This window comes from Phodopus roborovskii, unplaced genomic scaffold, assembly GCF_943737965.1.
Source record: "Phodopus roborovskii unplaced genomic scaffold, PHOROB, whole genome shotgun sequence".
NCBI classification, from domain to species: domain Eukaryota; kingdom Metazoa; phylum Chordata; class Mammalia; order Rodentia; family Cricetidae; genus Phodopus; species Phodopus roborovskii.
Window position 1 is genome coordinate 5564173 of NW_026126575.1, and position 576716 is coordinate 6140888.

The 576716-nt window shown below is 40.8% G+C and overlaps 1 protein-coding gene, 1 long non-coding RNA gene and 2 pseudogenes across 3 annotated transcripts; 3 read left to right on the plus strand and 1 right to left on the minus strand.

Annotated features, from left to right (window-relative positions):
* Positions 1-1330: 1330 nt before the first annotated feature.
* Positions 1331-1868, plus strand: LOC127236002 (60S ribosomal protein L29-like; annotated as a pseudogene).
* Positions 1869-24371: 22503 nt separating this feature from the next.
* On the minus strand, positions 24372-181425 carry Adamts9 (ADAM metallopeptidase with thrombospondin type 1 motif 9). Of its 2 annotated transcripts, XM_051203299.1 has the most exons (40): positions 181296-181425; positions 180304-180704; positions 175344-175506; positions 155658-155947; positions 152966-153049; positions 152749-152864; positions 151666-151706; positions 151442-151547; positions 148332-148478; positions 146634-146775; positions 144525-144629; positions 139940-140085; positions 136581-136762; positions 136354-136490; positions 134291-134408; positions 133961-134056; positions 127436-127602; positions 127220-127349; positions 126416-126542; positions 119747-119957; positions 119118-119282; positions 116653-116817; positions 111930-112049; positions 107358-107462; positions 107026-107193; positions 104978-105244; positions 102190-102351; positions 97261-97437; positions 73268-73435; positions 66477-66650; positions 56874-57044; positions 49426-49620; positions 48345-48477; positions 47630-47724; positions 47426-47520; positions 47200-47333; positions 45095-45186; positions 38835-38939; positions 27437-27531; positions 24372-24574 (listed from the first exon to the last, which is right to left on the minus strand). In XM_051203299.1, exons 1-39 carry the CDS (start codon positions 181408-181410, stop codon positions 27442-27444), a joined length of 5805 nt encoding a protein of 1934 aa, XP_051059256.1. In that variant the 5' UTR covers positions 181411-181425; the 3' UTR covers positions 24372-24574; positions 27437-27441. The 2 variants fall into 2 exon arrangements, with proteins under 2 accessions (XP_051059256.1, XP_051059257.1); XM_051203300.1 differs by lacking the exon at positions 111930-112049.
* Positions 178544-470535, plus strand: LOC127235961 (uncharacterized). Its single transcript, XR_007835748.1, has 5 exons — positions 178544-179062; positions 286285-286567; positions 325719-325806; positions 404173-404369; positions 470441-470535. It is a non-coding gene; the product is annotated as an uncharacterized LOC127235961 (long non-coding RNA).
* On the plus strand, positions 401892-402005 carry LOC127236038 (uncharacterized; annotated as a pseudogene).
* Positions 470536-576716: the final 106181 nt, after the last annotated feature.

The window sequence follows — 576716 nt, forward strand, 5'->3', positions numbered from 1 at the left end:
GTCTCAGTGCACGCTGCCTAGGAAAATAATGCTGTTTATACTCATTTGCATGCTCAACAAGCATTAATCAAGGCTCTAATAAGGGCTGATCTCTGTTGCAAGTTTTGGGGTGTGGATATAAGGGCCTCGCTACAACTCCATGTGGGAAGATAGACAATAAACTTGTAAATACAGACAGAGAAATGCGCACATGCACATAAAACAAGGTTATAGGTTAAAGAATGGCTTGGGAAGCAGGATTCTCAGGAAGAGATGAAAAGTAACCAGTCATACAAAGTTCTAGCTAGGTCCATTTTTAGTATGAGGTGCCCTCCAAGCACATCAGTCACATTTGAGCCCACCCTCTCACTCCCCCCACCCCAGCTGGTGGATGCTGCCTTCATATCTCAGAGCTCTGAGAGGTGGGGAGTTGCTAGCTGTCTATCACAAGACTGAACCCCATCAGAAAAGCCCCAGGACATTAATTAGAAAGAGTTGATATTGTGAACCAGTGGGGGAGTTGGGAATGGGGCTATGTTGGAAGACTGTAAATCAATGGAGTACCAGCCTAGAGGAAAAGAAGGTGGGAATTTATCATAATCAAGGACTTTAAAAACCACTGTCTTGCCCCAGATCCACATGCCAGCCATTTTTCTTTTCCTCTATGCTGGGGTCCCTTCCTACGGAACAGTATATAGAGGACTGCTTTGATTTCACAAGACTTGAATTTATTACAGACCAGGTGCCTTGTTCTCACAGTACAACAGGCTGTCAGTGCAAAGGTGCTAAGCTGAGAAAGAACTTGACAGGTTCAAAGGTCAAAAACTGAGCACAGTTGAGGCCAATTAATAAATGGCTAAAGAATTAGTCAGTGGCTGAAGTATGTCTTTTATGTGCATGTGAGTGCATGCACGCATGCATGTGTTGGGGTGAACATGTGTGTGGGGTACAGATGCTTCTGTGTGTGGAGGCCAAAGGACAGGTTCTGCTGCTGTTCCTCAGGTGCTGTCCATCTTGTTTTGTGATTCATGTCTCGTAAGCTAGGTAGGCTAGCTTAGCTGGCCAGAGAGCCCCAGGGACCCTCCTCCTAAGGCTGGAATTATAAGGACCACAGGGGTCTGGCGATTTATAAGAATTACATGGTTTCTATGGGATCAAACTTAGGTTCTCATGCTTCCTAACCGAGTTGTCTCACTATTCTGGGACTTAACATTTAAAATGACCATTCTGGTCAATTTTAAAGCCTCAAGTAGCAATGCAAACAGCCATTATGCAACTCCTGGAACAGGAGGGAAATGATAGCACTTAAGAAATAGCATCGCGCCATTGGTCCTTCTGGCAGCGTCGGTCCTATTTCCTGTGCTGCACTGCGGCCTTCCTCTTTCTCTTCCGGTCCCAGGCGCTTCGGGTGCCTCCGGATACCGTTCAGACATGGCCAAGTCCAAGAACCACACCACACACAACCAGTCCCGGAAATGGCACAGAAATGGCATCAAGAAACCCCGATCGCAAAGATACGAATCTCTTAAGGGGGTTGACCCCAAGTTCCTGAGGAACATGTTCTTTGCCAAGAAACACAACGAGAAAGGCCTGAAGAAGATGCAGGCAAACAACGCCAAGGCAATGAGTGCACGCGCAGAGGCCATCAAGGCTCTTCTGAAGCCAGGGTGGTAAAACCCAAGATGCCAAAGGGTCCCAGCTGCAAACTCAGCCGGCTGGCTTTCATCGCTCACCCCAAGCTTGGGAAGAAGATTAGAAAGTACATGGCCAAGGGTCATAGGCTCTGCCAACCAAAGCCCAAGGTTCAAACCAAGGCAGAGGCCTCGGCTCCATCTAAGGCCCAGGCTGCAGCTCCAGCTCAAGCTCCCAAAGGTGCCAAGGCCCCGTAGAAATGGTTTCTGCCACTGTGAAGACAGATGGACTGATGTGACACATCTACATACTATCTGCAGATGACCTGTGCCCTATGCTGTTTTTACAAATAAACTTGAGGCAAGATCTGTTAAAAAAAAAAAGAAAGAAAGAAAGAAAGAAAGAAATAGCATCGCTGAATGCTAAGATCCAGCATCTATTTAATAAATACAGAAGCCAAAGGGACAAGTTTAAGAGTGTCCATGGAAGTACTCAGACAAATCCCGAAGATGTCTGTACTACACTCTTATCTTTCCAGTAAGTCAGTGGTGTGTGTATATAAAGGCAGTGGGTGGTTTGGGTTAAACAAAAGCTAAAAGAAATGGCAATCAACTTCATTCACTATGTGGGTTTTAGTTGGATCATGGATGTAACAAAACATCACTTAAGAGATATTTGGGGGACAACTGGACATTCTTTAAAATGAAAACAGAGTCTAAGGTGACAATAAGAAATTATTTTAATTATGCTAGATGCCATGATTGCTTTGTGGTTGATGAGGCCAAGTTCTTATTCTTCAGAGATGAAAACTGAATAATTTGGTATTGAAAACTCACAATACTGGTAATTTCTAATGAGATGCTTCTAATGAACAGAATCCAACAAGGAGGCTAAGATGTCACCTCCGAGACTAGTTACACACACACACACACACACACACACACACACACACACACACACACACAGAGAGAGAGAGAGAGAGAGAGAGAGAGAGAGAGAGAGAGAGAGAGAGAGAGTCTCACCCTCCCCTTCTCTTTCTGGGACTTTCCAGAACTCACTACAAGCCTCATCATCATCTATCTTAGATTCAACTGAGTCATACGTGATTGCCAATTCATAGATACAGTGAGAAAATAAATATGTGTTGTTTGGGTTCCTTAGGATTTCTTTAAACTAGTACATAAATGTGCACTTGTTAGAAGCTGCTGAGTCTAGACCTGATTTGTTATACATCAACGAGCAACTGATACACCATTGTGTATCTTACAGCAATTAATATAACCAATCCACTGTTAAGGAATGGTCAAGTTACTGTTCCTCATTAGTAATGATGCAACAGACTTCTTAATCCTAATTTTTAAAAAGTATTTTTAAAGTGTACTTAAGACTTTGGGGTTGTAATAATTCCTAAACTAACCACCAGATGATCCACTAAATTGGTATAAATTGTACCTCCACCAATGCTGCTTTCTTAAAAGTATTGTAAAGAAATAAATTATGAAAAGTAAAAAGTAAGGCAAATGCATTACAGAGAACACTATAAAATATTAAGCAGTAACAACTTTTCCTTTTTTGGAAATGCTTTCATCGATACTTTATATATCATTCATTAGGAAATAACCTGGGTGTTTCTCATTTGCTTATCAATTATTTGAAATGTTCTGAGACCTGCCCACATGTCTTTTCCTTGTTTTTCTTCCATTTCTTTCCCTCCCTGTTCTTTTTCCATCTTTACCCTGTATTCTGACTACTCTGTTTCTTTTCCTTGAGCAGTTACCTGTGTGTGTGTGTTTGTGTGAATGAGAGCATATGTGTACTTGTGGGCGCATGTACATGTGAGAGGTGATGATTTTGAGTGTCATTCCTCATGTGCAGTTCTTTCTCATTGGTAGAATCCCTCTTTTCTTCCTATTTCTTTTCTTCTCTTTCTTTCTGAGGGATAGGAGTAGACAGATCCCAGGTAGGCAGAGAGACGGGGAAGGGGCCACAGAAAGATAATAAAGATGGCGAATGTCTGGTCTCTTCTTTATCCCCCTGGCCTGACACTACCCTGGTGGTCCCTTCTCCTGCCAGCAGGGTCCACCTGATAAGTTCAAGGCTGACCCTGGACAGCCATATTTACCCCAAACTGTGAGTCTATCAGATTCTCTCTCTTCCTTTAAACTGTCCAACCCTAAATTAGGGGAAGAAGATTTCTGCTGTTCACCTCCACCCATGATCCATCTGGGTGGTTTCTGAACAATCCATGATTCCAGGTTTTAAATAGTTTGCAAAATTTCAGTTTCTACATACTTCATCATCCACTCATTATTGTTTGATTAAAGGGTTTTAATTCCTTTCTCTGTGCAGCAATTATGTTGAGAGAATGATATTTAATTTTATAAGTCTATTGCCTTCCCCCCTTTTTTGGCTCATGAATTTTTGTTTGTTTTAGAAATGTAAGAGTAGAATATTCACACATTTCAGTTTAGTTTTTTTTTTTTTTTTTAAGTTAAAAGGTGGACTGGGGGAAAACAGGAAGCTCTCTTTGTCAGTAGCAGCAATGCCTTATATCTGACTAAGTGTGCAAACACTTTTCTCCTACCTTATAATTTATCTTTGGACTCAGTTCTGGATGTTTTCTTTTATGTGTGATTTTTAAATTTTCTGTGTGTTAGCATCCCAGCACTCCTTGGCCTGACCCCCTGGAGACCTGGCAGAGTGTGTCATCCCTGAGTGTGGCAGAGAGTAGCCTGGCTATGAATGCAGATGCAAAAGGTCCCTTTAAGAAACAAGTTCCACCCACTCTGACTCTCTCCCAGTTTTCCTCTGAGGAGGCAGGCAGGTCCTTACCTCTTCCTTCCTTCCTTCCTTCCTCCCTCCTTCCCTTCCTTCCTTCCTTTCTCTACTCTCTCTTTCCCCTCTCTCCCTTCCTTTTCCCCATTCCGCCCCCCAGTAAAACTGCCCATGTAAGTTTTGTCTGCACCCACCATGGGATCTGTCAAGGTTTCCCTTGAGCTGCCATATATATTATGACACCATATGCTTAAATTGATGTATTTCCCATCAAAACAATAAAGATGATGGCAAAAACGAGAGGAAAAATGAAATCAAAATTATTATTTCCTGTCCTGTATGCCAGTCTCTCTTCCAATGAAGTGCGTATTATTCAGTTAATCCTTGACTCACTCTTGTCTACATTGGACTGCTTTGACAGATGAGGAAACTGAGGCCTAAAAGGAAGAAACTTGTTCAGCTGTTCAAGGCTGCACTCTTTTATACTTCTCCTGTCTATATGTACCCATACCCCCATACCCCACACCCCCTCCCACCCACAGGCCTACCCCTACCTCTTCCCACATCCACCCCACCCCTCCTGCACACCCACACTCAACCACACCTACCCATACCCTCTCCCACATAGCCCCCACACATGCTAACAAAGACTGCTTGACCATGGTCCTGTATGATTTTATGGCAATGAGACTATCTTATGACAACAAAGCCCACTCCATTTCTCAGGCACTGAGAGGGATTGTAATGTGTTTTCATTACCTAGGAAACAGTTGAGTCCACAGAAAAACGGACCACAAAATGATTAAGGACACACAAAGAGGCAGAAATGGAAATGCTTACTAGGAACCAGCCCCTCCCTCTTGGAGCCAGGATTGAGGCAAGCCCAGAAGAGTGTCTTGTACAAAGGCTCACATCCTGTACCAATTAAGTGTATGGGGAAGCCCACAATGGCTTCCTGTTGTGGTAATCACTTTGAAACATGTTGGGTGGTAGTTAAAGCCATTAGTCCCACTTGGGCTTCAAGGACAACTACAAAGAAAATGTTTTGTAAATTGTACAAGAAGCATGGATTTGCTAACCCCTGGGTGAGCCTAAACCAGCCAAGCCAAAGTTGAATAATACTTATGGTGGAGACTGAAAACAACTCTCACCTCAGGAAGACAACACAAGCTACTTAACAGCCCCAGGGTTCTTACCTCAAGGACTGCTGAGTGAAGCCCTTGGCTCTTTCCTCGGATAAGACGTGTTTATTTCCCTCCCATCACTGAGGGATGCAAATGAGCCTGCACTTTTTGCTGGGTCTTTCTGAACCAAAAAGTAGCCTGGAAGGACACCAGGAAGGCATTTCTAAGGACTTCTACTGTACTAAAGGTGGGAAAAGAAGAGTAAGTGGCTAGGAGGCAGTTCTACTAACTAACTAGAAAATGACCTTATCCTTAGTCCTGTGGCTTTTAACTGTTAGTTTCTAGAGGTACAAGAACTGTTCTTTGAGGACCAATTCTCTTCTTCCTTGAAATCACAGGAAACACAAAGTTCTCTGTTTACTCTGCCTCCTGTGAGGAGGCTGCTGGTATGAAAGGCAGTATGTCAGGACTCCGGCTCTGGCTCCAGCTCTGTGCTTATGTTTTAGACACAGTGACTTTGGAGCTCTGTTACACTGACTGACAGATAGTAGGTATGAGTCAGCTCAACCACCTCATCTTTAAAATTGGCATAAAAAGAGCAGAACTGGCTGAAAGTGGTTCTGGAGATTTCATAAGAGATTATTTAGCGCAGCCTTTACACTTGGGTCTGGGGTGCATGGCATCCTCTGGAACCAAAATAAACCCTGGTCTGTCATATGCTGTATGGGTCATCATCAGGACCTTCATAGAGGGAGAACCAACTATATTCAGATACACAAACAATGCCAACCACAATGTTTGTCTCTCTCCTGGAAGGAAGCTATATCTGCCAGTGCTGAATGACTCTTTACAGTTTCGGTGATGTAGAGGTGGAAATGTTCAGGGTCCAGAGCTTGCAATTTACCTTTGGCTTATTTTTAGGCCCTGACTCACCATCCCTTGCCCACCTCTGTGTTGGACCTGACATCCTATGGCTATCAGATAAAAACCTCTTGGACTGCCTTAACAACATCATGGTTGTTGTTTTTGCTGCAGCGTCTGCAGTGGGCCAATCAGGAACAGAGATGGAAGGGGGAAGGGAATAGAAAAAGGGTAAAGAGACATAGAGACAGAGGGAGAGAGGGCAGAAGAGAAAAGGGAGGCAGGAAATGTCCGATCTGCCCTAGGGGGACAGTAGGAAAAATGGAGGTGGGGTGGGGGAGAGAGGACCCCATCAATCTAGAGTCACCTAGGAAGAAGGACTCTTAATTTTGGAAATTGCCTCCATCGCACTAGCATCTTGTAAACGTCTGTGGAGCAGTTTTTTTCGGATCATTGATTAATGTTGGAGGATCCGGAACTCCTGGGCAGACAGAAAGACTGCTAAGTGGGTGGGGTCTTTCTCTCTTAAAGGGGTCTTTTGCACTTTCATGGAACCCTGGGCTGATCAGGGTACTGCCTGTGTGCATTCTGCCAGGTGACAGAGGCAGGCCAGCATAATGCCTGAATCCTTATAATGGTCACTATGAACCAAAAGGCCTAAGGTAGCATTTGAGGCCTACAGCTGAGATCTCTCAAGTTTGTTGTAACCGCCCACACAATGTATTCACCAGCATATTGGAGAAGAACACTGATTTGTGACTTTCTTTGTTACTAAAAAAACCCTGTGAAACAACTTCTATCTTGTAACACAGAATTTGGGGTAACCTAAATCTATGTTCCTAGGCCATACAACTCTTGATTGACTCCAGAATAAACTCTCTCTTACCCCCTTTAAGGTGAGAGTTGTATTTTTGTGCTGAGTTTATATGTGCGTGTGTGTTACATATATGTATTTCAGTTGCTCTATGACAATTGTCTGTAGCAATGATAGAAGGGGAGGGGAATGACACACATGACAGTTGGGTCTGGCAGTGGGAAGTCTGCATGGCAGGAGGGATGGTCACCCGGAGCAACAGTGTGGAGGTGATGGTGGGTCTTAAGTCTGAAAGCAGAATTCCTAATTTTATGGTGAACTATGGCCTTTTTCTCCAAATGTCTTCAGCTCATTAGATAAAGTCTGATGGAGGGTCATTTGCTCCACTCCAAGAGTTTCAACTTAAATGTTAATGCACATATTAAAAAAATACCTTCATAGCAACATCAAGACTGCTGTCTGACCCCAAACTGGATCCTATAACCTATTCAGAACTAACACAAAATTAATTAAAAGTTAATTAATTAAATTAATTAATTAAATTAATTAAAAAATTAATTAATTAATCCCAGCATTTGGGAGACAGACTGGCAGAGTTTGAGGCCAGCTTGTTTTACAGAGTGAGTTCCAGGACATCCAGGGCTACACAGAGAAACCCTGTCTCAAAAGAAAAAAAAAAAAAGAAAAGAAAAGAAGAAGAAAAAACCCCCACCAATCTAATATATTGTGCAACTTAACACAAGCTAGAGTCACCTAGGAAGAAGGACTCTTAATTTTGGAAATTGCCTCCATCGCACTAGCATCTTGTAAACGTCTGTGGGGCAGTTTTTTTGGATTATTGATTGATATGGGAGGATCCAGAACTCCTGGGCAGTATAAGAATAAGAGCTGAACAAGCCAGTAAACAACATGTCTCCAGTTCAGTCCCTACATTCTCTTCCTGCCTTGGCTTCCAACTCCACAGTGGAGTTGCAATCTATTAGTCAAATCAGCCTGCTCCTCCCCAAGTTAGTCTTGCTCAGTGTCTTGTACAAGATGGCTACTGTTCTATTTTCTTTCTGCCCCTATGACATGACAATCAAAAGCAACATAAGGGAGGAAAGGTTTCATTGCATCCTACACTTTGAGTCACAGTCGATTACTGATAGAAGTCAGGGCAGGAACTCATGGCAGGGGCCTAGACCAGACACTGCTTGCTAGCTTCTTCTCTGGCTCACTCCCTGATTCATACTTTGCTAGATCTCTTTATGCAGCCCAAGACCACCTACCTGAGGAATGGTGCCACCCAAAGAGGGTGGGCCCTACTGTGCCAATTAATAATCAAGCTAATTCATCACAGACATGCCCACACACTGACACACCATCCTGGTATTGGCAACTGCTAAGGTGAGGTTTCTCCTCTCAGATGTGTCAAGTTGACAGTTAAAGTTAACCCGACAACTGCAGTTAAAATGTCTGTGCTGCTATTGCTGCCCCTGAAGAGGTGCTATTTATTAGGAGTTAGGAATCTTGGAAAGTAATTAGGCCTTGGGGACAGAGTCCTTATGAATAGTATTAATGACCCTATGGAAGGAAGAAAGACCCCCTCATCCTTCTGTTATATGGAGCTAGAATAAGGAGAATCTTCTGGTATCCCCAACTTCCCAGTCTCCAGAACTAAGGAATACATTTCTGTAATTTATAACCCAGTCTAAAATGTTTGCTTTGTTACAACATTTCACATGGGCTGAGACATGATCCATAAATATAGTTCCAATTATTCCTGTGGTACAGTTAGTATTTTCCTTGCTGTTTGTGCCCTTTTACAACTTCCATTCATATTCCTGGAAAACATCCAGAAAGAACTAAACTATACTATTGTATGAGCAAATGTGTCAGAACCCATAGAGGTGTCTCTGTTTCATCTTGACCTTAAGGTCAGAAAAGTTCAAACCTATCCTTGCTCTTTCAAGGTTAAAGGCCTAAGTGCTAAAGGTCTAAGGTGTGGCTACTGAAGGATGTTGCCTAAGGTGTGGATGTCTTACCTAAATAACAGAATACTTAGAATACTTGATCTAAGGTTACTAGACCTCTTAATCCTAAAGGCCAGATAACAAGAGGTTTGGTGTAAGGTGTGGTTACCAAATGTTTTGAGGATTAAGGAAGTAATCATGACTGTCTGTTCCTTGTATCATTAATAAGGAAATCTTTTTGCTTTCCCCTCCACCACCATCACCCCCATTTTGGTTGGGGTATATAAGAACTTTGAGCACTAAACTAGGGCAGATCCCAGTACTCACTGGATGCTTTCCCAACTCTATTTTATGTCTCTAGCCTGTTTCTTTCCTCAGTTCACACTCCCCATCTCAGGTATGGACCAGACAAGTTGGAAGGCCTCAGTAGATGTCCCTCAATGTGGAACACCAACAGATGGCACCAAACGTTGGGGCCTGACACAAATGGAAGGATACATTCAGGAAAATCCAGATGTTTTTTCCTACTCTGGTCTTCTGTGTTAAAGTTGGAGCCAAGAGCGTCCAAATGATAATCTTTGCACAATCAAATAAGGGTAATATGTAGACTCCTCCATTTCTTGATTCTTTTATTTTCTAATAGTCAAAGAGTAAAGTAATTTTCAGAAGTTACTGCATGCCAGGCTACAAATTCTTTAAATATATTTGTATATTGATCCTTGCAATAACCATATGTCCTGAGGTAAATATATGTCACATCTATGTCTATATACTATCTTTATCTATATCTATCATCTATAGATAGATAGAAAAGGCAGACATAAGCACATGTATGTCTCATTTCTCTGAAGAAGTGTCAAGGCTCCACAGCTAAGGAATAGAACTGTAACAAGTCACATCATCTCATTCTAGAGCCTACATGTTCACTATAAACAAAAGCAAAGCAATAGGATGAAGGAGCTCATCCTGCCCAGCTCACTAGTGTGGGAATGAAGATGCCCTGAAAGGTGGGCCTCTGGAGTGTGCATAAGGTTTCTGAGGAAGCCTGCTAGTAACGGTGATTCTCAGGTCCCCTAGTAAGCCTGTCCAGTAAGTATGTCCAGGAAACTCCAATGGTTTGCTTTACTTATACTAGGGCCCAGATGACTCCAATATAGATGTACACTTACTGTTATAAATCTAAGAAATAAGTGACAGGTGTGTCTTGGGTCACCCAGAATGATGAAGGGTCTGTTACCATATATGCCCATGGAAATTTCTGTTATTACTACTCATGTCTGAAAAGGCTGCCAAGTCTTTTAAGACTTTCCAAGCTTTGACAGACAGTCAGATAAAACCACAGAAAGATATTTAGCATACACTGGGCCATCCCTTAATATCCTTAGGAATTCTATGCCCTGGGAAATATATGGAAGAATGCAAAGTTCTATCAAATTCAAAAGTCTCTGAACCCAGTACTAGATTAATGTTTCCATATTCTATAACAAAAGAGTGTGGTATCTCCAGCAACGGGGCTTTTTTTTTATCAAGTTCTGGTGAGCAACCGAGATCAATGGCAATAGTCTGTATTATTTTGGACAGCTCCCAAATACCCATAACTCAAGAAGGAACATCCTACTGAGTTTCTGTTAGGAAGCCTATGGATGGAAAAATTATTCCCTGTATAAGGTAACTCTAATTAAGTGTGTGTGTGTGTGTGTGTGTGTGTGTGTGTGTCTATAAAACTGTAGGTGTCCATATGGTTTCCTTAAACATATTTACTGCTAGTTATCTCTCACGTCTAACTCCATCCCTTCTTTGCTCTAATCTTCCATTCTTCTCCTCACTTAATCCTCCATCCCCTTATTCGGCCCTTTATCATCTGTGTTCCTTAGTGGCTATATTTCACAGTACTACAAGATGCAATGCAAGTTTCTGGGAGAAAAGTCATCAACAATCTTATCTGCCTGAGATTACTTTGAGCTACAATAACAACTGGCCTGGTAAGATAAGATGGCTTATTTTACCAATAGTGTAATAGTGGCATAGATGTTATTGGAGTAGCCAACCACTTTCTACGTGGATTTAGAGCCTGCTTCACAGGAAGAAATTCATGCTCTATGGGTACTATAAATCTAATGATGAATACATGGCTGGAGAGCTCACAGGCCCCAGGCATGAACCTACTATTATTTTACTAAATGGACATAGTATCAAATTGACCTTGAAATGCACATGCTTATACCCATAGATTAGTGAAGCTTTCAGGCTTCACCAGAGAAGCTTCGTTGTATAGTGTAGGTCAACAGACAAACTCACGACTGGTCAAAGTGCAGAGTAAGTGTCTGTGGCATGCTTACCACAAATGGAATATTTATATTATACCCCAATCCCATGGCTCAAGGAACATAATGAAAGAAGGGGTAGAAAAATTGAGTCAGAACTTGGGACAGACTGGATTGAAACAGTGTCTTCTGTTTGTGACAGAACTACACCAGTGAACTCATAGCATCTGTGGTTGCCTTCACAAGACCTGTGTAAGATTAACCCAGTCAACATTCCAATATGGAAGGGTAGGGACTTGTGATCCCCTAACACTAGCTCAGCATCTATTGACAATTGGTGGCTTTTTGGTAAGGGTGAAGGAACCCACACACAGGTACCCCAGGTACCCCAGGTTAGGCACAAACCACACCTAAACTCCAGTTTCTAAGCATAAACCAAATGCAAAGAGATCCTTTATTAAGCAAGGCAAATAGACAAGGTGGCTAATCTGAATTAGGCACCAACAGCATCAAATAAGCTAGCTAGTATTCATTTTAAGAGGGAAAAGGGGAGGTCTGTGTTAGAATGATCTCCCTTTCTACAGTCTAGCTAGAATGTTGCTAAGTTCTGATTGGGTACTTTAATTATATTAATCAAAAATGAATTTTGATTGTTGGGCTTTGAGGTTTTGATAAATGGACCTTGGTGATCAGTCTCAGGCTTGAGTCAGTGGCCAATTAAGGGAATAGACATTGTTGGCTAGCTTTAAGAATGTAATCTAATAGTTTAGCAAGGGGGAGAAAGGTAAAAAGCAAAACCTGTCAGCACTATGTTTACTATCCATATTCTAGTCTGTGCTGTACACAGACTTACTAGAGCCCTGCAGAGGGTAAGTCAGTTTTCTTTAGGTTATGGTTCATGGTAGGTTGATTATAGTCTAATGGAAGGTTCCATGCATATATGGACAAAACAAATTGGTCTCAATGTTTAAAAAAAAATGGCATGAAGTTGGGAGGAGGTAGTGGGTGGATCCAGGAGAGTTAGAGAGAAGAATTGGGGGGGGGATAAATATAATCAAAATACATTGTAAACATGTATACAATTCTTAAATAATCAATAAAAATTGTATTAAGAAAGAAAAATACCAACCTGGTGGTGGTGGTGTACACCTTTAACCCCAGTACTCAGGAGGCAGAGGCAGGTAGATTTTTGTAGTTCAAAGCCAGCCTGATCTACAGAGCTAGTTCCAAGATAGCCAGGGATGTTACACAAAGAAATGTCTTCTTTAAAAACCAAAACAAAGAAAGAAAGAGAGAGAGAGGAAGGAAGGGAGGGAGGGAGGGAGGAAGGAAGAAAGAAAGAAACAAAATCTCTGTACCTAGGCAGGAAGATACTCATTTTTAAGATGTATGCACAAAATCCCGACAGTCACATATCAGAAGACTGGAATGCAAACAGAAGAATAAGGCAGTATATGTGCCATGGTTATTCTTAGCTGTCAATTTGACTACATCTGGAATTAACTAAAACCAAGGAGTCTGGGAACACCTGTGATTTTTTTCTTGGTTGAATTATTTCAAGTGGGAATACCTACTCTAAATCCAGGTCTTTTGAGGCGAGAAGACCCACCTTAAATCTGGCCACACCCTCTGATGGCAGTCTATATAAAAGCAGGAAAGAAGGAAGTGTGAGATCTGCCTGTTTGCCCTCACTGGTGCTTCACTGGCAATAGACTTTCTGCCTTTAACATTCTGACATACTGAAGACCAGTTGAAACATCCAGCCTTATGGACTGAACAACTATAGACAGCTATTGTTGGATTAGCTGGACCATTGCTTGTAAGCCACTCTAATAAATCGTGTGTGTGTGTGTGTGTGTGTGTGTGTGTGTGTTCTATCAATTCTGTTCCTCTAGAGAACACTGAATAATACAGTGTGGAATTTGACTCTATGAACGTGGGCTATGAAGCTATATCCTATACTTGATTATTGAATTAAAGTTCAATACAGTTCACTGGGATACCACAATCATGGCAGCATCAGATCAATATGTTCTTACTCCAAACAGTTCTTACGTGTTTGGAGAAGGGGTGTTGAACAAAATAATGACCCTTAAAGATACTTATGTCTTAGTCTTTGAAGCTTCTATGTTATCTTCTATTAAAAAAGGGACTTTGCAGACATGACTACATGAAGTATCTTGAGAGGGAAGGATTGTAGTGGGATATTCACTTTGTCTCCTTCTGTGGCACTGACCACGCCCATTGGAGGTGGAGCCATGGGCGGAAGTGACCTGTGGAAGGAGGTCGGAGGGGGCCAGGAAAGGCTCTCTCTTTCTGGCGTGACTCGGACAGGAGAGGATCGGGTTGAATTTCCTGGTGTTCATCTGTCTAGGTTGTAAGTTATTTCTCCCTGAATAAACATGTATTCGGCCTATTTGTTTATCCTGATCCTTATTTACCGCAATAAAGGATTTTCGTGGCTGATCTGGTATGTTCATATAAGAAGGAAACAAGAAGACCAACATCAGAAGTGGGAGAGAGGAGACAGATTTGATGGTGTGACGCTTCCAATTTCAAAGATGAAGAAAGAACCTTAAGCAAAAGACTAGTAGTGCAACACAAATAAATAAATGACCTAGCAACTGATATTGGGGTTCAAACTTCAAGCTGAATATCAGAAAAGCCACTAGCTTTCAGCCTTGAAAGGGTCGATCCACACATGAACTCTAAACCAAGTCTCAAACTGCTGCCTCTCCTCAGTGTGGCTAGAAAACGAATGCCTCTCTGAGACCTTGCTTCTGGTTTATATATTTCCCTAATGTTAGGATTAAAGGTGTGTGCTATAATTGTCTTTTAGACTGATTCACTCTTGTATAGATCTGGGTGGCCTTGGACTCACAGAGAACTGTCTGTCTCTTAATCTTGAGTCCTAGGATTAACAGTGTGTACCACCACCTCCTAGCTTCTAGCTGCTAGGATTAAAGATGTGTGCCTGGCTTCTATAACTTGTGGCTGACTTTGCTTTCTGAATCCTCAGGCAAGCTTTAATAAATCATAAATAATATATCCACTAAGTAATAGGAACTAGAAGAGACAAGAGAACCTTTGACATCCAGAACTCCAAGATAATGAAGCTGTGTTATGAGCCACTAGATTTGGGATAGCAATAGGAAAGACATCACAAGGTCTTCTGTCAGCTTTATGTGGGATCATCCAATAGTTTCTCCAGTAGAAGAAAACCGAAAAATTGGTAGCTTTACACTCCATATCCTATGTCCAGAAAGCATCTCTAGGTCTACAGCAGCTATTGAAAAGCATTCACTTTTATTTGTGAGGAGATAAATTTAAGGTAAGAAAATGCTTAAAGAAATAAGAACCACTGTATTAAGACTTTTGTATTAAAATATGTGAACATTTAATACTTTACATAAATGTCATGATTTAAAACATTTAAATGCAGTGACAGCTTTCTTAAAGTATACCATGGGATACTTGTCTTAGGTGTGTGTAATTTTACACAAAATTTATGCCAAGTGGATGGATGTGGTGGTGAATACTTGTAGTGCCAGTACCCAGGGAGCAGAGGCAGAAGGATCTCCACAAAGTCAAGATAAGCCAGGGTTACATGGAAAGACTGTTTCAAAACAAAGAGCAACAAAAGCAAACAAGGAAAACCTCATCCTAAGCTAGATTAATTTCCCATTTTGGAGTGTTTAAAAAGAGCTAATTAATTGTGTCACCTATATTTTATATTTAGACGAATCACCTAAGTATTCAGAAAGTTTGCTTGTCATGCCACATTATTACTAGACTAGGCAGAAATAAAATCCATGGAACATTACATATAATATTAAATATATTCAACTAAATTATGATGAGATAAATATCATCCAAGACATTTTTAGTAATTTTTTCATACAGTATATTCTGGTCACAGTTTCTTGTCCCTCCTCCCCTTGTAGATCCTCCCTACCTCCACACTCATCCATCCCCATTCCTTCTTTCTCTCTCTCAATGAGTTCATTTTAAATTAACTTCTAGCATCTAAGCTGATCACTCAGTAAAATAATAAGATCAGCAAGCTGAACTTTAAGGAGGAATTAGGTCCTTTGTAATAAATGTAATAAATGAATTATTAGATTTCTTATACATGAGTCCCTTGCTCAAGCATAATGATACCATGTCAATGGTCTGAAGAGCATTTGATACGAAATCTAAGCAAAGTCATCCCATGTAAGTTTCATATAAAGGTGCACATTGCTATTTGAGTTACATTTTCTTTCTTTTACCTTCTAATGGGGATAGCCCTCTTATTTGACCTTGATGGGTCCTTTTCCTTTTCATGAGATATCTTTATGATGAATGATGTATAACTAACTGGATCATCCACGAGGGAGATAAAATATGTGCCCCGAAACACAGCAAGGATGGCTTTCAGATTTGCAGGGGAAATTCATAATTGGTAAAACAAACAAACAAACAAAAACAATAATAACAAAACCACCAGGAAATCCAAACCAGAAATAAACACTCCATGAAAAAAAAAGAGGTTTTTGTTTTTGTTTCTTAATTTTGAAAGACATATCCCAAGGAAGCAGCCTGGGTGTTGGGGGCTTAGGGTCTCCAAGGATTGTCATCACTCTGGGCAGAAAACATAAAAGCAAATCAGAGCTCAATAGTGCCAGGTCTTGGACTTGACATAAAAGTGAACTGAATAGGCCCTCACTTGCCATCTGTTGGTGACAGGTGTTTTCCATACTTAATGAGCAGGTTCTTTTTCAGCTGTTAAGGTGTGTAAAGAAGGTGTATCTTTGCTCAGTCAGTAAAGTGCTTAGCATATAAACATGAAGACCTGGGCCTAAGCCTCAGAATCTAAACTTAACAGGTGGGTATAGTGGTTTATGCTTGTAATCTCAATGCTGTAGAGGCAGATCCTTGAGACTCATTTGCTCAACCAATGAGCTAACTCCAGATATATTCAGTCCTGGTGAAGAAATGGAAATAACATGAAAAAAAAATGGATATGTCACTAATCCTGTAATGCCACCTAACAAAAACACCTTTGAGCAACTACCAAAGAATTCAAAAGAGTGGTTAAAAGTATGTTCAAACAATGCAAAGAAGATATGACTACACCGCAGAAGAACATGGCTGAAATGGGGAAGTTGATCCAAGACATGTGAATAGAAATGGGATTGCTGAAGAAAGTTCAAACTGATATGATACTGGAAAAAACAAACAAAACTCAACAAGTCAAATAAAAACTCAGTGGAAAGTCTTGCTAATGGACTAGAAACAGAAACTCAGAGGTAGAGGACGTGGCATGCAACTGGAGTACTCAGTAAAGAATCTGGAACATCATCAAAAGATGTGGAGAAAGGGCAGCAGAACAAAGGCATGGCGGGTATTTCCAATAAAACCATAGAAAATTCCCTAAACTTGGAGAAAAATATGCCCATCAAGTACAAAAGGCACACAGCATATCTAAATAGACAGGACCAGAAAAGAAGCCCCCCCCCATGACAGATTGTGACTGTCACATTAGAAGACACAGATAAGGTCAAGGAAATGAAAAGCTTGGGGGTACATTTATAAAGGTGGGTACATTTGAATAAAACCTAGTTATTTCACAAAAACTTTTAAAGTCAGAAAAGCCTGGAAAGACACATTCCAAGTTCTGAAAGACAACTGACAACCCAGAATAGTATGCCCAGGAAAATCATCTATTAAAATGGAAAGAAAAATAGAAACATTCCATGATAAAAGCAGATGAAAGAATTTATGGCCCATTAGCCAATTCTATGTAGGATACTGGAAGGAATACTTCAGTCTGAAGACAAAGATAAACACACCAAAGAAGTCACAGGGGGAAAAAAATAATTCTAGGACAGTTATTAAAAAAAAAAAGACTAAGAAAACACCACAAAACAACAACAAAAACCAGGAAGTGATGTACATTGTTCTATAATAGCTCAGAATCAATGATCTCAAATCCTCAGGAGCCATAGAAGAGTAGAAAGCAAAAGCTATTTTTTTTTAAGTCTCTAAGAAATACACTTCATCATCAAAAACTGACACCGCCTGTGGCTAAAAGTATAGAAAAAGATGCTCAAAGCACATGAAACTGAGAAAGAGGCAGGTATGGCTACTCAGAGTCATACAAAATAAACTTCAAATCAAAACTAGAAAGAAGAGATAAAGAGGGTCACTTTGTACCTCTCAAAGGGAAAAAATCTATCAATGGAATATTAGAATTAGAATATTAGAATATATATGCACCAAACCGCTTTAATGAAAAATAAACTATTTAGTCAGTAACTACTGGTTAATCCCAACAAAGTGATAGTGACTTCAATATTCCACTTGCACCAATAGACAGGTCACAACAACAATAAAAGCAAACAGTCATGGAGTTAAATATCAGCCTAAATCAAATAGGTATCTACAGCACATCTCACCAAAACACTCAAGTATAACATTCTTATCAGAAACCTATGGAACTTCCTCCAAAAAACTGACTAGCTATTAAGACACAAAGCAAATCTCAACACATACAGGAAAATTGAAATAACATTCTGCAACTCTCTGGCCACAATCGAATACAGTGGTATATCAACAACCATGCCAACTACAGACACAGACTTATGGAAACTAAACAAGACACCACTGAAAGATAAATGGGTCATGGAGAAAAATTAAGAAAAAAAAATCCTAAAACCTAATGCAAATGAAAACACAGCATGCCAAACCCCATGGGACACAATGAAGGCAGTCCTAAGAGGAAAATTTATATTACTAAGTGCCTACATCAAAAAAAAATATAGAATATCTCAAATTAAAACTTATTGATACACCTGAAGATCTTGGAAAAACAAGGAAAAAACTTAACCTAAAACAGAAGATGGGAAGAGATAATCAAATCAGGGGTGAACGTAGGAACAAACAAATGAAAAACAGTACAAACACTCAATGAAAAAGATTCTTGGTTCTTGGAAAAGATTAATAACATTGACAAACCTTTGGCTAAATTAGCCAAAAGAAAGAGAGAAGACTCAAATTAGTAAAAGTTGAGTTGAAAAGGGAGATACGATGACAGGCACTAAGGAGTCTCAGAGAACCATAAAGACATACTTTATAAAATCTATATTCTACTAATTCGGAAAACCTAAAAGAAATGGATGAATTTCTAGATTGTCTTAGTTTGGTTTTTTATTGCTGTGATGAGACACCATGACCATGGCAACTCTATTTTTTTTTTGTTTTGTTTTGTTTTGTTTTGATTTTGATTTTTTTTTCAAGGCAGGGTTTCTCTGTATTGCTTTGGAGCCTGTCCTATAACTAGCTCTGTAGACCAGACTGGACTTGAACTCACAGAGATCCACCTACCTCTGCCTCCAGAATGCTGGGATTAAAGGCGTGTGCCACCAATGCCTGGCAATGGCAACTCTTATGATGAAAACATTTAACAGTTCAGTCCATTATCATCATGGCAGGGAGCACGGTGGCATACAGGTGATAGGGTGCTGGAACTGAGCGTGCTGTCTTGCAGGGAACAGAAAGTCACCTGACTGTCACACTAAGTGAAGCTTGAGGAAAAGACATCAAAGCCCATCCCCACAGTGACACACTTCCTCCAATAAGGCCACACCTTCTAAGAGTGCCACTCCCTTTGGGGGGCCATTTTCTCTTAAACCACCACATAGATGCATATGACCTACTAATGCTAAATCAAGATGAAGTAAATAATTCAAACAAGCACATGATAGCTAATAAGATAGAAGCAACTGAAATAAGCCCAAGCCAGGTGGAATCAGCACAGAATTCTACCAGACCCTGACAGAGAACTAGCACTAATATCACTCAGATTATTCCACAGGAAAGAATGGAAGAGGCTCCTCACAAATCTTCTTATGAAGCCCGTATTACTCTAATACTAAACACAGTCAAAGACCCAATAATAACAAAAGAAGTATTCATCCATTTCCTCACACACATTCTCAGTAATGTACTTGCAAACTGAATTCAGGATAATATTAAAAAGAGAATTTTCCAAGATCAAATTGCCTTCACTCCAGAGATACAAGGGTTTTTCGATATACATAAATCAATAAATGCAATCATACAGACTCAATGACAGAAAATGCATAGTCACCTCATTAGCTGCAGGAAAGACATTTGACAAAATACACTGTCTCTTCATGATAAGAGTCTGGGGACTTTATGGATTCAGGGAACAAATCTCAATAGAATAAAGACAAGATACAATAAGACCATAGCCAACATCATACTCCATGGAGAAAACTCAAAGGATGTCCACTACAGTTATGAACAAAAGAAAGAAATCTACACTCTCCACTCCTTTTCTTTATAGTGCTCGAAGCCTTAGTCAAAGCAATATAGACAGTAAAGAAGACCAAAGTGTAGCAGGCTTTTTCTTTTGGGCCACCAACCAACCCCCAAATCATGACACAAAGACTTGATATTAATTATGAATGCTTGGCCTTATCTTATGCTCATTTTTTTTGCTAGCTCTTATATAGATTAAACTGTTTCTCTTCATCAATGTTTTGCCTTGGGGCCTTTTACCTTTCTTTCTTTCTGTATATCTTACTTTCTCTGCTTCTTGTGTCTGTCTGACTGGTGGCTGACAGAAGATTAATATCCAGAATATATATATTTAAAAAAAAACCCTCAAAAAAATAAAGAACAAAAGCAAAAGTAAAAACAAACAAAAAGCGAAACAAAAATCCTAACCAACAATGACCCATTTAAAAAATGAGCCTAAGACCTGAACAGAGATTTCTCAAAAGAAGAAAAAGAAATTTTTCTTTGTCCCTAGAAACTAGGGAAATGAAAATTAAAAACACCTTGAGGGCTTATCTTATCCCCATTAGGATGGCAAAGATCAACAAAACAATTAACAATAAATGCTGGTATAGATGTGAGAAGGGAGAACCAATCCTCATTCATTTTTGTTGGGGATGCAAACTGGTACAACCACTATGGAAATCAGTATGGAGAATTCTCAAAAACCTAAATATAAATCTACAATAAGACCCAGCTATATCATTTTTGGGGGCATATGCCCTAAGGACTCAACACCGTATTCTATAGATATTTGCTTGGCCATGTTCATTGCTGCTGTAGTCACAGTAGCTAGGAAATGGAAGCTACCTAAATGTCCTCAGCCAACAAATGGAGAATGAAAATGTGGTACATATACTAATGAATGCTATTCAGCTGTAGAGAAAAATAAAATCATGGTCCTTGCAGGTAAACAGATGGAACTAAAAAATACCTTGTTGAATGAGGTAACCAGACCCAGAAAGACAAACATCACATGTTCTCTCTCATCAGAGGTGGTTCTAATTTAAGAAAAACGGCATGGGAGAGAAAGATGCCTTGGGACAGGGTTCAAGCAGCAGGGTTTTGGTTTTTATTTTTGGTTTTTAATAAGGGAAAGGAATCATAAAAAAAAAAAAAAAAAAACAGAAAGGGAAGGGGAGAGACTGGCCTCGGAAGGCAGGAACAGCAGGAGAGGAGAAAGAAAAGAGGGAGGGGAGAGAGAGAGAGAAAGAGAGAGAGGGAGAGAGAGGGAGAGGGGGGAACAGAGAGAGGAAAAGAAGAGAGAAAGAGGAATGGGATTGGGCACTTGAAAAGGGAACATACTGAATATGCACAGGTGGTGCTCTTAGTGACTACAGCTGAGAGCACATCCTGTCAGAACCCCAAGAACAGGCCAGTACAGATGTCTGAATACTACTAACAGAGGCTCCTAGCTTCAAAGCTTCAGATGTGTGTACATATTCCGGAGCAACTACAGAAACAAGGAAAGAAGAAAAAGGGACAATTTCCAGGGTGTGTGGGGGGTGGGGGGGAGCAATAGAAAGGGGAATAGTAGAGTACAAATGATCTGATCAGAGAAGTGAGAAAAAAGGGTATCTAATTAGGGAAGTGAGGGAGATAAATACAGAAGGAAGGAGGAGGCAAAATAATAAGGATGTCTGAAAGGTCATAAGGAATCATATTATTAACCATCTATAATACACAACCACTTAATACATAAAAATTATATATACGTTTACATATATCAGAGTTGTGGAGCATAGTCCCAATGAATATATTCCTACTAAGGGAACATTGTAGAAGAGAGATAGAAAGATAATCAGAGCCAGAGTATAAGGGAGTTGGCCGGGAGAATGTTATCTCCAAAGAATGTCAAAAGCTACATGCATGATCTCATTAATATGACTACCTACACATGAACTGAACAAGGATAACAACAAGAGACATGTCAAAGTGGATGGGGAAAAGACCACGAAACTGCAACTTTAGCTGGTTATGCAATACCAAAGGTTAGCCCTGAAAACATACATACAAGTAACATTATATAGACTGAGCAAGTTATGTTTATATATGTAATAACAATTAATGAGAAAAGGGGCCGTGAACTTGAAAGAGAACACAGAGAGGTGATGGTTTGAAAGAAAATACCCTGTTGTGGGATATTTGATGGTACTGTGAAACTTGGAGGCTGTGTTAATAAAATTAACCTCGCATCAGGGGGCGAAGCCAGTTACTGATTGACAGGAATTAGCCATTGAGAGAATGGAGGAGCCAGGAATACAAATAGAGAGACTCACAGGAAGGAGGAGGGAGGCACTTAGAGATTCATGATCTTCTTGTGGTGGGTGGATGAATGGAGAGGTTTCTCTTGCTGGGTCTCTGGTCAAAATAAGCTGGTTGTTTCTTGACTTTTGTCATCCAGCAGGTTTTACCCCGATATCTGACTGCTGACTCTTTATTGGTAGATAGGACAACTTAGATAAAAACAACAATGTCCCCCAGAAGGAATGGCATTAATGGGAGCTATAGCCTTGTTGGAGTAGGTATAGTCTTTTTGGAGGAAATGTGTCACTGTGGAGGCAGGCTTTGAGGGTTCACATATGCTCAAGTCACACCCAGTGAAAGGGACCACTCCTGTTGCCTATCTATCAAGATGTAGGATTCTCAGCTACAACACTATGTATGCCTGAACGCTGCCATGCCACACCGTGATGATAATGGACTAAACCTCTCAAAATGTAAGCCATCCCAATTAAATGTTTTCCTTTAGAAATGTTGCTGTGGTTATAGTGTCCTTTACAGCAATGGAGAGAGAAAGGGGTTGGGGAAAATGATGTAATTATATTGTAATCTCAAAAGTATAGGGGAAAAAAACCCTAGAGACATTTGTATTTGAATATTGATCAAAGTTAATCAAGAGTCCAGAAGCCAAGAGAACCAACCACATATGGTTTGGATGTGGCCACGATATTTATTTGTAATATGTTTCACATATATTAACAATAGAGGATGACACTTGTTCATACAGTGAGTATACCGTGCTCTGGTAGTTCTATGAAGTCGGAGAATACTGACAGGGTTTTCCTAATCTCTTTGGTCTTGGAAAGCTTGGGCAGGCTTTCTCAAGCAAAATGTCTTGTGACCACTGCTTCAGCACTTGCATTTTTGAAAGAAGTAACAAAGGGTGGATTCGAGGAAGATCAGAAAGACTTGGGCATCTTATGTGCCAGTTTATTTTTCACACAAATGCTGAAGACCACAGGAAACCCGGCAGGGTATTAGGCTCACAGCCTGAAGGGAAGTCATATCATTGGCCAAAGTTTTCATGTAAAGGTGGTCAATCTCCACGGCTCAGAATCTGCTCCTGTAGTTCTCTGAGTATGCTTAAAGGTGCTGAAGGCCACAAATATGCTGAGGGGTGTTAAGGCTATGATCCTGCTGTATATCCTTTGTCTTGATGCTCGTAAACTTGTATGTCTTTGAGGATATCTTGACAAAACAGCAGGCGAACCTCCCTTTCCCAGTGTCACTCCGTAATCAAGCTATTGGTGGACCCTTCCAATGACTGAAGGAGTCCAAGGCACCATGGACCAGAGTAAAGCATATTACCAACAACAGCAGGAAGAAATGAATCTAGCTACCATCCAAAAAGTCAGGTCTAAAAATAAGTGTAAATAGTGGGTCTTACTCTAGACGAGTGATTTTATCCCTTGGGAATTGTATGTTACTCCCTTTTAGTGGTGTTATTTTTTTACTCTGAAGATTACTTTAAGAACATATAATATTAGCACCAAGGCAGCATATTTCTCCCAGAGATCACGTGAAACGGAATAGATACTATAATTAGCAGTTGGTACAATCAGTGATGTTGCTAACTCACTTACTGGCTAATGAAACGTTCCCACAATTGCCAAAAATACCCTTATTCAACTCACGTAGCACCTTGATGACAGCTAGGTTGTTAAAAAAAATAATTACAATTCTCAAAATGTAACAGTAAAACACATTTTCAGGTAAAAAGTAAACAACAGTGTACCGTGATAATGAAGGGTCACTTTGTCATATACTACATATAATGTAGAGTACGTAAAATGCAGCGGTCTGACATGCATAGTCACAATAAAATCATTTTACGTACAAAAATATTACATCACAATAAATAATTTCAAACATAAATATTAAACTTTACATCATTAGGGTATTCCACAGGTTGAGTATCGCTCCTTGAAATGCTTGAGACCATCAGGGTGTAGTTCAGACATTTTGAAGACTTGGAGACATCTCTCATATGCAAATGAGATATCTTGGGGCTGGGACTCAAATCTAAACCTGGTATTCATTTATGCTTTTTTTCCTTTAAATGGAGTTGGGGTTTACTAGGAGATTTTGGTATAGATTTAAGCAGCAGAAGAGTTCAATACATGCCCAATAACATGGGATATGGACCTCATTAGTGTTTACTATACACCTTTACATACATGACAGAAATGTAATTTTGTATGGTACTTCAACAAATTTTGAATATGAAACCAATTTTCATGGCATGGAAATTTCCAGTTGAGATCTCATGCTGAGACTCAAAAGGTTTCCGAACTTGGAGTCTTTAAATTTCAGTCTTTAAATTTTTGGATAAGGGATGCTCAACCTGTATATATATATATATATATATATATATATATATTTATATATATTTATATATATGCATATGTACACACATATACACACACATTCACACACACGAGCAGACAGGTCCGCACACACGCACACATTTGCACCCAAATTTAAGGTGGAGGTATTGTATTACTGTCCTTCATCCATTCCATAATGGCTTCCTCTTCAGAGCTCCTGAAAGAAATGAACCAGGAGTTATAAACCTTCCACACCAAAGTGAACCAGGCACTTCCATATGCAGAATTACAAAGGGTCACTTAGGATCTTCTCCAGGTTAGAAAGTGAATGCTTGTTTATTTGGCCACCTATTTACTTATTTCTTTGCCATAAGCAACACAGAAGTGACTGCAACATTGGAGGGGTGTCTGTCTAATAGAGGTCCTGGGTTTGACCCCCAGCATCATAGAAGGAGAGAAAGCAAGTGGCATAGCAAGAAAAGACACGTGCTGGAAGGTGAAGACCAACTGCTGTGAGTTGTTCTCAGATCCACGGGCACATGCAGGCATGTGCACACACCATCACAGACACATATGAATAAATGAGTATAATTTAAAAAGAAAGGGGAAAAAAGAACAATTACAGAAGAATGAAAGATCAGTGCCTAGAAATCTTATCTGAGATAATATTCAAATGTTAGGACAGCTCCTTCTAGACTTCTCACATACATGTAAATTTATACATGTAAATTTCGTACAAATGTATTCATATTTTATTACAGATAACATACACAAGAAAAGTAGGTATAAAACACATATGAAAATGGGGTCTCTAGCGTATATCTGGTGAGTTTTGCCTGCTTCCACCCCACCTCTCTCTCTTTCTCTCCCTCTTCCCCACTGTGTGTGTGTGTTATGTGTGTGTGTGTACATACATGTGTTATTCTCTAGCCTAAGCTGATGGGAGATGTCATTCTGTATAAGTTTCTCATACTGGTTAATGAATAAAGCACTGTTGGCCAATAGGAAAGCTAGATAGGCGGGACTAGAAGACGAAGAGGAAGGAGGAAGGAGAGTCAAGATGGAGAATCTGGAGAGAATAGAACCGCCAGCCGCCTCTCGCTGGTAAGACCACGTGGAAATACATAGAAATGGGTTAATAATTAAGACAGAGCTAGCCGATAAGAAACTAGCACCTGGCCAATAGCATTGTATCGAATACAAAGTCTCTGTGCATTATTTGGGGCTGGTGCGGCGGCGGGACAAGACCAGTGTCAGCGGGCGGAAAAACCGTACTCCTTACACTAAGCTATCCAGGAGCTCACACACTGTTGTTTTGTTCATTGTGCTTGCTCTAAGGGTCAAACCCTTGCCTTGTTCATGTTGGGAGAGTGTTTTATCACTGAGCTATAGTCCCAGGTCAAATCTCTTCTTGCTCTTAGAAGTGATCATCTTCCAAATGAAGCTATCAGTCATGTGACTCCCGGTAGGCACAAAATCTCAGGCCACCAGACACTCTACTTCAGAACTGACCATGTGATCCCACCAGAGATAGGGAGAGGTGTTTGTTTGTTTGTTTGTTTGTTTATTTATTTATTATTTTGCATGTAGGCCTTGATTGCCTGTATGTCTATGTGTTATATGTGTGTCTGGTGGCCATGGTGGCCAGAAAGGGGTATCAGATTTCTGGAACTGAAAATACAGATGGGACTGCCATATGGGTGCTGGGAATCTAACCCGGGTTATCTAGAAGTTATTTTGCAGAATGGTTGTGAACAGCTTAATCATAAGCTATAATGATGATGTCATCTTAGCAAGGTGGGTGTGGGGACAATGACATGTTGAGGAAGAAACAACATGAGGGGCTCACTGCTGATGGATGGAGAAGGACACTACTGTGGAGCCCTATGAAGCTGTGCCTGAAGAGGGTACAACACATGGGCATCTCAGGTATTTAACGTATTTTCCTTGCCTTTTGCAACACAAATAATACTAATTGAAGACTGCAATTCTGCATGGTGTGCACCTGCAATCCCGCACTTGGGAGACAGAGGCATAAAGACCTACGTTTGAGGCTAGCTTGGGCTATAAGCAAGAGCCTGTTATATATAAAGAACACTTCCAATACTGATGTTTACTTAAACATTTGTCAAATAGTAACTCATGTGTTGAAGTGGGAATGAGCTGTTGAGGGAACTGAATGGGCCACTGGAAGTTCAGGGACAGTGTTGCAAGGTCACACAGGTTTGTTGATCTGTGCGATGTAGCTGAAGGCACCAGGGTAATGAAAAGTGAGCAGTTTAGTCTTTTGCTCAGCAGAGGGAGCATTTGTTGGCAAGGGAAAGATTCTTCTGTGAATTTTTGACAGAATAGATTCTGGTTCCTTGTACACCGGGGGTGGGGGTGGAGTGGAGATCAGGGTGGGGGTGGTGGGAGGTGGGGGTGGGGATGGGCTAAGATCCACATTGATAACGATCTCCGATGAGCTGTTGGCCCCACTGTGGTGGCAGGTCTGTGACACTGCAGTGATGGAGAGCAATGCTGTTGGTGTGAGTTATCTCTGGGGCCTGCCTGCATGGGAATGTCACTGTGACCTTAAGGAAACAGTGGGCCTCAGCTTCCTTTACTGCAAAATAAGACAAGAGCTCCACATCATAATTTCCTTGTGAAGATTTGATGAAAATGTGTCTGTAAGTTGCTCAGCACAGGGGAAGCCCGGCAAACACCGGTGCTACTGTGATTATTATATTCTTGTAGTGTTCATCTAAGCCTCCTACTTCACAGTTCCCAATAACTAGAACATAGATCTCTGGTTCTACCAGAGACCTTAAGAAGTAAGATTCTTGGAGGTGAAGCAAGCCCAGATGGCAGCATTTTCAACAGGCAATGCAGAGGAACTTAATGTGTGAGGCCAGAGGACTTGGGTTCAACGGTGAGCAACAGATAGCCGCAGGCACAGAAAGACAGATAAGCAAGAATGTTATTATAGGGTCAGCTTCATGATTCTTGACAGTAGCCCTGTCGGGAGGAAATAACACTCACCCATATTGTTCACCATCAGGCTACAGGCTAAAATGAAAGGGGCAGGGAGGGGACTTACCTCAGTTATGAAACTCGCACCTCCAGACCCGTGCCAGAGGATGGAGTGCACTTCCCACAGTAACCGCCGCATTTCCCTAGGACCCGGGTACCATCCTGCAAAAATACATATCATTGAGGTTAGTGATTTCAGGGCTTGCAATGGTTTTGAGGGAAATGAATTCTTGCACCTATAATAAGTGTTGAAATGAAAGTCAACATACCCATTTATGTCTAATTGCACAGGTCAACAGACAAGGTCAAATCCACCACCTGTTTCTGGATGACCTATAAAAGCTAGATTGGTTTTTACCCTTTTGTTGGTTTGTCTGAGACAAAGCAAAGGTTTTGCTATGTATCCCAGTCTGTCCTCTACCTCCCAGGGTTTGGGGATTTTAGGTAGACATCTCCAAGCCTGGTTAGTTTTGACTTTTCTATTCAGTTGAGAAAAATCAAACTAAGACTAGTGTGTCTTTACATCTGAAACTTGTACAAAATTCAAATTTTTGCATGGCCAGCATCATTTATGTACCTACATGCTGTATTAAGAGAAATTGGTGGCCCAATGTCCCACCGCTCTGTTTGAGCATTAGGACAGAGGGTGGAGCCAACAATCCTGCCACCTTCGGGTAACTTCCTGGAGCTGCTCTGAGCATACTAGACATGCCTATCCACACAGGACAACCCGGAATCCTCACCTGCCTGGTCTCTGATCCCCACTGCTGGTCCTCTACTGGAATTCTGGGCCCCTCTCAGAGATCCGCCTATCCCCACAGGACCACTCTGAGTTCCTGCAGGCTGGATCCTTGACCCCAGTCACCAGGCCTCTGATAAAGAGGCCTCACCTGGAGAGTGCCAGACCCAGGCTAGATCCTCCTATCGGTGCATGGAACATCCTGAGTCCCAGCATTCGGGAGAGGACAAGACCAGGTTGCAGAAACATATAGAGACAGCTGACCTGAACAAGGAGGAGCTAATGGGCCCCCAGACTGATAGCTGGGAATTCAGCATGGGCCTGACTCAGACCCCCTGAATATGGGTCTCAGCCAGAAGGACTAAGCAGTCTAAGGGACCTCAGACAGTAGAACCAGGATGTATTCCTGGTGCACAAAAAAACTTTGTGGGCACATTCCCCCATGGAGGGATACTGCCTTAACCTAGAGACAGGAGATAAGTCCTGGTCCCTACTCCAAAAAACTTGACAGATTTATATGACCCTTCCTGGATGACATCACCCTACATGTGGAGTGGGGGGGGATGGGAAGGGAGGGTGGTTGGTGTGCATGTGAGGGGAGGAAGGAGGGAAAGAGTGAGGGAGGGAGAGGGAACTGGGATCAATATGTAAAATAAAAATTTTAAAAAAGATGCACAATGTGAAAGACGCAAAGAACAAATAAGTAAATTACAAATTAACTAATTAATTGTAAAAAAAAAAAAAAAAAAAAAAGGAAAACACTGACTACAACTAATGTCCAGCCACTTTTTTCTTCCAGTCTAAAAGTTTCATGATGAATTAGGTGGCAAGAGTGATTATTATCTATACTTTGATTATTAATTAAGATTTTAGAGGAAAGTAGAAAATGTGATTCATGAAAAACAAGGATATTCAACTTTAAAAATGTTAACCACATCAAATATATGACCCTGGCATCACACACAGCCAAATTAGAGACAGGGCTAGATATTTTTCATAGATTATTCAAAATACGACTATGGAAGATTTTGATGTTATTACACTTACTAAGAATATGTTCTTATCTATAGTTCTAATTAGTGAAAAAAAAACCACTGCCTTCAACACAGGAAAAGATAGAAGTGATAACCCAGAGCCAAGAAGAAAGCCAGATATGTATAATCACTATGTTTTGTTGAGTGATTACTCCTTTCCAAGGTAGTAACTGAGGAAGATACTATGGACATTAAAATTCCAACAGTTTTATGTCCTAAGTGTTATAGCCTATGTTATTCTCCTCTTTAAATCTTTACTCATGAATAAAACATGAAGAAGAAGAAAAACAAGAAAGAAAGAAAGGAAGGAAGGAAGAAAGAAAGAAATGGGCGATTTCCAGCTTCATGCTGTTGCCCAACACACCATGAACCCCAGTCATGCAATTCAGCTCTTGGGAGTGTGAGGTGTACTGTGAGATTATAAACATTTTCACACTATCGTTGTGAGGGTTATTCTTCATTGTCAACTTGTCTGGATTTTAGAATCACCTAGGAAGAGACCCTGGGTGTTGTTTCAGAGAAGGGAACACCCACTCTGAATGCAGCTCAGAGCTCAGACTGAGTCAAAGACCAGAAGAATCAGAAAGCACCACCCACCCTTTCATCTTTTTGAAATCTGGCTGGGGATGCAATGTGATCGCTGTCTCACCTCATCTTCCTGTCACCACACCTTCTCACCATGATGGACTGTACCCTGAGACTGAACCAGAGTAAACCCTTCCTCCTTTCAGTTGCTTTTGTTGGGTATTTTGTCATAGCAATGGGACAAGTAACTAATACACCAGCCTGTTGCACTGTGATACACCAAGAAAAGATGAAGACAGTGAGTTTTAAATGTCCTGCTTTTAATATACAGCGGCATGTGGAGTGTTCTGTAATCAATTTTAGGAAACAAATTACTGTGTTTAAAACACAGCGGCAGTACAAATGTGTGTAAGGAATAAAGCATACACTGACATCAGTACACTAAGCACTTGTAACAATGTTTCCAACTTACAAGAAAGCAGTGGTCAAAATGAGGAAGATTTAATATGAAATATCAACGCAGAATACTCTGTTCACAAAAATGAAAAGTGAGAATAGGTACATTCCATGTAGCTCAACTGTTAGCAAATTAAGAAAAATAATTTACCCACTGAGTTAATTGTATTTTGTTTAACAGCAAGAACTGGAAAGCAGTTAGAGAGGCAATAAACTGGCCTAAGAGAATCATCTCTTTAGCAAGAATAAGAGGAGGAGAGAAGTGGGGAGGGGGGTGAGGGGGGAGAAGAAGAGATTCTTGCAAGTCCTTGAGATGAACGCTGGTGTTCAGCTCACTGTCTCCCTTTCAGTAGTCTGGGAGCCCAGCCCATGCGATGTCACCATCCACAGTTTTAAGATTAGTTTTGTTGAGACCTAGAGCCCAAACACTTGACTTGCCCCATTGTTCAGGAGTGTAAGAACACATCAGCCAATATTTTGAGGTCAGAGAAGAGAATAAAAACTGTTCCCTGACACCATAAGTGAACCTTTAGTGACTTTGAACATTAGCTTTGCTACCAAGTTCATAAGAAACTTACCCTATAACTGAGGAAAATAACCCTTACACATAAGACTTACACTATGCTAAAGTAATATTGCTTAAACAAGTGATGTTAAGCTTTTTAAACATTCTTCCTGGGCTATCACAAGTTACAATATGGAGCTGCATGCATCTCTATTCACACACACTCACAGCGATTGTGCTTCCTGAACACACACTGCAGCCCCAATAGAGTGACCTGGACTTCGAGGAGTCAAAAGGAGGAGAAAAGAATCCTCATATTTCAAAATCCATTTAACTAGGTTATTTAACAAGCAGCTTCCATATACTTTTCAGTTGCAAATGACCATTTGAAAAGCAGATATCACAGTGCTGGAGAGATGGCCCAGCAGTTAAGAATGCTTACTGCTCTTGAAGAGAACCCACACCAGGCAGCTCACACCCACTGCCTCTAACTTCAGCTCCAGGGGCCTGACACCTTCAAGCCTCCTTGGGTACCTGTACATATCTAGTGAGTAAAGCTCATGCAGACAGTTACACACACATAAACAAATCAATACACTTTTTAAACAAGCAAACACCAAAAGAAAACTCTAGTAAAATTGTATAAATGTCTGGCAAACATGAACATGCTTAATTAAAATTGTGTAGTTGTGAAAAAAAAAAAAGTCCCACATAGCCAGTGTTGGGCCACTTAGGCACATTTGCCTTGTGCCATTCTTTTCCTCACTTCCATTTCTGACATTCCATGATCTTGCTCCACAGGCCCTTTGCACACACCATCTTCTGTTGCCTGAAATACTCTTTTGTTCTTTCTTATGTGTCCCACCAATCCCGGTAAATTCATCATAACTCAGTCCAGAGGCAGCTTCCTCTGGGACATGTTCTTGGCTGTGTTGTCTGCTCTGAGTACTCTGTAGCTGGATAATTTTTCTTTAACTTGTTTTTCATGCTAGAATATAAGACCCATGATGTAAAAGTGACATCTTATTAAAGTTGGAAGCATCTAGGACCAAGGGCTATGTAAGGCTAATAGTGATGCCAATCACTCATGTATTAAATGGATAAGATGATCAAAAAAACAAAGCTGCATTCTCTTTTGGACTGTAAATGGCTTGCTATCAGTTTCTCCAATGCTTTTCCACACTTTGGAAATGTCCCCTGTTTCAATGCAGTGTCACACTTCCCTCTCTGTATTGACCATGCTGTGTAAACCCTGGCCCTCAGCCTCCTTAAACAAAACCGTACCTTCTCTATGACTGAGAATAATGATCTGAACATACTTCACCTCATACCTGTGGGTTCCATCCCCAGAATGGGGCAAGGGTCTTGAAGACCTGCTTCCTAGAGCCCAGTTGTGATGTCTCTTGCAAAGAATGAGTAATCTATTTTGTTTTGTTTTTGTTAGGTCAGGAAGGAAGAGTCCAGGAGGAGAGATCAAGAAAGAAAAACACTGCCAACTTAACAAAAAAATGAGAGAACAAAATGTTTTCTCTCTTTTTAAAATGTTCATGCATTTGGACTTGGGTGTGACTGATGTGGGAAGTGATTCCCATCACCCATTTGGTCCTGGCTCCTAAGCGCTGAGTTCAGTCTGGAAGTAGTTGCTGCAGCCCCTGGCTGAACAGTCAGGAGCTGTAAGCAGAAGGTTAGAGGCTGCCAGGATGCTGACATGCTAGGCTCATCTTCAGCATCATCAAAGCTAAGCTGAGTCCAGACTCTCCCAGCCCATCCAGGAGGGGCTCTGGAAAGCAGGTCTGCAGCCGACAAGGCCTCTTTACTGATACACTGGTTGCTTTTGATTGGTTGCAGGGCTTGGGATTACTGATGCATTGGCTACCTTGTTTTTGGTTGCAGAGGTTGGGATTGGCTTCTTTAAAGCTGAGGGTTTGGGAGCATCTGTAAATTGGGCAAATAGGTCTCTCATTACACTTTGCTGTGGTGAAATGACACACATCAGCCATTGGCACAGGACTCCTGCTAACTTGTGTGTTTAACAAATACTAGCTATTGTTATCATACTGGTATCTGTGTGTGTATCTGTGTGTGCAGGTAAATGCACACATGGTTTGTGTGGAACCTTGATGGGAGATGACATTCCGTAAATATGTTTCTCTTGTTGGTTAATGAGTAAAGTACTGTTGGCCAATAGGAAAGGAAGACAGGAGGGACTAGGAGACAAGGAGGAAAAAGGAAGGAGTAGGGAGGAGTCAGCATGAGGAGACCGGAGAGAACAGAGGTCCTGCCCCACTCTCCGGTAAGATGAGACCACGTGGAAATACTTAGATTAATAGAAATGGGTTAATACTTAAGACAGAGCTAGCTGATAAGAAACAAGTAACTGGCCAACAGCAGTTATATCTAATACAGAGTCTGTGTGTTAATTGGGGCTGCCACCAGGGTGGGTCCAGGCTGGTGGAAAAACTTATTCCTTATAGAACCTGGGTATCATTCCATACTTGCTGAAACACGGTCTCTTAACTGGCCTAGCACTCACCAAATTGGCTAGACTGGCTGGCCAGTGAGGCTCAGGGATCAGCACTGAGATTGTAAGTGTATGCAGTTAGGCCCAGCTGGCTACTTTACGTGGGTTCTGGGGGACTGAATGCAGTGCTTTGTTGACTATATCTCTCTGTCATTACAAAGCAATTTGGTGAGACCCTTCATCATAGCTGTTCTTCACTGAACAGAAAAGGCTGGAGAAGTCATAAATGGGGAAAAAAAAAGTGATATTGGCTTTGTAGCAGTTACACTACCTCCTCCACTGAGACTGCTAATTTAGGCAAAACAGAAGTGGAGCTAAGCTAAAAGTGATGATACCACTCTCAGATGATGCTGATGATGGTCCTAGCATGTCAGCATCATGGCAGTTGCCAGATTGAAAACAAAACAAAACTGCACAGTAAGAAGAACATGGCTGCCATAGACAGTTTCTTTCTTTCAGGAAAAAAAAAAAAAAAAAAAAGGAGCCAGAGCCCTCACTGACATGCAATGAAACTCTGATTTTTATTTTTTTGTTGCAGCCTAATTCTCTTTTAAATAAATATTTGTTAATAATAGCTCCAATTGTTGCATATAAATGGGGCAAATGACTCACTGTCTCATTGGGCATAGCTTGTATTCTTAATTTTTAAGTTTTCTCCGGGGAAGCTGGTGCCTGTGATTTAGGGAGGGGCCTGCCTTTGATGGAAGTATGTTCACTTGTCTGTCTTTAGTGGAAGGGGAAGGAGGCCCAAGTTTGTTAAAATCCATAGATATTAACAATTAGAATCATAGTTTTAGGACCTAAAAGGCAATGTTAGTTAGGGTTAAGATAACATGCAAGATTAACTCTTTCTAAAACTTCCTACTAAACATAGCACATACGATTTCCCCTAAATATAGACAATAATGAACATACAGATAGTTGCATAGACACTGTACTGTTTCCATAGAAATGTGCAGACTACAATGTACATGCATAGAAAATGTGAATCTATGGGATCCCATGTTGCAGGTCTGTCGAATGGTTTGGGTGAATAGTGGGTTTTCACAGGCAGTCCACACACATACTCCAGATTCCACCATACCATGTACATGCATGTGCAAACATGTATGTTCCTTTCTTAACTCAGTTGTTGTAAATCAATGCAGAGGTAAAAGGTCTTTTACTCCCCACAGTGTACCTTTCATTGCTTTATAAAGTGACTTTCTATAGCACGTGGATTCCTGGTAGATGTCAGACCCAGACTACAGGCTTCCTGTGTCTTAAAATTCGTCAGGCACATAGGAAGGCAGGAGACACCCTGAGCACCAACCCCAACTAGCCAGAAGTGGGCTCCCTTCCAGCTGCTGGCCCCGAAGACCCAGTGGAGATCTCTGCCCTGGGAGAAAACCAGGCAGGCAGCCCTGAAGATGGTGAGCAGAGCTTCTATGGCAGAATCCTGGTCAGGCCAAAAGAGCCCTTTCATGCTCTGAGCACATTTACAGTTGAGGGGGCCAGAATGTTCCTGGCACCCAAGCTCAGAACTTGGACATTTTCCTTTACTCCTCACCTCTGAGTCATGGTTGCTTTTGTCCACTTAGCCTCTGGGCAGGGATCTAAGCTGAGGCTGTGAGACTTCATCAGACCCTCCAAACAAGTACTGGCCAGGAAGTCCACAATGTGGGGTGTGGATAGCTCCCCCAGGTTCATCCTGCAGTAGCAGTCCCTTTACCTCCAGCAGGCTGTCAGCCTCAGCTAGCCTCTGCTTCAAAGATGCCACAGCATCAACTGCTGTTGCTTATGCTTCTGCTGTCTGCCCTGCTTTCACAGGAACCCAAGGTGACAAAGTTGATGAGCACCCATGTTGTATGTAAGGGGGCCTTCTGTGTGGATGGAGGACATCTCTTCTCTCAGGAGATATAGAGGGCCTTCACTACACAGCCAATAGCAGCACTTCTGCTAGGTAGAAAGAGCTAGATAGAGGATTATCAGGCATGGACCTCTTCACCTACATCCTCAATTTGACGCCTGAAAATGTTGACCCTCCTTCTCATTTGTCCCACCTAAGCTGGGGGTGGGGGGCAAGTCCGGAGTCAACATGCAAGTTTCCAAACAAACAGCAGCTCTGGAAGCCTTGGACCTATCACGGTTTCTCTTTGTACAGTTTCTTTTATCTGCAGTCAGCTGTGGCTTGAACGTATTACACAAAAAGTTTTTAAAAATCCTGTTTTAAACACATGCAATTCTGACTTTGATGAAACTTCTCACTGTCATGTTCTACCCCACTTGGTGGAGACTCAGTCATCTGTCCAGTGTATCCATGACACATACCCCTGCTCTGTGCCACCATATCACCAACTGCCCCACTCTCCCAGTTTGTGCTCAAGAAAGTCTGACACAGCCCATCACAGCCCTTGTACATTCACTTCACACATAGGCATCACGTGTGACATCATTGCAAGGTAATGTTTTATAGCACATATTCACACATATTTGTCCATTATATAGCTATAATTGCTTTTATTTTATCGGAAGCTGTTGCTAATCTCTCACTGTGCCCTACTTACAAATTAAGCCATGGTAAGATTGAACAGAAAGAGGAAAGCTAGTGTAGTTGGACTTGGGTATTTCCTGAGATCTCAGGCATCAACTGAGGGCCATCAAAGGACCATGATTTGTCCTAGGTGAAACAGGTGTCAGGGTTCTTTTCAAGGTGTACAAGGAGCTTTGTCCCTAGGGGTGAGGTGGCATCTCTGGCTTTCAATGGCACTAGAGATCCAGGTTTAGTCTGCGCCACTGGGGATTTTCTTTTAGTTTTGATCAGGGAGAATGTTCTATTCCCAAGCAGGCTCGGGGAAGCAAGGCTTTCGTTTCTGGGACATTGCCTGGGAGTGGAATGTCACACAGTTCCCAGCATGCCCCACACAGAACTGCTTACAAGTCTCTATTAAAGGTGTGCATGTGAAAAGCACGCTGCTTTAACTTAGGGTACGGGTTTTCAAACTGTACTTACTGATTGGGAATATGGCATCACCTTGGAAACCATTAGAGATATACATTTCCGGTTCCTTCTAGACAGATTAGGAACATTTGAGGGCTCACCATGTAGCACAGTGATATAGAGTGTGCTGGACCCTGCTTTTAATCCCAGTGCCAAGATCAGAAAAAAACAAAAAATAAAACAGGTCTGCTCTGGTTGATAGAGCCTTGCCTGTTCTGCAGGGCTTTGCTTCAAATGAGCCCAAAGGGGCTTCTTGCCTATAGATTTTACTGTTATCATCAACATGCTAATGTTCCTATGACTTTTAAAAATGTTTTAATTTTAAAAACATTTTATGTACTATCCATACATACTTACAATGTGTTCTGATCCAACCTAGCCCATCTCCAATCACTTGCTGACTCCTCCATCACATTCCCCTCCCAGCTTCATGTTCACTCTCTCTGTTTTCTGGAACACACTGAGTCTGTTGGCAGCTGCCTGTATGTGTGCATATGAGACTGTGTACTGGGACACAGGTGGCTTCTCAAGGCTGCATCCCGGAAGAAACGGACTCCCCCAGCAATCATCAGCTGACAATAGCGTCTCATGCAGGGGTGGGTTGTCAGGAACTGCTCCTCCCTGCATGCTGGGCTTTAGGGTTTGATCTTGTGCAGGTCCTGTTCATGTAGCCACAGCCATTGTGAGTTTGCAGAGAGCAACTCAGACACATTTGCTGCAAATGTCCACACCTTGTGGCTCTTACAATGTTTCCACTTCCTCCTCTGTGGCAATGCCTGGGTCTTAGAGGCAGAGGTGTTCTTCAGGAAGAGAATACCACTTGTAGTTTTCCCCAACCATAGCAGTTCCAGGAGTTCATTTTCATGGATCACCCCCAGGGGTGCTGCTCTGCATGCACGCGTGCACGCACACACGCACACACACACACACACACACACACACACACACACACACACACACACACACCAACCACAGCAGACGGACGCACAGAAAACCATGCTGACAGGCAATTGTCAGATTTAGCAGTTCATGAAAAATTCTCAGAGGGTGGGAAGCAGCCTTGCAGTACTCAACATGTCCATAAGATGGCACCACAGTCTTTTGTTATTTTTAGTTACTGGCTAAAATTTCACTAACAGAATTGATTTCATTCAACTATATCTAAAATAGTTAAAAATTTCAATTTTGGTTATTGAGACATATTTCACAGGTCAAAAACCAAACACAATAAACATACTAATTTTATTTCCTGAAAAATGAGGGGAGTGGTAGGGGAAGAACTTGTAATATCAGGGTGCAGTCAAAGGCCACTGCACCATTTCAACTGTCAATATTCCTCTTGGTGCAAGGGCAATACTTATGATTAAATTGTGGGCCGTTGATGTGGCCATTGACTCAGATCTGTGTTCCCTGACTAGCTTGGTGGCCAAATCAGAACTTGAAATGCAGATAGAATTCCAGAAGTTTAAAAAGGGGTTAGGAAACACACTTTCCTGAGAACATCAGAAAGGGTCCTTCCCCATCCTGGGCTTTGCAGCACCACAGGCTAAACTGCTGCTTCCCCTCTGGCATGCTTGAAAGGGCTGCCAAATTTAGCAAGAGAAAACACACACTAGTCAAATATGAATTTCAGATAAGCACATATTATCTTTACTTATCTGTAGTTGTAGCACTGGAGGTTTGGAGACAGGGTCTAGCTATGTAGTCCAAGTTGGCTTTAAACTTAAGATTCCTCTAGCATCACCTCTCCCCCCATTGCCGAAGTTACAAGTGCATAATCCCACTGTTTGAAAATATGTAAATACTCTATAAAAGCTTCAAGAAACAGAAAAAAAAAAAAAAAAAAAAAAAAAAAACACCCAAACCTTTTCACAGTTGCCTTGCAGTCCTGACTTGCAGCTCTAACCAGGTAATGATTTCCGGCATAGGTCTGCTTTCTTCACCCTCTTCCTTTCCTACTGGACTCACACATGCAGGCACAACGCAACCACAACGAGGAAACTGCCTATGTCCCCAGGGCATTCTTGCACTGGTCTGAGAACTCAATGGAAGGGCTCTGTCTTCCCCACTGTCTATCAAAAGCGTCATGGAGACAGCCTGGTCAGAGGGACCAGAACCACACACTTAAACCTCCCAGGTGGCTCCACTGTGCGTGAGGTGGGTGGTTCTTGGGATGTGCTGTGCTTGTCAACCGCTTGGGGCTTGCTCAGCTACAAAACTGGAGCCAGCAGACAGGTCCCAATGCCTATGTTCTAACACGCCCAGGTGTTGCTGTCATGCCCTGTGCACTGGGAGCAGGGTGGCCCAAAAGTGGGTTATTGTAGAAGCCGTGGGAGTATCCTTAACTTCCCAGAAAATATCACCCTGTAACCTTTCCCTAGGTTCACATAGCTGAGCTACATTTGACTAGGAAAGACATTTGAGCCCTGTGTATTTTGGAGGTCCCCTTCCCCATTTTTGATCAGGTGCCTGGCCAGCTTGGCATTTACTAGTGGGAAAAGCTCCAACCAGGTGAGATGAGACGCCCCCGAGTCACTCCTTCCTGTATTTATTTCTAATTTTTTCCCCCTCTGGTCATTTTTGGGGGCGGGGTTTGAAGAGTGCACACTGTCTCCTGCAGTACACACCCACCATATTCATAAAATGAAAGGAAAGTAAGGGTCAACTTCTACCCCCCCCCCACACCAAGCCATATACAGTCTTACCGGAGACTTCTTGATGTCCGAAACGGCATAATTTCCCTGTGAGGTCCATCTGGCAGACTCGGTTAAAGACAGGCCGGTCCCATAAAGGTTGATGCTAAAACGCCCCTGGAACACACGGCCAGTGCAAAAGACTTTTAGCCCACACCACAAACCAAACAAAGCAAAGCTGACACATTTAAAGGCACTTTGGTAAGGCGAGGGGTGTCAATTAATTTTGATGGCCACTAATCGTTGAAGGTATTTTTTTTTTTTTGTTCCCTTGTCAGAGCAACACACTTTACATTCATGGTTTCTAGGTAGAGATTGTGTTTACATACGGCGAAACCAGGGACTACAGGCTATTAACTCCCTCCAGAACACAGTAAGAGCTGGGGTCATCTCTTACTGACTTCTAAATCCCCTCTCACAGCTTCTCCCGTCGGCCTCCGTAGCACAGCAACCCTGATGTTGCTTACAATTGTCAGATTCCTTCACGACCAAAATGGCACAGTGTAATTTTTCTAACAAGATCTAGCTGCCAAAGTTTCCCGGGTTTCCTGGGGCGAAGAGCTAGCACAGTGTGTCCCAAGCACCGCTGGGTGTGAGTTCAAAGCAGAGGCGCTTTTCCCAGAGCAGCCAGAGGAGGGCGCGCTTGGCCAGCTGAAGAGGCTCCCACCCAACCTCTACCCTTTTCCCCCAGCCCTACTTAGTGGACAGATTCCCGAAGGCTCCCAGGGTGTGTGGTCTGGGCACTTTGATAGTTATCTCTAAGGAGACAGTGCAGTGTATTGGTCTCTCCTTTCTTTCAAAACCATCTCCGTCCCTGGCGGTTTCCAATCTCAGGGTTGCTTTCTCCCCAAACTGAGAACCCACAGCTTTGCCAAACGTTAAAGCAAAAGAGGCACCACTCACAACCAAATCCTGGCATGAACGAGTTAACTTCTTCAGCAGTGATTAGATCCCAGAGAGCTAGCCCAGCTTTTCAAGACCTCCCTTGATCCTCTTATAAAATAGAAGGTAATGCACAAATATCCCTCATTGACTCTACTGAGGAATAAATTAAATTAGTCACACATAAATTGGGTGTGGTGGTCCCTGCCTGTGATCCAGTACTAGGGAACTGAGACAGGAGGATGGCCATCAGATCCATCTACATTACCTAGGGAAACCCTGCCTTAAAACAAAACCAAAACTCTAGGAGAAATAAACAAGCAAACAAATAAATAAAATCCCAGGGTTACTAGTTGATACCTAGTAGAAATACTGGTATCTATAATAAAAATGAGTACATTGAGTATCACACCTGCCCCCCCCCCTCTGTTTTTCAAGACAAAGTTTCCTAGAACTCATGTTGTAGATCAGGTTGGCCTTGAACTCACAGAGATCCACATGCCTCTGTCTCCCAAGTGGTAGGATTAAAGGTGTGCACCTCCAGGCCTGGCTCATTCCTGCATTTTCTAATTGTTTTCTTTGCTTATCTAAACAATTATTTAGGGGAGGGGTTCAGTATTTGTTTATACTAGTTATTGGCAGTAACAGGTGACAGATACTTGTAGATTTTTCCAGTAAAAAGCACATCCTAGGTCGTCAGCTGAAACCTCCAGAATGAGGTGTGGCTCTAGGATTTTCCTCCTGCCAGTTCCTTAAATGGGAACAAATAAGACTTTGGAACCTCTCTGAAGCTGAGGTGCAAATGCATGAGACAGGAACATGGGTTTCTGTGGGGTGACCAGCCAGTGGTCACAGTGTGGGTGATAAGTCTTCAGAAGAAATGTGGTGATGTCTACAGGCAGTGAGAGATATTCCAGATGGTGGCAGAGGAGGGGTCCATGGACTGCCTGTAAGTAACAGGACAGACCCCTGTCCCCGACAGATCATTATCCAGTCCTGGTCCTCAAGATCCAAAGTGCTGAGAGTGAGAAATCGCAGGGGTAAAAGATGGATCTTTCCACAGCACCCCCCCCCCATCTGCTTCAGTGGATGGTCAGAAAATGGCTTACTTCCCCAGCCCATCAATAAAATGGGTTAATAAGATCGAACTTTTTAAAAGGAGGTTACAAGATGGAAGTCCCCCACATCTCTGTCCCATTGCCCTTGCCTGGCAAACAGTAGGAGGTATTATTAGATATTTTTAATGACTAAAGTGTGTAGACATTAGTAGTTCTTGCCCTGAGTGTAAGAACTCAGTACCAAGGTACTTGTAAATATGACCGATTGGGATTTCCATGCCAGCTGCCTCATACAGTTTTCCAATGCTGGCCTTTTTGCTTTGTTTGCCCTCCTAATTAAAACAAAACAAAACAAAAAACAATCTGGAGAGAAAGTCTCTTTATGTGGCCCAGGCTGCCTGGGACTCTGTGTCTTCCTGCTTTAGCCTCCAGAGTGTTGAGAGGGAAGATATGCACAAGGTCATGCCAAGATTCTAGTGGCCACTTCCTTATCTCATGGTTACTGCTACTCAAGAAGGGCTGAACCCACCATACATGGTGTCCCACATCACAGGGGCTCAACTGCCCCTTCCCACTTGACCCCACTCTCTCTGTCTTGCTGCAGAAATAATACCTGGTCTGCTTTGGTTTTGAACTTTTCGGAAGGTAGATGCTGCAGGCCTGGCTGTGGTCCTCACAATGCCCCTAACACTCTGGGCCTTCTGTGACTGAGCATGCTCCTTGAAATCTTTTAGGTGTATACTCTCAGCAGGGGAACACATTTGAAGGCAACAGCGGGCCATCTTCCTCATTCTCCTGAATTTTCTGGTTGAAGGACCTACACTTTCCATAAACATCCTAGCTGTCTGACACTCTAAAAACTAAGTACCCTGGAGAAGAAGAAGATAGAGATGGTCCCTCTGTCTCTGCTGTGGGATGTATTTGTGCCTGTGGTCTTGTCATTGGCATCTAAAAGGTATAAAACTTGTTACTGCTGACTCTTGATTTGGGAGGAACAGAAATGAAGAGCTATACATATGCTAGATGATCTATCTACAGAGATCTGCAGGAGTGGGTTTCAGACCAACAGGGATCTTATTCTTGTCCAACATGTGGCAGGGTGAGAAAGACACATCTACCATAGTGGAGATGAATCCAAATGGCTTGGAATAAAATCTAGCTTTGGAAATGCGTGCTTTGGAAAAGTTAGAATTTCATCCCAAGGGGATGGAACACTGAGACTCCGTGCTAAGGCCTTAAGAATGTTAAGCACAGTGCCTGAAATACAGAAAACTCTCAGGAAAAGTTAGTGACTGATTCAGTGTCAGCAGGAACAATACTGAGTTTACCATGATCAGGATAAAAGCCACATTCTAACCATCTGTTGAGGTGATGGTGCCTGGAATTTTCTTTGCTGAAAAGTAAGTTTTTAAAGCAAAGCAAAGGGTGGAGAGGAAGAAAAGGAGGCTCAGCTGGAGCATCCTTCCTTCAGCATCCTTCAGCATCCTTTTGCTTTGATTTCAAAGCAAACTTGAGGCTGCAGACCACACTTAGTGAGGCTGCCTAGAAACCTTCCCTGGAAAACTGAATTTAAAACAAACAACAACAAAAATCAAATTTTTCATAAGCATAGTCAGTGCTAATAAATTTTTAAGGAATCCTGAAGGAACCCAACAGAGTCTGAAGAATTGGCTGCAGGAAAAATAGAAAAACCCTCTCCTGGCATAGAGTTTTCCCACTTATCACTTCTTATCAGCGTTTAGTAAATGAGCTCACGTTGCTGAGTTATTAAAGTAAATGAAAACAAATTACCCTTCATTTACCTAAGAATTAACTTCCCAAAGATATGCACATAGAAATGGGAAAATTCTGAGACAGTTGAAAGAGGCAGGGCAGGGTCAGCCTTAGCCACTGAACTAGAAGTCACACTGACTGGATGCTTGGAGCCGTCCATGCCCTAAAGAAACTGCACTGCAGACCTTTAGAATTTCTTGGTGATGGAGGAAAATCCCCTTTAGCCATTATCCCCTTTGCTACTTTTCTTTCTCCCACAGGGTGCCCCTACCATTCCTCGAATGCTTTCTGAGGCTGTCTTAGCTTGAGGCTCACGAAACACTCAGAGGACACTGTTTCCTTAGAAGAAAGTTCAGGTGACACTGTGGTTGGAGACAAATGTGCCCATTCTTCCAGACTTCTAAATGCTCCCTCTAATGGCAGCTTTGCAAAAATGCACGGGAACCAAAGGAAACAGTGGGCTGTTTTCCTGTCTATACTCCAAGTGATGAATGAAGCTTCTTGCAAAACCTACTGGCCATTTTGCAAAATTAGAACAGGCTAAGTAACACTTGAAAGTTAAGCATTTTCCCAAAGGCTTGGAAGAGGAGAGCACGGCTATGACTGTAGAATGGGCAGGAAGAGGTGAAGACGCTTAGCTTGCATTTCATACATCTGTGGTGGAGTTAACAGATGGGAGCAAGAGCCCCAGAGCCCCAAACCCCAGGCGAAGGGGACTTTTAGAATATCGTACATGGCTGTGATGAATCCCTTGGGCTTGGACATTGTACAGATATGACCTGGCTCAGAGTAAGTGGAAAAGAAGTAGCAGCTCATTTGCTGAGATGGTCCTAAGGCCCAGCATTTACAGAGCCAGGGGATACCCATGTACGCCTTACAAATCTTGAGACTTCCAGATGTAATATTTATTTATTTAAAACCACAAAACACTCCACTGATATTTAAAAATCTCCTTCCAGAACTTTTTTTCTGTCAATACACATTTTTAAAAGTGCAGGGGAGAGCAAAGGGCTGGAAGGGATGTAAATGCAGTACTTAAAAATTTCTCACAAAATTAATTTAAGGAAAAACAGAGGTTGGTGGCATAGCTCAGCTGTATGGTGAGTGTTTACCTCGCAAGAGGCTTTGGGTTCGATTCCAAGCATATAATACACACACACACACACACACACACACACACATACACACACACACTACACAACACACAATATACACATATCATAACACACCATACACACATATATACACATATGCCACACACATACCACAAACACACACCACACATACATAGCACATCACACACACATACATTATACATACATACCACACTTGCATATATACCATACCCCCACACCCCACATACCACACATACATACTACACACCACACACACACCACATACACACCACGCACACACATACACCACACCCCCACACCCCACATACCACACATACATACTACACACCACACACACACCACATACACACCACATACACACCACACACACACATACACCACACCCCCACACCCCACATACCATATATGCAATACAAATCACACACATACACCCCACACATACATATCACACCCCCCACACCACACACATATAAACCACAATGCATACAAACATACCACATATACCCAAACATATACATTCACATATTATACACACACACAGCATACACATACATACACCACACACAGACAACCCAAAACATATATATGGGATCATGGGGCATGCTATACTTTTGACACTGGCTTCTCTTCCATAACTCCATGTGTGTTTTTCTATATTTTGTAATAGAAAAATTTATAATGACAAACTGACATGCTGAGGCTTACCTATATTTGTGTGTTTGGGTGGGTGTTGGGGATTGGATCTGGGGTCTTGGTATGCAGGCAAGGTAATGTTTTTTGAAGTAAGATATAACTCACTAGGTTGCCAAGCAGGTTTGTAACCCATTTTGTAGCCCAGGTAGGCTTTGGACTGGCAGTCTTCCTGCCTCATCCTCCCCAAATATCTGACATTTCAGGCCTGTGCCACCAGGCTTGGCTCTATATTGATCTCTCTCTCTCTTTTTTTTTAAAGAGTCAATTCTGTGCGTCTCTTCCCACTTAGTGACATATTGTTGGTGAGAGTTTAAATCAGTCACAGGGAGAATATTTACACCATAGAAACCAGAAAATGCTACAAAGCATGAATTTTGTTGATGGTAAGTCCATCATTAAGCATTAACCAACATTCTACTGACTGCAGTATTCATTCATTTATTCATTCATAATTTATCGAACCAAGTCTTTGCCATCCAACATCTGATTTGTTCAAAAGTTTTGACCATGATACCTGATGCATCTTGCTGAACACAGATGTTATGCCTGTAGCTGTGAGTATTTCTTAGGAGTCAAATTCCTGGGTTAGACTCCAAAACATTTGTGAGGCCTTTGATGCAACAAGGCCAAATTGTTCCATGACCAACTGCTTTAATTCTAACTGTAGGAACACATGGACGGAGGGGCCTCAAAAACAGGGTGAGCAGAGGGGCGAGGCTTGAGGACATACCTGTGGGCATTTGGCAGCACTGTAGCAGTCCCCAGCAGTGGCAAAAGGGACAGGATGTCCTTCACTTGTCCTTGCAAACTCTAAGTCAGTGGCTGTGGAATGGGGAAAGGGTAAAGGGAGAGAAAGAAAGGCAGGGGAAACGAAGTATGGAAGGGGCAGGGTTTTAACAAGGAGATGGGAGAAAAAGAAGAAAGAAGGGGAGGAGGAAGGAATGGGAGAGAAAGAAATAACTCTAATCATTAGTGAGCAAATGATTCCAGATGTGCCTGGTGTTTTTCCCATCACATTTGTGGTTCTGAGAGCTTCTCTCCCTGGGCTTTATCAGCACTGACTGTCTCCACAGAGTATGGGAGCCAAAAAGAGGTTTAACGTGATCTTAGAATTGATTCCTGCATAAATAGGAAATCACTTAAGTGCAGTAACTGAGTACAGGGAACCTCCTGTTACCCTGCATCCCCAGCTTAAGAACAGGGCAAGAAGCCAGGGAAGTCTTTCCAGCTGCTTAGGGGCCATCCCCAAGTTTCCTCTGTCCTCCTGTGGCCTAGGTCCTGCTCTTGCCAGAATGGAGAACAATTAGAACACACATCTTGAAATTATTAATGGTAATTTCTCAAGTTCAGGGCTAGCTTATAGTTAAAAGTGGGGGGAAAGCCACTAAAAACAGTATTGAACCACAGTTGTTTCTAACCCTGTTGCCACTCCTCAAATGCACAGGATAAACAGTGAGCTGCAGAGGGGCTGCAGAGGAGCTGCAGATGGCTGTGGTCACTGAGAAGGTTTTTTTTTGGGGGGGGAACTCCCATTTTTAAACAGAGGCATCCTTGGTCACTTCAGTAGCTCTTTGCTGGGGTCTTTTTAAAATTTTCATTAGCATATGCTAATCGTATATAATAGTAGGCTATGGCTCTTTCACACACATTGTATCTTTTGACCATGTTCATTACCCCATTGCCTTCTCTTGTCCCCCTCCCATTCCCACTCAACCCCTTCTTCTTCCCAAGTACTTCACCCATTTTCATATCTTTTGTGCTTTGTGTGTGTGTGTGTGTGTGTGTGTGTGTGTGTGACCTAATAAGTTTCATTTTAGTCACTTACAGGAATATAGGTGAAGGGTTATTTCCATGGCTATACTACTGAAGAAAATGTGTCTCCTTTCCTTAACAATTTAAATGCCTACAGGTCCTCAGTAGAGTAGGATTTAAAGGCAATGGTCATTCGAAGGACAGGGTCATGAGCCCCACCCCTGATGATCTAAAGGTGGGGCATTTTTCTCAACAAAGAAACCATAGAACCACTGCATCTAACCCTAATCTGTATAGCTGATAGCAAATAAAAACTATCTCAGTACAAATCCCACTTAATCTAACTCAAGAGAAAACTAGGATAATATTGGTGGTGTAATGTTAATAAGAAAAAATTAATTCTTCATTATTTCTGTTCTTCCTCTATTCAAGAGAATGTGTTTAGATATTTTAGCTGTCTTTACCCACTCTAATGATTAATGTGCCCAGAAGAACCAGAGTGCTAGCCAGAGTATGAAATCAGGCCACGGGCAGGCTTGTTAGGAAAGGTAATTCTGAAGCCATTTTTCTTCCATAAATCAACAATCAGATAAAATTAGTTTTCTGCCTCTGTGTGTGTGTGCTCTGTGCTGGGGAGAACCATCTGGAGGGGGATGTGTCTTACAAATGACTTTGCTACTGTTTCCTAGCTGCTGTTTCTCCTCTAGAAGCTTCTTTCTGTTCTATTGTTTTCCCTGTATAGACCTCAATGTCTAACCCCTTCACATGCTTAAGGTCCAGGTCCCAAGGCAATGCCTACTGTGATGCTGCTCTGAGACTCAACTTGCATTGGCAAAACTTCCATGAGCAAATATTTATCTCTTTCCTTCCTCACTCATCACAAACCAGAGACCTGACCTATTCCAGGCACTGGAATTCAGCACTGAACACAAAGGACAAAGCCTTGACATGTGAAGCATATGGCAGGGTTGTCACTGCTGGTCACCCTGTGTGACTTCCCTTCAGTATCTATGCTCTCACAGGCCCTGTGTCCCCAGGTGGAGAGGAGGTATGTGCTTCTGCAGGGTGCTTGGCTGAACTTACTTATGATCTGCATGCTGGTCAGGTCGATTCGGATCTTCTGGAAACTGGAAAAGCCAGCAGCGGTGTAATCCTTCCGGCAATGACAGTCATCCCGCCGACTCCCATTATAGGGACATTCTGTTGGGTTGTGCAACCTAAGCAGTGTCGACAGCATTTCGGTAAGAATGAGAAAGTTTTCTCTGGGGACCTCTGGGGATCGAATCTCTTCTGGGACTGAGCCTCCTACCTGTGCCCGTAAACTTCGGAGAAATTCTCTGAGTCACCATGGGCCAGTGTCACATACTCCTTGGGATAGTCAGAATGCATTCCTGCACAGAATACCTGCACGATGAATGAGGAAGAACCCAACAGAGGCACCCAGAGAGAGAGTGATGAGAGCCGAGATTACCGTGAAAACATTCTGTAAACAATGACTAATTTCAACACTCACCTTTAGGGGTTTCCCTCTAACACTCAGGAAATATTCACCATCTGCACTGGCACTGTTGAGTCTTTTTACATCCTTGCAGTTCTGGGGTAACTCACCTAGGAAGCACAAATCATAAAAATGGGTGCAAGCGTCTCAGATGTTCGCTATCTACCAATGGAATACGTCACGCTGCCTGCTCGAACTGGCCAATGGGTAGATTAAAAGGAGAAGGGGAGGTTGGTGGAGAGAAGAGACAAGGAGAGAGAGAGAGAGAGAGAGAGAGAGAGAGAGAGAGAGAGAGAGAGAGAGGGATAGTTCAGTAAGTAGAACACTTGTCAGGCAAACATGAAGATTTGAGGTTGATGCCCACACAAAACAGCTGGCTGTGAATGTGCCTTATGTAATCTCAGTGCTGGGGAAGGGGAGACAGAAGGACAATGAAGGTCCACGAGCCAGTCAGCCTGGTGAGTCAGTGAGTTCTAGGTTCAGTGAACAACTTTGTCTCAAGGGCAAGGTGGAAAGTGACTGACTGAGGAAGGTCACTTGAGATCAATCTCTGGCCTCCAAAAACTTGAGCACGAAAGTGTAGGCACCCCCCCCCCCACACACACACACATGAACACACCACACAAATACATAGAAAATTACTACATTTCTAAAGATGACAGACAAATACACCAACAGAGATGCTTTGCTCTCTATGGCAGACAGAGAAGGCTTTGGTTGAGTGACTTACAATTATAAACGTTGTGACAGGTTTTTCTTTCTTCTGGCTTTAGATCGGTGGGACATAAGTGGCTGGGCAGGTCCTCGTTGGTTAAACACTGCACAGATCTATGCATGATTCCCACACCACAGGACACTGAGCACTGGAAGGCAAAGAAGAGTTGGTGGGTGGCTCTTGAACCTGGGAGGCATAAGCATCATGACACAAAGCTTGGAGCCCTGGTGCTGTGTGACAAACCGCTGGCATTTATTGATTTCTTACCATGTTCTAGCTGTTGTTTTATGCTTCACATATATGTACTTAAGCATTATATATATATGTGTGTGTGTGTGTGTATACACACTTATATAACTGTAAAACACACAATTCTATATAAAGCATTTATACATGTATGTCACTGTATGTAGTTATACACACACTCCCTGCCCCCCATTTAAGCAACATGATAACCCTGTGAGATGGCACTGCCATTACTTGTTTTTACAGATGGAAGATTTGGGCTCAGATGTGAAGGAATTTGTTCAAGGTCCTCGTGGAGCTGGGATTCAAACCCTCTTGACGGTCATCACCTCTCACACTTTTGCCTGAGAGTTTCCTAGTCCAAAGCCAGAAGACTGTGGCAATGATTTTTCCAGACAGACTTAATTTAGAACATTCTACTTTGTGTCCCGAGTAAACAAAGTTCTCCCTGAACAGGCTAGCATGTAGGGGCCCTCCACAGTGGAAGCAGCCAAAATACTTCCTGTGTAACAGTTATGAGATGCCAGGTTCCAAAGGCTAGTTGGAAAAAAGTGTAGTAAAGATGTAGGGAAAATAGCAAAATGTAACATAGAAACGATTGTAATCATCTAAGTGATTTTATATATCAACTCAAATCATCTTCATAGATATCCATTTTACAAATGAGGAAACTGAGGCACAAAACTTGACAACTTGCGTATTCCTGGGATGAAGCAAGATGCACCATCAGCTGTTTGGATTTAGATTGCTTGTTCTCCTCCTATCAGCCAAGCTGCAGGCAGGCAGGCAGGCAGGAGGGGTTTAGAGAAGGTTTGAGATTTCGTAGTTGATAACCCAGGCCCCTACTTACACTGCCCCAGTTACCAACTCTCCAGGTGGCTGAAACAGGACAGTCCCTCAGATAGCAGGGATGGACGCTTGGCGGCTGTGTGCCTGGGCAGTTCACTGTGGTTTGATAGCTGTATTCATAATTCTCCTTGCCTGTATAAATCTCACTGCAGGAAACCAGCCTTTGCCTGTAGCCCTTTCCACAGGTCACTGAACACTGAGAAGAGAGAGGGGTCAAGAGGGGATGTTTCAGAGGCTTCCTGTGACAGCCACAATAAGCCCCCACCCTCCACACCAAGTTTGCCCTCCTGTGGCAGCTGCAGAATGCTGTCTCTTGTTGATCTGTTGAAGCCTTCATCTCAGGCCATAGCAGGCTCCATCAGACACTCACCAAACTGGGGCTTCCCCAGGCAGGCATTTCAAAACCATTCTTTCTCTGGGGCTCCCAGAGACCCATATGCCATCAAACTCCCCCTTTCTAGACCTCTAAGACCATGCCAGAAACCCGCTGAATGTGGAGAGGAGAAGGGGCCTGCGGCCAGCCTGTGAACTGCATCCTCAGAGTGAAAGGCAAACAGCTCTCCAGAAGGAGACATCACGGGCCTTCCATCCAGTCTCCTGCTCTCTGTGGCTCTGTGTATGTGCACATCCACCTTCTACCCAGTTCCTTCCTCTCCTCTCTCTTTCGCTATGTATTTTGGTCACTAAGTCACCTTCCTGCTTTCTTTTTCTTTCTAAATCATGTCATTATGTGATTCTTTTTGTAAGCAAAAGACACAGCAGCAACAAAAAGAAAATGATAGACCAATATCACAGATGAAAACAGACACAAAAATTAACAAAATACTTGGCAAACTAAGTTCTTAAACATGTCAAGAATATCACTTAATCATCATGGTCAAATTGGCTTCATTCCAGAGAAGCAGAGATGGTTTAACATATGCAAATCCACAAATGCAATATATCATATACATGGATTCTAAGAAACCATGTTGACACCCTCAGTAGGTGTGGGAAAAGCCATTGACATAAATCCAACATTCATGATAAAATTCATGATAAAAGCTACAAAGAATCTATGACTTGAGAGAACACATTCCAACACAGTGAAAGCCGTACACAACAAACCTACAGCCAAATACACTAAGCGAAGAAACTCAAAGCATTTCCTCCAAGATCAGGAACAAGAGGAGGTTGTCCAGTTCTCTACTCAGCAAAATGAAAGCTTTTGAGTTAGTGACAAAATAAGAGAGATAAATAGAAGAAGTAAAAAAAAAAATCTATTTGCAGACAATATGATTCTATGCATAAAAAAAAAAATCTCCAAAGACTGTGCCAGGAAACTCTTGTAGCTGAGAAACTCCTGCAAAATGGCAGGAGACAAGATTATCATATAAAAATGTGTAGCCTGCCTGTATACCAATGACAAACATGGAAAAGAAATCAGGAAAACAATCTCATTTACAACAGCCTCAAAAAGGAACTTTAAAATACTGAAGGATACATAGAGGGAGATGATGCTAGAAGATGGAGAAACTTCTTACGGATTGGATTAATATTGTGAAAATAGAAGTACCAATGAGCCAAAGTAATCCTTAACAAAAAGAAAAATGCTGAAGATATCATGTCTGACTTCAAGTTATGCTAGAGAACTACAGTAATAATAATTCTTAATAAAAAGAAAAGTGTTGAAGATGTCATGTCTGACTTTAAGTTATGCTAGAGGACTACAGTAATAAAATCAACATTATACTCACATGGAAAATAGATTTACCTAGAACAATGAAATAGAATAGAGCTGTGGTTCTCAGCCTTCCTAATGCCAACCTGTTATAAAGTTTCCATGTTGTGGTGACCCAACTATAAAATTATTTTTGTTGCTTCTTCATATCTGTAGTTTTGCTACTGTTATGATTTAGAATGTAAATATCTGATATGTGGTATATATGATAATATGACCCCAAGGGGTTGCCACCCACAGGTTGAGAACCACTGGAATATAGGACCTACATATAAGCCACACAGCTACAGCCACCAGATCTTTGATAAAGATGCTGAAAATGCACATTTGCAAGGCAGCATCAAAAGATGATACTGAGAAAACTGGATTTTGACAAATTAGATGAATGAAACTAGATTCCCATCACTCACTTTGCGCAAAATCAACTCCAAATATCTCAGACTTTAATGTAAGATCCCAAACCCTGCAACGAATAGAGAAAAAAACTGGAAAAAATACTTCAAGATATATATTTCGGTAAGGACTTTCTGATCATGAGTTCAGTCCCTCAGAAAATAAGTTCAACAATGAGACCTCATGAGATTAAAACACTGTACAGAAAGGAAACGATTAACTGAATTAAGAATCAGCATACAGAGTAGAAAGAAAACCTTTGCCAACTATACACATGAAGGAGGATCTCTATAAAGACTATACAAAGAATTCAAAATGTTAAACAAACAAAAATATTCAAACAACCCAATTAAAAAATAGGCTCTGCATGTCCATGCTGATCTGGGTGACTAGTGTTGCCACCTGGAACCATGGAGATGTTCTGGCACAGGCCACTGCTTAGGACCATGTTTGGGTCCATGGCCTTGCAGTAGCCAGGGCCTGGTGTCTATGGCTGGCTCCTGCTTACACAGAGGGCTCTGTGGATGCCTGGGGTCTAGTTAGCCATCTGGGACCATGTTGTGCCATGATGATCTGGGTGGCCTATGCTGCTTCTAGGGTTGTGGTGGCATCTGGGCCTGAGCTGCTGCTGAGGGATGTATCTGGGCTCATGGTCCTGCTGCAGCTGGGATCTGTAGTGATGTCCATGGCCTGCATTAGCACCAGGGTCATTGCAGCCATGCAGTACTGAGCCAGACCCATCCTTCATCAGCCCTGCGATGGCTGGTCATGCCTCTCACTGGACACTGTAGCAGAAAAGCTGGCTCTACCCCTCAGGGGAGAGACCCCCCCTCCTCCCACCACACTCAAGAAAAATATCTCCACCCCTCACCACAGATGTGCATCTCACCTGGACAACACACTAGAGCTGGCCCTCTAGGGACACAGGTGAGCAGACCCTAGGGCATGAGATCAGGAGACCTGAACCCCCACCCCCCAACTGCCATGTGGTGGTATGGGTTAGTGAAAGATACCCTCTCTCCCTCCCTCCTCCTCTCCTCCCCCTCCTTCCCCCCTCCCTTTCTCCCTCCCTAACCTATTACCACCTACAGCTGGTGAGAGAGCTGGCCCCAGGGTCACAAGATTGACAGGACTAACCCTGACCCTCACCAGTTGCAGCACACAGGAGAGCAGGCCCTGTGCCCCACCTGGGCAGTACACTAGAGCTGACCTTGTTGTGTTTGTGTGGTGGTGGTGGGGGGCAGGCACACACAAGTGAGCCAGTCCTGAGGGCATGAGAGCAGGAGAGTTGACCCGCCTCCTCGTATTTCCCCTACAGCAACCAGGAGAGAGGGCCATGGACTTTGCCTGGAAAACAGTAGAGCTGGCCCTAGTGATATGAATGCAGGGGACCAGGATCTGAGGGCGGGAGAGCAGGAGAACTGGCCCTGTTCCTTGCTGCAGTCTGCATTGGGCGAGCCAGTTGAGGCAGAGCTGGAGAGCTCTCCTGGGTAATGAAGATGAGGGAAAGCTGTGGGTGGGGGACTGACCAACTAGCTAACCACCCAGGCCCAGCTACGAGTTGGCCTACCCTAACATTCCCACCCCCCCAATCTGTGCACTGTTTGTTGGAACACGTGAAGGGGATAAACCTACAGTTACAAAATAGGCAGGAGCTCTAGACACAGGACAACAACAGGATATCCAAGAAGCCCATTATCAGTGGGGTAGCAGAAATAAGAGGCCTGGAGCCATACCGATGACTCATAGCAACAAACATTTGCAAGTAAAGACAATGGACTAAAGGGTAAACTGTGACTCACTGGGCCACACTACAGCTTCCTCAAGATTTGTTTGTTTTTGTTTTTGTTTTGTTTGTTTTTTGTTTTTTCTTTTAAATTTGGTTTGATTGGGGGCAGGTTGCAAGAGCAGATTAGAGAAGATGGGGAGATAAAAGGATTGGAATGCATGATGAATCAATAAAAGTAAAAAAGAAAATGGACTCTGGATCTGAACAGAGAATTCTCAAAATAGAAAAAAATATTAAAGGCTTGTAAACATTTGAGTGTTCAATATCACTTTCCACTAGAGATATGCATATTAAAAGTTTTTGAGATTCCATTTCTCCCCATCAAAATTTTTAGTATAATGTAAATAATTAAAAGGAATGCTGGCAAGAGTATAGAGAATGAAATAGCTTACTTACTATGGGAGGGGTAAACTGATGCAGCTACTACAGAAATCAGTGTAGAAGCTTCCCCACAAAACAACAACAACAGGTAGAACTACCACATGGCCCAGATATGCTGCTCTGGAAATACACCCAGAGGACTCTATCCTATCCCCCAGTTTCAGTTCAGTCACTTAGATGACACTTCTAAGGAGTGTTGTGAATAAGTGCCATTCTTGGTAAAGGCACTACACAAACGCAGAGTGGAGTCAGTCTTCTTTATACCTCTCCCTAGACTGTAGGGCATGAAAGAAGCTCCTGGAAATCGCATGCCATGTGTATGTCATGGTTTTTACAGGGTGAGGGCCCGATTTTTGTTAATTCCCCAAGGACAATTGAAAGTCTCCCTGTTTGCCTGATGTATCTTGTCTTGTTTCTTTAAGCTACTCCATTTTCTTCTCCTTTAACTTTTCTGGGCTGGCCTTGAAGAAATCTTAGCAACAAGATAGAAGAAAGCCAGCCAGAAGCATGCTGAGCATCCCGAGCCCGCCCTCCCAGCTGGCTGGAGACCTGGAAACATGCCATCCTTGTTTCTTCCTTCTTTGGCTGTTGCTGCTCACATGCTGGAGGACCCAGCTGACTCTTGGCCAGGAGACTTCAGGCTACCCCAGTGTCTCAGTGTAGAGAAATGTTGACAAGCTCTGCCTAGCTGAGCTGTGGGTGTTCTAGAGGGTATGACCTCATGCCTTTATGGCCTCAGCCTGTACCGACTTCCTCAAGGCTGTATACTGAAGAAGGCAGATGCTGAGAGCCAAGCCCCTATACATCAAAAGCAAAAGCAGCCTGCCAGCTATTTGTGCATCTTAGGAGAAACACATTTACTGATGAACTGGATCACAAACATGGTCAGAAGCCTCCAAATCCCTGAAAAGCATCCAGAGAGACCAGATACTATGGGTTAGTTGACAGCAGCACAATGAAAGACTCAATGGCTTCTCCAGCCCCCAGCTCCACTAGGCCAGGGTTTGGAACTGTGTGAATGGCAGCTGTGTGGTAAGTAGACTCCAAATGCTGTGGCCTTATGTATGCAGCTCTTCACACGTAAATTTCCCTTTTGTAACTTGAATGTAACAACAAAGCAACATCAACACCCCCATGTTCACCGGGACTATTGTAGACTTCATGCTGGAGACGCATGTTTTCCTTACAGCCTTTCTTCACATGTCTGTTCTAGGCCTTGCACACTCAGGAAATGCTGAGAAACAACACAGAGAACTCTCCAGAAATAAAGGTCCCAGAGTGATGGAGTAACTTGCAGTGGCTCTAGCATCTCCAAGCACAGGTTCTAGATGGAGTTCTGGGACCAGCTTCTTGCCTATGTCCTTGCAGACCCTGACCCTGTGGTCCTTATGTTTGTGCCCAAATCTGTTTCCAACCCTTTGCTATCAAAATATGTGGGTTCACCTTTCAATCCATAACACTGAGAATCTGTGGAAGTATAGGAAACTGTATTCCAAAAGATGTTCTTTTTGGGCTGAAGAGATAACTCAGTGAGTCAAATGGTTGCTGTGCAGTTAAAAGGACTCAGTTTGATCCCCAGAATTCATGCAGAAGTCGTCAGAAGTGATAGCATATATGTGTAATCCTAGCACTGTGAAGGGAGATAGATGGGTGGATCCATGGGGCTTGCTGGTCAGCCAGCCTAGTCTCCTTGATGACTTCTAGTGTAGTAAGAGACCTGTTGTCTAAAAGGGGAGGGAAGGTGGGGGGGTGGACAGTGCCAGAGGAAAAACCCTTGAGGCTGTCCTCTGGCCTCTGGCACACACACTTACACAATGTGTTTATGTTATGCACACAAAGACATTCTTTCATCTGTTGATGGTTGAGGTTGTGGTAAGGCTACAGGTGCAGAAAGAGTCAGAAAGTCTGTCCACGTAGTAAAGCCCCATAGAAGAGACTGATCATGAGGGGGATGCCTGTTTTGGCTGAGTGGGAGGCACAGCAACTACAGTGAGATAGGAAGCAAAAAAGAGGAGTCTACTGAGAGGCTGAAGGCTGGAAAGGCACAGAGATTAAGAGACTTGTGGAGAGACAGAAGGGGGCACTAGGGAGTGCTTGCCCCATGCTGAGAGGGATGAGAAGGAAGGGGGGGGGGTGTATCCAGAGGCCCTTCTTAGCCTTCTCTTGCTAGGATCTGAATGGTTGGAAGCTTTTGCCCCAAGCTAGTCAATGGATTTTCTGAACACTCATCAGGATTCGCCTGGTCCTGGCTGACAATTGTGCAAATGTACATCTTAATGTTCTATCTTCAAGTGTGTGTGTGTGTGTGTGTGTGTGTGTGTGATCATGGGTACATAACTGGGACCCATAGAGATCTTCCTGTTGCTGCTCACAAGCTCTGGAATTGCAAATATGTGTGGGCATGCCTGGCTTTTTACAAGAGTGCTGGGGATCTGAACTTAGGTTCTCATGCTAACCCTGTAGGCATTTCATCCAGTGATTATCTTCCCAGCCCTCCTGCCACTGTTTAAAGGCTCTTCATGCTATCTGGAGACATGTGGGACATGGCAGAGAAGAATTCCTTTCCTTGGGACCCAGGACCTCTGATGTATAAGTGTGTGTTGTGGGCATGTCCAGTGCACTGTGCATCACTTTGTAATGACCTGGCCTCCACATACAAGTTGCCAGAAGTACCCTTTGTCCTAGCTGTGATAACCAGGTATCGCCTAACGCTGACAAATGCCCCCTCAGAGGATGAAAATCAATGTTGCAGAAACAGGGGAAATGTTTAGAAAGACTTTTGGACCAATTCGAGTGAAGATATAGTTCAGCCTAGCAAATATATCATCTAGACACAAATACTAGAGTATTCTTTGCTCACTTCCCATCTCCTAGTAGGGCACTGAGGACTCAAGTCATGATGTCCAGCTTCTCTATGGGTTCTTGGGATTTGAAGTCAGATCCTCATGCTTGTACTGCGAATACTTTTAGTCAGCTTTCTTTCTCCCCAGCCTCAAGATACATTCTTATGCATAACTTTCTGCTGGCAACTGAAGGTATCCTATGAATTTTCAACCCTATAGTAATTCCCTTTTATCTATATTAAAAGGAACTAAGGTGACTCCCAGAATGCAGAAGTCACCCAGCTGCTCCTATACTGAAAGCATCAGATTTCCCAGGACAGTACCTCAGACCACTCTCCTGTGATCCACACATACTCGCAGGGCTGCAGGCTGCAGCTCTCCCGGTCTGGAGGACGCTGGTCTGAGTCACAATGCACACTGTGCACCTCGCTTTGGTCCTCGGCTACACACACCACCTGTCGGTACCGGGAGCCTTCACCACAGGTCCTGGTGCACTGCAAGAGACAAATGGGGTGGGGTGAGGTGGAGCTTCACATAGCTTCATGCTCTTATTATTTGATGACTTAGCTAGTCAGCTGTTAAAGTCATGTGATCCCTAGGTGTTGGCTATTTCTATCTAGGTATCTGACAACTTTATCTCTATCTGAATGAGGAAATAAAAGGATGTTTGATGAATGAACACCAGCTTGAATGAGGCTTTCAAGTTTTTGTTTGTTTGTTTTGTTTTTTAATTCAACCTTCCCTCAAACCCTGAATCCATGGTTGGGGATGTAGTACAGTGGTAGAGCACTTGCCTGGCATGTGTAAGACCCCAGGGTTTGATTCCTATTATTGAAAAAAAAAATAGGAAAGAAAGGAGAAGCAGAACGATGAGGAAAAAGAGAGGAAGGGAGGAAGAAAAAGATAGAAAGTATGGGAGGAAGAAGGTAGGGAGGTGAAGAGAAAGGGAATGAGAGAAAGAAGAAAGTTGAAGGGAAAGATAGAAGGGAACACACACAAAGCATGGTGGTACATGGCTTTAATCCCGGTACTCGAGGAGGCAGGGACAGGAACATCTTTGAGTTGGAGGCCAGCCTGGTCTACATAGTGAGTTCTAGGATATTCAGGGCTACACAGAGAGACAATTAAAGAAGAAGGAGGAGGAGGAGGAGGAGGAAGCAAAGGAGGAGGAGGAGAAGAAGAAAGGACAAAAGCAACTGTGTCCCATGGTTGCCAAGGCAGCACCAAAACACTTCTAGGTCCAGGAAGGTCATCACTTGTCTAGCTGTTCATCACGTCTCATAAATAATTAAATCAGTGTTTTCACAGATTATGCTATTTGGGTCTCTTTTCTATTCCAGAACATGCCAAGGGTGCATTTCTACTCTCAGTGGAGCCACTTCCAGGTGTGTGGTCTGAAGGCCAGGCGGGTGGACTGCAATAATGTCTAGATTCCCAACAACGATCCACTGCGTTCCAATGGAAGGTAGGTCCTGATGGACAAGGGTGCCCATGACCAGGGTTCCCTGGTTCTCAGAAAGGAGCTATTGGAGTATCAAGGATGGGCAGCACCAAAAAACAAAACAAAAAAAAAAAAAAACAAACAAAAACAAAAAAAAACAAAACAAAAAACAAAAAAAAAAAAAAAAAAAAAAAAAAAAAAACAAAGGCTATACCACCTCCGATTCTTAGGTGAAGAACCTGGGACTGTTAGAGCCTCAGTTGTTTGCTCTGCATACCTTCCATAATCCAGCAAAGGAAAACAGAGCAAGTGGCATGCTTCATTCCAACAACAAATTCTGCTTGAAAGGTAGACCTCTGCCATCTGCTTTGTCATCAAAGTCTGTCCAAAGCACTGCTGTCACTAGACATTCTAGGTCTGGACTACTTCAGGAAGTTTGAGGGAAGACACTGACTTCTGCCATGGGAGGTGTCTGCTGCCCCCTGCCTCTCTAACACCAGCTAGCTTTTGATGTGCTATTAGCATACTTCCTTTCAGAATTCCCCCATTTTAAGTTCCATAGATCTCTCTCTCTCTCTCTCTCTCTCTCTCTCTCTCTCTCTCTCTCTCTCTCTGTCTGTCTGTCTGTCTGTCTGTCTCTTGCATAATGGCAGAATCTAATTTATGGTTATATTGTTGTGATTAAACGCCTTTCCCAAAAGCAACTTGGGAAAGAAGGGGTTATTTAACTGAGACCTCCACAGCACTGTTTGCCATTGAAGGCAGTCAGGAGCTGATGCAGAGGCCTTGGAGGAATGCTGCTTACTGGCTTACTCTTCATGGTTTGCTCAGCATGCTTTGTTACAAAACCCAGAACTATCAGTCCAGGGTGCCACCACCCACAAAGGGCTGGATCCACCCCTTATCAATCATTAATGAAGAAACTACTCTACAGGCTTGCCTATTGCCTAATATTATAGAAGACTCTATCTAGCCTATGTCAAGTTGACAGAAAATTAGCCAGCACAGGCAAGAATTTTCTCTTATCTGCTTTGCCCTAAAGGCATTTGAGTTTGAGGTACAGCTTCACTCTGAGATGGCTTCCCCAATGCACACCTTGTCTTATGTATGCATGCATGAAAAAAAAAAAAAGCAAAAAACAAAAAACAAAAAAAAAAAAAAAGAAATAATACAGGGCTGGGAGATGGCCCAGTTGTAAAAGATTTGACATGTAAGCATAAAGACCTGAATTTGAATCCCCAGAACCTATGTAAAATTGGGAGAAATAGTGTATCAGTAATCCCAGGACCCCTGTGGGGGAAATGGGAAACATGAGACAGGAGGATCCTGGGAGGTAGAGGATCATCTGGCTGGGCAAATACAGCAGAGAACAATACAAGATTCTCTCAAACAAGGTAAAGTTTGTCCTCTGACCATTATGCATTTGTGGCTTACAGATACTCTCATTTGCACACATGTACACACACACACACACACACACCAATAATTAAAAAAGAAAGAACATAAAGTTCATTATGTAACTATCTTAAAATGTCAGTTCAAGGACCTGAATGCCATGCTTTGTAACCATTGCTACAACCTGGTGATAGAACATTTTCATCACTTCAATCCTGTCACTCATCTTTCCTCCTCCTAACTTAGACCCTAGCAACTATGACCATCCTTACTGTATCCACGGATTTGCTTATTCTAGGGAGTTCACATTCAGAAACCTATCCAGTATGTGCCCTTTTCTTCTAGGCTTCTCTCACGTAGCACAGTGTTTTCAAAATTCTTCCATATTGGAGAATGTATCAGTGCTTCCTTGTTCTTCAAGGCTCTACAATAGCTCAATGTATGGACATGCCACACTTAGTTTATGCACTCATCTGTTAATGGTTTCCCTTTGATCTACTGTGAATGATGCTATTACCGACATTCAGACAATTTGAACACTTGATCTGATTCTTTCGAGTCTTTTCTTATGAGTAGAGTTGTTAGAGCATATGATAGCATTCACTGTTTTTCATGAGTCACTCTGTTCTTTTAGGATGCAAAAGATACATACCAGGTCATCCTAGTAGCTTTATCTTTGGAAGCTTCAATGTCTCACTGCTTGGGAGCAAACCTCCATAGCTGGCATGTCACCAGTTTCCAGAGGCATATATATGACCTGAAGTCACAGTAAGATGAAAAGAAGCTAAACCACTTCAAGCAAGTGGGGACCATTGAGCCTGATTCCCTGGTTCAAGTCTGGTCTGGAGTTTTGGGTTCCCGTTGGAATAAACTGACAACCATTGGGGAGTTATAGTGTTTTGCTGAATGTTAAAAACCACACAGACCTCTAAAGAGGAATATTTACCCACAGAAAATAGTAATTCCTTAGAAAATTAAGACTTCAGGACATCAAAATCACAGCTAAACCTAAACTAAATCTTGCTATGTCCAAGTACATTCTCACTAATTTATAAGGCTTGTATCATTGTCAATAAGTAACAGATCCAAGCAGAAATGCCAGGGTTCCTCAATAGTTTGTTAAGTATTTTCTTTTCCAGTCTTGGATAATAGTTAACTATATAAAATCTGTTTTGACAGTGGCAAGGAATTGCTCTGAGAAAGTTTACCTAGAATAAAACATTCTGGAAATTAAAAATTAAACAAGGTAAATAATTGACTTCTTTAGTGCTCTGAAAACCATGTGGCAAAGATTTTCTTCTAGAATCTTAAATCTTAGCAGAGTCATGTGGGAAAATAAACCCAGTCCATGCTACTGGGTACTTCCATATTGATAAACACCATTTCTCCCAGTCCAGTCCTCAATAATCTCCAATGCTTCCTGTCCTGGAAAATCATCTAGACTGTTCTAATAAAATGGAAAATTCAAGCATCCCCATTTCAATTTGAAGGTTTTCTGGGGTTTCACCATGGCTTTCTGAGTCAAAAAAGTGGCAACCAAATAAATTACTAAGTAACAACATCCACCTCTATGAATTTCATCACACATTAGATGCAGAAAGGAAATTATCAGTGCCAAATTAAACAGGATAGTACTCAGGAGGCAGAGGCAGGCAGATCTCTGTGAGTTCAAGGCCAGCCTGGTCTACAGAGTGAGTTCCAGGACAGCCAGTACTGTTTTACAGAGAAACCATATTTCAAAAAAAACAAAACCAAAACCAAAACAGGGTAGTATATCCATTATCCTGCAGGGCGCATGCCTTCAAGGGTGCTGAAACTAACAGAAAAAAACTTCAAAATCCAACAGTAAGGAATACCTAAAATAAACTCCTAAGGTACTATTTTCTTCCAATATATCCATTTTCTATAGGCTGATGATCTAAATAGGATTATTCAATGCAATCCTTAAAATGTTAATACAAAGATGTTTTTCATTTCAAAACATGCCTCTTGTCATAATTCCCTAACCATGGAGAAAAGAAAAATCACTGGAGACTCACAGGTTCTACCTTTTAAAGGATGCTTTCCCCAAGGATGGAAGGATTTGCCATTTCTGGTAGCAGATTACTGTTGTTGGGAAGCGTATGGGCAGATGAATCACAGACCCAATGGGTTGATAACACAGGGTTGCTTTTGCTGGGTTTTTATGTCCCAAGGAAAGGTAAGGACAAATGGATTCATCTACCATTGTCTAAAAGAAAGAAAAAGCAGTCATTCAAAAAAGAGGCAGAGGCTCTACTCCAGAGGCATTCTTTAACTCTTACATCATTCTTCTCACTAACATTTGCATTGGGCACAGGTCTGTGTAGTGGCTTGATAACTTCCAGTTCTCCTAATTCAGTCCCTGACCCTTCTTGACAGCTAAGGAGCCAGCCACTCTCAACCTGGGGTGTCACATGTCCCTTTGGTTTAATCCCAAGGGTCCCCTGTATAATCATGTACCTCATGAGTTCCATAACAGGTGCTGTTACTGAATTAGAAGCCATTTAGAAAGGAAGAGGAAGGAATTGGCACATCCCAATGATGCTGAAGTGGGGGGATGTGGTGGCTGATGAAAAGGAGTAAAGGAATGAGTCACCCAGGGTCAGAAGGGGAGTGACCCTCTCAAGGCTTTGCAAGGATGGAAGTGAGCAGCCACAGTGTGAAGTAGTGAGGATTACAGTGGATAGGGTTTGTATCTTGTTTCCTCTCATCTTATCGTTTCCCATGACACTAGGACCTGAATCCAAGGTCTTATACATGGCAGTCAAGCAGCCTAAGCTCTGCTACTAAGTTATTACCTGTTCAGCTCTTTTTGGATGTGGTCTCTCTATGCAGCCCTGGTTGGCTTCATGCTTGCCACCCTTCTGTCACCATGACACTTAGCCTCAGGTTGAGGTTAGGTTTTAGGATTTGAGGTTTGGGAAAAAAACAAACAAACAAAAAAACCCCAAAAAACAAAAAACAAACAAACAAACAAACAAAAAAAAACAAGAAACATTTGGGGAAAAAACAAGAAACAAACAAAAACAAAAAGAACCAAGACACTCCTAATGCTCAGTGCTTCAGTATTCCTCAGTTGTTTAACACACACTGTTTAGTAAGTGAATGAGGCAATGGATAAGGAAGGGTTTAGGTATAACTGAGTATAAAAGTGCTCTCTACTCCCTGTTGTAAACACCATGATAACTGTATCAGTTAACTGACCAAAGAATTGCTGTTCAACCTAATGATTCTATTCTAATGATATAAAGTTGGGAGTCATTCTACAGCTGTGTCTAAGAAATGCTCTTAAACTTGAAATGTGCTCTAAAGAGGCCCCAATTCCTGTTCTGGGCCAAACAGCAACAGGCCAGACAGTTCTGCAAAGTCACAGCATGTTCATGGCCTTGTGACAAGAAAACACAGCCGCTGCCCTTCCAGAAGGAACATTTGCTTAACTGTTCCAGAAGACACTGGAATGTCTTTATTCTTCAGCTGAAGAAGCAGGCATTGCCCATCCCCCCATCCCTGCTCCCCATACCATCTTCTACCCTTCATTCATAAATTCAACCATTCAAAGATATCGTGTGTGCTACAGGTACTATACTGAATGCTGGAAATTTTCTGGAAAACAAAGTCCCTGCCTTAAATAGCTACTACTCTTTCTCACCAGCACAGCCAACGGCATCACTCTGAGCAGAGTGGTGCTAACACCAGAGCCTTCCTACCACTTGTAGGTCACAACTGGGTTGCACAGGGAATCTTGCGTTTAGAAGCAGGTGTGAATGCAAACCCTGGAAAGTGAGCAATACGTTGAAACCAACTCTCCAGGAAGAGGCTATGATATCACTGAGAAGGAAAGGAAACAATTCAGGTGAGGACATGCTGATGAGAGGAACCAAGGATATAAACTCTCACAGTTTGTGTTCTAGAGGCCAGGCTTCTGAGCCTCAAATTCTAACCTTTCATGCAAGAACGATGATGGATTAACCCACCTTAGCCTCTTGTTTCTTCACATTAAGTGGGGAAAAACATGACTGCATCAAAGAGTCAAGGACATAGTTCAATAGGTTACTTCATGTAAAAATACTCATCAAATGTCTCATTCATTGCTTAGTAAACACTACATTCTATTATATTCCGTATCACCAGTGTGAGATCTCTGAGCTAGATAATTCCAAGGGAAGCATCTCATACTGCCCCTATAGAAAATGCACTCCCTGGAGCTGTGCATTCACAGTCCTTGCAGCTGTATAAAACATGATAATCATTGCAGGGTGAACCCTCGAAAGTTACGCTTCTCAGTTCAGATGCCCCAGCTATTTCTTAGTAGGGGAGGGATGTTGCTTGCTCACAGGCCTAGGAAGAAATTCATCTTGACAAACAACCTACAGAGTTTTAATACTGCACAAGGAGGAGCAAAAGGGGAAATATATACACAAAAGGCAAACAGGACAAGAAGTGGTTGCCATGGCCTGCTATTAAAGAAAGGGATTTCAGGTAGGTGAAGCTCCGGTGTGGTTGGCTGGGAGGCTGTGCTGTGGTAGGCCACCAACCTCAGGTCATGTGTCGCTAGAATGAAGCTCACACAGGGATGAGATCAGGTCTAATGGCATCTGAATGACAGGTTGTGAGAAGAGACCAGAGCTAGACAGACAGCAGGAGAGGACTGTGATGCGGGAGAGGCTGGGGATTGCTGCACTGGGCAGTGAGCACACACTCGCTATTTAAAGAGAACATCGTTGGCCTTGAAAGTAGTTCTGCCACAGGTGAGCGGGACTGAGGCTGCAGCGTTCCTGATGTGGTCACTTAAGACAGCTGCCTAGTGGTTTTCAACCTTCCCTCTAAGTCTTGATGCTGTGTGGACATCTTGAGTAGGCTCCCACTGTGCCTTGCCAGTGGGAAATCACAAAGGGTTTGATGGGCCCCTCTGCTACGTTGAACTTTACCACTCATATGTTTCTAGCCACCCTCACCACCTTGTGCTGATTAGAACTCTCTTCCTTGGGAGTATGAGAAAGCACAGCAGAGGAAGGGTAAATACTAGAACCTGGCTTCTTATCACTTATAGAACCCATTCACTCCATAACTATGGTTAACCTCTGCTGAACTGACTAAATACAAGCCCCCATCAGTCCATCTCAAGTCATTGTCTTCCTCATCCTCCTTCTCTTCATTCTAGACAGAATATATATTCTCAGCTGGCCTGGAACTCACCGAGTTCCGCCTGCCTCTGCCTCCTGAGTGCTGGGATTAAAGGTGTGCACCACCACTCTTCAGTCTTTTTATAAGGAGCTTGATAGCCAGTATTTTAGGAAGGGTTTCAGAAGGCCCATCTGCACTGCACATGCAAAGATCGAAGCTTCTGGGCAAGTTTCTTGTGTGATTTTCTACCCTAAGGGATTCAGATGGCTCTCGAACTCTCAAGCGCTGGCTACAGTGTAAGCAGTTAGCTTTGATTCATCTGTGAACCCTTTCTCACTACCTGATCATTCGAACAGGGACACAGAGTTGAGTTTGGCATGAAGAGTGAGGTGAAGAAAATGGGCAGGGATAGGTCTGAGGTAATAATTCCAAAGACAGTGGCAAGTTTCCTGGGACTGTGACTGATAAGTGGCCTTTCTAACTTCCTCAAAACAACTCCACAAAATTACTGCCATTCTCATTCTACAGGTGGCAAGCCAAGGCTCAGAGATATAAGGATTCTTGCTTTGAGACATGTGGCTATTGATGGCAGAGCTGAGGTAAAGACCATACCGATATTATTCAAAACATCCAAGTTCCTGGTAGATAACATATCTGGCTCCAGTTCAAGCAATCTGCAATTTAACTGCCTTAGGTATTCTTCCCGACACTGTCTGGCAGAAGCAAAGAAAAGTCTACAAGAAAAATGAGCCACATAGACTAGGGCAATGGAGAAGGAGGAATTCCTAAAGAACAGAATCACTGTAGTAAGGAATGGATTCATCCTGGGAAACTGACTCCAAGGGTGCAGAATACAGTTGGAAAATCATAAAGACTTAAGAAAACAAACAGCACCACACATGGCTTTCTCCAGTTGCTAGATGTGGCCACTTGGACACATGACAAAATCTGTCTGAACTTTAGTTTTACCACCTGAAAAGGGGGATGATAGTAAGTCTCACCTCATCTAGCGGCTCAAAAGATGAAGTGAGATGATGGGCAGAAAGCTCCCAGCACAGTACAAAGTGCAGAACGAGGACCTGCAAACCACGCTGCCTTGAGCTGAGGACCACTCTTAGTGCAGGGGAGTCTTTCATCTTCTCGCTTCAGCAGCATGCATTTTTTATATCATTCCAATGGCAGCAGGTCTGAATTTACTTTCCAGTTCTGTCCCCCTCTTTCCATAATCTAGCATTCTGTTCTGGGAACTGGGGTTACCTCCTTCTAACGTATACCACCTCTACCTACCCACCACTTCCCAGCAACTAACTAGACTTTTCAGCATGGTTACTTCAGAGTCTGCTTTAGTCAAGCATTAACTTGTGGAGTGAAGGAAAAATAAGTCTGGCCTAAATCTGCATTAACTCAACAGTTCTTCGGATTCCATCCATTGTTGAAACCACTGGAAATTCTACACTAATTGATAAGTGTTTCAAGCGAGTACTCATCTTTGCTCCATGACAGTCAATGCCACAGAAGAGGAAAAATAAAGCCTAGGTTTTACCTCAAGTGTTGTGACTTGCAGTTTATGGCTATTTAAATTAACACAGAATAACCAAATCCAAACTGACATATTAAAATATTCCTCCCATCTCCCTTCTTGTGAAAGTTGTCTCTATATTCATGCTCTTCACTAAAGGCATGTTAAAGCGGCCCCCTCACCCCCTCCCCCGACACACACATACCCTTTCAGTGAGCACAGCTCTCGAACATTCAAGAATACAGGGACACACACACACATACACACAGAAATTGCCTAGAGACTGACAGCAAACTTTTGGGGACAGAGCCAGCAATGCCACTGTGCTCAGTAGCTTTGCTGGCTCCATAGGGTGCGGATATGATGCTGACAAGGGGGTGGAGCAACAGGCAGGCAGGTGTGCACTTACTTCATGGCTCTACTTACTTCTTGCCATTGCTCTGCCCTCCAAGTGTAGAGAGGACATGGTGAGGCTTGGCAGACACGCTCCGACTCTGGTCTGGTGTGTGGGCTGCACTCACTCTCTCTGGCTGCTTTGTGTGTCCCAATCTGACAGCTCACATGTCTCTGCTGTACGCCTTGGCCACAGGACACAGAGCACTGAGAAGACACAGGATGTAAGTAGGCATTTGGGCTCGTTCTTTCTCGAGGGCGGGAAGGGGAGGGTCACAGAGGAGGGCAATGCTTTCTTAATCCAATGATTCTCACAGTAGTCAAGATGCTTTCTTGTTTCCAAGGAGGGGGACACCAAGGCAATGTCTAAAAGCTGGAAACTCACTGCCAGTGCTGGAGAGGGAGCAGGAGCCACAAGTGTGGACAAACCAAAGCTCTCAGTGAATTATGGAGGGTGGAGAGATCATGGGCAAATGGCACAGCCCATAAGTAATGTGACCACATTATATGGCTTATAAAAACTGGGAGATACAGTCCTATAGTCTAAGCCAAAGAGAATCAACCAGTGATGATTAAGGCCATACAAGTAGAATGACTTTCTCCAGTCCATTTATTTTCTAGTTTCTATTTCTGGAGACAGAACATTGCTTTGCTTGTTGTTTGTTTGTTTAAATCATGGGATTCACTTAAGTATCTCTGCCTACTTATAATCTCAAATGAATAGATGAAGAATAAAAGCTAATAAGGAAAAATAATTTCCTCAGGCTTAATGTCTTTCAGTCCTTGAAAAATCCCATTAATCACGATGAAACATTTTGTTGACCAAGTTGCAAAACACTAATTAACTTGCCCCTAAATTAATTTTTTAATGGTTTCCTCATTGCTGGTTACATAATCTCACTTATGGGCAAGCCAAGAATTATTGTCTTTATTAATGTTTTGTCAGACAGAAACCAATGGTTGATTATAAAGAAGTGCATAATACTGAACTTAGTTATTAAAGGTTATTAGCAACTTTAGGGGGATAGCTCAGTCCCTAATAATTCACCTGGTGTTGAGAAAACGAAGTTATCTGACATGCATGCCATGTAGCCAAGAGGAAGTTTTTTCTTAGAGCAGAACCAGCCTTTTTAAGCTATGCTTGCATGCCTGCCCAATTTACTTGTAGGAAAATTCAAGGTGCTCTGCAAATGATGGAAATTCTTTCAAGATGTACACCCAAGTGGGTGCTTCTGAAGCTTAAGATCCTTTTTAGAAGGCAGCTTGGGAAATCTTATTGTTTCAGGAAAATCTATGCAGGGGAAGAGGCTCATAGCTCACATCAAAGTGAACCGAAGACAATGCTTCGTCCCAACATTGCTGCTATTGTTTGGGTTTAATTGGATTAATTGAATTGAATGAGTTTGTGACCCACAAGAAACCAGGCTTTAAAGTCATTATGTTCTGGGAGAAGGCAAGGGCTCTTAAATGCCACAAATGGCTTTGTGTTCAGACAAAGGTCACTTAATGCTTACAGGGCCTACATGAGTAATGTTTTACACAGAGGGTACTGAAAAAGAATGTGAGTAGAGTTACCCAGAAAATGACAGAAACATTCAAATGTCATCAACAGCAACCAAAAAGTTCTGGATAATTGAAGCTGGACTCTTAAATCTAAGAATATACCTCTAGAATAATGTGCAATAGAAATAGAGAATAATAATGGAAACACACTGGAATTTGATACAAAGCTGATGTAAGGTGAAAAACCACATAATGTTTTCACAACAAAGAAAAATGGGAAATACCTTTAGAGCGTCTAGTACTAATTAGGCTGTTAAGTAAATGAAACTCCTTTGTTGTTTGCAGATGTGGGGTATTGTCTCCAAAATTTCTCCACTCTATTTGAAGAAGAGCCTTTCACCTAACACAGAGCTCACAGCTAACATTGGCTGGTCAACAAGCATCTTTCAGGCTCTGCCTCCTTAGCACTGGGACCTTAAAGGTGTACACTCAGATCTTGACCAGGGTGCCAGTATTCTAAACTCGTGATGGCAGAGCCTGTGCTTCCCTACTGAGCTATTTCCCCTGGCTCCCAACTTCCTTTTGATGCTATAAAAGAAGTACCTGGAGTGCAGTGAAGGAAAGGTACTAAGAGGCATAAATATCTACATTTTGAAAACCACTTCTTACAGTGTTTCATAATTCTGCACAGGACAAATGGAGACAATTTTTTTTTTTTTTACCATATAATACGTTGTTCTGGCTAATGATTATCATAACACTGAAGACAACTTTGAAATGATGCCTTTATTAATTAAGAGCTATCACCATGCCTTTAATGAAGAGTGAAGTGGAAAGCCTGCCTTTCTGGTTAATGCATTTGTGCAGAACGAGGTATGCTGCAACTGCATTTCATTCTCCTGCACTGGTTCATGGAAGACAATTCATGTGCAGAGACAGCTAGCTTTCCTGAGAAGTTCTGAGAGGTTTGTGCAGAATCCTGGAGGAAAAAACCAGCCCTGGAAAGGCCCCTAGCACCACCCTGCATCTAGTTATGCTCAGTGAAGGTTTTAGCTTCAAGGCCCCTATTAACATGTCCCTCCCATCATCTTGGCAGGTCAGTCTGTTTGAAAGGGTGTGAAAGGAGGGAGATACTTCTCATGGTGGACTGCTGAGCTGGGAGCCAGGCTTCATCTCTTTTCGTTCCCTGCTGTGCAATGCCAGACAGCAGAACTCACTGGCTTAAGGGGAACTCAACACTAACAGAGATTTTAAAAAACAAAGCAAGCAAGCAAGCAAACAAACAAACAAAATCCGTGAAATTCCTCATGTTTGGAGGATTAACATACCTGAAAAACTAGAAAGCCCCCCCCCCCCACACACACAATTTCTTCTAGTATTACAGTGGTACCATTATTCTAAAGTGGGAACTAATTTGAAAAGTGGATGTATAAACAACTTAGATAAATAATAACATCAGCCACTAAACCTGGGTTCTATACAAGGGTTTCAGCAAAGTGCTTGACAGGCCAAGCACAATGCTTAGAATGCTGTGGACATTTGGAAGTTGCTTTCCGTTTTCTCCAGACATTGCTAACTGCCTCCTATAAAATCATTATTATTTCCTAATAAGCCTTTCCAATAGATATTCATCAATAAATAAAGTGAAGAATGGAGGCAATTACCTTAGCTCAAGGAAAAACAAAACACAAAATTCAAATCAAAATCAAATGTGGCAAGGCAATGTAGGGACATCACTATGGATTACAACTGAGATCCTACTTTCAAAACACAGTACTGCCATGAAGCAATGATTTATACTATGCAGCAAAACCTGGGGTTTTATATTCAAACAATGATGCACCATCAAGATTGGTGGCCCAAATAAAACCCACAATAACCAAGAGACCAGAAAGTACTAAAGCAATACTGTTTCTCATCAGCATTCATATGACAACTTCCTTAATTTCTCAAAGGGCACAAGCTACATATTTACCACTGTTTGCAGAAAACAGGTGGAAAGCCTCTTGCAGCAAACACCACAATTGGGTTGCTTTCCTTCTCACTACAGGAAAAGTCAACATCAAGAATGGCAGGTGACTTGAAGGATAATCTGCCAGTTTCATGGCTAGATTTGCAACAGAGATCATATAAAAATGAATTCATAGGAATCCAAGGCCCCACGGCTTTACAGCATTCGTTTCCATATCATGTCCGTAAAGAGGCAAATCAAGACATCCCATGGTTTGTAAGGCCTGTTCTGACCCCAAAGGTGTTAAATGGAGAGAAAGGCCAGGGACTCAGGAGTGATGATGAATGAACTGATAAAGAAATAAAGAAATACTACTTCCAACCCAATCTGTTTTTTCCCATCATTTTAGGGGTAGGGAGAGGGCTTGGTAGAGGTTCAGCATAATCTTAGCAAACTGTACCCTGGAAGACTTTGGCCCAAGAACAATTTTGAGCCTTTACAGCCTCAGGCTGAATCAAGAACCCAATGGTGATTTTTGTCTTAAAATTTCATCAGCATTCCTTAGCTCTTGATCAAAATCCTCCAAACAAATTGGACATGACTGTTTGAGGGAAAAAGAAATCCTTTAAGACATTAGTGAGGATTTTTAAAAAAGTGAACTTCCTTTACAGCTCCAAGATTTCAAAGGACACAGATATGAAACATCCACTTTACATCTCAAAACATTCCATTTGGGGAAGTATTATTAAGTATGGTAGAGTCCTGTGACAGCATTCAATGTGTCTTATCATTAGACATTTTGACATGATGAAAAACTGTCCTAATTATTCTCCATACCTTGAAGACAAGATGACTGGAGTATAGCTAGATAGAAAGGCCAGATATAAAATTTAAATATTGTAGCAAGTGAGAGCTCATTACTTTTGCTTAATATCTTTGCCTTAGGAATATTCTTGTTTACCACTGGGTAATTAGTAAGCTGATAATCCTTAATCATGCAGACCATCTTTTTCCATGAGCTAGTTCCCTCAGTGATGTTCAGGCCTTTCCTCCTTTTATGATTTACTCCTACAAATCAATTCTGAGTGGTTGTCTTGAACGGGTGTGTTTCTTTCTAGGGAGGCATTTGATAACACTATTATCTATGTTTGCTAAACAAACAAACCAAAAGGGCTGTAGACCTAACCATCCTAGCTTCATAAGCAATTTAAGGCTTCTCCTGGATATTGTAGTAGAACTCAGTCTGTGTTTACCAATAAAGAGCTAAAGATTCTTTTATGCATCTCTTTAGTGAATAAATTGGCCTGTAAGAAGCATGGCGTTTTCATGCTCAGAGCTTAATATACTGAGGGAAAATGCATTAGATAAGTAGATAAGAAAAGGCTAAGGAACAGAATGAAGAGTAACAGAGCATGAAAGTCTACAAGAGGACAACCTAATTAGTGTGGCATCTTAAATAATGTTAGCTGCAGGCTTTGCATGAACTGAATAGCTCCCAAAACAAAAGGGCTGGAAGTTAAAAGATGATAATGGCCACTTAGAAACCATTAAGGAAGATGACAAGTATGACATACTGCCTTGAACATGATCTCCAACAGAAGCCAGGGAAAGATAGAGCATGGATTCTTTGATTGCCAAATTAAAGCCAATAAGCAAACCCCAGATGTTTTTTTATGACACGAGCCTCTAGAGGGACAAGGCTACTGTGCTGGGGACTGATGCACTCACTATACTGTGTATTTTGTAAAGTGGAGCATGGCTATAGAGAACAATGATGTCAGCAAAGGACATGTCAGCAGCATTCAGCTCTCTAGAGGAATTTTCCACTAGAATACTGAAGTGGAAAATCCTCAGCTCTCCTGGTGTTAACATGGCTGCACCCAAAGCTGGGAGAATTCTTCCCCAGGCCACCCACCTGGAGCCTAGTTTTTCCTGATCCTTAAGAGTCAGTCATTGGTGTGAATCACCACAGCATCAGAGAATGAGAAGACTGGGAAGCTCCTGCTGAATCCGATCAGCAGAGAGAAGGCTCAGCATTAAGTATAGAATACTTTCAAAGAAATCGAACCTTGTTACTTAAACCACGATGAGAAAACATACAAGCAGTGGAGTTGTGAGTCCTACTCTGAGGATTAGGTACCAGTGCCTTTAATGTGCCAAGTTGCTTTTGCAGGTTCAACAAGAGACTGTAACTGGTAGCCTGGGTCCCTCTTCTCTTTCCCATCTAAAGCATATATATATATATATCATCCAAACAAAATATCATTCTGGAAAGTCTACTGTATTCAAGCCTCCCTGAGCAAAGCACTTGGCATTCATTGCTGCAGATCACTGGTGGGTCAGGAAGCAGAGAGACAGAGCTAAAATCCTCCTAAGAACCACAGGAAGTAGACTCAGGAGGTCAAACATCTATCCAATGCTACACAGCTACAAAATGACATAATGCTCCCCTTCATGCCCCCAACCTCAGTTGTAAAGAAGCAAACAGGTAGAGAAATATAGTATTTGATATTGACAATTGTCATGGTTTGAAGGTGTTCACAAGCAGTGTGCTATTTTGAGAGGTTGTGGGATCTTTGGGGTGGGAGGTGTAATTACTGGAGAGATAGGTCATTGGAGGGTGCTTTTGAGGTTTACATATTTGTCCCACCTTTAACCCTGTCTCTCTGCTTCCTGGTCTGCCAAGATGTAGACAGCTGTGCCCCAAAATGCTGGCTCATTGACTGCACTATGCCAGCTGCTGTGCCTTCTCTGCCATGATAGACAGATATTCCCTAAAACAGTAGTTCATACTATACCCTCCTTTCTATACAGTGCTTCTGTTGGATACTCCAGGACAGTGATATGAAAGTGCTCACTCTGAGAATTTCCAAGGTAAACTGAGCCTCAATTCCAGTCAGGTGACAACCACTCACTTCAGTGAAATCTAAGCTGGGCTTGTCTAAGTAGTGAATGATAATGCAAGACCACCAGTCAGATACTGAAGGGCTAGTCTGCATTAGACATCTGTCATCTATCATCGTATGAGATTCAGCCTCACAACTGCACCACTTAGGTACAGCCAAAGCTCTGTTGACTGAGGTCACTTGTCGAAGGCCACCCAGCCTGCCCAGGTAAAGACTCCTTCTGCTTTATAAAACAAAAACAACGCAGAGAAACATAAATGAATGTGCTGGGGGGGGGGGGGAGTCTTTCTTTTAAAGGGGCCCTTTGCACCCACACGCAGACTGTACAATCATGGAACCGTGGGCTGATCAGGGTATTGACTGAATGCATTCTGCCAGGTGACAGGGGCAGGCCAGCATGCCTAAATCTTTACAGTGGGGCTGAACAGAAGGGATCATTTGGGTAGAGGAGAAGCGTTGCTCACCTGACTCCATGCGCCAGCCTTCCATCTGGGGCACCGTCCTCCTCGGCACCTTCTGTGCCCATGCGGCTTAGTAAGGTGCTTACAGTAATCACTCTCTAAACGGCTTCCATCTTTTGCCAAGCAGTAAACATTTCGTTGTTTATGCCCTCGACCACAAGAGACAGAACACTGCAATATAAAGCAATGGCAAGGTTGTTTTTTAATCACAGTGACTATGATTTTAAAAAATGTGTAATGTGATCACATCTGATGAGAGTTATCATTACCCCTTCTTTCCAGCGCCATTCTGGAGAGTAATTCAAAGCCTTACAGGGAGGAAAGGTAGCAAGAGGGAAAAAAAGCCCATTCACTATAGCAGTGGCGAATACAGCAGCATGGGGAGATCATGACAACTTATGATCCTGAAATTACTGTGTCTTTTTTTCTTTTTCTTTTTTTTTAAAACCAAGGGTAGTCCCACTGCAGAACAGTGAAACACACATTGGTATAAAGTGCATTTCTAACATGGCTCTATGTTCAATGTTTTAAAGATTGTGTTTAAGGAAACTCTCCAGCTATTTCTTTAAGGGAAAAAAAACTCTCATTTTCCCAGACCATTGAGAAGAGGTGAAAAAGGCAGGAAAACAAAAATCAAAACCCAAAAAACTGAAAGGTTAGCTGGTGGGTGAGTCCATGCCAACTTCAGGAGGGAGGCATTACCTTTCAACTTTGATCTGCGGGTTCACTCGGCTGTTTCAAATGCGACCTTGTCTGACCACATCTAAGAAACTTGACTTTGATTTCAGATTAGGTTTCTCAGAAAGGTTTAGGAATCAAAGTACCCGTGGAGTCTGGACAAGAATTTGATGTGACAGGTTCTTGTAGAACAGGCAAGAGGCTGGCCCCAATGGATGCACTGAGACATTCAACATCCAAGGCCTCATTAGCAATTATGGAGTCCTTAGTATAGCCATCCTAAACTGATGGCTCAGATCTTTAAAGACGTTTTATTTCCCAGTATAATAGCCTTGCATTCTAGAGCAGAGTAAGTTTAAGAATGAAAACTAAAAAGTTAAGTCTCAATGGAAACAGATTTCACATTACATTTCTCTCGACCTCACATTTCTTATTCTCCCCAATAACTTTGTTATTTTTTTTTTTTTTTTGGCTTAAATTACCAAAGTGCCCTTTGATGCCTAATAGACAAACATCTCCATGTAAAACAAGGAGTCTAATACTAATTTTATCACTATTACCAGACATACTCAAAATTACCTCATTCATAAATGTGCCAAACATATTTTTTCTGTTAAAAACAAACCATTATAAAAATTTCAACTGCAGCTAGTAGAGAAATTTAAAATAATGTTTATTAACACATTTGGCTTTAACTTTTTACTTTGAGGTGCGGAATACTCATGAATATATGATTGGAGTAGCTATTACGGAAATCATAATATTTTACACTTTGGAAAGAAAGAGCCTAGTTGGAAAGTCTGTATCAAACAAAACCTATGACAGTTAACCTATAGAGTTTGGGTACATGAGGAATACTGGGGATCATGTTCAAGGGCTTCTTACAATGAGTTTCTTAGAACTTTTCCACCTCTGAGAATAACCAAAACTTGCACAAAGATAATGCCTATTGTAAATCTCCAGTGCATAATTTTTAAAATGTCACTTTAATAAGAAAAAGATGAGGTCATAATTACAATTCGGGATAACTTCATTTGCTTAGTGGACAAAACATCTATTTCATACTCACCATGTGGTAGAAATTATAGGACACATTGGGGATATGGTGATAACAGAATTAACATAGTACTTGACCTCAGAGAGCTTATAGACAAGTAACAGAAATTACTATAGCTCAAGTGAAGTACTATATGTGAAGATGCATGACTTGACTTCTAAGAAGCAGATAAACTGGAGTGATTGGAAAAGGGCTCTGTGCGTCTCCTACGGGGCTATACCAGCCAAGCTTGGAGATCATGAAAATTAGATTGAATTATATTTGGCCATGATGGGAAATCTCACAGTAGACTTAATTCAGGATAAATAATGATATATTTTTTGTTTTAAAATTTCTACTTTGACTACTGAGTCAAGTACTAGATGTGAATACAGGATGAATGGAAATGAGGGGAACCATGAAGGAAACCAGCACATTTGTGCCAGAAAGAGGTGGCTTGGATGAATGTACAGAAGGTTTGGGTGGGGAAAGTTGGTAGATTAAGGTTATATATATTTTTAAAGTAGAAAGATATTACCTTATGGTTTATTTGTGGGAAAAAGGGAAGAGGGCAAAGATGACATTCAGATTTCTGGTTTGGGCAACTGAATGGATGGTGATAGTATTTGCTACCATTTGAAAAGATGGTGCATATTGGGAGTAAAAGCACTGAGAGGCAAGTGCTGTATTTGTAGGAAGTGGGCCTGACAGAAAGCACAGGGAACAGTGGGTGGTAGCATTTGCTTGATTAGAGTAAAAAACTGGGTGGTTTGTTTTTTGATTTTGTTTTCTTTTTGGCTCATCAAATAGACACAAATGAACTTAGAGCAAATATATCCTTAGGACAGTCATTTCAGTATGCAAGCTGTCCAAAGAAGCTAGTCTTCGAGGTGAAGTAGGAAAAGAGCTCATGAGACAGTTAATAATCTGCCAGGGTCATTAGAAGATACAGTCTAAAAGGAGGTAATGATCTCTAGAGTCAGAATTAGAAAAGTCTCAATATTTTCACAGTCAATATTTTCACAGCCAGTGCCCTAGGATGTTATTAGCTCTAAGACTTGTATAGCCATCCCAACATCCCAACACAGCTCCATAATGGAGAATAGGCACTGTTACTAGAGACAAGTCATGTGGTATTTACAAAACAGTACAACCACAATGTTTTACATATGGTGTCACACATGCTGTTCCAGTACAAGTGAATATATTTCTGATGTGAACAATAACAGTGCTATGAGATACATGATCAAGAATCTTGCTGTCAGTAACTCATTCGAGGTATGCCATGAATCCATTAGCATCTATTGCCAATGAGCCAGTAAAGAACAATCTAAGTTCTAAACATGATGCCTTTGATATATAGATTAGCTGCCCTCTACCAATTTCTATGTGTATTTTTTTGGGGGGTGAGGGAGAACTTGAATGCAAGTGGCAATGGGAAAAAAAAAAAGAATGCAAGACTTAAACATGAGTCACTGCACATGTTATTTGCCTGAAATTATTAAGATCTCAAAGTGATTAGGGAATTCTCAAGGTGTCTCATCTGACAGCAAACACTCTTCATTTAATGTTTTCTAAATTACCAGTGAAGAAAAGCCACTGCTTGTAGAAATGCTCAAATCTAACAGGCTTATTAATGGGTCTATTATGACTTCATAAAAGAGCTGTCACTTTGATAATCAAAGAAACACAGGGTTCTAGCTATTACATTCTGAGAGAAAATTCCATCTGATCATTCCCAGTCTTTTCCCAGGCAAAGATGACATTTACATCAACCCGCGTCACTGAGACATGGTTGTTATATTTAGTACGTCATCTAGAATTTGTTATTTATTGGCTACATATCTGAAAGTTCTTGCTCCTGGGAACATTTAATTCCTTACATTTCACAAATGAAATAGCCTCTTCATTTGCCAGTAATACTGACTTGTTTTCTTTTGGGAAATGACTCAACTTATTTAAGAGATTGATCCCTGCCCCTCTCCACCATTTGAGCAAGATTCTGAACAACATAACCACTGCTTGTTACTTAGAACCAAGGTCAGCTAGCCGAATGCCTGGGATTTTAAGCTTTTGTTTCTGTGAGGCCATTCAAAGGGCATGCTCAGGGCTGGGTTGTGTTCAAATATGCTGACACTTTCCATTCACTGAGGTCTAAAATTTGAAATCCTTGTGTTTCAACTCCATTGGTGGGAATGAGACTCAAGATGAAGGTAGTGTGTTCTTAATTTCTTCCCAGGACTTAAACTCTCTAGAGAAGTAGCTCTGTGTATGAGGATGGATGTGGGTCTGGTGCACTGGTCCTGGTCTTAGACATCCTTGCATTTGTCTTTTCTCTTGTGCTAAGGGTCATGGTTCCATAATCATCAAGAAGTCTGAAAAGAACCCTGGTGTCTACACCTGATTGAGACGGACTGAATACCAAAAAATAATGAATTTTCTGGGCTATGTCACTGCTGAGGTTATGGACATCCCTATGGTGATGGAGATCTGTATGGACTTGGCAAGGAAGAAGAGGGAAAAGTGGAGGTAAGAAGAAGGGGGTGGGGGCCAGGTGTACTTATGGAGCATGGCTAGTAGAAAGCAGTTGGGTGGAGCTTGAGTGTTCCAGATCTGGGAGGCTTTGGACCAGGACTGGCTCTACTGTACCAGATGCCTGAAAGATGTGGGTTAGTGGGTGGTCTAGGATGACAGCCATTGTTTAGTGTCTGTACAGATGACTTGCAGTCTTGACAGATGAGGTTGTGTCTATGTGAAATGCATAGCGAGGGAATCCTGATCAACTAGTATATATGTCTAAGCCCAGGATTGACTAATTGCAAGTAGAAAATAACAAGGAATAAAAGAGCAAGAGAATGCCGTGTTCTGGGGCCCATTAGCAGGAAAATGAGACTCTTCTAAGGGTCAGACAGCTTACATCATTCTAAAGCAGGTGGATAGAAGTTTTATTACTTCTCAAGCCCTTTCTCTTCTGTTTCTACAGAATTTAAAACTAATACCTAAATCATTACATTAAAAATTGTTGGTCTCAACAAGAAGCTTTTCTTGTTTCTAGTTTCATTTTGCAAAGTTAAATATCACCTAGAAGGCATGCCATCAGAGAGGACACAATGCTATGTACAAGGCTCAGGCGTTCCATTACCAATGCAGCAACAAATGGGTCACAACACTGGGGAAGGTGAATGGACAACTGCTACAGCTTCTGTTCTACCACAGAAAATTGTAAATGCGAGACTACAGACTTTGGGTCACAGCTACAAACACTGATGAGTGCCAGACCTAGAGAACTATTGGAAGATGAAAAAAGACAGTAGAGAGTAGCTACAGTTCATACATTGTTAATATATTTCTCTATACACTATAGCCAGTCAGAACTTATTTATGAAATGAATGAACACACAAAAGCTATAGCCATCATAGAATAGCATCATAAGAGGTATAATATTCATAAAGAAGCACTTAGAATCTCTCAGTGCTGCTCCTGAACTAATTTGCTATGAAATAAAAGTTTAAAAAGGTCACCCAAAGATAAACTTTGGCCATAATTACTAACCACTAGATTAGGCATCTCCTACTTAATTGTTAATATGAACAGGACACTAGGCTAAAATACATTACATTTTCTCAGATATTATTGGGGATCTTTTATATAGACAAAGATGTGGAGGGCCTAAGAGTAAGGATGACTTACCCAAGGTCACAAAACTGGGAAGCAGCAGAATTAATCTTTAAATACAGTGTGTACATCTCATGATCACCGTGTTAATCCTTAGACTAGGTAAGGAGCTTGGTAAGCCATATAACTGTTCACTTCTGCCTCCCTATGGGAATGCCTGGAATCAAGGCCCTTTGAGAAAGGCCTTGGAAGACTCCTTCAGAGTCCCCTGATAACTCAGCCTCCTAAAACGAGCATGGCTAAGCAGTGCTAGTAGTTCTGACTTCAACAGCTTTTCATGGTATCGTCAACACTTGGGAATCTGAAGGTATCATAAAAAACAGATACAATCACAAAAATAAAAGCCCACATTGCTCCTTAGCTGAAAACACACCCGGCTTCTCTCTTGGCCATTTTGAGGTAAATCAGTCCTTTGGGGCCTGCCAAATGCCATGCAGGGAGTTATCACTTTGACTGACTGATGGAAGGGTCTTGGCATGGTTATGGACGGAAGACTGTAAGTTAGGGGCTCTCAATTCACAGAGGGGAGGGTCAATTTCTCAAATATTTTAAATGTGAGCCATTATGAAGATTATTCAGTCTATCTATTACTTTCAGACTCAAGGCTTGAGAAGATATAAGATGATACACTTAAGGTCAGGCAGACTGAAAGGCACACATATAGTTTTCATAATCAGAAAAGGAAACCATTAGATGTTAGTTACACTGGAGGTTTATGGCCTAGAACCATGGCTAACCAGAAACTCATTCTTTGCTTTACCAGTCAGCCATGTCATCTACAGTTAGCATGAAGGGCTGGAGTGAAAGCAAGTAGCTATTATACTCCTCGACTTTGAGGATGTCCAGTGCCAATGCTAACAAAAACAAGAGTGGGCCCATGAAGCCAGTAAAGAACAGAGTCCAAGAGGCAGCTATGCATGTGAACAAAATCAGGAAATGACAGCTGGTCACAATGGGTTCACATAACTTCTCTTGGCTTAGAACTGTTCTCTGTTACAATGAGACAATCATAGTATCTCTACAAATTCAATTATGTGACAACTAAAGGAGACTGCATACAAAACTCTTCATATTTTGGACAGATTAGCACAGATTTGCTATTATAACCCTTATTTTCTATCCAATGGAGTCTTCTAGGATGTCACCAAAAACACCATCAAAAAGGTAACATTTTGAAAGACTATTTGTCAACTTATGTATCCTAAGATGACTAAGAGATGTACCCTAAGAGATGCTGACTGGAAAAAATGGGACTTCGTCAAAATTCCAGTGGCATGAAAGTATGAAGGGCTTTCTTTTCTAAAGAGCACAGAGAAATCTTCAGAGCAGATATGTATGCTGAAGACCCCTTTGCTCCTCTCTAGGTTATCCCCTATTTAATATGGACTCTTAACCACAGAAAGAAAACACGGGCACTGTATGTAAATGTCATGCATCTTTTCTGCTCATCCCTCTTTCTTATCCTTTTCACATCCATCCATACTTCTGCCCCTCTCTGAACTTTGGGGTATTATTACATCAGGTATTCTGGATACAGAATTAGCATCAAAAGTAACTACCACTAAATATATATTCACTCCCTTCCTGTCTATGTTCATGCGGGAGTAGTTTCTTCCCTTTGTCAAGAACCAAATTATTGAACAGGAAAAGAAAGTTTTAGTAGGAAATAAGAGCTGTGATTTCAGGGTGCAAAGACAGTGTTGACAGGCTTGCTTGATGGCTATTTATACCTAGGACTACTCTGGCACATATTAGTATGAAAGGAACCCCAGAAAGTATGAGGTTGCCAGGGAACAGCACAGAAGAAAGCTAATATGTTAGTCATGATCATCCCAGACGAAAGGGGCCCTGGGCCACCCTCTCATTCCTGGCTTCACTCCACCCCATTGCTCTGTTAATGCTACATGTCAGAAGATCTAAGGAAAAAACTGTGATTCATATGTCAACTATTGGGGGGCACACTTCAAAACATCTGTCAATATTAAGGTCAAGTAGGTGACCTCTCTCAACAAGAGAGATGCCAGGGCCAGGTTACTAGAGAAAAAAAGCAGTAAGCAGTGCTCACACTCACAATCCAACAATCCTCCAAGAAGTAGGAGGCACAGGCCTCCCCAGCTTCCCCTCTCTCTCCATTCTCACAGTGCCACTAGTTTGTAATAGAGGGGGAGATGTATTTTAACATTAAATCCAGTAGTGCATGAAGCTCGACAATCTGAAAATTCAAACTGCAATTCATTCTGTTCTGTAAGAATGTGATTGTTACAATTTTCCTCTTCATCAAGAGAGAAACAAAAACCACCAAAACATGCAATATGGTGTCTGATGAATTCTATCATAGCCAAGTGGTTCTCTGACAGTATGAGGTGTGTTCCATTGCTAGGCCTGATATTCTTCATGTCCCCTGCGATTCCCCTTGCCCAAGGCCACTGCCCAGTTTTGTAGTTCTTTTACCCTTCTCCGGGTTACCCATTATGGCTATTTGTAATCTGGCTTAAAGACAATAAGGATGTTGGTGTTTTTCAGGGAAGGGGTGATGATGGTGTAAGGACCCACTCTGCCTACAATAAAAGTGTTTATGAAAACAGCTGGAAGAAAAAGAAAGTAGCAGGTGAGACACAAGCTCCAAAATCCTTAGTCGGGTATTCCAATGGTAAGTGAAGAAGTGTCCGAGCAGAGGACTAGGGAGATGGCCCAGTGGTTAAAACACCTGTGTTGTAAACATGAGACCTTACAATTAAATTCCCAGCACTCATGTAAATGTTGGTTGGGCCTAGTAGCCACCTGTAATTCTAGAGCTCAGAAGGAGGAGACAGGGGTTCCTAGGGCAAGATGGCTAGCTAAGACTGGCTATTTTGGAGTGTTCTAAGTTTGCCTGAGAGACCTGACTCAATGAATAAGATGGAGGGCAAGAGCGGAAGACCTGGGCTCTACACATGTGTACATCTGTGCAGGAGCACATGCATGCACATGGATCCACACATATTTGAATATTCACATCCATGCTCCTGTGTGCCACAGACACATACCCGAAAGGGAGAAAATTAAGAAATGTCTGAGTTAGTAACTGATGAGTAAACTATGGGTGATGGGAACAGTAACCAACATTTCTTGAAACGTGAAGGTGCACTGTGATCAAAGGTTTGGGTTGGAGGGGTGAAGGCAATCTGGAGATGTGTGTCAGTTAGCAGCTGTCAAGCCTTGGCAGTCCCACTTGATGTGACCTATGTCAGTATCCAAGGTCTGGGAAGCTTCAGTCACCACCAGGAATGTTTCTGCAGGAAAGCAATTAATCAGTTTGTGTCTTGACTATAGTGTGTGCCTGCTGAAGGGCATCCCTTTCTAGCCATGTAGTTGGTCATCTAAAAGACATGGAAGCAGTATGCCTTTCATTTTGCGTCTAACCTACACTGCTTTCTCAGCCAGTATGGCCCTTTCCTATTGTCCCTTGGGGTAGAGGGAGCATCTTTAATTATATGAAGCAGCTGTGAAATAGATCCCACAGGTAGCCCTCTATGCCTAGAGACTGAGTCTAAAGATTCAACCAATCTTGGGTCAAAAATATCTGGGAAAATACCTGCACTGAACATGTAGAGACTTTTTCTTGTTATTGTTCCCTAAACAGCACAGAAATATTTGTAGGGCATTTACATTGATTTAACGTATTGTGGAAGACAAGCATGGGTTGTACAGAAATGTTACACTATTTCCTATAAATGAACTGAACTTCTTTATCTATAGAGCCTAGGGATTCCAAGCAAGTGGCTCTGGAAACTTACCCCCCCCCAAAAAAAAATACCATTGAGAACTGAAAAAAAAATCCCCTACTTTTAAAAAAGCAGTTTAGGTAACCAAGTGGTGTTTGGGTGGATGCTAACTCCACCCCAGAAGTGATGTATGCATAAATATTTGAGACTGTCTGCAGAGACTGGTGTCTGAACAGATGGGCACAAGGTCATTTTAAACACTGACTTCACATCACTCTACTGAGAGATCAAACAGCATTTTGTCTCTTTCAACATGCTGTGTTCAAATCCTTTATCTCTTTCCATATTTCCTCCTTCTGCCCACTTTTTGGTAAAGAAATGGCTCAAAAACCCACTGAAAATGGATGAGAGGAGAAGAAATAAAGACTGGCATGTACACAAAATACATGATTTGACATTAGGAAGGACTAGAATTATGTTTATTTTATTGGTTTTGTTTTACAAATTTAAATTGTTACAGTACTACTCTAAGATTTATTGATGAAAGTGTCTAAAGACTAAGGAAGAAGGATATGATTTGTAAGTACTGGGTTTCCCTCTGTTATCTCACTAAAGACATCTAGCATTACAAACATCTACTTGCACTGGTGTTCAGCAGAGCTGTGAAATCATAGCAAATATGCACTTCAAATGAACATGTTCCCAACCGAAGTTTTCTTATCTCTTTGCACGTCTGTTCCTCCCATAGATATATCCATTTTAAACACTAGGAATATCATACTTCCATTTTCCTAGTCCATAAAACTTGGAGCCAATTGACAGTATTATTATTATTAATTATTATTATTATTTCATATTCTACATTCAGACTTTCAGCCAATCCTTTAACTCTACCTAAAAAAACAAAAACAAAACAAACAAACACCCTCAGGAGCCTCTGAAGCCTCATCATCTTTCCCATGTTCCCATGGCAACTGTTGCCCTCATTTTGCTACTGTTGTCATTTCAGGTACAGCATGGCTGCCTAGAAAGGGACTCCCCTGCTTCCTTCCTTGAATTCACAAGCCAGAGTCGACCTTTTAAAATAAACCCATCTTCCTGTTCAACCCATCCAATCCCACCCGAGGGTTTCTTATCTCTCTCTCGGTGACCTAACTCTTGCCTCCCAAGGCTCACACCACTGGGCATCTCCTTGTCCCATATTCCCTCTGTAATTCCTGCATCCTGTCTCCACTGCCTGTTTTAGTTCCCCTGGCCTCTCTGAACCCTAAATGCAGCACACTCCTGCCTCCAGAAGCATCCTGTTTTGGGATGCCACATGGTTTTCTTTTGTATTTCCTCTTATCTTTGTTCAAATGGAGATTAACGGAGACTTCCTCAAATCTTAAAACACTAGTTCCCTTTCCCTAGTCCATGCCAGTCCCCACTCTTTCCCCTTAATCTAGTTTTGTCTGTAAAATTTGTCACCTTCTTTCAAAATCTCTATTCCATTCTTTACATTGTTATTATTATAGGTTTCCATTATGCCTTAGAATATACACTTCATAGGTTTTGAGAATGTGAGTGTGTTTGTTTGTGAGAACACACACACACACACTGTTTAATTCCTAGTGACTAGAAACATGCCTGGTGTATGGAAAAACATCCAAACAATATACAGTACAAATGCATACATGCTTGAATGGTACGTAAGCTACAGCCATTTATCCCAAGAACACTGAAGCAATAAGTCCACATTTCCCTAGTGCTCAGTTTATTTTAAAGACAAATAAATAGCAATTGTTCTCCCCAATCTCTTCTGTCCATTCACCTCCAAACTGACTAATTACCCTTGTAGTTTAATATTTAATTCACAACTATAAAGCTGAACACAACAAGGGACAACTAAGAGGAAGCTTATCTGAGATTGTAATATAAAAAAACAAAACAAAAACAGCAAAAGGTAGAAACTAGAAACTCAGAATATTATGTTACCCCCAAATGCTAGAGAAGCACTGAACATTCAGCTCTAGCTGGAGGTGGTGGCACATGCTGCCTGCACCCCAGCACTCAGGAAGCCGGGACAGGAAGGCCATCCTAAATTCAGGCCAGCCTGGGCTGCATAATGAGAACCTGTCTCAAACAACAGCAATGACTATCAAGAAGAAAGACAGAAAAGAAGGGAAAAAGGAATTAAGAAACAGTTCATCTCTAACTGCTGATGTCACCAGGCACCCTCAGTGTTATGTAATGTTACTTCTACCCAGTAATGCCACTTTACATCAACTTCTGTTTTCCAGGTAGAAACACACACGTGCGCGCACGCACACACACGCACGCGCACGCGCACACACACACACGCACCCACGCACACACACGCACGCACACGCACACGCACGCACGCACACACACACGCACACGCGCACACACACACACACTGTAAATATATGCACTAGGCAAGAGGTAGGGATGCAGTTTCAGTGGCAGAAAGCTCTTCTAGTATCTATGAAAGAATGTCTCCATAAGAAGAGAAGGAGGAGGAGGAGCAGGAAGGGGGAGAGGGAGGAAGGGAGGAAAAGGGAGGAGGATGAGGAAGAAGGAGAAGGAGAAGAAATGAAAAAGAAGAGAAGAGGAGGAGGAGAAAGAGGAGGCGAGGCAGTCTGTTAGGGCCAGGTAATTTCTATTTCCATTCTGACTGAAAAGCTATGTGCAAAAATTTGAAAACTCCCACATTGACTCCATGACAGTATGACCTCATTTAGTATTTAGCTTTGAAAAAGAAACTCTTTCATTTAAAACCAATATAGGTTTATAAAGGACTAGGAAGCCAACTGGGAGCCCAAGATTTTATAACTGTGAATTGTGTGGAGTGAAGCTTAGGCAAGTGTCTACTGGCTCTTGATAAGCTGCTCTCACTGCACCTATCTATCTGGCCAGGTCCTAATAATCCAGGTCTTAGGATCAAGCCATGTCCAGAAAGACAGCATGTTCTTAGTTCACAGGACCTTTCCAGGACAGACACAGGAATTCTCAGCCTTCCAGAGTGTGTAAACAGTCAGGGGGATAAAAACAAAACCATTTCAAAGTCAGTGCTCAGAGAGATCAATTCCAATTTCCAAGGTCTCTAGATAGCTTTACTAAAACAAGTGAAGTGTAAAAAGGAGCCAGTTCAAACAATGCAAATGTTCAGCTTCCCCCAACTAGTGATAAGTAACTGGAGAAAAGCAGGTCCTGGCTAAAACACTCTTGGGAACAGTCACATCTCAATGACTCAGCCTGGAGGAATTTTCAAAAGCAGAGGTAGGGCTAAACCATTGCCTGGGCAAGGGGGTGGCTTTCTCCTTAATGAAACTTTCAGAAGATTGTAGTCATCTTGGAACTCAGAGCTTCGGACTTCATCAGATGTGCATCTAAAGCTTCCTGACACATGATAGTGAAAACATACTTAACTTTCTGGTGTCTCGGTTTTCCTACCACACAATGGACCTAACCAAAGATACTCCACAGGATTATTAATGTTGTGTGTAACACAAATGATCTGGGCCATGGCTCATATCACAGCTCCAAAACTTGGGTGTTTTGTTATTATTTCTCCATCCCAGTCCAAATCACCTGGTCAACTACAGATGGGTACCTAGAGTGCCAGGTCAAGAAGTGTAAGACAGTCAATGGAATGCCGACTGGTGACTGCCTAGGAATGGATTAAGTCAAGCAAGTGTGATTTTCAATAGTGGCTTCATTGTTCATCATATTTAGGGAAAATCTGTACATTCGATCCTTAACCTTGAATTACTGGCAAGGGTATAGCTACCCAAAAGTCATATTTTTGTTGTTTAAAATGAATGAATGAATGAATGAATTTGAGATGTGGTCACATGTATCCCTGGCTGGCCTTGAACTTTCTGGGTAGCTGAGGATAACCTTAAGCCTCTGATCCTCCTGTGTCTATCTCCTGAGTGTTGAGCTCATAGGAAGGTGCCATAATAGCCAGTACATGCAGTATCACGATTGGAGCCCAGGGCTCTGTGCATGCTAGGCAGATATTTCACCTACTAAGCTACTTCCCAGACCCTCTAACTTTAATTTAAAGAGCTTGTTTGACATAGTTATTCCATGAATAACTTAATGTTCAATTTTATTATAGAAAACAGCACTCAGTCATCTCATAGAGTCGAGGGTGAATGCTTGATTTTCTCCAGTCTTCCATCAAACAGTTTAAATTTTGGGGGTGGGGTAGGGGAATGCATTGCTTTGTTACATGTTAAATCCTACTATGTAATTCCTTAGGCTAATGGCGGTATCCTGGGTTTATTTTATTTGCTTTGCTCTACCAAAATACTACTTTAGCATCACAGCTCTGGTACTACTTTGGCGGGGTTGTCATACACAGACCTGGGACCCCATGTAACTGAGAACAGTGGTGAATGTGGCCCAACACAAAAGCACAAATCTACTGAAAACATAAGGGAATCTCTCTCTCTCTCTCTCTCTCTCTCTCTCTCTCTCTCTCTCTCTCTCTCTGTGTGTGTGTGTGTGTGTGTGTGTGTGATTATTTTCATGAAGATTTATTTTTAGATTTTTACTAATGTGCATGTGTATGTTTATATGAATGTGTGCCAACTGTTTGCCAGTGACCATGAAGACTACAAGAGGGTGTTGGATCACCCAGAGCTGGAGTTACAGGAAGTTGTGAGCTGCTTGACTGGGTTCTGGGAACCAAGCTCAGGTTCTCTGGAAAAGCAGCAAGAGCTCTTAACTACAGAGCTATCTCTCCAGCCCCTCTGATATTTCTGTAATGCATTTGTATAATTCTTAAGTGTGAACTGTGTAGTTAGCAATGTCAGGACACACCTTCAAACAGTAGGCATTTGAGAGTCTAGAGTTTTGGTCATATTTGTGACTTTTTTAAAAGAGAAGTAAGATTTTCCGTTTGAATCCAAGAAAGCTATGGTCTCCAATGTTCTCTGCTTCTAAGATCTCAGAATTGTACCTTTCATTCTGAGTCTATTTGTCAGTATTTGTGGCATGGGTGAGGGGCTGATAGATATATAGAATTTGCCAACTGCTAAAGCAGCAATGATCTGCAAAGAGAAAAATGTGTTCATCTGGAGAAGTGGCACTCAGAAACTCTCTTTCCCAGAACGTCAAGTACAGAAAAGCCAAGTCAATGTCATACAACTTGAATAGCTGACTTGGAAAAATTTCCTCCAATGAGTTAAAAAAAGAATAGCTGAGAAATAATCAATGTTCCAAGGTCATACAATAGTGAAAACTTGGTAATCTGTGCAAGACAACCTTTCTCTTCTCAGAGAAAGAAAACAATTACCCAACCTCAAAGACTTTATTGACTTAAAAAGCAGCCCATCATTTGGTGATGTGTGAAGACAGTTTTGGTTATCACAATGTAGAGGATATGTGATAGATATGGGGGAGGTAGAGGCCACAGAAGCTGCTAAGCATTCTCCAATGCCCCCAAGGAAGAATTTCTCTGGTCCCAAGTGTCCAGTTGGGGAAAGTCTAGTTCACACTTATTTAAAATATATAGATTGCTCTACACACTACTGTCTTAGCTCCTAATCAGTGTGCTCATTTTCCCAGACAAAATTCTCACTAGAATTAATCTTAATTTGGAAAAAAAAAATTCCCAAACAGTAACCTATTCAAACGTGACATCCAAACCTCACGAGATGCTAAATGCTGCTGGGTTCTTACACGGCAGGGGTAGGGGGTGGGGTACTGTCATTGCTGAAACATCTAATTAAAAAGAATCAGGTAAGAACTATCTGGAATGCCCTGGGATGCTGAGGAATAGTCCCATCTGCACTATCACTGTTTTGTTTAGAAAGGTAATTACTCAAGCTAGAATTGCCATGTGAAATTCCTCTCACAGTAATGGACCCCCATCACATCAGTACACATTTATAATAGCCCTACCCCTGTGAGCCCTCTAGGTTGAGTAGCACTGTTTGCTGGCTTGCAAATTCATAATCTGATTAGAGAATCTACTTTCTGGATCTTTCTTCTACATTCAGCTTTTTCTTGCAAACCTTGTTGGGAGTTGACAAATACAGATGGCTTCCTAGGACTTCAGAAAGCTGTTTAACAGGAATGTCACCTCTCTGTAGAGGAGTTTCCAACAGCCCGTCCATCAGTCCACAGACTTTCAGAGGGAAGAACTCCTTTTTGCCAGACATTTCAATTTTAGCCCTCTTTTAAGGTACTGGGTGAGATAAAGTTTTGTTGGGCCATCCTGTCTTTGCCTGATGACTAGTACCATCCCCACTTCAATTGCTTGAGGCCAGGAAAGCCTCCACTCCCAGCAGTAACTACAGAAACTATCTCCAGACTTTGCTTAAAGGTTCATTGAGGGATAAAATCAGCCACACGTGAGAATCACGCATTTATCCTAAGGCTCCAAGTTCCCTGAACTGGCTTGATTTGAATAGATGTTGAGGGGGTAGGGGCAAACAGCCTTCCTGATAAATGAAAGTTATAGAGTCATGTGGATATCACTCCTGCAAAGTTAGGGACTAGGGTTAACAAGTCAGGGAGACTTGCTCTATACATAACATGCCTTGTACAGCACAAAATTCCTTGCAACACATTAAACAAGATTTCAGTTAAAGAGTCACAAGGTCTAGGGGACAGTGCTCCTCCCTGACATCAGCTGCCCACTGGCCCCCTAAGGGGCTCTTAGATAGGTCACATCTGACTCAAGGCAACCATGAAGAACGAGGGAACATGGCTTTATCAGTGTCCTGCATACAGAACTGCAGAAATAGGTAAGCTGGTGGGGGAGGGCTTTTGACTAAGCTCAAAGAAAACAAACAGCACACGGTTTTGGAAAATGTCTTTTGTTTTACAAGGAACTTATACTCTGGGTAGGGTGGCTGGAAGGGGCGGGGCTGTGTTATTTATTACATTTTGAGAGCAGGGGCTGTATTGGAAGAAAGCTGGGATTGATCTCCCCGGGGAAGGGAGACATAAAAGGTACGATTTTCAGATGCCCTGAGGTCCTTTTATTTCAGTTGCTCAGGGCAGGGGAATGGTGCAGGGAGGAAGAGAAAGCAGGAAAGGAAAAGTCAAGGAAGGCAGGCAAGACTGTACCCTGGGTGCGAGGGGCAACACCCCCTCTTTTTGTCACTATAGGGCCAAAGTGTGACTACAAACAGCTCCCTAAATTTATCCAAAAGTTTAATGCCTTGAAATAAATCTAGATCTATTCTTTACCCCCTCGCCAAGGAAAAGTCAATCTAAATATTTTTATTCAAATAAGTGTTTAAGAATAACATATTTTGTAAAAGTTCAAACATACAGAAAAATTGCATAATCCCCCTTACCACCTCATCTAGAGTCCCCCAGCCACCAATATTAACACCTCCCTCATCCATTCAGCCCCCCCAACTACTAATGTCGACTTTGTCCTTGCCTAGATATAGGCATGACCATTTTGTCTTTTCCTGATCAATTAAGATAGCAGTTTATTTCTGGATGACTGAGGGTTTTTTTTTTTTTTTTTTTTTTTTTTTTTTTTTAAGAAGTGGCTTAGGTGCAAAATCACTTGATTCGTGTTTTAGTGTTTAGATGATCTAAGAATGATCAGAAGACCGATTAAGAATTTCTTGATCACTCTCTGGATGGCATCTTAATTTAGGGTGTTACCCTAAAATGTGTGTGTGGAGGATTCTGTCTGGCCGCTGAGAATGTGAATTAACTGAGGGCCTTGGGAGACATTTGCACATGGAGGGGGAGGGGCTCTTCAGTTTGAGTCATGAGTGTGCATGGACCTGTCGAGGTTTCCTTAACACCACAGAGGACGGGGCTTGCAGAAGCAATAATAACAAAGGAGAAGGAGGAGATCAGCACTGCTTGGGACTCTCCCTATGTGTCTTTGAAATGGAGTCCTGCAAGGCTGATCTGCCCAATGTCACCTACTGGGATCAGTGAATATGACAAAGCTGTCTTCCAAGGTTTTTCCCTTCAAAGAGACAATGCTCCTTTGAAATTCCAGATTCTACCTGGTGCTTTCACTTTTCTCCTTCTCCCGAAAGTCGTCAACCAGGGCTTGCCCTTTCACCCCTCAGCACACGTAAACATCTTTCTCCTTAAGTGAATGTACAACCACTATGAACTTGAATGCTCACACACAGAAGAGGAGAGTTTGTTTCAACAGCTGCTTTTGAAAAGCTGGAGTTAGTACTCCCAGGACAGCTGGTTCTGACCGGCTCTCTTTACATTTGCCCTGCTTTTCTCTAATGCCCAGCTGTGGCCCACTGACATTTTGTAAAACAAAAGCACAAACCACAAGAAGGGAGAGAGAATGCTAATTATCGGGATATACTATGTAGGGGCCTCTCAGTGCTGACACAGGAGTTTCCTCCAAGTTTATTTTTATAAATTTGATTTTTGGCTGGTTTATGTAATGTATTGTCAAATATACACAGTTGCCGGGTTGTCCATCCAGTTTGGTAGCCACCAGCTACATGAAGCCATTTAAAATTTAGGGAGATATGGTTAGTAGATTTATAAGCCAATACCTTTAAAAATGAGGTTTTCTGTCCGTTATTTACATTGTAGTGTTTAGGATTTATTTTGGGGTGGTAAGGGGGTAGAATGGTGGTCCTGGTCCCAGCTAGTACATGCTTTGACACTGAGTTGTATATACTCTAACTGCTTTTTAACCTTTTGAGAAAACGTGACACAAGGTGTGGCTAAGCTGTCTAGGCTGACCTTCAATTTAGCCAAGGTCTTGAACTGGGATTCTCCTGCCTCAAACTTTCTCATTGTTGAGATTACAGGCCTGTACTATCAGGTCTAATACATGTGACTAGTATTGACAACATGTTATTAATCACTTCCATACTGGAAACCAGCAACACAGAATATCTTCCTCACTGCTGTCAGATTGTGGATCAAGGCATAACTTCTTCCACAAAGGAGCAATGGGATGCTGATCTGGACAGGGATGATGGACTCTGGACTAAGTCCATGTGAGCTATCTTCCTTACTACCACCTGTACTTTATACACTTCTGGAAAGGGAAAAAGTGCTTTTCAAACTGTTCACAACAATTCCACTACAAGAGAGCAGTAAAAAGCAGGGAAGACAGTGCTCAATCCACAGGCTCCAGACCTTTTTATTGGCCTCTGTTTAATAACAAAGGGGATATGTGCCCTTAGATCACAACTTCTCCAGAAGGAGCCTCTGAGTTCCAGAAAGGAGAAGCAGAAAGCCAGGTCCTCTACTGATCCTGGGTCTCAGACTGATTGGACACATTTGGGTTCTAATGCGGGCAGATTCTAGGCCATGACTTAACAAAACAAAAACAAAACAACAACTGTTTCTGTTTCCACAGTGTTGGGTGTCTATTTAAAAATGATTGGAGAACTTCACATCTAATAGGATTGCTAATTTTATTTATTGAGCGAATATGGTCGGCAACAGTGAAGGTGTGGCTTATAGCAGCAGTTTGTCCTTTTATTTTAACTGGTGGAACTGCCGGCCAAAGACAGAAACGGGTCAGGGTCTTTGATTACAGGAGTTTCTCTATTTCCTGCTAAAATTTTCCTTTGTCCTTCGTACAGCCCAACTCTGATTCGTCCCTTGCTGTATCTGTTGTATGTGTAACAGGACCCAACCCACAGCAGGCACCCTGAAATGATTTGCTGGAAAATGGATGGCTTTTATTTGGAAGGGAACAAGGTGACACCTTTACTCCTTCACATTCTTCCCCAAGACAAACCTTCTGGAAAAGCCTTTGCTTTGTCCAGGATCCCCTCCCAGCCAATTACTCTTGGATGCAGCCCCTACACCCCCCTCCAACATTCCAGTGTTTTCATTCCTCCCCTCAATGGCCAGACAACTCCTGAGTCAGGAGGACACAGCTCCCCCCACACCCCCCATGAGATTACACTCTCCCATCTCCAAAACAAGTGGTCAGAAGGTGTAATGAAACAGCTGTCCAAAGACATGTTGAAAGACATAAAAACATTGTTTACAGTCTGTTGAGTTTTCTCTTCAATAAGTAGATAAAGACAAGCACTCTGATGGCACACCAGAAAGGGGTGCTTTATAGATAGTCTTAATTTATATTGAACTTAGTGAAAATGTGATTCCGTATGTCATGGTCTTTTGAATAAAAATAAAAAAAAAGAAAGAAACACAAAGAAAACAACAACAACAAAAGCAAAACAATAACTATCCAGCTCAGGTTGAGCAAGAGGACCTAGTGAGATATTTCATTTTTTAAAAGTGCTAGTAATATGCTTAAGACATGTGATCATTTAGTAAAATTATCACTTAAATATTTATATTTAATTACATTTTTTCAAAGATGAAATTTTACATGATTGCCCTATTCTGGCCAAAAATGTATCTTGATCATGAAAGAAAGGGCTATTCTGCCAATGCCAACCTTAAGACAGTTTATATGACATTTCTGGGACTTCTGGTTATGGGAATTTGCCAATAGCAGCAATAATTTAGGATTTTCTGTTGTTGGACTTAAATGTCAGAGTCAGCTTAGCATTGTTCAGGGTGGATGATATTTGAATTTTAGAAATTTCTTAACAAAAGTCTCATGATTCACTGAACATATGAACTGTTTATGTCTCTGAAAATATGACTAATGGAGTTGGCACATGCCATGAGAGGTCTTGTGACGAAAGCAGATTATAGCAACATGCAATGTGGTATAACGGGACAGGAAAAAGGCTGGCACCAACACAAACATGCTCAATAAGGTTAGCTATGGTTATCATCATCTACTTTGCAATGATATTTTTATCACCTCTTTATCAACCTCTAACTCATACAAGGGTGGCCCCCCAGTTTGGATCTTTTGTGTGTAAGTACTTCTATAAACAGTGGGATGAAATGAAGGATGGAATGAGGCATTATCACCTGGAAATATGTTTTTGCAAAGGGAAGGCTGTCTTGGAACTTCCACCTTCATTTTTATAATATTTATTTTTCTTTAATAATAAATCCTTTCTGAGGCATATTGAAGGTGAACAAATAAAAGGTGACAAGTGGAGGTGTTCTGCCGTTGTCTGGGCAGAGACCCAGGTGTATTCCTATGTGAACACAGTAGTGGTTTGTCTCAGCATCTTCTCTTCTAATCCCCTTTGTCTGTCTTCTGGGTATGTTTTATCATTATCTTCAAATTCAGTAAGCAGAGCTTTTTTTGATTTCATAGTTGAAACTCAGTAAATCAAGACAACATCATTAGAAAAGAAAAAGCTACCCAACACAATGTTAAGCCTCACAAATTTTTGTTTATAGAACTCAGTTCTGGTTCAGAATTCTTTTAAAGTAACCTTTCAAAATGCACACGTTAGCCTAGCCAATAACATGAAGTTTAATACATGGCTACTCAGCATTGGGGGAAGGTGATAGAGAGATTTTACAATATTAAAATATATATGTATATTTTAATCAAAAGAAACATACATTCACTTCTAATTCACATAGCCTATTTGCCTTCATAGCCGGCTCACACACACTAGTTTTTAAACATTGCTTATGAAATTAAATAACATGGAAAAATAAATATGCTTTATTATATAAAGACATGTAAATCTGTACCACTCGAAATACTCAGAAATATGTAAATGTGACTGCTTAAAACTGTTTTCAGAAAATATGGTTGTGATATTTATAATCTTTTTTTCTGTGATATAATGAGGTTGTAAAACACTGATATCAAACATTTTCTCTTTCTACCTATAGAAACTGCACAGTGTGATATGAAATGAGGTAGACACAAATACTTTAGTTTACCAGGCTGAAACAAAGCCTAGCTCCCTTGAGAGCTCATAAGCTCTCATTATTCAGGTCCATAAGCACAGGTCTCAACAGCTCAGAGAATACGTCCCCAAGTTGTCATGAAAACACTCAACCAAGCACTTTCTGTAGAGAACTGCTATCTACAAGATGGCCAGTGAACAGAAACACAGGGCAATGCAAAGAGGAAGGCCACCAAACCACCCTGGCTATGCAGCAGTGACAGTGACAGGACCTTCCTCCTCCAGATGGATTGGCTCAGTCTAGAATGTTCCTGATCTGAAAGGCATTTCTTGCTTCACCTTGACAATATAGAGTTCTCTTTCCAATTTGTCCCATTTGCCACGGGACATAGGGGTATTTATTACCCACTGTGCTTTTAGGATGGGCTCAATAGTCCAATAGAGCCTAAGAACACTGCTTCACAAAGCAAAGGTCCAGGGACATTATTTTTAAAAGACCAGAAAAGAAAATTTTGTAGGATGTTTTTCTCAATCATGATTTTTTTTTCTTTTCTTTTCTTGTTTTTTTTTTGAGACCTCTGGCTGGTGCCAAACTATAGTTGATTCTCCTGACTCAGTTTCCTGAATGCTGGGTCACAGGTGTGAGTCACTGCATACAGGGTTATAACTGTGAGTTACAGACCTACAGTGACATGAGCCAGAAATAACCCTCTCTAAAAGGGTTGTTTGAATATTAGATTAAAAGATGTTTCACCGTGGAGACTCTGGGAGCTGTGACAACAGCGATTTGGGGTTTCTTTCTCTAATAGTATTCCTTTGTAGGCAGTGTTGATGTAAGCTGTCTCTCCTTGACTTTGGCTATGTCACATAGCAGTAGTTGCTTTGGGATATGACAGTGTGTATGTGTGGGAGTTCCTGGGAGCAAAAGCAACCTGCTGGAGAAGTCATGGACACCCTGGTCTCTAGTCTGGTTAAGCCACTTTCTATTGGAAGCAAGACGTTAGCACCTCAAAATGCACTTTTCTCTTTCTACACTTGTTAACTTCACTGCAGTTACAATGGGAAAGCACCATAAAAAAGATTTTATGGCTAGAAACAGGAGTCATTGAGGTATGCTGAAATGTAACCATAAGGCATCATACCAAAGCATCCATGCAAATAAACATAAAATAATCAACATCCTGTATGATTGCTCCCCCACATTTACATAAAATTAATATATTTCAATTGTCTATCTACTTAAACAAAATGCTTTTGATTTAGTTCTTTAAAAAAAAAATCACAGTTTAAAAGTCTTGCAAAAGTGGCCTTTCTCTTAAGACAGTAGAAGAATTGAAATCTGAAAGTCAAACTAACAATCACTTTATGAGATCACACAGGCAGTATAAAGCTAGCTTTAAAATCTGTGTATCCTAGAGTTCAGAACTTGTACTCTTCTTTCTTCCTCTCTGATAGCTTAGAAAACTGTATGTAGCCCCAAGAAGAATAACAATATTAAATATGCCCCATATTTTCAATTAAAACAATCAGCAGCTTATAGTTAAGTTAAGCTATTAAATTATCAATAGGGATATACTGAGAGACTGTACCAGAAAGAGAAACTAGCACATATATGTATGTACACACACACACACATACACACACACAGACACATCCCCAGCTATATTTCATAATTCATTATGAATATATTTTTCCATCTTCCTAAAATACTTATTTTAGAAAAGTATGGGGTGATGTAAGGGTTAAAGTCTGGAGAAGGAAAACAGATTTCTTTCCTTCATCAAACAATAAGACCATGCCATGAGGAAGTTCTCACAGAGGCCTAACTGGTGACTTTAGAACTAGTGACACTCTACTTTTGAGAGTGTGAATGGACCTGAGAGAATTAGCTCTGGTGTTGTCTGTACACAGAGTGAGCTTGCCCTGGGCTTGAGAAGGAACGTTTCATGGATGGTAGTATATAGCAGTGACAGAGAAATTGGAGTTTTCAAAGGACATCCTGTCTGTCCTAACGTCACCTCAACCCTTCTTCAAAGTGTTCATTTGGAAAATGTGCCAGTGCTGAGACAAAAATGTCCTTAGAGAACCATAGATGTGACATTGTAACTTTTGCTCAATGCTGTAATAAAATTCATGGCCTAGCTAAAGACCACAATCAGAGCTCATGTTTCTACTGCTAGTTCTCTGCTGCATGCAAAAGCTTTACAACTGGATCACAGAACCAACCCTGCAGACACAGCCACTGATGCAGAAAACCTTGACTTTGAGAAGTATCACTGAGTGTCAATCATGCTACTTCAGTTAATTTGCTCTTCACCTGGCCCCAGGAATGAGTAAGACCTTCCAAGACAAGACTGAATAAAAAGGGGCTCCTGGAAATGACTTTATATAATACTAATTTCAGCTTCATTACAATTAATGTAGGAATATTTACTGTACTTAGATACATCAGACCTACTGGTTCCATAATTTTTGTCACAGCTTAGGCAAGGTATTGTATTGACACAGTTAATCCATCTGCTTGCTAAGAGTGGCTCCAGATGTTTGTATAGTATTTACAGTGGCAAACTTGTCTTACCATGTCAGCTGCCAGCTAAGGAAAACTAGGAGCAAAGTAAAAGCTGGTTTCAGATGGACTTCCTGTTTGGGGGCAGGGAAGAGATTCTAGATGCCTCAGAAGGTCATTGATTACACTGCCGGTCACCTATATTTCCAAAATGGCTAGTCCATTCTTGGGTATAGACTTTATGTTGATTGTGCTAAGGTATATCCAAGCCTCACAGAAGCAAGTGATATTAGTTGAAGAAAAAAAAAAAAAATGCATTGGTCTCAGCAAACAGGCACCTTGCTCCATTAGCCAGAGCTACCACAACTTAGAAAGCGAAGATTGGCTACTTTTGAGCGATTTCTCTAAATGGTTATCCATGCACAGCTCTTCTAGGCAAAGGGAGCTACTTTTTGGCACCATTCCTGCATGAGGTATTTGGATTCTATAAAGTCACCTTCGCAGTGTCATACAGTGTTAATTCTGAGCCATAACAGGGAGAAAGTAATAGGTCGAGATATCTAGGGTGCTTTCGTGCACGTGGCAGTTCTTGGCTATGAAGGCATGCCCCAGAGTACTCATAACACTGTCAGAGAGTTTGGGTAACAAACATGAAGTATTAGGGCCGTACCGAGCTCCAAGGGCCAGTACTCCATGCAGCATCTTGTGGGCACGCTTGTGTGTTGCACTGCTCACGGTCTGGAGGCTTGTCAAGAACTTCACAGCTCAAATCTGGGAACCGGTCACCGTTGGCTCGCTGACAGACCACCAGTCTTGTCCGCATGCCTCCACCACACAGCTTGGTACACTGGGAGAGGGACAAAGAAGGCTACAGTCATTTTGTGTGAATTCTATTTCCCCACAGGAGACCTTTCTTGGCTATACTTTATTACAGCTCTGGGCAGGCTAAGTTTGACAGACAGAGCCAAGGCAAATTGCCAACAATGATACAGCCAATGAACCATAGTTCCTGTGAACATTAAGTATCCCTCAGTGAGGGCTTTCTTTATATCTGTAATAAGGACTTTTATGTACCTCACCTCATCAGGCTGAGAACAGTTACTTGCCCCATGTATAAAACAAAGCATGGGAAGTTAATGTAATTAATCTTGATTCATTAACCAGTAGTTAACGTTCTTGAAGGCATACAAAAACCAGTAAATAAATAAATAACCAGAAACTACTCAATAGCAAATAAAAGATAAAGACTTGGCCCATTTTATTTTATTTTATGGTACTTGATAATTGCTTTCCTTGGTTTCTATTTGTTTTTGTTTGGAGACAAAGTTTCACTATGCAGTCTAGGCTAGTCTGGAACTCACTGTAATCCAGACTGACTTCCTGTCTCAGCCTCCTGGGTGCTGGGATTATGGAGATGTGCAGCAAAGCTCAACTTCAAGTTTTATTTTTAAATGTTGCTGAGGATTTAATCCAAGCACTGAGTTTTACTCAACCCCACATGTTCCGGCAACTTCTATGAAGCTGTCATGGACGGACCTTTACTGATTCTCTTATTCCAATTATGATGCGCAACTGTTTAGCTCTCTTCAAACCTCAGCGTAAGTACAACTGCCCCTTAGGATGAATAAACAATACGACGGGAATGGGTACTAGCTGAAGTTTTGACTCCTGGCAGGATTCACATTTGTGAGACAGGAACAAGTTGTGTTTCTTGGACAGTGCAGCTTCACTCATATCCAGGAACACAGACATTCAGTGTTCCTGCTGCGTCAAGGCTGGCTCTCCCACAGCACTTGGACAGTCAGTCTGTGATAACAGAGAGCATCCCAGCAAAGGCGTGGACTCACCCTGGCTGGGATCCAACTACAGAAGCCTAATTATGGATCCCACAGGACAAAATTGCACAGAGTGTTAGGAAGACTCAGGTCACAGGAGTCTCAAAGTCCCTCTCCCTTCTTTCCCTCATCATCATTGCCCAAAACATCAGTTAAAGTTAAAAAAAAAAAATCCTGAGTCAATGGCCTGTTGCTTCTAGGTTATGTGTATGAAATGATAAGACACAAAAATGTGGACTAATGAGCCCATCATCTCCTATGTCTTTTTCTTCCTCTTTGTGCTGTGGTCTTCCAGGTGTTAATTTTCAGGCTTCATTTGGTAAACAGTCAAGACAGAACAACCCAATGAGCCTTAAGTGTATGCTTAACCATAGAGAGAGATTTTGAGTATCATAAATATTTAAGTCCTGCTGTAAAGTATAACAAGAGTTCAAAAGTGCCCAATACTACTGCTACTGCATATCATTCTTACAATTAATAAAGTAAGTTATTATTGCATTATTACAGTGTCACTTGATTGATTGAAGGTTACATAGTAGGCATTTAATGGATGTTGCCTCATATAATAGTCATAGTATTATGCAGATGGTACTATTACTATTCCAGTTTATGGATAATGATATAAAAATTGGACTAAGTTATGTTACTTGTTAATATCACAAAAATGATAAAGCTCATAGCTAGGTCAAGCCAGATCCTGCATAACCTGAACCATGGTCTAGCTGGGTGAGGCTGCCTGATCCTTCCCTCCATGCACCCTCCTCAACTCCCCAGATGTAGTCAAAGTTCCACATCCAGTGTCCTGGAATAGTTGCACCCCAGCTTGCATGGCCATCAAACTCCAGGCATACATAGGAAGAGATCATGGACACATACTCCCACTCACAGTAGCCTCAAGGAAAATAAAAAATATCTAGGAATAAACTTAACCAGGAGGTAAAGGACCTTGACAATGAACACTAGAAAATGGAAGACAGACCCTTACCATGATCATGGATTAACAGAATTAGTATTGTGAAAATGACCATCCTGTCAAAAGTTATTCACAGATTCTATGCAATCCCAGTCAAGACCACCGTCTCATTCTTCACAGAAATTAAAAAAAAAAAAATCTTGTTACCATAAAAGACCCTGGATAGAAATCACAATGCTAAGCAAAAAGAACAATGCTAGAGAGACTACTGTTCTAGAACTCAACTTATATTTCAGAATCACGCTAGTCAAAACAGTAGGATACTTGCCTTTGGTTTTCCTATTGCAGCGATAAAGCACCATGATGCAAAGCAACAAGGGTTCATTTCATATTATACTTCTAGGTTAAAGCCCATCAGGACGTGAACTCATACAGGGCAGGAACCTGGAAGCAGGAACTGATGCAGAAGCCATGGCTTTCTCTCTATTGCTTATTCAACCTGCTTTCTTATGTAGCTCTGAACCACCTGACCAGGGATGGTACCACTTACAATGGGCTGGGCCCTACAACATCAATTACTAATTAAGAAAATGTCCCACATGCTTGCCTACAGAACAATCTTTTTAAGGCATATTCTCAATTTCCTTTTCTCAAATAACTCCAGCTTATGTCTGTGTATACATATACATACATAGTTACATATATTGTCTGGGCCAACAATACTCCTCCCAAGAGCTATAGGCTATCTAACAGCACCCCAACAACAGATGTGAGAAGCCTTCTTTTGGGTTGTTGGTTGGAGTTGTTCAAGAGACTCTTAAAACATAGGCTGTTGCTGTTGCCCTTGGTTGTATCTCAGAGATGAAAGATAAGTTCTATTGCTGAAGACACCATGTACTTCAGAAACAGGATCCAGAGTAACTGAGATGGTCTGACCTTAAAGCATCCTCTCTGAGGACTAGTTTCACAGTACCAGAAGGTGCCATGCAAGCTTCCAAATGAGGAAAGCAACCAATCGTCCTACTCAGCTATGTACTAAAAAATATCTAGCATGACAATATCCCTAAGGGTGCAGTAGTGGCATGCATACCTTGGTAGTAACCAACAGCTCTCTAATTGGACTTAAGGTCTGTTCAATACAAGAGAAATCATGCTTGGTACTAAAACCATAGCCAGCCACCTGAGGCTAATGAATTTGTGATCTTGTAAGAGAACCTACAACTACCACTTTACTAAATCAACATATTTTTTTGTAGGTTTTTTTTTTTTGAGACAGGATTTTTCTATTGTAACAGCTCTGGCTGTGCTGGAACTCATTCTGTAAACCAGTCTGGCCTTGAACTCCCTGAGATCCACCTGTCTCTGCCTCTCAAGTGCTGGGATTAAAGACATGTGCCATCACCTGAGCCCCAACCTAATTTCTAACTTCATTCTAAATATTTATTCCTATACTCTCCATCAGAGGCATATGTCTTTGCAATCATCACAGAAAACCACAACCAATCAAAATGCAGAGAACAAGTGGCCATGTGGTGCCCAGACCTAGCTAACACAACTACAACACAGCTCATGCACCTAAGACTCAGGAATCAGAGTAGAAGAGCTAAGAAAAGATTGTAGCAGCTGAAAGAACATGATGTCTGCTGTGAGATTTCATCTCTTAGAAATGACACAGAAGCTACACATATGAAGTCTCATCAACAGGGCTGCCCAAATAAGCCCTGAGCAAGGATGGCACCAATAGACATGCTAACACGGAAGAGAACTCTCCCAGGATCCCAATTCTAGACAAAGAACAATAAGCAACTAATGAATGTTGAGAGCAGGAGAAATGTCTTCCCCAGGGAAGAGCACCCAAGTTAGTCATCTAATAGCAAGTAATCATCCCTGAAATCATATACATATGAGTAACAATGTATTGAGTGAGAAGGTTGTATTTATATATTTAAGTTTTATATATAAGAAATAGAGACCATGAACTTGAGAGAGAAAACGGGTTGCATGGGAAGGCCTGGAATAAAGAGGAAAGAGAAAATGATGTAATTAGATCTTAAAACAAGCAAACAAACAAAATCACACACACACACACAAACACACACACACAAACACACACACACAAACACACACCCAGAAAATGGACCGATGGATCTTTTCTTAATTTTTTGAGGTAGGATTTCTCTGTGTAGCTTTGGGACCTATCCGGGCACTCACGCTGTAGAGCAGACTGGCCTTGAACTCACAGAGATCTGCCTGCCTCTGACTCTGGAGTACTGGGATGAAAGCCTTGCATCACTACAGTCTGGCTGGACCTGATTTTATGCATTCCAAACACTGTGTTAATCTTTGTCAGGCAAAGAGGGCAATTCTACAAAGCTAATAGTCAAAGAAATCACTAGTGGAAAACAGGAAGATATATCGCTCCTCATTCATTTAATGTCATCTGTAATAAGACTAACATCCATCCTGTTTTTGTGAGGCATTTGAAATCTTGGAAGGCATTTTGCCATGGAAACGAGTGTATCCAAAGCTATAACAGAAATGGCAAGACTCTCATGGGTACTTTTGCATGTGGTTTTCATCTTTATAAGTATTAATTTCTTAATCATCAGAGGTTACCTAATAAACAACTTAGACCTGGGTTTATGTAGTCTTTTGTCATTCTGCACTCCCTACACATTCAAGCTTTCTTTGTTAGTAATAAGTACATATAAGAAGCAGGGTAGAACTAGAAAAGATCTCCTAGGGAATCCCAGATCTGGAAGCTCCTTCTAGATCTAGTTCCAAAAAAATAAAATATTAAACAATAGCAGCCAGCCAACAAAGGACAGATAGACAAATGGTTTGCTCTTACCTCTCCCCAGCTGCCATAAGCCCATTGGGGACAAGGGCCAGATTCACAGGCTCTTTGCTCATCAGGTTTGATTCTCTCTACACAGTCACTGGCAGGGTATCCGTTTTCATCCTGACACACCACAACTCGCCTCTGGGAGCCTCCGGCACAGGTACTAGAACACTAAGCACACACAAGAGCAGATTTATCCTCAGCAACACCTGCCTCCTACCCAGACATAAAGCAGTTGGCTGAAAGGTCAGTGACATATGACAAACTACTTTCAAGTCTTCATACACAGTGGGGACTGTATGGGCACTTGGGTGGGGTTGTTCATTTTGTACACCCATGCAAAAGCCTGGACAGTAGAGAGGGGCTTCTCTTCCCATTCTCCTTGCCAGCAGTAGGTATCCTTTGGCCCTAATGAGTGATAATGTTTATAGAGTCCCCTGAGGCCCTGTCCATTGCCCACCTGTGTCTTGTCTGCATTTCTGAGAGGGACAGGAGTGTCAAGGAACACCACAGTTTGTGGACATTTTTCCAGATTGTCAAGAGCACCTTTAGAATCAATGTTTGAGTCTCCTTCAATACAGAGGTTAACTCATATTTAATGAATGGCTAGTTGTGGAAATCAAACTTCCACACCAACTCATTCAGTAACTCCACTAAGATCCCACAGAATATCATTTAGACATTACTTCCTAGTAGGTGAATAATATAATCTCTTTGTCCCCTGTCTACAAGAACCTATATTTCAGTGGCTGATGATAGTAAGATGTGTTTTATTTTCTTTTCACTTCCTCAATGAACTCAATTGAATTCCATTGCCACAAATCTCTCTCCAGCCCATTTCAGTGGAATGTTCTCAAACGGCTATTGTTTGCATTTCAGTTGATTTCTCATACACACTTCTCATAGCTCTCCAGTGAGTCTACAGGTAGAGTGTTTCTCTTTCCATACATTCTTTGCCTCTTTAACTTAGTGCATTTTCTAGCACCCTCCATTATGACCCTTGCTGTAGAATTGGCAAGCTTATACACATTGAGTCTCCAAAGCAAATGCAATTTTCTCCAACTAACCCTCCTTGATGGGGACTGTCTCAGGGTAGAATCATTCAACCTGAAACAAATACCTCTTCCCTATAAGTGGATTTAAATGAAAATAGCACTAAACCATGAAACAAAACCCCACACCAAACAGCAACAACAAAAACAACAAAACAAAACAAATAAACAATCTTTCATGGTATCACCAAAATACAAACATGTAAATTATGATTTTTTTTTTCAACCAGGAAAGACCTTGACACACTCTCCCTGTCATCTTTCAGTTTTTAGAACCGGAAGATTTCCTAACTAGGAAACTGGCAGAAAACAGGAGAGGAGGAGGTGACAGGAAGCCAGCCGCTGCCCGGAGGAGTCCAAACCCAGAATCCAATCAGCACTCACAGACCAGTATTTCTACTGCATTTACACTCACTGTGGGTAGTGACAGACTTCTCATTCCTTTTAGCCCAGAAATAATTTAACACAATTAGCAGTTGTAGAAGGACACTAAAAGTAAAAAGCTAACAAGACCCTTGAGTGGCCGGCATGCTCCCTCTAATTACAATTACGTGGCTTCCAGAATCTGTTGTCACCCTTCCCCTTTGGAATGCCACCAAGTGTTTCAATATTCCATAATGTAGTTTTGAAAAAATTATCTAGCACAACATTTTAAAATAGTCAAATGCAATTTTTCCTTTTGACATCCTTTTTCAAGGCCTGTTGTAGTTGGAAGGACAGTAATAAGGGCTGTGATAAAGACACTGTCAGGAGTTCTGGGCTCCACCCTGCGGCCCGTGAAACACAGAGCACTTTCCTGGAATCATCTCATCTAACTCATAGAAAGCAAGACTTAACCTTGTCATTCTTTGGCAGCTGAGGAAACTGAGACCTACAGAGGAAAGGACACCTGACTCCATTTAGAACTCTGTTTCAGCTGTGTGTGTGTGTGTGTGTGTGTGTGTGTGTGTGTGTGTGTGTGTATGCATGCATATGTATGTATATATTTGTTATTTTTTCTTATTTGGGAGCACATTCCCCTTGGAGGGATACTCCCTTAGCCTAGAGGCAGGGAGGGTCTAGTCCCTACTTCAAATGACTTGACAGAATTTGATGATCCCTCCTGGAAGGCATCACCCTTCCTGTGGAGTGGGGATGGGGATGAGATGGGAGGGGGTGGGGGGCTTGGGAGGGAGGGAGAGAGAACTTGGATCGATATGTAAAATAAGAAAAATAATAAATAAACATATTACATATATTTACATATATGTAAACACACACACACACATATATGATATATCTGTTTTAGTCTAGGAGATAGCTGGTAGGGCTAATGTGCTTGCTGCCAAGCCTGATAACTCAAGTTCAATCCCAGAGCCCACACAGGGGAAGTAGAGAACTAAGTCTAGCTAGGTATTTACGATTTTCACAACCATGCCATGGCACACACATGTACAAATAATAAACAAACATTAAAAAGGGCAAGGAAGAAAAACAGAAATTCCTCTTCAGAAAGTTTCTCTGCCCCCTCTCCTCGGGGGTATACTCTGCCTGTCCCTCCTAGTTCCACAAGTCTTGTCCCTAGAAGTGACACCCCTCCTCCAACTACAAAGGATCTCTTCCCTGGGACAGCCTTTGTGTTCACCCAGCTTGGCTGCAAATGTGTGGCAATAATCTTTCAAAGGGAAATTTCTTCAAAAGCAATTCTAGTCTGTTTTCCTCCAGGCGACTCAAGTAGGAAAAAAGCAGGCAAAGTGGGTACTCACTGCTCCCCAGGGGCCAGTTCTCCACTGGTTTCCTCCAAGCACATGGGTGCGGCTAGGGCTGTCAATCCTGGGATGGAAGTCCTCGTTTTGAAATGGGTGAACAAAGCTGCTGCTCGGGATCCATTGAGGGCATGGTGACATGGAACAGTCCTGGTCAGTCTCCGGGATATAATCTGGGTCACACTCATTCCGATCAATCACGTGGTCGCTGTAGTTGACACACATCACTTGTCGGGTTGCCTTACCTTGCCCACAAGTCACAGAACACTATGTTGAATATTCAGAAAGAGAAAGGGGACTATCATTTGGGAGTCCGACTTACATTAGTGAATATATGTTTCTTCAAGTGGCTGAACATTTTCCCAGGAGCCTAGCTTAAGTCTTAGAATCAACCTTGACTGCTTTTTTTTTGTTGCTATCCAATATCTCTTTTGCAAAGAAATGCTGCCAATGTAGCATTCAAAGTGCATCCAGATTCAGCCACTGTCTGTTTCTACCCTCATTTCTCTTGTCTAAGCAAGGTATAACTTTCCCTTGACAGGACTAAAGGAATAGTTATCAGCTGTACTTCTGCTTGGGACTTGACATTCCCCATACATGTGTTGTTTGCCAGTGACAAAAAATGCTACCCATTACCACTTAACTCATGCATCCATCTGGTGACTTCCAAGCTCACTTAACTAATACCCAAACTGTATGTAGTTCATTTGCTAGGCCCTTGATTATGGAGCCTCTGGCTACTTCCTTGGCTATTTTTTCATTGTCCATATGCTGTACCTAAAGCTACTCTAACAAGCCAAGAACCTCCCATCTCGGGAGTATCCTGTCTTCTGTAGTACCCGTGGCATCACACAGAGAGTGTTGTGCTTTTCTCTTCCAATCCATGCATAAAAGTGAGAATATTTATCATTTGTTGACTACTTATTTTTCTGCTAAGCATTCAATATATATAATCTCAATCATAACAGCAATGACATGATATTGGTATTCATCCTGTTTGTTTTTTATATTTAATTTTACTTGTGTGAATTTGTGTTTGTATGATGTGTGTGTGTGTGTGTAGGCCAGAGGAGAATGACCAGCGTTGTCCATCTATAGTTTATTGTCTTATACCCTGGGGAGGACAGTGTCTCTCATAAACCAGAAGTTCTCAATTTTCAGCTAGGCTGGCTAGCCAGCAAGCTCTGGAGATCTACTGCAATCTGTTTACCTCTGCTCCCCACCACTGAGATTATCAGCCTGCCTGCCGTGCCCAGCTTTTACATGGGTGCTGGGAATTTAAACTCAGATCTTCATGCACAGAGAACCCTATCCTGGGCCTGTTCTTTTAAGAGTAGAGGGAAAATAAGGTTCAAAGACTTTAATTCACTCAACATCACTAGGTCCGGGTTTTCCAAAGCTTTGGGATTCCATGTCTCCTGCATATGTTTTGAATTTTTCTGCAATACTAATCCCACCCCCCACCCCTCCACTTCACCTAACCTAAACTACTTCCTAGATTCTGGGCATGATGTGATGAAGGGCTGATATCAGAAGTTGCCCAAAGAGAAGTTTCATCTGCTTTTATAAAAGCCCACACAGATGGTGCTTGTGTGCTTAGAAGACTGGGTTCGTGGCACTGTCTTTGTATCACTAAGGGGCATCTGCCTTTGAGGGATTGCAGGATGCATGAGCAACCAGACTCAAAGTCAGAGAACCCCAGCTCTCTCTCCCCTTGCCACTGTTTGGACCATGTAAGTCCACTACAGACTGAGGGAGCTCTGCAGATTGAGATTTGCAATCAGCCCAGCAGGACAGGCACTTAAGGAGACAGTATACTGATTTGCACATTTTTAAATGTGCATTCTTTGCATGATTGACTAAGATTTCTTTTATACATATACATACACACACACACACACACACACACACACACACACATATATATATATATATATATGAATAGGATAATCTAAATCTCAAATCCAACTCTGAAATATAATCTATTCTTAATATGGATTCTTCCCCCATTTTCCAATCCTACCCAACCCCACAAAATCCAGGCTTACAGAGCTCCAGTCTAGAGCCTTCCAGTGTCCACAGGGTGTCACAGAGCATTCTTCTTTGGCTACTGGTTTAGGTAAGGTAGCACAGGCACTTTCATCAGCCACAGAACCATCCTCGTCCCGACAACTGACATATCTCATCCGGGTACCTTTTCCACAAGTGGCTGAGCACTGGGTGTTGGAGTGAAAAGACACAGGCATGTCATTTGAAACGGCTGCTTAGTGTTTTTCACTTAGCCCAGTTTCTTATCAGTTCAGCTCCCTTGCCATAATCATGCTGGAGAATAGCTGCCTCCTTGGCACCCTCCCCACTTTTCTCTTAGTATGTTTCTTACTGGAGTCCAAGAGCCAAATCGCCACTGGGTTCTGGGCACACTGTGTGTGCCTCTCCCTGGTTCCATACCAGGTAAGGGAGGGTGACAAGGTGATAATTCACAGTCCTAGATGTGAAAGGAGAAAACATTTATCTTTGAGGCAAGACAAGTTATTAGATACACAGTCATGGAAAAAAAAAAAAAGCACACCACATCAAGAAATCTAAGATTTCTGCTACATTTGACAAGTCCCATGACCTCTCTTAGCCCCAGACTCTTCAATGGCAAAGAGGGATACAGTCTGAACCATTTTCTGGATGCCTTACGCAGGGCAGGGTTTACTAAATGACGGCTAAAGCCATGTTTATTCACCTGCTCATAGAAAAAGGGAGGGAACATTGTGAAGGAGTGTGCATGTCTGAAAAGAGCAGAATAACATTTACGAATTATTAGCTGTTAATGTTTAAAACTTTTCAAGGCTAAATTGTGTTCTCACATTTCAGGTAGTTTCCTAATCAAAATTTGCTAATCATGAACTTGTTTTCCCAGAGCACCTAAAGATAACACCCAGGACCCTGAAGGTCAACCTTAGATATAAAAGGAATTTTCTGTAGGCCCATGGTTGGAATTCACATAATGCCCCTCAGAGAGACCTGCTGGAGTGCCAGTCATCTGTGGATGGACACTAGTCTCTTATTTACAGAGTGGGGGAGAAAGAGCACACCTGTTTATAATCACTCCAGTCGCAGGAGCTGCCTACCCCTGTTCCTTGATTTGATACATAGTTATCAAGGACCCATGAGTCAGCTGACCTGGAGCAAAAGTGATATGGCCTGAGACTGAAGGTCACTGATGCTTGCCTTAAAACTTTACATGTGGCCCAGGCGCCCTGGATGTGGGTGTCAGTTTGGAGGACTCGGGCAATCTATGGGGCCTCTGGTAGTGGATCAGTATTTATCCCTAGTGTACAAATGGACTCTGGGAGCCCATTCCACATAGAGGGATACTCTCTCAGCCTAGACATGGGGTGGGGGTGGGGCTAAGCCCTGCTCTAAATGATATGACATACTTTGAAGATTCTCCATGGAAGGCCTCACCCTCCCTGGGGAGCAGAAAGGGGATGGGGGGCAGGGGAGGGGGGGGGAGAGAACTGTGATTGACATGTAAAACAAGCTTGTTTCATATTTAAATTTAAAAAAAGGTGGGGGGGCCTTTCATATGGCATGAAAATTCCACTACCTGGTACTATGCCTAGCTTTTTCCTTTGTCTGTGTTCCACAGAGAGTCCTAGAGACTTTTGTGAAAAGCAAATAATGTTTCCATAGGCTTTAGCCATGGGAGCCTATGGACAAATGAACACTCCAGAATGAGAATGAGAACTCCTGTTTTGAATCTCTAAGGAAATTACTAAGTTTTCACTTGATATAAGGGCTGACATTTTCTTGGGACTAATGAACACACTGTGTGTGTGTGTGTGTGTTTGAGTGTGAGTGTGAGAATGTGGAGGCCAGAGGGTGTTTATTAGCTGTTTTCCTTAATCATTCTGTACCTTAATTTTAGAGACAGGATCTCTCGCACAGTGTGGAACTCACTGATTGGCTATATTTGCTGGCCCATGAGTTCCAGGGATACACCCCTCTCTCCTTCTACCTCAAGGTTACAGATACACAGGGCCAGCTTTTATTTGGGTATCGAATTGAACTCAAGTTTTCATGATTGTGTAGCAAGAATTTCCCCAACAGCCAATTCCCTGTACCAATGCCTGTGTCATTTTTAACATTTTAATAAAATTATAAAAACAAAGTTTATACAGGTACCTTGTCAGGTTAATTGATCAGCAAGAATAATATGATCACCATCACTATATTCACCCTGTGATTCTTTATCCACAAATGACATGTGGTGAAATGCACCCAACTGAGGGTGCCCAGCATGGAGGCAGTTGATTGGCTGGCTGTACAAGGCCTCTCTCAAAACATGAGTTCTGAGTACAATGTTGGCTCAAGTCTGTCTTTAGCAGTTACCAAGTTGATATGAAAATTCAAATCTTCTCTTGTAATAAATGACAGCAAAATCAAGGCACACACAGAACAATGGGCTTGTGAAGCAGTATATTCTCCTGAGGGGGAAAAACTCATGCACACATGCCTATATGCCTGCGTGCATGCATGTGTGTGTTTGCACATCCAGACACTACATATAGATATTTGTATTTGTGTGCACATATAGAAATGTCATCCTGCTAGTTTGCTCCTGCCAGAATGGCTAAAATTAGAAACACCAATGACAACTTATGCTGGAGAGGATGTGGAGAAAGGGGAACACTCCTCCACTGCTGGTGGGAGTGCAAACTTGTACAGCCATTTTGGAGATCAGTATGGCGGTTCCTCAGGAAAATGGGAATCAGTCTACCACAGGATCCGGCAATACCCCCTCTTAGGCATATACCCAAATGAACCACATCCATGCAAAATAAACATGCTCAACTGTGTTCATAGCAGCATTATTTGTAATAGCAAGAACCTGGAAGCAACCTAGATGCCCCTCAACTGAAGAATGGATAAAGAAGATGTGGCACATCTACACAATGGAACACTACTCTGCAGAAAAAAATAATGGAATCTTGAAATTCACAGGCAAATGGATGGCACTTGAAGAAACCATCCTGAATGAGGTAACCCAGTCACAAAAAGAGGAAAATGGGATGTACTCGCTCATATATGGATTTTAGACATAAAGGATCACCAGCCTATAATTCACACCGCCAGGGAAACTAGGACACAAGGATTCTAAGAGATTCATATAAGGTCCCTCACAGAAGGGGAAAGGGACAAGATCTCCAGTGCATATGGGGAGTGGGGGGGCAGTGAGTGGAGAGGGAACTAGAAGAAAGAGAAAGGGAGGAGAGGAAAACACCTGGGACTAGTAAGATTGAGATTGAGTCAGGGGAGGAATAAAAGAGAAGGGGGAGAGAGAGAGAGAGAGAGAGAGAGAGAGAGAGAGAGAGAGAGAGAGAGAGAATAAAAGAGGGAGTCATTATAGATTTGAAGAGAACACTGAACCTAAAGAAATGTACAGAGACCTACAAGACTGCCGCCAACTAACAATTTGAGCAACAGTGGAAAGGCTACCATAAATGCCCTTCTCTGATAATGAGATCAACGACTAATGTATCCACCATCATGGAGCCCTCATCTAGTACCTGTTAGAAACAGAAGCAAATACGCAAATACTCACAACTAAACTGAGCTGAACCAGAATCCAGATGCAGAGAGGGGGGACAAGACCAGGTTTCAGAAACACATAGAGACAGCTGACCTGAACAAGGAGGAGCTAACGGGGCCTCAGACTGATAGCTGGGAATCCAGCATGGGACTGACTCAGACCTCCTGAACATGGGTCTCAGCCAGAAGGCCTGAGCAGTCTAAGGGTCCTCAGACAGTGGAACCAGGATGTATTCCTGGTGCACAAAAGGACTTTGTGGGCACATCCCCCATGGAGGGATACTGCCTTAACCTAGAGACAGGAGAGAAGTCCTAGTCCCTACTCCAAATGACTTGACAGATTTAGATGACCACTCCTGGAGGGCATCACCTTACATGTGGAGTGGGGGGGAGGATGGAAGGGGAGGGTGGTCAGGGAGCATGAGAGGGTGGGAGAGAGGGAAAGAGGGAGGGAGGTAGGCAGGGAAGGAGCGAGGGAGGGAGGCAGGGAGGCAAGGAAGGAGGGAGGGAGGAAGGAGAGGGAACTGGGATAGATATTTAAAATAATAAAAAGAAATGTCACCAAATTAAATTATGTACAACAAAAAAATTTACAAATGGCATTAAAACCTATATTACTTCAAATTTCATATAGCCATTTGATGCTAATTAAAGACTTCCATTGATTGTTTTTTCAACTTTAGAACCTTTTGTCAAAGGGTGAATATAATTGCCAAAATATAGTACCTGCTAGTATCTGTGTTGCATGCTCTCTCCATGCCAGTTTCCAAGCTATGCACTTGACACTGATAACAGCGCCGAGGAGACACTCTCAGCAGAACACCACAGACACATACAGGTGTCAGTGACCTTGTGAACACAGGCAACTGGGACAGCTAGTAAAATTCTAAGTGGTGAGTTTTGAGGATTTATCAGCTCTCCTCCTCCCCAGGATTTCTTAGTTTTAAGAGTAGCAACACACAGCCTCCAGTTCACAAGGCCTCTCTAAAATTTGCTGTTGGGTCTTGAGAGCTGCTCCAAACTAGCTTGAGCAGAACACACTTTTTACACTTATGTCTCACTTATGTCTGAACTATCAGAGTCCTCAAATAAATCCAAGTTCAGGACAAGACTGACTAATATTTGCTAGCCAACGAGAATGAAACTTTAAACTACAGAAACTTAAACCAACCAACCAACCAACCAACCAACAAAGAAGACAAAGCCAGAAAAAACTTAGATCCCAAATGTAGAAAATAAGTAATTTAACACCCCAGGTGTGCTATGTATGGATTTCTCTATGAAAATGCTTTGGTTTGGTCTGAACCAGTGAGCTGTTTGGACCCCATACTACCCAAAGGCAATAACTGAGTTGAAATGGGAGACTCACCTGGGTATCCGTAGGCCTGGTGGCTGCATTACACTCATTGTCATCTACCACTGACATGTAAGTTCCAATGATGCACTTCACTGCCCTTAGTTGGTATCCCTGTCCACAAGTGACACTGCACTGGGGGAGAGAAATAAAACAAAAGCAAAAATTTCACCAAACCTTTTCTGTCATGTACTTACCTCAAAATATTTGGTATCAGACTGGACCCAAGAGCTGACCCCAGACATTAGGTAAAACTACACAATCCCGCTTCATACAATTTACACTGGTCCATTATTATAATGGCATTTAGAATTATTTCTGTCTGGGACTAGAATTGACTGTGAGCATTAGCAGGGAAAGGAGTATGTCCATAATGCTTTTCATACGCTTCACACTCTACCTACTCAAGTATTCTGGTTAACACAGGTGTTTAGTAGACCTCTGTGACCTTTGATTTCTAGAAAAGAATTCTCAGGAAATAATTAAAAGTTGAAGCAATGTTTCTGCATAGGACACTCTTTGCAGTATCATTTATTTGAAAGAGACAAGATATTGGAAAGGACCTACATATGCAACAGCCAAAAGTTAGTTAAATATATCACAGCATATGAGTAATACAGAGATCAATACAGCTGCTGCAAGGCCCACTGCCAGGATTCCAGGCCAAGAAAAGTCATGGGGGTGGGGACATTATGGGGAGACAGGAGAAGATGTAGAATCAGTCCCCAAGCTGAAGAGCTCACTAACCTATCAACAGCTGTTAAAGGTCCACTGTTGATGGAGCTGGGGATTTAATGAATTATAGTAACTTAAACCTTGCAGTAAGCAGAGGTGTAGCTAATGAAGAAAGAAGCTGCCAAATTGGTAACAAAGAAGCAGGACACTTTGTTCTCCCAACCACGCTGTCCATTCATTCATCTCCATGCACATAAGACATTGTTTCAAGATAAGCCAAAGGGAATCCACTCAACAAGTATGGGTACATTTAAAAGATAACATCATCTAAGAGATAACATCTTAACATACCTTCTCTGACAACAAGGGAATCGGGCAATAACAGAAGCAAACCTGGAAAGTGCACGAATGTGTAGGAACTGATAAATTCTTAAGCAGTATGGGGGGGGGGGCAACAATCACAGAGGTATTAGAAAACACTGGAGAGAAAGATGAAAGAAACAGTAGAGAACTGGAAGACATGGTGAAAGCTGTACTCATCAGGAAACTTATCACTGCAAATGGTTATATAATTTAAGAAGACTTCAACAGTGGAACGTTAACAGTAGGTGCTTATCATCAAGATGCATTGGCAATAACCTGTAGCATTGGTGGGATTCTTTTGACCAATGACTCAAAAAGATATAATTCATTCCTAGTACTGGGGTTTTTGTTTGGTAGCACTTGGTGTCTAGTTGGGGTATTGTCCCCTATCATATGCTGACTTTAATTTCAGTTTTCTTCAATGGAGTAACACTGGTATATCAATCAAACTCCAAGGCAGGCTCCATACTCAGGAGTAGATGACAAACAAGAATTAGACTCCTTGGTTTTAATGGTCTTTTCTTTCCTTTCCTTTCCTTTCCTCCCATCTTCTCTCCTGCCCTCCCTCCCCTCCATCCCCTTCTTTCTTCCTTTTTCTTTCTTTCTTCTTTTTCTTTTTCTTTTTCTTCTTCTTCTCCTTCTCCTTCTCCTTCTCCTTCTCCTTCTTCTTCTTCTTCTTTTGTAAATAGAAAGACTGTGAAGTTGGGTGGACAGGAAATTGGGAGGATTTATGATGAATTGAGAGAAGGAAAAATATGAGGAAAAATATACTGTATAAAATTTTCAAGGAAAATATGAAAAGAAATGAAAAGTAACCTAACATTGTATCTTAAGGAGAAAAAGGAAGAGCAAGGTAACCCCAAGAGAAGAAAGTAAGTAATATATACCAGAGTAGATTTGAACTGGTTACAGAATAAAAACAATGGTGGACAGAAGGTATTGTTCAGTGGGAAAGCACACGATTGGCATGCATGAGGTCCTATGTTCAATTCCCATTACCAATAGAGAGAGAGAGAGACAAAATAAAACTATGAATATAGCTACAAAAGGAGACTGACTCAATAATAATAAAGCTCAATGAAGTCCAAGCAAACTCTACTAAATATTTCAAAAAGTTTAACATCAATCCTTTTCAAATGCTTCCAAAATATTAACGAGGGATTTGTTTGTGCAAGAAAGCACTCTACCTATAGATCTACAGCCCCAGCTCAAATGGGATGAATTATAATTTTTTTTAAATGGGCAAGCAATTTGAATAGACATTTCTCTAAAGAAGATATTCAAATGGTAACAAACACACGGCAAATTGCTCAACATCTTTTTCTACTAGGGGAATATAACTAGAAACCATAGTGAGTCAGCACTTTGCATTCAGTAGGAGAGCTACAATTTTGAAAATGGTAAATAGTAGCTATTGACAATTTACATGGAGAAATTGTATATTGCTGGGAGGGATGGAAAATGCTACAGCCTCCATGGAAAGCCACTTACTTGGAAGTTAAAAATCTAAATACACAATTACTATAGGAGCCAATAATTAATCCCCTGGGTAATAGATTCCAAATAAGTGACATAGGTACTAAAATAAATACTTGTTCATTTATTCCAGCAAAATTCACAGTAGCCAAAATGTGTAAAAACCCAAATATCCACCTTAGATGCTTATTCACACAGTGGAATGGCATTCAGAAATGGAACGGAAAGAGTGCCGGTTACATGCTACCGTGCAGGTGGGTGCAGAAAGCCAGTCACAGAGGCCACGTTTCTCTCTGTCTCTCTGTCTCTGTCTCTGTCTCTGTCTCTCTCTCTTTCTCTCTCTCTCACACACACACACACACATACACACATCTGCCCACTCTTACTAAAAGTCCAGGATATGCAAATCCACAGACCCAGCAAATGGATGGTTGCCAGAGGCTAGGGAATTGGGGGATGGGAAATAACTGCTGAATATATATGGAGTTTTTTTGGGAGGGGGATGCTGGAAATAGTTTGAAAGTATACTGAGGTCATAATACTTGACTATAGTGAATACCACTAATTTGTTCCCTTAGAAGTCAATTGTATGTTCTGTGTGCTTCTATTCAATCAAAAAAAAAAAAAAAAAAAAAAAAAAAAAAAGTTACAGGCAGAGTATAATTCCAGGTTTTAAAATGTTAAAAAAACAAACAACAACAGCAACAAAAACCAAAAAAATGCTGTTTGATTTCTTCTCCTTGCTATCACAATTTTGGGAAATTTTTTTCCTATGAATATTTCTGACTCTTTTAACATCTTAAAAACTTAAGCATTTGCCTAAGTTGCATGATCAGTTAAAGAAAGGCCAAATCTCTTGTAAGAGATGGGAGATGGTCGGACTGGTCTACCAGTTGTAGATGTGACAGTCAGGATTTCACTAACATTCTTGTGCTAACGCCCTCTCGTTAGGCTTGAAACTCTAGATTTGGACAAATAGGAAGCACTATGGAAAGGATAAAAGGGCTCTTCTCCTTTGTTCAGACAGTGCTTGCCACTGGACTGGGGGACCCCTGAAGCAGAAGATTCTAGCAGAAAAGTGTCAGCATGGGGTCTGCAAATGGCTCCAAGGGCAAAGGTGCCTGCCTTTAAGAGTGAGACCTGAGTTGAATCCTTAGGCCCCTCATGGGGAGGAGCCCACTCTGTACTTTGTCCTCTGACTCCCACACGTATACCATGGAACACACACTCTCACACATACTTTGTCTCTCTCTTTAGCACCCACACATTCACTAGAGGTTAAAGACATGTAAGATACGTTTTAAAAGTACTAACAGTGAGAATGAGGAAGCCCAAGATGTGTTTGTAAAGCTGCCTGTGTGTTGCATGCAAATTTGGAAATGGAGACAGAGGCTAAAGAACAGGAGTGGCTATGGCTGGTCAGGGTGGAGGGAGTCATTCTTCAACAGATTGCATAAGTGACACCAGACAGCTGCTCCACTTCTACGGGGAACTTGGAGTGCTGCTTAAATAGTACACAGCACTCTCTCGCTTCTATATTAGGAAAGACTGGATTCCAAGAGCAAACTGGGCCCAGGGGACATGCACTCTCTCCTTTTGAAATGGTAGAAGTCTAAGGCAGTGAAACCTATTACATTCTAGAAGACTGGGGAAAGATTCTCACCCTGATGATTATGATTCCAGACCCCTTTGATCTAACCAACTACATTTAAAGAATCTCACTTATTTATGAGAGTTGAGTTTTGGGTTCCTTATCTTGGCAGCCAAAACATAGCTTCCAAAGCCCAGCCCAGACCCTCTGCTCCAAATCAGCTGGCAGACAGAATCACATACCCATATAGACTCACTTCAGGGAGGATTACATCTACCAGATGCCACGTCTGTTGTGAATTTGTTTAAATACTTGTGTGCAGTTTAGAATAGGGTGAAAACCTGCACAGTGGTGGGGAAATGAGGGGTTAGGGGGTGAGGGAGGGGGGAGGGGGGATAGGATGGGGGTGGTGTTGGTGTTGTAACAGGAGTGATCATCTCCAGCAGAGCAAGGTAACCCAGGCTGCACTGCATGCCTGCAGGCTGCTGAGTCCAGTGCTGTGGACCCAGAGCCACAGAGGTACAGTGCAAGCCAAGCTACCCAGCCAGCATTGTGGTGAAACCCCACCACTGGAATGCCCCTCTCAAGATAAGCGGCAAAGAATGCAGTTAAGAATCTTATCATTCAAAATACCTGTCCCCAGGGACCTGCCTGCCAGGCGGCACACTCTGGCTGCTGACAAGTCTGCATGGACTCTGGCTTGACCTCAGGGTCACACATTCTATCACTTAATCGATCTTCGCCAAACTGACACCAGACCTGGCGGTGCTTAAGTCCTTTTCCACAGGTGACCAAGCACTGGAATGAAAAGCAGAGGCAGTCAGGGTTGTTTCTGATCAACATGCTGGGGCCCTTGGGGGCTGTTCTCTAATGAGAACAGGTGGCCCCTTCCCATACTCAGCTCCCCCGCACTGCTGGGCAGCAGTGAGCAAACACGCCCAGCTCTCTTTGCTTCCTTTCATCACTTTCTCTTTCTTCTTTCCCCTTTCCCTCTTTACCCTGGCAGTGCCTCCCAGAGCCCAGGTTGGCCTCCAATTCACTGTGACTGAGGCAGGACTGGACACTCTGATCCTCTCACCTCTAGTGCCCACTGCTGTCATTGTAGGCGCTCTCACTAACTCTGCTGTATGTGCTGCAAGGCTCCAACCCACTGCCTTGTGTGTGTGAGGCGAGTGCTCTACTCACTGAGCTACATCCTCAGCCCCTTTCTTCCTGGATTCTCACTCCACTTCATTATGGCATTTTTCGTGCATATATACCATCATGCTTTACCCATATTTGTTCCTGTAGCTGCTCCCGTTCTTCCATCCCCCCCCCCCCGATTTCCTCTTTCCCTCCTGCATCATTCTCTAGTATTCCCTTTATATTTATGTCCAAATTCAAACACAGAAACTCAACAGAGCACCATGCTCTGAGGAATAATAGTTAGGATTTTCTAGCACAGAGGTTCAGTGTGAAGAAACAAAAGCCCGATCAACTTGTATACCTCTATAACCTAGTCACGTGGTCTCTGTGACTCAATATTTCCATCTGTAAAATGGGGATAACATTAATTCTGACTCAGAGAAGCTAAAGTGTCTAGCACATGCAGTGTACACGTATGGCATTCTCAGGAAAGAAGAGTTGTTAAATATAATCATCACTATTATTTGTGCTCATTTTGGAAAAATTAAAACATGTGTAAGAGCATAAAAGACAAAGCTAAAGTAATCAAAAGTATTTTCAACCCTTTACTCTTTCCTTTCTAGTCTTTTTATCCAAGGGTGTTGGGTGTGAACTGAGTGCTGGGGCAACCGAGCTGTATGCTCAGTATTGTTCGGACACCTGTTCAGCCAAGGCTGGCCACAAAACTTTCTTCTCCTTTCCTTTTAATTTTACTTAAGAAAAGGGTCTCATCAGCACCCCTTACCAGCAGGAAGTAGTTTGGAAAGAACGACGCCCAAATTCCCTAATATTGTGTATAAATGTTTGCTGTCATTTAATTGGACTTTGTTATATAAAATTAAATAAAATAATAATAATAATAAAAAAGAAAAGGGTCTCATGTGGTTCAGGCTAATGAAGCCTTAAAGTTACTACATTACACACTGCCATGGGTGGTATTGAACTCTTGATCACCCAAGGGTAGGATTACAGGCATGTACCACCTCATCTGGCTATTACTTCATTTATAATTACACTTTAGTATTAGCTATCTAAGTAAAATGTGACAGCACCATTTTCTGTCACTTTTTTTTTAAAATCAAGGATTTAGTGCTTAACCCACTGCCTACTGGGAAAGCACTAGATTTGTTGATCATTTGTTCATAAATCAGACACAGGGGAAGATGTTCACTGCTGTTTCACCATTCCAACAGCATGAAGGCGATTCCCTTCAAATTTGACATCAGGGGTAAACTCACATGAGGGAGGTAAAGCCTTGCATACAGGAGCTACAGTTGTGGCAACTTTGCTCCACCACATTCCTGACTTGGCCAGTTAATAAGAGTGTTTATTTCTCAACTACTTGCATCCCCTGAAGGAGGGGGAGTGAGCCTCTGTCTTGCTGAGAATCTCACTGAACTGTGACAGTGCTGGCCTACATTAATAATGAGGATGGATGCAGCTTCCAGAGGTCCAAACAGCATTGCCTTGGGCTTCATCAAGTGAGGGAAGAGGAGGCATCATTCTGGAACACTCAGCCTGGCCTCTTCCTCTTTTCCACAAGTGCTCCCACATGCCTGGATGTGTAATTCAGGTGGCACACTCACTGCTAATTCTCTTACTTCAAAGACAAGGAAGATGAAAACCCTCATTGCTGTACTCAATGTCTGAACTATTTGGAACTCACACTTAATTTGCAGATAACAACTTGCAGCTTAAATAGGGAGGAGGGGAGGAACCATTACTTCAAAGCCAGCAGCAGAAGCTACTGGGCTGTGAGAGTCAGCCAAGCCCCCGGTGACTTTGAAGTCCCTGGTGGACTGAAGGACTTCAGTTGTAATGTAAATGGAAAATTGTTCCTTGGTTTCCCAGTGATCTACACCCTCCCTGGACCTGGAGAGATCCAAAACTAAATCATTTGAGTTGACCTCGGGACCAGCACTTGCCCTTCTCACCTCTGACCAGTCCCCTGATTGCCAATGAGGACAAGAGAACTCATTGCATCTCTGTATGACAACTTTCTCCTGATGTGTGCATTTGTCATCATCCAGGACGTCATTTTGGGTGTTGACACAGATAGCTCTTCTTCTCTGGGTACCACCATCACAGCTTTTAGAACACTATGGACATTAGAAAAAAATAATAAAATAGGGCATTTCTGAGTTTCTTATAAAATGTGCTTAAATCATGTCCATACTCTTTCTTTCAACCCTTAAGAAACAACTGTCCCACCAGAGCTGATCCTAGTTTTTATTTAGGAGATTCTCTTCCAATGCTCATTATTAGGTTTATACTGAAGTCAGTATAATCCCACTGGCAAATTGAGACTAAAATTGGGATATAAAAATGGCTGGCTGATTAGCTTTACCATGAAAAATTTTCTGCATGTTATGCCCAAGTCAGACTTTGCAATTTAACCTTGGGATTCTTTCTTGCAGAGCTTGACTTGGCCAGGCTTATAAATCAATCACAGTTCTATTTTCCATACCAATTAAATGGGTTATTTGACACAACTCCAGAAGGAGCCACCATCAATTCACTGGATTTAGTATCCAAGACTCTCTCAGAGTGAGAACCAACTTACTTCTGTCCAAGCTGAATACCGCCATCCACCTGTGTTACATTCTCCTGAGCATTTTTCCTGGTTGCTTGGTTTGGGTTGATTGCTACAAAAACTGTCATCAACTCTCTCAGACTTCCCATCCAGCCTGCTGTATTTGGCACAGTAGATGTCTAAAGTGCGGTATCCCAAACCACACTGGGCACTGCATTCACTCTTACGGGCAATGTGCCACCTAAACAGAAATAATGGTGGAAAACCAACATTTGTATTAGACATGTCAAATTCAACTAGTGGGAAAATAAAGTTCTTTCTTTCTTAATTCAAATATGATGAAATCTCAAAGCCACAGCCAATTAAAAATCCAATTTCAAGCCAAGGTATCCATGTATTTTTCATGGCTGCCAATGTACATGGAAGTTATAGAACCATAGCCAGAAATGCTATCTGTGTGAAGAATCTGCTAGGTACAGTCCGTCTGAAATTCAAGCAGCAGAGAGAGAGAGAGAGAGAGAGAGGGACTCAGCAAAGCAAAAAAAGCAATTTTTATATTTACAAAAGCCAGGCAAGCATTTCACCTGGTTCCTTAGGCCCTCTCTTGGAAAACTCACCTGCAGGGCTCTCCTTTGAGTGTATCTGTGCCTGCAAGGCTCAGTGACTATTCTGGTAATGATGCAGGGATTAATAACATGGACTATAATTGGAAATGTCAAGTGTTCTATACATGGTATTCATTTATCATTGTATCTTGGAATAAAGGCCAAGATTCAGGATTTCAAGGGAATGAGGCAAAGAGTGATGGGCCCGGACAAGTGACCCCCTCCTTTGGCTTCTGTGAAAAAAGCACACACTCTTGCACATGTGCATATACACCATACACATACATACACATGACTGGGAATTTCTTGAAGGCAGCAGACATTGTGTGTGTGAGTGTGTGAGTGTGTGAGTGTGTGTGTGTGTGTGTGTGTGTATATATACCAGGTCTGATGGTCAGAGTACAGCTTGTGAGAATCAGTGCTTGCCTTCTAACATATGGGTCCCAGGGATCAAACATAGGTCATGAAGCTTGGGACACTATCTTACTAGCCTTACACGATTTTCTGAGAGGCTCTTTCACTGAGACCTGGGACTCTCAGGTTTTATAGGCTGTTGGACAAGAAACCTAGGGCTTTTCTATCTCCCCAGCTTTGAGGTTATAAGGCCACAGCATTGCACCTAACAGTTTAAATGTAGTCTCTGGAGGCTGAACTCAGGAGCCCGGGCTTTCAGAAGCACTTTACAACCCCCATTTTTGCACTGTTAAGTCCCTAAGGATTGGCTGCCTTCATGTCCCTGATATCCATAATGAAGTCTTCTGACACACACAGGTACACGATATAGACTAATGCCCACTCTTATCTTTATAATGCAACAGGAACAGAGTTTGCATTACTTGAATTTAAAACATAAATTTAAAAAATGTTTGATCTGAATTTTCTGAGTCAGCGATCTTCAAATGTATTTGGAAATCTAGAAAAAGATAATTTCCTTTTAATCTCTAGGTGACTGTATTCTCCACTGTTAATTCTCTACATCTCAGCACTTGGGTTGTATGCCACTTTTCAATGTCCTAGTAGTTCAGTTCACACCTGTCTATGGGAGGAGTTGGGGAAAAAGGGGATTACAAGCCAACATGCTTATCAAGGAATTTCTCAGTAATGTCCAAAAGTAGGTCAGGGTTGACCACTGGCAAATAAAGTGGGCTGTGATTTTCCATTACACTGAAATAGCGTCAGGGAGATTTTGTTCTAACACGGTAAACGAGAGCTTATAAACTCACCCTTTATCTCATCCTGTCACAGGCTAGTTGGGGCAAACTGTCACTTCCTACAGGAAGTGAGGCCAAAAAAAAGTGAACTCATTCAACAGAGGCAGAGACATCTGGGACTTTCATCTGCACTTTGATTTTTGGCTACCTTCTCACGGCCTCCATCACCACTTCCCTGTGGGAAGGCTATTTACCATCTAGCAAAAGGAGGGAGGTGTCCTGACAAGAAAGTACTCATGCAGTTCAGGCTGCTGAAGTCACTTCCCTGATTGCCCACAATCCCCAGAAGAATCTGTGAGAAGCTCATGGCACTACCTTAAAAAAGAAACAAAACTCTAAATGGCATCTGATTTTCTTTATATTCTTTCTGGACAGTGATCTGTTCTCCAGCACAATGAACATGCAATTCACTTTATGGGAAATAAAAACACTATTACGGTATTCAACTACTGTATTTCAGGAAAGTATTTTCTAGTCAGGCATAGTGGTGCATCAGTACTCCAGAGGTGGGAGGTGGAGAACTGTGGACACGAAGCCAACTTGAGCTACACAGAGAGCTCCTGCCTCAGAAATCTGAGGACTGGGGATATACTTCAATGGTAGAGCCCTTGCCGGGTAGGTGGAAAGTGCTGTGTTCAAACACCAAACACTGAAAAAGTAAAACAAAACCCGAGTTCCAGTATGTTAATAAGTGAAAATAAGGAAAAAATGTGTTATGTCTGTGTAGGAGTAGATGTGTGGGCTGGAGACAAATAGCTTTGAACAGCACCAGATTATATGGATTTTTACACTGTAGGTCTTTGCAGCTTCACAATGTTGGTGAGCACAAACCTCTGAATGGACCATGTTTTGGAGGGTTTCTCAAACACAGAGGCTGGCTAAAGGTTGCTTCACCAGACTAAAGACCACAAACATGCTTTGGGAAAAGCCATTTTGGAGCTCAGTTGTACATACAGTTAATTGGCCACACTTTGGCATAAGTTTTGATTAGATAGATTGTCAGATGGGCAAAAGGGACAGTGCATCTTCCTTAGGCTTGGTTTGCATTTCTGTACATTTTAGCAGGCACCTTTAATTTTTGCAGCAATCAGTAGATGCCAGTAAGATATGTCTGAGCACTGAGTGAGAGCCAGTTTTTTTCCTGACTTTTAGGTACCAGCATAGGCTTTCCTACTTGTGTGGCTCTAAAGCTAATCCTGAACTCTTTCTGCCATTCACTCTTGACTTCCTCCTCACTCTGATCTGCCACTCTGATCTGAAGGGATAAAATCCCCCTGCCTTCTTATCTGCAATCAGAACTGTTTTTATCATCCAATCCTGTGCTTCAGGCTGTTGTCCTCACTTGGCCTTTGCAGAGTTTTTTTCAAAACAATGTTTTTAAAAGTAGACTCTAAATGGGGGATTTAGAATAACACATTGACCTAGCTATTGATCAGAATAAAAAGTTCAGGCCATAGCTTTATCTGGTATTATGAAAAGAATGTAAACGAAAATTAGAGTGAGTGTATGTTATTTAATCAGCAGATGTTGGAATGAATGGAAACTCTCATACTTATTACCAGAAAGCCTGAATCACTCACTTCACCACATCAAGTCTCCTTCAAGATGGGGGGAACATGATTTACCCCATAGGGGGGGAGTGGGTGGGATAAGGTGGGCACTTAACACCTGTGGAAGATACTCAATAAATTAGCTATTATTATGGTGACTATTGCTTTCCTTGGGGTTTAGTCACCAAGCAACTTCTATTTTGGCCTCCTACCCTTAACTTTCTGCAATGCTGAAGATCAGACCCAAGGCCTTGCCCATGTTATATTCTGGGCCTTTGGTTTTGTGAGACAGGGTCTCACTGTGTAGCCGAGGCTAGCCTCAAGCTCTCAATTTTCCTGCCTCTGCTTCCCTAGAGCTGGGATCACAGACATGAGTGATGGTACTGACCTTCAATTAACATTTAAACATCAGCCAATAAGGAGGCAGCCCTCTTGTTTCAGTCTGTGCAGTCTGACATAACACTCTTCCTAGTTGAGCCTACCTCGTCCTGCACTGGCTTTTACGATCTGGGTGTTTCTAGCTTTTACTGCAGGAGAAACCAGCACCATGGCACCCTGAACTGGGGATCATATTGGGGTTGCTCAAAGAGAAAAGTACTCTGCTCTTGAAGTAACAGTGCACACATTAACTCTACTTTGAAAGGACATTTGCTGGGTAAACTTGGACTAGGATTATTATTTGTTTGTTTTACCACCACATTCTGTTTCTCAAAATGCTTTACACAGACTTGTTTTCTTTGCCATCATAAAAGTTGGAGGCATAGTGTTCTAGGCAGCAGCCCTGAAGGATCTGCATGTATCACTCAGGATGTGCCAAGCCCCAGTTGGAGTCAGACAGTAGAGGAAAAATACATACATGGAGTCCCAGTGAAGAAGAATGGATGGGACAGGACAGACACTAGTAGAGATGAATTTTTCATATGTGGGATCACAGAATGGGACATATGAGTATCACTCTACAGAATTAACAATGTAAGATAGAAAACAGTTTTCTTCTTGAATTAAAGCATACAGGACCTCCTATTGGGTGGGCCACATTTAAACCTCTGTTGCTGTGCTAACCAGTATGATCTGAAGCAACTTGCACAGCAGTGCTCAGATTTAATATTTTTATACATAAAATAAAGATAAAATCTATGCTGTGGTTGTGGTGGTTTGGATAACAATGGCCCTCATAGGTTTATATGTTTGAATGTCATCAGGGAGCAACACTATTTGATTAGGATTAGGAGATGTGGCCTTGTTGGAGGAAGTGTGTCTCTGGGGGTTCAAAAACTGATGCCAGCTCCCTCACCTAAGGATCAGGATGTAACTCAGATACTTATTCAGCATCATCCTGCTGGCCATAGTGCTCCCTGCTATGATGATAATGGACTGAGCCCCTGAAACTGTATACAAGCTCCCAGTTAAATGCTTTCTTTTATAAGAGTTGCCTGGAGGAGTAGGAGGGGAGGAGAGAGGGGAAACTATGGTGGGAATGTAAAAGGAATCAATAAATTTAATTTAAAAAGAAAAAAGAATAAAAAAAAAAGGAAAAAAAAGAGTGGCCTTGGTCATGGTGTCTCTTCAAAACTGTGGCACAATGAATGATGTAAGACAATAACAGTAACTGAAAAGTTAATAGACTATTAATTGTACTAAAGGATAATAAAAACCATCCTATTCATGTGGGGATATTACATATAGCTGCTAAACAATAGTTCTTAGCTTAGTGAGACTCTATTTTAAAATGTAAAGAGAAGGCTGGGGTTGACACAGTGGCAGAACACTTGTGTAGTATGCACAATTCCCTAGGTTTAGTCTCTAGTACTGTGAAAGCAACAACATCAGACAGAACAAACAAAAGAAAACTCAGACTTTAGATAATGCTTCCTCTATCATAATTGCTTGCAGAATGGCAGGAGATACGGTGATGGCTGGACTCAAGACAATCTCAGTTTGTTAACCTTGTATCTGAAGGAAGCTTTGCACAAATCCAGCGCCTGTGCTGCCTAACTGTAACCTGCATTTTCCCCATCAAAAGACTCCTTAATTCTAACTTAACTAATTTAACTCAAATGACTGATGCAAATAGGTTTATATGGACAATGCCTAAAACAAAATACTGCCTAATGTTTACATTAATATCTACTTTTTAATGTCTTGCTTTTATAGTGGCTTTTGTCCACACTTTCTGAGAAGCCACTTAGTAACCCAGTCAGTGACAATTGTTTCAGAAAAAAAGGCAGTATGGAAAGGCCCTAGTTTGAAGTCACAACCTCAGGTCAGGATTGGGAGATCTGTGACACACATGTCACCATTTCCCTCTGACTCCTAGGACAGAACACTATTAGTTATTTGATTAGGACATTTTTTCTCTCAGGCATACAAGCGGACTTTAAAATCTGTACTCCTGTTCCAGGTAGCTAATACTGTGAAGATTGGACATGGTGATGTGGAACCTCCAAAATGCTTATGTGTGTACTCTGCTACTTGTGAATGGAGAGACCTTATCACATTCCCACACTATTCTATGCTAATGAATGGAAAGATCTTATCACACTCTGTACAGTTCTATGCTAATGAATGGAGAGACCTTATCACATTCCCTTACAATTCTATGCTAATAATCTCTCTTTTGTAAATGGGCAAAGCAGTCACTGATCTGGCATGAAGATTATATAGTACACCTACTTACATATGACTCAGTCAACCTCAAGCAATAGGAACACTTTAGAATTCTCTACCCCTAATATTTCTTCCATCAGATGCCACACCTTTCTTAAAGACAGAATTGTGTGAATACCTAGATATTTGTATTTAGATTTTCTCCTCATTCCTTCATGTCTTTCTTTACCTTAATGCATAGCATCTTTCTCTGTGTGTGTGTGTGTGTGTGTGTGTGTGTGTGTGTGTGCGTGTGCACACACGTGTACGTGTGTGTTTATGAGTTTTGTGTGTGTATGGTGTATGTAGACAGAAACTTTTGTGTACATAAGAATTTTGCATGGTGTCCACTCTGGATGGAAAGGGAAGACTACAGGGACTCTTACATAGGATATGACTCAGTGGTAAGGCCAACACCTCATCAATGAGTTGTGACCATCAAGAGAGAATGTTTTCTGACAAGTGTTATGTTCTATTAACTATTTTTAATCTTTAGGAGAACAAAAAAAAATCCAGTTATAGATGTTGGCTAAGTAGTTTCAGAAGTGGCTGGAGCTTGTGTGAGGAAGACACAGGAAGGCTAGACAAAGGTCAGCAACTCTGGTCTCTAATTCATTCCCCACAGAAATTCCCCTTGAGCCCACTAGACTCTGGAAGAAAGACACAAGAAAAACAGAAATCACACACCTCAGGTCGCAGTCTGTGCCACACGCTTCAGTGACTGGTCCTGGCTGGGGCAGCCGGTCACATCTTTGATCAGAAACAGTGAGCTGATCAGACTCCCTGGTACAAACAAGCTTTCGTCTCCGCTCCCCTAAGCAAAGAGTAGAAACGTTATGCTGAGGAAGTAACCTACTTTAAATGAGATCAAGGACTTACCTAAGCTTTCTAGAAAAAGCTAGATAGTATTTTCAGTTTTGTTAGCCATTTGATCTCTGTCACACTTCTCAGTTCTGCCAGGACAAAACAAACCCAGATACCCACACACAGTATGTCAACAAATTGGTGTATCCATGTTCTAATAAAACTTTATTAATAAAAAGAGGATGGTGGCTATATTTGATACTGTTGCTGTAGTTTGTGAACCCTAATTTAACAAAAGGAAACAAAACTCATATAAATTATGCCCAGTAAAACCACGTGATGAAAAATTAAAGTGGCAGTATTGATTTTGTATGGCTTCTCTCTCTCTCTCTCTCTCTCTCTCTCTCTCTCTCTCACATACACACACACACACACACACACACACATTCAAACTTCACAGGAGAAAATGTAGTATGACCTGACATGACCTGAATCTTTTAAAGTTCAATTTGACAACAAAACAACCAGGACAGTCCAAGTAAATGAGGTAAGAAGATGTATGCAGGCAGAAAGGTTTGCAGAGTCTTTAAAAAGTAATAATAATAAATAAAATCAGTAAGAAAACACTCCCCATCCCCATGCCCAGTACCGTCAAATCCACAAAAGCAGAGATTCTTGAGAAGATACCTTGGCAGGGCTTGCTGCAGGCTTGCCATGGCCCATGACTGTTCCAGTAGAATTGTTGAGCTTTGCCCTCAATTGGAATATTGAATGAGTACCGCACATCAGGATTGTACAACTTTCCCACCGATAACACCTGCAACACGTGGAAAAATTGGAGAGAAGTCAGTGGACCCACAGTGCCAAGAGAAGAGAGCCACCAGCCAGCAGCTCAGTTTTTACCTGAAGTAGAAGTTCTTCCTCGATGCGGTCTGTGGAGTTAATTCTTTCCACAACATTGTCGGAACCGCTGTACTCAATCACAGCGCTCCCCACACGGACCTCCCTTTTGGACATTGAAACAACAAAGTCTCCATTTAGCAGGAATTCACCTTTACTGTTAGATAAAGCTGTAGACAAGAAAAGAGAATTAGGTGAGCTGCTGCCACTGACCAGTTATGCTGGAAACCAAAGCCAAACCCAAAAAACAAAGAATGTCGGATTGTCAGAGCCGGGCAGAGGGGGTGGGGGAGCTTCTCAGCCAGACCAGTTCATAGTCTTGGTTTGCTGTGTGCTAGCTATGTGACCATGGATGACAAATCCTTCTTGGTCTCAATTTCTTTGTCAACAAATTGAGATAAAGACACCCATTATGGTGCCTATGTAAACGAAGAGAAATGTAAATGTCCTCATTTGTCTGAAGTTAGTTATACAGTATAGATAGTTGCAGGATTACAGATGGAGTCTGAAGTCTTAAGATTTGTTACACACATAAGCTACAAGGAGTGGAGATAGCTGCCCCAGAAGGAATACCTTAATTTTTAGAGGGTAGGAAGGAGCTACTAGACAAGTTAGAAGTTCCAGAAAATTTTCTTTGAAATGAGGTTTCCCTTTGTAGCCTGAGTTGGGGTAAACTGATTACGTTTATCACTCTGGTCTCAAATGTGTGGTGTTCCTCCAGCTTCTACCTTCTGAGTGCTCAGACTCAGAGCCGAAGCCATCACACCTGGTATAACCAGAAACTCTCTCTAAAATGACTGCATTTCAGAGTTTGCCATTGAACTGAATCCTAAGAATACATTCCTTTTCTACCACTGGACAACTTCTGTGAAAATACCCATGGACTGATTATTTTTTTTCCACTGCAACAGCAGTGGCATGATTGAAATGAAAACAAAATTTGGTTAGATGTGATAGAAGAAATACATTTTCATATTAATTTTTTTAAAGACAATAATCTCCGTGAGAGGCAGCAAGATGACTCAGCAGGTAAAGACACTTGCTGCCAAGCCTGATGACCAACCTAGGTTACTCCCAGGACCCATATGTGTAGAGAGAACCTATTCCTTCAAGTTGTCCTCTGATATCCATACACACACAGAGGCACAAGGGTGTCACTTCAATTAAATAAATAAAACATTAAAAAAATCATATATTTAAAAAATCTCAATGATACCATTTCTCTATAACATGTATCACACAACTCTGTCCTCATTTTAAGCCTATCTTCTAGACCTGGATCCCATTCCCACATGCCCAGCTATTCTACCACTCAACTAGGAGCTTGCTCTGTACTATTTATCACACCTCCACAAAGCTGATAGCTTACATATCTTACATACGTGTGCATGTGGCTGTACGAATGAGGAAAGGATGATTTACAAATCACTAAATTAGTTTACAAAGGCCAGACCACTTCTACTCATGGGAAACTGTCCCCACAACTCATGAGACACTAAAATTGTTCAAGAAGAGTCAGCAAACATTTGCCATTCATTCTTTCACTTGTTTGCAAACAGAACTGAGACATGCATAGGCTATATCTGTTTAACAAAACAGATTGCTAAACTGTGAAATGTTAAAACCATTTCACAGCTCATCTTCATAAACACCAAGATCCCACCCCTTCGTAGGGAGTAAAAGGTGATGTTAAAAGAATGAGGATGAGGGATTGAAGCTGCCACCCCTGGAAGGAGACTAGAACACTCCCACCCGCATGATTATTCTCTAGCTGGTGTGAACCTCAGCCCCTCACCCCCTCATCCTGGTGTAAACTGTGGCTCACTCTTAGCCCCTGAAGTGAATGATCTGCCAGCCACTTGAGATGCAGGGTTTTCAACAGGTAACAGAATAAATGAGGCTGTTTCCTTGGCACCTCAGGCTGTTTCCAAAGCAAGTCACTTGCACAGGATAGCATGATGTGCTGTCAACACCCCCCTCCCAGTTCTTCCAAGTTAAGCCACATGCTAGCTACCCCAAAAGGGGGGAATAAAATGTCATGTGCTAGAGTTATAAATTGAGCAGCAATCTGATTTTGTTTGAAAAGAACATGGTCTCTTCTGTGTTAATCCTGTCTCTTCCCATGGCTTCAGGTTGCCTCTGTAGAACTGGGGTAAGGTCACTCTTCGTTGGGTGTTTCTTATCCTCATTGTGAGTACACAGTGGGACAAGATCCCAAATGATGTAAAGCCCTTTTCATGATTTGTTCTGATAAATGGTGTGCACACAAATTTTCATAAAGATATCACTGAGATGAAACTCTGGCTTTCTCTTGCACTGCATGGATGTGGGATTTCCCACTGCCAGAGTTAATTTAGGGATAAGCATCCCAGAGGCAAGAAAGTCTCACAGAAATGGTTACGCTTTCTCCTGAAGAGAAAGGAATGTGGCAGAGTAGCACAACTTGGTTTTAAGCCAACAAGAGGGATCCCTGTGGAAGGTGACCTTTGACTGGCAGGCTTTCTGCTTCAGTACCTCATGAAACAAATCGTTTTGCAAATCCCAGACCCAGCTCTACTTCCTGCTACTGAGATTAGGGAAGCTAATTTCCGGGGTTGCTGCTGTCCTTCCTGTCAGACCCATCAGAACGAGGTTGCCACAGAGGTTCCACTAGAAAAGTCTTCCTCTTCAAAACACACAGGAAGAGTGTGAGACTTGACTAATCTGTACACAGTTATCAGGTCTAAGGATGAGGGTTGTTTAGCAACCAACCGGCAATGACTGGACTTAGCAAGACTCAGGGTGCTGGGCTGTAAAGTATCTGAAGTGCTTTACTAATAGCAAATTGCTTCAAGCCAAGAGTAAATGTGCATACACCCCACACTGGGTGACATCAGAGCCTCCCTAACCCTGTAAGGAATCATGGTGAGGCTCTCAGGCTCTGAAGTCTGTTTTCGCACTTGATGGGCTGTGACTTGCAATCAATGCTTGCACACTCCTCATTCCCTTTCAGAATGGCTGTGGTGGCACAAACAGTAACTTCTCCATGCTACTTGTCCCTGGATGAATCTTCAGTTTTGTTTTCATTCTTTAGCAAGGGGATTGAGAAAAGTCCAGTAAAGATGAAAAGATGGCCAGGAGACTGTGCCTGAGTTCAAATGTCTGATACACAGTGATTGAACTGAACAGAAGGGAGGCTGCTACCTGGACAGCGGTTATTTATTTTCCCAAGGGAAATAGAAGAGAACCCTTCCTTTTCCTTTGGAACAGAAGAACAGAATGATTCAACACAGCCTTCGGCTCTTAAGAAACTAATTTATAAGGGACACTTCATGCCATGCTGCTTAACTTAGTTAGGATGAACTCAGAACATACAGACTACTACACGCTCAAATTTATAGCCAAGAATACGGGGAAAGATACCTGACATAGTTTGAGCAGTCATAGAATAAGGAACATGGGATTCCCTGCAAGAGTGACTTGTAGGTGGTTCCCAGAAGCTTGTTAATCATCTTATTTCAATTTGCACATATGTGTGTGTGATTATGCGTGTGTTTTGATGAACCCAGTAAATGCTCAATTGTAAACATATGGTTCATAACTGAGCTACAACCCAGTCCTGTTTGTTTTCTTGTAAAGCTACCACTCAGTTTAATATTTGGTGTTAAAAAGCAGATGCAGATGTTTAGTAATTAATTACAAGGTAGGCTTTCTAGCCTTTTGAAGAAGTTGAGCCTTTATCTCCAAGGAAATTCTGTTTTCCATGAGGAACTAGCAATGGCTGTTCAGCAACCCAGCAAATGTTTACTCAGGCTTCTCATGTGCACATGGTATCAGTAGTGAGACATACAGGCAACAGTCCTGACCTTAAACTACTGGGATTGTGTGGATGAATAACAAGTCTTATCTCCATGGTGGCAACTGCCTCCTTCCCATTGCTTAGGTCCAAACCTGAGCGTCTTTGAATCCTTTTGACTCTAAGATAGCTTTGACCTTGTCTTCTCCTTTTTTCTTCCCTTCCTACCTTTCTCTCCCTTCCTTCTTTCCTTCCACTTCCTTCCTTCTTCCCTTCTTTCCTTCCTTCCTGAATTGGTCTCATGTAGCCCAGACTAGCCTTAAACTATGTAGTTGAAATGACCTTGAACTTCTGACCCTGCTGACTGTATCTCCTGAGTCCTGGGATTGCAGGTGCCTGTCATCATGTCCTGTTCATAGGGTACAAAGGACTGAATCCATGGCTAACAGTCCCTGGTCCTTTTTATCTCCTATGCCACACTCAATCCATCAACAAATCAAGATAGTTGCAAAATGAAAAGAAACAGATCCTTGCCACTCACCATCATCTCCATGCTCCTCACTGAGGCCAAGTCATTAGCATTCCTCTTTATAGAACCATTTTCTTTATTCTGTATTTTTCATTTTTCAGACAAAGTCTACTTATGTAGCCCAGAGTGATGTCAAATTTACCATCATCCTTTCTCAGTCTTCCCTGTGCTGGGGTTAAGGGTTGGTACCACCACAATAAACTTCTCTTGGATTCTTGATAGAACTTCCTAACCAGCATTGCTGTTCTCCCAATGATGCTCAAAATAAAGCCCAAGTATTCTTTTGAAAATGTACATCATCATCCACTCAAAACCACCAACAGTTTCCTGTGCCTCTCAGAGCTTACAACAAAGTCCTTACAATAGTCACATGGTTCAACATGAACTGGTCCTAACACCATTTAGCCCCAAGATTCTCCACTTGCACTCAACAACAGGCACAGGAACTCCTGCTCTTTGCAGAGTCCTACTTCAAAGACTTTGCAAAGAGGGGTTAGGAAGTGGTTTAGTGAGCTCGAGCACTGGCTGAACAACCATTAAGGGCCTGATACAAACCCCCACATCCAAGTAAGAAGATGGGGATGGGTTAGCTCTACAGGCTTCTAAGCCCAGGGCAACATGGTGGGCGGACACAGGAGGATCATCACTAAGGTTGCTTGCTGGCCCTCACCCTAGCCAAGGGTTCGGTGAGAGCCCTGGTGAGAGCAACAAGAGCGATAGAGCAGGGTATGTGGTGTAATCTTCTGTGCGTGATACACCTGTGCTCCACCACAACCTCCACACGCATATACACAATACTGTACAAAGAATCCCTCTTCCTAGACTTTCTTTCGTGATCTGTCCCTATAAAGCTTTCAACTCCACCTTATCCTTGGAATCTACTCTCTGTGTGCTGCTTGGATTTCTACTACCACTTAGCATATTCTTCTAGCACAGACAATGCTGATTAAGTTATTGTCATTCTTGACCCATGAAAAGAAGGCTTCAAGAAGATAGAGTTTTGTAATTTTAGTCTGTTTAGCTTATTGTGTTGAAAGTAATGCTGGCACATAACAAATAAGTGAATGCAGGAAGAAATGGCAACACAGCAGAAAAAAAAATGCTTTAGCTAAGTCACATATGAGTTAGCATGACTACTATGCCTGGCTAGGAATGCATGAGTTCATGCAGACATTTCAAAATACAGATGTAGGTTCTCATTTGATTCAACAGATATTCATTAGCCAGAGGAGCATGTCTGAATGCTTGGATTAGAGCTCTATAGGCTGTATTCAGATGGATCAATAGAATTCCTGCCAGCACATTAGAATGAAACAGTAAATCAATTTCTTTCTTTCTTTTTTTTAAACAGTGCCTACTCAGCAAGATGGCCTTTATTTTTTCTTGAGCCAAGTACCAGTTATGGCCAAGCTTTGAGGCAGGAGGAGCCTCGTTGTACAAGAGGATCTGCCAAATCCCTTTTGGTCACCCCACTCTTGCCCACATCCTTCTTTCACAGAGCAGTGGGCGAATTTCATAATCACTTAAGGCATTTTGAAGAAAAATAAATCGAAGTTAGCCTGGTTTGGGAGGTTGGTAAAAATCAACAGAGGTCTTTGGTGAGATGTGGTTTAAAAATGAGGAATGTATGTAAACTACTTATGTGGGTAAGTATAAGAAAAGATATAAAATAACTGTGTGGGTAGATATAAAGAATATATAGGAATTTATTTTAAAGAAGAAAATTGAAGGGTTTGTACTATAACAGACTAGGCTGATTTTTTCTTAACAATGGCTTAAAAAAATGCTTGCCATTATAACCTCTTTTGGAAGAAGTGGAGATATATATATCAGGCATAATAAAATATCAAAAGAGACTGTTCCTGGTTAAAGCTGATAACATAAAAATTAAGTCAAATAATGCTTCTAAGAAAACATTTGTAAGTAAGTTCCCCAGGAGACAGACGTTTTGAAAGTATTCCATGAGATCCATGACTCTATGCTAAACTCAGCATAGATCTGCAGCAAATCCCTTGCTAAATTGAATACTGCAACAACATAACCCTTGAGTCAATATTCTGAGGGGAAATTCAAGAGAGGAAATAAGATAATGAATTTCAGGATCATCTTCTTTGCTAGAAGGCAGTTTGTCACGTGCAACAGAGGAAGGAAGTGGTGAGTACCTGCTGCTTCAAAGGAACCCAGAACTCAGAATTCATGTCCATGTCAGGGACACAGCTCTTACCTAAGTAGTTGTCATCCTCAGATTTCCCTGAGTAGCTGTGCTGCCGCACATCAAGGCTGGTAGTCCCAGCTGGAATTCGGACAACAGTGTTGTAACCTGCAGAGTTTTGCACAAGATCAGTATTCTGCTGCCCATCTCACATCTCCAAGGACAAAATAAAAGACAGGCAACAAGGAAAGGCAATTACCACTTCGAAATGCAGTATAGCCAGATTAATAATCTACCAAGGCTGATTTTAGCCCTCACATTGATACCTTCCTGTATTATATGAAGTTAACAATTTATTTTTAAACCCTTCCTTCCCCCTGGTTCCTAGGAACAGATTCTTACCATAATGGACTGTGTTAAATGTCCCTGCTACTGTTTTGCATGAAGAATTATCACCGCCACAAATCCCACATTTATCTCTTCGGGCTTTTGAGTTTAAAATATGATCACATCCAGCTTGCTTTTTAAAAGAAAACAATTGAAATAAGTGGTAAGTATTATAGAGATAACAAAATGGCAAGTCATGAATTCCTTTCAGTGATGTGAATCCAAAAATGACAGGTAAGCCATGCCCTTTAAAACCCACAAAAGTTGAGAACTCAAATTGTCTACAGCTTACCATTTAGGTTGTGGTCATTGGACCCACAGTAAACTAGCATCCTTGATGCTGTTTGGCATATTGAACCTCTACAGCCACCCATCCCTACTTGAATCAGAACTGGCATTTTAATCAATGGCCCAGGTGCTTCATGCAAAGATTAAAGTTTGAGGAGTAATAGTCTATGAATAAACAAAGTAAATGAGAAAAACTGCCTAGCAATGAAAACTAAAAGAGAATAGTAACCTTGGTACCACACCAGAGAGAGCTCCTGCACATCTTAAGGGACAAACTTCTCATCACTCCAGGCTATTGCTGATGTCTAGAATCACAAGTCCAGTGTTGAAATGTTCCAATTATCAGGAGAAATGGGGAGTTTTTTTTTTTTCTGTGCAACCCCCTCGGCAACTTGTTTACTCAGCAAAGCAATGAAGAGGGAGGACCCTGGCAAATCCAGAGAGGACCCTGGCAACAGCTAGGCCTGCAGAAAAGAACTCTCATTCTCACCTCTTTGGCTCATTAGTGCACTCAGTGCATTGCAGTTGAGTGGAATGCCAAGAGAATCCACACTTTCAGTGCAAGCCGAGAGGCAGGTAAACCTCTTAGGTACTCTTTCTTTTCAAATATTTATTTAATTTTATGTATGTAAATGTACTGGCTGCATATGTATGTGAGCCACACACATGCCTAAAATCTTCAGAGGTCAAAAGAAGGCATCAGATCCTCTTGGAACTAGATCTAGGGATGGTTGCCAAATGCCTTGCAGGCATTTGCCAAGTCTTCTCTCTGCAAGAATAGCTAGTGTTCTTAACCATGGAATGATTATCTAGCCACCTAGGTGATATTTCAATAAAGCCTGGTCCACTAGTAATTCTAGTTGCCCCTTGGGCCACATATAGTGAGTGACTACATTCATTGGTTCAGAGCTTGGCCAAGCTAGCAATGATTTCTAACTAGTGAAAACAAAAGCTAGGTGCATGCCTTTAATCCCAGCACACGGGAGGTAGAGGCAGGTGAATCTCTGTGAGTTCGAGGCCTGCCCAGTCTACAGGGCAAGTTCCAGGACAGGCTCCAAAGCTACACAGAGAAACTCTGTCTCAAAAAAAAACCTGATATATATATATATATATATATATATATATATATATATATATAGAGAGAGAGAGAGAGAGAGAGAGAGAGAGAGAGAGCAACAAAATAGTATTAAAGGCTTGAGAAAACACTGTCAGGTTCTTTGCACATTTTCAGCAGTGTTTCAGCTTACTTTCTGACACAAATGACCAGTCATGTTTTGGGGTGAGGCAATTATAGTTAAAAAGACATAGATATCTGAGGGAGGCTGGTTTTCTTCCTTCCCTTGTTCTGGAATACCGCAATTCGACCTAGAAATATTTCTGTTAGGAAGCTCTTGGGGTTTGACCTTTAGCACTCCATTACAGCAAAAGTGTGTGTGTGTGTGTGTGTGTGTGTGTGTGTGTATGTGTGTCTGTGTGTGTGCACGTGTATGTGTGTGTTCATATGTGTATACAAACTGGTATAATAAATATTCAAGGAGAACTTTTGTATAGATCCTCATACAGACTGAAAACATCAAGAAAAATCTAGAATAGTGGTTCTCAAACTTTGGTATAACATGCATCAGAATCATATGATGAAGGTAGATGCTAATAGAATCCAGTAACCACACTTTGAGAAACACTGCCTAGGAGTCAGTGTACAGATAGAAGTAGCTCTCATTCTATTAAGGGGGCCACAAATCAATTAGGTAACAGGGCAGTTCAATGAAGAAAATGTCTCGTGGACTTACCCGGCAAAGGCCTTGGACACAGATATCATTTGTGTCCTGGCCACAAGGGGTTCCATCAATCACTCTGTCTCGGAGCTGGTAATAGGCTGTGTTCCCTGCCACTCTGCAGAACAACTTACACCGGTCCTTCATCAAAACTAGAGAGGAAGATCATGATGCTGTGTGACTTCCATGCCTGGACTGAGTTCCAGCCTGGCAGCCACACGCTCCAGCCCCTCTGCACTTACTTCCGCTGTACTTAGGGACCCAGCGCACGCTGGGAAGCAGGCCATTGATGTTAAAGTGCTTGCCATCAAAGTGAGCACACTGCTCTTCACGAAAATCTTGCTTCTGCTTTAGGCAGGGCTCAGTGTTGCAGGATTTGAACTTCATTCTCCTCCCTACGCAGTACTTCCCACCATTTTTTGGCCTGAAAAAAAAAAAAAATGGAGATCACAGATACCATCCATTGAAACCTATTTCTGTACTCATCACTCCTTCACTTATGACTGGCTGGGTCTTAAGGAAGCAAGTTTGAGATAGTACATGACAAAGGTAGAAGGACATGGCTACACATTCCAGGTTTGCACTCTGCCTCCCGTCAACATTTCTGGGTCTGGCTTTGCTTTCTGCCTTTGATTCCATTAAGTCTCAACTAAGTAAAGAAGTCAAACTCTACCTCAGCATTTACAAGTATGGAATGGGACGTACCTGGTTTATGTCTGGATTTCGTTATTCTTTTTTCTTTGAGACTAGTTCATATATACCAGGCTGTCCTAAAACTAACTCCTTATGGAGTTAAGGCTGACCTTAAACTCCTAATCCTTCTGCTTCCAGCTCCAGAATGCTGTGTTATAGGCATGCATCACCATACCTAGCTTTTAAAACCTGCTTTGAGGATAATATGTCAAGTACCAAACAGAAAACTTGAACTTATGAAGCTGATCTTTGTCCCCCTTTCCCAATTGACTGCAGCCATTCAACTTTAATAATTTTGTAAGAAAAGTTGGTACCACTACTAGATTGTCTCCTGTCTGTCCTCTACACCTTGACCACCTCAAAGGAGACCACAGAAACACATTCCCTTTCATACTTCTCATTTTGTCCTCACCATCTTCTTTCCAACAACTAGTCTTTTGGTTTATAAAATAAACCACACACATGGCATATGTCCACACTTTGATCTGTGTCACAGGAGGAGAAAGCACACTGGTTTCCTTACACTTTTGCTTAAGTAGAGTACACTCTGGAGAAGCACCATGGTACAAATTCATTCTCGGTGTGAAATTCTGCACATGTCTTTTCCAGATGTTACCCAGAGTATAAATTACACAACACATCCCCCAGCTATCAGCAGCTGGCCAAATTCATCATAGAGGTAGGGAAGTCCTCAGAACTCAGCCACAAACACTCAAGCAGCTCAGAATATACTACTATCTCAGAACACCATGGCACTTCAAGAGAAAGTTCACAATTTTTCTGTTTCAGTGATTTTTTTTTTTCAGAGTAATCCTAAGTATAAGAAATAGATTTTGTTTTTTTTTTTTTTTTTTTTTTTTTTTTGTTTTGTTTTTTTATTTTTCTCAAGCAGAGGTTTTAGGTGCTGGGAAATACATCAACCATGACCATAATGGGGTGGGGGAAGGGAGCTGTAGGTGCTACAGTGGTCCTAGCTTCCGGTCTTGCTGTCCCTACAGTCTTCTCCTTCTTTAAAATGAGTGCATATAGCTGAGTACAGTGACACATGTCTTTAATCCCAGCACTCTGCATATGAAACTCAGTCTGTGGCTTTGCTTTTTGTATAAAGGCAGATTATGATTTCCTCCTTAACTCTGCATATGGCTTTAATGAATGTAAATGTGTCCTTTTGAACTACACATCTCCTAGACAATGTGGTCTCTATCTCATTTGTGTGTACCATATAATATGGAAATATATAGCCATAAACCTTTCAAAATGGAAAACTTTATCTCATAATTAAAAATTTGTTTGGATATGATTATTTTTTCCTTTTAGGCAAATATTGAAACTATTAGAAATTCAACCTTGGAAGTACTGCTAGCTGCATCTCCCAACTAAAAAGATTTTTTTTTAAGGACCCTTGGTGCCAAATAGGGATAGAAAGGACTTCAGGAAGTTGGGAGATTAATTATCACTCTGTACAGCCAGCTTAGGTCATTCCTTCAAGTACATGTTACACAAGCCAGCTGATTAAATTTGGGCGCATACACCCTCAAGATTACAAAGGACTTTTTACCATCACAGGTGTACTCTACCCTTAAAGACAGCTGAGTTTTTGTCTACAAATTGCCTAGAATAGATAGATATATCAGCTCCTTTGTTTATTTACATGAATTAGTGCAATCAGACTTGGGTTAGATAGTTCAAAAAATAATCTCCTGAAATAAGGAAGGTAGGCTGGTTCCTATGCTTCCAGACTATCAGAAGAGGCCGATATCTCAATGGGGAGGATTCCTACTCAAGAGTTAGATCAGAAAAGAGGGAGTTTTATTAGTCTGCCTTTAAATGGGGCACACTAGGAAGATGATTCTATATTGTTTCATTACTTAATAGCTCTTCCATAGTAACCAGATCTCAACATTTTGAAAATAGTTCATCTAATCAATGCCATCAAAAACTGGGCAGGGGGTGGGGTGCAGCAATTGCTCGTCTCAGTGGGTAAAGGTTCTTGCCACTGAATCTAACAAGCCAAATTGGATCCCTGGTGTAAGGAAGGGACAGACCCCCAACCTCCATAGGTTATTCTCTGACCTTCACATGTGTATTGTGGCACACATGTGAATGGGCATACACATGCCCCAAGGAACATATATGTAAAAACATTTAAACATTTTTGTTGTGACTGTACTGACAAAAATAACATTTCAAATTTATTTTTTTTAATGAAACAGATATGTCCTGATTTTTTTCTAAGTAAGATTTTATATGCAGTTGCTATGGTTAGACCCTGAGTGGGAAATATCTAGTTCACAATCTTTTTTTTTCAAGTTGACAAATTCATTGTTTTGAAATTGAGCCCATTTCTTAATTTAAAAACGCAATAGAATCACTAAGGAAGGAAATGTGTCTGCCTTTCTTAACTAGGCCTTTGCTCCGATTTGTTTCTCTCTCCTATTCTGAAGACTGAACCAATGCCAGAGGTTCTTGTTTCTGCCATCAGGCATCTCAGAGGCAAATTTGCAAACGAAACAGCCAAGAGAAGGACCCATAGGTCTGATGGTGTCTCTTTTTGCCCCCGTAAGTGTTTGATTTGCCAACTTGTACTTGTGGTGGCCTCACTTCTCATACAATCTACTTGCTCACTCTGAGCATGCTATCCCAAGCTCCAGAGTGCAATGAGATATGCCTGGTGGTGAAGAGCAGCTAATGCGAAAGTATGAATTGCTTGGCAGACACATTTAATGAATGGCAGCAAGTCAGGAAAGGGAAAGAATATTGTAGAATTAAGGTGCTCGGGGTACTCTGGGTCTTACAGCCCTGGAAGTCCACCTGCTCTCTCTTCCTCAACCCCGAGGTGAAGAATTCCTCTTGAGTACTTTCCTATCCTGCTGCATCAGTGATGGCGGCCATAGGCTTTAGAACTTACTCGGGTCGGTTGCACTCTCTGATGGCTGTTTTGATGCCTCCTCCACATGTTCTTGAGCAGGTTCCAAAGTGACTCCAACTTCCCCAGGATCCATCAGTTGCAGGGGCCTCCGTTTCTTTAGGAACACAAAATCCAAACTTGCAGTGCTGTATTTGATAAAGAGAACAGTGAAGAAGAGCTTGATGTTGTGAGTCATCATAGGACCAGCTGTCCGCAGAGATAAATCACATTTTCAAGTTTTCCCCAATGTGCTGGCTTGAAACCCTACAAATTTGCTATTCCTATGAATAATGGATACTGCAGGCATTTTAATATCATGCTCATTGATTTTAGGCGGTGTTTGCATTTACTGCTTGCTCTAAAAAACACAGGCCAGTGAGTGGCTGGTTCCACACTAAATGGGTAACTCTAATGGCCAGCTTTAAACTGCTCAATTAGTCTGTGTACTTGGAAAAATGAGGAGTGGAAATGGGGCACAGACTGCAGACAGAGACCAAAATAAATTAGAGAATTTGCAGTGTGAATCTCTATCAGCAAGGCTTTGAGACTCCAATATTGCTAAAATCGAAGGCTCTATTAATACCCTTGATTGGAAAACCCCAATTTCAATTAAGCTGGGGAGGGGGAATTATCTATTTAATTCTTATAAGCCCACTAAAGCAAAAGGGAGAGATTACATGGTCCTAAGCTTTATTATATTTGTTTGTGTTGATAGTTTCAGATGTTCCACTCTGGAACAGGAAGAGGGAGGGCCTTGATGTTAAAAATAGTGATAAGAGTAAAACACAATAAAACTCCCTGGCAAGACAGGGAGTGGAGGGGTCTATTTCAACTCTCTGCTATTGTTTGTGTGTGACCTAAAGCCCAGGCAACTGGTCAGGGGACAAAAGGAGTGGCAGCAGCCATAGCCACAGGAGGGTGATCCCTGTGGCTCTTAGGTCTCTGGAGTGGAGTGCTGGAGCTGGGCTGTTGTGATGTCTCTGTGGGGAAGCAGGGGAGAGGTGAGAGGCAGAGGATGGAGGAGGCCAGGGGGGATTTGCAGAGCCAACAAGAGACAAGACACAGAGGGAAGGTTCATCCCTCTTAGGAGAGAAAGGCTTGGTGGGGAACAGAAGAGTAAAGTTTGGGGCTATCTTGGATTTCTCCTCTGTAACCATCTTCTCCCAGCATCTGAGGAAGGTGTGATGGGTGCTGGGATCCTGACTCAGGTCCTCTGCAAAAACAATATGTGCTCTGTACCACTGAGTCATTTCTCTAACTTTCCAGTACTTTTTTTTTTTCCTGTTTTTTGAAGACAAAGTCTCACTATATAGTCCTTACATGCTTGGAACTTTCTATGTAGATCAGGCTGTCCTTGGATTCACAGAGATCCATTTGCTCCTGACTCCTGCATTCTAGTCTTAAGGTATATACTACCATGGCAGACTGTAAAATCTTTGATCCCCTCTTTTTCAATACTCTGTTTTCAGATCCCACTTTGCACATAAGTAGTATCATAGACTACAGTGACCTCAATGCTCAAGAGGTTACTTATGGCTGGTGGCCATCCAGGTTGCATAAAAAAGTATGTTGAGCAAGCTATGAGGAGCAAGCCAATAAGCAGCACTTCTCCATAGTCTCTGCTTCAATTTCCCACCCTGCTTGAGTTCCTTTCTTGGCTTCCTTCAGTGAAAGAATATGATCTGATCCTGTAAGCCAAATAAACCAACTCTTCTCTCCCCAAGTTACTTTTGTCATGGTGTTTAATACGCATTAAATGGCTAGTGAATTGGGTTGAAATTGGGTCAGTCTCTTGTATGCATGTGTACACACACATGTGCCAGTATGTGTTTATGCAAGATGGAATGGTATGTACATCTGCCTATGTGTGCATGTACAGGGGCCAGGAGAGGAAGCAGGGCCTTGCATCACTCTAATAAGGTGGCTTCTTCATTTGAGACACTGTGTCTCATTCAACCTGGAGCAAGGCTGATTTCCAGAAAGCCCTGTTGGTCCTTCTCTTTCTTCCGAACATAATGCTGGGGTTACAGGCCTGTGTGTCGCCATGCATAGCTGTCTACATGGATGCTAATGTTTGATCTCGGGTTCTCATGCTGGCTTAACAATCACTCTTACACACTGAGTCATCTTCTGTCCAGCCTTTCTTAAAAGAGTTCAAAACCATTCATATGACATTTTTCATATATAAAGAGGTCAGAAAGGGGGTGTGGAGGCCAAGTTTTTTTTTTTTTTTTTTTTTAAGAACTCTCAAAACAAAAGAGTTCTGAACTTCAGGCTCACAAACAGCATTAAAATGAAAATGTTGATGGGCTTAACAGAGAATGGAGAATATAAGGAGACATTAGTGAGCCATTCATCAAAATAACATTGTGTTCAAGTCTAGCTCAAAATAGGTTACTGCTGAGTGAATGGAGCTGAAAGAAGGGAGAGTGGAAAAAGGTCCTGGGACAAGGAGAGTGAGGGTGAGCTGGTAAATGAGGAAAGGAATACACCATCAAATCTGAGCAATCAGCATGAACCAAAGGAACACAACAATCACAACTTCTATGCCAGCATAAACATTTCCTTTGGTCTGAACAATATGAAGACTATGTGTATATCTATCTATCTCTGTATCTAGCTCTGTCTTTAACAGGAGCCATTAGACCTTGCCAAGGTTCTAAATCACAATTAAGAATGCAACTTATCTTCTCTGCAAAGTCATTTTTCTAAAATTGGTCAACATTGGTCTACACATACTGTGTGGAAGGTTTGAGCTCCATGCTCTAGCTGAATTCATTGAGCACTGAAGACAGGGTCTTCTGAAAGGTGGCCTGAGACCTCTCTCCATCAGAAGCTATGAGACTGTCCTGGACTGCTTTCTCTTCTGATTGGCTGCAAAAATAGAAGCTGAGTAGCAGACATAGCAGGCCTCTTGTTTATTTGGTCCAGAATCTGTGGGAAACCTTGCAACTGCATGGAGCTTGGGAGTCCTTTGCCACAATCTCACTAAATACAAGTCACTTCACCATATTCTTAGGAAAGCTCTTTTGTTGCTGTTTTCCCAGCAGTAACAAGTGTCAGAAACAGACATAGTGGGTGGGTGTATCAGACAGATGAAGAACCACAATATAATGCTAGTGATTTTGGTGAGGTGGTCAATCCTAGTAATACAATTGGATGGTTCTACTCTAATCAACTAACCAAGTTGTCAAGTAGGAGCCATGTTTATTGTTAGCTATCAGGTGAGAAACTGGTAGCCACCTCTGGGTTACTATATTTAGAAGGACTCAGAAATTACATTTTGATGTGTAAGAATGTGTGTCATGTTCAATTTGTAATGACTTTGGTGGAAACCTGAGAAGTACCTTCCCACAAAAACCTGTGGCATACACCTACTCATACACAAAGGCTGTGTGTGTGTGTGTGTGTGTGTGTGTGTGTGTGTGCGCGCGCGCACTGCTGTCTTGTCTGCATATGTCTGTACACATATGAGTTACAGACAGTTGTGAGCCACTCTGTGGTCATTAGAAGTTGAATGTGGGCCGTCTGGAAGAACGGTCAGTGCTTTCAACCACTAAGCCATCTCTCCTCCTCAACACGCTATGTTTAATGCTCCACAAAAAAATTCAAACTTCAAGGTTTGAACCAAGAGACATACTTTTCTTTTAAGGTAAGGAAAGTTCCAGAAGCTCTAAGTCCATTGTCTCTTTCTAGGCAATCACTAGGGAAAGTTGCCCAGGGGAAGTGGAGGCATGAGCTGACTTTGTCAACTCAATACAAAATCACCTTCAAGGATGATTTTGCATTGTATTCAAGGGAACCTCCTAGATATTATTAAATCTACAGTAAAGTAGAGGCACAAAAATCAGATGTTCAAAGGAAGAAAAGTCCAAAATAAAACAAAAGTAGGAAGAGAGAAAAAGGGCAAGAAATGATAAGGGTGACAAGAGTTTTGGAAACAGTGCCTACAGATTGCATCCCTTGTGAATGACACAAGCCTCATGGACCTAGAGCTGAAATTCCCTTCAGTAAATGGTTGTGTGGATGAAAATACTGAGGATGATATAACTAGCCCACTGCCATTGTTTGGAGGTGCACAGCGGGTACAGGAGGTTAGATTAATCATACTCCTAATGGCGTGGGATTCTGTTATCACTGGCCCACACAAACAGTGGGTTTTGTTTAGTTATTAACGGATTGGTGAGAATCATTAAAACCAAAGCCAGGTCATGAGAATCTGGGTGTAGATACATCCCAGGTAACATCAAGGCTCTGTATAAAAGAAAACACCATACTTGGTAAAACAATAATGAAGGCATTAGGCTTGCAGGGGTTTGGCATTTCTTTGATTCTCATATGCTTGATCATAAAAGCTTTCCAGTGCCACTCCCAGAGAAGAAAAAACATCATCACACACTAAATGGTTTATCTATTATAACTAAGTTTCAGAGCTCTCAATTGTAAGCCATGCTTTCATCCAAAAGAATATGTATGCTGAACCACACTGTCATATATTATATGCCACACACTACACTGAATCCACCCAAGTCGGGACCATTTCTGTCCCAGGAGGAGAGGCACCACAATGGTGGTTGTTACTTGCCTTTCCAGGCTCACACTCTGTTCCGTCAGCCCAGGGCGTGTGCTGAGTCCTACAGCCTTTGTGAGCTCCATCCACGTTATTGCACCAGAGTCGTCTGCATTGCATCTGTTCCGTTCAGGGAAAGACAAGACACAGGGTGATCACACCATGCAAGAATCCTTTTCAACTCACATTTTGTCGGGGTAAAAGTTGGCTTGAAAAGGATTTTTTCCCCCTTGATATGATATCTTTATCATTATACAGTGTTCCAAAGTACAGTCACCTAAGACACATGTCCATTTCGGTGAGAGATATGGTTCTGTAACAGGGAGACTTCCTGAAGGAGACTCGGAGACACACATGACATCACAGGGTCCTTGGCTTGTACCACCCCCATGTTAATGATGAGGAAACCAAGGCTCAGAGGGATAACAGATCATTTTCAGAACTACACTCAAATTCTGAAAAGGGATGTGACTTGAATTTTGCTTTGTCTGAGCTCCAAAATTAGTGTGTTTGTGTGCAGGCCTGTGTGCCCATGTATGTGAATGTGTGTTTGTATGTACATGTGTGTGTATAATAAATATCATGATCATGTAATTAGCCATTTTTAAGATCTCTAGGTTGTGGGAATACAGAAGAAAATATTAAAATACATTCCTCATTTCCAAAAATATATAATGGGTAGTTATGTTCCCATCATTACCAAACCAGGGAGGGGGGATTCACAAGCAAGATAAGGCCTTATATATGTATTCTGTAACCCTTTCCTGCTCCTTTTTTACCCCAGAGGTGACCCCGCCCATGTCTTCAGGGGTTCTCTATGCTTTGGTACAGATGCTTAAAAACTTAAACGTCTTATTGACTCGAACATACAATACACCTTGCAACGTCCTTCCTTTCTCTACTAAGTTCTGCTTGTAAGAATCCTCCCCATGGATGGATAGGTGAAAGTATACTCTTCAATGTCTGTGTGTGCAAATGTGCATATTGGTGTGTATTCAAGCATGTTTGCACGTGTGTGTAGAAGCCAAAAGACAGCCCCAGTGTCATCTTTGGTAACACTATCTACATTCTCTGAGACAGGCACGCTCATTGGCATGAGTTTACCAGGTAGGCTAGACTGGCTGGCAAGCAAGACACCAGCTTTTCCTGTCTCCATCTCCCAGCACTGAGATTGCAATCTAGAGCTACCATACAGAATTGTCACATGGGCTCTGGGAACCAAACTCAAGTCTTCCTGCTCTCAAGGGAAGTGCTCTGTCAACTGAACTAAGCCTCCAGTCTCTATGTATAGTTTTCAAAGATGATTCTAAATTTTAGTTTTATCCTAATTATTAAAACAAACCATACTTACAAGAGAAAACTTTTAACAGTTACCAGAAATTCATTTTTGAAAACAGCAAAAGAAGCCTCTAACTACTTGGTTTTTGGGTACTTTCCTTCCCCCCCTTTTGATGTTGAAGACATATGCTATCAAGCTACTTCGTGGTATATTCCTAAAGATCTAGCATTCTCAATGCTATGTAATAGTTTATTGAAAGAAGACACTAAAATGTGCTCGGTCTTTCTCCCATTGACCTCTCCACCCAAGGATGTTTTGAGACAGAAATGTTAAACTCAGGCTGACTTTCTATCATCCTGCCCCAGACTCCTACGTGCTAGTCTTATAGGCACTACCATCCATCCCTATAATCAATGGCTTACGTTTTGTATGAATGACAGAGAAGTGGGCATTATTTTGGATGGAGTTATTTGAATTTTTAAATCATTTCTGTGGGCTCCTTATATTTCCCAATCTGCCAACCATTGCCAGAATATCCCTCTTCAGCAAGACAAACAGACATTTCCCCAAGACACAACCGGAGGTATCCCACAAAAGAGTGAGTCTGCCTACCTACACCCACCTACCTACACAGATCCTTGACTCATACATTAAAAAATCACTTGGCCAGCCAGCCAGCCAGTTAGATGGTGACCAGGAGTGAACTGAAGACCCAGTTGGTCACAGAACACTGCTTTGACAAGTTAAGTCAGGGGGCCAGTTTTGGCTCAGAAATCCCTGGAAAATGTGACCATAAACAAGTCCAGAATCAACAGCATAGGGCAGAAACTATCCAGAACACTTACCATATATGGGCACACCTGAGAGCCTGGCCCAAAAATCAATTCACATTGTTTATTCACGTTGTACAGGAGGCCTGGTAGTTGGGAAGGCAAAGGGTAGGTTCTGGATTCAGGTTCATTCAACAAACACTCGCCATACCCAGTGCTAAGGGAAGTAGAAACATATAGATGGTGAGACAGACTCCTGAGGGCTGCAAATAGAGGAGAAGGCTACACACACAACAACAGCAACAAGAACTATTCCTTTTGGCCTTTGCTCTATTCTCTTCATCCAAGGATAAATAAAGGGCAAATCTAGAGGCAAAGCTGTATTTTTAACACATACTTTGTAGGAAGATATTCTCCACATACAACATAGCCTGGAGGAAATATAATATCAGAGGGAGTACTGATATCCAGCAGGGGCCATTATCTGTTTACTTTTTCACAATCTTTCCCAATAGATTGTAAATATCTTAGGGCAACAGTTAGTGTGTGTTTATCTCTGCACAGGACCTAGTCTGTAGCAAGAGGTATTCAGTGTTTTCTGAACAGGTGAGTAAGGGCTCGATGACTCAGCAAGAAAGCATCTCAAGCCACCTGCTTAGAAGAAAAACACCTCTAGCTCATGCAGGTTTCTGCAAACATCTCTTCTGGAAAATTTATAATAGGTAAGCTCTGATGAACAAAGAACCCACCTCCCCATCTTAGGTTGCAGAAATATAAACCAGTGGCCTGAGGCAATTGCTTAACCTTTTGCACCTCTGGGAAAAGAGAGCACCAAGCCTGTGACATATGGCCCTTGTATAATGTAACTGGATCTTTGAGGAAGCTTTTTTTTTTTAAAAAAAAAAAAAGGGTAAAGGGCATGAAGAGAAGAACAGAGGGGGTGAGAGAGAGAGAGAGAAGGAGGGAGGGAAAGAGAGAGAAAGAGAGAGAGAGAAGGAGGAAGGGAGGGAGGGAAAGAGAGAGAAAGAGAGAGAGAGAAGGAGGAAGGGAGGGAGAGAGAGAGGGAGGGAGAAGGAGAGAGAGGGAGGGAGAAGGAGAGAGAGAGAGAGAGAGAGAAAGAGAGAGAATGTGCCCTTATTTCCACCTCATACTCTCTCCTGGCAACCAGTTACTACCCCATTCCTTTCAAGCCAAGATTACTAGGTTAGCAGTACATAAATATCTGGGCCCTTCATCATCACAGCCCTCTCCAAAGATCTGAATACATTTCAAAGCATTACATACATGCAGAAATATTTGCATATTCCCTTTAAGAACCCAAGTCTTTGCTCAGATCAGTTTGTAATCTTCCAAACACTGGCAAGGCTATGAACTAACAGATATCATAGGGTAAATTTTTTTTTCCTCCAAAGAATGTTATCAAAAACAGCAATCCCAAAGGAATGTTAAACTCTGTGTTTTCTTTCCCTTAGACAGTGACTTCACATAGACCAGACACTAGATCAGTGGTTCTCAACCTGCCTAATGCTGCAACCCTTTAGTTCAGTTCCTCATTTTGTGGTGACTCCCAACCATGAAATTTTTTGTTGTTGCTACTTCATAACTGTAATCTTGCTACTGTTGTGAATCATCATGTAAATATCTGATATGAGGGGTATCTAATATGTGATCCCTGTGAAAGAGGTGTTCACCACCCCCCAAAAGTGGTTGCGACCCACAGGTTGAGAACTGCTACCCTAGAGGCTGTTAACTGAAAGAAAGTTTAAGTCTTACTCCAAGAACTCAGTGATGTATTTTCGACTGCACTTTGACCACATCCAAGGGTTGGTATAGAAGTTAAGTGTTGGTGCCATAACATGCTGGGGGCTCTTAATTCCTTCTTCTTTGCACTTATTGCTGTCATCATGAGGCATATTAAACCTAAAGTCAATGAAACAACGGTGAGACTGTGAGTAGATGCTAATGGTTCATGCTGACACTGTTGCTTAACAATCCATTAAGAGAAAACTGTAGCTACCCATTGTGCTATGGAAAAAAATCTGAATCTAGGCGAGCAGAATAAACTGTGAGACAATTAAGATGGAACATAGAACATAGGGGATTTTGATCCACTTTGATATAAAGTACCTTTATTGAATGCATGGCTATCTCGTGGGTGTGAATATGCATTTCTGGAACTGTAGAAGCTCTGAATGTGATGGAGTTGGTGTTAGAATATAGCAGTTGGAAATTCTAATAGACAGTTAAAGGGCAATCCATAGAGTCATGATTTTGGCAGCATGCTATACTATTATCGATATAAAGAATAAATCAGTGTCAAAAATGGAAGCCAAGGGCCGTATAATAAGAGGATTCTTGTGGGCCTTACATCTCCCATTTATGGGCCAGGGTGACAAGTGTTTATCAAGTAACGTGCCATCACGAAGGTATGTAAAGTGTGTGCATGAACTTAAAGGAAGTGACACAGAGACCACAGGCATACCAGTCCAGCCTGCTAAGGCAGAGATGGCAAAGGGATTCACATGCCAATGCCAGCTGACAGGAACTGGCTTCCTGAAAAGTCAGGCATATAAAGATTCTTAAATTCCTCCTCGTGCTGCCTGAGGGGAGGCTGTGGAGCAATGCCAGTGTCCTCTTGGGCTTGGGCGGGTGGCAACATCGTTCACACATACTTTCCATTCTTGGCTTTAGCAGAGGAAGTGGGGGAAAGTGATAGCATTTCCTCAATGCACACCCCCTCCATGACCCACATGGCCTTCCAGCCCAGGCAATTATCCACCAGGTGACAAGGTCAGAGGATCACCTTTTCTCTATGGGAAAGACTCCTGTCAATCAGAAAACTGAACATGTGGTTAATTTAGCACCGAGAGAGGAATTCCCTTCTGCGGTTCATGCTGAACTCTGGAAATGCGAATGAGATAGAAGGCTGTAGAGCTGTTTCTTATAAAAGAAAAACCTGGAATAGAGCCCACGCATCTGCTCCACTAATTCTTTTGTGTTCTCTTTCTTTTTTCCTTAAAAAATGTGGGCCCTTCAGCTTGCCAGTAGAGATGGAAAAATGTGATCTCTATTAGATGAATTTACTAAGTGTTTAACACCGAAGACCCATTTCTTCAAAGATGTGCTCTGGCTTTCAGGTGCCAGAGCATAAACATCACCCTGACTCGAGCTCACCTCAGGCAAGGCAAGCATTCAAACCCTACCCACTTCTTTCTCTGTGGTAGATGGGAGCTGCCCTTTATTCCCAACTAGGTCAATCAAGTTTACTTATTTTATCATCAAATGAACAGAAACTTATTGTCATTTAAATAAGCACAGTTGCTCATTGCTGGGGCTGTAATACCTATTTTTTGAATACTTACTGACTAATAATAACCAAGACTGCTCATATTCATAGTACACTAGGATGTGTATTCTGTGTTTTAGACGCTGGTTTGTAACTTACTCAATGCAGTGAACAATACAGTTGACTCACTGCACGTGAGGGTCAAGAATCCAGGTTCTGTCAGTTGTGGATGAGAAATATTTAGTGGGGAAAATAAACTTGTGTGGGTACAGAACATGCATGGGGTCCCCCCTTCCCCAGTCACTATAACAGCTATTTGTGTTGTATTAGGTTTTATGAGTCATCGAAATATTATTTAATGTATATGGCAAATAAACACAGGTGACATGAAAATGCAATGCCTCTTCATAAACAGGGCATGAGTATCTGTGGAGTTTGGTATTTATGCCAGGTCCAGGAACCAGCCTCTCGCAGACATCCAACAATGAGTAGATGAGCAACTAAGGTGTAGAGTGCTTTTGCCACCTGATAATTCAGGTCTGATGGGGAACCTGAAATATGAGTCATCTTAAGGATTCTTTGTATTTCATATGACTCGGGAATCAGAAGGACCAAGGGGATGCTAAGTCAGTCTGGCCTGCCTGTACTGAAAGCCTGGATTCCATTCTAAACATCGGATCTCTGATAATGTTTCCTTGGGAGAAAACAGCAAAGGTAGTAAGGTAAAAGGCACTTGTTGAATTGAACTTCTGGGTGTGTGTGTGTGTGTAAGTGTGCACATGTGAGCATACATCTTGCTCCATCCCTAGCACAGCATAGACAAGAAAGAGGTGCTTGAGAAATATTTGAATTGAAAAAGCATTCTTCTCTGATAATGTTAGCTGTGTGTAATGCTCAGACACAAAAGGACACACAGCTCCACAACACTAATGATTTTCTTGAGAAAACAATTTTAAAGATACAAATGGTGCACATTCTCATTATTTTAGAAACACACCAATGTGGTCTCAAATCAGAACAATTTCTGGTAAATTTAAATGATTTACCCTGTCTCCTCTTTGTGCTCTTCCTCAGAAATACAAACAGGGAAACTTATCTCACAATGGCCACTTTCTAATCATAATCTGGAATCTTCCTCTGCATATTTGCTCAATTTCTTCCCTGAAGGAGGAGCATTGTCATTTTAGATGCTAACTGTCTGAGTTATAGCCACGTATAAGCAGTTGGGAATGACTTAGATTAGTTAAAATCTATGGACTAGAGAAAAACCTTCTGGACATATTGTTGAGTCAAGAAAGTTGTCCAAGCTAATCCATCCTTTGATGTGCTATAAGGAATCAAAATGCATCTTTCATTGAGTCCCCAGTAAGAGGAGAAAAATGACTAGACTTTGCACATTAAACATGAACAGTTCAACCAAAGATACACAGAACTAGGGTTGAAGAGGGTGGAGGCCTTGATACACAATTAGTCACCAAGGTTCAGCTCCTTCAATCCTGTCATATCTACTAGGAAGTCTTGGCTTCACTAAAGGTAAGAAAATACTCACTGGTAAAAAGGAACAACATTTTAGGAGATTATGAATGGAATGACTTACACATGGCCCAGCTCATGGGCTATTGTGAAAGCTGTGCTCAGCCCACTGTCTTCACTAATGGAACAACTTCTGTAGGGATCACAGATGGTTCCTAATTCAGCAAGACCTATTAGGATAGAGGGGAGAGAGCAACAAGGATTTACTTTGAAAAGCATTTGTGACTTGGAAGAGAAACAACGAGGGAACCATTTTAGCCATGGGGATATGCATGTATGAGAACTCACCTAAGGTGTCACACTTGTCCTGAGCTCTGCAGATATCCTCCCTAAAAGCAAAGCAGACTTAGGCTGTGACAATACCAGAGTAAAAGTCAACACAAGAAAACCCTCAGACTTCCAGTTCATTTTAGGGAGGGACACAACAAAATGTATACTATCAAGGCCAGGCTTTTGTAACTCCCCAAATGTCATGAAGCATGGGTTTAAGGGTTAAAGATTACACGGAGAAGTCTACTGCTATCTCCAGGGTAGCCAGAGGACAGTTAACTGTGTCCATCTCCCTACCCCCACCCCAGGAAACACTTTCCTCAATACCCACTGTAAAATGCTTTTTACAGTTCATTTAAGAGGAGTAATGGGCTGGGGGTTTTGGCTTAGGTGTAAGTCCATGTGCAAAGTTCAGGCAAAGCCCTGGATTCACTCTCCAGCAAGGGCTTGCAGGACAATGAGAGTGATTATAACTATGTCAGAGATGGTCCATGATAAGACAAATCATTAAGCCAGCATCTCCTTCTTACTTGAACATTCTTAAAACATTCTTAGAGAGTAGCTTATCATATAAAAATTGGGACATTTTTTTTTAAAATTCTTTTTTGCAGTTTCTTGCCAAAAAAAAAAAAAAAAAAAAAAAAAAAATCACGTAAGTTGGCAACACTAAGCTTAGGTCCTATATAGCATGGCAGCCAGCAGTTGGATACACTGAGCAGCTTTTCCCTGCTCTAGAAGGGCATTTAGTTTCAGGCCTGCCTTATATACTGAGTCCTTGTGTGGCATGTATATGATAGAGATTCTCAGCCACAATGGTACCTTCCCTCATCATCAGGGTACATGCAACAGTGTTATTAACACTGCCGGGTGCCATAATTGAGAGGAGAGCATTCTACCGATGTGTAGGGAATAGAGGTTAGGGATGCTGCCAAAATTACTGGAGTGCTCAGAGCAGCTCTTTCAATAAAGAACTGTCTGCTATAAACTGTCCATAGTGACTAAACTGAGCATCCTTAATAGGACCGGCTACCAGCAACACAGGATCCTTCCTATCAACTTGCCCTGACACAAAGAGATACAAGGAATCAGCATTCCACTCACCTCGTGACAAGAACAGCAGTGTCGTGCTGTATCCCACCTAAGTGGTTCTTGGAATGCTGCCACTGGCAGAAGTTTTTTAATGTTGTCTGGGCATTGAAATTTATGGAAGGTCCTTCCTAAACACAGAGAAGAATTGTTCTTGGTCTATGCAACAACACCAATTAGATATGCCATTTCGGATACAGATAGAAAAAGAGAGAAAAATAAACTTTATTACCTGTTCATTATGAATCACAACTAAGTTCACAATAACAATATTAATTAAATTTCCAATACTTGAGTCTTTATAGATAGAAGCTACCTGTAACCGAGATAAATTTTTCAAAGTTAATGGTGGACTCCATGTAAGCAACAAGCAATTCACTTCTTAGGTTGGGTTCCAGCACTTCTTACATTTCATGCATCACAAGTGTTTTACGGTTCTGAATGCTCATTGTACAAACACTGACTTACAGTTTTTTTTTTAATCATAGATGGCAGTTTTAGATAAAAATGAGCTCTAGCAAATTTAAATTCTGAGGCATTTTCCCTTGAAGCTGAATCTTTGTATGAATTGACAGTTACTTGTTCCAAAGCATTGCATATTAATTTTCCATCAAGCACTTTCCTGTCATTTGGAGTCCTGGGTTCCCACATAAATGCTGATACTTGTTCCTCATGCTCACTGTCCATTTATATACTCAACAGGAGTGTCATTTGTTTCTGCATTGTTTTCTTATCCTAATTTATTATGTCAGCTATGTTTACTGTCACTTACTATAGATTAGATTCTGGCAGAAAATTGCATTGCATTTAGTCCATAGCAAAACTCTGGGCTAGGTACCACTACCATCCCTTTGAAACAGAGAGGTCTTGGAGGCTCAGAGAGATTAAGTAACTTGTCTAAGACTATACTGTGGCAAGCAGCAGAACCAGAAGTTACAGCCTAGGTCATCTGACCCAAGATCCACTACTGTAGTCAAAGTCTCTGATAGACCTGAAATAATGGGGTGGGCATGAAGCTGGGGCTGGAGCAGTCTGCTTAGGTTTTCTTTCCATCCCCTGGGTATAGGTATGAGAGGGCTGGGAACATATGGAACATGTGTGGACAGAAGTGAGCATGAGCAGATGGAGAGAAATCCCACAGCAGTAAGGGAAGAAGCAAGGAGCAGGAAAGGCCATGGGGCAGGAAGAGACAGCCTAAAGTCTTAGGCCCTAAAGCAGCATTCTCAAGCATAGTGGCTTTTCACAGTATACCTGGGAGATTCATTCAAAACAGTTGTTATTCAGGTAAAGAAGGGTTAATTCATAAAAGGAAAATGAGCAACATCAGATCTCCATGAATGACTGGGTAAGGTTATTTATTTATTTATTTATTTATTTATTTATTTATTTATTTATTTATTTTTAATACCAAGGTATAAGGGAGTTCGTGAGAATATTTCTTTTCTACTTGAATAAGTTATGAAGTCATTTCTCTGTATCTCTGAGAGCTGGCTCCAGGATTGTTGAAGATGGCAAACATGAAAATGCTTAAGCTGCCCCTGTAAAATGCTGTGTCATTATACAAGGAGCCAATGTAAACCTTCCATAGCCTTTCAGTCATCTCTTGGTTACTTATAACAAGTAGTTGTTATGTCATATTGATTAGAAAATGAAACAGAAGTCTATATGTGTTTAACAGACTTAAAGATTTTTTTTTTCTGAAGAGAGAGTGTGTGTGTGTGTGTGTGTGTGTCTGTGTGCATTTGAGTGCACAAATGTGAGTGTGCATGTGGAATAGTGTTTTATTCTTGGGAACTGTCCACCTTGTTTTTTGAGACAGGATCTCTCACTGGCTGGGAGCCTTTCATGGGGGCCGTCCATCTCCCTCTGCCTCCCCAGCTGGGATTACAAGTGCATACCACCACATCTGATTTTATATATGCACTGTGATTGAGCTCAGGTCCTATGGTTGTGAGGGAAACACTTTGTCAGCTGAGCTATCTCTCCAGCCTTGCCAAATATTTTTTGATACATGGTTAGTTGAACAGGCAGATACTGGATTTTGAAGGCTTAGTATGGAAAACACTTTATGTAAACTCTATCATAAATGTTGAAATGATATTCTGTGGGTACAAAAATAGATTAAAAGTAATTTTATCTACTTTGTTAGTTTCTTTAAAATGGACCCACTAGAATATTCAAAGTTCAATATGTGAATTAGATCATATTTTTATTGCTAGAAGCAGCAGGAGCTTTAACAATGTTTGCTTCTGGGAAGGTGTAGGAACAGTTACAGAGAAGGGTATGTGGTGTTTTTACTTGACATGCAGATTTATTATGCTTCCAATATAACACAGGAGTATAAAAATACAGAGATTGCTAGGCTTCATCCCTTGCCTACTTGATTATAACCCTGAGTAGGATGAAAGACTGGGCAGACACATTCTGAAAATGCATCATGGGTGACTGGGACTCCAAACAAGCAACACGCAGTACTACCACGCTGTGCAAAGCTCCTAAGTTAGACAGAGAAAATGAAGTTCCACAAAAAAACAAGCTGAAGGTCACACATAACATCCAAGCCACTTGCTAACTGTACCTGACCATGAGTACTTGACATAACCCCTTGGAGAGTCAGTTTTCTTATCTACATAAAGAGGATGGTAGTTCAACCTAAGCCCATTGCCAGAAAGGTTGGAAAAAATGCTTTTCAAGTAGTAAATACAATATCTACCAGAGAATCAACATTCACTGCTGATATCTACAACCTAATGGTTATAAAAAGGCAAGAGGTGAACAACCATGCACTGTCCTTGGTCATTCATTCGCCTGAATGGCTGACATGCCAGCCCTGACTGATGCTACAAGCAGAATGGAGAAGAACACATGCCCTCCAGCAGCACATTGAGTCAGCTCATGAATCACCTTCTGTGTGGTATACTTACAATTGACATTAGGGTTAAAATATAATGTTGAAGGTTTGATCCATGGTATAAAACCATTCTGTGGTCAGCTACCACCATCACTTCTACAAACCGTGGATAGGAAAGAAAGCGTTTGGTTCTTTTGTGGTTCCTCCTGTCCCTTGTGCCATTTGTCTTGGTGCTATAACCAGAGAACACCTTTGTTGCCAAGCCGCTCTTTAACAATGCCATATCATCGGCCAGGCTGTTCCTCTTTCTCCGTTTTTGCACTCTGGTTTTCTGCTTGTCTTTACTGTGACTATTTTTCAGTTCTGCAATAAATCAGATGACATTCATTACTTATGGGGTAGTCTACACTTACACTAACACATTGTGTGTGTTTTCAAGTGATGCTTTTAGGTGGTAGGGAGATGGCTCAATCAGTAAAGTGTTAGCTGTTCAAATCAAATGCAAGGACCTGATTTTGGGGTCTGGATCCCTGGCACCCACATAGAAAATCAGGTTGGTTCCAAGAACCTAAATATCATGGCTGAGAAGGCAGATCCAGGCAGATCCTTGGAATTCCCTCGTGAGCCAGTTTAGCTTAATTGGTGAGCTTCAGGTTTAATGAAGATGCTATCTCAAAAACTAAGATACAGAACAACTATGGAAGACACCTAAAACATTGACCTCAAGCTTTCAGAGGCACATACACACACATACACACACACACACACACATACACACACACTTATACACACATGGATGTACACCTGTATGCACTTGTACATGTACATACACAAGAACACATACTCACATATCATACTCACACAAAAAAGAAAATAAAATGGCTCCATAGTCAAATGACATACAAAATAAACTACCAACTATCAGCTGTATAACTATAACCCAAGCCACATTCTCTCTGAAATGCCTACATGTCTGAGACAAGCTTCTCTGGGAAGTTTCAGTTGATGCACACCGGTTACTCTAGAATATCAGGCCTGGGTTAAGGGAAATGGCAGCATGTTGTTCCTTCCATTGGGTAACAAAAGACTTGTTAGGATTTAAATGGTTATCACCCATTGTCCTTAATAAAATGGATAGAATAAAAGCCAATTTTATAACACAGCTTGAAGGAAGGGAAGTTGTATTTCCTTTTAATTTTTTTTTTGAAACTCAATGATAGCGGGGGGGGGGGGATCTGACAGGTAACAGGCTAACAGACAATAAAAAAAATAATAGCAAACACGGAATAAAATATTCTATTTCTTTATCAGGTTGCTATCACAAGTGAAATAGAAGAACAGAGTCACTGTCATTCGATGTCTCTGAACTTGCAATTGATTCTTTTCAATGAACATAAAGGAAGAACTTCAGAACAGAGTGTAGGTCAGGAGCTGGGACTGTAGCTTATGTCAGGGCAGCCTGATTAATCACTAGGCCTGCTGGACCCCAGTCTTTGGAAACTGTGGTCCATGAGGCAGCAGACAGAAATAGAAACTTGTTGGGAAGGAGCTTCTTTTGCCCTACCTAGGACTAGGTGTGTGTGTGTGTGTGTGTGTGTGTGTGTGTGTGTGTGTGTGTGTGTGTGTGTATATGTGTGTGGCTATGGAAGCTAGGCTTAACCTATTCCTGAAGTACTTCATAGTGTGCTTAAATTTTGAAATGCACTATTCAATTTTCATATCACCAATCAAAAAACAAACAGAATACACATAAAAGGGCCTGTCAAAACACATGTTGAATAAAACTTGATTTAATCAGTTACCTTGCTTATCAGTTTATAAATATGCATTCATGTTATAATGACAGAGAAGAATTATATGACTAAGAAGTATGCTTTAGTGGTTAAGACCTGAAAAATAATTCCTTTCACCAATACCAAACCAATACAAGCCAAAAGCATAAATTCTGAGTGGTTTCATATTTGAAGGGCCCAAATACTTTACAATTATAACTACTTGCTTAAATAATTAAGCTCAGAATGTGCACTGGGCCAACTTGAATATTTTGATTATTAAAATGGTGAAATTTTTTCAAATTGTCAAACAGGTCCTATGCAATGTAACTATAAATAACACAATTAACTCAAAGTCCAGGACTTGAAAGCAAGCAATATTGAACATTTTTCTCCTAGTCTCTCTTTCAAGCACATACGCAGTATACCGATGCCATATGAGTTAGGTTGTCATTCAAGTCTTATAGAATGATATGAATATATAACAAATACTAATTAAGCATCTAAAATAAGCCAGGATCATTCTTTTGTGTATCTTTGTCTTGTACATAATCTCACATATTACACTGCTTTCAACCAAGAAAATGACCTCTGTTTTAGAGATAAGTAAATTAATATCAAGAAGCTGAGCAACTAGCCAAAGTTACATATGTAACAGGGAAAACAGGTAGGAGGACTCGAACACATATCTGACCAGAACCCTAAACTGTGTTCATGCCATTTGGCAAGATTTTTTCAATAGCTAAAGATTAAAAGCAGTTTAGTTTGGTTAACCATTACCAAAGGGAACCTGAACTGGGAACTAGACATTAATTACCAGTGAACATTTTTCAAGAGAGTTTGCTTTGTATAAGAGGTAAGTGAGACATGTTAAAACATAAAATTATTTCATACATTAAGAAAATATTTCATCTATTTCATAGGAAATACTACTTGCTTAATGCTATCTGTAAATGTCCTTTTGTGGGGTGGGGTAGGGAAGGGATATATGTGCACATGCATGAGGAGGCCAGCAGACAACCATATAGTTCCCCAAGATCTTTCAACCCAATTTTTGAAACACGGTCTCTCTCTGGAACCTAGTGCTCACCAAGAAGGGAAGACAGGCTAGCCTAGCCAGTGAGCCCCAGGGGTCTGCATGTCTCCATCTCGCCATTGCTGGGGTCACAAGTACACACCATTACACTCTGGCTTTTGTTTGCCATGTGAGTTCTAGGATTGAACTCAGGTCTTTTTGCTTACTGACTTGCCAGGCTTACAATTTGAACTTCACTAATGATTTGACCTTTGAGTAATTAGAAGACACAGTGTAAGATTTTATCAGCAAAGTGACAGCTATCAGTCACAATAACTTTATTCATATGCTATGCTCAGAACAAGAACATGTGTAGAGCTAGAAGCCAGAGGAGCAGTTGCTTCAGGCTAAAGATGTAGTGCGGGTAAGAACAGGAAAAAGGGACACCTGAAGAGGACAGTGATCAAATCTCAAAGGGTGCTAAAACAGACTAATATTTTCACCTACCTGTGCATATACTCCAAAGACTGATTTATACATTAAATGAGGGACTAGTATGACCAGAGAATTGTGACTCAATACCGTTGTTTTTAAAGGACAATATGTTGTAGGAATCTGCCTTTGTTTTCTTCTACCAGTTTCAGTGTTTTGTGTTTCACACTGAGGTTTTTGATTAGAGTTGACTTTTGTGCAAGGTGATAGAGGACTAACTTCATTCTTCTACCAGTGAACATCCAGTTTCCTCAGCACATTAGCTGAAGATGCTGTCTTTTCCCCAGCATGTGTTTTTGGCATGTTTGTCAAATATCAGATGCCTGTAGCTAGCTACATGTACTTATTTATGTGGGACTTCTATTTTGTTTTTGGCCACTACCACTCTGTTTTTATTACCATAGCTCTGTAATATATCTTGAAATCTGGAGTTGTAATTCCCCCAACATTGTTCTTTTTTTCCCCTCATCATTGCTTTGACTCTCAGAGTTTTCTGTTCCCAGGTGAATTTTAGAAGTTTTTTTTCTACTTCTGTGAGTAATGTAGTGAGGATTTCGATAGAGATTGTTTTAAATTTGTAAATGACTTTTGGTAGAATGGTCATTCCCACAATATTAATTCTGTCAGTGTAGGAGCCTTTCCATTTTCCAGTAGCTCCTCAGTCTGTCTGCAGAGACTTGCAGTTTTCATTGTAGGGGTCCTTTACCTCCTTGCTTAGGTTTATGTCTCAATTTTTGAAGCCATGTGAATAGAAGTGTTTCCATAATCTCAGCATGTTTCTGGCTGATGCATAGGAAGGGTACTGATTTTCTTAAGTTGATTTTGTATTCTGCCACTTTACTGAAATTCTAGGAAAGGATTTTTTGACCAGCTTCCATCTGTCCAGGAATTAAAGCCAATTGTTGACAGTCAGGGCCTTCTAAAACCAAAACTGTTCTGTATAGCCAAAGAAATGATCAACGGAGTGAAGAGGAAGCCCGTGGAGTGGGAGAGCATCTTTGCCCACTGTGCATCTAATAGACAATTAACATCCAGAATATAGATGGAACTCCAAAGACAGAGCAAAGAAAACAAGTGACCCAATCAAAAAAAAAATGGGCTACTGACCTGAACAGATTGCTCCCAAAAGAAGAAATAAGAATGGCTAAGAAATATCTCAAAAAGTCTTTAACGTCTTCACCAATTAAGAGATTCATATTCAAACTACTGAGATCTCACCTTGCATCAGTTAGGATAGCTAAGATCGACAAAACAACCAAAACCGAATGCTAACAAGGATGTGAGGACAGGGGAAATTCATTGTTTGTGGGATTACAAACTGGCTCAGTCATTACAGAAATCAGTGTGGACAAATCTCAAAAAGCTAAAAGTAGCTCTGTCGTGCATGTGCTTAAAGGACTTGACATCCCATTCCACAGACACTTGCTCAGCCAAATTCATTGTGGTGTGCGTGCGTGCGTGTGTGTGTGTGTGTGTGTGTGCGTGCGTGTGTGTGTGTGTGTGTAAATTATAACTAAAGAATAATGGGTCATGGATTTGAGGAATAGGAGAGTCTTGGAAGGAAGTGGAAGGAGGAAAAGGAGAATACTGATGTAAATACAGCACACATGAAATTCTGAAAAAATAAATGAGTTGCTTTATTTAAAGCAGAAAACAAGTCACTCAATTTGGGAAAACCAAATAATTCTTAATATTTACTGTAAATGTTTTGTATTAAATACCCAGAATTGAGCAGTGTGTAAAGGAAAGTGTTCATTTAGGACAGTTTTGGGGGCTGGAAAGCTGAGTCTCTGCCTTTAGCATCACAGAGGAAGCAAGTGCAAGAAACATCATCACGTGGTGAGATGGGATGTCAGGATGCAGGGGAAATAACCAGGGACCTATGAGACTATTAAGTCTCTTCCAGGTCAGACCCCCAGGAGCCTAGCAGCCTTCCACTAGGTCTCACCTACTATCTAACCTGCTAAAGGGCCTTCATGTTTTCACACGGCCACACTGCACTGAGGCCTGAATGCACAAATCTTGAAGGGACAAACCACAACCAAATGGTCACACACTGTGATTTTCTGGGCTGGGTTTACTTAGAGAAAGCTTTATCTTCAGTAAGGGAAATAAATAGACTTCACTGTTTTAAACATGAAGGAGAAAACTAGTTTTCTTTTAGTTATTGGAAGGAACTTAGGAATGGGGAAAACCTGACCACCAAGACCCACATGGAGGGAGGAGAGAACTGACTTTGGAAATTTGTGCTCTGACTCTACATGAACACCAGCACTCACTAACCCCCCATCCCCCCCTCACAAGTACTAACTAGTCCACTCCACCCACATGCTCATGAGTACTAACTAGTCCACTCCACCCACATGCACATGAGTACTAACTAGTCCACTCCACCCACATGCTCATGAGTACTAACTAGTCCACTCCACCCACATGCACATGAGTACTAACTAGTCCACTCCACCCACATGCACATGAGTACTAACTAGTCCACTCCACCCACATGCACATGAGTACTAACTAGTCCACTCCACCCACATGCACATGAGTACTAACTAGTCCACTCCACCCACGAACACACCAGCACTCACTATCCCACACCTCCTGCATACAAACAAAATGAAATAAAAATTAAAACCAAATTTCAGGAACCAGATCATTTCTTCATTGCCAAATCAGCATATTCTCTTGGGTGATCCTACTCAGCCTTTTACCCACTTCACTTTTCTCCTCGTGAGTTAGGATCTTATCTATTGATTAGTCCAACCAATTGTAGCAATCGATTTAAAATGTAGCATAGAGCCAGGCATGGTGATGCATGCCTTTAATCACGGTTCTCAAGAGGCAGAGGCAGGAGAATCTCTGTGAGTTCTAGGCCAACCTGGCCTACACAGTCACCTCCAGGACAGCCAGGACAGAAAGATGCCCTCCTCTCCCATTTCAACAACAACATAACAAATTAGCATTAGAAATGGCACAAAAAATAGATACTGCACCTTATATGCATACCTCACTATTCTCTAACCTCAAAAGAGAATTGTAGTAACAGCGGTGGTGGTGGTCCCCAGGCAAGGGCACACACTATTAGCATAAAAAGGGGGTTTACCCACACCGCTCTTCAGTGGCCTTTCAGCATGATAGAATCAAGGGTTGTGTTCCTGGGATTTACAATGTCACTTGGCTAATATTTTTGTAAGAATGGACTAATGAATGAAATTTTATTCTTGTGGAAAGAATGTTATAACTGGCTAAGTATTGTTTCAATTTTTCCTCTCATATATAACTTCATATTTATTATTGCTTTTCAATAACAACTTCATTAAGACTTGCATGCCATTAAATTCATGTATCTTTAAAATGTATAATCCTGCAATCATATGTGTGCCTGTGTGTGCACTCATCTCTCATGAATGTTATATAAATACTCTACCTCTGAGTTACATTTTCAGTCCATGATGGCATGGCATTGTGTCTCCAGAAAGCCTATACCTGTGGCAGTCACTTCCCCTTCTTCCTAGGCCCTACCAATTAATAACCTATGTTTTTACATCTATGGGTTTGCGTTTTCTGACATGTCATATGAACTGATTTATACAATATGTAGCATTTTGCATCTCAATTCTTTTACCTCATTTAAGGTTCCCATACTCTAGGATATGTCTATCCTATTGTTCTTTATTGTCAAATGGCCCATTGTAAGGAATATACCGATATGTTTGTCCATTTGATACCTGGGTAGATAGCCAGCAAACCAACTGAAGAAGCTGATATCTGGGTGGGTGTAGTTTCATTCCTCTTGGAAATACACACACACACACACACACTTGCACATGCCCACACACACACACGTGTGTGTGTGTGCATATATATATACACACACATATGTAGGAGTAGTACTTCTAGTCAATTGGTAATGCTACATTTTACATTTTGAACAGCTACAAAATTGTTTTCCAAAGTGGCTGCCTAGTTTTCTTGACTCATTCTAAAAAATAAATTTAATTTTATTATATACGTGTGGGCATATATACTCTGTGACACTCACAAGGAGGACAGGGGACAACTCTCAGGATTTGCTTCTCTTATACCATTCAGAATCAAGATCAAGCCTCCAGGTCCATTCAGGTTGCTTCCTGAGGTTTGAATAAAATCCCCAGAAACAAGCTATCTTTTTTATATGTCTCTTTTTCTTTAAGAAGTATTGGAAAATTAATACCATTTATTTTGTCCAATAGTTTATAAGAAACCTGACCTTGTTCGAACCCTCCAATAATGTGTTGATTCTCCTAAGGATCAAGCACATGTCTGAGAAAAGGTAACATTTGGCAATACCAATCTCACATAGGCATGTACACAGATACCTTGCTGGGTTAGTGGTGCACACTGATAATCCCAGTATTTGGAAAGTGGAGCCAAGAGGATTGTGAAGTTACCTTGGGCTACGTGTTTTACAAAACCGAGCGAAGTGTGTGTGTGTGTGTGTGTGTGTGTGTGATTGAGAGAGAGAGAGAGAGAGAGAGAGAGAGAGAGAGAGAGAGAGAGAGAGAGAGAGAGAGACTTTCTGCCAGGCAGTGTGTTTTCCCTGTGACTACACCACAGGCTCTACAGTTCTGAATGGCAATGACCAAACCTAAGTTAATGTTGATGTTTGCAATCATTTTGGCTTCAATGCTGTCAAAAGGCAAGTCCTAATGCTTCTCTGACTACCAAAGCATTGAAGGTAGAGTGACTAAGTGCACTTAAAAATAATGTTCTGGCTTGGGATAATGATTTCAAAGATGTTGTTGGTCTTTGCGGGCAGGACAGAGGAGCAGAGCATGCCACTCTTCATTCTTGACATCCCATTGGACCTTACTGTGGAAGAAGTAGGAGGCATACAACCAGAGGTGCTGAGGGTGAGTTTCCATCTCCCAAGTGAGCAGGAAAAAAAATCCTGCTTCCATTTAAAGGGTGTTTGAGAATTTAATAAGACAGGACTTATAAGAAACATTTCTTAAATTAGAGGTTTAAAATACCTTCCAAAATACCTATTTTGTGCCTAAATAAGTTGAAAAGTAACCACAAAGCAAGTATAAAACAGTTCAACCCTTAGCATTCTAATATTGTAAACATTTAAGATTAAATCATTATGGAAAAGGAATATTCTACAACCAAAATTTTGAGCATAGTTGATCATACTTTGATGAAAATATTTTAGATAAGAAAGGAAGTGCTCATCGTGCTACTAAAAAATCCGAGTTACACACACACACACACACACACCCTTGTTACTCCAGTGGCTACACACTAAAGTGTTTCTGCCAACCAGGTTGAGCGGAGCCAATGGGAACACTAATGGTAACAGTTGGCAGGTTAATTACTGCTGTTCATTTTCACAAGGCTTATCAAATTTTAACCTAGTGTTCTTAAGATAGCCTCACCTCATGGTCTTGGTGGGCTGGGGAATCACATGGCAAAGACCAAAGAGAGGGTTCAACAAGAAGGCCCATAACCTTTCTGTTCCACCTGAACTTGACCAAGGGAAGGAAGACAGGAAGCCATCATTAGTGTTTCCCACGTAGATCCTGAACTCAGGTCTTGGTTCCTACTCCTTCTCTAACTTAATACTAGCTGCCCTTCCTTGGATAATTTCTGGCCTGTAAACCTCAGATTCCTCCTCAGTAAAATAAAGATAATAATGGTAAATATGTAAGAGGAGAATTACAGATACTAAAGAAGATGACATATCTAATTCTTTTACAGCAGGGTCCAGCTTACAGGAAAGCATTAAATACTCCCCCCCCCCCCATTTAACACTGTAAGGACAATGGGTACTGTTACAGTTCACACTATAGGACAATGGGTACTGTTATAGTTAACACTGTAGGACAATAAGCACTGTTAGGGTTAACACTATAAGAGGATGGGTACTGTTATAGTTAACACCTTAGGACAATGGCTACTGTCAGAGTCAAGACTGTAAGAGGATGGGTATTGTTATAGTTAACACAGAAAGAGGATGGGTACTATTATTCTGACAGAAGAGACTCGACTCTACCCGTTATGTATTAGAATTAGGAATCCTCAAGCAAACAATTCTACAACAGAGAGAATCTTATAAAGACCAAGGATGGAAGGGAAGTTAGAGAGGAGGGAAGATCTGAAGCCATCAGTCCCTGCTTGCATGGGATTTGGACAAGTACATGAGGACTGACAATGAGAAGAAAGACACAGGCTGAGCTCCAAATGGCTGTGATGCCTGATTGCTACTGCTATCATGACTGGATTTGAAATCAGCGAGTAGACACCCTGGGCAGCTGAGAGGGTGTTTCTAGAGAGGCTTATCTGAAAGGGGAAGACTTACCCAGAGTGTGATCAGCACTAGCCCATGGACTTGGGTCAGAGGCTGAAGCAAAGGGGAGAGGATGTGGTAGCACCTGACTATCTCTTTTGCTTCTGACTGAGTATTCAGTGTGACTAGCTGCCTTGTGCTCCTGCTGCCATGATGGTCTATAACCCTTTTACTGTGACCAAAATGAAGGCTTCTTTCTCTAAGTTCTTTCCCCAGGTATTTTGACACAGCAAGGAGAAGAGTAACTAATGCACCATCATTTAACAAACACTCGGACTTCTTAACTGTCCTGGGAGCTGAGGACACAGCACAGAGCACACTAGTCTCTGCCATCTCAGTTCTAGTCAGAGCTAAGATCTCACTTTTGGGGCTGTGGTCAGAGATACATAATGATGCCTGTGAAACGAGACTAAGGAAGGCAAAAGAGAAAGTTCTATTGGAATCAGAGGAATACAAAACAAACAACAGCAAAGCAATGTGTCAAGAGAAAAAAAAAAGGAAGAAAACAAAACAAAACAAAACAAACAAACAAAAAAACCCCTAAACTCTATGAATGTTTTAGGAAAGTATCACATGCTTCTAGAATGCAGGTGGAGAAAGAGTTAAAGCAAGGGGCAGGGGCTATAACACATGCTCTAATTGGTGTGAGTGAAAACCAACATGGCTTAATCATTCTTTAATGGCTCTCAGTATGCTAACTTCAAAACAATAGTGGATTCTGAGTGACCCTCAGAACTATGTTCCCTTCAGAACTATGTTCCCAAGACCAGTTCTTGTAACAAACTGTAAGTTGTGCTTTGAAAAAAAAAGAAAACAAAACAAAAACAACAACAACAACAAAAAAAAAACAACAAGAACAAAAGCACTGTGTTGCCCACAGTCAAGTGACAAGTGACATATGCATGGTGTTGGCAACTTATGGGTGCAAAAGTCAGGGACACAAGAGATTTGTGGAGAAAAGACTTAATTTTGGCTGCCTGGATCTTTATGCACAATGAAAGTAGATTATGGGCAGTAGTCTCATAAGATATTTTCTAAAACAAATCAGTTAGGTTAAACATGGCATTTAATAGTCACATCTGGAAATTTCTCTACACATAGAAACATTAAGAAATCTCTGAGGCATCTTTCATTAAAGAAACCAGCTTATATCTGTTTACATGTGTGTGTATGTGTGTGTGTGTGTGTGTGCAGTTATGGGATCTTTGCCTGGTTAAGAGAAGAGGTGAGTATACCCTTGAGGACCACAACAGGACACAAGGACTACACATAAGAGTTCTCTTCACAAAGAAAGAAGACTGTCCTGGAAGAGCAGTGGCAGCTCTAGGTGAGGATGCTACTGGTGCTCTGGGTGGGTTTTCTCTATGTGAGTTCCTGTCCTAGGCACTTTACAGAGATGAACTCCATTGTTTCTTATAGTCTTGTGGTAGGGACCATAAACTCTAGGTTATAGACAGAAAACTGAAGGATGCTTGAAAGAAGTTGAAAACGTATTTCCAGAATATCTATTTGGAAGACATGGGGAAGATACTTGATGGTACAGGCAACAAACAAGAACTTCCTGGAAAGGGTTCTACTAGTCTAGGAAATAACTCTGAGAGATGACAAATGGAATCACATGAAACTAAAAAGTTTCTACACAACAAAGGAGGGAACACAGCAGAGTGAAGAGATAGTCAATGGAATGGGAGGAAAGCTTCTCTAATCATGCTTCAGACAGGAGATAACACCTAGCACACACACACACACACACACACACACACACACACACACACACACACACACACACACACACGGGTAACAGAGAAGGGAGAGAAGAGAAAGGGGAGGGAGGGTGAAGTGAATGTGAGTATGTGGCATGAAACTGGACTGGTACAAAGAGAAGGCTGTGCTGGTTTAAGTGAGCAATGCCCTCCACCCTCCATAAGCTCAGGTATTTGAACACATGGTCCCAAGTTGGTGGTGCATGTGTCCACCCATACCCATACATCAGCACACACATGCGCACACATGTGCACACATGTATGCTAGAACATACATACAAACAAATATTTTCAAAAGACATTGAGCTTAATAATATAGCCTACTTAATATACTGTATCCAGAGCATTGCCAGTTCAACAAGCAGCCTTAGCCATGTCCAAGACCAGTTGGAGACCACAGGGGATGGAACCTGCTAGGCAGTTTACAAAGCAAATGCAGGAGGCAGTGGGATTCAGGAGTTTAGATGTTGAGGTCAGCATTCAAAGGACCTTAGGTTCAAATTCCAGCTTCTCCACATCTGCTCTGTGTGATCTTGGACCCACACCACTTTCTCCTTACCTAAAAAAATATAAACACTCCCAGCTACTCTGTTCCAGGTGGCAGGCAGACTTAAAAGACCTAAGATGTACTGGGTGTTGAAACAAGGTCTGTACATGACAAATGGTCCCTTCCTGGGAGGCTGCCTGCCTGCTGTCTGACACCTCAGTGTAGCTTGTGGGTGGCCTTGCAATGCCTGAAAAGGAACCATGTTTCCTTCTCAGAGGGAGATTGAAGAGGGTGGGTGACTGGAGCTCTTTAAAGATTGGGACCAAGTCCCAGAGAGCATTCCTTCTGAACAGGATTGATACAGGTGCCTGCCTGGGATGCCTCTGTATAATTCCTTCCCATCCATGGTGCCTTTTCCACTGGGCATGGAAGGCAGTAGTCACTGGGTTTCTGTATTTTGATAACCATCAGACCTCTGCAGCCATAGGCCACCTTCCCTAGCCTGGTTCTAAAGAGTTCCTTTTCTTTTCTTTTTTATTACTCATGTATGTGTGCACATGTGCACCAAGCTACACATATATGTATGTTCATATGTCTTGAAGACAGAGGTCAACATCCAATCTCTTCTCTGTGTCATTTTCTCAATGAACCAGGAGCTGACCAATTTGTCTCCATCCCCCTATGCTGATGTTATAGACATAGGCTGCAGAGTCTGCTTTTTTTTTGGTAAGTGTTGGCGATCTGAGCTCACATACACATCATTGTGTGACAAACACTCACTGACCATGCCCTCTCTCCAACACCCATCCCCTATTTTGTTATTGTTAAGTTATATTTTGTATATTCAGCTCTTGTGGGGACAACCTGAGTGAACTAAAGAATGAAAATTTTCCCTCTGTAGGTTTGAAGCATCTTCCTGAGCATACAAGTTGTACCTTATTATAAAACGGAAAGGGGAACACTATGAAACTCTAAAGGAAAAGAAAGGGTTCTTTAAAATTCAGAGCAGAAAAATCCCAAGGTCACATCAAAATCAGCTAGAACCCTTCCCAGACACCAACTGCATTTCAAATGCTCTATTCTGATATCACATGAGATTAGGTAACCAATGAAAAAGGAAGCCTCACCCCAACACAGCTTTCCCTTGGGTCTGCGTTCTGGAAAAATCTACCAGCCCCAGTGCACACCAGACTCAGTGGTTGCCTTGTCTCCCTGTCTGTAGTACTTCCTATTTATTAAGGGTTTGCATTTACATAGAATGTTCATGCAGATATCTGGTCCAACATAAAAAAAGACCATGAGAAACATTCGCAAGTGATTCACTGAGGAATGACTACAATATCAACTCTGTAACAGTCCTATTATCGTGACAAACCCAAACTCGGTGGACATGAAGTTGTGGATTTTAAATCTCCATGGAAGGGTAGATAGCTTCTATTAGGCCAATGGTCTTATTCCCTCTTATAAAGAGACCCTACAATGTTTCTACAATGTCTTATTTGGAAATAGTGCATCCTGGGTAAAGGCTGAAGGAAGGATCCTCATATTAACTCCCAAAAATTCTGCTCCTGTATTCTCAGGGTTGTTGTACAGGAAGATGTACATCCACACCCATTTCAGGTGGCTTCTGGGAGGAAGACAACATTAGCAACAGAGTGAAATTTCTGAAGTACAGCAGGAACTCCAAAGATCCTGCTGGACAAGAGACAGGAAATACCTGAGTCTGGCTCTTTTGGGGTTCAGAAACTCAAAGTGCTCTGTCTAAGAAGGGGACAGGAGAGTCCTTTTCACATCAGTGAGAAAAGCCATGTTCTCAAGTCCGAACCCATTTTATTACTTTATATTTCCATCCTCAAACTAGGTCTTCTGGGAAATCACAGGTGAGGGACTATCCTGAATGATAAAGAAGTGGGAAGAGATGCTGTGGGCTGAGAATGTTTCCATTAATAGGAAAACACCAACAAGAGACATCAAAGTAAACAAAACACAAAACAGCCAATGCTAGGGAGGTAAAGGTGTAACCATGCAAATGTTCAGATTCCTCACACCCATGAAGATGCTGAATGGGCATGGTGGCCTCTCTGTAAACCTAACATTTGGGGGGCAGAGATCCCCAGGGTAAGCTTATGAGCTACATAAGATTAACGGAGTTGGTGAGCTCCATGTCTAGCAAGCAATCCTGCCTCCATACATGGAGTGGAAAACAATTGAGGAAGACATCTGACACAAACCCCTGGCTTCTAAACACAAGAGTGCATGTGTTTACATATACCTGCACATGTGAGTGTACACATGTGAATACACATACTTACATACATGTGTGCCACAGACATAGGAACAATAATACCCAATCACCCTGTCTCTGTGTGGTACCAGCTCTGTGGTTGAGGGCTATGTTCATCTTCAAGTTATTGTAGAAGCAAACTGACTAGGATGAAACACAAACTAGAATAAGCAGATGTGGGAAATGGGCCAAGTGGAGCAAATCTAGAGCTACACGGCAGCTGTAATGTCATCAGCGATGACACATGAACACTACTGAAGGTGCAGCAACCCCACACAATGTGCAGACTTTGCTGAGAACACAGTTTAATCAAACAGAAAGGAACTGGGAGACAAGGAGGAACAGCTTAATGTAGGTGCTGTTCATGTGTGGAAGAACCAGTATTAATTTTGCTCACCACAGTAAATGTATTTCAGTTACATAGAAAAATATCCTTAGTTTTCCATGATGATGAGATATTTAGAGATGGAAAGTCTCATATTTTGAATGTGCTTTAAAACACCCCAGCAAAAAGAAAATGTGGAAATTCTTGGTCTCTATTAAATGTAGATGGTATGTTCATGGTGGTCATTTTTCTATCACCTCTATTTAAGTACACATATTAAGTATGAATATGTTCATAATAAATGTTGTTTTAAAGCAAAAGCAAAAACAAAAACAAACAAAAAAAATGGAGCCAGATGTGGTGGGGCACACCTACAAACTTAGACTTTGGGATCTAAGAGTGAAAGATCAAATTGGAGGCCAGCATGAGCTAGATAATGATACTGAGAGAACAAATAAAAGAAGAAATTCATCCTTATATCCAAAGTCCCCCATTGTACTACTGTCCAGGGATTTCTCTGCAGACTTGCACAATGATCAAGGGTGCCCTTGCATTAGATGTTGCTTGTTCTTATTTCATAGGGTGAGAGATGGAGAGGAAAGGGAGCTGCTGTAATGTGCACTGAAGGAGAATTGGTCAGCCTCAGCCCAAGACACTGATTAGCCCACCATGGACCCATTAACCCAGACACTGGCCAGCTGCCTTGGGATTGTTCATAGAAAGTCCCCTGGGGAAATCCTAAGTGCTGCCTTTCACTGCTTTGGGGCCCAACTCACAGGGCTGCTAATCTAATCAGTGGGATCCCAGGAGTTAATCTGTAACAAGCAGACACTCCAACAGGGGCATGCTGGAGTCACAAAGCCACTGGGTATCATTAGAGTCTTGGTGAGATGTTGGAACATCAAGCTCCTCAAATCAAACCAGGCTCTAGTCAGGCAAGTCTACAATCTGTCTAAGAACTGGAATCGGTAGGATGGTGGTTGAATCCACGAAGGAGCAGGCCCAGAATTCTTCCAACTAGACTAGACCTAAGGCTTAGGGAAAATACTATGCTTATGGGTGTTGTGACCTTGGGCAGCTCTACTTCATGGATTCCTGTGTTCTGGTTTTCTCACCAACAAACAGAAGTTGTTTGAAGAATTTGAACATAAAATCACAAGGCCCCACCCCTGCTTGGGGGTTTGTACTCAGTTAATGGTTGGTAGGGTTGAGGGAGAAACATTTACTTCAGTGGTAGACATGGTGATAAGGTGCTTATTCTCCTGTAAACCACCCTTCGTACACCCTCTGTGGCCAACCCTAATAAAACTCACTGGGTCATTACAAAGTAGAGTTGGGGAGCATGGACATATAAGAGGGACTGATAGGGAAAAGGATAGGGATTGGCGGAAGAGTGGTGGATAACAGAGGGTAAGGGGGGGGAGGTGAATGTCATTGTATTACATGTCACAACAACACCTAATATGTATAATTAACATATAGTAATAAAAACAAAAGACAAACAAAATCTCATATAATCAGTGTAAAGACTTGGAACCATGTTGGATGAATGTTCAACATAAGCCATAGGAAACTTGCTTGAATATTGGACATTAGATGCAAACCAAAGAAGATGTTCTGCAAATTTAAGTCTGAAAGGATTTGCTAGCTGGGAATGATGACCACCTATAATCTCAGCCATGAAAGTCTGAGGGAGGAGGAGCAGAGGCTCAAGGTGAGGCTATGCCATATAGGAACAACCTGTCTCACCAAAGTGGGGAGGAAAAAGAATTTCTATAGTGTTTTCAGTCAAGTCTGACCCCTAGTTCAGAAAAAAATGGAGGTGATTCCAAAATCAATGTGATTTTGGAAATTTACTTAACTGCGCTGAGCTGTGCTTTTTCTCAATTGTTAGATAGGGATAATATCACCTCCCCAGGATGGTAATGGACATATTGGTATGATAAATTGAAGTACATGCCATAGTGATCCATCATGCACATATATGACGGCCTGAACTGTGTTGACTGGCCAAGCTCTAAGCTTGCACTTTTGGGGGTCCAACCCATAGTGAGTATCCCATAGTCAGTCCAAAGGGCAGCTGACCTGAGGTGAGAGAGAGAGAAACTCAACTGTGACCAACCATGTATGTCACAGAGAAGTAAACACAAATGGGGCTTTTATTTGTCCTATTGTGGCAAATAAAAGTAGCTGGCCAATCTCTAGTCACCGGGATTAAAATCAGTTGGGTCCAAGTTTTTGACACTGTGACATAATGTTGTCATTTACAAAGTTTATGCTCAAGAACCATGCAATTTAACAACTATTTCTCTCTCTCTCTCTCTCTCTCTCTCTCTCTCTCACTCACTCACTCCTTCTCTCCCCCCCCCCAACATTTTAGGTAAGCTCTTTGCTTTGGGCAATGTATCCTCAGGCTCATTTGGCCAGTAGACTGTATGTTAGACACATTTGATAAAATTTGTGGAAAGTACTACAGAATTATACCAAAAGAATAAAACAACAACAACAACAAAATGAGTAAACTTAAAAAGCAAAGATTGCCTATGTTCTTTATAACCAGAAATAATCACTTTCTATACCTCTATACCTTTGTGTTTCTTCTAAAGATTAATTTTACTTGCATATACTGTTATATTAAGCTATAACTGTTATATTAAGCTATAGTATCATTATTACATGATTATATGTTCATGATGAATACATAGTTATTGGTCAACTATTATTAGTGTGGCTCACTGGCCACTTGAAACCCAGGATATAGCACCCATCACAAAATCATAAACACAGATAAACTTTATCATTTTTAGAAACTGGGAACTTACAGGTGTTCATCATCTGATTTTTCACTAAATATAAACTTCCCAATATATTAAATCTACACCCTTATTTGTAATGACTGAAAATCAATCCTATGTTGGAAAGGTATTGTATTTGTCTTTCTTCCTCCTGGGGTATTTGTTTTTAGTTCTTTCCTACAATAACACAGCATTGAATAGCTCATAAACAGTTCATAAACACCACTGTCCGACTGTTTCTTTAGGTGTGTCATTGATGAGTCAAGGAACACTTGATTCTCAGTGTTCTAATGGGGGTAGGGAAAGCTGGCCTTGGTGGGATGGGAGGCTGAAGGAGAAACTTTGGTAACAGAAAACAGTATCTTACAGGTCCAGACAGACAAACAGTCTCTCTCTCACTTGCTTACTGGCAAGTCTGATTAGCTCTAATCCTCCTGTGAAAGGTTCAGGGTCAAACAGAAACAGAGCTTGGTGGTGGGGAATTGGCAAATTGTTATCTGTGCACACATGAGGACCTGAATTCTGTCCCTGAATCCATGATAAAAATCCCACTCAACGTGCAAGCTTGTAATCCCAGAACTGGGGAGATGGAGACAGAAGGATTCCTGAGGCTCACTGACAAGGCCTGCTCAAATATTCTAGTGCCCTAAAGACCAGGAAGAATTTCCATGAGAAAGTGAACCCACATGTGTCAGAGGGTGACTAATTCCTTAAATTCAACTTTAGTAGTGACACTCTAATTTACCTGAATATCCCAACTGGTTGGACACTGACTAAAACTGTTAATATGACTCCATCCATTTGCCTTAGAGACACGGGTTGATTTCTTTGTTTTAATTAGGGAGATGAACTAATCATAAACTTTTAGTGCATTAAACACAAGTACCGTGTCCCTGTCTTTTAAACACATTAATTAGACAGAATGGAAGAATCATGTATTTCCTTTTTATCCCATGTAAACATGTTTAAAATATGTACTTGCTAATATGTATTTGAGAAATTAAAATAAGCCTGACTTACTATAGGAAGAAAAAAAAAACTAAGACAAATGTCCTAGTTATTAAATTAGCTGGTAGATGATAAGATGGCAGGCCTGCCACTACTCCAGCTTCTGGAACTATTGTTTCTGAGGACAACTACCCAATGCCAACTTTTGGACTTTTCCTTTTTCCTTTGTAAACAAAGTCTCAATATATAGATCAGGAAATCCTGGAAGTCACAAAGTAGTTCAGGCTAGCCTTGAACTCATGATCCTCCAGGTGTGTATCACCACATCTGGCTCCTTCATTCCTTTGCAGAGATTAAGTAACAGTGATTGCTCTGATGGTGAGAACACAAGAATGAATGCAATAATCCTAAAGATATATAATTCTATAGATACTCTTGCTATTGAGTACTTTTAGATTATATGTAGTTTGACATTATCTTTTAAGATTCACTTTCTAAATAATACCTCTAGCAGGGATGAAGACACGAAACACCATCACTGTGAAAGATCATGACACAGATAGAAAATGATGCTGACAAATCCTTGAGGGAGCATTTAACGAAACTCCACATTAGTCTTAGTCTTGTAGAAGATACCAGAAAACTCTGAATAGCTACTTTGTTGATAAAGGGTTTTTTAATGAATAAAGAAAGAAATAGTTCTTGCTTATGCAAAAGGTCAGTAGAATTTTAAAAACATTGTGACAAATATCTTGGCACACAAGAACAATCTTAAGGATGCTACTCAGTGGTAAGCTGCCAGCAGGTGAACAATAGCCAAACCTAGAGGTCAGTAAGAGATGCTACAACAACAACACTGCAGACTGAAGGCCACACCAGTTTCCATAGGTGCCCAGGAAAATACATTCCTAAGGATGGACCCATATATCAGCTAAAAATCTGATAATCTATCCAGAATGGAGTGAAATCCAGCAGTGGGCTTATAATATATGGATGGGACTGAAACCTAAAAGGAAGCTCACAGATCCATTTCTGGGTTTCCTAAAACCACAGGGCATTAGCCACCCAATAAACACACAGCAGGCTTTGTGAATTCCATTATAAAGTAAACAAAACCAACCAAAACACAAAAAAAGCAAAACCCTGTGCAGCATGCACACATTACAAATATGACACAAAACAAAAGTGAAACCAAATGAATAGAAGACATCAAGAAAATACAGACAACTGCTCACTGAAGTTACAGCTTTGTTCTAAGTATCAACAACTTCCACAGAAGTGGCAGCTTTGCCCACAGGATTGGAGTCGTTGCTTTCTGACTTGGAATCCTGACTGTACATTCTTAGTTGTGCAACCTTGGGTGAATCACTAAAACCCCAATGTAATTTCCATCTTTACAAGGGGCTATACCTACCTTACCTGAGGAGCGAATAAACCATTCTGTACATGGTAGTGTTCTGCAAACAGCAAAAAAGCCGCTGCTTTCTTGCAGTGTGGCAATGAACCCATGTCAACATTGCATTTGTATTTAATCAAGAAGCAAATACCTGAGGTGTCACAAGCTCGCTTTCCTGTTGAGGGCTCCCTCTGAGGAGTACTATGCCTATAAATAATGTGGGGTTTATTTTGTTCCTCTTCATCCTCTTGCTCATCCACAGACAGCAGTGGTTCAATAAAATAATCTCCATCATGGGACCGGAACGTGCCCATCTGTTTAGAGACATGAGAAATTGATTCAACACAACTCAGCCAACGGGAGGGACAAAAACAACACTTAAGAAAGAAGTAATCCCAGGTAGAAGCAGGAGCAGTTTGTTCACCCTCTCCCTGGGAGGGTTGAGGTACCCTGGAGCAGCTGTGGCTTATCTTCACTCAATGCCACATTGGAGGCTAATTCTTGACTTGATTGCAACATGTTACACCTGCTTTCCAAGTCTAGCTTTCCCTTTGTTCTTAACTTCCAAATCTCTTATTCTTCCCCTGGCTCAAGGACAGTGTGTTAAGTGCTCAGGTTGCCTAGAATTCACAATCACCAGTGCAATGCTGAGGGACAAGCTGGCTGCCTAAAAACTTTGTACTTTCCTGTTCAACAGGTACATGATGGTCACAATGCCTTCAAGATGGTGTTGCCTATAACCCTGACACACGGTCTCCTCCTGTTCCCTTTGCCAAGGCAGAAAGATACCCCGAAAGGCAGTGTTGTCACACTCTGTCTACTATGTGCATTCCCAGTACCACACCTATCCTCTTTGAGCAACTTCCTTGCTGGTCTGAGCTTTCACATTTGCCAGTTGGAGATAAAGTTCCTTCTTCAATTTCACCTGTGATGGTTAAATGGGATAAACCAGCCATGCATGAAGCCCAGAGATAGAACCTTCTAAGGCTTTGGAGTGATCAGTGGGTTTTTGGTGTAGTTCATTAGTTTTAGGCCCATTTGCTCTTACCAAGCACTATAGACACCTTGCCAAAGACCATTTTCCTTCTCCCCCCTTCACATATCTACAAGTTTTGCAAATGATCCACACGATGCCTCAAGCTTGAACCATTCAGTGTCATATGAACACTGAATGTGCCCAATGGCCAGTGTCTCAGAGGAGACATCAAAGTCTTCTCTTTTCCCATGCTGAAAATAATCAGAAGTCTTCTCTCATTTCCTGGGCATGGGAAGAAAGATCACCTTGAATAGGTGTGGGTACCTACACCAGCATCCTCTAGATATGATCAGAGAGCCTGGACCTCTGCCTCACATATGCTGTGCTGCACCAAAATCTCTGGGATCAGTCCAAGAATCAGAATTTCAAGACACTCCCATGGTTCTTATACAAGAAAAGGCATGCAAGATGCCAAGCTAAGGCATGGTTTTCCCAAACCAAGGAGGACCGAGACAGTCTGGGAGAAATTTTTTCTGTTGCTGACAAGATTTGGGTTGCCACTCTACATTTACAAATTCAGAATTTCTAGGCTTATATCTAGAACCCAACTTTTTAAAGCCATTCTCCTAGGGACTCAAGGGCACAGACTCAGGCAGATTGCATAGTCTGTGACACATCGACAGATCACCAGAGAAGCTGCAGATTAGCACATTCGCATTCACCAGAGCCTGTGGTCAGTATGTAACAGGGCATGGAAGGCTGTGGGAGGCAGGACTAGTGAAAGGAGCCCATGAGGCACAGGAAAGTGGTTTGTCCTAAGTTACCCTTCAGTATACAGCACAGGCTAGTCTTAATGCCAATTCTTCAACTCAGAATCCTGATTTTACACCAGTGTCTACAAAAACGAATCTAGTCATTCTCCTGAGGAATGTGAACTGGGCCTCTGGCTTATGGTTAAAAGTATGGATGAAAAAGGCTGAGGTGAAATTACAACATGGTCACCTATCAGCATGAAACATGGGGCAAGGTGGTAGTTCTGAAGGCCCAGACATTTTTTACAAGCAAAATGGACAGCTCCGAGGACTGGGTCATTGCATTACAGCAAAAGTTCAATAAATAGTTAACAATATGGAGACAAGATTAATTTTGTTGTTGATCCAGAATTATCTCTTGGACCCAAGTTATCTTGTGTTTGCTGAGGTGACCACTTGTTTAAATATATGTCTTATGTACATAAACACACTATTGTCTACATGCATGCAAGAGGGAGGGATAGATGTTGGTGCAAGTGCCTAGGACAGAAGAGGAGAACACATACACCAAGGACATAGTGAACATCTGAAGAGAGACAAGTGTCTATGATTTTGAAGCAGAGGGATGATACCACAAGGAAGACCATGGAATCTTGTGGGGAAGTAAAAATGAAACAACGCTTTAAAAGAAATGAAAAAAAAAAATGTCGACCCAAGAGTGCAATTCTCTTGCTGGCAAATACAAGACCCAGCATTTGGGGGGGGGGCAGAGGGAAGGAGGGAGGAGGGGCGATATATTACTGGGATAGGAAATTAAGAGAGAACTTAGAAAAACCATAAAGCTGACTACTTGAAATAGGGAATTTCAGAAGAAGAAACAAAGATGAAATTGGACTTGGGGCTGTGGGTGAGAGGATGTAAGTTAGGGATCTTAAACATCAGCTGTGGAATGTGGTACTATTCAGTAGAATATGAGGAGATGTGTAGGCTATTTGAACAACAGTGGTGATGAGATCTCGCCACCCACTTATTGAGCCATTAGGGCTGTGTGGCAGGGACTGAGGGAAAAGTGGGGAGAGAAGCAGGTAGATGGAGGTATTTCTTAGTGTCCTAGGGTGCACGAAGAAGGGAAGCGCAGACTGAGCTTCAGATAGTCTCTCAGGCAGAGGGGACCAATGTACAAGTTGGGATTCAGAAAAATTGAGAACTGCCGGGTGTGGGGAGTGTGTGTGGCCAGTGTACAGGTTTTGGATCACTCTAAAGAGAGCAGATTCCTGGAAGCCTTCAGTGGGCAATCAGGGATATCATTAAGTAGGGACTGCTATAGAAATGATAAAGAAAAGCCTTGGGAAGAAATAAAAATGCCGGGAGACAAAGAAGGCAGGAAGCTCACAGTTAGCTTTGTGGCCAAAGATACAAAAACCTAGTTCACATGTTTTTAAAGTATATGTAGCCCTCCCCACCAAAAAGGCATGATGCAAATTACACGTTATGCAAATGGGGTTAGGACAGTCCACAGAGCCCTTTCAGAGGGCCCGGATTCTAAGTTTTCAAGGAGACCACATGCACTGTGTTACCATGTAAAACCACCAATGGAAAATAAGTTCCTAGGCTGAAAAATATTTATACAACTGCCACTCGGATTCCACCGGTGTGTAGGCGGGGAAAGAGGAGGAGTAAAGACTGTTTACCAACCAAGTACACAGCAGCCCTATCTAAGAACCAGGAATTGAGGGGTCCCTAGCTTTGAATCAGGGGTGCACTGGTTCTCTGGGATCCGCCTCAAGACTTTTCCGCCTATCTAGGCGATAACCTCTCAAAAATCGGAGCCAGTCTAGCGTCCAGGCCCAGGTTTGAGGCCATGATGACTCAACGCAGCATCCCCTCCCGGTCTCCGCCTACCCTCAATCAATCTCAGCCAGGCACTTTGGGCTTCAGGATTCCCAGTACTTAGTTGGTGGGTAAAGGGGCTCATCCCCTTTCCCGCATTCCAGCAGGCTGAACCTCCCTTCCTCCCAGTCTTGTGGAGTGCAGGACCTCCCGCCGGGATCCTGCTCTTGGAAGGTTTAGAAGGATGTAATCTCCAGACCTGGAATTTAAGACGCAAGAACCAGCCAGCAAATGTGGCAGCCTGACTCTCGAGTGAGTACCCAAGCCCCCACTTAGAATGAGGAGGAGGAGGGTGTATGCCAAGGGGAGAGAGTAAATGCACCAGGGGCACAGACTTTTAATAGCCAATTGTGCGTAATACGCAGTTCAGTGAGCTAGGAGAGCGAGCCGCGGGAAAGTTTCTGCGTCATACACGCGTGATAGAAACGCACGTCGCTTGGGAAAGTGAAGGACCACCCTAGTTGGGGCTAGAATTGTACTAGACTCTCAATTGTCGTACGAATTGGGGGAGGGTGACTTATTAGATCCAGTGGAGGGTAAATGGGGGGGGGGATCAGGAAGCAGGGGCTGGAGGTATCAACTTGCATCTCCCTCTAAGTTCCCACTTGGCAGCACCGGGTGGGTGGTGTCCTTCGCACTCAGCCTAGAGAAACGTGCGCTATACATTCCTATTCCTGTTCTTTGGAACTGCTACGGGTTCTGGAAGAATACGAACTCTTCTAATAGGCTACCTTTCCAGGTTCTGTCCTATTACTCTAGCGCCTCCAGCCACCACGCCAGCAGGGTGCAGAGTCGGACTGCAGTGCACCACCCCTCCCCCCTCCACCTCCCACCCCCAAACACCGCCTTAGAGACAGGCTCCGCCTTCACTCCGGGCTCTCAGCGTACTTGGCCCACCCTTCCTTTCCCGGGACAGGATCGGCTTCCCTGGCTTCCCTGTCAGTCTGGGTCAGTTTCAAAATTCCTTGCACGTGATAAAAGGCTCTGGGAGGAAAGAACGCGGGGACACTAGGTTATGTACTCCCGTCCACAACGAGAGATATCCCAACACTCCAGAAGGGGTGCCCCGGGATTGTCAGTTTACATCCCTGACTCAGGAAGCGCCAATGAGGAGTTAGGTCCGCCCTGCGCTCAGCTGCTTCGCTTTTGGGCCGCCAAGTTTGCTACAAGAAACCACAACCCCCGGAACTTTCTCTGAGTTTGTAAACCGACATGCAAGCTACTCTGCCGAATTGGGCCATGCACGGCAAGCGCAATTCATCCCCCAAGACAGCTCCAAAAGATCCACGACCCTCTGGGGTCAGATGCGTACTCTCTTCTCAAGTGTAAGCGCTCGCACCCCGGCGGTAGACTCCCCAAATTCCGGGACTTAAGGCCAGTGTTGATATTTAACGCCAGAGCATAGACTCGGTAGGTTCAGACTAGGGTGCAATTAAGTCTTAAAGAAGCAGACGAGGAGGCGGGGAGGAGGGAAGGGACACGCGCCCACTTACCATTCCGGAGCACAGGCTGATGACCGCAGTGTGTTCGGACTTGGTATTGACATGGCCTTTGTAGAAACAGTGTCTAAGTTCCGTTTCCTCTTCGGAATACTGCTTGGTCTGGTTCACCCCTGGCTCTCCAAGAAGGGTGACAGTGAACAGTGGAGCGATAAATCCGGTATGGGCGGTGAGATTAAATAGAAACTGCTGGCCGAAGGCTGAGAGGCGGTAATGCGCCTGGGAAGAGGTAGAGGAGGACGAGGAGGACGCGAAGGCAGGCCATGGGTCAGAGGCAGAGTTAATGCTTCGTCGCCTTCTTTTGAAGTGCACGTTCGTGGGAAAGGGTTCCCCGAGGGTGTTCACTCGGATGGGAGACGCGATCTCATATTCGCTCAGAGTCTCTAATAATTTTACTGCAGGGAGAAGCAAAGGCAAATGAACTAATCATTTCTGCGAAAGTTTTAATTTCAAAAGTAGATGGGGTGGAGGGGGAGGCTTTGCCCTAACTTATTTTGCAACCCCTTGGTGTCAATTCTTTCACTTTCCACCTCTGGACAAATATTTATCGAGCGCCCACTGTAATAGTAATAGCCAACAACTGTGCGAGGCGCTGAGAATACAGCATTGGAAGTCAGACAATGAGCAGATCTAGAAACATAAGATAATTACAGGTTCTGATAAATTCCTGAATAAAATAAAATGTGTGCACTCCGGTTATCCCAGCTACTAAATAGCATTGATTTGGGACAGAGAATAAGGAGAGCAAAGATCAGGGGGGAAAAAAAGAGCTAGGGGTGGCCCTAAAATTCTTGCAGTGTCGCCCTCCTTAATAGTTGGCTAGGAATGACCCAGAGAAGGGAGGCTCCAAAACGGGAGGTAATTCTTTCTAGGAAAAGAAGAGAGGCCTCTGCTGCGCGGTGCCCGCCCCTGAGCGTGTTCGAGGAGGTGGCGATGGATGCGGGGGTGCGCGGGGGGGGGGGCTTGAGGGTCCAGAGCCAGGTTACCTTGCCTCGGGTGCAGCCTGTCCTTGCGCACGGCCGTCGCGGCGACAGGACTCCTCATCACAGCCAGGTCCGACACCAGGAGCGTTAGCAGTGTGGCACAGGATACTAACTGCATGGTGCTCCTCACCCCTCCCCCCCAGCTTCTCCCACCCCCTCCCTCCTGCCGGCTTTGGTGGCTGGCGGCTACGCGAGGCAGCGGCCGTGGAGAGCGCGCGGAACGCCGGCGCCCTGCCGCCAACTTTTTGACTTTAGGAGTCGCTGAGGTCTTGCAGAGAGGGTCCCGTCTGCGCTCGGCTGAGCAACGCTGCCGCCTGCCGTGAGCTGAGCCGCTCGGGCCGCAGGAGGAGGAGAAGGAGGCGGAGGACTGGGGCTCGGCTGCTCGGCCGCATAATGTCCAGCCAGCGGGCAGGAGAAGGCGCGGAACGTGCGCTCCGAGGCGCGCCGGGCGCCCTGTGCTGGCCGAGTTAGCCGAGCCGCTTCTTGAATGGGGGGCCAGGGGGCGGGGGCCCCCGCGGGCGCTCAAATACCCTGGGTGCACGCCTCCAGGAGGAGGAGAGGGGAGGAGAAAGCGAGGCAAGCGGCCCGCCTCCTTGCAGATCCTGTCCCCTCCTCGGCCGCTGGTGCCAGGACTGGCCGCTTTAGGCCCCTCCAGCTGCCGGAGGCGGAGGCCAGAGGCGCCCTCAGCGCCCGAGCAGTGGCGGTCCGCGTCACCTTCCCGAGGTGGGGTTTTCAGATTCTCCTCGCTAGGGAGGCAGAACAGAGAAAGTTCTCATTCCTCGGTGGCGCTCTGTCATTCACTCCAACTCTGCCCCTCTCCTACCTCAGTCTCTCCCGTTTGGAATCTCTCTCTCTCTCCAGGTCTCGGTGAGGATCTCTCTGGGCCGCTGTCCCTCCTCTCCGATGGTCTCTTCCTTCCCTGCTTTCTACTGTGCCTTCCCCATTGCCATTTCTGCCTGCCCCCTTCATTCTGTTCCCATCTTTTCCCACCACCCTACTTGGGATTCTTTACAAGAGAAAGTAGCCCTGAACTGGAATCCCAATCATACACTTGATCCAAGAACCAGATTTGTCACCTAAGCGCCACTCTCTATGTGATTGCCTCAAGAAGAGTTTTAGAGTCAGGGCTCTCGATCCCTTAGTTCCAGTTGTGTTTCAGATCAGCAGTCGCCTGAAAGTTTCACAACAGTTTAAACCCGGGTCTTCCCAGGACTTCTGTCCCGTGGCTAGTGCGTCTACAGGTTTCATTTGGTCCTGGATTTACTGTGCAGTTTGGGAGCCCCCCCCCCCTCGACTCTGCTCGAGATTTGAGGGGAAGGGAGGAGGGAAGAAGCAGGCAGCTGTTGGGGGGTGGGTCGGGGGACCACTCCAGGGATTTCTCAATCACTTCTGCTTCCTTTTGGTAGAAAGGATGGGAGTAGGGAAGTGACTCCAAGCAGATACTTCAAGTTATCACCTTCCTCCCATTGAGGGAGCAGGTTGGAAAGTCAGAACTCTAGAAAGGAAGACAGGGAGAGGAGGAGGAAAGTGATGAGGGAGAATTGTTAAATCCTAGATAGTTCAAAAGCACCTTTCCCCTTTAGCTCTAGGGAAGAGAGGATGTGATAATTCCAAGGGAAAGGAAATGGCCATTTCAGGAACAGATATGACTAACAAATTTATAGTTGCCCAAGTTTCCTAGAATCGGAGTTTACTGCTGCTCGGCCTGCCATTCAAAACTGAGAATGTCAAAGTGCCAATAGAAACCAGAAAACAGTGCCACCCATCCTGGAAACAATGATATATACAGTTCTGATGATAGCGGAAAAATGACCTGGCAGGATTGCAACTTCCAAAGATGTTGCTAATCCAATGGTGAGGCACCACTGAAGTGATCAGGCACCCATTATCCTTGTATGATGTACATTTGGATTCTTACCAATCATCGGGGAGGCTGAGGCAGGAAGCTGGAGTAATCTAGATCAGTCTAAGCTACACAGGAGAACACCTCTACCCCCCCCCCCACCACCACCAATCATCGCTCCTGGGAGTTACTGAGAGTTGAGGTAGAAAATACCAAGAAATTAATCTACAGGAACTGACTTCAGTGGATCTTCCAGCCTGTCTAGCATTCTCTCAAGCCCAGCACGTTGGAAAATATTTCCCACCAGGCAATTCCTCTGTTTTAATTCAAATCCTCCTGAGCAAGAGATGCTAACAGCACAGACATGGAGGGGCAGGAGAGATGGCTGCTTGGTAAGGAGCATTTGCTGCTCTTGTAGAGGTCCTGAGGTTCGTTCCTAGTGCCTTACAGGGCTGTCAGGGGATCCAGCACCTTCTTCTGGTTTTCCTGGCATCTCTGCACACATGTTCAAGTACCCATAATTAGAAAAAAAATATTAAAATCTACCACACAGAGGGACAAGTGTGTGTAGCTTCAGTCCTTTGGTTTCTTCCTAAAACTTTAAGAATGGATTCTGGGTGAGGGTGGAGAGGGGGATGAAAGATGGCTGCTCTTCCAAAGGATCCAGGTTCAATTCCCAACATCCACATGGCAGTTCACAGCTGTCTGTAATTCCAGTTCCAGGGGATCTGGCATCCTCACACAGACATACATGCAGGCAAAATCCCAGTGTATGTAAATAATAGATAGATCTTTTTTTTTTTTTTTTAAGAAAGGATGGATTCTGTTTGCACTTGTTTCTGAGACTACAGTCATTTTCATAAGAGCTGATTCAAAGAGGTCTGAAGTTTACTGTGACCTCCTGGTGTTCAGGGACCACAGGTTTACCATTTCTCATCTTCATGGAGGTGTTCATCGGTGCATCAGTGTATTAGCCAGCCTCAGAACTTCTGTCTACAAAGAAATTCAGACTGTTCTTGAACTCCCATTGTATCCCAGGCAGGTCTCAGGTTTTGAACTTGCCATTGTCTGGTACCATCTTCAGAAGTAGCTGAAGTTAGAGGCAGGAGCCACCACTTTTGGCTCTAACATTTTTTTCTAGTGCTGAGTAATAATTGTCTCAGATATTCATAGCTTTTCCTTTGAACTTATAACACACATATTCAAAAGTACAGAGTAAGTGAATAATTGAATACAACCCTTCTCCACCTCTAATACATGCATGGCACATGGGGGGGGTGGTTGGAGGAGATTTGGTTATACAAAGTAGCATTAAAACTGTCTGAATCAGGAAGAGCAATGTGGATTTTAACACCCCCATTCTATGTACACAAAGTGTTCTCTAAAAGATCCAGAGCTTTCTGGGGTCATTTCAAGTTAACACAGAGAGATAGTTTTTAGCCAGTTTTCCTCTCCGAGTTTTTACTGGAATTGAATGTTACTGTAGGTTAAAGTGGAAGCCTTCTTTGGCTGATTCCACATAAAAATTAGGTCCCCGAGGAATGATGCTGGCAGTGGATAGCCTGGAAGATGAAAATAAAACAGATTGTACCATAAATGATTCCGTTTGCTGAAATAAATGCCATTGAATTAACAGGAAGGAGAGAGAATATATATACATATGTATGTATATATATATGTATATGTATATATATACATATATGCATGTATCTATACAGATATGTATATATCTGTGTCTATACATTTATATGCATAGACATTGAGCCTTTGTGTCTGTGCACAAAGTGTGCAATACTTTGGGAGGCCAGAAGAGGGCATCAGATATCTGGGATTGGAGTTGTAGAGGGTTGTGAGCTGGCCTGTGAGTGCTCAGAATGGAATCTGGAACCTCTGCAACTGTAGCTGGTGCTCTTAAGCAGTGAGCTGCCTCTCTAGCCCTGGGAACCACATATTTGCAGGATGAAACTAGAAAGGAACTGCATCATCTTTGTCTGCCTTGTGGGTAAATGATCTGTGCGCATTCTTTTAGTGTTATGGCTGCTGATGTCAAACAAAATATCACTCTAAGAACGTAGCTTCTTGTATCCTTAACAATAGCAAGATTAGATTTTGGGTAACCTGGAACTCACTATGGAGATCCGAATGGCCTGGAAGTTGAAGTTGACTCTGTTTCCTGAGTTCTGGAATTATGGGTGGGCACCACTATGTTGCTAAGCCCTGAATTCTTCCTTTGTGCTACTTATTTGGTCCTTAGAGCAACATGACTAAGGTTTTTTTTTTTTTTTTTTTTTGTTTGTTTTTGTTTTTGTTTTTTGTTTTTTTGTTTTTGTATCCTCATCCTAAGCAGAGAATCAGTAGGCAAAGGGCAGTGCACTGCCAAGAGCCACAAAACCGCAAAACTGAGCTTGGTTTCCATGCTAGAGTGCATCCTATATCACAAACAGTCCTCTGAATGATGGTTCAGAGTCTTTTAGCCTTTGTACCTGACCTGATAAATACAACATGTAAGAACATTGGTTTTCTTTCTAATGCTGTATTTAATGGTTTGAAAAGCTTCTGTTGCGAGTGCCCTGAAAGTACTACTGTTTGTGAGATGGCTCTTCAAAAACGCACATTTGTTGGATATCATTAGTCCCACCTTTGGCCTGGTTAATCGCCAGGTGTCCCTTGCTTCCTTGTCATTCTAATGACACCACGTGTCTAGTAATCCCTAATATGAATCCTACAGTTGTTTCCTTTGTGACTGTGCTCACATTCCTCTGCTGCTGCTTCCTCTGTGTTTTGTGGAATGAGACTCAACCACAAATGGAATTTAGAAATGCTAGACTACTAGATTATATCCAAAGCATGCAGACTAAGGCTACATTAGATGTGAATTTGACTTGTGCAGATCTGAGTTCTCTGTTTCCTAAATGTGCGTATGTCCTCCTGGAAGCTGGCAAGTGTCAGATCATTTAGAATTGTATGTGCACACCCAGAGTCCAGAACTTTTCCTGGTCCAATGCTTGTTGTTGCATGAAAGGATGTAAAGGGAGAATCTGTCTTCCCTGATACTGCATCATGATACAGAGTAGGTATTTCCTTATTTTTTAAATGTGTTAACTGTTGCCATCAATTTTGTTGTTGTTTTTAAAGGGACTATTTCATTTAATTTGTGAAACCACTCTCTTATATACATGCCCTAATATAAATTTTATGTAATTTTATACCAATTGAGGTAACTTTCCATTTTTCATGATATTACCATTCTGGGAGAGGGGCAAGCATGGATTTAATAAAAATCATCAGAATTTCTTTTCTGTTTTTTTTTTTTTTTTTTTTGAATAAAAAATTTTCAGGGCTAGTCTCCCCTAGTGGCTACTTTTAGACTATGACTTACCAGATACCTGGGAGCACTCAGTTTCTACAGTGTAGCATGCAAGAGTTAGATCTCTACTGTAGAGACTATATATCCTTTACTTGACCTAAATTGAAGAAATTATGGTCACCAGTCTTAGAGAGTGTGGGGAAATGACTTGACTATGCTGGCTCAAGATGTGTCTCCAAGCCAAGGTCTCTACACTTTCCAATCAGTGGTATCCCTGGAACCTAGCTGCTGGTTAGGAGATGAGAGTCTTGATTTTTAGCCAAGAGGGAACTAGGGGCTTAGCACTTCTTTGTCAATTAATCTCCTGATCCCACTCACTTTAGCAGCCTTCTCTACTCCCGCTATGTGTACTGATGTGCCACTGATTTGAATGTTTTTCATGCATGCCCTTGATGTTAATCCCATCATCATTTGTCAAGTGTGTGTGTGTGTGTGTGTGTGTGTGTGTGTGTGTGTGTGTGTGTCCATCTTGTTTTGTGAGACAAAAGCCTGAAACTGGCCTGAATTCACTGATTTGGCTATGACTGGCCCATGAGGCCAGGGATCTACCTCTTTCTACCTCTCTTGAACATGGGTTCAAGGGACTGAACAAGGATTCTCAGGCTTGTGCTGTAAATAGTTTACGGACCTCCTGTTCCTTCACTTGAACTTTAAAAACCATTGAAAGAGATTTATTTTCTCTTCTTATATCCTGCTTAAGTAAGCAATGCATGGAAAGTTGCACATTTCTTTCTCGGGCATTTTATGTTTTATTTTCTAACCTGAACATTTTTTGGTCATTTATTTATTGATTTAGTGTGTGTGCACTCATCCCCCTGCATGCCACAGCATATGCAAGGAGCTTAGAGGACCATCTGGGTTTGTTTGTTTTATTTTACTGAAAATTGATTTTTTTTTTTCAAAAAATATATCCTGATTGCAGTTTCTACTCCCTCTGCTCCTCCCAGTTCCTTCCCTCTTTCCCTTCCATAAGGATCTGTCTGTCATAAGAAAACAACTAGGCATCTAAGAGATATGGTATTATATAACCAATATAATATAATAAGATTTAAAAAAAACTAATACACCAAGTAGGACAAAACAAGCAGAAGGAAAAGAGCCCAAGAAAAAGCACAAGAAACAGATAGAGACACAGAGACCCACTCGTTTGCACATTCTCTGTGGTACTATGGATTGTTGTAGCTTGCTTTTTGTTGACTTAACAGCTAATATGCACATATAAGTGAATACTAACCAAATTTTGTCTTTCTGGGTCTGGGTTACCTCACTTAATTATTTTCTTTAGTTCTATCTATTTACCTGTGAATTCATGATTTCAGTTTTTAATGGCTAAATAATATTTTATTGTGTAAATGTACCATGTTTTCTTTATCCATTCATCTGTTGAGGGACATCTTGGTTGTTTCAGCTTCTGGCTATTATGAATACAGCAGCATTGAACATGGTTAAACCCATCTTACTGAGGAACTGCTGTAGTGGCTGTACAAGAGTGTAGTCCTGCCAGAGATAGATGAGTGTTCTTCCTGCTCCACATCCTCACTAGCATGAGCTATCATTTGTTTTACTGATCTTGGCCATGCTGAGGGCCATAAGATGAAATCTCAAAGTAACTTTGATTTGCATTTCCCTGATGACTAAGGATGCTGAGCATTTCTTTAAGTGCTGCTCAGCCATTTGAGTTTCCTCTTTTGATGATTCTGCTTAGATCTATAACCCATTTTTAAACTGGGTGGTTTGTTTTTTGATATCCAGGTTTGCTGTTGTTTTGAGTTCTTTATAACAGAGGACTGTGGGAGTTGGTTCTTTCCTTCCATGTGGACTCTGGGGATGAAACTCAGGTTGACAGGCTTGGTGAAAGGGTACCTTACCAGTTGTGCCATTCTTCTTGAAATAGCCAAAACTTAATTTACCTGTGGACATTTAAAGAAGTGCCTAATTATTTTATGGTGAATCAATTTTTACACATGCACAGAAATGTAAGTTTTAAGTCAGACGATGTTTTACTAGGTTTCCTGTCCTAATTGCACACATGATAAAGCTCACTTCCAGGACCAATGAATCATACCATTTGTACTCTTCCTGGGAACACAGGAAGACTGCAGGAGAAGTAGTGAAGCCACAGAAAAGTTAGACAAGCAGCTAGTTTAACTGAATGAAGATTCAAGGTCTGTGCTCTTCCGCTAGGGCATCACAGTGTCTCTCACATGTGTGTACACTTTATCAAGCTTAGTTCAGGATAAATTGCAAAGCCTAAGGCTACTGTACCAAAGAATGCAAATGTGAATATTAGCAGAATTCAAATTTAAGGCAGTTGGAATCAAGGCTCTAGGTGTCAGTCACAAACCTGTGGCATGAGACCAAGTGGATTGGGGGATGGGTGAACTGCCTTCCTAGAAGGTTAGGCTTGCCTGATTTAGAAGATTGGCCTTTGAGAGCACTGGTCTTCAGTGGCTTAGCTGTCACAACCTTTAAACCCCTGCTGTCTCCAGTTCTGTCCAGGGTTTCCATATTGTCTATGCTATGCTGTGATTCTTCTGACTAAATAACACCTGCCTGGAGTTTTAAAAGTAGGGCTGGATTTGTCCTTGCAAGCTAGTTCATTTGGGGCCTTTCCAAAGAGACTTTCTAACAAGTCTTCAGATTACCTCATTACCAAGAACAGTGGGAAGGGGTAGGAGTTAAGAAGACTTTCTGTTGGAACATGCAGATATATGACATGAACAGAATTGTGGGTGTATCACATGTTATAAGGAGACCTGGTAATGAGCTTAATCAATGACAATTGTCCATTGTGTATTCACCACACATGGTCTCTGCATTTATAGATATCAATAAGAGGATAAATTATTTACTAAAATGTAAGCCTTGTAATTAGTGCCTTGCCAAATCCCTACCAGATGTTGGAAAAAATAAGTCACTTCGCAGATTTCCCACTACTCAAAGAGGGTGTGACTGCGTACATCAGCGACATTCACAGTAACATAAAGGAACAGTCATCACGAGCCCAGGGTGATGACTTTCCTTGGGACACCTCACAGGGATTGTGGACATTCCTGAATTCTGGTCATAGTATGGAACACTAATTTCCCTATGTAAAAATCTGAAGTCAGTATTTCTTAGATTATTTAGTTTCTTAATCCTGATCATAAACCTGGACTCAGGTACTTATCATTCCTCTAGGCTACCATTTTGAACCAAATGAAGGTTGGAGTAGGGAGACCCTCTCTATCCTGCTCAGCTGTCCTGCTGTAAACAGACTGTCAAGAGACAGACTATAAATGAAACACTAAGCAGTTGTACTCAAAGGACACAGAAGAGCCATTTGTTCAGCACCCAATCATGTCAAAAATACTTGGCCTGACAACCAAGTGGCATTTATCTAGCTTTGTATATCCATCATGAAAATGAAGAACAATAACAACAACCAATTCCACCTATGTTAGACAGGCAACTTCACCTATGCAAATAGTCTATGCTACCTGAGTTAGATAGACTAAATGTCTCAAATAATAGATATGCACCCAAATGGACCAATGTGTCTTCCCCAGTCAAAGCTATAAAAAACTTATATAGCTTCTATTATGCTCATTTCCATACTTATTCCCATAACAATAGTTTTACCTTTTTTGCCATCCTGTTCAAGGATGATCTTGAACTTATGATTCTCCCATCTCCACCTCTGGCATGCTAGGATTACAGACATAGGCCACTAAAGGGTTATGTGGTGCTGGAGACAGAATACACACACACACACACACACACACACACACCCAGCCCCCTACATATACACATGTTTGCACACACATGCACATACATACACACATGCCTGCACACACACACACACACACACTTCACTAAGTAGAAACTGTATTTGATATTTTAAATATATACTTCATCTGTAACAAATGCACCAGAAATTGAACATAAAACATTAAATCAAGTATGCTATAGAAGGAAACAGGAAGGAATATTGTTCCTGTGACTGAAGCATCAAAAAGCCCTCTGGATTATGACTCAGAATCCACAAGTCAGAAAAGAAAAACATGAAATGCTCAACTTCATTAAGAACAAACACAAATAGTGTCTGATGAGAAACATCACATCCACACCTACTTCTCAGACTGGGCAATGTGCACTGAACAGAAAGATAACAGAGGACATTTCTTGGGGATAGGAAGCCTATGTCACCAGCAGTTCTTGGGGACAGGAAGTCTTATGTCACTGTGTTACAATCTAATGAGGAATGTCTTATTGCATTGTAACTCACCTGGTAGAAAGGTGAGGAAAAGACAGAGGGAGACAGCAAGAATCCACACTCCTTCTTTAGCAGGAATCCCTTCCAGCAATAATGACCTTAAATCATTCATTCTATCCTCATGACTTGACCACCTCTCACTGAGTCCTACCTCCTAGGATGAAGCTTCCAACATCTGCTTTTGGCCCAAACACACTCAAGTCACATCACATCACATTCAAGTCACGAGTCAAAGAACAAAACAAGAAAAAAAAAATACAGCTCACAACACAAAGAGTTTTCCTTAGCTTTTAAGAAAAACTTGGACAGCATGAAGATATCTCAAAAGAAAGGAGATACAAGTGTCACAAATATAAAAAGATACTTGATTTTGCTTGTAATAAATACAAACCGGAACTCTCCTGATTTCAGTCTTTTGGCTGCCAGGCATGTAAATCCCACACTTGGATAAGATTTGGGTATTCCTAGACGCCATTGTTGAGTGTGCGAATTGTCCTAATTCCTAAGAAGGCAACTTGATAACATCCACCACAACTGGAAAATCTTACTCTTTAACCTAGCCCTTTCCATTTCAAATGCATCATGTTTTCATGTATAGGAAGTGTCGCAGACAGGTTCATCAGAGCAGAATAACATCTCCACTTGGTCAAAAGGGCTGGGATAGAATAAGCAGATACTTTCTAGTGGCAAAAAATATTACAAAGAAAATATAAATTAATAGAAGACCCATTGAGTAACTTAAGATGTCTGAAGACAGAAAAATGTCTAATCTTTAGGATAAAATAGACTAAGATACTCTATCCACTTCTCTGTGTGTATTTATGTGAATATGACATGTGTGTATGAGTTATATGTGCACTACCTATGTGTGCCTATGTGTGTGTGTATGCCAGAGACAGATGTTGAGTGTCCTGCTTTTGTCATTATCCACTTTATTCCTTTGAGACAATGTCTCATTGAACTTGGAGCTAGGCTGAAAGTCAGCAAGTCCCAGAGATCCTCCTGCATTCATCCTCTACTGTATTTCCATGTGGACTCTGGCTGGGATTTTGGTACACATTCTTATGCTTGGGTGGCCAGTACTGTTACTCACTGAAGCCATTTCCCCAGGCCCTCTATCCACTTTTATAGAGATACTCATTCACATGTTAAGGATGTATGTAACAACACTGCTTATAAGGTGAGCGACACAGGGGGCTGGCTATGTGTCCTCAGCCCTTAGCCGAGAAATGGCAAGTTTCTGTCGAACAGTGCTCAAACAGCAGGACACTATATTTTAGATCAAAAGAGGGACACAGGTAATTGTTGGCTGGACGTATATTACTTGAAGGAAAAAAAAAGATAAGTTGCAGTATGACCATTTATCTGAAAAATAGTTCATTAGATGCTTATGAACAAAGACACATAAAAAGGTCTAGAAGAAAACACTTCTCATCTGGAGGAAGGGAAGTAGCAAGTCTGTAGAAGATTCTTGTTTAAAGGGACTTCAGATTTATTTGCAATATCCTGAAGTTTTTAAGCATTTGGATAAACACACATATTCTATTATTCTGGTGCTTGCTTTTTTGTTTTGTTTTATTTGTTTGTTTGTTTTTGAGACAAGGTTTCTCAGTATTGCTTTGGAACCTGTCCTGGAACTAGCTCGGTAGACCAGACTGGTCTCAAACTCACAGAGGTTCACCTGCCTCTGACTCCTGAGTGCTGGGATAAAAGTCATGGGCCACCAACGCCTGGCCGGTGCTGTGCTAATTTAAGTTTTTAAAAAATAGCAGTATTTCCTAATGTGTACATACACTGGAATTTCTAGCAGTGTGCAATACCAAGATGGTAATGTCCATAGTCTATCCTCTTTCCTGGATTAGTTCAGATCCTCCCACATGAAGTATATTCCTCAGTCAATGTTTTCAGCCAAGCAAAGGTCAGAAACTGAATGAACGAATGAATGAATGAATGAATGAATGAATGAGCCTTGCTTGGCTTTTCTGCAAAGCTTGTTTAAAGCAATATTCATGGGTACAGCTGCCTCACTTTAGGGCCTGACCGGATAGGTATGGTAGAGTGATTGATTTAGTGTTAAGATGAATGCAACTCTGAAATGTAGCCAAAACTTTTATTCTGCAGATTTCTGGTCTTGTACAGCAGGTAATAAGAGTCTGGGAGAGTCTGTGGGTTCAAATGTAGGAAATCACTGAAATCCACTTTAGCCCAACAATACCCTTGACTTTGTAAACAAATGGAATCCCTGAAGTGACCCGTGTTGACAAACCTCCTTAGACTCCCTGGAAAGCAATGACTTTTAAATCCTCAGATGTTCCTTTTCAGGACTAGAAGACAATCTTTCTACTACGTGTGTGTCCTAGAAGAGCAGGGACCTTATCAGGATGGTTGCCATTGTGTTCCAGTACTAGCATTGTGCCTAGCACAGACTAACCGTAAATATTTGCGGAATGAGTGAAGCCACACAAAAGAAAGATAAAAACAAAATACAGATAAATTCTACATCATCGTGAGAAACAGAGCCGAGAAGAAAAGCACATCCTGCTCCTCCAATTACGCAACCTTGCAGGACAGCGGGAACTAATAGCAATGTGGGGACATTTAGCGTTCACTGGTAAAGGGATTTGCCTGACTTCTGGGGTTCTGCTAACATTGCATTGCTTGATCAGTATGGAAGTTTCCTAAATCATTTGCTTTGTGAGAAAATCCACTAAGTTATACCACTGTGATCAATGTCCCTGCTATCTCAAAGCCCTTTCAAAAGCTTCCTTTTAAGTACATGAAATCAATTTCTTTCATAAAAATAAGAAGTCACAGGTAAGTAAATGTATATCACTGAAATTTTGAAATTTCAGTCTGTTAAGATGTGCATGTCATCTTTGGAGACTATCCTTCTATCACAAATAAATTTGCATCCTGAATTTGTGAACAGGAAGTGATAAGTACCCCTCCAGGGCTTCAAGCTTGGCCCTGTCTGGATCCAGATACTGCTCTGGCGTAAGGTGATTTGGTTCTTGGTAAGACAGCAGCTGTGAGGTGGAGGTGACTCTGCCTTTGGGATTTTAGCACCCATCCCTTTTCCGCTCTTTATCTTCTGAAAATTTCCAACCCTGAGACCATGGAGGCTGTGGAAGAAGAAGGAAACTTGCGGCATTTCTTGTCTTCTCACAACCCCTACGTTTTCCAGCATTTCCCCCTCCCTTAATGCCCTCATTTGAAATAGTGCTCAGATCCTCGAAAACAGCAAGGCAGTTTTGAGTTAGACACACATACTTGGACTAAGTGGTCTGTTTACAGGATGGTTAAGGGTGAGTTGAACATTCACAAAAACAGATTGATATAGTGTATTGGTGTCCAACAATGTAGTGTAAGCATTTTATAAAGTAAACTCTGTATGTCCTAAGTACACAAATAGGTAGAAAACACAAGATACAGAATATGTGTTTGGATTACTAGTATTTATGGATGTGTCAATCTTTTTTTTCTACAAGGAAATGGAAAAGCCTGTAGATATTGGCTACTCTCACAGGAACATGCCATATGTGAATGAAACAGTACTTGTTTCCCTGTGTGCTCCATACTTCTTTGGATATTTAAACCATATTATATATTGCCTAATTAAAAATAAATTTAAAGATACAGAGTAACCCTTTGGTTATGGACCACCATTTTGCCAAGAATATAGGACAATGGCCACTGGATAGCCAAAGGGGTATAAACCTAACAAGAAGGAAGTTTGTCTGAATGTGTCAGATTTCTAGATACTTAGTCTACAGATAAGCATGTGTGCCTAAATTAAGTTTCTGGACTCCTATTTTTAACAATTTAAATACTATTTTTTAATGTTATATTACCATAAAGAAAAAGAGACATGAAAGAGAAAAAGGAGGAAGGAAAGTTTGAAAATTTAATGTCAGAGTGATAGTAATATCACAAATCCCCCAGGGTTTATTCACGCATGCTCCCTTAGTAAAGTAACAGGAAGGAGTATGACCAACATTGCAGATATCGGGATGAGGGAATAGAGGCCTTTAGCGACGAGAATTGTTCATGTACTTTTTGATACAAATGTGTGTACACATGTCATCACACCTGTGTACATGCATTGATCCAAAATTTAACAAGTTTATTCAAAGTGATCGAATGCTATTTTAAAATTTTCAGTTTCATGTCAATTTTCATAAGAAGCTGAATCAAGCTTATGTCAAACTTTAGAAAATTCATAATAAAATAGTTAATGAGAAAAAATTTTAAATGTGCCATAAGTAAACCTTCCCAACAGTATGTAAACAGAGTCCAGGAGACACAAATAATACACAACACAATATTGCATTATAAGATTGAGGACATGACAGGTCTGAGATTGCCAAACAGGGCAATGGCTAGCTATAGAATACTTCAGACCCAAAGTGATCTCACTATGCATGTGTTTTCATGGTATCCTCTCCTTGCTTGTCAGTCACATCATACATCATGCATTTCTCTCAAATGAACTATCTAACTGTGAAAAAAGTAAATCTTTACCCAGTAAAAAACAAAAAACAAAACAAAACAAAAAAGACACACATATTTAATACATCACTTTAAAATTATATCAAGAACTAGGCATGGTGAATAGTCCTGGCCTTTTGGGAGGCTTAAGCATTGGAATCACTTGAGCTCAGGAATTTGTGGTTAATCCGGGCAACATAGTAAAATTTGTCTCATAAGCAAACATTTTTAAATACATTTAAAATAAAATTTGTTCTAATGAAATTACCCCAATAGTTTTGTATTTGTATCTTTATTAGGCTGTTGTTGAGATGAAAGTCACACATTATATTCACTGTTTAAAAGTGAATATTTCAGTTATCTTTAATACATTCACAATGTATAATTATCACATCTAGTTCCAAAATATTTTCATCATCCCAGTAATGACCTTGTGTCCATTAAGCAATTGTTTTCTCCCATCCTCCTTCTTCCCCCAGGCCCTGGTAACTACCAGTCTTCATTCTGTCTCTATAGCACTTATTCTAGACATTCTGCAGAAATGGACTCGTGTGTGACCATTTCTAGCTCCTTTGATTAATCGTATTTTCAAGGTACATCTAAACTGTCGCATGTATCAATATAATCCTTATGATGAAGTGATATCCTATTGTTTGAATGTAGCACTATTGTGGTTAAATAAGGATCAGGATAAACAAATAGGCCGAATAGATGTTTATTCAGGAGAAATAACTTACAAACTAGACAGATGAACACTAGCAAGTTCCACCAGATGCTCTCCTCTCCGCAACCCGCCAGCAAGAGAGCATTCCCCGGCTCTTCCTCAGGCCTCCTTCCACAGGTCACTTCCGCCCATGGCTCTACCCCCAATGGGCATGGTCAGTGCCACAGAAGGAGACAAAGTAAATATCCCTCTACAATTCCCCTTTTAGTCTAAAGAAAAGATTTAGGCTCGATACAAAACTATATACAAAACAGTGAATAACAAGTGTGCTCTAAGAAAAGGAAAATCGAGAACAAAATGGCCTACATATCTAGTCCTAGGGTGAAGGCAAAATAGAGTTTACAATAGAGTTGTCCTAAGTTGGAAAACGTAAGTCTAGTACCTAATATATCTAAGTAGGAAGAGAGAATAATAGTTGTGATAGTTTAATCTTCAAACTCATCAAGACCTGAGAAGGAAAATAATGATACTAGGGTAGACAGGAAGTGCAGATGGGCAACTTCCAAAAGGTGCAGCAAGGACAGAAAACAGCAAGCTACATGGACAGTCACCCAAGGTCTCACAGCAACGTTGGTACACCCAGATTTGGCTAAGGCCAAGAGAACTTGACAGACCACAACAACAGCACGGAGGTAGAATGGCTGTCTTACCCTGACTTGGCAAGGTCCAGCAGTCTTCTATATTTGTCTCCTGCAAGCACATAGGACTGCATGTGGTGGTCAAGTGGTCAAATCAGTGGTCAAGGTGGGGGCAGTTCTTTGCCCAACAAGCCATTAGCTGAGGCGAGAATGAACTCCAGCAGGAGCAACAACAGTGTCCAACATATTTTCGGGAAAGTGCACAGTGCTCTCAGGAGCAACAGTGTCTGATGTCAACGGAGTACTAATATTAAAACATTTAAATGCCATGTTCTGCATGTCTATGAAGTGATTGAAGATTAAGCATCTATATCTGACTAATCTCATAGGTACAGGAAACATGAGTGAAGATAATCTGTAATACCCAGAAACTTAGCTAAAAAACTGATTGAAACTTCCCTGAGTAAAGCAGGGACAAATACCTAAACAATATAACTATGTACATATACATACATATAAATCCCTAAAATAGAGGTAAAGTAGAAATGTCAAGACAAGAGGTAGAACTATAAAGGGCAGCATGATAAATATCCCAAATTGCATCAATATACAAAATGTCTTGAATACAAGAAAAGTATACATACGTAGAATATGGCAAGAATAAATGTGCATAAATTGTATCAATATACGAAATGTCTTGAACATAAGTAAAAGTATACATACATAGAATATGGTAAAAATAATGTGCATAAAACATCATAAGTGGAAAGATTTCACACAATATAACAAAATATAAACTTAATTTTACATAGCTTACCGCATATAAGAATATATAACAATGTAAGCTGTACGATACTATTATCTCACTCTTACTGAAATTCACAAGAAGACAGGATAATCTACCTATATCCCATCTAAACCATATCTTTCCCAACCATACCCTATTCTTGTCTAAAAGATAAACCCGAGTGTAAGCATCACCTTCCATACCCAACCCTAAATAACTAAAACCAACCCAAAGAAGATGACTATTATCCCAAAATTCCAAGGATAGGGAAAGGGGGCGTCATTATCTTAAGGTTATTTCCTGCTGAAATGGGATGATGATTGCTCCATGGGATCCTGTAGGAAGAAAGTTTTTAGCAACCAAATTTCTCAACAGAACTGGCTGTGACATATGTAGCTAGTCACTGTGTGGCAGAAAATGCTTGACTGTAGTTCTATTTGAAACTCTGGCCAGGGTGTAGTAAGAAGGTACAGCATTATAGCTAACTAGTCATTAGTTGTCTTGAGCAAAACAGTCTCAAACCGGTTTTAGGGTGATGTTTGTAGTCCAGATGCATCAGGTTGAGTCAAGTGGAAATGATGACGTGGGGCCCCATCTTCTTTCTGGAGAGTTCAAAGACTGCTGTTAGGAATTATTATTCCTTGTGGAAAACTTAAACATCAATATTAAAGTAAAAATTTCAAGTTTTAAGGTATGCATAAGGGAAAGAAAAATAAGCATTAAATGTATGTGAGAAAATTAGGATTTCAGAGAGAAAATTGTATATAGGAAATGAATTCCCAAATTTTGTTTTCTTTTGCCTTACACCAATTAGCTCCTTGATTTAAGGCAGAAACCATGAATTTAATCTTAACAACATGCTTGAATTTAGAGAAGGAAAGCCAAATCCAACTCCAAAGCCAGCATTGGTTTACATGAATTGGGACTTCAGGAATACTAGATAGTAGAGAGAAATAGATTTCTGTATTGAAATAGTTTACTAGAATCAAATATTTTTACCATATATCAAATTCTGCTTCATTAAGTGATTGTTTCTGGAGAGCTGTCTTCTCTTCTGTAGGTACCTACATGTTCAGTGTTTTTTGACTGTTTGAAGATAGGTTTTCTCTGTTTACCTGTAAGAACAACAGAACACTTCCCCTACCTTTGAGAGGTCTCCGCACATTTCCTGGGACCTAATTTGTTGGATGACTTGTCATTTCTCTTCATTAAGATGTTTCTCTTGTTCAACTCAGATCTTGATTAACTTATATGATATCCATAGTTTTTCTTCTCCTGTAGATACAAATGTGAAACCCCTACCCCCAACGTAACACATATCCTGCTTTCCATTCTGAGGTCAATACATCTTTGAAGTACACTGGATGATTTAGTTCAGAAGTTTTTTCTATTGTCCAGTGTCTTTCTGCAGCTGTTTTTCCTTTTTCATCAGCATTAAGAAAGTTTAATGTTAATAAAGCATTATGTAATCTGTGTTTGGGTGTCTTGGTTCCTCCTGACTGTTTATGGAGCATTTCTTTTAAAGTACGATTGGATCTCTCAACCACTGCTTGTCCTGTAGGCTTGTGTGGTATACCAGTTATGCACTTTATGTTATAATACTCAAAAAACTGTTTCAATTTGCTGGAGACATATGCTAGAGCATTGTCAGTTTTTATTTGTGTAGGTATGCCCATAATGGCCTTTACCTCTAATAGGTGTGTGATAACAGAATCAGCCTTTTCAGAGCTCAGAGTGGTGGCCCATTGAAATCCTGAAAATGTATCTATAGTGTGATGTACATATTTTCATTTTCCAAATTCTGCAAAATGAAACACATCCATTTGCCATATTTCATTCCTATTTATACCTTTAGGGTTACTGACTGGTGGTAAAGGAGTTTGGTTATAGAATGAACAAGAAGGACATTTCCTTAATATTTCCTTGGCTTATTGCCAAGTGATAGAAAAATCCTTTTTTAACCCTTTGCTGTTCACGTAGTGTTTCTTATGAAACTCTGAGGCTTCTAGCACACTCCCTATCAATAAATGATCAATTTCATCATTGCTTTGTCCTAGAGGACCTGGCAGACCCGTATGGGATCTGATGTGTGAGATATATATATATATATATATATATATATATATATATATATATATATCATAAGTCCTCTTTCTGATAGTATTTTGTAACTGTATAAACAATGAAGTTAATTCTATATTGTCAGGAATAAATTCTTCAGTCTCAATGGGTAAAATGACTCTCTCTGCGTATTGAGAGCCAGTAACTATATTGAGGGGTTCTGTAAAATCCATAAGTACCATGAGAATGGCATACAATTCTGCCTTTTGAACAGAATTGTAAGGACTTTGAACCACTTTGCTAATTTTTCCTGATTTATATCCTGCCTTACCTGATTTGTTTGCATCAGTGTAGAATGTATGAACTCCAGAAATAGGTGTTTTTCTTACAATGTGTGGAAGGATCCAAATCGTTTTCTTTATGAATTTGATTCTCTCAGTTTTGGGATAATTGTCACTAATCATTCCCAAAAAATTACTGCATGCTCTCTGCCAATATTCATTATCTTTACATAAGGAGGAAATTTCTTCATTAGATAAAGGTACTATAATTTCTGCTGGGTCCCTTCCTGTTAGCTGACGAAGTCTTAATTTACCTTTTATAATCAAGTCAGAGATCTTTTCTATACATGTTTTTAGTTTTTTATTCTGTTTATGTGGTAGGAATATCCATTCTAATATGATATCTTCTCTCTGCATCAAAATCCCTGAAGGATATTCTCTAGAATATAACCAGAATACAGTCTAGGTTTGGATCCACATGGTCCACATGTGCTTTTAGTATCCTCTTTTCTATCCATTCTAATTCCTTTTCAGTTTCAGCTGATAGTATTCGTGGACTATTCAAGTCCTTGTCTCCTTTTAAGGCCATTTTCAAGTTTTTCATATCATGCCCTTCTACTCCAATAATGGTTTGCAGTTGAGAAATCTCTCCTAGTAATTTTTGAAGATCATTAAGAGTCTGGTAGCGATCTCTTCTGATCTGTACTTTTTGTGGCCTAATTTTCTGTAGTCCTATTTTATATTGATAGTTGATAGACTCTCCTTTTCGTATTTTTTCAGGTGTAATTCGTAATCCCCAGAGAGGTAAAACTTCCTTTACTTTCTCAAACATTTTTTCCAATATTTCTCCTTTAGAGTCAGCTAACAATATATCATCCATGTAATGATAGATTATGGATTGTGGAAGCTGTTTACGAATTATTTCTAGCAGTTTTTGTACAAAATATTGGCACAGGGTGGGGCTATTTAGCATTCCCTGTGGCAAAACCTTCCATTGATATCTCTTCACTGGTTGAGAATTATTGTAATTAGGTACCATGAAGGCAAATTTCTCTTTATCTTGTTCTTGTAAAGGTATAATGAAGAAGTAGTCCTTTAAATCAATAACATTAATAAGCCATTCTTTGGATATCAAAGAAGGCAAGGGCATTCCAGGCTGTAGAGAGCCCATTGGCTGGATAACTTTATTGATGGCTCTCAGGTCTGTAAGCATTCTCCATTTACCAGATTTCTTTTTGATAACAAATATAGGAGAATTCCAAGAGCTGGTTGATTCCTCAATATGTTCAGCATTTAGCTGTTTCTGAACCAGACTTTCTAAAGCTTCTAACTTCTTAGAGGTCATAGGCCATTGTCCTACCCAGACATTTTAATGGTAGGGCTTTTGGTTCCTCTGTTTGTTCATCACTTGTATTCTGTTTTTGTACAGCCTGGTTATTTGGTATCTGTCTTGTATAGTACTTTATAATATTTTTTCCACAATCATGAGGTCGTTTATGGTTCCTATCTAATACTGGAGGAATGTTAATCTGTGTATTCCATTGCTATAATAGATCATGACCCCATAAATTTATCCCTACATCAGCCACATATGGTCTCAACCTTCCTCTCTGTCCTTCTGCTCCTATACATTCAATCCATCTCATGCTCTGTTTTACCTGAGACAGGGTTCCAATCCCTAAGAATTGAACATTTACCTCATGCAGGGGCCATCTTCGAGGCCAAGATTTATTAGTTATGATAGTTACATCCACCCCTGTGTCAAGTAACCCATCGAACAATCTATTATTCATCTTAACTACCAATCTAGGCCTTTGACTATTTATAGAGGTTTGCCAAAATATACGTTTTTTTATTTCCTTCTGCCATGTTTGATTCAACTTCCATCACTAGTTTGTCATCCAGAGCGGTATGAGTTTTTATGATAGGCACAGAATTTTCTAATTGTCCTGTGGGAGATTGTCTTCCACTGTGACTGGGAATGTTCGGACCACCTGTGACGTGGGGGCCTTCGAGAGGCCCCCCAAGTAGTTTCCCGATGGTAAAGGGTTTCCTTGCTTGTCTCTGGTCGATCTACATTCATTTGTCCAGTGTCTGCCTTTGCCACCTTCTACATAACCCAGGAGGCTGAGGCCTTCTATTTGATTCATTCCTGGGAGTGTTATTTCTAGGGAAGCTTTGCCTATAATTTCTTTTTTAGATGTCCTATCTTACCACAGTTATAACGTCTGACATGTTGATATCTCTTCAAACCTTTGGAGATGGCCTCTCCTACCCAAGCTTCTAAGTCACCATAGTTAAGAACTCTGTTATCTTGATGTCTTCTCAGACCTTTAGATATGGCTTCTCCTATCAGTCGGTAGAGCATGGGACTCTTAATCCCAGGGTCATGGGTTCGTGCCCCATGTTGGGCACCATATGTAAGGAGTAAGGTTTTTCCTTCTGCCGCCGGTCTTGTCCAGCCACCGTGCCAGCCCCAAATAACACACAGAGACTCTACATTTGATATTATGCTATTGGCCAGTTACTTGTTTCTTATCGGCTAGCTCTGTCTTTATTATTAACCTATTTCTATATATTTCCATGTGGTCTTACCAGGGAGAGGTGGCTGGCGGTTCTGCTTTCTCCCAACTCTCCATCTTGACCCTTCCTTACTACTTCCTCTTTCCTCTTTGTTTCCTAGTCCCTCCTATCTTCCTTTCCTATTGGCCAACAGTGCTTTATTCATTAACCAGTATGAGAAACATATATAGAATGACATCTCCCATCATAGCACTATTTGGTCTTTTATCTCAGAGAGTCATACAAGTTTATGTCCACATTTTGAGTGTTAATTGTAAACAGTCACATATGCATCTTTTGAGTTCCTGACTTCGTGTGTGTATCGGTGTGTGTGGGTACAAGTACACATATGTGTATAGGTATGTGTGGATGCTACAAGCTAACCTTGGTGTTGTCTTTGGGCTCTGACCACCATAATTTTCAAGACAGTCTTTTGCTGGGACTTGAGACTTGGCAATTCTGTGAGGCTGTCTATCCATGAGGTTCAAGGATCTTTCACCTCTCAGTGATGCTAGGTAACAAGTTCATGCTACCACACCCAGTTTTAGGACATGGTCCTAGGGATCAAAGTCAGATCTTCATGCTATTGTAGCAGGCACTTTGCCAACTGAACTGTAGCACTAGATCCTAGTTTCAGTTTTTTTTAGTCATGTCTAGGAATTGAATTTCTGGACAATATGGTAATTCTGCATTTAATTTTTGATGAGTTACCAATGTATTAAACATTTTCCAATGAGAACTATACAACAGCTTCAATTCTCAATTCTTTTACAACCCCTTGAATACTTGCTATTGTCTATTTTGTAAAAAATTGCAATTTGTGTGTATGTGTAGGTATTAATGCGTGACTCTCTGTGAGTATATGAGTGTGTGTGCTATTGTATGTGAGTTTATGTGAGTGCATAGTATATGACTGTGTGCATTTGTTAATGTGTGTGTGTTTGAATGTGTATGAGCATATAGTGTATGACTGCATGTGTTAATATGTATGAGTGTATGGTGTTTGACTGTGTGTATGAGTGTGTGTGTGTGTGTGTGTGTGTGTGTAAGAGAGAGAGAGACAGAGACAGAGACAGAGAACTTGCATAGAGTACCCATTGTGACTTTGGTAAGATTTTCCCAATTAACCAGTAATGCCAAGGGGAATATCTATTAAATTATTTATTTTAAAACATAATTGTCTTTTGTTGTTGAGTTGTAAAACCTCTTTACATATTCTGCATACTGTACCTTTATCAGACTCATTTGTAAATATTTTCTTTTTGTCTTTTATATTTTCTTTGAACTATCTTGACAATGGTCTTTGATAGACCTGACATTTTGCTTACCGATATTATACAGAAAAGTGATATTTTATGTTCTATTTTATCTACTTACATATTGGCCTTGTTGTGTGTTCATTTACATGGTGGTCATACTGTTCTGTCATCTTAATAATAATTCAGCGTTTATAGCCAATTACTTGAGGCTCTTTTGATTATTGAAGCCAGTTCAATCCAATTTACCTCCCAGACATTATGAGCAGAAACAAGGGACCCCACATAAGGCTCTCCTAGGCTGATTCACCCCATCACTCAGGAGATTCCCAAGGGTTCAGATGCTGTGTGTCAAGAACTAGTGACAATGCTCAAATATACTTCTTCTTTCATCAACTAGTTAAGCATCTCATTTTCAAAACTCTACCTTGTCAAATCCATGGTAAGGTTTTACACATGATACAAACCACAACGCTCATGTTATTAAAGATGTAGATACCAGCTTGCCTTGCCTTCCTTTTCCATAGTTCTGTCTTTTCTTCCTTTCCTGTCTCAGTGTTTTCTGACCTCTGAACAAAGCAGATGTAAAAGTTCCATTCTAAGGTGATTCTCTGGTTTTCTTTGTACTTTGTACAAAGTAGATTTGATCGCACTATATCCACAGGACCCAGTCTCTGTCATTGGGTGCTGATAGTCTTATGATACTGATAAATGGTTTAACCCCAGGCAAATGATGACATAATGATAACTGTGCATAATAAAATGCTATGAGGATTTGTTACCATGGTCTCAGGCACTAGGAGAACTCTGTCAGTAGTGTGCTGTCATTCCCAGTTTGCTTGTATGTGACCAAGCATTGGGCTTTGAAAAAGATTGTCCTGAGTTTTTGTTATTAACACACATGAGTCTTGCTGATAGATGGGATAATGAAAGGGTCAGTTTTTCTAAGAGGACTCTGATGAGGACTGGATGAATAAAAACCAACGTTAGGTCTCAGTTGCAGTGTACACAACCCAGTTGAGTTTCCCTACAGCATTCCAAAGTTAGCAATCCCTCATCCTCTACCCCAGCAACCTTGTAAATTCCAAGTAAACCAGGATGTCTGGTCACACAAGAGTCAGGACCCTCTCCCAGAAAACAGTTATTTTCATTTCAGAGATGAAAAATGAAAATTAAAATACTTGACATTATGCAAGAAACAGAGACATCAACCACATTCATGGTCCCAGAATTGAAGCATTTAATTCATCCCGAAGGCCTCAGCAGCCACACTCTCTACTTGGATGCTGTTATTCAGCCTTTCCTTCAATTCTTTATTCATTCCATCAGACCTCATAGAATTACGGTTTAGAGAACACAAACAACTGGTACATTTCAGATAGTGAAAGCTGACTTTAGTGACTTACATTGTCAAGTTGATGAGCCAGTTTTCTAGGGATTTCCTTGAACTTTTCCACTCTAAAAGGATAGTGATGTCTTCTTGTGCCCTGGACACCTTGGGGTTTCAGCATAGCCTCTTGCAATAGAGGAGGGAATGCCTGAAATAAGCAAGTCTACTCTGGTTGGTGGGCTTTTCTCCCCTAATGTTAATGAAGTGATCTTAAGAAGATGAAAGTAATAAAGCATTTGTCCTTTGCTCTGTCCTGAGGAATGGTCCACAACAGGCAGGCTCCTAACTAAGCAGGTGGCCTGCCCCCAGTAACAACACATATAAAGACACAGACTAGTCTATCTTTAGTCACACTGTGACCAGTCAAAAAGAGAGGTAAAAACGATCTTTCTATGTTCCCATTAGGATTTTGAGTCATCTTTTATTTTCATTTCAGCAGAGAGAGGAAATTCAGAATCAGTCACTTCATCTCAAATACAATAATCTTCTGGTATTGTATTAACCATAACATGTCATAGAGAAAGCAGATATTTCACCTGGGAGCTGGGGCCCTTGCAGGGAGACTGACTTTCTACAGCAGCCTAGTGTAATATGCTCAAGAAAGCTCCATGCTGGCTTAAACTGTGGCTTTCTACCCCCACCTGCGCACAACTTTTAGGAACACAGGATTAGATTTCACAAAAAGATATGGGAAGGGATACAAAGCCTCTCCTCACTGTCTCCCTCAAAAATCAAAGAACAAAGGACCAGCAGCCATGTTTTCAAAGAAGAGCCTTCTCCCTAAGAGTCTCCGCTGGGCCTCAACTTCTTCCTGATGGGGAAGTTGTGGTGGTTCATTTTAAACAAAATCATTACAGATTTAGGCACTTTAGTTCACATCATATATCATTTTTTTTTTTGAGGATACCTTTCAGGGCAAATTGTGAGTTGTTTAGACTTAGTAGGAAACACAACAATCAGGTACAAAGAAGAAAGGAGCATTTATTTTTGGTCTGTGGCTCAAGTTGGGCAGCCCTGTGTCCAGCCCTGGACAGTGTTTCCTTAGTCTCAGGTGTCAGGAGGCTGGTTGACAAGAATGCCTTAAAGGGTATGTTGACGCTAGTTTCCATGAGCGTGTCCTTTTGTCCCTCCCTCCCCTTTTCTTTCTTGACTCTGCAGTTTAAGCCAGGGCTCTTTCTTAAAGGAATGTAGTGCAAAAGTTGTGGGTCTTGCTCTTCTGAAACATTGCCCAAGATTTGAAAACCTGCCCAAAGCAGGAGTGATCTGATACTGCAAATGGGGAAAATAATTTTGATTGTTTTTCCCTTGGTGCTGTAGGCTGGGAAGTGCTAGAGAGATGCCACATCTGTTTTCCTTTTCTTCCTTTTCCTTCTAAAAGGGAGACTGTCTGCTAGTCATCCTAGCAACACAGGGAAGGTAGATAGGTCTCCTCATTGAGAATCAAGCATACGTGCAAGGGACTTATATATCTGCTCTATATTCTTAAGTTGAATTAGGACTCATAAGATCACAAAATGTGACAGTACCTGGAGATATAGCCTTGAGGATATGCAAGTAGGCCCTCCTCCATGATCAAAAGTACTCATGGGAAAAAACTGTACATGGTGAAGACAGACCATGTAAGTAATGAGGCAGACACTTACAACCCAAGAGATTAAGCCCAGGAGAAATCAGCTATGGACACCTTGATCCTGACTTCTAGCCTCCAGTACTGGAAGGAGGAAAAACCAATCAACTAACCAAACCAACCAACCAACCAAACAAACAAACAAACAAAAACCTCTTCTGAATTAGACCATCCAGTGTGTGACATTTTGTTATAGTCATATGATCAAGTGTGTTTGCCAAGTCCAGTGACAATTTCCATCACAGATGTGTGGTCACTGCAGATCAGGGGAGAAGAATGGCACTTTGTTCTCTGAGTATCTTTCCTTTGCTTATTTAATTATCATTGGCCCTTCTCTCTTCTCCTTCCCACCTTCTCCGTAACCCCTTCCACTCTCTTTAAAATTTATGGCCACTTATTCTTATATATGAGTATATATGTCATGTATATGGAAATACACATGCATATATAAAATGCAACCAGTGTTGTGGAATATTAGTTGAAGATGTGTTACCTTCTTTTATGCTGTGGAATATTTATTTAGTGATGCAAAGATGTATTGCATTCTTTTTATGTTGCATTTGTCTAATTCTGTAAAGCTGTGTTACTTTGCCTGCCTGAAATACTTGATTGGTCTCATAAAGAGCTGAACGGCCAGGCAGAGAGAATAAATAGAAGAAGCAGGTGAGCAAAGAAGAATAAGATAAAGGGGGAGCAAGAGAAGGACAGGAGGACATCAGAGGCCAGCCACCTACACAGCAAACCACAGAGTAAGAAGTAAAGAAAGGAATAGAGAATAGAGAAAGATAAAAGCCCAGAGGCAAAAGATAGATGGGATAACTGAAGTTAAGAAAAGCTGGCTAGAAACAATCCAAGCTAAGGCTTGACATTTATAAATAAGGGTAAGCCTCTGTGTGATTTATTTGGGAGCTGAGTGGTTCATCCCCAAAACAGTAAAAATCAAACCAACAACAAAACTACTGAGTTCATTTAATATTGTGTATGTATATTTTTTATGGGGGTGACCATTTGGGATTGGATAATCACTTAGGGTGCTCATCTCTAGAAAAGACTAATTCTTCCTCTAAGTAGCTTTTAATTGCTTGTAGATCTTCATCTAGGGGTGGGGTCCCATGTGGTTGTTCTCATCTATGTTGGGCTTGTCAATGTCTGGTGTTGTCATAGTTCTGGTCTTGTTTAAGTAGCCACATTGTTGAGATTTCATGGGTGTAGTGTCCCTGTCATATCCAAAAAAGTCAATCTTGGACAGACTTCCTAGTCCTCTGGCTTTTAAAATCTTTCAATCCTACCTCCACAAGGTTTCCTGGGCCTTAGGTATAAAAGTTATCATACAGCCAGGCTTGCTGGTGCATACCTATAATCCTAGCCCTCTGGAGGCAGAGGCAAGTGGATCTTTGAGCACAAGGCTTGCCTGGGCCACAGAGCAAGTTCTATTACAGCCAGGGTTACAAAGAGAAACCCTTTCTTGAAAAACTAAAAAACAAGCAAACAAAAAAGAATTGTTGTAGATGTATCAATTGGGAGTGGGTACCCTAAGTCAGTTGTTTGTAACACAAATAATAAAAGACCCTGAGACTGATATTGGAGTTCGAGCTTCAAGCTGAATATCAGAGAAGCAAAGCAGCCAAGGTAGCAGACTCTACCCAGCTGAAATGGCAATCATGTCTCCACAAATCCTCAGAGGCAAAAAGCTCTCAGATCCTGTCTCCTGCCTCTTATTTCTTTCTCAGCCCAGCCATGTCACTCCTGTCTCCACCTTCCTAGCTCTGGGATTAAAGCTGTGCGATTCCCAGGTGCTGAGAACACCTTTGTGTGAGCTGTTTCTTTAAGACTGGATCAATATGTGTAGTTGGTGTAGCTTTGAACTAATAGAGATCCGTTTACCTCTTAATCCCGAGTCAGGGGATCAAAGGTGTGTACTACCACTGCCTGACCTCTATAGTTTGTGGCTGACTTTGCTTTCTGAATCCTCAGGGAAGCTTTAATAAATCATAAATAATATTATCACCACAGTTGTTTCTGTCTGCTTTGGAAAGAAGCTCCTGTGATGAGGGGTGAGAGCCATCTTTATCTGTGGGAATAAAAATAAGATAAGTTATTTAGAATTAGACTGGTTTAGGAAAGAAGTGGCTGCAGGTTTTCCTCTGAGACCTATGACCTATATAGCCACAGCTTTCTTTGTTAGGTTCTCAGTACCAGGCATGATTTCCTTCCTGTTCAGTGCACCTTAAGTCCAATTAGATAATTGTTGGTTACCACCAAGATAAAAATGCCACTATTGCACTTCAGGGATATCTTGTCATACTGATTACTGTCGAGTGGGGCAATTGCTTTCTTTCCTTCCTTGGCAGCTTGCATGGTGACTTCTAGAATTAGGAAGCTTATCATCAGCAAAGAGGCTTTTGAGCCAGACCCAGCTTGATTCCTCCACGTCTTTTATCTACAGTGAGTTGTGTCTTTAGTAAAAATGATTTACCTTTGGCTTGTGAGAGGGGATCAAGAACAATGGCAATAGTCTATATTGTTTCCGGGAGTCTCTTGGATTTCCCTGACCAAAAACATCAAAGGAGGATCAAAATAATGCTGTGCAGAGCTAAACAGCGAGAAAATATGGAATACAAATGACTGAGAAACACGATTGTTCAACACCTTAGCCATCAAGGAAGTGAAAATTAAAGCTTCTTTGATATTTCATTTCCCCTAATCAGAACAGCTAAGGTCCAAAAACAAAAACAAAAACAAAAACAAAAAACAAACAACAACAAAAAAAAAAACCAACCAACCAACAAACCAAGAAAAAAAACCCAACCAAAAAAAAAAAAAAAAAAAAAAAAAAAAAAAAAAACCAAAACAACAATAACAAAGAATGACCACAGATACTGTCATAATTGTGGGGAAAGGGAAAACACTTATTCACTGCTCTTGAGAATGTAAGCTGGTGCCACCACTATACAAACTAATATGGAAGTTTCTCAAAACACTGCAAATAGATATACAATCCAGCTGTCTGAGTCTTGGGCATGCTTATACCCAAAACACTCATAGCCCACTCTAGAGATACCTACTCATCCATGTCCATTGCTACTCTAGTCACAATAATCAGGAAATGGAAACAGTCTAAATATCCATCGACTGAAAAAAAAAATGTGGTGTATTTACACAGTGGGATACTATTTAGCTACTAGGAAAAATGAAACTTGTAGGCAAATGTACAGAGCTGGAAACAGTCATTCTAGGTGGGCAACCCAAACCAAAAGAAGACAAATCATACATTTTCTTTTATCTGTGGATGATAACTTTGCATTTCCAGTCATACATGTTTTATTTAAAATACTCACAGAGGTCAGGAAATTGGTAAGGGGCTCTGGCAAGGGACTTCAAAGCAGAGAAGATAGACTGCACTGGTATAAAGGGTTAAAGGGGAACAAAGGGACTATAGCAGAATGTGTTAAATGCAGGTGAGAAGGAAGAATATAAGTAATGGAAGGAGTATGAGAAGAGATGAATAAAACTAAAGACCTTTGAAAATATATGGAAACATACTGCTGTAGAAGCCTACACATGCATGCTTGTGTGTGTGTATGTGTGTGTGTGTGTGTGTACGCATAAGAGACAGACAGACACACACACACACACACACAGATGAGATAGAGAGTGTGTTAGTTTAAACAAGGTTAGCCTAAAAGAAGCCTTTACTACCTACATAGCAGATCATAACCAATAAAAAGCCCAGTGCCAAGAATGGGTAACCAATTTTGGAGTTGTTGGGCAATGAGGTCCCGTAGATTCCCCAAACATTATATACTATTGCCATTGCTCTTAGTTACCCTCCAGAACCTGAAGTTAAGACTATATAGCTGAAGAGACAACATAGTCAAGTCACAGAATATGAAGGAATCAATCTGGCACAGAGCTGGAAGCTTCATCTCTACTAACTAGCTTTCCTAGTGCTAGAAGCTACTGGAGGAGAAAAGTAACTATTAATCATACCCAGCTGTGAAACCCAATGGCTACAATAATGAGCAGCCTGGCCATACATGCCCATTGATACAATAGTGGCATGAACATCATGGCACTATACAATCACTTTCTGATTGGATTTCACTCCACAAACTAAAATCCTATAACCAGCACCATTATTAACCCAAGAACCTATGGATAGACAGGTCATAGTCCTAAGGGGAGAAACAATACTATTGTGCTGCTAAGTAGACATAGCTTTAAACTGACTTCTAACTGACCTATTATAGCCATATCTCAATCCTCATCTGAGAAGTTTCTATTTTTCGTGGATGGTGATGAATACAGGGACTTACAACTGATTAGAGTGTATATACAGCAGCTCACCACAGCCCCCACCATGGCTCAGAGATGGGAAAGGAGAAGGGAAAGTGTTGGAGCCAAAGGGGATGGAAATAGAGTCTTCTGGACATACCAAGGCAATTGTACATGTGAACTTAGTGATCTTGATAACATCCATAAAATCTGTGTAAGCCCAAGCCAGACAAACTCCAGAATGAAGGAGGGAGTTGGACATAAAATCCCAGTCATAGCCATGGAGCTATTCCAGTTAGCTTCTGGGAGAGGGAATGACATTTTTCTAGGAGTGCAGCCCTTGCTAAGTTGGCCCTGATCCAGTGTTAGACCACACATCCAAGAATGTTAGGGAAGCACAAATTGGTCTCAAAGGTTTAAAAAAGAATAAAAAAAGGCTACAAAGTTGGGTGGGTGGATAGGGAAACAGGTAGATCTGGAAAGGATTGAAGGATGGGAAGTGAACATGATCAAAACTTTCAAAGAACTAATAAAACACAAGGTGACAACCCACTATCAAAATGCGTTTTTAGTGTTGGCTGAAAGAATTAACCATTTTGCATTATTATAATTATGTCATTACATGTAATACATGACAACTGTAAATTTAGTATCATTGCAAGTAGATTTTTAAAAAGCCTTAACACACAGAGGGCACATATATATGTACAGGAAGGCAAAATATTCACACATGTAAAATAAGACTAAAAATCCTTATGTAGAAAAATGAATGTAAGAAAATACTGAACAGTGATTATTTCTTGAGAGTGCGACTATGGCCTCTTCCTAAGCTTAAGTTTATTTTGCCTACATCCATTTACTACTCATGTATTAATTTTATGAATAAAGAACATACATTTATTGCTTTCATGATTAAAGAAAGTTGTATGCTACCAATGTGAAGATGCCTATGAGTTCACTATTTATTATTGGTTAAATGAGTTAACCACTGCTGATAAAACAAGATAAGGTTAATTCTTTCCTTATCCAAGGATCATATTTATTTATAATCATCCAACAAAGTACATATGTCCCAGAAATCGTGAATGGCATTGAATTGAAACTATTAGGTACATGAAACAAGGAGTCAGAGATTTTAAAATGTGGGTCATGGAATAGAAGAGTGAATATAGTGGGAGGTTTATATATTTGTTTATTATGACATTATCAATTGTGTATTCTGTGGAATTACAGATGTCATGAAACTTTTTCCATTTCTTCATGAAGAAGAGATACTCTCCTCCAGATAGGTAGGTAGATGGATGGATGGATGGATGGATGGATAGATAGAGCAAGTTAGAGAAGTCACTGCCTTGAACTGTGTTTTTAAAAGCAGTCTACCAGTGTTTTACAGCCTTTGGTTGAAATATTGTTTGGGACTAGTGAGGTTAAAAAAAAAAAAAAAAAAAGCCTTTCCCTGACAGGCTGCCCATGTGGGCGTGTGGGATGGGTCTGTAAGTGCCCCACACCATACATACAGCACACACTGCCTGTCAGTCTTGGCTGCTCCTGGACAACCTGGAACAGCACTTCAGCTTTGCTCACTATTCCATTCCCTGACCTGCCTACTTCCCTGGAGGGAAAAAAAATCCCATAGCCACTTTTAGAACAGCTAAGGAAATTGTGTAAGGGGCAGGAAAAGCTGTTGACTCTAAGGAAGGGATTTTCAATGCAGTCAACTGCAGAATTTAGAAATTCTTTTTTTTTCCCTCTGAAGACACCAGAAGGCCTTAGACCAAACCAACAAAATGGGTACTGCAGGATGCAGTTGGAGACTGCATTTACTGCTTCTATAAATGGATGAGCACCTTCCATCATGTGAAGGAAGGGCCTAGCTTGTCAGCAATGTTTCTCACCTGGCACAGTCTTGCCAGGATCTTGGTAGAGTGGAGGGATACATAACTGAAGAAAAGTCTCTGATATGCCATCCCAAGATGCATGAGGACTAGGAGTGATTTGCATCCCTAGACTGAACTGAGCAGCTCTTTCTCCTGAACAAAGTACTTTATTTTCTCTTTTACTGAGTTGACCTGAAACTCTGGGCTCAGGCCAAATTACAAATGGACCCCACAAGAATTGGCTGTGTTGATGAATTCCTAACCGGAGTCCCATTTTCCTGAGGTCTAGCTGAATCCCATAACCACAAGAGGACCTGAGCAGTGACAATATGAGCTTTCATAATCATGCTATTTAAGATTCTCTTTTTTCCCTCAGACCAAATAAGCAAAACTGTTCCCAGACATCCATCAAGAGCACTGAGGACTGACGTCTGTATCATATAACTCAGAGCCTGGCTGTTGGCTTTCTCCAGGCTCTCTGACTTGAGTTAGTGACCATCTGCTAATTTTAAAGACACCATGTCATTTGGCTGAGAAAGTAGAGGGCCAGATGGCTTTACACAAATATTAAATGGCAGAAGGCTGTCTAAGATTGTTCCATTGTTTCTAGAAATGCATACATTTCTTAAGTGGTGTTCTCTTTAGGGCAAAATGTGGCTATTATCCAAACTAGAGATTTAAAAGAAGGCAAATAATTTCAGGATGTTTTCAAAGTTAAAAACAATGAAAGCCATTTGAACAATAATAATCCAATTTGGAAGATTTTTATGGCCGAGTGGTTAGGATGCCCCATCTCACTGATACTATGTATTATTAGGAAACATATGTTTACTGTTAGCATTCAGTAGTGTTTTCTTATTTGAAAGGTTTTTTTTTAATATTAGAATGAGATTTTTTTGGTTCTAATGTGGAAACTTAACCATACATCAAAAGGATTCAAAGAGCAAAGATGTTGATCTTCACTTGATAGAACTGATAAAGTGATGTGAAAAACTCCCTACCATGGTGCCTACTGCACTATGGTTGCTCGATAGCTGTAATAACTGTTAACAAATGTGTATGAGCTCCAGACCCTGTAAGATCTGTCCTTCCCACTTGGCTGTGTCACAGACAGCTCCAATTTGGCACGTTCAAAGTTGAGTTAGTTCTATGTGATTAGTCTAGCTTCTCTCAATCTTGTCATTCATTTGTGCTGGCTAGTTTATGTTAACTTGATGCAAGCTATAATCATCTGTGAGGAGGGAACTGCAAATGGGAAAATGACCCCAGAAGATCCAGCTGTAGAGCATTTTCTTCATTGGTGATTGATGGAGGAGGGTCCAGCTCATGACGGCTGGTGTCACCTCTGGGCTGGTATCCTGGGTTCTATAAGAAAGCAGGATAAGCATGCCATGAAGAACAACCCAATAAGCAGCACCCCTCGATTGCCTCTGCATCAGATTCTGGAACTGTTTGAGTGCCTGTCCTGATTTTCTTCAGTGATAGACTACAATGTAGAAGAATAAGGCAAAGGAAGCCCTTTCCTCCTCAGCTTGCTTTTGGTCATGGTGTTTCATCATGGCAGTAGTATCCTAAGACAGACATGCTGAGCTACTCCCGTTTCCTTGTTACTCCACAAGCACTAAGAGCTCTTCTTCCATAGTTCAAACATGATGACTGCAACTGCTTGTGTTTGTCAGGACCTCCCATCTAGAGCCTGGGGTTTTCCAGCTGTACTAGTGACATTTGGCCATATGGGTTCCTGTCATTGTTGTGGGGGCTTTCCTCAGTACTGAAGCACTGTCAGCAGCTCCCTGTTCTTTCTCCTTTGGCTACCAATGAGGAACCCTAAACCATACATTCCTTTAGACATCACTGCTGTTGCCCTGGAAGAAATCTCACGGAGCTAGAAAAACTCCACTCCAATCCAAAGAAACATCCTCTCCTTCCAGTCCTATGCAGCCCTCTTAATTGTCTTTCTCCAGCAACAGTGAGACCTTTCTTTACACCAGAAAACCCTTCTGCCCAGAATAGCCAGGATGGTTTTCATCGTATAGCAGCCTACAATTATGCCTCAACCTAGATCTCTTGCCTGCTTCCCTTCACAAACATCTTAAAACTGTGTTCATCTTCATGAAGGCATGGCTGCCTCACATACCCAGGTTCATTCATTCATCTCTCACAAGGCTACAGCCGAGATGGGATGCTTCTCATGATTCTAAAGGCAGGTGTACATTTTTACCTGTTCAGGGAACCCTTCTGGTCAGCAGAATGATCCCCTGCTAGAACTCCCCAGTTCTTTCCGCCTCAGGCCCTAGGTTGTTGCTAGCAAAGCCCTCATAACAAATGGGAACTGAGAATTTTTAATCATTTGCTATAAGTCTCATATTGCACAACAAATATCTTGAATGTAGAAGCAGGTCTGTTTCATTCTCTACTCTGGACTAGCATTCCCCATAATGTATTGTCCAGAATAATCATTCAAATTCAAGGGACAAATAATGAATAAATGAAATGCAAAGGTAGTCTTGGTTGTGACTTGCTTTCTCCATTCTTTACACTAGGGGGTGCCAAGTGAAATAAACTATGTGCATATGTATGTATGTATGTATGTATGTATGCATGTTTTATCTTTTTTTAAAAAAAAACAGTATTTAACAGTTTGGACATCCTTTTCCTATGACACAATTTAAATAAATATTGTAGCACAACAACTCCTTCTTTTTATTTCATAGTAGCTTTCCTATTCAGAGAGCTATGATTAATCAAATGAGTTATGATGCACACCCATAGAGTGCTTAGCACAGCTAGTGCTAGATGAATCAAAGTGAAGACCTTGGGGATTTAGCGTAGGGCTCTATCATCATTTGCAAACAACTATTTTTCCTTCAAGAGACAGCTCTTGGCCTGCTTATTGGGCCTTAGTAGAAGCTGAAGACTAGTCAGTAAGCCACCACGTTATCTCACAACCTGAGTTGCTCTTAATGAGCTGGGTATTATTTGACCCACTAAGCCATAAAGTAGGACATGAACAACAGCGATCCAACATCAAATGGAAGTGGTTCGTGTGTGACAAGCAAGTTACATGAAGAATTTGCCCAGATTCCTATGGTTTCTACTACCCTTACAATGCCTTCTTCTCGCATGCACCTACAGCCTCATGGAGAAGAAAAGACTAGAGCCTAGTTTAGGGATGGTTCTACAAGTCATGCAGACACCACCCAGAAGTAGACAGCTGCAGTATGACAACTCTTTTCTGGGACAACCCTAAAAGACACCAGTGAAGGGAAATCTTCATAGTGAGTAGAACTTCAGGCAGTAGTATACTTGGTCATAAATTTGTTTGGAATGAGAAATGGCCAGGTATGTAATTGTTCATTGATTTATAGGCTGATACCTATGGATTGGCTGGATAGTCAGGGACTTGGAAAGAGTAATTGGAAAACTGGTGAGAAAGATATTTGGGGGAAAATGGTTTCATTTAATAGCACCTATGGAACAAGTTTTGCTTCTTGTTCCTGGAAACTTATATTCTACTGACCTAGAAGACAAGAACATTTCTAGGAATCTTTTGGAACTCCAGTACAAGATTGGGACTGCTGAGATATCCAGTCTCATGGACTGACCAGCTACTGGATTCTTGGCCATTGCATTGAGAGACCCACTGTGGGACTATGAGAAACATAGGCTACAAGTCAGTCAAAGGAAATCTCCTTTAATTGTGTGTTGGTGTGCATTTATGGATGCATTTATGTATGTATGTATGTATGATCTGAAGAGACGCATAAGTGTCTAAATAATAATGTAATAAGGAAAGATACTTGTCTAAAAGTTCAGGCTAGGCTCCATCTAAGTTTATTAAAGGTTTTGAAAAACACTGTAGCTAAGTATTGTGTGACACATTTCACCAAGCTGGAACAGCTACAAGTTAAGTGTATGGGCTTGCCAATGCAGAAGGCAACTCTTAGATAGTAGTGTCAAATGCTAACATGTTGCTTTAGTTCTCAGCCTATTTTGAATGATGTATTATTCAAAGCTTTTCCTTTGTTGATATGCTGAAATTCTAACAGCCAATGCCATTAAAAACCAAACTCTGTTTTTTTTTTTTTTTTTAAAAAAAACAGTATTGTGCAGATATTAATTTCCCATGTATGGAGTAATTGTTATTTTTCACAGTGTAAAGAAAATAGAGTTACAAAGGAAAGTAACTTACTATTTACTGTCTTCTCTTTAGAATTTCAAATTGCCTTGACTTTTCATGTTACTCTGGAACTTCCTTTTTTGTTTTTTGTTTTTGTTTTTTTTTTTGTCTCATTAAATCATGAAATGGAATATTTATTCTTATATCTCAAGAAAGCGTGTTGCTTTCCATCTTCCAAAGCCTTTGCTTAAAGAACCATTGCAATTCAAGTGAAAATATTCCAAGTGAAAATTCATCGAGGAGTTTTAAAAGGGACTATAATAATAAAAATTATCTCTTGCAGCCAGTTCTGTGATGGGGCCAATGAAAATATCCCAGGAACTGGTTTGGGGCTGTGTTCATTCTTCATGTTGGACTAGTTAGCTTCATGTTGGACTAGTGAGTATGAGATGATGTTAGTGAGGCTAAGATCTTATCCCTGTCTGGGCCAGCTAGCTTTGTGAAAGCAAATTAACCATAGCACATGAATTCATTTTGTTTCAAATGATAGTTTTGCCTAGGAAATATGGAGGAATAATCCCAAATTGTTTGGGCTTAGGGATTATTACATTTCCATATGACTCAACTGTATGACGTCACACAGTTGAAGGAGTGAACTGAATGTGAGAGTAACACACACTAAACATATCAACACCATGCTATTAGCATTTCATCTTGGATGCCTGCTGTTCCATCCTTACCATCACTAACCTCATTGACATAATAATATTCATTACTATTAGCCTGTTCATATTATTGAGCAGGAATGGGCCTCACTATTGCACAAATCAGTTCAATCTTCCCAACCATTTCTGGAGGGAAGATTACTTTAGCCTAGTTTAGACTTAAATGATAGATCTGACTGTTACAACCCACGTAGCTAATCTCACTCACTCTGTTTCCTGGTCCACCATGGTACGAGCAACATCTACCACACATGCACTGCTATGACCTGAGTTGCCATGGCATTCTTTCTCCACATTTGAAACCATTAACCAAAATATATCTTTCCTCAAGTTATTTCTGCCATGCATTTTGTCAAAACTATAAAAAGTAGCTAATGTCCTAACTCACCTTAGGTAAAGCTATGATTTAGAAAAGTCCAGTGTCTGTGTCTAGACTGAAAAGCAGGTCTCTCTGACACCCAAGCTCATGATCTTCACATAAGTATGCAGATGTCAACATCAGCTTCTGTTCTCTAAGAACCTATGCTAAGGCTGGCTTACCTTTTCCTAATAAAAACAACACTGTAGGAACTTGTGTAGCTCACCTGAGGGAAAACTTCACAGTGCCTCAATTTTCTGAACTAGATTCTTGTAGGTAGCTGACAACTGAAATTCTTTTCAAGATTACTCAATAAAACATACTTATGTTTCACAAAAGAGTACACATTGTTCAATCTGCGCCCATATACAAATAAAATGAAGGCCACTTCCTTGACACCCAACTTATTACAAAACTGTGGATAATCTTGAATTCTTAGAAGAAAAATAACAGTTTTTTTCCTTATCGCAAAATTTTATTTTTAATTGAAATAGAATTACACCACATTCTCTCTTTCCTCCCTCCAACCCCTCCCAATTACTTTGAATCCATCCCATCTCACTAACTCTGAAGATGATAGCCTCTTTTTCTTTGATTATTTCTGTATGTGTGTATATGTATGTATATATGTATATATAGATACAACTTGTTTTTGTTGTGTGCAAACAGTTTCAAGGCTGATGACTTTGCACTGAAAAACCAATAAGGAGAAAGGCTAATTCTTCAAGCAGTCTATAGTTGCCTGTAGTTCTTCATTTTGGGGTGGGGGCCCTTGAGCTTTTCCTCTTCTGAATTAACTTGTCCATTGATAGTGACACTATTCTGATCTTGTTTATGGAACCATTTCTAGGACAGACTGTTTCACAGCAGACTTCCTGATATTCTGGCTCTTACAATCTTTCCACCTCATCTTCTGAGACAGTTCCTGAGCCATAGACACAGGAGCTGTGATGCAGATGTGTTCACTGGGATGCGTCCCTATGATGTACATACATCTCAGCAGTTGTGGTTTTCTTTAATGGTTTTTATGAGCCATAGATGTGTTCACTGCAGATGTGTTCATTGGGATGCAGCCCCGTGATGTACATACAGCTCAGCAGTTGTGGTTTTTATTTACTGTAGAGAGATGTCCCTTATCTCTAGGTATAAAAACAAGACTTTAAATACAGTAAGGAATTACGTTGCTCTAATAAAGTGTTGGTAGTAGATTCCTTTCTAAACTTCATGACATCACCAGTCCTGGGAAGTTTGCTAGGTTTCAGGACTAGGCATGACTTTCCTCCTGTTGAGTGGGTCCGAAGTACAGTTAATCAGCTGTTTGTGGTCACCAACATGTGAGTACTACTTACCGAATTTTAATATATCTTGCAGATAATTGTCATGGTTCATAGGTGTTACACCTAGGTAGGACTCTATAATTGAGTCCCTCCCTTGGCAGACTGCACAGCATTTTCTGGAACATGGAAGTCAGACTGCAGGAAAGATACTTAACAGAACATTTTAAAGGAACTTTCTGAGAGAGTGTGTATTGTTGTAGTTGCTTAATCTTATTATATTTTGTTTTTATTGTGTGTGTGCAGGCACGTATATGCTTGGGCACACATCTGGAGGTCAGAGAACCATTTGAAGGACTAAGGTGTCTCCTTTCACCATGTGGGTTCAGGAAACCAACTCATCTTGGCATACATGGGAGCAGGAACCTCTTCCCTTTGAACCATTTCTTCAGGCATCTCCTGGTTTTGCATGTGAAAAAGACAGGTGATTCACTTTAGAGTCAAGTGAAGACTTCTCAAAATTAACTGAGTGTTTGCTTTCAAAATGCTACTAAATGTCAGACAGTTACTCATTCTCATGTATATAAATTGGTTATTTCATTAATAATTTATTACAGTAGTAACTATATTGAATTTTATAATTCATTAGTTTGATGTGGTTTTATGTAGCCAAGGTGGGCTTTGAACTTGCTATGTAGAAGACGTTAACTTAGCAAATCTGATCCTCTTACTTCCATTTACTAAGTAGTGCGACTACAAACATGTGCTACCACAGGCTATTGGTTTTTTGTGGTTTTCTAGCCTTGAACCCATACAGTTTTTCCTTTCTTTTTGTTTTGTTTTGCTTTTATGTAATAAGAACCTGCCATTGATATAGATTTATTGGAATTTGTGTCCTAAACTAAGTATGGAGAATTCTCCTAAAGTTAAAAGTAGATCTACCAGCTATACCATTCCTTGACAGACATATGCACAAAGATCTCAACATTGTATTCCACAGACACTTACTCAGCCATTTCATTGTTACTCTAGTCATAATAGTTGAGGAGTGGAAACAATCTAAACGCCATTCAACTGATGAGAGGAAAATGAAATTGTGCTACATATACACAACAGCTGTAAAGGAAAATGAAATTTGTAGGTAAGTGGATGGACCGAGGAATTATTACAGTCAGTAAAATAGTAACTCAGACTCAGAAAGACAAATGCTGCTGCTTTCTCTTGCTTGTGGATGCTCCTCTCTGAATCTCTAGATGTGAATGTATCCCCAGGATAACAGTAGAAGCTAGGAATGTAAGAGGGGGCATAGAGCAGGGTATGGGGGCTCTAGGCAACAGGTGCTATAAATGAGGTAATAGAAGAAATGGATATAGCTATGGATGGGGAGGAGATAGAGGGAAGCACTGGGTGAAATAGAGGAGGAGGGATAAAGAACTCTAAGGATGATTTTTAAAGCCATGGGAAAACAGCATTTTTTATTTACTTAAAAGTACATATGTACACATGGTCAGCTGGGCGGTGGTGGCGCATGCCTTCAATCCCAGCACTCAGGAGGCAGAGGCAGGTGAATCTCTGTGAGTTTGAGGCCAGCCTGGTCCACAAAGCTATACAGAGAAACCTTGTCTCAAAAAGCAAAAAACAAACAAACAAACAAACCCAAACAAGTATAAATGGTATGTGTGTGTGTATATGTATACATACATACATACATACATACATCAACAACACCTGAGTAATAAGTAATAATACTCTCAAAAGACAGACTAACAAAAATCCCAGTAACAGGCATGGGAAATCTCTCTTTGAGTTGGTCAAGAGAGTCCAAGAGATTCTCCAAACATGACAGGTTGTTGCCATTGTCCTAAGTATGACCCAGTTGCTGAAGACTTTACACATTTTGGACTCTGAGTTTGGAGGAATTGAATTTGAAATGAAATGGAAGCCACCTCTTTATAGCTCTTATAGTATTAGAAGTTGTTATACAAATTGCCAAATAAATGGTCACACCTATCTGTAAAGCTTATGAACCACAACCATGACCAGAATGTCAAGACATTCTTAAGCGTGTAATAGTGGCATTTGTATCTTTGAGGTAACCAATAGCCATCTAGTTGCATGTAAGACCTCCTCACTAGTATCAGACCTGATACTATAAACTTGCCTACCTTCCTAAACTAATTTCTAACTCATTATAAATAGTTATTCTTAAACCCACAGATAAATGTATCACTCATTCCCCAGCAAAGAAACACCTGTTTGCAGCCGAGACCATTTTGGAAATATATAACTTATCAAAATGTAGAAAATAAGTAACATTCAGTGTCCAACCCCAATTGATACATTTATCATACAACCCCTACACTAATACTCAGGAAACAATGCAGAAGGGGAAGGCAGAAAGAGTCATAAACAAGATCATAAATAAGACAGTGTCTTCTAGATATGTCAGGGAATCTGTAGTGGGGAAATCTCAACAATGTGGTTTATTAATAATTAAAGAAGAGGAGGTTGTAGATTTGAAAGTGGAGGGCTCTCAGAAAAGGTAGAGGAGAAAAGAGGGATACAAGAGATACTGCTCATGTATGAATTTCCCCCAAAAATTGATGATCCCTCATGGAAGGCCTCACTGTCCTTGGGAAATGGGTGAGGTTGGTAGGGGGCATGAGAGGATGGGAGGGACAGAACGGGGTGGGGGAGGGATTGATATATAAAATGATTGTTTCTAAATAATAATAATTAAAAAAATCTGTGAGTTCCATTGACATCTGCCTTGATTATTGTTGTATCTGCCGCACCTAAAACATTTCCAGGAATTATGGTAGAGACTCTGTAGTAACAGTGATTAACAATGAATTAAGAGTCAGCCTTTGTAATTTTTTTCTGTGTCAGATGCACTGGATTAGATGTATGCAGCATATGCAAATGTATTAAGAACTCACAGTTGCCTTTGGTCAAGTGTCTTGACTCCTCGCTGCAGGGGTCTGTGGAAATGGATTGTGCTGAATCTTGCATCCCATTTCACTCTGACTTGAAATGGTGCTGCCTGTGGAATGGAACCAGACATCCAGTAACACCTTAAAGCTCTGATAAAGGGAACTGACCCCTCCTGGATCAAAACTGTGACCTCAACCACCAGTCATGGCTATGGTAATCTAAAAAAGCCATCTTGCAATAATACAAGGGGGAGTTTAGAAGCAAGTGAATACCATCTGACCAGAAACTACATTAAAATGCTGCATTCATCCCAAGCTTGCTTCTCAGCACCCCCATTCAATTAGGTTGTACTTACTAAAGCAAAGTCTGAGATGCCAGGTGCTGTGGTAAGCCACTCTCTGAGGAAAGGTGTTTTTATTGCTAAGATGTGGTCTAGAGAATTCATGGCTTTAGTTTCTCTTAAAAAAGAAAAAAAAAAAAAAAAACAACTTTATGTGAACCTTGAAGGAAGAGATTTCCATGTAGAATGACTTTTGAATAGCTGGGCAGATAATTAAAAAAAAAAAAAAAGGTGGAAGTGAAACTATTATATCCAGGAATGTCGTTTTGTAACCTAGTGTAATGGAACTATCAGAAGTTGCTGTCAGAACACCCAGGTGGAGTTCAAGCTTTGGATCAGCCCCAGCCTCCCCCTAGGCTCAATTGCCACCTGGCCAATCTTGTGATGTAAAACAATTGTGTTTCAAGGGTCATTTGGCCCACTCCTCGTTCATAAAGAGCTCCAAGTACAGGTCTCTAACATACTTCTTTCTAAGGTCTTGCTTAGATAATTGATAAAGCAGGAAACAATTCACTATATTGCTTTAAATTCTTGTTTTATCATTGGACTATAAGGTTTACAGTGCATTATAAATTAATGGGTTGTGTTTGTTTGTGTTTGGGAATTAAATTCTGTTACCTTGCTTTGGCAGAAGAACATCACACCACATTGTTTGTGATTTAAAAATGACCTAATTAATGAAAATATTTAGGAATGAAGCATACATTTTTGAACCAAAACATGTCTATAAAGTGTTTGATGAATTGAGAAGCATACAGTGGAAAGCCAGGTCTAGGGTACCCTTTGAGACAAAATTTACACAGAAATTCCCTGTTTGCACATGTGATTTGTTTGGGCTTTAGGAAGTCTGACACCCTCTTCTGACCTCCTTGGGCACTGGGCATGTACATGTTATACATACATGAAGTCAAGATACTCATATATACATAAAAGAAAATGAATCATTTTAAAGAATCATTTTAAAGGTTACTAGAGTAATCATGTTCATAGAGACATAAGATACTTTACCAGGGCTTGGGGAAAGAAATGGAGATTTGTAGTTCAATGTGTTTGAAAGTTTGGGAAATACTGGGGACAGATGATGCTGGTGACTGCAGTGAACACTATTGAAATATTACTTAAAAATACTTATGATGGTATACTTACGCTCTACATATTTTGCTACAAATAAAATTGTTTACATATTTAAAAGAAGATGATTGTTGGATCTCATTTTAATAAAACTTGAATGGGAATAAGTTTTGCCATTTTGGTGCATTGATATTTCTTTCCTTTTGCCCATTTCTTCTCTTCTATAATTATTAATTGAATTTATTTGCCAGCACTAGTTGAAGGTCTTTGGATGGGAGAGGAAAAGGAACCAATTCTGACTTTCATGGATTTTGTTTCTTGTAGAGCATAGGAATGGATAACAAACAGAAAAACATAAATAGGTAGACACAGATGCTGGGAAATGTCACATAAATGGCAATGAGTGCCACTTACTGACTGCTCTGGTTGTATATGTATGTCTGTTGTCCCCCACACACTCATGTTGAAGGCAGATTCCCAGTGTGATCTTGTTCATAGGTGATGTGGCCCTGAAGTGGCACTTAGGTTCATGAAGGATTTGCCCTATGGATGTATTAATCTAGCTCCCAGGAGACTGGGTCAGTTTTATCCAATGTGGTTTTCTTAAACAAGGTTACATCATGTGATTTATCTTTTGAGAGCAACTGCTTGCCCTTCTGTCTTTTACAATAACTTGAAGTAACACAGGAGCCCATCAGAAGCCATCCAAATGCTAACCATGCTTATGGACTTACAAAATCCTGATCTATGAAAAACTGTTCTTCCCAAAGTGCCTAGACTCAGGTACTCATTGTAGTACAAAAAAAAAAAAAAAAAAAAAACAGGTCAAGGGGCAAGAATGAAAGAAGTGAACCTGAAGACATCCAAGCAGCAGCTGTTTCTGGAAAACAAAACAAAACAAAACAAAACAAAACAAAACAAAAACAAAACAGACTGTAAGTGCAAAAGCCTCGGGATAAGAGTGTGTTTAGTGCATCTGTGAGGCACGTAGGTCTCCCTCAAGGTACATAAAGGAAGAGCAAATGGAGGAAATAGTGTTGACAGACACAGTAGGAGATGTGACTGGAGGCCAGGTAGTAAGAACCCATGGGTCGTTTCACACTGATGCCACAAAGGTCTGGAAATGATAACTCAAGGGCATTGAAGTCATTCTGTCTTTCCCATCACCTGAAAATTGTCTTTACCATGTAGAGCCATGAAGCAAATCTGGCCCAGTCTTATTTTGGCTTGTTCTGTTGAAATGCAAAGAAACAAATTATACTATACACGAAAGGGTACTTCATTATCTTTCTCCCTGGCTTTTGGAATAATATCTGTAGGCTTTGGAGAACATGCAAAAAAAAGATGTCGGGAAAAATATCATGGTGATTACTTCTGTGTGTCAACTTCACAAGACTACTGGTTGCTAACAGTGTGGGTAAATTATTATTATTGGATGTGTCTGTGTGGGTGTTTCTGTAGGAGATGAACTTTACCATTGGCATCAAAGGAATGAGTAAAGAGCAACTTCACCCATACAGATAGAATCTATACATCGTCTTGAGAGTCTAAAGTAAAGAGCTGAACTAAGGACAAATTAGGTCTCTGCTTGAACAGGACTATTGACCAGTAGCCCACTTCCTACCCTGACACCTGTCACTTCAAGTCTTCAGTCTTGGATGAAGACCCAGGTTGCTTCTGCCTTCTTCATACTCACTAAAACCACTGTCTTTCCCTTATGATTTGGAGAACCTGTGCTCTGCCCAATGTTCAAAATACTTTCTAAGCTAATCCTAGCACAGCCTGCTAAGAGTTATAATCTGCACAATTGGGTAAGGTTAACTTTCCATATCTTAACATGTTTTTAAATGCTATGTATATTAGATGTGAGAAATGATAAAATTTTCCGTCAAGTGTCTTTGGTTACATGTAATATTGTGTTGTGTGTATATGTTAATGTAGGTATATATATGCACACACTCATGCAGATGGTGCTTCTGGAAGCCTGAGGTAGATGCTGGTGTCTTTCCTTGATTTCTTTCCGTTGGAATGGTTTTGAGACAGGGCCACTAACTAAAACGGAGTCTCATTGATTCAGCAAGGCTGGCTAGCTAATGAGATTCAGGGATTCACTGGTCTCTGTCTCCCCCAGAACTGGGATTATGACTACACACACTGTGACCAACTATTTAATGGGTTCTAGGGATTTAAGCTCAGGCCAATATGTTTATATGGCAGACACTCTACTGTCTGAGCCATCTCACCAGTGCTGCCGAGTATTTAATATTGCCCAGATCCCAGGCAGAAGCTTCCAGGTTTTCAGGCATGCTATGTATGGATTTGTATAGTTTACATAGTCCTTTGTCTTTGAAGGCAGTGTGCTTTAGGATCATTGCTTGCCATGGATTCCTGCTTATGGGTATTGAAGAGCTATTTTCCCAGCAGTTTAAACCCCTCTTTTTTTCTAGCAACATGAATTATATCCCAATTTTAGGGGTTGGAGAGATGGTTCAGCAGTTAAGAGAACTTGCTATTTTTTTCAGAGAACTTGGGTTCTATTCACAGCACCTACATACAGCTTATAACTGTCCTTCACACCAATTCCAGGGCACCCAGTGTTCTATTTTGACCTTTGTAGGCACCAGTCATGTGCACAGTGTGCATGTATCCATTCCGGTAAAACATACACATAAAATAAAATAAACAAGTCTCTGAAAAGCATCCCAGTCCTAGCGAGGCACAGCTGATGCACAGTTACACTAACGGGAGATTGCACTGTGGGCTTGCTCTTGGGCGGGGCGATGCTTCCTCCTCTATGATGTGCAGTCAAGAAGAATTCTTGGCTCACCTCTCTGGTTGTGGCTTGATGAACTGAGAGCAGGGATTTCAAGAGTAAAAGAGTCTGCACAATGCTGAGCATAGTCCTTGCTGGGTTTCATTCAGTCTGTAGTCTCCAATTCTTTGTAGCTACCAGAAGTGCCTGGGTTGGGGGCTTTGCACACTGCCTCAAGCCTGCCTTCCCTCTCTTGGACTGCCATACTATTTCTTCAGAGGCTCTTAAACACTTGAGAGAAGGACAGCATAGTGAAAAAACTTCTGTACTCTCTTGCCTTCTTGAGCATGCATCGCCATGGCTCATGACTCAAGGACAAAGCCTTACATAGCTCAGGCTTTTAGCTGGGACAGCTCTTGCTCCTTGATCAGTATTTACCACAGTCTGGCTCCACACAAGGGGCTTCTACCCAGGTCAGCACAAATGCAGCCTTTGCAAACCCAACTATATGACTTGACATAGCAATGATGCAACATTTTCTCTCTATTTTCAAAGTGGACAAGGAACCAGTGGACAGAGAGGGCTACCTGTAATTGATGGCAAATAAACACCAGTTTGATACTAATGTTTGTTTAGTGTGTGTTTGTTGTGTGGATAAGTATGTTTGTGCAGATACACATGTGTGTTGATATGTATGAATGTGTATGTATATATGGAGGCCTGAGGACTACCTTGGGTGCCATTCCTCAGTTTCTGGACACCTTGCTCTGCTTTTCTTTATGTAGATTCTGAGGGTTTAAATTACAAGCCCTCTTGTTTGTAAATGCAAGCACTTACTGACTGAGCTATCACCCCAGCCCATATATTATTTTTCAGAACGAGCATTCCAACCCTTGGTTATCAATAATGTTCACATGGACATCCTCACAACATATCAAGTGATCGGCAGGGAGAAATGCTTAGTGTGGAATGCTCAAACCAGTAATGTCTTTGAGATGCAGGAGTTTCTTTGGGTTACTGTGTAAAATATGTTTCAGACACACAACTAAATGAAGATGTGTGTCTCTTAACATTTTTTTTATTTTATTTTAAAAATAGAATACGGAAAATCTGACTGCGTTTCTCAGTGTGGACTGAACACTTCGATAGTTGCTGACATTTAACTTTTGCAGGCAAGGGTTTCTAAACCCTTTTCTTCCTGCCCATCTCTTCTGCTTCTTGTCTGTCTGGTGGTGCTTGTGTTGATTTTGCATCTACAGGATGATCTGAAGGGAACAGTGAGAGAATGTGGATAATGCTATTTACAAAGTGGCTGTTTCTATGCAAATAAGACTACTAATTGCTAATCCATTGCTGGCTATTCTGTATCCTGCAGCCTTTCAAGTGCTTCTTGGTTGTGATGGATCTTACAATTGACTTGTGGTTCATTTACTGTTGTGGTATGGCTCTTAATTATCTCCCAAAGGGCTGTATGCTAAAGGCTTGTCACCAGCCAGAAATGACATATGATGAACCTTTAGGAGGAGAAGCCTCCCAGAAGGAAGTTAGGTCACAGGAAGTGTGGCCTTGAAGGAGTTAGTGAGATCCTAGCCCTTCCTTATCTGTTTTCCACTTCCTAATAAGGAGGTGAGCAACCTCCTCTACGACATTCCCTGTTATGATGCTCTACTTCATAGCAAGCCCGAAGGGACAAGAACAAGTAACCATGAATTAAAACCTCTAAAGCCACCAACAGAAGTCTTTTTTTTTTCTTTTTTAAAGTTGGTCACCTCAGGTATTTTGTTACAGAGATGCAAAGTTAACTAGTACATCTATTGGTTTCTTGGGACTTCTCAGATTCTTTAGAATTTTCTTGCGACATAAAGGAAACCATGAATGAAGTCTATTCACCACAAGTCTATCTCCTCACTCTCTGCCCTGCCAGTGAGGGACTGCTCTAACTATAGACATAAGCATATATAGAACTGGAAATTCATTTCCAGATTGTTGAAAAATCTCCAGGTGTCACATGCCAAGCTGACCAAGATCATGCTGATTAATCTACTGTGGGCTTTGGACATTGCATGTGTAAAATGAGAATAAAAAAGTTATTCTTCCTTTTTGTACAAAGTGAATTATACAGAAAAAACCTATAAATACCACTGGGAAAGTAAGTATCTAAATGAATGGACAGCATAAGGCACAGATAGGCAGGGAACATTCACCATAATCAGTATAGGCTCAGAAATTTTCAGTGTGGCAAACTGAAGATGCACTCCATGTTCTCACTTAGCAACAACACAGCCTCATTATTGCAAGGAAACAGAAGTATGCTTGGTCTGGGTAACTTTGTTTCTCACCCAAATTTTGTTTCTTTGTAACAGAAGCATTCATATACCCAAACACTCTAAGTAAAATTCACAACACCTTTCTTTTACCAAGCCTCACACTAGTGATGGAGACCCACAAGACTGTTGAGGCAGAGTTCAGATAGATGGACAGGTGTAATACATGACATCTGAGGATCTGAATTGCACTCTGAGATAATGGAAGTCGCCAGCTTTATCTTGGGAGGAGTCTGCTGTCTGGAAAGATGCACTCCAGAAATAGTGATATTACTGTCAAGAGCTTTATGTCTTTCTGAATGACTGTCTCAGTTAGGGTTACTATTGCTGGAATGAAACATCATGATCAAAAGCAAGTTAGGGTTGAAAGGATTTGTTTGGCTTACACTTCTACATCATAGTCCACCATCAAAGGCAGTAAGGACAGGAACTCAAACAGGGCAGGAACCTGGAGACAGGAGCTGATGCACAGACCATGGAGGGTGCTGCTTACTGGCTTGTCCCACATGGCTTGCTCAACCTGCTTTTTTACAGAACCCAGGACCACCAGTACAGACCTGCCCCCCTAATGGGGTAGGCCATCCCTATCAATCACTAATTAAGCAAATGTCCTCTAGGTGTGCCTATAGCCTGATCTTGTGGGTGCATTTTCTTTTTCTTTAACTTTCTTTTTTATTTATTCTTTGTGTCTTTATCACATCTTGTATCTCCATCCCAATCATTTCCTGGTCCCTTTATATCCACCCTCTACACCCCTCCCCCCAATAAAATAAAATAAAATTTATGAGAAAAGGAAAAGAAAATTCAATCTTGCTAGAGCATGTGAAGGAACTGGTCCTGTAGACCCAAAGCTGCAGGATCTCCATGATCCAGGGGAACAATGGGATAACAGAGAGGAGCTCCAGTGAGGGCCCAGCATCCATAGTGTAGCAGGAACCACAGGCCTCAAGCCAGACCAATGACTCTTTGGGATGAGTGTAATTTCTTAATTGAGGTTCACTCTGCTCACATGACTTTGACTTGTATCAGGTTGACATAAAACTAGCCAGCACAATGGCTCTCAAATTTCTGTACCCAGGACTGGGAAGATGGCTCCACATCCACTTGTCTGGACATGTGAAGACCTAGGTCTAGATTCTCCCAAACCCATGTAAAGTCAAATGAAACAGTGCACACCTATAATCCTGGAGCTTCCATGGCAAGCTAGGAGACAGAGAAGCTTGAAGGTCAACTAGTCTACTATATACAGGGGCAAACAACAATATATTCTGTCTCAAACAAGGTGAAAGGTGAGGACAAATATTGTTCTCAGACTGGATACATACATATTCAGACACATACATATTCACACTCACACTCATATATATTCATACTTACAAATGTAACATCACACACACACACACAGAAAGAGAGAGAGAGTGTGAGAAAGAGAGAGAGAGAGAGAGAGAGAGAGAGAGAGAGAGAGAGAGAGAGAGAGAGATTTTTAAAAAATATAAACCTGTTCCTGGATTTAACAGCTCAAGGTTCCAGGCATGAAAAAAAATGTGGTTTTCAATAACTTAAACTATATAATATGACACTAATGAAAGCAATTATCCACTGTAGGAGTGACTGAGTGCCAGACTTTGGGCCATATCTATGTGAATTCTATCACTTTAGAAGTCTCATGAAGTGCATCCTTGAACTGTTTACCATGAGAAGAGCACCATGGGCAGTCGTCACACTTTAGGATATGGCAAATCTCCTAACTGTTCTTTTCCCTTTTGGGTCCATGCTGTCATGCTGTGTAGATTGTACTGGTGTCTCATACTGTTCCTTGTGTTCTTTTCTTTAGGAACAGAAGATCCATGAGGCTTCTTCTAATCCCAGAATTCACCTGGCTTGAGCTCATGGTCTGTGATAGGAATTTTAGAGTTTGTTCCTGAGGCATTTCTAACACTGTCAGAGGTAGGGGGGAAGGAGCTCTCTGTGGGGATAGATGGCTTCCCAAGGCAGTGAGGGAACGAGACTGGGCCACCTAATACCAACACATTCTATTCCCACCTTACACATTCTCACAGTATGGAAAACTCTTGCATACAAGGGTAAATTGCTAAGAGTTTATGCTCCATGACCAGAGAGACTGTGGCACAAACTGTTTTAATTGTGTTGACCCAATAAAATGCTAGAATGAAACTGTTTTCTCCTGAAAGGAGAAATGCTAGTTTTTCAACCAGGGTCAAAGCTTGTAACCAGGGCGGCCTTTCAAGTTCTCCAAATGCCACATGGAGCCTTATGACTTTCCAATAGGAAATGTCCCCGACACTGACATCCTACTACAAGACAAAAAGGCAATGCTAGTAAAAAGGGGTTTTCCCAATAGTGTCTCCACTTAGCGGTTGAGATGTTCTCGGATTCTAAAATAGTCACTTCCACTCAGTGTCTCCTGGGTAATTGCAGCTTTGTTGTTATTCCTGGCCTGGCCCTGAGCCAGAATGCTGCTCTCCCCATCTTAGGTTGCTTCACCTGGGGCCTAGGGGGTACTTCTGCATGGTTATGGGGGCCTTCTGAGTCCTCAGACCACACTGTGGTGTTCAGTTCTCCCTCAGAGACCCCTGAATGTTTTGAGAGTAAGTCATGGCCAAGGAGAACTAAGGAGACCACCTTTAAATAAGAACAGGAAAATCCAAAGCTCATGGAATGTGCTCTCCAAGGAGGAAGCCTGTTTTTAAGGTTTGTTTTTGCCAGGCTGCGTGCTGTACTTAATTGGCTGTCACAGGGAGGGCAGGGCTCAGGGTGGACAGATTTCTCTATGACAGGAGAAAAAGGCAAGCTTCCTCCCCAAATGAAGTCATACTCAACCCTCTACTCCGCTACGGGGATGTGATGCTTTTCTGATTGTCTGCCTGACTTCCTTGACTCTTTTCCTCCTTGAGATCAGGGTTGTTTCCTGGGGTCAGGCACGCAGCAGGCTCCAGCCCAGCATGCTAACCAGGAACTTAGGAGCCATGGCGTCCTCCAGACGGGACAAGTGGCACAGGACTGAGACTTCTGATTTGGGACGTGACTGTGGGGGGGAAAGTTGACACAATAAATCCACCCACACTGTTGCTCTGCATTTAATGGTATCTGTTGCCTTTTATTGGATGATAGCCTGTGTCTCCAGGAAGAGCCTGACCTATCACATGAACACTACGTGCACTTGCCCAACCATTAGAGACTGTGAACAAGAAGTGAGGTAGTTCAAAGCATCATCATCACCTGGGTATTTGGTTAGCATCACTTCAAATATGTTCTACCAATCGATAAGGAAACCAGGATCAGAAAGATTGGGAAACTCCAAGGTTGCACAATAGTTTTGTTTATAGTCTTTGAAGCAGATCTCAAGATTGGATTCCAGCAAAAATGGCTCACTGGTGCCATTTATTAGGAGCATGGGAAAAGTATATGGAAGGGAAGGATGCTAGTAAAGGCTATGATGGCAAAACAGAGAGAGAATTGACTCACCCTGTAGGAGAATTAGAAATCAGTAGGGGACAAAGATCTCAGAGTTCTCTCTACTATGTGCAGTGAATTTTTATGGCACTTTCTGCCAGGCTTTGGCTATGGGTAAATGGGTAAGAAAGGATAGAGCTTTTAGAGCTTCAGAGCAACTTCTGGGAAGAGAGAGAGAGAGAGAGAGAGAGAGAGAGAGAGAGAGAGAGAGAAACTGCTTGTTGAAACATAAGGACATACTGCAGTTGAAACACTAGACTGTACTGAAGCTAGGCTGGGAACACACTGTGTGTTGTATATGTTCAGAAGATGAGAAAAGTCATGGACCTCTGAGTTCCTCTTGCTGAAAAGCAACACATTTAAAACCTAATGCCTTATAATAACCAGAAGGATATTTAGAAGGTATCTGGGGCACATACTATTTCTGTGTAAGGACTAAATAGGATACCTGACCACCAAATGCACCTTCTTCTTATGGAGAAGTTTTGTTTGGTTTTTGTTTTGTTTTTTAACATCCCCTACTGAGACCAATTGCTCTAGATATAACCCCATGTGACCCCACCAGGACTGCCATAATACAATACTACTGAGTGACTGGCTTCAACAATTGAAATTCTTTTCCTCATAGTCTAGAAGGCTGGAAAGTCCAAGGTCAGGGTGCAGTAGGTTTGTCTTCTCCCGAGTTCTCTCACCTCGGCTTATAAGTGGTCATCTTTTCCCTTTCTGCCTCTTCTTGCAAGGTTACTGGTTCCACTGGATTAGAGCTCCATCCTTTCAACCTCATTTAACCATATCTACTTCCTTGAAGGCCTCTCCCATTACATTTACATTAGGGGGAGGGTTTCAGTGGACTCTGTTAAATTTACCCATTTGACTTTCCCCAGCCAAGTCTCCTCATTCTTCCCATTCTTCAGTGCATTGGGCAAGCTCAGCAAACCCAAAACCTTCTTGTCTGAGAAGAAAATTCACCATTTTGTACAACACCTTATGCTTCACATGGCATCATCAAGTAAACAGTCAATTGCAGGGAATTTTCTAGAAGGTAAGAGGTCCAGAGGAGGTTTGAGTCACCTGACTGGTGGACCTGTTATTCTGTCTAGGGAACCAGAGTGAGCGCTTATGCTTGTGTGTGCATTCATACTTTCTCCAATGTTCCTAGCCTGTGTAGTCTTCTAAGAGGTTGGTCCATTTTCTAGTGTTGCCAACCAAGTAGAAACTCCCTGCTTCCTAGTGTTAAAGTCATATAAATACTAGGAAACTATTTCTTCTTTCACTACATTAATTTGTGAAAAACATAACAATCCCCCAAACCAGCCCTTTCACATCCTTAACTAGAGTGTGTGAACGTTCTGAAAATGCAGAATGATTTCTAATATCCTATGTGTATGTTTGTGCTAGGTCATGGACTTCATATGATCACTTTCTTGAACAATTTTGTGGAAAGTTGAGCATTTTAAAAACTACTTGATTGTCCTTCCTTTTCATTCTCCTCCTCCTTTGCTCCTGCGCAGCAGACCCAGGAACTTGTACACTTGTAAGGCATGCTCTGTACCACTAAGCCTCTTCCCTTGCCTGTGCACATGTTTTAAAATATGAGCCTGAAGTTATAAGTTATACACTTGTGTGTGTGTGTGTGTGTGTGTGTGTGTGTGTGTGTGTTGAGACCAAATGATCATAAACTGAACTCTTTAGGCCCCATTTTGTAGATGTAAGAGATCAAGTTTTGGGTTTCTGTTTTTTGTTGCTGTTGTTTTTAAGTCTTTAGTGGTCAAAGGTTAGAATACTTCACATTATGTTTTCAAGTGTTATTTTCTTGTGGATTTAACATAAGATTTAAGATATAAATGATATAGAGACATGATAAAGCAGTGAAAATTATTAATAAACATGGGAGGGAAAGCTGCATAATTGCAATTAGACTCCTGAGTGTATTCTTGACAAAAAACTATCTAAAAAGGGATGGTTATAGGTGGGGTGATGGTGGCACACTTTTAATCCCAGCACTCCAGAGACAGAGGCAGGCAGATTCCTGTGAGTTTAAGGTTAGCCTGATCTACAAAGTGAGGGCTTTTACACAGAGAAACCCAGCCTTGAAAAACCTAACTAACTAACTAAACAAACAAACAAACAAACAAACAAACAGGGTGGGTATAGGTGATGAAAGGGGGGCTATGATCTTTTGGAGGAAGCAAGAGCTATTAAAGCTTCTTTGGGTTTCTACTCTATTGTGACAATCCAAGGAAACAGATTAGATGCTACTTTCTCACAATGTCTGTCTCTTTTTAGAGACATTGTTTCCCTGGTTCTGAATCTTAGAAGATGCACCATGCTTTGTGGTTGTCCATGGTTCCCTTTGGTACACACTTAATGAGGCATGTAAATATTTCTCAAGCACCGTGGTAGACTCTGTGGCAGACAAAGCCTGTAGACTCTGGCCTCTTCTCTCATAAATTTTCAGGCTCCTGGAGTTGACATAGAATCACAGCAGCTCAGCAGAGAACATTTTCATTTGCTACTTTTCTGGTCTTGTGACTAAAATTCTTGACAGAAACAAAGAAGGAAACAAGTTATTTTGACTCATAGTTAAGATGCATCATAGCAGGGAACCATGGTGGTACTCTTGACATCAGGAGTACGTGGAGGCATTCTTCATAACATGATGGATCAGAAAGTAGAAACTAGGACTAGAACCAGGGGTAGATGTCTCCTTCAAAGTCCTGTCCTTAGTGACCCAAGTCTGCCATTCACAACCCATCTCCTAAATAATACCAGAGTTTTAGGGGATATTCCATGTTCATGCTGCATTATTTAATACCAACAGAGTGATGTGAATATTGGCATCCAGGGAGGCTTCCTGCATAATTGAAGCTCTGATCTGAAATATGGTGAAATATGGTAGAATCACTTGGGTAAGACTGAGAGCTGAGGAGAGGTGGGTAGTTAGGAATGATGTGTTGTAGCGGCAGAAGTATACATAATAGTAGATACCTTCATTGGGAGAGTAAGTCTGGTGGATGGACTGGAATAGAGAAAGATGTTGGGTGTAACACTTGGACTTTGATAATGCTATGTTGTGTTTCATTGCTATCCAGACTGAATAATGATTACACAATGCTAGCATCTTAAAAGCTATAGAGATAGATCTAAGAGAGATGCATATCTGAGAAATATGTTAAGGTGGAACTGACTCCCACATATGTTCTCCTTAGCTACATGGTATCTAGAAACTGAAACAGTGGAATTCAAGAGGGAAGGAAGCTAGGGAAGATAAACGCATGAAGAGAGCCCCGGAGGCATTTGCTTCATTTATTGTAATCATTTCTGATGGGCAATATGACCTTGGGCAAATAGATGAATTATCTAGACCTCAACACCTTAATAAAGAAACAGCTTCCTCAGAGAGGAAGGTGCTTAGGATAAGACCTAGTGTATTGGTAACCTTCAAATAGCTATCACGATCAATCAGCATTCTTACTCATCATATATAAAACATAAGGCAGGGATCCTAGAACCCTTAGTGCTTGGGACTCTGTTATGTGACAGACACAATACACCTTATCTTGTCTTCATCATCTCATTTAATATTTTCTATTACCCTATAAGACAACTATCCTCAATTGATATTCAAATGATGTAACTCTCCTGCCCCAAAATGATGGTAGTGTCCAAGTTTTCTTTTCCTCAACCTTACACATGAGGACAACAGCGTTCTGGTTCCTTTTGCTTTGTTTTCCTTAGCTCTGTTTGGTAGTCTCATTTTAGAACTATGTGGTCAGCCTAGAAGTATGATCAGCTTTAAAAATCCTCCTAGGAGTTATATCAATAAACATGGCATTGAGAATTGGCCACCATAATCAAAGGACAGCCAAATAAAAATTACCAACATACCATGCATTCCAACAACCCCAGCAAATGTTTTGAGGGGTCTGGGCTGATTCTGCTTTGCTGCTAGGTGTGGGGATGTGATGGAACTTAGCTCTCATTCAGGGCAGCAGAACTGACCAAAATCCAACACAGAATTTGTCAATTTGACACACTAAGCTACCTATATCTATATATAGAAGCCCGATTACAGACCTTCAAGTTGCATGAAAGCAGTAAAAAGTTTCTCTTACCTAAGAATACATTTTGGATTTTTACAGACTTAATGTATATTAATTAAAATAAAGGAGGGACAAAGCATATAAAAATACATTACAAGTAGGTGGCCATTATTCTTTAGTTCTATATATAATATGATTTTTTTCTGGGAAGAGGACATTAGTTCCTATGGTGATTTGAACAAGGCTTGTTCCCCATAGTCATGGGCACTTGAACACTTAGCCTGTGTTTGGGGTGCTATTGGAGATGGTGGCTCAGCCTCGCTGGAGGACGTATGTCATTGGCAGTGAGCTCTGAGAGTTCATAGCCTGGCTCCACTTCCAGTTTGTTCTTTCTGCCGTGTGTCTGTGCTTGTGAATATGATCGCTCTGCTTCCTGCCCTGGCCACCTGCTACCGTGCTTTACCCTCCATTATCCATTATGGACTCTCCTTGTGGAACCATAAGCCAAAATAAACTCTTTTTTTCCATTAGTAGATTTCAGTCACGCCACTTTATCACAGCAACAGAAATGTAACTAATGCAGTTCCCAGAAGGTTTTCAGAAAATATGCCCCAATGAAAGTGGACATTGTTTAAAAAAAGAAAGAGAAGTTCAGTGGTGTTGCTTCAGAAGCCTGGTGGGAGACAGGGGTCTGAGGGTGGGATGGGGTCTTTAGTAACAGTCCAAGTATATTGTGATGTCTTAATCCCATCCCAAACTCAGAAAAAGGCTGGAATTTAGAAGTATGCTCATATTGAGAAGCGAGAGATGTGTCTTTGTGGATCAGGAGTTGGGTGGTCCTGTCTCTCCTTCCAGACATAGATTAACAATGACTTAATTCTAGAAATATTGTCAGCAAGTAAAATAAATAGACTAATGGCTGTGGGCAAATTGTATGGTAATGTGTCTAAGCATTGTTTTCAGTCTGACCCTTAAATATACATTAAATCAATCTAGATGGATGAGTCATCCTGCTCTTAATTAATCTTTTCAGACATTTATAGAGAAAAGGCAAAGTCTTTACATAGACCTTGTAAATGTGTTTGAGCTTAGAATGGATTTTTATTTATGTGCACAGCACAAGCAGCCGTTACTTCTAAATGATGGCTCTTTTTGAATGTTCTCAGACCTTCAAAATGTTTTATTTCTATCTTTGTGGAGGGAATGAAGGGTGAGCTGAAAGAAAACACATGAGGGCCATTTTCCATGGCACGAACTGGCTAGCCTTCTGGATTGTACATGTTTGTATTTTATAGCATCACAAGTAAAGAGGCTGGGGATGGAATGGGTGAGGTGCACTCTCTTCAGGAGGTCAGCAGTAGGAGAGGGATCTCAGTTGTTGTGGTAACATCTCAAGGCTCCTTTGCCACAAAAACAAAAGAATTTCTCTGAAACCCAAGGCTGGCTTTTATACCAAATAGTAAGCGTGTGCCCAACTGCAAGTGTTGTCCTGGACATTTTCTATTTCTGATGTTGCTGGAGACACACCATCTGATGTTAGACCAGGAGTATAGCTCCAGAACTGTTTGCTGTGGTGATTGTTGTAAAGAAGAATCAGTCCCTCTAGGATGCTAGTGTGTGTGTGTGTGTGTGTGTGTGTGTGTGTGTGTGTGTGTGTGTGTGTGTGTGTGTTGTGGTGTATGGTAGAAAATGGCATTGTTACTCAGTCTTTAAACTCCTCTTAGCTATCGATTTGTGTCGCTCTTGTAGATGATTCTTCTTCTTTCTCTTTCTTTTTTCTTCTTTTTCTTCTTCTTCTTTTTTTTGGCTAGTTTTGGTTTGGGTGTCTAACTTTAAGTTTTGTTGTCATTTTTTATGGGTGCATGTACACATACATGTGCATGTATATGTGCACGTACCTATGTGTGGGTTAGAGGTCAACCTTAGCCATTGTTTCTCTGGAGCCATCCACTGTCGTTTTTGCTGCGCATTTTTTTTGTGTGAAACAAGGTCTCTCACAGGACCAGGGGCTTATCAATTAGGCTAGGCTGTCTGGCTGTTGAACTCCAGGAATCCCCCTGTCTCTCCCTCACCAGTACCGGGACTACAAACATGTGCAAATGCAGCTGGCTTTTAGGTGGTTCTGGGAATCGAACTCAGGTCTTCATGCATGCTTGCACAGCAAGTATTTTATCTCCTGAGCTATCTCTTCAGCACCAGCCTTCAGGCTTTATCACTCATTTGGATTGAATTCCTATTTTGCAGGAGGCACCGCTCTAGGTGTTGAGAATGTTGTGGCTCCAGAAACTTACATTCCACAGGATTATTAGATAAGAAGGAAATGCTCATGCCCACAAACATCATATAGACAAAATTAAATATGGTGAGGGGATGAGGGCAGTGAGCTTAGAGGCAGAAATAAATCCACTTTTGGCAGCCACAGTATGGACAAGGGAGTGAGGACGGGTGCTGTGACAGCTGTGTGGCCAGGGTCAGGTTATGGTAGGTCCCAGAGACATGGTAGAGGACGCTATTGGAGGGCTTTAAACAGAGGGTGGATGTGTTCTGGTTGAGAATTCAGAGACCCCTTTAGCACTTGGTGCAGCCTTTGTACTGGAACATGATGTATATGTGAACTGGCAGCACACCACCATCATTGAGCTCCAAAGGAAAGGTTTGACTGCTGATGAGAATGTACACCATACAGCCACTATAGGAAACAGTGTAGAAGCTTTGCAGTGCAATCCTGCTCTCTCTCTCTTCTTAGTACATTTTCAGGGAAAATGAAACTAGGGTACTATCAAGATTTGTGCATCCCAGTATTTGTTGTAACACTCCCACTAATAGCTATGATGCCTGTCAGCAAATGAATGAACAACAACAACAACAAAAAACAAACAAAAAACATGGCATAGACACAGCACGGAATATTATTTGGTCACTAAAGTAGACTGAAGCTCTATTAGTTGTGGCAAAAGTTACAGAATTGTAGAACATTATAGGCAGTGAAATAAGCCAGGAAACAAGTATTGCATGTTCTCAACCATATGTAGAAGCAAAGAAAATTGATTACAAAGAAGAGAGAGGAGAGGTGGAGAAGAGATTTGAAAGGGATGGGGAGTAAGGAGATGAAGGAACATTAGATGGCAACTACTAAAATTCAATAAGAGAAATAAATGAGATGATTCTATATACAACAGGGTGAATGTTGTTTATGATAACTAACCATATGATTTCCAAAGCCTGTGGTAATATTTCCCAGGCTACAAAGAGAAAGGGAAAAATGCTTAAAGAGCTAGAAATCCCAAATATTCTGATTGGCTCATTACCTATTTTGTGTATGCATTGATGTTTTTTCTTTTTACCCTTTCCTCTTTAGGTATATACAAGGATTATGTGTCAATGCACATTTTTAAAAGACAGGGTTTAGAGGTCTTCCCTCCAAAAGATTGCTGGGGGGTTTCTGATGGTGATGAGTTAGAGTTGATGGGAGAAGTGGGTGCAGGAGTAGCAGCAATGTATAGTTGCTCTGCTTGGTTAATAGTAGATCCTGGTTGAACTTTATAGGTATTTTTATTATTATTGAGATTACTCAAGGTAATTAAGTAATAGAATAGGAACAAATAATTAGAAAGGATAAAAATATAATTTAATTAGGCCTTTTGGTTACTTAAAGTTTTGGAAGTGTAAGTGAGTATGGTTGAGATAATTTGGGGAATGGCTTCTTCAAGTCAAATCAGGTCTAAAAGGCTTTGGGCTAATGAGAGCTAGCCAGAAAGGTGGGGGCTTTCTGATCTCTATCCACCTGGATTTGCTATGTCCTGAGATAACTGTATGTGGTGTCCTCAGCAAGTCTTATCACCAAGTTCCAGTAGGTAAACATGAGCAATGACAAAAGTCTGTATTGTTTGGAGAGAGGTCTCTAGGACACCTCCGACCAACAACTTGAAGGGAACATTCCTATATTTAGCATTGGGATTTTTATTTGGCCAACTGTGGCTACTGGGATGAGTATAATCCCCTGGATAGGTTAGCTCCAAGTCTTTTATATAAAGTGTATAAAAGAATAGGTTTCTGTTCAGCTTTCCCAAACATCCTCTTCCATAACCTTATTTCTCTAGTTCCTAGGTGAAAATCTTTCTTGCATTTTGCAGCTCAACTGTCCATTGTGTTTTGTTTTGGGTTGGCGATGAGGAAGGTAGAAGTGTGTGTGTGTGTTTATTTATTTATTTTTTTGAGGATTATAGGACTCCTTAACTCGAGAAATAAATAACTAGAATTTTATTAAATAACTGGAATTTGTATCAAATTCCAGATAGCATATGCATAAGAAACCCATATCTTAAAAGGAAGCTATTTGATCCCATTGTTAAGATTGGTATATGTTTGATATTCACCTATGCATCACTATTAGAGCTTACTGAATGCTGCTGGCATGTGTATCTGTTACAATAAAATCCAACTTGAACTATTAAACTGCAGACAATGGCTTGTATAATACATAAGTTTATTCTTCTTTCATGTCCAAATATACAGTTAGACAAATGTTTGATGTTTAAAAAGGTAAAAGTACTTGTGCATGCCCAGTGTTCTGAGTTTGATCCCTGTGCTCCATGGTAGAAGGACAGAACCAATTTCTTAAAATCACCCTCTATGATAGTACAAAAGAAACCCCCCTGAAAGGAGTAGCACTATTAGAAGATGTGTCCTTGTTGGAGTAGGTATGATCTTGTTGGAGGAAATGTGTCACTGAAGAGACAGACTTTGAGGTCTCATATATGCTCAAGCCATGCTTAGTGAGACAGATCACTTCCTGTTGCCTGCAAGTCAAGATGTAGGACACTTGGTTACTTCTCCAGCACTGTGTGTGCCTACCCAACACCCTGTGTCAACATGATGATAATGGACTAAACTTCTGGAAATGTAAGCCACCCCAATTAAATGTTTTTCTTTTATAAGAGTTTTTGTGGTCATAGAGTGTCTTCACAGCAATAGAAACCTTAAGTGAGGCATCCTCTGACCTCCATCTCTGTGTCATGGCACAGGAATATCTCCATCCACACACATCGCTACCACCATCATCGTTAACAACAACAACTACTACAACTACAACAAAATCTAGATGTGGTCAGTGCAGAGCTGTGGATTAAGATTCCATTCTACAAGGACCTTGTGAACTCCATTTATTGTTTTTCATTTCAATGTATAGAATTTTCATTTCCAAGGCAACCATGGCCCTAAATAGCCACTTCACCTTTTGCATTGAAATTTCAGATATCAGAAGAAAAGAGATTTTAAAAAACAGAGAGAGACAGCACAAGGGAGGCATGGCAGCAGACATTCAAGCCATGTTTGAGTGTCTTCCATGTGATTCTTTCACTTACATGTTTTTGGGTAGAATTTAAACAAGCATACAGCCCCAACTCTCTGCCTCCCTGCCACTTCAAGAAGTACAGCTTTGTTTCTGTTGTCCAGGTAACCGCTTAAAATTGAGATCTTTCTTCCTACCAAAGGGGAAAAAATAGACAGTAGAAACAACTAGCAGTTCCCAATACAGCCAGGTCCAGCAAACGTGATTCAACTCTCATATAAATGGAAAAATACCTCCCTCTGAATTTTATCTCAGCTGACTCATCTGTACCACCATCCCGTTACGGAAAGACGTGTCTGATTTAGTAAGAATGCATTTTTACATTCAAAGCTGAATTCAGCAGATAAACCTCACCCACTTGAAATGGGATAAAAGAAAGTCCCCTAGATAGAGAGAAATCTGCAAACAGTTCTATTAATATGTGTATCTTTTCTTGAGCTTTACACAATGAAAGAATTGGAGGTAAGGCACATTTTGCCATGTGGCATTCCTGACTCAGCAGCCAGGTCTTATTATGACTACCAGTGTGTTGGGAAAGGATGCAAAGGCTAAATGTTCTGAGGAGTCTGGTCCTTAACTGAAATCTGGAGATGGGATGTCTCACATAGTCACTCTGGTCATTTGGAGGACAATCTGAGGACTTAGCCGACAAGAATGAAAGATGTCATTGCTACTTTCAAGCTAGTGACTTGGGGGACACAGACCCCCATCTTTTATATCCTAAACGGTGGGAAGAGTGACATTTTATCAATGGATGCTTCATTTGCATTTAATGAGATGTCACATTTAATGCTTTTTAGCACAGAGTTTGGTTCATTTGTGGGGCCTTAAAAATGTTCAATATTATAGATTCTGCCCAGGTTACAGAGGGGAAAGAACCATGTATTATTCTACATGTATTTTAAAGTGCCTTTTAAAAGATGTTTCTGAACCATACATGTTTAGGGTATTATTTATATAACCCCCTACTGGTTTACCCATTAAGTCAAGAAGTGTTGCATGCCTAGTATTTGCTAGGACCTACTAAATATATTTGAGGAAGAGACAGAAGAAGTTCCCAAGGGAATGCAACACTGTCCTAGGGAAGCTTGTTTCATGAGGGAAAAGGAAAGACTTCAACAGGCATCATGTGCCAATGAGGAAAAAAGCAAACTATGAAGTTTTATTAACCTAAGAGGAGAGGAGAGGGACTTGGGGGCATGGATCAGTCAGTAAAGTGATTGCCACAAAAGTTTGAGGACCTGACTTCAGATTGCCAGCACATATAAACCTGTTTGTGGTGATGTACAGTGTGATCCCAGCACTGTGGAGGAGACAGGAGGATACCTGTCACTGGCCAGCCAAATTAGCAGAATCAGTAAGTTCAAGCCTCTGGAAGAGACCCTGTCTCAAAAAAAAAAAATAAAATAAAATAAAATAAAATAAAGTGGAGAGCAATAGAGGAAGACAACCAACACCCACTATTGGTCTTCCTGTGGCACATCCATGTAAACTCACTAGCACATAGCAGTGTACATGTATACACACATATGCACCATCACTTCACACACTTGCATGTGCGCGCGCACACACATCAATGGAAAGAGACAGTTATCTGGAAGTGTATCATATCTATGGCATTTCTTTAAGACATGATTTGTAAGACACAACTTTTATTTAACATTATCTTAGAGGGTAAAGAAAATGAAATCTTATGTTAAATGTCTATTCTAATTCCTATCTTAGTTTCAGAAACATGAGTTTTTAAAGAACACTGGACGCTTCTTCCAGTTGAAGGGAATGATCACAGGAGGAAGCAGGATACTTTGTTCCTGCAGGTGACACAGCACTGGAACCAGCTGCAGCCTGCAGGACTGAGTATCAGAGGGAAGGGCCTACTGGGAATCTAGTTCCAAGGCTTTGGTGTGTCACAGTTTTAGCTTGGGGCTCCGTTTGGGGACTTCCTCTATATGGAAATGAATGTGTGTGCTCTTCTTTTACTGTCCCCAAAATGCCTGTCAGTGTGCAGAGTTGCCATGGCCATTAAGGAAACCCTGCGGATTCTGTCAAGATCATGGAAGCAGTGTGACCCCCTCACAGGTCTTTGCATGGGCATAGACAAATGGGGAAAGCAGAGCATGCACTTGTCTTTCTTCGAAATGAATCAGGGAACTACGGTTCAATTTGTAGCTTCCTGTGGCCCACAGGATAAAGCCCACCATAGGCGAACATGCCTGTGGGAGCCAGCTACTCTACAGAGTGAAAGCAACCATCTCAGCATAGTGGGGCATAGCATACTGCTATTATTTGACCACCTGTGTACCATGCTTATTCTTGCTCTTTCTGTTCTGTTCATTTCCTTTTGCTGTGAGAACCCTGATGTGCCTCGAAGGGTCTTCCCTTCCACCCTTTGCCTTATGATCTACATTCTACACGATAAGTGTCATACCATTCTGAGCCATGACCCCAGTGGTGACAGTTACTTTTAACATATCGAAGTCTCCATTTGTTTAGCGTTATGCCACTAGACCTGTCTGTGGTGATTTCTGTCATGTTCCTTCTTTATTTTTTCTTGTTTTGTTTTGAAATTCTTGAGTATTTCTTTATCTCTAGTCTCATCAGCAAGCCCCTTCCTCCTCTCCTCTTTCCTTCCTTCCTCCCTCTAGCCTCCTTTAGAAGTTCTTGTAAATACCACACTGTGTAAGAGTTGGGGCAACAAGCTGAAGGATGAAACCAATAATACTCGTACCTGATACTTACTATTCTGTGTCTCAGCCTTGGCAAAGTAAGCATCACCTGTGGAAATAAACTATCTTTCCATCTCCAGTGCATGCGGTGAGGAAGGTGCGTCTTTCGGATCAGTGAATAATTTCCAGCTTGGACTACTCTGATCTCTCCATTAGGGATGCACCTGTTCTCACTGACCAGCTGGGGTTTCCTGACCAACCATTATGATAAGGAAAGGAACTCTGGTCCACAGGTTGTTAAAGGGGCAGTCTATCTGGGAAATTAACATTTCCAATCCGACTTATGTGAGATGGGAAGCAGTCATGATTAAGAACAAAAGAGCATTCATCACAGTTGTGTTCTCAGGAAATGAAATCCAGCAGCCATGTTTGCATCTCACTCTGCCTGACTCTGAAATAGTGTCCTTAGAGAGGCACATTAAAGCTTTTTACTTCATTTTCTTTCTGGACTTCAGGCTTGCAGGGTGGAGATCTGGCCCTTAGCTCACTTCCTCTAACAGCTTCCTCCAAAGATAGCCAATCTCATTCCATAGCCTGCAAGTGAGGGCCTGGATGTTTCTCTCTACTGTGTATTACATTTACACGGATGACTTAACACATATTTTGGGGGCTTCACCCTCATCATTTTAAAATGTTAGGTTAGAATGGGGGCCTAGAAATTTGCATTTCTGAGTGATCCCTAGACACCGTTGCTACTAGGCCCAAACCTAAGAAGCTTTGAGCTGTCCTGTCCCTGTTGTGGTAGCAAGAGAGATTCTCTGGGCTTGTCAAGGTCCCTTGAGAAATAAGACATGTTATGGTTTGCCTGTGAAATGTCCAGGCTCAGAGTATAAACACTTGGTCCTCGAAGATGAGCTGTTTAGGTTGTGAACCTTTAGGAGATGGGATGTAGTTACTGGAAATGGGTCATTAGTGGGTGGGAGTGGACAGTCCTTAAGGGTAAAACCTGACCCTACTTCCTGCCCAAGCCTTTTCTGTTACTTGTTGACTATTACTATGTGGCACGTGCACACTGTCATGAGCAGGAGTTCATCTAACACAAACATGTATTTCTTGTCCATCAAGTCAGTTTGTAAACACTGGTATTGAGTCCACACAGAGGGTTAATTCTACCACTATATTTAGTGTCCACAAACCCAAGAGAGCCTTTCTATATGTGTAGCTATGCTACAGTATCAGTAAGCACCCATTAAGGAAACACTATTAAATTTCATTCTGGTCAAGACAATAGTATCTTGCCTGGTTGAAGACCTTACAATCCAGTTGGGCTAGATAGCCACTTACTAAAGGACCACCCCTCCACAAGGCAAATTCATCTTAAGTCATGCTAACAAGATAGAGGGAACAATTGTAATGTTTAATGAGATAATGTACTTTCTTTCCCAGAATTTCCACCCCCAAGTACAGTCAGTATAGTCTCCATGAGATTCAAAGTCCTAACTTTCCCTTTTTCTTCTCTGTTGTCTTTTAGGTACTGACCAGAGCTTAAGTATGCTTTTTTTTCCCTCCCTCTCCAGCCTTATTGACAGTCTTCTGCTTGTCCCCCCACCAGATTAAGCACCAAGCCTAATTCAAATGGCATGGCTTTTTCTAGTCCAGTATTTAATCTCCCATCTCTTGGCAGCTGCCTTGACTTACAGCTTGTCCACTCTGAGATCTTTCTTTAAAATTCTAATAAAATTTCCTCCAGCTTCCTTTCAAATCTCTTCTTAAATTCTTTTTTCAAGGAGACTACTCCAATGTCCCTGGTAACACCTGCATTGACATCTGGTAATGCCTTGCCCTTCACTGAGCAGTCAGCCAGTTAACCAAGGCCAAGGCTCATTTTGAGACCTGACCAGGCTACCTGGAGAGTTTAAGAACAATTCTGGCAATATTAGTCAGAGTCTTGTGGCAAGAGATTGTCTAACAGGGTTAGGGGGACAGCTCAGTTGGTAAAGTGCTTGCTTTACAAATATAAAGACCCCATTTTGAGCTCAGGAAGCTATGCTGTGCCTGAGAGGTGGAGTGGAAATAGAAGGATCCCTGCTCCCTGAGCTTCCAGTCTACCCTAAGTAGTGAGCTGCTGGCCAATGAGAGACAGTGTCTCACAAAACAAGGTGCATAGCACCTGAGGAACAATATCCAAGTCTGATCTTCACCCAGGCGCGCGCGCGCACACGCGCGCACGCACACACACACACACACACACACACACACACACACGCGCGCGCTCGTGCACGCGCGCACACACACACATACACACACACACACACACACACACACACCCTCCACATAAATAAATGCTAATTTTGTCCATTTTTATGACATTCAGACTCTGACAGCCCCTGAGAGACAGAGACTCTTAATCTTCCCCCTCCCCCGGCCCCAGAGAGGAGGTGGGCTGAGAAGACCCATGTGGCTTTTCCTGCCATCTCAGCAAGAATTCAGTGAGTGCCAATGTGGCCCTCCTCCTCCACCAGTGCGTAGTTGTACTACTAGGTGAAAAGAAAGTAAATGATAGCAACTCCTTCCACCATGGTTTGCAAAGCATCCCTTTCCTCCCTTTGGACTCTCACTTTTGGACACCGAGCCTGTTCTTTATCTAAAGAAAACAGTGAAAGGGTTGCAAGGCCTGAATACCTATTAATCAGAAAAGCAAAATCCCAACTGTAGCACACACATTAGCAGGAAGAAGTCACACTATCCATTATTCTAATGGGTCCTAGAGGGAGGTTAAGGATGAGATCAGCTGCAAACACATGCCGAGTTCATTGGCAAGTTCCACGGTGGGCGTGTGTATTGTACTTTTTTTTTTTTTTTAAACTTCACTAAGGATAAGTAGCATACGTGAGTAAGCAGCTATCTGTTTAAAAGTGCAACCCCAAACAGAACCTTGCAAAGGGGAGAGAATGAAGAAAGCCTGGAATGGAGAAAAGAGATAATGAAAGATGAGTGTTGCATTTGTCTCTCTGTCAGAGAAATCCACTATTGCACCACACTTTCCGTTTGTAAGATGACTGCTGTGGAAGGCATGCCCAATCTTATGACCCCAGGAAAATGCAGCCCTAGACTTGTTTGCTTACCTTGATAAGGGGTCATTTTTGTGCTTGTTTCCAGATAACTATAGACATCTTGCTTGAAAATGAGCTAAAACTGGAGTTTGGCTAGCAGTGTTTATAAATAGCTGACACGGGCTGACAGGAGCATGGTGGTTTGTGTCCATGTTTCTCTTTTAGTGTTTAGATTTTCTCTGCAACCTGCCAGGCAGCTTTGTATGGTTTTGGACTTGAGTCTGTGTCTCTTGTATTTATTGTTTTAGAGTCACTGGCCTCAGTAAGTCTTCCTGTTACACAGATTTCCAGTAATGGCAAAGGCCCTTTAAGTCTGTCTGCAGTCTTATGTCAGATTGGCCAAAAGCCTCACATGGGTGGGCATCTGTGGAAGGCCTGACTGTCATGTTTATTTGCTTGCTTCAGAGGCAGGAGGCTGCCCTTTGTCCTGAAGAGTGGATACAAATGTTTACGATGATCAGCAGTTGAAAGGCAGTGCCAACTAAGTGGTTAGGCTGGAAGGAAGCTGGCTGGAACCAAAACCCAGTCAAGGTCAGAGTGGAATGCTATTATTGCCGCATTAGCATTATCATCCTCAATACGATTCTCCGAATTATTTTTTAATGGGGCCAATTTACCTCCAAGTCTGTAACCAAGACACAGATCACTTATCTTCTATTCAGCAGTCATTAGGAATCAGCAAGGCGGATTCCAGCTCTTTCAGCTCTAATTCTAATCTTGAGCTGTTCCAACAGTTACTTTATTCTTTCTTTCTTTCTTTCTTCTTCTTCTTCTTTTTTTTTTCTTTCTCTGCAGAAAATTGACCACTAAGGCCTGATTCAGAGTGTAAAGCTTCAATCCCCTTTTTGGCCCAAGTTGCTCATAGATTTTGTGTTCATGAGTGAAAGCATTTAAAAATAATTCTCAGTGTCCCTCTACAAGTGGTTCTACCTACACCCAGATAAAACATTATAAACAAAAGGTTGTGTTGAGGATAAGGGGTGTGTTGGCGGGTAGGAACTGGGTAGAACCCCCAGCACCCATATAAGCTGAAATTAGCTGCACCTACCAACCTGTAACTCTAGCAGTGAGGGGCAGAGCTGGACCTTGATTGCTCCCTGGCCTGCTAGCTTAACAGAAAGGCGAGCTTCTGACTGAGTATAGGAGAGCCCTATTAGAAAGCAAAGAGCAACAGAGGAAGACACCAGATGCACTGCCCCTGCATCCACACCCACACACTCACATACATGCACTACACATATACAACACATCACACACAACTCATACACAAAACTACTTAAAATAATTCTGCAAAATACCTCATACTTGCACAGCAAGAACTTTTACTCACAGTGTGGTCTTCCCCAGCCCACTGCTAAAGTAACAGCCAATAACTCAGAGTTCTAGAAGTTGAGACTCTGGGTGGCCTTGGTAAGTCTCTTTACTCAGGCCTTTACAGGACTGAAATCAAAGTTCCAGTCTGCCTAGACATCCTGGAAACCTCCACTGTAAGCCCATTCTGGCTGTTGACAAAATTTACTTGCTTCCCACTATGGAATGAATGGAGATTACCCTGACTTCGCTGCATCTTTTGCTGATATGTTCTTGACTCTTTTCCTCTTAAAGGTAATTTGGTATTTGTCTATTTGTTCCTAGAAAAGACTGCTCATTATGTCCTTTTCATGTGACTTCCTGCAATGTCACTTCAAAGCCAGTGATGGAGTGCCCCCTTTCCACTGAACCCTCCTTGTATTTTTGTGGTGTTATGGGGTCTTATTCTATAGTTTGAGGCTGGCCTCAAATGCAGCATCCTCTTGCTTCGGTCTTACAATGCTGGATCCATAGGCTTGCAGCCCGACCTCACACTGTGAGTCTCACTGATTCCCCTTTGCCCCACCTCTAGGAAGCCATTCTGCTTTTCAGTGCAGGTAACTCAGCTGGGACCTTCCAGGGAGTCTGTTGTAAAGTCTACTCATTATCGGTCTTACTTTCTCCTACAAAGTCCATTTTACTACATACCATGGAAGGCAAAGACCATGGGACCATCTTAGGATTTTGCTTCTTGTGCTTTGCTCCTCAGCTTAAGGGGGAAACAATGGTCAAGCAATCAGCTGACTCAAACGGCTCCTCTTTTTGCAAAGGAAGGGAAGATTTGAAAAGATGGCATTGGCAGAGACAAGATTTAAGCTGATGTGTGGACAGTATTCTTCCCATAACCATTTGCACACTGTCATGGCATGCAAGCCTGCAGACCACACATGGCATTGTCTGTAACAGAAAGCCTTACAGGCATGGAGGGGTGGGGGCATACAGATGCAATGGCGTCCAGAAGTCTAACTGGAGTCTGTGCTACAGATTGAGACAAGTATTGTCTCACTGTCTAAAATGACTCTTATTTAGACTGTAGTTTGTTTTTTGCTGTCCTTTAAGAAGACCACTGCTTGCCTGGAAGATTCTTTCATTCCTTATTTAACAAATCAGTCGGGTAGTCAATAAACATTTGGTAAGAGGCAGTTATATTTCAGACCTCTGAGAACTTCTAACTAGCTATAGCTATCCCTGTTCTTTTCCCTGATGACATGAAAAGGAGGATTAAAAATGACACAGGAACAATTAGGAGTGACATCCAGAAACCTGAGTGGTAGTTGTGGGAATTAGGAAGGCCAAATGAGAGACTTTGAGAATGAGTCCCAAGGTGTTTTCCACTAGAACGTTCTATGATGGTACATTTTTAATGCACACTGTCCAATGCAGAAGCCAGGGAGGGCCCATGTGTAGCTATTGAATGGGACTGAGCAGTGTGATGGAGAAGCTGATGGATAGAGCTCAGAAAACACACACTAAAACTGTTCCTTCTTTTTGTATATGTGTTTGCACATGTGTGTAGATGTGTGTAGGTCAAAGGTCAATGCCAAATGTCTTCATCATTCACTCTCCATCTTGTTTTTTTTTTTTGAGACAGGGTCTCTCACTAAATCCAGAGTTCACCAATTTGGCTAATCTGGCTGATCGGGGGCTCCAAGTATCTACCTGTTGCTGCCTCCCTTCCACACTTCCATATCCCCCAGTATGGGGATTATAGACAGGCATTGCCCTACATGTTTTCTTAACATAGCTTCTGGGGATTAAATTCAGGTCCTCAAGCTTGCATGGCAGGCACTGTGCTGACCGAACCATCCCCTCTATCCTCTGCATTATTCATTCTGTTGATTACTTTTACTCCTCCATAGATTCTTCTATTCTTTGGCTTCTAAATGTATTTAATCTAATATCTGAATTATATCCTCACGTACCTTAATTTTCTCTGATTAATCTCTGGTGCCATCATTAAGAAAAATGTAAACCAGTCAGTGGGATGCTGTTTGGTCTTGTCAACTGTGTCCTTTGCCTTACATAAGCTTCTCAGTTTGAGGAGGTCCCATTTATTAATTGTTGATCTCAGTGTCTGTGTTACTGGTGTTATGTTCAGGAAGCAGGCTCCTGTACCAATTTGTTCAAGGGTACCTTCCATTTTCTCTTCTAAGAGGTTCAGTGTGGCTGGATTTATGTTGATGTCTTTGATCATTTGGACTTGAGTTTTGTGCATGACGATAGACATGGGTCTATCTGCAGTTTTCTACACACCATCATCCAGTTGTTGAAGATGCTTTCCTCCTTCCATTGCATGCCTTTAGCTGTTTTATCAAAAAAATCAGGTGTTCGTAGGTGTGTGGGTTAATATCAGGATTTTGTATTTGATTCCATTGGTCTACCTGTCTATTTTTGTGCCAATACCAATCTCTTTTCAGGACTATAGCTTGAAGTCGGGGATGGTGATGCCTCCTAAGTTCCTTTATTGTACAGGGCTGTTTTGGTAATCTTGGATCTTTTGTTTTTCCATATAAAGTTGATTATTATCCTTTCAAGGTCGGTGAAGAATTGTGCTGGGATTTTGATGGGGATTGCATTGAATCTGTAGATTGCCTTTGGTAAGATTGTCATTTTTACTATGTTTATCCTACCTATCCAAGAGCATGGAGATCTTTCCATTTTCTGGTATCTTCTTTAATTTCTTTCTTTCTTTGTGTCTTTAAAGACACAAAGTTCTTGCTATATAGGTCTTTCACTTGTTTGGTAAGTGTTACCCCAAGATACTTTAAGTTGTTTGTGGCTATTGTAAAGGGTGATGTTTCTCTGATTTCTTTCTCAGCCCCTTTGTCGACTGTATATAGTAGGGCTACTGATTTTTTTGAGTTTATCTTGTATCCTGCTAGTTTGCTCCTGCCAGAATGTCTAACTTTAGAAACACCAATGACAACTTATGCTGGAGAGGATGTGGAGAAAAGGGAACACTCCTCCACTGCTGGTGGGAGTGCAAACTTGTACAGCCATTTTGGAGCTCAGTATGGCAGTTCCTCAGGAAAATGGGAATCAGTCTACCATAGGACCCAGCAATCCCACTCTCAGGCATATACCCAAATGATCCACATCCATGCAACTAAGACATCTGTTCAACTATGTTCATAGCAGCATTATTTGTAATAGCAAGAACCTGGAAGCAACCTAGATGCCCCTCAACTGAAGAATGGATAAAGAAGATGTGGCACATTTACATAATGGAATACTACTCTGCTTGGGGGGGGTGGAATCTTGAAATTGGCAGGCAAATGGATGGAATTTGAAGACACCATCCTGAATGAGGTAACCCAGTCACAAAAAGAGGAACATGGTATGTACTTACTCATATATGGATTTTAGACATAGAGCAAAAAATCCACAGCCTATAATCCATACCACTAGAGAAACTAGGATACAAGGAGGAAACTAAGAGATTCATACAAGGTCACTCACAGAAGGAGAAAGGAACAGGATCCGAGCATATTGGGAGGGGGGCAGTGAGTGAAAAGGGAGCTAGGATAAAAAGAAGGGGAGGAGAGGAAAGCATGTGGGACTAAGATGATTGAGTCAGGGAGGAATAGATGAGAGAGAGAGAGAGAGAGAGAGAGAGAGAGAGAGAGAGAGAGAGAAATACCATAAAAGAAGAAGCCATTATAGGTTTCAACAGAAAATTGACTCTAGAGAAATGTCCAGAGACCTACAAGACTGACCCCAACTAACAATTTGAGCAACAGTGGAAAGGCTACCATAAATGCCCTTTCCTGATAATGAGATCAACGACTAACTTATCCACCATCATAGAGCCCTCATCTAGTAGCTGATGGGAACAGAAGCAGACATCTACAGATAAACACTGAGCTGAACTGGAATCCAGATGCTGAGTGGGAGGACAAGACCAGGCTATAGAAACCCACAGGGACAGCTGACTTGAAAAGTGGGGAGCTAATGAACCCCCCAGACTGATGGCTGGGAATCCAGCATTGGACCAACTCAGACCCTCTTAAACATGGGTCTCAGTTAGAAGTCCTGGGCAGTCTAAGGGACCTCTGACAGTGGCACCAGGATGTATCCCTGCGCACAAAAGGACTTTGGGAGCACAGTCCCCATGGAGGGATACTCTCTTAATTTAGAGATGGGGGAAGGGCCTAGTCCCTACTCGAAATGACTAGACAGATTTTATAGATCCCTCCTGGGAGTCATCACCCTACATGTGGAGTGGGGGGGGATGGGATGGGAGGGTGGTCAAGGAGCATGGGAGGGAGGGAGAGAAGGAAAAAGAGAGAGGGAACTGGGATCTATATGTAAAATATGAAAAAAAAAAAAAGAAAAATGTAAACCAAATGATTTTAGAGGTGGAATCACAAAAAAACTATATGTAATTTATTATTATATTATTTATATATAAACATAGGCCACAAATATACATGTGTATATATATACATATATGTATATATATGATTTATATTTTTAATTTTTGATTATGTACATATGTGTGGTTTTGTGAAAACATAAGTGTAAGTGCCTGCAGACTCCAGAAGAAGGTGCTGGATGCCCCAGAGCTGGACAGTTGTGATTCAGTTAATGTGGGTGTTAGGAAGCATATTCTGGTCCTCTACAAGAGCAGTATGTAGTCTTAAGCACTGAACAATGTCTCTGTCTCTGCAAACAATATATTTTTAAGCAAGGTGAGTAAGGGTACTGGAATAGGAAACTTAGGAGTGGAAAATAATTAGTTGAATGATGTTATTTTAGCCCAGTATCTGGGTGATCTAAGCAAACACATTTTCTACCATTTGAGGAGTATTGCCAACACTTACCTTCCTCCCCTTTGAGGAAACATGGCAAGTACACTTTCATATCATCTTGTGTATATGGCTGTTTTAATGTCTCTTTCTGATCTTATCCCTGAACACACAATTAATGGATTTTTTTTTCTGTGGTCCTAGCCGCAAGGAGACTTATTGTCTGTCATTTGTATGTTGCCTCAATCCTAGCTCACTGATGTTACTTGGGATTAATACTGTGGAATGACTTAAAGATGATTTGTCTGAACAAAGACTCTATGGAACTTCAGTGCAGTTTCTGCCCCACCCCACCCTCCTTTTGTGAATGTTTGCCTCTTTTGAGCCTAGCCTCTACCAAGCTTGCTATGGTACTCTTAATAAACTATGGAAGTTTTGCATGGTTTTCACCAGTTCACCTCTCAATAGCATCAAAAGTGATTTTTATTTTGTATGCATAAGCATTTTGCCTGCATGTATATGTGTGCATCACATGGTACCCACAGTGGTCAGAAGAGGATGTTGTATTCCCTGAAACTGAAGTTACATACTGAGTCACCATGTAGGTGCTGGGAACTAAATCTATGTCTTCTGGGAGAACAGTAAATGTATTAAACCATTCCACCAACTCTCAAGCCCATCTCTATGGCATTTTGATACTAGCACCATCAGCAATACAGCCCCAGTTCCTTCAACCAACCTTTCTTGGCTGATTCTTTTGTTAAATAGGTTTACAGTGTTGGGAAATAGCCCTGTGATTTTCTGAGATGATAACATGGACTGTATATTAAGTCTGTTATGTTGTACTCTAGCCATCATCTCAGTGAGAATGTGCCCTTTGGGCATGGCACCACAATAAACTTAATACATGGGTCAAATGAAAAACAGTTGAACTTAACAAGGACTTATGAAAGAACTGTGTCTCACCAATGCCATTTAAATGATATATATATATATATATATATATATATATATATATATATATATCATACACCATGGAATCTTAGAAAATATTTAATACAGACATATGAAACAAAGATAATCATGCTTATATCCTCTGTCCTTCCAATTCCATTTTCAATCACACATTGCCTAGAATATTTGCAAATCTATTGAAGAAAAATAGTAATAGGATTTGAGATTTGCAAGTGAGTTACAACTGGTTTGGTGTCCTGATAGTGGAGCAATCTACAACCATTTGAAGAGGGCATGGGTTTATTTATAAGCACCAGTCCTAACATCTCCTCAAGATAAACTGTAAAGATGAACAAACTCCAGGCAGTGTAGTTGGCTTGCTTCTATTTCTGTATCTAGAAGATGTTTTTATACAAAGAAGATCTCAGTTCTCCTCAATGTGCTTATGTGTATTTTGGAAGAGCACTCAAGAAATCATGAAAAAGCAGTTATTAAAAAGACCTAGAGTTGTTTTTATTTTGGATTCTATTTGCTCTGTGATTTTCTTTTTAAATAGGGAGCATATTTTAATTTGTATAGCAAAATTACCTTTAAAGAACAATAAATAAAGCACCAGCACTTTAGGATCATCACCAGTTCAAGGTGAATCTACTGTATACAGTGAGTTGTGGACAGCTAGGGCTACTCAGGGAAATGCTCTCAAAAGACAAACAAAACACTCACTAAAAGCAAATAGACAACAAAAGATGAAATAAAAATCATCTCTTGGTCCACTACTCAGAATATTTAAAGACTGCTTTGGAGTGTACCCTTCTACAATTTAATTTTACTTATCTATGCCATATAATATATAATGTCTTATATACACTTCATAATTTTTCTCAAACAAGAATCTCATATAAATAAACAAGTTTTCATCATTTTAATTTGTTTGGATAAATTTTATTAACCACAAATGCAGAGACTAAATCAAATCCACCCACCTTTAGCAAAATAAGCAGGTAGAAGGCAGCTATCTCAAGTGCATGTGCCTCGATGCATCCTTATCAGTGGTTAGAGGCTGGACAGCACTCATCCTTACTAACTAGTGGTTTCTAACTTCCTCAGCATGGGTCTTCCGGCCAACTCAGCCCAAACTGAGCCATTCCTGAAATTCCATATAGATGCCATTTCCAGCAGATGGATGTTTAGGATGTTTCCAACATTGAACTGCTATAAATAGTGCTGAAATAAATGAATATTTTTAAAGGCCAAGTCTATATATACATCCCAATTCTAGTATTTTCTTACCACAAGAGTCCAGAAATACAAACTAAGAGTAGCAGGATATAAGTGATTTATGATAAAATTTCTTCTGAAGAAAGAGTATCCCAGGACTGAAGAGATGTCTCATGGGTGAAGTATCCACAGCACAATCATGAGGGCCTGAGTTTGGATTTCCAGAATCCAGGTACTTACCTGTATGGCAGCATATATCTGTAATCCCTGAGCTCCTTCATTGAAATGGGAGGCAGAGATAGAATCCTCGGAAGCCCGCTAGCCAGCAGAGCCTTGTATTTGTGTGCCCTAGTGTATCCCCCTGCTACTGTGAGAAAACCCTGACAAAAAGCTGCTTGGGAGAGAAGAGGATTTATTTAGCTTACACCTACATCACTGAGGGAAGTCAGGGCAGAAACTCAAGCAGGAGCAGAGGCAGGAAATATGGAGGAAGCTGCTCACTTTACTGGCTTGCAGCTTGCAGGCTTGTAGCCTGCTTTCTTATACAACCCAGGACCACATGCTCAGGGATGACAACATTCACTGTGCTCTGGGCCCTCTCCCATCAATCATTAATTAAGAAAATGTTCCATTGATATGCTCACAGGCCAATCTGAAAGGTGTAATTCCTCAGTTGAGTTTCTTCCTGAGAGACTCTAATTTATGTCAAATTGAGGAAAACTAACCAGCATCATGCAGAGGCAAAAGATAAGAAAACTTACCTCAAACAAAGTGAAATGGTAGAAATATATTCTGCCCTCCTCCCTCTGTGTGTGTGTGTGTGTGTGTGTGTGTGTGTGTGGTGTGCATGTGTGTAAGTGTGAGTGCAAATGGGCCATGGTACTTGTGTGATTGGAGGACAACATTGAGTGTCACTCGGTATATGTCTAATTTGAAAGTGATACTCTAGAGAAAATGGGTCACTACCCCATTACCCCATTGTACATTTACCACAGGAGAAAGTGTCAAGAGGAAATATGATCAGGGCCAATGGTAGAATTCTTTTCTTAGAATGGGGACTCCCATGGTCCCCAGGTTTCTCAAGCAGTTAGTGGGACTGTTTATGCCTTGTGTTATTCAGAATTCCTTGAGTCACAGTGTCCAAAACCAGACTCAAACTTAAGTAATAATCATAGTTTATTGACTCCAAATCCAGGAAGTTTCAGAGAAGTTGCTAAGTTTCAGGTCAGGCTGGATTAGAGGCCCAAACAGTCCACTAGAGCCCTGGTTCTGCCACAGGCCTGTCTATAATCCTAGCTCTGGAGGAGGATCAGAAGTTCAAGATTTCCTCTGCTGCAAGCCAGCCTAGGCTATGCTGGTCCTTGTCTTAAAAAGGCAAAAAAAAAAAAAAAAAAAAAAAAAAAAAAAAAAAAAAAAAAAACCACACACACACACAAAACACAGAACAACAGAAGGCAACAACCACAACCTTGCCTGTTGTTCATTCTGTATCTGTTGATTAGTTGCCAATTAATTCTTACACACATGTTATCTTCTAACTTCCACAAAAATTTCCCAGTATCTCTTCCAGAAGTTCCAGAAATAGTTGGGTCAAGGTTTTAGTGCTCTGAGGAAGTCTCTCAGGCCAGAGAGGGGGACACACAGGAGTGGTCATGTACCCTCCCCCAGGACTTAGCTCACATAGAACTTGTGACCTAAAGGAGAGAGAGGGGGATTATTACAGGCATACAAAGGAGGTGGAAACTGGAAAATATAGGATGCTTTGAACTACTGATGGGACACAAGGGAATTTCCTCACTCCACGAAGGGTCCAGAAGGATACCCAGCTCTGCCCAGGCATTATAGCTAGTTATCACAGCTTTGGAGACAGAGCCAGAAAAGCTTGCCTAGGATCAGCCAGGCTGTCTGAATGCTGAGCTGAAGGTAGCTCAGGGAAGTATCCCAATATTATCCCACAGTGGGCAGACTATCATTTGGCCCAGTGCAAAAGCTCAAGTAATGAGTGGCTTTTATTAGACCCACCAAGAACTCCAAGAACGTGGGGTTAGAAAGAGGAACACTTAGAATCTAGAATCTTCAGAAGAATTGGAGATTTAGGGTCTGGCACTTTGTGAAGCAGAACTTTTCTGGGGCTAGTGAGGTGGCTCAGTAATTGAGAACCCTTCTTGTTCCTGCAGAGGACCTAGGTTCTGTTGCCAGCACCTACATCGTAGCTGACAACTGTGCTCTACCCTACTTTCAGAGCATCTGGTATATCTTCTGACCTCAACAAACACTAGATACTTTCCCAGACTAAGTACACACACGCAGGCAGACCATTCATGCATGTACATTAAAAAAAAATCAATCTTTAAAAAAGAGACATTTTATGCAGTTTTGTTTCCCTCTCAGAGAGTTGGCCATAGCAAACTTTGTGCTAACTCTATCTACCACTCCAACCCAAACACAGTTTTTAGTGTTTTACAAAACATTTTACAGTTGGAATTGGTGGCATATGTCTATAATCCCAGTAGTAGGAAGATGGGGGCAGGATGATGATCAGGAATTCAAAATCATCTCCAGCAATATAGCAAGTTCTGGGTCAACCTTGGCTAGATATGATTCTGTCTCAGTCAACAACAAAAGGAACTGCCTATGGTATATTTTATGAAGAAAAGACAGTTTATTGAAGTGAGAGGTCAGTCACAGGACACAGGAAAATGATGGATGAATTAATTGGTCAATGGATTTCCCAACCATCTCTTTCTTCATCTACAACTCCTCTTGGACATTGTGTACTGTAGGCTGTCTGGGAGTATATATACTAAAGATTTACATATCTAATATGCTCGTGGTCTCTTATTTGTGTCTTGGCAGACTAAAGACAAAGGGACTAGGAAAACATAGGTTATTGTTGGCAAAATCCAACTTATCAATGTATCTGTCAATAAAGTTTCACAGAACCAGTGAACACAGACCTGTGTTCATGTTCACTATGCCTCCAATGGCAGTTTTGAGTTGTTGTAAGGCAAAGCCTTTTTTTTTTTTTTTTTTTTTTTTCAGGGCAAAGATATTTGCTATCTGGACCTTTTATGAAAGCTTTCCAATTTCCCAGCACCTATTCCAGAATATGCAGCTAGAGATGATAGGTGGGAATGTATCCCCAAAGGAGACAAATGAAGGTTGAGATGCAAGGAATCCATGGGCATTAGCTCAGTAAGGTTGAGGAGCCAGGGCAAAGGGAATGAAGGGAGCATGAAGAGATAGTATAACTGCAGACCATGCTGGGTCACATAGCAATGAGGCCAGAGTACTCAGCATCCTCGGAGTCACTCAGGGTCCTCCCACAAGTCTGGAGGGACCCCACCGTTCCACATGGGCTGAGGCTGTTTGCTTCTTTACACGTTCACTATGCAGGGAAGCGCTAGACAACTATAACTAGAGGCACTTTCTTTTCCTTTAATTCTCCCCTCCTCCGCTTCTGAAAATATTTAGCCTCTTGGAAGCAGGCCAGTATAAACATCCAGAATGATGGAGCATGGCCCTGGTGGCCTGGGTTTACCCATGTGACCTCATGGCTCCTCTATGCTGCAGTGGCCCTGGCAGTGAAAGAAGAAAGTCACTCATAGGAAACTGATAGAATGATTGACAGATCCTCCTCCATTGCTTTACCTGTGACCTCCTGCACTCAACAGTCTTCTGATGTTGTGGTCTAGGCTGTCTGGCTTCCTGATGCAGGAGTCCCTGCTTCTAGAGCCCAGGGTGGGATCTGGGGGAGTGGAGGCTTAGGAGGTGATCTCTCAACTTGACACATATAGCCCTTTCAGTCTCCAGACAGAAATCGGAGTGGCAGTAATTGGACAAACATTTTAATTTATTAGGAACAGAAAAACTGAGTTTAGTGCAAATCTCAATGCCCTTTTCTCAAAGTGACTTTCCTTTCTATGCATTCTGATATAGAAGGCCACTAGGGATGTAGGAGAACAGGTTTTGCCTGGCAAGAAGGTTAGATTGTAAGAAGACATTTTTTTTAACCTCTCCATTGTCATTTTTTTTTTTGTAAATGAGAAAATGTGACTTTATTCTGTTAAACTTTATTTATGAATACTTAAATTTAAATTTCATATTAATGTTTCTTGGAATACTATTCTTTGATTTTTTTTGTAAGAAGACATTTTAATAATCAAATTGTGAAAGGCATGTGGAAAAGGGTAGAGACTTCAGACCCGGGGAAGAGGGCATCAAAGGGGAAGACAAAGAGAAGAAAGTACTTTGTATTTATTTGAGGGTGAGAATATGCTTTCATGAAATGGTTAAGATCTCTCCCCTATTTTCAACTTAAGAAAATTATTAAATGTATTTGGGGATTATTGCCTAGTTTTTCCTTAAAGAAATAAAAAATATCTTGCTACAGAAGTAATTTTTTTTGGGGGGGGTCCTTTACTGATAAAATTACTGACTAGAAAAATTGCTAAAACTAGTTCCAAACTAGAATGGTGAGGGAAGCACACATATTTTTCCTGTAGTCATGCCTTTCAGATGGGTACAAACTGGTGGACAGTCGAAGCCAAACTCAGATAGACATGAAACTTGTGTTCACAGCACTGGTGGGAGAGTCAGTAGCCTGGAAGTGGGGAGAGGTAAGGAATCCCTCCACTGGTGATGCTCTCCCTGACATCAGCAAGCAAGGGAAAGAACAACTCAGCATAGTAACGTCCTTCAGAGATGACTGTGACACATCCCCAGCACCTCTTGTCTTCCCCTGTAGACTTCACATGATAAGCTTGTAATCTTATGCTTCCTGCACTGTCTTACCCATTTGGAGGCTATAAGTATAGCAAACAATTCAAGGAGGAACAAGCTCTCCCGAGAAATCATATGCATGTGAGCTGACTTTGTTGGTGGGTTGATCCAGACTCTGCCCTTCCCTCCTCTGTCTTCTGACTTTGTTATAAGCTGTCTATATTCCTTCACAATTCCCTTCTTGAAGCCTAACCCCCAATGTGACAGAAGAAGAATTGGGGCCTTTCTGGAAGCTAGTGTCAGGATGCTCCAGGGCACTCTGGCCCTTCTGCCATGCAAGGATACATGGAAGGTATCACCTGTGAGAAACTAGTGCTCTTTAGACACCAAACCTGCTGATACTTTGATCCCAAATTGCCAATATCCATATCTGTCAATAATAGCTTTGTAGAATTTATGAATTTTATGATATTGTTGTTAAACTAGTCCAGCCTTCCTTCTCTTTCAGTATTTTTCTATACTTCATAGAGATCAGAGATATCTTGAAGAAGGGGCCTAGCCATACTATGTTGTACGGAATCTTGAAATAATGGCTTAATTGTCGGCCGGGCTCCAGGTCTGAGAGCAGAGATGACGTGAGCAGTATTGAGCTGTATTGCCTACATATGATCTGGATGAACTTTGAACCATCATTTTCCCTTCTCTTTCTTACTTTTGTCGTCAGCAACATCATGAGAGCTTCATGGTGCTGTTCAGATGATTCAGTCAGATAACGCCCCCAAGACGGACTTGGCCTCATCATGCCTCAGTATTAGAATTCCATCCCACTAACCATATATCTTTCCCACAACAACAATAACACTTAATGTTACAGTTGAGGCAAATAAGAGGCACACAGGAGCAGACAGAGGCAAAAACAAATAATTCATAGGATGAGATTGGAAAAGTAATAGAGAAGTCGGTTGTGGATTGAATTTTAATTCAAGAAATGTTTGCTAAATGCAAACCATGTACTATAGGCATAATGATAGTGGGTAAGAGACAACTGATGCACACATGACTAATACTCATAAGAACAGAACTCCTAGGAAGGAGAATGAAGAGAGGATATTGAAGTATAGGAAAAATAAAGCCAGGAAGTTTCAGATAAAAGAGTAGGCATGTAAATGACAGGAAAATTGGAAAAGTCATATTGTAGGTGTGTGTGTGTGTGTGTGTGTGTGTGTGTGTGTGTGTGTGTGTGTGTGTGTGTTGTCTGACTCATCCATGTCTAGTGGAAGGCTACTTAGTGTCCATGCCAGCACTACCCCTTGAAAGTCTTTGCCATCACTGAAGGTGCACAAGATTAGTGCATATTCTCTTTCTAAATCTCTCCCCTGCCTCTCTCTCTCTCTCTCTGTGTGTGTGTGTTAGAGAGAGAGAGAGAGAGAGAGAGAGAGAGAGAGAGAGAGAGAGATGGGCGGAGGCACATGTGCCATTGAGTGTATGAGGTCAGTGAAGGACAACATTGGTTGTCAGTCCTTGCCTTCCTCTTGGTTTGAGATTTGAGACAGGGTCTGTTTGTTTGCTGCTGTATTTGTCAAGCTAACAAGCTAGCTGCTCCTAAGGATTCTCCTGTCTTTACCTCCCATGCCATTGTGCTGGAATTCCAAATGCTCCCAGCTTGAAGTGGGGTGCTTGACCCTAAGTTTTCCCATTTGTATAGCATCCATCTCCCTAGACCCCAGAATCTCTTTGCTAAGAACTACTGTATTGTCTGCACATGTTATAAACTGCTTTCATTATTCAGTTGGGATGTGTATACTAGTTAGATTTCACCTTTAGTTTGTGTAGACACAGCACTTCTTTAGTGTAACTCAACCAAAGAATCTCAAATGGCATTTGCCTATACCACTAAACAATCCTGTTCTTACAAACACAGATGCACAGAAATGATGAAAGCAAGAACTATTTACCTCTGCTTCTAAGAACATGACTGCTATGTGGTTCTGATGGAGACCAAACAGAGGAATTTCAGCAAGACACCAGGAGGTGCAGCTGTGTTTCCAAACAACTGCACAGAGTTTGAATAATTCAGAGTTTATATTAAGTACCTCTTAGTATTAACAAGGTGCAGAATAAACTGTTTACTGGTGACTCCTGTCGCTTGCTGCAGATAAGAAAAATTCTTTTTAGCAACTTATGTTTTATGCTAGCAGAGCAAGCGATCATAGCCAATGTCCCTGGGGTCTGTGGTCTGCTCCTTTCTCTAAGGGGACAGGTACATGTGAGTATCAGAAGTTGATTAGACAGTTCAGAAACGGGAGGAGGGTATAGCTTCTGCTAGAGAGGCTAGATTCTTAGCTTCAAGTGTACAAACATTAATGGTAGTTGTTTTTGACATCTCTAACTGGAAGATAAATGAACTTTGCTCTTTTGAGATGATCATTTGGTACCACTGATAGCCCTTGACTTCACATAGTAGCTTAGGGAAAAGCTGGTGATATAAGTGGCTCTGTGGTTTGAAATCAGGCCATGAGGGCCATACTGATACTGAAGGCATCAGTTAGAATTCCCAGTTTCTAATTTGAGAACAAAGCTGGGCCACTCAAGGCTGGCCGTACTGGTTGAGGAATGGTCTACTTCATGGATTCTTACCATGTTCTGAAAAGGACAATGTAGTGAGCTTTGAACTTCACGCTCCAGACTTGGTGAGCCACTAACAAAGTTGGCTAAGAAACCATTCCTGGGTCTTTGTTTTTATTTTTCCACTTTTGATTGAGAAATATAGAGGACCTAGAATATATGCCAGGTCTCTCAATCTATGGTAGACATTTATACATAACTAAAAGTAGCCATAAATTGGTTGAGGTATTATTCTTGCCAGCGAACTATTAGAAAATGCTAGTGTATTTGATTCTGACCTCGCTGTAGCTTTATGGACAATGCCAGACCCAGCAGGGCTGAATTTATTAATTTTTGTCCTGTGACAAGGATGGTCAGGAAGCTGTGTAAGGCAGTGGGGTTGGGGGAGGGGTGGAGTGGGGTTGGAAGTGCATAAAACAGGGCATGCAGCAAGTACAGCCCTAACAAAGCATGAACAAAAGGCAGTCTATATTTTGCCAAATATGACTTTCAGGAAAAGATCTCTTCTGACCTGCAGCAAGTTACAACAGAGGTGAGATGGCAAAGATACGGGTGTGCTTTGACTTCCAAAGCCAGTGAACTTGGAACATCTAATCTTACTGTTGAACTCATAAAGGAAAAAGAAACCCACTTCTCCGGAATCAGGATAACCAGAAAGCAAAATGAAGATGGTATCAAAACCTCATTGAAACATCACAGAGAAAGCTCAAGTGAAACGCATCGATGTGTGGATAGACACTATTTTTTTTAAGACCTTGAGTCAAATCTTCTTTCTGCTACCAACGGTCTATGTGGCTATGTCTTAACTTTAGTTTTCAAGTAACAGAGTCAACCGCCTGTACTCTACCTGCTGCACACTACGTGCTCATCATTAAGCTTCCAAATCATATTAAACAATTCACTCTCACAGGGAGCAAAATAGGTTTTATATTCCTGCTGACAACTCAGTTACGAGTTTGTGGCTGAAGTGTTGGCAATGGCTGTGAGCCTGACTAGTCCAGACAAGAGCAGTAAGATTGAATATTGATGTTCATTACAATAGACAAGGAATAGGGAGTCAGTATGCCAAAGCAATTCAAGTAGAAAGGTCACTCAGAGTCAGGCGACTAGGTTTCTCTGCCACCTGTGAGCCACATACCTCCTCTATTCGTTCTGTGCCTCATTTTCCCTGACATTAAATACATAAGCAAAACGCTCTGATTGCTAAGGTCTCTGTAAGTCTAGACATTTGAGTTCTTATCGGAGACGTCTTGCTCACAATTTCACAAGTCTGGAACATTAATACCTTTACAAATAGAAACAGTGAGTACATCTAGACACTGAAAACTGTCCTGCAGCCCCTCTGTAAGGAACGTCCGCCGTCACATAAGGAAAATGATAAGGTCACTGAATGAAGCCATACTTGTGCTTCCTTTGTCCGTGTGTGCTTCTACTTCAATCAAGGTCTCTCTGGTCCCGTTTAATCACTTTTATAATGAAAGGAAAATTAGTTCTGTCTCCTCCTGACTGCGATAGGGAACACATTAATAAAGGTTTGGTGGGGGGGGGGGAGGCAGGCTTTGAACTTGTCCCGAGACAGATTGTATGTGACTCTAAAGCACAAGTATTCATATAAAAATGAAGTATGGATCTTCTCCATGTATGATCCACTTAAGATGTGTTAGGTACCCAGCCTCAACTGTATTACAATAGAGCTATGTTTCCAGAAAGAAAAGGCAAACCAAACCAAACCAAACCAAAACAAAACACATTTGCTTTCTTTCAAGCTGAGCCTTGCCTTGGTGTGAATTATATGGTCTCCTCCAAGGTTAAAAACACGATCTAAAAGAGCTTGGTGCTGACATGTAACACATTGGGCAAAAATGGCTTCCATGGGAGTAGGTGTCTGTCACTGGCTTCCACGGGAGTACGTGTCTGTCTGTTTGTCACTGGCTTTCATGGGAGTACATGTCTGTTTGTCATTTACATAGACTGAAAGCCAAGTTGATGAACAAAATGCACAAGTTACTCCACCTGAAGCTGAAATATCTCATCTCCATAAATAGTTATGGCAACTGATGCCAAAGTTGAATTCTGTTCTGGTGGACAAAGGCTGGACCTGAATGGTGCCGGATTACTCCTCAAAGCCAAGATTCTTAGGATAGACTGCACTGGCCACAGGAGAGAAAGTGCTAAGGTATAATAAGCAATAAAAATAATGCCTGCCTTGCTGATTCTGTGGTGTGGCATTAGCTTCTGTTCCCTAAAGCAGAGGTTTCTACCTACCCACCTGACTAGCCTTGCTCTGCCTTTTAATCAGAGAATCTAAATGGTGAAGATGGGGGTGACAGCAATGGCTACTGCAACAAGATTTTAGAATGGAACACTCTATTTCAATGTTAACTGATAGGTGAATGTGACAGATTAAAATAAGGGGGGGGGCAGTGAAAAGGCTCAGTGGTAAAGTCACTTGCTGTGTAAGCCTGAAGATATAAACTCAATTTCCTCAGACCCTGCATAAACGTGGGGGAGACTTTACCAAGTTATTCTTTGGGTATGAATTGCTCCCCTTCCCATTTCTTATACATAATTATAACAAACAACAACAATAATAATAGCAGCTTGGGTAGTAGCGGTGGGAGCATGACACTGGGTTGGGATGGAGGGGTAGGATAAACGTGTATAGAATCAGCCCTCCATAGCTGTGGGTTCCTCATCTTCATACCCAACCAAGCACAGACCAAAAAAACGTGAGAAACAGTTGTACCTGTAGAGAACATGTTTAGGCTTTTACTGCTATTCCCTCAACAAAGCAATGTTCCCATAGCATTTATATTCCAGTCAGCATTATAAGCAATGTCCAGATGGATAGATGTGTAGAAAGGGATAAGTGTAGGTTATATGCAGACCCTGTAGCATTTTATACAAGAAATTTGACCATTCCTAAGAATTTGGTATTGGTTACTGTCCTGAAACCAATCCTCCTTGGACACCAAGACATAAATATAAAGAGATGTTTAAGATACAGTGGGTAGTAAATTGATCTACAATTGTTTTATTTTGTTTTTATTTTCTAGGACAGGGTATCACAATGTAATGCAGGCTGGCCTTAGGCTCATAACCCTCATGCTCTTCCCACAGATTACAGATGTAACTAGCATTGTTTTTGGCAGATGGCCTTATATTCCTAGTCCCACCCCAAAACTACCATTTGAGAAGCTCAAAAGTGTGGAAATTACAGAGAGGAGAATGGGATAATAAGGCTATATCAGTAATTAGATGTGGCAGTGAATGCTACTGTAGGGAAATGGGTGGGCTCTACATTCCCACCTAGGAGTAGCAAGTTCCAACCAACTCAGTTGAACTCCAATTGACTGGTTGTTCTAGTGCTGTGAGATGAAAACTGTTTTCATGTGGTTGAGATAGGGAGATAGGGAAACAAAATATATTTTATAATATGTGAAAATGAACTTGGATTCCAGCTAAAGTTCTTCTTTGTGATGTTACTGACCACAGACAATGCCCATTTGTGCATGCATCGCATCCTCTGTTACTGCCCTGACTCTATGGTGAAGACCATGTGGCTCACATATCCTGCAATCCTTATCATTTGGAGCTGAGAGAAGACATTGACTAACCCTGGTCTCCCCATAAAGCTGGTGGAGTGGGGGTTATAGGCCTTCAGAGAACTCTGAAATATGCTCCCTGTGTTTGGAGGGTGAGGAGTCTGAGTGGCTGAAGGTCTAAGAGTCTTCTCTTATACTTGTGTAGGGAGGAGGGCAGCACGGCTGCATTTCTAGAACATATATAGACAATTGAATATACTAGGACTTTGCAAGTATCCATGTAAAATGGAGGCAGGAGAGGGAGCATGGGTTTGAGGGTGCACAGGTTTTGGGGAGGCAGATCAATCAGGTAAAGGGAAGGAAGTCTGAGTGCTGGTGTAGGGGCACAGAACACTGGAGAGGGGTAGCATGGGTGGAAGAGAGGAAGTGAATCCCTAGAAGTCTCTGGTCACTCAGCCCAATCAAATGGTAAATTTCAGGTTTAGTTAGAGACTCTGCATGAAAAAAAATTAAGATGAAAGACCATGCAGGAAGACATGACACATTGACATCTGGTACCCACATGTTTGATGTTTGTATATTCACATACACACATGTACATTGATGAAGATGTACACATATGGCAACACAGCATGCACACACACACACACATGCACACATACCCACACGTGCGCATACACACACACACACACACACACACACACACACACACACACTGTATCTTATCCAAAGTCTCTTCTCTGAGGCTTTACAATACTAGAAGGTGCCATACAAGCTTCTAAGGAAAGAATGCAATCAGCAGTCCTACTTGTCTATTCCACCTGTGAACTATAATAGCTTACACAGCATCATGCATAGCATGATAACTCCAAGGGTGCAGTAGTGGCAATCATATCTTGGTGCTAACCAATAGCTCTCTAGTCATATACATACAAGTAACACAATATGGACTAAGCAGATTGTATTTACATAATTAGGAACATATATCTCCATCATTAATAATATATCTATTTCTAATGTATGATATATAATTATATATTAATAAGTAATTATATATAATTAAGAATACATATATAACATTAAGAATAGATATTCATGTCCTCTGGACTCTGATCATATGTATGTTTATGATCATATGTACATATATATATGCATATATGTATATACAGACATATGATCAAAGAGTCCAGAGGACATGAATTTGTGAAAGAGCAGGGTGGGGGGGGGTACATGGGAAAGGCTGAAGGGAGGAAAGGGAGGGGAAAATCATGTTATAACATTTTAATTTCAAAAGATAATTTAAAAATTTGAAATTCCAATCCTGTTATTGATTACTGGATCACTTTTAAAAATATCAAAAATAGTGAACTTTTCATTTGTTCAGATTCAAGTTTAGCCAGCTTTTCCTATTCACATTTGAAAGTGGTGATCACTTCTGCAGGGTGAAGGCTTGGTGGAGTTAGAAACTAAGATGGACAACAGTGTTTTAAAAGGTTCTGTTGACACACTTGCTCCCAAATAAATAGAGTTCAGCGAATAAATTAGATCTAACTAAAGCATGAATTTTCCCTTCATCAATTAATTAATCATGGAGTCAGTGTCTGAGGTGAAACCAAATAGATAGAAACTTCAATTTATCAGGTGAAAACACAACTTTTAAAAAAAGCTATGGATGGGCATCTCCCTGGAGATGCCCTGGGTCTCTTCCCCTGAGCAAATAGGATTCTGTTCTAAATGCAACATTTCTTTGTGTCATCAGGTTCTTTCTGAATTTCCTATGAGAATAAATTGGCAATTTGTGTTTTACTTCCCCTGATTGCCCATGGTTCTCATAGGACTATATGTGTCACTGAGTGACTGCACAATTGCCCCTGTGCACGCATTTCCCTTTCTACTAAGCTTCTTGACCATTCTATGTGCCTTTCAAAGTGTACCTCTTTTTATTTTAGTTCTGCTTTGCAACCCTTTTACCCAGCACATAGTAGGTAGGCAATGAATGCCCTTTGAAATAGAACCAAATGCTTAGTATTTCCTTCTGAGAAAACCCAGCTCTGACAGTATTGGAGTTAATAAGAAACGGATGGGAGGGGACAAAAGTTAGCAGTACCATTTCACGTGTGGATGATCTGGGAGATACACTTCCCACTAGATGCAAGCATTTGAACTTCTCTGAGTAGAAAGCCCAATTAGAATTTTCCACACTAATATTGTTTGGTCACAGATCCTTTTATTTCTTTTAATGTCACATTCCTCTCAGAGTGTTTCATGCCATAAAACACATGGTCCAGGAGCCTGTAGTGAATTGAACATCCTCCAGTCTCCCTTTGCTCTGACTTGTCCTATCCTTTCCAGTTGTTTTGTGGTCACACGTCTCTAACATGAACTGAAGCATCCCGAGTTATGAAACACTTCCATCCCACAGGCTGCAGAGCAGACATTCACCACTGGCTGAAACAGAGACAGTTCCCCTCTCTGTACGCCCAATACACCCCCGCAGCTGCTCTCGGGTGATCCCGATCGAAAGAACCAATATTCCTTGGGAGCCTGAGAAGTTGCAGGAGACCTCATGTGGCCCCTTCTGGATGTTTCATGTCTTCACTCCCATTCATTGTGGGTCACAAATGCTATTCCTTTTCAAAAGCTGGCCTTGGGAATCACTTGGATAGGATCCTGATGGCCTGATACTGCATAGTTGGCTGGCTTAGACTTCCTGCCCTGCTGCTGATACCGTGCAGCAGGAGCAGAAAATGAGCCTGGGTAATTCAGTCCCCCAGGTCTTGGGCAATTTACAGAGAACATTGAGGATGTAAAATAATATCAATTCCCATACATCTTCCCCCCACCCACATTCATTCGTTCACTCACTCACTTACTCACTCACTCACTCACTCGTTCATCTATCCACATATATATTGTTGCCTGTGTATCACCGAAGCCATCTTTTGCACTGGAGTTAGGTTTGCAGCCCCTGGAGCTGTGCAGTGAGCATCTCATACACAACAGCATGGTTCATCACAATCTAACACCTACTGGCCTTGCATTATATTTCACAAATAATCATCCCAGCAATTTCTCAACCACTTTTAATAGAACTTTACTGTGTGTCATGTATTCAGGAAGGAATCAGGTTCAGAAACCACTTTGGAGAAGTTAGACAAAAATATATGGAAAAAAAGGGAGAGTCTGTAGTAAATGGAGATTATTAGCATGAGTTTCATAAAGGCATCTTTTAGCCTAGAAAGGGGGCCATATTAGATCCTCCTGTCCATGGGTAGGGAAATGATGGATTGGATAGGGGGGCGTAAATGCTTATTTAATATTTTGATTTAATTGGAAAAAAACATTTAAATGTCATAGCTGGGACAAGCATATTTAAACAAGTCCTGACAAGAACCAGTATGGGAAGATTGGAGACTTTATTGACTATTAATGGACCCTTCGAAAAGTTGGCTTTTCCACAACAGGGATAGAAATTTCAGAAGCTCTGGGAGTTGGTGTGGGGTATTTCTCAAAAAGCTCCAAACCCCTATATTTACTGTTAACCAATTATCTTGGCAATTAGGTGATTTTTACTTCTTCAAAGGTTTGTTGGCTCCGAGAAAGCTGCTACAAATCGTACCTTTATTTCAGTTTCCTTTAGGCAGAATCCAATTCACCGAACTTGACTTAACATTTCATCTACTTTTGTTTGTTTAAATTTTTCTGTGAGATTCTAGTTGAAGTAAGCTGGGTGCTGGGCAGTATTTGTACAGTCCCTGTGATGTCCATGAAAAACTAGAATTGTCTATGGTCCTATAAGCAAGATACCACTACAAGACCAAACAAGGATTAAGAAAGAGGCATTTAGACTGAATCAGAATAAAATGCTTCCCTTTTTCCCATACCTGGCTCTCTAGGAATTTGTATCCAAAATTCATGACCAAATATAGAAAAATTAGAGCTACCTGGGAGTTGAGAGGACTTTAGGAATAACTTATGACAGTTGCTACATTTGTGTGGAGAATGTTAAGCCTCAGCTGGAATATATGTCAGGTTACAAACAAAAACTGGCTCACCAGGCATGCCTTGGCTTTCGATCTGCTTTAAATGGTTGGATTGACTAAGAAACTAATTGGTTCTTTTTGTTTATTGTCTTTTGATTGGATCTGCCAAGTATATTTTAAGCCATGGCCTAAATCTTACAGGGAATGGTGGGAAGCTCTTGTTTGGGATATTTGATTTTAAACATTTATTTTCTCCTTTGAAAACTAACAGTATCCAAGCATAGTACTCTGATCTCTGGGCTGTAGGCATGTGGTCCATGCTAGTCTAATCAGAGACCTCTCCTAAGATTTATTTGGCTTGAAGTCTTTCATTCTGATTAAGGTTACAAATATTAGAAGAAGCATTGTAGCATTGTAGCTCTTGTGAACTCCACTCTGCGAAGAACAGTGCAAAAATAGAATAGAATGAATGAACACTCAAGGGTTGAGAACCTAGTCAAATGTTTGCTTTGCCTCCTTCTGTGTGACCTTACGTTACCTACTTTAGTTTACTCATTTCAAAAAAGGAATACAGCAAAGAATAAGTTATATATTCAAACTGAATACATGCTAGATCATAAATGATTTAAGAATGGGAGGGGGAGAATGGGCTAAGGCAAGAACTGTAGTTCAGTGGTAGGTGGCTTGCTCAGCTTTCAAAGGGGCCCTGAGTTTGACTCAACAGCCTCACAACGTTGCTTATTTATTCAATTAATTAATTTAAAATGACTAAGAAAGATTCCCATTGTCTTTGACTCTGCATATTTAGAATGACTACCTTGCTCTGTGTTTTGTTAGTGTAAATTGCCAAAGTAAATCCATATGTTCGTAATGGCTTGTGCTGCAACTGGGATTTGCCATACTACAATATATCTTCACATTCTCAAAATGTACTTGTTGATGGATTAATCCCCAATGTGATGGTATTTAAGATGCATCCTTGAAAAATAATTAGGTTTGGATGAGGTTGTAAAGGTAGGACATCACCATGGTAACAGTATCCTTAAAAGAAGAGGCACTGAGAACTTGCCTATATTTCTCATTCCTGACATATGGGGGCACACCAAGAAGGCACGCACATGCAAACCAAGAATAGACATGTGCAAACCAGGAATAGGCTTCACTGGGCATCAAATCAGCTAACACCTTGATCATGAATTTTCCAGCCTTCAGAACCATGAGAAACCAGTGCTGTTGAGTTCCCCCACCCCACCCAGCATTATATTACTTCCTTATACAACAGGGGTCACTTCCACCCACCTTTAAAAGTTAGTGTCCAATGTTCTTTTCTCTCTTTGATGTCTCTCACCCAGATAATAAATAACAAGACATTAAGTTCACAGTGTAAATAACTAAACCAGGATAGCTACTCAAAGTTGGTTTAAGAAAATACTGCAAAATCAATAAAACCACAGGAACTAATATACATCCTTCTAGAATAATTCTGAATATCAATGGTTTTAATTACCCAATAAAAAGATATATACTAACAGACTGGATTAGAGAGCAGGATGGATCCTGCCTCCAAGAAACACACCTCCGAAGGCCGATTCTATCTTAGAGTAAAAGGCTGAAAAAAAAATGTTACTCTGAAATAATGAAACTAAGAAACAAGCAAGCACAGGTATTTTAATAACCAAAAAATATACTTTAAACCCCAACCAAGAGGAAGATGGGGGAAATCTCATGGATTAGAAGACATCATATAAAGAAACAACTGTCCAACCAAAAGCAATCTATAGATTCAATGCAATTCCAGTCACAATTCCAATGCCATTCTTCACAGACTTAGAAAGCACAATAAAAAAAATTATACGGAAACACAAAAGACCAAAGAGAGCCTAAGTAATCCTTAACAAAAAGAAGGTGGGAGATATCATCAACCTGATTTTAGATTATACTACAGAGACATTGTAAGAAAAACGGCATGCCACTGGCCCCAAACCAGACACAGATCAATGGAATAAAACAGAGAACTCAGATATAAGTCCATGCAATGACAGTTACCTGATTTTTGATAAAGATGCCAAAAAATATACATTGGAGAAAAAGAGAGCATCTTCAACGAATGATGCTGGAAAGGCTAGATTTCAACATACAGAAAAACTAAACTAGATCCTATGTTTCACTCTCCACAGAACCCAACTCCAAATGGATTAAAGACTTCAACCTAAGAGGAAGAAGGGAAGTGGGGAGTAGAGTTCAAGTCCCTTCTAAGTCAGACTCTGGTAGTGCATGAAATAAGACCAGCAACTGACAAATGGGTCTCATGCTACTTGAAATCTTCTGGACTGAAAAGGAAAGTGTCAAGAGAGTAAAGAGGCAACCCCGAGTGAGGAAACATCTTTGCCAGCTGTTTATCTAACAGAGGATCTGTGTTCAGGTTATACAAAGAACTAAACATTAAGAAAACAAACACCACAATTTAAAAAATGGGCTCTAGAACTAAACCGAAAATTCTCAGAAGAAGAAGTAAAAATGGTCAGGAACACTTTTCTAAAGTGCCCAATGACCACGCTGGTTAATTGTTTGCCAACTTTATGCAGCAAGCTAGAGTCACCTGAGAATAGGCAACTTCAACTGGGAAAGTTCCCCCATTGGCTTGGCCTGTAGGCAAATCTGCAGGGCATTTACATGACTGGTGGTTGACATGATGCGGTGCCATGCCTGGGCAGGTTGTTCTGGGGTGTACAAGAAAGCAATCTGAGAAATCCTGGAGAAGAATCCCTCCATAGTCTCTGCTTCAGTTTCTGCTCCAGGTTCCTGCCCTGAGTTACTGACTTGGCTTGCCTCAGTAGACTATAACCCTGGATATGTAACCAAAAATATACCCTGTTCTTCCCAAGTTTATTTTTGTCAGTACTTTTTGATAATAGCAGTGGAAAGAAAACTAAGGCAACATTCTTGGCTATCAGGAAAATGCAAATTAAAATTAAGATTCTACCTTATTCCAGTCAGACTTACTAAGATCAAGAATACACACAACAAAAAAATACTAGTGTGAATGTGTCAAAGGGAGACTCTTGTGTGCTGTTGGTTGCATGGAAAGCTAAGACAGCCATTTTGGGAATCAGTCTGGAAGATTCTTAAAAAACACTAGAAATAGAACTGCTATATGAGACTTTATAGCCTGCAAAGAGACACTTGAACATCCATGTCATATCTGCTTGATTCATAATATCTAGGAGATAGAACCAAACTAAATATCCACCTGTGAATAGATGAATAAGAAAAAATACTGTGAATATTCATAATGGAGTATTACTCAGCTATAAAGAAAAATGTAATCTTGAAGTTTGCAAGTAAATTGATGGAACTGGGGAAAGTTTATACCAAGCAAAGTAATTCACACCCAGAAAAACAAACTACAGACACCACATGTTCTCTCATGGGCAGCTCCAACTCCAAATCTTTTGTTTTGTATTTAACTTGGATCACAAGTGGAAGGCAGGAAACTAGAAAGGAACATTTTTTTTTTTTTTTTTTTTGGAGAAAGACACAGTAAGGGGAGGGAGGTTGTATATTGTAAGTAAAATGAAATTAAGAGCAGTATACTAGGCCAGAAAGGCTTAAGCAGGGAGGAGTATGGAAAGTCAGGGTGGAGGACAGAGCTACCCAAAAAAGAAGTGGATAAAAAGCTGTATGGAAGTCTTTGTCTCATGACCCAATTAAAGTAATGATTGAGTGGACAGTAGAATACATGTGAGATGAAAGACTTCCTTCCTTTCTTCCTTTTTGTCTCCTTCCTTCTTCCTTTCCTTTCCTTCATTTTCTTCTCTTTCTTCCCCCTCCCTCCTTCCTTCTTTCCTTCCCTTCTTTTCATTTCTTTTCTTAAGACAAGGTCTATGTAGCACTGACTTTCTGAGAACTTGCTATGTAGACTAGGGTGGCTTTGAACTCGGAGATCTGCTTGCCTCTGCCTCTTGAGTCTTATGATTAAAGCCATGAGCCACCAGACCCCGCTCAGCTTTCTTTCTTATATCTCCTATAGCCCACTTCTCAGGGGTAGCACTGCTTACAGTGATATGCCCCCCCCCTAAGTAAAGAAAATGCATTATAGGCATGCCTACAAGCCAATTTGATGAAGGGAGTTCTTCAGATGAGACTCTCTCTTCTTGGGTGACTCTAGTTTACAACAAGTTGACAAAAACTAAGAAGCACTGATTGAGATTCAGTAGAAAAAGGGAGTAAGGACAAACAAGGAAAATGGTGGAGAAAATAAATGATTTACAGTATTATAGATACATGAAAATGTCATATTGAAACTCATTAGGTTGTATGCCAACTGTGGTGGTTTGAAAGAAAATGGCCCTTATAGGGAGTAGCACTATTAGCTTCACTGGAGTAGATGTGGCCTTGTAGGAAGAAGTGTACCACTGTGGAGATGGGCTTTGAGATCTCATTTGCTCAAGCTATGCTCAGTGTGGAAGACAGTTTACTTCCTGCAGATCAATTTGTAGAATTATCATCTTCTCCAGCACCATGTCTGCCTGCATGCTACCATGTCCCACAATGATGACAATGGACTGAACCTCTGAAAATGTAAGCCACTCCCATTAAATGTTTTCCTTTATAAGCATTACTATGGTTATGGTATCTTTTCACAGCTATAGAAACCCTAACTAAGACACCAACTAAAAATTAATACTGATAATAAAAGTGAGGTAAGTACTCAAACAAACCCACAATAATTTATACATAATAAAAGTTAGAAAATGACTGTGAATTTCCAGCAGAAGATGCAGGCTCATAAGGTATCTGAGAAGACCTTAAGGTTAAACCTCAGGCTGGTCCTAGGCAAACAGTGAGCCTATCATAAGTTAAAAATACATAAAAATAGTAACAAAAGCCCCATGTAGGAAGAGAATCTGATTCCCAAAGTCACTGGATTTTTAGGCTCAAATGTCCAGTTTTAAACAACAAATCAAAAGGCAATAAAAAAAATTTTCAGAGGTCTGATCTAAAAAAAAAAAAAAATTACAAAAACTGACCATGAAAAGACTTGACAATTTGGCTTATATAGGGATGTAAAAAAAATGTTTTCAAGATGCTCAGAAATGTAAAGGAAGTTTAAAAAAAAAGCCAGTAAATATAGCAGCAAAAGCAAAAGCTCATATCCATTGAAGAGCAACTTCAAGCTTCAGAGAATGTTTAACGTTTCATGCGTGCAGTTTTGATGAATCTCAGCAAAGGGCTTTGTATATTTATGGTGGGAGGTAACTAGAAATGTAACAAGATAGTGTATTAACTTTTGTATTGTCTGGGCATTTCCACATATTTTTATGTATTACAATTTAGTAATTATGTACATATGAAATTAATAAAACATCCTTCCTGTTATGATTTGTGAATTCACTAAGACTTTACATATCAAAAATGACATCAAATCTTTATATCTTTAAATTGTATTGCTGCTCAAGAATGGAACCCTGTTGTCAAAAAAGTAGATATTCATAGTTATACATTCAGCATTGTAAGTAACCTCATGTAATTTTTTAAATTGAAACTAATCAAAGCAAAACATTTAATGAATTGAAAAAGAGAAATCAATAAACAAAGTATATTTAAAATAAAACAAAAAAACAATAGCAACAAAATCTGGAAGGTGAGGTATGACAAATATAAAATCCACTATAGGGTTTCACAAGAAGATTTGAGCAGATGGAAGAATACATCAGTGTATTTGAAGATAGAAGAATAGAAATGATTGATGCTAAGAAACGGAAAGAAAAAAAGACTGGAAAGAAGTAAGTATAGCTGATGGGCTCTGTTGGAAGCCAGCAGGCAGACCCAATAGACCCAATAGCAGAGGAAATTAAGAAAATCAGAAAGAAGCTGGGCATTGGTGGCACATGCCTTTAATCCCAGCACTCAGGAGGCAGAGGCAGGTGGAACTCTGTGAGTTCGAGGCCATCCTGGTCTACAGAGCCAGTAATAGAGAAATCCTGGAGAGAGAGAGAGGTAGAGAGAGAGAGAGAGGTAGAGAGAGAGAGAGAGGTAGAGAGAGAGAGAGGTAGAGAGAGAGGTAGAGAGAGAGAGAGGTAGAGAGAGAGAGAGAGGTAGAGAGAGAGAGAGAGAGAGAGAGAGAGAGAGAGAGAGAGAGAGAGAGAGAAATCCTAACTATTAGAGAAATCAACTGCAGGCAGGCAATAAAGGACAAAAATCTATGAGGCATGTAACAGCAAAATGAGAGAAGTCTCTCCCCATTATGGATAGTTATTTTAAAGGCAAATGGATTGGGTCTCCTAATCAAAAGGCAACGGTTGATAGAATGGATAGAAGCAAATAATTTATCTGTAATTTACATTAGGGTTAAAGACACAAGCAGATTGAAAGTAAATATGAAGGGAGGTGTAAATGATTACCCAAAGAGGAAAATGGAGATTTCAAGCAAGACAAGAGAAAGATGGATACTTTATGTTAATGAAAACTCAGCAAGTATATGTACTCATTATAAACATTTATATATGTAACTCTAGGATCTCAGACTATTCAAAGGAAAACTCATTGAAGGGGAAAAAATGGCTCTCTAGGCAACATCCCATTCAGTTCTAATCAAACTTGACCCTGCTTAGCTTCCAAGTCTAGCAAAAACAAAAACAAAACCACCTCCCAAACTTTGGGAGGCAGATATAGGCACATCTCTAAGTTTTTGAGGCTAACTTGAGGGAGTTCCTGGTCAGTCAAGACTATACAATGAGACTCTATCTCAAAGACATCACAAAACAAAAGAAAGACCTACTAAACACACAAGACTGCTGCAGAAATGAATGAACATGATAATAGAATATAGGATAACTTCTTGAACTCAGTAGAAGCAGCAAGGAGGAAATTCATAATATAAGTGCTTATATTAACACACAAGAAAAACCTTAAATCAATGATCTAATTTTAAAACTTAAGAAACTAGGAAAATAACAAACTCAAAGCTATCAGAAGGAAGGAAATAATAAAGATCAGAACAGAGATAAAACAGAGAACAAAACAATGGGGGGGGGGGAAATCATTGAAACCAAAGGCGATCATTTGAAAAGATCAACGAGCCTGACAAGCATTTAGCTCAACAGACTCAGAGAAGACTCCAATTACATTAGTTAGAAATAAAACCAAGGATATTGCTAGTGATTCCACAGGGAAAACAAAGAGCTACCAATAAGTCAGATAACCCAGATCAAATGGAGAAATCCTTAGAAATATAAAACATACCAAATCATGAAGAAATATAAAGAACAAAATCTAAAATTGAACAGATCTTTTTGCTTGGTAGGAGATTGAATGAGAAATACAAAAAAAAAAAAAAAAATCCCCCCAAAAGCTCTGGACCTGATGGCTATATTCCTGAATGATATCAAACTCTGAAAGAAGGAGTTATACTACTCACCAAACTTTTTAAAACACACAGACAAAAAAGAAAAGGAAGCAGCATTCTAGACACATCCTAGAAGACCATTACATTGATATCAAAGTGAGAGAAAGACAACCATGATTAAAGTCTAGTTCAATATTCCTTTGAAATATGAATACAAACATTCCTGGTAAAACACTAGCAAAGTGAAGTCAGCAACATATTAAATGGTCTGTACACTATGACCAAGTAGGATTAATGTATAGAGTGCAAAGATGTGTCAATATATGAAACATTACATTGGCAGAAGAGAAAAGAAATTCATGATAATCTCGATTGATGGAGAAAAGGTATTTGAGAGTCTTTTAAACTTAGCATTTTGTAATCCTAACACTCGGTGGCTAGGACTACAAGGAATGAATATTAGTGTAGTGAATACTATGCTTGAAAACTTCATGAGCAGGACCTCATCCAGTGGCCAAAACCTTACAACTTTTTCTAAGATTAGGCAAGAGAGACACCACATATCCCTAGTAAGGAAGGGGAAGTAAAATTGTATCTGTTTGTAGGTGACATAATTTTTCTATATAGAAACTCTATGGGCTCTATGAAAAATTAAAATCAACAAATCCACTAGAACTAATAATCAGTTCAGCAAAGGAGCTAGCTAAAGAGTCATTATGAAAAGGCTAAGTCAGACTTATACTAAGTCTACATATACTAAAAATGGACAATCAGAAAGAAACATTGTGAAAAGAACTTCATTTACATTGAAAAGAATCAAATACTTAATAATCAACCAAAGACATGAAGACATGAAGGTAAAAATTACTGAAAGAAATGAATAAAGATTAAAACTTGAAGTACATCCATGCTCCTGGATTGAAAAACTTAGTGTTTTTAAAATGCCCACACTAATCAATGTTACTACGAGCCTCTGCAACTCCAATAAAAATCTCCTTAATCTAATAAATAGCTGAATGGCCAATAGTGGGCAGGAGAAGGATAGGTGGGGCTGGCAGGCAGAGAGAATAAATAGGAGAAGTGAGGAAGGGCACAATAAGAGAACAAGGAGAGGAGGATGCTAGGGGGCCAGTCACCCAGCCACCCAGCCACCCAGGAACCCAGCCACCCAGCCACCCAGGAACCCAGACACCCAGCCACCCAGGAACCCAGGCACCCAGCCACTCAGCCACCCAGCCACCCAGCCACCCAGCCACCCAGCCACCCAGGCACTCAGCCACCCAGCCACCCAGCCACCCAGCCACCCAGTCACCCAGCCACCCAGCCACCCAGCCACCCAGCCACCCAGGCACTCAGCCACCCAGCCACCCAGCCACCCAGCCACCTAGCCACCCAGCCACCCAGCCAGCCACTGAGTAAGAATGAAACAAAGGTATACAGAAATAAGAATGATAACAGTACATAGGGAAAAGATAGAAAGGATAATTTAGATTAAGAAAAGCTGGGAAGAAACAAGCCAAGCTAAGGCTAGGCATTCCTAACTAAGGCTAAGCCTCCGTGTGTGATTTATTTGGGAGTTGGGTAGTGGGTCCCCCAAAAGGCCTAAAGAGTAAAGAGCCAAAACAAAACATAGCAAGGGGCAATCACTGACCAAGTAGATGTAGAGACTAGAGCAGACGAGTGTATTCTGATGTACAACAGAGAATGAGACTGTTCCTGCTCTCAAGAAGTTGAAGGCTGGATAGGATAATCCTATAGAAGAAAGCAGTCCTACAATAGGAGACGTGGAACTAGCCTGGGAGTAGAGCAAACCATCGTCTGGATGCAAAACCTAGCTATAGATTTGAAGAGGGAGGGTGTTTTACACATGTATAAGAGTCGGAAATTGGGGCACTGGAATTGTTGAAATTAGTTTTACTTGACTGACGCAGAGAAATGGAGGAGAGGGACATGAGGGCTCAGACAATTAACGAGGCCCCTCCTGCAGGGCCTGCTAGCTGTACAATGGACTTGGGGCTTTATCTGAAGAGCTATAGGAAGCCATTGAAGAGATTAAGCCAGAGAGTGATATGATTAGACTTTTCACTTAACAAGCAGCAGGGCCAAAGGCAGAAAAGATCAGGTAACTCACGTAGAGGCTGATGCAATCATTTAGAAGGGCCATGGTCCTGACTGGAAGTAAGGGTGCTTGGGGTGGGGCAGCAAACAGATTGTAGAGCTAGTAATCAAGCAGAATTAGTAACACTTGGAGATTAATTGGGTAGCAGGACTAAAAGAATGCAAATGCAAACAGGATTTCATGTGTAGGGTGGAGGGGGTGGTGTTAGACACTGACTCTTGAGGTGATGGGTCAAAGTGCAGATGTATAGTCTTTTTTCTCGCTTTTAGTGTTGGAATTACATACAATATAATTACATCACCTTCCCCTTCCTTTATCCAAACCCTCCCATATACCCTCCTTGCTCTTTTCCAAATTAATGGCATTATTTTTCAGTAATTATTGTTAGATGTGTGTATGTTTCTAAATATAACCTACTCAGTTTGCATAATGTTACTTTTTAATATGTTTTCAGGGATAACTATTTATTATTTGGTATTAGATAACCAACTGATGTCTTCTTCTTAGAGGAAATCTATTTCTCACTCTTAGCATTCCTCAGTTGTCTGCAGTTTTTTTGTGTATAGTTGGAGGCCTCTTGGGCTCTCCCAACCCTAGTCCAGTTGGACATGTCTATTGGTGTTGTCTTTGTTCAGTTCATGTTTAGGCAGTCATGTTGGTGAGACTTTATGTATGCAGCCCCTGTTATTTCTGAGACAACCTCATACCAAAACCCCAAGTCTTCTGGCTTTCACAATTTTTCCATCCCATCTTCCACAATGTTCCCTGAGCCTTAGGTGTGGGAGTTGTTTTGTAGATGTATTCAGCTGTACATTCTTATCTGATGCAAGCTATCTGCCTAGACAATGATTCACAGTCAGTTGAGACAGACTGTCAGCTGAGTCTAAGCCTGGAGTGTCACAAGCTCTGGAAATGTCAGGGGTCCCCTTCTTGTTTCCAAATGCCTGGACTGAATTGTTAAATGACATTCAGTATTTAAGTGAAAGTTTCAAACCCGCATCCTAACAATAAAAGCTTCTCTAGATGCTGGCAGGATACCTCCATTGGAAAAGTACTCTTTTCAATCCCTGAAGCTATATAAAATGTCCAGGTATGGCAGTGTGCACTTTTTAATCTCATCCCTGGAAAGGCAGAGGCAGGGGGATCCCTGAGGTTTTCTAGCCAGGAAAGACAATGTCTACACATACAAACCATGCCCCCTTACACACATACATATACACACATCTGCAACTTCCTGCCTTTATGTTATGAGAAACTCATGGATTCCTTATCCATATGACATAAAGTTTATAAGCAGCATTGGCAACATTAAAGGCGTTTTACTACTGGACTCCTAATTTGAATGTAAGCTCACAACTCCTTGGCAATTTCAGTTGGCCATCTATGTCCTCAGATCCAACAAACCCTGGATTTAAAATCCTAAAACTAAGTTGTGTCTGCACACCTTTTCTTCTGTCATCATTCCTTAAATAATAAAGTTTTTAAGAAGCAAAACAAATGATTATATCTAGTGTTGAATTGTATAAAGTGTTGTTCCGAGGTGCACAGAAGAGTCTGTATGGGTTGTGCAAACATCATCCCATTTACCCAATGCACTAAAACCTTTGGGTTTTAGTTTTTATGTAGGTGAAACTAATTCCCCTAAAACATTGAGAGATGGCTGCAGTTTCTTATTTTTAAAAGCAAAACAATTACCCAAGCATGGCTTCATAGGGCAGCAGCTGAATAATACAATCTTTTGCATTTGATAAGACTTAGAGCAAATGCATAATGCATATTCTTCCATACTATGAGCCTCAAACACGTGAAGGAAGTAACATTAACTTACTGCAGAATGATTGCCAAGAGGCAATGTTCTATTGTTGGGACAAAAAAGAAAAGAAAGGAAAGAATTCATGAACCTACCTATCATGAGTCCTCTAATACAACCCAAGTATGTGGTATAGATAATTCCCCAGAAACCATGAAACAAAATACAACTGAATGATCTATGCCAAGTTGTAAGGCAAATTGACCCCTGACCTTTGGGTCACTGCCTGAGGATTGTTGTTAATACTCAGCCTTGGGATAGAAGAGTGACAGTCTTCCTTGGCTCTGCTTTACAGGCTTGCAGGCTGGGGACAGGCCGGGGACTAGGGGAAGTGTTTTATCACTTCCTGTGTGCCTTATTACACAGCACATGCTAAGGATCATTAGTGATATTTGCGATTCTGTGCCTGTGTATGTGTGGATGGTAGTGTGTCACACAGAAGAAGGCAGAATGCAATTTTGTATTAAAAATATGAAAATCAGATCTTGGCTTTGTCCACTTCAGAATCAAAGTGACATTGAAAAATTGTCTAAATGTTTTAAACCTCACCTCCCTTGATGGCACAATGTATATCTGTTACCATAAGCAGTCAGCAAGGAAATATAGTGTATCTTAAAGGATCCTATGTGCACTCTGAGGTTTGATATTAGTCCCGAAAGCCCAATATAATGAAAACACCATAATATGCTTCTTCAATTATGATTATTGGTTCTTGACATGATTTATAGAAAATAACACAGCACCATATTTCACTAACTCTAACTTGTATTTTTATTATTTTGTATTCTCTTGTGAAACACATACACAAGTACTATATTTCCATAATGTGTCCCATTCCTGTTCCTTTCTCCCTTCCACCTCTTTCTGTGCCCTCAATTACAAGTCCCTCTCCTTTAATTATTCTTGATTCAAAAATATGCATGTGTGTGTCTGTATATGTTTAAGGAAGTTTTTAAAGCAATATGTTTCCTTGTGGCTTTTTCAAACATCCTCTGAATTATCTTCCCCTTCCCAGTAACCCCTGCCTCCCCGCCTTTCTGACTTGCCGCTTTATAGCACCAGAGTTCTACTATCCTTCTCTGGCCCTCCCTCTTCTCTCCTCCTCCCGTGGACCCTTTCTGGCTTCTGCTGTTATGCCATGTTATATCTTTAAGTCTGAAAATTCAGAGCAACCCAATAAGCAAAAGAAAGCGTGTAGCATTTGACTTTCTGGGTGAGTTACCTCCTACAGTATATTTTCTAGTTCATCCATTTATCTGCAAATTTCTTTTTCCTTAAGTTATGTGTGTTATTTTGTTTCATCCTATAATTTTATGTTATCTTTAATTTTTTCTTTTATCAAAAATAGATTATTTTAATAAATCTATTCTGATAATGGTTTCCCATCTCCCCACTCCTCAGTCCCTCCCCACCCCCTCCCCTCTGGATCTGTACCCTTTCTCATAAGAGCCCCAAACTGGAAGTCATAATATATACACAAAGGACCTGTGAGATAGGAAAAACAAAACAAAAATGTTCCTGACTTAACATTATGAGACACAGGACCTCAAAAGAGGCCATTGAGTTCATTTTGTATTGGCCATCTACTGTTGGGCATGGGGACTTATTTCTTATTTATGGTTCTTCAAGTCCATCACAGTTTCTGTTTTTATGTCAATACCTTGCTATTTTTATTATATAGCTCAGTAGTACAATTGAAATGGGATATATTATTTTGTATTTGGATGAAATGTTCTGTAGACACCTGTTAGGGCTTTTTGGCTTACAACATCAGTTAGCTCCAGAATTTCTTTGTTTAGGTTTTGTCCAGATGATATGTCTATTGTCAAGTGTGGAGTATTAAAGTCACCCACTATCACTGTGTGATTTAATCTGCATTAGTGTTTCTTTTATGAACTTAGACCCCCTTGTGTTTGGTGAATAGGTGTTAAGAAATTCAATATCCTCTTGGTGAATTTTTCATTTGATAGAATGTAGTGACCTTCCTTATCTCTTTCTATTATTTTTTGTTTGAAACCTATTTTGTCAGATATTAAAATATTTTGTCAGATAGTAAAAGGTCCATTTACTTGGAATAACTTTTTTCATTCTTTTATTTGGAGGTGCTGTCTACCCTTGATATTAAGGTCTGTTTCTTGGATGCAACAGATTGTATTTATATATTTATGCATTTACATACGGGTGTACATTTGTTCAATATTAATAGTTAAATGAAAAAAGGCCATGTGTTTGAGTGTGGGTTATGAGAGGTCCTATAGGGAGGAAGAGGAAGGGGTGTTATCATAATAATGCTTGTGGGGAAACTTGGCGGGTTCCGTGTTAGGCAAGCTTGACCAGGTGGAGGGACAAACATGCCAGGCAGACAGAGCTTAAGTGAGAAGTTTTAATAGAAAGGGGCAGGAAGGGAAGGAAAGAGAAAAGAGGTAAAGATACACACACACACACACACAGAGAGAGAGAGAGAGAGAGAGAGAGAGAGAGAGACTGACAGAGAGAAAGAGAGAGAAGAGAAAGACAGAAAAAGGCCTGTCTTCCCCAGAGGAACAGCAGGAAAGAGGAGTGGGAAGCAAAGTGGGCAGGGTCTTTCTTTTTAAAGGGGTCCTTTGCAGACTAAGCACTCATGGAACCCTGAGCTGACCAGGGTACTGCCTGAGTGCATTCTGCCAGGTGACAGGGGCAGGCCAGCATAATGCCGGAATCCTTACAAGGGGGAAATGATCTAATAGTATTTTAATAAAAAATTTAAACTTACTTTCAATTACAAAAGAAAAAATGTATATAAAATACATTAGCCTAAGACACATACCAATAAGACAGGCTACATCACTTTAAAGACACAGAACTTTTAGGAGAAGTAAGCCAGCCTCCACTCCTTTGTCATCCCCTCTGTGAGAAAAATGCAGTGATGCACTCATCATAGTAATTACCTTTTATAATGTGAGACAGAGGTTTCCTTATGTCACAATACAGGCAAGGATGTGCTCAAAGGAACAGGAAGTCAAGCTGGAAGGAGGGTCTTGTGAAGTGAAAATGGGTGACATGTTTGATGACATTGTGCCTTTTCTATATATTCTAATGACAAAAGCCCACTTCAACAAACACCTAGGACTCAATGGTGATGTTTATTCATGTATTCATTACTCAATGAATACTTATGACAGACCTTCGGGCTCTGTCTCAGTTCTCCGTGGTATTGTGGGTTGTAGCAGGAAAATGCAATGAGAAATAGGAGAGGAAGACCATAAGGTGCTGTGGAAATTCTAACAACCTCAAGAAGGAGCAAGAATAAGGAATGGATGAATGAAACCTAACACTTAGAAACTAAGAAGGAGGTACTAAATAAAGGTGGACCTTTTCCTTTGTTTTCTTCCAAATATTACATTGTTCATCATGTTTCAAGTAGAACAAAAGAAAGTTGTAACTACAATCATTTTTTTGTCCACAAAAGAATTTGCTTGATGGGTGAGATTGAATGCTGATATCCAGTCATGTTTGAGAATTTGTTTATCAATAAATCTTATGAAATGTTCTCCCTTCTTCTGCAGAAGGACACAAAGTCAGACTAGTGCAAATCATTATTTTAGATGGCTGGTCTTGTGAATTGCTCACCTGCCAGGACTGTACAGAAGCGTCAGACTGGAGGTTCTATGCATGAAGTCCTATTGATTTCTAACTAGAATGACAGGACTATATGGAATAAAAATATAGACTTCAATAAAATAGAGAAGAATAGATTGGTCTAATACAACAGGCAACCAACATTCTGGGAATCTGATGATCTCATGGGAGGATCCAGTGAATTTCTTGGCTTCCAGCTTGGCCAGTTCATGTTGATCACTATCTTCACAGAGGCTGTTCTTTCACAAATCGTACCACACTTTTCCCTGTGATGGTAGCTAAGTCTATGTGTGTGTGTGTGTGTGTGTGTGTGTGTGTGTGTGTGTGTGTGTCTGTCTGTCTGTCTGTCTGTCTAATGCTAGGAGTCTTGGTTAGTCACTATCCACCTTATTCATTGAGGTAGAGTCTCTTTGTTGTACCCAGAGCTTGCTGCTTCAACTTGTTTAGCTAGCCAGGAGGCTCTGGGTTCCTCTGGGTTCCTCTGTATAGCTCTAGGAATAGGATTACAGGCAAGCCACCACACCCATTGGTGTTTGTGTTGATTCCAGAGATGTAACTCACATCCTCACACTTGAGCAGCAAGCATATTACCCATGGAGCCATCTGCTAGCCCCTCCACTTTAGGCTTACTAGGTCATTCTCAGAAAGAACACTACAAACCATCCACTGAGTTTCCAGGAGAGGATATTCATGGGTCCAGCATGAATTATGTGTTGTTCTCTGGAAAAAAAAAATCAGCACCCTGATTGGCTGGCTGTACACAATCCCCTTAGGTGAAATATAAGTATTGAATTCAACCTTCAGATTTTAAGAGGAGGAGAAAGGCTAGTGGCTTCAAAGTAAAATTGAAGCATTGTTCCCCAAAGAAGGCAAAGGGAAAGTCAAGCTGACAGATCCCATTCCAAGCAAGGGTTCAGAACGCAGGACTTCAGCACCCACATGCCTGTAAAACCCTGAGCCAAGGAACATTAGTGCAGCAGCTGGGTAAACTTGCTGTTGATGTGGATGATCTGTTTTTCTATGTTCTTTTCTTACAGCCAAGACCCAAATTCATTCACCTGCCGAGCGTCTGGTGAAGCCCCTGCCCTGAGCCTGGTGACTGGTGCTTCCGCTAGAGGCCCAGGTCAAGGCAGCCGCAAGACCTTCAAGATATCCAGGCCCGAACCATGCCATAGCCATGTTCCATTTCCTTCCAGCTAGGATTTTCATTTTATCCTTCTCCTCCAGTAAGGCTGGGACCTGCTCACATCCCTCTACACCCCAAGAGCATGCTCTTCAATGGAAGGTGTGTTGAAGTGAGATGTATCACTGGAGATGCAGGTAAGAAATCTGAAGCAAATGACCTCACCTACCCTCATCAGCCTCCATCCTGGCTCTTGCCCCCACAGCAGGTACAAGGACAAAAGGGCCATTGTCCTTAGAAGCCTATAGGATAAATGGAGAGAAAACATGTCTTTGCTGGTTAATCTGCCTTGATAAAGAGTATTGTTTTATCTCCTGCCATCTCTAGGACTTCAAGGGGTGAATTCTACTAGGGACAAAGTCTTCCTTGTCTTTTCTGACTCACTGAGACAATTAAATTGACCTTTCATAAACTCTGAGGTTGTCACAGCCTAAGTGCCAAGGTGTTAGGGTGCCTTGAGAATATTCTCCTTCCCCCACCTCACAAGGGGCATGCCATCTCCAGAGATGCTGTGGGTCTGAGAAGCAGTGTGCTTCTCTTCAACTTCACTTTTAACTTTTAAAATTATGAATGCAATCCCTTGAGCAAATTCATGTTTACATGAAAAACTCAAGGAAAGTACAATGAAATGCCTCCTATTTCCCAACACCTTCTATTTTTCCCTAGTGATATCACTTGCGTGTATGGTTTCCTAAACCAGTGATGAGGCAGTACCAATGCTTTATTAAACTAATTATATTAGATTGCATCACATGTACACAGTTTACTTTAGGTTCACTCTGAACTGTACATGTTGAGGATTTGGTCAGCGTTAAGATATATACCTACCACTTATGGAAAGGAGTTGCACTACCTTAAGTCTTCTGTGTTCTACCAACTCACCCCTCATTCCCACCTCCCACTCCTTTCAGGCAGGTGCTAATGCTTTCCCTCTCTAGCTTTACATGTCCCAGAATGTTGTAGAGCTAGTATCATCCTTGTGGTCACTCAGACAAGCATCTGACACTTGGCATTAGGATAACTTTTTTCCTTGCTTGTGTGGCTTGATAGCTCATCTCTTTCTACTAGTCAATACTTTCTTAAGGTGCTGGGAATTGAACCCAGGGGATTTCCTATGATGGACAAGTGCTGTACCATGGAACCGCATCCAGATCTTACTGCTCAAAGCTTCTATCTCACTTTAAAGTCTTTTCACATAACAACTAATATTCTTGGCCTTGTCTCCCAATTTTTTCATTATTTCCTATGAGACAACCTAAACTTTAGAAAGGGCCTTATTGTGTGTGTTATTTCAAAAACTAAAATGACTAAAAAGCAATTTCAAGTGTTTTTGTAAGGTAGAGAAACAGTAAAGTATAATACATCAGCTGTGACCCAACTAGATTAAGTTGGCTTGGGCTTCAGGTAGCATTGGTATTCATGGCAATTGTATCCAGAAGAATCTATCGTCATTGTATCATCATATAATTACTGTTTCTCCTGAAATAACTGATCTCCTGGTTTTGTTTGTTTGTTTGTTTTTTCCTCAGCAATATTGTAGATCCAACTTACAGTTGTTGGTAATAACACTCACAAATTCACTTTTAATACATGGGTCAAACAATTTTCCTTTCTATTTACATTTCTGGAACAGAACATACCTAATCTATCCAGGGAAATGATTATGGAAAAACGTGTTCCCTTCAGTTATCCTATGACATGGAGGATGGGATGGGAGCTCACTGTGGAGAGTACAGATTACAAAATGCTGGGGCCTGAGCTGAATGTCCTTGCCATGCCTGGAGAGATTAGTGCTCTTATCATCCATTTCTCCACAAGACTCGGTGTATTCATCCATAAACCACAACTAATGATAGTTTCCACCTTCTAAAGCTGTTCTGGAGGTCAAAGGGGAAAACCCACAGAGCTTATCAACAGCAGAGGCAACAACAAAAAGTCTCTGCAAACAGCAGTAAGCCATGCAGGACCTTTGACCCATGGAGAAAGGAAGGACTAAGTCCTCTTCGGTGCACACCAAATTAGTCCTAACTGTCCATGGGGGCAAAAGCAGCGCTAATCCTGTCACAGATGTGTTCTTAGACATAGCTAAGTCTGTCTGAGAAGTCAACTTCACTGAAGTGAAGGGAAATGGAAAGGTCAGGGGCTACATGAAATGTTACAGAATTGAGCCCACAATTTTTCCTTTTTTGACTCTACCCCTGTTATGTCAGGGCCACTGATAATAACTTGCAATCTTCATTCTGCCTGCCTCAAAAGTCCCACTTTCTGAGCAAGTGTCTGCATTGGAAAGGTCATTAGGTGACAGCAGGATTCCCAAGCAGGTAGGTAGGGTGTGTGTATGTATGTTTCCCAGTTTTGGTCAACAGTTAACTTGAGATTAGCTGAAGGACTTTGAATCACTTTTTGCCTGTTCCCAATCATCTTTCTTCTCTTATATAATTTTACCATAAGATCATGATAATATAAATATCATAAAAGAAGTTTCTGCGTCTGTGCACCTGCCAGCAGGCTCTTGACCCTCTGTGTTTCAGCTGTGGATGGTGTTTCCTCCATGTGTCATTGCTGCTCTGCTCTCTCTGTGCCTCTGCTTCAGTGATGCCCTGAGCTTGGCAGCTCTTGCAGAAGGATGGCCAGGAGGCAGCAAAACAGTGAGACTCACGGGTCTCACGTTGTTTAGAGAAGACAGCACTACCTGCATTTCTGAATTACAGTGTTGTAGAAGAAGATTAGGAGAAAGAAAGGAGGAGGAAGGGAAAGAGGAGGAGGAAAGAAATGTAAATCTCATAATACTCTAGGCACTGAACATCATTTTTATCATGATTTACATGCTTTACTTTTGCAGAGCAAATTTGCTTTACCAAAGAGATTACAAACAACCACCAGCCCATTTCCTTGCATCTCTGTGTATCCAGCACAAATACAGACTGGAATCCTAGGGAGCATGCTTGAAGTGATTATGGGAATGGAGGCCCTGGAAGGCAGGAAGACAATGGGATGCTGGGGAAGGTATTACCTAATGCGACATCAGGAGGGCTCTGTGACTGAAAAACAACAAATACTGGCAAAAGATGATCAACTGTTAGGGCTAGATATGGACTCAATTGTCTTTTTTTTTTTAAAGGAAGAAAGAAAGACAAGACAAACAAAGCAATGGCGAATTAAGATCCATTAGCAGTCACATGATAGTGTATCAGAAAGGAGATAAGCTTAGTGGTTAATGATCATAGACTTGAGAGTGACAATGGATTTGAAGCCAACATGCACTTTGAACTGTTCATTTCAATAAACCAATTCAACACTCAACCCCTGCTTATGGTGAATGAGATAATGCTCATCTTGGTATTCTTGAAATTTTGATTTGCTAAAATAAGCAAAAATGCTTAGTTCAGGTAGAGTTTTATGCACTGTTCCCTTTTGTGCAATTGTTAAGAATTCTGAAAGAAAGGGCATCCTTGAACTTTATCGCCATAAAATCCCATATATTCTGAAGAAACTAGTAAAGACAGTATTCTGACAGAAAGAACACAGAAGATACGGTCTTAAATAAATGAAAGCCAAAACTGAGTGTGTCAACACCCTCATTAAAACAGGGATTTTGAAGTATGGCTTCCGATTGTTTCTCTGGGACTTTGGGCATCTGGGTCAAAAGTGCATCATTAATGCTGTCTTCGTAGCTATTGAAAATGGATTCTGTTTTCATCAGTTCTATTTACAACAGCTTTCCTGGGACTCAAATACAATGAGGCTCACCCACCCACTGGCTTGCAAGCTCTGCAAAGTACAGTCTTCTATAGTGACATGTATCCTGGCAGCATGGCACTATCTGCCCAACCCTACTGTAGGGTCAGAACTACCCCCCCCAATCCCATAAACTCACTGGACTCTTGGGAAGGTACTAAGAGCCTGGGAGAAGCATTTGGCATCTCCCTTGAGATGAGTAAATTACATGGAAGACTATGAGTATTTTATGATCTGTTATAGCTGGATAATTCAAGGTGCAGCTTAGCAGTGAAACTCATTTTCCACAACTCCCAAATGGTTTTGCAATAAATCTGTGAACTTAATCAGCTTCCTCTGTTGAGGCAATCTCCCCTAATTGTGTTCTTGTGTGAAATAGACATGATGACAAAAATACTGTATCTCTGGAAAGAAAGTGTGGGCCTTGCTAACTCGGGCAGCAAGAGTTTCAGTCCCTTGTGAAAAGGAGCCGTGATTGTACTGTCTCTCACAGTATTTGTCTTCTGGATAATTGTTGTCAGACTCTTCCTTCTTGGTTCAACATTAGGACAATGAAAATCCTGAGCTAAGTGTCTCTGGGACCATAATAGTCTAGTACCCAAGGGGACTGCCAAGTAGATTTTGATAAATTCCCATAAGACTTCTGCAGAGCAAAAAGAAACGACAGCACAAATGAACACAGAGATGAAACACAGAACTCAGATGTCTCCATTTTACCTCCTTTCCTGGTTCCTAGGAGCCAATGCCCTACTTTCCTTACCCTCCATGCCAATAATGGCGGGTACAGAGAGGATCTGCCAGGGATGTTAACACAGCTGATGACTGTAAGCCAGCAAAGCAACCTGCCGAAAGGAAGAGCAAGCTCAGAAACTTCCTGCTCTTCAGTTCTTGGATAGACTTGACCTTCAGAACAGCAAGGATTTGTGGGAGTCAGTGGGTGTGGTCTGAGAGGGAGATTCAATACTTGGAGGCTGACCTTTCAGAGTTGAGAGTTTTTCCATCCTGGAAAATAAGAACTCAGCATAGAAATTGAATTAGAAGTGGAAGGATTTCCCAAGGCTCTCATCCATCCCAGCTGCATCCATAGAGCCTGGCCTGGTCTTGCTCCTGTCGTTCCCAGCTAGGATTACTGCTTATCCCTCCCCACAGTGTCTGTGGACACTGAGGTCCACAGAAGCACCTTGAGACAAGCATACAAATTCAGCCGTAGTCAGCAGATGCAGCCTCAAAATTGGAGAAGGAATTGTGAAAACATTATTTCCCTGCAAATCGGACACCCTCCTCACTCCCACAACAAAAGAACTAGTGTTTCTCAACTCTTTTGCCTCAGGCCCTCACCCGCCTGTGAATAGGGGCACTGAGGGGACAGAAACACCATAAAATCCCAGGTTCCCTCCACTCAGCCTCAAGCTGTGGTTTCCCATTTCCTCCCACTGGACAGCTTCAGTATTAATTGCTCCCAAAACCAACAGTAAAATTTCACTACCACTCCTTGCAGGCAAAGAAAGCCTCAGGTCTACTGGGAATTTTGGAGTGGGACTTGCTGACCCTGGCCTCTCTCTCCCGTTTGTACACAAGCAGTGTGTGTAGGGTGGGGGTGGGGGGCATCCAGACAGTTCTTTGGTTTGGGAAAGAAGTTCTCTGCAGAGCAGTCCAAAGCTGCATATGAGAGTTCACTAGAAATGCAAATTTTCAGTTCATCAGAAGCCCTGGGACTTGGCTGGCTCCTTAGTTCATTGAAAAAGCCTGCAAGTGATTTCAGTTCAACTAAATCATGAGGATTAGTGATCTAGGCTAGGCATTTATTTTGTCAAGACACTGCAGACTTTTATTGTTGTCTGTGTGGTCTTTCACTCCCTTTGGCTTACTTCCTTTAGTTTCTGTCTGGCAGGCTCCTCGTCAGTCTTTACGTCCTCTAAAAATATCCTCCACATGTAAGTTACCATCATCCTTTCTACCTAAGTGAGTAAAATGTGTCCTGACTTTTGTGACATCTAAAGTTTTTTGTTAAAACCACCAAGTTCCCATGTTCTCTGCCAGGCTCAGAAATATGAACTTGTTAACATCAGCAAATGCTTTATATAGAGTATTGTTTATATAGAATTTTGTTTCTGATGGTGCCAAAATAGAATTTTAAAATTGATTAAGGAAATTCAAGTTTTAGATCATATTGGGGGTTGAAAAACCTCTCCTCTGACATATGCTGGCTCTATAGACTGAGGTAGTGATTTGACCTCTTTACTTAGCTTATGTAATAAGGAAATACTGGTAATGTTTACCCAGTATGATTAGATGACTAAAGGAGCAGTGCTTAGCACAGTAGCTGACCAGTGCAGACATGCTGTGGATGTCAGTTGCTGTTGCTATTTGTAGTAATGTTACTGTTGTCATCTTCATCCTCTCTCACACATCATTAGTGCTGTTTATTGTGCCTAGAATAGAGAACACAGGCAAAAGCAAAGTTTGTTTTGTTTTGTTGTTGTTTGTTTGTTTTAAAGATCAAGGTTGTGGCTTATCTCCTATACTTCCTGAAGTGCTGACACTTTAGGCAAATTTGACTTTTCATACTATATTTCATGAAATATATCAAAACAGTGTTGATTGTCTTCCAAATTTCCCAGGATCCATCACTGCCAAGAGTCCTGGCTGAGTCCTTTAAAATGATAATAGATCTGGCCACCATTACTTTACTCATACCATCTTTAAGCTGTAGCTCTGGTACATATTAGAACATTAGAAAGTGTAACTAGGTTTCTCATTAGACTCATGTTGAACACTTTGAACAAAGCCTGTCCTCACATCTATCAAAGCCTTGGGTTTCACTGGCATGGTGTGTGACCTGGACATTGGATCCCCTGGGTGATACCAATGTACAGCACCAGTCCACTTTTTGCTTTGTAAATTCTTTTGCATGTTCCAGTGTATGTGTATGAGTACATGCTGTGCACGTGTGTATGCTTGTATGTGGAGGCCTGAGGACAGCCTCTTCTGTCATTTCTTGGGTGTTGTCTGTCTCCCTTTTCTGTTTTGGTTTCTTTGTTTTGGTTTGTAGACAGAGTCTATCTTGTCTGAAGCTTGCCAAGTAGGCTAGTGAGTCAAGTAGGCTTGATGGGCCAATGAGTCCCAGGGGTGTGCCTGTTTTAGCCTCTCCAATGTTGGTGTTACAAATGCATGCCATAAAGGCTCTTAAAACATGGGTTTTAGGGATAAAGCTCACATCCTCATACTTGCAACACAGGCAGATTAGCACCTGACCCAGCATCTCTCTAGCCCCTCTAACCATGTTTCTTAGTAGTACACCAGGAAACTTACAGGAAGTACCACTTGTGGCTCAGCACAACTACCGAAGTAAGTAGACAGCTCTTGCTGCTTTTCACAAAATTAGTGTTTACTAAGATGACTGGTCATAGCACATTCATTAGTTCAACAGGCTAACTGCCTGCAAGATGTTGTAAGTGGTTGATTCTAAGTTAGTAAGTCCTTTCTGAATAAACTTTAAACATCTGAATAACATTTCAATGACACTCTTAGCCAATGCACAGTCTTTCTGTAGCTCATTCACCAGGCTACAATGCCCAATCTTTTTACCATATTCCCAGGAAAACCAACTCAATCCATCATCACCAATGCCCCAGAAGGCTAGAGGGAAATTCTCTTTCTGATTATCTAGCATTTTCCTCCCTGAGACACCAATGTCTAAGGATGAGAGGGTCAAAAACTGTCTTGGGACCGATGTTCTCTCTTTCTGTTACAAAGAGACAGTCACAGACTATCTGTGTTGCCTGTCACCAAGAAGTCCACAGGTGAAGAGTCCTTTGTGTGTTTTCCCATCAATCTTCCCAAGTATTATTTTCTCTGGGCGCCACTTTGTTGATAACACAACCATCCTTTGATTACAGTAAGATGCCTCCTTGGGCCAGGACCCCTGGGCCTTTAGAACAAGGCCAAAAGCTTTGACCATGAGCCTGTCATGTGAGTTCATAAAGACCAAGTGAAACTCAAGGATGGAAGAAAAGAAACATGTTTCAATAGAAAACCAATAGTTTTTAAAAATAATTCTTAAATAGGTAAAGGGAAGAGATTGGAAAATAGACAAACCTGTGGTAGATTTTATAGTAGTAATAATAATAATAATAATAATAATAATAATAATAATAATAAATCCTGCTTAACCTTATAACCTTGGAGATGCAGTGAGTTAGACAACCATGTTCTCTGTAAGTCTGTAAGTCCCATTTGCAGATCAGTTCCAGCTCAGACTCTTTGCTTTTTCTCTTCTCCTCCTGATCCTCCCTCATTTCTTCCTGTCAATTCCCATCAGCACTTTTTTTTGTCTCTCTGAATGTGTAAGTGTTCCAGTGAGTGTACATGCATGTGCATGGGTCAACCCTGGCTGTTCTCCTCAATCTCTATCTTATTTTTTGAGAGAGGCTCTCTCGCCAAACCTGGAGCTCACTGATTTGGCTAAACAGGCTGGCCAGCAAGATCATCTTGGCTTCCCCTCCCAAAATCTGGGACTATAAGTGTGCCCTACTGCTGTTAGGTTTGTATGTGGGCACTAGGGGTTGAGCCTGAGTCCTTATACATACACAGCAAAGCAAGTTCTTTACCAACTGAACTATCTCTGCCTTACCATCAGTCATCATTTCTAGGCCCAAGGAAAATACAATAGAACCAGAAGAAAAGAGAGAGAGATGCCAATGAACACATCTGAAGATTTGTTTATGTTCCAGATTTGTTGGCTAACACACAACCTTTTGTCATTACAAAATATAACAAAGGGATACCATTCACATATTATTTATGATACAGAAACCAGGTTTTGATAGTAAAACATAATCTAGCAAAAGGCCCAATGCTAGCAATATTAAAGCCAGGAATCAGGTTTAGAGTCATCCAGCCCTTGAACTGTGCACTTTGATATGTATAAATGGAGGAGAAATCCCCAGGCTCATCTGGGTAGAGTACAAGGTCAGCACAGCCTGAATTTTAGTTGGGTCTCCATCTTTTTCTGTAACCCCAGGCATTTTCTTCTCAGTCTGCCCATGCCTGAGAAACCAGGAGAACCTAAATGAAGGGTTAGAAGACTCACTGGCACAACACTACAAACTACACTTGGGGCTGATTCTGAAAACCTAGGAGCAGCTCTCCTAGCAGGCAGGTCTCCTGTGTGTCTATAGGAGAGAGAAGAAAACAAGCCAAAGATAGGAGCTCAGCAAGCAACAGCTCTGGGGAAGTCAGCAGTCTGTGTTTGGCAGCCCCATGCTGTTTGCCAGTTAACCCTGTCCCATTGGCTCTAGCCAGGTCAGCTCACCTTGGGATGACCCTAGAGCTGAAATGCAGCTTGGCTTCTGGCTAGGCCTGCTTCCTCCTTGGAGAACAGGGACCACAGTATAGGGAATGCCAAAGCCAGGCCCCACAATGTGAGGAAGATTGAGCGTGGGAAATGGAGCCTTCATCAAATCTCTAGGTGTGCTTTTCCATGTATATGTGGGGATAAATTCAGAAGCCAATAACCTTCCTATTACAGAGAGAGCTAGGTACCCCACCCCCTGGGTGGGGGGTGCTGTCAAACAGGCAGCAGGAAGTTGTTTGTTTGCTTTAAAATTCCTCTGTGTTGCCCAAGTTTTGCTTTGGTGCTAGAATGGAGAAGTTTTTGCTGTGCTTTGCAAGGGACAAGCAAGCATTCAAAGTTGGCAACATCAAAACATGGTCTGCTGATATTTATCCAGGAGTGGGCATGGGTGGTGTTTCTTCAGCCTCGGGAGAATATTTTATAATTTATTATTTGGCCTAGACTAAAATAGTCTTCTGGAGAAAACAAACAAACAAACAAACAACAACAAAAAAACAATATACATAAAATGAGAGGAGAGCTGGCTGAACAAAGAATGGGCTGGGGCTTGGAGATGCCGATGTTTGTAGCAGTGTTTGTATTTGGAATGGAATGGACCTGGAAATGGAAATGCCGAAGGGAGGGCTGTTCCTCACCAGGAATTGGGAGTCGTCTTCTTTCTTCTTTGCTTTACTTCCTCACTTCTGTCCTCCCTCTTTTCTCTCTCTGCTGCCCTGAGACTTCTTTTCTCTATCCATCAGGAAGAAGAGAAGCAGGGGGTCAGTACTTTGAACAGAGACTTTACCTTGGGACTGTGTTAAAATGTAAGCTTTTAACTCTGTAGGTCTGAAGTCAGGGCTGAAATCCACAGGCCACGCTGGAGTCTCAAGTGCTAGAGGAAGTTCAGAGAGAATTATAATGGAGTAAAACTATGCTTTGCCAAGCTAGTAAATTGGTTATTTCATTCATTCTTTCAATAAGTACTTATTGAAACCTGCTTTGGGCTGGGCCCTGAGCCAGCACCAGGCATATAATAGGAGGCCAAACAGACTCTGTCTAGTTTCATTGAACTGGGAGCCTGGTGTGTATGGCAAACTTTTAGTCACATGTATAACGAGATGTGGCACTGCTGTTGCTGTATGTCTAGGGAAGGAGGGGTGCAGGGATCAGTGAGGTCTGGAAATGGACAACCTTCGTGGGACAGCCACAAAAGTTTCCCAGAGGAAGTGATACTGGACTGAGATCAGAACCTAACAGAATGGGCCTATTATTATTTTTTTGTCACATTGGTCCATTGATTGACTGGTGACTGATTTTGTACCTCTGTGTATCTCCAAGCCAAGGCTCACATGTGAAAATTAGAAGACATCTTCCAGGAATTGGTCCTCTCCTTCCTCTGTGTAGGTCCCTGAGATTGAACTGAGGTCACCAGGCTTGGCAGCAGGTACTTTTAGCTACTGAGCCCTGTTATCATAAGAACAAGAAGCTAACCATTAGTTGAACACTTATTTGGGGCACATGTTTTACTAAGCATATACCTGTATATTATCTTATTTAATTCTCATAGCAACCTCCCAGGATGTTCTCATTACCTGAGTCTAAAATTACACTGGAAAGAGCAGCAGTTCAGAGAATTTATATTGGGTCACACAGTACCTTGAGAACCCCAAAACAGTAGTCTTCAGAACTTCAGCTTCACCTGACTGCTGCCATAGTCGTCCAGAACTTTACCAGAAAGGCCTTGGCCAACTGAAGAGAATGAGCTGCTCCTCTGCTCCTTCCTGCAACCACAGCCACACTGAAGTCCACTCTGCAGTGGTCTTCTGCACACACATCTAGTGTGATGCAGCAAGCAAACTGGAATTTCTCTCTAACATCTCTGCTGGCTTAGACATGACCATTAGTCATAAATACCACTTTCCAAGAATTTTTCCAAGAACTTAACTTATGAATGTTCTAAGTTGCCATGATAAGTTTGCAAAACCAGAGTGATACATGGTGTGTGTGTGTGTGTGTGTGTGTGTGTGTGTGTGTATGTGTGTGCATATATATGTATATACACATATTAGATATATATCTTTGTTTTATGATGGGACTGCAGCCTGGAGAGGCAAATGGTACAATTTGTGTAAGGTAGACTGTGGGCTTCTAAAGTTGTTTAGCACCGTGCATCGGTCCCCAGTGAGTGAATTGCCTGTACATGCTCTGAGATGCCCGAGGTCTTTGCAAGGGGCAAGTGGTCAACAACTCTCCCAATAGTGCTAAAATGTTATTTATCTTTTTTATTGCATTGGCATTTGCAGCCATGAGTCAGGAGCAAGGATGAATAAAGCTGTCTTTACCTCAGCAACATGTTTAATTTTTTATTAGCATTATTAATCATGGAGTTGAAGTAGTTTTTTCTCTAGATATATGAGGATTTTACATAAACACAGGCACACAAAGTATCAGAAGATAAGCATGACTGCATCTGGAAGCTAATGCCTAGAAATGATATCAGTGATTATAAAGGCCCTTGGGTCAACCACATATAGTCATCAATAATGTGATTTAAATTTGTACATAAAAAATAGAATTTTAGAAAACATGTGGCTCCAACAAGGACCTTGTCAACTCTTCACCTCTTAAGGCCTTTTTAAATGAGAGCTGTGGTGATATTAAAAGGGTGACTTCTAAAAACAATTTTGGGAAGACTGGTGAAACTCAGTGAACCGGTATCCTCAAATGCTGCTACACAACATTAAAGGGACCTCTCCTGAGTTGAAGATGCAAGAAAGACACAGCTTCTACTGAAACAGACCATGAAAAGTTCACTGATCCACTTTCAGATTCTGCAACTAGCCTTTATGAAAATATTACTCGTCAGGTACTGCTTGCTGTACAAGTATGGTTATAGCAACTTAAAAAGAGATTAAACTAACTGCCTTTTCCAATTATGCCTCTACGGAGCTGGATTTTCTTCATAGACTTCAGTCAAAACAACCCATCACAGCAGATTGAAAGCAGAAGCAGATAGCATCATCAAGCTGCTTTCCATTAAACCAAATAATACAGGCAAATGGATACCACTCTCTCTCTCTCTCTCTTTTTTTTTTTTAACCAAGTGTGTTAGTTAGGGTTCTCCAAAGGAATAGACTGATAGGATGAATATATGTAATTTATTAGAGTGGCCAACAGGCTGTGGGCTGTCCGATCCAGCGATGGCTGTCTCCTGTCAGAAGGGCCAAGGATCTGGTAGTAGTTTAGTCCACAAGTCTGGTTGTGTCATCAGTCCAATTCTAAATCTGGGCAGTTTTGGGAAATGCCCAGAGAGCTACTGGTCTCAGGTCTACACTGGAATCCTGAAGAAGTAGATTACAATACCAACAGAGGAGTGTCTCAGCAACAGGACATATGAACTTGTCTGGAAAGTGGGGGCAGCCAGGCAAAAATCAAGACCTTCTCTGTCCCATGTCCTTTTATGTGAGCCACCACCAGAAGGTATGGCCCAGATTTAGATAGGTCTTCTGACCCCAAGTGATCTCAATTTAAGGGAGGTCTTCCAACCTCAGATAATCTAATCAAGAAACTCTCCCACAGGCATGCCCAGCTGCTTGTGGTCAAGTTGATAACCAAGGTTGTCATCCAGATGTTTGGTTGATTTTTTTTAAATTTTTTTAGAAAACAATAATTTCTCTTTATAATATATATATATATATGTTAATATACAGTGAGATTTTTATTTAAAATAATTTAGTGAAGACATTTTGTAAAAGATCTTATTTTGAATACAGTAAAACATCAATACATTATACAGGAATAAAACAATTCTAGGTCTGCATTGATTTTTAGGTATGTATGGGAGTCCTGAACCCAAGCATTTGACGATCTTTTCATAAGAACTTGGACTCTGGAGTCACATCTTCCTGGGAGACCTACATCATCTCTTAAGGGATTTTGGATACTGGGCAGTGTTCTAATAGTGCTCGTGTATTTTGAGTGAGTTGTTGCCAACAGTTTCTGTGGACACCAGATGATCGCATTGGCTCTTGTCTAATTCTTCAATGAATGTTTTCCCACTAGATTTACTCTCAGAAACCCAATGCTCCTTATTTCTGAGATTTTTAAAGCAGACTTTTACTTTAGCCATTGCCCACTTCTGTGAATATCTTCCCAAGGATTAAAACAATTCAATGCACAGAGCAGTGTTCCAGCTTGACAAGACCAGACTAGAAAGTGCTACTTAACCTCTTTGTGGAGGTCATGTGCACTGGAGACAGAGAAAGGAATGATAGGAAAAGATAAAGTATGAAGAGGACAAAAGAGGGTATGTGGTATGAATATAGCTGTCCTAGGATGGTCATGAAATACCATCCCCCTACCCCCCCCCCAAAAAAAAGGGCAATTTTGAAATAAAATCTGAGGGAGGGAAGCTATGTGTCTTTCCAGACAAGGCAATACCAAGCGTAAGGAATCTCCAAGGCAAAGACACATGTAGAGTTTGCCTTGGGTGTTATAAGAACAGCGGGGATGCCAAAGTGTGGTGGGGTAGAGAATGAAAGGCACGAATAGAAAATGTGAACAGTGAAGCAAGGGGTGGCAGACCTCTAGGGTCTTACTGGCTCAGTAGGACCTTCTGAGAAGGCAGCTCAAGTGATCTGCATCAGTGTGGTAGGTATGATATGTGATTATAGTCTGGGTCTATTTGCAGGGATAGCTAATAGTAATTGATTCTGAATATGATGTGTTGTTTATAGCGTGACATTCAGAATGCTCTAAAGTTGGACCAATTGGAGTCACAGAGTTCAGTAACTGAGATGGCAAACACTGAGGAGTGGGCAGGCTTCGACAGGCATATGGGAAGCAGGCCAGAGCTTGGGCTTGGAAATGATAATCTGGGGATAATTTACTTACTAGGCATCCACATTTTGTTTGGATATGCTCAGTTATGAGCCAATCAACAAATGCAGTTGATGTGTTGTCAAAGGAAAAAATAAAGATGGCTGCATTTCTTTCTTAGAAGAACAAAAACCTGAAAATTTACATTTTAAAGTGTTATGTCATTCTGGTACAGTTCCAGAACCAAACGCCCCATGCCAGGTGCGGCCTTATTAAAGTTTCAGAAGAAAAGACTATCTGTTCTGAGACACAATGCCCGGGCTTGTGGAACTAAAAATAGCTCAGTTCTCATTCCCCAGGGTATTCAAACTTCTAATTGCTGTCCACTATGTGTCCATGTAGATATGAGAAGTTCTCAGGGCTTATCTGTCTGCAGCTCACTTTACCCCTACATTGTAAATGGTATTATTGTAATTTTTCATAACCCCTATTCTCTTTCTTATGAATATAACTTTTTTCATTTCATTCTCTCTTACCGATATTGTCGTGTCTGGCTGCTTTATACACCATTGTCTTTAAAAATAAAAGCAGCATTTCCCAGTTTAGTATCATCTGTAGATGTCATTAACATGACATCCGTGACTTTATCTAGACATTTAAGAAAGGGTCAAGTAATGAGTGGATCATCTTATAATTAGGGCAAGTGAAAGGTCATTGTTTTAAGGACAAAATAAACAATTCCTATTGTTTTGAATGGTTCATCTCAGCTGAAAAGAACCAAAGGTAGATGGTTTTATGATGATGCTAATTCATTTGTATGTTAGAGGTGATGATGCTCCCTTGTACCATGTGAGTTTGAAACAACAACAGGCAGGAAATGTAGGTTTCATAACCCAAGATCTGTTATCTTACACAAATACCAATGAACAACAGTAACTGGAGAAGAAAAATCCCAAATGTGTTTTGACACAATCATCATGCCTGTTTCTTCTTAATGACCCAACTTGGGGAATTCCTACTCCATGGAGGCCATGTAGAAACAGGATTGTCAAACCACCTGATGTGCTTAGAAGGGACACTGGCTTTATTGATCATCTGAACACTTATTTCCATGTCAGTGATGACACAAGCATGGTATCTGAACTTGGCAGTCTCTATGGTGTGCCAACGCTATATGAAGTCATGCAATGGGACTTAGAAATAAATTTCCCAGCTTATCAGCAGGTTGAAGACTGTGAGAAGGGATCCATTTTCAGCAGCTCCATGAACCCATGGAGTAGGTCCATGCATTCTTGCATGCTGGATATGGGGTAGCTTTGTTTCTTCTTCTTGATGCTTCGATTAATGTCTTTGGTGGTTTTGGAACTGACTATTGACAGTCTCATTCGGGTAATTTCCTATATTAAGAAAATTTTGACTAATGTATGAGGTTTTCTCTAAGGGGAGGGAGGGAATGAACCAGGTATTGTCTTGGGTTAACTCAAACAATAAATGAAAAACTACCCAGGTCTACACATGTAGTCGCAGTTACTTGAGTGATTAATACAGAGTGGTCCTAAGCTTGGGTAGTTTGAGATCAGCTTGGGGAATATCAACATAAAATCATTATCTACTATAAAACACAAAGACCCTACAATGTAATAGTGTGAAAAAAAAAAAAAAAAAACAGTGAAGGCTCGGGAAAGACTAGAATTGGCAAGGGAAGAGTTGGCAGGGCCTGAGGCAATGTCCAGCTCTGCTGTATATCCATCTGCTTCTTTTTTATGCTTATTTCACATGGTGGGGAGAGATTCCCCCCTACAGCTTCCCAGGCCACATGTGGGAGCTCCACCCACATGAAATGACTTAGTCAACACTGTTCTTTTTCTAGGAAACAGTGACCTGGCCCACTTCAGACCCTCATCCCTGTTCCAATTGGTTGTGAGTTCCACAGGCATAGCTTCTGTTGATCTTTTACTGTGTGGACTGTATGAAAATTAGTAAATAGTTAATTATAAACTGGTCATGTAAACAAAGAAGTGTCATATATTCTACTTGGAGGGGAAATCCAAGACAAGTTTACATAAGGGCCAATAAGAAGATGCTAGAAGGGAAACTTTTAATCTTATTATTTCTATGCAGTGCCTATCTCAAACATCTCTATCCCACACACATGACAAACAGTCCATGGGAACAGCTCAGTAGATGGGTTGGACAGATCAGCAGGTTTATCAGAGTTTTCAATGCCTTGCAAAGATCAGGCATGACTCTGGCTGCCACATGCATTTCTTTAACCACAATGTATCTCCCTACAATTGTGTCATGGACTAGAGAAGAACATAAAGTTCTGTGAGTCTTCAACAGATATGTGTCAAGTGCTACCTCGGAACCCAGGAAGAAACAACTATGGACTTGAATTTGGTTTTAGTAACTTATCGTGTGGACAGATGAGTCTGCAAGGATTCCATTCAGTTGGCTATTGGGAGGCTAAGTATTCCAGTCAGATGCTCTTCTGGGTAGCTGGAGTTAGGAATGTTTTGTTGGAAGTGTCTGAAAACTGAAATGTTCTGGCTCATGGGCTTGAAGAATTAGAGGTACCACTGGCTAACACAGAAAATTTAAGCAGATGTCACCAGGATGGCCTCTCCAAATCTTTTCAATTCCCTTTGCACCCACTTCTCTTCTGTACAGATTTTAACTAGATAGAGGCCCCAGATTTTATATTGTTTCTATCGACTTTGACTTTATATTATATATTATTTATATTTCACAGCATGTGGAAAAGCAAACATTCATGCCTCTATTCATCCCCAATTACTTCTATGACACATTCCAACAAAAGTCCACAGATAATGCTTAATTAGTGTTGTCTGGGTCACCAGTCAACCACTGAGCCTGGGATGAGGTTCTGATTGGTCAGGACTCTGTCATGTGCCCAATCATGGTGTTGGAATGGATACAGCTCTACAATAAACATAGTAATGGAATATAAGGGAAGGGATTAGTAAAGTGATAGTTGTAGATTTTCCTCCAAGATCCATGCTTTACTAGCCCCAGGTAGTTGCTGGATGTCTAATACTAGGCAATATTTCCCTCTTGTTGAATGAGCCATAAAACCAATTAAAATGCTATTGGTTATCACTGAGTTACATGCATCATATTGCACCTTTATGGTTGTTATGCCATGTTGGTCACTTGGTTACTTCTGTCTCTGGAAAACTTGCATGGAGCCCTTTAGTACCATGAATAGCTATTGTTAATAGATTATCAGTGAATATGGCTGAGCAAGTGTCTGTGGAGTAGGATGTCCATTTGGGAGGCATAGGTTAAGGAGTGTGGTGCAGCTTGGTCATATAGTAGATTTATTTTTAGCGCTTTGAGGGCTCCTCACACTGATTTCCAGGGTGGATGGGTTATTCAACCAAAAGTGGTTCTATTTACCCAGCATCCTCTCCATTGTTGTTGGCTGTCTTGTTGAGCTTTGAGATTCTGGAAAGGATACAATGAAATCTCAAACTTGTTTTGATTTGCATTTCCCTAACATGTTTCTTAGTTATTTCTTCTTTGGGGCATTCTCTGCTCAGATCCCAAGCCCATGTTTTGAATGGGTCATTTGTTTTGTGACTCTTGGTTTTTTTGAGTTCCTTACATATTCTGGATATTACTCCTCTGTCCAAAATGTAAATGGCAAAGGCTTTCACATTCTGGGTTCTTCCTCTTTGTCCAGTTAATTGTTTCTTTAGCTAGACATGAGCTTTTTATTTTTATGAGACCCCTTTTGTCAATTTTTGGTCTCAATTCTTGAACAAATGGGATCCTATTCAGAAATTCCTTTTCTACACCTGTGTCCTGTAGAGTACTGCCTATGTTTTATTCTAGAAGTTTCAGTGTTTCAGGTTTCATGCTGGGCTTTGATCCATTGGTGGTTAATTTTTGTGCAAGGTGATAGATACAGCTCTAATTTCATTCTTCTATGAGTAGATATCCAGTTTTCCCAGCACCATTTGTTGAAGATGCTGTCTTTTCTCCAGTGTATGTTTTTGGCATCTTTGTCAAATATTAGACAGCTATAATTTTATTTAGTCATGTTTGAATCTTTAACTTTGTTCCATTGGCCTACATGCCTGTTTTTGTGCCAATATCATATTATTATTACTATGTCTCTGTACTATACCTGAGATCTGAAAGGTTAATCCCTTCTGATTGTTTTTTGTTTAGGATTGTTTTGGATACCCAGGGCCTTTTGTGATTTCATATGCACTTCAGGATAGTCTCTATGTGGAGAAAGAGATAATAGTTTTGATCCGGGTTGCATTGAGTCTATAAATGGCTTTTGTAGAATGTTCATTTTCACAATTATTGTATCAATCCATGAGCATTGGATATCTTTTCATTTTCTATTGTCTTTTCTATCTCTTTTTTACGCCCGAAGTTTATGAGGTCCTTCATTTCCAGGTTAGGATTATTCCTAGATATTTTATTTTCTTTGAGACTATTGTAAATGAGAATGTGTCTGTGATCTCCTTCTCTGTATGTTTGTTGGTGATATATAGAAAAGCTATTGAATTGTGTAAGTTGATTCTATATTCTACATGTTGCTGAGATTGTTTATTATTTCTGGAGGTTTTCTGGTGGAATTCTTGGAATTGCTTATGTATTATATCCTGTCATCTGCAAATAAGTGTAGTTTAACTAATTTCCTATTTGTATTCTTTTAATTTCCTTCTCTTATTGCGCTAGCTAGTGCTTCAAGCACAATATTGTAAAGAAGTGGAGATAGTGAACAGCCCTATTTCTTTCTTGATTTCAATGGGATTAGTTTAAGACCTTTTCCATTTATAATCATGTTGGAAGTAGATTCCTCCAACATAGCTTTTATTATGTGTAGGTATGTTCGCTCTAGTTCTCTAGGACTTTTTATCATGAAGGTATGTTGGAATTTGTCAAAACATTTTTCTGGGTCTATTGAGATTACCCTTGTGATTTTTATTTTTAACTTCATTTTGCTGAACCATCCTCGCATTTCTGGGATAAACCAAATTTAATCATAGTGGACAATATTTTAGATGTATGTTTGTAATCAGTTTGAAAGTATATTATTGAGCATATTTTAATATAGTCCATAGAGATAATGGCTTGTAGATGTTGTTGTTGTGCCTTTACCAAGTTTGGCTACTGTCTGTAGCCTAACTCCTCCAGAAGGAGCATATTCTGATTTGGAGACAGTTTTCAGAAAATCAGATGGGGACCTACCCCTGTTGAAAAGCTACAGGCAGTTAAAAACTGCTAAGAGAGGAAGAATTAGTCTTCCCCAGAGATGAACCCTGAAATGTTATCCAATCACAAGTGATCAGCCCTAGAAACATGCATTCAAGTAACACTAAACAGAGCCAAGAGGTTGAATACACACACACACACACACACACACACACACACACACACACACACATATATATATATATATATTTCAATAATAAAGAAAAAGAGGCCAAGAGGCCATCAATTTTAAAGGGAGCTGGGTGTTTGTGTGAGGTTGGAGGGAGAAAAGGGAGAAGGAGATGATGTAATTATAGTTTATAATTCATTACAAAATAATAAATAAATCATCTTCTAAAAAATCAAAGTAACAGTAGCATGATATCATATAAATGTCTTTTGCAAACAATGAGTAATAAATGGCACTGCTTATGCATATTGCTTATAAGATGAGGGAGTCTCTTGGAGGCATCTATGAGTTTGTCAAGGAGAATCCCTTCTAAATACACACAAAGTACAAAATAAACAATACTCCAGTCAATTCTGACATTTGTACTAAAGAAGATGGGTTTGGCTGAAAAGTTATATGATATAACTGGGATAGTTTGTCTAGGAAATATTTTGGACAGTTCTTATACCATGTGCCCAATGTTTTTTAATTGAAAATACAATTTCTCTATTTCATAGGTGTATTAGCTCTCTGTAAATATATTTTAAAAGTACAGCCAACCTGTGGCTTACAGCATCAGAAACTAGTTCTCTCATAGTGTTGGGGTCCCAAAGCCTGGAGGACCATACCCTCTCTGGTGCTCTAGAGAGAACACTCACCTTACTTCCCTCTGTTTCTCCAGGCTGCCATTCTTGGATTGGAGTCATCATATCATGCCAATCTTGAAGGCCAGCACTGGCAAACCACTCGTCGCCCCCATGTGCTCCTGATCATCCATTCTCCATGTCTCCTAAGAATAGATATGCTTGCATTTAAGACCCACCCCAATACTTCAGTGTTGCCTCCTGGTCTCAGGATACTTAATTTCTTCACATCTTCAAAGTGCATTTATTTACTGATCCCAGGAATTAAACTGGTAATACTGTTGGCATTTTTCAGTCTGCTATCATAGGGACTGTTGGCTGAAGGAGAAGGGTAGACTTCAAGGACTAAAATGAAGTGAACTAAAGTCAAATCTTTGCTATGCCACAGCCAATAACAAAAGGTGTTGTTTCTAAGTACATAGATGATTCATAAGTTTCCTTCCATTTTGAAATCACATAGGCATAGTTGTGGCAGATCAGCTTGTCTTTCATTCTCTTTATAGTGGAAAGGGTTTCTGGTATTTAGGAGATACAAACTTGAGATATATAATGACAGAAAATGACAGAATATGGCAGAAAATGACATATAAGGAAACAATCATAGTGGCCTTTGGCCTGCAGCCTATGACCCACAGCCTATGTCCATCTCAGTGATGTCCTTTTGTTTGAGACACACTCATTTGACTACTAACTCTGTAATTCCCAAACGTGAAACCATGAGCCTCATGTCTTAGAGAATTAGATCTATTCTACACTGAAAAATGGCCTTTCCGGATGAGAAACTAGACTCCTGCGTTTTCCTCAGGCCTGATCAGCACAAAATAACCAGAGCATATAGTTCTTTGGGTCTCCAAGTTTGAATTTCTTGATGACCTTTACCCTGAAAGAGTCTAAAGAGTCTGGCATGTGTTAATCTCTGTAACAGATACTAATCTGAGGCCAATAATAATAATGTTACCTGGTGTACACTGAATATTTGCTCTGTGCAGACACAACACTAAATGTATACTTTATGTGACTTGTGTTTCTGTCCTGCCCCATCCTGCAGTCATTCAGTCCCAAACAACACACAGAGGCTTAATTACTTACAAACTGTTTGGCCTATTGCTCAGGCTTAATACTAAGAAGCTCTTACAACTTAGATTAACTCATAAGTCTTATCTATGTTTAGCTAGGTGGCTTGATACCTTTTCTCAGTAAGGCATTCTCATCTTGCTTCCTCTACATCTGGCTGGCGACTCACTCTCTTCCTTCCTCTTCCCAGAATTTGCCTGGTCTCTTTGCTCCACCTATACTTCCTGCCTGGCTACTGGCCAATCAGGGTTTTATTAAGCCAATAAGAGTGGCACATTTTCATAGTGTAGAACAACAAATGTGTTTCGCTTGTTTTCTGCAAAAATCTCTGCAATGAAATGAGGTTTTTATTACTATTTTTTGGTTATTGTTGTTTATATAGTAGATCTAGGGATGAAACCCCAGGCATCACAGACTCTAGGCAAGTTCTCTACCACTGAGCAACATCTCCAGTCTTTGAAACTACAATTTACTCAACATCTCTTCACTGAGTATCTGCTTGGTGTCAGATATGTGAATGATGCTGAGGATTTAAGGATTGACTTAAAGAAGAGACACATGTTGAGCAATCAATCAATTCACTAATCAATATGACATTAGATCAATGGGCAGTGTTTACACGCATGAAGTGCTAGGTTCAGTCCCTAGCACTGCATACCCTGGGTGTGTTTATACACATCTGTAATGGCTGCACATGAAAGGTGGAAGCAGAAAAATTAGAATTTAAGCCTATTCTTGCCTACATGGAAAACTATTCCAAAAAATGAAAACAAAACATTTTATACTAAATGTACCCTACCCAAGGGAGATGCTTAGTGTTATCACAGTTGTTACAAAAACAAGAAAAATCAGTTGGAGAGAAAGAACATGAGGTGTCCCAGATCACAGATGATGTACAAGTCTGGCTTTTGATCCAGGACTGTTGACACTGAAGATCGGTGACCGTGAACAGGCCAACCTCTAGACTTGGTTTCCCATCACTATTGAAGTTCACCATGACCGTTGCTTTGGATGGCAGTCTTCAAGGATGTACTTTCTTACCATTGCTATTTAATCCCATTGTTTACTTTTACTGACTTTTTGAGCGTTTTTATTTTGTGGGGATTCTGAAGAGAGCCCCCAGGCTGTTCTTGAAGTCTATGACATTAATTTGTCATCCTATTCTGTTAAGAGTTTGATTCCAAGCCCACTTCTACACAGCAAAAACACAGACTCACTAACTTCCAGACATGGACCAAGAACCTTTAGCTACATTCAAAATTGTTCAATATCATGAACTGAAGTGGAGAGCAATGCTTTCCCAACCCTTTCCCCACTCAAAGAGGCTGCTATCCTGTATTTATTACTGGCAAAAAAAAAAGTTCATTTCCCTTGAATAGAGTCTGAAATAACTGCATGATGACTGTGAATGGGAATGCCCTGTCGACAGACGTCTACTTAAATCTCTGCTTTAAGATTTTTCTTCAGCTGAGCAATTTGTAAACAATAAACTACTTGTATATGATTTTTAAATTAAACTTCACACACTCTTAACTATGGCATTAGTAAACATAGCCATTTCCTCTTACGTTAATATAGTTACACTAAAGGTTAACTCACTTTGAAGTTTTCCCTTCTAAACGTATAGCAGTTTTCATATATAAACAATACCTTTTTAATGTGGGAAAAACCAATATTCATCATATATTTTATAGTTCCTCTACCTAAATACAAGCAGAATGTTGGCTTTCCATCCACTTTAAATTTTAAAAACAAAGCTTGGTTTTAAGTCATTTTCCCTTATTTGTACACAATAAAACAATTCAAATCATCCATTAAAAATCTAGACATTTTAGTTTTACGTTTTTATAGTTTGAACTAATGGCAAGACTATAAAAGAGATATTTATTTTTCTTTTCGGAGTGAGCAATCAGCCTCAGAGAACATGTCCAGGTGTTGCTAGCTAGCAGACTAGTTAACAAATCAACAACCACATGGATTAACATGGTCACTGTTGGTCACTGATAGGGAAGACAATGACCTGATAAAAGGCACATTTCAGATGGAAGCACCATCTACATAGTGTTTGAACCAGCCGCATACAATTTAATCTCAAATCACTGTTTTTCCATTCACTGTGGCAATCTGACTGCAGATCATTTCCATTCTGCAAAGAACTGACCCCAGCCCTGTCTTTAAAAAATCCTAAGTAAATACTTGTAATCCCTATCCACTATAAATGATTAGTCAAAGGGACAAGTCTTGTTCTTTGAAGGAAAAAAACAGCTGCTTTGTTTCCAATTAGGGGAAAGTACTAGAAATGATAGTCCTAAGTAAATATATATTACAATCCACTGATAACAATTTGAGTATTTGTGGCAATTAGGGAAAAATGTATACATATTAAATATTCCTGAGAAGTTGAAAGCTATCCATTATAAATCTTTGCTAGGGAAACTATCTTTAATGGGCTTTTCTGGGAAAGTTCAGTCCCTTCAGTGGGGTGTGTTTGTGTATGTATGTGTGTGTGTGTATGTGTTCTTATGGTGTGTGTGTGTGTTCTTGTGGTGTGTGTACGTGTGTTCTTGTGTTGTGTGTGTGTTCTTGTGTGTGTGTTCTTGTGTTCTGTGTGTGTTTCTGTGGTGTGTGTGTTCATGTGGTGTGTGTGTGTTTCTGTGGTGTGTGTGTGTGTTCTTGTGGTGTGGGGGGGCATGTGCTTGTGTATTCACACGAGAGTGAAGTGTGAAGGACAACCTCCAGTGTCATTCTTTAGGCACTATCCGCCTTTATTTGGAGACAGGACCTCTCACTTCCCCAGCTTTTGGCTCACTGTATTACTCCCAGCTTTTTGATATGGATTCTGGAGACAGAACTCAGGGCCTCATGGTGGCAAGGCTCTACTGGTTGAACTGTCTCCCCAAGCCTAGTGCTTTGCATTTTTTGCTTCCTCTGGCTCCAGAAGGGGTATACAAGAGGCATCTCCCTGTAAAGAGACTACATACAGCAAAAACTTCCCCAGATGGATGCTGGGCTTCTCATACTCTTGGTATCAAAACTGGGCAGGTGCAAGGTGGGCCCCAGCTCCAAGGAGAGATGATAATGCACCACTAATTTATAAATGATGGGAAAACCAAGGTGTGGTCTAAATTTAAACAAGGGCTTGCATGACAAGCAATGTTGTCATGGGCATTGCCAATTTACTGTCTATATGACTCATGGAGGAATATAAATACATCTGGAAGACATTGTTCTCATACTAGAGCAATGCGTAGGTGCTTGCAGTTTTCCTTGGACATGGGGAAAGTAAAGCTAGGATGTTTTTGGAAGACTGCCCAAACCCCTGAGTGCTGCCTTCTATCTCCCCCTCTGCAGTCTTCCTCCCCCTCTGCACCACCTCTCCTTCCTCTCTCCCTCCCTTTCCTTCTTTCTGTCTCACAATGCTGTCTCTTTCTTCTTCTATCTCATTTGCCCAGGTTCTAAAACACCTTCAGGTTCCATTTATTTTATATATGTATAAATGGGTTAATCCAGAGGTTGAAACTTCTTTAAATCAGAAGGGAGGCTGGGCATGTGATGGGGAGAGGAACTTGGTGTGAGGAGAACATCAGTTCAAGCTAAGTCCATGTGTCTTGAATAATTAAGGCCACAGTACAGTATCAGAGAGTCTCTGATCTTACACATGGTCCTCCAGACAAATAGCTCAAAAGCAATTGTGTGTGAGCATGTCCATTGCACAGCTGTGTTGCTCAAGCTGTCTGTGCTAAGCCAATTCCTCAATGTGGAAGTCCCAGGAGTGGCTTAGTGATGCTGTTGAAAATCTAAACTAATATCTGACATTCTGCTAGCACTCCATGACCTCAGGCAAAAAATAAGGTTTTATTTTACAATGTGCAACAGGTGCTTCTGAGAATATATGGGTACTAATTCACACCATGGAAATAAATAACTAGGGGGAAAAAAACCCATTCCCACTATTTTGTCCAGGGGCTGCTTGGAGGGCTCAAATCTTTGGTCCATTTACTCACTTGACATCACGGGATTTCTGGGAAGGGAAGGCTCTGGGTCTTACACGTCATCGCAGACAGTCTCCCCTTATACGTGGTCTAACACTAACTGCTGCCCCAGAACAAATATCAAGGAGTAAGTAAGATTCACGTATGGGCTCTGGCTGGAGAGAAACTGTGAGCAGTTTTCCTTACGTGATGCAAATTCTTCCTTCTGGATTTCAGGTTTTAATGTGATGCCTGCAGCGCTGTATCTTTCTGTTTCATCTGTTTTTGTTTTGTTTTGTTTTTTCTCCCTTTTGTTTGTTTTTGAGACAGGACCTTGCTAGGTAGCTTAGGTTGGCATATAACATGTGAGCCTTCTTGCTCAGCCTTCTCAAATATGGAGGGGGGAGCTACCACCATATCCAGCCCTTTAAAAGTAATAAAACAAAACAAAACAACAACAAAAAAAAATCTTCAGCTCAAGTATGAATGCATGGCAAAATAAAAATAAAATAAGAAACAGTGTCTTCTCCTCTCTAAGTTTCTATGTGTTTTCTAAGACAGGGTAAGGAAACAAATCTATCTTCATTGTCCCATATCAACTAGTCCTGTTTTTTTTTTTTCTGAGACTGTATTCTGGAAATAATAGCAAATTAGAGCAAGGGGTTATTCCTCTCTATCTTTTGGTCTAACCATTATGTGATAAAGGATATTCCAGAATTAAAAGCTATTGTTTGTTAGAGTCAACAGCTGTCATATTGTCCAAAAGAGCATTCCTAAAGTCACACAGATAGACAAACAACCCAAATAAAGGACAGAGCAAAGGTTCCCAAGAGCTTCCTTGGCTGACCGAGTAACTGAGTGACAGCTCACGAAGGGTTTCAATAATGTCCACTCAGTTTATCCACAGCACTGTGTGTTCCAAACATAATTAAAAGTGTTAGCAATTTTGTGGCCTTTATCAGAACGTATTCTCCTCACATGCCTTCAGTGACCTGGTCATAACTATGAGAGATGAATAAATCTCAGATGTCACTATACCCTGGACAACTTCCCTGACTGCAACCTCCCTAAACCTAGCAGAGTCTAAAACCTACTCAGGCTGTGTGTGCTCTCTCTTAGCAGCAAGCATCCCTTTCTCTCTTCAGAATGACAGCCAATAAGCCTCTGCGCTATTTACAGACAGGACTTGGCATGGTTTTGATCACTTTCTGTCAGTTACGGTGGTTCAGCCCATCTACACAGGAGGGAGATGAGATGTGGGTTGTGAATTTAAAAAGTCAAGGTACTTCCAAGAGTTTACTTTCTGAGAACAGAGGACTGAAGTGTGAAATGACTTCTGAGAATGCCAAGTACTCCTTTTATCACACACTGGACAAATATATAATTGTGTATCTGCATCTAGAGCTTGGATGAAGACTCCCTAGATCAAACTTCAGGCATAAGAAACAGTTCCTAGTGATCCTGATTGGACAATACTAAGTATTCTTAAAATATAAAGATAACTGTTTATTAAATGCCTACCTAACACCCTTTTAGATCTGGTACCCAGGAAAGAGTAGCAGCTGGTTTCCTTTGGCTGACTTATTAAAGTTGAGTGGGTAACAAAGAGGATGTCATCTCTCTTATATAAGAATGCTGGTCAGAAAGAACTCTCTGCCACAGACAGCAAGACTAGATCCCATTCTTCTATCCCATGACTCTCTCTCTCTCTCTCTCTCCATATACATACATATACATATATATATATATATATATATATATATATATAAAATTTTTCCCAGTTCCCTCTCCCTCCCATACCCCCCCCCGATCCTCCTCCCATCCCATCCCCTCAAATCTGTCAAGTCATTTGAAGTAGGGACTAGGCCCTCCCTCCTGCCTCTAGGCTAAGGGAGTATCCCTCCATGTTATCCCATGACTCTTTGTGGAACCTCAGAATTCTTCTAAAAGCTTTATCTAACGACTTTACCCTTAACATTGGCTATCAAGGTGGTTTTGATACACAGTCACCCTTACAGTGGCTTCTCCACCTCTATGGCCCCATCATGCCCCTCATAACAGTGTGCGAGAGATAGGTACTCAGTGGTTATACTAACAGCATACAATGAATTTCACACCAATCAGATAATTACAAGAGTTCAGAAGGAGAAAATTAGAGGTTAGAGATTGGTATTTATTCTAAACTCTCAAGACTTTCCAAAAAAAAAAAAAAAAAAAAAAAAAAAGATGACTCAAAACCAAGCTTAAGCCAGGTCAGAGAGACAATTTTGTTCCTTGAAGCACTTCTCCTAGTGAGCATAGAGCTGGGCAGAGGGTCTAAGGCTACTTGGACTTTGGGTGAAGTCTTGTGGTTCTCCTTGAAGCTTCCAAGTTAGAGACGCCAGTAGAACTGTCTGCAATTATTTCTGACCAGAGTCTCCCCCTGGGCCTTGGTCCTGCCTTCTTTGTGGCATACACCAATCTTGGCTCCAGATGAATAATCTAGGGGGGTGGACCACAGCCAGAAGCTACCCCAGTGACCCAGATCCCATCCTCAGCTCTCAGGGAAACAGGGAGAACACATACTTGAGTATGATTCATCATGGCATCCCTTAAGACAGGAAAGAAAAGAGCCCGAGGGGAGCATGTGTCTTCTGCAAAGCCCAGAAGACTTAAAAGAATCATCGAAATATGCTCATTGATACAAAATTGGAGATGAATCAAATCTAATTAGACCTGCCTACATCTGATGAATCTGTTAGCTAAATTGAATCGGCCACCTCTCCAAATCAGTTTTCATAGGCACTGTTCAAAACAAACAGGCCCACCATAGCCCAAGAAGTTTTTTATACCTATTTCTCAATCCCAAGCAGAACCAGTATTGCTCAGTGTGGGACAGATTGCTGGGGTCAGCCCAACTGATGTGCAGGTACTACTAGGACAGAGTATCAAATGTGCTTAGGAGAGAGAATGCAAACCTGAGCACCTTCAGGGGATAATCCAAGATTCTGAGCATCCAAGGGGGAGCTGTAAGAAGGTAAAGGAGTGGAGGGAAACTATACTCAACAAACTTCCTTTCTTCTTTCCTTCCTTCCTTTTTTCCTTCCTTCCTTTCTCCCCTCCCCTCCCCTCCTTTCCTTTCCTAATTTCTTTTACTTAATCTTTGAGCTGAAAAAATTTTGAGATGCTGAAAAATCTAACTCAGAGCTTCATGCATGCTAACAAGTGAGCTACACTCCAGAGCTGAATTAATAGCTATACACACTCTTGAATACTTAAAAAGGCTTATCTGGAAATCAAATAAGGTCAATCCACATGACTTCAAGCACTGAGAGGTTTTTCATAAATGCATGTGTATACTCATGTGTGCACCCACACACATACATACATACCTGTGCTCAAACAGTAGCTCAAATGGTAGCTAAATGATGCAAGTAGCAGGATCAGGACTTTTCCCAATGTGTCCTATCCCTATCTACGCCCTGTGCCATGGATATAGACGGCTGCTGTGATCTCAGTTTAGCTAGAGAGTGGGTGGGGTGGGGGCAGGAACAGTGCTGGAAGCAAGGAATAAACAGAATGGGAGGTGGCACTGGTTATTGAGATTGTCCAGCTGTAAACGGGGACAGGCTCGAGAAGTGAGACATGTAGTTCTAGAAGCTCCAGCAGCTATGATCATCTTGTAGAAGGAGAATTTGAAGGGCTTGAGAGATGGGTAGTTGCCTACCCATTTGAACCATTTAGCATCTTACTGGCTAGTGTGGCTGCATTAACTGAACGCCCTGGAAGGAACAGCACATTTTGAATTTCCATCAAGAACTTTCCTCATTAGATGTTTTTCTAGCTTTGGAGATTTGATTGCTTGTTGTAAAGCTCATCTATAACTGCTGTGGGGGATGGATATGGACAAACCTGCTTACCCAAGCAGCTCACAATTGAAATCAGCCATGGATTTGCTTCTTCTTACTTAACAGGTGGTAAACTCATAAAAATAGCCACAGAGATAGAGACCACTAAGATGATGATCTTCCTTTCTATTTCCATTGTTTATTTTAGACAAGAAATGCTCCTGGATCAGCTGGATGGAATAGCTTACACTTTTAATCCCAGCAATTGCAAGGCAGAGTCAGGGGTATTGCTATGAGTTAGAGGCCAGCCTAGCCTTCAATATGAGACCCTGTCTCAAACATCAGTAGCACCATAAATGGATAAATCATGGGTACCAGTACTATAGTTAATGGGAAATTCAGAAAGGGTTATGGAGTGAGTGTACACAAGGTTCTGTTGTAACTCTAATACCCTAAAAAATGGACACACTATACTGTGCAGTGGCCAAGAGAATGGTTTTTGAGGTTAACAGACTGGATGTTAATCCTAAAGCAACTTAGTTGCTATGGGATTGTTGAGTAAAACAGCCTACTGCAAACTGCTCATAGGGACATTGTTTGTGCAGAGATATTGTAAATATCAAGTAGTATGATCTATGGAAGACAGTTGTTTGAACAAAACAACTACAGATACTTTGGGTTCTGAGCTCTGATACAGTGAACCTTTAGGATAAGCAGAATGCTGTCTGCACTGGGCATGCGAAAGGAACTGTCAGTGATGTTTCTTTTCCATAGGCAAGGTGCATTGGGACAGCAAGAATCCTAAAGGATAGCCTCAGCTTGCCATGCAATAATACTATTGGCATTAGGAGACAACTAAATTGTTTGAAAAGACTATAGTTACACAAGTGTCCACATCTGGGCGTCTTCAGAAACAGGCACCCAAAGGTTGGCTTGGCTCTTGGCTCCTGGCAGGTTGCACTTCCTGTGGTGCCCAGCTCAGTGACAGTTCTAAGGCTTGGAACTCTGCATCCATCTGCATTCTCTTGGCCCTCACCCTGGTGAGGCTGCTGAACTGCAGGGCTTACCCACTCTTGCCAGTACGGGCACATGTGTGGGTGTGCATTTAAAAAGCCCACTACAGCAGATTTCAGCTATGATGAATGACTTGCTTAGCCTAGTCCCCGTAGAACGCCCTATTTTTTGTAAGTGGCAAAATTAGAAATGCTGGTGTAATCTGCACTCTCTAGCTTGGCTGTTGTTGGTTCACATTGTGGGATGGAAGGACATTTTTTTGAGAGTCTATGTCACATTATGAGCTGCTATGCCTAACTAAACGCAGTAGAATCAGGGATTCAAAGAGAACACGGCTGTGGATGGGGCAGTGTGTGTAAGGGTGCAGGAACAACATGGGTACATGTGTGTGTGTGGTAGGCCAAAGGACAACCTCCAGTGCTGTTCTTCAGGAACATTTCACCTTGTGTTTTGAGTCAGGGTCTCTCATTGGCCTGCGGCTTGCTGATGCAGTTAGACTTGCTGGCCAGGGATCCTCAAGAATCTCTGGGATCATTCTGTGTCCTCCTCAGGACCAGAACTACAAGTACATGCTACAGCACCTGGGTTCAGGGAATTGGACTCAGGTTCAAGTGATTATGTGGCAAACACTAGCTATCAGCACAGCCCCAGAACACATGTTTCCTAAAGAATGGAGCACAGCCCTTCTCTCACAGTCCCAGTATTGGGAGCTACACTTGCTGAAGAAGCTTTTGCCCAGGAAAACTGGGTGACACTGCCTGGACCTTTGAGGTGTCCCCTAGCATCTCTACAATCATGGCATCTCCACAGCAACAAAAGTCCCATTTCCCTTGTATGGGCAGTGAGCACCACTTACTCAACATCGTTTCTTTTGATGCCACTCACTAGATAGGCAAACGCTCTTAGACCTAAAATTTAAAATAACACAATGAGCCACACAGTGTCCCTATTTTTCAGATAGAAAAACTAAAGGTGTCACAGCTCTGGCATGGCCTAAGCTCTTTGAGCCAGTCAGCACTCAGGTCCTACGGTATTCTATAACAAAGGGTGAGCCCAGTAACCACAGTAGTGTGGCAGGTAGGGCTTGCCGCTTAGCCTTCTGTTAGCTCTAGAGCAGCCCGTGCCACCCCCCCCCCAGAAATGTGAGCCAAGAGAGTGAGCCATATGGAAGTTTTTGATTGTGACAAAACATATATAAGATAAAATTTACCATTCCATCTATTTTAGCACAACTCAATAGTATTCAATACATTCCTGTAGTGTGGTCCTCTCCCCTCTGCATTTCCAGATCTGCCAATACAAATTTTGCAGCCATTCAATAATAGTTTTCCATTTGTTCTTCCCTTTCCCCTCAATCACTCAATCATCTTTTTCTGTCTCTATGGATTTACCGGCTTTGGGTGCTACTTAGAAGCAAAGTCCGATAATATTTACTATTCTGTGTTTGACTTGTTTGCCTTCCCATGATGTGTTTTGTAAAGGTTATTCATGTCATAGTGGAGGGAATTCACTCCTCTACTTCATGATTCTTCATTTCACTTACTCACCCATCTGTCAAAGAACCATTTGGCTGTGTCCTATATGAAGTGTTAAGTGTTCCAGTAGCCACAATGGAAAAAAACCAGTCAAAAGAGAGAAGCTATTTTACTACTGTTTTTGTGTTATTGGCTAAACTTCAGATTTATAATACTAGATATGTTTAACTTGATATGTCCAAATTATTGTACTCTCGCTATGTGATCACAATACAGATGATTAATGATGCATTTTACATCCTTTATTTACTACCTAGTCTTTGAAATGCAGTGTGTATTTCATTCTGCAGTGTTTTAGTGCATGGCCACACTTCACTTGTGCTAACTGCCCTTCAGGGAATTCAGAGGCACATGAGGCTGGGCTTTCCACATAGGACAGTGTTGTTCTCGATCCTGAGTTACGTGATCTTACCATAACGATGTTATTTTGAATCCTCAACCTTAGTTCTATAACCTTCCCAGTTATTTTACATAATATTTAAATCCTCCTTTTCTATCATCCTCAATTAATGTGCTTTTTTATAACAATGACTATTATAAAAGATATAGGAACATAACATTTTCAAAATCACACATATACAATCGAGACAAGGAAATATACAAGGTGCTACCCTCTTCTCAGCTCAAAGTGAAGATGGCTCAATGGCTGCTGTGTAGAGCTAATACACAATTCCAAAAATCTCTCTTTTGATTTATTGTTTGTTTGTTTTTCTTTTTTTGAAGACAGTTTTACTCAGTAGCCTGTCTCAACCTCCTGAGTGCTAGGATTACAGGCATGCATGCACTGTCATGTTCTGTTTGATTTATAATGTTTTTTCATGTAGCATATATAATGTTAAAAATAACTTTATTAAGCATTCAAGTAACTATCTTAATATAAAAGAGTTTCATAACAGAAGACAGAAAACTCATAGAACCTCAGGGATGATTTGGACAGGGTAGGTTGTGTATGATTGTGGAAGGGTGGGAAGAATCAGGAAAGAAGGGAGGAAGGGAGGGAAGAAAGGAGGGAGGGAGGGAGAGAAGGAAGGAGGAAGGGAGTGAGGGAAGGAAAGGGTAGGGAAGGGAAGGGAAGGGTCATTACATAGACAGCCTCCTGTATACTAGTCCCTGATAGAGATGTCATGTACTACATTGGACTGTGTGACATTATCAATTGTGTACTGTTGTCTTACAAAACTGCCAATTTCATGAGTTTAGCCCAGCATGCTATTTCATTAGCATATCAGGAATCACCAAAGTCTTCCTGAAAAAGCAGACTTTGTGGAGGGTCTTGAACTATGCTTATTACATGGGTGCACAGGAAGTTGAGCTCAGAAGAAAGAAGGGAGCTGCTACAGCAGCAGCAGCAATAATTACAGATGACAATGTGTCTTACATGTGTAGAATATGACAGACACCCCATTCCATATACCATACTTCATTCCATTCATGTTATAGCCTTGATGCTGCTGCTATTGAAATTAAGATACTTAGCTTCAGAGTGCTAACTCCACTGATGGATATCACACAGTTCTATTCTAACTCAAAAGCACCCACCAATCAGACTACTTTGTTAAGGATTGAGCTGTTTCTAGGGTATAGGGTTTGTTTTCTTTTTTTTCAAGCAATACTTGTGGTCACATTAGGGGCAAGTTGAGCAAGCCAGAATTCTATGGCAACTGGCAAGCCTTCTCCATCAATTTAAAGAGGTCTATTCTCTATGCATAAAGCACACATGACAGGGCTGGTCACCTTCCAGTTATTCAAGCCTTCTCCTTACTGACTTGGCCAACAAGAATACTTGTTGGCTGCAAATTGTCAGAATAAATGTTATTAGGTAAAAGTAAAGGTAGGGATACTGTTTATTGGCTATAGAAGGGTGTTTGAGAATCCTTAGATGTCTACATCGGGGCTCTCAACTTGAGATATAAGTTGAGGGGCATCCATGAACTTGAATGAGAAGACTGTATCCAGTATTACTTACACTCATATTTACCTGAAATTAAATACTTCCTTCCATTATGAACGTAGAGAATAAGCCATAGTAACATTGGCTTTACCTGTGACATCTATATTTTTCATACAAATGTATACAATTATAGACATTTTTATATCATACTACTGTTTGTTGAAATACTTCAAACTATCACTTAAACTTGTCAGCACTATAAAATTACTGTAATTATAAGATTAACTGTTGGCCTTCATTTTAATATGCTAATGAATAAATATACTATTAATTGTGAGAGATATTTTGTTATGTGGGTTTTTTTTTAAAATAGAATTGGTTTTCTTTGTAATTTTGTGCTCTCTATTTTGTTTCTCAAAATATTGCTTTTAAGAAGGAATCTATATCCCGTAAGAGATCAAACTGTCATGCCTCAAATCAAGCACTGACACATATACTCATCCTTTGACCCCAGGTGACATTGTTTTCCTCCTTGGCTCTTCACTCATCCAACACTACAGAGGGCTGACATCCTCCAACCCCACTGAAGATTCTGACTGAGGTCGTTGGGAGGTGTTGGGCCACAATCAACAGAACTGAGGAAGGACACATTTGGTACCTTGAAGAGGAGGATCAAGATTTGAGGACTGAAGGAAGAACTTGCCTCTTACTCAATCCTGCCCAGCATTCCTTTCTGGGCATTTTTTTTTCTTTGCTAACTAGTTGTGAGAGTCCTTTTGTGAAGAACATGTCTGAATTAGTTTGCTGAACAATTGCTTTGGCTTGGTTAGCCTCTGATTGTCCTTACTTTTGTGAGTCAAAAAGCCTTAATCTCATTCGAATGCAATTTAATTCCCCAGAGAGCCGAGTCTTTAGTCTTCCTGTTTTATAAAGTGAGGGCTTAGAACATTTCCAGGGGAGATGACATGGTGCTCCTTTCAAGCTGGGTCAATCTACCAAGGAAATAATTAGATAAATGCAAACTCCGATCCAGAAAGATGGAGGAAAAGAATTTCTTCACAAATTACTTTTAGGACATTTAAGTGGAATTGAATTAGAATGTCAAGGGCCAGAGAGCTCTCGGGAGGTCATTTGATATAGTCCTCTGTTGCTGGGCAAGGGCACAGATGTGAAAATCAAGCCTTCATTTAAAAGGTCTCTTGGGAAGCAAACGTTTTACCTATGCACCAATTCTTGTCTTGCAAGAAGGGCTAGAGGACCTTGTGGAATTCAAGAGATATTCATTAAAATGCAATATAATCCATGAATCAGTTTTTAAAGATGCATTTCCATTAGATTTACTTATTTTGTGTGTGTGTTTTGCCTGCATGTATGTCTGTGCAGAAGAGGGTGTCAGATCCCCTGTAATTGGAATTAGAGATTGTTAGTTGCCATGTAGGTGCTGGGGATTGAATCTGGGTCCTCTAACAGAGCAGTTCATGCTTGTAACCTCTAAGCCATCTCTTTAGATTCAGTCATTAAACAGTTTTATAATTAACATTTAATTACTAAAGCCCTGTTATGTGTCAAAGACTATCCTAGATATTAGAGACATATTGGTGTACTTATACCAGTGGGTAAAGAATCAGTAATAAGAAAATTGAAGAGTTTGTTAGATATCAATAAATTCATTTAAAAATGGAAAACACTGCATTAGGTAATGATAATGGGTTCCATGGGCCATATGTGTGCAAAAAATAAAATAAATAAATAAATAAGGATTTAAGGCAGAAAGGGAGATTAACAGGGAGAAGGCCAGAGGGGAGTGGAGGCAGAGGGCAAATAGGACCAAGAGACATTGGGCACATCTACAAAAATTTCAAAGAATAAGACTGTATTTCATAAAAAAATAGAAGTGACAAAGCATGTGTAGAGTGGGGTACTTCTATAAATGTATAAACATGGGAGACTTACTACACACTAAAAGCTTAGAATGGTAACTGGCATAATAATTTTTTTCATAAATAATGTATATAATATATAATACATATGAAACTTTGTTAGTCTCTTATATTCAGTGGGGTTGTTTGGTCATAATAAATACAGACTAATCTTGCTTAATTTAGGCAAAGTGAAATCTTTTTTGGGGGGTAACACAGTTCTCTTTGAAGAACAAGAATCAGTAGGAAATGGATGCTACCAGGAATGAGCCCCAGTATCATCCACCCAGGTCTAGGGAGGATGGGGGAGTAAAGGAAAATTTCAGAAAGAAAAAAGATAACAAGAAGATGCATAGGGTGAAAAGATCAATGCATCCAGGTTAATAGTCTGAGCTAGGCCAGAAGGATGGATTTGGCTTAGAAAGAACAGCCAGCCAAAGCCCAGTAGAATGACAAGGTTAACTGGGTGAGTTCTGAATTAATAACATCTCATCTACACAGCTCTATACTACACATGGTGTTTGCTAGAGATGAACCACAAATATGAAGCACACACTGCCTATTGGATGTGTAGTGAACTGTACCATACATATAGCTCTATGTAGACACATTCAATGTGGCCATACAACAACATCATCTATCCACACATCTCTTAGAATTTATTCCTGTTACCAAGCAATTTGTGGCTACACTGTGATTTCCCCCACCAAAAAAAAAATTACTAATTTATTTGGAAATAGACAGACTACAAACAAAAATTGCAAATTTACTATGAGACACATTCAGGAGGATTGTGGGACATTAGGGAATCTCTGAGTAGAAAATTGTTGCTTTGCAGGTAGCCCCCTAATAATAGAAACCACACGTAGCTTTGGAATCTTTTCTAGCAGAACAAAAGCACAGTGCATTTGGCTTTGCCCTCCTCACCCCCAGTGTTACCTTGGTTGGGATTTGTATGTCCACTATATAGTCTATCTCTGACATGAGAACTTATTGACTACAGAGCAAAACATGGTCTATTAAAATTTGCTGCAGTTAGTGTAAGAACATAATTAGTAATTCACTGTAGTTTTCAAAAACTTTCTCATATGAGACATAATAATTAAGCAGGTGGCAATTCTGCTTGAGTAGTTTAAACACTTGATTTGTCCCCTTGAGCTTCTCCCAATATGAAGGCTGCGTCTGTTTGCCACATGAACTCATTTGTGCATTCCAATTCCATTTCCAATCTCAGTACACAGTGTTTCTCTTCTCATGGAACTTCTGGGGCAGAAATCCCACAGGCTTCAAGGAATCATGATTACTTTGGGTGTCAAATGATGCAGGTGTGTGGAGATTTAGAGGCAGAGTCTGAATAGGACGTAGAAAGGGATTCTAATATAGTAGTCCAGAGAGATTTACTTTTTTATATAACCAAATGAGTTAGTGGTATATATGGACATACAGGATTCACATTATGTTTAATTTTCTTCAGTGTCCTTATGAAGAAACTAGCAAGAGAAATAGTTGTCTCTTCCCTCGTGGTTTCACTTAAACAGGGGAGAATTACCAATCAACATTTAGGTCCTTACACCGACGGTCTGCTTATTTTAGCTGCATGGCTCCAAGTTAGTTCAAGTTAGGATCTTCTGCTGTGAAGCGCTGGGATATTTAAAGCTGCTCAAATAGTAACCCGCTACCCAATATAGCTTTTACCACACTTAGGAAGTCCTTAAAGGGAGACAATAGTCTAACAATCTTATGGGAAGAAAAAAATCTCAGCCAGATACATCACCTGTCTGCTATAGGCTTAGAAGCCAAATATCCTGGACTGACTACATAGAGACTTCAGGGACAAAATGGAATTCTGAGATGATATTCACTCCTGTTGAGTATGGTATAGTTGCTTATGCTGGTAGGTTGTGGTATGTTGAGACCGTTTCATGTGTTAACTCATCTAAAGATCTCATAACCACGCTCCGAGTAGACAACTTTCTTGTCCTGATTTTGTAGATATGGAAACAGAGGCCCATAGTTGTTAAATGACTTACTTATTTCATTATAAAATGAGAAATGTCATTTGGTTGCAAGCTGTCTGGCTTCAGAGGTCCTCTCCTCTGCCACAGAAAACTTGACTTTCACAGTTGTTTCTACCGTGCTAGATTTGAATTAAAAAGACAACTAGCACAGAAACTTCAAAGGTGCATCAGGTGTGTGGGGTTCTGGTAACTCTTTGGTTACCAGCATGATGCTGAGGCTGGGTCTACCTTCCAGCAGTGGAGTCTTCTACAAGAGCACATTGTAAAGGTGGGTGGTGTGACTTCTGTGCTCTCAAAGGCAGTTCTGATGGTTGGGTATTGTGGGACTCATCATCCCTACACTAAAGAGACTGAAGGACGAAGGACTGCAACAAGTCCAAGGCCATCCCGGGTTACCAGTTTAGGCTGTAAATATAGGAAGACATTGCCTCAAAACATAAAAATGGAAGAAAACCAAACTGGGCTTTTAGGCACTTGGCCTTTATTGCTACAGAGAGGAAATAAGGAAAGGACAGACACACAGGCAGAAAAGCTGGGATCAGACAGACTGGGTTGTCCGGTGGAGAAGCTGCAGCCCTCCAGAAGCTCAGCCTGTTCGTGATATATATGATATGTAGCTGGTCAGGGATGCCGGGTTATGGTTCACAGCTGAACCAAGGAGGCAGGTTAGCTAATCTCAGTAGGAGCAGTCTCTGGAAGGAAGCAGTCTGTAAGTACCCATGGTGGGAAGAAAGCCATGATGTTAACATCCATACTGGGATGTTAACCGGGAAATAAGGCTTTGGCATTTCCTTGAGCCTAGCCCTGGAGTCAGCCATTTCTCATGGGGGCTGAAGCTTTGGGGCCTTGACATGGCCATGGACATGTCAACAGCACAGATCAACTAAGGTCTTCATTCACTCAGGGCTCCTCTGATCCCTGTACCAAAGAATCCCTTCACCACACAGAATGACTAGTTTATTTTAAATTCATAGATTTTCACAGATATACCAAGGGCAATTTCATTCTTTTTTAGAACTATATTTTCACAAAATGACAATAATTTGAGGCCATATAAGAATAATTAAATTTAGGAAATGGTGATTCTAACCCAAAGCCTGCATTTTGCTGGTATAAAAGAGGCTGAGGCAGAAAGATTATGAGTTCAAGGCCATTCTAGGCTTTATAGCAAGACTCTGTATAAAGGAAAAAGGGAGAGGGGCAGGGCATGGATAGGAGAGGAGCCAGGAGGGAGACCTAAATTTTCTAGATGATGTATTTAGAGTAAATACGCTTACAATAGCCTGCTAAAGGCAGCACAGCTAGCAGTGGACAATGGCTTTACTCTCTGACATCTTACTACGTAGTAGGTTCTATTCCAAGCACTATCCTGGGGCTGAAGTCTAATTATAGCTTATAAGGTGAATATTATTGCTGTTTCCCACATTTTACAGAGAAGGAAACTGAGGTTTAGAGACAACACAGTTTGTACTGAGATCAAATATCTGGTAAGAGGTAGAGTTGGGTCTCAAATGCCAGATTTCACCATTCTCAAGTATACTACAAAACTGTCCGAGTTATGTGAAGGGTAGGCACTTAATTACCAAACATGTCTATGCCCATATTCTTTCAAGATCACTCAGTTCCTGATGTCTCTGGATATTAAGAATCCATAAAACATGGGCAAAGTAGAGAGTGTTAATGTTGAAGTTCATCCAAATAAAATGAATACTTAAGTTTCCAGCTATTAATATACCTTCACAGTAACAAGTACTCTTGAGTTGCATGTGATAATGTCATTGGACCAGAAGATTAAATTTAATGGTACTATGACGATGTTTTCAAAACAATGTGATGTAACTTGTTATATGAGCCAAACACAAATTAACTTCTCTAAGGATTCTCCTCCTCAACCTCCACGCATTCAGCCCACATCTTGTTTTGTATTTTTAAGTTTTGCTAGACACTGACAGTACTTCAATAACAAATAACAGCCTTTAGGTAAGTCTTTTTATCATGAGGAGAATCTCATGGCTCCTTTATACCATGCCTTGATTAACAGCCATCCTTTGGTGGTGATAAAATAAAGCCAAGTTAACAGTAGTCTGCTTTTTCTTCCAGGGGAAGATGGTGGCTGCAGGAGAAATAACCAGTGCTATCGTTATCTCCTGAAAAGGAGAGGCCGGTGGAGCTGAGAAGACAAGAAAATGTAAGTGACAGATTCTACCCCATGTCCTGGGGTTTCCATCATTAGTCTTGTGAGACAAGCATGATGATCCCCAATTTATAGACTCGGGAAACTGAGACTGAGATGATATGCCCCGGAGGTCAAAGTCAGAAGTGGAATCCGGTCTCACATCCACAGCTGTCTGCCCTTAAATTCCTCTGTGCGTGTGTGTGTGTGTGTGTGTGTGTGTGTGTGTGTGTGTGTAGAGGGAGGGAGGGAGGGAGGGAGGGACAGAGAGAGAGAGAGAGAGAGAGAGAGAGAGAGAGAGAGAGAGAGAGAGAGAGAGAATGTGTGTATGGGGTGTTTGTGTAGGTATGGGTGTGGGATGTGGAACTCAGGATAATTCCCACTTTGTATGCAGCAGGTCTCACTGCTGCATAGAGCAGCCTGTTCTTCAAACTTTCCAGGATCCTCATGTCTCCTTCTTCCATCTTCCCATAGAAGCACAAACATTATAGATGACTTTATTACTGTGTTTGGCTTTTATATGGTGTCTAGGGAGATAAACTGAGGTCCACACACTTGTGTGGCAAATGCTTAACACACTGAACTGTCTCCTTCCTATAAATCCTTACATTCCTCCCCAGCTGGCACAGGAGACTTGGCAATGGCGGAATGGTCCTTGGAGCAAAGACATCGCCAAGGCTGATCTTCTCATTACTTCAGTTTCCTAAACAATTTTTGTAATTAAAGAGTTGAGTTAATTACTAATGAGGCACCTGGCCCACAGTTCACATAGACCCTACTTGTGCTGTGTTTTCCTCTGTCTGAGTGGAAAGTTCTGCAGCTTCATTTTCCTCTTATTTCCAGAAAAGGTCTGGACTATTGACCAGCACCTGGCAGCCTGGACTTGGGGTATAATCATTGCTCTAATTAAGGGTTCTTATTCAGGCCATCTGCTTTGCTTTCCCATTCAGATATATTACAGCAAAGGCTTTATCAGCTGGAGGTAGGACATAGGAATCTCAAAAATGAACAATCTGCAGCAGTCACACTGATATGTCATAGCTCAGAGCTATGGTTTGTTTCGTCCTTTGAAATGGCTCTGCCAATGTCTAATCATTAAGGAAGGGACTCTAGCATCCACATTTCCCCTAGGGTGGTCTCTAGCTGCCACACTATTGTTTGCAAGACCCCTCCTAAGAGTCTTTCCTGAGTCTCCAGCACACCATCACTCCATCCCCAGGCCTTGGTTGTGTGTTGGAATTACTTTGGTGGGAGTCTCCAGCACAACCTCAGTCCATCCCCAGGCCTTGGTTGTGTGTTGGAATTACCTTGGTGGGCTCTTCTTTGCCATTGTTTTAGCTGGTGTCACCTGTGAAGAGACTTCTTCTCTGTGAAGAATGATCTGCTATGTAACCTTACTGTGTCTCATCTTTAGATTATTGAGTGAAGACCTGCTTGACTCTCCTGGGAACAGCCCCATTACTAAGAGGCATGTGCTCTGAAATCAGGGTAGACAGCCCTGGAACAGTCCTGCCAGGCAAGGGGTGGGGACTGAACCGTAAATGCAAACTCCATCCTTCTGTCTGTCCATCTGTTTGTCCCTCCCTCTCTCTCCCCTTTCCTCCCTCCCTCCCTCCCTCCAACCATCCCTCCTTCTTTCCCTTTCTCTCTCCGTGTGTGTGTGTGTGTGTGTGTGTGTGTGTGTGTGTGTGTGTGTGTATGTGTGTGTGTGTGTGTCCACTATCTTGGTTTCTGACAACAGAATTACATCCTAATTATTAGGGGGAGAAAGATATGTAATGGAAAGGGTTACTGGTGGATTTATTATTACCTGGATTGAGTGGCAACTAAATTCTGAAATTTCCATTAACCATCAGAGGCTCCCCTTTCTGGTCTCACACTCACTGGCATGGGTCCAGTCCTACATCTTCCACCACACCCCCACTCCCTTCCCCAGCAGCATTCTCTTGTTCCCATTGCTTCTCACTAATCTCACTCATCCTAGTATTCCTCAGCTCAAAGGAATATCCTGAGGAAACATGCTAAGGTCCTCAGCCCAACTGTACCATGCTTTAGGAACTGTTTAATGTTCTTGTCCCTGCTCACATTGCTCACTTTCATCCCAACACCTTCTTTCTCTTGAACTCTGCTTTCTGGGGTTGCCAGTAACCATCTTGCTTCTGGACCTTAGCACCTGCTCCTTGATATGCCTCCCATTCCTCCCTGGCTCCCACCTCCAAGTCACTAAGACTAGCATCTGTTCATTTCAAGTTACAGTGCTTTCCTTCTGAAACTTCTATATAGGTGTGGGGCCTCTGATACCTTATACTTTCCACGACAGCAGGCAGGTTTCCCCAATATCCACCTTACCAGTTTGCCTTCCCATTAACTTTGCATAGTGCTTGGCACTATGTTGTCAGCCAGGAGTTGTTGTTTTGTTTTTTGTTTTGTTTTTGTTTTTAATGTTATGTGGGTGCCCCAGGAGCCAGAAGAAAGGTTTAGATCCCCTGGAACTAGAGTTCCTGGTGTTTGTGAGCCAATTGATGAGGATGCTGGTAACTGAACTCCAGTTCTCAGCAAGAGCAGCAAGTGCTACCTAGCCATCCATATCTCCAGCTCCAGTCACTCATGAGTTTAATAATAATGAAAGGACTTTAAAAAGAAAGAAAGAGAGAGAACGAGAAGAAGGAAGGAAGGAAGGAAGGAAGGAAGGAAGAAGCCAGGCATGGTAGTGCAGGACAGGCAGATCTCTGTGATTTTAAGGCCAGACTGATCTACAAAGTGAGTCCAGGACATCCAGGGCTACACAGAGAAACCCTGTTTACAAAAACAAAACTAACCAACCAATCAAACAAACAAAAAAACAATATCCAAAATATAAATAAATAAATGCAATAAAATAAAAAAGAAAGAAAGAAAGGGAGGAAGAAAGAAGATTGATTTGCACGGCTTTAAATGACATCTGGAGACAACTCAACAGCTAATTATCCACTATGTTCACTCTACCCAGAAATCACTCTGGCTCTACTTTTTGCACAATCACCAAGAAACAATGTAACCTGCTGAGGAGTCTACATGCCATTTACAGTGTAAGGTTAGAAGGTGATTTTTAGAAGCCCTATCATAGGTGACATTACCTCTCAGGAAAAACTGGAAAAGGAAGGAGGTCTCAGCCAGGGCTCAAATGGCAAGATTCAAGCCTTTATGTTTTTGGCAGTGTTTGCCCTAGAGACAAATACATAATCAGGGAGGTATGCAATCTGGTCTGGAAACTCGGGCCAGATAGGATGACAAGGAAAGAGAAGCAATACACACAAACACACATCACCACGAGCGCTCTCATTTGTAAAAACCACATTAATGGATGGCAGCTTCCTACCTCTGAAGTGATTTATAAATTAAAATAATTGCCTCTTTGAACTGTTCTGATATTAATTGACCTATCACTAATGCAAGAACAGTCCCCAAACCATCCAAACATTACCTAAACATTCTTATTCCCTTTATTCTGGAAATTCAAAACCCCACAAAAATAGACCCTCTGTTCTGGTGCCAAGGGTCATAAAGAAAAAGCCATCATCTTTGATGACTTTGCAATTCTTATTCTATGTCTTCATCAAATTAACTCGAAGTGCGATGGTGAGTTCTCAGAACTTGAAGGCTTCCCACCCAGTCTCCCCTTTAGCGGGCCCCTCCTTGAGCACATGGATCCAGCTCTAGCTCAGATGTCTGGTAATGAGAGCAGGGCAATTCATTATTTTTAATTCATTTAGCTTGGATCCATATCCCAAGTCACCTCAGATTTTGGGCGCCTGGCATTTCCTTCCAAGGTAAATGAGAGAGAATTGAAGACTGTGGTCCAGATTTGCACAAATGGTGGCACAGAGCTTGCTCAGGCCACTGAACAGAGGTGACCTTGACCTGTCATGAAAAGGAAAAAAAAACAAACAAACAAACAAACAAAAACCATAGTGTTGAAGATAGGGGCTCCAAGCAGGGGTTCTAAGCCACGGACTTCTAGCCCCTGAAGAAACTAGTAGTCCAGAGACACTTGATTGTTACAGCTTGAGGAGAAAGAAAAACTATTCCTGCCATCAAATGGCTGCTGAGCAGTCTTGAAGGAATATGTCACCTCCTGGGACACAAAGGACTACCTAGCCTCTATGTCAATAGTACCCAAACTGAGAAATCCAGCCCTGCAGTCTAGAAGTTGTGTCTTATGTTGCCTCTTTGTGGTTGTGTGACCTTGGTATGTTTACTTCTTCTTATGTGTATATGTGCATGTTTGGGTGTGTAAACATGTATGCATGTACCTGTAGAGGCTAAGGAACAGAGTGAGAGTGTCAAGTGCTGTCCTATTTTTGTTGTTTTTTGTTTTTGTTTTGCTATAAAATGAAAATAACAGCAAGATACTTAAATTTATTAATGTTCATTCAAGGAAGGTGTAAAGGTTTAAAATATATTCTATTCTTATTTATTTCCTAGTGTGTTTTAAGTATTTGAGGGTGAACTGATTTGTCCTGACTACCTGTGATTTATGGGTAAACTGCCAGCTTAACATGTTTTCAATGAATACTATGTGTCTATATTTATGGAGTTCAGCGCAGTAAGTTAATGTATACATGATGAGTAATGATCAAGTTGGGGCTTTTTGCATTTCCATTTCCTCATTTATCGTCTATGCACTGGGAAGCACTAAGCCCTTCTAGTTATTTTGAATTATATTATGAATTATTATAGGCAGCAATTACCCGATTTTAGCACAAAACATAGGAAGCCATTCCTCCTGTTTATTAAATATACCAATGTTGCTATATTCCTGTGTATTGATAGCTATTACACAGCCTCTTTGTAGCCTCTTTCCCTCCCAATCCCTAATGGCCTGTAGTCTATTTTATGAAGTCAATGTTTTCAGCCTCAACAGTTATTGAGAGAGAGAGAACATGCCATATTTGTCTTTCTGTGCCTGGATCGTTCATTGACGAAAGTGGCTTCCAATTTTATTCATTTGACACAGACAACGACAGCCATTAATTCCTGTCTATGACTGACTGTTACCTCAGTCTCTCTCTCACTCTCTCTCTCTGTCTCACGTGTGTGTGTGTGTGTGTGTGTGTGTGTGTGTGTGTGTGTGTTTATGTGTGGCAGGGAGTTTCTGTGTTTCTGTGAACCCCTTGGTATACAAGTCTTGATCATTGTGGGCATTGAAGTGCAGCTGTGCCAGCAGTATGCTGAGCACATTCTCTTTGGGTGTATGCTGAACATATGCTTGTTCTGACCCTAGCTGTTTGAGGAACCTCTCTACCGTTTTCACAATGGCCATACGTACATTTCCACCAACATCATTTAAACATCTCCTTTGTCCAGATCCTTAACATGGAAAAGCATTGCTTTTCCAGAGGACGTGGGTTCAATTCCCAACACCCACATAGCAGCTCCTTGCTGTCTATTGCTGTCTATAACTCCATTTCTAGTTCCACTCTCACACAGACGCACATGCAGGCAAAACACCTGTGTAGTGAGATTCTGTCCCCACCTGTTGCACTGATCACGCCCATTGGGGGTGGGGCAGGTGCAGATGTGATGGGGGGGGGAACGAGGTCTGAGGTAGGGACCCCCAGGGTGCTCTCTTGCTTGCTGGATAGAGACAGAGAGCATACTGAGGCATCCTTGGGAACCTGCTGGCATTCATCTGTGTCTGTTGTAAGTTATTTCTCCCTGAATAAACATCTATTCAGCCTGTCTGTTTTCCCTGATCCTTATTATTTCATGATACACCAGTGCACATAAAATAACTGACTAGAATAAGATGATGTCCAGGCATTTATGTTTTGGCTTCAAAGCCCAAGTTAATATTTTCTTTCACTATATTTGCAGATGGATACAAAATAACTCTCAGTTCTACCTGTGAAATAGAAGCATTTGCCAAAAATTAGGTGTTTGTTTGGCATAATAAATAATACTAATTTCAAAACACTAAAATAATGCTTAGTACTATGAAATGGTCAATTATCGATACAGACTTCTTCCAACATCTCAGCAGACCCATAGTTGCTAAGTCAGAAATCCAACATTACTTGCTGTAGTTTAAACAGCAACATAAAAATACTGAGAGCACACTTCCCCAGAATTCCCAGATTGGAACAAAATGGACAATTCCATCTAGTCTGTGTTTTTCCATGTGACATTAATAAATAATGTCAGATGAAGTGTGAGACCCAGCAGCATGACTGCTGTGTGAAATTTAGTATTTACTTGGATTTATAGCACATTTTACCAAAAAGCTTCCTGAAGTTGTTATTTTAATAAGAAGCTTCTCAGCATCACCTAAAATTAATCTGCTGTGTTTTCTTCCACTCTGAATAATACTGTCAGTGACTTAATGAGCAACATCCAGGCACTGTCTTCACTTCCTAGTGCCATGCCATCCATGATGCTTTCCCTGTGTGAGGCCACTCTTTGGACACCTGCTCACCTTTCTGAGAGCTTTACTTTTGCTTTACTTTTCCTAGAGCTTTTTATTATCCCCTAGGTGAAAATAATTCGGCAGGATCTTTCTCAAAAATTTGTTAAGAGAATGAAATGCATTAACTGTGAACTTGGTGTTTCTTAGGGGCGTTGTTCCAAAACCGTTAGTTATATTATTGTAATGGTGGCTATGTTATTTTTATAGGCAGAAGTGGGCTGTTATTCTGCATTCACTGGAGAATTTAAAAAGCACTGCCACCCACAGGCTAAAAGAAACCGTTTTTCTCAGCATAGAATGTATAAGCCACAAACAGCAAGCTGTGGCAAAAACAACGTGGGATCCCTGTTGTTGTTTAGGGGGAAACAGAAAGAAATGAGACAGAGGGGTAACCACAAAAAACTTCTGATGTCCAGTTGGCCGTTTACTCCCAAAGCCAGTGAGGCTTCTCCATCTACACTGCATGGTTTACATATTTTCCTTTGACTGGGGGTGGTTGTGGGGGAGTGTTAGGAAACAAATTCTTCAGTATTCACTCTCCTTCCACTCAGAGTAGCTTTCTATAGAGCCAGCCCATCACAAAATCCTTAATGGTGCTGAAGAAAATACTCAAGAACATAAAGTATACAAAGAATGATTTTTTTAAAGCGCTACCACAGTATTTATTCATGGTCTTACTATAAAAGCAGTGCACTCTTCTTGTAGGAACTATAGAGCACCGAGAGTAGGGCGTGAGTTAGGTCCCTAACCTCAGCCTCCAGAGGTGAGAACTTTTCTTGCTACCTACACAGAAAGCGTTGCCCTCCTCCTTGGTGCGCTCATCTCACTTCACATTCTCTTAGAACTCCTTTTGTGATGAGGCAAACTGTATGTTAAACTTTGTAGGCTGTGGGAGGCCTGTCATAACTTCATAACTTGTTGATTCTGATTCATTCTGTCACAGTATCACGACAGCCATGACCAGAAGTCAGTAAACATGGAGATGTAGCCTGGTTTTCCTCTCAGTGGCCTCCATATCTTCTTGGAAGTCTGGTTTGCTAATCCCTACAAGAGCACTATTGTTAGAATACTGTTATTAAATGCCTTTAGGTTAGTGTGTCGCCAATAGTGTGCTCCCTGTGTTTATGTATGCTCATGTGTATGTAAATGTGTGTGTGCTTGCCCAGAGGCTAGAGGTCAGTCAGGCATCCTCCCTGTCACTTCATAAAGCTTATAGCCTCAGCATCCGAGGGAGAGTTTGGAGGTTCAGAAGTCCAGTGTCAACTTCGTCTACATTGTGAGTTCAAAGCCAGTGTGTGATACATGAGACTCTGCCAAAAACAATCCTGTCCTGCCCCCACCCCACAATCAATCTGTAATAAATAAAAATGGGAACAGAAGGAGAAGGAAGGATTGGGTTTTGCCCTACTGGTGATCAGAACCATAGCCTCTCATATGGTAGGCAAATTCTTCACTACTGAGCTGCATCAGTTGTTTTTAAGCCCTCGTTTTAAACTCACATCATTCCCTTTTTAAGGACACTAATAAATGGTATTGTTAACAAGCATGGATCCATTTCCCATGAACTAAAACCTAGGGTCACAAACAGAAGGTCCTGTGTGAGAAGACTTGGAGAATGGTACCAGAGCCAAATGGACATGTAGTTATCTGAAGTTGTTAATTCAACTCTCAGCACCATAATCTAGACCTTTCTTCCGGATGTCACATTTTTTTTCCTCCCCTGACGATTGCATTTAATTCCCTATCATACTATAATACTGCAGCTGTCACTCAAGGGGTCCCACTGGAGAAAATGCTATATTGAAAGTGCATTCTGGCTCCAAAATGAGTGCAGCTTTTAGCTCCTTCTCACTGCAAATCAAAAATGAGGTCCCTGTATGCTTTAAAAGTCAAAACAGGATGTCATACTGTCACCTGGAGGGTGAAGTTCAAGATTATAAAAAGTACTTGTGGAATTCAAATGAAGAGGGAGAAATTTTCATCTGGAACACATGTAATATCAAAATAATTGGGGCTCTGACATATGGCTTATAAAGACATTTATATCCACATGGAATTTTGCAGATTTTAGGCAATAATGTCTGTCAAATATGGCTTACCCCAGTAGATAACTCTGTATTAATGAGCACTCGATGGTTTCTTTCAGTCCTCCATTTATTTATTCATTCATTTACCCAATGAAGAGCCATTGTGCTTTATGTTTTTAATCAACACCACTAATATTATTGCCTAGATGGATAGTAATGGAGCTGGATAGTTTACAGTGCATTCAACCATATCCACTAGGTCTAAATCAAGAGCATTTAAATTACTCATCGGTGGTGTCAGTACTGACCACACCTCAATGATGTCCTTGGAAGCCTGGATGTCAAAACTTAGAGAGGTTCACAACATCAGCAGGATTCAATGTCCACTCACAGTAGTATGTTCCAGGCATGATGTGAGGCACTGAGATTAAAGCAGTGAGCAAGACAGGCAGACTTCTGCTATCATAAAATCAGACAGAAGAATTAATATTTACAAAATCCAAATAAATACAGATGGAGATACGTACTGAGAATTTTGAGAAGAGGATGGTGTATAGACTTCTCCAGGGGAACTGCTCTTCTAAGCTGACAGGAAAGGAAGTCTAAATGTGAAGCATTCAGGCCGGAGCCTGAAGAATAAGTATGTTTATTAATGGTACAATCAGGAAAGGGGAGGGGGCTAGTCGGGAGGAGAGAATGAAATCCAAGTCAGGAAGGAGCAGGAGACAGCCAAAGAAGAAGAGGTGGCATAGAAATGCAGGGAGGCTGGAGAACAGAGATCCAAAGACAGGTGAGCTCAGACTTTCCAGGGTGCTGCAGTCTTTCCTTCCCATGCTAAAGCAAAGGCTGACTTTGGAGGTACTACATGGAAGAGCCGTGACTTTGAGCAAGGTTCCACTGTAAATTGTGAAAGCAGCATATGAGGAGACTAGAATATATGGATGGGGCTGAATGTATGGGGTCTGTGTGCATAGTGCAAGTGACAGGCCTTAGTAGCTTGCTATCGGGTATGTCCACACGCCAAAGAGGTGGACAGATCAAAGTGGTCTGCGAGTGCAATGACCTGACCTAATCTCACATTGCATTTTGCAATCAGTACCTCTGAGCTACTCCTACCTTTGAATGCCCCCAGACAATACTAATTACCAACTATTGTGAGTGACTCCATGAAAGGCAAAATTATTTGATGTTAACATCAAAGGCCATTATAATCAAATCTTAGACTTGCCTATTAAGACGTCATGTAGCCAATAAAATAGTCATTGCCATTTTATATACCAAAAGCCCACTTGACAACCTCAAATTTAATTCATCCCTTGCCTTCTATAACATGCAGTACCTCCCTCAATGGAATAGTAACAATGCATGTGACCTAACCTGGACAACGCCTGCTAGGTCACAATTATTTTATCTACTTTTTACTATTGTTACTGCCCATACATTATGTTGGGGTCATAGGATGAGAATTAATTACATCCTTGTCCCTCGATATTGGGTACCACAATTTGAGAAAATAGATACAAGATCCAAAGCAAGAGAGATGAAACTTCTGGTTTTCTTACCAAAATGGCTAAATTTATTGGTATAGATTGGCTTTTGTGTTCACAGTGGCCAAATGCAGTGACAGGTACACATCATGCAACAACTCTGGGTCTCTACAGATGTCAGTTTTTCCAATGACTTTGTCAGAGAGAGGAGCTTTGAGCAAGGCCTGGGTACTAGCTATGACTTAGGTGTGTCCTTCCATGGAAGAATTTAGTGAGATATTCTCGCTCCTCATGGGACACATGTAGAAGTGACAGAGCTAGGTATGTCAGAAGGCTTAGACTTTCAAGTCCCTCTGTATTGATGTGACTCAGTTTCTCCATGTATAAAATGAGGATGATAATGGCACTACCTAGTAGGTCAGATATGAGGGTTGAGCAAATGGTAACATTTGTTACTGATGCAGAGGAACTCAGATATGTTGGCCATTGTTACTATCTGGAGAATTCCATCACCCTATTGGAGAGCTCCAGTGAAGCTTCTCTCCAAAGAGAAGAGCAAGCAAGGGGGCTCTACAGAGCAGCTCTCAGGTGTTCATATTTCCTGGGATAGAGTTGGCACCAAATGTCAAGCAGAAAGGAAGAAGGCTTCATCCCATCTGTTTAGTCATTTATGGCCATCTACCTCAAGTCTATTCCCTCCCTTCAGAACTCTATCTCCTAAACAGAGGGTTTGGGGCATTCTATCAGAGACCCTTTCCTCAGTACTCTTTATCCACTTGCCATTAACAAATGCTTGATGAGTTTGAAGAAGAACATGATTGCCTTGAGGAGGAGACTTTGTTCCAAGCTGAATAAAAGACAAGGGACTGGTATGTGGTATGTGGGAAGCCTGGGGTCCTGTGTGTCTGATCCCTTATGTTTTTATGAACTTCCAGCCTTCAGGATCTGGTTTCCAGCATCCCCTGAAGCTGCAGGAAAGCAGCAAAAACTAGCACTAACTCCACAACAGGCAACACCTTCTGCATTTATCTTTTTCTTTTCTTGGTCAGAATTTCTGGGTTTCCCTGTCTAAAGCAGAAGCAAAGAAAAGAGGAGGAATCAATTATAAGATGAGCTCAGCGATTTACTTGCTCTCTCATCTATATTCCCATAAGTTAGGTTGAACTAAATGTATTAGGTACTGAGATTGAGTACTGAGTGAAGTCTGTGACAGCAATTAGGTAGGTAGGCTATGAAGAAGCAGGAAAATCAGTAATCATGATGGCTGGCTAGGGACAGGGAACACTCACAAAATAACTGAATAAATCACACTGAACTTTAATTGAATTAATTTAATTTAATATGAGAAATATGTTGGTCAATCTCTTTTGTTATTAGTTATCTACCAGCCCTCCTCCACAACATTGCAGTACTCAATACCACCTTTTTAACTTGTGTCTACAGTTTCACAGTCTGTGGTAGAACTGGGATAATTCTGACCAATTATTTCATGAATAAAGTTTTATTAGAACATCACCAGCCCCTTTGCCCATGTGTTATCTGCAACAGCTTTGCATGTGATTGTGTCAGACAACATGGTACCCTCAAAATCTAATGCCACCTGGCCTGTGATGAATGTGTTTACTGACCCTTGCCCCCCAAAATGGGCTGACATACATGAAGGGCTTGACAAACACAGAATAAATAGATGAACACACCAGGATAAAGAACAGAGGACACAAATGCAAATACATTAAAGGGATGAGACTCTACTTGGAATGTCTTGCTTAAGTCCTGTCTTTTGCTTAATATAGATAAAGTGCTTATTGTCCCATGCGAGCAAGAGGATCTGAACTGAAATCCCCAACACCACATGAAGTTAGATATGATGGTGCCTGTAACTCCAGCACTGATGGGTCAGAGACAGGTGGGACTCCCACCCTCACTAGACAGGAGAGCTGCAGGTTCAGTGTGAGACCATTCCTCCAAAAGTAATGTGGAGAGCTATAGAAAAAAATACCGATGCTGAACTCTGACTTCCATAGGCTCTTGTAGGGATGAGAGCACCCATAAGCAAACATACAACTCACATGCCCCACCTGTGTACATGTGTGCATACACCAAACACACACACACACACACACACACACACACACACACACACACAATTTATATTTTAAAAGCAGAATAGCTCCATCTCTGTAGATCATCAGAAATAAACTTTTCAAGTTTTTCAGGCAAAAAAAAATTACAATTCTAGATTAGTGAGTGATGAGCTCATGTTCTCATTTTTAGTTCAAAGAAAGCTCGCTCATTACTAACCATCCTCTTAATTGTGAATTAACAGTGGGGAGAGGCGGCCTGTGGGGATTATCTTGAGAAACTATTTCACAGAGGACAACGTGGGTTGTTCAAACATGAACGAAACAGCACTAACTGCAGTAATGTCAATAATATTTACCAACTGGCCATTCATCAAAATTAAATGGGAGAAGGCCCCTTGAGACTTGGTTATCATATCCCCTGTGCCGGACACAACATAAATCAGATAACTTGTACTGTTTCCAGGGCAGCCCCATCCTCCTTGGTGGATGGAGCTCGTCTGACTTTAACTTTCAAAATGAGATTTCTTTGTTTAAAACACAGTCTCTTAGCCAAGGAAAGAGCCTTTCTGTTTTCACAGGGTCGAAAGAAAACAGAAGGGATGTTTTGTTTGTGTCGCATGAAGGTGAGTGTCTCACTCACCATCTTTCCCATTTCCATGTTGTGAACCCTGTTGGATCCTCTCTAACTGCCATAGGCTCACTTGTTTCAGGTAGGTCCCTTCCCGGCGAGTTGCACAGGCCAGGAGAGAGAAGCAATCTACTCCCTGCAAAGGTTGCACTTTTAAAAGACATCTTACATACTTCACTCCACAAAGAAACAACAGTTCTAAGAGGTCTGGGACATTAATTTTTCACAGGCAAAATATTCAACTTGAATGCACATGGCCATAGGTTAAAAAGTAGTGTTCAGCTTGTGTACATTGGCCAGAGCAATGTTATTCAAGACTTCCTCCTAGTTCCTGGTTGCAAAGGACTTTTCTCCCTACTGTGTTCTATGTTTCTCTTTGCATTTCAAAGCCCAAGAATCAAATGCAATTAAGATTTTATGTTGGAGTTGGAGGGCATGTTTGTGATCTATATACATTAATGTCCTTAATGACTAGTGATGCCATTTTTCTAAAATAGCTCAAAAATTCTCCTCTCTCTCTCTCTCTCTCTCTCTCTCTCTCTCTCTCTCTCTCTCTCTCGGCCACAAACTAATTTTAAAAAATAAATGAAAGAGAAGGAAAAAAGAGGAGGGAAAGGAACTAATGAGAGAGGGGGGAGAAAGGAGGCAAGGGAGAAGGGAAAGAGAAAAGAAAGCCTGACCACTTCCATGTGAAGGAACTCATTAAATATGGCGGACTCATCACTGTGATTAATAATTAGTCTTAACATGGCTAAATTAAGTAGCAATGAGTTATGATAATGGAACTGGCCTCTAGTGTTTAGAAGAGAAAGTAGACATTGTTCTGAAGCCTACGGTTATTATGCAGCTCTGTAAAGACACACTTGGTAACTAGCCTTTCCCAAGTACAGAGGTGAAATGTCTTGGACTGAACAAGATGAGATGACAGCCCCAACAAGATGGTACTGATGTTTATGAATAAACAGGCAACAAAGGGACAATGTGAGACAGACTCTTGTAAGGCACTAAATGTTCTCTATAAATGTGGCAGAAATGCTATTTGTGAGACTACCTCGTTGGGGACATATTTTTATATGCCTACAACATATATGTCTACATGATTGCAAATGTAGGGTCCTGTTTAAGCCCTTTTCCTCCCTATCTACAACTACAGGAAGTCCAACAGCCATGCACTATGCTTTTATTAGGCTGAGTATATCCAGATGATTTTAATAAAGTTTTAAGAGGACATTAGTTTCCTGCTATTTCAATGAAAACCACTTGCAACAAGAATTTAAAGCAGGAGATCTCTGTCTTGTCAAAACATGCCCTCTTTATGCAATACCACTCTTTACAATAACCAGCAATACAGCAACACAGCTATCAGCTCCATGTGACACATGGGAAAACACATCATCATTGTAAATGTGTAAGAATGAAGAGATGAGGCTGGGAAGATGGCTCACTGAGTAAAAGCATGTACTGTGCAAGCATGAGGATCTGAGTTAGGGTTCCCAGTACTCACATTAAAAAAAAAAAGCCAGGAATGGCCATTTGTGCCTGTAATCTTAATGCTGAGGGTGGTGGGACAGAGGCAATATCTCTGGAGCTCACTTGCTGCCAGACTAGCCAAAAACATGAGCTCCAGATCAAGGAAGCAGTAGAGAAAGATGCACAATGTTGTCCCTTTGGCCTCTGTGTACACACAAGCATACGTGCATGTGGATAAACACACACACACACACACACACACACACACACACACACACTAAATAAAAAGAGTGAGGAAATAATGAGGATAGCGGATGTCATGGAATTTTTCCCAGTTTCCCTTTTAGGGATAAGGTTCCTGCTAGTCCTGATTCTGAAAGTTCAGGGTCTTGGTTGCAAGAGTCACTCTGGAGGGCTTATCCTCAACCAGAGTGCTTTGTTCTAAGCCGTGTCTCTCTGGTGGTTGGTAAGGATATGTATGTGAGTAGTGGGGTGAGAAGAGATGCCCCAGAACCTGGTTCCCTAATGCTGTCTTCATTGTTCCCACTGTAAAGTTGTGGTCCTGTGTCTGTGTCATAGCTTAGCATCACTTTCTGCCTGTTTCTACCTCCTGTAACCTCTTCAAGAGTATACAGAACTAGCTTCTTTGTCAATTTCCCAAAAAGCCCAATTAAGATGTCAAGCATATTCCTTCCTAATCTATCTCACAATGATTTTACTTTAAGTTTTTAAAATTATGGATTTGCATGAAATGTACAAAAGCTAAGAAAAGAACTCATTAGTCTTACTGTCATTTTGGCATTTTAATTTTTATCTATTTTCTAAACTATGTTCTTTTAATACTATATCACCCATAGCTATTTCAGTTTATCTAACAAAGTTCTGGGGGTAAAGTTCTTTCCATGAAACCATGAGGACTGGAAGCTGGATTCCAATCACCCAAATAAATGCTGTGTGGGCATGGCAGCCCCTAGCTCTCATAAGTCAGAGATGGGACATTTATGAAACAATCTTACTAACTGAATTGGTGATCTCTGGATTCCAGTAAAAGACTCTCCATCGATATATAAGATGGAAAGTGATCAAGGAAGACAAACATTGTTAACCTCTGATCTTCCATACACTTGGACACACACATGCACATAGCTACTTGTGGACATGTATACAAACATGCTCACCAAAAAAAGCAATAACCATAGTAGTATGATGACATAAAATTCACTATAGTTTCATTTTTAAAAAAACCATACTTGCATACTTTTCATTTGTACTTTAAGAATCTTGTTGAGGTAACCATGGCTTTCCACCAAGATCCTTACTGGGCTTGTGCTGTGGAAATTTGCTCAAATTCCTCTTTTGAGACTAAGGTTCCTGTTGTTCCTACTGCTGAAAGATTGGGGTCTTGTTGGTATCCTTCTTTAAGATGCCTATGTTGTTGGCTGAGTTCCCTAGTGTCCTCTCTGTACTGAGACACAGCTCAGCATGAAGCCTGGGCATGGTCCTCAACACTGCATACACTTGGCATCATGTAGTTGCACATGCTTATAAACCCAGCACTTGGCAGGTGTAATCATAAGAATCAGAAGCTCACTGGTGTCTTCATTCATAGAAAGCCTGGAGCTAGCCTAGATTACACAAGACCCAGTCTCAGCGAAAAGCAAAAAACATGCAAAAAAAAATACCACCATAAAAATGTTCGGACTCTCCATAAGTATGAGTGCTACTTCTCAAGACTTAGAGAATACCAACTGACTTCTTTCAAAAATAAAAGTAAAAATTGATGCCTTTCTTTGATATGAACAATGCACATTTGGGGAACAGGGATCTGGCAGAAGATGCTGGTTATACAAGACCTAGTAGGGAAAGTCAACAAGTGCTTAGGACACTGGCAGCTCTGTCAATGTGTGTACACAGATGTGGATGGCAGACATAAGACTTGTCATTGAAAGCTAACGATAAGGAAGTTGTGTGGTCACCATATATCAACACGCTTTGCAGCCCACATGAAGGCATTTTATCCAGAGGAGAACAAGGGCCAATTGGAAAGCACATGTTTATTGGTGTGTTTGTGAGTACTTGCTCATTTTTCAGGTATTCATGCATGTATGGGTCAGGAGGTCAGAAAAATTGATGCTGGGTGTCTTTGTTGGCTCGCCACTTCATTTTTTGTTTTGTTTTTTGAAAGAGGTTCTCTCACTGAACCTGGAGACCTGGAGTTCACTGATTTGGCCCAGGGATCTGTCCCTCTCTGCCCTGTGCTGGAACTACAGGCATGTAGTACATTGCCCAGCAATGCCATGGGTGCTAAGGATTCAAACTCAGATCCTCATGTTTAGGCAGCACTTGTTTTACTGATCAAATCCTCCTGGTCCCACTGAAGAGTGTGAACATGAAAACCAAGATCCATTTTGCACAGTGAAAACATCACTCCAGAGGAAGGATAAAGGATGGCTTGGCTTCAGCACAAAGATTAGGACTCGTGTGAGACAATGGCTTACGATGAGTGCTACTAGTGCTAAAAGTTGTTGTAAAGATCATAATTTTTTTTCTTTAACTTCTCAGACTGGGCTATGAAGTCAGCGTAAGGGGTCATAACCAGCATGTGAACACAAAGGAAGCCAAGAACAGAAGAACTTTACTATACACATATAGGGGTGTAGATTCATGAAGAATTTGTAGGCTTTTCTAAGAGTCCGTATGGCTGTGTGTACTGGGTAATGCTACAAGATATATTCCTAAGTGCTGAGGTCAGAACAGTTTATCCAGTATGACTCCAAACCTGAGGAAGCCTTGTAGATGCCTGCTGCATGTTACCGTGGGAGTAGATGTCACCAAGGTAGTACACATATCCCTTTCTCCTACTAAAAATGAAACCCAGAAGAGCAGGCCCTACTGCTCAGATGTAAAGGCCCATCATCAGTTCACATTAAGAGGAGTTGCTGCAGAAGACAGGGTGGTAGAGTGCTTCCAAGCCATGTTTGAGCTCGCTGTATTTCCCGTAGGTTGGTGGCATTCTGGGGCCTTGTCTGTGTGGTGTTAGATATTTGTGGTCTCCTCAGCTTCCTGTGGTTCAGTCACTTTTTATGCTTAGCATTTAGCATGGGAGCATGGGAGAGATGGGATGAGCCATCTGTGTGGGGAACTTCAAAGATGTGTTTTGCTTTACATTCTGTTACAATGAAGTCAATGCAAATTGTTTTGTGTGTGCTCTAAGCTATTTGACTTGTTTTTGGAGGGGGATAACAAGGAGAGTGGGTGACTACTAGCCTTGGCTTGTAATATGATGTTGGTCTGGCATATGAAAAAACAAATCTAACAGATGTTAGTATTGGTTCACTGTTGTGTTGTGGGAATCTACACTTTATTATTTTTCTAATTCTATTTGGGTGCAGATTTCTCATAGTAGGGAAAACACTCCATTTCCATTTAGACATAATTTAACACTGGTAAGTCCTCCTTTCTTTTTTTTTTAACTTTTATTTTTCAGAAGCAGCACAAATGCTTTCTTGAACTCGAGGCTGACCTGGTCTTTATTTAATGTTCTTTCAAAGATGAACTGAAGGGCATCATTCCTCATGCAGAAGGCTCGCAGCCAGAGTTCAGATTGAACACGAGTTCAGAGTTCATAGTTCAGAGGGAGCCTTAGAGCAAATGGGAAGGAACAGGGCTTAAGGGTGGCAGGGCTGAGCCAGCACACTTACTCCACAGAGCTCTTCCCATAGGGTGGTACCACCCCCTCACCTGCTTAACAATACTTTTGCCAAGGTGACAGCTGCATGGGAAGCACCTGACCACACCAGTCAGATCCAATAGCAAGAAAACTTGTTTCTTGCAAGTAAATTTTAAGATATGATGGCATAGAATTAGATATTTTCTTTGTCAATTGAGTTTCTTATATTAAGACTGCCCCCCCTCCAACTGGCCATTATTGGTACTCTGACATGACTATAATAAAATAGAGAAAAGTACCCCCTTTATCTGATGCATGTAGAAAACTCCCCTTAGAGTTATAATTACTGAAAGTACATAAATTATACTGAGATAATTTTCCCCCAAAGAATACTCTAGTTGGGGTCTACAGTGCCACCAACATTTTGAACCAGATGATTCCTTGTTCTGCAAGGGCTTAACTATGGTTACAGATGTTTAGCAGCTCCCTTGGCTTCTCCCTTCCAGATGCTAGCAACTACTCCAAACTGTGGTAACCAAATGGTACCTAGAGTTTGAATGTAACTCACTTAGCTGTTGGAATATTTCATGTGGCATAAAACCTTGGACTCAATTATAAAGATTGGATAAATGGCATGGTGGCTCATGTCTGTGATTCTGGAACTTGTGAGGCAGAAGCAGGAAGATCTCTGAGCTCTAGGGCAGCCTGGTCTGCAGATCGGGTTCTAGGACATCCAGCAATACACAAAGAAACAATTCTCAAAACAACAATAGCAACAACAAAGAGTTCAAGGTAAACCTGGGCAATGCTTTGGAACTTTGGCTATTGCTCAGTTTGTAGCATTCTTGCCCAGTACATAATGCTTTGTGTTTCTTGCATGCACAAAGTACCAAGTTCCATCTCCTGTACCACATCAATCAAGCATGGCTATAATCCCAGCTCTCAGAAAGTGAAGATAGGAAGATTACTAATTCAAGACTATTCTGGCCTACATGAGATACTGCCTCAAAACTAACAAGAAAAGGAGCTAGAGAGATGCTCAGGTATTAAGAGCACTGGCCACTCTTGCAGAGTATACAAGTTAAGGTCCTAGCACCCAAGTCAGGAGGCTCGCAACCACCTGTAACTCCAATTCCAGGGAATCCAACACCTTCTTTGGGCCTCTACAGATGCCTACATGTATACAGTACACATATATACACTTAGGCATACACATATAAATAAGTAAATAAATAAATCAAATCTTTAAAAAATAATAACAATAAATGCATGATATCTAGTTCTTGACAAATATCTTCTGGTATGGTAAAGGCATAGTTCCTTTATTAAAGAAAGAAGTAGATGTTATTCATTCTTATTACAAACATAACAAATCCTTGAATTGATAAAATATGGAAACATGCAACTCAGGTAATATATCACCTCAAAATTAGTATCACCTGTTGTTTTAATAAATAAAAGCAGAATTTTGACATCTCCAAATGAATAAAAATAAATTTTGCATTCTTCTAGAACTTTTCTCTAAGAGATGCAGTAACAGAAAATGTAGTTCAAGGCCACTGATGGACCCTTACATCCCTCTACCAGTTTCTCTACTCACAGCAGTTGCGAGTGCACCATTCTCCTTTAATCTCCCATCTCCAAACATGACCCCAACTGCTGACCCTACTGACTTCCCAGCCTCAATCTTTAACCAACCTTAGTATATAAAGACTTGATTTTTTTCACATGTAGTTCTCTGGTCTTTCTAGTTTCTGTTCAGCTAACTTCTTCCCATTGAGCAAGCTTGCCCATCACCTAGCCCACACAGCAAAATACACAGAGCCCAAGTAAATAGGAAATCTTCCTTGGAATCTTTAGGGATGAGGAAAGTTATAAACCCTTAGGGGAGACTAGGGGTTTTGTCTTTTGTCCAGCCTCTATGTATATGTGTGTGGATGTGCACACACACTTTTTTTTTCTATAAAAGACCAGGAGAAAGAGACTAGGAGACTATAAAAGATTAGGAGAAAGAGAAGGGAAGGAGAGGAAAGCACAAGGGACTAGGAAGATTGAGTCATGGGAGGGACAGAGAGAGAGAGAGAGAGAGAGAGAGAGAGAGAGAGAGAGAGAGAGAGTATAAAAGAGGGAGCCATTATAGGTTTCAAGAGAAAACTGACTCTAGAGAAATTTCCAGAGACCTACAAGATTGACCCCAACTAACAATTTGAGCAGCAGTAAAAAGGCTACCATAAATGCCCTTCTCTGATAATGAGATTGATGACTAACTTATCCACCATCATAGAGCCCTCATCTAGTAGCTGATGGAAACAGAAGCAGACACCCACAGCTAAACACTGAGCCGAGCTGGAATCCAAATGCAGCGAAGGAGAACAAGACCAGGCTACAGAAACCCACAGAGACAGCTGACCTGAATAAGGAGGCACTAATAGACCCCCAGACTGATAGCTGGGAATCCAGCATTGGACTGACTCAGACTCCCTGAACATGGGTCTCAGCTAGAAGGCCTAGGCAGTCTAAGGGACCTGACAGTGGAACCAGGATGTATCCGTGATGCACAAAAGGACTTTGGGAGCATGTTCCCCATGAAGGGATATTTCCTTAACCTAGAGGCTGGAGAGAGGGCCTAGTCTCTACTCCAAATGACTTGACAGATGTAGATGACCCCTCCAGGAAGGCATCACCCTACATGTGGAGAGGGGGGGAGAATGGAATGGGGAGGGTGGTAAGGTGACATGGGAGGGTGGAAAAGAGGGAGGGAGGAATGGAGAGGGAACTGGGATTGATATGTAAAATAAGAAAAATAAATAAATAAGTGACCAGGGGCAATCCAAATACTTGTACAGTCTGCAGTTAACAAAGTGGTGGTAGGTATGTCAGTAGGTTCTCACAACACACGGCACTACACAAAGAGATTCAGGATGAAAAGGCGGTTTGTATTCCCTGGGGATAGAAGAAACAAGATGACCTGACCTTGGCTTCCATATCCTTTTTTCCTGTTGAATCATGAGGTGACTTCTAGCTATTTCATTTTAATGACATCATCATCATTTTTTTTTTGTGCCACAGTGTCAGCATCTTATAAGAATGTGATAATTGCTTTCAATACAGCTAAGCCCAGGTGCTGCTTTGACTGATTGGGGAAACTGAGTCTCTAGGCAGTCACACAAGTTGTCAATGTCATAGAATATTACCTTTTCACATGCAACTGCAAGCAAAAATTCCCCTGTGCAAGAATCTGTAACCCCACCTCATTTGCCACCTGGTGTGGCTTGATAAGGGAGCATCTGGCTGCCATTTCCACCCATCTTTCAACAAATGTGTGAGGAGAACTGGAGGACGGCTAGTCAGAGGGACCACAGGAAACACTTTGCCTGTGCCTGTGATTCTTAGTACAAGAACCTGTCTAAATAGTCTCCTTTATCCAAATCAACCATTCCTGTCTCAGGCTATAAGTGTCTTAATGTCTTACTATTCAGTGTGTACTCCAAGTATTAATATTGCCTAGCAACTTGTGTCACGTGTTGAATTTAGGGCCATACCCAGATCTCCCAGGTGGTTTCCCAGATGATCGAAGCATGTTGACTGCCAAGACCGTAGAAACTGGGCCTAACCTAAGAATTTCACATTTTGGAGGTTCCTCTTACTTTTTAAATATTTTTACATTTATTTATTTTTAATTTATGTGTATGAGCATTTTTTTTCATGCATTTCTGTTTAATACACATATGCTTGGTGCCCACAGAAGTCAGAAAAGAGCATTGGATCCCCTGGAACTGGAGTTACAGGTGGTTGTGAGCTACCATTTAGGTGCTAGGCATTGAACCTGGGTCCACTGAGCCATCTCTCCAGTCCCTTCAGGGTTCTTAAAGCTAAATGTACACCAAAATTCCCCACAGGGGCTGGTAAAAACAGATTGCAAGGCCTCCTCTCCACTCTAGGGTTTTGGATTCTGTAATTTGGTTTGGGGACCCAAACTTTGCATTTCTAACAAATTACCAGATGAGCTGGAGACCCCAGGCTATGAGCCACTGCTACAGATAAAGAAATTGAGGAACTACAAATCGGAATGATTTTCTGATATGTTTTTCTCTGTCTTGAAGATGCTGATATTTGGTTATTTAAGCACTTTGATCCACATAAACCAAAAGTTCTATTATAGATTAATATTCCACAAAATAGACTTTGGGAACTAGTAGTCTTTAAACAACAGAGGCTGACAATTTTTAATTGAAAACAGGAGAGGAGCAGGAGAAGAAGAAGCAACAACTAAGTGCAGTCAAGTGGCCTTGTTGAAGGGGAAAGACATGCATGCTTTTGGTGTCTGACATGTCAGCATAGCTGTTTGGCCCTTTGGAAAATGAATAGCACATTTCTGCAAGGGATTGGTACAGGTTGAAAACAAATTCTGTTGCTGAGATTCATATAACATATACCAGGAAAGGGGACAAAGATGTATCTACGGCCACATTTGAATTACCGTTTCATCCCCCTTATTGAAATACAAGCCAAGAATCAAACACTGATTAAACAGAGAGCGCTGACATTTTACTCTGGGATGCTGGATACCAGCCTAGACAAAGAGCCTGTTAACCATGAGAGACAAAGAGTCCTATTGTGAGGCAATACATTCATCTGGGAGAAATATTAAGTGAAGTTTCAAAGGATGGAGTTCTTCAGCATATTTACCTACAGCATTCACTGAGAGATGGTGGGTAAAACCACATTCAAAACACATAAATGGAGGTGAGAAGCATTCCTTAAAAACTGGTTGGGATCCACATTAAAAAGTCAACTTTTACCTCCAGTGAAGGGAATTTATACAAGAAAATGAAAACCAAAATGGCTGATGAAATTTGAGCCAGTAAGTAACTTATGCCAAGCAAGCTAAACATAGGTGCTTATTTTATCATAGTCTTTGTGGGTAGGAGATCTAGGAGAGGGCAGAATGGATATATTCTTTACCATCAAAGATCATTATAATAAGAAGTCTGAAAAGAGTGAAAGAATAAGCCCAATAACTCAGTGCTACATCTGAAGCTACCTAATTAAAAGAGATGCAGAGCCAATGGGGTGGATGGCTTTAGAAGCAGTGCCTCCAGTGACGGGTCATGATTCCCTTGAGCTAATAAAGAACAGCAGAGAGAAAACAAGCCATGTGAATGTTGGAATAAAGAGACTTCTAGAAATCCAAAACAGTATGTGAAAAAGATCACAACCAAGTGGGGAAAAAACTGAGTGTTGACAGATCTGGAGGAGGACACATTAACTACACAGATGAAGTGTGCAAGAGTCCACGATGAGTCTTGGGTGAACGGGTAAATGTATATGCACATGTGGTGTGAACAGGAGCCACTGTATCCTCCATCTCCTGTTTTGGGACCATCCTATTGTCTGTGATTCATACCCTTCACCCCTGAACACTGCACAGCACTTTCTTCCATGTTTATATCAACAGGTTAACCACTTGGCTGAGTCTAGGATTAAGGAGAAGCATCATAAGTCATGCTGGTAACTCTTGTTCTCCCTAGGGTTGCCTTTATCTGTCTGCCCTGCTTGTGGTTAGGAGATATGCCTTGATGTTCCTGCTAAGTTCAGTTTTGCACAAACATCTTCAACAATGTGCTGTTGCTCAATCTCGTCTACTCCTTGAGTTGGCTGACGGACTCTCTTAGCAGTGCTACAGTGAGAAAGTAAAAAGGAACACTGGGGATCATCTACTCTAGGATGGCCTGAGTTCTCCTTGTTATGAACTATATGAAAAGATAATTTATGTCAGTGAATATTTTAAGTTTTAAATATAAGGACATTACTTGACAAATTACTTACTAATTTTTTTTTTTTTTTTTTTTTTTTTTTTTTTTTGAAACCTGGAGTTAAAACGGAGGAATGGCCATAGGATATAGATGTCTAAAGATGACTTGCCAGGTATTTTAGAAAGCCAGTATGAGAAGTTTCTTTTCATATCATTTTATCCTACTAAAATGAACATAAAAATCTTGCAAAGGGACCCCAAAATATTGGGGTTAATTATCAAATGTTTTCTCTGGAGTGACTTAGGAAAACCACATAGAGTTGGCCAAGGAATTCAGGGAATGCAGGACAGTGTAGCCACGAGAGGGAACAGGCTGGCCTTCCTCTGGTGACTTCCAGCACCCTGGCTCAGGACATGCGCCTTCTAAGATGTCCACATTCCTGAACCAAATACTCCCCATCACAGTGAATGGTTTGATCATGGATGCGGGGGGGGGGGGGTACTCCCAGACACTCTTCCCTGTACTGTGTGGCTTTTAAGTAGCATGGAATTAATCAAGGCTGGCTGAACTCCTTGAGATTTACTCAGATTTAAAGGGTGGCACAAACCTGCTTTTCTTTACTCTGTTTGAAGACAGCCTGATTGTGTAATCATACCCACACGAGTCTGGCTTGCGTTGTTAGAGGAATTATCTCCTCATTAAAAATAAATCTTAATGGGCCTAATTTGAAGGCTGCTTTTGTCTGTAACTTGATCAAGGGTAATGAATGTGAGCCAGGTTTTTAAGCAGAGGGACAGTAGAAAAAGTCAGAAATGGTCAACAGTACCGATTATAGCCACAGTAGGGTCTTTGATATGCTAATGAGCACACGGCAATCAAAGACAAATAGAATGGGCTTGTATGTCTGAGTGTTGCCTAACCTTGCCCTTGGAGTAGCAAGAAAAACCTAAGTCCTTCTAAAAGGGTTTTGTTCCTTGTAGGCCTCATCTTCCCCATCTGTAAAATGGGATAATGCTGTCTATACTGGTTATAGATAATAGCTACTCTACTTTTCATAGTTCAGTGACATAGGTTTTAAGTGAGTCAGTCAGTATGAAGCACTCTGAACAGCATTTGTGTGAGTAATCTAGTGTAGGGTTAATGACAGCACTTACTATCAGGTATAGCTATTATTATTTTTTAGATTATTTTTGGTTTTTCTGTTGTGCTGATCAAGAAAACATTCATACATTCACAGAATGTGGGAGCTGACAAAAAAAAATTAGAATTTTGTCTCTAGTCTGTTTCCATGTGCATCTGTGTCATTTAAGATATTGATCATATAAGAAAGAGATGCCTTTACCTGTAAGTTTGGAGAAATATCAAGTTAAATAAAATTAATTCTTTAATATGTCACCTGACTGCATCCATCTTTAAAAAAAAGAAAGAAAAAAGCCTATATTCTAGTCAGTATCTCTGTGAGGGTTGAATCTGAACTTCCCCCTCTCCCCAGGTTCTTATTTTTAAAGCTTGATCTGAGCATCAGTTTGAAAGCCTTGGATACTGAAGATGTCAGTGTGTGGGGGTGGATGGGAAGATGGCACTCTCTCCTTGTTCTAGCCTTCTCTTCCTGCTTCCTGGTCCACAGCCAGAATGTGAATGAGGCTCAGCCATGGGCTCCCACCATCACTGAGTTGAGTCATGCCTTCCTCACAAGGATGGATTGTACTTTAAAGTTGTGTGCCAGAATAAAACTTTCTCCCTTAAGCTGTACTGCCAGGTGTTTGGTCAGAGAGATTCAAACATAAATGTTATAATAAACAACCTGTAAACAATCTACCATTGTCCCCAGCACATGATAGCAGCTCAGAATATGGAGATGATTCTAGATAGCACACCCTTCCCGGTGATCTGAACAGATGATGTCTCCTGACCTCTCAAGAGCATCCACTCTTAAAAACTGGCTGAGAACACACTGATGCTCACAGAGGAAAGTGAAGCCTCCCCAGCCTTAATTAGCAAGGGAGATAGAGCCTTACCTGTAGTTCAAGTCTCTCAGTGCCTTCCCAGGAGGCTTTGCATAAGCACACAGCTTGCCCTGGCCTGGGTTTCTGAAGGAAAAGACCTGGAGTAAAACAAGGATCAAAGCCTTGGGTAAAGCAGAGGAGTGAAATGGAGGTGTGGTGACATATAAGCCACCAGTGCACCTGCCTGCTCTGAGTTCTCTCACGCAGGATGTTGCACTTCCAGGGCTGCACCTTCCTCCTCTGTGCTGAGGATGATCGTTTTGCCTTGTGTGATGCTTAGACTACAGCAAAGAGTATAGGTAAAGACTATACATTAGTTAGCAACACTACATTTCCAGCACACAGCAAGGGTTCACAATACTCTGCCACTTATTGACAGTGTTCAAAGTAGAGGCACATGTAATAGACAGTAAAGGAGATCTGATGACAGCTGTTTGTTTGCCAGGGCTTTTCTCTTAAAGGACGTTTTTAAAGACTCTATAGCAAAAATAAAATATCTGGGCTGGAAATTGGGCAGATACCTCTCAAAAGTCTATCAAATGGCCAACAGTATGGGATAGGAAACAGGGCTTATTATAAAAAAAAATCACCAGGGTAATAAAAATCAAACTCACAATAATATAGGAACTCACTCTTACAGTGGTTACTCTAAAAAATACTAAATATAACGAACACTGTGAGAAGTGGAGAAAATGGAACCCCATCCATTGTTGAGGTGAGTGTAAATAGCACAGCGATGATGGAAAAGAACATGGAAGCTAGTTCATAACGCAGGAACTCTTGAATATATACTCAAACAAAATGAAAGTGAAAGCAGTGTAGTAAGACATCTACACTTCTATGTTCAGTGTAGCACTATACATTGAAAGCAATAAATACAAAGAAATGCCATTTCCTCCTCCCTGACGAATAACAAACAAACAAAAACCACAATACTTATATACTGTTAGATACTATTCAACCATTAAAAAAAATTGTGGCATTTGTGGCACACATGTTAAGTTAAATATGTCAACCACAGAAAGACAAATACCATATGACCTCACTCATGTAGAATCCAGAAAGTATTGAGCTCACAGAAGTTGAGAGCAGAGCAATAATTGCTAGAGACTAAAGAGAATATGGATTGATGAGTAAGCACTGAGTTGCATCTCAATGGTAGCATGAGGTTCTGATGCACAGAGGGGTGACTACAAATAACAATGCATTTTACCCAGCTCAAACTAAAAGAAAAGGGTCTGAAACTCTGTGCCACAGAATTTTCAAGTGGCAAGTAATTGAGGATATGATTAAATATCGTGTAATATATATCTGTATCAAATACCATGATATTTCACAAATATGTATGTGTTTATACTTACATTTTTAAAAAGCAAAAATAAAAAGTTTGTCAAAAGATGCATCCTGAGAATGCTGCACAGTGAGCAACACTAATGTTTTTTTTCCTTTGTACTATTGAATCAGCCCGAAAGTAACTCGCCATATTCACCTTTAACAATGAGACCATGAAAGACTGTGACGTGGTCACAGTGCTAAGGGCAAGTGACTGCTAGGCACTCGACCATAAATGGGACCTCTCCATCATCCTTCTAAGGCCCAGGGAACATGAGGCAGAGGATGGAAAGACTGTATGAACAGCAGGGTAGAGAGGGTGCCATGAAATGCCGCTATCTACCTATGGCAGCAACCACTACCAACTGGTACCTCCATACGGCAGGGTGCACAGAGCGGCTCCCAGAGGACTCGCCCCTGCTGAGGAGCTATGGACTGTTATTATGTTGATGGTGCTACAGGAGGGGGTGACATTTTCTTGGATGGTGTAACCACTGGAGGACTTGTTAAGAAAAAGTTGGTGAGAGGGAAAGTGGGGGTGATAACAGGATAATAGGGTGTTAAATACAGCCGCACACATTGCATATATAGGAAACTGTCGAAACAGTTTTTAACAATCAAAGGCTTCCAGTTTTTGCTGCCAGTGTGGGAAATTGTGGTTTAGGTTTGGGGGTCTTTGGATTTTACTCTAGAAATCTGTGAGGCAATTATTCATTGAAGGGATGTCTAAACAGTGCTCGCCCATCGGGCAGGGAGCCATGGCAGACCTAGAGCCAAGGCCTGACACTAAGAAGAATTGAGATACTTTTGGAAATTTTTATAGTAATTAGAACAGTAAATGTTGCTATGGGATTCAGGCTGTCAATGGAGTTTATATGCATATAACTCTGCATCATTTCACTTTCCTAGCAGCTGATTTTATTGTACTTTATAGAGCAGTCAGGGTCAAAGGAGTATTAAGACAAAGTAAAATAAGCCTCACTTTAAATAATCTCTAAAACACTGGTCCTTAGAAGTTTGCTCCTAGAGAAAAGCAATACCTGGGAACTTGCTTGAATGAATCATTGGTCCACAGACTCACTGAATTATGGATTCTGAGGTAAGGGCCTACAATCTTTTTCAAAAAGACTATCAGGCAATTCTTATGAATATTAAAACTTCAGAAACATTGACCTGGTCTCCAGTATAGTCTAACCCTCCAAACTGAGTGAACAAGGCTGACGATCATACTCCAGCCCCAGAATGGGGAAAGAATATAATAGTGCGTGTCTCTAAAATCCGGCTTGCTCAACAGTTCCTCTTCTGGTCTCTGTAAGATCAGGTGCAATTGCAACCAGTTACAGAAGGCTGCCCCATAGGGACAACAGCTGGAGGTTCTCCTGGTCTGAATTTTTCTTTCTCACCTAGACCTATGAAGAAAGAGAACACAAAGGTGGGCCAGGGAGCCTGAAGCCAGATCTCACGTGAGTGAGTGAGTGAGTGAGTGAGTGAGTGAGTGAGTGAGTGAGTGAGTGAGTGAGTGACAGCTGTGCTCAGCCATAAGCCTTCAGCTTGTCAAGGTTCTAGGATCTATCATCAACCAGGAAACAAGCTTCTGGGCACCTCAGTGAGAAGCTTTTGGACTGGGTTAATGGAGACTGGAAGACCCACCCTAAATGTGGGTGGCACCATTATATGAGCAGCGGTACTGGACTGAGTAAAGAGCAGGTAGTGAGTGGAGTGCCGGCATTCGCCACTGTGCTTCCTGACTGTGGATGCAATGTGACCCAGTGCCTCAAGCTCCACCTTTCAGTCAGGATGAACTGTAACTCCTGGAAGAACAGACCAAATAAAGCCTTCCTCTCTTAGTTTCTCTTTGTCAGATATTTTGTCACAGCAACCAGAAAAAGTAAAATAAGATGTAAGCCAATGTTCTAGACCTCCTCTTAACACAGTAGTTATTTGTGTATTAAGTAGTTAGCCAAGCCCCACCCTTTCTCTCCTGGTATCTTTGTAATTCTGTTCACAGGTTTAGAACTCAGATTATTTCTTCCTCATCCCCACTGATGGATCAAGAAGTCATTCATATGTGATAGGCTTTATTTTCTTGGTACTAGGAAGCACCTTTCACAAGTCCATCCTGATACCTTTAGCATGGAAGAGGCACTAATTAGGCTTGAAATGGATGCTTTGTGCATAGCTAGGTCTATTTTCTGTCTGCCATATTGATGTAGGTTCCATTGTCTCCTTGGCTAAGGGGTTGTCTTACTATATGAGCAGCAGCATATGCAATTGTAACTTTACACTGTAAGTGCTAATGCAGGCAACTTATGGTCTCTAAGCCCCACTGCAGCAGTTAAAGAATACTGCCACTTTTTTTAGTGACTTAATTATGTAGTTATTTGACTGGATACATATTTGATTGTGAGGATTTCAAAGTGGGTATGCTCAGGAATCAAGATAGCTTAATACTGTTCATGTAGTCAGCTATTAGTAAGGTCCATGAATTTAAACCGTTGTTTCACAATCAGAAATCCCAAGGAGCTGGAGAGATGACTCAGCCCTTAAGTGTGCATGCTGCTCTTACAGAGGACCAATTCCCAACACCCACATGGCAGCTCACAACAGCCAATGACTCCACTTCCAGATGTGATCTGATACCCTCTTCTGACCTCCAGAGGCTCCTGCATACACATGGGGCACATACAAAACACTCAGGCACACATGTGTATGCGCGCGTGCGCACGCGCGCACGCACAAACACACATACAAAATAAATAAGTAAATCTTTTTATACCAATAAGATATGTTTCTAAGTATAGATATATCCTTATTTACTTCTCCAAAAAATATTTCCAGAAAAAAAATAAAGGATGAGGAATTTTATTAAATTATGCCATGTTAACTTTATAGCAATAATATGCTATGCATCTGGGATATGGAACCCATTCTTCACTTCCCTTTACTATTTAAAATGGCTAAGTTCAAATTTTCCATCACATTAGATCTTAGTTTTCAGGAGAAATGCCTAGGCATCCAAATGAATCTTTTGGTTCATTTTCTTCTAATATCAAAGAAAGATGTCATTAGAAACACAACCTTCTGTTTATATATTTACACGCATGTCTTTACGTGTAAATATATAATTATTTATATTTTCTCTAATTTGTGAATTAATGCATACTTGTTGAAAATTTAAAAATGAACAAAGGGAAAAGTTGGCTATACTTTGTTGGCAAACCTTGATTTTCTATGTGCATTAGTAGTCATTTATCCACTATTTATTGAACATGAAAACTATTCCAACCTCTTTTTTTTGTTTGTTTGTTTTGTTTTGTTTTGTTTTTCAAGACAGGGTTTCCCTGTGTAGCTTTGGAGCCTGTCCTGGAACTAACTCTTGTAAAACAGGCTTATCTCGAACTCACAGAGATCTGCCTCCTGAGTGCTGGGATTAAAGGCTTGTGCCACCACCACCCAGCTGTGTCAGCCATGTTAAAGGCATTCAGAAGCAAAATATGAAAGTTGCACTCTAGTAAATAGGAAAGGTTTTGAGTGCTCGTTTTGGTTCTGTATATTTGCTTGGCATGTAGTAAATGCTCAATTTTTTAAAAACTATTTTTTTCTTTTTTAGTTGTACTATATTGAACTGTTTGATGAAGAGAGTTCTGGTGTCAGTTAACACAGCTGAGCAGTTCAGGGCAGCTGTGGATCTCCCTCAAATAATGAGGACATTTGTTCCACCTCAGTTCACTTCCTGCTCAGGGTCTATTGAAAACACACTGTCAAGATTCTCTCTCAGCTCACTGTGTTCTGAGCGCGGTGGTGGGTACCAAGGACTCGCTGTGTTCCGAGGGTGGGGGTGGTACTGAGCAGAGAGCCATAGAGAGAGCATCACTTCATTCCAGGAAATCTGGCCAGTTTGTACCTTTCAGATTTGCTGATTAGATCCTTGTTAGAACACAGGGTCAGGGTCCATTCTCAAAAGAACTGAATGAAATCACACCACATGAGGACAAATGGCTGACACCATCGCTTGCTCACATCTTGTGTGCAGCTGTGAACAGCTGTGCTGGTGCCAGTTTAGCTGTGACCACATCACCAGGAGAGAGATAACGGGCCATTTATTCACAAAGCTCTAGTCAGAGGGGCTCACAGGTGTGTTCCAAGGAAGATGTTTCCATTTTCCTTCTTTCTAGTGTTCTGTAATTCTTTCACAATTAAGGGTTTTCTCTGCCCAGGAACAATGCTACATGGATGTATGTATGCGGGTGCTTACAAACAGACATGAAACAGGAAAAGGCATTCTGCAGCTGCCAAGGAGGATCAGCCTCTGGGTGACTCTGTGACTAGCCATTCATTTCCTTATGAATAAGCCTCAGTTGTTCCCTCTGCAGAGGGGAGGGCACAGAATGTACCAAAGAGAGGAACTACCTTAGTTAGCAGCCTGCTTTAACACCCTCACATAGTTACTCAAAAAAAAAAAAAAAAAAAAAAAAAAAAAGGTCTTTTGTCTACCCACACAAGGCCATTCCATCAAAGGAAGTAGCTGATTTGGATGTTGGTTTTAAATAGACTTCAATTTGCCATATGAAGGGAAATTTGTATGTATGGGATACTCTTCCCTCCTTGAAAACTGAATAAGAGATACAAGCTGCCTTCTTGGAACTTCAGAATGGGGCTGGGGTGATGGCTTCCTGGGTAAAATACGTGCTGTACAAGCCAGAGGACCTGAATTTGAATTCATAGAACCTACCTAAGAGCTGGCTCCACCATGCAATTGTCTGTAAACCCAGCACTCCTACAGGAAGATGGAAGGCAGAGGCAGGAGAATACCAAAAGTTCACTGTCCAGATAGCCAAGGCTATCATGTGTTCTGTGCAGCATGGTGGCCCTCATGGAAGTGGCTCATTGACCTCCTTCCAAGGTCAGTCAGTATTCCAGTAAACAAAATGGGGGCTATTGTCTTCTTACTGCTTCTTGCTTGGAAGGCAACTAAATGCCAGTATTAGCATATTTTATCATCAGTGACCAGATACTTACCCATATTCTGGAAAAGGGACATAACCTTCATCTTTCAATGGAAAAAAAACCACCAGAGTTAGTATGTAAGTAAGACCAGAAGTATCTGGATGAATGACCACTGGACAATTGATAGTATTTTATGAATGGAAGGAATTGACATATAGTTCATCCTAGCCATGTCAGTTAGCACTTTATGTGATTTGTGGAATATATCCATCATTGCAAGGGTTCTGTTGGACAGAAGTTGAATGTGGAGGCAAAAGGTAAGTGAGTCCATGAGAGCACAAATAAAGGGTTATCAAATGTTTATTGAGGAACACTCACAAATAACAACAAAGAATAGAGCTGCCTCAGACTTCTGCCCTGCGGTCAATGGAAGCTGCTATCATATCTCCAACCCCCACATAAGAGAGCAGGAGAGACCTCCTCCTTTTCCTTATAAGAGATTAAGTCTGCACACAGAAGCCATGCCCTAAGACTGGCCCCCAAAACTATTAGTAGAATGAATCCCCACAACACTTCCTCATTTTGTCTAACAAGGCTCTAAAGTTAATATAAAATCATGTGTAATGAGAACAAATATCAAGTATTGTCCAAGAGAGAAAAAGGGTAGTAACACACACAAAAATAAAACTACAACCAACAAGAACAACATCAAGCAAGAAATGCAAACACACACTAAATGCCCAGGCTATAGGAAACTGGTAAATACAGAGATTGTAACAATAGCTATGCTATTCTGAGGAGCCTAAGTCTTGTACTAGAATGTCTCAACTAAGAAATGAGAGGATAGTAACTGTGACAATCTAGCCTTCAACCCCATCAAAGACCCAAGAGGAAAATTAGTATTACCTGAGTAAGCAGGAAGTACAATCAATGACAGAAACAATTGGCTCCCTGAACAGTCACCCAAAGTCTCTTAGCAATGCTGGGACAACCAACTTTGGCAGTAGGCCTAGAATATCTGACAGATCATTTGCAGAAGCAGGAAAATTCAAAAGACTGTCATACCTTATCTTGGCAAGGTTCAGCCAACAATTTTCTCTGTAACCTGCTTGTCCAGTTTGGACATTGTGTTTACTGTCAGCAGTTGAGGGAAGGGCAGTTCTTTGTCCAATAGGCCACTGTTGCCAAGAAGAAAACAAGCTCCATATGTAGTGTCTCCTGTGCCTATCGTTCTCTATTGCAAATATGTGTTACTTTTATTGGTTGATGAATAAAAGCTGTTTTGGCCAATAGTTAAGCAGAGTAAAGCCAGGCAGGAAATTCAAACAGAGAAAGAGAAAAAGAGAAGGCAGAGTGAGGAGATGCAATGTAGCTGCCAGAGAGGCAAGATGGCAGGGCATCACCAGTAAGCCATAGCTACATGGTGAGACACAGATTAGTAGAAGTGGGTTAATTTATAAGTGAGAGCTAGCCAATAATAAGCCTAAGCAATCTGCCAAACAATTATAAATATGTATCAAGCCTAGGAGTGGACATCTTATAAGTAGCTGCAGGGATCTGCTGGAAGGAGAGAAACAATTCAGGAGATTGTCAACTCTTGTGGAATATTAATTTAAGATGTGTTACGTTTGTTTATGCTGTGGAATATTTGTTTAATGATGCAAATATGTATTATATTCTTTAATGTTACATTTGTTTAGCTCTGTGAAGCTGTGTTACTTTGCCTGTCTAAAACAATTGCTTGGTCTAATAAAGAGCTAAACAGCCAATAACAAGGCAGGAGAAAGGATAGGCAGGGCTGGCAGGCAGAGAGAATAAATAAGAGGAGAGGACAGCCATCCAGCCACACAGCCAGACACAGAATAAGAAGTAAAGAAACAATATACAGAAATAGAGGAAGATAAAAGCCCAGAGGCAAAAGGTATATAAGAAAATTTAAGTTAAGGAAAGCTGGCTAGAAACAAGCCAAGCTAAGGCCAGGCATTCATAAATAAAACTAAGCTGTATATTTATTTGGGAGATGGGTGGCAGTTTCCCAAAGAACAAAGAGTAAAAACAAAACAAAACAAAATAAAAAATAGTCAACTCCCAAGACAGTGTGTAAAATAAATCTTGTTCCTTATAAAATAACCAGCATCATGTCTTTGTTGGTGCAGCAAAAAATGGACTAATACAGTAGTCAAAAGCATGTGTAGTAACTTAAACAAAGGTCAACTGAGTATGGCCACTTCAAGCAAATCACAAATGTTTAAACAAACTTATATCTCTCTTCAAATTCCTACTTCATAATGTGGGAAACTAAAATAATTATAATTTGATATGTGGTGTTTATATTTTTTACTTGGTAACCCATTTAGTGCTGTGTCCAATAGGCTTCTAAATCAGCTAAAATAATATCTACCAAACAGAGGCTTTAACCTTGTAAATAACTTTGTAGGAAGGAAAAGTACCATGGAAATCCGAATGTATCGGATATCTACTCCATATAGCATTTCCCAATCAAACCACAGATATATATTGTATAAGCAGATGCACAGTATGTATATGGTACTAAAATCTCTCATGGCTGAAGTGAGTAGGGAGGAATGGCTTCACAAGTTCCTTGTGAATTGATAAAAACGGGTACAGGACCAAGGGAGGGGGCAAGGGCTGTCACTCAGCTTGGGCTGGGGGAGAAACATGGAAGTTGGTAGACAGCAAATGAATCTCCTCAACATATGCTGGGCTGGAGTTTTACCTCAGTCTAATGCAAATTTCTACTTTCTGGAGTTTCTCCACAGTAATTAGCTCAGGGAAAGTTCCTCTCTGGTTTCCAACATTCAGCAGCAATTAAAGCTAAGCACAGAGGTGCCAACACTTGCATAAGGTACCATGTAAGGGACTGGTCTTGATGCTTACTGTGGTGGTTTTTAATGAAACAATGGCCCCCATATGCTCATAGGGAGGGGCATTATTTGAAAGGATTAGATTATGTGGTCTTGCTGGAATAGGTTTGGTCTTGGAGGAAATGTGGCACTAGGGATGGGTTTTGAGGTTTCCAGATGTTCAAATCAAGCCCAGGTCTCTCTCTCTCTCTCTCTCTCTCTCTCTCTCTCTCTCTCTCTCTCTCTCTCTCTCTCTCTCGTTATTTATTTTTATTATTCTTTGAAACAAGTTCTTCTTTACCTCAATATAGCTTCTTTTAGTATGTAGCTGAGAACAACTTCCTAAGCCACCTGCCTTTAGAATGCTAGGATCCTAGTCACATGTCGCCTGCCCAATTTATTCAATACTAGGAACTGAACTCAGAAATTTGTGTATGCTAGGCTGGCACTCTACCAATTGAGTTACTGCCCCAGCCCTCATTTTCTCATTTTAAAAATAAAGGGTTGGTACAAATGAATACTTTAGATGGATCTCATCCCAAGCAATATGGCATGCCATCTCTAATCTACGCAATCATGTCTTCATCATGTACTGTAACTCGAAAAATAAATGACCCAGAGACTGATATGAGGTTCAAGCTTCAAGTTGAAGATCAGAAAAGCAAAGCCCTGGCTACTAGCTCATACTCTACCCTAGACTGAAAGATGATCCTGGCTCCACCAAACCTCAAACTGTTGCCTCTCCTGGGTGTGGCTAGAGAATCCTGAGACTTCAGTGTATTCCTATCTTCAATGTGGCTGGAGAATGGGTGAAGTTCTGAAACCTTGTGCCTGTATTTAATCACTAATGCTGGGATTAAAGACATGAGCTCTGTTATTCTTCACTCTTGTGTAGGCCATAGTGGCCTTGAACTAACAGAGATCCATGTACCTATTAATCCTGAGTCCGGGGTTTAAAGGTATGTTCCACCACTGCTTGATCTCTATAGCTTGAGGCAGACTTTGCTTTCTGAATTCTCAAGCAAGCTTTAATAAATCATAAATAATATATCACCACAATGTACAACACATACAGCTGTTAGACTTGGGTCAAGGCATTGAGTCTCCAGATGTACTTCTAATCTGTACTAGATCAGTAAGGGTTAAGCTGTTGATCTGTGATTGGCACCTTTAGATGAGCTATAATGTCACATCATCAGAGAAAAACATACAACCCCTAGGAAGCCTGAGGATTGACAATAGTAGTTAGGGATGAAGTCCTTGAGGGTTCGCCAAGACTTAGAAACTATAGAAATACTTAGCCCAAATCAAAATTTTGTATAAAGCTGCTGAATTATATGGAACCACATGAAAGTCTGATTTTTCTAAGTCAAACATGGTTGACTAGTGGCAACATTAAAGAATTTACACCAGAGTTTAAGCTAGCATCTCAACTGTCTTTAATGGAAAGGAAGTATTTTATCTCTTTATTACATTTACTAAATAGTTGATACTGACTTTTTTTATCAGCATCTTTTTCCCCATGCAAGGCATAACCAGATTTTAAACAATAAGCAAAACGATAAGCATTTGCTTTTTTCATTTATTTGGTTTTGGATTTTTGAGACAGGATTTCTCTGTGTAGCTTTAGAGCTTGTCCTAGGACTCAATTTGTAGACCAGGCTGGCCTTTAGTCCCAGCACTCAGGAGGCAGAGGCAGGCAGATCTCTGAGTTCAAGGCTAGCCTGGTCTACAAATCGAGTTCTAGGACAAGGATCTACTTTTTATTACTTGACCTCAAAAACACAAAAAGACTTTTTCTTGTCCAAAAGGTAGTTTGGCCACTAAGATGTGGCTAACCCAGTTTTCAAGACTGCTTTATTTTACCGTTTGTTTATTTGTCTATCTATCTTTTTATTTATTTATGCTGTAGAGTTTGCAACAATCACTGGTGGAACTGGCCCATGACCAGCTGATTTTCCAGCTTAATGATCAAAAAGAAGTCCGGGGCAGGAATGGAAAGGATGGCCTCCATCCCTCTTCCAAGTCCACCACGGTGTGCTGCATCTGTGCTAGGATTCTGAGAGGAACTGCAAACCAATTCCTAAGGTGAGTAGACTGATATGGAGGCTGTCTTGAAAAGAGTGATAGAGGAGAGGACTAGGAGATGGAAAAGGAAAGGGGTAAAGAGCACTTGGTGGATTCTGAGAAGTGGAAGAAGATCTGAGTAAACCAAAGAAATGGATAGGAGAAAAATCATAGGGAGAATGGGGGGGGGGGACAGCTTCCAGGCAGGAGTCACACATGGGTCACTTAAAGGAGAGTAAATGTTTCTTGCTTTTTAAATCATGACTTATTCCTTGCATCCTTCCAAAAGAACAGAGAGTGACTAGGAAAGCAAAGGCACAGGGATGTTCCAGAATTGCTTTGAGAGAGAGAATGATTAATTTCTACTTCTTGTAGTGACATAACTCGGCCAAAACTATATTAGAAAACTTACTGAAGACAAAATGGAAGGTAGAAGGCCAGCCAGGTGGCCATGCTTTCCTTCCTCCAAGGCCTCTCCAGTCCTTTTGGGGACTCACACATCTGTGAATTCTAATCCCTCTGGAAAGGAACACAAACAGGACATGTCCTGGAAACAGAGAGAAAATGTTTGACATGTGGATTAGGCAATGTTGACAAATAGAGCAGTCTGTCAGATACTCCTCAAAGCTCCGAGACCTGGAGAAAGGGCGCCCCCACTCCTCCCACGCCCTGCCCCCAGTAACTGTGTCTCATCTCCCGGCACATATAGACCTGTCACACTTTTTAGTGCAAGTACAACAGAAAAAGAGGACTCCCATGTCACTTCCCAAGCCATTTCCTTCTTTGCATGCCACTGGAGTCAACAATTCCCAGGGCAACACAACCAGCCCTCATCATCATGCCAGGAAACAAATACGATAAATAAGTAAACAAACTGTCTCCAGATCCTTTGCTTGGGCCCCTCTCCCAGAACCACTTTCTTCTCCCCAGAAGCAACGTGGAAGGCCAAAGATAAGGATAGTATTTGTATACATGCCAGTTCACTGACAGTATGGGTTTTCAAACTGCCCCCCCAAAAGGAAGTGTGTTGAATTTAGCTTCCCCAGAATTGGATTCAGCGGATGTCAGACTTCAGTGTGGGGCTTGTAAAAGCCCACTCTCACTGGCATCTGCAGTCAGAGCAGAGAGACAGCTGTAAAAAGCATCTTCCAGCCAAAACGTGATTTCAAAAAGGTCATTTTATCACATGATTTATTTATATTGTTTCTCCATGGTACAAAGCGTTCTGACTCATATGCAGAACCCAGAGAGGGAGGGGAAAAAATCAGAAAGAAAACCTTAAGGCACAATGACTCAGGAGCCCAACTGGGGCCCGGCTGTGTCTGAAGGCCATTTGAAAGCTTCCACATAATATAGCCTTTTCTGCATCAATCAAATTAAAACAGGAAGCCATTTCATGATAAGATTGATCTTTTCCCATACCCTCTGAGGCTTCATCAGTAAGAAACATGATTAGAGGTAGGCCCTGCTTTTACAGTCAGCAAGAACAATCAAGATAGGCCCTTTTCCTTCAGAGGAGAAAAATCTAAGGGTCAATTTAATTAAATTTCTAAGGCTTTGTCATCTTCATGTGGTATGCATCAACATAAAGGGTGCAAGTTTTCTCTCCTGCCTTTCTTCTTCCAAAATGGCATGATCAATGCCATTCTAAGTAGACCTAGAGAGTTTATTATGGGAGGTTGGGCGTCTTTTTAAATGCAAGCCGATGGATGCTTTTGTTTGTCTTCCTTTGGCTCTATCGTTGCTTCCTAAATACAGGACTGGGGCTTTTAATACCAAGTTTGTGATGTTGACAGGTAGGATTTACTGGGTAAATATTTCTTTGGCCATATATTTTATTTAACCACTCCCTGATGTGAAGTCCAAGCTAAATGTTCCTAGGTTGTTTTGATTTTTGTTGGTGCTTTTGCTTAATCCCTAGTACTGGTCATTTACTCTTAGCTGGCCTTAGATGTGGAGGTCAGATGTTTGAAAATGTCTCTGAGCATTACCAATACATGAAGAAAAAAAAATAGAGTCAAATCTATTGAAAAGAAAAGGCTGTAATTTTGCTTACCATGTCTCACTTATCCAACCCTTCCTTCCTTCCTTCCTTCCTTCCTTCCTTCCTTCCTTCCTTCCTTCCTTTTCTTCTCCTTCTCCTCCTCCTCTTTGTCACCATCATCAATTATCATCACCACCTTTTGCCTTAACAACCATTTTGGTTCCATCTTGCTAATTGTACGTTAGGGATACTGTAGGTTCTCTCACAATGTCTTCAGAAGTCGCTCACTGTGGGGAGGACATGGAGTATAGATCATGTTCTGTAATAATGGCTGTGGATATGCCTGACTTGTTTACTGCTTGGATGATGAAATCTGTGTGTCCACAAAATTTGACTTGAGAATGATTTAAAATTCAACCTCATGAATATTCAGCAGTGCTGCCAAGTAGGTTTCGAGTGACTTAGTCATTTCTTTGTCGTTTCCCTTAATGAAGGCTGTGTTTAAACTAGGAAAGCATTCTTTCCTGAAACTGAAAAAATGAAAAGTTAAGTATCAATACTATGTGGAACAATTCTACAAAGTGTTGAATTTTATGTCTCTCCAAAAATGTGTCATCCTGTCAGGGACGGTTTTAAAAGGGCATTTGTCTGATTAGAGGCATATGACATTACCTTTTCTGAAGAAAAGAACTTTACTATCAAAAAGTGATCTCAATTAACTCCATTTTGATTTTCTTTTCTGTGGGTCAGAAAAGAGAATCCTAAGTCAGATATATCATTCAAAATTATGGAGATCATAGGAATCATTAGAATGGCAGTAATAATGTAGGGCAGGCAGAGCCAGAAAAATCACCCAACATTTGGAACAAGCCAAAAATGATTTGGTTCTTCAAATTCATGCCATGTTTTCTAAACTAAAGCCTAAACACATATAAGACGAACAACAATTGTCTCTTATTTGGATTCCTGAGAATTTACATGGTAAATTAAATTAGAGTGTCAAAACACAGGGCAGAACCAGGGAGCTGGGACTTGGCTGTTTTATTATCCAGGCCAGTTTTAAGTGAACTACGCATTGTTTTTCAGCAACTAAGTCACACTGGATCAAGTCCAAAATCAGGAGGTTTTACACCAATGTCTTCCTTTCATATATAGTGAGGTTTCAAACCTACAACCAGAGCATACTTTGTCAATTAATTAAAATCCTATTAACTTAGTATGCCACTAACCAATAGATGCATAAAATGATAACACAGTGCATATGTCCACTATTTTAAAGTTCAGAAGTAACTCTCACAAGTCTCACTCAACTCCTTAGCTTTTCAAGGCAATATCATCATCTTCATTTTACAAATAAGTAAGAAGATAGATACTCATGAGGCCAAACAATTTATTTGTTCTTTAAAAGTCAAAGCTGGGATTGGAACTCAAGACCTGGTTGAGTTGGGCCATGGGATTGAGCAAACCTAGAATTTATTCTGTGGGTTTAGTTCCCATACTTGCTAGATGAGTAATCTTGGGGGAAGCATTTAACTTTTCTTAGGGGAACACACTACTAACTCTGTGTGGTGAGTATTAAAAGAGACCTTTCATTAACAGTTCTTACACATTGGCTGAGTCACAGTAATTACTCAATAAACCATGTTTATTCTAACTCAGGAATTGTGTTGCTGAACAAGGAACAGTAGAGCAATAAACCCATTATTTAGTTCCATTATCTTGGTTGGAGGGGGATGATAGGCATTCTGGTTTTATGGTATAGTTGACACATATCTCCAGAAGTCTTCCCTTTTTAAAGTAAAATAAAAATACTGAAGAAATCTTCTAAGGCTATTTGAAAGCAGCCTGCATCCCTGTTTTAACTGTCTTTCTTTCTCTGGGACTTCTGGTGACTTTTGTCAAAGTTTACTTAACCTTCCTGTAAAGGCCCAGCTTATTTGGAGCAATGTGAAAGAGGAAGATTAAAGAAATCAGCCTCATGGGATGTAAGGCCTAGAAAACCAATTCCAAACTCAGAATCCTTGGGCCTTAGATCTGATTCAGAGACAGGCTACCCTCAAATTCAGGGCAGAACAGCAAGCTATTTGCAGGCAATCTTCAAGGCAAAGCAAGCCAAACATAACTGTTGGCTTTCCATACTGAAGGAGCCAGGGGCAACTCTGAGCAGGAGGTGTGAGGAGGCTGAGGAATCAGTCAGGATAAGCACTGAATTCACTCAGGGCAAAAGACCTTGCTAGAGCTGGGGACTCACACCAGGTAAGAATTCCCAAATTACCTGGTCCATTCTAAGCAGGTTTGCCAAGTCCAACACCAATGGGGTGTTCTCCCCCCATCCCATTCTTATGTCTTCTCCTTTTGAAGATGTCTTTGCTTCATAAATGAGGCTGTCCACCACAATCCTTTTTGCATGTGCTTACTACGAAGAAAATATATTGCCCCTCCCCATTTTTTAAAAATTAAATAATACCAGTCTCGATATGAACAGCCTTATTCACCGATAAACAATTAAATCCAGTAACCTCCTTATTCTGGGATTCCCTCCACAGAAGCGCATCCTGAGCATGAATAACACTGACGTCCAGCCTTGGGGAACAGTTCATCCCACAATGTCCTTGGTGGAGAAATGGGATGAGAACCATTTCCAAGGGCTTTCTCGTGACATTTACTCCTCACCTCCTGGGGACATGTCAGTTCTTTCTGTCCCCAGCTGGGTTTGCCTCCACCCTGACTACAGTGCCCCAGGACTGCATCCTTGTTCCCCAGAGAGACATTAGCATGATCTGAAAGCTGGAAGGGAGCCACCATTGGCAAACATCTATAAACATACTAGTCTCTTCCCACTTTTTTTTAGCAAAGAAAAATACATAGATTGACAGAAGGAAATAGAGGAGGAAAATAAAAAAAAAAGTCTTATGAGAAAGCAGCCTGACTACCTTTGTTTCTCTGCTGCTGTAATGAAACACTGGCCATAACCAACTTGGGGAGGCAAGGGGTTTTTTGCTTGGTTGGTTGGTTTTTTTGTTTGTTTGTTTGGTTGATTGGTTTTTTTTTTTTTTTTTTTTTTTTCTTACACCTGATAGTCTGTGAGCTAAGGAAGCCATGGGAGGGACCTGAAGGTAGGAATTGAAGCAGAGACCATGGAGAAATATTCCTTTCTGGCTTGCTTTCCTTGGCTCATGCTCAGCTCACATCAATGTACAACCCAGGCCTATTTGCCGACAGCAGGACCCACACTGGGCTGGGTCCTCCTACATCAATTACTAATCAAGAAAATCCCCACAGACATGCCCACAGGCCAGTCTATGAAGGCAATTCCTCAACTAAGGTTCCCTCTTCCCAGATGTGTTTAGGTTTGTGTCAAGTTGACAAAAGTAACTATGACAATCCCCAAGCTTGAAAACAAGGCAAACATATTAATTACCCTGAGCCCTTTCAAAGTCATAGTAACTGTTCTAGCTAGTTCACAGAGGGTCATTTGAGGTTCAGTTCAGTCCAGTATTTGACTATACAATAATGTGGCCCCTAGTCCCATATGGCTCTTCAAAGTTAGACATTAATCAAACAAAATTAAATGACATTAAAACTTCAGTTCCCTGGTTACTCATACCCAAAGCTCAAGGACTACATGAAGCTAGCCAGTGGCTGAAAGTTTGTTCAGATAATTCCTCTAAGGGGAAGTAAAGTTGCCCTAAATTTGACTATTAATCAGAGTCTAGACTTCATAAAGTTGGATGGCTGCCCAATTTTAGCTATGAAAATAGCTTTTGTTCAAGAAAAGGACAAGCCTATAGGCTGCAGTTAATTGTCCTAAAATCAATCAGTTTGGGATCAAAATTCACAATCTTGGTCTGCAATTAAAAACACTCATCTATTTACCCAGTGATTAACTTCATACATGTATATGATATATTTTATTCTGTATCCCTTCTTCTCAACAAGCCCCCCTCTTACCTTATTTTTTAATGACATACTGAGTTTAATTAGGGTTGTTTGCATGAACATGGGTGTAGATTCATCACTGAAAAAGAAAAAGATTTCTCCTTTCTCTAAAGCCAGATAATAGCTCATCAGTTAGGGAGGGGCCTTCATGAGCTCCTCCTTTATGCATGTCTAGCATTTTTAGCTGACTACATATCATATGTTAGGTTTTCTTAAAGTCCTGTTGGTCATAATCCCGTGTTGAGTACCAGACATTTATATTTGAGGTAGTTTGTTTCTCATACTTTACAAAGTATACTCTGAAAAAAAAAAAACTGAACAGTTAGTTACACACAGTAAGAATTTAATTTAAGCAGAGCCAACATTAAATACTGGGTAAATTATTCTTACAGAAAAACACTCAGCTTTCCTAGGAAGTCAATCTAGACATTGAAGACTGGGTCAGGGTTCATGAAACTATAGCCAGAACAATGCAGTAAGTTAGAAATGGCACAGAAAATATTAATGAGAATGATGGGAACTTTTCTCTTTTTATTTACATAATACTTATGCTTGATTAGTTTTGAATAATGAAAACTACACAACTGAAAATAAAAATAAAACCAAAGCTGCGTAGATAGGCAATTCCATATAATTGTTTTGAAGGCTTTGGTACCATACAGATGGAGGTTAATGCCATGGAAGAGCTGTATGAACTAGGGCTGTTTATTTATTTATTTTTTTTTTGAGCATCAGTTTTCTCATCTACATAATGGTAATGAAAGCAATTAGATCGCAGAGATGTTGCAATGAAAAAGTTAGACCATATCAGTAGCTGCTAACTGTGTCGCTTGTTCTATCACATTAGAAAGCCAATAAGATGATATTTATTGCCTCTAATCTGTCCTTGCAAGCCTACATTCTTTTCATTGATTTGTCTCATTCAGATTTGAACATCCTTTCCTTTTAATTCTTCTAACGTTGAAGTGCCACCTTAATCATGACTTTGCTTGTTCTTGCTAATCTCTGTGTGTCACCAGAAATGCTCATGCCTGTGACAGATGTCACAACATGAATTAAATGTCTCTGAGAAGTAACAGAACATAAAAAGCACTTAAAACTTCATTTGGCATACATAAGATCCACATGACACAGGAAGAATATGGAAACCACTGCCCTGGCACCAGATCTGCAAACAAGCTCCAAATACTACCCCAGACTTGCTTTGTAAAGGTAGGAGAAAAACTCATTCCAAGAGAAAATGCAAGAGGTTAGGGTGCAGATGCAAGGAAGAGTCCTTTTTCTCTTCCTAGTTTCATCACTGCCACAAAAACAAGAGTATCAAACCTGAAGCAGTCTGGAGGGTGCCCCTAGGAGCTTGGAATCTCTCTGCCCACCAGCCCTGAGCAACACAGAACCAACCTCTTTCTGTTGAGCAGCACATTAAAAGGAGCATGTTCTGAATATGTTTCTGAATCACTGGCAAGGAATTGGGAGAGGAGGGTAGAAGCAGACAGTGGCTCTTTAGCACCCAGGAAGGACTGTAAACTCAGTACTATAACTTCAGAGCCAGAAGGAAATGCTTCTCTCCATCATTTGAGTGCATTCTCCCTACTAGGAGAACTCTCATATTTACATGATTAACTACCCTTCTGGGAGATCCCATCTTCTGCCTGTGTCTGGATAGTCACAACAGTCCAGCAAAGGACATTGACGTACCTTAAATGATCCTTAGTGAATGAACTGATTACCATGACCAGAAATACACAATCCTTTCACTGGCTAATTTTGATCAAATGGCTATCCCTAGCATTAATCAAGTACCATGAACCATGAACACTGATCATGAGAATGAAGAAGGAACTAGGTGGGTAGTCCAAAGCATGTAGCTCACAGGAACTATGTGGGTATGCATGCCCACATAGAATCTTGTACCCAAATGTTGATAGTAGTATTCAGCTCTGTGCTGCAAAGGTGCACAGTCTGAATGCCTATCAGCCAATGACAAGGTAAACTTGACTGAAGTATAGAGCAGTGAGAGGCTGCTCAGCCATACAGGATGAAAGACTGTATTTATAATGCAAATACAGCCTGAAGATAACCTATATGAAAGAAGCCAGTTATGAAAGTCTGCATAATTTCACCTACATGACATTCTGGAGTCGGCAAGTCCACAGGGACCAGAAGTTAGTGGTTTCCAGCAGATAAGAGGAAAGGGCTCTAACAGCTATGGGATTTCAATTGGGAGTGATGATAGAAATCTGGAATTTTAGAGCCCTGGTGGTGGTTGCTTGGCTTTGAAGAACATCCTAAAATCCATAGAATTTGCATCAAAAAAGGGTAAAGCTTCTGGCATATTGTATCTCAGGAAAAGACAGACTCACCATTGCTTCAACACTACCATATTTGCAGGGCCAAATAGTGCTTGGCTGTCACTGCCACTGAAACAGCAAGAGTTAATGACAGGTTCATAACAGCTCTTAACCAAAGAAAGGGTCTCCATCTATATTTTATAAATAGGATTAATAAGCAATGTGAATAGGCCCATATGGAAATATCATACAGAAGCCCATTGTTTGTGATAATTAACATGTACTAATAAAAATGCCTACACAAGTCATGTTTAATATTTCTACTTAAGAATTTTTTTCCTTCAGAGATTTCCAAGCCTTGGCTCTAAGTGCCCTGCCGATGGGCTTTGCCCCATTGTCCATGACTTGAGTATACTTGCTCAGTCTCCTATTCTGAGGTTCTTCATTAACATAGGACATTGGTAAACTCAGGAAAGGTTAGATCCAAGGAGATTGTTAAGGATCCATCTACTCTAGAGCTATCATTAGCAGAACACTCCTAGTACTCTTTAGGCTCACTCAGGAAAAGCCAGCAGAGTCACTTTCCAGGATGCTGGCAGTTAACCGATTACACTGAAAGTTGTTAATTAAGGGAGGTATGGGAGTGACTCAGGAAACAGGAGTGTTAGGAAGATGCCAGGAGGTCAATAAGGTCAGCATTCCTGAAGATCCCTTGAGCTGAACACACAGGGACTGGAATATTGGTAAAGGATTACAGAGTCTGAGGGAGCAGAAAAGCCTGTAATGATTCTCCTTCTAGAGCATCAACAATGCATTCTACAAGGGTCAGTTCCCTAGTGTATTATCAGAAATACAGGCACTGCTGTTGCCTTTTTGCTACTAATGGTTAAGATCCTCTTGGCCTCTGTCCCTAGATCTGGCAACCTCTTTCCCCTCATTAGCACATGCTGCCATTAGGACTACAGCCTAAACAAGTCAGAGAACATGCAAAGACAACTTGTGCTACTTAATTTCAAAGAAGCAACTCTTTGAACAGCATTAAAATCTGTTTCTCATAGAAGGCAAATTAGTTCATTTCAAATGTGCTCTGTGAATATCAACAGACCACCCAAATGTTTACTTATTTTAAGCTGTCCTCCTAGTGGGTTTTAGGAGGAAAAACCCAGTTGCTTTGAGGAAAAAGGAGGGTGGTTTCATTCATATAAATTGTCGACATAAGGCCCAGCTCCCTATTAAAACATTAATAACTCATTTAGTAAGGGAGAAAAATATACTTAGCATAGAAACACCATGCCCCCCCACACCCAGAGAAACATTTGTTTCTACAAACCTACATTTAAGGCCAATAGCATGCCCAGAACATCTCTTACCCAACCTTTCTTCCTGCATATACCAGAATGTTATGGGGAAAAGAAATAGAGCAACTGCTTTGTTGTTGAACCAGATCTCAGAGCTCACAGATCAGCATACCTGAGGTCTGGACCAGAATTCAGGTGCACAATTCTAGAGCAGAGCAGTGCATGGAAAACAGCCCCTTGCCTCCAGCTCCTTAGTGAAGCTCAAACATTGGAAATGGTCTGCACACACAGTTTTCAAGCTTGGGATTGAAGGTCTGTGGTGCAGGAGCCCCTGAGGTGGTATCTTACTATAGCTGGATTTCTGAGGCCTCCTTCCTCCATTCCTGGTGACTTTCTGGAAATAGAACAATCATTGTCCAAAGTCAACTCACAGTAGTATAACAGGAGTAAAGTCTATTGTTCTGCCAAATAGAATGTTTTGGATTGTCTACAGTAGAGAGAAGACATCTCCTGGGGACCCAAGGGGACAAATAGCCAAAGAGCATGTTTGTATTTGCTAGAAAACCACCACCTGGTCCATCAGACACAATCCATGCCAGGGATATGAACTGTTGTATTTATAAAACTTCTTTGCTACTCCCTAACACACTTTGGATTTAAAGCAGTGGCCTTAGAGAATTGTAGCTTTGGTTTGAGTAAATCGGAGAATTTGTGTGTATCTGTTTTGAGAAGTGCTGCTGGGGGTTTGGGGTTGCTAAGACCTTGAGTAGCAGCTCCCTCTCTTCATTCAGCCTCTGGAGAGTCTTAGGGACGACTCCTCCACCAAAGTGAAGCAGACCAGCTCATCTCTGTCTGTTTCACAAGCTCTGAGAGTCAGCAGCAGGGCTGTGCATTTGAGCTCTCAGATCTATTATTCTCTAAGACTTTCCAATCAAGGTCTTTAAGAGAAGACAGTCTTGGAGTTCTTGAATCCCTTGGCAGTTTGGGAGAAAGCAGAAGTTGAAAGGGCATTTCTCTGGCTTGAAAAGAGCATACTGTAAACTAGTTCAGACACTATGAATGTCAGTACAGTGTTTCCTCCAAACAACTAAAAACACAGCTACCATATGATACAACTCTGTCGTTCGAGGGTAGATATATAAGGAAATCTAATAGTATGCCACAGAGGTGCTTACACAGAGATGTTCATTGCAGCCCTAGGCAGAACAACCAAGATGTAGAACCATCCTAGTTGCTGACCAACTGATGAATAGATAAAGAAAACTGTTAGAAAGGGGACTGTAGGGAGGGGGATCAAGAGAGGACAGTGGTAACAGAAAGGAAAACAATATTGCATGATCTTTCGATTGCAGAACCCAGAGTTACAGTGCACATATGCACATGTGTACATTCATGTGTGTGCGACATGAAAGCAATGGGAAGACTGAGGGAAGGAAAGGCTGACACAGAGGCAGAGAGGACTGTGGCAGACGCAAACAAGCACCAAGTGCACCAATGCACGCACAAGGAAATGCCATCAAGAAGCCCACTATTTCATGCACTTACTAAAAATAATTGTAAAAACTTAAAAAAGCATACTGAAAGAGTGCCAAAGCTACTCGAACATACTTGATAATTTTCTAAAGGGTACTCAGCACAGTCCAAGCTTTCAGAAGAGGGAGGTTCAAATTCCTAAAAAGCCGTGTGGCTTTTGGCAAGGCCTATCAGCTTCCTTGTCCTCTGTTTACCACCAGGAAAATGGGGCTTACTACTTCGTTAGCTTTGCTGAGGCTTATCTACAGTAATTCACATATGTTTAGTTGTACAAACATGCTGTTTAGGATGTGGTTGTGTCCAGTAAATGCAGCAAAAGGATGGCAAGGAAAGCTCTAACTTTTTCCTGCAGACAGATAAACAAGACAGAACATCTGAATGTGTGCAGAGGAGGGGGAGGTAGGGAAAGGGCAGATGGAGGGACTTTTCATGTCAGCTGCCTTGCTCTTTGGCTACTAGAGTCCCATGCTGGGAATAAGGAAACTCACTAAAGGAAGCCCCAGCCTGTTGGGTTGAACTGGTTGACTGAGAAAGAGAGAAAAGACACATGGGAAACTCTAAACAGATGCAGCTGTCTAGTTTCTCAGGTCCATCCCTGAGAGAATATTGACTCAGCTAGAAGGAAAGCATTTTGTTTGGCAGATTATGATTTCAAAGTTTTGTGCATTTGAATGTTGATACTTCCTTTTCTCCAGCTAACTGCTTTGTGACTTTAATAATGCCTTCTTACAGACAGCACTCACAGAGGTTTTTTTTTCATACAACTGAAATTCAGCCTGAGCTAGGCTTATATTATACAATGCTACATCATGTCATGATGAGACAGTAAGAATGAATGATAGCTGGGCAGTGCTGGCTCTTAAATCACAGCACTTGGGAGCCAGAGGAGGAATCCCTGAGTTTGAGGACAACCTGGTCTACAGAGCAAGTTCCAGAACAGCCAGGGCTACTTAAAGGAACAAAGGAGCTCTGTCTTGAAAATAAATAAATAAACAAATAAATAAAACAAAAGACAGCTTGAAAGGGACCAAAAAGTAATGGAGCAGGAGGGAGACAGATATGAGTGTTTACAGATGAAGAAACATGATGTGGATTTTTTTTTTTAAGTTATAAAACATATCTCAGAGAAGCACTGTATTCTTAGTTTTTGACCTGTTTTTCTGTTGTTGCTTTATTCCCTAATCTATCTATGTTCATCAAAGGTAATATGGAAGACAGAAGAGGAATTGGTATTGAGTTGTATTTACCAGCAGGGCAGTGGGGGCTATTCTACTGCTTACTTACTGAGTCTGGCTGTAGAAACCATGGTCTTTCAAGCTCAGCAAAGACTTCGTCACCTGGGCTCGACCATGGCACTCTGGGGCTGCCTCCTCCAGCTGGGGTTTGTCTGAAAAGGAGTTCCAAAACAGTTCAGCCAGTAAAGTGCTTGCTTTGTAAGCATGGGAACCTGAGTTAGACCCCCAGAAACCATGTGAAATAAAGCTGAGCAGGGAAACATGTGCCTGTGACCCCACCTCAAGCATAGGCAAAGACAGACAGCCAGATCCCTGCAGCTCACTAGCTAGCCAGCCTAACCTACTCAGTGAGTTCCAGGCCTACTCAGTGAGATCGATTCAAAATTAAATAAAATGAAGATGGATAGCTTCTGAGGGATAACATCTGAGGTTGTGCTCTGGCATTCACATGCCCTCCCTAAACATACAAATGTGCACACACACACACACACACACAAACACACACACACACACACACACACACACACACACACATGCACATACGCATGTACTCAAGCACACGAGTTTACATGCATCAGCTCCAGGAAGGGAGACTCATAGGCTACCTCCCACCATCTCATTTTCTCTGGGAAGCTATTTTAAGATCTACTTTCTGAGACTAGGGATAAAGTGCTTACCATGATGATGATGACTGAGTTTGAATACCTAGGATTTACCTTTAAAGCTAAGCGTGTACATCTATAATCTCCTAGGATTGGGGGAGAGGAAGAAGGATCCAGGGAGCTCCTGCCTAGCTAGTCTAGCCAATTGTCAAACTCCAGGTTCAGTGAAAGACCCTATTTCAAAAAGTAGGGTGCTACAGGATAATAGAGGAAGACTCCTAGGTTGATTTCTGGGCCTCCAGTTACTCAAACACAAGCATGCACGCCATCCTCAGTAAATAAAACATTAAAATTTAAATAACAAGTAAATAAGATCCACTTAGAGATTCCCATGCCCCTGGAATCTCCCTATCCATTAGATTTCCTCAAATATTGTAGAAATCCATTCAACCTTATCTATCACTACAGGGTGTCTCCAAGGCTATCAGCTACTCCATCTCTATCCCCCTAGAATGGAAAAATCCCACAAGTATTTATGTATAAAACCCAGCAACTTTCTGACCCAAAACTCTCCTGCTTTGGGGTTAGCAACACTTTCCATCATTCTTCCCAATCGTGGTCATGTAAATACAACGCTGAGTGCAGCGTTTTTCTTAGAAATGAGAAGTTGCCTACAGACAAAGAATTAATTTTAGTCCTTTATTCCAGATTCATTACTGATAACATCCATGTACCCCTAAAGTTGTTGCAATTTCAGGGATAATATACAGGGTTAGGGTTATGCTAAAGAAAAAGACCTTAAAATATAGTAGCTTCCTATAGACAAAGATCTCAGCATCTCACTTGTTATGAGACAGGCTTTCAAAGCTCCCAGGATGGCCTTGAACTCATTATTTAACAAAAGGTGCCTCTGAACTTGCTATCTTCCTGCTTCTCCCTCTCGGTGCTGGGGTTGTAGGCACACACCACTGTACCTGGTTTAATGTGGTGCTGGGAGTCAAATGCAGAGCTCCCCATACTCTAGCGAACTTCACAAACCAAGCCATTCCGATGGCCAGACGTTGGTCATTTTTATTAAATACAATTCTTCCATGTCATTATTCCTCCATCCCTTTGGATGTCTGAATTTGTCTATGTGGGTTTTGTGTTTTCTTTTGCAGTTTGGGGGTGGGGTGTCAAAGCTGTTCCCTTGAACTTGTTGGGTCAGTGTTCCAGTACTTGTACTCTCAAAGCCTCTTGTCAGCCCATGCTAGTCCAGGTTATAGCTTTGGCTTAGCTCAAAGAAAGGTAGAAAGAAGGTTTGGGAAGAGCATGCTTACAGGGTGGGACACAGGACCTGTATCAGCCCCAATTTCTATTGGCAATCCTATTACAGAGACATATCTGGTGTTTTCCTCCAAGTTCCTTTCAAAGTAGAGAAAAAAGCAACCTTTTCTGCTGTTTTATTATGGATGTAACACCAAGAGGCAGAAGTAAGTAAAAGTAGGTGTGAATGAGAAATGAGCAAGAGTGGTTATATTATTGAATGGGCTAACTCCTGGTATTGACCATGAGCCATTGCTGTGGGGTCAGCCTTTGAGATGCCAGGCAAGTATTAGGGAGGATTTTATTTCTGCCTTCCATTTTCTAATCATAAAATCTCCACTGGCACAAAATCCAAGATGGTTTGTGTTGTATTTCCTGTTTTCTTTCTTCCCTGTCCCCAAATGCAATTATGAAGAATAATAGTCTTACAAGTTTGGACCTCTGTGCACCATCATGTAACCATTACAGTGATCAAATGAGGAACAGGTCCATCATTTCCAAGTTTCCTTTCTGCTTATTTCTAGTAAACACTGACCTTCATTCATTTCAACCTTTGGTAACCTTTGTTCACTCTTACATTCTTGTGAATTGCTTTTTTCAGAATATCACATATAGAGAATCATTTTCTATTAGATGGCTGAGAATTTTTAAATGTCCATAAAGACCTATATGGAAAGCAACCGGATGATTTCTCCCACACCTAATGATATTAGCCTGCTGGGAACATTTCAGATTCAAACCATTGAACCCCCAATCAACTGGAACATTATTTTGACTATAGTAGGCACTCACTAAATACATCATCACTGGGTTACAGAAAAGAGGAGAACATACATGAGGAGGCAGGGTCCTTGTTCATCTTCGTTCCTTCCCTGGTACCCAGCATCTCCTTCAGGAGCAAGGAAAAAGATGAAGTCGCCTTCATGGAGGTCTTTTCAGGAATCTTAACATGATTTTTTAACGATCAGCCAGTCCCCTGAGCCCCAGGAATCAAGGGGTTTTATTACTAATGAGTCCCATCAGATAAGCAGTCCTTGGCCTCTGAGCTGCCAAAGTGTAGACAGGCCAGAGAAGTAAAACTTAGTCAGCCTTATCTCTCAGCATTTGGCCAGCTCTGTGGAGGTCCTAGATTATGTGCCTTGCCTCAAGGCACCAGTATAGGTCTTTCTAAAGAAAGCTGAATCCCACCCATGTGGCCTCAGGGTTCCCAGGTCGATAGAGAAGGGAAAGATGAGCAACTGTTGAGGAAGCTCCTTAGGACAAAGGACTGAGGTGGTGCACTGAGGGGTTAGACAGTACGGTGAAGCCCCACCCATCCTTTGCCTGTACCGCCTACAAAAGTAGTACTTGCTATAACAGAAAATTTTAAAATACCATGAATCAAAAGAAGAATCTAAAATTATCCCATCCTGTCATTAAAGGAATAGCGGTTAGCAAATCAGATCGAAGGGCTTGTATTTGCGGGGGGCAATACCCAAAGCTCACACACAAACAGCCAAACAGCAGAATTATCCCTGTGGTCAGCTTGGCCATATAATTAAGCACTAGGGACATTTTGCATGTTAGTAGGTATCTGCTTGCCAACTCATTTCAAGTAAATGCATTTGGAACTAGATTTAAGAAGTTGCCAGAATGCATTTATGTTTAATTGGTCTGCTTTGTTTGTTTGTTTGTTTGTTTTTGTTTAGAAAACAGTAGCATCACAGGTATTTATGAGAAGAGTCTTTAGTGTGCATTGGAGGTTCAAGCCTGACTTTCTGCCATTGTTTTGATTGCATAAGCATGGTGAGTGACTGAGTGAAAGAATGGGTCTTTCACAAGGATGCACTAGAATGATTTATGTGAAAAGCTATGGTACCTCGTGCAATAATCCCAAACCAAAAAAAAAAAAAAAAAAAAACTAACTAAAGAAAATTATAACACTTCAAAACCACTTTCTATTCTAGAGATAACTGATACTAATTGTAATGACGAATATGTTTCTGTAACCAATAGATCTCAGGCCCTTCTCATGACAAATAATATATATTGCTCAATAGCATGTCAAATTTCTTAATGACCACAGCACTTTTCATTGATACAAAAATGCCAGGATATAGTACTGAAAAAGAAGAAAATAGCACCAAGAATACAAAGCCTAGGTTTTCTGCCTAGTCAAATCCTCCCTGGGATGGTTTTATGACACCCGAGAGGAATAATCATGCCACAAATCTGGACGCCACAATGTCAGGAAGGATCTGAGAACTGTGTCCCCATATCTAAGTTGGAGCTGACCTCAATTGTTCCAGAACTTCACCCTTCACCTGAGCACTCCCCTCTTGGCATTGAGAAGAAATGAAATTGGAAACAGTTGAATTCCTCTGGTGGCTCCTGCTGACTAAGCAGGCAAGGGACCCCACTGCAGAGTTCATGGTGGTTTTGGCAGAGCAGGATTCCCTCCCGAGGTTCCAGCCTCCTGGGGGCCAGATGAGGGGCGGGCATGTTTACACAGCATCTCAGACCAAACAGCTGGGGGAACTGCAACCGTTTAATTTTGCCCTGCTGACTCGAAGAGGAATTTGGTTATACCGCACAAGGGAGAGGCTTCCTCAGCTCACTCCGTGCTCTGAATGTCTCTTCCTTTCTTCTCTTTTCCTTTAAATGTTTTTCTTTCCTTCCCCTTCGTTATTACCCACCTCTTCCTTTCTCGCTGCTCGTTCCTTCTTTTCTTTACTTCCAAAAGAAAGTACTATGGGAGAACACTAAAGACAAAAGGAATCCTTTATTTTTAGAGCCAGGGGGATTTTATCCCAAAAGATCTGTTTGTGGCTAAACTAGTAAAATAAATGGGCTAAATCCTTTTTTTCTTATTCTGGCAAAACGTAAACCTCACATTAGAGATGATGTTTTTGGGGGAAAAAAAAAAAAAAGAGGATTGGAGTCCCTCAGGGAGTCTGGCCCAGCTACACCAGTTGAAAAGTCCACCGAGGTCCAAGCGAACAAGAGGAAGTGGAAAGGAAACATTTGTCCACATTCTACACGGGAGAGAAAACACGACCTTAATTACAGCCCTCATTTCAATCCCTGTTGCTTATTATGAAGGCAATAGAGAGCCTGTGAGGTCAAAATACAAACCCCAATTCAACTATTGAAACGGTGTGTCTTCAAGAATATGATTCCAACCCTGGGAGTGCCCAAAGCTGTACCTGTGATGTGATACTAGCCATAGTGGCCACCAGCATGGGTTGTGTGTCCCAGGTATTGAGCACAGTGAGTAGGGGACACAGTTTGGAGCCTTTGGTAGTGACTTCACAGTTCAGTTAGTTGGGAATCCAATCACAGATCACCATCGAGCTCATGCTTTCACAAGGAAGAACCCACATCTGTGTATCAAATGAGCCTGCTTGAATGAACGTGCAGGCTGTCTGGAATATTTTATTGATCTATCAAATGTAAACCATTGGAAGAGGAAGGAGCTGAGGGTAGGGGACTGACTGAAGCCTTGCAGGCTCCCAGCCATCTCTGCCAAACACTCCTTCTTAAAGGCTTCTAAAATATGAATAAATAATCAGGTGCTATATCCTACAATCACCGCCTTCTAGTTTTTAGGATCCACATTTTTCTCATTTTTGAAAACTGAAATAGCATATTCTTGTCTCCAATACCCTGGCCTTGATCCCAGTCCCTGATTTCTTTAAGTGTACTGACAGTGGTTTTGTAATCACATCTGCAAGTTCTTTCTGTATTCTAGAATTTAATCCAACTTGAACTCATTAAGTACCTAGTTCCTCCGTTATTATCTCTTGTGCAATCTTTGTCTACAGTCCCCCTTTCTAAAGATGTTTCTAAAAAATCCACCTACAAGTATGTTCATGGCTGAACATACAAAAAACATGAAGTTGTTTAAAAACACCCTCTGTTCTTGCACACAGATATCAGTAAGGTTGAGCGTTGCTTTGAGATAATGTCTTTGAGTTGCTTCTTTTTGTTTTTTAAGTGTACAAACAGACACATATGCTGTTGGATGAGTAAAGCTTGAGAACAACTGGTGATGTCACACAGCAGAGTGTTTGTCTAGCATGTACAAGGTCTTCGGTTTGATCTCCAGCATCACAAACAACTGGGGGTAATGGCTCGTATCTGTAATCCCAGCACTAGGGAGGTAGAGGAAAGAGGACCAACAGGTCCAGGTCATCTTCAGCCACATGGTTAAGTCAAGTCCAGCCTGGGATACATGAGATCTTGTCTCAACAAACAAATCGTTTTTGTTTTGTTTTGTTTCTTTGTTTTATTTGTTGGTTAAAAGAGAGAGAGAGAGAAGGAAGACAAGATGGCTCAGTGTCTAAAAGCACTTGCTATGCAAGCCTGATTTCGTGGATTTGGAAGGAGAGGGCCAGCCTCAGCTGACCTCTGACCTCTGTTTGCTTGCTGTGGTATGCACATGCCTGCACTCACATAGTCACCATATATACAAACAATAATAATAAAATTTTAAAATCCTAACATAAGAGCACATTCTATATAATTAGCCCCCTTTCTATTGCCTCATTTTTAACAGTAGCATACAATTACTATGTAGTCCTATGACATGATTTTTGTCTCACTTGACTGCTTTGGGTAAGGATGGTGGAACTTTTGACTCTTCTGAATTATGAATTATAGTCACTATTTTGGGAAAGTGTCCAGGTATTTAGGAAGTAGCGTGTGGTATCCATAAGGGAGGAGGTTCCGGGAACAAGTAATTTAAGGCCCTGACCGGATGCCTTTCTTTCTCAGGTGTAGAGCAGACATTAAGTAGATCACTCCATTTTCAGGGCCTCAATTTTCTCCTTTAGGGTTCCTGTCCATTAAAGGCCTGGGAGTGAGGAGTGATGGACAGCAGCCCCTAGAAGCAGCTCTTGTGAAGGGCAAAATGCAGCATGGGTTGTGGTAGGTATAACATAGTGAGTCAACTCAATAAGTGGTAGCCATCACCGCCAGCAATATTTTTGTTACAAGACTTGGTATGGCTCAAGGTCTACAGACTTTGAAAGTTAAGATCTTGTTAGCCATCAGTGATCTTAAATTGTGGACCTGCATTTTGAGCTCTATACACAGCTGGTGGAATCTTATAGCATACTGTAAATTATGTTAGCTTGAAGACTTGTTCAGAGGTATTTGTATAAGGTATATGATAGGGTCTGCATTAGTGTACACAGATTCCTAAAACTCATCATACTACTTGGGTAGTGTGGTAAATACCACAGAGATTATGGGAAGCAGAATTAGGGCAACCATTCCCAACAACTCAGAAAAATCTTATGTGATTTTGACCCTTATCCCCCAGGAGATATTTATGATGTCTATAATCTTTTATTTTTATTTTTTTATTTTTTATTTTTTTATTTTTATTCTTTAATTTTTTGGTTGCTAAGGTGTGGTAGGAGAGATCAGAGTTTGGCATTTCTGGTGGATAAAGGCCAGATCAGACAGATACCAAACTTCCTTTAATACATGGGCTCTGCACTTACCCCTAGCAACAAGTTACCCAACCAGCATCTCAGTAAGGCTAAGACTGAGAAACCCTGGGTTTGTGCACAATACTCAAAAATTACAGAAAGGGAAAAAAAATGTCAAAACCTGAAAAAATACTAGTACAAGTTAACTCATGCTAAATGTTTTGTAGATTTGTAAGTACAGCCATGCATGCAGCAGTCAGTTTGGAAATGACCTGGCATTTTCCTGTGGAAGTGCATGTCGGGAGGGCTGCTGTTTGTGACCTATTGGGAGGTGGTGGAAGAGGCTTCCCAACCCCCAGATGCAGTATGAGGTATGCATGGGTGTGGTTCATTACACCTGGTGAGCTGAGGTAGATGGTGGGTGGTGCAGGGTGTTCCTATGCATGCAGGTAGAGCATGTTCCCGTGAAGCTCAGGCCATTGGACATATACTACTCTCTGCATTCATGTGAGCCTTTCAAAGATTAAGTTGCAAGTGAATGTGAAATTCAGTTTATGTTCACAGGATTCCTTACCATCCTAATGGTGCTGGAGCACACAAGAGTTTACAAAACAAGCCAGATAACAGAACTGAGCTTGCACAGCTAATCCCACAGAGCTGACTCAAACTATAGTTCACAGGATCCAAGAGGCTTTAACAGAACAAAGAAATGTTTCAGAGAAAAACCTTGGGGCTCCTCCTATCTGCCTGCTCCATGTGGTATTGCATAGCATCAGACTTTTCTATGACCTGGCAAGTGCTCCAGGCTATTTATATATATCAAAGTCTATTTAAAATCCTGGACAATGCTGAAATGTTTAAAGGCAAAAACTATATGGTATATACCATTTGTTATAAAACAAACTGAGTAGGAGCTGTGAATGAAAGGGCTAAGAGGAAACAAGGCTGGCCATGAGTTGTTCAACGATATGAGAAGGTGAGGACATGAGGTTTGCTTATCATCTCCACCATACTGTTGCATAATTAAGAGAGAAGGACAGATGATTGGCATGATAACCATGCAGCGGCTGTGGACTTGCAAGCAGGCCCTGTTTCTAAAGGGCAGTGCTGTTTTTGAACATCATTTTATGTCATGCTAGTGCAAGGAAATACCATGCTGTACACTTGAGATGCGCTGGAGCCCTATGAAGCCAGCTCCCTTTCCACAAGTTCCAGTGACTCTTGAGGATGGCATGGTGTCCTCAAGTGTCCAAGCAGAGCCAAGTGTCAAAGGGAAAAAATGTGCACTCAAGTCATGGTCAGTGACCGGGAGAAATACCCAACTAGTGTTTCACTGAACTGCGATGATAAAGCCCTGAGGAGGGAGGCAAGACTCTGAGCCAGGGAAGGCATGTAAGCCATGTGAAAACCCGAGGAAGCAGAGAGCTTGGCAAAGAGCTCTGGTCGGCGTTAGACCTTGACCTCACGGAGAGGCCTGATTTTATTGAGCGTCCTTGGGCAAGTTAATCTAATCATCCTGAGAAATTTTGTTTTCTTTCCAGATTGTGAAAATTGGATTCTTTTGGTAATGAAAGGGGGGGGATCTAAAGCAACAAAATAGGAGACTGGGATAAGGAAACCAAAGACACCGAGAAATTCCTAAGCGAATGGAGGTCATGGCAAAAAAGTAGAGGTACTCACAGCCCCCTCCCCCAGTGCACAATAGAATTCACAAAATTCATATCCTAACAGCCACCCAGAGCACAGGGTTAAGTGCTGGGTTGGAAGCTGTTCCCACCGTCTGCATCTGCCTAGCTGCGAAGGATGGAGGCAGGGTCTATAGGTTCTGTCATTACAGCCCTGCTGTCTGGCCTCCTCTGTTTCTTCTCATCTGTTCCTCTAGCCTGAAGTATTGTTTACTCTGCTCTCCAGATTTCACCTCATTCCTCATGGTCCTCAGCTTCTGGGATGCCTCTCACAGTCTGGGCTTCTGCGGAAGCTCCCCCTCTGAGCTCACACTAACTCTTATCAATGTTGCTATTCTGGTCCATAAGTGTGCACTCTCTTTGAATGCTTATCTCTGAGGCCTGTACACTTTTCCTTCTGTGTCTGCAGGGGATTTACTCCAGCAACCCCCATGGATGTGAAAGTCTGCAGCTGCTCAAGCATATAGCCTCAGCACATCTTCCCACCCACTTTCAGGCATCTCCAGATTACTTCTAACACCCAATATAACATAAATGGACATAGCTATACAATTTTGCTTAGGGAGAAATAACAACGAAGACCCCATTTGTTCAGTAAAGACATAACTTTCAGTTTTGAGTGGCTGGATCTAAGGCTGTGAGTTCACAGATAGTGAGAGCTGTGACTCTCTCTCTCTGTCTTTCCCTCTCTCTCTCTCTCAATGTGTGTGTGTGTGTGTGTGTGTGTGTGTGTGTGCTACCTAACTAGAGTGTAAATAACCTAAGAAGGACTTTTTATCAAATTTCCTGGTAAATGGTCTCAGCATCACAGAGAAAACTGGTAGACACGTGACTAAGGTAAGCACTCATAAAATACTGACTAGATAAATATCCTGGCCCTCCCCCTTCCCCACCATTTTAAAGCTAGAAAGAAGTCTGTGTTCTTTTTGTGGAGCACCCTTTTCCCCTGGGAATCTCTAGCAAACTCCTGTTTGTGTTTTGATTCTCAGTTCAAAGCCCTTAAGTGCAGGTCTTGCCATTTGCTCTTGTTGCCTCACTGGCGATAGGTCTTAAGTGTATATGCTCCCTCTCCTAGAGCACACTTGATATTTGCTGTCTTTGTACATAGTTTTGTATCAAGCCTAAATCTTTTTCTTTAGACTAAAAGGGGAAATGTAGTGAGAGACCCACCCCACCTGCACCTGTAGCACTGACCACTCCCATTGGGCATAGTCACAAGGGCAGACCTGATGGAGGGTTAGGTTAGGTCTGGTGTTCCAGAGCCCAGCTCGCTCTCATGGTTCTGGTCGGGTCACTGAGAGCAGCCTGGGTGTGGATCCTTGGAACAGGAACTTGAGGGTCATCGTTCTCTCCTGTGACTTCTCCCCGAATAAAATATTATTAATATTAATAAAATATTATTAAACCTAGTCCTGTGTATCTTAATCTGTCCATCTATACTTAAGGAAGTACATTACACTTACCCCTTTTCTCTGTTCCCTGAACCTACTTTATCAGTGGCTTCCGGGAGACATCTGACTCATAGTATACATAGCACAGCACGTGACCAAGGTCCCCTGTGGGCAACACCCACCATGGGGACAGGGGAAGCATACTGGGTATATGGTACACAGGTGAACAGGCTTTCTTACATGTGTATTTATTTTATTGCATACATATAATAGTACAATTGTGTATTGACCCATAATTACCCAGAGCATATTGGTTAGGTTGAAACTACGCTTAATAAAGGAAGGACAGCCTGAAGAAAAGTGGTGAGGAAAATGGTAGTCTGATCTGTGACTTTCCAGGGAATCACCTGAAGGTGGGGTGCAATCAAGCAGGCAGGGTGGAGAAGGTAAATATGTTGTAATACAGGTATCTTCATATCTGTTTTTACACTGGAAGGCAGTTCTCAGAGGGTAAAGATGGAGTCAAAGTAAGACCTGTAGGTTCCAGAACTCCCATATTCAGGGGCAGTTGAATGAACTGAAGTAGATGACAAAACATAGAAATCTTGTTGAATGGCCTCACCATTCTCAAAGCACTATGGTGGCTGACCTTAAGACTGAAGACAGTAAGGATAGCTCAGATATCCTTATCTCATCACTTTCCCAGTGGATTCCACAGGGGACCTGAGGAACTCAGGCAATTCCCAGATGCCTTTGTGTGGATTATGTGTTCTGCCTGGGTTTTCTAGCCAGCAGGAATGCCTACTTGAAAATGTGCAGAACTTACCGTGCCTTTAAAAGATATAACCAGCAACTCTCAGAGACTTATTCACCAATGAGGACTAGTCTCATGTCCCAAGCATTTGCTTCCTCCCCTGAACAATGGGAATTATCCAACTCATGGAGGTTACTGCAGAGAGGAGGAGCAGAGTACCCTAGTGGTACAGAGGGAAGACTGACTGAGTCAGCTTTCCTCACAGCTCCTGAGAGGAAAGACTAGAGGGTGGTCCTGGAGTGGGAGGCCCCCTGGCCTTCCCCAGGAAGCCACTGACATTTCGGAATTCTGAAGGTCTTTGTGTAGAAGGTGAAGGGTATAGTGGAGGGAGGGAGCCCTGGCTGGGAGGGGAACAAAGAGAGGAAAAGGGAAAGGCAGGGTGCTTCCACATTTCAAGGTAACATAGCAGAATGAATCCAAAATTGAATTTGGCTCTAATCACTAGTGATTCATTTGGAGACGAATCACAAAGGGCCTCTTTCCCCCCAGCTTCCGCTTTACAGATTTCCCAGGCTAAAAGGGTGGCCCAGTTTTGAGTCACTGGTTTTAGGAAACCCAGAAATGATAACACGAACCAGATCTGACTGTGCTCCTGTGGGAGATTAACCCTGTGTTTACACAGATTCCTGAAGAATCATTTATCTGCACTCAGATCTGGATTCCTGTAAGTGCATTGACCCTGGCTACTGGCCCTGATCTTCTGCACTGTGTCTTCCCGCTTTGAACACCCACCTAACCAAGCAACAAGTCAAGATAGTGATCAATGTGATGTTATGAGTAGTTTTCCCGCCAGCCTGATCCTTATTAAACCACAATAATGTGGTTTGCCACTGATGTCCAGGTTCACCAAACACAATCTCATCTTCTTTATAAAGTATGTTAGATACCTTTTACTCTCTTCGTGTGTGTGTGTGTGTGTGTGTGTGTATGTGTGTGCAAGCACATATGTGTGTACACTCAGTTCTACACACTTATGTCTATACTTGTGAAAATCCAGGCCAATTGCTAGATTCTTACTTGATTCCTCTCATCTTATTTATCAAGGTAGCATTGGTGTGAAAGAGAATGTCCCCCATAGGCTCAAATGTTTGAACACTTAGTCCCCAGTTGGTGACTCTGTTTGGGGAGGTTAGGGAGTTGTGGTTTTGTTGGCCTTGTATGCCACTGACGAAAGACTTTGGGAGTTAAACATTTCTAGTTTTCTCTCTCATTTTGTGTTTGAAGTTTAAGGTGTGAGCTCTCAGATCCATGCTTGTTGCCTTGCCTCTACTCTATTATCGTGGACTTTTACCCCTCTAAAACTATAAGCCCCCCCCCAAACCTCTTCTATCTGTAAGTTGCCTTGATCATAATGTTTTATCACAGCAATGAAAAAGTAACCTGTTACTAGCAGGGTCTCTCAGTCAATGCATAGCTAGCTGACAGACTAGACTCATTAGCCAGCTTGCTCTAGGGATCTCTGCCTTTTGAGACTAGAATTGCAGACAGGGTACTACATCTATCCCAAATTTACATGGGTCCTATGGAACCGAATGCTTTTCCTCCTACTCAGCCATGGAACTATCTCCCAGCTCAAGTATCTTCAATAAACAGTTCACTAAGGTTTCAAAATGATTTCATTCTTATTTGACTAGAGAATAAATTGCCACTTTAACGTGCCTTATGTATTCTAGGCACCTAGTATGCATCATTTCCTTCATTTCTCCCAAGAAGCCAATGAGATAAGTAAGATCTCCTCACTGGAAGATTAAAAAAATTCAATACCAAAGGGGTGAATCCATGGGTCCCCAAGCACCCAGTTAACCAAGGTAGAGCTAAGACAAGAACCTCAGGCTTTTTTCTGTTCCAATTGTGTCATTTTACTCTCTTGGCCATCTTTCTAGAAACACTGTAGAAAGTAGACTTAAGAGGAGCAAAGAACAGACTCTGGCATAAATAAATTAGGACTTGTCACAAACATCCATCATATAGGACATAGTCCTTGCTATGAAATAACTAAACAAACTCACATTTTTCAGCCATTCATGAGTTGGGCAATCACTGTGCCTATCCCTGGGGATGTGCCTCAAGTTCCCTGCTTAGTAGCCTACTGGATATCTTCAGACTTTGATCCACACTCGTGTTATGCTATTTCTTGCTCCTGTGTCAATGTCAGAGAGAGGCAATAAATGAGTAAAAGTTGAGTCTTTCATTCTTTTTTTTTTTTTTTCTTCACTCTAATTCCCGGTATCTGAGAGCAGCAAGTGCATCGCATTCAGCAGTTGCTCATTTCCACAGGGCTCTGAGATCCTGAAAAGAAAGTTTCATCGTGATTGTGGCTTCTCTTTTGTCATTTCCAATTCCAGAAGCATCTCTCCTCTCTGTGTGAAATAATTGAACTGCCAGAGTAGTATAGATGGAAAAAGAACAAAGGAGCTGATGTCACCAAAAGGGGGAAGATGAAAGGCAGCCAGGGCTGCCTAACCTCTTGGGGCTGGGAGCTTCACGCCTCCCAGCCATACTCAGACCCTACAGCTAGGAAGTGCCATTTGAAAGACTCCTGCTATTCTTTGCTTTTCTTTTCTGAGCACTGCTTTCAGTGTTTCCTGAGAATCCACAGGGCATCGTGTTTCCAGAAACAGCCTCCTTATTCATGAACTGTCTCAAATGGATCGTTCAACTTAGCCATCATAAAAAATGAGCTGCAAGGGCTTCCTATTTCCTAATTAACAGACAGGAGAATACTTAGTTGTTCTGAGAGCTGAGGCCCTGACGATGTCTTCAAGGCACCTTGGTCATGGTCATCATCACTGTCCTCCTGGAGGAGACCTGGAGCCTTTTCACTTTTTAATGCACTGCTACTCCTGTACTTCTGGCTCATCGTATCCCCTGACTACGCATCAGAGATAATGACTGTCCTTTGGTGATGTTGTCCAGACCCCTTAAGCCCACTTCCACTCTTTGCAGCATTCTTCTAGCTGCTGGGGAAACTGGATCTGGGCTAGCTTATAAAAACTGAGGAATTTGCCTCCTCCTCCCACAAGATCCCATCACCTCAACATATTCTCCCTGGGAGGTTTTGCATTCCTGGGATCCCCCCAACTCTCCAGGCACAGTCTTGAGCCTATGGCTTATGTCTGAGTGGAACTGACTGAATTAAGTATTGTTCCCATTCCAGATGGTGAAACCAAGACCTAGAGATTAAAATCACTGGCCTAATGTCGCAAAAGTAATTCATTGTAAGTGGCCAGGCTGTCATCAGATGGAATGCAAGGCTTTAATAAGGAGTATTTTAGTGGTCATTGTAGACACATTCTGCGGGCTGGACAACATTCTAGAACAGTTACCCTATGCATCAGCAGTAGACAAAAGGTGATGAAGTACAAAGGGAAGAAGGAGCAGAAGGAGAGAGTAACAGAAAAGACGATGGCAGGAACTTGTGGAGTCACAGGCTCTGAGTGACCACTGAGGTTGTTTGCCTTTGCCATGAGTACTCCTATTAATAGGAGTATGTTCGCACTGTTACACACTATGGGGAACCTTGAAGCAACAGGATTAAGTTTCTTATTGTCCCAGTCTTCTTGGTTTTGTTTTGTTTTTGTTTTTTGTTTTTGTTTTGTTTTGTTTTTAATTTCTAAAACATACAAATATTCCTTACCCCGCAATTTCACAGCATGGCAGAAATTGGACAACCTTCTTGTCCCTGGCACTATATAGACATCTGGCACTGTCCTGTCCTGTAGGTGCCCAGCTACATACCTCTTCCTGTGACAGCAATTATAAATGACTCCACCACACCTCACTTAGTAAACTTATTGCTGTTGAGAATTACAAATCTAGATCAAAGCTCTCGCATGGCAGAAGACAATCGGCAAGCATTAATATGTTTATTAATGCTCACATTACCTCTTCCTTTTCATAACATCTTCTTTATCCCTTCTAAAATATTCCAGCATCCTTTGCTGTATCACTTACCTTAAAAACCATTCTTGGTCAGATAGAGACATACCTGTAGTACAAGATACTTGGTAGACTGAGGCAGAATGATTACAAGAGCCCAGGGATTTGAGAAGTTCTCCAGAAAAAGAACAAGAATCATAAACAAACAAGCAAACAAGATAAAAACTAGAAGTCATCAAAACAAAACCTCTAAGGACAAAAACTAGACAAAGGAATTTGTGCTGAGAATGTTTTCATTTTAATCTGGGCTCATTGTCTAAGACATAGACACTACCTCTAGTTGGCCTAATTGAAGCACCATATACAAACAGTTCTTGGAAGCTGCCTACTTATAAGACATGAAAGATGTTTCCTGAAGTATGCTCTCTAGAATGTAAAGAATGTAATTACCATCCTAAAGAATGTCAATATTCCATAATAGAGTTGTATGGTTAAATAAATTTGAGAAATTAAGGTTGTTTAAAATTAAGCCTTTTTTTTTTTTTAAACTTCTTGGGCCTTCTCAGAACCTTTACAACACTAATATATACCATCAATATTCATGAAGACATATGGTTTGCAGTTTTTATAATCTTATTTTTGTAACATGGGTTTTTATAGTTTAGGGTCAGCAAATTTTAATCTACAGGCCAGATCTGGTTTACCACCTACTTTGCAAACAAAATGTTATTACAACACAACCAGCCCACCCATTTGCACACTGTCTGTGGCTTTAAGTTGAATCACTGCAACAGAGACAAGACAACTTTGAAAATCTAGATTCTCTACTGTTTAGCTTTCCAAAGAACAACATAGTTTATTCTATTTCAGGCTGAATGGTTTTAAGGCATTAGCTTGGAGACCTTCGATGTTGAAAAAAAATTTACAGCATATCTATTCACTTGAGGCTCAGTGACATCACAGTGAGCAGGAACTCAAGCATTGAGAGCTTGTTACAAATGCAGATGTGTCTGGAATCTGGTCCTCAGCTAGTGAATCAGAACATCCAGGGGAAGGGCTAGGGACGGTTCAGTGGTAGAGTACATTTCTAGTATGTGCAAGGCCTTGGATTTGATCCTTAGCACTCTAAGAAGACAGACTGTCAAGTGGAAAAACTGAGGGACTGGTACTTGGTGGAAGCACCTACCAGATTGTGTATAGAGCTAATGTAATGCAAAGGATGGAGTTACCACAAAGACTGTGTACTTTTACATTTTCTCAGCACTAGAATTCTTCAAAAAGCTTTCTTGGGTCTCTCTGAATAAATTTAAAAGCATCCTACCCAGTGCTTTTTTGTTTGTTTGTTTTATTTTGTTTTGTTGTTGTTGTTTTCTAGACAGTATTTCTCTGTGTAACAGCCCTGGCTGTCCTGGAACTTACTTTGTAGACCAGACTGGCCTTGAACTCACTGAGATCCACCTGCCTCTGACTCCCAAGGGCTTGGATTAAAGGCGTTTGCCACCAATGCCTGGCGACCCAGTGCTTTTAAAGTACACTGATGTCCCTTGGCTTTCAAATTCTCCACATTGCTGTAGTTTAGTGCCCTGTATGTGACAGATCTCAGGTAAACCTGAGGCTCCCTTTCATCTGGCCTAAGAAAATTACCCGAACTGACTAACTCGTAGGTGCCTCCCTGAATCCATGAGTACATTATTTCATCATAGGTTTTCATTTTCTCATTGATAGAAAATGTCAGGTAAGAGCATAAACTTGGACATAATAGTTCTGAGGCTTAAGAGGTATCTCAAGCCTGATTTCACAGGCATGCTCAGTCAAGGTTAGTAAGAACCCAGGCATGGGGGCTCATGCCTGTAATCCCAGCATCTGGGAGGCTGAGAAAAGAAAGTGACCTTCAGTTCAAGGCCATCTTGGGATACATAATGAATTCTAGGCCAGCTTGGACTATGAATAATATTCTGCTTAAACCAAAATAAATTAATTTAATTAATTAGTTAAAAAGGAAGAAAGGGGGAGGGAAGAGAGACGATGTCAGGAAGGGAATTAGTGAGTCTACAGCCCCCCAGGGTGGTCAGCTTTTCCAGGGAAAGAACCACTTGTAAGCCATCATCCTTTGACTCCCCAGTGACCATAATACAATAAATTCCTGAAAATAAAAGATTTATGGAAGGAATGATGAAAGACCAAAGGGGGCAGATAAAATGGTGGTCAAGGGGGATGAGACAGAAAGATCATCTGCACGGCTCCAAATCCTTTTACCACCTGTTGCTTCATGTGTGGTCCCCAGGAAAGAGCCTGGCTTCTCTCTGCTGCTGCTTCCTCCCTGGTCACGGAGCTCCTCCTAGGTTGGTTGTGGATGTTAAATAAGACACTGTAGGAAAAGCACCTGACACTCTAAAATAGAAGTGCCATCAAGGCTGTCACTCCAGACAATTATTGTTACTACTGTTAATTGCTAGAATTCCCACAGCATGGTCCATCCATTGCTGGAATAAGGGGCCTGAAGCGAACCATTTTTTTCTGTGTTTATGGTAAAGTCTGATTTCTGTTTTTGCTCCTACTTATCCTTACATCCCTTTTGGAAACACAAAGCTCAGGGAACAGCTTGAAATTTGGGATTAGGCTAACAGCACATGTGATCAGCCATGGAGTTATACACACAGTAAATCCTTCAGCTTCACTACATCGTGCACAGCTAGCATTTCCCCCAGTGCCATAAAGCAGACACCCCTCTCTCTCCCTGCCTGTTTGTAGCAGGTTAGGAGCAGACTTAATTAAGCCCCTAAACAAGGAAATGACAGGCTCCAAAGGGGATAGAGGGATGCCTGTGTCCAAACCAAATAAAGGAGAAACCATAAATACCAGAGCTTTGAGACATCAACACTGATACTCAAAAGGTTCTTCCTGCTGCTCGACCAGGCTCTTTAATCCCTTAGAGATTTGCCTTTGGGTATTCCCCACTGATCTGAGACTCTGGGACACACATGAGCACCTGGGGCTTTTCACACACCTGCTTCTAAAGAGGTCAAAAAGGTTGGATGTGAAATGTCTGCTTCTATACTCTGTGAACTAAGCACAGTTCTAGACTCTGGGGCAAAAAGCACACACATACTATGCTCACTCCACCAGAGCTCATCCTAGTCCAGTGAAAGAGACAGACATCAATAAAGAACAATACTATGAAGCAAAGCCCCAGAGTACTCTGAGATAGCATGGGAAGTCACCTGCCTAGAAAGACAGAGACTTCTCCTAGTAGAGTTAATAAAGCTAATGATGCCAGGAGAAAGCACAGCCCATGTCAAGATCCTGGGAAGGACCTACATCACAGGAAGTGAATGAAGTCCTAAGAAAATAGTATAAAACCAGGAAGTCTGACCCCCCAGCTGAGAACCGACAACTGCAGAGAGAGGACAGTTAGCCTTGATTGGCAGTGTAGACCCTGGTAAGAGCTTGCACCCCAGTAGAAGGCCACATGTCTAAGAATATATAGATGGCACAAATTGGACTTAATGGGTCTAAAAAACAAAAGAGCAGACACAAAATCTGCAGGGTAGGGAAAAGGGATGGATCTGGGAAGGGTTGGGAGAGAGGTATGAAATAAGATCAAATTGCAGTGTATGAAATTATTAAAGAGCTAATAAAAATAAGAATATTAATATAATAAAATTCATTTCTGGCCCAACCAAAGAGTTTAATTTTAAAGTGTAAAAAAAAAAAAAAAAAAAAAAAAAAAAAACAAAAACAAAAGAAAAGAAAAACCAAAATCTTTATGATACTCAATAGTAATTTTTGCTGAAATGCCTTCAATGACAAAATAAATATATAACTACATTTGGAAAAAAAGGAGGCCGAGAGGGAGAAGGTGGGTAGACCATGATGACACAAAGCTGCCTTAACAAAGACCGTCTTTATGTACCAGCAAAGAGAAGCCATTTAACACAGGAACAGACAGTTGATGTAGCTTGCATATGAAAATGACCAGAACAGACTAGACTGTTGAGAGAACATGAAAAACCAGTACAGGCTGTCTGGCAAGAAGTGTGCTGGGATGTTCCAGCGTGCTAAACTGTGAGAGTGAACACACCCTGCTATGGATCTGATGCAGAGCCTAGACAAGAGAGTGACACTTGATCTGGAACCAGAAAATGCAAAACTCCATTCTTCTAAAATAGGAGTTGACAGAGATCCAAAGACAGAAAACAGGCTGCATAATCTCCGCAATGCTAATACATCTGTGTATTCATGCCGCCACATCTTAGACTTTTCCCAGTAACAATTTTGATAGCACTGGGCATTTTTCACAAGCATCAACAGCAGAAGAGAGGTAGTGGCCACCTGTAATCCCGGCAGAGACAGGGGCCTCCTGGGGCAAGCTGGGAACTAGTCTAGCTGAAGTCAGTGAGTTTGGGTTCATCAAGAGACCATGATTCAACAAACAAAGTGAAAGTAATCAAGGAAAACAGCTGTTGTAAGCCTCCATGTGCAAATACACATGCATGCATAAACACTTACACATACATGTATATCCACACCACACTCCATACAAGCCATATGCACACACCACACATGTATCACACATCACACACACGCACACAACACCCCTCTACACGCAGACACCACAAGCGCGTGCGCGCGCACGCGCGCGCACACACACACACACACACACACACACACACACACACACTCACACACACACCACATGTGCAAAAGCCGGAGAGGGTTCAAATTTCATCCTAACCAACTTCCTAGAAAGTGACTATGAGTAATGACATCAAGCCTGACCCATATGGGTGCAGAGAGGGGACACTTTGCCTTGTAGGGGCAGTTATCAGTTTAGAAGGCAATGTGGATCATTTGCATACATTTCCTAGAATTGAGGGGATACATGTGTTAGCTCTTATCTTCATTAACAAAATACTCTGCCATGATTTGCTCACTGTAAGAATAGACAGGAGAAAGGTGAAAGGTACCTTTTGGGATGAAAGGATTGTACTCTAGCTCCCGAGTTACCAGAATTAGAAAAGATCATTGTCAACAGAGTGTGGTGAATTTAGATGAAAAAGCAGCAACCTCTCAGGAATCAGGGGAAAAAAAATGTATTTTCAATTCTCAGGTTATAGCTTCATTAGAAAATGCTGTGAAACAGTAATATATAGCCTATTCAATTAAGCTTTGTGATTAAAAAATATAAAAATGATTTCCTGACCCAATGGTCATGATGTATAGTTTGGAAAACACGGGGTTCAATAGTTCTCATTCGAGTCCTTCAGGAAGCCTTGGGAGCACCCTCACGCTTGGAATCCATTCCCACACTTCGGTTTCCTTGGCTCCTAGTGATTGCAGGCTCTTCCTCTTCAGACACACTTAGTGGCAATGCCTCCTTCCTACTCGGCTTCTAGAGAGTTTCACTTACTGTTTTACTTCCCAGGGGCTTGATTTAAAAGACAGATATAATTTGATAATTGCTATGGCATGGGGGTAGAAGCAAATGGAGATGAAAATTAGTATCTATTGAAAACAATGTTGGGTGAGTGGCGGTTTTGTACCTTGCAGTCCACAAACCTTATGAGGTGAATAGACCAGTTCCAGGCTCCCAAAGCCATGGAGGCTGAGCAGAAGAAACTGAGAGTGTGTGGGCATTCTGTTCCTCAGGGTGGAGTCTCCAGGCATTTGAATTGTGATTTAGCAAAATCTGGCCTCTGCCCTGGGCAAAAGAAACTTCCATAGTGATAGAATAAGACTCCATTCACCCAAAGGCCAGCAGGAGCAGGTTTCCTTGCTCACCTTCCTAAAGTAGCATACCCTACTCAAAGTATACCCTGGGATGTGACATATGCACAGATCTCAGTGGCAAAACAGGTACTTAATTCTGGCAGGCTGGAAACAGCAAGCATCCTTATTTCTGCTAGGTTGTTTGGGGGTTGCTGAGGTTACCAAAGACTGCAATAGCTGAGAGACCAGCCCACTAGGTCTGGTTGTTAGGAACTGGCCTACCCTATTCTGAGCAGACCCTGCAGCTGTGTGACTACTGTGTGACTACTAATATTGCTCTTTGTTTTGCTTCCCCTACTGGAAAAGGAAATTATTAATATTTACAGACTAGTGTTCCCCAGAAATGTAAATTAGAGAGCCCCCAAGTAACATTATAAGCTGTTAAATAAATACAAGCTAGGTTTATTATTTTTAACACTCATTACAGCATAATTGGGGGTGGGGAGACCTAAAACAGCTTTTCCTCCAACTGTTTCTTAGAGGGAAAAAAAGGTCAGTAAATTGGAGCTTGACAACCCTAGACTAGATTTTTATCTATCAGGCTTTGTGTTATGCTAATGAATAGACGCTCCTTAGCTGTGGGGGTTCACCTACTAACTCTGCAGACTTTATCTGTTAGCTGGCTCCTGGCTTTAAAGAGCAAGACCGCTTGACAGCAGTGTCAGCCCCATAGGGACCTCTCAGCCTGTCTCAGCCTGTTTATTGGGAGTTGCAGACATTGGCAGCCTTGTAGCTAGAAGTTTTAGGAAGGAATCTTTCCTCCCTCTAGGGCAATGGTTCTCAACTTTCCTAATGCTGCCACCCTCTACTAGAGTTTTTCATGTGCTGGCCCCTAACCATAAATTATTTTCCTTGCAATTTCATACTGTAATTTTTATTTTTATGAATTGTAATGTAGATATATGATATTCAGGACATCTGATATGAGGCCCCCTGTGGGTGTCTTAACCCACAGGTTGAGAACCACTGTTCTAGGATTTCCCATGCCAGCTCCTACCTGCTCAGTGGGAAAGCAGCCTCACCCCCATGACTAATATTCCAACTGTACTCTGTTCTCAAGGATCCATGGCACTTAGTGCACTGTCCCCCAGGCCCTAGCCTACATCAATGTCTCCCCAAAGATCTTATAGTGAAATGCTGACTTCTGTGCCGCACAATATTGCAATGTGATTAGAACTCATTGTACTTCTTCTAGTGGTCTGACTAAAGACAAAGGTAGTCAGTGGCACTGACTTGGAAGAATGTATTTCAAATTGCATTTTGAAATCTAATATTTCTTTTATCCTGAGAGCACATCTCAATTTTGACTTGCCACATTCTGTGTGCTTAAAAGTCACATAGAACTAGAGTATCAGAGGCCTTAGTACACACACAGACATACAGACACATATATATGTGCATGCATATGTATGCACATAAATATATATAAGATATATTCATGAAATTAAATATACTATATAATGTGTAAATCGATACATTAACTAATATTTTGTGGTTGAAATGTTTTAGATACAATGGACTGCATAAAACATATTATCATACTGGATATTTTTTGACTGATGGAGGACACTACAATGTCCTGGTCCTTTTACTAGAAAACAAAGATTTCAGTCTTCCCTCTTCTCACAGCTAGAGCTGCTGCCAGAGCAACCAGAAAACACAGGAATAAAAAGAACGTCCCCATAACCTTCCCTTTCTCGTCTCTCCAGAGCTGACTTGCTTTGCTCAGCCAACAGATTCTCTACATTCTGCATGACTCTACTGTGCTTGCCCCTGTCTGGGATTCTAGACCATAATGGGAAAGGAAGGAAAAGAACTCATAACACATCCCATTATTTTCTCTGTCTCTTAGAGCTCCCTCCTTCTTGTAACTCAGACTACAGACAGCTTCTGCTGGGGTGGCTCCCTCTGTGCATCGTGTACCAGTTCAGGACTCATGTAGCTACTGGGCCCAGATTGTGGGCCCAGGAAAGTCCATGTCTAGATCATTCATAGTCTGTTGCTTCTTCTGCATGTTGCCTGTCTTTGGGGTTTTCAGTTTCATTGAGTGGGAGAACCCAGATGGAGTGTGCTTACTTTATCTTTGCTAGGGCCAGATTCCACAGAGGAGATTTTCAGAGCATCTCTGTGACACCTGGTTATCTGCAAATGGTCTAGATAGAAACTTCAGATAGGATTGATTCCCAAACCATGCCAAATACCCATTATATTCACAGTCTTTGAATGGAAAAGAACCATTTTTCATATTAACAATAGGCATAGAGTGATTCTAATGTTTGTCCTGAAACAAAAACATCAGGTAAGAAAAATAACTGATTGTGTGTGTATACAAGGCATGTGTATGTGTATGTGTGCATGTATGTGCGTGTTCACATATGAGCATATTTATGTGCAGACACATGCATGTGTGTGTGCATGAGTAGAAAGAGAGAGAGTTTAAAATGACTATTAATTTATGTTATAGACTTGATCACATATGTGTTTAGTTAGATAGTGTACATTGTCTATATGTTTTCTAATTATATGGAAGAATTGGATAGATGCAGAGAGATCTATACAAACACATATATTGTTGAGTTCTGAAAAGAATAAGCATTAAGGACCAATGAGGTTGCTCAGCCAGTAAAAGCATTTGCTATGAAACCCTGTGGCCAAGTTCTGTCCCTAAACCCTCATAGTAGAGGGAGAGAATTGACTCCTGAAAGTTGGCCCATAACTTCCACACATGATTCATGGCACATTTCCACTAACATACACAAACCATACACACACAGACACAGAGTAATAACAGTAAATTTAAAAGAACAAACCCTAAAGTGTTTTTTTTTAACTTATTGATTTTCTTTAATGTTGCAGTTTCATTTTTATTAACAATTAAATAATACTCTATTGTGTAAATGTACCACATTTTCATTAGCCAGTCATCATTTAATAAAAATCTAATCTATTTCCAATGTCTGTTTATTATTAATAGAGCAGCAATGAACATGAATGAACAGATACCTCGTATCAAGATGTAAGTCCTTTGGTTTGGGGGTATATACTCAAGAATGGTATAGCTGGATCTTGTGACAGATCTACTTTCAGCTGAGTTTTTGGTTTTATAACTTGACAAGGCAATTGAGGACTGTATTTGTGTAGAATCTCTGAGGATTACACAATGGCCCCATGTTTCCTTTTATGGCAGACAAAAGCTTTGAAATTAAGTGAAGGGGTATTACAGAAAAAAAAATATATCTATTGGCAGTGGATAAACTAATTTCCTAATTAAGTTCCTATTGTCTACTTTACCAAAAGGGAAATGATATACACATCTAGATTATTACAGTGCTAGTCATGACTTAAGAGCTGATAATGTCCTTATTAAGATGAACTAAATTCCCAAAATGGTTGTGAAATAATTTAATGATTAAAAACATCTAACTGTAAGAGCTACTGGCACTGATAAAGTGGATATTTGCATAGTCGGATGTGCCACACTGAGTGATTTCAATCAGCTGATCATTCGTTTTTATAGCCATGACTTAAAAGGTGACTATGTGTCAGCAGCATTTTGCTAGACACTAACAGGTTCAGAATTTGTAAGTCATCCTAGGTGTGCTCTGGGTCAATCAAACTTCAGGTATGAAAATCTGAATAAACTGAACAAATGTTGCAAGAGCTAGACAAGCACATTGCTGAGAACTTAAAACAAAGTTTAAGAATTTTTGATTTTATAAAATTAAAACTACACATGCATCTTTTGGAGTATATAGCATGGGGCATGGGATTTAGAATCAGGAGCACTGAGTTTTGAGTCTTTGAATTGAATGTAACCCTGACTTCATGGTCTATAATTTGTGATGTATGTAAGTATGTGTGTGTGTGGGGGAGGGGGTTCAAGGTGAATATGTGTATGCATATATGTGTGGAGGACAGGAATCAGACAATCTTAGGTGTTCTTCAGGAGTCACCGCCTGGCTTGTTGAGATAGGGTCTCTCTTTGGCTTAGAACCTGCTAAGCGAGACAGGCTCTTTGTCAGGAATCCCCAAGGATCTGCTTATTCCTACTTCCTTAGTATCAGGTTTGCAAGCACCATGTATCACCACACCTGGGCGGGAATTAAACTCAGGTCTTCAGTCTTGAGTGGTAAGCACTTAACAGACTGACCTATCTCCTCAGACATCATCTATAACTTTTAGAAGGCAATCAAAGAATGTTAAAGAATTATGTTCAAGTGTCCAAGATTTAACCATCTCAAGCCTTGCTAGAATCAAGAATGTAGTGTGGGCCCAGGGTCTATGTGTGAAAGATAGATACTCATGATTTATACTGGGATTACACCCTCCAGTAAGCCCATCAGAAGCTGAACATTCTATATGGTGAAAATGCTTTTGATACTTCTGAGTTATTGAACATCACTGATTAGACTCTTAAAAGAGAAAAGAGTGGTGTTCTACCTACTTCCATTTGCCAACATCACCTAACACAAAACCCATTTTATAATAAAGTATTAAATAGCTCATATACATGCAGATGGTCATCTTTCAGAAATTATGGGAAACAAAAAACACAATATCCAAAATCTCAATTATATCATGGGACTGCCTGGGAGCAATGACTCACTGTCATTGCCTAAAATCACAGAAAAGAGCTACAGTCCTCTAAGTTATCCAAATGAGAAACTCAGAGTGAAGCTTCTACTGAGTGAGCACAGCTTTGACACAATCATAAAGCTGAAAGGAGTTAGTCAGACCATGCTAAGTTGAGAGCCATTTGTACAGCTATGTAACACAAGGCTATTTGCATGATACAGAAAATAAATTATTTTTAACAGATTACTTCTAACATACTTCTAACAGTATGCCAAACACATAAATTGGTTCTTTTGCCTATCACATTTAAGAGGAATGGTCATGCAGCAGAAAGCTTGTTAGGAACAAGGCAATGCCCCCCCCCCCATTCCTCCTCAAATCCATAGCTTCATATTCTTTAATTATTATCATTACACACATGTGTATACATTCACACACATATTCAGACATACAGTCTGATCAGCTCATTTAAGTGTTGCTCATATATATGTGATTAGGGCTGACCACTTGGAATTGGATAATCGGGGCTCTTTCCTGGAGGAGACTTTCTCCTACTCTCAGTAGGAGCCTGTAGCTCTTCTAAAGGTAGGCTTTTGTGAGATTTCCCCCATCCGTGTTTGCTTATCAGTTGGTGTCATCATTGTTCAGGTCTTGTTAAGACAACAACATTGCTGAGATTTCCTGGGTGCAGATTCCCTGTCTTCTACATTCTTTGGTCTCCTCACTCCTATAATCAATCCTTCTGCCTGTTCTTCTGAGATGTTCTATGAGATTTAAGTGCAGAAATTCTGATGTCAATATATCAAATGGGGTTAGGTTCCCCATGGTCAATTCTTCTCTGGATTTTGACTGGTTGTAAAGGTTTCTGCTTGCTGTATTTCTTTGATGCTACATTAATCTCTGGGTATAAGTATTTAGAATGGAATTATCATTTATAGTGCTTTAAGAAGTAGCAGTAGTGGTTTGTAGTGAGATAGTCCTTCTGTGGCACTGACCACGCCCATTGGGGGTGGAGCGATGGGCGGAGGTGACCTGAGGAAGGAGGTCGGAGGGAGAGCCAGGAAAAGCTCTTTTGCTGGCGTGACTCGGACAGGAGAGGATTGGGTTGAATTTCCTGGTGTTCATCTGTCTAGGTTGTAAGTTATTTCTCCCTGAATAAACATCTGTTCGGCCTATTTGTTTATCCTGATCCTTATTTAACCGCATTAGTGATTCTCCTTTAGGGTTCATAGCCTCGCCAGGCAAGGGGAGTGGCTACATCTACAGGACTAGGCATGAATTCCATCCTATTGAGCAGTCCGTACATCCAATTAAATGACTGTTGCTACCCTGTGATATAAATGCCACTTACTTTCCTTTTGGGATATCTTGTCATTCTGGTCATAAAGCTTTGTGAGTATCACAGCTGGGTAAGACATTTCTCCCTTGGCAGCTTATATGGTTCCTCTTGTGATTATAAGTCCTCCATCAAACATGTGTGTTGTCTTCAGCAATAATGACTCAATTTCTAGGAGGCAACTGAGGACAATGACAAAAAAGGGAGCTGTGTTTTTGATGAGATAAAAATTGAGCCATTTCCCTGAATCTCAAACAGGGTTGAATTGCTTCTTGGCATTTTTGCTAAAATCAAATGTATTATCTGTTCTTATCAGTTTAATATCTAATGGGGTTGAGTCTTTGATTTGAGTGAACAGAAAATAAAATGGCAACATCATAATTCCAAAGTGGGTTTAGGAAGTCCTTGATCATTCTAGCAATGATTAAAATAATTAAGCACCTTTTGAGAGCCAAGTCCATTGCCAAGTATTTGCATGTAATCCACAGAATAAGCATCTCTGTGTTACCTTGGTGACCAATGAGGTTCACAAATGCTTAGTAACTTATACAAAAAAAAAAAAAAAAAAAAAAAAAAAAAAGGCAACAAGGGACAATTCAAACCTGTAGAAGAGCATGATGACACACTTCTATATCTCCAGTTATTCAGAAGGCAGGAGAGGCTGGACATTTTTCTTGATCCCCATGACTTCAAGATGAGTAAGGACAATGTAACAGATCCTATGTAGCTCTAGTTAGCTGGCTCAAACAAACAAATAAGCAGTGAAACAGACCCAGGATCGCTTTTGATATGATCTTTATTAAAGAAAATTCAAAGGTAAATAAGGCCCGAAGACTCTGAGTAGACCAAGCATGCTAGGCTCTAACTTGCTGAATTATGTTGTTGGCTCTATTGTTGTTTTTGTTGGATTGAACCTAAGGCTTTGAACATGCTAAGCATGAGCTCTACCATGGAGCTACACTCTTGGCCACAACCTTGATTACTTACACAAGAATAAGTATAACTTAACTTGGTCTATGCCTTATAAATGCTTATAAGAAAAACAGAACTTAGGCTCAATGAGTCAGAAGCAACAAACAAACTCACAATTATATAACTAGGGACTTTCCAATGAGGTAGACCAATTACAACAACTGTATGACTATAACCAAAGATTTTCTATGTTTTACTTCTGTGCTTGTCCTGCAAAATACTCAGTTTACATTCTCTTCTAGGAACTTCTGAGCCACTTCTAGTTTGAACCTGTCCAATCCATGATGACTCACTGATCAAATTAACTTTATCAGGCCTTTCTTTATCATTCTTTATTCACCCCAAGAATATGAACTACCATAAAGTGTGAATGTCTATTCTTTTTGGTTGTCTTTCTTAATATTTGTTTCTCAATAGATCTGTGCATGGTACTAGAACCCTTAAGTTTCCTGACTTTTATATCTAGAAAAAAATTATTAATTATCACAGATCTCTTCACAACAGCACTCCAAAACAGCAGTCTCAACCATAATTAACAAAATACCTGTTTGACATATCTGTCACAATACCTTGTTAATGACCATAAATAGCCCATAGATACCATATTTTAATGATTTGCTTCTGTTTGGGTTTTCAATGATATATTTTGAGACTTCAATGAGAAGACCATCCATCCTTTTAAGTTAAGCATCCTGCACACAGCATACTACACAACACAATGAACACCAGTGAGGTTTGTTGAATTGAACAAAGCTAGGTACTTTTATTGAAACCTATTTGACTCCCCAAGTGCCGCCACAGATTATTGCTTGATAATGAAAATAGCTAATATTTATTGAGCACTGATTCTGTCCCATGTGCTAAGGCAGGCAGTTCACTTATACTGATTTAACCAAAATAACAATTTCCTGTGATGACCATGTCCCCAGTTTACAGTAATGGTGTTGAAATTCAGAGACAGCACATGTTATTTGTATAAGGTCACAGGACCCAACCCAATTATTCTAACCCATAAAACTACACTTTGAACCACTAGCTTAGCTGTTCATAAAAAAGTCACATAGGAGCCTGGTAAAATAACTGAGTGGGTAAAGAGCCTTGGAGCCTAAGAACCTTAGTTTGGGTCCTGAAAGGAGAAAGTGTAATTGAAAAGTGTCCTGTGACCTCCATATTCATGCTTAGCAATATATATGCTGCCACTCATAATAATGAATAGATAAAAATCTTAAAAGAAAAAGATTCATAAAATAAATATAATATATTTATAAAATAGTTATAATATCATAGTATACCTACATGAATATTACTATACCACTTCCCAATATAAATATGTGAGAACTATGCCAGTTGATGTTTGAATTTTACTTCAAAACATTTTCAAGTATATTTCATTGTACTTCCAGTGTGTGTGTGTGTGTGTGTGTGTGTGTGTGTGTGTACTACACACACAAATGAAAACAGCATTAGTGTCTTAGACAAATGTCCATTTTCCAGTTTGTCCCATCATAGCTGCTCCAGGCTCTATCCTGTGTGTCAGTGAGGTACATAGACAATGAACACTAACCCCTAAAAGTACTCACAGCCGAGCAGAGAGACAGATACATGCTTACATGAGCACTGTGGGACTGCCATCTAGAGAGTCAAGTGACATCTGCCTGGGCAAATGAGGTTTGCCTAAGAGACTCTTGCACAGTCAAGAAGAATCACCTGGGAAGGAAATGAAGAAGGAGCTATCACAGGATGAACACAGGGAAGATGATGCTTTGGAATGTAAATTCAGGCCATAAGAGGCATGACTGCTAATTTTAAAGTCCACAGAATATATCTTTTATCTCTCACAAGATGGCCTCAGATCCTTCCAGACAGAACATCAGCAAGTCTGGAAACATAAGAGTTCCAGGCGCTAAGCCGACCATTGTAAATATCCTTCTACACCAACACATGGAACTATTCATCTATTTATTTATTGTTTTAATGCAGTGATTGATCATGGCCGTTGAGGGGAATCATGAGGTTCTTAGAATTTCAGCACACCTTTTAGATACCCTGAGGGCCCGCCCTCTGAAATCAATGAAATGCCTTGTGAGTATATTCTTTCAGAAATGCGACCTTCAAAAACAGGCATATAATTTCCTTCAATTTCCTATGGAAGGCATTATTCAAATGTCCTCAAATGACAGATGGTCTAATAATTTGCAAAAACGTGCTCCTTGCACTCTGAGGTCAGTCATGTTTTACTCGAAAGTTTATACTCACACAAGTGCCATCTGGAGCCCACATCCTCCATCTTCAAATAAATCCTGATTTACCTCAGAAATGTTTGCCAAGAGTCTGTGTGCTGGAGAAATGGTTAATTTCTCTCTCCTCTCTGAGAGTGTCTTTGCAATATATGAAACATAGTAGACATGTAATAAATGATTGTCCCCTGAGATGTGTTAGGAGTCAAAGGCTGGGCACCCCAAGCTGCAGGTTTTCTCAAGAGAAAGGGAGTGAATCTGACAAAAAAAAAAAAAAAAAAAAAAAAAAGAAAATCTTTCTTTCTTTCTTTCTTTCTTTCTTTTCTTTTCTTTCTTCCTTCCTTCCCTCCTTTCTTTTAGTCTTTTTCTTTCTGGCGGGAATATCACAATCCACATAAAAGTTCCCCATGTGGCATGTGACTCAATACCACAGCAGTTTCATCACCAAACACTTTCCAGCTCATGGAATTTGTCAGTTGGAGACACACTGTGATCTGATGGTGTATCTGAACAGAAAAACAAAACAAAGCTCCAAAGAGACAGATGAGTGGGGCTCAAGATACTGATTAGTGGGCACAACACTTGCATGTAAAGATAAGGATCTGAGTTCAGATCTCCAGAATCCATATAAAGCAGGACATAGCAACATATATCTGCAATCCTGGAACACTCAGGTAAGATGGGCACACCCCACACACGGAGTGGGGAGGTGGATGCTTGAAGAGGAATGTTTAGACCCTGAAGGCCTTGTGTAACTATTTTGTTCTTCATGTAGCCTGAGCATACTTTTGGTGGGCTTGACCCCACAGCCTGGTGGTATGTTTGTGGCTACCACCTTACAAAGGGGAATAAAGGACCTCAGTGTGTATGCTTTCTCTCTGGGTCAAAATGATTTCTCTAGTAATTTCAAGGTGTTACTCAAGCTGAGATCTGGATCTAACATATGCAAGAAAATGCCTTAAGTTTTTCAGACAAAGTCAAGAAATGAAGCTCTGTGTGTGTGTGTGTGTGTGTGTGTGTGTGTGTGTACACAAGCATGGGTGCACCTGCTTGTGAGTGCCCTTGTGCGCTTGTACACACATGCAGCTGCTGATAGCCAATGAATCCACAGTAGCTCTGAGCAGTGAGATGCTTGCCAGGACCGGAAGTGAGCCACTCCTATACTTCATATTGAGTTCCTTTAAAAGCAGGAAGTACCCCTTCCTCTTTAAACAGGAGTGTCAACAGTGGCCAGACTCTTTCTCAAGCTTGATTCATAGTCTTTTAAGTCAATTCCTGGTAGGAGGTGAGTCCTACACATGGTTTTCTTTTCCAGAATCAGGGAAATGAGTAACTCCTAAGTATTGGGCCAGGAGGAACACCCAGGACTTTAGCAGGTTTTTCACTTTCTGAGAGGAAGAGTTATAAATATGACACTAAGTCACCCAGAGTTAGTTCTGTTATGTAGCAACAACATTGTACCATATTTCTTTTAGAAAGAATCTATTCTACCTATTTCAAAAAATAAAATCATAACAATAACAGTCTAAAGAATACATTTTCTTACTAAAACCACTTTTCTTGCATGTTTAATTTCTAAATATTTTCAAAATCATTTTTTACAGGGGCCACTTACTAATTCACAGAATCTTATGAAAGACAGTGAGTAGAGTCAATCTGGAACATACATCAGTATTGCTGATAGGAAAGACCCAACTTTGAGTCTTGATTCTCCCTGAAGTGTGAGCAATGTGTAAATTAATGTGATAGCATTTACTGAGAGCTTGCTTCATAGCAGGATAGTCATTAAGTCCTTTACAAATGTTAATTTAAAATCCTCCTTACAAACCTCCTCACAAGCAAAGGCCTCCTTACAGGCCTTCCACAGAGCAGGATCAAGTGGCAAGCTGAAATCAGTAAAGGAACTTGATCTGGTCCATACTCATCTTCACCATTGCATCATTGTCATCTCCAGACATTGGAAACTGGTCCCCTAAAGTCTTGTTTCTTCCTACTCTTGGGCTTGAGGCTCCCTACCAACGTCACTCCTTCTTGCTCTTCACATCACCCCTTAAATGTTCCTGCTTCAAGACTAGTGCTCCTGACATGCACTCTCTTGACAAAACAAACTCCATAATCAGAATGGAGGTGGGTTATTTTCACAACTCAGTTCCACATTTGCCTTCTTGTCCTCAGCTGAGGCTACACCAGGCCCTGCATCAATAGGTCTCACATTCTGTGCTGTGAAGGGCTGACTTGTGAGTGCTATACCATCCTATCCTCTTACCATCAATATGCCAACTCCTATCAGCTCATTTCCAACCCTGTGGTGTTCAAAGTGACAATGAACAAGGGACAAAAGTAGCTGTTCAACTTCAGTATGAGATTTGCTTGGGAAAAGGGTACTCTGGAAGATTCTTCCATCTTGTGACTTTTGAACTAGCCGCTTTAGTCTGCCCAAGTGAATATGCAGACTTCTGTGGAAGAGATGTAACTGACTTTCGATTGCAACAATATGAAACTCCAAGTTCAGGGAACTACCACCAAATAAAGAATGTGTGGTAGGACAAATCAAGAATGTGGCAGGAATGGGGTAAGTGGTCATTATTACTATTATTGTTGTTGTCTTGATAATGTCTCATTATTAGCCTTGAACTCATGACCCTCTTGCCTCAGTCTGCCGAGTTCTTAATTCCAGATGCATACTTGTGAATTTCATTGGCTGAGATAAGAGACTGCTAAAGTGTGTGTTCTAAGGTACATGAATTACACATAACTTCCTTTAGAAAGGGTAATATCCCTTCAAATTCCACAGATAAAGGAAATGCTGCCACAAGCCCTGCCTTGGAATTTTACAATGCTTATTAGCCCATTAGAGAAGCCAAAGGTCATGGAAGGGAGGGCTTCAGGGGGAGATGGGGTTGGCCATTGCACATCTATCTAAATTTACTTACATGTTTAGCTGTAGAATGCTGTCTTAGATTAGCAGCACCAAAAGCAAATCTTGAGATAAGGATTTAAAATAAGCAGTTTTGTTTAGAAGGTGAACATATAAGAAGTATTAGCAGGGGAGACGGGAAGCTAGGCCTGAAATAGAAACCAACTCAAGTTGCTTAAAGGAGCTGATTTAAATCTTTGGACACCCAGTACTTGGGACTGTGTTGATAAATGTGCTTCACAGATGTCGTGGAGCAAGTAGCTGGTTATTTACCCACTATTGCTTAGCAGCCATAGTAAATGGGCAGCCTCTCCTGGGGAATGGAACAAACTCTATGGTCTTTCCAGGATACCTAGCACAACACTGAGAGCATTACCTCAGTGATAATGGTCACAGCAGGTGCTTGCCATGGTGCCTTCAAGTCATTGTGCAGGAGCACTGACAGTGTTGATGGGAAAGTGATACAATAATCTGTGAAGCTTCTGTCCTTCACCTTTTTTCTATTTCAGATTGGGATCACAGTAAGGCTTGGTAGAAGTAGTATTTGAGAAACAAAAATTGAAGAACAGAATGTGCCCAATGCATGTGATCAGTCTTCTGAATTCTAAAAAGCTCTGATTTAGCTTGACACACAGAGACAACATTATTCTATAGCTGGTAAAACTCCAAAAGGAATTCCCATAAATGCCACCAAATACCAAGCAAATAAACTTCAGGCTCAGCGGGAACAGCCTTGGACAATCACAGCATGTACGGTGCTGCCACACGAAAGAGGCTTCAAAACTACAGATGTAGTCAGGCTCTAACTTTGCCTGTCTGTGAAACAGTAGCCATCGGTTGTCAGCCATGGGCAGAGAGGGGTATCCTACCTGAGCCCCTGGGAAGGATTAGCACAGGATGTAACTTGACATAGGCATAAAGGCTATGTATGAGGACCCTTTCTTTGCAAAACTACGTTCTGCTAAAGTCCAATAATATCATCACTGTAGAGAAAAACAACTGTAGAGAGGTAAGCATAACAAAGACCTTAGAAAGGACAATGAGGAGGGAGGAGAATGAAGTCAGGCAGAGTGATCCAGAATGACATCCTGGAGGAAGAAAACTATTAGCTGACCCCACCTTGATAGGATGGAACAAGTGTGTGTGTGTGTGTGGGGGGGGGGGATGAGTACAAAGACTCCCATAATGAGAACACAACTGGAATAGTTCAGGAACAGAAAATGGGTTGTGAAATATCAAGACAAAAAGCAGTCTATGATTAGAGAAAGTTAGGCAAGGAAGGCTGCAGTCAGAAGCTGCCAGTGTGTGTGGTGTGTGTATGTATGTATGTCTGCATATATGGCTCTGTGTGTGTGAGTGTGTGTAGAGGCCAGCCTTAGATGTCACTCCTCTGGTGCCATTTATATTTTTCATACAGTCTTTTACTATCTAGGCTGGCTGGCCAGGGAGTACAAAGAATCCAGGAGTTCCATTCCCCAGAACTGGGGTTGATGACAAGTGTGCTCCAACACCACGATCCCCTTCTTTAACAGAGGTGGACATTTAATATATTCTTTCTCAAATGTCTTGTTTTGTAAGGAAGCAGCTTCCCAAACCAGCAAATCACACTCATACTACTCCATGAGCTTGAACTTCTGAGCACCTCCAGAAAGAAGTTCCCTGAAGTGTTCCTGGAAGAATAGGCCAGGAGGGCTCATCTTGTTTTTTGACATTTCTTCCCAATATCTCAAGACATCTCACAAATTGAAACCAGTCCTTACAAACTGCATGTCAATCTTCCCTTCAAAGGCTCTCCAGTCCCAGTTCCAAAAGGAAACAGGACATATCCTTGATATGACCTTGTCTTGTTGGAATGAGCTGGGCTCAGTGTCTCTTTAGAGACACTTCTGATGTATAGCTTTAACCCAGGCAATGCAAACACTCCATGGGCTGTCTGTACCTAGAGTCAGGATTCCCATTACACAGCTATAATAAACATACTGCTTTGTACCATGGAAATGGCTATGATGGATCTATTTTAAGAATGTATTATCCATGGATGGCAAAGAATGTTGGTTCCACAGTATCTAGCAAGGTCAGGTTCAGGAACAGAGAGGAAGGGCCTTGCCCTTGGCCTGAAATCATAACAGAGGTGTCTATCCTCCATGGAAGCATTACATGGGGGCCTGGACCAATTTCAATTCTGTTCCTATAGCTATTGCACACCTGCTATATGTTTCCTAGGAAGGAGTAATTCACAGGTCCCAAGTGCCAGTTACAATGACCCCTTGAAAAGGAAAGACATATTTGACTACCTAATAATTTCAGGCACATTGAAATCGGTGTCAGAAGATACATTCAAATTGGGAACTTCAGGAACACAGAAAACGAAGTGAATTTCTCATTGGCTCCTTTGGCTTGACAGCAGCTAATTGACTATGCAGACACAGGGTATTCTGCTTTCTTTGTCTCATAAGTTAATAGGCTCCCACACATTTCTCATAGGAAGTATGTGAGGAGCTGGGAGCATAGCCAAAGTGCTGTCTGATTCCTCATCTACACAGGTGAGCATCAATAGGGCCTGAATGTGCTATTTTTATTTTTGGGGTAGTTGTCTACAGCAACACCAAATGTGGCCAGAGTAACCAGTGTTGATGTTGTGAGCTGTCAACCATCTACTTAGAAGGCAGCTGTAGGCATTAAAGCATAGGATACCCTTCAAAATAAAACCTTAAAAGCTTATCATTGGATTGTGATAAATTATAATATATGATGTAAGATTGCTACAAGTCATTCTAAACATATCAGCCTAGCAAAAAGCAGGTAAAAGTCAGAGTTCAGAGTTATGGTTTGCTTGATCTGTATCCCTTTCTTTAGGATGCTGATTCTCTGGCTTTTTCTGTAATACCTTGATCTACCTGGACTGCATGGAGCTGACTCTACCCTAGGTGTGGGGCAAGGGGATCTCAAAGCCCCATGAACAAATCTTTTGCATGGGGCTTCTGTTGAAGTTACTGAAAGATGCTCTCATCTCCTGGGCTCTGGAAGACAGCATCTGTAAATCTGAAGATCAGAGAAGGGAAGAGATGCCAGTTTTCTAGGAGTAGGAAGTGAGGGGTGCAGAGGTCCTTTAAAGACCCAAGTCTAGCCCTAGCTGGAGCTAACGGTCGCTTCTATTGTGTTCCTTTCCCTTGTGTGCACTTAGACTGCTCTGGTCTGGAAATCTGTTGTTTACAAGTGGAATCATATCATTCACCAGCCACTCAAAAGGAACCATTTCTCTCTGCATATTATTATTATTTTTGTTTTGTTTTGTTTTGTTTTGAATGAGTAATGGTCTTAATCCACACATTGAATGTCTTTTCTTCCTTGCTAACCTTCATGTACTGTAGGCGCTGAGCCTGTAGCCCTTGTGCAGAAGCACAAGGCTGCTGTCTTTTCCTAATCTCCCTGCCTCCCACCTTCTTCCCCAAGAGTAGGTATTCCAGAACAGAAACCCTCATGTCTCCACCCATCATCCTTCCCTCCCACAGTGCCCTGTACCAGTGGGATGGAGACCTTCAGCTTTCATAGAGGTTTTGGCCTGAGGTCAGCTTGGATGTCTGCCTGATCTTTCAAAGCTCTTTCCATTTAAGGTCTCCAAACACAGTATTTTCCATAAACATCTTTTTTTTTCTTTTCTTCTTCTTCTTTTTCTAAGTCGAAAGCAATTCAAAGATGGGTGAATCATGTAGTAGTGATAATCCAGAGGGAGACACACAGCACACGGAGGCAATGGACTCAGTTGACTTCCAAGTGACTGAAGTTCTACTGAAAATTTAAATTGCTGTGGGGAAATGTTAGTTGTGAGTCTTAAGACTTCTGAAGTGAAGCACCCTTTGCTTTATGGTTAGCATGGTGAAATAGTGCAGGCCACAGAACATTTGCTACCAATTACCTCACTTGCTCACTGTGCTTATAGCACAAAAATAGCAGCAAGATTAGTTTTTCTGATCTCTCCCCAGGATTTGTGAATTATTTGCTTTTATTATCTTATGGATAAATAGGGATGAAAAATGCAACATGGAGGGAATTTTTATAACAAAGAACATTCCAGTTGTCTTTGGATGTGAATGCTGATCTTTATTTAATAAAAATTAAATCAGATCCTGACAGAAGGTTCTAAAGCAAGAATATACCTACAAGAAAGGAAGCGCCACAGGTCAGAAACTAAACGCCACAGGTCAGAAAGTAAACATGGACTTTGGAACTCCTTATTGTGCAAGGTGACTTGGACAAAGTTGCATCTTCATTCTGAATTCATAATTCCTCCCACTGCCAGTGGTACAAAAATGCCAACCCTGCCTGCCCAGGAGCTGGGGAGAAGAGCAAAGGGGACAATATGCTTGAAAGTATTTGGGTGTTCTTACAAATATGATGGATTTCAATACCATTATGATGCTAGACTATGGGCCCCATACTATCAATACTCCGATAAGAGTCATAGTTTTAATCACTTCTCCTACTCAGTAATGTCACAAATCTCAACTACTCAGGGTTAGTCCATTTTGAGTTGTTCTAAAAAAAACCTGGATCCAGGTGATGTCTAAGAATGTCAGTTTATAGTGGCTCCGCATCCTGGAACCTGGTAAGCTTACATAGTGCTTGTATCGTCTCAATGTCAATGTCAATGCTTGCTTCATGATACCTACCCTACCTTCAGGGTAGGGTATCTCCTGAAGAGGCAGAACAAGTGTACTAGCTCCGATGATGAGGCAGCGCCAGCTCAGGTCTCTCTTTAATTTCTTTTAATTACAATTGTTTATTTAGGGAAGGATGTGCCCCAGTGAGTGTGTGGAGGTCATAAGATAACTGGAGGGTGTTGGTTCTCCCCTTCCATGACCTGGGTCCCACGGCTTAAATCCAGATCACTCATCAGACTTCACCACAGGTCTCTGTACCCACATAACCATCTTGACAACCCTTTCTCTTCCTATGAAACAATTAATGTCATCATTATTGATCTGATTGTATCCTAATGACTTCCCAAACACCTCATCTTCAAATATTATTAACAGATGAATTTGGGGCTGAGTTTCCAATACATGAATTTTTGGGGGACACATGTAAGCCACAGAAATAAGGCTTGAATTTAAGACACATTAAAATTATTACAAATATGTTCCACTGACTATATATCTAAAACTAAAAATTAAAATGAATTGAGCTTCCCATATTTTATATGATAGCCTATTCTTGGGTAGTTAGTTAGAAATGACCCTAGAGCAGTGGTTCTCAATCTATGGGTCACAACCCCTTTGTGGGTGTCAAATGACCCTTTCCCAGGGTTCACCTAAGACCATCAGAAATATCAGATAATTACATTATGATTCACAGTAGTAGCAAAATCACAGTTATGTAGTAGCAATGGAAATAATTTTATGGTTGGGGTCATCATAACAGGAGGAACTTTATTATGGGTCACAGCTTTAGAAAGGTTGAAAATCACTGTTCTAGAGCATCTTACTGACAGATACTTAAGCCACAAGACATGGTACTATGGTCATTTGATGTAATTTTTTCATTTTTATAAATACTAATTAATTGAGAATTTCATACATTATATTTTGATCATATTTACCCTTCTTCCCCAGTTCCTTCAAGATCTATACCCCTCTAACTTTTCACCCTGAATTTTTGAAAAACCCATCAAGTCAAATTTGTGCTGTCTTGGGTGTGTGGTCAACCTACCAAAGACCATACTGATAGGCCTCCCAGCAGCTCCTTGGCTAGGTTGGGACTCCATACCCAACTTTCCTCTCTATGCTGGGATTGTTTCTCATTCTGTAGGCTGTCTCTTCACTCACATGATGGTGTGCTTGCTTGAACAGAAGCTTTTTCACTTTCATAAGGTCCCATTTATTAATTGTTGGTCTTAATGCCTGTGTATCTGGGTCCCTCTCTAAAAGTCCTTTCCTGTGCCCATGGTTGAAGATATTCTCTATATCAGAATCAGGGTATCAGGCATTATATTGAGTTCTGTCTTAGGGTTTCTGTTGCTATAAGGAGACACCACGACCATGGCAACTCTTATAAAGGAAAACATTTCACTGGGGCTGGCTTACAGTTTTAGAGGTTTAGTCCATTATGATCACAGTGGGAACATGTCAGCAGTGTGTAGGCAGACATGGTGCTAGTATGTGAGACCTCAAAGCCCACCTCCACAGTGATACACTTCTTCCAATAAAGCCACACCTACTCCAGCAATGCTAAACCTCCTAATGGGCCACTTCCTATGGGCCAAGCATTTTAACATCTAAGTCTATGGGCCATGCCTATTCAAACCACCACAAGGTCTTTGACCCATTTGGAGTTGAGTTTTGTGCAGAATGAGAGATCAAGACCTGGTGTTGTTCATCTACACAGAGCTATTCAGTTTGACCAGCACCATTTGCTGAAGGTAATGTCTTTTCTCCATTGAATACTATTGGTTTCTTTGTCAAAAACCAGGTGGCTTCAGGAGTTTGGCCTTCTATGTGGGTCCTCAATTTTATTCTATTGATAACAAGTTTTTTTTTTTTTTTTAAAGCCTGTATCTTCTTGTTTTTACTACTACATCTCTGAAGTACAACTTGATATCTGAGGTGGTAATATCTCCAAAAATTATTTGTTAAGGATTGTTTTGGCTACCTTTGCTATTTTGTGTTTCCATTTGAAATTTAGGATTAGTTGTCAATTCTGTGAAGATATGCATTGGAATTTTGATAAGAATTGCATTGAATCTATAGATTGTTTTTGGTAGAATGGTCATTTTCACAATATTCTATAAATCCATGAGTCTTTCCATCTTTTAGTAACCAGTTTTTTTTTTAATGCAGTATCTAAAAGCTTTTATTATCTAAGTCAGTTACTTGATGAAATTTATTTACATTTATATGTTGGAATATATACTTATATATAAAATATATAATAGGCATATTTGTATATTTCATTAAATTATAGGAAATTTGAACCTCCTTCTTGATTTCTTTCATTACCCTAGTAACTTTTGGTAGTATGTTGCTTAGTTTCCATGAGTTTGTGTACTCTTTGTAGTTTCTATTGTTGTTGATATCCAGCTTTATTCCATTGTGTTCAGACAGAATGCAGGATGTGATTTCAATTTTCCTATATTTGTTAAGGCTTGATTTATATCCTAATATGTGGTTGATTTTGGAGAAAGTTCCATGAGCTGCTGAAAATATCTTGTATTCTTTTGTGCCTGGGTGGAATTTTCTGTAGATATCTGTTAGATCTATTTGATTTATGATTTAATTTAACTCCAGAGTTTCTCTGCTTAGTTTTTTCCAGATGGCCTTTTCATTGATGAGAATAAAGTAGTGAGGTTGCCCACTAACAATATGTTGTGTTTAATCTGTGGTTTTAGATTTAATAGTATTTCTTTTATGAAACTAGGTACACCTGTGTTTGGAGCATATATGTTTAGGATTGTAACATCCTGTAGGTGGGTTTGTCTTTAATGAGTATAAAGTGACCCTTCTCATGTCTTTGACTAGTTGTTTGAAGTATATTTTGGTGGATATTGGAATAGCTGCATTTAGTTGTTTCTTAGTTTCATGATATGCCTTCCCCTAACAGGGTGACAATCTTTGATGGTAAGATGTGTTTCTTTGAGGCAACAAAAAGATTGAACCTGTTTTTTAATCAACCGGATAGTTTGTGTCTTTTTACTGGGAGGAAATTATACTGTTTTTTTGTTTTTGTTTTTTTTGAGACAGGGTTTTTCTGTTTTGTTTTGAAACCTGTCTTGAAACTCAATTGTTGACCTGGCTGGCCTTGAACTCACAGAGATTCACCTGCCTTTGCCTCCTGAACACTGGGATTAAAAGCATGTATCAGCACCACCCAGCAATACTGTTAATATTGAGAATTAATATTGAATAATGCATATTAGTTCCTGTTATTTTGCTGTTTTTTAATCTATTTTATACTTAATTTACTGTGCAAATTCTTTCTTAAAATATTTATTTTATTTTATGTGTATCTGAACACTCCCAACCAGGGAGGGTAGGGTGGAGACAGGTAAATTCCTGGAGCTCACTGGCTAGCCAGTCTAGTGGGACTGATGAACTATAATTTTAATGAGACACTCTAGATAAAAAACTAAGGCAGGGGGCAATTAAAGAAGACAGCTGATGTGCTGGATAGTTTTATGTAAGTTTGAAACAAGCTGAAGTCATCTGAGAGGAAGGTACTTCAACTATGAAATACTCCCATAAGATCTCGGTGTGTGTGTGTGTGTGTGTGTGTGTGTGTGTGTGAGAGAGAGAGAGAGAGAGAGAGAGAGAGAGAGAGAGAGAGAGAGAGAGAGAGAGAGAGAGAGAGAGAGAGGCCTACCTTGAAATGTCCTTGAAATGCTGAAGAAGGCAGCAGAAGCTGGAGTTATAGAGCCACCCTGTAGGTGCTGGAAACTTTTAACCTCTTCACACTGAAATATTTCTTTTAGTATCCTCTGTAAACCTGGCTTAGTGGTCATAAATTCCTTAAATCTGTTTTTATCATGGAAAGATTTCCTTTGTCCTTCTTTTATTTTTGGTTGTGAGCCTAGCCTTTAATGGCCGAGCCATCTCTCCAGTCCATCTTTTATGACTGTTAGTTTTGTGTATAGAAATCAGTGGTCTTTCATAATGGTAGAACATCAGTGCAAGCCCTTGGAGGGCTTTCTAGTCTCTTTTGAAAACTCAGTGTTATTCTGATGGACCTTTATACATGGTTTACTCTTTCTTGAAGCTTTCAGTATCCTTTCTTTGTTCTATATATGTAGTGTTTAGGCTTTGATGATTACATGAGATTCTTTCCTGATCCTCTATTTGTTGTTCTACATGCCTCATGCACCTTGATACATTTCTATCCTTAGATTAGAGATTTCCTCCCCCTATTATTGTTGAAACTATTTTCTGTGCTGTTTACTTGGATCTCTTTTCCTTTTATCTACCTACAATTCACAGATTTAGGATTTTGTGTGTGTGTGTGTCCCAGAGTTCCTGTACACTCTGTTCATAACTGTTTTATTTATTTGTTGTCAGATTTAACTTTTACCTGAGTGATTCAATTTCTCTACATTGTTTTTAAAACCTGATAACACTGATTCTGGAGAGATGGCTCAGCAGTTAAGAGCACTGGCAGCTCTTCCAGAGAACCTAGAATTAATTCCCATCACCCACATGACAGCTCACAATTGTCTGTAACTCCAGGATATGACACCCTCACACAGACATACATGCAGACAAAACACCAATAAAATAGCAATAATTATAATTTTAAAAGTCGTGATAGTCTCTTCCATTATTCAATCTATTGTTAAAACTTTGCCCCTTTTTTTTAATTGACCTCCTGAATCTGTCTTTCATTTTGTTTTATTTCTACTTGGCTTTATTTCAGAAATTTTATCTCAATTAAGTTCTATGTTTATATCATGAATTATTTTCGTTATTTCATTCAATTCCTTGTGTTTCCAGTCTCCATTTCAGAATGTATTTTTTATCTTCTTTGAGTTCCTTGATAATATTTATTATTGCTATTTTGAAATCTTTGTCTTACACAACATCTAAATTGCTTTTCTCAGGAAACATTACTGTGGGAGTACAAAGTTTTGGAGGAGACAAATTGTCTTCATTATTTGTTTGTGTTTTTGCAATGGGACCTGGACATCTGGAGTTAGGCAGTTATTAGTATTTCTTGGTTTGGGGTATTTCATCTCCCTTTTGTTCAGTGGGTTTTTGGATCTTTGTTTCCTATTGTTCCAACTTTTCAGGTTATAGGCCAGATGAATGGTACTTATGGCTCAGTACTGGGACAATTCAGTGTTGATGCTTCATATCAGAAGTGGTCCCAGACCAACCAGGGATGTGACATTTCTATGTCTAAAAGTAGATGTTTTGTAGAGTTAGAAGATTCTCACAGGCACTCATCTGGTGTTTGGAGGAAGTTCTCAGGACTCATCTTCAAGTGGCAAATGTCTTTCAAGGGTTGCTACCTTGAAAAGTGGGATGGGCAGGGATGTCATACAAGTAGACAAAGTTATTTAAACTCTGAGGTCTTTATCTAGGAAAAGGAGCTTGCTGGATAGGCATAGGAAACACAGTTCTCAAGCAGGTCACAGGGGTGGTCAATTTCATGTCATTTTGAAATCTGTTTTCAACTGTTCCTAGACGAACTGAAATCATATGCTATTTGCAGGAAAAGAATAACTGATATTATTAATTCCTTAAATAGTCCCTCTGATACTTTCAAAAGAATTGGATTATTTGAATAAGATGCTAGGTCAATCTTCTAAAATAAATATGTTTATCTAATTAAAGACAAAACTGAACCTCAGACCATTAAACAATTTGCCCAAAGACACAACAAAAACAACCAAAAAGACTATCCTATTTTAGCTTCTAGTAATATAATTGTATTATATTACTATATATACTATTGCAAATGAAGAGTTTGTGTATCTGTGTGTGTAGTATATGCATGTATTCAGGTATGCATGTGTACATGTGAGAGTAAGTGTGTAACACAAGTTCTAATTAGTCTTGATAATAAAAACCCAGAGTCAGATATTAGGGGGTGAAAGCTGAAAGATCAGGGAAGCAGAGCAGCCAGCCTCTAGAGTTGCTACCTCTATGAAATCCTCAAACAGAAAAGAGACTGAGTTCCTGTCTCCTCTGCCCAGCCATATCACTTCCTGTCTGTCTGTACAGTCCTCCAGACCTCTGTAGTTAGCCAGTGGCTAGCTTCACCCTCTGATCTTCAGGCAAGCTTTAGTTGTTAGAGTATAAACAAGATATCACCACACCTAAGTGTGTGTGTGTGTGTGTGTGTGTGTGTGTGCGCGCGCGCGCGCGCGCGCCTGTATGTACGCAAAGAGGTCTGAGGTCAATGTCAGGTGTTTTCTTCAATTGTTCTCTACCTTAGATTTTGACACAGGGCTTTCCTCTGAACTTGAAGCTCATCAAGTCCACTAGGCTGACTAGCCAGCGAGATTCAGGGATCCACCTGTCTGGCTTTTGTGATTCCTATATTAAAATTACACAAATAATTCTGGAGAGATAGCTCAGCAGTTCGGAATACATATTGCTCTTCCAGAGAACCTGAGTTTGATCCTTTAAACTCACTCAACTGCTCACAAGTGTCTGTAACCCTAATTCCATTGAATCTGATGCCTTTCTCCGGCCACTGCAGGCACCAGGCATCTATGTACACAGACATACTTGCAGGCCAAAACTCATACACATAAAATATTATTTAAGTTAGTAAATTAAGAAATTACTAGTCAAGTCTAGAACCTAATTCAAACATTGGTTAATAACAAAGCAGACATACACTACAGCTTATGACACAGTCACACAGAACCATAAACCTACTCAGTATGAAAATAAAAGGCAGAGGAGAAATTAACTTTAAATTCAGTATTCTATTTAATTATAAAATCATACATAGCTGCTTTATTATTAGCCCAACTGATATTTCTCTATTGATAATGTTTTCACTAATTTTTAAAATTGTTTTTCTTTCTCATACCCAGATCATTCTTTCTTTTTAAAATTTATTTATTTTGATTTTATGTGCACTGGTGCTCTGCCATGGGTGTCAGGTTTCCTGGAACTGGAATTATAGACAGTTGTGAGCTGCCATTTGTGTGCTGAGAATTGAACCTGGGTCCTCTGGAAGAGCAGACAGTGCTCTTAACCACAGAGCCATCTCTCCAGCCCCCATCACTTATCAATTTATATTGTCTAGCTACCTTAATAAAAATTTATCATTCAAAAAAAAAGCGACAGGCAAATATAGAAAAACCAGGGATACAAAACTAAGTCAATTACACAAGGCTCTAATTCCAGCTAACAAGGAATAGAGCTAAACTCAGTCTTAAAAGAAATCCTCAACTAGTCCTTACGACACACACTCTGAAACATGGTATTTCAGACATTACAAGTCAAACAGAGCAGTTTCCCTTTAATTCCCTAAATGGCTGCAGAATCCTTTTCTTTCATTATTTTGGAGAGCTAGTACTGACTTATTGCAGCTCTCCTTTAGTATCAAGTCTGTTCTCTCCAGTGTCAACTCTGCCTGCTTAGTTCCCTTAACAGCTTCTTGAACAACATTGCATGGTTACCATGACAACACTGCACAGTTACCTGCACACACTGTGTGATTGGTGTTGCTTTATGAGGATTGCTTGGTAATTTCCTGGAGCAGAGATCATCAGACACTATTCTGTTTGGTAAAAAGTCCTAGAGTTCGCTGCCACCAAGCCAGTTGGGAAGCCACCAACTTCCCAAATCATGATGGCCTTTTGTGTCTTAGAAAAGGAAAAATGAATACGACGACAAGGTGCCAAGAACAAAGCAAAAGTCTCATCTCCTGTCTATTCTCAGAAAGCGTGCTTTTCCCTAGGTCCTATCTGAGAGTGGGGAGTGGCCTGGGTCATGACACAGCATGGATTTACGCACTCATTATGCTGGCTTCCTTGTCTGTAAACCAAGTCTAGTTGCTTCACCTCTTCATGCTCTTAGATTTCCTTCTGTCCTCCTTCTAATTCCAGGCCACAGATCAAGCAGATTTTCTTCTTTCTCAAGAGAAAATTTTAAAGCCATGGGAACAAGCCCAAAGCATTGCTGGGAACATTCGGCAGGAGACCATGAACGAGCTGAGTCAGGCATGAACAGACCAAGGCAGAGTAGGAAAGCAAAAGAAGGGCCAATTGCCCTTCAGATGGATTTATTTATAAGATATGAGGCCCAGCAAACATCACCAATGGAACTAAAAAATTGTACAGAGACCTTAACTCTACCTTCAGACAATTTAAGAGGGCAAAATATACCTTGAGAGAAAGGACTCTTGCTACTCAGAGGCCACAGCAGAGCAAATCTGTGGCTAGCATGAGGAGGTGGTTGGTGAGTGATAAGAAGGGTAATGCCCATTCATGAGCAGAAAAAGTGCCCACAGAGTGCAGCACAGGTAAATCAGGTATGTGGGAACTTCTCTGAAGAGACACAGTTATAGATACTGAGATGGATGGTGGCTGCGTTTGGCCTCTAATGTACAAGTGCTGGAAGCTGAATCCTGGCTCAACTCTTAATTGCTATACGGCACCAGACAAGGCACTAAACTTTCCTAAGACCTCGCCACTATATAAAGCAGAGGCATTCACAGTTGTCCTCACAGTTGTACTGTTTTGAGAATTAGGGAAGATGATTTTGCACTTGAATAGCTTAGTAAATGTAAGCTACTGCTGTGAAATAGATGTCTTTATATTGTTGAGATATTTTTTTAAATTACAGATTACTATTAAGTGTTATGAGCAGGTTTTTCCCTGCCAGACTGAATTCAGCTGCCATGCCAGCCCCAAATAATACACAGAGACCCTCTATTTGATATAATGCTGTTGGCTTGTTACTAGTTTCTTATGGGCTAGATCTGTCTTGAATATTAACCCATTTCTATTAATCTAAGTACTTTCATGTGGTCTTTTCTTACCGGAGAGAGGGGCTGGTGTTCTACCATGTAGGTCCTCCATCTTGGAACTCCTCCCTACTCCTTCCTCTCTCCTCCTTGTCTCCTAGTCCCACCTATCTTGCTTTCCTATTGGCCAACAATGTTTTATTCATTAACCAATAAGAGAAACATATTTACAGAATGACATCTCTCATCAATTAAGTGATCTTGTTTATACAAAATGTTTATATTTCAAAATTTGCATGTATTCTTACTAATTCTTACTTATACAAAGGAAACACAAACATAAAATCTTTGAAAGATATACAACCAAAACTATTAATCATAGGGGACAGAAGTGACTTTTATGTGCATTAAATACTTGTGTATTACTTGAGATTTATTATTTAAATAATAAGAATATATTATGCTAGGCTCTGGTGGCATATGTCTTTAATCCCAGCACTTGGGAGGCAGAGGCAGGCGGATCTGTGTGAGTTCGAGGTCAGCCTGTTCTACAAAGCAAGTTCCAGGACAGCCAGGAGTGTTATACAGAGAAATCCTGTTTCAAAAAACAAACAAAGAATGTATTATAAGAAAGGATATAGAAAAGTATAAAATGAATAATTCTGTCCTTGAAGAATAGGGTATAATGTGCACTGTAACACAGGCTGGATATTGGAAAGGATCAGACGACCCCAACCAAAGCCAGCCTAAATGCAAAGCAAAACAATGCAAAACAAAACAATACAAAGCAATCAACCAACAGCAACAAAGATGAAAACCACAAATAAACAAGCAAAAAACAAATTGGCAAAATAGAAAATAGGAACAAAAAAGACAAGTGTTCCATGATACAAAATAGGGCAGGGCGTGAAGTAGCAACACAACACCTATGTTCTTTATGCTCAGAGTAGAGGCAGCCCATCGTCTTCTGCCTTTTTAATAGGACAAAGTTCTCGGTACTGTCTTCCATGAAGATGATGTTCACTCTGTCCACTGCTATGCTTGGTCTTCACTTAAGGTTGTTGAAGCCTAAAAAAGGCTTCTCATGAAAGGAGAGGCCAGAGTGTACTTGCTAAGTGAGCAGGAACTTGGGAAGAGGGAGGGATGACTGACACAAAGGATTTGAAAAAGCCCTTTGGAGACCAACAATTTCATAAGCTTCGTAATACACATTGCAGTTTAATTGAAGTTCTCCTACCCAGAGGGATAATGCTCCCAGAAACCATCAGTTAAAATGCAAAAAGCCCAGGTCCAGGAGTGGCATACAAAGCCATTGTTGACTAAACTATTCTGGGGACTAAATATTAATTATGAAAAATATAAAGACCAGCTTGCTGGTATGGTTGAAGTTATTGAAACTATTGTTTAACCCAAGAAACTGATTTTTAACTGAAAAGAATCCATTGCATTAGTCTAGTTGTGTACACCACCCAAGGGCTGGAGATAGACTGCTGAATGAGCATTCACCTATTGAGCTAATATCTCAGTTCCCATAAAATGCCTCCTCCATTTTTCCTGGTCCTGAGTATTGAACCCAGGACGTTAAGTAAGCACGCTAGGCAAGTACTGTGTTGTCCAGGCACATTCCCATGTTCATTTCTGGAAGACTTTTGAAGAGGCTATTGACAAGGTATGAAGTATTGAAAGTTATTTCAGACATATTTTGATTTCTTCCTGAAACCATGAGCCCAAGGTTCTGAAGCTACTTCAGGGCTGAAGGATCCTGTCCCTAGCTGGCAATGAAGGTCTCAGCTTCTTTCTATAGGGACCACTTCATAGAACCTGTTAGTCTCCACTGTCAATTTGAATAGCTCTAGAATCATTTAGGACAGTGGTTCTCAACCTTTGGATCACAACCCCTTTGTGGGGAGTTAAATGACTCTTTCATAAGGGTCACCTAAGACCATTGGAAAACACAGATATTTACAACACGATTCATAACATTAGAAAAATTACGGTTATGAAGTAGCAATGAAATAGTTTTATGGTTTGGGCTCATCACATGAGGAAGCACATTACAGGGTCCCAGTATTAGGAAGGTTAAGAACCACTGATGTAGGAAATAAACCTATAGGCTTGCACGTGTTGGATTATTTAGGTTAGGCTGACTGAGCAGGGAAACCCACTGACTCTGGATGGCACCTTGTCGTGGGCTGGGATCCTGAACTGAATAAAAAGGGGCAAGTGAGTGAAGCATTCATCACTTTCTGCTTCCTGACCATGTCCACACGGTGACACCTGCATCAGGCTCCTGTTGCCATGACCTCACTGCCATAATGAACAGTGCCCTCCAATTGCAAGCCAAAAGAAATTCTTCATTATTTTTGCTCGGTATTTCTTCATAGCAGTGAGATAAAGGGGAAGCTCCTATATTTGCTAGCATGGCAGCTGGACTTGGTCAAAATGTGGTCTCAGAAATAGGACTTTTTAAACATTTCCCACGCGTGGACCCTTTACACATAAGAACTTTCTGTATTATCTTGTATGTATAGGTATACAAATATGAATATAAACCAAATGTTTGCTGGTAACTATAAATTTATTTAAAGATAATCATTTTATATGTACATATTTCCACAAATATTTGACAGCAGGAGATGTAGACTGTCAGCATCTTTCAGAGTTGATCCCTGTTTTGATTTTGTGTCCATCAACACTGAGCAGGTTTCTCATAACTAAGCAGTACAAAATAGCAGAAGCATGTTTAAGACCACTTCAGAAATTGCTGAAAATTCTGTTTTAACCCCAAAGCAAAAGTCAATGAACATTTTATTTTGTTTATTTTTAATGATACTTAAGTCAGCAACACAAAGATTATTATTTAATAGAAACATTCTAATGTAATGTAATCCAAGGATAGATTCACTTAATACACTCTAAGGAGCAACAGTAGAGAACATTTAAAATCCTTGTTTTTCAAAATTAAACCATTACATTTCCATGACAGCAGGAAATGTACACACACACACACACACACACACACACATCCCACTGCAGTTTATAATTTCCAATAGTCTGGAATCTGCCTTTGTTGGCATTGTGTGGCATGATGGCATGCACAGAATCAAGAACATGTGTGTGTGTTCAAAACCAAGAGATGGCTCAGAGATTAAGAGCATTAGCTGCTCTTCCAGAAGTCTGAGTTCAATTCCTAGCACCCACATGGTGGTTCATAACCATCTACAAGCCAGGACACTGCATATATAATAAATAATTAAATTTCAAAGATAAATAAAAAAAATATTAAAATAAAACAAAACAAGCCTCCAGGCTTCAGTGACATCACAGGACATCAAGGGTGAAACTCACCAGAAACATTTCAGGTTTATCATGTGTTTGTGTCTGATTAACCTTTTGTCATTGTGTGTTCGGAAACCCTTTACTGTTGATGGTCAGATTGTGTGTGTGTGTGTGTGTGCCCTCCATATTCAGTTTAAGAAACACTGTGTGGAGTGATGACTAACAGTTCAAGCAATTGGGCTCTAGAGGACTGAGTGGCCATGCTCATAAGGACTTAACTATTTCATTAATGTAAAAAATACCTGAACAAAGCAACTTACTTCAGAAGGGAACCTTCATTTTGTCTCACAGCTTCAGAGATTTCATGTGAAGAAGCAGAAAGAGATAGATGCACAGAGAGAGATACACAGAGACCAGAGAGAAACAGAGATGCATAGAGAGACAGAGACACACAGAAAGAAAGAGATGGGAGAGACAGAAAGACAGAGAGAAACAGAGACACAGAGAGATGGAGAGGAAGACTGCATGCTTGTATGAGTTGGACATCTCTTTCTCTAGTCTTTAAGACTTGGGATGGGACTTACCCACTGCTCACATTCCCCACCTTCAGGGCATATCTTCTTCTCTTAATTCTCTCTGGAAACACTCTCAGACATGGCCCAGAAACATGCTTTACTAATCTCCAGGGCATCCATGAATCCAAACAAATTGATCATCAAGATTAACCATTCTAACCTTGGAGTCGCCAGTAACCTAGGAAGTCATCAGAGACCAGTACTAACTTACCACTCACCATGGGAGGCAAACCAGGGAGTGACTAGGAGGAGGATCATGGTGTTGATCACAGTCACCTGTGTATACTGACCTGATGGGGTTTCTTGAAGCACTGAAGTGACAGTGTACACTTAGAAGGGTTTTCAACACGCCTTGTAGGATGGAAGCTTTAACAAATCATAGACCTCATCTGGGGACAGAGGTTGGGCTCTTTAACCTCTAAGGTCTATGTGGGCTTGAAGTGAGAATCTTTTCCACTTCTGCCTTGCACCAAGATGGAATGGAATTATCAGTGAAATGGATTAATTAGCATGCAGAGTCTTTACTAAGTGTGAACACACGACAATGCAGTCACTCTCACCTCACAATAACTGCCTTGACACAGACCATGAATGTGTTGACCAGATATGATGAATTACACTTTCTGTAAGAAAAATGAGAGTACTCCATGAGGACTAAACTACCAGGCAGTCTCGGAACATGTCATTAAGCTGAGAAATGATGAGTAGGAGACACTCAGAGAAAGGGGAGTAGTCAGGGCAGTGTCAGCAGTGGAACAGCGTGTTCAAAGGCCAGGAGGTAGTAATAAGGCAGGGAACTATGAATCCTGAACTCCTTGCCTAATACTTTTGGATTTACTAATAATCTGATTCACTTGGCCCAGTGCTTAATCACAGAGATACAAGTATCAGTTGTTTAATGCCAAATTATTTCCTCTTTCACCTCAGGAAAAACTCCAAATTGCTTATTTTCTGGATACTCAAATTACCAAGGCACTGTTGTGGATCACCTTGTAGAAAACAACTCATCTATCACAGAAGAAGAAAAGTATCAGAGAGAGTCATAACAAAAAATAAATTAAGGGATTTACCCCTAAAAGGTCTGGCTGCTTTTAATGCCTAAAATTAAACAGAATGGAGTATTCTGATCTCATGGCTACTAGTGTTTTACCTAGGCAAATAATTACAACCCCACACTTGGTTAGGTGTATGAATAATTAACTCGTTTTTTTTTTTTCCTTTGCTCTGAAATAACTTCAAACATAAAAATCACATGCACACAAACAAAGCCATGGAATGTCGCTTTAAAATAAGCCTGGCAGTGTTTAACTAAAAGTTACTGACTGTTCCAAAAATGATACTATGTGCTCTATTGAAAGAGAAGAAGCTCTCTGTGTGTTTTCTTCCCTCCCTCAGTTACAACAATGAATCACCACCATTACCTGCAAAGCTAGACATGCAGGGTGCTGTCTGGGCCAGAAAGGCAAGGCCCCAGTTGGCTGGGACTTAAAATAAGAAGGGGAAAATATTGAATTCACAGATTTAATTAAACATGAAAGCTTCCAGGAAGGAAAACATGTTTCCCCAACTACCACTTACCCCTTTTAAGAACACCTCTCTAGATCTCCATTCCTGAGACACTGCACATATCAGAGAACTAACACATCAGTGTGTCCCATATCAGGAAAACAGCATCCTATATCATGAGGATTAGCGTAAAGGAAACTCCCAAGATTTGTCCAGTCTTAGCACACTACTAAAGAAGCATTTATAGATGCTAAGTCAGCCTCTTGTGCCCACCTGTCTGTGATTTCCATAGAGCACAGCACAGGTGAGGTCATGGAAACATAAGCTTCCAGGGGACCAAGAACATGGATGAAGTACACACTAGTCCTGAGTTACCATGTGAACAACCCTTTCTCCCCACCCTTTTCTATAAATTAGAGCCTCCTAGCAACAAAGTGACTCATATTTTCATGATGCTTCAGACATATATAGCAAAGCCCCATTCTTTTTGCCCTGGGGGCTTAGACAGGACCCCAGGATCCCACTGAAAAGTGATGAGCCTCATCTCTTTGTGCTGATGGAACTGAGTAGCTAGGAAGAAAACGAGAGAATAAACACCCACCATGTATCCTTCTACAACTAAAGGAAGGTAACACATGTGTCCAAACATCTCTTTACAAAGTGAGTATAGATACATACACATACTTCAACATAACCATTGGGCTTCAAAGACATGTGTGGACTTATCAACCACTCCAAGATCTTTTCAGTATCTGAAATGTCACCTAGTCCTGAAGCCTAGTATTCTCCATCCTAAAGAAATGTGTTCAGATGTGACTCTTTTGGGGAAGAGACTGTGCTAATGGATGTGTTGGGAAGGTGAGTTAACAGCTTTACAGCAAGAAGCTAGAAATGGGGAACTCAGCCACAAAGAAAAACATATTTCCTGTGTAGGGACCAAGCAGTCTCTTTTTGACACACACACAGAAACTGGGAGAGAGAGAGAGAGAACAGAGAGAGAGAGGGAAAGCTTTGTTTCTCTGCAGAGCATGTTGTTCAGGTAATATGAGATGCACCATTCGTCTAGTACCACAACTACTTTTAATTCTGTTCTGCACTGTTAGGACTCAGTAAGTTGTTAGCAGCAGTGTTCCAGAGGTGGCAAGACATCGTTAGAGCCTGGACATAAACTCCCTGACAGGTTCAAGTGTAAGGTACTCCCAGTCAGTGGTGTTGTTTTGGGAAGTCCTGAAACATTTTAGAGGCAGGGCCTGGCTGGCAGGAGTGGATCAGGGAGATCGATCTCTGCTGCTTGGAGCCTGGCCCCTAGTTCTAGCCACACTCTATCTCCTGATCTACCCTGTGACAAGCCTTTGTCACACACTCCTACAGCCATGCCTTCACCATCACCATGGCCAGAGACCCTCCGAAACAGTCATACAAAGCAAACTCTTCTTCTGCCATGTTGTTTCTGTCTGGTCTCTTGGTGACAGCAGCTCAAGTAAGTGATGCTGAGGTCAAGCAGACTCAATGTTGCAACATCTGCGTGAATGTTTCCATCCTGAACAGACACAATGGACAAAGATGCCTTTAGAGCAGTAGTTCTCAACCTTCCCAATGCTGCCACCTTTAATACAGTTCCTCATGTTGTTCATCCCCAAGCATAAAATTTTTTTATTTGCTACTACATAACTGTAATTTTGCTCCTGGCCTGAATTATAATGTAAATATTTGTATTTTCTGACATAGGGGTCTTAGATGACCCCTGTGAAAGATTGTTCAACCCCCAAAGGGATCATGACCCATGGGTTAAGAACTATTGTTTAAAGGTAAGTTCATGTCTGAGGCTCATTATTCTCATACAGCACACACACACACACACACACACACACACACACACACACACACATCCCAAACAACACCTATCTCTTTTTAACTTCCTGTTAACATTTTCTTTCTGTTCAGATGCTTTAGTGTCAGTGTTATAGTCTTTACTTTGGGCCAAGATGTTCATAATTTCTGCCTAGAAAAAACAATAAAGCAGGCATAAGTAACTTGTCTCTCTGCCTGCTGAGCATATCTCCTCTATTTTAAAACTAGCCCCCTTTGCTTTGGAAAGCTTTCCCTGGCTTTAGTTAAGTGGTTTTAATGAAGGTCTACCCTCTAGTTAAACAACCTGATTAAACAGAGGACACCACCTGGTTGGCCTGATTGACATTACCTTATCCCATCTGTGATTGGTACCAGGGATCCTCACAGGATCAACACAAGCCAGTGAGTGAGTATGGCTTGGGTGGAATTCATACTTGACACATTCCTGAAAATTATCCTCCAATTTGCCTGGAATCAGTACTTACACAGAGGTAGAATTGAGAGAGGAAATGTATGGCTTTGGAGCCTCATTCCTGATATTCATTCACTCAGCTCTCCCTTCAAATGTATGAACCACATCACAATTCTTTTAAGCACTCAGCCTTTTTTTCACCAAGTAGCTGGTGTTAGGTTTCTGGTCCTTCCTGATTAACTTAGGTTGTACCTTCAAGAAGAAGCATCTTGCACACTAGTTTGTATAGAGTAGATACCTAATGGATATGGAATGTCTAAAAGACACTATTTCTATTTAAAAAAAAAACTTTTGAAACCACTAGAGAGAATTCTAAATTATTGGTGCCAGTAGTACCCATAGAGACACTTTGTCAAGTCTCCTGGCATTTCAGTTCTTACTGGTACAGTGATGAAAGAGACAGGTCAATGCTGTCCCACAGAAATGCAACTGGAAGTGTAGTTTTTAGAATAAGCAGAAGCTGCCAAATTAATTACAATATATAAATTATGATTATATCGAAATCAATGTAAAATGCAGTAATGGCATTGTTTAATAACCACCTCCTCATTATCACACAGGTTCACCATGCCTAATGAAAAACCTGGAAACCTGAGATGCTCCAACACCATAAGCTTTTGAGGATCATATTAATGCCGAGGGTATTCAGATTTTCAGATTAAGTGTGCTCAATCTGTACATCTATGCTAACATCCTTAAACATGAAAAACCTGGAGAACTGATCACTTCCAGTCCCAAGCATTTTTTGTAAGGTTTACCCAATTGGGATTAAGTCTTTCAACTCTAGTATGTATTTTGTATTTATAGACTGTTTCACTATGGGCTAGCCACAGTTCAAGTGCTCAACACCAATACATGACTAACATGTTGGATGGCATAACTATGTTTTAAAAATTCTAATCCTGGTGCCACTACTAACTAATGCTTTGACCCTAAATTAGATACAATAATATAGTGTAAAGAAGACACTTCAATGGATTACTGAAATGCAAATAATAATTACGGCAAGGATGGGGAGGAATGAACTATGTAGGTTATCAAGAAGGGCCTCTCTGAGGAGATGGTCAGCTATTTACCCTGGAGCTAAACAGTAAGATGGAGCCAACAACATGAAAACCCAAGGCAAGAAGATCAGTGCTGCCTTCCAGAAAGAAAACAACCACGCTGAGTATCTGGTCACAGGAGACACTGGTGTGTAACCAACGCAGCCACCAGCACTGCAGTGCTGTAGAGTGGTGGCAACAGCTGCCAGTGTGCTGCATATTTTTTCAAATACTCCCAGCATCTGTTCCTCCTGCCTCAAGAGAAGTCAAGAGAAACAACAATTTATTGGCAGAAGGTGGGGAAGGCCTTGGTGGCACCAAAAAAAAAAAAAAAAAAAAAAAAAAAAAAGTCAAGCAAGGTGATTTCAGGCAATTCTGGCTTTTCTGGCTTTAGAATAGGTAGGTACAGGCGCCATGAAGTAGCCCCCCAACTGATATTGCCCATGAATACAGGGGTGGGGCTCAAGATAGTACTGAGCTTGGGAGGCCCTGCAGAGACACACACTGAACAGTGTTCATCTTGCTGCTGCCAAGTTTGTCCAGACTTAGGGCTGGGCCCACTCTGGCTGCCTCCTTCCACCCCCTTGTGCGTTTCTCTTTGAAAGCAAATTGCTCTGCAGGCTATTTATGACATGTCTCCAGCAGCTGCTGGCTTGGCAGCTTCTAGAGAGTGTAGTGTTTGCCAGGCAGGTAAGAAACCACACAGGTTAGCTGATTCATCACAGATCTGTGCTTTTGGGAGTTTGTGCTCAACCTTTGCTTTGCTCTGCCATCTTCCTCACCACAGTCCCACAGACAGTCTCAAAAAGTCAACACACATCCTTGAATCCACACAACAATAAAGTAGTAGCTCCCTATCCCTTGACAGTTCTGCTCTAAGCTGAATAGAGCAGTTTAGGCTGGAGAGAGTGACCTGCCTGGCACAACCTGCGAACTCCTGACAGGCAGAAAACTCAAACAAGGAAAGAACTTGACTTTGTAGCTGGAGAGATTCCGACTTCACACTTGGGTCTTCCCCAGTGTAGATTTTCTACACTGATTCCAAGTCGGCTCAAAAGGTGACAGATAATAAATGGAGAAGACACACATGCTAAGAGTTTATGGAGTGCACCATTGGGTTCAGAGTCCAGAGATGGGGGAACAGGAATGTGGAGGGGCACTGCAAAGCCAGCTGCTAAATGCATTCATAAATCTCTGTAGGAGACCACTTAAAAATTCAGGATCATAATATCCAAATAAGAATTTGAGCATAATGTAGAAAGCAAAACCAGATCATATTAACCTCCCCAAAGTCACACTTCTACCTGTAGCGGTAATTGGAGACGAACCTTGAGAGCATTTTGAGAAGTGCTTGTCAGCCCACAGGGGCTCCGGACACCCTTTCTTCCGCAGCCTCTCCCAGCATGCTCACATGATATCTTTGAGAATCGCAGCACCTGCCTACTTGCCAGAAGTAAAGCTGTCTCCTGCCTTATCATCCTTCCGTTATTTCTGTTCTCCTGACCACCTACGATAATACTTGCCATTCACTCTTCTTTATGCTGTGCCTTCTCTTGATGTCTGACGTCAATGAGAGTATCTAGCGAGCTGTTGTGTACCACACTGGTCCCAACATAAGAGGTTAAAACAAGACAATTTCTGGCTTAACATTTTCCATGGGTCAGGAAGCCAGGGCCAGCTTATCTGACTCATTTGTATTGGGATGTCTCTCAAGCTACAAGGAGACTGTCTCTAGCTCTAATTCTTCCAGCTAAGGCTGGCGCTGTTGTTTGCAGGTTTACTCAGTGACTGCTGATGGGATTTTGTTTCTGGAGGATGATTGGACTGCTCAGTTCTTTGTCCTGTGGGCCTCTGTACAGGGTGCTTCATCAGAATGAATTGAGAGGGTGGGGTTAGCAAGTGAGGACAGGGAAATAAATGCCAGCTGTCTTCTGCAGCCCAGTCATGGAAGTCTCCTCTCATTACTTTAGTACGCTCTTTTTGCTAAGAGGAAGTAGTGGGTACAGCAGCCCTTCACGAGGAAAGGGTTATTCAAGGGTAGGGACAGCAGGATGTGAAGTTCATTGATCACAATCTTGGAAATTGCCTCCTGCAGGAATCATGTGTCATGTCTAGTGAGTACTATGTCTACCTCCTCTAAATGCCCCAGATATAAGAAACCGAAGGTTCCATCTTCTGCTCCATATACTAAGCCTTTCACCACAAAGTGGCCAGGATGGAGTTCCTAAAACTCAGACCTGATCATTACAGCCCCTACTCAGAATCTATCAGCAGCCATGACATCCTTCATCCATCCTGTCATGGGTCTGGAGGCCTTGTGTAGCAGCCTACGTTACCCTGTCCAATTTCATTGTTCTTACGTCATCTCCCGTTGACTATGTGTCCTCAGCCATTCTTTTGCTCTGTGTACTCTTTTAAGAAAGCTATTTTCTCTCTCCATCTCTCTACCAAATACAGTTGTCTTCAAGCCTCATCACCCCCAGATAAACGAGCACCTCTTCTCTCATCTAGGGAGTGCATGGGGGAGAAATAATGCTAGTAGTTTATCACTGTTCCAGTTAGGTTTATCATCTCTGTGATGAAATGCCATGCCAAAACCAACTTGGGGAGGAAAGGGTTTATTTGGCTTATACTTCTAAATCACTGTTCATCATTGATGGAAATTAGGAGAGAAACTCAAACAAGCCAAGAACCTGGAGGTAGGAGCACAGATACAGTACCTGATGCAGAGGCCATGGAGAGGTGATTGCTTCCCATTCTTGCTCAGCTGCCTTTTTTTTTTTTTTTTTTTTTTTTTTTTTTGAACCAAGGACCACCAACCCAGAGATGGGCGGGCCCTCTCCTATCAATCACTAATTATGAAACAGAAAGTGCTGACATCATACTTTGGGGCTACTATGTTTCTAAGGCTCCAAAATGGGTGGAAATGTATTTATACCAATGAATGAATGGTATAGTTTCTGAATGAAGGAGTTAAGAGCTTTGAACAAAATAAGATAGCACACCATTCCTACAAATAGCACAAGTTAACACTGATTAACACTCAGGATGCTAGGTAGTAGTCACCTCTGTCACATTGACAACATTGTAATGTATATCATTATTCTCATTTCACAGATGAGAGGACATAACCCCAGGGAGGTACTGATGCTTATCTATAAGGAGACAGATAACACAGTGTAAACTGATTGAACCAACATAAAGATGAGCACTACTATTTCTTAAGCCTTTAGTATGTGACAGATTTTGCCAGCACTTGATATTCGCTCTCTCTTTTCACCTTCCTTGAAACCATCAAAATCAGATGCAATTATCTTTGAATCCAAATGAAAAAAATATTTAAAGAGTTTCTGAATTTTATCTCTGGATATGTAGCAAAAAAGAGACAAGCATTCATATTCTTTTCACCTACATGTCTTATTGCAGTGACATTTTAATAAAGAATTCAATTTTCAAGTACAAACTGTTTTAGGACACATGTTAGAATCCCATGCCAATTATAGTGGTGAAGGCTAGCCTTTTGTTTTTGATTATTTTCCTAAATAATGACACTGGAATAAATATTTAGAAGGCTTGAAATCATCACTTTAAGGCAAGCAATAAAATATTTTACAGTGAACTTTAACTCTACTTGACAGAGAAATCAAGGCTAATTTAAAGCTAGCCATGAAAATGTTACTCACGTGCATGCTAGTCCACGAAGGGAAGCATGCCATTATACTTGGGAGCATTTTTATTTCCTGCTGTCTTGAAAGCAATTACTGAACCATAACTGAGGATTTTATTTCTCCTGCTGGCTTTTCAGTTGCATTATGTAGCTGATGGCAGTGACATTAAATACTTGGAATAGAGTGGCCTTTGAGGGTGGGCACATGGACCCCATGCTCTGTATTTCTCCATTTCCCATTGAGAGTGTGTCCTCTCTCCCTCCTTAATTCCACACTGGGATTCGAACCCAGGCAGGCCTGTTTGGCATAGGAGTCTGTGCATTGCCATCACTCAAATCCTCTCAAGGTCCTTTGTTTCACCAATGCAGGCCACTGTATTGAAATGAAGCATGGGGAAAAAATGCTGTCACTCAGAGCCCAGGATGTCTGAAAGTTGTTGTGTATTTGCACAAGGGAAGACCACAATAGTCTCTGGATCAAAATAGAATTCCACCAGTTTCTCTGAATCCTTGAGAGGTAAATAAATAGAAAGGCTTTCCAAGTCTTCATCAGTCCAAGGATTGGTAAATTTTGTTAATTTCTTTGTTTATTTATTGGAAAAGTTTTTACTATATAGCCCTAGGTGAATTTGAATTCTTTATATGGAATAGCCTCGAACTCATAGAGTCCAGCCAGTCTGCCTTTGTCTTTGCCTCTGCTTCCTGAGCGCTTGATTTAAAGCTTGTGTTCCATATCCAGTCCAGTCCAGCGGTTTAAGAAGCAGGCTAAGGATTAGCATTAGCTGGGGCTCCCATATGCCTGTGTTTTCCAGAAGCCATCATAGTTCCGAGGCTTCTGGCACTCCAGGGCCAGGGCTTAGAAAGCTGTGACCGAGCCCCTGAAGGCATCTGGTGGCTAGCAAGACAGAAGTCACCAGTTCTTTCTGCTTGCTGTAAAGTAGAACCTGGCCCCAAGAGGCCTCTTGCTGCTGGCCCTTCATAAACCCCAAAAGGATGCTGCATTGGTAGATGGTGACTGAGTACAAACAGGTTTGGCCCAAAGAATGGCAACGAGATTTTCCATTTCTCTAAAGAGGTTCATCATTTACTTGGCCTCTTGCATACCTAAACCTGCTATTTTACTTGATTAAACTAAAACACATTTTCCTTGCTGTGTGTCTTTGTGAACTGCATTTCCAAGCATTAAATGCAAGACAAAGAAGATGATAATAGTGATGATGGTGGTGGTAGTGGTGGTGGTGATGGTGGTGATGATGATAGTGATGGTGATGAAGGTGATAATGGGTAGTGGTGGTGGTGATGGTGGTGATGATGATAGTGATGGTGATGAAGGTGATAATGCTGGTGGTGGTGGTGATGATAAGATATGAGGAGGTACCTATAGCAACTTTTGGAACATACAGCACATGTATTATATTATCTTTAAGCTCAGCAACTCTGCCTCCATTTTTCACATGTGAAAACTGAGTCAGAGTTTGAGGTGTCAGCAGGAACAAGATTCAAACCCAGTTCCTAGGAACTCCTCCCTTGGTTCCTTACCCCCCCCCCCAGAGGCTGAGTCATTGGGAGCAAATTGCTGAGCCTCTTGATGCCTTTACTTCTGCAAAGGTGTGTGTGGGGGGTGATAACCAATTCATAAGTCTATTGCTTAAATCCAATAAACTGATTAGTGTGAAACAAAACACAGGGCTATGAAATATCGTCATAGTTTCCCAAATAGGACTTGGAAAACATTTGACCATTCTCAATAAACAGGTTGCAAATAATTTCAGCATTAGTGATTCTCAGTGCTCATTAGCATAGTAAAGACTTCAAATCCGCCTGAAGTTAAGGACTGCTCCACTTTACCCCAAGCTAGAGGATGGTATTAGCTAGTATTATTATTTTTTTTTTAAATCACTTAGTTTTTACTTTTCATCTAGCCAAGAAGGAAAGGGGGCCCTTTCCGCCTGATTTGGAGTGGAATTACTTGGGTAATCACCTTCTCCCCCTTGTGCTTGGAAAGGGCTCCTACTGCAAGAATATACCATTAAATTCTTGCTTTGATTTTAGCTGTTAATCCCATGGCCCAGCTTGACATTGTCTCTTAGCAACCTCCTGTCCTTTTCCCCTTTTCATTCTTGTGTCTCTAACAACACTTCCTCTCTCTGGTTTTCTTGAGCTGGCCTGCGGCTTTAAGGCCCCTTAAGCCTAGTGTACACAGAGAAGTGGGAGCCAAGGGCCCGTGCACATATTTATGTTAATAGTCTGAGGGGAGGAACATGCTGTTCTGGAAGCTGCTTTCCAACTGTCACATAAATCAGTCAGGGGGAAAAAAGGGTTACTATTTTCACAAAGACACTGCCGAGTAGAGCAGCGGGTCTTGGCAGTGCGTCAGCACCAAGCCCCACTCCCCAGAGCTGAGCTTTCTGTCATGTCGCCTGCATTCTCCCCTTTCTGTAATGTCTCCAGGCCACAGAGGTTGACTGATTTCATAGATGCAGAGGATTTCCAAGTCAGAAGGGACCTTTGAGATCATCTGCAACTCAGTCAAATGGAAACTTCCAGTAAGTGCCTATTCCTTTGGAGATTCAGGGCCAGTTGTCCAGACTGGGGCATATGACCATCCTTTAATGATGGGCGGGAAGTACTGACGTAGTCATAGGTTCATGGAGACCCCCAGGTCCAGAGTGCTGGGGCTGTGAGTGACACAGATAGCCTTGATTGACGGTAGTATTTCCTTCTACCATGAAGTGCTATAACTGAGTCCTGGAGTAGCGTGGCAGAAAGACCCAGACAATATTTTCTTCTTTAGTATGAATCTAGTCACACATGGAGCTCACACAAATGTGCACTTAATTTTTCTTAGTACACCGGACCAGATGAACCAGAACCTCTTCATAGACCCCAGCACACAGATTTTGTAGATTTAGAAAAAAAAATATTTTTAGCAATACTAAAGTATATTTTTAATTACATCAGCCACAGAAGGCCAGAAAGAACACCAGGTCTGAAGTTAGAACTGGATCTAATAATCTGGACTCCATAAAGTACAGCATATTAAGGTTCAAGAATCATTGTTCCCTTCAAGTTTCATGCCCCTGATTGAAAAGTACTGGAATGTTAAGAGATGAAAGTTTAATAGGTGTTTAGATTATGGGGGACTCAATTCTTTGTGGTGTGTGTATGTGTGTGTGTGTTCATGTATGTGTATATTTTTCTGTATGGGTGTGCATGCACGCATGTGGGCATGTTCATGGCAGTCAGAGGTCTATGTTGGGTATATTTTTCTACTGACCTCTACCTTATATTTTGGGATAAAGTCTCTAACTGAGCCTAGACCTCACTGATTCAGCTAGACTGGGTGACCAGAAACCCTAGGATTTTCTTGTCTGTCTCCCCAGTACTGGAACTACAGACACACTTTTTATGTAGATATTGGGGATCTGAACTAGGTCCTTGTGTTTGTGAGCAAGTACTTTCCCAGCTGAGACTTCACCTGAGGCTTCTATCCATTCCTGAAGGAGTGGATGCTCATCTGTAGTTAGGCTAAGTCTTAGGGAACTGAGTTGGTTTCTACAAAAGCACATCATGGTTCTGAGATTGCACAGCTCCTTCCGTTCTCCCCATGCAACCCTCTCTTCTGCATGAGTGTCACTTAGCTCTAACTTTTGCTCTGCTATTTGATGCCATACACCATCTATAACACAGTATGGTGCCCTCCTCAAAGGTTGTCCCTGATCTTGAACTTTCCTACTTCTAGAACTGCAGTCTCTTCTATACAGAGTATAGAAGACTTTTGCTTCTGTTTTATTTTGTTTGAGACCCCCACTCTTTAAAGAAGTCATATGACCTTTCCAAGTTATTATTTTTTGATCTTCAAAACAGTACTACACATATAAACTTGACCTAACTTTCAAGTTTATAATTCATATTTATTTCTCCTTAGAACTCTTGGCCAAGTTTTCAGATCAGGCCATTGCCTACCTACCTAGGAACAGAAAGCACCTTATATACCTGCTTTATAGTATTGATCACAATTTATCAGTCAAGCAATTGAGGCTTACCAAGTCCTTATGAATGCTTTACATCTAATTGTGATTAAGTAGATACACAAATGATTGATCATTCCCTACCTTCATCATCAATATTAAAGTTTCATGATATAGAATGTAAAGATACCCTATTCAAGATTGTATCCACAGTGCCTGGCATAAAGCTGGCAATCAGTCAATGCTGGAGCAAATGGTTGGATAAATGACTAATACATATAAAGAACCGGACACATAAATGTTAGTTTCAATTATTTTTAGAAAGGTTAAGCTTCTTCCCCAAAGAAGTAAAACAGCTGAGAATTGAGCTGGCTTCAGGCTTCATTTTTAATGCATTCCAGTCATCTACCTTAAAGTTTATGTATGAGTGGAAAGGATGTAGGAAATCGTGACAGCTGCCTTCCCCATTAGCCAGAAACTCATGTGACTCTTGCACATCCCCAGCCTCAGGGATGCAATCGTGCATGAGCACACACACATTTGCAGATGATGATTTCCACTGGCATAAAGAGCCTTGGTCTGTGTTTTAGAAAATGTGGAATTATCAGGTTCTTATGGCCAGGGACAATTATTCTTACTCCCATCACTAGATAGACTCACAGGAGCATGACAGATCTGTGGGCAGCCACATTGACCTGATCCCAGCACCAGTCAAGCTGTGGGCCAAACCTATGGCAGCCCCTGAGCTTCCCACTGGCCACCATGTGGTATGCAATTTTGGAGGAGTGTGTAAAAAGGGAGGTTCAGGGGAGAGGCAGCGTGCACTTGATTGGCTATGTAGGCACAGGATCCAGAAGATGGAAGAAGGGTTATTGTCTTCTTACGGATTGTAGCTCATAAATCAAGAAACTCTTCAACATGTATTCCAGTTGCTCTGGTTAGCAGTGATTATGCCCCAGAGGTACTACCCAATGGTGCTCAGGGATTAATTCCCTTCACTCTCTGAGCTTGGAAACCATTACCATCAGTAGATGCTACAGTTTTGTTTTCTTTGAGTAGGAAAATAACTTGGTTTGGGGTCAGATATTGCTCAGTCTTAGACTTCATGGAGCTGCTTTTTGATGTTGTTGGCCTTAGTAATCCTGAGGTATTGAAGGACACAGTCCTGCTCAGGACGCTACACTGGACCACACTAATGATGTTGCCCATCTTCACTTCCCTGAAGCAGGGGAAGGGTATAGAGGCTGGCTATACCCCTCTGCTTCTTCATCTTGGCCACCATACTGGACATGAGCCTCCCTCAGTTGGAGCTATTTGTGAGAGTATTTCTTGTCACTATATGTGTCTTGGTTGTCTCCCTGGGCATCTTGCAGCCTACACTGATGTTCTTGCATCTTCTCCCAGATCTTCTCATTTTGAAAGATGGTAGGCTGCTCTTGGTAGACATGCTTAGTTTGCCATGCTATGAGTCTAGCCTGAGAAATTCCAAAACATTACATGCATAGTGCCAGGAAACACTAGCCTTGGACCCACACCTAACTGATTATTTGAGTCTTCTGTAGTATATTCAATAGATATTTCTTAGCACCTACTATTTGTCATGTATCCTACTTGCAAAAAAAAAAAGTTACAAGCAAAAGTTCACATCATCAGCATGACACAGAATGGATATAATGAATCTAATTCAGCTATGTGACCTACCAAATGTGAAGGTTCCCTGGGATAGTGTTGCCACCAAAGAGTGGAGGGTTTGGTTGGGGCTGGGGCAGCTGTGGAAATAGGTCTATGACATAAGCTCACAGTCTAAATAGGGCAATTTGGACAAGAGTCGGTGATAAAGTCACCTTTGAGGAAAGAAGGAAAGACTTCTAAGAGGTCTAAACTATACTATGGTCATTGACCCTCTCAACTGGATGAATGAGATAAAAAACATACTGCAGATTTCAGTACCACTGTATGTTATGGCCTAGACTGAGTCCTTTCTTGGTAGTTTCTCTTGGGATTCTTACAGTAGCTGTATAACAATATCATCCATTTCTCAGATAAGAAAGTTGAGTCTCAACAAGAATAACAAAGACTCAGGATTATTCGGTTAATAAGTGTTGTGTGCTAGGTTGTAAACTCAGTTCCAACTCAGCTATGTTCTTCAGACTGCTACTATTCTGCACTCCCTTCAACCAAGCTGCCTCTCTTCCTATCTGACTTCCCCTTTACCATGCTGTCTTCCTACCTTCTAGTACATTGCCCTTCCTTGTTCATTCTTCTATCCTGGATTGATGAGGACTATAAAGCAAGGAAGAACTGTGTGTGTCACCTGATTTCACTTCCTGAGAGACCAGGTGATCTGAATCTGGGTGGTTGCTTGCTTCTCTCCCTGCTCAGTCCTATTGATCATCTTCTTTTGCAGCATGGTGCTAGGAAGATTTATTTTGGCTTACAGTTTAAGATTCCACAGTCTACATTCAGCTGACTCCATTGTTTATGGGCCTGTGGTAAGATGGAATGTCATGGTGGAAGAGCATAGTAGGGCACTGCCGTTCACCTCATGGGTGACCTTGGACAAGATACAGTCCCCAAGAACATCCTCCAGTGACTTGCTTCCTCCAAGCCAGCTCCACCTTCTAAGTCTCTACCATTCCCCATGATATCATCACATTATAAATCCATCAGTAGATGGGCCCATTGATGACTGTAGAGTTTTTGTGGTCCAATCAACTTTCAGTAACACTAGAAACTGGAGAGCAAGACTTTTTCAATGAGTCTCTTCTGCAGATGAACAGTCGAATCCCAGGCAACAAGGGTAGCAAGTTAGTTTATCATCATTTCTAGATGCTCATGAAGAACCAAATGTTCACAAACTTGATTGCTTTTGACTTGTCAAGTTTGGCTTTCACAGATGCTCTTCCCTAAGTCTGACTTCATCTCCTCATGGTGCAATTTTTCTTCCCTATGGGCTCTCAGAGCCGCATAATCTAGGAGGACTTTGCCTGCCAGATATAAGTATACTCAGGCAGCAACTACATTCTATCTCCCTATAGTCTCATGAGGATATTCATGAACACATGCCAAAAAACATGCAAGTAGACGCCTGCAAACTTCGATATGGTCACTAGATAGCAAACTTATCAGGACAGACCAGTACATATGGGAAATTACTGATGTTTGAGAGCTTAAAGACATTAAGAACACCATCGACACATACTGGAGATGATGAGAAAGAAAGCATCTTAGTCAAAAATGTCCACATATCCTCTTTCTGGGCACCCCAGAGTTTCACAGCCTTGGTTTATCTTTTAACTCCAGAAACTCCAAGGCAGAGAACAGTCCTTTACATTCTCTGTCCATACTCTCATTTATCTGAAGAGCAATGAATAGCATTTCTGCACACCGAATGCACTGCTGGTAACCATTAACTTGCTTATTTTATTCCAGTGCCAAAACAGCCCAGTTTGTGGGATTGAATCTCTAAAACTACTACTTTGCAAATGAGGATACAGAGACAATGTGTCTAAAGCCAGAGCATGCCATATGACTAATGTCCAGGTGTCCTGAGTCAAGCTTTATATATGTGTTCTCCCAGGCATGGAAGAATGTTTGTCAGTAGGATTACTTGAAAGTTCAGCATGATCATGTTCTCTCTCTCTCTCTCTCTCTCTCTCTCTCTCTCTCTCTCTCTCTCTCTCTTTCTCTCTCTCCTCTGTTTCTCTGTCTCCTCTCTCTCTGTCTCTGTCTCTCTCATACCTATATATCTTTTTTCTCCATCTCTATTGTTGATTCATGTAGTGAGATATCCACCCTGCTCACACCTGTTGTACTGACCACTCTTGTAAGAGCATGGGGACAGGTGTGGACATGACAAATAGAGTCCAGGTCTGAGTCCCGCCCCAATGTCTTCCTGTTTATGTCTGCCTGTTCTTCCTCTTTATTCCTGTTTATATTGGATTTATGTTTACTCTAAGGTAGAATGTGAGCTTTATTACTAGGCCACCTTAGGGCGTGATAGTACAGCTGAGATCCCAGGGAAGCCATGATAATGGGGCCTTTACATGCCCCAGTGCCTGACAGTAGGTACCCTCCTTATTTGGAGCAGGACACAGGGAAGTATCTGATGACAGAGAGGTGACCCAGGTTGCTTAATCAAGATCCCAGCCCCAGTCCTTAGGAGCCCCTCTTGGTAAGTCTCCAACACATGTCACACTATATCTGCTGGCCCAGTGTCTTTGTCCTAGAAAATGGGGCTATATAGGCAAGGGACTATGTGTGACCTCTTAAAAACTGTCCACTTGGTTCAGAACGTGATGTCAGACTTTATCTAAGGCCTACAAATGTGAGGGTAAACTGCTTGAATAAACAAAAGAATAATGTAATACCAATGATTTAAATGTCATCTGGGACAGTCAATAGTGCCAGTTTGGCAGTAGCTGGACTCAAAGGAGACAAACTTTTGGGTATGTCTATGAGCAAGCTTCTATATTAGGTTAAGACTGTGGAAAGAGCCACCCGTAAAAAGGAGAGCCTGACTGAGCCAGAGAGTTCATCTCTCTCTGCTTCCTGACTGTGGATGCATTGAGCTCCTGTTACCAAACCTTCCATGATGAATTAATTCACTGTGCCCTCAAACTGTGTGCCAAAACAGTCTTTCTTCCTTGTTGTTTATTGAGTGCCTTATCACAACAACCACAAGAGTGATGCACTATCCTCATCAGGGTTACTTGCATCTTGAAAAGAGATTCCTGTAAAGGCCACATTGAACCTATGGCGCTATTGTCATATAAGGGATTCATTCCACTTTGAGGATCTAGTTATTAGTGATGAGAAATTTTTATCTGACCACTATTTCTCACGTGATACCCAGGCAGAGCCCTTAGCAGGAAGGCAGCCTCGCCACCACAATCATGAGTGTCTTGTCTTGGGGCTGGAGAGAGGGCTCAGTGATTGGAAGCTCTGTTGTTCTTCCAGATTACCCAGGTTCAATTCCCAGCACCCACATGGCAGCTCACAACTGTCTGTAATCCAGCTTCAAGTGATCCAACACCCTCACACAGACATACATGCAGGCAAAACACCAAAACACATAAAATGAAAATAAATAAGTCATTAAAAAAAAAAGAGTGTCTTCTCTTGACCTCAAACACAAGGAGTGTAGGAAGGGTGAAGGGAAGGCATTTAGGGAGGGATTTCTCTTCTGGGAACCTCTGGTTATTCCTTCCCAAATATGACCCGGGTAAAGAGCATAGGCCAGATAGGCCAGTGCTTAGAAAGTGAGGTGCTTGGGAGACAAAACAAATATGAACTGAATGGTAGCACCAATGAGTCTTTCTTCAGTCTTAGACTTAAAGGGAGAGAGAAAAATATTAGCTGACCCAGCAAAGGCCCTTTCTGTCTGCAGTATTGTGTACTACCTGTTCCCTGGCCACAACCCATTCGGTAGTGAGGGAAAGCAGAATGTAACCCTGGAGAGATTTGTCATTAGAATGTGTAGAAGACTTCCAAGCTGTGTATGTCTCACTTCTAAAGGCATTTGTTATAAATTAAACAGAATCAATGAAGAAGAACAATTCTGTCTTTGGGGAACATGCACATAGCCAATTCTTTCCCTGAGTGCTTATGGGATAAGTGAGACTATGCCAAATTCTGCTCTTGCCAAGCATCCTCCCACCATGCCGATCTGAACAGCCTGTGATTGGAGAGGCAGCAATGCTGGAAACCGAGCCATTCCAGATAGGAAGGAGGTAGCCTTTGCCTGCACTCATGGCCAACGATGGCTGTATGAATAGGCACTTCCTCTCTGAGGGGAGTTGGTTCGTAATTTTCCTTTTGCTGCTACTGGAAGTCCTTGAATGGCAATATAACAGCTTGTACCCATTCCGAACAGGAAAGTTTGACATCTGCAGATGATCTTAACACGAGAGGGGGAAAATCACAGTCCTGTGTGTCAGTTTCTATACAAGAACCAGAAAAATAATTCCTATGGCGTAACACATGATGTAATCATTGTACTTGAAATTGGCCTTCAGCCAGGGAGCCTTTTCCTAGTCATATCTGAGCCTCACTGACATTTTCAAGGCAAGGACCCCAGGGGAAAGCAAGACTTTAAGTCCCTGAAGAAACATGCTGTGTTTAAACCCAAAGAAATGGCTTTGTAGAAAGTGTGACAGGCTCGTGCAAGGAAGCGTGTTGTGGGGGTGTGCTCCTCACTTTTGAGAGAGCTAGGTCCCCTGGGAAGTACAGATCGTTCCCACAGGAAGGCTTCCTCAGCAGCATAGAACAGACAGGCACAAAATCTGATAAGGTCTTAGGTCATCTGCGTGAGTTCTTTTCAACTGATCTGAGACAAAGGACAGTCCTGTTGTTTAATTTCATTTGGCTTGTTTGGTTCTTTCTATATCTTGGTTCTTTCTGAATCTTTCGCTAGCCAACATCTATAAAAAACAATGCTTAAAAGGGGAGGAGAAAGACAGCAAACCACAAGCTCCTGCTTTGTTTAGTATAATTATGTCAAGTGCTCTCCTATTTCAGGATTGTTTCCTCAGTTTGGGTGTTGGTTAAATAGATACAGTTTATAAGACTGAGTTGCACTGCAAACAATGTTTGCATGCCCTCCAGGTAATCCAATGGCATCCTGAAGAGGCACTCACTGGCAACTCTCTCCATCTTGTCTAAACAAACATTTGGGGGAATAATGAGAATGAACACAATGACCAAAATAGGGGCAAGGAGCAGGGAATGCAAATTGTCATGATGACAGAGACCAAGATGGATGGGTAGAAGATCAGGAGAAAGGGAAAGACTCTCAGAAATCAAGATTTCACTGAGAAAGCACACGTATGCACACATGCATGTGTGCATGTGTGCGTGTGTGTGTGTGTGTGTGTGTGTGTGTGTGTATGTGTGTGGGCATACGTGCACATGTATAGTTGTAAGTCATTTAGTAAGAATGGATATTAAGGGTACCCCTTAAAGGATTAAGTAATTAAATTGATTAATTTTTGTATAAAATATGACACAGAAAGCTCTGTTCATTCTGTCTAAGGGGTCTACAAGCCTGTACTACACCAGATGTGATGAAGGTTCTCATTTAGGTGAACCTGGGGACAGTGGACAGATAAATTATAAACTCTCCCACCCTAATACATACTGTCTAACACACACACACACACACACACACACACACACACACACACACACACACACTTCATCTCCCAAAACTGCAAACTGGAAAATAGAGTTGTATAAAAATCTATTTTTTTTTTTTACTAAATATTAAAGCTTGTTTCCATAAGACATCATAGTTAATGATTCTTGAAAGCAAATTTAGAATTAAATCCTATAATTACAAACTAAATGAGACAATTATAACAAAACATTAGGTGAGTAAATTGTGAAACAGTTTTTTTAAAACTATAGGATTCAGTTCTCAGCAAAGGGAGCCTAGCATTCTTTTATTGCTGTAGTACTTTGGAAAGGAGATAGATTGTTGAGTAGGTAAGACAAGACTGGAAATCCACAGGCTTCAGTTTCCAGTCCAAGACAGCTGTTGGGTGACATCACCTAGTGTGCAAACAGCCATGCTTGGAGGGAATTAGCAGATGAAAAGCTAGGACACTTGATATGGGTGTGTGAACATGCTTTCTCTGTCTCTTTTTGTTCTCTTTATAGATAGGCACATCTTAGTAAAGTTACACAGGACAGCATTTATAAAGCGTAAAGACACAAGAAAAGGTTCAAGACAGCGGAACTGGTGGAGGAAAACAAGCATTTCAAGATTCAGATCATGTTGCTGCCCAAATTCAGTCTCTAAGAACAGCTAGAAGGGCTGGCTGTTCAACTCTCAGCTTCCTTCCAAAGAATAAAGAGCTGGCTATAGGCAAAGGAAATGCCAATTTCGGTTGTATTAACATCTTTCTCAAGGCTGAGCCTAGACTTGGGGACTGGTTGGCCCTGGGGGATTGAAATTTGGTTCTTTAGAATGACTGAGGGAAATCTGAGAGGAGAAAAACACAGACACCCACTAATTAGAAAATGTACTGACATCAGACATGCAGCTGCAATGAGAAGCGAAGCCAGCCTTTGAGTGGCTCCCAAGGTGAACTCTGAGAAATGAAAACACCTAACAACGTGTTTGGAAATGATTTGCTAGAGACAGACAGCAACTGCTAGAGGGAAGGAGGAAAATGAAGGAGGAGCCCCAAAGAGGGGTGCTGTAAGTGAGAAGTCCTGGTGGGAGCAAACTGAAGGAGGGATGCTCTGTAACACAGCAACTGCTCTGTTTCAGACCAAATAACCTTCAAAGGCTACCTTCCTCCCAGGTGGTGGTGGGGTAGTGTGGTTTAGGATAACCACTAATGTCTGCTACAGCCTTCATATGCATTGATAATTTTCATAGAGGCAGCTTCCTGCAAAGTAAGTAATGAGTGTAAGATGACACTCTTTGGGGAGTTGTAAAGACAATCTAAGAACACATCATTTCAGAGGAGCAAACTTCATAGCCGGAGATAATTTCCATTGTATGATGTGCTCAGCCTGGAGCTGGCTTTCTTTCCTTCCTTCCTTCCTTCCTTCCTTCCTTCCTTCCTTCCTTCCTTCCTTCCTTTCTTCCTTTCTTTCTTTTCTCCTTTCTTTCTTCCTTTCTGTTTTTATTTTCCACTTTCACATCTACCCAGTTGTATCATTATTTTACTTACCTAATTGGGAGAAATCATTATTTAAAAACTGAATATAAAGGATGAAATAGTCTTCGATTTTATCTTTTGCAGAATAGTACCTTTCTTCCCTCACTTCCCGTCATAGAAGAGTTTGGCTCAAATGTGTGATGAACTGCTCCAAGTAGTTTGACAGTCCCAGAGGGAGGAATGAGAGTAAAAATAACTAACTGATTACCAATAGGGAGCAAATTGGTCACTTGAGACCTCAGTGGCTAGAATGACAAATGAGAAAATGAAAATCCTCATCAGGGGACCAGACTTTCTGATTAGTCCAAGTGCTGATGACTGCTTCCCATGCCTCTCCCTCCCTGCTGTGGGATGATTTACATCTGATTGGACATCATTTTGTATTTGGGGCAGTCATTTCTAAAAGGGTGTTTGGAAGACTTTGAAGTACTTAATTACAACCAGGAGGCATTAGGACTGGGCAGTGAAATGAAAGCTACTCAGCATTAGAATCGGCTGTCAGAATGTTCATTTACAGAAAGAGGCTGGTTGGTTTGGACTGGTCATTCATCCTACCACCCCAAAAGGCAACTTTCCAGTGTTTTCCCAACAGGGAAAGAAAATGGAAGTGGGAGGGATATTCTCAGCTAAAGGATTCATATTCAAGGCAGATTCCATGTTTTCAGCATACATGGGGACACCCAGGCTTGCATTGACAGGTGATTACTAAAATGTCTAATAGTTTGGGCTCATTTGAGGAATGATATTTTTTCTTTCACCTTTTCTTTTTTAAACCACTCTTCATTTAAGCTGACCCATCTAGAGGTGAGGTAGGGTCAACAATGAGCCATAAACCTGCTAAGTGATAGATGCATGAAGAGGAAAACAGGATCAACCACTAACCCCCACATGGACATAGCACCATGAGGAATAAGGATTGGGAAGAAGAAAAGTGGATGGGGATTTTAACAGAGGCAATGGCAGGAGGATCCAGGGAGAAGTGATCCCTGCCTTGAAAAATGGATAAAACTATATTTCTGAAGGGGAACTGCTTGATTAAGCAGCAATACTGATACTTTTTAATTTGTGCATATTTATATAGTATGTATGTGTGTGTGTGTATGTTATGTATTGTGTGTGTGTGCACTCGCAAACATGCGCAGGAACACAGGACACTGTACATGTATGGAGCACAGAGGCGGCCTTCATGTGTCCATCACTTTGAGACAGACTTACTACTTTGAGTCAGGGTCTCTCATCAAACCTGGAGCAAGGCTGGTGGCCAGCAAACCCCAGTGATCTTCTTGTCATTAGCCACCCAAGGCCTGGGTTTACAGGCATATACAGTCACACACCACTTTTTTATGTGAGTATCAGAGATTTGGACTCAGGTAAAAATAAATGCTACTGCCTGCCTGCCAATCTTCCCTGCCCAGTTGTACTGACTTAAGAAATATATATATATATAGTGTGGAGTAGAAATGTCTGTCTTGAGGAAAGTTACGTGGAGATCACAAACCTGTCAAGATGAAAATGTGCTTTCAGTATTGAGAAGGGAATTAGGTTTGATCCTAAAAGTACTAGAAAAACACTGAGTGTTCTGGGCATGGCTAGAACTATTTGAAGGCACCAGCTAAACAACATTCTGTGGGACTTTTCTAGCAGTGAAACCAATAGGTAAGGTTTCTGTTTTGATTCTTTGGTTTGAGGTCAGGGATATAGAAGAAATGAATGAGCGGGCATAATACCCGATGTATAGATACATTCGGCAGACATTGTTCCAAGGTGAAGAAAGCTAGACCACACAGAACCTGAATGTGATTTTCTTGTGTCCCTGTGGGACCCCTGAGTATACAGGGTCCTTTTACAAGGACCCAGTCCTTGTAAAAGTCAGCCAATGAGTAATTTGAACCAAGTTCAGAGGTACAGGAACATGGACAGGCAACTTGGTGTTCTTGGGTCTGTTTTCCCTCACCTGAACAGGTAAAAGTAGATTTTATGAATAGGAGTAATTAATGGAAGTTTTTATTTTTGTGTATTTTTCATAGAGGAGAAGCTACAGCTTTCCTTCTGCAGATTCTCAAAGGAGTACATGCTCCAAAATGAGATGGGTACCAGTGAGCTATGTTCCTTGAGTTAGAAGAGATAATTCTGAGATCCTGAGGAGGACCTCCAAACCTGTAATGACAACTGGAACATCTGACGCTACTATGTTATTTACTGCTGTTGCTTCCTTGTAGAAAGCCTACAGCTATTATTCTATTTGACAGAACGAGAAGAAAGGTAACTCATTCTTGTCAATCCAGCTTGGGATTCCTGGACAGTTTAAGAAGCACCATTGGTCGGATCCTGGTGCTGAGGAGGAAATGCCCAGTCACTTACTGCTCATTACCATCTGACATGGGCAGTGAGTGTTCCTGACATGGCCCTTTCTGGAAATTACCCCCCCCCCCACACACACACATATAAGCCCTGCTTCCTTTAAGTAGCCACGTCAGGAGTTCTTCTGCTGTAACAATAACTAAATAGTGGCAGGGCAAGCATTTGGAAAGCTGATTTGCTTCTGCTTTCCTGGTCAGCCCTCTAAGCAGGTGATATTTTTGTTGAATGGAAACAATCAGTGGTTTCTTAGGTTTGGGAGACTTAGAAATTGTGACACAAACCCACTGGCACATAGATGTGGTTGAGAAGCACGCCCACCACAAAGCTCCAGCGTGGACTCCAGCAAACCATGAGGATGCAGGACTTTTTCTGCATCTGTGTTAGAGATGAAGTTTTAAGGGAGAAAATCTTTGCAAGGAAGAGTAAAATCTCAAGAAAAGATTAGGCTCTAGTTAAAAAAAAAAAAGCTGTGTTTTAAGAGTGGTTTTTGATATTCAGCACTGTTGGTTTTCATTTATACTTAGAAAAATGTGTTGCACATAACTGGTTCATAGACTTCAGAAATAAGGATCAATACTATAGTTTAATACTAGTAAGTTGCACATACAGAAGTGAATACTTTTGGTGATAAAAGTTGACTATAAATGTCAGCAAGTTTATTTTCTCTTTCTTAATAATACCATCCATGTTTAATTAAAAAAAAAACTAAAGATTTTTTTTAAATAATTAAAGTTGTGATGAATTATAGCAATGAGAGTTTTTAGGGTTTCCTTTTCCTTCCATTCTCCCTCCACCATTATAATTGCTTCTAAGAAATCATGACGTTCTTTACTCTCCACATAATGAACAGCAAACTGAGATAGGACTAAGGGGTAGGGGAGATGGTTCAGCTTTTACTTGCAGAGTAAGCAAAAGGACCCAAGTTCAATTCCCAGAACCCACATGGGTCAGGAACGATGGCATGCATTTGTAATCCCAGGGCTGAATAGGCAGAGACAGCTAGGACTTGATGACCATCCAGTCTAGTTTAAAAGTGAACCACAGATTCACAGAAAACAAGGTGAATGCCTTCTGAAGACTTCTACCTGTACTTGATCTCTAGCTCCCACACATGTGCAGTGGCCCATACATACAAAAGCACTCAAATAAACATGAAAACCCATATCTCACTCAGCACTTAAGTAATCCAATTTAGTTCACTTATAATGTCCTCCAGGGAGCATTGTCAATAGTGACTCCATCTCTTTCATGAGCATTGAGTTATCTGAGAGTTCTCTATACAGCAGCAGCAGAAAAGCAGAACTTATGCATCTATAATTTCTTTCTTCTATAGAGAGTAATAAGGAAGGTTTCTAACAACCCTCAGGGTCACCTTCCACTGAACATCAGAATTCTTACTGTGCCCAATTGCTAAGAATTGAAAAAGGAAATGAGATGTGTGAAATGAAACTTGAGCCCAGAGCAATAGCATAGTATGCTGGAGCTTATAAATAACAAAATATTTAGCTCAACCTCCTATGCTTATATAACAGTGGGAAGGAACCAATAACTCTCCTCACACTGTCCCATGTCAAATTCATTCTCTACCTGCAAGTTGTATGAAACCTTCTGCTCTAACCCATGTCAGGGCTCTATGGTTTTTTCCAAGCTACCTAATCTTTTTCATCACTGCTTATGTTCCAAGAGGAGCTGGCTCCATTTGTATTTATTGTGATAATGATTTATTATTCTAAACAATTACAATTTACCATTACTAAAAACAATTCTGTGTATAAGAATCTTTTATATCCCCCTCCTCCTCCCCTTCTCCTTAAATAAAGGAATTTGATTCCACTGTGGTAGATCAGGACTAGCCTTGGGGTCAGATTCTTATTGCAGATAATACCAGTGAGGAAGCATGGAAACCATCATGAAGGATATAAACCATAAACTCATCTTATCTCTATTGAATTCTCATGGACCTTTGAGAATGAGAGGATCTGCCTGTTGATGGATTTTCAAAATAAAGCCACCCAAGGGCACTGATGTCATGCATCAGCGCCAGCAAACACTTGAAGTGTCCAGTTCGGGCAATAAGGAATCATTGGCATTTTCATGGTAAGAGAGTGGCCATGGATTTGCTTTTCCATAGACTTTAGTGGGTTCTAGCATTTGGAGTCACTGGGATGTTTGCAATGACTCTTCTTGGGTATCTAAATCACAACATGATAGAGTTTCTAGACTTGCCCTAATTGCTTCTTTCTACCTGTGGAGGAAGTTCTCACTGCAGGGGCATTACTTTCTTAAATGTCCCTTAGAGTCTCCTGAGGGCTTCAAGGTCTTTGATAGGGTGGCCGTGTTCTTCATTTCAATGCATGAACTCCTAAAAGTAGGGTGCTTTCCTCATTCATCCTTAGCAGTTATATTTCCCTAGGAGTGTGACTTTCCACTTGAAAGATAAGGAAAGTAAAACCTAGCTAGTCATCCACAAAGGGACAGATGATTGAAGGACACCTTGAATTGCTTCCATTGACTTGAAGTCTTGATAATGTTCTACAAATATCCTAGCAGACTACACCTCTACAATATCAAGGTTCTAAAAACAATGGTAGAGACTGCTGGCTATTCTTGGTTATCACCTTGACTACATCTAGAATTAACTAAAGCCCCTAATGGGGGACATCTATGAGGGAATTTTTTTTTTCTTTTGCTTAATTTAAAGTGGGAAGATCCTCTTCTAATCTGGATCTTTGAGACAGGAAGAAACACCTCTAATCTGGGCCACACTGCCTGCTGGAAGCCTATATAAGGGCATGAAAGAAGGAAAAGGTTGCCCTTTGCCTGCTTGCTCTCGCCTCTATAGAAAGTCCATTCCTTCACTGGCATTAGAGTCTGCTTCTTTGGGATTCCAGTGTCTACTGAAGACCAGCTAAGGCATCTAGCCTTGCAGCCTGAGCAACTACTGGATTCTTAGAACTTCTATTCCTAGGCAGCCATTGTGGGACTAGCTGGACCACAGCCTGAGGCTGTTCTGATAAATCCCCTTTCTATATAAATAGAGATTCATTCTGTAAGTTCCGTTCCTCTAGAGAACCCTGATAAATGCAAACACCTATGAGTATAAGAGAGGAAGGGATGTTGAGGGCCATGGAACAGAGGGAGGGGAGGGATGGTAAACAGAAAGAGAAAGAAAATAGAAGGCTTTAGTTAAGTTGTGCTGTATTTTCTGGCTATCATTTCCTCATTTGTCAGACACAGCAGGGTCAGTGAACAAGCAGAGACTGAAGGGTTCTAATGTGTACACTTTATACCATGGCCTATAGAAATGCCAGAGTATGGGTTTTCTTTTTCAGAAATCTTTCCTCTTTGTCCTACTTCTTAATTTGAGAATTCCCAGAGTCTCACCCCAAACTTTCTGCTCCTTGCTACTACTGTCTTCCTCCTGGGTGGTCTCCCCTTCTCTAGCTCTTATTTCAAAGTCCCTTTTGTCTGATATTAATGCAGCCTCTCCAGCTTGCTCAAGGTTGCTATTTGCATGGTTTATCTTTCCCTTATTGCTTTTAGCCTATTTGTATCTTTGTATCTAAAGTGTGTTTCCTTTAAGCAGTATATACTTGGGTCTTGTTTCATGTTTTAATATGGTCTGATAATCCCTGCCTTTTGACTGGATTGGGTAATTATTTGTAATTAAGTTTCAATTTATTTCTGCCACTTTGCTTTTGGCTTTCCATGCTTCAAATGTTGTTCATAGATTTTATCCCTCCTTTGCTGTCTTCCTTTATAAGGGATAGCTATTTTATAGTGTAACATTTTCATTTCTTTGATTAAAAAATTAAAATATGTTTTCATGAATTCTTTGAGAATGACATACATAAATATAATGTGCTTTAAATCATATTTATCACCACTCCTACCTCTAACTCTTCCTGGATCTATTTCCACTCTTCACTCTCCATACTCTCTCAACTTTAAGTCTTCTGTCTTTTTTAAATAACATTGAGTCCAGTTATTCTGCCTATATACTCATGGGAGTGAAGCAACACACTAGTGCTTGGTTAACATATGAGGAGCCACACCCTTAAAGAAAACAGACCCCTCCCTTCCAGAAGTCTTCAACTGTCAACAGCTCCTCATTAAGGGGTGGGGACTCAGGACACCCTCCCTCTCTGTGCTGGAGTGTTGAGTGCCTTGATCTTGTGCAGGTCTTATACAGACAATCATAGTTAACTGTGAGTTTGTGAGTACACTGGTCTTGTCATATCCAGAAGACATTGTTACCGTCCAGTCCTCCCCAACCTCTTGTCCTTATAGTCCTTTTGCTCCCTCCTCCAAAATGATCCTGAGCTTTGGGGGAAATGGGTGTGATACAGGTGTCCCACTTATAACCCACTACTCCACAGATTCTTGTTTTCTGCACTTTGACTGTGATTTTCTACATTAACTGCTATGTACAGCACAAAGAAACTTCTATGAGATGTAAGAGCTGCACTAACCCAGGGATGTAGGGATATTAGTTCACTACGATGTCCATCTAGAAAAATAATAGCAGTAAGTTCACCTATGGAGCCTGTGAGCTTCCCAACCATGGGTTCTTGGCCAGATGTACACTATCAGGCAGGTACTTCCTCCTCTAGAGCAGACCTTAAATCCAATCAGAGAGCAGTTGGTTGATGCCATAATATTTGTGCCGCCATTGCCACCTTCAACACTTCTTGTTACACAGCTGTTATTGTAGTTCCAAATATTCACAGCTCAATAAGATTGTTAATGACTTTTTTCTCTCTCTCTCAACAGCCTACATAGCACCTTCCAGGACTATGAGAGCTCACCAGGAGGGAGGAAGCTTCCTGGTAAGTACCAACTTCATTTCTCCATGTCTTGTGACCAAAGAGTGTGGTGTCTTCAGGAACAGGATCTTAATATCAAGTTCTGGCAAACAATTAAGAATAATAGCAGTAGCCTATTCCCCAGGACACCCCTGACCTCACCTGGTACTTGAACTTTTGATTTTTCTTTTAAAGTATTTTTTATTTAATTTTTTATGAATTTCATACATTGTATTTTGATCATTTTCACCCCCTCTTAACTCCTTCCAGATCTAGACTCACCCCTATACCTTCAATTTGGTGTTCTTCTTCTTCTTCTTCTTCTTCTTTTTTTTCTGAGACATGGTTTCTTTGTGTAACAGCCCCTAACTGTCCTGGATCTAGCTCTATAGACTAAGCTAGCCTCTAACCCATAGAGTTCTGGAATTAAAGGCATGTGACAATACAACCCAGTCAACTTTGTGTTCTTTATATATGTATATACATACATACATATGGCTTTTTATTTGTAACCCATAGTTCTTAGAAAATAACTGTCCTCTATGTAGGGTAACTCCAATTAAACCCTTTTGTATTCATATATATATATATATATATATATATATATATTAATATATATATTATTCCTATATATGACACTTTAAATATTAAGTTTCTCCAAATACCCTTAGTGATAGTTATTCTTTTCCCTACCCCTCCTCTACTTAAATCTCCTTTGAGAGCTGCTATTATCTTTGTTTCCTTCATATCACCTGTGTTTTAATATCCCCTTCTCCATATGGGATTTCTTCTTCCTCTCCTCCAATGATCGCTTTGTACTTTCCTGGATTCTACAGATAATCTAAGTTAAACACGCAAATCCAAAGATTTGATGCTAAAGTCTGTATAAATGAGAACATGCAACATTTTCTTTTCTGTGCTTGGGTCACCGCCCTCAGTATAATGTTATTCATTGGCTCCATCCTCCTTTGCTGTCTTCCTTCATAGTGAATTGGCACTTCCTAGTATGTCAATGTCTTTATTATTTTATTGTACTTAAAAATCTTTTTCTGACTGGTTACAGTTTTGCTGGCAACGTACATCTTAGCTTTTCAAAATCTAATTTCAAATTCATACTAATATAATTCTAAATCAGTGAAGAATATTTGTACTGATTATATAACTACTCTCTCCAGATTTTGTAACCTTGTTGTTTTATATAGTGCCATTTATTTACACGTTACCAAACTCAAAAGCATTCTAGTGATTATATAGTTGCACACATTGTACAAGATCTAGAACAAAGTAAGATCATGTTTGCAGTTTTAGATTGATCTTCCCATCCACTGTGTCTGATTTGTTCCTTTTCTTCCTGGGGGTTTTTGTTCATGTCCTTTATATTGCTGTTTTCAAATCTATGACATTTCAGCATTACTGAGAACCTACTAGCACCTGTACATATATGTTGTTTTATGAAGCATTTCTTACCAGGAATACATATCTAATAGTGTTTTTTTATCATATTTTAACTGAGGTACATTCATATAATGCTAAACATATTAAAATATAGAATCCAATGGCATTATTCACACTCATCGTGTTATACAACCATCACATTCTTTAGTTTGAATTCTTTATGGCCTTGGAGAAATTCCACACACCTTCTTCCTTTCCCCTTTGCAAACAGCCATCTTTCTGCCTTGATGATATATCTATTATAGATATTTTATTTAAAATTCATGCATTATGCAACTTATGTTTGTTTTTCACTTAGAATGTTTTCAAGCTTCATCCATAAGTATTTCATTCCTTTTTATGGTTGGATAATATTTCACTTTATGTACATAACAAAGTGTGCTTATCAGTTCATCTGTTGATGGTCATAAGTATTGGTCTTTTTGCCTCTGGGCTATGATGAATAATTGCTGTTATAAACATTCATGTGCAAGTTTCTGTGCAAACAAATGTTTTCATTTCTCTTGGATGCAGAAATACAGGTGAAAATCCTGTAACTCCCCCTATACCATCCCATCACCATCCCATTTCTTTCCCAACTTTATGTCCTCTTTTTATTTTTTTATTTGTACCCCTCCATATGAGTGTGTGTGTGTGTGTGTGTGTGTGTGTGTGTGTGTGTGTGTGGCCATTCACTGAGGCACAAACACCCTACTAGTGGCCCTACATTCAAAGAAAAATGACTCTTCTTCCTGCAGTAGCTCTATAGTCCCTCTGCCATGGATAGAGCCTCAGGAACCCCTCCCCCAACCGTGCTGGCAGTGTTACTGGCTTAATCATGTACAGGTCTTCTACAGACAACTGCAGCTGCTTTGATTTGATGCATGCATGGTCATGTCCAGAGAAAGCAGTTCATAGCTCTCTCCATCTGCTCACTCTTCCATTCTTCCTTCTCCTTCTGTGAAGTTCCTAGAGCTTTGGATAGTGGGAGATTGATATGGATGATCCATCCATAACTGAGTGCTCAGAGTTACATATAATCTGGCTACTTAGGAGTCTTTGTATTAACCACTATGCACTGCAAAAGAAAGCTTCTCTGATCAAACTTGAGAGCACCACAAGTCTACACATATTAACACAAATACATAGATGGTAGTTGGTAGTTTCACAGCATGATTGCATAAAAAAACACATGCAGGTTCCCTGGGCCTATGATCTTCTCAGTCATGGGCTTCTGCCTATGTTTGTTTATGGCACCAGGCATGAAATCCTGCCTACAGAGCAAGCCACACATCCAATTAGAAATCAGGCCGTTAACCCTTTACCCATCGTGCCACTCTCATACCAGTGGGCACATCTTGCCAGCAGGTTGGTATTGTAGCATGAATGGTCCAGAGTAGGTAAGAACAGTGATGACTTTTCTCCCCCCAGTAGCCTGCATAGGCTCTTCTGGAAGTGTGTAAACTAGTAATGAGGTTGAATATTTTCTGCTTAATTCGAAATTGGCTTCTTTCTGTACTGATTCCACTGTGAATGGTGTCTTCAGCAATAGGGTTTTACCATCTAGTTTTCATCTGCAGCCAAGAGCAATGGCAATATCTTGTATTGTTTTGATGCCTCTGACCCCATAGGATAATCCACAGAGAGGTATCCTGTGCCTAGCTCTGAGATTTTTATTAATAGCCCATATCATCTGGGAGCAGCATTGTCTGCCTATGCAGCCCCAATGTTTTTTCAATATTAATACACACAAATCAGTGACTTCCTATGTACCAATAACAAGCACACTAAAAAGATACCAGGGAAATAACCCTATTTACAGTACCCATACCATCCAAAAAACAAACAACAAAAATAACTCAGGAATAAACATAACCAATGAAATGAAAGATCTATACAATGAAAAGCTTGAGACACTGAAGAAATTGAAGATGATACTATAAGATGGCTTGTGGATTAGAAGAATTAATATTGTGAAAACGACCATCCTACCAAAAACAATCTGAAGATAAAAATATAACCCCAGCCAAAATTCTAGGCCCATTCTTTACAAACATAATAAAACAATCTTGAAATTTATGTGATAGCATGCGCGCGCGCGCACACACACACACACACACACACACACACACACACACACACACACACCAAACAAACAAAAGGATAGCCAAAGCAATTTCAAATAAAATGAATACTGTTGGAGGAATCGCCCTACCTTATTTCAAATTAAGATCAACATGATATATACACACACACACAAATAAAAAAACAAAAACAAGAACAGACACATAGATCAATGGAATACGACAGAGGGCCCACATTTTAGTCTATACAAGTGAAGCTACCTGACATTTTACAAAGATGCCAAAAATGCATGTTGGAGAAAAGATACTATCTTCAACAAATAATGCTAGGAAAACTGGATTTCAACATGCAGAAAAATTACCCTGAACTTTTTTCTCTCATCCTACACAAAACTCAACCCCAGTGGACCAAAATCTTATTGTAGGACCCAATCCTGTGAAGCTGCCAGAGGATAAAGTGGGGAGATGCTTTAACATACAGGGGCATGTGTGGACTTTCTGAATAGGGCTCCCACAACACAGAAAATAGAATCAATGAGTTACAAATGGGGGTCTTGTGAAAATAAAAAATCTTCTGCACAGCAAAGGAAACTGTCAGTGGAGTGAAGAGAGCCACAGAGTGTGTGAAAACCTTGGCCAACTGTACATCTCATGGAGAACTAGTGTCCATAGTATACAAAGAACTTTGCAAACTAAGCTCCAAGAAAACAAACAATTGGATTAAAAATGGAATGTGGAAATAAACTAAAAGTTTTCAAAACAAGAAATAAAAATGGCTAGGAAGTACTTTTTAAAGTACTCAACATCCTTAGCTATCAGGGAAGTGGAGAGTCAAACTACTTTACAATGTCATCCCCCTGCAGACAGAATGGCCAAGATCAGAAATGCAAATGTCAAAAAAAAAAAAAAAAAAAAATGCTGGTGAGGATGGGGAATAGGAAAATCCTAACACTGTGCTAGTGGGAATTGTAAACTAGTAACTACTGTAGCCACCTGGAAATCACTCTGGAGGTTTAAAAAAAAAAACAAGCAAGCAAACAAACAAACAAAAACAAAACAAAACAAAAAAAACCACCTAGACACAGAACTCCATCTGACCCAGCTATGTAACTCCTGGGTAGAAAGGACTTCATAATTACCATACAGAGACTTTGCAAATCTATTTTCACTGTGGTTCAATTCACAGTAATTAGGAAATGGAATTAACCAAGATGTCTATCAACTGATAAACAGATAAAGCAAATGTGATACATGTACACAAATAAAATAATACTCAGCTGTAAAGAAGAAAAATCAAGAATAAATTCATATAAAGGAATTTAATTGGTGCTGGCTTACAGTTTTAGAGGCTTAGTCCATTGTCATCTTGGTGGGAAGCATGGTGGCACACACAGGCATATATGATTCTGGAGAAGTGGCTGAGAGTTCTACATCTGGATCAACAGGCATCTAGAAAGAGAATGACATGGGCCTGGCTTGAGCTTCTGAAATCTCAAATCCCAACCTTAGTGGCACACTTCCTCTAACAAAGCCACACCTACTCCTAAAGGCCACACCTTCTAAAGTACAACTGCCTATGGGTCTATGGGGGTGGGGGAGGTTCAGTCAAACCACCATTTTTAGCCTTTAGATACATGAAGAATACTTAACAGATATCCACTAGTATGTTAGCTAAAAAGAAATAAAACTCACTAAGATTCTTTCCATAGCAGTAGAATCATTTTATACTTCTATAGCAATTGAAAAAGGTTCTGACATCTTCACATTTTGCCAACATTTATTCTTGATAGCATATGTTAGTGTTTTGTCCACGTTACATAAGGTCTCATCCTTTGGGAAGAGGGACACTCATTTGAGAAAATGCCCCCACCGGATTGGCCTGTGGTGAGTTGATAGAGGAGAGCCCAGTCCACTGTGGGTGATGCCACCCCTGAGGTTGATGGTTCTGGGATACATAAAAAAAGCAAACTAAGAAAGTCAGGAGGAACAAGCCAGTAAGCAGAGTTCCTCTGTCATCTCTGCTTCTGTTACTGCTTACCATGTTCCTGCTTTGAGTTCCTGCCCTGAGGATGAACTGTAAACTGCAAACTGAACTAAACTCTTTCCTCCTTAAATTGCTTTTGGTCATGGTGCTGTATCACAGCAACAGAAACCCTCACTAAAACAGCATCCTAGTGGACATGAAGTGGCATCTCTTTGTGGCTGTTGTTTACATTTTTTGTAATGTACAGAACCAGTACATTTTCTTCATAAAATTATCCATTCAAGTCTTCTTCCTGTTGTTTTTAAATTACAGGGTTTTTGACACATCTTGTATACTAAGCAGATCTCTATAGAGGTTTTTATTTAAAACATTTTGTTCTATTCTGCTGGTTTCCTTTTCACTTTCTTTGACTTCTAGACCAACTGTCAAAAAGCAGTGCCTTATCCTACACATATGTCATTGATGAAGTGCTATTTGTGCAGTGTCACCTAGTCCAGATTCCTCTTCAGCCAGCCACAGCCTTTCATGTGGACACCAGATTTCTGTTCCCTGAACACTACTAGCCTTCAAGCCATTTTGGCTTTTTATTGAGAACATTGCCTACAAGTCTTATCTCAACAGATGAAAATCCCACTAGCCTAGTTTACAAAGTCAAACACTAGTATCACTTGAATGCCTGCTCCCCAGCTCTTCAGCAAGTCTCTTTGGCTCTGCACCTCAAACATACCCCAAAACTAATCATTGCTCTCCATTTCCATGCTTCCAACTGAGTCTGAATTCTTCCTTCTCATGAAGTGTAGTACTTTGAGTTCATTCCTGCTTTTCCTCCAATATGGGCCTCACATAGCCCAAGGAGGAACATTTAGACATCTTTGCTGGTGCAGGCTTTTGAGGATCACTTTTCACCCCAGCAAACTACTGCACACTGTTCCATGTGTTACGGTTGCAACATCCTCTTGTGCAATAAATATATTTTCCTCTGCCAGGCATTCTTCCACCCCTTCTCCCTCAGCAAGGTGAGCATCTCCCTTCCCCCGTCTCAGTGTTACAGGGCATCTCCTTTAAAAAGCTGCCCCTATAATACTCTCTACTTCTTCAGCACATTCATTTCCTCTGTATCACACAGTTTATCATCATTAATATAGTCTCACTGAGTGGCTCTAGCTGACCTAAAATTCAGATAGTCTAGGATTGCCTCAAATACATGGTTATCCTCCTGTCTCAGCCTCCTGAGCACTAGAATTCCAGTCATGGGCCTCATGCTTGGCTTAGTGTACAATTACCAATTTGCTTAATGATTGGTTGTTTGCAGTAGGAGTCACTCTAATAAACACCAACAAGTGACAAGACTTCACATTCCACCTTCAGTGAATCCATTCAGAAACTGTACTAAGGCACATATGAAAATATATGTACATGCACACAGGAATCCATAACATATATTTACAGGAATATATGCATATATGTGTATATACATGAACAGGCACATTAGACAAACACAATCATTTAATCCTTCAACAACTCTGAACTGCATAAATTACCCTTGATCATATAGCTGATAAAAGCTAAGCCCAGAGTGGGTAAGTGGCTTGCCCATGGTCATGATGTGAGTGCTTGAACTGGACTGCTCCAAAACTTATGTCTTGAAACCCTTCCAGTGCCCAAAATAGTCCTCTAGAAGGATTTATGGCTCATGAACATCTGATGTTTCCTTGGGTGAAAGCTCTGGTTAAGGCCTTAAGGGCAGGATAAAAACAAAGGCCAGAGATCAAGATCCCTGTCTAACAAAGTGAAGATGTTAGCATATAGCCTAATTCAAGGATGGGCCTTAGTCAAGGGGCAGATGTGATGGGAAGTCAGGACCATATGTTTATAGCAGCTTGGCTCCAAATCAGTATGCAGGAATATCTGATTGGTCAACATAGAAGTAAAATGACACTGATTTTATTTATACCTTAACCAGAAGAAATGATTATAGCACTTGCCTTCAAAATGAAGCTCATGACCTGTAAAAACGAGCCTTAGAAATATTGATATTCTAGATAAAGAACATTGTATTTCTCTGTAGAAGAGCAATCAAGGAGTTTGGAGATGACACAGTTGCTAAAGCGCTTGGCCCACAAGCATGAGAACCTGAGTTTGCATCTCCTAAACCCTATGTGAAATGCTGGGCTTGGTGGCATGGGGTTCTTGGAACCTCAGCTCTGAGGCTGTAGAGACAGAAGGATGCCTGAGACTTGCTGGCCAGACAGTCTAGCCAATTGGTGAGCTCCAGATCTGATGAGAGACTCAATCTTAAAAAATAAAACTTGGAGAAGCAACTGAAGAAGAAAATTAATGTTGATGTCTAGCCTCCACATGCACACACCCCCACCCATTCAGCCACACATACACACACATAAAATAAGAGCATGAAGATATATAAGATAAAAATCAGACAGGTGAGGAGGCTGAGGAGATGACTCAGTGGATAAAGTACTTGCTGAGCAAGCATGAGGGCTGAAGTGTGGATCATTAGCACCCACATAGTGCTGGCTGGGTGTGGAGGCCCACTTAGAAGTTCAGAACTCAGAAGGCTGTGACAGGGGTTCCCTGGAGCAAACCAGCTATCAATACTAGCCATATCATGAGCTCTGGGTTCAGTTGAGATAGCCTGCCTCCGTGAATAAAGTGGGAAGTAATGAAGCCTGGGGCCTCTTAGTGCACTCATACTCATATTCACAGGCACCCCCACACATGTGCACTCACAACATATATGTGTACACTTCACACACACACAAACACAAAGAAAAGGTCAGACTTCTGGATGAGTGCCTGCTAGCACAAGTGCAGCCCTCCGTGGACACCCGTACCCCCCTCCCAAAGCACCACAGCCATAGAAACAACAACAAACATGGACTGAAGTCTACATTCCAGAGCGCAGGAAGAAGCAGCAGTGGAATGGATCAGTCCTTGTGAGTTCAATGCTCACATTGTAGACGGCAGCCACTGAGTGGAGCAGTAAGAAAGCCTTGCTTTTCCTCCCACAGTGCATAGCTGGAATCTCACTTACATTGTATATAGGCTAACTGATGATGTTTGTTTGGATTTTGCTTTTTCTGTGGAATATCCATTATCACGCAATGTGCTTTTGTGTGTCAAAGATTAAAAAGGACCCACTTCCTCTTCCCTGGGGGGTGGGGGGTGAGGGTGGGCAAAAATCAACTACTGCATTTATTCCCAGCTGCTCTTCACTTTCCAGCTGGGTACTAAGTACATGAATGCTACAGAAAAGCAGGGTTATTCCCACCAACGACTTACTTTCCCAGCATGCTTCTTACAGCACCATGCCTCTAAAATTGAGGATTCCCCAGTCAGTCAAATGACACTCTGTAGATAGGAAGCCATGGAGACATATAGCTGATGCCCAAGAGCCTAGTGTCTCAGCAAATCACCATTGCCTGTCAAGAGGTAGAGCAACTGTTTCTGTGTGTGCGTTTTTTGTTTGTTTGTTTGTTTTGTTTTGTTTTTTTAATTCCCTTAACTTCCTCAAGTTTATACAAAAATTTCAATGAATCAGGTCATTAGATACAAAATCAAGTGAGATTTCATTTCATAGCTAATACTTTCCTTACAGATTATGCAATAAATCACAACATGGGAAAATATCCCGAATTAAAAAATAAATAAAAAAGCTAAATCATGCCAGATCATTCTAGACTGATGGACATCTCTCTTCAAGAAATGAACTCCCTGCATGTGAATTATTTCCTCTGTTCTCTAAAGTATACTGTAACAAAGTCAGTTCAGTGATGAGAGCCTTCAACCTACTTTGCCAAACCACATGGTTATTTTCATAAATATTTTTACCCTTCAGACAGGCTCTTTATGATTCAAACCTGTTTCCAGATAAGAAGTCACTGTGCAAGCAAGTCTTAGATCAAAGCCGACCCTCACGCATATGCATATCTTAGCAGATAAGCACGAAGGTAGCAAGCTCAGTGTTCAGAACCTCACCTAACCTCTTTCATAGAATGTTCCCCTTGCCTGTGACTGTCTGGAATGGTGGGCGGCTGAATATAGGACTCTGTCCACTGACAGTCTTTTGTTAAGTTCAGGAGCTTCATTTTAAACTCCAGAAGACAGGATGGCTAGGCTTTCCCAGTCACATACCTTGTTCATGGAAGGGGAACAGTCATCATGAATCACTGTGTTTAACTATAAAAGGAACATTTATACTTTCCCTTTTGCAAATGAACCAAGTCTATGCTAACCATTATAGCAGCAGCATTCAAAATGCCTGAGAAAAAAAGATTTGCTACCTGAATTTTCCTCCTGAATGGGCAGGCTCTAGTTTATACATGCAAATACCTACATATAACACTATCCTGTTTATGTTGAGGGTAATGTTAAAGTCAGTCCCCACATGATCCTATAACACAGGTTTAGGCAAGTTTGGAAGTCCTCTAGAGAACTCAGAAGGCTGATAAAGATGTGATAGACTTTGACAAATGAATGGAAACTGACTAAACCCAAAGCATTTCAGATTACTTATCCTTGGCATCTCAGGACATGTGCATTTGAGGCAAATAATGGTCTGTGTTGAGAAACCTGCTTCCCAGTCTAAGAAACATTTTGAAATGTTGATTTTGATTAAAGACGAACACTACATGGCACACTGAATCCAGCCAGTTCTTGCCATGTGAATCCATGGACATTTAGATTTGTAAACCTTTCTCTTGTAAGCTTAGTTTGCAAAGGCCTGGGCCTCGAAATCTGACATGTTCTATATGACATGACCAGACTGAGTTCTTGGATCAGCAAAGTTACAGATCATAGCAACACTTGACAGAGCATAACACAATGTCTGCTAGAAAGACAGAGGCTATTATCTCACTCCTCTACTATATAACACATGACAGATAGGTTGAGTCCATTTACCTATTTATTCATCTATTTATTTGGAGACAGAGTCTCACTATGAAGCCCAAGCTGGCCTGGAACTTGCTATACAGACAAGGTTGACTTCAAATTTACAGAGATCCACCTGCCTCTGCCTTTGAAGTTCTGAGATTGAAGGTGTGTGTCACCATGCATGGCTATTTATTTTACTTAATTAATTAAGTTTTATGATACTAAGGATTCAACCAAGTATCTTGTACATAGTAAGTATCCAACAGCTGAGCTATATTCCCCCTCCCCTGACCACTCTTATCAGAAAGTGAAGAGAGTCTTTGGAAGACTTAAGGAAGTTTCTAGATCACTGTAGAAGGAAGTAGTAGAGAACACAATCCAGAAAAGGCTCACCGGAATGCCTGAACTCTTAGCCACCATACCTCTGAGAAGCTGACCTTAACTCTATAATTACTCTACAATAATCCCCCATCCTCCTATATCTGGGTATCAGAAGCAAATCCAAAGCCCTCCATCAGCACTGGAACCTGAGAATTGCATATGGCTGTGTGTTAGCCACAACACTGCTTCCACAGACTCAAAACTCTTGATCATTCCTACTGCAAAGCCCTGAATTTTTTATTTTTCTCTGAAATCCACCAACTGCAGTCAGAGCTTTCTGAAGCTTGTAAATCATAACTGACTCAGGGCTTTGAAATAACTTTAATAACATTCAGGCCAACTGCTGACTAGTTTAAAGGAAGCTCCTGGAACCTAGCAGTATGTTATCCAGTCCCACAATACAATGTTGTTTTTAAAATAGTCTTAGTTAGGGTTTTATTGCTGTGAATAGACACAATGACCATGGAAACTCTAAAGAGGAAAACATTTAATCTGGACTAGCTTACACTTCAGAGGTTTAGTCCATTGTCATCATGGCAAGAAGCATGACAGCATGCAGGCAGACATGCTGCTGGAGAGGAGCTGAGAGTTCTACATCTGCATCCACATAACACTGAGCCTGGCTTGGGCTTCTGAAGATTCAAAGCCTGGCCTCAGTGACACACTTCCTCAAACAAGACCACTCCTACTCCTAGGCTACATCTCCAATAATGGCATTCCCTATGAGTCTATGGGGACCATTTTCAACCAAACCACTACAAAACTCTTGTCTTATTATAATTGCCATGGGAAGATATAATCCCCGAGATTTCAATCTAGTAACTTCCTCAGGGAGCTTTTCAAAGCTCATGAGCAATAAGAAGCACATATGTTTCCCAGTCTCCCATTTGTTTCCCACTTCTTCGTGATTAACTTCACCAAACAAACTGGGTACATGGCAATGAGTAGAAGGTCGCTGTACTCACACTTGAATTAATTGAAGATGCTTAAGGTATATCACACTGTTGCACTCCATAATAGAAACCAGGGGTTGGCTAAGTCTTCCTGCTCAGCTCTCCCAATGAAGCTAAGAAGAAGATAGGCACTCACTTCTTTCCCTTCCTTCTTGGCAGGTCTAAGTAATTACTTGCACTCATATAACCAATCAAGTGTAAAGTCTTCTGGGAAACCTCTAGTAAAACTTCTTTCTTTGGTGATTAATAGAGTATCATCATAAGAAAGGTATTTTTTCACCACCATTCCGTTGCCCACTTTCTACCTTGATGCCATTTAGAGTAACAACAGCCATGTTGTGATAATGGGGAAGATGCATGGGTGGGAAAGTATCAGCAACTAACAAACACAGCAGACATAAAAGACCTGTGCGACCAGGGAACATCTGAGCCAATGCTGGAAACTACCTGATTGTGCACTGTTTCAGTATCTCTTAAGTGATATTCTTTAAAATTTGCAATTGAAGGTGTTCTAAAATAAATATATAGTTTTATAAATGTATTCCTTTGTTGGAGCACTTGTCTTCCATAAGTAGCTGCTGGAAGATCTCTTCCCTGGCTGGCACAAGTACATCCGACAAACCCCCACTGATGGGGGATGTCCTTCTGTATATATGTTCATACCTCCTATTGGGTGCCATTTGTAGATGGAGGTTTCTGTCCCATCTGGTCCCTCAGCCACTTTGACCCAAATAAACATACAGGTGTTATATTAATTATAAACCTGTTGGCTGATGGCTAGGGCTTCTTATTTATTAATCCAGAACTACTAATCTATGTATTTTTACATGGCCTTATCTTACTAGAGAACACATGGCATGCCTTATCTTCCCAGTCTCTATATGGTGTCTCTCCACGGACTCTCTATGACTTCCTTTCTCCAGCCTTCTTCTGGTCTAGTAGCTCCGCCTATGCTTTCTGCCTGGCTACTAGTCAATCAGTGTTTTATTCATCAACCAATGAGAGAAACAAATATAAAGAAGGATATCTCCTATCACCCCCCTCCAATGTAGTTCTACCTTTCCTCTGGGTCAGCATGTAGCAAAGGCCTTGTCCTGTTTCGACATCTGTCCCCAGGGCATATCTGAATGCTCTGCGTCTCATACCCAGCGCAGACCATGGTGTACAAAGCTGTTGAAAAATATATAGGATGAATGAGAAACACCGCACTGTCACTGTCCTCACTTCTTTTCCTTTTGCAATTGAATTTTAATTGAAACACCCATCATGGGTTGCTTTAAAAGGACTTAGAAAACAAAACTTCAAAAGATTAATCAAGGTGTAGTGATCTACACCTGTAAATCTCAGTTTTCAGGAGGCAGAAGCAGGAGGATCACAAGTCAGAGGTTAGTCTGGACTGCAAAGCGAGACTCTCAACCCTCTCTCCCTCCCTCCCTCCCTCCCTTCCTTCCTTCCTTCCTCTCTCCCTCCATATATATATATGGAGGGAATAATATTATTGATGACTAATACCTGATAATTTAGGATCTAGAGAGATGCCCCAATCAGCAAAGTTCTTGTTTAACAAGCATGAGAACTTGAGTTCAGATTCTCATATCTTGGTATGGCATTACAAACTTGCAATGTCAATGCTTGGGAGGTAGAGACAGACAGAACCATGGGGCTCCCTGGCCAGCAAATCTATGTAAATTGAAGAGTTCCAGGTTGGTGAGAGATCCTCCCCACCCCCAAAGGTGGATGGCATCCGAGGACTGACACCTGAGGTTGACATCTCACCTCTACACTCATGATCACATGCACACATACACACAAAGTAATTGGATCATAAGAGGCTGTGATTGGTCTCTGCCAGGAGATAACAAGATCTAGTTGATTGTCATGGCACAAGACATAAAAGGCAAAGGTTGTCGCTTGGTGGGTTCAAGTCACAGCTCTATCACTCACTTCACAGATGCTCATCAGTAAGTATCTCTATAAATCTCATTCCTTACTCTAAACTGGGCAGTTTCTAACTCAGGAAGCAGTGTGAGGGTCAGAGAATGGAACCTGTAAACTTTTCATAAAAGATATATCAGAAAGTGTTTGTAAGTTTTAGATATTGTTGCTTTTTCCTCTGGAAATTGTTTTTAAATTTTTTCCAGTCTATAACACACATGTAATCTCTAACACTACAAAGGCCTTCAATTCTTAATTTAAAAAAATAGCTTACGGATAGCCAAAATATCTGATATTCTTAGTGCATTATAGTCCAGGATCCAGATGACAGTGGCCAGAAGGTTCTGTGCAGTAAAGTTATTTCAGTTAGCCCTCATAGTACTTCAGTTTTCTTAACCAGAAAATGGAAATAATAATAATATTTTCCCTTCCAAGAAGTAGAGTTAGTGAATGGGTTTTATTTCGCTGTCTGACAGATAGCAACAAGTACATAACTGATGGTGTTTTTTAAAAATTTCTTTTATTTCTATTTTTAAATGCATAATTGTCTGTGTATGAGTATCACATATATGTATGGGTGCCTGCAGAGGCAAGAAGAGGGCATCAGATCACATGGAGCTGGAGTTACAGGTGTTTGTGAGCTGCCTGACATGAATGCAGGGAACGGAACCGGAGTACCCCGCAAAGGCAGCAAATGCTCTTAACTTCTGAGTCATCTCTTCAGCCACTAATGTATAGATGGACTTTTATTTGGGTCTCCATCTTTAAAAAAGGACATGGAGACATTGAATAATTATGAAAGCTTGGCCTACTGCTTATGCTTGCCCCACTGGCTCTTACAACTTAACCCAATTTTGTTCATGTACCTGTTGCCATGTGACTCGTGGCTTTTACTTCTCCTGCATCTTGTTCTCTCTCTGAGTCCTCATTTTGATTCCACCTCTCTTCTTCCCAGAGCTCTCTCTGTTCAGAAGTCCCTGCTATACATCCTGCCTAGCTTTTTCTTAAACCAATCACAGCGACACATCTTTACACAGTGTAAAGGAATATTCCACAACACTAATGTTGGGCCTTTACAGTCAGCGTTCCAGGGGACTTAATTCATTGCATTAAATAAAAACATGCATTTTATTGAAGTGTCCCTGTTTTGTCTCCCAGACCCTTTCTAAATCCTCAGATCTTCAGTTAATCACATGACAAATGGAATTTTTCCTTCTACCTCACTGTGAGCATTAACATGTTAAAGTTTTTATCAAGTACTGTGTAGGTTCTCAATGAATAAAGTAAATTGTTCTACATAAGGACAATGATTCTCATTTGAAAATGCCTAACTAATTAGTTCTCTAAATGCATTTTACAGATTGGATATGGGCAAGTCATTTTATGAACTCTGGTTAAGATGAACTGTGGGCCGATTCTTTTGTAGCCAGTGATGACACATAGATGATGCACAGAGGCATCTCCATGTTTCCTAGGAAACCCCAGAAGCAGCATTTCCTGGGAGCCCACAGTAGCAAGCATCTCCAGTCTTTCTACAACTGTGAAAGGATTACAGGAGTTGAGTGGCAGATCTTCATGGAGACCTAGGAAGTCAACATGTCAGGAAGAAAATCTCCAGGAATATTCATTCATGTGGAGAGTCATCTGCCAGAACACAGTGCTCACAGGAGTTCATGTACTCCAGATAGTCAACTGCCAGAGGAATAGCATCAGTGGGAAAGAGGCAGATATCCTACAGGTAGATTATTGGTGTGTGTGTGTGGGGGGGGTTACTGGAGGAAAACTAGCCATAAAGAAGCAATGGGAAATTCGGACTCCCAGAGTAAGGATGGCAGGGTGCTATCTGTTTCCCTCCCTAGTGACATCCTCTCTGGGGATGGTGTTTTCTCTTTACTGTAACAGATTACCCTGATTAAAGCAATTTAAAGAAGGAGGGATTGATTTGGGTTCATGATCTCAGTGCATATAGCCATCCTGGCAGGAAAGAGCAATAGGGAGGCCTGTGGCCTGGTTTGTTCATGTCTTGGCAAATCAGGAAAGCAGAGATGGAAGTGAAAGCAAGGAATGGTGGCCTCTAAGTTTCAAAGTTTGTCATTATTTGCCTATAGTTGACGGACAGGTCCTGGTAGTAAAGGTGCTATAACCACCCAGGACAATGGCACTGGCTAGGACCAAGTATTCAAACACATGAACCCGTAAGAAGCATTTCTCATTCAAATCATAACAGACACCACAGGCTCAATATCTTTCATAGTGGGAAATGGGATGTGTTTTCCATGTGTCACACAGTTCTCTGACTGATGGAAGAGGGACAACAAATGAGCCAAGCTGAGCCAGAGAGTTTGATGCACTAGTTCAAGAACTTAGTTCTCTTGTGTGGAAGCTAAGCTGGTAGGCTATGCCAAGATCTTCTGGGGAAGTTCAAAGTCAACACAAGAGTGTAAAACCAACACAGTGGACAGGAAGCAATGAGGTAAAGAGGTCTATTAACCCGGTCGTTGTTTGAGAGCATGCAGCCAGCCAGCCATGAATCCTCAGAGTTTTTCATTTATAAATTTGGTAAATTCCCCTCAGTCTAAGCTGCCTCAAATTAGTTTCTATCACTTACAACTGCAAAAACAAAAACAACTCTGACTCATAACTGAGGTACAGGAAAAGTCATGCCGATTTATAATATGCAGTCCTTTTACCTCAACATATCTAGAATATTTAATGTGATATCTATGTTGGTCTATGCTGCTCATATTTCCTCAAGTACTTCCCCACAAACTCACGGTATCTGATTAGACAAACAGAATTTACTCACACAATAAGGGAGCTGAGTGTTTGAAAATCACAGCTATATCAAAAACCTGGAACACTTGAGCAAGCCCACTTCCTGGTAGTAATGATCACACATGCTTGGCTACCCAAGAGAACTCTCAAAGCATGCCTTTCAAAGTCACATTCTTCCGTTTAGTAATCAGGCTAAAAATAACCTGCCTACAATGTCTGGCTGATGATTGAAACACATTGCCCCAGAAACCCTTGTACCAATTATCTGCAGCATGCTCTAAGCTGGGCTGCCAATATTTGAACTTTGTAGAAAGAGTCCCATGGAGAATCATTTTACATACCCTACTCTTTCCATCCCTTGACTGTCTCTATATTGTTGTCCTTTGGCCTCTAACCAGTAAGTCTATTCCTCGATATCTCAGTAAACTTGTGGCTTTACAGTGGTGACATCATATACCTTATAGAAAGGTTTATCTGAAGTGGTGCAAAATCAGGTTTGTCTACTCTTTTCTGTTACATAAGCCCAGGGCATGGATGGTTCACAGGTAATCTACCTGCAGCTCCTAAAAGGGGCTCCCAGGGTGGGCTCTGCTGGTGCTGATAGCATCATTTCCTTGCTTTTGTCATCCACAGGCCTGCTACTGGATTCAGCTCTTACTGGGTACCAGACTCCATGTTAAATGTTTTACAACAGTCATTAAGTAAGTACTAACAAAATCACATGACATATGTCTAGTGTTTCCAATTCATTCTCAACAAAACTGAAACTCAAAGCAGTTGAGCAAAATTAAAATTATACTCTACATAAATGGGGAGTCAGATCCAGGTTCCAGTTCATTTCCCCTGCTATCCATAGGCAATTGTTGTTATACCTATTGTGTTTCTACTCTTTGTGTGGAGCATTGTGGGATGTTTGTGCACTGTGTGAAAAAGTATTGCTGTGATTGGTATAATGAAAAGCCGAATGGCCAATAGCTAAGCAGAAAGTATATACAGGTCCTCAGGGCAGAGAGAGAACTCTGGGAAGAAGAAGGTGGAGTCACCAGCCATTTGCAGAGGAAGAAGCATGAACAGTACCAAGAGATGAGGTAATGAGCCATGCAACAGGATATAGATTAAAGCAAATAGGTTAATTTAAGTTACAAGGGCTAGTGGGACAAGCCTAAGCTAAGGCTGGGCTTTCATAATTAATAATAAGTCTCTGTGCTGTTATTTGGGAGCTGGCTCTTCAGAGAAAGACTCATTATAGTGGGGTGTGTATGCGAGTGTACACGTGTATGTGTGCATGTTGGCATGTATGTGGATGTATTTGTGTACATAAGAATGTGTACATATGCATGAAGAGACTGGAGGATAACTTCATATCTTATTTTTGCAGTACCATCTACTTTTATCAGTTGCAGTTTTCTGTTGTGGTCTCCATCTATTGCTAAAAGAAGTTTCCTTGATGAGGGATGAGGACTACACTTAACTGTGTATATAAGAAGAAATATTTAGGATGTAGTTAGGGATCAGGGTTGTTCAAGAGACTCCCAAAACATTACAGACTTTGCTATTTCCCCTCCTCTGTCCCTAGAGGAAGAAGGTACATCCCTGTCTTAGTTACTTTCCTATTGATATGACAAAGCACCATGATCAAGGCAACTTATAAAAGCATTTAATTTGGGGGCTGAGCGTTCCAGAGGGTTAGTGTCCATCAGGAGCATGGCAATGGGAAGACCATCCTGGTGCTGGGGCAGTTGCTGAAAGCTTGCATATTATCTACATGCAGGAGGCAAAGAAGGCTTGGACTTTTGAAACTTCAAAGCCTACCTCCAGTGACACACCTCCTCCAACAAGGCCACACCTCCTTATCCTTCTCACACAGTTCCACCACTGTGACCAAAAATTCAGATCTATGAGCCTATGGAAGTCATTCTTACTCAAACTACTGCATCCCACTCCCTGGCCTCCATAGGGTCGTGGCCACATCATAATAAAGAATGAATTTGGTTCAACTTCAGAAGTCCTCATAGTTTTTCACAATCTCAACAAAGTTTAAAAGTTCAAAGTCTCTCCTGAGACTCAAGGACACTCTTAATTATAAAACCCCTACAAAAAAAAAAAAAAAAAAAAAAAAAAAAAAAACGAAAAGCAAATTACATACTTCCAACATATTATGACACAAAATATATATTACCATTCCACAAGGGAGGAAAGAGGTCATAACGAGGAAATGTTGGGCCAAAGCAAGAGTGAAACCCAGCAGGAAAAACTAAATCCTGAAGCTCCATGTTGGATGCTAATGGGCTTGGGTGGCTCTTTCTTTACAGCTTTGCTGACTGTAACACACTTCTCTCTCTTAGGCTGGTTCTACACCTTGTCTATAGCTCTCCTTGGCAGATATCCCACAGCTCTGGTCTCTCTAACATCTTTGGATCTCTAACACAATTCAGACTTCACTTCTGCAGCATCATGCAGTGGTCTCTCTGGGCCTGTGTGCAGGGACTCCCATGACTGCCACATGTCTGGCTTCAGTGGCTCTCCTTAACCACAGGGAAGATTGCACAAGCCCTTAAATCCTTTATCTTTCATGACACTAAACTCAGAGCAATGAGGCAGAAGCTGTCATGTTCTACTCCCTGTTTGGGATAGAACCTGGCTTCCTCCTTGAAGTACATTTGCATAAGATCTGTTTTGCTCGTTGCTATAGTAACAGTTATCCTTAGGCATTTTCATAGTTCAAGGTGGAAGCTCACGTGGGTGGGGTCTTGCCCTGAGGTTACCACTCCCTTTATTGCACTTCCCCTCAAGCCTCTCCTGCAGCACAAGCCTTGGCTCCTGTGTTAAATTTCCTGGTGCCCCTTTTCTCCTTAAACTGTACATTTTATTTCTCTTTGCTCTACTTGCTCTCTTTCGTGGTGGATCTTCCTAAGAGTGATTACTAATTTCAAGTGTCTTAAAATCTCTGCCAGTGAAATTAGTCTAAAACTCTTCAGTTTTGTGTCAGGCTGATTGTTGAGACAAAGGCAAAAAGCAGCTACATTATTTGCCAAAATATCACAATGGTTTCTAGCCCCATCACTAATGTTAATTCACCACTGAAACCTCTTAGGCAGAGCCTCCTCCATAGTCCACATTGTTCTTAGCATAACCATCTCCTGAGCTCTCATGGTAACGGCCAATTAAACTCTGCTTACAGAGTTCAACCACTTTCCTAGCCCCAAATCCCAAAGCCTTCCACATCCTCCCAAATGCAGCATGGTACAGCCTGTTACAGCAATAGCCTACTCCCTGGCATAAGCTTCTTGCTTAGTTACTCTTTTACTACTGAGACAAAACACAATTGTTATTGTATTCAGGAATCTGTACTAGACTGTCCTTGGGGTTCTGACAGGATATGCACTCAGCTGCAGTCATTAAGAGCAACGCCTGTGCATATTCACTGTGATCCCCTTTAAAAGGTCCCTGCCCACCTCCCATCTTCCTCTCTTTCTCTTTCTCTCTCTCTCTGCTTCTCTCTCTCTGCCCCCCTACTATTCTCTTCTGCCACTCCTGTCCCCAGAGGCTGGTGTCCCCTCTCCCCTTTTTTCCATTCACTTTCTTCCAATAAAAAAAAAAAAACCCTCTACCCAAGCTCTGTCCCATGGTGTGTTTCTCTCTAACACCATTTTTTTTTTTTTTTAATTACAACAATGACCAAAGCAACTTATAGAAGATAGAGTTTATCAGGAATAAATTCCAGTTTCAGAGTCCATGACCATCATGGTCAGGGAACCTGGCAGGACCCAGGCAGGCATGGTGCTAGAGCAATAGCTGAGAGCTACATCTTGACTCGCAAGAAGGAGGCAAAGAGTGAGAGATACTTGGGAATGATGTGGGCCTTTACACTTTCAAAGCACACCTCCAGGGATGACCACAAGCCTAAAGGGACCAGCAAGTGGAATGTAGTGGTTTTAATAAGAATGGCTTCCATAGGCTCATGTGTTGGCCTCCAGTTGATAGAACTGTCTGGGAAGGATTAGGAGGTATGGTCTTGATGGACAGGTGTGTCAATGGGGGAGGGCTTTGAGGTTTCAAAAGTCAGACACATTCCCAATTTTCTTTCTCTCTACCTCATGATGTCTCAATATGTGAGCCCAAATTTGTGGCAGCCCTCGGCAGCTAGTCAGAAATGCAGATCTAGGGCCATATCTCAGATCTGGAAGATACTTCTGCACAGAGAAATACCTTCAGAAGGGATACAGTGTATCCCTTCCAATCTATAGTTGGAAGGTTTCCTCTGTCTAGCCCAGCCCCACTGGACCTGTTTCTCTCCCACCCACTGGGTCCCTGGATCTCTTTGAAATAACACTCAGAGGCTTAATATCAATTACAATTGCTTGGCCAATGGCTCAAATATATTATTGGCTAGATCTGTCTTATAAATTAACACATTTCTATTAATCTATGTATTGTTAAGCGGCTGTGGCTTACTGGAAGTGCTCCAGCATGTTACTCATTCTACAGCTACATGGCATCTCTTGACTCTGCCTACTTGGTCTCTGTGTCTTTGTTTGGACTTCCTGACTAGCTATATTCTCCCTGGCAATTGGCCAAATCAGCTTTATTTATCAACCAATAAAAATAACACATATTTGCAGCATATAGAAGGACATCCTGTATCACCAATCTCAGTATCACAGGAAATGGTGACACCAAAGAAAGCAGACTCCTGCCATGCCTGCTGTTCAACAGCTCAAACCTTATGGCAGGTGTTCTTAGCTAGGAGACATCTGTACCACCACCCCTGACATGCAGTATCTGGGATAACACTTTCCAAATCAACTTGGCAAGCACCAGGCTTCAGGCCTTCTGGACACAGGGAGTGAATAAGGTTACTTGACAGAGCTGACCTCCAGGCTACACATCCACTTCAGACAGATTTCCTATGCTGTGATCAGGTTTAGAAATTGGAATTACAGTTTTATTTCCTCTGAAAAGAAGATTTGTCTGCTTTGTTTTTGCTTCCCAATCAACCTTATCTTTTTTACATTGTCTACCAACTACGTTAACATGGTCCTCAAATGGCTCAAGTCATGGGCTTTAGGGAATGAACCTGATGCTATTTTCTATGCACTTCCCTTGGGGTACAGATGTGACCTTTATAATGCCAAAACCTCTGTTCCCAAGAGGTCTGCTAAGTTACTTTCCTGTCTTATTTTAACATGTACTATCCAAGAAAGATACTAATGTGGAAAATTCTGAATTTGGCATATATACCACCCCTTGTTTGCCCTCCAGCAAAAGCTCTATGTATTTTTTCCTTACAAAACAAAACAGTCCCACCAGGCAATGGGAATTTGATGCTTAAGTTCACCCCCAGTAGTCCAGTTTTACACCTAAACTAAGTCTAGAACAGCTTTAGTGATTAGTATTGCCTTGTGTGTCTACTGTTATAACCCCTCAGAATTTGCTTAAGAATGGTGCTATATGAGGGACGGGAAGAATGCATCCAGTCTTGGTAACCGTCAGGGATAGTTCTCAGCTGGGAGGAACGGAGATGCACCAGCAAGGAGCTTCAGGCAAACTGTTTACTGGATACCTATGTACCAGCTAGTTTCCAGGAATTAGAATCTCCAAAGCCCTGACACTATAGAGGTAACAGTATGATAAATAAAAAGAAAAGTATTAGAAACAAATAGATGCTTTTTAAAGGGAAGGCAAGTGTGATTATTAAATGTAGACACAGCCCTTTTGAGAAGTTGATAGCTCTGCTTTAGATTTGTGCTTGACTTTGAGCAGAAGGCACCTGGGAAGGCCTGTGGGGAGATGACTCATCGGGTAAGGTGACTACATATGAGAGATGGAGTTCATATCTCCAGAACCTGTGTAATGCTGGGCAGCTATGGTGGCTCACCTGGAAGCTCACCACTCAGGATGCTGAGGCAGGGGAACCCTAGAGTAAGACAGAAAGCTAGACTAGGTGATCGGTGAGCCCTGAGCTCTAACAAGGACCACTGTCTCAGTATACAAGATGAAGAGTGAGCTAAGAAGGCATCCATCATCAGTTTCTGGCCTCTGTATGTATGTGCACATTGGTGTAAATACATGGCACACATGAACATGCATACATGAACTCTCTCTTTCTCTCTCCAAAAAATAAAGGACAAGAAGAAGGAAAGTATGAAGGAGCCATGTGTATTGAAAAGCTCAGGGTGAGTAGAGAGAAAAGAGAAGCAGGGACACCTGGGAAGGAAATGAGGCCCTGTCAAGAGTCAAGGACCATAATTGGGTAGTCTTCATAAGCCATGAAAAAGATACAGGAAGCAATAACTTTTTAGATAAGCTTCATTCTGGGAAAATATCTGCACAAAAGACCATGCCATTCCCATAAGCAGTGGCCCATGTTCTAAAAGAGTGCTTTCCAATTTTATATTTTCACTTTAGTTTTATAGGGGAGGCAGAGTTGATAGTTTTCTCTGGGGACACAAGAAGTGCCTTAGGAAGGGATAGAGTTGTGTGAAGTGTATCACCCCACCTCCTTTTCTCTATCTATCTGAACCTCTTACACTATAATGTAACCCCCTACTCACACTGAGCAACTTTTCCCTACAAGAGGGGGATACAACAACAGTGCCTAAACCAATAATATGTACACTAGGTCAGTGGAGACACACACTCAGGGGTAGGGGGTGGGGGTGGGGGGTGGGGGAGGGTGTTATTCACACTAACCTTCAGCTCAAATTTCAGGTTTCTCTACTTTATGGAGACAACACCTCAAACACAACACAGCCAATATAAACATGTTAGTTTCTTATCCATTTGTGTGTGTGTGTGTGTGTGTGTGTGTGTGTGTGTGTGTGTGTGTGTGTGTTCATTGTGGCTGTCAGAGAACCAACTTGGGTATTATTCCTCAAGTACTGCCCATTTTTAAAGAGAGAGGGTCTCCCACTAGCCTGAGCTTGCCAATAAGGCTAGTCTAGCTCACCAGCAAGTCCCAGGGGTCATTTGTCTCTGCTTCTCCAGCATTGAGTTTCTTTAGCCAATGACGTCAGTCAAACTTTAGAACCACCAGGCAATGCTAGACACAGAAGAAGACCTCAAAATAACTAATCTAAAGAGAAAGTGCATTGCTGGTATTTATCTTAAGCATCAAATTCCTGCTGACAACGGGAATACCATGGTCTTTAAGAAAAAGTATATAGGACACACTACAGTGGCCCAAGAACCTCCTCTCCTGCCTCCTGAACTTTTGAATTGTCAGAGAACTCCCTCACCTTCTCAGGACAAAACTTCAGATCGGACAGTTTACTTTTATCCAATCAATCAACTTCATTCACCAGATACTGCCTCATTTCTTTTCACTTTTGTTTTTATTTACTAGGCTGAAAGAATCCCGTGAGCACAAAATATTTGCTTTTAGTTCCAATGAAGAAGCAAAGATCAAAACATGTGCCCTAATCTCCTGAGCACTTGGAGGTGGTACAGTCATAGGGGCAGCTTCCCCTGTGTTGTACCTTTCTAGTGACAATGTAGGCAAACACATAATCTCTCTTTGTTGATCTATAAAATAAGACATCATGATAGTCTCCGCCTCCAAGAGTACTTTCCAGGACATAGTCAGATGGCAGTAAAACTCACACATCTGAGAACTTCTCCACTGGAAAGCCTGGTAGTTGGACTGGGATGGTGTGATGGCTTAAATGCAATTGGCCCCCCATAATCCCAAAGGGAATGGCACTATTAGGAGGTGTGGTGCTGTTGAAGTAGGTGTGGTCTTTTTGGAGGAAGTATGTCACTATGGGGTTGGGCTTTAAGGTCTCTTTTGTTCAAGCTTCGCTCAGTGGGACAGACATCCTTTTCCTGTTGTTTTCTATCAAGATGTAGCCATTACCATGTCTGCCTGAATGCTCCCTGCCATTATGATAATGGACTGAAACTCTGAAACTGTAAGCAAGCCCAAATTAAATGTTTTCATTTATAAGAGCTGCCATAGTCATGGTGTCTCTTCACAGCAATAAGACACATGGTTAGAACAGGTAAATGATGGGTAGTTAGGTCTATCTGCTGTCTCTGGCTAATGTGGGCTTTTCCAAAGCATGGTATGCTTCCAGTGGATGAACTTCCCACTTGGAAGCTAGGATCACCCTTGAATGAGGACTCCAAGGGAGGAGAAGTAGAAATTTAAGTTTATTAAGGCCTGGACCTACAAACAGGTTCAATATCATGTTCTGCTTATTTTCCTGCTCAAAAGAGTTCTAGTGCCTTGCAGATATAAGAGAAGAGTGTTTTACTTAGGGTTCCTATTGCTGTGATAAAACATGACCGAAAAAGAAAGTTGTGGGAGGAAGGTTTATTCGGCTTACATGTCCATCATCGTTGTGGTGATTTAAATAGGCTTATATATTTTAGTGTTTGGTCATTAGGGAGTGGTGCTATCAAGCTGTCCACAGGTATTAGGAGGTGTGGCCTTGTTGGAGGAAGTATGTCCCTACGGATGGGCTTTGGAGTTTCAAATGCTCAAGTCAGGCCCAGTCTCTCTCTCTCTCTCTCTCTCTCTCTCTCTCTCTCTCTCTCTCTCTCTCTCTCTCTCCCTCTCTCTCTCTCTGCACCCCTTTTAATGTGTAGAACTCTTAGCTACCTTTCCAATACCATGCCTGCCTATATGTCACCATGCTTCATACCATGATGACAATATATTAAACCCGAAAGCAAGCCCAAGTTACATGCCTCCCTTTATAAGAGTTTTCTTTATAAGAACCTTATAAGTCTTGGTTCTTTTTTCATAGCAACAAAATATTAACTAAGACAATCATCAAAGAAAGTCAGGACAGGAACTTAAACAGGGCAGGGACCTGGAAGCAGGAGCTGTTGCAGAGACCATCAAGGATTGCTGCTTACTGGCTTGTTCCAGGACATCAGCCCTCCTATATCAATCACTAATTAGGAAAATACCCCCACAGGCTTGCTTATAGCCCAATCTTATGGATGAATTTTCTTAATTGAGGTTCCCTCCTCTCAAATGACTTTAACTTATGTCAAGTTGACATAAAACCATCCAGCACAGTTAGTCACCTCTCCAGAGGAGGAATGATGCTCAGTTTTGTTTGAACCAATACCATTTACAAAGTACATGGCAAACTTTCCAGCATATTAAATTATAATAGTTCAAACAGCATGTATTGTGGCAAGAACCAAATGGTATTATAATAATCTCATGGTGGTATTCTGATCTTTTCATAAAATTAATGGAAGCTATGATCAGCACATGAGTGAATAAAAGGAAAGAGAGAGGCCATGATAATCACTGAAAAGAAGCATCTGCTTCCCTGTGGGGGGGCATTAGTCACCCTGTATTTGCTGAGCAGCATCAGACTGCAGGAAGTTCCTGTCAGAACTCTTCCAAGGCAGCTATTGTGAGGTTGTATGGCAGAATCATTTCATTGCCGCTGATGGGTGTGATGAGTGCTTTTGTATGAAGGTGGCACCATCCTCAAGGAATGGAATGAGTCACTAAATGAAACAATAGCATCTAAAATTCTGCCAGGCTGAGAGAAATGAGACTGGCTCAATGGGTCTAAAATATCAAGGAAATCTAGTCTTAGGATGTACACATGGCACAGAAAAAATGTACTGGCTCAACCACCAGCCTATAAGGGTGATACTGAATTCTTCTTAAAGCAAAGATAACTTACTATTTACAAACTGTGTGATGGAAGGAAAATTACAAATGAGACAAGCAGATAATACACTAGACTTAAAAAATAATTCACCATGGCCTAGGAATAACAAAGTTAGTAAAGTGCTTGTTGCTTAAGTGTGAAAATCTGAGTTAGATCCCCGTAACCCATGCAAAAATGTAGGATGTGGTGGTGTATACTTGTAGGTCCATAGGGAAGACAGATTGGCAGATCTCCGAGGCCCACTGAACAGCCTGCCTGCCTTACTCCCTAATATTCAGGCCAATAAGATAATCTATCTTACATAAACAAGAAGTTCAAGGTTGACCCCTGGCTTCTACATGCATAATATGTGTACCCACACAAACATGCACTCACACAAGCACACCACACATATGAAACATAGTTCCTCATGACAAGTTTGTTAATTGCAGTTATCTAAGGGAGAAGTAGACTTGAGAATAAAACCAATGTCATTAGCCACATGAATATATGATACTCCCTTCAAACATGAACTTCGGCACCATAGCCTTATTTGACATCCTGTCCTGGGCTGGCCTATGATTTACTTTAATTAATTGAATGTGGTAAAATAGACAACATTGCCAATTCCAGGGGCATCCCAAAAATTACAATCAGTGAGGTGATCAATATGCTGGCTTGTTTTCTGTTCACTTGACACAAACTGTGTCATCTTTGAAGAGAGAACCTTGGTTGATAAGATATCAACATCAGATTGCATGTAGGCAAGTCTGTGTGTGTGTGTGTGGGGGGGGGGATATTTTCTTATCAATCATTGATTATGGGAGAAGTCAGCCCCTGAGAAGGTAACCCTGGGTTGTATAAAAAAGCAAGTTGAGTGGAGACCTGCCTATCCATGCGGGACCACCCTGAGTCTCTGCCTGCCTGATCTTTGATCCACATCACCAGGCCTCTGCTGGAGGTGAGTCTGGGACAAGTTCAGGTCGAATCCCCCACCCCACACTCTTCCCTGGAAACTCCCTGGGTTAGCCCTGAATCTCGCTCCCCCTATATCCTGTCCTCAGCAAAAATACTCCAAGTATCTGATCCACAACCTCCCTACCCCACTCAGAACATGCCCTTCCCCGCACCCTGTGTCTATCTAGCCCACTGCCCCACTCCTCTAGTTGAGCACTGGACCAAAGGGTGGGTCCAACAATCAATATCGCCACCTCCAGGGAACTTCCTGGATCTTCTCTAAGCACACTAGACCCACATAATAATCAAAACACCTAACATACAGAATAAAGAAAGAAGATTAAGAGCAGCAAAGGTAAAAGGCCAGGTAACATATAAAGGCAGACCTATCAAAATTACACCTGACTTCTCCATGGAAACTCTCAAGGCCAGAAGGTCATGGATAGATGTTCTACAAATACTAAGAGTCCACAGATGCCAGCCCAAGCTACTATACCCAGCAAAACTCTCAATCACTATAGACAGGGAAATAAGATAGTTAATGACAAAGCCAGATTTTCCAGCCCTACAAAAAGTTCTGGAAGGAAAACTTCAATCCAAGGAAGTTAACTAACTATGCTCACAAAGACATAGGCAATAGATAATCCCACTTCACCAGAACAAGGGTAAAGCAGGGCAAATATATTCACAATACCACCGCCAACAACAAATCTAAAACAAACATACAGTAGCAATCAATGGTCCTTGTTGGGAGCAGTCTTTGTGGGGTTGCTATTGGAGCCAGCTGAGCAGCCTCAAGTCTGTACCTGAGTGGGGGAGTGTGGATGAGGGATAGGCTAGCTATAGATAATAAAGAAAGAGAGAGACAGAATAAAGCTCATGAAGGGAGATCAGTCAATACTGAAATGCCATGAGTTTATTTTTTTTTTTTTTTACACTCTTACATACCACAGCCAAAAGGTGGAACACAGTATCATGTATATGAAGCAAAGAGACTTACTTCCTCCCTTATTCTAAGGGTTCAGTAATCACACCTTAGCTCTAAACTTCTTGTATGCTAGCTTTGAGGTCAGGAGTAGCCATACCTCAGATTTAGCTTCTCTTTCCCTAGCCTTGAGGGGAGTAGTAGCCACACCTCAGATTCAGGTCTGTTGTTATTTAGACTAAGACAGCCAAAACATCCTTCTATAACCACACCTTTGAACTTTAGGTCTTGTGACTTGCTGACAGCTTTGAACTCTGTCATTGTGCCAAGATGGAGTGCAGCCATCTTTATGGGCACCCACAGGTCCTTACTTTACCCTCAACATTAATGGTCTTAACTCACCTATAAAAAGACACAGGCTAACAGAATGGATATGAAGACAGAATCCATCCTTCTGCAGCATACAAGAAACACATCTAAGCTTCAAAGACAGACATTATCTCAGGGTTGGGAAAAGATCTTCCAATCAAATGGATCCAAGAAACAAGCAGGTGTAGTGATCCTAATATCTAACAAGTTAAACTTCAAACCAAAACTTCAATCAAAAGAGATGAAGACGGTCATTTCATATTCATCACAGGAGAAATCCATCAGCACAAAGTCTCAATTCTGAACATCTATGCTCCAAATACAAAGACACCCACATTTGTAAAAGAAATGCTACTAAAACTCAAAGCTCACATAAAACCTCACACACTTATAGTGGGAGACTTCAACACACCACTGTCACCACTAGACAGGACCACCATTCAGAAATTTAACAAAGAAATAAAAGAACTAACAGAAGTTGTGTCTCAATTGGGGTTAACAGACATCTATAGAACATTCCAACCAAACACAAAAGAATATACCTTCTTCTCTGCTCCATATGGAACCTTCTCTAAAATCAACCACATACTCCACAACATAACAAACCTCATCAGACACACACACAAAATAAACTGGAATTAATCCCCTGTATCTTATCAGACCACCATGCTTTAAAGTTGGAATTCAACAACAACACAAATTGCAGAAACCCCATAAACTCATGGAAACTGAACAATGCGCAATTGCACCATACCTGGGTCAAAGAAGAAATAAAAAAAGAAATTAAGGACTTCCTAAAATTCAACAAGAATGAGGACACAACATACCCGAACTTATGGGACACCTTGAAAGCAGTGCTACAAGGGAAGTTCATTGCACTAAGTGCCATATGAAAAAAACAGAGGATAGTCACATTAGAGAATTAACAGCACAACTGAAAACCTTAGAACAAAAAGAAGCAAACTCATGCTGGAGGATACCAGGAAATAATCAATTTGAGGGCTGAAATCAATAAAGTAGACACAAGGAAAACAATACAAAAAAAAAAAAAAAAAAAAAAAAAAAAGTCAATGCAACAAAGAGTTGGTTTTTCGAGAAAATCAACAAGATAGACAAACTTTTATCCAAACTAAGCAAAAAGCAAATTAACAAAATCAGAAATGAAAAGGGGAACATAACAGCGGACACTGAGGAAATCCAGACAATTTTCAGGTCATACTTTGAAAACCTGTACTCCACAAAATTTGAAAATTCAAAGGAAATGGACAAATTTCTGGATAAATATCACTAACCAAAATTAAATCAAGAACAAATAAGTAACTTATATAGACCTATAACTCCTAATGAAATAGAGGAAATCATCAAAAGCCTCCCAACCAAAAAAAGCCCAGGGCCTGATGGCTTCAGTGCAGAATTCTACCAGAAATTCAAAGAAGAGCTAATACCAATATTCCTCAAATTGTTCCATACAATAGAAGCAGAAGGTTCATTACCAAACTCTCTTTACGAGGCCACAAATACCTTGGTACCCAAGCCACACAAAGATACAACTAAGAAAGAAAACTACAGACCAATATCCCTCATGAACACTGATGAAAAAATACTCAATAAAATACTGGCAAATCGAATCCAAGAACACATCAGAGAAGTCATCCACCATGACCAAGTAGGCTTCATCCCTGGGTTGCAGGGATGGTTCAACATATGAAAAATCTATCAATGTGATCCACCATATAAAAAAACTGAAAAAGAAAAACCACATGATCATCTCCTTAGATGCTGGAAAAGCCTTTGACAAAATTCAACACCCTTTCATGATAAAGTTCTTGGAGAGACCAGGGATAACAGGAACATACCTAAGCATAATAAAAGCAATATACAGTAAACCAACAGCCAATATCAAACTGAATAGAGAGAAGCTTAAAGTGATTCCTCTAAAAACAGCAACAAGACAAGGCTGCCCTCTCTCTCCATAGCTCTTCAATATTGAAGTTCTAACTAAAACAGTAAGACAACAAAAGGAGATCAAGGGGATACAAATTGGAAAGGAAGAAGTCAAAATGTCACTATTTGCAGATGATATGATAGTTTACATAAGCAACCCCCCCAAAAAAAAAAAAAAAAAACTCTACCAGGGAACTCCTGGTAGATTAACACCTTCAGCAAACTAGCAGGATACAAGATAAACTAAAAAAAAAAAAAAAAAAAAAAAAAAAAAAAAAAAATCAGTAGCCCTATTATATACAGCAGACAAAGCAGCTGAGAAAGAACTTTGGGAACACATCCCCCATGAAAGGATACTCCCTTAACCTAGAGGCAGGAGGGAAGGCCTAGTCCCTACTCCAAATGACTTCACAGATTTAGATGACCCCTCCAGGAAGGCATCACCCTACATGTGGAGTGGGGGGGGGGTCAATGGGATTGGAGGGTGGTCAGGGGTTATAGGAGGGTGGGAGACAGCGAGGGAGGGAGGGACAGGGAGGAAACTGGGATCAATAAGTAAAATAAAGTAAAATAAAATAAAAAAGCAAGCTGAGAAAGTCAGGAAGAACAAGTCAGTGAACAGCATTCCTCATGGACTCTGCTTCAGTTCCTGCCTTTAAGCCCCTGCTGGGCTTGAGTTCTTCTCCAAATTGTTTTTAGTCACTGGTGTTTAACATACCTATAGGAAGGAGCTGGGACAATGATGTAACCAAGATAAATAAAAGGCATAAGCATCAGAAAAGGGGAAAAAAGAATTTCCATTTTAAAATGATATGACTTTGTATTAATAAAATCTAGAATATATTTTATGTTGATTTACATAGTTATATAAACTTGCTGGATATAGAAATAAAAAAGTTGGGAAAGAAATTGAATACATTGCTGAACTATAATTATATAATGCAATTTTTTTAAAAAATTAAAAAACAAGTATATAAAACCCAACTGTAGTACTATAAATTAGAAACCAGAAATTAAAATTTAAGAAGATAGTACTAATAATAGCAAAAGAGGTAAAGACTTCTGAATAACTTATAAAAATGTGACTAACAATTATTAAGATCACTAAAATGCTCAAGGATTAGAGGCCTTAATGTTTAAAATACAACTTCTCTCCCAATGAAATCCCTCCCCTTAATGTTTAGAACCCTGATTCCAATATATTAGAGATTGACAAAGGGCAAATAAGAAACTAAAGTAAGAAGACATGCCTTACCAGATACCAACATGAATTAAGCCAGAGTTAACTGTGGGGCAGAAATAGGCCAATAGAACAATGAAACGAATTCAATTCAGATGCCACACTACTTTATACATTACCTTGTATATTGTATATATGACCCTGTATAGTTAGGGGTGTTTCTTGTATGACAGAAGTAATAGAAGTTTGGTAAGGAAAGAATAGATACTATGAATATTACTATAGTAACAGGGTGTTCTTATACATGCAGAGCTATCCCAAATCTGCAATTCCAAAGTCTAAAATGCTTCAAATTCTGAAACTATTGGAAAGTTCTACACATGGTAGGCTCTATTCTAGGCAGAAACAAAACACAGCCACACAAGACAGTGTGTCTGCCTTTTAACATGGGCCTGTTATGCGAGATGAAGTATATTGAAGTACACATGAAATATCACTAAATGTGTGTTGTGTCCCTAGGAACCACAATACTTGACAAAGTTGTAGGAAAGTTGACTTTGCCCTATGGATTCAGAGGGCATCATGACTCCTGTCACCAGAGCAAATCCTGAGAGCTCCAGTTAGGGGCCAGGGTGTGATCTCCAAAGACCCAGTGCTAGTGACTGCTTCCATAAGCCAGGACCTGCAGAAGGGTCACATTCTTTAAGTTGCCACTCACTAAGGAAGACACATTTAAAACACGAGCTGGTGGGAGACACTTCAGAGTCAAATGATAACTTTCTGTGCTTTTGCTATTTCAAAGGAGAGTGAAAGAGTGAGATCGAGAGAGAGAGAGAGAGAGAGAGAGCGTGAGAGAGAGAGAGAGAACAAACATGAGGGTATGAGTGTAAAGAATTTGTTATTGGGACATTAACTATGACCATATCTTATTCTTATAGTGGGAGGAAAAGTGCAAAGCATAAAGCCACTGCCTGCCATGTTACCAAAGAGTATGAGTGAACTATATCACCACATGAAGAGCCACAGAGCAGAACCAAGATTCCAGAAGTGACAGGACCAAATAGCATTCCTCTGCCTCTAAGGAGTCAAGATGCATAAGCAAGTAGGAGATGTTTATAATACATTCTATGCAGATGGTCCCATGATTTCAAGCAACTGTGAACACTTATGCATGGCAAGACTGGGAGAAATATATAGTATTTTATTTACATAATGGTGTTATTAGTGCCTCTAGGTCTTATTTTGATTTGTTCATTTGTAGATTAATTCGGAGCAATATGTATGGGTTACTTTTGATGGAATTGAAAAAAAAAAAAAGAACCTAGAGATTTAAAAGTGGGGCAAGAATTAGAGTTTAAAAACATTTTTGGAAAGCACCTGGAATCCTACCAATACCCACAAGCCCATCTGAATGTGACTTTTCTCTGCCAGGGGCCACCCACCTGGCTGTGTTTGTCTCCAGCATTTGCAGTTCTGCCATTGAAAATCAGATCCAGCTGTTGGCTTGGAGGTACACAAGGAGTGACAGACGGGCAAATGTGAGGACATCTCCAAAGAACAAATCGCCCTTCACACTGGCCAGTCAGCCTAACCTACTTGGAAGGTTCCAGGACAGTGAGAAACTTTGTCTCAAAAGAGTCAAGGTTAACAGCAAGTGAGGAACAGTAACTAAGTCTGCCTTCTTACCTGCACACCCAGGTGCACCTGCACACGCATGCCTGTGAGCATGCACGTGTACACACACACAAAATAGACAGAGATGACAGAATAGCCTGACTCTAATGGAAAGGAAGTGAAAGTCCTCCAGCAGTGGCAGAGAATAGACTGACCCTCACTTAAACCTCTTCTCTCTGCTTTGCTGCCTCTAACAAAGATCAAAAATAGGAAAGATGAAATGCACTTGACACTGTCAGCAGGGTGGTGGTCATTCCCATGACAGCATAAGTACTCTGTGAACAGTTTCAGGTGGAGTGGGCAATAGGCCAGGAGACACCAATCCCCATGCTCATGCCTGACTTCACAGTGGATATGTGGTACAGGCCCGCAGTCAGCAATGGGCCTTTAGGAAGGACCCCTTTATCAGCACGGATATTTTCAGCAGATGAAATGGAGTCCCCTTCAACACACCTGTTTACTCCCTCAGCATGGGATGTCCCAAACGGTCAGCTGTGTGTGCAGGTTTTTCCCACGTGATGGGTCCTTTTGACTCTAGAGAAAGTGACCTCTCCTCTAGGCCAGCACCTCTAAAAGCAAAGCATGTCACACATTTATAGAACTAAAAGAGAGATTATGGCAGATAAGGAAAATAAGGCAACAAAAAATAATGACATAAAGTAGGAGTATGATAAGTATCCATTACAGAATGTGAAATAAGCAAGTGTTCCCATTTTATCATATCTTTAATGACTTGCAAAATATTGGCAAATCAGAGACCACCATGGTCTCAGAATAAACAAGCATAATGAGAGAACAGGGCAGGTGAGTAGGGAAGGGGCTGGTGACTTGAGACAGGAATTTTCACTGGAGGCCTGTAATTATTAAGAGATATTCTGGAATGCAGGTGGGCTGACCCATAGAAGTCAGTGCATTTGGAAAGAGCTAGTTTAAATAAAACATGTGTTGTTTCAGAATTGAGTAATAGCTATTGTATTTTCTACAAAGTAAAAGCGGTATGGGGTTATTGCAGGAAATTCTTTGACTGGGTACCATCACCATCACCTGAGGAACACACCTTACAAACCGCTACAGTGAAATCATCTTACTGCTATACCCACATCGGGAAGGGTGGGCTGTTTTTCCCGGTAGACCTCTTTGAAGGTGTGATAGAAAGAAATTCTGTCCCCACATAGCATCCTACCCTAACCCATCATAGAGTATGGGAAGCCCACACTGGCTTGGTCCTTACTAGTGGCAAGGGGCAAGCCTGATAAAGCTGAATAAAAAAAGAGTGAGGGGCTTAGTCAATCTGGCTGAGTTCCTGGCCTCTGCAAAATGACCTTACAGAACTTAGGGGTAGCCTGCAGTTGGAGCTGTCAGCATTTGGCCAGAGAATAAAATGTTTTTTCCTTTCCAGTATGTTTTCTTTATTGGAAGAAAGAAAACCAAGGGTTCAAAGAAATAAACAGAAATCTGTAGAAAACCTTAAATATGGCATCTACGTGGCTTTGGAAAACAAACAAAGAATGAAGGTGTATTTGTGTGCACTTTTACACACGTGTTAACATGGACCTGGGGCCTGGGAATCTTTATGGCATTACGCTGATTTTCTTTATACATAATGAAGAATAAACATTCAGTCTAAGGGACTGTCCTGTGGGCTAAATTACAGTAAGAACTAAGCTGATTAAAAACAAAGGGTAAATGATTACATAGCCTCCCTTGCTTCTATTCCAGGTGTCTTTCTATATCACAGCAATGTAAACTTCAGCCAGATGAACAAAATTCAGATGAAGACTCCATGCCAAAAGAAATAGAACTTCATATTTGTTTCCCCAGTCTACTTCCACTTGGAAGCTTTCTTTCCTCACAAGAAACATGTGTCAAAGAATATAAAAGTGGCTTTCTGTTTGGGGGGCTACAACCAGAAATCAAAAGACAATGGAGAAAAACTAGAGCTCAGCTTTTCTAGATTGGAAATGATGTGTGAATTTTGCTGTTTCTCCAATATGTCACACTGTGTCTAACATAACTCTTAATTCAGTCTCCCAGTGAATCACTATTTCTTTGCAGGATATTAATACTGATGCAAAATTTCTCCATGTGAGGAAGGAAAAAGAATTGAAACACAGCAAAGCTTCCAAGATCGGTAATTCCACTTCCCCTCAACCCTCCCCACACCTGCTGAGAGGTTCTGTGGGCTGTAGCTATGCATCATTTAGATAGCCCCTTCAGATACTTCATGAAAAACAAAAATTGATGTTGTTATCTGGGATTTCCCTGTGAGATTTGTCTAACTCTTTGCATTCATTATGGTTTTGCCATTCTTTAATAAATGGCCTAAAATTTCCTTCAGATATCCAGAAAACTTTTTGGCTGGCTGGAAGAAAATGTAAGGGTCAACAAGTTCATTGCAAGAATGTCCAAGCCATCCATTTCAATGAACCTACTGTGCCTGGCAAGTTGGTTACTCTAGACTTTCCATTCCAAAGCTGAATAGCAACCGATGACTTTCTACAAAGTACATCCTGAAAAATTTTTATTCACAAAGGTTGTATACTAGGTTCATCTTGTGAAGGTCAGGCATAAAGGCAGTGTGAGCAACAATATCCCATCCCTTTGTGGAATTCAGTCTGTACTAGGAAGACACACATCAAGCTAGAAATCATCAATAAAACTTGAGAAGCATATGAAGAGAATTAACCACTGCTATGGGTTTAACCTAGGCATCTGGAAACTTCCCTTCCCCTCCCTGAAGAAGTGGAAACTGCTGAAAGATCCTCAAGACAATGCCAAGTCAAGAAGAGGCATGCACTATAGGTCATCAAAAATGAAAGAGGAAGGTAATTTTTTCTGTTGCTCATACTGTAGTCTCTATACATGTTGCTTTTGGTTTGTCTACCCTCGGTCTGCACATTCCAAGCCTGTTTTTATTTCTCTTATGATGCTTTTGAAAAATAATATAAAAATGAAACTTCTCTTGAACATGTTGTGCCAAATCCACAAGACCTTCATGCAACCTTAACTTCTGCCCACATTTGAAGACAATGGGTTCAGGTCATTTAGATGGGTGGTCAATGACCTAACATAGGATTCAGAGCCAGGTAGGGGATGCACAGATACCAGGTTCCCATCACTTTACTGGGGTTTCTCTCATTCTGGTCTATATTTTATCAAGATGACCACTAGAGGGGTATTTCAATTAGAAACATTGCTTAGGATGAATAAAATAAGTGAGTTAATCAATAATTGCCCCAGCTCCTCCAGCTGTTTTAAGGTTGATGCTCAGAAGATGTGAGTTGGGCATTTGAATTTTATCAAGCTACCCAAGTGCATCCCATGTGTATGGGAATTTCTGAACTTCAGGCAACTTCTGTGCACTGGTGAGAGAGACTAAGTAGCTGACAGAAACAGGTGGATGCTAGTACAGCTCTTTATGTTCCAGCCACACCCTTGGGTTGGTCTTCTAAACTGATGAAACACTACAAGGCAGACTGCTTATGATTTTCAAACTGCAGATCATTTAGCCTCACACTTGGGCAAGCTCTCTGGGAAGGGCTTGAGAGCTGCTGGCTCAAGCTTTGGCTGAGATGTGAAGAGGGAGACTTTTTCAGAGGAAGTAAGATAAGGCAGAACTTACAAAAACAAACATCCTGAGGCCTGTGTGCCAAAGGCCACTGGCAAAATCTATAGCCCAACACTAAGTGAGTTAAACAAACACATTACCCGGCCATCCAGGAACCCTGAAGCAGATGCTGGAAGTAGGATGTGTGTTTGCAACCTGGGAAAAAATATCCCGAAGGTTGATGATATGGAATGAGGCACAAAGTGCACAGAATAATACCAAAGGGACTCTCCAGCAGGCAGTACACCCAAGATGGGCAGGTGGTGCTTCAGTCATGTGGCTCAGAGCAACTTCAGGCCTGGAGGGAGGATTGTGTCCTACTGTTAGAGCTGTTAGGGTCTCTGCCTAGGCAACCCTAACAAGTTAGGCTCAGCTTCAGTAAGTTAAAGACACATTAGTGAAAATCAGAGGAAGGGGGTTTATTCAATGCAACCACATTGTGCAGAGCAAGTCGATCTTGGGACCCTGACATGAGATTTTGGTTTAAAGCAAAGGCTAGGGGTATACACAACCAGTAAGTGCAGGTCAAGGTGTGGCCCATCACTGACCCATCACTGTCTCTGCATGACCAGCAGTCAGAATTGTATGAAATCTCTTTCCAGAGCACAAACCTCTCTCCTGGCTGGCAAAGGTTTCTACATTTCCTCATCTCAACATGGGACTTTTAGGGAAATTCTAATTGCTTGGGGATTGTTGTTTCAATAGTGTGAGAGCCAAAGCCAGGGAAAGGTGTCCTTTTAGAGTATCTTCAATCCTGCCAGAACATTTACACGATCTAATTCCAAGTTGTGTGCCTTTCTTTCTCCTGTCCATGGAAGTACCTGGAGGCAGCTACATACAGAGCAATGGTAATGGAGACCCAGTGACTCCGACTAGCGCTTGGAGCTTTGGAATGCTAAAAAGATTGTGGTACTGTCTACCCATCCATTACAACACGTGAAGTAACAGTTCTGACTCAAAATAGGAATGAAGGCAGTGTCCTCCAAACAACATTAGCAATGTTCCAAATTCTGATACGGATTGATGCTTTGGAGGAAACACAAAATACCAGTCTCTGGCATATACAGACACATGCACACACACATACACACCAACAACAAAAAACCAAACCAAAAGCTTTAATATGCTGTGTTGGCACCCTTCACAAACTTCATCTGGTAAAATGTTGTTCAGTAATGTGTTTAGAAATTCCTCAGCACAGAAAACATATTGGTTCAGCGCAGTTTGCTGTTATTTTAATAATAGCATAGACTCACAGTCATTTACTATGATTTCCTCTGCTTTAAAAGGGTGCTAACACTGATCATGGTGTCACATACTTTTAATTCCAGCAACCGGAAATAGGAGGATCAAGAATTCCAGGCCAATTTGCCCTACATAGTGAGATCTTGTCTCACTAGGGAAATAAGGAAAGAGGGAGGAAGGGATGACACAGGGATGGGTGGATGGATGTGTACCACATGCCTTCTCTCTGTGGACTCAGTTTTTGGTAATGTTTTAGCACATGGGCGCTGTTGGACCTGGCCCTACAGCACTTAGGGCAGTTTCTCCCAGCATGCCATGTGGACTCATCTCAGAATCTGCACCTTCTCTGGCATAGTCTTCCCTGGAGCTCCTTCCTTCTCCCACTTATTCCCTTTCACATGACAACATTTAATTAACTATCATTTTTGCTTGCTTTTAATTAAGGAAACACTATTTGCACTCTTCTTGGAATCCTTCACTGAATGCCATCTAGACTCTTGACATTTATTTAGGAAACAGCATTTTGCAGAGTTTTTATAGCATGAATATTAGATGATGTGGATAATTCAAAACCCTGTGCAGAAATAGGCTTATAGTCCCCTCCTGTATATTCTACAGTGAGACCAGCCTTGAAATCTCAGCTGCACTTTGGGTTTACAGCAATGATTGGGAAATTTGGGGCGTATTTTAAGATAGCCACCTAAACTTTGGCAATGATTTGTGAAATGAGATTTTTTTTTTAAACAACAACAAGACTGGGGATGTGTAGCTCCATAAAGAGCACTTGTTTAGCATAGGCCAGGTTCTGATCTGATTCCTAGGTTCCTAGAGCCACCAAAAATAATTAACCTTGGGAAGTGCTTCCTTTTACTACCAGCAGTTTTTAAACACTATAATCCCGATTATTCTCTTAAATAAAAATTTCAAGATCCAGTTGTTGGTTCCTGAAAGATGTTCTAGGGCAGGGGGAGGATAAAGAGGAGAGTAAAAATGGCAGGCAGACAGGAAGGAAGGAAGGAAGGAAGGAAGGAAGGAAGGAAAGAAGGAAGGAAGGAAGGGAGAGGAAGAAGGGAGGAGTGAGGGGAGGGGAGGGCAAGGTTGTGACAACCCTTTTTTTAATTTCTTTTCTTGTATTCAGGTCATTTATTCTTTCTAGCCAAGACACCAGCACTACTTGATCTTAATAAAAGCTTGCTGGCCTCTTCCCTGTGATGTCTAAGGAGCAGGGGTTGTTAGAGAATTCATACAGCAAAACAAATTGAGTCCTTTGTCATTCCCAGGCATCTCTTAAGATCTGCACAGGTCAAGGATATTTGTCTCCAAGTTGTCCTGCCTGGATTTCTGTAATCTGAGGGTAATTGTGAACCTCTTAAAGAAGCAAGCTAACAATGTGCATGCAAATATGTGCAACTCACACAGGGTCTGGGGTTTCAGTGAGACAAAGATAACCAGGGAAGAGAGAAATCCACATGGCCTTAGGGAACGGAACCTGGAGGGACCATCAGAAGATTTAAACTCTCTCAAACTATGTAGGTATGTCCTATTATCATATGTATTTAATGAGTATTAATGTGTGCATAATTGGCATATGACATAATCTTTACATGACCACAGATTTCTGGCCTCAGAAGCATCTCATTGGAGAATTTTACAAGGTTCTCTCAGGCAACCATTCTTGTCACCTGAGTTCTTTCCTCTTGCATCTTGGACTGAAGGTTAGATTTGGTACTCTTCCAGCAGTACTCTTAAACATCTGATGCCTTATGTACCTGCTATATTCTAAGCCCTGGAGCCTCCATTCCCTGAGCTCTCTGATGATATCAAGCAAATTAGTATTGGAGTGTTGGAGAGTACTGTATTGGTGAAATGAGATGGATCTCCAGCTCAGAAAATTTAAAATATGAAAAACATGTGTCGTTGACTAGAGAGCTCCTGGGCTGTTCAGGGTGGGAGTCATATGAAGACTATGGCTTTAAATTGGGCTGGAATCCAAGTTCTGCTATAGGTGAGGCATGAGCAAGCCATTGCGCCTTCAGTGCCTCTGTTTTTACCTTTGTTTTGAGATAATGGGAACTCTTTCACAATTACTTTCAGGAGGCATCAAGTAATATTCTTCTAAGGTCTGGACAAGACTGAAAGCATGTGATTATATGTACACGTAGGGACCAGGTGATGAAGTAACACAGTGCCCAGCCCCACCCACCACTTCCTGAATTATAAGGTGAGGCAGCAATGCTTGTCTCCATCACATGCATGTGGCCTGTGTGCCTGGTCCTCAGACCCCCAGCTGCCTCTCCCTGTAATATCTCACAAAACTATCCTCATAGAAATTTCTAGAAATCTTACCTCTGTTAGCTTGAATCTAGTCACTAGAGGACTGATAAAAACCTCTCAGGGATGCTGGCCCAGCTGTGCTAACCGGAGTTTCCTGAAATGAGGGGCAGGAGGTTCAGTCCATGCTAGCATACAGTATATTCCAGAAGATAATGCCAATATGGCCAGACTTTATTTTAACCTGTATGAATTCATGAAGATCTTGGCTTCTCTAGATACAGCTGTTGCTGCAGCTATTGAGCCAATCGATATTGGCAGAGTAACCTTACCGAGAGCTGCATCCAAAACTGATGTTGGGTGGAAGTCATATGTGAACTGGAGGATTGAGACAGTGTCCATGGTGATGCAGAGCTCCAGTAGCAAGGACACCTCAGAGATCAGATGTCACTTAGACTTGAAGGCATACTCACACAATATGATACAGCATTTCAGATTACTTCAGGAAATAGTAGAGCAAAGAAACCCCTTCAGACTCCTGCCCAACTGTATATGCTGAAGGCCAAGCTCCCCATCACAGTTCTCCATGATGCCCAGGATTTGTAAACATGTGTGGTCCTTTGAATGCCAGACCTCTGGTGAAGGAACTCAAGAGAACAGATAATAGACATTGTGACTACAGCTTTCTTCCAGCAAATCAGTCTAGTAGGTGCTACTGTTGGAACTCCACTCAGAGAAGGCACAGTCTACATGGGCTAAGACCTCTACCCAGCCCTTATGTCAGTCAAGAGTAAGAGAGGCAATAGGAGGTCAGCATTTGATAATTTTGTTGCATTGTCTGACATATGTAAGTCCCAACTGCAAAATCATCAGTTGGGAGTGTTGGGTGGTCTTGTTGTCCTAGGATATGAAGAAAAACACTTAAACGTGACCTTTAAGAAGAGGAACCTTCTATATTCTTCAAATACACCAGTCTTACAGACCAAATGGAAATGAGGTTAGAACATTCTTTGGTCTTCATCTAAGCCAGAAGAGAAATAATGTCACCAACAAATCATTATTTAGCAATGTTGTTATGCAGAATAAAGACCTGTTGGGTTCTGCCCTCAGAGACCTCACTGTAACCACCACTGCTTTTAAATATAGTCTAATTCTATGTGCTAAGCCAAGTCAGATACATTATTCACATCAGAGTAGTAATACTTTTGGATACACTATACATGTCTTGCAGACTGTTGGTGACTGGACATCATCCAAGAGTGTTTTCCATGGAGTTTAAAACCAGAGTGAAGAATGTGGAGCCCTCCAATACCATTGATTGGTATGTGACTGTCACCATTGGTGAGGGTGAGGTGGACAGAGCTAAATGGAATAGCAGCCTACATTGCATTTCCTTCCTGTTCTACTGCTGACTGGGTTGTGATTGAGGTTCACAATCAACCGGTGATCATCTTGGCCTGTTTGAATCATCAATTCATCCATCCCTGGTCTTCATTCATATTGCTTCAGAGTTTGGAGTGACTAATTATATGTGGCATGGCTCAGCCATTAAAGGCTAGGTTTAGAACAAGAAAAGGAAGTAGCCAGGTGGTGGTAGTACACGCCTTTAATCCCAGCACTTGGGAGGCAGAAGCAGTTGGATCTCTCCCAGTACAGGGCCAGCCTGTTCTACCGAGCAAGTTCCAGATCAGGCTCCAAAGCTTCACAGAGAAACCCTGTTTCAAAAAAGCCACCCACCCACCCCAAGGACGTAGATACCTATGTTTTAATCCCAGATCTACCCCTTCTTAGCTAGCTATGTAAACTTGGGCTACCTTACTGCTGAGTGGGAATAATGAGCTACAAAAGTGTCTGAATCCTTGAAGTAAATTAGTCAACGTAGCATTTCAAGGATTGAATTAATTAAGCTATCTAAAATGATCAGCACGTATATAGCATGTATCTAATAAATTATGCTACGCTTGTTTTTCCAAGCATATGCATTAAAAACAATCTTATTATTACATTATGATTGCTTGGATAAGTAAATGTAAGAAAGCATATGAAGCACCTATTTTTCAGCATACACTTCAGTGGCATAAGGGCACTATGGGTTGTAGAGCCCTCACCATCATTCATCTCTGGGACATCTTAATTATCCCAAACTGAAACTCCAAACCCATCAGAAATAACTGTGCTCTCCCTGGAGCTCAGTCCTGGGAATAGCTTCTAGCCCTAGGAAGTGGTGTACTCTAGGTCCTTTTTAAAAGCAGAGTTTATACAGTGGCTGTACTTTGTGTCATGTCATGTAGTAAGATTTATTTTGGGTGTTTCAGGTTCAGGTCCAGTACCTGACTTTGGTGTCTGTAGTGAGGCAGTGCATTGAGATCGAAGGACATGGTGGAGGGACACTGTTCACTTGCTGACAGTTAGTTAGGAAGAAAAAGACAGGTGAAGAGTTAAGGGTCCCAGTACTCCCTTCAAAGCCTTTCCCCCAGTGACCTAATTTCTTCACACTAGACTGTTTCTTAACAGTTCTACTGCCTTCTAATGTATCACAGACTGGCAAACAAGCCTTCCATACATTGCCCTGTGGGGAATACATTCAAATAGCCAGGAGAGATAGCACTATTACATTTTGGATCAAACAATTTCTTGTTAGGGGAGTGGGCTTCCATTTGCAATTTGGAACATTTTAGCCACATCTCTGGTCTACACCTACATTTCCTTCCCTTCTTTGACAATCAAAAGTTGTCTAGACATTGCATTCACCCTCTGGGAATTCCAGCTCCCTAGAACATGCATGCTTACATTCACTGTAAAAGGCTCACCATGGAGGACAGAAAGTTCCATCTTAAATCTTTCCATGTTGTTTCTACTTTACAGTAGGGAGATATTTTTCACCATTCTCCTGGGGAAACTAGAGAGACAGCCAAAAGTTCCCTAGAGCAGCATGTGGTTTGCTATTAGTGTCTAGATTAGCCACACTTGACTAAATCAGCATCAAGAACAATGACAATGCAAAGAGACAAAAGTAAATGCAAATGAGAGTGGGCTTTGATGCCACTGCTGCAAATATTTAATAATTTTGTTAAAAACTGCATAAAATTATATACAACTCTGTGCACGCACACAATTGTAGGATTGCTTTCTTAGTGAGACAGCAAAAACTTGCAGCACAGAAACCCATTGAACAGCAGTTTGCTTTTCTCCCTTGGGAACAGAAAAATGTCACCGAGAGCTCAGAGCATGGCATCTGAGGAGAACATTATCTAGTTATTTGTTGTTGTTGTTGTTGTTATTAAATAAGATGCCAAAATCTAGACCAGTGAGAAGGCTCAAGAGGTAAAGGAGATGCTTCCAAGCCTGAACTGGACCCCCAGGACCCACATGGTGGGCTCATTCATGAAAATTGTCCTCTCTCTCTCTCTCTCTCTCTCTCTCTCTCTCTCTCACACACACACACACACACACACACACACACACACACACACAGAGTGTGGGGAGAGGGGATGGGGTGAAGGAGGGAGATACAGAGGAGGATGGAGAGAAATGCAATTGTAAAGACGAAAGATGTTCAAACCCTTAAGAGTTACTTGTTTCAGTGATCTGTGGGATATGAACTATGCCATAAGCAGCACTTTGACCACACACTTCCCTAAGAGCCTGCCAAGAACTCTGATGCTTAATTAAACCTTCAAATTGCATTTGTTTCGAGACAGATCTCACTAGGAAGTCATTGGCTGCCCTGGAACTCTGCTACGTAGACCAGGCTAGTTTCAAACTCAGATATCAGCCTGCCTTCCCATCTGCACTTAAAAAGGAATGAGCCATCACACCCAACTAAGCATGTGGATTTGAAGAAGGAAGCATAAACATGGAGTAAAGTGTTACTCCATGTCAGCAAGACCAGAAGTGACAGAGCAAGTGAAGAGGAGGGTTAGGATTCCTTTGTTAATATTATTTCTTTCTCATGACTTCTATCTTCTGTCTCACCCCACCCCCATTCTGCTTCTCATAGCTTATTGCTGTGGACTTGGTCCACACAACATTAAGCTTTTAACAGATGCTCAGTCAATGCAGACTAATGAAAGACCCAAACCACAATAAAGGGGAAAAATTTAGACTACTTGTGTGTGTGTGTGTGTGTGTGTGTGTGTGTGTGTGTGTGTGTGTTTGTGCGTGCGTGTGCAAGTACATGTGTGAGGGTACAGATACACACATGTGCACATGAATGTGGAGACCAGAGGACATCTTTGCATGTTGTTTCTCTGTCATCATTCATGACCACCCCTTTGCTCCTTTTCTGAGGAAGGATTTCTCATTAGCTTGGAGATAACTTAACTGTCCAATGATCAGCCTGTGTTGGCCTCATCAGTACTCAAATTACCACATCTGGATTCTGGAGATAGAATTTTTCTGACTGAGTCCTCTTCAGCCCTAGTCAAACTTATTAATGAACATATTATTTGCATTGGAAGAATATGGCAGTGTGACTTCTCTTATTTTACTTTTGTTTGCAGAATTTCTTACCTGAGTACTGTATTTACACTATTTCTTCCCCTCCTTCTTCCCACTCTTCCACCTCCCATCCACCCATTCCCTCTCAAATCCATAACCTCTTCCTCTTTAGTTATTATTGTTACATTGCCTCCATATGTATGTATACATGTATAGCCATCTTAGTTCATCTAGAATTAATCCTATGACCCCTTGGGGTTGCATTATATTTCACAAAGTTTGTCCCTGAAGAAAATAGATTCTGCATTTCTCAGTAGCCATTGATTCCTTACAGCTCTTCGTCTACAGGTGGGGCCTTGTTAATTTTGCCCTGTCCATGTTAGCATGTCAGCTAGTGTCCAGGCAGCCATATTGTTGGGATTTCATGGATGCAACAGGCATCTTTCCCCTTGGGTTATACAGTCATTCTTCCCCTTCTTTGAAATTTAGGTATAGGGTTGCACTGTGGATGTATCAACTGGGGTTGGGAGTTGCACTATAGATGTGTCAATTGTAGTTGGGTACCCTACAGTCATTTATTTGTTACAGTTTTGTCCAGTTATGGGTCTCTGTAGTAACCTCTCTTTCAAAAAGAAGCTTCTTTGATGAGGTTGAGAGTCACACATTTTTGTGGTTGAATATTTAGAACACAGTTAGAAATTACGCTGTTCTAGGAAAATGGCGATAGAAGGTTCTCCTTTAGGGTCTCTGACCTGTTTAGTTATGGGTAGTTGACTCTGTTTACAGTATCAGGTATAACTTCCTTCCTGTTGAAGGGACCTTCAGTTCAATTAGACAATTACTATGCACACATGTACTTGTACACGTGTGTGTGTATATATATATATATATTCATGCCTGTATGTATGTTAAATATGTTTATAAAATAACATGTTTTCCCATGAATTTTCCAAATATCCTTTGTGTTGTTTAGCCATCTTTCCTTCAAACTCCTCCTCAATTAAAGTCCTCCACATTTTTCTCATCCACCTGTGTCCTACAATCCCTATTCCCTACTTACCCCATGGTTCTTTTCTGTTTTACTGGCTTTGGGGGTTATTTCTGGTTAAATACCCAAATCAAAGGGCTCAGAGCTAGGATGCACAAATAAGAAATGACGAATAGTGTTTTGTAAGGAGTAAGGTTGGTTTTTCCTACCGGCCTGGACCCACCACCACACCTGCCCCAAATAACACCCAGACTCTGTATTAGATGTTGGCCAGTTACTAGTTTCTTATCGGCTAGCTCTGTCTTAACCCATTTCTATTAATCTAAGTATTTCCTCATGAGGGGTTGGCGTTATGCTGTCTCCAATCTCTCCATGTTGACTTCTCCTTACTACTTCCTCTTTCCTCTTTGTCTCCTAGTCCCACCTATCTTGCTTTCCCATTGGCCAACAGTGCTTTATTCATTAACCAGTATGAGAAACATATTTACAGAATGACATCTCCCATCAGTGTTTGTCTATCTTGGCCTGGGTTACCTTAATATTTTAAAGAAGCAACTGGCTTTATCTGATATTTACAGCCTCATACCTCAAAAGGGACTTCAGTAGCCTTTGTCAAAACCATGGAGACAATGTGGAACTTTCAATGTCCCATTTTCTCCAGAACAGCTAAACCATGGAGAAATCTAGGCAATCTCACATGTATCTATGGATGACTGTTAATTACTTAAGAGATAAATCAACCCAACATATGTTTCCATGTAGTACATGATATTTAAAAATAGTATGACTGTGAGAGCCAGTCAAAACTCTCCAATAGAGCTTTTCTGTGAAAGATTTTAACCCTTCTAACATGGCCACTAGGAAACAGATGTCATGCCTCCCTTTCTATTCATATATTCTATGAACACAAGCACAGAATAATCAAAATCTCACTATACTTGATACTGCCTGCCTTCTCCATTAAATGGCATCTGGTCCAAGGCCAAGAGCATCTCCTAACACACCTGTCAGAGGAGCCCACTATCATGATGATCTTTAGCATCACATGTAAACACTGGTCCAAACCCAGATAGTCAAATATTTTTCAGACTGGTATAATCACAGACAGAGATACTTTGGATTCTTGTGGCCTTAAACAATTCACTGACTTTAAATTTTCCTTCCAGTCTGCCTGTAATTTACCAAGCATACTTAATGGAATCCATGATACATGGAGTCAAACATTGCAAGTTCATGTCAGTTTGGACAGAATTCCAAAAGAGTTCAGCCAATGACAAAAGAACAGATGAATAAATACACCCTGCTTTTGTTTCTTGACCGTCTCACTTTGTAAAGATAGTTTATCCTGATTTCTCGACTCTTCTTCTTTCATCTCTTCCTCTAAATGGAGTATATGCACTACAGTTGGAAAAGGTTTCTGAAAAGCAAATCAGATCTCACTGTCTCCTTGCTTAAAACTCTCCAGTGACATTCCATTGTTTGAGATCATTTAATTTAGTTCATGTTGGTCCTAAGTACCCTCAATGTTATCATGAATGATTTCAACAGGATGCTCTAGCCACAAATTCCAAGTGTCTGTTTCTCATGAGAAGTTAGTGTAGTCCATGTCGTTTCATTTATATGGACCTGGAGAACCTTGTCTACACAGGCTACCTCTCACTCTTGATTGGTATAGCCTACTTACTATCTTATTTGCAGCTGTTTCAGTTTAATGGAGACATGTTTATGAATTGTTCTTACTAATGCATTTCAAAATTTCCCCATCCCAATGTAGAGCAAATTTCTAACCCTTCCATGAAGTTAACACAATAGCCTTTGATTTAATGAATAAATACATGTCATCCCAGAAAGAGGATAGCAGCTTGGATGCTGAAATCAAACTTTAATCCACTAACAAAAATATGCCTACTTAACTCATCTTTTTCTTCTGCGTTCTCTTACTCCAGGAAGGCACAGAAGACACAGGAATTCTGAATCTTCTGAAATGACAAAGCAAAGGCAACCTCAAATACGGTTACTGCCTATATAATTTCCATGTGTATCAATCCCTGTGTATGTTAACAAAGTCTAATCTTAATTCACTTACAGTTTGGTAAAAACTATTTATTTCATCAAATTATCATCATTTAACAAGAAAATCAAAACCTCCTTTCACTGCCATAGGAAGTCATAGTTTGTCAAGATAACATGACCTTGTACCCAGAGAGTTTTGAATTCTATTGCAACCTCAAAAACCACAAAAATGGGAGAAATTTGAGAAGTCAAATGTGTTTTTGCGCCTCTGGTATGGGCCTAAAAATTTTTGTGTTGTGTATTATCCATGTTACCTTCATCATAGTTCTTAGAACAGACACACGATATAACATGGAGGTTTCAAAGACTGTTTTCAAAGAAACTCTTTTTGTCTTTTTGAGTTTTAGTGTAACCTTTGAAAATAGCTGGGCTGAATTCCAGCTTGTCTACGACTCATACAGCCCTCCCCTGTATGATGTTCAGTGTGAGCACAACGGAAGTTCAGGGAGAAGCACTGAGCAAGCTGTGATATGACCAAGTGATTACAGCTGCTTTGATAATAGATGCTCAGATATAGATTTTATTGCTGGTTGTGTTTTATTCATTGTTTTAAACTTTTAAACAATTTATAGACCTCTATAGTTTGTTTTTGTTTTTTTTTTTCTTTCTCAAAGCTGGGAGAAAAGGTTTAACTTTCCTGCATGTGTTTCTACTTGTGAAAATATACTTTGGGTATTTATAAGAAATAAATATTCATAACCATGTTAGCCCCATAAAAATGAGATACCATATAATTTGATTAAATATTCTGACAGCCTTGGACTCTGAATGAGTGTTACTCATTAGCAATAAAGCATAAGAAAAGAGAGAGTTAGCCTAAGCCTCAGGATATATCTTTGCTATTTCATTTATACATTAAATTGACTTGGCCTCAATTTACTCATCTGGAAAGCAGAAGCAAACAATAGAAGCTTTGGGAAAGCTCAAATAGTTCAGATAGGTAAAATGCTCCACACTGTACCTTGCCTGTGCCATGTTCGTAAAATGCAAGAGAGAGGTGTTCTATTATATCCCAGAGAAAATATAATTGATATAATTGCCTTGAAAGATTGCACAAAAATATTTATTGACTTTTAACCTTGGTATATCTCAAGAAAGACCTAACTGAATTTACATCAGAGTAAAACACTTGTAAGGAGGCAAGAGAAAATACCCAGGGAAGTGTGGTCTGTAATATGCAGGAAACAACGAGTTGTTTAACTTTTAAGGGGATGGTAGAAATTGCCTAGCATATGTAATACAGAAATAAATAAGTAAATAAGGCTAATTTCTATAAGAAATACCCTTAAATTATTCAAGAGAGTCACAGTCTGTCCTGGTTTCCTTAATTCACCGTCCTTTCATCTTCTACCTGTTATCCCTAGACATTGGAAACTTCCTCTAGGTCCTTTTAGTCAATTTGCTGCACAGGGCAGAAGATGCTGGAGCCTACATCAGTATGATAGATCAGGCCAGAAAGTATCACCTGTCTCTTTCCTCTACAATCCACTGAACAGAACTCGGGAGCTTAGCTGCATCCAATCACAATATAGTTTATACTCAGGTTCAGGGAGAAAGAAAAACAGAAAATCTCCAAATTCTGACATAAACATTCCAAAATTAAAAGATATATCTACATTTCTTAATGAACAGGCCTTACAAGGCACTCTACTGATTGGATTAAAAAAAAAAAAAAAAAAAAAAAAAAAAAAAAAAAGCAAACAAATGACCCAGAGGACAGCTGCCTTAGAAAGCGGACTACAAGATGAAATTGTTCAGCGTGTTTATTAGGAATGTTCTTAAGGTCAACATTTGAAGAGGCAGGATTTGTCGGGGGACAAGAGCTGTGCTATAGAACCAGGAATAGGCTCAGTCACCCCACAAGCTGTGACAACTTGGACCATCCCAGCGGGGTGTGTATAGGGTGTTAATAAACTTGAAGAGCTAGTGCATGGACATCAATTGAACATGGGTCAGTCTTGGATGTACTTGACTCCAGGAGGAGGAGGCAGCTCTGGGTGTCTCTCTGCACACCTGAGAACATCTGTTGGCAACACTTGGAGCTAAGGGAATGAATTGGTCACTGTGACTGGATGTGCACACTGCTGTGCTTTGGGGGAAGTCAAGAAGTCAATTACTACCATACAAGAAAAGAACATAGTCATTTTCCCTGACTAAATTTCTATGCAAACACCAAGACTGGACATTTTTGTGTAATAAGCAAGGGTCTAGATGGCAGAGTTCCTGTTGAAAAAACTTATCTAAATTTTTACAATAAAGATCAAAAGGAAATGTCCACCGTATCTATATTTTTTAATGTTTTAAAACAAAACAGTATTTCTTTTTCATTTATACAAAGGGATTTAATACATTGTATTTGAGAAGTGTTTGTTGTACATGTACATAAGATCAAAATATGATGTAAAAATAATATAAGTATGTTAATTTCCATTTTCATACATAAAAATAGCTTGCATTGTTTTCAAGGTTTTGGCTAACTTTTCTTCCTTCTTCCAACTCCCACAGTTTTTAGCTATTTCATGGCTTCCTGATTCTCCATCAGAGGGTGAAGGGGCCTGGGTGAGAGATGCTGGATGTGGAGAGCAGAGGAGAGGAGAGGAAGGAAACTAGAGCCAACCAGTCTCAGTCTCAGTTCTTGCAGCAACTCTGCTAAATAGGTTTAGCTAAGGGAAATGTTGAAAAGAAGTTACCACGATTAGCTTCCCTTGTTAGCTATGCTTGATACAGCTCCTCCTATTAAGCAGCCACATGGGAATTGTACATAATTGCATTTGCAGTCAGTGACTGAAACACGCCTTTCTTCCATGACTATGTGCCTCCTCTAATTAGACTATTTCTTTAAATGTCAAATAGCAATTTTAACGGGACTTTTTGATTAAAGAGACATACTCTCTTGTATTTTCACCTGTTGTCCATCTGCACACTTTTCTTGATGTCATAGTTGAACAAAAACTCCCCTTGAGTTTGAGATGGAATTTTATCATTTATTTTCCTATGGTTTATTTGGAATATCTGAGGTGGCCAAGATACAAAGTAGATAATAATTTAACAGTTAATAATTGAAACAGATATTGGCTGATTAAAATGAAATTATCTTTGCAATTAAGTATCACTCTGCCCTTAGAATTATTTGCAGTGGTTGATCCTCTCAGTTTTAATTAAGCAATCTTATCTAACCCAAGGAAGAATGATTTCTGTGTTTGTTCATGTGTATGTGGTGTGTGTGTGTGTGTGTGTGTGTAATAAATAAAATTCAAATAACTGGAGTTCTCATCACATTGACACTTAGTTAATTTGAGGTAAAACCAACACTTCGTTTAGCTCAGTTTGTTCAGCTATGAAATGAATGTATGAGGGAAAAGTCTACATTAAATTCTACACATTTTTGTGTTTGTGATTTTTACTTCAACATTAATATCAACAAGCTTACTATAGAAGAGCACTATTGGTATTGATCAGAACTGGATTTTGACTCTGCTTTAGAAAATTAAGTGCTTTCCAAAATATCCTACTTTCTCATTTGGTTTTTGTTTGTTTGTTTTTTAGGTCAAAATGATAGGTGAATAACGGAATGACAGGGATATGGTGAATCCACAATAAGGAGCTAACCTCAAGTCTCAGTCACTCCTCTCACAAGACCCATTCTGTTTTTCTCCTTCTCTAAGGGAAAATACACATTGTAAAATAAGAACGCTTCAAAGACAACTTGGAGCCATCTGGGGATTCTAAAGGCTGAAAATTCCATGAGTTCATAGTAGTCTCACTAATTCCACCGATCATAAGTCAAAAAGGACAGCCAAGTGTACCCAAACACATTTTTATTTCTTCCATCCTCTCCTTGCAACTTCTCTGGGGGTGGCTGTGCCTGTGAAAAGCATTGAGAGTCTCAGAAAGAGAGTCACCTTTCAGGATTGGAATGTCAGAATATAAACTTTTCCTTCTACCAGAGGACTTAAGGGGGAAGATGTTCCGGTTCTGCATGAAGCTGAACAGAGATAGGGACACTGATAACTGATGCAGATAATGGACACTGACACTTTGAGCAAATAATTACCAAGAGATGAAAAACTAAAAATAAAAGTAAAGCAAAAAAGTGAACATAAAGCTGGATGGAAGAAACACCCACCCAATAAAGTACTCACCCAACAAAGCTGTCAACCAGCAATAGTACATTGCACTCTAAAATGACTGGGGGTTATATGGTTGCCCTGCATTGTGAATACTTCCTTGTAAAAAAAAAAAATGAGCACTGAGGTGGTTATGAAATTATTTGTAGAGAAATCTTTACTCTCATAAGTGTTTAGGGGTAGTATGTGAATAGGTAGACAGAGAGTATATTTGGTGGTCACTAGGCTATTAGATAATATAAAACTGGACATGGGAATCAAAGAAAGATTAACCACTAGAATGCAAACTCCAAAAAATCAAAAGATTGTGTGTGCGTGTGTGTGTGTGTGCATGTATGTGTGTGTGTGTGTGTGTGTGTGTGTGTGTGTGTGTGTGTGTGTGTTCCATTTGCTATTTCAAATATCTCTTGACTGGGAATTTTATATGCTTATTCTAGATGAAATGCTAATAGCTCTAAAAGTACAAATAAAAAGTAACAGTTCTATTTTGAAGCACGTAACTCACCTTGGTTCTTCATTCTGTGAGTGTGAGAGCTGTTCCAGAATGGCTAAGTGTAGAAAGAATGTCCCAGTGAACACAAGAAGATATCATTTGTCCAAACATATCTGCTTCTTTGTAAAGAGTGTCTTGTTAATTTTAATGTTTGCTGGAAAAACCGAATTACTTTCTTGATCCAATTAGGATAATATTGAAGAATTTACTTTTCAAATAACTTTTGTTATGAGTCAGTGAACTAAGATATTTTAATTATAATTCAAATGAATCACACATGTTAATAAATCAACAAAAACAATTACTATTTCAGAAAGAGTCATCCCTATTGGTATCCCTCAAACCTGATTGTGACTGGTATTTTCAAAGCTGCTGGATTAGATCCAAAGTGGCAAATCCCTTTTGGCACCATATATCCCTTCTTGTGGATTCAAGAAACATACTTTCTCTGTTTCTTTCCATAGGCACAAACATACATTGAAGAACTCATCTCTAATAAACAATTAGAAAAATGCACAGGAAGCCTGCAACAGCAATTAGTTGCCACAGACCTCAATTATCTTGAATGGAACACAAACAACATAACATGCTCTTTCTAGCCATTAATGCTATAAAAATGAAACAAACATTGAAAACTATCAGTTTTACTCTTACCATACATGACATACACTAAAAACAAATAATAAAACCCAGAACTATAAAATTTTATGAACTTGAGCAGGAAGGACATCTGAGGACCCAAACTAGTAAAAATAGATTTAATGACTGGTTAAAGTGCATACTTCGCAAACATAAGGGCACAAGTTCAAATGCCAAGAACCCATGTATTTGGAGAGATGGCTCAGAGGCTAAAAGCACTGACTGATCTTGCAGAGGACCTGGGTTCAGTTCCAAGCACCCACATGGTGGCTCCCAAGAACTCATGTAAATATTAGGCGAGTATTGAAGCCACCTATAATTCCAGCCTGAGAAGGCAGAAAAGGAGTTCTCAAAGAAAGCTCATTAGACAAATTAGCCATGTGAGGCAAGCTTGGAGTTTGATTGAGACCCTAATGTTCAACATCATTAGCCATGAAGGATCATGAATCAAAACTACCTGGGTTATTTCCAGTTTCTTTCTTCATGTGTTTGCTGCTGTTAAATAGACAGTCTACTGATTTTTGTGTGCCAAGTTCACAGCTTCTCTATTGCTGGGTGTATTTAACAGCTGAAGGAAATTTCTGGTGAAGTCTTTAGGGTTTTTTATTTATAGACCTGTATCCTCTGCAAATAAGGTTATATTGATTTCTTACTTGTATCCCTCTATCTCCTTCACTTGTCTTCTCATTCTAGTCAAGACTTTAAACACTGTATTAACTAACAGGAGAGGAAAGAGTGGACATCTTTTTCTTGTTTCTGATTTTAATAGAAATTCTTTGAGGCCTTTCTCCAGTTAGCATGATGCTGTCTGGGATTTTTATATATTGTCTTTCATTGTGTTGAGATACGTCTTCTGTATTCCCATTATCCCCAGGACTTTTAAAGAGGTGTGCATTTTGTCAAAGGCTATTTCTGCATCTAATGAAATGATCATATGGTTTCTGCCCTTCAGTCTATTTATGTGGTGGATCACATTTGCTGATTTACATATGCTGGGTCAGCCTTACATCTCTGGGATGAAGCTATCATCCTCATGTACATGATGTTTTTAAATGTGTTCTTAAATTAGGTTTGTAAGAATTTTATTGAGATTTTTCTTTTCTTTCTTTCTTAATTTTTTTTAATCTATGTTCTTCAGAATTTTGGTGTCAGGGTAACACTGGTTTTATAAAAATAATTTTGAAATGTTCCTTTATGTTCTATTATACAGAAAATTTTGAGGATTCTTAGTGTTAGGTTTTTGAAGATCTAGGAGAATTCTGCACTGAATCCATTTGGTCTTTAGAGTCATTTTAATAATGGCAGCCTTAAATGCTACCACTATATCATTGGTTTTTATGGTTTGTTTAAATTACTAACTTCATATAGACTTAATTTTGATTAAGTACATACATATGGAAATTAATTTGCTTCTTTTAGAATTTCTAGTTTTGTTGAATACAGATTTTTAAAGTGAGTCCTTATGATTCTCTTAATTTCCTCAGTGTCTGTTGATGGGGTTGTCCTTATGTGTATATGTTTCTCTTATTGGTTGATGAATAAAACACTATGTGGCTAATGGCCATGCAGGAAGGATAGGCAGGGCTACTAGAGGAGGAGAATTCTGGGAAGTATAGGCAGAGAGGAATCATGATGCTGCTGGAGGAATAACACCATGCCGGGCATTACTAGGTAAGCCACAGTCTCATGGCAATACAGATGGACAGAAATGGGTTAATAATAATAAGACAGAGCTAGCCAATAAGATGCCCTAGTCATCAGCCAACAGTTTTATAATTATAAGTCTTTGTGAGTTTATTTGGGGCCAAACGGCTTCTGGAAATTGCACAATAGTCTGTTACAATGTCTCCCTTATCTCTAATTTTATTCATTTGGATCTTCTTTCTCTTTAAAATTTTGGATAGAAGTCTGCCAAATATTCTTTTTTGTTAATTTATTTATTTTTATTTTATTTGCATTGATATTTTGCCTGCATGTATGTCTATGTTAGGGTGTCAACTCTTGGAGTTAGAGACAGTTGCTTTGCTAGCTGCCATGCAAATGCTAAAAATTGAACCCAAGTCTTCTGGAAAAGCAGTCAGTGCTCTTAACCACTGAGCCATCTCTCCAGTCCATCTGCCAATATTCTTAATCTTTCCAAGGAGCTAATTCTTTATTACACTGATTCTTTTTATTGTTGTTCCACTTCCACTTCATTAATTTAAAGTCTAGTTTTAATTTTCTCTTTCCATATATGGTTTTTGGATGTTGCCTGATTTTGTTTTTTCCAAATCCTTCAGGTTAGCTTTCTTGGAGTTGTTAGTCTGTAGGGTCCCTTCATCCTACAAATATTACAGTCTATTGGCAATGATTTAGTTGACTTCCTGAACTTGACAGTAAGACCCTAGTGCCAAAGACACCACATAAATGAATTCTAGAACGTGAAGAACATGGAGAACTGACCAAGCTAGCTTCTGTGGTGCTGGAAGTTGATATGCATGCTACCAGAGAAGAACAAGAACCATCAGTCTTACCCAACTGTGAACCCTGTGAACTACAAATAAAGACTGGCTCGACAAGATATTCACACTAGTGCAATGATGGCACACATGTTATAAGAATAACCAAACACTTTCCGATTGGATTTAAGGCCCACCCCAAAAGAGAGAACTCATGTCTTGTACCATTAATGGGGCCAAGAACCCAAGGCTAGGTAGATCATAGGCCTAAGGGACAGCCTATTACTATTACTCTGCTAAATGGACATAGAATCAAATGGACTCCTAGTGTTTAATAATTATACTCATAGACTAGTACATGTCTCAGCCCTCATGGAAGAAGCTTCCTTTTTCAGTAAATAGTGATTAACAGTGACCCACAACAAGTTAACATGCAGAGAATAAGAGATTTTAGAGTATTTAGCCCTAAATGTGATTTCTACATTAGACCTACTCCTCCTTAGGTGCAGAGATTATCTTGGAAGAGGGGGCAAAAAAGTTATGAGTCAGTGTCTTCTGAACACAAGAGTTATACATATGAATTGTCAGTGGTTGTGAGTGTGAGCATAAGACCCACACAAGATCAAGCCAGACAAAATCCCAGCATTGGTGCAAGGAATGGGTCAATAAAGCCCACTCCTATCTGAGGAGCTATGGGCAATTGATGGCTGCTAGAAGACAGTCTTCTTCGGGGATGAGGTGACTCATTTCCCAGTAGATGGTCCTACACTCATGCGTGTACTCGCATTACTAAGCGAACTCTGTGGGGATTTGTTGATTTGTTGTTGCTGGTTTTTTTTTTGTTTGTTTGTTTTTGTTTTTGTTTTTTTTTTGAAAAAACATGGAAATGAGAGGGACTAGTGGTGGTGGTAGAAATGGGAGAGGGATTTTAGGGAAAGAAATATGGGGATAGACTTGATAAAAAACATTGTATGTTTTTATGAAATTCTCAATCAGTTTAAAAGGCACCAACACACAAAGAACAACTAATAAAGAGTACATTATACCCCCAATCAGAATGGTTATCATCAAGGAAATAAATGTTGTTAAGAATATCTGGGATGAGGTATCCTTATACATCCTTGGTATTGCTAATGGGTGCAGCCACTGTGGAAATTAAGATCCTTCCAAACACTGAAAACAAAATTACTATGTGGTCCAGTTATATCACTCCCAGGTATAGGCCCGAATGATTCTGTCAACATATTACAAATGGATTTGTGTGTTCATGTTTATTCATAATAGCTAAGGCATAGAAATTGCCTAGAGGCCCATCAGCAAGTGAACTGATAAAAACATACTGTATATGCACATAATACAATTTATTCAGCTGTAAGGAAGATCAGATGCAGGAAAATGGATGGAACTGCAGTGAAATTGCAGATCATCATGTTAACCAATGAGTTAGGCTCAGAGAGACAAATATTACATTGTATCACATAAAATCTGGGTTGAAATAAAGATCCAAAAGGAAGAGGAGAGGGAAACCAGAGAGGGCAATGGGCAAAGAAAGAGAAAATACTGTGTCTTCTCTCAATTGCAGAATCTGCATTTAAGCACACACACACACACACACACACACACACACACACACACACACACAGCATGAAAACAGAAGTAAGACACCCTAAGGGAGAAACTATGGGAACAGTGAGAGGATGAACAAAGTACAATATCAATGTATAAAAAGGTCATAATGGAATACATTATTTTGAACACTATCTAAAAAGTATTAAAACTTCATTAAACTATACCTTAAGACAAGAACATTAATTATGTCCTATATGAATTGGTCACAATGAAATCATACACACACACACACACACACACACACACACACATCTAGGGCAAAGTTATGATCACTTTTTACCTATATATCTTTGGTATCTTACCCCTTTCATTATTTATTTGCATTTGTTTGTTTATTTATTCATTTCTTTTGAGACAAGGTCTCAATATGTCACCCTGGCTGGACTACTATGAATAAAGTTGCTATGAATATAGTTGAGCAAGATTCCTCATGGTGTGGTGGAGATTCCTTTGGGCTTAGTTTTCTGAGAAACTTCCATATTGATCTCCAAAGTGGCTGCACAAATTTGCACTCCCAGAAGCAGTGGAGGAATATTCTCTTCGCTCCACATCCTCACAACCATGAGTTGTCACTTGTGGTTTTTTTTCATCAGCCATTCTGATAGGTGTAAGATGGAATCTCAGAGTTGTTTGATTGCATTTCCCTGATGTCTAGGGATGTTGAACATTTCTTTACATGTTTCTCAGCCATTTGAGACTCCTCTGTTGATACTCTGTTTAGGTCTGTACCCCATTTTTAAATTGGATTATATAGGTTTTTTGTTGTTTTATTTTTGTATGTCCAGTTTCTTGAGTTCTTTATATATTTTAGATATCAGCCCTCTGTCAGATGTGGAGTTGGTGAAGATCTTTTCTTATTCTGTAGGCTGCCATTTTGTCCTTTTGACAGTGTCCTTTGCCTTACATAAGCTTTTCAGTTTCATGAGGACCCCATAACCCAGAGACCCAGGATAGAACTAAATGTGCCTAGCAAAAATAAAAAAGAAGAAAAGTCAATGAAATGATTCCTAATGATATTCTGCTGTAGCCAGACTATCATTAGAGATGCTTTATCCAGCAACTGATGGAAACAGATGCAGAGACTCATAGTCAAACATTAGAAAAAAGAGAGGGAATCCCAGGGAAGAAGAGGAGGAAAGGTTGTAGAAGCTAATGGGGTCAATGGCACCATGAGAAAACCTACAGAACCCACTAATCATGGCTCGTAGAAGCTGACAAGAGACTGAAAACAAAAACGAGGGAGCCTGCGTGAGACTGACCCAGTCCCTTTTCATGTGTGTTACACTTGTGTAGCTTGATCTTGTGGGACTCCTAACAGTGGGAGCAGGGGCTGCTCTGATTTTGTTGTCTGCTTTTGTGACCCATTCCTCCTACCAGATTGTTTATTTCCAGCATTAATAGAAGAGGAGGTTCCTAGTCTCACTACAACTTGATATATCATGGCTGGCTGATAGCCACTGTAGCCACGCCCTTTTCTGAAGAGAAACAGAAATGAAGGTGTGGATGGGGGGTGCAGTGGGAGGGAGATACTGGAAGGAGAGGAGGGAGGGGAAACAGGTTAATTAGGATGCAAAACCAAAACAAACAAACAAACAAAAACCGAAACAAGCAAATCTGACTTATGACCCAGTAGCCAAAGTTGTGTTAATCTAGGAATAGTTTATAGGAATAGTTTAGGTCTTTGTAGAGTGATGCAGAATGGATGTCAACACATTAAACAGCCTGAAACTAAAAGTTCATTGTAACTACTGACAAAGAATAAAAGGATGGTATCAGCCGTGCTTTACAGCATCACTAAGAATAAAGTTAGTAACCTTTAGCAAGGAGACTGTGAATCAATAGCAGCCTGAGAGTTTGCAACTTCACAGACTTAAATGGAAATTGACCTGGAAGTGAGGTGTGAGAGGTACAGGCTAAATATTTAAACCAGATTGGGAAAAACAATTAAGATTAATTATAAAGTGTTCAAAAAGTAGAATTAGAGTAATAACTTCTTCAATTTCCTCAGACATTAACCAATACTTACGAAAATCGCACAAATGTAAAGATCCACGCATTGACCAATACATGGAAAGGAACATTTGAGTGTTTAAACTCTGGTTTTGAAAGAAAATACATCTTGGAAATTCAGTGCCTGCACTTGCATTCATCAACACACCATCCATTTCTCAGCTTAGATGCTATGGGGCTATTGTCAAATTTATCACACATATAGCTTCCTCCATTGGACCATGGTATTGATGTACAAAGTTAATCAACAGGCTAGATAAGTGATAAGGCCCCAGGGAAGAAGCACATTAGAGCTGCACTCCAGCACCATGAGTCTTTTAACACCCTTTGGGCTATACAGCCATTAAAAGAAACAAGGCAAGCTCATTACTCAGTGAACTCAATACGACTTGAGGGGAATCTTAGGGTAAATTTATGTTTTAAATGTGTAAGAAGCTTAATCATTTAGAGTACCTTTTGTATTCCAGTGAGAATTATCTCAGCCCATCTCTTCATTCAGTACTGATCAGTTTGCTTAAAGAATTAGGAAGTAAAAGTGCTCAGGCTTAATGGGGTGATGTTTCTTATTTGTAAATTTTGTGTTTAGAATGCCTTTCTCAGTCTTCTACAGATCTGTATTAGTTCTGCAGGGATTTAACTGTTTAGGTTGTTCAACATTTTATACTCACATCACATAGTAAAAATCAGCAGGTGGGGTCACTCAAAACAATGATGCCATTAAAGTAACCACACAGCCTGGTTTAAGGCTACCTACGTACACAGTCCCAGAGAATGCGATGTGTCTACACACATCAATATTCCATTCTACTGTATCAACACATGTATTTAAAACATGATAGCAAAGAAATATTGACTTTTACAACCATCTTCCATTCATTCCCCCCCTTCTCTAGCCTTGTAAATACATCAACTTGAAGTAGGAGAATAAATCTTGTGAATTTTCAAGCTAGTGACTATTTAATTTTAGACTCAAGGTCCAAACATCATTGAGTCTTCCTATAGGAGTAATTCACTTTTCTTTGTCTTGTTCAGAACCCACGAATATAAACTACTATTTTAAACCTAATACAAATCATGTCTGACTTTTATAAAGCGAACACCATGTTTAATAGTGACTTTTTTTGACTTGACTAAGGGTTGACTGTTATGTCACATACACCAACTCTTTCCAAGAGACCAGCTGTATTGTTGGCTGGTAATAATAATGACCACAACTACTGCCAAGTTTTTATGGCTGCTTCTCTGTTCAAATAATATGCAACTCACTGAATTTTCTGAATAATACTGTTCTTAGTTGTCACCACTCAACATGGAGAAACTAAAGTAGGAGAAGAACAAACTTTGACCTTTAAAAGAACAAACACTGTTGATGTCTGTGACTCCTGATACTATCAAAGGTCATGCTGATGCCAGTGGTCTTGGCCACCACCTAAGGCCATATTGGTGGCTAAGGGCCATGCTGTCATGAGGGCCATGTCAATCTGAGTGGCCTGAACTGCCACATGAGGCCATGGTGACATCTGAGCCCAGGCTGTTGCCAGGAACTATGTTTGGGTCCATGGTCCTACCACAGCTGGGCTCTGTGCTGATATCTGTGTCTTATGGTACCACCAAAGGCCACACAGATGCCCAGGGGCTGACTTGTAATCTGTGACCATGTTGGTGTCTGAGAACCTTGCCACCACTGGGGCCATACTGATCTGGGTGGCCTGTACTCCCACATGGGGTCATGGTATCATCTGGGCCTAGGCTGCTGTTGTGGTCCATATCTGGGTCTGTGGCCCAGTAGCAACCAGGATCTGGGTTGATGTATGTAGCTCTTATTACCACAAGGGGGCTGTGTAAATGCCCAGGGCCTACATAGCCACCTGAGACCATGTTGGTCCAAGGATCTTGCTGCCACTGAGGCCATACTGATTTGGGAGGCCTGTGATGCCATCAGGGCCCTGATGACTTCCAAGCCCAAGCTGCTGCAGCTTGGGTGTGTGATGATGCCCATGGCCTGTTTTACCACAGTGGGTCATAGGAACCATGTGTTGAAATATAAGGGGTGTACTGAGCTGGCCCACCCCTCACTGGCCCTGGTATAACTGGCCTGCCTCCCATGGGAGAGCTTGCCCCTTTAGTCAGGAGAGATGGTCCTGCCCCTCACCGGGTTATTGAAGAGCTGAGTCTGCCCCTCACTTGAGGCAGGGTAGTTCCAGTGTCCCAGATTGACCAACCCAGCTACCATCCAGACCCACATCCTGAGCCTTGGGTTGGGTCATCATAGTATCTTAGATAGATAGTCATCATCTATCACCCGCTTGAGTGGATGAAGAGACTGGTCCTGTGGATCAATAATTGCAGGATCTCCATACTTGGGGCAACAGCAGGATATCCAAGAGAAATTTCTGCAAAAGTCCAGTGATGATGGTATGTCAGAGGACTCAAACCAGTCTATCTTAGTTAGTGTTTCTATTGCTGTAAAGAGACACGTTGATCATGGCAACTCTTGTAAAGAAAACATTTAATTGGGGTGGCTTGCTTTGAGTTTCAGAGGTTTGGTTCATTATCATTATGTCATGGTGCTGAAATAGTAGCTGAGAGTCCTGCATCTTGCAGGCAATGGGAAGTAGACTGACACACTGGGTAGTGTCCCAAGCATAGGAAATCTTAAAGCCCATCCTAGCAGTGACACACTTTCTTCAACAAGGTCATACCCACATCAACAGCTCTACACTTAATAGTGTTACTCCTTGTGAGATTATGGGGGCCAATTACATTCAAACTACCACACAGGCCAATGACTCACTGAAATGAACAATTTATGGGTGGTGCTGATTGGACAAAAGGGTACAATACACGATAAAATGATGCTCCCCATGCCACTAGAATGAATGAAGAAGTGTTGGAAAGCCAGGGGAGTGAGATAGGCTTTTCGCTTTGTTTTTAATTAATTTGAGGGGCATACAACAGTGGTGAAGAGTGGATATGGAGGGACTGGGAGATAGCAGGATTGGGGTGCATGATGTGAATTTCCAAGGAATCAGTAAGGAATTACATTTAAAAAAAGAATGCAATAAAATTAAAAAACAAAAACAAGCAAATAACAACAACAAAAACTATGACATCCACTAGGCAACAGAAATGAGGGAGGGGAAAAAGGGAAAGAAAAGAAAAAGAAAAAAGTCCAAAAAGCACATTTTTGTGAATGTCCTTCAGCTAGATAGACACATCACATTGAAAGCAAAACCTGCTTCAGCAGGTGGATAGGGAGGATAGACATTTCTCAGTGTCCAACCATAGGACTGAAGAAAAGTCTTTCTGATGGACAGTCTACATGAACCTGTAGAGTAGGAAAAAGAAGGTCACTAAACAGTATAGAGCACTGTGAGAGAGATGAGAGAATTTTAGAATCACATCACGATGGCACCTCACACTGCTGGAAGATGGTCTTCACCAAAGAGCAACCCGAAACACAAACAGACTCAGCCTCAGAATGGTGAGCAGGCTAAAGGTGATGGGTTTTCTGACTTACTGTTATGTAAGTATTGTCCAGCATGCACAGGGCCTGCCTCTGGACATGTGGTGTGGCATGGAAGTGGAGTTGGGACTAAGTCTTTCTCACAGACCTGGAACTTGAGTCTCACATTGTGTCACACATCACATAGTCCCAAAAGGTGATGTTGGGATTCAAACACCTGGCTTCTCTGACTACAAACTTCTTGCTGTTTTCACTGTCCTGCTGCCACTATAGAAGTCCCCAATACAAACAAGGGCAGAGGCCATTGTCCAACAGGAATTTCCGTTCTCAATCCTCTCTATATAGACATTTTGACCTTAGAAATTTATTCTTTAATGGTTTACCTTATAACTCCACTTTCAGCTTGTCTACAAGACAGTTCCTTAATATTACATTTTTCACAAGCAAAAATCAAACGTTGGGACAGCAGTTAGCTTAGTTTTCTCAGCAAACAAAATGGAGGAGGGGTGGGAAGAAAACAAACAAACAAAAAAACAACTTGACCTTGTTCTTGGGGCCAGAGCTGCTTAAAGGCCTGGGCAAAACATTCCAGGAGGGAAATAGTATTTTTTAACAAATTCAGCTCAGGTTCTATTGCCTAATCATTTTCTTATCTCTGAATATTGCATTATTTACACAGGTGCTTCTCTACTTTAATTGTTTGGAAGCAGTCGCTAGAAGCAGATCGAAGTGACTCATTTTAGCGATGCAGTCCAGCTGGGCTCTGACAGGTAAAGAATTACCACTAATGAAAGCCTAAATGAATTCAGGTTCTTCAAAGTCAGGTGGGGGAGAAGGGAACAAGGGTTATTAATGAACTGTTCGGAATGAAGGGAGAAATAAGAGCTGCACAGTTGTGTTTTAGATGAAAATGGCAAAGCCAGAAGTCACTAGAAGCAAGATCTCAGCTGCCATTTGTATTGCAGCACAAGACCCAGCCTGGGGTCCCTTATGCTCAGTGCAGGCTGCTTACTTGGGAAATCTTAGGGGCCTCCCTAGATCTGTAAATCTCAGTTGGCCCTTGAGTCACATCCTCCCTAGCTCTCTGGAGATATAATTGCTGGAATTCAATGTCCAGTATTCAGATATGTAAGAGGAGACAGCATTATTTCGTTTGACTCTCTATCAAGTAAAACAATAACCAAGAATGCATACATTTACACCTGGAAAGCAAATTATATCCCAGAGTACTTCCGAAGCAAGCATACTTAGCTGGGAAGCTATCCATCCCTTAGGAGCCAGTGGATTTTAGTAGAAGTTCCCAGGGGGTTATTATGAATGATGGCTTCCCTAAGGCTTAAGACCCTCTATGATAGACTCGAGCTCAAGAGACATCTGTTTAAGAGTCAGCTTGTGCCAGCTACAGAACGCCTTGTGGCCGATACTTGCAAGTCATTTTTCAGTTTCCTAGTAATGAACAAAACAGGTCTGATAATTTTCAATAATATATTCAGGAAATGTGGAGCGAAAGACTGTATCGTTCAAGCACTTGATAGGGATACCTCCTTCAGTCAGCAAAGAAAGCAATGCCTGCAAATGCCTTCTGTGTGTTGGGACTACTCAGAAGAGGTGTGTCAGTCACAACAAGGCCATATTTTGACTGTTTTTCAATTTAATTAAAGTGGTTTGTCTTTCTTTTCTACTTTCTCCCCCTGCCTCTTCTAAAAACATTTGACTCAGGGAAGAAAACAAACGTTCTTACATTGTAATTAAATATTTTCTTATTGTCTCCCATAAACTATGAGTTAGAGGGTTCACCTTATGGTTTGGCTTCTGGCTAGACTAAGATGAAGGCATCATAGAAAATATTACATGACTACCTGGACCCTTCCACCTTTCTTCTCTTCCTTGGACTAAAATAACGTGGCAAGACATTTTGTCCTGAGCAGAAGACTCCTGGGGTCTTGGAGAAACATATATTTTTTCCTGGTTTGTATGAACACCCCAAATATCAATCCAGAAGAAACACATTATCGTGAGAAGGAGGAGGCCATGGCTGCCTGAGGTCTTTTAAGAGAAGTCCATGTGCTGATTCAGGGAAACGTGGGGCAACACACTGAAAACATTTGCAGGCCTGGAAAATAACTGGCTCAATAATTCAAGATGCTTTCAAGTTACACAAATGGATAAAAACAAATAAAGCTCCAGGTCCCCTAGTGATGTCATGTGGTAAGAGGCTTTGGAAATGGAAGACACAGAGAGCCCAGTTTTTCGAAGCTGTTTAAAAACATCAAAACATCGGCCAAAGAAGTCAGCACACTCCAGGGAAGGGACAGAAATAGAGTTTGCATGATTTAAAAAATACTTAGATAAAGAGAGAAGCAGTCACAATCCCCTCCATTTTTATTTTTCATCAGAGTGTTGTAATGCCCATATTTCCTAAGAGATTTCCCAGTGTTTAAGAGATATAGCAGTGCTTTCTTGACCTTGACACTATTGCAGCCCTGCCCTGCCCTGCTAATTCTTCCCTGAGAGGCTCGTCCTGCACATGGACAAGCACCATTTGTCACCTCACACGAGATGCTAGTTAGGCTTCTCATGGTGAGAAAACTGACACTGTTCCCTCGCACTGTTTAAATGCAATATTGTCAACAGTTAAGGTCACAATTCTCGTCAATTCACCTAATCCTATGAGATACATGCTATCATTATCCCATTTCTTCCTGCTCTATATGTAATGGGAATGTGGAGGTTGGAAGTTTAGTTCAATGCGTAGGCCCTCGCTTACGTCTATATCCCCAACCCTACATGAAAAAGAAGTAGGGATAAAGGGAAGGAAAGAGAAAGGTGGAGAGATTGGGAGACAGGAGAGTTTGAATACTCTGGTACATGAAGACATGTCACAGTCTACTAAGTGATGAAGGCTGCACCCTGTTCACAAATGCTAATCACCCGGAGTTTGGTGTGGATAGTGCTCCGGATGTTCACTTTATTGTTTGAAAGCTCTGATAATACTAGGACCAAAGATCCAGCCAGACTCGCCAAAAAACATACTGGTTAACTGTCACATTTCATTCAGAGCGGAAAGGGAAGAGAATGTGGGAGGAAGAATACCTAGAGTTTGCTTCTTATTGGGTCTACATATTTTTGGAAATTAACTTTCTTTAGCTTCTGATTTCTTAGCTGAAAGGATAATCAAACCATCACTCAAAGTGGTTATAAGGAAAAGACAGTACACACAAAACCCATGACCTACAACTTGCTGTGTAGTAGGCACTCTATAAACATTTCTTATGTGGCAGGCATTGCCAATTAGTAGTAGCAAATCAATTTCAGGATGATGGTGAATTCACATGCCAAGATAGCTATGAGGATAAGGGGCAGCTTGTGATCAGCATTAACATTGGCATTAGTGCAGGGGCAGGATAAGCTGCGGTCAGTCATGAAAGGTTTGTCTCTGAGTTGAAGGCGTCAGTGCTCTGCTGGGTGTTCATTGATGACAGCATGTGAGAAAGACCTTCCTTTACCACCAGGAATACCCTGCAGGACTCATCATACACAGGAAAGACAGAGCCCTCCATGTCATAGTCTCTGTTCATTCTTAAGATAAATTTTAGTAATCCCTGTTTTCTTTAACAGGAAACTTTCATCTTTCAGTTAATGGAATCCCTTTACACTATCCACCCCTGTGTCCCATCTGAGATGCATCATTGCTTCTTATTTCCAGAGCTACCATTAAGAAAAGGTTACTTGAACCCAAGCACTGTGGCAGTCAATCAGATAATCAAGATGGTGTCTGAGTGGCAAATGGGTAGTGAATGCAGGATGAACATGTGATGTGGAATGGTCTTCTGAAGATGGATGCTCCAGTTTACAGAAGAACTTTGGATGACTGTCCAGGCAGTGAGATGTCTCTGTCAATTCTAGAGTTTACATACTATCATTCTGTGGTCTTTGATGGAGTTGAAGACAGATAGTTATGGTTGTAGTTTTCCTTAGTTATGATAAAAGATAAGTTACATATGAGACTTTAGACTCACAAAGATAGGATAGGTATAGAATATTTTCTTTAAATCTTGCCAAATGTTAATGGACTAAATATTGTAACTATAGTTCTTACTTGGTAACTGTTTTGTTATATATAATTTGACTATGTTAAAGTTAAAACCTTTCTTTTTATTTAGACAGAAAAGAGGAGAAGATGAGGAATGGTCTTCTGTATATGTTTATCTTATTGGTTGATGAATAAAACATTGTGGCCAATAGGGCAACATGATTGGTGGGTTTAGAAGATAAGGAGGATTCTGGGAAACTAGGCAGAGTCAGTCACCATGTAGGCTTCCAGAGGAGTAACACCATGCTGGCCATTACAGGGTAAGCCACAGCCTCATGGCAATATATAGATTGATTGAAATGGGTTAGTCATTAAGACAGGGCTAGCCAATAAGAAGCCCTAGTCAAAGGCCAAAGTTTCATAATTAATACAGGTCTTATGTGTTTATATGGGGGCTCTGAGGCAGCTGCAGAATTGGGTGGAAATTCTGCAACAGATATGTGCTGGATAAATCTGATTCATAGCTGAGTAAGATGCTTGGGATTTCATTAACAAGCCAGAGTGACACATAATCCAACACTTACATGTTATTTCTGTAAATTTCCATTTAACATTCTTGGACTATAGTTGACCATAACTGTAACTATGGAAAGTAAACTCATAGATAAGGGGGTACTTGTTGTTCTTTTGTTAAAGTTCTAGCATAAAGATGGAGGGGGTATCCCACATGGGGGACTGCCAGTTGAGGGACAAACATGCCAGGCAGACAGAGCTTAGGTGAGAAGTTTATTTAGAAAGGGGAGTGAGGGGAGAGGGAAGAGAAAAGAGACATAGAGACACCCAGAAGAAAAGAGAAGAGAAGAGAAGAGAGAGCACAAAGAACAAAGAAAAGCAAAAAGAGAGAGCAAAGAGAGGGTACATGGGAGAGGGTCTGTCTTTTAAAGGGGTCCTTTACACCTGCCTGCAGACTAGTACTCATGGAACCCTGGGCAGACAAGTGTACTGCCTGAATTCATTCTGCCAGGTGACAGGGCCATCATAATACCTGAGTCCTTACCTTACTGCTATAGAGAGTAAACATCTTCTGGGAACTGCATAAGGTATAGTATATATCCTTCAACACTAAACACAATCCTTGACCTCTAAACCATAAAATATGGTTGGGAACAATTATACAGAAAGAATTTCAATCAACCCAAAAGGGGTTTTACTCAGTACAAAGTGAGCTAGAGACGCTAGGCATCCACACTTGGGAGATCAGAGAAAAGGCCAGGGAAGGGAGGGTGAAACCTGATGCCTAAGCTTGACTGGCTGGAGGATCTTCTCTGAGTCCTAGTCTCTTGCAGTTCATCATCTGAAGGCTAAAAGCAGAAAGAGAACTGAAGTGTGGGCATTATAGGTCAAAGATGGAGACACTGTAGTGTCTCCTCATGCAGGTTAGCTCCCAGAAGAACACCAACAAGTCGGCTAATAGAAGAGTCAGTGCTTCTGTTTACAAAAGAGGCCTGAGCATGACCTCTCCTTCAGGAGCTGGCTGGAGTACAGCTAAACAAAGGAGCTCTAAGCAGTCAATTAAACTGTCACAACACAGAGGCCAAATTAGAAGAGATCATCTGGTGGGAATCAAAGTGGACAGAACATCTCCCTGAAATGCTGTGTGCCAGAAATTGGTATTCCTTAGCTCCTTGGATGGTCATATCAGTTGTTAGGATCATGTGGGCAGCAAGGCCAGTTGTAGTATCAAGGAACACAACATGGATAGTGACCTTTACATTTGTAGAGTGAAGAGTATACATCACCAATGATGAGAGACTCTGGGCACCTTCCCTAGCTTCCTGCAACATGGCCATTGACATTTCATGCATTTACAGAGCAGGCTTTTCCTCTACATTGCTGCTGCTTCTTTAGCATTTTATCTTTTTTGTGGAAGCAATTGTCTTCTCAATGCATCATCATACTATACAACAGAAAATAATTTACTTTTTGAGACTACGTTCATGAGAAGCAATTTTATGCCTCCTTTTACCTTCTAGATATGCCATGAACTATGGAAATCTTTGCAGGGAATAATCCACCATCTTTTGAGTAGGCAGCGCCTTAAAACCGATGTGATGCCTCACTTATAAAACCATGACTCAACAGAGCAAGCCCAACACCAAGGATGTTCAAATGGAAGCAATGCTAGAAAAGGAGAGTGTGATTTCAAAGGCTGATCATAGATGCAGAACCAACCAAACAGTATTGGTATCCATGTAGGAAGATGACACAATAAGCTAGTGCTCATAACTTTGAAGCAACATCAGCTGTCCTTTTCAGCTCCAGCACACTGTGTAGCCCTTGGTTAAAGCACTTTCATTGGAAACATACTCAGTGATAGTAAGAAAGACTTAAGCTGCCAGTGTAACACCCATGGAGAAGACTTGGGTGGATATAACAAGAGAAACTTCTTGGGGCAAAAGTGGGATCCTGAACCTGCATTTCTACGAATGCCTCCAAGACTCAGGCCCAAATAGGCTATCTCTTTTAACAGTCACCATTGCAATACTGTTAGCACACATTGTATTAATACAAGGATGTTCAACATTATGTCTGATAAGAATTCTATAAAGCAATGCCTTGATAATCTTGTATGGAGATAGTGACAAATAAGCCCACTTCTTACTCCTTCAATTGAGGCATTAATAATTTTGCTGTTTTGATTTGACTTCCTTCACTCAATAATATCTATGGCATGTTTCATGCTGGGAGTACAGAGCTAGCCAAGGCTTAGTTGCTGCTCACAGTCCTACAGGGAAGACAGACAAGTGACAAGACTGATGAGGGGGTGGAAGGGCTGAGGAAAGGCAAGTGCAGATGCTAGGGGACACCAAAAGATGCATTAGGTCTGACCTGCAGAACTGGGAATGGCACCGATCATAAGACATAATTGGCAGAGAGCAGGAAAACAACAAAACACAGTGTTTTAGTCGAAGGAAGCACATGTTCCAGGCTTCTCAAGGAGAGAGAACATAGAGAATTTCATGAAGGCAAGATTTTTAGTCTGGTTAGAACACAATCTTTCCAAGGTCCTTAACTCTGTGATGGTTCATGGCAGTCAAGGATTTGATTTGGTTAGGGTTAACAACTGTCCTCTTACAAACCCCTAAGGATCTGTAGAATCCTAAGAGAGCTAATAAAGGGTGAGACAGATTGGAAGCTAAAGTAGCAACACTTGCTAACTTTGAAGAACAATCCACATCTACAAAAGGAAAAATAATTGGGAGCCATTGAATGTGTGAATGACTCTATGCTAACGAATACAGTGTTATGGGGCAGACATTTAACAAGCCATGGCCATTAGCCATTTCCCAGCTGAACTTTGTAAACTTATTGGGGCCCCAGATCTAATTACTCTATTTTAAACCCAGTCATATGAATACTACATACCTATATATTTGTAATATTCCCTACTATTTGGTGATTACAGGGCAGACAGAAAAGGCATGGACGGATTTAAACTTCTGTTTAACCTTTATAATCACCCTGTACAGAAATTTGCATTATATAAAATACTGCCATTTTCTACAATAGAAAAGAAAAAAAGGTTCTTGAACTCCAATACACTTTGAAATTTTGATTTCAATGAAATTAAACTTTTATTTTCTATAAAACTTCTTAAGGCCCAGTGTGACAGGATACATGAAAATAGTTTAAAGTTCTTTCCAAATGTATTTGGCAGTTACTTCCTTCTTTGTTGTATCTATACAAAACTTTCGTGCAAACATTGTCAAATAGTAAAGTGAAAATTACAAATTTCATTTTATAGCTAAGGAAAGTTGGGCCCAGAGAAACTAAAGACACTTGCCTGATGTCACCTAATCAACAAACAGGAAGGACCATTGTTTGAAACTGGATAGTTCTACCTCCCAGACTGTTACCAGCCTGGCAGAAGTAAAGGTATTCCAAGAAACAATGGAATGAAGAAATGGGGATTTCCCCAGGAATTTCATGCTGGGAAAAGGTGCCAGTCAGAGGGGATCTGGGTTCTAATGACTTCTCAGGCCACCTCACAAGATGACACTAAAACCAAGACAACATGGGTCAGTGGTGGGCAGGGCCACACTTTCACTGGGACTGCTAAAATGTGCATATCTTCAGCCCTCTGTTTAAACTTTGATCTCGCTTCAGGAGTCCAAAGACAGACTTGGGGAGTTCCCTGAATCTCTTTAACCTACTTATCAATGTGGCCCCACTGAATAAATCTCCTTTTCCTGCTTCCCACTTTTAGTTTGTCTTTTAATTGGTTTATTGAGGACAGGTGGCCAGACCTGGGTGGGTGCACAAATTATGAGCCCCAAGTTCAATAACAAAACCACAGAATAATTGTTTTTAATATAACCCCAACTCTTGGGAAATGTCTTGGTTTCAAAAGCACAGGATAGGGATAGTGAGATGGCTCAATAGATAAAGATGCTTGCCAGGCAAGCTGGGATCTACAGAGAGGCAAAAGAACTGACCCCACAAAGTTGTCTCCCGACCTCCACACTTGCTCTATAGCATACACATACACCCCTTCTTCAAATACATCATGTGAATGAACAAAAACCATGGGCTGCTAGCTTAAAAAGCCTCCTCAATGAAAATCTAAGAAAAGCATAAATTATCATAGCTGGGTTACAGGTCTTTAAAGGACAGCAGTCACCCTACTACCTGAAAAAGGGAAAAGCCACTGTGTTCCCTCTGCTCCCTAGCTCCTGAAGCATCACAGTCACTTCCTAAGTCCAAGGCACAGTTTGAGGTCTTCTTGTGCCCTGGGTCGTTTGTTATGTGACTTGGAGCTTAAGTCCTTGCTGTGTGTCTCAGGAATTCCCCAATCTATCTCAGTGTATTCGGTTAGTGTTAACTTACACCTGGCTGCTCCTTCAACAAAGACAACAGCAGCCAGCCACTATGCAGAAGACTAAAGTAAATAACCCATTCAACCCAAACCTAATAAGCTGCAAAAGTCAGAAAATATGAAAAAGCATTCCCCCCAACCCTGTTCCCTAGGTATTATGGGAACAGGTGAGACTTTCATTACTCCAGCAGTCCATATGTTTGAAGGTCAAACAACACCTGGGTATTCCTTTGAAATCAAGTAATTGAGCAGATTTCAGGGCAGTCTTGCTGAAAGACTCTCTGGATCCCCTGGTCAGGCAAGCCTTGGTTTAGAAAGCTCTGGATCCCCCCTCCACACACACACACTTCACCTTCATCACACAGAGATGAATATGAGATGCTATTCAAAAATTACAATATGCAGCAAACTAAGGAAAGGAATTGCTTTGAAACTGCTATGAAAATGATCTTTGGCTCCAGATGTTCACAGTGGTAAAGAAATCAGGCAAAAAAAAAAAAAAAAAAAAAAAAAAACCCAAAAAAACAGAAACAAAGAAGAAGAAGAAAGAAAGAAATCTTTCTTAGCACCTAAGCCCCTAAGCAAGCATAGAAGGTGGAAGACAGGTTAGCAATGCGAGGCCGTCCCTAGCTGACCTTTCCCTTTTGCTGTGCTGTTCACTACTTTGCATGGAAACTCTGCTTGTAGGAAAACATAGCATTGGCTCCCACAGAGCTGAATTTCTTTAAATCCAGAGACAAACCTCAGCTGTTTGGTTTGCAGCACATACCACTAGGGTTGGTGTGAACCCTGCTGGCTTTTATCTGTCAACTGTGGGCTTTGAGGTGGTAAATACCTTCCTCCTAGTTTGAGCTTGTTGTTTTTCAAACATAGACTTCACACTTCTCTGTGTTATTTACTGGCATAATGAATGCTGCTGCCCTAATAGACCCATTAGTATCTTGTTCTCCTCTTGATTGACAACTCCAAGACAACAAATTCAAGAAGGCTCCAGAATTTGCATGCTCAGAACACAGTGAAATATGTTTAGGTGTTCCCTAATTGCTAAATGAATGAGTGAGTGGCAGCAATAAACAGCAACAAGACCAAAAAAAGAATTTTCTGAAGTAAATGCATTAGAAATGTTTAGTGGATAAATTACATAAACATTTTCACTTTATCATTTTAAAATATAAATTTTTGTTACAAATTACACTGGTTCCAACTCAACCTTTATGATTGTGGGAATTTATGCAAAGTAGAATAATTAGCTATAATAACAATAACCCTGGAGCCTCAATAAAGATGAAAATTAGGGCTCAAGTTTATAAAAGACTTAAGTGCCTGTCTCTGCAAGGGTTTTCTCCATGTGTCATCTCGTATAATCATTTCAACAAATCCAGTACTGGGAACTGATCTCAAGGACTCAGATACATTATGCAGATACTACTAGGGGAAGCTAATTCATTCATCCAACAAATAAGTACGTATGTGCTGTCCTAGCAATAGATTCTGAAGAAAATAGCAAGGTACCATAGAAGCACCTACCCTGATATGATTTGTATATATAAACAATTTAAATGGAGGAATAATTTATTTGGGTTCATGGTTTTTGTATTGGTTAAAGGTTTCTATTACTGTGAAGGCATACCATGACCACAACAACTCTTATGAAGAAAAACACTTATTTGGGGTAGATCACTTATACTTAAGAGGTTCAGTCCATTATCATCATGGTGAGGAGCATGGTGGCGTCCAGACAGACATACTGCTGGCTACATCTTGATCAGAAGGCAGCAGGAAGTGGTCTGTGACACTGAGCAAAGCTAAAGCAAAAGAAACCTCAAAGCCTGCCCCCACAGTGACACACTTCCTTCAACAAGGCCACACCTACTTCAACAAGGCCAAACCTCCCAATAGTGCCACTCCTTATGAGTTTATGGAAGCCAATTATATTGAAACTACCACAGTTTCAGAGGGTTTAGTCCTTCATAGGATGACAATAGAAGCTAACAGAGTAGAGCTGCTCATGTCACAGCAGCCAGAAAACAGATAAAAAGACACAGGAAGCAAAAAGGGGATGATATAGTCTCCATATAGATCTTTACATGACTTATTTTCTCCAAGACCAACCTTCTATATTTCACCGATTCCCAATAACACCCCTATGTTACGAATTCATCAGACAACCCACACATCAAGTCAAAGACCTAGTGGAAATACCCCCAACACACACACACACACACACACACACACACACACACACACACACCTAGATGTGCACTTGCACTTAACTTATCTACTATGTGACTCTCAGTCCACTCAAGATAAGCATACTAAGACTCAAAATACTGATGGGGTCCCGGGCTACTCTTCAAAAACTATTGTGCAAAGTAATTGAAGAAGAATTCTAAGGATGAGGGTGATATGACTCAAGCTATATTAGCACAGAAGGTTGTGACATGTGGAATGGAGAGAATAATGTGGTGAGGTGATCACAGATTCAGGAAGGTAGTCAAAAGATGACTTTCAGTCTTCAGAGAGGATCAGATTGTGACTGGGACTGTGGTGATAGCAGTAAAGATAGAGATGGATTCCAGAGAGATTAGAGGATCAATTCTATAAGAAGTGGTCATGGATACAGAGTTGGGAGTGGGCTAGCTACTTGGCTTCTTAAACAAGTAGACAAATTTGTGACACTATTCACCAAGAGAAACTCTGGAAGAGGGTGGGTCCTGAAGGAGCATTTGTGAGCTCACTCTTGTATTGCGTCCTAAAAAAAAAAAATGGGGCCAGGCGGGCAGGAAACAGGAAAACCCTCCTTGTAACACTCAACACTCTTGGATCTTCCTAACATCTGGTACCTGTAAAGCTTTCAAAGCAGACAGTTGCTCTGTGGTTGAGAATTAGGAGACAAGATCAATGCACGATGAAAGTCAAGTGAGATTATAGCGATGGAAACCATGAAGTCACCAGGGAGAGAAGGTAGAATGAGGGGGAGAGAAAGCATAGGACCTCCAATAGGTAATGATTAGGTAGGAGAAGATGAGCCTACAAGTGACAGACCAGGACTAGGACAGAAGATAGCACACTGCCAGGAGTCAAGGGAAGGAAAGGGACAATGTCCATGATATAATTGTGTAAGGGAGAGGTTGGGAGTAGGAGATAGCTGAAGTTTGTATGGTGGGAGTGTTTCATTACCAACCTTTGTTAAGGTTATTGTATTCCCTCTCCAGTTATGATCCGAAACATACCATGTTCCCTCCCCAATCACTGCTAGGCAGATGAGGGGTTCTCTCTCTCTATCTTTTTTTTTTTTTCATTTTATGTCCCACTTAATTTTTCTACTACTTGAAACTGACTTCTCACTCCGTTACATTCTTATTAAATGTCATGTCTATTTTTATTTGTTGTACCAATCAACAAAATGGTTATGAAAGTAATCTTGTCACAGAAAGATTCTCTTTCTCTTTTCATTGTAGTGAGCTCAAGAATGTTAGACCCCTAGTTCAAATTCTTGTTCTATTTCTCATTGATGAATTATCCTTAAAGAATGGATAATCACAGCAACCTTTGCTCAAGAGACCAGTGGAAGGGCAAGGCAGTTATTAGCTGAAAATCCACACTCTCACTTATGTGGGAATTCTGTTTGAATATCTATGCAGAAAAAAAATGTAATACTCAAATTGCTATCTGCTTAGTAGCAACTTAGAACTTAGGACTCAGAACTGGTCAGATTTGAACACAGAACTTGGTTTCACAACTTTCCACCTGTGTAACTTAAGACAAAAACCTCAACCTTCCTGAGACTACTTTTTTTAATAGATGAAGTAAGATTAAATATACATTCTCAAAATATGTTATGAAGTATTACCTGTTCTGTATAGTGCCAGGTAGATGAAACAATTAATATATTATAATAATCACTTTAGGGGCTGGAGAGATGGCTCAGTAGTTAACAGCAGCACTAGCTGCTCTTCCAGAGGTTCTGAGTTCAATTCCCAGCAACCATAAGGTGGCTCACAACTATCTATAGTAGGATCTGATGTCCTCTTCTGGCATCATGCAGATAGAACACTCATATACATAAAATGAAATTAGAAAAATTAAAAACACAAAAGAGACGGGTTGGGCCTGGGAGAATAGCTGAGTGATAGTGCATGGAGAGGTGCTAGAAGAAAATTGGTTAGATTTTTTTTTTAGGATCATGTTTGCATACAAAACAAACATGCAAAATGGGGCAAGCCTTTCCCATCAGTTCACTCATGAAAAACACGGAACCAATAGGAAACAGTATTCCATCCACTAACTGCACCACCAGATAATTTCCAAATAATTAATAAAAGACCCAGAGCTGAGATCAAAACCAAGTAAAATAGACCTGATTTTAAACTCCCATCCTGCCAGGTACAGCCTGTCTCATTGCTTAAAGTGGGTAACAGTCAACAAGTTGAATGTCTAGAAGAGAAGGTACAATCCATGCACAGATTTTCTGCAGTTTAGTGTGAGTGAGCTATATAATAACCACCTGTAGCTTTTCACACAGCATTCATTGTCTGTCCCTTGTCAGTGAAGTAAACAACAACAGAAGGATCACTGAAGAGGAAGGCACTTACAGTCAGTGTGCACACGCTCACTTGTGCCTTCTTTATTAAATCCTGCCACAAACCTCACAGAAAGAGTCTTACCATATCCTGCTGAAGCTAGAACAGATGGGGAAATGTGTCCCAGTTACACTGTATAAGTGGAAGACACAGGACTCAAGCAAGCACTTGTGGTACAACCCTGCATTTAGAGTCAGCTTTTGGCTTCAAAGTGGGGGAAAAATAAAAACATATTCTGGAGTTTAAAAATACTACATCCTTATTTACCTAAGCCCACTGACTCTTTGAAGGTTATGACAATTCTGATAAATCAAGTGTGAAACTACCTTTCTCTCCCTAGCATCTTTTGTCTTGATTTAGGCTGTTCTGCAAAGCAGTATAGATAACCAGTCAATTTTCTTTCTCCCAAACTAATCTTCCCCATTGCCTCTCCAAGCAGTGGGGACCCCATATAACTGATCCTCTAGAACTTCAGTAAATTAATCACAGAATTCTGAGACTCAGCAAAAAGGCACTTAGTCTGACCCAAGAACAACAGCGTTCTTTGGCAGCCAGAGAATGTTTTCCCTCGCTGGCCACCAGGCCTCTGAGAATAGCGACAAGGAAACAGCAGGACTCTGAGGTCAGCTAACACTGGTGGCATGGAGACCTGAGGAAAAAGGACATGCCTTCCTAGGAAGATGTTTCCTAGCCCCATGCTTATTGTTTTACTGAGCCCATTGTGTTTGCAAGGACGCTTTCATGTACCTAAGGAACTTCTGCTTTTTCATAGCTCATTAGGAATGTTCATTGGGACACACACAACCTTGATTAGCCAAGCACTGGATTCTTGCCCCATGGGCAGGATGGGGGCCCTCCTTTTTACATTGATGGGGGAGGGGGAATCGAACTCATAGGTTTGTGTATGCTAAGCAAGCACTGTACCACTGACCTATACCCTCAGAAGAGTTTACTTCTAAATATGTATGATCTAACCATTTTGTGCTAAGGGCATACACTGTGTGTGTGTGTGTGTGTGTGTGTGTGTGTGTGTGTATTCTTGGATGTTCCAAAAGCAATAGGCTACAAAGACACTATCTATTCACCATAACTTGTTGCATGTTTATTTATTGTTTGTCTGTTCATGGGGGAGGGAGCATGTGTATGTGTATTTGTGACTAGAGGTCAATCTTACATGTCATTCTTCAGGCACTGTCTGCCCTTTTTTTTTTGAGACAGTTTCTCATTGGCCTGGAACTCACCAAGTAGGCTAGAATGGCTGGCCAGTGTACACAGGGATCCACCTGTCTCTGGCACCTTAGTCCTGGGATTAAGGGCACACACCACAAAAACTGGCTTTATACATGGTTGTGAAGGCTAGGTTCTTGTACTAGCAAGGCAAGTGCTTTACTAGCTGGCCAACCTCTACCACTGAGCTGTTGCCATGAAAATTCTTGCTTTAAAATTATATTCATGAAAAAAATCTTAAAAACTAAATTTAAATATAGTTAAGACTGGCGGCATGGCTCAGAAGGTAAGGGTGATTGTCACTTAGCCTGACTGTTTGAGTTCAAATTTATATGGTGAAAAGAAAGAGCCTACTCCTTCAAATTGTCCTCTGATCTCCAAATATTCACCATAGTAGGTGTGTGCCTTACTCCCTCACCCCAATTATATATGCCCACTTTAGCATGAACACACAGACAATAAATTTTTATAAAATTCTATATATGTTTTGGAACATTTGTTATATGGCAGACTCTGTGCAAAAGGTCACATGTCCTATTACTATTATAACTCCCACAGGAATTATCATATATGAAGCCATTATTAGCATCCTACTGATTAGGTCATAGTTATGTAACTTGCTGAAAACAATTTGGCATTTTATTTTCAGAATCTGTGTTGTGGAGCCCAGGTTGGTCTCACATTCACCTTGTGGCCATGGAGGCTTCTAAACTACTGTTCCTCCTGCCTATCTGTACTGAGCACTGGGATGACAGCCATGGACCACAACATGGGGCTTAATGAGTGCAAAGTTTAAGGTGCAGTGTTAGTTTTAAGTAAAGGATCCAATAAGATCATGTTGCCATTGATGTTTTACAGTGGCTTTCCCAGATTCAGAAGTAGGTGAAACCTATGATTTCAAATCCAAATATGTTAACCTGCAAGGCATATAAGTTCTCAAACAACTGTAAAGTCAAAGTATCAATTTGTTGACAGCTGCAGCCAACATCTAGCCAATGCCCACCCCAAAACAAGATGGGTCAGTACATCTGATGTGCTCTGCCATAACCAACATCTCAAATTGCTTTGGGCTCTAGGTTCCTGAGGGTAATATATTAAAGACAGTTCTAGGTATAAATGGCTGAATGTTATTTCAGGCCCATCCATAATCAGCACCAGGGATAAATTTTATTTATTTATCAACTCTGCACACCTTTTGTGGAATAAACAACATTTCTTAATGATTATTGCTGGCCCCAGAACAGCAACCATGGAAGGTGTCTGGCACAATTCCAGTTTAAAATAAGCATCATATTTTCTGTAACCTAGTCATTGGATGATACTTGAGAATAGGAAGAAATCCATCTCCCATAATAATGAAGGGATCTTTGAGACTAGGCCTGCACGATCCTTTTATTAGCCACTTAACAGCAAGACACGCTTGTGTTTCTGCAACCAAATCCCTGTTGATTTTATAGTTTTATTTTTTCGTTTCTAAAACTAACATAAAATGTTGATTTGTCTTTTTACAATGTTTTTGCTATTTTATTTTATGTACATATGTGTATGAGTATACATGTGGTGAGCAGAGGTTGGCATACAGAGTCCTCCTCAATCTATATCCACCTTATTTTTTGGAGAAAGGGTTTCACTGAACATGGAGATCATTGGCTGGCTAGACAGGCTGAGCAGCAATCCCCAGAGATCCCTATTAGTGATCGGACTATAGGTGCATACTGCCATTCCTGGCTTTAAAATAAAATGGGCTCTAAAGGTTCAAACTCATGCCTTCTTCACACTTGCACAGCAAGCACTTACAGAACCATCTCCCCAACCCCAAATATATTTATTTTTTAAAGCAAAGCAGTATGTTTATTTTCCCCTGGCAGAAGCTTATAAGCCCTGGGAAACATGCTGTGGTACTCTAACATGGAGACATCAGTGCTAGTAATCACCTGACACCAATCCTCTAGCAACATCTGTGCCTCAAGGACCAGAAGTTTTGTTTCCATGCTTCCTCATTTTGCTTTGCTCTTGAGAAAATAGGAGATCTCTGTCTCTTGCCAAGGCTTGGCTTAGTGGACTCCAGACTGACCCACAGAATAGTTTCTGGAGCAACATGGAGCTCTGGGAAAGATCAGCCATCTGGTGGGGATGGGATGGAAATGGTAGGAATCCTTGCTTAGTTTGTGAAAAGGAGAAAGGGGCATTTAAGTAGAGCTTAAACACATAGGGTGCATAGAGAAAAAAGATGCTGATTCTAATGATGAAAACTGTATGTTCATAGAATTCTTCATTGGGGAGTCCCTTCAGGTACTGAGGTTTCAGAATATGAGGAAAAGATTCTGATGCATGGAAGACATTCACAAAGAAGTCACAGAAGTCACAGAAGAAACATTTGCTAAAATTTTGAAAAATAAAAAGTACTAGCTTGATGACTTCACAATATGAAGAATTAAAGGAAGATAATTCATAGCAAAAATTCCAACATTATATCTCTCTGATCATGGTGGAGCACATCATTAATTCTAGCACCCAGAAGGCAGAGGCAGGCAGATCTAGATGAGTCTAGGCCAGCCAGGTATCTATACCAAGGTTTAAGCTACCTAAAGCTACATAGTAAGACCCTATGATCTCAGAAAAACCCAGAAAAACAAAAACATTATGTCTTAGGTCTGATTTCACCAGAAGCCATAGATATATGACCCACTTCCATCAAATCCTTACAGATTTTACAAGAGTTAGAACATGTACAGAAAGTTGTCTGGTTTTCCACCGTCTATTTACCATTGTGTAATGGGAACTAATTAAGCACATTTATGAGTATGAATGAAGAATTTCTATGAGCATAACAGTTACAAACTACAACTGATATGCAGATTCAAATTTTCATGACTACTGCTGTCATTTGTGTTAAGGTTTTCTGAGTGGTGAATAATGCTTTGGAAAAACTGAAGATAATCAATAATAACCTACTCTGTAATGTGTCCCTGGAAACATGATATTAAAACATGTCTATTTACCAAACATCCATCTATCTGTCTACTTATCTACTATGTGGTTTAGATTCTACATAAAATAAACAGATGCTAGTTTAAACCAAACTTCTGGTGTGACATCTAAAAGTCATCCAGGACTCAGGAAAATGTCCCATTTGTGACCCTTTAATTATAATGATGATGCTATAACCATGTGTATCCAAAAAAGCCTCTGGTGGCTTTGTTCCAATTGTTCACAGAAATACCAAGCTTCAGTGCTTTCCCATCTGTGTGGACTGTGGTTCCTACAAGGATGCCCTGCTCCTTCCTCCTTCCTAGATGCATTGTTCATCCCTTTTGGAGCTCAGAAAAGTTGGTCCCATTCTTTTGATGTGCTCTTCCACTAGCTCTACAAGCTGAACCTGATAATTCTACTTCTAAACTTCCAGTTTCCAGTGTTGTCATTAATAATTTTAAAGTTGCATATGAACCTCACCTCAAATCAACTGTAAACTACTTAAAAACCCTCCTTGCAGTACTTCTATAGACTCAGTATGTAGATGAACTTGTGGACTACAGGTGAGTTAATAAAGGCAAACACTTAAGGGGGAGTGGGTTATATGCTTTTTGAACTTATGAGGATGAAAATGAGACAAGACAGCCTGTAATTGAACTTTGAGTCACTATTGTACCCCAGCATCAATTCATACCAGTGAATTCTCTTCACGGTGCCTAGTGGTTTTGCTCATACACAATTTTACCATATTGGATTGATTCTCAAAAGCGAATCCATCTACTTTTACCAAAGCATTGGTTGATTCTCAAATCACCATGTATGTATGTATGTATGTATGTATGTATGTATGTATGTATATATGTATGTATGTATGTATTCTGAGTCAGAACCAGATGGAGACATTGGTACAGAAACAAATAGAATAAAACAAAACAAAACAAAAACTAATGCTGTGTTGTCCTTTCAAATACTCACTTTGACAAACACTTCTCCATATAATGTGCTTCAAATCCACCCATCAACCAGAAAATCAATCTTCTTGCATCATGCAAAACCATGGATCCATGTTTTCCAGAATGGAATTTGGCCTTTCCATATTCCCTGGAGAATCCAGTCAAATATACTAAGACAACCTCCAACTGCAATCTTGCAACCCTACATTCCACAGACTGTATGAACATCAGGCACGTCACTGAAAGTAGAATGACGGTGTTGACTGACTGGAAGTGGCATTGTTTGACTGCTAGCAAAGCTTCTGCACTGGCCCTTGTCATCAGTGCTTTATCTCAGTTATGCACTTTTTTTTCTATAAAAAATCTAAAGCTTTCCCCAATTTAGTCAAATTAACTATATAATATTATATAATAATATGTACACATATACATAAATGTGTATATATGTTCAGACACATAACATATATATCTATATATAATATTGAATTCAATCAATAATTGAACACAAATAATCATTTATAACTATCTGCACATTTCCTACTGTATCTAACTTTTTTGGGCCACCACCATTGTTCATAAGAAGTTAAATCTCTTAATAGTTCCCAAAACTACATTACATTTTCTCATTTAATCCTCCTAGGGACTTGATAGAGACAGGCAGTACTCTTGCCTTTCCCAGAAAAAAAAACTAACCCTTAGAGAAGTATTTTTATTGTTATAAGCAGAATAATCAAGAGTCTGGCCATGTTCTGTCTGCCTGCAAAGTGTACATCCTAACCCTCATGCCCTTCTGATCTTAGTTGGGTTGGGTCCAAAAGAAGACAATCATCAGAGACTTGGAGGTCCTGGAACACACAGGCTGAAATGAAGGGCTAATGGGGACTGCTGAATGGATGGACTCAGAGGCAGCTAATGCTAGTGGTACTGGAAATGCAGGATTGGGTCATTCTCCGAAGGAGAGTGTGTATGGCAAGTATGAATGAGTATATGAGTATTCGGGGATAGAGGCTGAACAAGAGGCACCCCTGAGGCACAATGCATGGGTGAAGAAAGGCAAGAGTAAGGTACCAATGGAACACATGACTCAGAGCTTATGGGAGAACCAGCTAAAAGCAAATTCCAGAGAAACCCACACAGCCACCAGTACCAGTGCCCCATGAACTTCATGCAAATACCTCTGGTGTACCTCATCAAAGTCTGTTTCTTTTGTTCTCCACTCAAGCAATCAAAGCCTGAGAGGCGTGCCCTGGCCACTTTACATCTTTTCTAGGCCAGCAGTATGAAGATACCCAAAGAGAAAGTGGATAAAAGATACAATTACCTATCTTTTAGCTTTCATTGCAAGCTGGGCTAACAGTGACACTTGATAGGGCAAGTTCTGGAATTCATGATCATTTTGAAGGGTCGGTCATCAAGTCGATTACAGATCAAGTTAGATTATGTAATCCAACCCAGTGCCAAAAGGAAAACCAGCTGGATTGGGGTTTATAGCTAATATATATTTACCTCTGGGGGTGGCTGGGAGCACAGACCTTTTTGCCCTTTTTTTTTTTTTTTTTTTTTTTTTTTTTTTTTTTTTGGTTCCTAAGGGCTATCCAGGCCTCTATGAAGGCCTTCAGGCTTTCCACATAGGCTTGCTTGAGAAACAAGAGCAGCAGCTGACTCTGAAATGCCTCAGGACTATGTGGGGTTGTGATTCTGTCATCCCTCATATGACAAGGTGCATTTCTTACTTACCCAGAAGGGATTAATATCCTCTAGTAAAAATCATCAATAAAATATGACCTAACCTGGAAGGTGAAACACCCAAAGAAATGTATCACATCTATACATTAGCCCTAGAGTTAAGCCTTATACACAGAAGTATCATGTATAATGTGAGTATGATCGCTACAGCTCTCAGAGGCAGATACCACCATCATCCCCATTTATAGATGGGATAATTGAAGTAGGGCGAGTAAGCACCCTATCTTGTAATGCTCTGTTCAAATATGGTTGGTACATTAGGAAACAACTGTGTTTTTTCCCCCGAACTTGCCCATGTGTGATTCTCACCTCAATAAACACTGATTAATGGAGAATTATACCCAGATGAGCTGGATTTCCTGGTACTGTTAAGTGTTTCTAAGAATGGTTCCACTGACACAATTTTGTAAATTTACAAGGATGCAAAAGCAGCACCCCTTCAGTCAAAACCAGGCTTCCAGTTTTGAATTGTGTTTGACCTTTGCCCAGCCAGTGTCATGTGGTGGGAATGCCTATGATACATGCCAGTGAGCCACAGCTCCAAGCCAGCTCTATAAGCACCAGGAAAAAGAGCTAGTGTGCTACAAAATGTAGTGTTGTGTGGTGCTGTTAGCTTTAAATGGTTAAATTCTTTTCAACTCCTGTCATCTTCAACTTCTGAGGGGTGCACTAGGGAACATAACCCTATTCTAAGTCAAGGAACATCTGTACAGGAAGCATAACCCTAGCCAACATCTACCACCCACCTGCATTCACCAGGGATATTGGCAGCCACACCCCTACATCCAACCCTGCAAACTTCCTTTCCCCTAACTTCATTGTAAATTATGAGCTCCAACATTTCCATGAAATATCCAAAAACTAAATGCCATCTTTTCTCCATAATAGGTGCCAAATTTATGGGTGGGCATCCATATATTTCTTGCCTATGTAACAAGTGTAATCATGAATACTATGTATTATGTTCTTAACTATTTTTTGGCAAAGTGTCTCTGCTCAGGCTTTTAATGTGCTGTGCCCACAATGCTCCCTTTCCTTATAATCATGGTATAATCATGGTGGTTTTTATTGCCCAATTCTGCACAGCACAGTGATTTTTAGAAACACATATGTTGTGTTAAAGTGTAGCTATCTGTAACTCAGACAAGGGCACTCACTAAATAATGGTTTAGCAGGGATTTCAGCATGAGCTGCCAAGGAAGCCAGGCTAGCTTCTGAATCCCTGTATTTTTTTCTGCTTTGGCATATGTGACCTCTTCTAATCTTCACAGCAGCCATAAGAGGGTCCTTGTTATTTCTTTTTTACCAATGGGGGGGGGAATCAAGATTCAGAGACTTGACAAAGTAAATCTTGGATGATGATAACCATAAGTGGAAACTTTGAAGTTCACATGTTTTCTCTGAAGAGATGACTCAGGCCAGGATTCCAGCAGGACTGCAGAGAGTCCTAGAGGTCTTTCTCTGAAGAGATGACTCAGGCCAGGATTCCAGCAGGACTGCAGAGAGTCCTAGAGGTCTTGTGAAGGGATAACACCACAGGTCAGCACAGGCCTGAGTTCTCAGAGGTCCTCTCTCCTAACTATGGGATGGTCGGGACTATTCATTAGTCCCTTCACTTTGTCTTGCTCACTCAGTCATTCATCAAGCAATTCTTGATGTGTGATATTTAACATTTAGGTCAGAGCTTCCCTCTGTAATCTATGCCCTTCACACTAGGGATTTTCCTTAACTTTTTATTTATATGTGCTTTTGTGTATGTGTAAGCACATATGTATGCAGTTAAATGTGTGGGTACATATATGGGTACATAGTGTGTATGCACAGAAAAGGAGCAGAGGACAAATTTGGGCATCATCCTTTCAGAGTGATCCATTTTTTTTTAAGACAGGGTCTCTCATCGGTGTCTCTAATCAAGTAGGGTAGGCTGGCTGTCCAGCAAGCCTCCCCTCTGGAGTCTGCCTGCTGCCTTCCCAGGATTGGGATTACAAATACATGCTACTCAGCCTGGATTTCTCCCTGCCCTCCCCACCCCCTGTAGGGCTCTGCAAATTATATTCAGGTCCCTAAGCCTGAAAGCAAGTGCTCTACCGACAGAGCTCCCTCCCTAGGCTGGAGTTCCCTTACTAATAGCATACATTGTCTTCTACCCTCAGTACTCATCACTAGCTATGCTGCCATGATCATTTCCCACATGTTCTTTGGTCCTTTTCCTAATGGTGATCTCAGGAAGACTACAAATCAATCTTTGTTTTCTTCCTATCCATCTTTACCTGACACACACTAAGTGCTCAATACATGCTTGACTTGTTACCATGACCTTCAACTTGGCATGGATACAAAGGAAGCATGGAGTATAGAGAGTATCTCCAGTCTAGACAGGCATTTCTCGAACAAATAAAGTTTTAAGAGTTATTGAAATTCTCGAGCTGGAAGGCTAAGTCCCTGCAATGTGCACACATGAGAACTGTAAAGAAAAAGTAGCTGACAGATGGGAAACTGATCCACAAGAGCGTCTATAAACGGATCATGAAATAATCAGGTTGCTTGGTCTTTTATTTGTTTCTGGATGGAGTCCCAGGCAGGGAAGATAACCTTCGCTTGAGAACAATGTGGCGCATCATATGTAAATGTAATGAGATGATGAATTATTCCAGTGTCATTATGCCCATGATTTATGGGGAGACATTATCTGCTAAAAGCCCAAGCTGAAAGAATATTGATTTCACTTTTACTGAGGCAGCCATTTAAACCTTTTTTTTTTTTTTTTTTTTTTTTTTTGTAAAGACAGAACATGATTGTTTAAAAGACCATTTGGTAGGGAGGAGTGGGAGAAAACCATGGGGTGAGACTGATCTTTTTAGGGCCACTTGGGTGGAGTGAGGTCCCCATGCTCTGTGTTCTCCTGTGAAACCCTGTAGTTCTCCATCGCAGCTCTTAGCTGTACACATGGGATTTAGTACCAGATTCTCTGCTAGGACATTTGTAGGTTCAGAGCCAACTTTTATTTCATACTGGCAAATATTTTTCTGACCTTTAATCCTGTTACTCAATTAATCTTGAAATCTAGAAGAAGTAGGTTGAGCCTTCTTGGTAGTAGAGGTAACACTGAGAGAGAATGATCTCTTCCCCTTCAAGGGGAAGGAAACAATTTCCAGTAACCCTACTAAGTACATTAGGCTTCCTCCAGAATATGAAAGATCAGACATATTTGGGTTTCCAAAAACAGGGAAATGGAAGTAGGCAATAACATGGCAGATTTTGATCTGTGCCAGTTAAAGAAATAGTCTCCCTTATACTCTATGGCCTGGTTTTCCTACTACACAAAAGGATAAGCCAAAATTAATACAAGCAAGTTAAACCTTGAGTTTAAAACCACATTCATTTGATCCTCCCAATGCAGTTAAAAGACCACTGTTATTGTCTTCCTTTATCAATAAGGAAACTGAAGAATAGGAACAATTCATACAGATTATAATAATGTAGATGGGGGAATTCTCCAAATGCTTCACTCCTAAAAGAAGAGCTACAAACAGTTACTGGTTGCTGAGAGACAGAGAGTCAGTCTTCTCCAGGGTAGAGCCCACAATAGGTTAGCAAATCTTAGGAAGTCCTAAATACCTGTGAGCAACCCTAAATGATCTTGGCTACTTGTGTTTATAAAATTATATACATGCATGCATAAATGTGTCTGTGTCTGTGTGTAACAATTATAATGTAAAAACAAGAGGCCATGAATTTGAGGAGTGGGAGGGAGCTAAGAGGAATTAGAAGGAGGATAAAGAGGGGCAGAATGATACAACATAGTATTTATACGTGAAATTCTCAAAAATAAAAATTTAAGATTGTAAAACATTTGGCTGTGATCTTATTCTCAGTTCAGACAGCTTTTAAACTTACAGTCCTTCTGCCTTGACCTTTCAAGTAACTGGAATTATAGGCCTGCACCACTGGGCCTGGCTTTCTCACCATTCTTATTAAGTTAATTTAAAATAAACCTCTCTTCATCTGCTCTATATCATAAGGATAATTTCCAGAGACCTTGGCTTAAAAAGTAATTGTAATCATTATGTTTATTCTACAAGAGAAAGGACCACAGAGCTACTATGCTCAATGTAGCAGTCATCTTCCGTATACCCTAAGTTGGATTTTGAATGGCTATAGTCATAGTATATATAGCCTAGCTGACTATTTTTCTTTTTCTTTTAAAAAAGTTGCATCTTACATTATTTTCTGAAGTCTTTTCTAAAATGACCATGGACCTGCTAACTCCACACAAACCTTGCTTCACTTTCCTATAACATAAGTCACTATTTTACATATTACATATTACATTCATAACTTTGTTTTCTCCTCTCCAGAATGTGAGCTATGTGATATCAGGAATTTGTATTGCTCAACAATGCACACCCAGAGCACAGCCTGGTTCTTGGTTCTTCTTGGTAAATATTCAATAAATGTCAAATGTATGATAGTGAGCTCTTTCTCATTTGAACCAGGCATTTCTCAATATTATTCTTCTCTTAGGAGTTCCTGAAAACATTCAACAAAAGCAGTGCATCTCTCCCAGGCTTTCTTGCAGCTATCTAAGGTTACATGACCATATTGAACCAATGAGTTAAAATAGAAGAGTTATACTGAGCATTTAGTGAACTCTACATTGGCTTTCTATGGCTTCAGTGGCAAATTATCCCAAATGTGGTGTGTTTAAAACAAGGTATTTTTAATTCTCTTATAGAAATTCAAAATTGGTTCCAGTGGGATAAAGTCAGAAGGTTAGGAGGGCTGCAATTATTCTGGCTGCTCAAGTGGGAATTAATTTACTTAACTAATTTCTGGAGCTGTATTGCTTGATCATTTTCTCTCTTTTCAAAGCCAACAGTGTGGACTTTTACTTCTGTCTGACTTTTGTCTCTGCCACAGTGAGATCTTCCACCATCTCTTTCTTACAAGACACTTGTGGTTAAAGGACAATCTCATTTTAATAGCCTTAATTTAAGCATGTCTCTAGAGTTTCTTTTCCAAGTTCATGAGTGTGATTGATTAGGACATAGATATCTCAGGGAATCATTGTTCAGTCTCCTATAGATCCTACCTGAACTCAGCATGTATTTGATGAAACTCAAGGTGCTGTTTAGGCCATGAGGAAGGCATAGAGACACAGAAGACACCAGTCAGACCTGCAACTTTTCCTGGTTAGTACAGTGTGGCAGAAGTTAGGTTGCTTTACTTCCAAGCATAGGTCTCAAAGGCCTTACACTTCTCTTTAACACTAATAGAAGAACAAATCAAGCAAGACTTGTTGGAAGAAGCTATGTGGTCCAGTCATTACAATTTCTCAAAGTAAAGATGGACAGCCACTAGATAGTGGGCATGGCTATCTTTGACCATACAATCTCACTCAACCTTTAGCTGACCACAGACATGTGGCCTAGCCAATTCAAGATCATCCAGTCCTGGAGTAGATAATCACAAGTGCTCAGTTGACCCACAGACCATAAGTCACAATAAATTATTACTCTAAACTTCTTGAGTGTGTGTGTGTGTGTGTGTGTGTGTGTGTGTGTGTGTGTGTGTGTTATACTAAAGCTGCCTAAAAGAGAAACCCCAAAATGTGTTATCAACATAAAGGACAAACTACCCAAGACTTATCTACAATGCAGTTGTGAATTATATTTTTACTTCATCTCAGTGTCTAACATGCATAAGCCATTGGTATACAAGATAATTTAAAAGTAAGACAGACTTTGATAAAAAATCCAGTAAGAACATATTCTAATCAATGTATATTAGAAAATGATGATTTTTCTTTCTGAATAAAAGTTATATAATTTTTTTGGCCCAAATTACTAAATCAAAAAAAAGGATTCTACATAGAAATATGAACTAACTAATAGTATTGGTTAAGCAGCACCTGGAAAACTTGGAAATGAATGTCTCAGGTTCAAATAAATGCTCCAACATCACAGGTGACCAGCAAGGCACCTCACATAAGCATTAGACAATAATCCAGAATAGTACCAAGAAGGAATTTATGTTCCAAGTCTGAGGCAACAAGACTTAGGTCTGCAGAGATGAAGAAAGCGTTTTAAAGTTCAGTTCTGTAACCTAGTAGGCATCTGTATGTGGCATGTATGTATGCAGACATACATCTCTGAGTGTTTATATAAGATCTTATCTAAGGATCTCATTACCCTTCATGGGCTTTAATTAAATGCCACAATACCCCTGACGAAACAGCTATTATTTTAGATGGGTAATTGAGACATTTAATCAAGGCTCCTTAAACAGATGAAGCAATATGCCTAAGGACAGACAGGAAGCGCTTATCTAAGCTGCAAGCAAGCCTAGAGACTTTCTCCTTGGTTCTGACTCTTACCACCTCACCACACAGCCTGGGGGGGGGGCAGAAAATTACCTCCTTTAACTTGTTTCTTGGTGTAAAATTGTCTCTCCCTAGACTCTTCTGGTTATGTGTAAGGAAACCCTTTGCTTGCCTTTCCCCGCCTCTTTCCTGTTGTGAATAAGTTCCTGTTCTTTGTGTAGAAAGGATCCCAACAAAGGTCTTTTCAAAAGATCTACCTGAGACACTGAGGCAAACACCAAGAGTCTCCACTATTAGGAAGCATTTAAATCCTTATCTTAAAGCGCTTTGTCAATGTAAACATGCTAGAAGTCCTGTGTATTCCCTGCTAGGGGTAATGATCCATGGCCAAACATCGTCTTTGGCTCATTTAGACTTCCTGGAACCATAGGTTCAAATCCTATCAGGTCAGCCTGGCCTTTATTCTTCCAAATGAGTTAAATGGAGCGGAAGAGTTTGCCTGTAGAACTTCTTGGCTAAAATTTGTGGAAATCAACCATCTAATTTCAATGTGCTGGGTTGTTGCTACTTTAAGGAAAGTTTCTGAGTTTACCTTGGACCACTAGATCAAAGCCAAATACTGCTAGTTAAGCACTTCTGTAAAAGGACTCATAATATTTGCTTTTAGAAACTTCAGCCAAGATTTTTAATAGCAGCTGTACATGAATGTTCTCTGGATGCTTAGATTAGTTGTCTTGTATTACACACCCTATAGTGAAACACACACACACAAATATGCATACAAACAAATTCATATACATATATACATAAGCACACACCCACAAATGCACAAACACACACACATACAAACACATAGACAAACACACGTCCGCACATAACACTACAAACACACACATACATACACACATAAACATACAAGCAAATTTATATATATATATATATATGTATATATATATACACACACAAATACATTCACATATATGTATATACACACATATATAAATACATAAGCAAGCACATACATACATATACTCAAACACATTCACATATACATACATATATACACACATACAGATAAACACATAAGCAAACATACATATATATACATGTACACACATACATACAAATGTATTCACATATATACACACAAACACATGCCTATATATGTATACACACAAAGACACCCACATACAAATATGTAAGCAAACATACACACACATGCATTCATATGCACAAGCATATTCACATACATACACATATGTGCAAATATATCACATATAAACACATACACACAAATGCATTCACATACATACACATAAGTATACACATACACACAACACATACACACACACACACACACACACACTTGAATTTTTCTTTGTTGATTATTTGAGACAGGATCTCACACTGATGTGTAATCTTAACTAACCTCAGACTTCCAGTGCTCCTGACCTAAACTCCTGTGTGCTGGGTTTATAGGTATGTGCCACTATACATGGCATTGAATTATTCTTTCTAATTTATAACTTTCTAATTAATAACTTCATACATGAAAATTTCAACCTTCTTTCTTCCTCTAATTCCTCCCATGTCTCTCCACTCTCAGATTCATGACCATATGTGTGTGTGTGTACATCTATCACACATATTATATATAAATATATACTTAGGATTGGATAACCTATCAGAGGCTCATCCATGGAATAAATTGGCCTTCCCTCCCTCAGCAGTCATTGGCTGCCTATAGCTTTTCATTTATGGGTGGAGACTTAAGAAACCTCCTTCATTTACATAGGCATGTCAGTTGGTGTGATAATTTTGCAAGTGTTACTGAGATTTGGTGGGTAAAGCATTGCTGTCACATCTAAAAGACACTGTCTCAAAGCCAGTGTCCTAGTCCTCTGCTCTTAAAATCTTCCCACCTCTTCTTCTGCAGTGCTCCCTCAGTCTTAGGTCAAAAGGTGTGTTGTAAATGTACATAATTATAGGCATCTAGTATTTGACAAAGACATAAAAATATGCACTGGAGGAAAGTCAACCTTTTTAGTAAATGATGCTGGGAATACTGGATGTCTACATGTAGAAGTGAAGTTGGACATATGTCTATCATAAGCTATATATTTTTATATAAAATTGACTCTAAATAGATCAAAGATCTCAATAAGAAACCTGAAACAACAGGCAGAATCTACCTATAGGTACAGGAAGGACTTTCTGAACAGGACCCCGTTCACTCAGGAATTGAGGCCAATAATTGACAAGTGGATCCTCCTAAAACTAAAAAGATTCTGTACAGCAAAGACAAAATCAGTTGAGTGAAGAGGAAGACCATATAGTAGGAGAACCTCTTGGACAGCATTACATTCAATAGAATATTAAATCCAGAACATATAAATAACTCAAGAACAAAATCAAGAAAATAAATAATCCAGTCAAAAATGGGCAAAGGATTTGAACAGAGAGTTCCAAAGAAAAGAAAAGAAAAGAAAAAAAAAAAAAAAAAAAAGAAAAATGCTTAAGAAATATCTTTTTAAAAGTCTTCAATATCCCTATCAAAACAGAGAATTGCTAATTAAAGAACCTTGGTATTTCATCTCACCCAAGTCAGAATGGCCAAGATCAAGAAAATAAATGACAACAAATGCAGGTTAGGATGTAGAAACATGTAAATCACATTCCAAACTGGTACAGCCATTATGGAAACCACTGTGGAGAATTATCAAAAAGTTAAAAACAGACCTACTTTATGACCCAGTTATACCACTCCTTGGCATATGCCCAAAGGACTTGACATCCTACTTCATCGATACTTGCTCAACCATGGTTGTTTCTATTTTATTCACAATAGCTAGGAAAAGGAAACAGCCTGCATGTCCTTCATCTGATAATGAAGTCTGATAATGGATAATGAAAATGTGGTCCATATACACGATGAAACACTATTCAGCTATAAATAAAAATGAAACTTAAAAGTAAATAGAACTGAAACATTACACTGAGTGCATAACCCAGGTAAAGAAAGGCCACCCACATGGGTTCTCTCATTTGTAGATTCTAGCTCCAAATCTTTGGATTTGATTATATAACTGGAAGTAAACACACAAGTCAGGAAAATAGAAAGGAACCATAGGGGTTGTCTCTAGGTAAGTGGATAGTGTACTCTGAGGGAAGTGAGGGGGAAAAATGGGCACCTCCCTGAGGAGGGATGTGTATAATACAGAAGGAAGGGAAAGAAGAGAAAAAAATTACACTAAAAATATTGGGAAAGCCATAGAGAAATGTTCATTATTTTTCAAAATCACTTAAAAATGTGTGTGTGTGTGTGTGTGTGTGCATATTTAGTTTTAATAAAGTTACACCACTTATAAATTATGGACCAAAATATCAAGGCCAGGCATGGGAAATGTCCCTTTGAATTGTTGGTCAGAAGAGTTCAAGAGACTCCCCAAACAATATAGACTATCGCTGTTGTCCTTGGTTGCCTCCAAGAACTTGAAGGTAAGACCCTTTACCAAAGACACCACACACTTTGGATACAAGACTTTGAGGAATTGAGCTGGAATTGACCTGAAAGCCTCCTATCTGGGCACCAGCTGTCATAGCATTGAAAGCTGTTGCACATGCTACCAAGACAGAAAAGCAATCAATAGCCCAATCTAGCAGCAAAGTCTATGAACCATAATGACTAGCCTGGCAAAATATTCCCAGTAGTGCATTAGTGACCCCTCTATCCTTTGTTTTGTTTGTTTGTTTGTTTTTGTTGTTGTTTTGAGGCAGAGTTTCTCTGTGTAGCCCTAGCTTTCCTGGACCTCTCACTCTGTAGACCAGGCTGTCCTCAAACTCAGAGATTCACTTGCCTCTGCTGGGATCAAAGGCATGCACCATCACTGCTGTTCTTTTGCTGCAGCTAATGCCTATAAAACACAAACACGAGACTCAGGGTCCACGTGGAGTTTATTGAGAGAGGGGAGAGAAAGGGGGTAGCTGGTGGCCAACCGAAAGCAGGGGAGAGAAAGAAAGAAAGAGCAGAGAGAAAGAGCAAGAGAGGGCAAGAGAGGGGAGCCAGAGAGAGAGAGAGATAGAGATAGATAGATAGAGAGAGAGAGGCCCGCTTGGCACCCTTGCTTTAAAAGTCCAGTAGTTTGGGATTGAAGGAGGCACCCTTTTAGCAAAATGACAGATAGAAATCAAACCCATGTATCATAAAGATCATTAATTCAAAGGTTTCAACCTTCAAGTTGAAAATATCTGAAATTTTGGAGCTATTCCTTTTGAGGCCCTGTCACACATGAGCTAAATCTATACTGTTCAAAGTAGGAACCACTAGTCATGTGAAGTAATTTGCCTTTACATTTACATTAATCATCACAGAGTACAGTTTAAGGCATCATCTAGAAGTTACTCAGCCACATTTAAACTATGTGGTAACTGCATATAGCCAGTGGCTACCATTTTGGAAAGCAGAGAATCTTTTCATCATTGTAGTGAACTGCCTCTCACAAATCTCTGTTAAGTGGATAATGGTGTGGTGGGAGAGCGAGAGTGGATGGAAGAGGGAGGGTCCAGGAAACTCGTTCTCAGACAGTGCAAAGGATGGTTTTGTTTGACCTTCGTGTCATTGAGGAAAAATCATGGCTGGCCATAAAGATTGGAAACACCTGTTTTAAATAGTTGTTCACAGGCTGCTCAGCAGATGTGTTCTATAACCTCAACCTTACATTTACATGGGGTCTTCATCTATGTAGTACCTCACACTGAAAATGTTCTTAATTAAAGAGATTGTGCTGTCCTCTAAATAATACAGTATGACAACTACTGATGTACCATTTACATTTTATTAGTGAGTATATATAATCTACCATAATATATAATGATTTAAAGCATATGGTAGAATCACATAGGCTATCTCCAAATATTAGGCCTCTACAGATACTGGTTTGGGAGAGATAGGATAGTCATAGACCAATCCTTTCAGGGATCAATAGATAATTATTACATATGCTAATGAAGGCAGAGGAAGACTGTGCTGTGCACTTCCTGCCTAACAGGGTTGTTGACTGAATGCTACAGACATTCGAGGCTGAAAATCCTTTGTTGGGGCTCTATCCTGGGCATCACCGAGTATTTGGTAGTATAACTGACATCTACCGCTGGATGTCAACAGCACACTCTTCTCCACTTACCCCATGACAATAATGAAATTGCTTATGTGCCCTATGTTTGCCAATGGGGAAAATCCCACTGGGTTAGAACAATGTGATATATAGGGCTCATGACATATGAATATAACCTTAGACCCCACCATAAAGATAAGCCACCCACTGACCAAATGGCATAAATGACAGTTGTTCAGAGGAAGCTCACAAGACCACCTTTGCCAGGAGAAAGAGCTAACCTCATATAACAGCAGAGGAGAGAACCCACTGCCCAAAGATGTTATGTGCAGTGTGACTGGGGCTGACATAACCCAGATGAAGAAATCACATAATTGCTGTAGCCATAGATGTATAAACAACCTACATAATTTTCGTGTATGTGCATGCATGTGTACGTGTTCGTGTGTGTGTACATGTATGTGTGTGTGCACACGCATGTTCACATGTAAGGATAATTCTAGAGGAAAAATCATTGCCACAGTCATTTTAAAGGATATCCATATCATCAAAAGTCTAAATAACAACATCTTTCACTCCCCTTTAAAAATAGAAGGCCCTAAATAACACAATACTGATATGACCACTAATAATGCCATGCACAAAGTAAGTCCACAGTTGAGTATGTGCTAATGACAAACTAACTCTAAGCTAATCTCTGTAAGGAGTATGGGTTTTTCCACCTGCCACCGCTGGTCTCCCAACAAATCTCTATATGTACTGCTATGAAACAAGGCCACACACCAGCACTCTTCCTCAGAGACTGTGTGGGTTTCCATTCCCAAGCACACCTCTATTTTTTAGAACCTCACCCCTCATGTTAGTGATGTGCTAGCTAAACATCTCTAGCTTTCCAAAGCTCCATTTTCTTCATCAATAAATGAAGACTTACAATGTCACATTGCATTAAGTAAGAAATGTACTGAGGGCCTTTACAAGCCACCCAGGACACAGGGAGTGTCATGAGCTACTGTGGTTTGGCTGAATTCTCCCATGGATCCAAAAGTCTTTCTTCTTTTTTTCTTAAAGAAAAAGATTAAGAGTATGATTTACCGATAACATGTTTTGCCCCCTATAACATGACTCTTTCAACATATTTAGAGTAATTTATTTTTAAAGGGCTTTGCATATGTCTTATCAGGCTCTTTCTGGGTACTGTGTAGATTTTATAAAAGTGGACATGTCATTGCTCTTATACATTGACCATGAGTCCTAGAAACTTCAATTTTTTAAAAAAAAATCACTGCTACACAATTTTTAGATTCCTTTGGCTTTATTATATTGACAATAACATGCAAATAAATAATTTGTGCCTTCCATTTACTTTTGCATGTATTTTCTTTTTTTTTTAACTTTAGTTTGACTGGATGGCTCAATTAATTCAAATAATGTTCAAATACAATTTTTATTTATAGTTTTACTCATTTAATGGGAAGTATCATGGGCTCTTATTAATTGTTCAACTCTCCATAATGGACTTTTTCCATTTGGAAAATGATACTTTTAATATTTCAGTTGAACTCCCAACATACCATTTAGTGACTCTTAAAAAAAAAAGATTCTTAATTTAATTATTGGATTTGAACACTGAAAACTTCAAACTTTAAAAACAATGAATATGAATAAAGTTGAATTTAATAATTTTTAACAGGAGAAAATCATAGACAAGAAAGTAGAAGGAAATGATGGCTACCTTAATCAAAACAGCATTTCATTTTCTTGTATTTCTTTTAAAAGGCTAGCCTGAACTAATTCCTTCTCTATGAGTTATTCCAGGGAGTGTCTAAAACATGGCAGTATACTCTTGATTTCTACCTTTAGTTAGTTGTTTTTTTTTTTTTTAACATGGAGACATGCCAGTATTTGATACACAAGGATAAAAATGTCTAATAATATTTTTCAAATGTGAATCACAACAATTTCCCCCTCTATATGTGGTCATAACTGCCATATAATTTCCAATGTGAGGCCTATGCCCTCCTGCTTTCTCCTGTCATTTCACAGCCCAGATGCTCAGCCTGACCTCCATCAAGCAACACATTGATAGTGTGATTCAACTCACTTATTCATTTACATGAGAGTCATCTCCATTCTCCCTGTTTCATCACTCCATCATTTCCTAGCAAAGCTCATGGTCACTATTTCAGGCACCCTTCTCTTCTGGCATACACAACATCCCTGCAACCTCAAGCCTGCAGCATCCCTGTACCTCTTGCCTGTGAGGACTCAATGTCTGACCTATCGGGCTGTGAAAAGCAGTCTTGTCCACAAGATGCTTTGCCCCATTTTACAGGAAGAAAGCTGCTTCTTTTCCTTTGTACTAATCTTAGAGATAAGATGGATCTCCACATTGGCTACTGTAGAGAGCAGAAAAAGTTACTGAGAAATCCTACAGATGGAAATATTTAAGAAAGACATAGACCTGGCAGTAAACCTTCTCTGTGACTACTTGTTATGACGAAAGCTTCTAGGGCTAAGGGGCAATGTAACGTCATGATAAGTTTATCTCCTTACCTATGAGTTGCTCCAAACTCAATTTATAGTATAATTTATCAGATAGTCTTCTGGGAGGCTACTTTAAATTTCAAATAGAAACTTCTGATATCTTTGTGTTTTGCATATGAAATACCCCTGAAAACCTTGTGTGCTGAAAGTTAGGTCTCTGAAGCAGTGTTCAGAGCTGGAACACTGAGAGGGGACAGGATCATGAGGCTTCTGACCTTATCGGTGGGTTAATCCACTAAGAATTCACAGGTGATTAGGACGTGGGGCTAGCTGTAGTAATTGGGGGCATACCCATGAATGAATACTAACCCTCCACTTCCCTTTCTTCCCCTTTCCTTTCTCTCCACCTTCCCCTCTTCTCCCTCTTTTCCCACCCCTCCTGTTTTGCTGTTGTTGTTGTTTTTTTTTCTCTGTTCTTTACCATGAGGTAAGTAATCTCCTCTCTTATACACTTCTGTGGCCGTGATGTTCTGTCTCATTTCGGGCCTATAGCAATAGAGCAGGTGGAATGAAACTGCCTAGGTCTGTGAACCAAAACAAAACCTTCTTCTATTAAATCTCAGGTATTTTTGCAATGATGGAAGTCTCTCTCTCTCTCTCTCTCTCTCTCTGTCTCTCTCGTGGTGTGTGTGTGTGTGTGTGTGTGTGTGTGTGTGTGTGTGTGTGTATCTGCTGTGAGGTGTGGGGGTAATGTTAAGGCATTCCCTTCTAACCAATGCAATTCCTAGACTGGGTCTTGGCTGTAAGTGGTCAGGAGCCATATTTCCAGAAGCCTGTAAAATGTAAATCCTATCACTTACAGGGCTACTTAGGCAATCACTGAAGTGTTTTCCATAACTGGAACAGGGAGCATCTTCCTTCTATAGCATTTGAATTCATTCACAGATGTTAGTAGTTATTTGTCAGCAGTGTCATAAAATTCAGACTAAAAATGATACAGACCATGAGTTGCAAGTGGTATGTGTGGGTAAGGGTAAAAGTGAGGAAGGGTAGGCAGATGTTTGATTCCTTAAAGCAAGCATTGCCACAGGTTCATCCATGTTTGTCTGTCACTCATCTCAGTACACATTTCTTCTCAATTTTATTGGTTTTGATTGGTTAGTTCTGATTGGTTAGGATCAATTATATATATATATATATATATATATATATATACACATAATTACTCTATCAGCATTTAACTCATCATTCTATATTTAATAAAAATTTATTTTCTTATTCTAAATTTGTGTGTGTGTGTGTGTGTGTGTGTGTGTGTGTGTGTGTATGTGTGTGTGTGTGTAATGTATGGGGATCAGAGATAAACTTTAGTGACCACTGTCACTTTTCATCTATGACAGAATTTTTAAGTTAGAACACCAGTTTCATCTGGCTCACACAGTCCTAGGGATTCTCCTGTTTCTACCTTCCATCTTCCTTTGGGGGTGCTGGGATTATAGACACATGCTACAGCATCCAGCTTTACGTGTTCTCTGTATCCAAACACAGGCTTAGTAAGCTCTTTATCCTCTGAGCCATCTCTCCAGCCCCATCAGTAGATTTTTTTGCACCCTTTCTCTTGTTTCTTATCTTGTCAAAGGGTTGTTTTCTCTGTACTTCTTTTATCTTTCAAGCAATAAGTATTAGTGTTTCTTCATTATCTTACCTTAATATGTTTTCTATGCCATTAATGTGTGGTGATAGATTATTTATGATTTATTAAAGCTTGCCTGAGGAGTCAGAAAGCAAAGCCAGCCACAAGCTACAGAGGTCAGGCAGTAGTGATACGCACCTTTAATCCAAGAAGCCATACTAGCTAGTCAGGCAGTGGTGGTATACACCTTTAATTCCAGGACTCAGGATTAAGAGATAGCTGTTATTTCAAGGCCACAATGACTACACAGAATTGATCCAGTCCTAGAAGAAGCAGCTCACTCAAAGGTTATTTCAGCATCTGGGATTACATGCTTTTTATCCCAGCACTGGGGTGCTAGAGACAGGAGTGATATGGCTGGGTGGAAAAAGAAATAAAAGGAGAAGGAGACAGGATCTGAGAGCTTTTGCCTTTGAGGATTTGTGGATACAGAACTGCCATTTCATTTGGGTAGAGGTAAGGTCTACTGGCTTGGCTGCTTTGCTTCTTTGATCTTCAGAGCTTGAAGCTTGAACCCCAATATCAGCCTCTGGGTCTTATATTTTTCATGATACATTAATGTTTAGCCTTCATTCCTAGTATTTTTAGATATACTTGTGTCAAATAGAGTCCAAAGCTTATTACTTTCCCATTGTTTTTCATTTTGTGTGTGTGAACAAAAAGGTCATTCTGAGTGAATACAGTTCTGGTGCATCACTCTCTGGTTAAGTATCAGAATGAAAGTTATTTGTCCTCCAATTTCCATCCTGATCATCTCTTTGTTAAAACATCTACAATGTGGTTGAACATGTGAATTCCAACACAATATAGTATTTCTCAGTGTCTCTTCCACTTACTTGTGGCTTAATGTGGAGAGTACAGACACCAGTGCCACCAAGGATTTTGTTTCAGGACTTTGGGAAGACTGAGTCCCTTTGTAGGTAGTATTGTGATGCTGAAACTGCAGAGTGGTGTGCATAAGACAGACCCAATGCCTAGACATGGTGTCAGGCCAGCAAAGGGCAATGATAGATCCCACCACTCCAGCAAAGGAACCTCAGAAATAGATACTTCATTAGAGCCACTTATCAGCAAATTTTGGAGAAACCATTATCTTGTCCTTGGGGAAGAGAAAAGAAAAGTAAGTAGTGGAAAACTATTACTATCATCTGCCACAGTTACACCAGCACCAAGGGATCATACGATCTTGAGTAACAGATGTGAGGAAAAAGTCCTACCTGCTCTTTTTAGTTCTTGTCTTCCTAGGAGAAGAGCCTTCCTCTACTCCATTCCCTTCTGGCTGAGGAAGGCAGTACACAGGAGCCAGAAGTTGCTCCTAACCATGAGATAAAGAAAGACATCAAAACTGGCAGAAATGCAAGCTAAGGCACTCTGAGGGATGATTACTCAGTCAACATCTTCCTAAGGCGCTTCCCTTGCCCATCCCAGCTGAGAAGTGAGTGTCAAACACAGCCAAGTTAAAATGTAGGGGATGATCTTCATAGAATTCTTGCCAAAAGACAATTGGAAAATAAGGTCAATGGTAGAAGATGGGGATAACTGTATAGTTGCCTATAAGTTCTTTCTTGTTTGTTTGTTTAGCTTCACAAAGAAGTATTTTATTATAGACAGCTTAAGAGGGTGCTTGCAATATGTTATCTTACTTTTAACAGAAAGTGTTGCTTGCAAACAAGTACAGATTTTTAAAACCCCAAAATATCAAAATAGAAGATTTGCAAGATTGGCAGCAGCTGCATCCAAGTCTATTTGGTAAATTGTGGTTGTACAAGAGAAACCAACTCTAAACATTTTGGTATGGTGAGTGCTGCAGGCAAAGTCTGAGGATACCAGGAGCATGCCACAGTGTTTATAAGCCCTCACATACCTGAAGACATCCAGCCTGGACTCTTCCTGGCTCTGAAGCCTTGAGGAAGAAGCCCTCATGTCCTTAACACTAGAGGATATTCTTAAGTTTTAACAATAATGTAACTATAAAGTACTTCCATGCACCAGACACACAGTGAGTATCCAATTAATGCTGACTTTTATTTCTACTTCTTTTCAACACTTGCCTCATTCTAGAACCTTCCCTTTACAATTTCTCTCAAGGCACTTAGATTTCCTCATTTTATCATTTCTCAATGTAGAAAAAAATTGACCTATACTTGCTACTGAATTCTAATGTTGTCCCTTGAGGGCCTCTAGAGTTCAAGTATTCAGTTCCTGAAATAAATAAATAAATGCCTTACTTTATGGGAGCTTAATGCTCAGAATTCTATAAAACAGGTTTATGGTTAAAGACAAGTACCTGTGCTGTGACCCTGCCATTATTAATGTTTGTTTCTATGGCAAACTGCACTGAACGATGATGTATTCACACAAATAGCCTAACGTCATGCCAAGAGCCTAGGACTTCCTTGCTTATTAATTCTTGAAGCCTAGCACCCTGTGCACCTCTTGGGTCACCACTTGATCAGGGGAGCTGTTATTTGTGAAGCATCAGCTTAACATTGTTCTCTTCGGTGGGGTTAGAATCTGCATACTTCTGCCTAATTCTTATGCACAGCTGCTGTGACGTTCCGCCTTTCATCTTGGTTTACACCATTCATCTGGAATTTCTTAAAACCAAACTATTCATAATAATGGTCCTGAAAGAACTTTGGGAGCGGGATGTTGGAGTTCAACATTTTAGCAATGCCCTTCACTTAAATAAAAGCTTTAGAGCTCTGGAAGACACAAACAGTTCCAACTGAAATGGATAATATCATCCATATGGGCTAAATGATTGCAGAACACATTTTTTTTTTACTGCATTATAAATCTGCCAGAAACAACAACCAAAAGGTCATCAATATCTTCCTTATTATTAGTTGGTTAAAAAATAAAAAACGATTGTCTTTGCCTCTCTCGTCGCCCAAATAAAACCAGAGTAGTCTTTTTTTTTTTTTTTTTTTTTTTTTTCTGTTAATGATGTTTTTCAGATAGGCTGCTGAAAGTTGTAAGCTAAAAGAAAGGAAATCACATAACAACTCAAGCCATCTTTAGAGATCTAGGCTGGCTGATATGATAAAGAAGCAACTTTATATAATATAGAATATGATAATAAATTGCTTATTACTAAGTGACTTTATATTGAAAGCAAAGGAGGTTTGTCCACAGTTATTATTGAAATGGAGGAAAGGAAGTGTAATACTCACTGAAAAGAAAGATGACCTGATGCTACTAACCTTGGCTTTGCTTACAACACCATGCATTTTCTTTAGCAAATCTCTCAAGGCCTTAGTACATGGGCCTCCTGATTATAAGTGTCAGAATCTCATCCAACGAGCAAATAAAAAACTTGTGGTAACAGCGGTAGCAAAGGTCTATTCACTGTTTAGCACAAGAAAGCCTCCAGCACGTCAGGTATTTTGTCCAAGTGTGGTTGGATCCAATTCTTAAGTGACATCATAATAAGAACATTTCCACACAACTACTCTAGTGGTCTTTTCTGTCCTTTTTCAGGCTTATCACATCCTGTAGAAGGAAAGTCATAACACTTCCAGCTTATGTCTAAGAGATGACCATCTGGGAATGTGTGTGAAGGAATTTCTTGACTGGACTAACTATGGTGGGAAAACTCAACTGTGGATGCGGGTGCATGCTTTGGGCTAGCATCCCAGCCTGTACAAAAGGGGAGAGCCAGCAGAGTACCAGCATTCGTCTCTCTCTGCTTCCTGACTGTGGATCATTGCCACCAACAGTCCCGTCTTCCCATCCATGATGAGCCATTATCTCCCAACCTGTAATCCAACGTAAATCTGTTTTCTCTATACTTGCTTTTAGTCATGTATTTGGACCCAGCAATGAGAAAAGTAACCATAAGTCTCCAAAGGCATACACCTGATGACCTCTAAGTTTCAGTCAGTAAAGTGAAAAAGAACAATAGAAAATATATATTTCCACTAAATGTGTAGAATTTGTTGCAGCCAGAGAAAATCAATACAACTGAGTTCTGATAAAACAGAGAGATGATCATTATTTAGCTCTTTTCTCCAAAGGGAAGCAGATTTCTCCCCTCCCTTCCTCTTCTCTCCTCAGGCTGCCCTGTAGACACAGTGGTGAGCCATCTTAGGTTACCACCAACTATGTGAACAATCTTAGGATGACTGGGCAACAAGGCAGAAAGAGCCTGGGTCATTTATAACCTATTTGAGCTTCCAGTTTAGTAGAAAAATAAAAATTTACCTTGGGTAGTCACTGTATTTGGGAGTTTCTTATTATGACTAATCTCTATGTTAACAAAAATTACCATTTTTGTCAAAAACAATTCTAGACTTTACAGAGTTCAATTACAGAAAATATAATTTATCAACAATCTAAAACTGCCTAAAATCAACATCATGTTTGCTCCCAGTCTATGAATGGACAAATACTGAAGAAATCCCATGCCTGGGTGATATGAAACTTCACTAATAGCAATGTCAGCTACAGAAGTCCCCTACTGACCTTACCAAGAGTTCCCCAGACTGCACAGCAGTCTAAGATGCTTCTAGCAAACCCCTTTCCATTCCTCTCCCTTGAGGCAGGCTTCCTTCATGCCCAAAGCTCTCACAGCTCTGCTCTCGCATTTTCCTTTCTGTCAGGGGTACTTCCCCTAACTAAATCTCATTTTGGCATTTGCCTTTCAGTCTAATCTATCACCTTTTTTTCAAAAGTGAAGACAATGAGGTCTTTGGGTAAGAAAAGAAAAAATGACAATCACCTCATCCAGTAGGAGTAAAGGTAACTTCCCTACTAGCGTACTTTCTAAATCTCCAAGCCACCTTTCTATGGAGTCAAAGAAGAAGGTATGGCCGTCTTGCTTTTGGTTTTCTTCAAACAACTTCTTGATTATTTCCAAATTCTCTTTTGCCTCATGGAAATTACAAGGGTAATAAAGTTGCTCTCAAGATTTTGAAAGTTGCATTTTACTACAGTTCTAGACAAGCCAATTCTTTATCTAAATCATGGATGCTTGAAGTCTTAGAGAAAGAGAAAAAGTTCATAAAAATAAAAAAGAAACAACTCAAAGTATCCTTATTTGCATATTATAGTTAAATATATAAAAGACTTAAACGTGACTAGAAAATTCCTATAGTTGATAAATTCATTCATCAAATAGCAAGACACAAAGCTAACACACAAAATCAGTATATACTAACAACAAACATATGGAGAAGAAAATATAGAAATAATACCATTCATCAAAAATATCTTAGGATAAATCTAACTAAATGAATGAAAGACTCATATAATGAAAACTTAAAGATGCTGATAAAGGAAAATGAAAAAGACATCAAAAGATGAAAAATACCTCCCATGTTCTTGGATTGCTAGGATTAATGTGGAAATGGCCATCCTACCAAAAGCAATCTATGGATTCAATGCAATCCCCATCAAAATTCCAACACAATCCTTTATAGAAATTGAAAAAAAAACATTATCTTAAATTCCATGTAGACACACAAAACACTCAGGGCATCTAAAATAATTTTGAACAACAAAAGAACTGATGGAGATATAACCATTCCTGATTTTAAATTAAACTATAGAACTATTGTAGTAAAAATATCATAGGACTGGCATAAAAACAGACATATTAATCAATAGGATAGAATTGAGAGATTGGAAATAAATCCATGCACTTATAACCATCCAATTTTTAACAAGAAGGCCAACAGTATGCATTGGGAAAATACAGCATCTCCAACAAGTGTGCTAGTCAAATTCAATGACTACGTGTAGAAGAAAGAAACCACAGACTTATCTCTTGCCTTAAACAAAACTCAACTCCAAATGGATCAAGGATTTCAACCTAAGACTTGATAACCTGGAGCTGACAAAGGAGAAAGGACATTGGCGGAGCAAGCAATAAGATCAATAATTGCAAACAGAAATATATGAAACTAAAAGGCTTCTATTCACTAAAAGACACCATCATTTGAGTGAAGAGGCAACACACAGAAAGCAGAAAAATATTTAGCTACTATAATTTAGCTACTATACACTTAACAAATACATACATACACACACACACACACACACACACACACACAGACACACACACACAGAGAACTATTTTGAGATTTCATCTTACTCCAAAAAAAAAAAAAAAGAAAAAGAAAAAGAAAAAGAAAAAAAAGAAAGAAAGAAAGAAAGGAAGAAAGGAAAGGAAAGAAATGGACATGGGGAAAGAGGGATACATGTTGGGAGTACAAACTGGTGCACCCACTATGAAATTCAGTGTAGAAGTTAAAAAAGAAAGTGAGAAATAGATCTACTGTATGACACAGCTATAGGACCCTTGGATATAGACTTAAAGACTCTATATCCTACTACAGAGATGTTCGCTTATCCATGTTAAGGGATCTTCATAATATCAAGGAAATGGCAATAACTTCATATATCCATCAAGTGATGGATGGGTAATGAAAATGTGGTACATTTATACAATGGAATATTATTCAACAATTAAGATAAACATTTCAGATAAGTGTATAAACAGTCATTCTGAGTGAGGGCAAAGGGCGGGGATTAATGGAAAAGGAGACAGAATGAGGGAAGGGAGGGTCAGAGGAGAGGAGAGATTGGGGGAGTGGTGATTAACAAAGACATTTTGAAAATGGTATGTGGAAGTTTACTACTGCAGAAACTTCCTTATATATGTGAATGTATGAAGGCAAGGCTTAAATGAGTTTACTAGACCCAAGATAAAAGATAAATCGATATTTTATTAGGAAACAACTTACAGAGACAAGAGTAAATAACAACCACAGCTTTCCTGCTCCAAAAGATGCAGCCTCTGCCCTTCTGATGCTCTCTGGGACCCAAGAGAGCCCATGCCTACTGCTCCTCTACCTTAAAAAGGTCACATCCACATCTGAAACCACGCCCAAAGAGTATGGCCACTACTGCAAGTTCACTGGCAAGATGAAATGCCACTACAATTCCCCTTTTAGTCTAAAGAAGGTTTTAAGCCTGATGAAAAAACCAGATACAATGATAACAAATGTCAAGTATATTCCAGGAAAAGGAAAGTCCAAAACATATACAAATTAAGACCTATAACCAGCAAGAGCAACACTGAACAATAGACACATGCTATACATATATACGTAGAAAAAAATTTTAAATGCAGTTATACTGTAACAAGGACAATGCTCTACCAGACACTACAGGCTAGCAAATAAGTCAGTGCCAGGAATGGGTTATTTCTTTATGAGTTATTACTGGCAGGAATGGGTTACCTGTTTAGAAGTTATCAACCAATGGTGTCCCACAAAAATTAAATTACAGGCTGTTGCCATTGCTCTTCATTACCCTCCAGAACTTGACAGTAAGATCCTATTACTGACGCTACCATATTCTTGAGTCATAGAATATTGAAAGATCAAGCCGCCCCTACTGGAAGGTGCTATCGAGGGAGAAAAGTAAGCATCAATGTCACCCAGTTGTGGATGTTGTAAGCTAAAATAACAACTGACCTGGAAATATAGGCCTACTAGTACAATAGTGGCACAAATGTTGTGGGGATAATAAGGCACTTTGTAAATGTATTTGATGCCTGCTTTTACAAGATGCAACCCATACTACTTACTATTATCACAGTCAGTATCCTGTGGGTAGAGATAGGTTCTGGGCCCTAAAAAAGACCCTACTACCATTATTGTGCTAGATGGACGTGATATTAAACACACTCCTAATGACTTGTTGTTGTACCTCATATATGATAAGTGCATCTCCCAACCCTCATCATAGACACTTCTTGTAGTAGACAGAGACCCACAACTGTTCAAGATGCAGAGACTAAAAGGCTGCTGAGTGTTCAGCACTAAATGAAACATTTATATCGAATTCTGTCCTCCCAAGGATCATGGAAGAGGAGACAGAAAGATCCTAAGAGCCAGAGGCTGTGGATAACCACAAAGAAAGTGTTTTTTTGAACATAAGCAGTTGCACATGTGAACTCAAAGTGCTTATGACAGCATGAACAAATGTGAGAGATAAGCCAAATGAAATTCCAACATGGAGAGGGGAGGTGAGCTTGAATTCCCACCCCCACTTAAGGAGCTATTCATAACTGATAGCTGCTGGAAGAGGAAAAGTCAGTTTAGGGCAGTGCAAATTGCACTCAATGGATTTAAAATAAAGGCATGACATTTTGGAGGGAAGAGAACAGGAGGTGGAGTTTAAGGAACTGAGGGAGAGGGATAAAAATGATCAAAACACATTGCATGGATCTCTCACATAATTAATAGAAATGTTATTTGCATGAAGAAAGTGAATAGAAAATCCATAGAATTATTGAAAATTAATAATTCCAATATTATATCTGATATGGTGCCAGTATCTGGAGTATTAGAGACAATCTCTTCCAATGCAACTATTAGAAGACAGCCCAATTAAAAACGATAAAAGTTCTAAATAGACCTTAGTACAAAGAAGATAGATAGCCAATGAAAAGGTGGCTAGCATTGTTAGCTATCACAGAATGCAAGTAAAACATATGAGATAAGATTCAGATCCACTACAATCAAAGGACCGATCCTGATCAGTGTCTTCAAAGAAAGATACAGAGAACCTAGAATTCACATTCATACTGTTGGTGGGAATAAAAGATTTTTGTTTGAAAAATAGTCTAGCAATTGATGTAAAGGTTAAATTGGGCTGGGGAGTTTCCTCATTGGGTAGGAGTGCTTGCTGAATAAGCATGAGGGCTTGAGTTCAAGTTCCCAACCTTATGCAAAAAAGCAAGGGGTGGTCATACACTCCTATAGCCTCAGTGCTGAGTGTGGAAGGACAGAATTAAGAGGGTTACTGAACCTCATGGACCACCAGTATAGTTCCAGGTTCAGTGAGAGACCTTGATTCAAAAGTTTCAAAAGGTAGAGAGAGTAACAGGGCAGGGAACTGGATGTCTTCTTCTGATCTCCACAAGTACACACATAGGCATATATACCACACACACACACACACACACACACACACACACACACACACACACACACACACTCATCACGCACATGCATGCATACATACATACATACATACATACATACATACACAATTTAAAAATTCTTCAAATAGACATAGACTCCCTATATGGCTTACAAGTGTCACTACAAGATACATATTCAAGAAAGCTGAAAATATATGTCCAAACACATGAACTTATCCACAAATGCTCATGACAATATAATTCATGATAGCCTCAAGCTAGAAACAACCTGGCATATGCATATAATATCACTCAAAAAGATTGGAATGCTGAAGCATGTTTTAACATGGATGAACATTTGGAGCCACTTGTTAAGTGAAAGAAGCCAGTCACAAAGGCTATACATGCAAGATTTAGTTTCCATGAAAGGTCAGCTTTAGGCAAGTGCATACAACAATGTAAGTTGTCTATAGCTAGCTAGTATGACTCTATAGCTAGCTAGTATGGCTTCTGGGATTAAAGGTATATATCACCATTGTCTGGCTCTATGACTTGTGGCTAGCTTTGCTTTCTGCACCCACAAGCAAGCTTTAATAAATCATAAATAATACATCACTACATTAATATAAGCAAATAAACCCACTCAATCCAAAACCCAGTTCCACGATATTCATGGCTTTAATACTATAGAGGTTCCTAAAATATCTGTATTCACCAGCTGCAACTAAAAATTTTATAGTAACCAACTTCCTTGCCAAAAATCTGATACTGTTCTTCACTATTATTAAAGGTCACACTATATTTATTCTCAGAAGTGGGTGTCCAACAGAGCAATGTGTGGCTATATAATGAAAAATAGAAAGCATACAAGATTTTAAAAGTTGTCTGAATAAGAGGAACCTTGTCCTCACTTAAAAACCTCCCCTCTTAAAAGCCTCTTCTGGCTGGAAATACATTGCCCTTCCTGAGCTAGCCTACTCTAGGAAAAGGAACCTTTTGATGTGCAAGTCAACTGGTGTAGGGCCAACCATTTCTGCCAGGTGTGTACCCCCAGGAGATTGTATTATTTTGCCTGGACTGTCTCAGGCCAAAAATAGCCCTGAGACTGATTACCCCTATAGTTTACAGGCAGCCAAGTTATTCAGACTAACTCCAAGCTGTTCACTCTCAACTGCCTTGTCTTATCATGTGTTATGGAATGCTATCCTCAGGCCATGATCATCTCCCACCTAACAGCCCTGATTACTGGCAGGAGACCATCCAGATCAGGCTTGCCAATGTTCCCTCAGGCCTCCTGCACCTCTCTTTCAGACTGATGGAACTCTGTCCTGGTTGCACATGATCTGGGAAGATAGCAGAGTACATAGAGGGTGGAAGGTTGACTTAAGTTAAGAGACTCCATTGATGTAGCTATGGAAAAGTAGTCTTAGTAACACTCTTCTTGCTTTGAGATCTATGTTACCCTGCAGCACCCTTCAGAGCTTGTTCTACAGCCCAGCCTTGGTGCATCCAACAGCTATGTGTCAGTGAGGCTTGAGGAAAAAAATAGGAGGGTGGCATGTGAGAGAAAAAGATAGATAGAAATGACAGGGATTCTAGTTGCTAATGACCAAAGAAAGAGAACAGTTAGTTGAAGGGAAGCAGTCAGTCACACAGGTCAGAATAGAAGAGGGAACCCTATTCCTATTGGCAGAGAATGGGACTCACATGCAGTAAAAGCAAACATAGTTTTTACTTCCTATTTTCCACCAAGAGAAGCTTCCTGGCCTAATTTTCCATTTCAAAAATACTTGTTATACAAAACAAAAATTCAGGAGTGAAAATACTCAATTATTTCCCCTTCAACAAACCTTTCCCTTCCTACCTGAGCAGGAACATAAACAGAACCTTGTCTCTGCCAAACAATGTTACACTAGCCACGGAAATACGCCCACACAAAGAAATTATTAATCTTCAAAAAGGCTAAGGCAGAATTTGATGAAAGCTGAAATGTATTTTCACAGATGGCTGTGCTATGGTATATTTGATTGGAAAAAAATTAAACAAAGCAATATACCATTGCTGTTTTATACTCTGAAAGCAATTATTACATGAAAAAGTAGATAGGTAGAGTATAGTTAACAAACAAAGACTAAAGAGTTGCCATCACATTCAGAGTATTCTGGAAAGTAAATGAAGGTCACTGGCCAATAACATGACAGTATAATAGAGCAATGAAAAAAATCCATATTGCCCACATACACATACTTATACCCCACATCAGAGTTGGAAAGAACAAGAGATAAATGGCCCAGTATTGATTGTTCTTACAGGAATATGACAACCATCCAAAGAAGAGAAACAGAACATCTCTCCCCTCACATAAAAAGCAAATTACATATGAAAAAAATCATTACTCTCAAAGCAAGTTTCAATGAAAAAAAAAATATGCCTGGCTTTGACAGGGCAAATTCCAGGCACTGTGGATTTTCACAGAAGTTGGTCCAAAAGGAAAGATTTAAGTGTTAACAAAAATCTATGGACCTTCCCATATGTTGTCATAGTTTCCCTGTAATGGCAAGGAAGATGTCAATTGCCTTAGTGCCTACCTCTACCAGAATGGGTTCTGCAAGGTGATGATATATTCCCTTCTGAAAAACATACCATAAAATAGCTGTACTGTAGGAGCTGGGGGATGGCTCGGTGGGTAAAGCGCTTTTGCACAATCATGAGCTTCTTGGTTTTCACACTCAAAACCCACATGAAGAAAGAGCCCAGAGTGGTGCTATCTAATTATACTCCCAGCCCTGGACAGACAGAAACAAGTAGATCTTTGGGGCTCACTGGCCAGCCAGACAAACCCAATTTTCAAACTTTGGGCCAAAGGAGAGGCCCCATCTCAAAACACAAGGTAGATAACTCCTAAGGAGTACCTGAGGTTAACCATTGGCCACCACAGGCACATATGTACATGTGATACCCACACAAACACACACAGCCTCCCTCCACACATAAATAAAAATGTAGCAGCCCTGTAGATATTACATAATACTGTCTTTTACCATTACAGTAATATACCATGAACATATCATGATTTACGAGATGTGTGTGAATATGGTTGAGGTTAAATGGCAGAATGAGGCAGTTTATTGTGTCCCACAAAATGTTCATTATTTAAACAGGAGAGAATTTCAACTCCACAACCTCCCTTTCCACCCTTAGAAATGTTGATAGAAGCTATTGTTTTTGTGTTTTTCACATGCTTAAGCCAAAAGGAAAAATGCCCTGAAACTCCAATGATTTCTGTGTGGGAACCTTCGAACATTTGCCGACACTTTTCACTTTCCTTCCACTCTCTTCTCAGCACATTGCAAGAATTTTTAGACACCATGTTCTGGATCATATTATAATTTCAGAATGGCTGTTGTTGGACAGGAAAACTGTTTCAAAAGTCACATTTGGGCCATGAGAATAAGCACATCCACACATTTGGACATTATCACATTATCATTCTGTTCCATTTGTGTTATCATTCCCATCCTTCAGCTGACACCTTGACCCTTGGAAAACCAAAGAGGCCATTCATTGTGTTAGTCCTGCATCCTCAACCTCTGGTACCTCAGTCTTTATTCTCTGTCCCCTCTTGCCCTTTTGGAGATAATTGTCTATGCTTTGGTGCCTATATTATATATGTTCCAACCTGTTCACCAAACGTTAAATGTTTGGGATTAAAATAGTTTCTTAGAAGCATTTTCAGCCTTTCCTTGAACTCCTGCCAAACCTACAGCTCTCCACAGAAAGGAAAATGCTGAACATTCAAAGCAGAGTGGGGATTACTCAGAAAAAGATAATAAATAGCACATTACTGCTTGTAGCACAAGGGGGAAACTCAATTTGTTTGTATCTTAATGGTTTAACCATGACAACAGTATGAGGTCTTAGGAAAGGTACTGAAAACACAGGCCTCATGCCAAGAAATAAGAAAAGATTGCAGAATGGCTTTGCCGTGGAAATCATATCACAAGGCAGATAGTATTGATGCAGCCACATCAAGAGAGGCTACTACTAGAGTAGCCTTGCAATGCATTATTTCAAATACAAATGCTAAGAACATTAAAAAATTGAAGCAGTAAATAAGAATGAGGATAACAACACTGGAAGTTAAACTGGAGTCTGTTGATATCGGGCTGATATCTCACCTGAGAGAGGAACGCTTTCCTGACCCTTGTCAGGATCTACAGGTTAAGATACAGAAGTGTCTGCTACTTGGGAAGAAAAGAAACACATAGGTAAAGTAATAAACATTATTGCCATCACTTATGTAAAGAACACCCTAGAAGGCTGATGTATTGTTACTATCTCACCATCCTGCATCACACATGAAAACATCAGGGCCCAAAATAGCATAAGTCAATATACAGCCAATAGATGGTAGAGTGGAGATTTCAATCGCAAAGCAAAGCTCTGGTGAATCCCTGGGTAGTCCTACCTGTCCTCCCTCTATAATTGGCTATTAAAATCTCAACACTAAGACACATGCATCACCAGTGAGGCAGGCACTTTGCCAGCCATTCATGTACTCATGTGTTTAACAGAAAGTCACTGAGCACCTCCTGTGTGTCATAGATTGATGTCATAGTCCTCCATGGGGTTTCACGATAAACAAGAAAGTTAACTCACTTCTGATTTAGGATTTATAGTGTAGCTAGGGAAATAGGTGAGGAAAAGATAAAGCTATATACAGATTCATGGAGGTAAATATTCTAGCATGGCAGTAGAAAGCCAACTTTGCTCATCATGGCCTGGAGGGCTTGACACAGATGGCAAGGCCCTACATGCACTTTCTGATTTGGATTGTGGTTGGGCCCAAGAATTTGCACTTACATCAAGCTACTAGAGGATTTAGATCCCACTTGGAGAACGGCTGCTCTTGGGGCTATGTAGCTTGGGAAGAATAGTTTATTGCGCTGTAAAAATCCCTGAGCTTATGAAAAAAAGCCATTGACCCATATAGATGTAGCTTGAAGCCTACCAGGAAGGGTCTCTTACTCTGCTTTGAAATATCAATAAAGTCTCTAAGACAGGTGACACAGCCAGCCACTGAGAGCCATTCCTAGACAGGATCTGACAGAATGGAACACCAGGTGGATAACATTTGGTAACAGAAAGATGAAAGGCAATGTCAAGATGTAAGGCCAAAGTGAGATGCCCTGAGCACATCACTGAGGAATTCAAAGGCAACATTCAAGATGCTGACATTTTAATGTCCAGAATGCTAATGGGAAGGAAATCACAGGGAGGGAATTTTTTACTCATTAATCCAAGAAACAAGCTTCATCCTTATCAATGCTTCTGCTCTCCCATTTATTGACACAATGATTAAAGTAGCCTATAGTTTCTTGTGTCTGGATCCTATATGTCCAAGAAAAGCCTGAGAGTTTCTTGTCATAAAAAGGCTTTCTTATCTGTTAGAAAAATACATGATAAGATATCATAAAAATACATGGTAAGAGTGAAAGGAAATAGTATTGGAGAAAAGTAAAATTGCTTAAAATCCATATGTGGATATAAAGAGAGTCACTGCCTATATAAAGAATGATGTACATACATATGTATATTACATACATATGTACCTATACAGTGATATATTGTTTAATATGAGGCTATATTCTAGAACCTTAACTATTAGGCAATTTGTCTTTATGCAAATGTCACAGATTTAAAACCACTTGTACAGTATAATCTACTACACACTTAGGTGATGGTATATGTATATGTTATAGCCTGTTGTTCCTTGTATCATAATGAACAAATTAAGAAGATATCAAATGAAGTACCAAAATATAATCAAGATACAGTGAACAGAAGATATGAGAGATGGTATGGATATAACATCATACTGTTTTACAGCATTTGTTTTTCAATAAGCAGAAAGCCACACTCTAAAACAATGACTAAAATATAGATGATAAATACATCAGACAATACTATAGTCCTTTATTATCATTATCAGGAATTTTGGCTGTACATAATTGTATGAGCCATGGTTTTATGTGAATCGTACCCAGTAGGTCTGAGTGATATTTGGTGCCATGATGTTATGGCACTGTTGTCACTAGGTGATAGGAATGTTTTAATCTTAAGTAGACAACATAATGTAATGCACATGATATATCACTAAAACATCATTATATGTTACACGACTTCACACATACAAATGACTGTTTTTCAGGTTGACTGGCTAAAGGCCACAGAACACAAGTGCTCAGCATGCCAGCTTTGAACACCCATACTACATCAGGAACAAGTACTGGCATTCTGTTCATCTTCCTTCCAGACCAAATGTAGTAGAATGGATGGTTGACATCAGGTGCCACTTTGCTGTGCTCTAGAAATAGCAGTGCACTGAAGTCAAGACATGGCCTAAGAAGACAGCTAGCACTCAGCCTAACGAAAGAGGCAAGAACTTGGGGAGGTCACCTTGGAGTTGGTCATCTGTGGCAGCTCTCTGGACAAGCTTCTTCAAACCCTGGCCCAGATAATTCAAAGCCAGCTGGCTTGTTTTGTCTGATGCCAGATTTCTAAAGTGAGGACCCATGGGCCAGATCTGATCCTCAGATGTGGTTTGTTTGCTTGGCCTATTCTTTTGCTCCTTGACCTGCTTTTCAGAGAGGAACTTGAAAGACTGAAATGGACACCCTAGTCTCCTCCTGCGTGCATCCTTTACTTCCTCTCTCCAGTATTCTCGCCTGGCTTTTATGACAACTTAAAACCATCAGCCAATTCCTTGGAAAGAGTTGGCACTCTGACTTTTAGAGCACAGTTTACAAATTCTCTTTTTCATTTCCAGTATTTATTTCCTATTCATTCATTCTGTCTCTTTGTTTTTCCTTATTTCATTAATGAAAGAACAGGTTTTTCCATAAGGATTTTAATGTTCCTGCATGAGTGATAAGAATCGTGCATGTGATTGAGGAAGTAGACTTCTCCATGAAAGTGAAGGACTACTTTTCTGTGTTATTCACAGCGTGCTCCCTAAAGCTGGCCAGTCGCCAGTAGGCTTGAAGACATTTGGACTGAATAAATAACATTGGTCTCAGTTGGGCAATGTCTTGATTTTAGTAATACAGACATATCACCAGCAGACTGGAATTAGCTCAGAGAATATATTAAACTTTAGGAGGGGCTTTTGTTAAAAAAAAAAAAAAATTATGACTGCAAAGAGAATGTGAAATGCCCCAAGGCGTGTTCATTTTCATTCTGTAATGAACAGGAAACCTGGAGAAAAGCAGAATTAATGATGGAAAAACAGCTGGTGATGCTGAAACTGAAATTAGTCCTACTTACCTGACTCTTAAAAACTGATGGAAGGGGAAGGCAGATGGAAAGATGACACTGGGAGGAAAATGGAATCTTGACAGGAAGACTCGGGACCAGGCGTTTGTGGTCCATTCTCATTTAATGGTCTCGGAGCTCAAGAGGTGCACTCCTCACTAATGATAAATAACTGGGGTTATGGCTACCAGGAACCTGTGAAACCTCAAGTGTGGATACTTTCTAAGGAAATGTGGCACTGTTGCTTTCAAGGGCAGATGACTGCAAGGTTGCCCTGAAGTCGATATGAGAAAAACTGATTTGGAGAGGGCACATTTATTACGAACCAGGACTGGATACCCAAGTTGTATCAATCGCTTTAATGCAGTTTATTTTTTAAAAAGCTATTCATATCTCCTGTGATGTTGTCCATGGTTTTTAAACCATTTTCCTCAAACATTCTAGGAAATTCTAGCCCAAATACTTTGCTTTGGAACAAATTTTAATAGTACTCCATTCAATGAAGTTGTTCTACTGTTCTTAGAAATTCTTACAACCATAGGGGAAAAGATGAAAATCAAAATGTGTGTGTGTGTGCGCGTGTGTGTAAACTAGTCTTACTTCCTCTCACGCTGCTTTAAGATTTTTATTGACTCCCAACAGGCAAGAGTGCCCACAGAAGAGTGCTTTCTTCATGTGCCTGGGCAACTATGGGGATCAAGGAATTTGCTGAGGGCATGTGTAATAATAGAAAATTCATTTTACAAACATATTTTGGATGGGAAAACAGTATTTTTGTCCAATCCTATTTCAGAATCAGCTCCTAACTATAAGGGCTTTTAAAACTTCTAAGTCTACAGTGTTTCTTTGTTTCAAGCCTGATGTATTGTTGTGTAACAGTTTCCTCTGAGATTGAAGCATTCAATCCTTCAGGAAAGTTCCTTAAGCAGGAAGATAAAGAACTCAAAGTGGTTTCAGGAAGTCCCTGAAACTGACCAGATTCACTACGCTCCGCTCTGGCACAGTTAAGTGATAAAAGCCGAGAGTCCCTTTAAGAGGAAGCGAAGCCCAGCTTACAAAGAAGACTGAGACAAGACTAGCTGCCCAGAAGAAGCAGAAACCAGCTGAGCTGCCTGAAGAGGTTTAGACCAACTAAGGCAGGCATCTGGAGAGTTCGCTCTCCAGCCTGTTGATCTGCCTCTAGGCTGTGCAGTGTGCTCCAGGTTCCAAGCACTGTGAACTGTCACATATGCTAGTTGTCCTTGGTAATGATGCTGCTGTTGAGTCATAAAAATAACTGTAACTGCTCACCCACATTCCTATAATTAACCCCAATAAAACTCATGTTTCACCAAATTGGACCTTGGTGGTCACTAGTGTGAGTAGTTATATGTGGTGTCTTCTTAATAGTTCTATCATACAATAGGTATCTAAGAAAGAATGCACGAATTCCAGGATATCGGAGGGTGTTTTTCTGGATTTGAGGGTTCATGTACAAACTGTTTCTTCAGAGACCCTGGGGAGGACACCTGTTAGGAGTTCTCTAAAGTGTAAAGAAAAGCAATTGTACACACTACACACTACATTCTCAGCACACATCCCTGGATGACCATCTTTGAAATATGTGAATTGGCACCTTCCCAATGAGCCTTTGCTAATGTCCTCATGAAAAGAAGCCCCATTGCCCTTTACTCCTCTCCTTAGCATTCTTTACTTTCCACTGGACCTGTCTACTTTCTGCTCACCACAAAACACAAGCTTCAGGAGGTCAGGAATTGTACCCATTTCTCACTGCTGAATCATCATGACCAAGAACCTCTGGCAGTGTTAGGATTTGGACCTGAAATGCCCCCAATGGGCTCAGACTAAAGTGTTCTGTCCCCAACCTTGGGACTATTTTGAAGGTGATTAGAGCCTTTATGAGATAGGGGTCAGCTATGAAAAGTGAGTCAGTAGTGGTCTTCTACAGGTGCCGACATTCTGTCTGCCATCATGTAAACAGCTATGGTCTCAAGCTTCTACAGCTGGACCCATTCTAGCTAACACCTTCTCTGTAGTGCTAGACTGAAATCTCTCTAAAACTGTGAACTAAAGATAGACTGGGTTTCCTTCATTCAGTTTTGTGAGGATTTGGACCACAGTGACAAAACTATAACAAATGCAGGCAGGCAGGTGGTAGATTCTTAGTAAGTCATTTTTGAATGATTGACTGTAACATCTCAGTGGGAAAACTCCTATTCTCTTTCCCAGCAGGTACTGACTCAGGAATCCAAGCTTGAACCTTAGCTCTGCCACTCATAGCTGATGGCCTTGGGAAATTGTTATATTTAAGGTTTTTACTGCTGTGATAAAACACCATGACCAAAAGCAACTTGGGGATGAAAGGATTAACTTCCTTATGCTTCTACAACAGTCCATCACTGAAGGAAGTCAGGGTGAGAACTCGAGAACTCAAACAGCACAGGAACCTGGAGCAGAGACCATGGAGGGGTGCTGCTTACTGGCTTGCTCCTACAGGTTTGCTTAGCTTTTTTCCCCCCTCATAGATGAAGGACCACCATCTCCTTGGGGGGTGGCACCACTCACAATGGGCTGAGCTCTCCCACATCAATCACTAATTAAGAAAATGCCCTACAGGCTTGCCTACAGGCAAATCTTCAGGAGGCAATTTCGAAATGACTAGCTTGTATTGAGCTAGTTGAACTAGCCTGAACTGCAAGAGAGTGCCTTTGAAAACCCTAGACTCCTCAGCCTTCAAAGGCAAGCTGTAACAGTTCCTGCCACAGAAAGGATACTAAACAGGTTATGCTTAGATACCTATGGTGTGGTTTCCAGCACATTGGAGGCATGCAAAAGCTGTTAGCCACTGTTACTGTTATTGTCCTTATTCCAGAAAGACAAATCAACACAGAAAATACTTCCATATCTATAGCAGAATTCTGCACTTACATATTTCATCCCCCATCTGTTCTAAGAGCTCCAACACAGACCAGGGGAGAAAGCAATTAGTGATGTCACTACCTATCTTTCACTTCTGCTGTGTGGAACCCTTTCTTTGGGTTCAGGGGGAAAGAGCCCCCTCTTAGATGTGAACCCATAGAGTTTGTGCACAGTGGCTGACTGGGTAATCTTAGGTTTATAGAGCAGAGAACACAAACCTTATTTATAAGGGAGCCTCAAAAAATTCTTCTTAGATATGCCTAGGTGTATAAAAGTGAACTTTCAGAATAAGATTGAAATTGACTTAGTATCCAAAAATAAATAAGAAACCTAACACCCTTTTATTTATTAAATTTATTGATTATGGTCTTTTAAGGATATGAACAATGTGTGAATTTTCTAAAAATCAGTGTAGTTGCTCCACAGTAAATGAAGAAACCCATGCTTTGTTCTTCCATGAAAGACCTGCTGCTCTGCTCTGTCTCCCTTGCTAGCTCTTTATAAGGGTTTTGGTTGTGGTTTTGTTTGGCTGAGTGGTTTTGGTTGTGCTTTGTGATTGTTTGTTTGATTTGGTTTGGTTGTTGTTGTTTTGAGATAGTGTCTCATGATGTAGCCCTGGCTGGCCTGGAACTTGTTATGTAGATCAGGCTGACCCCCAACTCACAGAGGTTCTCCTGCCTTTGCCACTGGAGTGCTGGTATTAAAGGAGATGGTCCCACACTGGGCTCCTCTCTTCTTTCTTTCTTCTAGTTCCTAGTACTAAGAACACAGGGATAATGTTCTTCCCAAGCCTGAGCAAGGCCCTAGGCTTGAGCCACAATAGACAGAAGACGACACTAATGGGTTGTGCTGGTGCTTTAATGAAAATGCAGGTGCTGTTACCTTTGGAACCGTGCCTGTATCTTTCCCATGGATGTGAATTTAGAGATTTTCAGACTAAATTACTTTAGGACACAGCCTCTAATTCAAAGAAGAAAGTCTGACTGTGCTATGCATTCATGCCCCAGGGAAAGGAATCCTGGGGTTTCAGCTTTGTTTTCCTAAACAAAGTCGGGAGGTAAACCGCAGCTTCTGACCACAGATCTAAACATTCAGAACGCTAACTGAACCAGCTCACATGTAAACAGCAAGGGATTAATACCGTGCTTTTGAAACGGACTTGAATGGGTTCTGTGAGATTTCATCACACAAAATGCAGCAATGATTGTTCCCAGAAATATGTGAAAGAAAACTAATAAGAAGTTATCCTGCTTCTACTTTTCATTCTCTCAGCCTAAACCAAAGCGGACATGGCCAACACATACCAAGGGGGGGAAGTAGTACTAAAGGGCAGTGGCAGCTCTAAAGGGTAGGGACAGGCATGACTAGGAACAGGAAGCGATTATTTCCGAGAAATGGGGGGTAAGCTCTGAATAAATACGGGAATACAGGGTATGCAGCGAGAAGCAGTGAAACACAGGCGGGAAGGGAACAGCCAGAAACGGTGAAACACAGGGCAGGAGGTGGGATGTGAGCATGGTCCAGTGAAGCTGCAAGCTACAGAGCAGCCGTCAAGCCCCACGGTAACGCACTCTAATTAAACACAAGTGCCCTCACTACCATTTGTTTAATTGTATGTTCCTCTGCAAATATAGAAACAGCTGTTTCCTTCGGATGCAATTATCTTTGTCCAAAAGCTTTCGAAATGTCCCTTTGCAGACCTCACAAGACACCCAGATGTATTACACGACAGAGCTTTCAGAATTTAGGCAAAGAGCACAGTTTATCTAAGACTTTGACTCAATAGCCAGAGAGTTTGGGAAGACAGAAGAAGCCTGTATTCTCAGACAGTACACCGACACTCACTTGACTCTGGAGACCAACGGGTTGGCTTGATGAGTGCAGGCTATGAGCTCACTGGCTGGATAGCAACCAATCAGACCATCTCTAAAGAACTTAGTTTGAAGGTAGGATCTTCAATTTGTCAAAGGGTAGGCACAAAGTCAGAGACTTAAAGAGTAGTTATCAATCTATTGTCATGTCAACCAAGGCACAGGATGCATAAACTTAGGATATCCAATCAAGAGGAAATACTAAAAGAGAAAAAGATTAGGAAGAAAATAAGCAAACAAACAATAAATAAAAAGGCTTAATGTGTGACCGCAGAAAGATAATGTGCTTATCAACTTTTTAGCTTAGTCTCTATGGGGACTCAGTATTCTTTATGCTAACATTAGTGAACACATGCCCAGGGCATTGGACATACACTGTTTATTTATACCAGTGAGAATATTATCATTCCTGTTCTACAGATAGGAAAATCAAGCCTTGGAAGCTCATAGCAAAGGATGGGTACTGACAAGATTAAAATTCAGTTCTGTTTTAACCAAATTCATATGTTAAAATGAAGCTCTGTACTGCCTGGGCTATTTTGAAATAACTTTCCTCTTTAGAGGAGCAATCTTGAAATTATCTTCTTGTATTTTATAAATCAGCCACCTGTGATGAAAAGAAATAAGAATTTTAAGATGCTAGCCGAAAAGAAACCTTCACTAAATACCAAGGCCATGACACAGAGACGATTCTGGCTGAAAATCCGATTACACCTAGGTATAAAGATTAAAATTTTAATATATTTTCTCTTTTCTTTCCTCTTCCCCAGATTTTTATATTAAGTAAGTTGATTGGTATAAAGCATAATCCTTGGTAAAAATAGTGTTGTGTACTTCTTCTCGATGTTCATATTTGATATGTAAGTTTTTGAACTAAGAAACAGGTGGAGACAAGCATGTCCTTACCATGATAAAGTAAATGAAGCTGAGGATGACAGATGCTTCTGTTCATCAGGTCAGTTTCAGAGGACCTTTGAGTCACCAGATGCACATGAGCATCTTTAAAGCTGTCTAGATGCCTTAGCAGAGCCAGCACGAGGATGGTCACACTTTCTGCCTTGGTCTTCCTTCTGCTCATTGGCAGCAGCTGAGTATAAATGGAGGCCAGATCATCCACTTTGTAGCAACACAAGGTCCCACTTTTTGAATGAACTGTCTATTCCTTTCCACACACTGTATTATCTGCCTCTTCTTTGGCTACTTTGATTTTATGTTTCAAAGAAGTAATAACAAATATGGAGGAGTTTTGAGAGCATTGAATTTAGGCTCAGATCAGCTATTGGCTACCTAAGTGACCTTGAGTAGAGCACATACCCAGTGATATTAAACATCATATTGTTTACATCACAGGGTAAAGGAGGCAGTGATAGGATTGCAACTGGAATAAAAAATTCATCACAGGAGTGTGTATGTTTGTAGAATGTATTAGATGAGCATTATAAACCACTTCAAGAAAAGGCTCTTCTGAGAATGATCTGTGGGCTGGGGATGGTGTAGAGGGGTGATGGCTCACTTGGTAAAGGACGTGCTTGCAGGTTTAAAGATCCAAGTTCCATCCAGAACCTACACAAAATTCAAAATGTAGCCAGCATTTGTAAGCCCACCACTGGAGAGCTAGAGATGGGGTAGGGATTGGGATTGTCCTTGGAACTAGCTTCCCAGCCAGTATGGCCACTTGATTATCTCCGGCTAATGATTTGCCTGCATCAAAGCAGGTGAAAGGTATTCCTATAGATGACATCAGAAGCTGTTCTCTCATCTCCACACACAGACACAACACAAAGACAGACATAGACACACACAGACACACACAGGGAGGGGGGAGAGAGAGCGAGACAGAGAGAGAGAGCACATGGGAGATATCTGCCTGAGCAGCAGGAATAAAAGCCTGCCCACCATGAGTCTGGTATATGTTCCTTGGTAGATGACCTTCACATCTTCATTCAGCTTCTTAGTTTTGAGGCTTTGAGTCACACAGTACTAGGTAGGAGTATGATGTCATGAACTACAGCTGGAATCAGAACAGACACAATCTGCAAGCTCTCTCCAAAACTTCAGCTTCAGGCTCCCTCCCAGACAGTAGAAGAGTCTCACTCAGTGAGGGGAGGGACAACAGGCAGGATGTTTCCTCCTGGTAGCTGATGCCAACAGGCACAACCAGGTACTGTGCAGGGCTGTGCTGAAAAAGGATATATGTATGCATTTATTTATTTATTTATTTATTTTGCTACGGAGCCATTGTCCCACAAACTAGGAGTTTCCTTGTCCCAATCTTACAGTCTTTAATTTTGTTTGTAACATTAGAGATAAGCATTTTATATCCTCTTTAGGATAAAAGCATATTTATATGAAAAAGTTGTGAAAGTCTGACTTTTTAAACAAACGAGACTTTCAATATAGAATATGTAGGAATAGGTTGAGAAGCCCTTGTCCAAAATGCTTGAATTAGAAGTATTTCAGAGTCCAGACTCTTTGAAGACTTTGAAACATTTACAGACATGTAATGATATATCTTGGGGGGAGGATAGGACCCAATTCTAAATGTGAAATTAATGCATTTCATATAAACATTGTGCATACAGACCAAAAGGTAATTTAATGCAATGTTTTAAAATAATTTTATACATGAAGCAAAGTTTCAGAATGTGGAGTCTCCTACTTGTGGGGCAGTTTTATATTATTTCTAATTAACTCTCTGCATGAAACAAAGTTCCAGGACATAGCTTTTTCCACCTGGAGTGCAGGGCAGCACTCAGTACATTACATTCTGGAGTACTGATGATACCAGACTTGCAGCTTAGGAACAGAATCTGTTTTCAATGTTCTTCTTCCTTCTTCCTTTTGGAGATGAAAGGAGCATTACTAGGTAAGGACACCAGGTGTGAGACCATTTGTCATGATCTGTGTTTCATGGAAGGAAACATTGCAAAGCAAAGCAAAGCAAAGTTGTTTCATACCAGATTAGGGAGTTTACTAGAATAAGATGTCACATGGGACGAGAGGACTGAGACCCCCCTTTAAGCTAGCATTATCACATGAGTGCTGGGAATGAAGGCCAAGTATGATAGTGGGAAGGAAGAATGGATGGCATCACAAAACACAGGGGTGCTCTATTGTGTCCACAAAACATCCGTAGCAATGCGTAGCAACACAGACAGAGAGTAAACAAGAACAGCACCAGCATTGGATGCCTGGGGAAGGTGCAACGTATGTCTTAATAAAAGGTGGGGGATAAAAAGCCACAGAATTTACTGTCCAAGTAAGGCCAAAACAGTCTGCAGAATATGAGGGAACTCTAAATGATGGGGGATGTCCTTCTGTATATATGTTTCTCTTATTGGTTGATGAATAAAACACTGTTGACCAATAAGGCAGAAAAATAGGCATGGTGAGGAGATGAGAATTCTGGGAAAGGTAAGCAGAGGGAGCCCACCAAACAGGTCGCCATGCTGCTGAAGGAATATCAACATGTTGGGTCATTACTAGGTAAACCACAGCCTCATGGCAATGCATAGATTAATAGAAATAGATTAATTATTAAGACAGAGCTAGCCCATAAGAAGCCCAAGCCTTCTTCCAACAGTTTAATGATTAATATGTGTGTTCGCTTGGGGCTGAAATGGCAGTGGGACCTGGCAAAAGAAAAATCCAGCAACACCTGAAAGTAACTTTTTGAGACATGAGATGTTGCCCAGTGGTTTAGCGTGAGCTTAACATGCTCATTGACTTGGGTTTGATCCCAACATCCAGACAATAATTACTATC

Excerpts from the sequence above, each read along its gene's own strand:
- Adamts9 (XM_051203299.1), bottom strand. The coding sequence starts at position 181,410 with ATGCAGTTAGTATCCTGTGCCACACTGCTAACGCTCCTGGTGTCGGAC. Across the intron at positions 107,194-107,357 it reads GATTTGGCTCTTGGACTCCA|TGCTCAGCCACTTGTGGAAA; the intron begins GTAAGAAACATA and ends TCCAACACCCAG. Across the intron at positions 49,621-56,873 it reads TCACAGGAGAGTGGTCTGAG|TGTTCAGTGACCTGTGGAAA; the intron begins GTACTGTCCTGG and ends CTCTCTTCTCAG.